The 445,772-nt window shown below is 35.7% G+C and overlaps 1 protein-coding gene across 2 annotated transcripts; it reads right to left on the bottom strand.

The window, feature by feature from the left end:
- Positions 1–37,487: 37,487 nt before the first annotated feature.
- LOC138709287 (ras-related and estrogen-regulated growth inhibitor) lies at positions 37,488–381,205 on the bottom strand. 2 transcript variants are annotated; one of them, XM_069839947.1, is made up of 8 exons: positions 381,040–381,205; positions 220,473–220,592; positions 138,927–139,147; positions 86,587–86,723; positions 52,125–52,286; positions 50,717–50,869; positions 49,454–49,661; positions 37,488–38,295 (listed from the first exon to the last, which is right to left on the bottom strand). In XM_069839947.1, exons 3-8 carry the CDS (start codon positions 139,033–139,035, stop codon positions 38,036–38,038), a joined length of 1,029 nt encoding a protein of 342 aa, XP_069696048.1. In that variant the 5' UTR covers positions 139,036–139,147; positions 220,473–220,592; positions 381,040–381,205; the 3' UTR covers positions 37,488–38,035. The 2 variants fall into 2 exon arrangements, with proteins under 2 accessions (XP_069696048.1, XP_069696049.1); XM_069839948.1 differs by lacking the exons at positions 220,473–220,592; positions 381,040–381,205 and adding an exon at positions 154,681–154,746.
- Between the last annotated feature and the right edge of the window lie 64,567 nt (positions 381,206–445,772).

The raw sequence follows: 445,772 nt of genomic DNA, 5'->3' as shown, positions 1-445,772 counted from the left end.
TTTAGCTCGGTGGCTGCACTAAAATTTTTAGTATACAGCATTATTATGTCTTATGTACCACAGCGAAAATTAATTGTATTAATAAATTTTACCTGTATTGAAGCTGAAGCCATAATCAATCACTGATCTGCTGTTGTTGTCGTTGATATTTGTTTATTTATAATTAAAGCTTTGAAACACTAAATTCTACAAAATTTAATTTAAAATACTCCATTGGTTTGCGTTATTAATTTTATTTTAGACAACATTTCACTGTTCGATATACAATTTTATTTTAACACGAAATCTAGCCTTCTTTCTTTGAGGATAGAAAATTTATTAACAACTTTAACACTGAAATTAATAATATTTTCAATCACCACTTCTTCAACGCTTAACATTGCCAAAGCAGCAAGACGGTCTTGCGTCATGGTACTTTTCTTTTTTTTTTTACCTGGTTATTTAACGACGCTGTATGAACTACGAGGTTATTTAGCGACAATAGGATTGGTGATAGCGAAATGAGGCCGAGGATTCGCTGTAGATTACTTGACATTTGCCTTATGGTCGGGGAAAAACTTCGGAAAAAACCCACCAGATAACCCAACCAGGAATCGAACCCGCGCCCAAAGTACTTCTTAGAGAAAATTCTTCATTCTTTTCAGTGTACAAAAGTAAGTTTCATGCTGAGCAGTAGTCATCTGAGTAGTAAGAATTGTTTTGAGGAGAATGAACACTTCCGTGCAGGAATCGCCGATTCCTGTATTCAACACAATTTCGCACATTTTCATAAGTCCATAAATATTACGGAATTCTTCCCTCTCGCACAAAACTGAAAGTTCAGTTTTCAGACGTTCTTTAGGCTACACAAGAAATGATAAGCTTCAATGGTTTCATCAAGTTCAGCTGAAGAAAACTGTAAGATGCAATTTATATTGTCTTTGAAAAGAGAGGAATGATTTATCAATTTTGCTGCCGACAAATGCTTATTGAAAGCAAATTTCTCTCTTACCTGATAACAAATGGCATCACATACCTCTTTCGCAGAGACAAGAATCTGTGACTTAATTTCCCTTTTCTTTCATGGGAGGAGTTTCTTGTTGATGAGTAACAGAACGAAGTTTGTTTCTTTCGTGATTGTCTCAATGAATGAATTTACTGCATTGTAGATACTGGTGGAATTCATATTACGATGCAGGAGCTGATTATACAATAATGTATTTACATGAGGCATGATATGATGAATAAATTCTAGCCAAAATTTGAAGTCCTGATCATTCAAGACACGAAGAATCCCTGTAGCTCCTTGTACAATGAAATGATTTCTATCACTTTGAAGTTTCTCAAAGCATCCTATTTGACTATCCTTATTTTCAAAAACATTATTAGTTAATCGGCTATGAAAATGCCATCGCGTGTTTTATTCTTCAGGTATTCGTCTAGAAACACCATCTAGCACAGTTAATCGTGCGGGCGACTTAGAAAAAAAATACAGGTTATAACGAAAAATTACGAGCTTGTGAATTCTGTGATGCCGCCTTTTCTATGATTAGATTCAGCTGATATGCATAGCAATGCAGAAAATATGCAAATGTATAGGATTGTTTAATAATTAATTATACACCTGTCTTCTCTCCATTTATTACGGCAGCTCCGTCGTAGGTCTGGGCGATAAGTTTGTCACGGTCGCCATTCATAACTGTATTCAACTGATCTAAAATGCATTCCGCTAATATTTCAGCATTTTGGGTTTTTGGGTTAAATAAACCCCACAATTTTTCATGCACAACGCTTATTCATAACGGAAAACGATAACCTGATACATCTGTTGTATCATCTGACATGACTGACAAATTTTAGATTGTTGTATTTCAGCAGATATTTCATCCAAAACACAGCCAAGTAGTTCATTCTGGGTTGTCTTGAAAGTTCCTGTAAACACTTTTGAGTTCAAAAAATTGTTTTTGAGAGATTCATCCTACTTTTCAGCAAATTCCAATAATCCTCGAAACACGCCAGGATTCAATGACTGTAAGGTTTCCTCATGACCACGTAACGGAAGTTAAAATTTCCCGCAAAATTTTATACAGTCTATAATTTTCGAGAGAATTTTTCGACTTTGTGTCACTTTGTCATTGTGTTTCTTTGTTTGCTATCTCTAAGCGTTACTTTGCTGATTTGCGATATTTACGTACTTTCCCTAACATAGGCAAATCAATGACAAACTTAATATTATATTTTGCAGAATCTTCGTGTTCTTTTTTTTTTCGGCTAAATATTTTAAATCATTTACCCCTGCTTTTGTCCAAGTCGCATCACCTCCGAACAATAAACACGGAAGGAAAAATAGCGCATTTTTTTTTCAGGACAGCCACACGACCATTTATGCCTACATTAAATAGAAGAATTAAATTACCTAGGTTATGACAGAATTCTGCTTGATGATGCCTGAGGAATAATTCAGGAGTATCACAACCTAAACTCTTCATTTCGGTCTTCTCTGCAAGCGACAGCGATGAAAAACTGATATTTTGCAAATATTTAACACTGTTCTTATTCACATTCGTCTTAAAGCTGAAATAGTTTAAGCCCGTACCACACTGCACAGTCTTAAAAACACGATAATATGACAGCACATTCACTGAAAAATAATGTTTTTGGCACAATACAACACACCATCTGAATCTGCTTCGCCGTGGTCTGCATCCACTGCAGTTCGAAGCTGTGGTATGCACAACACTAGTATATACCCCCACCCCTCCTCTCTCAAACAGCAGACAGTCGTTAACAGCTGCCAGTGTTCAAAATTTAAAATTTAGCGATGAATATAGACTAATGATACACAGTGAAAATTGTTTAGATCCCAAAAGTTGTAAATGTCCACCATTGAAAGAAGCCACGTATGTCAAATATCTGGGTATCATTATTGATCAGAATTTAAAACGGCCTCATCACATTACTTATCTTTGTAAGAGGCTTCGTAAAACAATTTATAAATTCGTTAATCTTCGATGCTACTTATCCATTAGAGTTCTACGAAATGTTTATTTGGCCATTATTCAGTCTATCATTCAATATGGTATAATTGTTTGGGGTGGAAGTACAAAAATTAATCTTAGTTCGTTAAATTTACTACAAAAACGAATAATTAAAATTTGTTTGAAGAAACGTTTCGATTATCCAACGAAATTAATTTATTCTGAATTTAATGTAATTAATATTGAACAAATTTATAAGTATACGCTGTTAAAATTGTATAATAAAAATCGTAATAAGTTTGTATTACAGACACATAATTATGACACAAGACGAAATATTAATTTAACATTAGTAGAACCTAAATGTCTCACATCTGCTGGTCTAAAGCATAGCATTAATTTTGGCCCTCGGTAGTACAATGCTTTAACTAAATTACACCCAGAACGTCTAACATGTAACCCACTAACATATAACAAGAAAATTAGAAACGTGTTAATATCTTCAATTTGATTAAATAAATTTATAGCCTATGTGTATGAATTAATCAACCTATATTATATTTATATTCTATAATTTTGAAATATATAATCCTACTTTTCACGTGCGATATTATTCTTCTCTAGTGTTAATATTATATTATACAATTCCATTGCTGCTGTAATTTAAATTTTAGTTCCTATTTTATTTTACTTATTCATTTTTATTTTTATTATTATTTTATTTTCTATATTTCTCTTATATTAATATTGTATTATATAATTTCTGTAACTGTAATTTTAATTCTATTTCCTATTTTATTTTATATTCTCTTATAGGTCTATTAATATTATATCTGGACTGTGACCGAACACGAGCGCTGCTCATTCGGTCTCAAATTTTGTTAATACTAGTTTATCTCCTGTTTTATATTGTTTGTATTATTTTATTTCTATTTCTCTTGTTTGTTTGTAATTATATTCTTTATTCTGTATATTTAAATTTAAATAAATAAAAATAAATAAAGTCTATCAGCGTGTGACGTGGGCACAGCCCGAGCCGCTACGTATAGCTTGACAAAAGTATCTATAGGCGTTTTGCTGAGACGAAGAAAACAGAAATAAGTAATATATTCAATACATAGGCATATCTTTCAGGAATTACAGTTCAGCAGCCCTTATGGGCGCATCGTCACTGGATGCAATACATTCACCATGTCTTAAAACTCTACCTGGGTTGTTACGAAATCAATGTCCAAATATAAAATATGCTGCAGGGCTTGCTTAAGTCCTGGGACATAATACATACATACATGAGATGAACAACGATCGAGAAAGCAAGACTATCAGAGCCCGCAAAGCCGAAAAACCCGCACGACAATGTTGGGTCACGTCGTTGACGTGAAGAATGCTTGTGAGTGTTTCGAGACGTCGAGATTGATCACTCCGGAAGTCCCGAACGTCAAGCAGCCTTGAATCGCCACAGTTGTTTATATCTGACTGAACTTTTATCTACTTTGGCAACTGTTATATATGCATAAACAATCAAGTAGCCTATTTGAAACATCATCTCTACTTTTCAGTGTATAATAATCCGTTCCCCAGTCTTTATTTAATTACTAGGTCCTTATTAAAAGACTAGGAGTTTTCTTTTCATATGTTTGAGATTAAGTGTGCAATCTCAAGTAAAAGTATATTAATGTTATGTTTTATGTTTCTTAGAAATGCAAATTTATTTGAGAATTTTTTTTTCTATTTATATAACCATAAGTAATATCATATAATAGAACCAGAACATTTTGATAACTAAGATACTGTTCTGTTTTGTCTCATTTATGTTATTTATTTCAATGATGTATGTTATTCAAAGTCACGAAATCTTTCCACGCCGACCAAATGCTATTTCGAGAATGATGAGCGAGACTCGAAGCGCACGAGAATGACGAGACGAGACACGAAAGACAAATGCAACGAACACAGCGAGCGAGAGCGGCAGTTAGTTTTGTTCATCTCTAATACATACATACATACATTACAATACATGCTATTATCGACTCCACGATTCGAAACATATGGGCCACCTCAACAGGTCGAAAATCACCATACGTGTACCAATATTGTCCCTTACAATGTAAAAAATACTATCTTTTAGAAATCAAAATAATTGGAACAGATGATTTATAGGTGCTAAATGCATTATTCTTTGTGCAGTTTTGTTGCCAATTTAGATAAAAACTTTATCACGACTACAGACCTAGTGACGGCAGTTCATAAGGACTCCGTGCCAATTTTAAAACATTAACAATAAAAAACACGTAATATTCCATCCTTTAGTTATATCAGGGGTCCTCAAAGTATAAGTCGCGACGTCTTGGGGCGTCGAGTCTATGAAGAGAAAATAAAATGCATAGCGCGTAGTAAAATGCAACATGCAAGTTTGTAGTATTTAAATATATTTATTGTGTTGCAATTTTACATTTTTAGATTTAAATAATATACGCTAGTAATGTGAATGACTACGTTCTCTCAAAATATGATACGAAGTCGAATTTGGCCTTTTTAAATTTTGAGTACAGGGGCGTCGGACGGAAAATGTGTCTTGTGAAGGGCGGCACGTTTTTTTTTAAAAAAAATGAGAATTCCTGAGTTATATTATAACATTTACAATTCTTTTTCATATTATCATGTTCTAAATTAAAATTATATTTATATAATAATACCTTTCGAATGTTTTGTCTTTTTGGCAGCCCTTATTTGTGGGAAGCTGGAAGAAATAAATAATTTTTTTGAATAATTGACGGAACTGTTTGGCGATAGTTTCGCATATCTATTTAACACAAAAATCAACAATGGCTAAGTAATTCACAGTCACACAAATTAAATAATGTAATGGAACCCGAAATCCTTTGTATTTGTAACTGAAAATACTATCACTTTAACAAATGAACTCTGTTGATTACAATTGAGTCAGGTGGAATCATTTTGAAGAAGGATGTTTTAATGGGAAGAATGGAATACGTGTCAGGTAAATAACAATTCAGTAATAATCACTCACATATTTAAACAAATAAAACATTAAATAAATGCATGGTTGATTATAACAAATCTTACAAACGTAGAATCCACAAACATAATATAGTCCGTATTTATTAAGAATATTTATATATACTGAATTCTGATGGCAGACTAAAACAGCTATGCAGATCAAAGTCACATTCCAGGTGTATTCTAGGCGATGTAGTGGAAACGCGCTGTAAGAATCATAGTCCTTTTGTTAGTTAATTTGGAAAATATGGAAACATTTTATGAAACAATACAAGTATTTCCGTCTTGTTATGTATTCTTCCTGGCTTAATTTATATTGAACTCAAGTGGCTGGTTAGAAAAGAAATCCTTACTATGTGCCAGCTAATAAGGGCAATCATTTTCTCTATCATGGAATATCGATGCTCTAGCCTTGAACTAGTAATTGAGGCGCTGGGTGCAATAACAGCTTAATTCTACTTAAGTCATTAAGGCGATGTCATTTTCACAAACTTCCATATCTTCTCTATCGACTGTAAAAGTTGTATTTCATTTCGTTGAATCTAAATGGCAAGAGAGTTCATTATCTGAAGGTCGAAAGGTTCAAAATTCACTATACGAGTACAAAAATATGTTAGACTCATGTTTTAAACATCAGGGACTTTGGCGGTGCTTACAATACCGTTTTTAATCCATTCAGTTTTTCAGGACATAATATACCAGCACAGGAAGAGATTAATCTAAAAAATCCCTCTCGTACTATCTTAATAGTATTAAAGAAAAATTATATTATTATTAATACTAATTATTTATTTATGTATTTATTTATTTATTTATATTGGCAGAATTAAGGCCATAGGACATGCTCTTACACTCTACCAGGTGAAAAAGTATACAGGCAGTGAAATTTAACAAAAAGTCAAAGAACAGAATATTGATATATTACAAAAAATAATAGCATAACAAATTCGACACTAAACAATATGAACATAATACCATAATAGAAAAAAATAAAATAAATTACAGATCTAAAGATTGGAATATAATAAAAGTAACTCAGAAATAATTAAGAGGGAAAACGTAAGGAAGAATACAACAAATGAAACATAATAAAATAATGAAAAAAAATGAAAATACGAAATTAAAATAATATCCACAATGAAAAGGGCATGATAATGAATTCGTCTAGTGTTCAAGACAACTAAAAAAAAAATAACAAAGAAGAAAAAGAAATGTGTGTGTGTGTGTGTATATATATATATATATATATATATATATATATATATATATATATATATGTATATATATATATATATACACATACACACACAAAACTATCTCAGAGAAAAGGACTTATAATTGAAAGGAATCTCAATTGAAAAAGTGCAATTTGAAACCAGATAATGTCCGACAGTCTCTGACATGTTGTGGTAGAGAGTTCCAGAGATGAGCTGCAGAGATGGTGCAAGATGAAGAGTAAGAGGATGTTCTGTGTTTAGGAATGGAGAGTGTGATGTGATGTTATGAGCGAGTATCTATTTCGTGATATGAGAACAAATGTTGAAAACGAGAAGCTAAGTGGCTAGGGTTAGAGTTCTGAAGACAATTATTAATGATGCGAGAATATGTGCTATTAAAATTTCTACATTCCTCTAAAACTTTGACATTGTTTTTTCTCAAAACATGGGTTTTCAACTTCAGCTGTTATTGCATCGAGCATCTCAATTTACTTATACAGACTCTTTCAAATTCAATGTAGCTTAACAGAGTGGTAAAGAAAAAAAAATTATGGTCAAACAGAACCTCGGACTAGTCAAAGTTATCTTTATGAGTTCTTGAAGAAGATGTACTTTATATGAGTGCCATCGGCTTAGCTCATCCGGAGCTGCGCTCGGGCGTGTAGTCAATTTCAGCTTGGGTTGATTACCTGGTTGGATTTAATCCCGAGATTTTGTTTATCAGTAACGCGAGTATCTGGTAACCCATGGAGAATCCTCGACCTCATCTTACCGAATGCAACCTGGCTACCACAAAATTATATCGGCGCTGATAACCTAGTGGTTGAGACAGCGTTGTTAAGTAGCCAACTAAAAGCCAGTTCTGCGAAAGCCTTTTTGATATGGTCAAACAGAACCTCCGACTAGTGAATAAGTATCATTCTCTGATGAATCTACTGTATTTTCTACTTCAGTAGTGCTGTAAATCGTCACAATTTTAAATTGAAACGCTGAGATTAAAAACGGGATTTGTTATCAATTTTAGGGTATCTGAATTAAGAGTGCTCCCATATTGTAAGAGTAATCCTTCATCTTTTGATGTAAAAATGGAAGCTGTCACTTGCATGGAAATCTGTAGAATTCTATCATTAAGTTGAAAAATAAGACTTGCCAAATGGCTAGTCCCCTTTTTCTAACAAAGTGTTTCACGCGCTCAGAGATTCAATGTTAAACAAAATGACCCAGAAATGATCCAATTGAATACTTTGTTACTGAGATGTCAACTTGCTTATAAATATAAATTTGTGCTTTAACGTTTTCATAAAAACAGTAATACACAGCGGCAGGTATTTATGGAGATTAATTTTATCAGTTGTGTTCTTTTAATATTGGTGTCGGCGGAGATTTTTGGAGATTGATTTGAACTCTTGGTGGAGATTAATGGAAATTTTGGAAAACTCAATGAAAGAAACTTGCAGCCCTCAAATTAACACTTTCAAATTATTAGTGAAATATTGAATTATCCGTCTTTTGAGTTCACTAATGTAATCAGATCATTTGGAATACCATGTAATGTAGCCTACTAGGATATATAACAAATTCAAGTGAAAAAAAATCCTAAAAGAGAAACTAGAGTATGAATTTCGCTATAAAACGACGCAATAACAATAATTCGCGAATGTGTTCATATCTCGTTATTAGAACTCTATTTCGCGATTGTTTTATCTGGATATTATTTATCAGAATCACTTAATTCGTAAAGATTAGTAAAAATCTATTGTATATTCTATTATGTCGTGATTTCCGCGATCTCCATAAATATCCAGCCCTGGTATAACCCGTCTCAAAAATCATTGCAGACGGCAGGTAGAGTAAGCTTGAACATAAACATGCGATCGATACTGCATTACGTCATCCTGTTCTGACGTACTATGCACAGTGCTGCAGTAAAGAAATGCCATAGTTCAGTTCGTTCAGTCTGCTAGTCGGTATCGGAAGTGTGTGTGTGTACACAAGAGCGAATGGAAACTCCGCCGAGACAGTCGTCACGCGAAGTCTTACACTCACAAAGCAGAAATATTATATACAATGTGCTAAAATTTTGTAAAGAAGAGAAAAATAAAGGTCTTATCATTCCATTAACGAACGCTGTGAAAAGAACAGCAACGGCGGTGGGGAAGAGTGAAAAAACAAAACATACTTTAGCTAAGGAAGTGAAGAAGCAAAGCGCATTGGAGGACAATTTACAACTCCTGGTGAAAGCCGCCCACATCTAAAGAAAATTGTACTTGATGATTTTGAAAAACTTTTTTGGAGTTTTATGAGAAGAGTAAAGAAATTCCGACCCTACGCAAGCTTCTGAATGCTGTTAAGAAAACGATACAGTTTAATGATGGAAAAGATACATTCTGGAGGCTGTCAGTTTTGAAACAAATGACCGCACAACCAATAAGCGAAATCAGCAAAGACGTCTGGACAAAATGCTGCCAACCTGTTAAACATATCGAAGACGAATATTGGCGTCGTGACGCGTTAATGGAAGAGGAAGTAGAAAGGGTAGCAATAAATATAGGCATTGTGATTAGTGATGAAGAGTGTAAAGAAGATGAGATGGATTATGATAGGCCAGGTAGGAGCACATACACAGCAGACGAAGGCAGTCCAACTGATAGTGCAGATGAAATTGAGACCTCTGCCACGGGCATACATGTACTTCTGGAATAAAGTATGTTTATATACCGTACATGACAGAAAAAGTAAATTCAACTATGGTATTGGTAATTGTATTTATGTTCATAACAGCTGTTGATGTTTTTATTGTCAGACTGTCCAAACATTTCTCCAGCTGACTCGCCACGCATCGAGACTGAGCGGATCGCATTCGCGACACACGAGCGCCCTCATCTGAAAACTGCAATGTTTCATCAGACGGGTTATAGTACAGTGTAATCCAAAAAAAATGATTACTATTTAAAATGTATTTACCACTTTTTTATGAAAATCTATTTATTTAGATCGAAAATGAGATATGTCAGTAGTTTTGAAATCTGTTTTTCTATATGTATCGTTTTCTAAAGAAATCTAAATCCTTATGGAACAAGTGCATGTGGCCAAATACAAAGTAATAATACCAAAAACAAAGGGTTAAAGCAAGTAGAATGCGCTTCGCGAAGTTTTTTGTGTCTTTCTCAAAATGACCTAGGCATGGCTAGTCCCGTTTTTGATCTCAGTACATCAATTACAGATCACTAGAGAATCTATAATTGGATTAAACGAAACCATAACCAGCATAGTAAAGGGTTATTTTAAAGATGTAAATTTAAAGTCATTGCTCAAATTAACTTTCTGCAAAATTAGATTGATCCAACTTGTGGAACTTTACTCCAGGGAGACACAAGAGAAATTAAAAACAACATACCTATATTATCTACTATAATTATTAATAAATGTTAAAAAACGAAAATATTTGTGGCACTTCCCATGTGAACTTTGAATTACACTGACCACATCTAAAGAGAATAGCAAATTTAACTATTTCAAAAGGACCGTTGACTGGAAACAAGCCGTTTATTTTTACACAATCATTTGCAGTTTTGTTTAAAATTTAAATGTTTTGTAGCCTAGAATAATTGCCTCACTGCTATAAGATAGAAAGGAATAAGTGATTATTGAACTGCATCACTGTTTCAGTATGCAACTTCATATTATACAGTTTCCAAGTGTGATAATTACTGTTCACTTGGTGTCTCTTAGGCCGATAAATCATGTCACTGTTCTGTAAATATTTTATCACTTTGGAACACTTTACACTCTCTTGAAGTTCTATTCACTCCCAGAGCATTATTACAAATAACACTTTGTATTATCTTCATACTCAAAAGTCTTGTTACAACAAAGTCTTCATTGAGCCATTTCAATTCCAAAAACATTTTGTTATGAATGTCTCACAAGAAGAAATATCTTACAGTAGAGTATTATCCTGTACACACGTTTCAGGGTCTCAAATATTTGGGGAGGAAATAGTTACAATACATTTTCTAGGTCTGATCTTGAATTATCGCCCTTAATTATGAATCTTTTTTCTTCCTCTGCTTCTTCTTCAGCGGGACATAAAATGGCATGAAGTACTATACTAATATGGAATATTTTTCGGTACGTCTAAATAGATTAAACAGATATTTCATAGAAATGGTGTGTGGATAAGCTTCAGGGCTTCTACCGCGTTGTCGTGGTGTTATTGGCTGACGTTTCGACCGCTGTGTTGTGGCCATCTTCAGAGCAGTTGTTGGATAAGGAAATAGTCTGCCAGCTCTTATATAAAGTAGTCTCGATGGGGGGAGTACTTGCTGTGATAGGTCGTAGGTTCTCCTTCTGGCATCTGATTGGTCCTACGTTGTCCAATCCGGTTGAGTCTGTATGAAGGGGAGTATTCATATTAAATACTGGCCCTCATAAGGTCCGAAAGAGTGACCTTGATACCGTGTCCGATGTCCGGACCAATCAGATGCCAGAAGGAGAACCTACGACCTATCACAGCAAGTACTCCCCCCAACGAGACTACTTTATATAAGAGCTGGCAGACTATTTCCTTATCCAACAACTGCTCTGAAGATGGCCACAACACAGCGGTCGAAACGTCAGCCAATAAAACCAAGACAACGCGGTAGAAGCCCTGAAGCTTACCCACACAGCATGTACACTAGCCGCGGAAGCCTACGCGAACGTTTCATAGAAATGTTTGTAGAAATTCTACTATTTTATTTTATTCAGGATATTGGAGCAGAACATGCAAGGAAGTAATTTTCCCTTGCATTTTTTTCCGCGTATATATTAACCAGTATTAATACGTAAAACTTGTGTATTACTCGTCAGAGAATGGTGACATATTTATATTCCTTGCATTTAGGAGGTTAAGTGGTTTCCTAAAGTCAAATCACGGCCACTAATGCAAGCATTGACTTATTTCAAGGTTTTATGAATTTCTACCTATTTTTTTAAATGCTGGGAGCCCAACAATTGGGGACGCAACGAAAGAAAGTTCTAGTAGAACAGAAGATGACAAAGATCTCATTCAGATAAAAGCATTAATATTTTCGTTATCTATGACAACAGTATGTCGAGGAAAAGTACTTAATTCAGAAGTCCAGTTAAACGTTGGGTAGGGCAATGTCAAAAATTATTTTGGGATATTTTGAAATTACTTCGAATATTTAAATAATTCCATGGTGTTTGGGTAAAGGGAGATAAGTAATAAAAATTGGTTTTAAGATAAATGAAAATTAAACTTCCGGCCTTTATTGCAAACAAATTTCTACACAAATAAAACACATCAAAGCCACCGGTGTGGCTCAGTCAGGCTGGCGGTCTGAAGTTGCGTTCGGGCGCGGGTTCTATCCCCGCTTGGGCTGATTATCTGGTTGGGTTTTTTCCGAGGTTTTCTCAACCGTAATGTGAATGCAAGGTAATCTATAGCGAATCCTCGGCCTCATCTTGCCAAATATCATCTCGCTATCACCAATTGCCGAACGGTTAATCAATTTAAATTAAGAATTACATACTTTTACATGAAATTGAATTGTGAGTGTTAGCCTATTTTTACAGGTTATTCCGTGTGTATATAAATTGTCATTTAGGTCTATCATAAAGTAGCATTAGGATATGAATTGTAAATAACTTAATTATGTATCAAGTTCAGTTAATATTTCATTATAACCCATGTAAGCTTGTTAATGTGCACGACAATTATTTTTATATTTAAGTATGATTTCCTATTTTTGTCATTGTTTCATTATGTATTTTACTTATGGTAGTGTGGAAGAGAAAGCTTCATGGCATTAACTCTACCAGTATAAATAAATAAATAAATAAATAAATTTAAATCTCATCGACGCTAAATAACCTAGTAGTTGATACAGCGTCGTTAAATAACCAACTAAAATTAAGAAAACACATCAAATGCTAGTATTCTTTTGTTTTTCGCACGCACACACACACACACACTACATGTAGAATTTATCTTGTGTACTGACCTGAGGAACAAAACTTCATCTGCATAAAAAATGACTTAACCCCCTTCATTCGAACACCATCGAGTTTAAAATTAATTTTAAAACAATATTGGTCCCCGAAGAAGAAGAGGCACGTAGTTGCAAAATCAGATACAGTACATCACTTTTTCTTTCCGAAAATGAGTTAATGTTGTATTTCATATCTTTATACGATTCTACAACTGCTATAGCACTATTATGCTCCAAAGCCAGATACATTACATGGATTTGTATGATGAAAAAATAGTATTGGTTGCAAATACTTGGTTCCTTGCAAACGTTTTTCCTTCATACTGAAAAATGATGTTTTAGTGATGTATCTGATTTTGCAACTTAACGCCTCATGTGTAGTATATTAAAATAGCCTCGATAGACGAGTTCTCACTCAGTAAAGCACTCGACATCGTGTACTCTTCATAATGTCTAATAACCTCGTTTCTTGATAAATAATCAAGTAATATGCTAATTAAAATAAAACTCTCTCGTGATACACTATGTGAATAAATTGCTATATTAATGGTGATATACTTTAAATTGTAATATAAATACACATTTTTTGGTCACCTCAATATTTTAGCTGTTTCTGTAAGTGTCGTGTGGTGTATATGTGCGTGTATCTCTAAAAATACTTTATTCTTGTTTTCACAATAACTGATAACAGTAGATAATTGAAATGTTTATAACTCACTGTAATGACCAGAAATCAATGTTCTTATTTTCATTTAATTTGAGCTTTGTCGCGAAAGAAATTCTAAATTCCATACATGCAAAATACTAGGGCATTCGATAAGGAATGGCAACAATGCTGTAAATCAGTACTCCTAGCGGTGACCATTGAAATCTTGAACTACGTAACAGATCAGCGATTGTTTTACAAATCTGCAATATTGAAAGTCTCGAAGTAGCCATATTTTGTAAATACAGTGGCTGTTTCTGATTTTTAGTAAATAATACATCCCTAAAGGTACGAACAAAGGTGTTTCATAAAAATCCAAGTTGCAAAAGAAAAACATGCAACTCAGTCCTTTAGGGATTACAAGAAGAGTGTCGGAGAGAATTCCTATCATACTGAACTATTGCAAGTTGGTGGAAGCGAGGTAATCGCTTTCAATCAAGACTTGACATCCGAGGACCTTTAAATTGTTCAGTGAGAGAGATATCCAGAAATGCTGCCTTAAATGGAGTCTGCCGTCTTCCAAGAATTTAGCAACGTATTGTTGACATGACAGGAGACTATATTTGAAGTATGTAATATCAAAAGTAACCTAAATAAATTTGGTATGAAACAGTAACTATGTTGCAAATATGGAATAAGCTCCCTGTGAAGCAGACTTGAATAATTTCAAGGGAAAAATTGTTCCGGGACAAGGTACCGATTCCGATCTCGAGACCCTTCGCTTAGTGCACGAATACTCTACCGACTGAGCTACCGAGGAACTACACCCGACACCGTCCCAATTTTTTCCCTTTATATCCACAAAACTCAAGTGGGCTGACAAGGCGCCAGAAACCCAACTTAGAGTCACACAAACTCTGTGACTTGAATTGTGGTTTTCTGTTAACGTACCTAGTGACGTATATATAATGCAAATCTGGCTTTCAGGTATAAGCTCCCCTGTGAAGCAGACTTGAATAATAGTAACTATGTTGTCATTACTTTTCGAATGACTTAGTAGTGACTTTCTTTCTGGGTACTCTCTATATTAAGACTGCAGTATTAATTATTTTTGAGTAAGTAAAAAGTGTATTTATAAGTAACATTGTACCACAGTCTAGTATATACAGTCATGAAGCTCAATACGTAATAAATGTGCATCCATAGATAGTTGCTAATACTAGGATCGCTACTATCGCCTCATTACAGACAATGCGAAATAGTACTATTGTTCCTAGCACCCTCAAAACTTAAGCTTCGTGACTGTATATACTAGACTATGATTGTACTGTATTCGCGTGACTAGATTTTGCTTTACAAAATAGCTTGTCAACAAAGCAACTAATATGGCTATTAAAGGCAATAAATGTTACGGAAGAAAAAGCAATGGAATAATGTTAAGTATTATGCATTCCTGTTGGTATTTGTTCGCAATAATTGCAACAGAGTCATTCCACGTCAGACCGGACACATTTTTGACCTCATAGTTTTAGAATTGTTTGAAAATTTTTTTATGCTTTCTAAGGGTAAAATTAAGAGACCCATATTTTTTTGTTGGCCCCAATTCTGATTATTTTGAGATATATTCAGCATCAAAATTATTGAAAAATTGCACAGATTGACATATATAAATATTCGTTTCTCCCATTACGTGTATCGTATGAAATCGAGGTTAGTCTCATTTGGAAGATTAAATATATGGCTTTTAGCCTGTGTATATTCACTTTCCATTTTTATGTATTCACAGTAGGCCTACTTTATGCCATCCTAATTATACAAATCTTGATATTCTTAATGTTCGGACAACTAGAATACCATTTTTAAGTTATCACCGTGTTCTCCATTTAATTATCCGTAAATAAGCCAAATTTCATAGTGGGAAAGCTATAAATGACTGAGTAAAAAAATACTAAACAAATACGCGCACAGAGCTCTGCTGCGGTAATCTTAATCCCTTGCAGCGCCGCCACACCATTAAACTGCCTATCCTGTGATAAACTGTCAATTGCTGCCTTTGTCTGTTATCACCACACTGGCGACTGCCCTCATCTTTGTTTACGTCTGCAGAAGCTTAGCTGGGATATATAATACTTAAACTAGGTCCAAGGCAGAATGAATTCTCTTCAGTTTGTTCCGAGATTTTCAAACGTTCCGGCTTTAATAACACAGTAGTATATTATTACTGTGAGTGTGTATGGCGTAGTTTCTGTTATTGTTTTTAGTTGGTGCAATTAGTGTGTAGGATAACCACAATGAGTAATGTAACACAACCTAGACATTATCAGTGTTTTAATCCTTTCAAAATAAGCAACCACAGTCGTAGGTTTAAGAAAGGGAAATTAAGGTGCGTGACTTTCAACATGCTTAAAAAATTGAACATGCAACACATTAAGGTGTCATACAATCTTAGGATTTGTGAAAATTTCGTTAATGACAGATGTTGGTGAATCAAGTGCCGTTCAAACCAGCAGTGTTGATATCTTAGCCGGTTCTAGTGTCCAGAACATTGAACAAGAAACAACAGGAAATTCGGAAACTGATAAATGTAGTGCGTCAAGTAATTCAGAGGTGTCAGTGTCGGACATTGATAAGAATGGAAGTTTGGTGTCAATGGGGGAAACGCCAATTAAGAAGAAGAAATTATCACAGAAGAGGTAGCCCCAACAGAAATATCAGAAATGGGAAGTAGAAACAACACCAGATGAGAAGAGTAGCAGTGACATAATGAATAAGCTAGCAGAGTGTTTCAGGAACACTATTCACAAAAAATTAAAATTCAGATTTTAACTATATTTGAGGACTGGTCATACAGTAAAATTAGGGAACACTTTGTCTATGTGTGCTCATCATGAGATTGAGAATGTAAAGTTGTTAATTGATGGTGGAAACCTTGCGAAATTGACAGCCACTCTAGAACTGCCACTGAGAAATTACAAAGAACTGATTTCACAGATTGTATGTAACCTTGCATCCCCTGATTGTTATTTCAGAAAGTGTAAAAACTGTCCATCAACAGCAGACTTTATTCAATATTTACAGGAAGCATTTGAAACAGAAATGATAGATGTAGTCAATTACAAACAATGGGTAACTATTGACCGAACTAATTAAGAAGTGTTGAATTCTTTAGTAGAAGAATTTTTAGATAAACTTTCGACCAAGTTAGAAGCGCTAGCTCTTCACGCAATTGTTTAGCAGCAAGCTGCGTTTCTGGTGGAAAAGAAAGAAGCTCTCCAGGACGGTGAACGCTTTGTAATTTGTGACTTTTCCGAAAATTATGCCTGCGTGATTCAAGACTCAGTACAGGGTGTTCATTGGAATAAAAATCAGGTCACACTCCATCCTTTTGTAATTTATTTTAAAGACAGAAGTGAATTAAAACATAAAAACTTTGTACCAATTTCAGAGTGTCTTAAACACGTAACAAATGCTGTCCAACTTTTCGAACGACAATTAGGCTAATACGGTTTCTGAAGAACGAAATAGGAAATATAAAAAGAGTTATTTATTTTTCTGATGAGACTAGTGCCCAATACAAAAACCGAAAAAAAAATTGTAAATCTGTGTTTTCACGAAGAAGATTTTGGCTGAATGGTATTTTTTTTTTTTTTTTTTTTTTTTTTTTGGAACTTCACATGGGAAGGGCCCTTGTGATGGGATTGGCGTCACCACTAGAAGACTAGCAACAACAGCAAGTTTTCAGCCACATCAGGACCCCATTACGACACCAAAAAATTGCTTGAGTGGACTGAAAAGAACATAAAAATGAATGTGACTTACTGCAGTCTCGATATGAGAGGGAAAAAGCAGTAAGTGACACAAGAGCACTACATGCATTCATAACGATCTCAAAATCTGAAGCACTAGTTAAAGATTATTCTTTGTCCCACGAAAGTAAACTTGTATTTATCTGAGTTGCTTAAAAGTATGTTTCAGTTATCCAATCCGGTTGACTTGTTTTTGTGTGTTTTAAGTTAGTTTTGTGGAATTTTACGTTAATAATTGTGCTCCAAAAGTGTTTACATATTTCGTAAGTCGACTTTGTGGTGTATAACATACTGACACTGAGTGTACACACGTATCCATACATAGCGACGCGGTCTTGCAGTGACGCTCCTGCTCAACAGCGTGCGCCCGGCTGGGTAAGTTAATTTATTACAAATTCATTTACGTATATCCCATTCTGAAATTTTGTACGCATATAGTTGAGAAACTAAGGAATGCAGTGATATTTTTTATATTTCGAAAAAAGTTTCCAAACTTTAAAAAAAGGCATTTTAAAAATATATTTTCGAGAAAAAAATACAACAAATTTTTATGTAATTTAAGGACAGATGTGCAAGAAGTATATGTTATGAGCTTTAATATGAGCCCAATTTGAATAAAATGCGTCATTAATTAGTAACGGAGTATTACCGTTTATATATGACAGTGCGCTATTACACAAATTTTGAATTTAAATACTTTCCGAAAGAATCAAGTTTTATGAAAATAAAACTATAGGTACGTATACTTTATTTTTGTTCTTTCAATCGAATAAAAAAGTTTGACAGAAATAAAAAACATCAATTTCCTTTAAATTTGTCCGGTTTGACGTGGAATGACTCAACAGTGATCATTGTTATAACATTATCTAATGTATTATTAGAAGAGTTTATGCTATTATTTCCAAAGTAGTTCTTGAAGTAACAGCAGTTCAATTCAAATGAATAGGTTCAGGAATTCTCGTCACCGGAACTGTCGTCATTGTACTATTTCGTCACCAATTAAATTTTCTTCACCGAGGTTTTGTCACCCATTACATTTTCGTAGACGCAGGCCATGCCGTATGGAACTGTTATGTAACGAATAGAGAAGAATCATTCTGGAACCATTAACACATGAGAGGGATGGGATAGGCGCCTGAACACACTCGTGAGAAAGCCTCATTCTTATATTCTGTCCTGGAGTTACTGCGGAGAGAAACAGAAAGGATACATCAAGATATTGAGTGACTAGAAGGAGAACATTCCCCTCCGCGTAAAAGAAGAAAGTAAGGCCTACCAGAATTTGGATAAAAAGATTGATCTTATTATTGAACGATATCCAGTTTTTAAAGAAGAAAGATACTTACTGGCTTACCTAGGAGACATGGGACATAATCTAGCTGGATATTTTGAAACATAAATTACAAAATACTGTATACACTGTACTGAATTAAATTTTTAATGTATGTACAATGATTAAACTTTCATTTCTACCAAACAATTGACCAATGGAGCGGTGACAAAAACGTCGAAATGACGAAGAACGCGGCTGATTAAAAATTCAAGGCGACCAGAAAACCTGATGAATAAAAAGCAGTGACGAGGTGGTATAATGGCTAGGATTCTGGTGACGAGAATTCCCGATCTCCATATGAAAATAATACTACTTACCAGTTAATATGGATTGATTTTAATAAAGACACAGGGTGACTGAAATAATTTTCACAAGTAAATACAAGAAAGAATATTAAGGAATATAGGCCATTTTCATATCAGGCGGATTTGGTCTCTCTTTTTCTGTTCGGTCATACAATATTTCGGCCAATAAGACGTTTCGGTCAATACATTGCGATACGGTACTAGGGTAATGCCACGTTTCGGTATCACGGACATAGTGGCCATCCGATTGTATTGTCTGCATCGTAGCAGTATTCATCATTCGATTGCATTGTCTGATTCCTAGCAATGTTCATCATTCGTTTTCCGTTTAGAATCACTTTAATTCTCATTCCATCACTACTACTACTACAGAATCCTGAGTTATAACTAGGGAAAAGAAGTTCATGCATTCGCAAATTTGTTCTCTAGCGTTGTGTCAATATGCTGAAAGATTATCTACTTGAATCACAAATTTCTGAATAGGGTAAACATTGGTAATTTCGTGGCAGTGGTTATTTCGTGATACTTTTTCTTTGCACTTTCGTGAACTAACCAATGGTGTTACGAGATCCAAATTTCCGCCAAGGGATTGCTTATGTTGTCCGGTTTCCAGAAACATACAGCTACGCTTTGTGTGACTATTGTAGCTGCTTCAGTGAGCTTTTGTGTTTAGAGAGACCAAATAGCATCGATTTCTCGGGCGTACAAATTTTGTGGATGTTTGTAATTACATTACAGGCTTATTACTAATGGTAAGCATATGAGATTTGATACAATGATTTATTACATCTTAATGAAATTTTAGGAAATGGTTTTGGAATTTTAGATACAGCTGTAGTCGCCATATAGGCTTAGCTTTGCTGATAGAAATCTCAGCTGTTTGAGGCGAAATTTTGTTGAGGACTAAGCGTTACATTTTATACTATTTTAAAAATTGCATTACAATACGAATTTTAGAAATCTGAAGATAAGATGTGATAACAAAAAAGAAAAGGGAGACGCAATGGGTTCAGTGTAGCTTCTGTTTGATTTGTTATCATGCTAAGTGCCAATGATAAATGCTAGATGACTTACTTGCAAGAATTGTGACAGAAGATGAAACATGGTCCCACCATTTTGGATCGGAGACAGAGGCAGACAATGGAGTGGCATCATGAAAATTCACCAAAGAAATAGAAATTCAAAAGTACACCTTCGGCAGGAAACGTTATGGCTACTGTATTTTTCGATTCAGAAGGACTCTTGCTTGTGGACATCATGCCACACGGAACCACCATTAATTCTGACGCGTATGTGGCAACTCTCAAGAAACTTCAAGCTCGAGGGAGTCGTGTTCGACGACATCGGGAGAAGCAGGATGTTCTGCTATTGCACAACAACGCACAGCCATATGTCAATCACAAGACCACAGACCAGATCAGAAAATTCGGATAGACAATACTGAAACATCCGCCTTGCAGTCCTGAACTGACACCGTGCGATTACCATCTCTTTGGTAAACTGAAGGATTCCTTCCCGGAACGAGGTTAGAAGATGACTCCCTTGTGCACGCTGCTAAAGAGTGGCTCAGACGTGTTGGTCCAGACTTTTACCGTGCTGGTTTACAGGCCCTCGTTCCTAGGTTGCGTAAGGCAGTTGAAAGGGACGGGGATTATGTGGAAAAGTGACATTTTGTTCCTGAAGGATGTATCTACATTCTGTGAAAATAGCAAAGCTCTAGGATAAAAATAAAAATTTTAAACAAATGTTATGCATTACTTTTGGAGTTACCCTAGTAATAAAGGTGTTCACCCTTTCAGGGCAAAGAAGATCCCTTTTCAATTTGAATTTTTACTTAGATTTCATTCTCATTATGTGTTGATATGTATTTCTATGTTTTCTTGCCATGAACATTATTCGGAATTACTATGTTTGAAGTCTCGTAACAATAAATGAGAATTTAATTTGACTTTAATGAATTTTTCCACAATTCTTCTACCTCTCACGAAATTATCAATGTAACATCACGAAATTACCAAGGTTATCACGAAATAACCAACCTTTTAGCTTAAGTTGTAAAAGTGGTTTTTGGCACTTGTTCAACAACGTGTCCAATCTTTTATGTCTCCAGATTTGTACAGCAAGTTATCGTCTTTTAGATGAAAAAATCGGAATAAGGATATATTTACACATTTGCATTTTAAATTAATTTTCATGAAATTATCACGAAATTACCTATGTTTACCCTACAATGATATTACTTTTATAGTGCATAAAAGTGCACATTTTGCCTTCTTTTATAAAAGCATCATATTTTAACATTTATGCAGGGAAACTGCATATTGTGACAGCGACGTAAGATTAGAACTCACAACCAGCAGAAGGAAGTGCAAGGTCGGCCGGCGCGGAGGTTGCGCGCGCATCTGCTTCCTGTGGCATGTGCTGTGGCTTAGGGAGTAGAGGGGAGAAAGGGGAAAGAGCGACCGCGGGAGAGTAGAGAGGGGAGCAGCAGCGTGACAGATTATTCTGGAAGCCGAATCTTCGAGTGACGGAAACGACCAGAGATCGAAGGTTCGCGAAGCGTTGCCTAGCAAATAAAAGGAAACCAGCCTTCGAGAGGAGTCAGTCAGTCAATAAGCCAGTCTTGTGTAGCAGTGAAGCCAGCTTCGAGACCAGAGCGCGACTTGAGTTGTGTCCGTAACTGTGGAGGCTGAAGCCCGGAGTTCGAGTGCAGTGGACCGCAGGTGGGGGACCTGAGTTCGAAGTTCAGCGGATCGTCTCTGAAGGTCTGGGGTTCGAGATTCTGTGAACGCGAGTGACTGAGCTAGAAGAACTAGCCAAGACAAACGACCTGTCAACTGAGAACTGACAGTTCTGTATTGTAAATAGTGCTTTGTGAATATTAGTTAAGATTAACAGTTCATTGTTGTTCGTAATAGTAAAAGTAAATTGTCACTGTCGTTTGTGGAGTGCAATAACGAACGCTGTGTTAAAGTCAGTGGAGAGCAAATCCCATTGTTGACGGGAGTGAAATTAAATTGTATAGAGTGATAATTATTGTTGAGATAATAAAATTACATTGTTGAGTTAGAATGAAAGTTTACAATAGTATGCTTTTTTATTTGTCTTTCCCTCATTTTATAAAGTGTGTAAACTTGTAAACACGACTAATTTATGTTTATGAATTTTTGACGTAACAATGAAGCCCTAATAGGGAGCCTCTCAAGTTAGCAATTGGTATTCCTTTACTGCAGTCTTTAGCAGATTCCGATAGAACAATATCCAGTTTAACATCAGTTCCAGGAAATGTAGGAGATAACAGCAAATATTCTTTCCAAAAACCCTGGCTATTATCAACTTAAAGAAATTCAAGATATTCTCGAAGGAAAAACGCCCCAAAAATTAACACAATTTTCTATAGAACAGCTCACAGCTTTTGCGTAAGCCCCTCTTACTTCTTGTAATGTAGAACGAATTTTTTCACGTTACAAAGCTATGCTGAGAGACAACAGGCGAAGAATGACAACAGAAAACATACGTAACTGCTTAGTTGTGAACTGTAACAGCAAAAATGGAGCATTCAGCAATGAGGCAAGCACTTCAAAATCCATAGACTGAACGTAAGTTACCTATAACTTATTATTCTGTTAGAATAATCTCAGACTGATAATGCATATTTTGTAGCATATTTATATATTTTTACGACATAAATGCATACATATTCTCCACGATTTTAGGCCATGAACTTCCTTTCCTAGGTTATAACAAAATTACTATAGCGAAAATGACACAAATAATTCTGTCCAAGAAGAACAAACGAATGCTTGTATTAAATGAAGTTTGTTACCAACTTCACACATGTAATAAACAGAAAAACCATCGTTAATGGCGTTGTGAGGGAAACATTTACAGCAAGATACAGTATATATTACTGGTATGAGTCTTCAAAGTACAGAAATATTAGTCACCCTTCACTATGGAAATTTATAGAGAAGCTCGAAACACACCAGCATGAAAATGAACAAGTTATTATTGTGTATAATTATTGTCTATTATTGTGTATAATTGTATTTTGTATCTAATTGTATTTATATTGTGTTGTGTATTGTTTATATTGTGTGTACTACTGCCACCGGGTGCTTGCTCACTTGCAGTGTATAGGCCAGTTACTTTATGGTGACAGCTCTGGCCTGGCGACGCAGTGGTTTGGGTGAGTTCACTGTTTGTTCGAAGGGGTGTTCCTTTTAGTCTTCCCCTGGCTGCGCTAGCGGTCACATCTCGGGAGCGTTAGTATGGGCGTACAGTAGCGATAAGGACGTACTATACCACCACTGTCTTGTATATTGCAATTTAGTGGTTTGTTACGTACATTCCATTTAGTTACTTAAACAGTTGTAGTGCTTCTGTTTTGTATTGTTTAGTATGTAGTATTTATTGTCTAGATTCACTGCTATTTTCTGTTTGTGAAAATGCTGCATGTTAGAAGCAAACTGAAAGGTCGGGTATTGCATTCGCAGTCGCGAGAAGTCGTGAGCAACGTGTAGCGCTTTATGAAGATAGCGTCGGAAGAAAAAACGTAACAAATGTTAGAAAACTTGTAGCAGAGTTTACCGCTGTGTCTGAGAGCTGTGTTAGCCAAATAATAAGGGAGACTAAAGACAATGATAATCAGCGCCAAAATCAGCTGTGGACAACTTTAATGAAGCTGTCATAAGACGAACCAAAGCACGAGTTCTATAGGCTATTTCACAGAAATAGCGGCCCACACTTAAAAAAAATATATATTATTGAAATTGAAAGACTGTCGACTTTCAGGGAGGTATCTCGACTTTGAGGATAGTTATTTTGAAATTAGGATTTCATTGAAAAAAAAAAAATAATAATAATCGCCAAATTCTGGTGGAGCATCACAGCATTAGGGCCAAAAGTTTGCAGTATTTGAGGAAAATAAAGAAGTACAGAGAGGAAGGCCGCTCCATCTTTTACATGGATGATGATGATGATGATGGTGGTGGTGGGAAAGGTAACAGTGAAGTACTGATGAACATTACCGATATTTCCGCATGAGCATATTTCATTGTTAATTAGTGATTAACTGTTAAATATAGTGATTCGATTGCTGCTCAGTGTATTTCCACATAAGTGTTTATTAGTGATTATTGTTCCGAACTCCTGCTAATTGTATTTCCATTAGTTTACTACTTTAGTGTTTATTAGTTATTATTGTTCCAAACTGCTGCTCATTGTATTTCCACATTAGTTTACTTCTTTAGTGTTTATTATTGTTCCGAACTCCTGCGCATTGTATTTCCATTAGTTTACTACTTTAGTGTTTATTAGTGACTATTGTTCCGGACTGCTGCTCATTGTATTTCCAATGGTTTACTACTTTAGTGTTTATTAGTGACTATTGTTCCGAACTGCTGCTCATTGTATTTCCACATTAGTTTACTTCTTTAGTGTTTATTATTGTTCCGAACTCCTGCTCATTGTATTTCCATTAGTTTACTACTTTAGTGTTTATTAGTGACTATTGTTCCGAACTGCTGCTCATTGTATTTCCACATTAGTTTACTTCTTTAGTGTTTATTATTGTTCCGAACTGCTGCTCATTGTATTTCCATTAGTTTACTACTTTAGTGTTTATTAGTGACTATTGTTCCGAACTGCTGCTCATTGTATTTCCACATTAGTTTACTTCTTTAGTGTTTATTATTGTTCCGAACTCCTGCTCATTGTATTTCCATTAGTTTACTACTTTAGTGTTTATTAGTGACTATTGTTCCGAACTGCTGCTCATTGTATTTCCAATGGTTTACTACTTTAGTGTTTATTAGTGACTATTGTTCCGAACTGCTGCTCATTGTATTTCCACATTAGTTTACTTCTTTAGTGTTTATTATTGTTCCGAACTCCTGCTCATTGTATTTCCATTAGTTTACTACTTTAGTGTTTATTAGTGACTATTGTTCCGAACTGCTGCTCATTGTATTTCCAATGGTTTACTACTTTAGTGTTTATTAGTGACTATTGTTCCGAACTGCTGCTCATTGTATTTCCACATTAGTTTACTTCTTTAGTGTTTATTATTGTTCCGACTCCTGCGCATTGTATTTCCATTAGTTTACTACTTTAGTGTTTATTAGTGACTATTGTTCCGGACTGCTGCTCATTGTATTTCCAATGGTTTACTACTTTAGTGTTTATTAGTGACTATTGTTCCGAACTGCTGCTCATTGTATTTCCACATTAGTTTACTTCTTTAGTGTTTATTATTGTTCCGAACTCCTGCTCATTGTATTTCCATTAGTTTACTACTTTAGTGTTTATTAGTGACTATTGTTCCGAACTGCTGCTCATTGTATTTCCACATTAGTTTACTTCTTTAGTGTTTATTATTGTTCCGGACTGCTGCTCATTGTATTTCCATTAGTTTACTACTTTAGTGTTTATTAGTGACTATTGTTCCGAACTGCTGCTCATTGTATTTCCAATGGTTTACTACTTTAGTGTTTATTAGTGACTATTGTTCCGAACTGCTGCTCATTGTATTTCCACATTAGTTTACTTCTTTAGTGTTTATTATTGTTCCGAACTCCTGCTCATTGTATTTCCATTAGTTTACTACTTTAGTGTTTATTAGTGACTATTGTTCCGAACTGCTGCTCATTGTATTTCCACATTAGTTTACTTCTTTAGTGTTTATTATGTTCCGAACTCCTGCTCAATGTATTTCCATGTTAGTTTACTTCTTTAGTGTTTATTAGTGACTATTGTTCCGAACTGCTGCTCATTGTATTTCCACATTAGTTTACTTCTTTAGTGTTTATTATTGTTCCGAACTCCTGCTCATTGTATTTCCATTAGTTTACTACTTTAGTGTTTATTAGTGACTATTGTTCCGAACTGCTGCTCATTGTATTTCCACATTAGTTTACTTCTTTAGTGTTTATTATTGTTCCCAACTCCTGCTCATTGTATTTCCATTAGTTTACTACTTTAGTGTTTATTAGTGACTATTGTTCCGAACTGTTGTTCATTGTATTTCCATGTTAGTTTACTTCTTTAGTGTTTATTATTGTTCCGAACTGCTGCTCAATGTATTTCCATGTTAGTTTACTTCTTTAGTGCTTATTAGCGACTATTGTTCCGGAGTATGAAGTGAACACAGTGATAGGAGCTCAAAATTATGCAGACGCTACAACGTGAGACTTCATTTCTAATATGACTGTATTTCCCTCCCTCCATTCGCTCCGTCTCGGGTCGGTCTCCCTCCCACAGTCGAACCTTCTCCTCTCTCGCGTCGTCGAGCTGTCACCATAAAGTAACTGGGCTGTAAATAAATACATACATTACAAGACTTCTTGAAGGAGGAGGAATGTGATACCAGTCCTGAACAAAAAGTATATTAACGAGGAGCGACTACTAGCTGTAGTGCAAATATATGAAGAGTATAAAGATGAATGACAGATGGATATTTACCTATGAACTGTAGCGTACACATTGAAATTCAACCCAAGTGACAACATTGAATAAACTGATAGTGAAGACGATCACAACAAATTAAGTTGTGCCAAAAAACTTCAATGTAATCATTCCACAAAAATAAAATGCAGCATTGTGACCGAAGAAATGAGTTACCGATATCAGTGACCGAAATGACTGACCGAAAAATCGTGAACAAAATGTGATGAGTGACCTAAAACGTCTGACCAATATCAAGCGACCGAAATACAACTTTGAGCTGAAAAACGTGATCCAAAAGTCCAAGACAAATGTATTTGTGACCCATACATACATTGACCAAAGTCGCTGCGAATCAGCCATTTTCAAGCGAAAATACATTACTGGAAACACTACGACTGAGGATGTCTCGATATTGTTACCTGAATCCTCTTCATAACAAAGAACATTTTTCAGATATGGATAATTTCACGTGATATTATGACCAATGTACAGACACAAGCGGATAGAATACAAAATTATTGGAGGGAGGCTTAGGAAAACCATTTTCTTACGTAAGTACTTCGAAAAAGAGTTACATTCACCCATAAACGTCTTACATTTTTAAAACAACACTCAGAAAGCGGTAATTTTTTCTCGCATTCCAGGTTCAATTATGTAAAGATAGAGTACAAACAATAATTTTAAAGATGCACTAGTGAGTTTTAAGATCTTGAAGTAAATAAAATTTTCAGCATCTCTGATACAGAAATGGTTTTGACACGTCGTCTCTCCAACAGTACACAGCCTTTCCTCCTGAAATAATGGACGGGTATTGTTTAACTCGATATCTATGAGTCATTTTATATTTAAATCATGCACTTGAAATATTTATGTATTTCTCAGACACTAAAATGTCTGATTACATAACTTTGTACCGCTTTACTCTGTCATACATAAGAAGAAACGAAAAAACTAAAAATATGTTACAAACTATTTTTTTTCGCAAAACACTAATCTAATTTATTTTTAAATATATTAAAATATCTTTCAGTAAAACTACTTTTTCTTTATCTATATCAATTTCAGGCACATTACTCATAGATATCGAATATAAACAGTATTCGTCAATAATTTCAGAAGTAATTATACAAAAAGGGACAGAAACACAACACAATGGAATGCAGTAAAACAAGCTCTTGGTACAAAAACTGCAATCTCTAATTATATATACATTTTTAGTATCACAACACTTAATCTTTATGTTTCGTGTAATAAGAAAATAAATATATTAACTTGAGGATCATTATCCCTTGTAAATCTGGATGTCTTCATATTCTGCAACAAAGATGAACAAAGATGACGTACATATTTTTTTTTTTGCTACTTCAAAACATCTTACTCATCTAAAACATATCATCGAATTCATTTTGTATCTTCGATATGTTCCACATTCTGCAACTGTAACTCTGAGTTACTTAGATTTTTGACACTTTGAATTCAGCCAGAGACAAGAAAATCGACTATTGCCACTTCCACATCGTTACTGATCAGCATCCACTCTTCTGGATTTCACATTGACACTGTAATCTGAAAACTATTTCCTCAAAATCACTCCTTCAGACTGCACAGGAAAATTCACAATATTTCTTCGCAGTTTTATGAAAGAATCCTAACAATACTACGAACAAAGCTGAGCGTAATCGATCATAAGGCCCGAGTCTCACTGAGTAGGAATGAAACTCTGTTTCCTGCATAAGGTCCACAGAAGTGACCTGACAGGCAATATAAAATGAGCAAAACGTCACTGTTCACGGACCTCGCTATCGAAAGGCCTGTCACTTCGTAGAGTGCCACTTTATACAAATAAGACAAGACTGAGGATACAGAAATTGGCAGACGAACTTCATGGATTCGATTTCTCAAGACTACGCGTATTATCGATCCAGTGGCAAAACTGTTAATAAGTTTACATTTGGCTCTTCTTACTCGCGCATTGATGTCTCCAGTTCTTTAAATCTTTTATGAAAAATACGAATCATGTGCTTTAGAGGTGGGGTGTGTCGGCGTTTTGCCATCACTGCTTCCAACTGTGACAGCTCCGAAAAAATCGTTGTTATAGATAATAGTGATTTTCTCATAGTGTGGTTTTTGTGTTCGGATGATTCTTGGCGATCATAGGCGGAGAGAGAACCGTTTCCTTGGGGGGGGGGTAAAGCTAAACCATAGAATCTCGATATAATGGGGTTATGGAGGACATTTACCTCCTCCCCCGTTATAGCTTGACCGTGGTACAGTATATCGGAATATGATCATTTAATAAATGTATTTTCAGGGCATGTTTTTCACAGTGTTACAGTACATCCATATCCGCGATGTTTCGGACAGAGTTGTTTAGGGCTTGAATTGTAGGTGTACTACAAATTATAATAGGGCATAACTTAAAACAATCTCCCTCTTTTTCTCTCTCGTAGGTACAGAAACACATGCATACTTCAATAAAACTGCGTAACCGTGCTAAACAGAAACTTTTTTGTATGAGCTTACCTTCCTGAAGATATATTATGAAATGTAAACTGCAATTATTTTATTTAGTCTCGTCTTTAAGTTTACACATTATACCGGGATCACTTTTCTTTTTTCTGCATTGTTGTGCAGTATGTTATTCATACATCTCCAAGTGACAGCCTGAACATCTGCAGACTTCTAACACATGAGTGCGGGCTGTTACAAAAGAAACATTACAGTGCTTCCATTCCTCAAATGAGATATAGAAATTCTTAAACATTCAGAAATTTATAATAAATATTATAGTCCAGACACATTATCTGAAGACATTAATTCGTCAATTTAGGCACAGAAACTTAATCATAAACAAAAGAAAAAAAGATCTTTTGAATTCAATATTTTCTAACGTTAATAGAAAAAAAAAGAGTTGAGACAAGTTTGGGAGGGCACTACCCCCCCCCCGCCCACCCGCCACAACTCCGCCTATGTTGGCGATTATGGGACTCTGTTTCCTGTCTGAAGATTTCCAATATCACTGCCATCTACTTATCTCAGAACAAACTACGAAGAATACCAATATTTCTCATTTCGAGCCGATAGATGTTTATGTTTATCGCTCTCCTGCGAATTGAATTGATATACCGGTCCCATGTCTTATATCAACAACAGTGATTAACGCGGCGTGTATACTGAAAACAAAACATTCACTGAGCTTTCATCGCGATGTATAGGCGCGAATATTCTTCCAAGAATGTTTACGAATGTTTCGAATGATTAAGTGAATCATTCGTGGAAGACTACAGCGAGCGGATAGCTTTAGTATCAAAAGGTTGCCGACGTAAACCTTTTGAGTGGGGCGAAATTTAATTAGATCCTAGTTATATTGTCCTTCAAGTTACTCTTTTAACTTGCAGTTTTTGGACTCTGGAGCTGTTACAATACATACTGTTGAAGACTCTAATCTTGGAATCAGACAGGAATGCGACGCGACCCTACAGTTCGCGATAGTGACCTCTATTAGTAATGCTAGCCTGCTACCAGCTGTCTAAAAACTGTGTTACCTACTAATAGCAGAAGCTGTTGAGCAAGTCCCATGTCAGCGTCACATTCAGGTGCAGTAGCACTGTTCTCACTACCCCTACTGCCATCACCGTCATCAGTATTACTAATATTATCACTATCACTACCACTGTTGTAAGCCCCCTTAAATTTATAATACTTAGGCTTGTAATGTTGGGGACCGATAGGATGCGTTACTGTGATTTTAAGTTGGCTATCCGTTCACCAGTCAGTACTCTAGTATGCATAAACAGTGTATCTGCTGAATAATAATGCCCAAGTTTGAAGGTTTCAGGCGCATAATTTTGCAGCGGAATTTTGTGTTATGAAGTAAATGATGGGAATATTATATGTAAATTATGTAATGCAAATATATGAGGTTACAAGCAATATTATACACAGAGATATTGTAGCACAAGAAAATCAAGGAGGAAACTTAAACCCACGAATAATTCTACAGTATGATAGTTCTTCTGCACATAACGAAAGGTGCGTAAAAATATAACTTTATAATGCTATGCAGGGTATATTTACTTTCAGACCTGTCCAGATTTGTTTATATGCACATTGTTATTCGTGTAATCTACCGCAGAACCAAGTCAATGTCCTCGTACTAGCTCAAATCCCTGGCCTATGTACCATGCTGCAGTCAATTTGTATAATCGGTCCCCAATTTTACAAGCCTAATAATAATTTCATTAATCACATATGATAGGTCATCTTTTCCCCAGTATTGTTGTTCTATATTTTAAATGTGTCTACAGAATCCTTCTCAGTCTTCATTTGTCACAAGAGAAAGTGAAGTTTTTGTCACTTGCATTAATTTCTTTAAATTTATATCGCCCATGACATTATTGTCCCTGACAATACGTTTCACTTTAATTCAAGCCAATTCAATTGGAATCAACTCCCACATGTAAGGTGGCAATGTAGGAACTTTGTGGTTATGTTGTTCCAAAATGTTGTCAATTCTGTAATTTTTTTGCTTTGACTTCAGAGATAGAATAAGGTTATAGAGGTCGTTCTTTCTCTTACTTTCATCACAGTTCACTTCTTTCTTGCGAAGCCAAGAGATCATGTCTGTCTTTACTGCATATGCAGATGGCTGTTTGTCGATCTGGAGACAGTGATACGGAGCGTTGTTGAGAACAATAACTGACTGAGAAGGAAGATTGGATATCAACTTTTGTATTACTCATCTTTCAAATTTTCGGCGTTCATCTGCCCGTGGTAGTCTCCCGTTGCACTTCCGGCTTTATACATAAGTTCTGCATTAGGAAGGAAGCCATTAATTCTTCCTACATGTACCACGATCAATCTTTGTTCAGAATTTACATTCGTTTGGACATTTACACTCTCATTTTGCCAACATTTTCGAAATGTCATATTGCTATTCACCCAGGTCTCGTCTATATAAAAACTGAATGTCTCTTGTTCCGGAATTAATTTATTTGCACCAGATGTATCGATCGCCAGTCTACGATGGGTTGAAATTATTTTCAGAACGTCTTGTACACGTGCAACGATTATACACAAGCTTCAGTACGTTATCTAATGTTTTTTATTCCCAGCTTACCCTCGCTTTTTCACACCGCAAGTTCCAAGATGAGTCACATATCGGGCAGAGATGGTGATTTCTCGGAACTGTGATTTTGGAACTGTAGTCAGAGTTGGAACCAGTGAAAAACCTGTCACACAGGTCTTCAAATCACACCCCATTGGTAATACCCATGTGATAAATACACTGAAAAATGAATTTAGCAATGTATCAATTCCCACAATAAACTGTATCATCCTTGACACTGAATCAATAATATACTCTGGGAATCCTTAAAAATATCGAAGGATATGGATTAAAGCCACAAATGAGCGAGGATATTTCAGTTAGCTAGTATACATTTACACATATTTATGGTAACGTAAAATGGAAAGTGTTAATGGAGTCTCGCTTACACATTTATGGTGGTCGTTTACACTGCAGCTACTTAACGTACAGGTGCCAATTTTACACCAAAGCTGGGTATCATTACACTTTCTCTTAATACACCGTAACTTAAACAGACGTTAAAAAAATATTCACAAGCGAAAAAGTTACATTTCATAAAGGTTAGAATGAACTATACAACACTATATTACTCCGTTACTCGTTAATATGACATATCCTCAGAACTATCGGCTGAAAGTTTTTTTATTAAAGAGATCGATGTTTTATTTGGTTCAATCCTGTGGTTCAATCCGAACCAAAAGATCAGATTATATCCGATTAAATCAGTTTTCGACATTAAATTCGCTCATTATACTATTTTCATTTCTTCCTTGCCCCATTACCACTTTTATGTACAATTTAGAACATAAAAAAGGAATTGACATTTTTTACTTTGCTCCTTATAAATTTACGAAAATAAAACGTAATTCATGATTTAGTATATAAATTCAACATTATTCCTTTCCTGGTTGCTAATATCTCTAATCATGTTCTATTAAGTTCACAGTGTTCTATAGCTTGCCCTGTGGATAACTTCATTTCTGAGGTAAGAGTACCAAGACAATTACTTTTAAGAATGGGTCTGTATATAGCAGGGATGAGACATGGACTTCCGCCGGGCACAAATTGGAAAATGTGAAACATTTCATATATTTAGGGGATACTTTATAAATGTACGGGAGATGGACTAAGCATATAGACATAACGAAATGCAAGTGCGGGTTAAAGTGTGCGGAAGTATTGAAATTGGTCATTAAAGTGCCAGATATTCCTGTAGCAACATTGGAGCTAGTATACGGAGCTGTGGTCAGATCATCTATGTTGTATGGGGCGGAAATTTGATGGTTGGGAAAATTAAATAAGGTACAAACTGACTTCCTGAAACGAATACTTGGAATTGGCAGAAGCACAGCTAATTGCGAGATGCTAAAGAAGTGTGGGCTTCAAAACGACGCAATTCATATGAAAGTTAGGGTGATAAAATACTGGTTAAAAATTATATTTGGAGATCAGTCGCTTTTATGGTCCATTTGTACTAAGTTCAACAAAGAGAGGGGTGGGAAAAAGGGTGGGTTTATAAACTGCAGACAGATATGCTTCATATAGGAATGGGATGAGTGTGGGGGAAAAAGGAGGTAATAATAGAAGAAATGTGTGGTATAATGTGAAGATGCGTTTAATTGATATCGAGATGAAAAAGATTGAGCTCCAATGTTCGGAAAAATTCTCACTGCATTTTAAATATGGAATTAATTAATCCAAATAGGCCAAATAGAACAATAAAAGAGAAAAAATTACCAACAGAAGCGGCCGCTAAACCTTTCTAGAAACCTTGTAATTCAGGACGCATTCTTTTATCGACCATAAATCTGTGGCACACTAAAAAATAATATATATTTTTTTATTTTACTAGGTTATTTTACGAAGCTTTATCAACAGCTTAGGTTATTTAGCGTCTGAATGAGATGAAGATGATAATGAATGACGGTGAAATGAGTCCGGGGTCCAGCACCGAAAGTTACCCAGCATTTGCTCATATTGGGTTGAGGGAAAACCCCGGAAAAAACTCAAACAGGTAACTTGCCCCGACCGGGAATCGAACCCGGGCCACCTGGTTTCGCGACCAGACGTGCTAGCCGTTACTCCACAGGTGTGGACAAACAATAATATGAACTGTAGATTTATAGATAAAGAAACCTAGATTTTAACAAAAAAAATCTTCAAAAGAAATTTCGCCTACGAAAATAAAATATAAAATAGACACTTTCGGACCCATTCAGACAATGATTTCTAGAGAATTCTAAAAATTGTGAATTGGGAACATCCATAGAAATCCACATACAGTGAAGTTAGTGAAAATTCGAAGACTGTCGTGGCCTGATCATGTTCTACGCCGATATGGGGCAATTTGGATTTTAAATTCAGATTTAGGGCACACTTATTAGTAATATTCACATATTTTTATTTCGAAGCAAGACAAAAAGTAAAAATTTGTTGTTCAATGTTATTCCTTAGTCTTCGTTACATACTTTGGCTGAAAATGTGGAAAATATCTTTTACACATTTCTTCTTAGTGTGTGACAACCCTTAACATTGCGCATGGGTGATAAAGAGATTTTCAATTGCACAGCTAGACAGCCACGTTTTCCACATGATAAAATATGAAACACTGCAATTCAATGTTTCATTGTCGAGAAAAAAATGTAATTTAGTGACCAAAGAACGTACAATCCAGGATATTAATGAAAAAAATCTTTTACACATTTCTTCTTATTGTGTTAGTGTGTGACAAACCTTAACATTACGAATGGGTGATAAACAGATTATCAATTGCACAGCTGGACAGCCACACTTTCCATGTCATGATAAAATATGAAATACTTATATTCAATGTTTCATTGTCGAGAAAAAAAAATGTAATTTAGTGAGCGAAAAACGTACAATCCAGTAATATTAATTAAAAAAGTGACGTTTAACCCAAAAGAAAGCACATTCGCAAAAGACGGGAATAACGATCAAAATTCACAGCAAATCGCGATCGTAAAACGTGTCTAAGGAACAAGCAAGTCTCGTTCATACATACAGAAATGTTAACTTCCTGACTCAATTAGCAAAAATTCGTTAAAATATCATTCGCGAAAATCGCGTTTCCTAATTATACCTAAATGACAGAACTTCTTTAGTATCACAGGAAAGTAGCGGAGAATGTCATTAGAAGATATTTTAAGTTTCTGAAATTAAGTACAATTTCAGACCTGTTTATGTAATTCAGTCTTTTTGACATAAAAGAATTGGACATAACAAATATATTGGGGCTAGCTCTAAATACAGAGTGGAAGGTAACCTTTTACAATCCTTCTAGGATATGATATCTCTAATTATGACAAACAAGAAAGTCTAATAATATTTTGTTTCCAGAAGGACGGTTTTCGAAAAAAATGGTCTTTTGTAACTTTAAATTATGATTACGTTTTTCATGGAACTGCTCAAAATTGGACTTTTATCTCATGTAGGATGATAGAGTTAGCTATGTATGGCCATGTTACAGTAGTATTTGCATGGAAAATAACACAGATTTGGAATAAATCGCTTTAATAGTCGTTTACACATTGCATGGAAACAGAGCTGTGAAACGTTGGCAACACTGTTTCTTACGTACGCAAACCATTTAGCCGAGCTAGGTGTACGGAGCGGACGATACGCTTACATTCACTTCGTCATTAGTTGCAGGCTACGTGCAGTTCGTAGCAGTTGAAACACAATGAGATGCCACAGTTTTCTAATCGTGAGTATCTGAACATGTTATTAATTTATGGCGAAATTGGTCACAATGCCGCTGCAGCTGCTCGCTTATACAGTGACAGATAACTAGATCAGGAGTGTGAAAGTTGTAAATACGCAACTGGTGGACACTTTGAACAATACCTTTAAAATACACTGTAGAGAAGGTGTACAAAATTTAACAGTGTACCCCACATTAATGTGTATCATTTTCATTTAGTTTCAAAGTTGTTCATTTCTTCCAAACATTGCATTGTAATTGAGTTTGAGTGACATCAAATGTGTTATCCTCAATGAAAATTATACTGTATTTGAAGGATTAATTTTTTTTCATGCATAATTTTTCGTTCTACTGCACTATTGATGAAATTGCCTTAAAATGTAACGGAAACTACGTGTTTGTTCGTACTAAATTTAGTGGCGAAACAATAAAATAACGAATAACATAGTTCGATAACGATACAATGAATAATGAATAACATAGTTCATGTAATTAACATGTTACGATTACATTAATTTTGATTTGACTGCATTCTCAACCGATGTTTTTGTTTACAAAACGGTATGTGTGTATATCCTCTCAAAATCCCTGCCAAGTAGATGATTGGAGCGGCATTCAGTATGCTGAGATGCAATGATCTCGCGAAGTAAACACTGTTACTCTCTACAACGTTGCAACATTCGTTTTCTCGAAATATTACAAAAATTATTGGTCGTATGAAAAAATATTATTTGACAAAACGTTCCCAAATGTTATGTGTGTGAAGGATTGTAAAAGGTTACCTTCCACTCTGTATATGCTATTTCTTTCAACCTCAAAACACACTATCATTTTATTACACAACACGGTAAATGAAGTACCTGAGGTGTTAATGTGACAGTACAGGGTATTTACACCAAACAACGTAACTTTTACATAATTGTGGGAAGTTCTACACAGTACGTTAAGTTAGTGTAAACGAACCCTCAAATTTGAGACAACGTAATACATGTATATTGACTTAAGGAGTTGTGCTGCTGAAGACAATACCTTCAGAGCCTTGGTGTGAGTGTAGCAGTCCTTCAGTCAAGGACATACTAGCCGGCATTGTTGCCAGTCTTTGTATGAGCGAAGCAATTTCTCGGAGCAAGCATTCGGTAACCGTTGTTATCATACTTGAAGTATGCTACAGCTATTTTAATCACGAAGAAGACAGCATTTTCTTGAGCATCAATGATTGTAGAATCTCTCTAGCGTATTTTGTCAGTACACTGACATTATTTGTGTTCTTATGTGAGTGTAACAGGCTAATAGTCCTTTACTTCAGAGACTAATATATTACGCTTTAACAATGACATGAGTGTAAAATTTCAAGACCTCAGAAAATGGATTTCTTCCGAGTCTTTGAATAATACGCGGTGTTCCATTCAAACCTCGCTGATTTCCATTAATTATTGCTAATAAGGTATGCGGTTTTATGAAATGGTACTGGTACTAAAAGGAAAACTCAAAGAATTTGTATTTCATTTGTTTGAAGTTGATTGTTTTGTCACTACGTTGCGGAACAATCGCAAAAGCAAAAATGGTAACTCCACAGCAAAGCGGGCAAATGGTGGTATGGTATGCGGAGACGAAACCCGTGATTTCAATACAACGAAATTACAGAGTTGTCGGAGGCTAATTGAATTGCCTTCATGCCTGGCGAATTTATTTACTCGGACTTCTCTGAAATCCCGCTCGAATTTCTTCCAAACTTTTCTTCTGTCACGGAACGCCGACCTCCACCAGATTGTTTTTAGGACACTGCCGGTCGTAAGCAACTTATTGGTCCAGAGCCTAATTGATTTTGCATCAGGTGCAACTCCTCCGTACACTCGTCTGTAATTTCGTTGCGTTGAAATCATCGAAATCATCACGGATTTCGTCTCAGCATTTCACACTACCGTTTGCTCGCGTTGCTGTGGAGTCGCCATTTTTTTGTTTTTACTATTTTTGCGCAACGTAGTGACAAAACAATCAACTTCAAACAAATGAAATACAAATTCTTTGAGTTTTCCTTTCTTTTAGTGCCAGTCTTATTTCATAATTCCGCATGCTTTGTTAGCAATGATTAATTAAAATTAGGGAGGTTTGAATGGAACGCCGTATACGTATAACATTAACTGAGTCGTGGAATCGGTAGCAGTTGGAGATGTTAATCAATACCTATAATGAGTACAGAAGAGACTCAAGTCAAAGACTCAGTTTCAGTCCATTGAGTTTAATATGTCAGTACGTCGAGCCAAAACTAAATGTCTTCTGGGTCTGAGTAAACCAGTCAAGACATAGTGTACAGTATACAGCTGTTGACCATCTTGGTATGAGTATAGCAAGCTCTGGAGTGAAGGCTGTAATAGGTGGCATTGGCGCTGTGTAACGGACCAAAAAAATTCTATTCAATGGGCGGCGTCGCCACCATCCCTTGATATAAGTGTGATAACCACTTGGGATAATCTGGGAGTTTTCCAGTAGTCCAGGCTTCAGTAGCTGGCATTGTTGCCGCGCATTGAGATACTCATGCGGCGGTCGGCTCTGCTGCTTCCTCCGTGTTGGTACTGCTGCTGGCTTGACGGAGCGGGCGGAGGATAGCGCCATCGGCGAGGTCGTGACAGCAGGTGTCCGTCCGTGGACGCCCGGCCCCTGAACGGAGGCAAGGACTCGCTGCTACCCGCATTACTCTCCTTCCCTTCCTCCGTTTCCTCTTCTTCCTCGTCCAGCTCCACCTCAGTCCACCTTCTTCCTACAAGGAAACAAGTTACTAAAATATAGACCAAAACTGATCAATTTTTCATTGGTCAAAGGAGGACACACTAATATGCGTACATGAAAGAAAATGTGTCGGCATAATTATGGCATTAAAAACATAGGAGGATAGAGACCCGTTTCCTTGCGGGGGGGGGGGCAAAGTAAAACCACAGAATCCCCATATAAAGAGATTATGGGGGACATCATTTACCTCCTCCCCCGTTATAGTATCGGAATATGATCATTTAATAAAGGTATTTTCGAGGGCATGTTTCTTACAGTGTTACATCCACATCCGCGATGTTTCGGACCAAGTTGTATAGGACTTGAACTGTAGGTCTACTACAAATTATAATAACTTTAAACAATCTCCCTTTTTTTCTTTCTCGTACAGAAACACATGGTTAGGTACATCAATAAAACTACGTAAAAGTGCTAACAGAAATTTTTTATATGAAGTTTACCTTCGTGAAGATATCGAATGAAATGTAAACTGTAATTATTTTATTTAACCTCGTCTTTAAGTTTACACATTATACCGGGATCACTTTTCTTTTTTCTGCATTGTTGTGCAGTATGTTATTCATATTTCTCCAAGTGGCGGCCTGAACACCTGCAGACTTCTAATACATGAGTGCAGGCTGTTACAAAAGAAACATTACACTGCTTCCATTCCTCAAATGAGGTACAGAAATTCTTATACATGCAGAAATTTAAAATAAATATTATATACCAGACACATGATCTGAAGACATTAATTCATTAATTTAAGTGCAGGAACTTAATCATAAACAAAAACAAAAAAGATCTTTTGAATTCAATATTTTCTAACATTTTTATTTTATTAGGTTATTTTACGACGCTGTATCAACATCTAGGTTATTTAGCGTCTGAATGATATGAAGGTGATAATGCCGGTTAAATGAGTCCGGGGTCCAGCACCTAAAGTTACCCAGCATTTGCTCGTATTGGGTTGAGGGAAAACCCCGGAAAAAACCTCAACCAGGTAACTTGCCCCGACCGGGAATCGAACCCGGGCCACCTGGTTTCGCAGCCAGACGCGCTGACCGTTACTCCATAGGTGTGGACCTAACATTAATAGAAATAGAAAAGAAAATAGTTCAGACAAGTTTGGGAGGGCAGTGCCACCCATGCCCCCATAACTCCGCCTGTGATTAAAAGTGTAATGATTATTCTACCAATGGAGATAACATTTTATTAATTATTGATTAGAGATACAGTTTGTTCGATCCCTCTCTCTTTCTCTCTCATAACATTTTTTGTAATATTATGCTTGCAGATGTTGTAATTACGTGATGGTACGTACCATTTTTTCGAACTCTATTTAATATTTGTAATATTTAATGTAATCTAACTTTTACTGCACTTAAAATTAATGTCTTCTTCTCTTTCTTCTTCCATTTGCGGCTCTGGTAACCAATGCCCTTTCTGCGACAACAAAAAGTGATCTGTTCATCGGCGAAATGGTCTTCCTATGTTTCGGGTTTCTTTTGTTTATAGTTTAATAATTTCCTAGGTAAGTAGTTAACTGGCGTTCTCTAAGCATGATGAATGATGACTCCATTTGGACTGTTCAGTACAGTAGAATTCCTCGTATCCAGCAACTGTGGGACAAAGCCAGTGCCGGATAAGTGATTTTACCTGATAATTGGAAAATACAAAGACACACTGTATTGGACCAACTTTTTTATGTGAAATTTAGCAATTTTCATATAGATATTTAAAAAAAAAATTGAAATACGTATAATGTTTATTTTAGTACTGAATATGGTAATGTACATTCATCAGTTCATAATTATAATTGTAATACAGTAATAGATAATAGCGTATAAAATACTAAACGTTTTCGTAATCTTACGACAATTTTAAATGGCGGTCATGTAAGTCATGTGACATGAAAAGCAGTGTAGCTAGCGTCGCAACTATGAAGACGAAGTATCGCTCATTGATTTGAGCGTAAGAAATTTCGCTTGCTTTTCCCGGAATTCATTGTGCAACAGCAGCGCTTAGCGTAATGGCCATGATACTATCCATCACTCCAAAGAAATTTTTACGCGCTATAGGAACAGAGAATTTCACACTTTCCTATTTAGACTCATCCAACATCCCTTCGAAACGGGCAAGTCATAATGGTAAGTTTAAAGATATCGTCTCTACGAATCATTTTGTTCTGTGCTGCGCATTATTTGCGGTCCAAGTGACAGCTTACGGATGCTACCCGGCCTACTCCAGGGACATAACGGGGTTTTCTGTCTATGTTTTCACGCGTGAACAATGTAAAGTGTAAACAATATGCGGCATGTGCGATCCACGAAAACCATTCACATCTTCGTCAGACTCTTCCCTTTCGCATGAATGACTATTTTTCTCGTCCTAGCCAAAAGTGCCGTTGTTTTGGTAATGCTGGTTATTTCGGTATCTGATACGAGGGATTTTACTGTATTTTTCTTTTGTTAGCATTTTTTAGACATTCCATTTCTCTCATTTCTCACTTCTAATTATATCTCGTAAAGTCACTGCACTGAACGAGCATAGATATCTCATTTGTGAATAATGAATTCTGTGTTTATCATGTTGCCGGAGAATCCAACACTCCATTTACAAGAGATGGTTTAGAAATAATGTTGTGATATTTAATTTCAATTTCTTTCCTCGTATAGTTTCCAAAAAAAATTCTACAACACGCCATCTTGCCCCAGCAACTAAAACTTACCCTAGTGCAAACCCTAGTAACGCCGCACTTCGATTATTGTGACGTTTTGTTAAGTGACCTAAGTTCTGAATTGTCAGTCAAGTTACAGCGAGCTCAGAATATGTGCGTCAGATACGTGTGCAACATCCGACGGTATGATCACATATCACCGTCCTTCGCAAGTCTCTCGTGGCTCCGACTTAAAGAACGTAGAACTTTACACTCTTTGTCTTTACTCTTTCGAATTCTGCACACTTCAACACCAAATTACCTTTCGTCTCGTTTCTCTTATCTATACTCTAACCACGATGTAAATACCAGATCACTTATCTGTGGCACGCTAAGTATACCTCTTCATAGAACATCTTGTTATTCATCATCTTTTACAATATCCACCTCGCGTCAATGGAATTCCTTGTCACAAAGTATTAGGGGCTGCAAGACAATAAACACCTTTAAGAACAGCTTAAAAGATAACCTTATTAGCATTTCACTCCAATCATACTGATTTAAACTATCACTGACTACATTGTTACTTTTTTCTTTAGACATCATCCTGATTGTGCTGTATTTTAATTGTCTCGTAATAATCTCTTTCTATTATCTAATATTATTTGAAATATATTAACATTCTATGTATTTTAGTTTAATTCTGCTACACAGTTTATTTCAGTGTTTAATTAATAGTTCATAGTATTTTGTTGTTTAATTTGTAAATAACTTTTGTATACATGTAACTCTCATCTCAATCAAATTGTTGGATTCTTTGTAAGTTCATGCATATGTATATACACTTTTTGCTGGTTGAGTGGAAGAGAAGGCCTTACGGCCTTAACTCTGCCAGCTAAAATAAATCATTATTATTATTATTATTATTATTATTATTATCTTAACTGTTACATTTTACTAAATTAAAATTCTATTCTACAATTTTCCGTTACAATTTTCAAACAATTGCATTTCATTCAATTGTGAAGTTATATAGGTCTGATTTTATTTTAGTTATAGTAGTCAATGATAGTGAAGTGGGATTCGAAACCATGATTTGGTCTGCACTGCGTAAAGCACACCATACTTTCATGTGTCAAGATGAAACTTCGTAAGAGAACGCAATATCTCCTGACCGACATCGGTTCCACACGTCATTAATTACGTGTGGACGGTAACCGCAAACCTAGAACAGAAATGAGATCTTTTGTGGCGGAAGTTGAGTTGATTTCGGATACAAAGAGGTGGCCGGCCAGTCCTGTCGCTCACATTCACAGCTAGCTCGCTGAAGCGAAATTAATTTTCGTCTCTGTGCTGATGAGATATGGTATATGAACTACACACGACATTCGCCATATAATGATTTCTCTTTCTGTAACTCTGTTTCTGTTTTATCACTGCTTTGGCTGTATACAACGTGAGGAAACTTGTAGACTTGAAAAGAAAATTTTATTTCTTGTTTAATTTGTTATTAAATTGTGTAGTTTACAAAAGAGTTACTTTCCGTAATTCAACAAATCCAGGATAATAACTCTAGTATTTACACGTGTAATTTTCCCCCTTCTTCTTTTCAAGATTTAGGAGTGAAAATAGGAGAGGGGAGAGAATTATGCGACGACTATAAAAATATCGGAGGTAAACCGGTCATAAATAACATCAAGGAAATAGTGTAGGTACTGTTGAAAATCTAATGTAATAAGCTGAAATAATTTTATTACTAAATAACTATATCAGTGACAATTTTGGTAATTAATTAAGAGAATTATAAAAGTTTAGCGATTTTGTTTCGCCTTGTATGCTGTTTCTTGGTTACATTGCCGAGATCTTGTAACTGACTTCGGACTCATCCCTAGCAACTTTCTCTCCTTGGTTGAGTTTAACGACACTGACGCTGTGACAGAATAACACTGTAGCCTACGCACAACGATACCTAAAGATACGGTCACACGTCGCTACTTTTGCAGCGCTACTTTTATACTGCAGCTGCAAAAGTTGCGTGTCGTGTTCACACGTAAGCCAAAAGTAGCGCGCTGCACGCTACTTTTCGTGCTGCGCAACCCGAGTGCTGCAAAAGTTGCAACTGGAGGTTGCGAGTCTGTTCACACACAAGGCCCTACTTTTGCAGCCGCAGTCATGCTGCAGGTTTCCATCTCCGTATTGACTTCTCAATATGCATTTTGTGGTTATGTTCGCATTATTAAGAAACTCATGCGAAAGCTTCCTTATCTATTATTTGCTTTTCTGTCGTATCTAGTATTCAGAAATTGACATTATTTTTACTATAAAGCTTTTAAAAACGCCTATATACTTAAATAATAACCAACAGTATATTCACGTAATCAATGTTGGCAACCCTCCTGTTTGGAACTACGCTACGGAAAATTTAAAAAATGAATTATATCGTCACCAATTATGCTCAGACTGTGTTGTGTATTTAATAACTGTTACAAATAATTTATTTTCATCACATTTAACATTAAAATATATCCAAGCAATAGAAGTATCATTGGCACATTCGGGTGGTAACACTGGTTGCAACCGCAGCAAAAGTTTCAACAAAACCGATACCAAAAATGCTGCGGCTGCAACCCTGAGAACCCTGTTCACACGTCGCTACTTTTAAGTTGCGCGCAGCATGGAAAAGTAGCGGGCAGCAGGTTCGGCAGCCGCTACTTTTCGGGTTGCACCGTTGTTCACACGTCGCAGTACAAGAGTTGCGCAGCTTTTTGTACTGCATCGCTGCAAAAGTAGCGACGTGTGATCATACCTTAACCGTGTTCGGACTGACTGACTGACTGACTGGCTGACCATAAATCAACAGATGCGAGGGTGACAGAGATTGCAGGTACCGTTAGGTCTTTATAGAAGGGAATGGATTTGACTTTGGGTTTTCCACGAATTCCGTTGTACTGTACTTGAAATCTTCATAAGGGTGTCCAAAGTTATAACAGAAAAATTGTAGGCCTAGGTAATCCACATTATATCAGAGAGGGAAATTGCGCGAGGGGAGAAGTTATATGAGTAAATACGGTATGTTATTTTTCACTACATTACAACTGTTAGGATCCAACAAGTATTTTAAAATGTATGTATGTAAATCTTATTAATTCGATCCAACTCTTAGCAAATAGAGCTTGAATTTCATGAAATTATGTGATCATGTTAAATTATACATTAGTACTATAAGAGAACACTTTCGTTCGTGTCATTACACCTAAACCAAATTTTATCAGTTTTGCTTACTCAATTCGAATAAATTAACGCTCCAACATTTTACATTAAAACTGTACAGATTTCGGCAATTTCAACCATTTTTCCTAGGCCCAGATTTTAGGTTTAAAAAATGTGATTGTTTGTTAGAAGTTTGTGAGGATTCTTGTTCTGTAAATATGAGACGTGTGCAGAAAGTAAGTTTCCCTGGGGCCTTTTAGAGAAAGAAAACGAACTGGAAAGATATATTGGAACAGATACAAAAATTGTTGAGCTACTTTTAAACATATTCCCCCACCATATTTGAAACATTTTGTTATACCGTACGATCAACTATTGTATTCCTGTGTCACAGAAGTTCCATAAAAGTAGCATTGAGGTGTACAGGCAAAAGGTGCACTTAATAATCCTTTCCTGCCAATATTTTGTTTGTAACGGACTTAATAATTTATGAAGGTTTCACTACTAAGGAATTATACGAGTAAGAGCTAAGACTTAGTATGTTTTCCCTGTAGACAGAGCAGAATTTGTTGTATTTTTACCGTTAATAACTAATTTTTCGCATTTTTGGACTTAATACCTTTTCCTTGTAAGCCCACAATATAATGTACAAAAAACATAATAATATATGTTCATTGACAAATATTCTTCTTCTTCTTCTTTGGCACTACGGCCCTTGTAGTCTAGCCTTGGCCTCCCTTAGGATCTTGGTCCATTCCTGTCCAACCAGAGCCTTCTGCCTCCATCTTCTCACGCCTAGAGTCCTTAAATCTTCCTCCACTCCATCCAACCATCTTAGTTTCTGTCTGCCAATATTGCGCCTGCCTTCTGGTTTTGTGTTTAGAATATTTTTTGGTATTCTCTGATCATTCATCCTGATTACATGTCCTAACCATTCCAACCTACGGGCTTTGATATTGACAAATATTAGGTGACAATATTTCAAGAAAAATAACATACACAAATAAATCAGAAGTCCTCTTCTGGCATGTCATCGACCGACATAGATGGCCTCTGTAATATTTCCTGGTAAAACTCATTGAATTCTGAAGGTATGTACTTTTCCACTTTTGCAATATCTGATATTTTTAATTGGTGGATCGGTACTTTGCCTTTATAAGAAGTATAGTCTGTACTGTTAGGAGTGCAAGAACCTTTTGCTTTTGACAGACTGAAAATTTCTGAAGTAATACCATTATTTATGTCATATTTTGCGATCACTTCACCTGTTTCTTTTTCTAGGATAAATACAAATTCATAGAACGAAGATAACTAAAATGTTATTTTCTGGTCCTTCGGTACAGCTCTCGCGAAAGATCTGAAAGCCTCGCGACCGTTGAATTTCAAAAGACAGGTACTGGTTCCTGGACAGACGTAATGTCACTTGAAAAACATTTCTCTCTGTCAGTAGTTCGCTCGCTCCCTAATAAGTGCTTGTAGTCAATCGTTTTGTGTTACATTACGGAAGTTTTAAAAATATTCAGCAGTAGCATTTATAAGTGTGAGCATGCGTGTATTTAAATTTTGTATACATATATGTATAGTTAAATTGTTTATAAATTGTGGTTCTTAAGAAAATGGCTAAAGTTATTTCAAGATTAAAAGAGAAGAAGCTTCATAGTAAAACGAAAGAAGTAATAAACATTGTATTGATGTTGATGTCTAAGGAAGCTTTTCAAAGAATTGAAATGCCTTTACATAAAGTTCAAGAGCAAGTGCCAATGGCGTGTCACGTAGTAGCGTCCAAACTATTGTGACAGAAACGAGGAAAAGAGAGTTTGTTAACGGCATGTCTTTCGAAACGCCAGATAAGAAGAAAACAATAATTAAAAAGAGTGTTTTGAAACTAGACTTATTTTATTAAAGTGTAGTGGCAAGGATAGTATCTGATTTTTACATCATCCAGAAATGTGTTCCAACAGTCACTGCATTAAGTATTATATGAGCGTTCAGAGCAGAAGTGGTGTAAGTAAAAAAGGATAATGAGGGTTGAAGTAAACATTCTGTAAAATACAGCGCAAAATAGCAATTAATATTCAATTTATTTAAACTATTAGTAGTCAGTGGATAGCATGAAAGACATATTAATTGCTACTTTGCGCTGTATTTTACAGAATTTTTACTTTAAACTTCATTACCCAATTTTGAATTACACCACTTCTGATCTGAACGGCTCATATTGAAAGACGCAATTGGGTTTAGTAGGGAAATACTAGTGTTAGAACTGTGATAAAAAAAACTCGAATAATCTCGGAAGAAAACAGAAACAAATAGGCCATTATTAGTTGAAAAATATGATATTAGGAAAAAATTATAAACTACCCGAGGCGAATTTCTATAATTATCGAGCTGAGAGAAGAAATATTGTGTATCTCGGCGAGTTATACATGTCAACTCATCTGTACAGCAAGTCTTGGAGCGATGACTCAGCACATGGACTTCCAGCGTCCGTATCAAACGGAGAGAGCCTGGTAATGATACACGCTGGAGGTGAGAAAAGCTTTGTCTCAAATGTCATACTAATTTCGAAAGCTCAGCAGTTATCTGCAGAGAAGAGCGCTCTCCATCCCCTAGCTAAAACATCAGTGAAAGGACAGTACAGTCCTAGTTAATGTTTGTAAACAAAGTGAACGGACCAAGGGCACCTATCCTGATACAGCTACTTTATCCTAACCGCACTAATAAGGTAAGATTTTTATTACAATAAATATTAATAATTTCTGTCCACCAATATTAATCACCTGGCTTGTGCAATTTTTGTCATAGTCATGCTAAGAAATCGTGTAAATTTAAATATATATTTTTCTCTCACGTTCAAAAAGGAGTTCTAATGAGCAATACAACAATGATCAGGCGAGTCTTCTCGTCCTCTAAGGCTACAGCTCTATTTTAAAGAGGAGTTTAAAAGTTGAGCTGCCCTCAGGCGTTGAAGTAGAAGGAATCGCTATTTGTCTCGAACTGCAGAAGAAATATTCAATGAAATGAAGAATTCAGTGTTTTCTGTTCACTTGGGAAACAGGGTTATTAGTCAGTCAACGTCTAATATTTATTAGGTTCAAATTTTCAAAATTAAACGAAAGCAACTTGAGATGTTAATGATGTACAAAGTATGTGTGACCTGGTCAATGTCATAATCTTCCACCTGTTGCTCACCTGTTTCAATTTTTTATTTCACTTTATTTCATTTTGCTAATACTTGTAAATACTTGTAACATAAACTATACTATACTTACTTAATGGCTTTCAAGGAACTCGGAGGTTCATTGCCGCCCTCACATAAGCCCGCCATCGGTCCCTATCCTGAGCAAGATTAATCCAGTCTCTATCATTATATCCCACCTCCCTCAAATCCACTTTAATATTTTCTTCTCATCTACGTCTCGGTCTTCCCAAAGGTCTTTTTCTCTCCGGTCTCCCAACTAACACTCTATATTCATTTCTGGATTCGCCCATTCGTGCTACATGCCCTGTCCATTCCAAACGTCTGAATTTAACGTTCCTAATATTGTCAGGTGAAGAATACAATGCGTGCAGTTGTGTTGTGTAACTTTCTCAATTCTCCTGTAGCTTCATCCCTTTTACCCCCAAATATTTTCCTAAGCACCTTATTCTCAAACACCCTTAACCTATGTTCCTCTCTCAAAGTGAGAGTCCAAGTTTCACAACCATAAAGAACAACCGGTAATATAACTGTTTTATAAATTCTAAATTTCAGATTTTTTGACAGCAGACTGGATGATAAGGGCTTCTCAACCGAATAATAACGGCATTTTCCATATTTATTCTGCGTTTAATTTCCTCCCGAGTATCATTTATATTTGTTACTGCTGCTCCCAGGTATTTGAATTTTTCCACCCCTCCAAAGGATAAATCTCCAAATTTTATATTTCCATTTCGTACAATATTCTCATCAGGAGACATAATCTTATACTTCGTCTTTTCGGGATTTACTTCCAAATATTTCTTTACTTTCTTCAAGTAAAATTCCCGTATTTTCCTTAATCGTTTGTGGATTTTCTCCTAACATATTCACGTCATCCGCATAGACAAGAAGCTGATGTAACCCGTTCAATTCCAAACCCTGTCTGTTATCCTGGACTTTTCTAATGGCATAATCTGGAGCAAAGTTAAAAAGTAAAGGTGATAGTGCATCTCCTTGCTTTAGCACAAAATATAGTATACACAGATAAAATTTTAGCTTATCCTTGAAAGAATAGAACCCGTGCCCAGGGTCGGAAATGCAACTATCTTTTCTTGCTTGCAAATGAAAACAGTTTTAAATTTATGAATTAGTCATAAATGGAAGCTTTGAATTAAAAATATAAATTACAAACGACGAAATTATAAATTTGTACAATTAAGAATCTATAAACTAAATATATTTATTTTGCTAATTATTGATATCCACAAAATTTGGTACGAGACAATGAGTTCTTTTCGCAGTAAATACGTTATTATGGAGTATTTTTTAATTATACAAAGAGAGGCAGCGAAAAGTTACCGCAATATGCAGGAGACGTCGGGGATGAGATTGCCCGCTATCCATTGCTTGACTCACCGGTAAGCTGTAACAGCTTGTACGGCGTTCAGTTTCATTACGGTTACGCCTAAATAATATTTAAGAGTTAGGCGTACCTAATGAATGAATGAATGAATGAATGAATGAACGAATGAACGAATGAATGAATGAATGAAGTTGAAAATTGATGCTGATCTTACCTTTATTCAAAGCAGCTATTGAAGAGAATGTCCAGCGTTCTCGATACAAACGTTGCATCGTGTTAAAAAATTCCAAAACACTCGTTGTATCTTCACCTTTGAAATTTCGGACATCACTTGTCTGATTTCATTCTCCAGGGCTTCAAGAGTATGTTGATTGTTGTTGTACACTTTCTGTCTTAAAGTTCCCCAAAAATAAAAATCTGAGGCACTTAAATCGGGGGAACTAAACACTTCATACGCTTTCCGCTGTCCGCGCACTCCATCCCCACCATTCGGGAATTTTAGGCCTATCGTAATGAAACTGAACGCCTGGCCCGCCCGCGCTGCTACAGCTTACCGGCGAGTCGAGCAATGGATAGCGGGCAATCTGTTCCCCGACGTCCCCTGCATAGTGCGATAACTTATCGCTGCATCTCTCTGTATAATCCGGCATTCTCTCTTTATAACTTGAGATACTGTATATGTACCAATTTACCCATAATACTCTATTTGTTTATTCCTAATGGTGGAATTTCCGTACCTAACATCATGATAGGAGACACAGTGGCGGGTCCACCGTTGGGAGTGGCAGTTCCGTTAGCCGTCGACATCTTGGACGTGCAGATGAACCTCGCCGAGTCCGGGCTGATGAGCTTCTCGGAGTGTAGGTCGCTGGAGGATCTCTTGAGCTTAGGACATTTGCTGTGTACCTTCCAAAACCGACACACGTCTCGGAACACGGACCAGACCTGTCGGAACGATAATTATGATGTTATCAATGAGGTTTAACTAAGGAAATCAGAAATTAAAATACAATTCCAATAAAATTGTAGATTTATCAGTTTAGGAGAACATAAACCTCAATCATATATAACTTTATGCTCGACCATGCCGAAATGTACTAATATACACCTGGTAGCAGTCCTTTAATGCATGTCATTAAAGTACACCTACTCATTAAAGGTCAGGTCTTTCAGCCGATGACGACTCAGGTTACAACTGTTCAGCCAATGATAGGTCAGCTTTGTACCGTTATAAAACCGCAAGTATCGATTATTCTCGGATATGCAATCGAAAGACAATTAGCGAAAAGTCACGGAGGCTGGAAATCCAATACTGTCGCAGAAGGTTATGTTCTGTTACTATAATAATTAGCGTTAATTGTAAATAATATTCAAATAAATTCAATTTGTCATCTCGTTTTTCAATGTCGAATTCAGTAATCAAGATTATAATATTATCAAGTTTAACGGGACTACGTCAAGGTCAATGACATTATTGTTCCTCGGAAAAAATCAACATTTTCGCGTCTGCGCACATCTCACAATTCACGACCTAGAACAAGGTCACTTCCGATCTTGTCAGATACAAATAAAATGTATACATCTGAATAGCGGTAATTTCAAGTTAGAAATATGGTCGAGCATAAAAAGTCGTATGAAACTCGCTTGCGCTCGTTTCATAAATATCCATACTCGACTTTAATTACTATCATTATAAGCTCGTTGCATAATGTACTATTGTTTTATATTTTCTTTTATTTTATTTTATTTGGCAACAGCATAAGGAAAGCTTAGGCGTATTCTGTAATTTTTTGTTTACAAATGTGCTGTAGGGTGAGTAAGATGAATTAAATCTCTCCAACTAATTCGTCGGATATGAATGTTATACATTATACAGTTCAACAACGTACCTACTACAAATATTTTAGTATTCGAGAATAACAAAATAGTTGTGTTTCATAAATATAAGCTGAACTAAAGGCAGGCCGTTTGTGTTTCGTAATAAAATGAAATAAACCGACCTGTTCGATACTTTCTCGAACCGAGATCTCGTGGAAACACACGCAGCCAATTTCCTTGCTTCTGCGTTGTCCATCCTCGAGAGACACCATGCGGTCCCCCCACTGATCAGTCTTGTTGCCCACCAGAACGACCGGCACATCCGTCACAGCCTCCTGGAACAGTTTCTCTGTAGCATTAGCAAGTTTGAATTACAAATCGAAATCGTTCAGAGATCTCAGTTCCTTGCCCCCCCTCAAAAAAACTGTACAATTTTGTAAATAAAAATTTCACATCCAACTTTTTAGGGAAGGAAGATTAATTTCCTCGTCTGTCACCAATAAACAAACCAGAGGCGAGTGTTATCTATTTATATTATGTAATACCTACTACTGTAAATGTTGTTAATAATATAGGACAAAATATAAAACTGTATTTAAATATCTTATATTAAATATAAAATTATAATCTTTGAAATCTTGGAAGTAGGCTAAAGTAGAAAATGTTAAATTGCAAATTGAAGAGTGACTTTTCAAGTGGTGCTAAGTCAAAAAAGCTACTTTTTCAGGAAACATGATTTTTTATGAATGGATATATCTTGAAGGTATTGAAAGGACACTTTGACAAAATACATTATGGAAAGAGAGTTTTATTGCTAGATGATAAAATATATTTATTAACATTTTTAATATATTTTATAATCTTATAACTGACTTATCGGAAAACCAAAAGTGAACTGTAAAATATTTATTGCTAACATTTAATTTTTGGAAAGTGATATTGTGCCAAGTAATAATGTTGTTAAAAGTTTTAATTTGTTTCGAAATATGCTAAGTCACTTGACTTAACACGCCTTGGAATAAAATATTTTGAGCCTGTTCAGTAATTATATGTTTATTTGAACATTTTGCATTACACGTAAAACTAAAAGTAGGCAATGTCTTAATAATAGTAATCATCATCATCATTTCTGCTTTCAAAATATCTGATGTCATAATTTTCCCTGCTGATTTCTGCGTTCGAAACATTTTTGGGGAAAATATGACGGACGAATCCACTATTTTGATTTTTTTTTCACGATCGAAGTACTGACTGCATGTTTCTTCCATAATAATAGGCCTGTGTTTCCCCAAAACAAAGTTTCATCTCTGAAAATACGAGTCAATATGAAGCAAACACATCACCTTTTCTCGCTTTTTATTAGCATTCAGTGCTTTAGAAACAAACATAGCATTGGATAATATATTTACATACTTGATAGTTTATGTCACTAATAAAAAGAAGATAACATAAAAGGTTGAAAATAGTATTGGTGATGAAAAGCATTGCCATGTGTGGCGGTTTACATATTATCAATCCAATATCACATAGCCTATTAATCCTTGAGTATTTTATGTCGAGTGGTAATATCATAAAGAAATGGCTCAGCACCTTGGAACTGTTGGAACCAAGTCTCCGTCTTCGTTTGTTGTAGTTTATAAGGAACTTAAGGCGGTTGCACTCGTCGAAGGAGCACTTGTCTGTCACAGAATACATCAGTATGAATGCCTCGGCCCACCGGATGTTGGCTTCTAGAGTCAGACACTCGCTCTCCTACAACACAATAAATTTAAACAAAGTTATTATTTCTCATATTGGTCACTTCTCCTTACCGAATTATCCATTTCGCCATGAGATAGCTGATTATATCGTAATAATGATATTCGAACCCGAGCAGATTCTTTGAAGAGAGTTGTCTTTGCGCAATTAGGTCTAATAGCTTCCAATTAAACGCACTTGAAACTAGTACACTTTATCCTAATATCACAGAATTTCGTATCATTATCAAATTTATGAGCATTTTAACATAGAAATTTAAGTTACAAAATACGAGACAATCGGCATCCTGTGAACAAATATCAAGTGGAACACAACATACCTCTGAAATACTGAAATTTTCCTTAACACATGAGTCATCAGGCTACCACCCCTGACCTCATTGCATTAATAACGTGAGATAGAATGTGCCCATATTTATTCACTTAGCCTAAATACTTTTCTCTTAACATATTTGAAAAACTGATGGATGCAAGGTGATACCATAAAAATAAAATTACATGCCGGTAACATGTTTTCGGCAGTTTTGAGCGGCCAACTGGGACACATACTCATATCAGAGGTACAGTATTCTTCCGTCTCTCCCTACGAAACGAACTCAGACCATCACAGTGCATTTTCATTCATAGTGAACAGTTTTTTCTAACTAGTTGCAAGTATGTAAATGGTTGTTCATTGTAACGCTAATGCCTTGAACGTCGCCGATAAACATGAAAACTTGTGAGGTATGTTTCCTACTGCATTTTCTACTATCACTAGATTGTACTATTAACAGTAGGATATAATGCAGCACATTGACATAGTTTTTACATTCACAGTATGTCTGTCTACTATGTTCATGGAACTCTATAGTCAAGTTGTGCATACATTGGTTGCTAAAGTGTCCCGGATCTTAAGTCTGTTTCTAATATATATCCGTACATAGCGCAATAATTACTCATGCGATGAAAATGCCATTGCATAACAGAACGAAACATCCAAATGTAAACGCAGTATAATAATAATAATAATAATAATAATAATAATAATAATAACAAAGATTACAATAGCGAGAACTTCAAACACAGCCCCTGACTTAAAATAAAATATTACTTTCATAAGTACTGCACATGCTGCTTTGTGAAGTCCGATTGTTGTTTGTAATCGTGGCGACGTCACGCGCCTCGGCTGCCGCCTCGATGCACCCGCACTTCTCCACTTTTATAATAATCCCATCTTGGTTCAAATATAGAGTAAACGTATCTAATAATACGATATACTTTGCGAACTCCTGGTGTGCAAGTTAATTAATTTAATTTAATACGGTTATATCACTTTTGTTTACTACTCGTTTATATCTCTGGTAGGCTATAAGTTTCATAACATCGAACAAAATTATTACAATAGAACTCATAAAGCTAATTTTCAATTTCAGTTAAGTAATGAAATGTAAAGAAAACATTTAGGGTGCTATCCATAGACATTTCGCTAGCCCGCGCTACGAGCGTGCTAAACTAGCCCCGGCTATCGACTGGTTACTTGTACGGGATTCATATCATATCATTATATTATTAATACGAAAAACGTTAGTTCGCTGATCATCCACCGAAAGCCCGCCTAAGAATGACTATGAATACTGTCGAAAGAAGTAGGTATCGATTATACCTAATTTAGTTCATTGCTTAGATTTTACACATTACAACTCTTTCGTTCTTATTAGAAAGAGGGAAGACAAAGGTTTAACACAATTACGATATCGACTTTTGTCCAGTTAAATCTGATAAGTGCGGCGAATTCAGCTCCTCGAACTCTATCTGTAGTTGTAAAGTACAATCCTTTGTCTCCAGGCATATGGAAGTTAGAGGCCGTCAAATTTTCAAAAAATGGTCATTTTGACTTTCCAAAATAGAATTTTCTCTACACAAGTAGAAAGAAGGGGCTAAGAAACCCCCCTTTTTCACTGTAGCATCCCAATATGCTTAGTAGTAATCACCAATAAAATCGAGCAAATCCGTTGCACTTTTTTTCTAGACTTTTCTTTGACCACTTAAAAGATTTCAGTCTCTAATCTACGGAAATAATGGCGATATCGAGGAACGGGATGCGGTGCTGTATTCCCTCTTGACTTACTTCGGTCACGATAGCATCAAATTGGGAATCCCGAACACAAACTGATTTTCGAGAAAAAAATACAAAGACTTTAAAACCCCATTTCGCCAACATTCTCACCGCCATAACTCCGCCATCTGTGTAGTGAGGACACAATTTCTTAAATCTGTCAGTGTACAATATTGCAAAGTTGTGAAGTCTTCTACGAGGTCATTACAACTTTCGCAAAATAAACAAAATGTCATAGGCACAAAGGTTCAGTGAAATGTAGTTTTAACACCTATTAAATCTAATAGGTCCTACATTAATTCACAAATTTCAGTTCTACTAGTACAGTAGAACTTGGTTATAGCGACCTCGTTTTGTGCGACACCTCGCCTATAACGTCAAATATTCTGTGGTCCCAACTAATTCCCCATAAGACCTACCTTGCTTAATACGACAAACATACATGCGTCTACCTCGCATATAACGTCATTTTCAATTTCAGTTTAGAATAAGATCACAGTCTACTATATACATAGCGAAGCTTGAGGTGTTTTTTTGCAAATCTCGTGATAAAGCGCTCCAAGCGGTTAGCAACTAGAAACAATAGACTGTCCATGGCCGACTTTGGACTGTGTCGTATTTCTATCGAGTGCTAGCTCGTTGCGTATTTCACATTGATGCTTGTGAAATGTTCGTTATTGGTTGTAATGAAAATGTTAATGGCTAAAATATAATAATTGGAATAATAATATGGGACAAGGAGGAGACTTTTGTAGTGCTATAAACTGTAGCAACAGTAAGAGAAAGAGGTCAGAGTTATCCTTTATCCGATTTCCGAAAGATTCAAAAAGGTTCCTGGGTTTCCACAAGAATGCTGTGCAGAAACAAAACTGTTAATTTGAAGTTCTTTGTGACTGCTAGAATACATTATATCCTTAAATTTCACAATGAAATGTTTTAGTCTAACCGAAAGGACATTAGATACCGGTTAAAGTTCTGTCACTTAGGCTGCTAAATTTCCAGAGAAATAAAGGTTAGGTCTACTTTTTTTTCAGAGGATATATTTTTAATTGTAGTTATTAATTTTGTTATTATTTTTATGTGTTATTTTACTAAATACGTAGAAAAATTAAGTTTGTTTTAATGAAATTTATTGATCACGTTTTATTTTCAATTCTGGTGGGATTATTAATGCTTAGGCCTACTTTTTTCTTCAAAGGGTATGTTTTTAATTATAGCTGTTAATTTTATTGTTATTTTTATTTGTTGCTTTACTAGAGACGTAGAAAAAGTCTGTTACAATAAAATTTATTGCTCACGTTTTATTTCCAATTCTGGTGTGATTATTATTGCTTAACCTCATCCCACTTTGTTAACTACGTAAGCCTACACTACAAGTACCGGTACACGTAAGTTACTCCATTAATTCATATTTCCATTATTATTGTTGTAAAGAGACATGCAAATTAATATTTATTGGTTTCATAGTTAATTATCGCTATAATCGTGCATGAGTGAATCTATTATAGTAAATTTCAGTTCGTTTTACACAAACAAAAATTATATTAACTTATTTCTTGCAGGTATCTTCGAGTTTATGGTGGAATTTAATATACTTCATTAAAATAATAAATTAACTTTATGCATTTAATATTTCAATAATGGAAGGAAGGTGTTAATTTTTCCAAAAGAACACGACAACGAAAGTGTAACATATTTTGTCGGCTGCTAGGAGAGAGATCTGAGATGATGAGGCGATAGTAGCGATCCTAGTGGTGGGGAACTGCCCATGTTAGCATTTTTACTACATATTGAGCTTCGCGACTGTATAGAGTAGACTGTGATACGATTTTCTAAGAACCAAAGTATTTTAAGAAATATTTCGTTGAAATCTGGTAACCTGGCATATTCTTTACGTTCTTCTTCTATCATAGATTTCTGGAAGACAGGCAGATTCCCCATCTCATTGTAACCTGTTCAAATTCATGCGGTATTAACGGTATCTGTGTGCGATCAGTTTCGACAGGAAGTTTTCACTAAGTGCACGCATTTTAACGCAGTATGGCAGTAAAAGAAACGTTTTAATGTTGGAAGAAAAAATTAAAGTAATCCATCAAATTTAGAATGGAATTAAAAAAACTTACGTCTATCGTGGGCTTGGCCTAATTAATTCCACAGTCCAAACGATTTGGAAGAACAAGGATAAAATTGTTGCTGCATTTGAACAGAATGGATCGAAGCTAGGGGAGGAAGCAGTGAAATTGTAACTGAAATACTGAACTTACTCGTAGAACGCAATTTAGAAAGTGTGTATTGGGCATGTAGGAGACAACAGAGTAAAATGACTGATTACTTCACTCCTAAGTAAAGAAGTTTGGTGAGTACTGAACAAACTATTTTAATACAGAATACTGTACTTATAATTGTACGTGTATTTTATTAAGTTCATGATAGACTTAAAAGTGAATACAAAAATCTAAAATAAGCCTAATTAAATTTGTAATTTTTCATTTTCCACCTCATTAGACTGTTAATATGAATCTCGGTTACTACGACACTCGTTTATAACAACATAATTTTTAAGTTCCCTTGGATGTCGTTATAACCAAGTTCTACTGTATTTATGTTATTTAAACCGAATAATTTCATCACTGAAAATGGACTAAACGTGTAGTAGTTAAGTTTGTTACAATAGGGAAATGCATGTATACTCGTAGAATAACATTAAAACTAACTCATTTCAAGCAGGAGTTAAACCGCTCTTTAGACATGGATAACTTACATTTTATGACGACTCCCAAATAACGCTATGAAATGATGAGATACAACATCCCGTTTAGGCAGCGTTATTGCGCCAGATTAATGTTCGTTGCACATGTCAAGCAGCATACGTCCCAAACCATAATTGATTTCGTGGATACTACGCTGCTAACCAGTTCACAGAATTGATGTATCTCTACCATAACAGAAACACGGACTTGCTGTTACTGGTTGTGACGTAATTACTCTCACTGTATACTGAATGTGAAGAGCAGGGGGGTTTTATTATCTCTAGTAAGCCAACTTTTGGAACTTTTACATCACGAGTTAGAAACGTGCAATTCTATTTATATTTGTTTAATTTTTTTAAGGCTGGTATAGTGATAGCCGGATGGTTTTCCTCACTGAAGAGCCGGGTGCAAATTCTGGCGAACCGAAGTAGAATAAAGTGAGTTTTGAGTGAATTTTTCGTAGTACTGTCAATATCCTTACCACTGCAGTGTGAGGACAACATCTAGCATATGCTACAAATGGGGTCTGATCTCTGACGAGCCATATGAGCTGAAAACAGTTTTAGAGAAAAAGAAACACAGTAAATTGAAGATCTCGGGTGTAAATAATAATAACCTTCACAGTTTATATTTTCAATATTTTTGATGCAAACAGTTATGTCCAACAAGATCTTTAATTTTCTTCAAGTAGTACATGAATCTACTTGGAAATGGCAGAAAAATGCAGACTATAGTTTGTAACAATCCACATGTCTCTTCAGTAAATAATCACAATCCTCATTTTCAAGATGGAGGACAGTGTAGTGAAACATAAGCGTTCAGCTAAAGATAATCGTTTTTATCAAGAGCAAAACAGTGAAAACGGCGATGATTTTGATAGTGATGACAGCTTAAAAGATCCTCATTACGTGAAAACTTCAATTGGTATAAATAATTCATCAGAAGAAAGTAGGTATATACAGATTAGTTACTCGGATAGTGTATAGCTATGTGTACCGCGTGGTTTCTGATGTTGGTTGTAAATTATTTACATGCCAATACGTTAAATGATTGTAAAAAAATACTATTTTGTTATATAGGCTATTGGCATGACTATTGTTCAAATTATTAATGTATCTCTTTACAATTTCCACACTACACCACATTCATTGCTCATTTTATAAATGTGATATGGAGCTTATCATTTTTTACAATAAGTTATGATATTTTGTATCAGTTATCTATTTTAATAAAAGATAATGAGGTAAATGGTCACTTAATTACGGTATATAAAACATGTGACTCATTTTTTAATTTGGCCTACATTTACAGAGAACATGGTCTACAACAAAGCCTTTGTGTTTGTTTTCAAGGATTTCACTTCCGCTAGTATTTCAACGAATTCTGAGCAAATATTTTTTTTAGGTTATTTCACGACGTTTTATCAACATCTCTGGTTATTTAGCGTCTGGATGAGATGAAGGTGATAATGCCGGTGAAATGAATCCGGGGTCCAACACCGAAAGTTACCCAGCATTTGCTTATATTGGGTTGAGGGAAAACCTCTGAAAAAACCTCAACCAGGTAACTTGCCCCGACCGGGAATCGAACCCGGGTCACCTGGTTTCCCGGCCAGACGCGCTAACCGTTACTCCACAGGTGCGGATTCTGAGCAAAGAAAAGGGCATAAAAGAAAGAGAGGAAAACGCCAGGCGATGACAAATAGCAAACAAAAGAATCCCGGAGAATATTGAAAACAGTATCGTGAGAAATGGGCCGAAATGAGGTCTAGGATTAAAAGCATTGACATTCATCAGCATCTTTAGTCATTTAATATTATATCCTAAACCGTTGTAAGATATTTTGTTTGTATTAATAGTTGTTCACCTAGTCGTTAAATAACCAAGTAAAAAACAGAAGTGTCACACAATTGAAAACACCGAATTTGAGAGTTTGAAGAATGGGATATCTTGCTGTACCGAGAGTTGTTAAAATTGCGAAATAGTCACCAAGCGTTGCGAAGTAATGCCTGACGACAATTCCTGTTATTGGAAAAGATGCAAGAATTATAACAAAGGAGACATGTTAATTCAAAGCGAATACTTCAATAATGGCACAAGGAAAAATAGATATTTAAGGCATAGCACTAAAAATACATTATCTTAATGAAATTATCATCTGCAGAGTGGAATTGATTGAAATGATGTGTGTATACACACAAATACAATTAAGAGGCCTATGTATATATCGTGTGTTTATTTCAAAACTTCCCACCTTGAATAATTTTAGATGTGCAAGGGACACTATTTTGAGGAAAGTACGTCGATTTAATTTTCGAGGGGGAAGATCAAAAACCACTGCTGACTGAATTTTCTGTTATACCCCTTCACCTCACTCCTACTTTTGAGTTTAAAATTGCACTTATAATACACAATAAAATAATAATTAAAAAGTACACTATAGTATGACGTTAAACTATGGTTTGGTTCGCTCACAAATGATGGGCCAAGTTGTTCTTTCAGTCCCAGTGATTGTTTACTGAATATGACCATTTGAATGTACTGGCATACTCAACAAACCAAGCAAATCTTTGAAACCCTCCTTTACTGCCCTTTGTATAAAGACTAAGCCATGTTTAACACAAATCTCAATGGTGTATTTAATAATCATAAAGCGGAGTGAACCATTCTAATAGGATTAATATTTGTGTCATAAACCTTTGTGGATTTTCGGCCCTACACAGCGAACTCATGTCCCTTGGCATACAGAGGGAGCGTAGCAATTAGTTGAATGACCTCTCCAAAACCTAAAGTTCAACATCAGAACCGAAAATCCACTGTCTGTCCATAACATTCCGATCGTGCATGCATACTCATACTTATATTTATTGAAATCTTCCGAAGTGTCTTTTCTACATTTATTAGAGTAATCCTTGAGGCACCGGGTATATACCCACTTGCAGTGTGAATACATACATACATACACATACATACATACATACACATACATACATACATACATACATACATACATACATACATACATACATACATACATACATACATACATACATACATACATACATACATACATACAAAATAATGCTGTCCAACAACTCTTGCAAATTAATTCCTATGTCCGACTCCATAAAGAAAGGACGAAAAATATTATTTCCAACATTTTAGTAGTATTGACATATGTAATAAAGGGGTGAACCAGGGGCATACGCAATGGAGGTTACCGGGTTTGAACCCCTTATTTGAACTTAAAAAAATGACATAGGCCTATTTAGATTTGAGTATTTTTTTTATCCATAATCGCTTTTCCTTCTCTAATTTTTCACTGTCAGAGTAACAAAATCTACATCGAAATAAGGCATAGTCCTCCTACCCCTCCTTCAATATAAACCCTGTGCTTTGTGCTGCGGCACTTTGGAATTAGAACAATGATATCTTTATTATAGAGAGGCCTACCGCCCACTACCGACCTTTTAACAGAAAAAGCTGATTCAATGTCAAATTTATTTTGTTATTTGTTAAAAATTGGATGGTTGTGGAAAAATTAACTTTTAAAAGATTTTATAAGGATATTCATGAACATGTTATGGTATAACATAGTATGATATTAATAAATATGTCATAACATAATAAATAACTATAATAATAATATTAAAAATAATAAAATAACACACAAAATTTAAAATACATATAATGTAAATCGTAAACAAGTTTAATAATGACCCCACTTGACAAAATTCTGCATACGCCACTGGGATGGGCCAAAATGGATCAAGACTTGTAAGTCCCATAATTACGAAAAGAAATTTTCAAAATAGTACCTGTGTAATTACCTTGCAATGCGAAAAACTACATAAAGGAGTTTGGCAAACATAATTTTACCCCAAAATTGAGATATTATTGCATTATAGTTTACGTTATATTCCAAAGACCACATTTTTCAAATTTTATTTATCTACTAGCCGTACCCGTGCGCTCCGCTGCACCCGTTAGAAATAAATATAAAGTAATTACATAATTAAAATAGGACATTTGATCCAGGGAACATTCGTGTTTGATAGAAGGATAAATCGTTTAATATGTTACTTAATTTAAATTGCATCCAAATAATTAAAATGCGATCATTTTGGTCCAGAGACACTCATTTGGTGCAATGACAATTCCTTTAACATGTTTCTTAATTTTTATTACATGCAACCATAGTTTAATGAAGATTGACATCATTTAGATTTAATGTGTATATTTTATTTTACTTGTTATAGGTTTCCATTGAATTATGGTAATAACTTAATTTTAACCCTTGTTTTCTACGTATTCAGTAAATGGCGCTTGGCCCACTATGGTTCTGAACCCTTCAAATAAATTATATTATATAATAATACATATTATATTATATTATATTATATTATATTATATTATATTATATTATATTATATTATATCATATCAGAAGTTACTGTAATAACATTATAGCATTATGTCCATCTAGAGAAACTACACTTTCCAATGGAATTAATCATACAAATCGGTTAATTTAGCTTCCGATATTACATCACACAAACACAGAAACATTCTCTGTAGGCTATCTTTCATAGCTTTCGATTGTTGCTGTCCAAGGCCCCTTATAGAGGAAGTCATTTGTTTTTTAATTCATTACACGGCCTTAGATGGCAGTTATTTTAATTTTAAAACTCATTTATCTCATTAAATATCAGTCCTATCGAAATTTTTCAGGGAATAAAACTTATCGCAAATTATTTTTAAAGAAACGTTTGTTATGTAATATTTTTTCACAAAAATCAATAATAAGCGAGATATTTTTTTTTTATTTAATTCAGGCCCCCTTATAACCCCCATTTTAAATAATGTATTTTGAATGCCATATAGCCTAAAATCTAAGTTACAACGAACTTAATTTATATTTCAATTTTCAATCGAAATCCGTTCAGCCATTATCGCGTGAAAAGGTAACAAACATAGAGACAGACATACATAGAAACAAAAATGTCAAAAAAGCGATTTTTGGTTTCAGGGTGGTTAATTATATATGTTAGGACCAATTATTTTTGGAAAATCGAAAATTACCAGAAAAATTTCGGCTACACATTTATTATTAGTGTAGATAGGCCTATTCCTAAAGTGTATTCTAGGCCACCGACGTATCTCAGTCGCCTGAGGCGTTTGCTGCAGATCAGGAGTTGTACTCGGGAGTGGGTTCCATTCCTACTTAGGCTGATCATCTGGTTGGGTTTTTTCCGAGGTTTTCCCAACCGAAAAGCGAATTTCAGGTAATCTATGGCGAAACCTAGGCCTTATCTCGACGCTAAATAATCGAGTAGTTGATACAGCGTCGTACTTTTAGTCAGAATTATATTTTTTCAATATTATTTAGATAAGTAGAACTAACAGTGCTTATCGTGCAGGACATGGACCAACCCTAAGCACGTCAGCTGATGTAAGCTTTATGTGCACCAGTAACGGAATGAGTTGCGTGCCGAATTTTCTGCCAGAGTAAGTCGACTCCAACATCCGCCATACCACACATTTCTCTCCAGCAGTCTAATCACACCTATAGTGGTGGTCTGCCGTACCTTACACATCTACATGAGTTACGTCTCCATCAGACAACGGAGAAGATTGTGGATCCGGTGCCTCTTATTCAGATTTATGACTCCTCTAGAATCCACTAGCAATGCCATCTACCAATCTTTGGACAAATCGCTAGGAACACCCGCCACGACGTCACTTAAACATAAGTGGTGTCCTATTTTTTCGAGGCAAAAATAATAATTAAGGGAGAGTTGTGGACGTTGTTGGTGGAATAATGAGGGAATGGAGGAAAAACCCCGAAAAAAACCTCACAAAATTGGCTTCGTTCACCACATATTCTACTCCGTTGTCGCCGTGGTAGTCTGGGGTCAGCGTTCGTCGTAATCCAGCGCTATGCCAATGGAAATACCAAGGGGGCTTGTTATTTAACTCAGAATACACTGTGTTCGACATCACACACTTTATCGGACTCCAGATAAGTTAAACGTTATGCAAATTGTCAAGGATGGGGATCGCGTGCAGCAGGTTGTGAACTACGAGTACTATTACCGAGATCTAAAAGAGGTGAGAGGTGCTCTGAGACAGTTATAAGAGCGGAGAAGAAATATAGAGTTGTTCATTGGACTTCCATTACCAGTTCTAATGCATTTAAAGTTTCTTTGAAGAATTGAGGACGTTACACAAGTGGGTTACAAACGAGAGGAAGAAAGAAGAAACGGGGTTGAATTTGATGATAAAGCGCTCGCAATTAACAAGGTTGATTAAAAGAGTCGACGCTTCATATCATTTCCAACTGAAGCAAAAATATCGGTCGTGCTTCTTATACGCTGTGTTTTATACAGGTCACGGAATTAGTTTGCATATTATATACAGTACATGCACCATACAGTTTACAGACTTCTTTTCAAATCACCTCAAAGCTGTCGCAAGCCAGTAGCATTTCGTCTCCGCAATTTGTTAGCATACTTTTATTAATGTTTCAGGTTCATCTATGAAATGTAATTTTCACTGGACACTTTCTCACTATTGTTATTATTATTAGGCCTATTATTATTACTATTATTATTAGCAGAGACCGGAAGTTTAGGCAATATGAATAATTAAAATAGGCAGGTAAAAAGGCATCATAAATAGCAATAAAAGGCAATTACAAAAACCTTGCACTAGCACTAGACCCACAACTTGCACTTTCCACAAATGGATTTCGGCAGCAAGTGAAGCTACATAAGTCGAATGCAAATTGAGATTTTCGACTCGATATTGCAATCACTGTTGGAAGCAAAGAAATCTTCTTTCCTGTAGCCTTAGAAAGTGCATTTTTGTGTTTGGTTGTACTGATATGTTGCGATATGAAATATTTAGCTAGCTACAACGTCGCAATGAAAACTGAAAGAAAAATAACCGTTAAAAATAACGTTAGACCAGTTGCGGTTCCTCGGGGGAGGGAAGGGAGGAACGTCCTCCTCACATTTTCTTCTTTTGAAAGTAAATACCAAATAAAATATATGCCTTGAAATTCGAGGAAGATTAGATAATTTTTAAGTTCACAGCTATAAGAAAAACTCGGTTGATCGAGTTTTAAACGACGCGCGCTCATGTGCTGTAGAAAACTGTGAGAAAGATGTGAGATTGTCTGTGTGGAGGAAAGGCACTCCATTCCTCCTCTACTGCAGTTAACACACATAGACAACAGCGCACTAGCGGCCAGAGAAAGAAGCAGAGTTTTAAAGGAAGTAAATGAACGGAGAGGGAGGAGATCCTCTCCTGAATCAGTCATGGGCGGGAAATAGAAACCGACTGGTCGAGCAGCAAGCTCGCTACCGCTGCCATCTAACGATGTTGCATTCAACCGGACTATAACACATCTAGGAGGAGACACAACAAAAACAGTTTTAACGCAACGCTGTGAAAGACACCATGTACACTTTTTTGAAAATTATAAATCAAAAATATTATTCTTTGCACTTTATTCATGGTTTGAAACTTTCGTGGATATTTGAAAGTTAAAGTCGGGTTTATGTAAAACAAAGAGGAAGTAGTTTTACGTAGTTGGCCCCTGAAATTCACTTCCATTCATTGTTTACTAGACAGGGCAACAGCCAAGTTGTCAGTTTTGTAGAAATATATTTGAAACTGAAAGTAGGTACTCCAAACTACATCATTTTTAACATAGAAATTAATCGGCCTTCGGCTTCTTTGAACAATAAAGATAGTATGACTTTACAAGAACTGACATTCTTCAAAATTATGTGATACTGAACTTGTAAAATGTCCATGTGGCAATACAGACCACGTGGGTGGGTGCAGTGTTCTCGCTTTCCTCAGATTATTTCCCATTTCCATTTTTCCGTAAAACGGTTGCGGTTACGAGTTAGTAGCTAGTCTCTTCCAACACGTGTGATGTAGTGTGCTCGAAAAATGCTACGAGGTTGTGAAATTCCTTGTAATTATTAATTTGTGCAATTATTCAACAATGAATGGAAGCGAAATCATAATATATTTTGGACAATTTAGGAAACTCAGTTTACAAGAACAGATTATTGCTATACCAAAGGGAAGGCCAACCCCAACACTACCTGGTTTACATGTATGCATGTAGGCTAATTTGTAGCATGTTTAATTCAAGAAGATGTCATTTATTGCTGGTAATTTCTTTCCTCCTCTTAAGAAACATGCAGGAGCCGCCACTGCGTTAGACCCGCACTCATTGTTGCCTTGTCAAATAAACACAAGCGATAATTAAAACGCTTACTGTTATACATTTTTGCACGGCAGCACTCATTGTTGCAAAGAGAATATGAACTGACTTAAAGACAATAATATACATTCGGTGAAGTCACTTTCATTCTAGCGGTTATAGAAATAAATTAAAATATACCTGTAGGCAATTTTTAATAAAAATTAATAAACAATAGGTAAATAAACAAATAAATGCAAACAAGGCATTTATTTTATAAATTAGGCATGTATATTAAAAAGGTAGAAAAGGGCAACATAAAACTGTGATTTTTCAAAGGTATAATTCGTACAGATTTACTTTCAAAATGAAGATATATTAAACACATTTAAAAAGACATTCTGCTAAAGTTCGGTCTCTGATTATTATTATTATTATTATTATTATTATTATTATTATTATTATTATTATTATTATTATTATTATTATTATTATTATCTTGGAGCAACAGTAACAAATATAAATGACACTCGGGAGGAAATTGAACGCAGAATAAATATGGGAAATGCGTGCTATTATTCGGTTGAGAAGCTTTTATCAGCTAGTCTGCTGTCAAAAAATCTGAACGTTAGAATTTATAAAACAGTTATATTACCGGTTGTTCTGTATGGTTGTGAAACTTGGACTCTCACTCAGAGAGGAACATAGGTTAAGGGTGTTTGAGAATAATGTTCTTAGGAACATATTTGGGGCTAAGAGGGATGAAGTTACAGGAGAATGGAGAAAGTTACACAAAGCAGAACTGCAAGCATTGTATTCTTCACCTGACATACAATTAGGAAAATTAAATCCAGACGTTTGCGATGGGCAGGGCATGTAGCACGTATGGGAGAATCCAGAAATGCATATAGAGTGTTAGTTGGAAGACCGGAGGGAAAAAGACCTTTGAGGAGGCCGAAACGTAGATGGGAGGATAATATTAAAATGGATTTGAGGGAGGTGGGATATGATGATAGAGACTGGATCTTGGACAGGATAGGGACCGATGACGGACTTATGTGAGGGCGGCAATGAACCTTCGGGTTCCTTAAAAGCCATTTGTAAGTAATTATTATTATTATTATTATTATTATTATTATTATTATTCAATATTTGCACTCAAGTGCTGATAATGATCAATAGAGGGCTATAAAATGTTGAGCGTGTTGCCAAATAGGACATTTTTTATTTATTTATTTATTTATTTAATCCGACAAGTTTAAGGCTATAAGGCCTTCTCTTTCATACTAACAGATAGCACACATAAATAAAAACTCTTATACAGACATTTATCTGCCTTATACACTGAATAGCTCGTTTGTAAGTTGTGTGTAAATTCTTTAGTAATAATCACTATATACGTCCTACATAATAGAACTGTTATACATAGAACTGCGGCATAGTTGAGTCATTATTTTGTTACGAAAGATAACAAAATAACTTAAATCCGATAGTGTGCGCCAGTGTGATGCGCTAAGTATAGATCGTACACTGGCGTTCAAAGATACCCGACCTCTGCTAATCGATATTGATCGATAATTTTGTGGAGTACACGTAGCTTCTTTAGTTATTACTTCAACGAAGAGGTAGCGGAGATACTAGTCAGTGTTGCCAATCATAGGCAACATAAATATATCCGCATTATACAATTCAATATTTCCTCCCCTTCTGCTGATTGTATTAAAACAACACTGGGTTCAGCGGGAAGCCGCTGATACCGTCAGTTATGGGAATAATTTATGTTTAATCTACATCTTCATTTTCTCAGACGGCTTGTAACCGCCCTAATAATGGTGTCACCTATTGACCACTAGCGGAAATATTTCGAAGTTTGTCAATTTCTTTATATCTTTGGTCCTGACTTATCCCGTGGTTAGACGATCATAAAATCGTAGGTCGGATATCTTTCAACGCCAGTGTACAAATGGGCTAATCGATTACCCCGATATCTTCTGATCAAAGAGTACAGCTGCAGCAGTATTATTCTAATTATAATTATAATTAGAATATATAATTATAATATATATTATATATATTATATAATTATAATATCGTAATGCAACTGGGTCAATAACACACACACAGCTCCAACATAGCGCCAAACTAAAAATGCAGTCATAAAGCATCTCACGAAAATAAACGTGAAACGTGTCTCTCAAATTCTCACAGTCCAGAGTTGGAACAATGTGATTCTTTCATTTTTTCACTCTTCCGATCAAATGGTGAAAGCTGCGAAGGCAATTCTGAAGGACTATGAAAATTTTTTCTGTCAAGTCTTTCAAGACTGGCAGAAACAATGCGACAAGTGTACTTCAACTATTTAAAAAATATAATAAATATTTGGAAGTTAAATAAAAGTATTATGTCACAAAAATTACCATGACCATTCATTACTGAACATTCCTCGCATGAATGCCTTATGAGTCATTGCATCTAACATTTCTTGAGCCGAATTTCTAAACACAAATTTCTTCAAAAATCTTAGGAATATCTTGCTCTATTTCACCTTCCCCTCTCTCTTTATCTGTTTCTGTTTACAGTAGGATAATTAGTAATTCTGTGAACTATGATTTATGTAACATTAATAAAATAGATATACACGGTATATCAAAAGGCCTCAGAAAAAAAAGTCCACTGGTAGTAGATCTGGGGACCGGGCTGGCCAGGCAACTATGCTATCAACTAGACGGTGCAGACTTCAAATACGACAATGGTTAGATCACCATTTTCCAGGTAGATGAATTGGAAGGGGTGGTCCGGTTGCCCGGCCAGACCTAACACCATTGGAATTCTTTCTCTGGGGCTGCATGAAGGAGAAAGTGTACCAAACGGAGATAGCAAGCAGGGAAGATTTCGTTGCAAACATTAACAGGCTACAAATGGAGATACACCAGCACGGATTGGATAATGTGCAGCGAGAGGTCAGGCGGCGTGCTGAAGCGTGCGAAAGTGGGACATTTTGAGTATCTGCTCTAGACAACTGACAATTAGCTTGCCTTCTCTCAAGCAGACAGGTCCATTAGGTGTGGAATCAAATGGGGATAGATACGGTACGTAATATTCGTGTAATTCAGAATCTGGGATGAATATTGAAAAAGCGTATTAGGATTTTTTGTTGCAAATAAGGTCCTGAATCACCTCCTTAAGCATTTACCTGACATTTTCATACATCCTGTATTTTGTGCAGTCATTTATTTAGAAACTTCACCTCTCTATGATGAACTCGTGTAATATCATTATTCATTAATAACTTTGAAATGTTTTCTATGCATCATGTATTGAATTTTGTTTACTTTGGTTTTCTGTGGCTGTTCTTAATCAATTAATATGCGCATCATTCGTCTGACCGTGTCCTTTGGCTTTTCTTTGCAGAATTTTTAATTGTAGGTTTGTGTTTGGCTTAAATTTGAACAAAGCTTGATACACATAAACGCTGTTCAAATGCTGACATGATGTACTTCGTTAGTACCGCCATTACAGACTCCACGTAAACTAACGCTGCTCGCTAATAACAGGCGTGGAGTAATTGCTTGTTGTTCAGGAACATTATAATTATAGACTATATTGCTTACACGTACAACGCACGGCAATGACATACCGGCGTCGCAATTATTGGCAACTAAGCGTACATACGTGGGATGTTACGAAAATAAGTGCAAATCTTTGCCTGCATAATAGAAGACCGTGAACTAAACAAAATATCCCTCATTAATTTTGGCATGTCTCGTAGTTTTTTCACGTATTGCAAACATCCAATGCTTTTGCAAAGAATTCTCTAAATCTGCACACTTGATGATATTGTACATAACACTACAAGTTTTCACGTGATTGATTGATTGATTGGTTGATCGATCGATCGATTAAAGGTCTATAGAATGAAAATGACAATGCTTTTTGTGGGCAGCATAATGTTCCAAGATATGAAATACAGTGGGTTGTTTCCGATCTCTGATAACGAATTTGAATGACGCCATGTGCGTCAGGAATCACACCGACAGCTGAATTGCGGCGAGAGGTTACATACCAGTAGTGAGTGATTTCATAATCAGAGTGCACTGTGTATCAAGAAAATCCAGCCTTTTTGGGAAGGGTACATAACAACCCTTTCCGATTCCAAGTTACGTGAAAATCAAAGGAGCCGTCGACCTGGTTGGCGAGTTGGTATAGCGCTGGCCTTCTATGCCCAAGGTTGCGGGTTCGATCCCGGGTCAGGTCGATGGCATTTAAGTGTGCTTAAATGTGACAGGCTCATGTCAGTAGATTTACTTGCATGTAAAAGAACTCCTGCGGGACAAAATTCCGGCACATCCGGCGACGCTGATATAACCTCTGCAGTTGCGAGCGTCGTTAAATAAAACATAACATTTAACAACATCAAAGGAGCCTGCAAAAAACGTGGTTTCGTTTTTTTTTTTTTTCAAGAAAGGCATCTTGTGTGTACCTAATAAGACTGGCAAAGCTCGGATGGGATTAATTTCAGATTGGAAAAAGCAAAAAAATCCACCCCCCATCAGAAGTCGTCACACCCCACGAGATACAAATTAATTCTTTTCGAGCTTAACCAATCTTATTAAGTACACAGAAGATGCCTTTATTGGAAATAACGAAATCTCGTTTATTGCAGGCTTCTTTCATTTTCAATTAACTGTACTTGGTATTGGAAAGAGTCGTAATGTACCCCTCCCAAAAAGGCTCGATCTTCTTGAAAATGTCTGCTGTGAGTCGCCGTGCATTCAGACTGAAATCATGCACTACTGGTCTGTCACCTCGAGCCACAGTTCAGCTGTCGGTATGACTCCTGACGCACACGATGTCATTCAAATTCGTTATTAGAGATCGGAAACAACTCTGTACAAGATTATTTTTAATAACATGATAACTCCTTATAATGCTGCTCGCAAGATGAATCATAAAGGTACTCGCCTCTAATGCAACTTTAATTAAAAGAATATTTTTGGTTGCTCAATGAAAGTTGTGTAGATATCTCGTTTACACACAAGCCAAAAATTGCACGGAATTCGCATTTTTCTTAATCGCGTAACTTACAAATGATACGACTAGAAAAAAGTTGCAATTAATATTTACACACCACATGACATTTACACGGTACAACTTCGTTATTACTACACATCCAACAACCATCTTTTATAGTTCTTGCTCAGTTGTTCAGTGTCTGTTATGAAGACGAATAAAAATAGGTTACATGAAGGAAGGGTACCAAAATTTTGATTGAGAGAATGTATTTCAAATGTTTATTTTTTTAGTTGGTTATTTTACGACGCTTTATCAACAGCTTAGGTTATTTAGCGTCTGAATGAGATGAAGGTGATAATGCCGGTGAAATGAGTCCGGGGTCCAACACCGAAAGTTACCCAACATTTGCTCATATTGGGTTGAGGGAAAACCCCAGAAAAAACCTCAACCAAGTAACTTGCCCCGACCGGGAATCGAACCCGGGCCACCTGGTTTCGCGGCTAGACAGGTGTGGACTTTCAAATGTTGATCACAGATAAGTTAAGTACGAGTTGCATGTAAAAGACCAAGAATTTTATAAAAAAAATTATACAAATGACAGGAAAAATTTCGACTATCTGTTGTGACAATTGTCATACCCATTACAAAGACACATGAATGAGAAAGTTCAATTCGCAAAAACAACATATTGTGTGGCTTCAACTTGTGTTTTACGTTCACAGAAGGCAGTAAAGACAATAAATACGTGAGTTATACTTTACTTTTCGGTTATAAAATATAGTTTATTGCACTTTGACTGGATGTCAGTGATACTACACATCCACAAATTATTGTGTGTGTGTGTGTGTGTGTGTGTGTGTATTTCACGGTCCACACCTGTGGAGTAACGGTTAGCGCGTCTGGCCGCGAGCCAGGTGGCCCGGGTTCGATTCCCGGTCGGGGCAAGTTACCTGGTTGAGGTTTTTCCGGGGTTTCACTCAACACAATATGAGCAAATGCTGGGTAACTTTCGGTGTTGGACCCCGGACTCATTTTACCGGCATTATCACCTTCACCTCATTCAGACGCTAAATAACCTAAGCTGTTGATAAAGCGTCGTAAAATAACCGAATGAAATAAATATATTTCACAGATTAGTAAAGGCGCCAAAGTGATTACCCTCAAACAATTATTATTATCTGTCTCTTGAGTGTGCTATTATCTTTTGAATGAAAGTATATCTCTGGGAGATTTTGACACTGTGTGTTAGGGAGATATCGACATGTGTTAAATTCTCCATGATTTCGTTTGTGGTCCTTCTAGGGGGGGCCGTATCTCTCAACCATTTTTTTTTTGGTCTTAGTAGAGTTCGCAATCCTTCATAGAGCTTTTTAGTGCCACTTTGTTCGTCTATCTGATTTCTCTCTCTGTGTCTGTCTGCATGTATTAAAGTACTCATCTCCCATTCAACCAATTTTAATTAAACTTTATATTTTAATTTTAATTGATATCGGACAAAATATAGGAATAGCTACAACTCTCGATACAAACATGGAAGATCAATTAGTTTGGCATATCCTTAGCCTCGACTCTAAAGGATATCTGAATTAACAATTAATGACGTAAGAGAAATGACATCCTGACATATTGAAGGATAACATGTTGGAGTACGATCTCTTTCTAGCTGAAAATTGAAGTGAAATTCGTGTTGAAGAAGACATTAGGGGAAGGTCTCCCAGTACCGGACACTTAAACCTTTCCAACAATTGTGGAAAGTTTAAGTAACTGGTTACAATAATAGTACAGCAAATATGATCAACTGACTGTTACTCTGACAATCACCATGAATTTAATGACCTACATTTAAGACAAATTACATAAACAATTAAAGTTAAACAACCTTGATATTACAGTACAGCAAAAAATGGATCCCAGTATCGGACATACAGTGAACACCATTTTTCATACAATTTAAAACAAATACAGGCAGTTGAAAAGAAGAAATCATTAGCATGAAAGTATTTTCAATCGAAAGTGGACATTTTTGATAACACAAAAATTCTTTGCCACACTAGGCTGAAGACACTGATTATGCGGGAGAATTATTGGTTTTACGGATAATGATCACATACAAAACAATCAATGTTATCTGAATCGGCACAGTCCAAATGCACCGAATCTGCACATAAAGTTCACCGTACACAGGATTCACCACTTGCTTCCGAACAGATGATGCATTTTGTTTTATCTTATATTAAAGTCGATAGTTCTCTTTTATGGTTCCATTTTCTTTGCCAGATTTGCACTGTACTAATTGAATTCCCTGGTTTTAGTTCCTTAACTATGTCTCCTAAGGTACTTTCAAGAACAGAGCCATGAACAGCTACCTTTCTGTTAGTGATCCCTTCTTCCATAACTTTCTGCAATGAACATTTCATATTATCTTCCCATTTCCCTCTCTTATTATTTTTCACGTTAGAACAAAGGTCTTGAAATAAGAAATAAAAACTCCATTGAGTACAAGTTTACACTTGTAATCGATTGAAATGCAGGACAAATATCAGTTAGATTACGTCGTCGTCTTCGATCAAAGATTCTTAATTAAAATAGAACATTTACGTGGATGTGCTCCGACGAAAATTGATTCATTTTATTGAATAATTTGAGAGCAAAGGAACTACATCAATTACCCAAATAAAAGTGAATTCAACTTTATTTGGAACAAAACACAAAATGGAGGATTATAATAATATAACAACATAATATTTTATGGCATTGATTTATTAGCTTGAACAAGAAGAAAAAGTAAATCTGAACAAGAGAATTTCGAGAAATTTTTCAGCATACCGGTACACATTTTTATGCAATGTGCGAAGTTATGCGTAAACATTTTTTCCCTGTGTTTTGCGATTTATTTAGCATGCATGGAATTGCAGATATCAAGATCAGAGTATTCGGAAAGGAATTGCCTGACGTTCGTCTTACAGTTAGAAAAAATAACGGAAAAACCTAATCAATGAATCAGCCAAAGAGAATTCGAACGCAACTCTGGCTGCACGGGAAAACGAGCTATCCCCTTAGCTACGCTGATGTCTAATAAGGAATTAAGTAACCAATGTAAAATTAACAGATGAGATAATAATACAAATTTAAAAAACGACGGATGATCGCATTCGAGAATTAAATATTCACTTTTAGGCATTTCGGAAAGGGACATAACGAAGAACCAAGAAAAAATTCCTTGAAATTAATTTAGCCGTCAAAACTTTTAACGAAAATTCCAACATATCTAAAAGATTTAATCACTGTAGATAATAATTTAATGGCAGCACCAAGAATAATAATTACTTCTTTATATCACCATTATTGAAATTTACCCTACGTAACATTTTAGGCTTTTTTAGGCCACTCCTGAATTTCATTTATTAATCAAATATTTTTTAATAAGAAATGAAATAGCTAGAGTAATTTTTTATATTTACTACCCTATTAGGTGGTTTACCCCCGTTTGTAGGATTTTCATCAAAATTAATCTTTGTTTAATAGGCCTACATAATTGTTCAAAGAGTTTCCTCATAAAAAAGTCAGCAGTACGCCAGACCGCTACCTGAGACAACAAAGAAGAACACATTGACAAATAATAATAATTTAATAAAGTCTTCAGTGCATTTACTCTAGACGAAGTTGATACAAGGACTAACATACCCAAAATATTTTGTGTTCAAATTATTTTTTTAGCGTCTTTGTCTGAGAAAAAGGATATCATTTCTGGAATTCATTGTAAAAATATTAAGGAAGCGTGTAATGCATACCATTAAAGTTGGTGAACTACCGTTATAAGTTTTGTTATGAGTTTAGGCAAAGAGGGAACAGTGTATTTACGTGTAACGATGAAGAAATTGCAGAGACTTGTTTTCATCGAGTTTTCTCAAAGTTCATAAAGTTCTCCGAAACATCTTAATATTGCCAAAAGTTTAACAAGTATGAACTTTAATGTGAAAACTGAGTTTACCATATACGCTGCCTTATATTTGAATTGCAGATGGAAAATCGAATAATGTATGATATGTATGAAAAGTTTGCAAAACTACTCGCATTTTTTAAATTATGTGTTCTCCGCTAGGAACCAAGTAGTAGAGTTTCCGGAAAGAAATCCAGTGAAGTTCGATGCCCCACAGTGGAGTAGAACTTATCTAGTTTCCATGTGGTCTGATGTGTGAGTATATTTGGTCTTCTGTGTGTCCTAAGACATGGCTTTATGCCATGCCGACTGCATGTGTGAAGAGTGTCTTATTTCGGTTCATATTCTTATGAGTTTGAGGCATATTTCTTGTGGGTTTAGATTAATGGTAAATTTTATTTTTCTTATGATGAAGGAGGAGTGGAACAGAGAAAAATTCTCTCCGGCACCGGAATTTGATCACTTTGGGCCATATTCATAGACATTCCGGTAGATGATCAGGGAACTAACGTTTTTCATATTCATAAACCAGTGTCTGCGATATGATATGATATGATATGATATGATATGATATGATATGATATGATATGATATGATATGATATGATATGATATGATATGATATGATATGATATGATATGATATGATATGATATGATATGATATGATATGATATGATATGATATGATATGATATGAATCCTGTACAAGTAATCAGTCGATAACCGGGGCTAGTTTAGCACGCTCGTAGCGCGGGCTAGCGAAATATCTATGCATAGCACCCTTAGTGATTTAAGACGGCGCTTACTTCGTCAGATCCCGGCCACTTAGTCACTCATAACGAATGCACCTCTGCACATGAATGGTTATTGTGCCATTGTCATACATCTATGACGCACTGCATGATGGTAGGCCACTAGAGGGAACCCAAGAGGTGGAACTTAAACTGAGAGGATTCGACCAGACATCGGGATGGGAATCCGGTGTGGCTTAGTGAATAGAGCGTCAGCACGTATAGCTGAAAACCCGGGTTCAAATCCCGGTGCCGGAGAGAATTTTTATATGTTCCACTCATCCTTCATCATATGATGACGCAGAATTTCTGCACGGAAATAGGCCTATCATATGTACTTTGGCACATCGTAATAATATATTAATTTTGCTTGTTGTTTTCCACGATGATAATGCTGTTAAATATTTTCTTAAATACAGCCGCCAAGGTTGTCTAGTGGCTAGAGAGCTAGACTTCCGATCCTGTGCACGCGGAATCGATCCCCGCTCTCCCCCGCCTTTGGTCCAGGTAACATAGGGGTTTTCTCCGGGAGCTCCGGTTCCCCTGTGGCATCCCAGCAAATCTCCATCATCAAATCGATCTGAGTAACGTAGCCGGTACAGCGCTGGCCTTCTGTGCTCGAGGTTGGGGGTTCGATCCCGGCCCAGGTCGATGGTCAGAACCTCATTAACATGTTAGTAACGTTAATTAATATACTTCAAGTACATCTATTATATGAGCCGTTCAGAGCAAAAGCGGTGTAAGTCAAAATTGTGTAATGAGGTTTAAAGTAAAAATTCTGTAAAATACAGCGCAAAGTAGCAATTAATATGTCCTTCTTGCTATCCACTGACTACTAATAGTTTAAATAAATTGAATATTAATTGCTACTTTGAGCTGTATTTTACAGAAAGTTTACTTTAATCCTCACTACCCATTTTTGACTTACACCACTTCTGCTCTGAACGGCTCATGTATTATCAGACAGTGCATCTTACTTGACGATATGTGTCATAGGAAAAACAATATTGTTTGTGTGCATCGGTCCCTATCCTGTGCAAGATTAATCCAGTCTCTATCATCATATCCTGCACTAAGGTTTACAAGTGTCATTTGTAAGGTCTGAATAGAAAGATAAAATATAATTTTCCTTATGTTTTAATAATTTTCGTGGAAAAATCATAAATACCTACGGCTTGTTGATATCTCGATATGGGGAAAGAAAAGAAGTCTGCTGCAGATGTTGAATAAACTCTCCCACGTATTTTTCAACACACGTAGGCAATTAATTTTCGTCACGTGGATTGAAACGTGGTAATAAAGATCATCTTGAGTGATGTATACTTGAGCAAACGAATCGCGTAAATGTTTACGCATCTGAATTTTTTGAATAGGCCCTTAATACGAGCAACTTGTGACAACTTTCAACTCGTTATCTTCCATTTTAAACAGTTCCTCTTCTTTCACGAATACATTTGTACGAAACTGTTTTATATAGGGTCGTTTAGGGACATCTCGATACGCTAAGGAAAAAAATTAATTTTGGGACCAATTTATGAACATCTTATTCCAATTTTTTTCATAATATCTATAGACATGTTTCCCGTACATTTCACATATCTTATACCAATGTCATAATTTTATCTCACTGTAGGCCTATTAAAAAAAACACAAATTGGTGCCGAAGTGTCGACTTTTTCCCATAATGGGGGAGTATGACAAACATTGGAAGCACTTTAAAAACGCAACATTTGCAACACAAGTTTTACTCCTGATATAATGTAGTAAATATTTTATAATACTCTTACTCTCGTTGGTCACATGTTAATTTTTTTATCGATGCCATTTTCCACACATGCCTTGTGAAATCATTTTTGGCATTCTCCATCACATTAAACACAAAGTTCTCTAGCACTGCCATGATAGTAATAACCACTAAACTTGGCATAAGGTTTTTTTTGGATTGTCTAGATTGTTTGATGAACTAGCTCCCTCTCTAAACACGCCGAGAATTAGATAGATTCCTTCTGTGTGAAAGCCTAACTTATTTCTGTTGTTTAGTCTACTTCAGCTGCTTCCTGTAGTTTTCAGATGTTATTATGTTAAGAGTCTTGCTCTCTCGCACGAGAGGAAAACAAATCGGCGGTGAATAATGGTGATTTAGGCCTACAGCTCCGAACAAATTATATTATTAATGTTGAAAATTATATCCTCCTTCCTGGAAGCAAAAACCTGATCGCTGTAGAAATCCTGAAACATCATCTGCAACTTATTTGTGATTTCACTCCAGCACTTGCCTGATTTAATTCTTCAGATCTTCAAAAGTGTGTAGATTGTTCACCTACACTTTCTGTTTTAAGTTCTCTCACTGATATAAATTAAAAGTATATAAATACAGGGAACGAGCTGGCCAACGTCCGCGACATTCAAACACGTTTCTCTAGTGCTTCTAATGACAGTGTTTGTATATGCATTGGTGTTATCCTCCTGGAAGTAAGCATACCGGTTTTCATCTTGAATCGATATTACAAAATAATAATAATAATAATAATAATAATAATAATAATAATAATAATAATAGGCTAATAATAATAATAATAATAATAATAATAATAATAATAATAATAATAATACAGATTTGAAAAGCTCGTGTTTACTTTTATTATGTCACTGACAATATGTTTAGATCCAACTTTGTACTTTGGGCGTGGTAAGCGAGTACAACTGGAAAGTGAATGAAAATTGTTTCACATCCTTAGTAGTTATGTAACAACGTGTAAAATAATGATTATGGAATAAAATTAATTACACCACTAGAGAGCTTTTCATTTACCCTTAAATTTACGTACAGGGTTGTGTTGTCTACCGAGTTTTTGGCATTTAACGATGTTATGCGCCAGTGTCACATTTTTCTCTAGCGCAGGATCGTAAATAAACGCTACTCAACGTTACAATAAAATCGATAAGGCGATTTCGAACTAACTCTACTGCTGACTAAAAATTGTACACTTGACGTGAATAAGGAACTAAGTGTGGTATCTCCAAAAATTGTATTTTCACTGCAATAAAAATATGTAACTACTCCTACAACATAAATAAAAGTTAAAGTCCACGCTCTTTCCTTTATCGTTTTATTATGTGTTAATATATGGCAAAACGTGTATGAAACAATAGCGTTAACGTAAATTATGACTATTCTTCGATCCATAATGTCTGACAGGAGATGTAAACAATGCCGGCAGAGGAGGAGAAAAGTATAATTGAGGACCGTTTTTGCAAAACTTACTAACTGAAAAAACTAAATTTTACAGGAGAGACAAAACACTGTAGTAAGCAAATTTTGCTGTAACTCTTACTTATAGCAGAAAGCAAGTTTTGAAAAAACGATCACACTGTGGCACACTATAATGAAGAGAAATAATCTAATTTTACTAAGATACCTTTTACTTCATGTAGAGACCTGCCTTATCTTAACGAATCCATCAAAATCTCAAATTTGCAAATTTTGCAGTTAGCCAGTTTTGCAAAAACTGGTCCTCAATTGCTATTCGACCAAAGGCAGAGGTCTCTTTCTATCTTGACTTGAAATTGGGCGGTCTGAAGCGTTCAACCCCTGCCCAACGTCACGTTAAGCATGGAATGATAATTCTGCCATGGTTGAATAACAATTATACTTCTCTCCTCCTCTGCTAGCAATGTTTACTTCTCCTGCCAAACATTATGGAACGAAGTATAGTGTTTGCAACCTAACTATTAGAGATAGAACAAAACTAACTGCCGCTCTCCCTCGCTGTGTTTGTTGCATTTGTCTTTCGAGTCTCATCTCGTCATTCTCCTGCTCGTCGAGTCTCGCACATCATTCTCGAAATAACATTTGGTCGGAGTGGAAAGACTTTGTAACTTTGAATAACATACATCATTGAAATAAATAACATTATAAATGTTTGAATGTGGCAAAAATACAAAACAGAACAGTATCTTAGTTATCAAAATGTTCTGGTTCTATTATATGATACAGTGAAACCTGTTCAAATCGGAACCTGAATAATCCGGAATCCTGTCTATTTCGGAACAATTTATTGGTCCCGGCGAAATTTGTATGTATTATGTGTAATTTTTCCTGAATAAAAAGGAAACTGTCCAACGCGGAAACGGAAACTGTCTGCTACTGTTCAGAACGGAAACAATATTTTGGACACACACTATATTTTGTAACTATATTTTGAAATAGCGTATAATTTTAAGGAATATACGAAATATGTAGGTCACTAAGATAAAAACAAGTTTTCTTTGCAAAATTGTAGAGGGTACGAGGGTGTGTTGGCCTGTCGGTCATAAATTTTATTACCCTGTTGATTAGGCAGACGAGTCCCTTCAATGCTTCCCACCAGTATACTGTCGTAACTAAACAGAGCATAAGTGTAGTGATTTCCTGGTAAAAAAAAAGTTGCGTAAAATGTGGCATTAACATTAAGTGGTGAAGTAAAAGTTATCGAGATAAAGGAAAATTAGAAACAAAGTCTATGTGAAATAATATTGAAGTATAGTTGTGGAAAACTCAGGTGTGACACTTTAAAAAATAAAGATCATAATGAGTGAGTGGCGTGCGGCCAATATTGGTGACACAAAAGGAGCCAGAAAGCAACTGTTTATGTGCAAATAAATGAACTGTTGTGGGAGTGGGTTCTTCATGACCTTTCAAAGAACAAGCCAATTTCTGGATCTGTTCTGCAAAGCAAGCTATTGAACTGGGAAAGAAATTAAATAAACCAGAATTCAAGGCTTCTAATAGATGGCTCCTAGTCAAATTAATTAATAATGTGCAGTGATGTGCAGTACAGTATTAGAGTATAGTGTTAGATATTAAATAGAATGAGATTAGTAAACTTTAGTAATGTTTAATGACTAATGAGTGAGTTACGATAATATTTATACACAAAATGAGATTTTAATCAAGATGATTCACCAACGTAATAAGCGACAGAAAGCTGATTTAATGTGATGAGTAGAGCAGTGTAAAGGGAGCAGTTGTTCGACACACCGGCAACAGGGCAAGGGTTGTAAATTCACCTTGTGTACCCGCAGAGGTCTGACTCTGCGGTACACAGGATAGCTGCAAGCAGTAGGTACAGCGTAGTAAAGCAAACGTCAGTACTGAAGGAACATAAGAACAGTTCGGTTCTAGTGCTACGATGTCTAAGGCGGAGCAAATTCGTTCGGCAAAGTTTAAGAGACTTAATTCCGAATATGGTGATATTTTTGTTAATTGATTCAAGCATAAAACAAATTGGAATACATTGAATCGAATTATGGGTTTATACCTGATTGTATAACAGCTTTGGAAAAGTCTGTTACAAAACTGGTTGATCAGATTTCCCTACTGCGAAATATCTGGAAGAAAGTGACTCAAGTAGACGATAAAATTGGTAAAATAATATCTGCGAAAATAACAAATAAGTTGAAAAAATGGTGGATATTATAAACTCTGAAAGATTAGTGACAGTATTTCTGGAGATAAGGATTCCTTTGAAGAACTAACAGAAGTTGAAAAAAAAAATGTTTTACAGGATTTTACGTATGCCCCAGTTGTCTCAACAGACGTAGAAAGAAGCCTCTCCACATATAAGGCCATGCTATCAGATAGACGAAAATCGTTTTCTGCTAATAACTTACAAATGTCATTTGTTGTGCATTGTAACAATATTTGGAAGAAATCTGATAACGTATAACATGTGCATTAATAAATCACACTCATTGTAAAGAAAAGGAAAAACAAAAAACTATTTTTCAAGTGCTTTTGCGAATAGAATAACATGAACCCGTTACAAATAAACAGTGATTTTGTTTGCGTTCGGTATGAAATCATACATGTATACAGTATATTATTTGTTTAGGATGAAATGGTTAATTAGTTTTGTAATTTTGAAATCTTACTAAAGTATCTGTAGGAAATTAATTGTAGAAACGTTAGAGAACTGTGTCATTTCTATTGTGTCGTCTGTACGTCAACACATCGTGTACATGACCGTCGCTTGTACACAGGGAACACGCCGAGTAACGTCGGAAACCTTGCTATGATGCCATTCTGTCTGTCATGTGCTCCGTCTGCACCGCTCTAGTGATGAGTGTTAAATGGAATATTTTGTACTTCTTGCAGTTTGCGGCATGCTATTTTGTTTTTCATGTATATGAATGACAAAATATTCCATTTTAATGTCACACCTGAATAATACGGAAACCTGTCCACAACGGAAAAAAAATTAGGGCCAATCACTTCCGTCTTGAACAGGTTTTACTATATTACCTATGGTTATATAAAAAGAAAAAAATCAATTCTCAAATAAATTTGCATTTCTAAGAAATATAAAACATAACGTTAATATCTTTTTACTTGAGCTTGCACACTTGATCTTAAACATATGAAAAGAAAATTCCTAGCCTTGTAATAAGGGCCTAGTAATTAAATAAACACTGGGGAACGGACTATTATACATTGAAAGGTAGAGATGTTTCAAATAAGCTACTTGATTGTTTATACATACATAACAGTTGCCAAAGTAGATAACAGTTCAGTCAGATATAAACAACTGTGGCGATTCAAGGCTACTTGACGTTCGGGTCTTCGGGAGTAATCAATCTCGACGTCTCGAACACTCACAAGCAGTATTTATGTTAATGTCGTTCAGGTTTTCGGCTTTGCGGGCGCTGTTTTGGTTTCTCGATCGCTGTTCATCTCTACTAACTACCCAGTACTGCTAGAATGGTATGAAGTAAACTGACCTTTTCCTTGCAATGGTGTAACGCACTATAGAAGGAAGAATGGACGCAAACGACATGGGCGAGTAGCATAAGCCTTTAAAACTATGATTATGCCAAGTATTACAATAAAGTTATCGAAATTATTAACAAATTGGATTCTGCTTCAATCAAGATCGTACAATCCCTTAGTTTCAGACAACTTATTAGCAAATCTGACGTTCATTCAAATGAGCTTTGAAGACCTGCCAAAAACAATCACCCTATTGGAAACAGTAGGTCTGGAGATATCTGAAGCTCTACAGTTGCTAGATACAGTAACGCAATTAATCAAACACCAGATACCTCTGTCACTAAACGTGTGAAGCAAAATGGAATTCAGTTTTAAGGATTCATAGAGGTACAAATATGGAAATAGTGCTATCTACGACCTGAGACGTGTTACATTCTAGCGGAAGCCTTCCAAAGTACTATGTACTGATATTCTCTTTCACGGGAATATGTCAGTTTGCAGTCAGAAGCTGAACTGTTGAAATGTTTATTCTTTTGCGTTTTAGAGAAAACTGAAAACTTTGGCGGTAAGTTCTTTTCTTGCATATAGGCCTACATTGTTATTCCTCAATGTTAGAAATATTATTGCTATATAACCTTAAATACAAATAATCTACGTTTATAGCAATGTATGTTTAATTGATTTCGTTTTTAAATGATGTTTTTTGAGATTATGACTTACAACATCAGTGTGCCACAATTTATTAATATGAAATACTACTATTATTAGTATTCAATCTTTATATCTCTGTTTTCTGTTTCTTTGGCATCTGTAGGAGGAGGAAAACCCTCACCTTCCAACAAACTTAGAAATCAGTGGAATGAAAAGGCAATGCAAGAAGCCATAAAACAAATTCGAGAAAAGACGTGAGACACGATTCACCTGAATTCAGTTGGGAAAACACCTTCTAATGAAGATGCTAAATGCTTGTTCTGTGTTTTCTTAGTAGAGGCCATTTTGACTTTGCAATTTTGTTAATCTTGTAACTTGTTAATAGTATTTCATTTTTGTACCTCCATTTTTATGAAGGAATTATGTTAGATTTTGAGATTTTTTTTTTAAATTTTGTAACACCTTACGAACTTCTAAGCCCATTCACAGTGACATGCAACAATAAACAGGACGATGCTTAGTTTCAGTATTCAAAACATTATGTAGGTTCCAAAATGAAAAAAAAAAATGGTATATCATATTTGTAACACTTCCTTTAGATTTTCATTTGTGTTATATATAATTTGCATTGCAACACTACTACCACGATATAATAATTCAGAAAGAAAAAAAACAGTAATATATTATCTGTGGATAAGCTTCGGGGCTTACTACCGAGTTGTCTTGGTGTTGGTGACTGACGTTTCGACCGCTGTGTTATGGTACTCCCCCTCGATACTACTATATATATATATATATATATATATATATATATATATATATATATATATATACGAGCTCACAGACTATTTCCTTATCCAAATGCTCTGAAGATGACCACAACACAGTGGTCGAAAAACGTCAGCCACCAACACCAAGACAACGCGGTAGAAGCCCCGAAGCTTATCCACATACCATGTAAACCAGCCGCGGAAGCCTACGCGAACAAGTAATATATTGTCTTTGATTGTAATTTTCTTTTTATTTGTTCTTTCTTGTAAATCTTATTTTCAGAGTTCTCATCCACAGAAACAAGTTTAGATTAATCCAATAGTAATAAATATTACATGTTGTGCATTGGAAGCTGAATTTTTCCATTGTGTATATATATGTATACACAGAGTGGAAGTGAAATAACCCTGCAGATTGAAAGGGGCGATAGGGTACACTTAAATGTATAGAAAACCTATATTACGTTTTGTGATTAAATTCACGGATCATTAGAAAATTAAGTTGGAAGTTTTAGCAGTCCGGCAATATTGCCGCTAACACAGTAATCTTTCTTCTAATAATAAAGATTTAAGAGGTCAACGAAGTCAGGTCTGTCTCTGTACGCGAGCTTTGTTCTCGCGAAGACATTGCAATCTGTTCGCAACATTCAGTGCCTTGAAATTAGTGGTTTTTAAATTAAATTTACACGAAAATCATACACGCTATTGAAATATGCCAGAGGGATAAATGATTCTTTATTAGATTTTCTATCGATATGGACAAAAATCACAATCCTACTCCCAATAGTTACCTAATATGAGGGTGTTAAACATTTGGGGAAAAAAACTTTTTTTCTGAGAAAACTATGAACTTTCCACCAATATGGTATGACACTACTATTACTTGCAACATGAGCTATTCGTTCTGAAAATCTGCAGAATTTTTTCACTTCCATCCTGTATTTTAAGTGAATTATATTATAGGGGGTGTAGTTCATTTCAGGAAAATATATTCTCTCCTCCCCCCCCCGTCTCTATCTGCCCAACGAATTCTTCTCCGTCCCCTCCGAATTCGACGCAGCGATGCATTCTGTTCCTCCCCTCTAAAGGAAACACAGACCGTTACATCCTAGAATTCTAGAGAGAGCTAATATATCCCACAGGTACGCCTACTTCTTCCGCCAGCTTGCAAAATGTCAGCCAATGAGGGATCGGAAAGTCTGGAAATGACACTTAGATCCTTATTTACTTCAAGTCTTCAATTATCCACCAGATGCATACTTTCGAGATTAATTAACCGTGCGTACGGAATTCAATTCTGTGAGCAATAACTGTTCAGTGTCTCCCAGAATGCGAAGTAGCCTATAATGAGAAAACGAAAAACACAATGATCGCAAAAATAGGGGATATTTTGTCAATAAAGCAAAAATACAAAATTTAAAGCTATCACAACATTACATTGAGTAATTCATAATAATTCATAATGGTATTTTTCTTTCTATATTATAAGTAAAGCTGAGACATGTAGGACTGCAGGACAATATCAAGTTAACTGTATTGCGATGTTTGTCGAAGGTAAATAGGTAAATAGTTTGAAGAGGAGGGGGAGTGGTTGCGTACAGGCATGCGACTCAGGCAACAGAACACATTTACGCTGTATTTTTTTATTTTAGTAGGTTATTTTACGACGCTTTATCAACATCTAAGGTTATTTAGCGTCTGAATGAGATGAAAGTGATAATGCCGGTGAAATGAGTCCGGGGTCCAACACCGAAAGTTACCCAGCATTTGCTCATATTGGGTTGAGGGAAAACCCCTGAAAAAGCCTCAACCAGGTAACTTGCCCCGACCGGGAATCGAACCCGGGCCACCTGGTTTCGCAGCCAGACGCGCTGACCGTTACTCCACAGGTGTGGACTTTACGCTGTATAGTGAACAGATCTCCAGGGTTGTATTATCTACCTTATGTAACGTATAATATTTATAATGGCAGAATCATCAAGTATATGAATAGTAAACAGGTTGATGGAGGAATTAGACACATAACATTTCGCAGTAAGTGGGGTAAATATTCTATGAAATTTATGTAGCACAGAAATTAAAGGTAAAAGGAGTAAATTCGTAACACGACATTTTAACACGAAAAACATAAAGCACTGATGACAGTTTCAACTGAGGAAGAAGGACATGAATCGCATTTAAGTTTGAATTAAATGTGTACCACACAGAAAGAATTTTTTCACGATTTATGTAAAACGATGGTATGTGTCAACATACTAATAAATAACGTTGAAAATACACACTTTAGAAGCTTCATGCGGAAATACGTGAAAAGGAAACTCCCTATTCAATCAACTTTACAGAAATACTATACACCGAAATGCTATTATAATGTTATAGCCTATCTCGCATACGACTAAGTATAGGAGATAGTAAAATATGTATTTCATTAATGAAAGCACAGACGCCGCTGGACAATTTGTTCCAAAAGTCGTTACGGACATTCTTCCACCACACAAACCCAATAAAACTTTTTATTAACCTCTGAAATTCTTGAGAAAGTGGATCATTTAAATATAATCAAAGTTTTGAAACTAAATAAAAAATGATAATGTATAGTTATTTTAATCACGGATGCTAGCTTATATGTTAAAAGTTGGTAAGGAACTTAAATTACTTTAGCCGAAAGTTACCCTAGCCCATGGACTACATCAAATAGTCGAAGAAGTTCGCTCCTGCTACAGTGATGTGAACAGTTTCATATCAAATGTCAAAGAAATATGTTTAAGTCACCAGGATAGGTTAATAAATTCAGTGAAATACCTCCTGGAGCCCCTCTACCGCCGCAACCCGTTGTAATGAGATGGTGGACATGGCTGGATGCTGCAGTCTATTTTGCTACACATTATAAAAGAGTTGAAGACGTAATCAAAACGTAGGTAGTGTTTACTGAAACAGACTCGAAAATGCAGTAATGATGACATGACCTGAGCTCCAGTTTATTTGTCATGTGAGTATACACCTTATTCTCTGTTGATTACTCTGTAGGACAGCGTACAGAGTCTGTACACTGACCTTCCCCGCTCTCTCTACTTGTTATGCTATAGTTTGGGTGCACGTAACTTAACGACAAACGTCCTAGATGTCTCAGCTTTAATTATAAGTAAACAAATTCGGGATCTCTTCAGAAGCGCAACTAATATCTAAAACCCTTATTCAGCTATCTGCACTTGGATACACCATAATCAAATCAACTGAGACCGTTAAATATTATAAAAATAAACGTTCAAGCACTAAACATATCTAAGAGTTAAGACACACATATATAATAACTCACGTGGGGTTGTCCCGCAGTATCGAGGATCTCGAAGAACACCATCTCATTGTCTATGACTGTGTGGAATGTGTATACTTTCTCCAGGTTTGGGTCGTACTCTCCAATATAGCGACGTGTGATGAACCGCACCACCAGAGCTGGAAATGAAACAAAAACTGTATCATGAGTCATGACTGATTCATTCATTAACTTTAAGAGGACCGGATCTGGGATGGATTCTTGCACTAAGTTCTTTAGGCCCCTTATATGCCTTATATGCAATGATTATATACGTCGGACGGCCCGGGTGCATTTGTGAACCCGAAGCTGACAGGTGGAACATCATTCCTGGACCATACATATAAGGATTTTTTAACTGCAGAGGTTATATTAGCGTCGCCGGATGTGCCGGAATTTTGTCCCTCAAGAGTTCTTTTACATGCTAGTAAATCTATTGACATGAGCCTGTCGCATTTAAGCACACTTAAATGCCATCGATATGGCCCGGGATCGAACCCGCAACCTTGGGCATAGAAGGCCAGCGCTATACCAACTCGCCAACCAGGTCGACCTACATATAAGGTCCTATCACCTACTGACGATCTTGAACCTAGAGTCTAACACAATTGTTTAACTCCCAAAGTTGGATTACGTATTCTACGTGATAACGCGCAGAAATATTTTCTTTTCAAGTTTAAACATTTCTCATATCACGAATCCAATCACATACGCTAAATTTTACAATCCCTATCTTTTGTAAATAATGAGGAGTACAGATGTTTAAAACATTTTACATCGTGATTTAATATTTAAATGTTTCTTCTCTCGAATTGTGTACACATTTCATTCAAGTCAGTTCGACCTTCTTGTGTTGTCGATAGCGGCGGATGATCCAGTAAGCTCGGCCTTCCTGTGTTGTCGATAGCAGCGGATGATCCAGTCAGCTCGGCATTCTTGTGTTGTCGATAGCGGCGGATGATCCAGTCAGCTCGGCCTTCTTGTGTTGTCGATAGCAGCGGATGATCCAGTCAGCTCGGGCCTTCTTGTGTTGTCGATAGCGGCAGATGACCCAGTCAGCTCGAAACTTCTGAACAGGGAATCATTACTACGATCCCTGACATGCTGCGAGTATGAAGTAGACAAAGTAACATTACATATTTCTCCAAGCGATTTAGTTTCACTCGTCATTCTCATTCGATTTGTCGTTTATTAACATTAACATTATATGATAGGTCTATATTCTGGTTCGCAATATAAATTTAGAGTGGCCTCCTATAGATTTACTTGCTAGATACTTCATTAAGTTTAGAATTTGAATAGGTTCTATTTTAATGACATGGTTGTACTGTGCAGTGTTAGTCAATGTAACAACTAATTCACAGACCCCGTGCGAGAAAGGACTCTGGTTCCAATCACGAAATATGGGGTATATATTTCAGTAATAAAACGTTTCTACCTGTATCTCACTTCTAAGGAAAATTGTCATGTTTATAATGTACTTCTAATTTCAGTTTACATAAACAATATTTTGTATTTATTTCGTAAAGAACATAGGTTGGTCAGTTACCGAGAATCGTTGTTGAGTGTGATTTTTGCAACAAGACAATAAAAAGAAAATTATGATGCAGTCTACGATGTGTAGGCCTACTTAGAAATAGAGACTTTGGGGACAAGAAGAGGCTTGCTTCATAAACATTTTCTGATATCGCTAATGTTGATAGAATCATGATACGCAGAACTGTACGAGTAGTCTAAACAAACACAATGCTCCTACTTCACTTCTGACAAAAAATAAACGGCGACACTGGATACTAACAGGAAAGAAGTTACATTACACTGAAGGTAATCTGCAGTATTCGCCCAAAAAGGAGGACAATTTTTTTACTTGGTTATTTAACGACACTGTATCTGGTTGAGTAGAAGAGAAGGTCTTAAGGCCTTAACTCTGCCAGGTAAAATGAAATAAATGATTATTATCATTATTATTATTGTTATTATTATTATTATTATTATTATCATCATCATCATCATCAATTATTAGGTTATTTAGCTTCAATGAAATTAGTGACAGGGAGATGGTATTTGGCGAGATGAGTTCGAGGATTCGCCATAGATTATCTGACATTCGCCTTACGGTTTGGGAAAACATCGGGATAAACCCAGATAGGTAATCAGCCCAAGCGGCAATCAAACCTACACCTGAGCGCAACCCCGGATCAGCAGACAAACGCGCTACCGTCTGACCTGCGTCGATGGTTAAGACAAAATTATTATATAAATTTCTCTCATAAGCTCCCTCAAGAACTCAGTGTAAATTAGAATTATGTAAGGTGATGTCACTAATATCCTGACGCGAAGACGAACATTTCGAGTAATTATCATGAAATGGTTGAATAATATTGCTAACGTATTAATGCTAACCCAATGTGACTGGCCTTTACTCCCAGAGTTGCGTCACACGTTACGCAGATGGTATTTTACCCCCAAGGGTATATGCACTGTCCGTTACGTTTCACGAGCGATGTGAGGGTCGTAATGGAACGTCGCATTATTGGCTCATTGCGTCGCTTGAATTGCATCTGTGTTTACTGAAGTGTCTTTAATTTGTGCTTAATACATTATCTAAATCTGGTATTATACTAGAATCAGCTTATTCTAATTGCCTCTTTAGTCTCTGTTTATAACGTTCGTAATTGTTTTAATACCTCGGGAATTTACTTATCCCTTTAAGGTCTCTGATTTCTCGTAAACTACAAGTTTAGAGACTAATTTTCTGTCAGAATTAATTAACAAGTCAGTCAGAAGGTAAGACAACAGTTTGATCAATACGTCTACTTAAAGTTAATTCATTATCAGTAGGAGGAATCGCTTCATTTTAATTTATTGTTTTCAAGAATAATTCTTATATAATAGTTTTCAATACAAATTATATTCCATGCTAACTTTTAAATCCTTCTCGTAATTTATTGTGCTTATATTTTATCATATTATTATATATTTTGTGGCGTACTAGTCCATAATTGTTCTATTTCTCCACAGATACGATATATGTAATACAACCCATTATACCTTTGCGGGCCCAAAGAACTTTTATAGGCCCTAGGGCCAAAAAATATGTCCTTTGTTTACTTATACTTATACACCGTGTCCCGCTTAGAGGGATCGAGAAATAAGTGCTAATTTAAAGCATAAATAATGCATCTTGATTACACAACTTTTAACAGTGTATCACTTCGGAATATGTGTGATAAGACTTTCTTGTGTTAAATTCTAACGCACCTTGTTCACATGTTTCGACCTTTTATGGTTCGTCCTCAGAACTGGTCGTTGTTGGTCTTGGCGCCTCTTGTTTTGTTTTCTGTGAGGGTGTGTTCGTGTGGTGTAATGTAGAGTCAAAGAGTGTGTGTGTGTGTGTGTTCTAAAATTGAGTTGTGTGTTGAGAATTTCGTTGGGGTGTGTTTTCGTGTGTCTGTATATTTCATATTGTTCTAGTGTGTTTAGTTTCTGGCTTTTTGGTTGGATGTGCAGTATTTCCATGGCTGTGTTGATGTCTCTGTGGGTGTGGTTAGGATTTGTGATGTGTTCTGCATAACAAAATTACAAAACACCTCCACATATGCACACACACTCTTTGACTCTACATTACACCACACGAACACACCCTCACAGGAAACAAAACAAGAGGTGCCAAAACCAACAACGACCAGTTCTGAGGATGACCCATAAAAGATCGAAATATGTAAACAAGGTACGTTAGAATTCAACACAAGAAAGTCTTATCATACATATTCCGAAATATAAATAATGGTTTTATAACATAACTTTTTGTATAACTTGATGTAAAAACTCTCCGAGTTTCGGCGAATGGTCAGTGCAACTCGATGTGTGCGCCTCGAACTACCCTGAAGACATCCAAAAGGTACTCAACCTTCTGCCAAGTGTTCCATAACATTTGTGGAGTGATTAGCGCAGCTGCATTTATAATGCGTTGTCTCAGTTTTCTCGAAGTGTCAACTGTATCACGTTGGTACACAACACGTCACAAAGCCCCAGAGGAAGGTCAATGGGCGTCAAGTTGCTTGATCTACGTAGGTGGCCAGGCAAGGGTTCTCCTCTTCGGATCAACGTATTGGGAAAGTTTGCATTCAAGAAGCCACGCACTGCTCCACAGTAATGGGGTGGAGCCCCATGTTGCTGAAAACCCGATTCTGGGACGACTGTCGCCTCCCTGTAACTGTTGCCTCGATGAAGAAAAATGGTCCAATGACGGAATATTCTACTGAATGCCGCCAGGCTTGTTTCCACGATAAATGTTAGTGCGCATGCGCATGAACATTCAACTGTTTTTAAACCATTGGTGCATAAATTTGGACAGTTTCTGCATCTTGTCAGATGTAAATCAAAACTATATTTTCATCTGATTTAAATAGTTAGCATTTATTTCTCGATCCGTATAAGCGGGACAGCGTGTATTTATTTAATTGGCAACAATTTATCTTCAGTTTGTTTGGCTTTAACAACAACTCCAGAAGGAATTTCCGTTTCAACTACAGATCCCGACATCATTTCCAACACAACAGAACATTGTTTATTAAATTCAAAGACTGGCAACTGAACAACTAAGAAATAATAGCATCATACATGACCTCACTCAAGAATAATTTTTATTCTACGTATTATTTTTTTTCTAGTATACACAGTCCATAAATACCAATACAAAACACGCTAAACAAGACATAGAAACACAAAGCGAATTTCTAACTTAAGACTCTAATCAAAATGTTTTAATTTGTTAATTACGGACTAGTCCGCCACAAAAAAATGTATATGAACCTTTGGCGAAATTTAAAGTTTAAACCTCGGGTCACTTGCACCCTCGGGCTAGAGGCCCTCGGCAGCAACCCCGTAGTCCTAGCTATAAAAATCTTCATTTCGCCTTTTATAGGCTACATAATATTACGTTGTATGGTTTATATTTTGTTTTGCTGTACTATATTACAGGTTAAGTAAAGAAAGTAAACTTGCGAATTCTAAATGAGGCAGTAGAGCAAGTGAATAGTTTCAAATATTTGGGGTGTACTATAAACAGTAACATGAGCTGCTGCCAAGAAGTCAAAAGGAGAATAGCAATGGCAAAAGAAGCTTTTAATAGAAAAAGGAGCATCTTCTGTGAACTTCTGGAGAAAGAACTAAGAAAGAGACTAGTTAAATGCTTTGTGTGGAGTGTAGCATTGTATGGGGCAGAAACATGGACATTACAACGAAGTGAAGAGAAACGACTAGAAGCATTTGAAATGTGGATATGGGAATGAGGAGCGTGTGAAATGGACAGACAGAATAAGAAACGAAGCTGTGTTGGAAAGAGTGGATGAAGAAAGAAAGATGCTGAAACTGATCAGAAAGAGGAAAAGGAATTTGTCGGGTCACTGGCTGAGAAGAAACTGCCTTTTCAAGGATGCACTGGAAGAAATGGTGAACGGGAGAAGACTTCGGGGTAGAAGAAGATATCAGATAAGAGACGACCTTATGGTCCTCATATGGGTCATATGAAGAGACAAAGAAGAAGGCAGAAAATAGGAAAGACTGGAGAATACTGGGTTTTGCAGTGAAAGACCTGCCCTTGGGCAGAACACTATGAGTGAATGTTGCACATTATTTTATTGCTCTGTTATGCGATATATCATATATTATTCTGTTTGTATTTTGTGTAATGTTACATAATATAATATAAATTACTTTATATACTATAGTGGTATTTAGTATAATTTATTATATTTAAGTTCTGTCAGAAAGGAATTATAATATAGTAGTTTGGTGATGTAAGGCCTACTGTTGGTAAATCATGTTCGTGTGATGAAAGTGTGTTTAGAAGATCTAGGATATGGAGGCCAGTTACGAAGTTGTGGAATTGAAATTGATGTTGGGAAATTTAAAACACTGTCTAGTTAATTAATATAGATATAGGTAGACGTTTATAGTAAAGACGTAAATCTTAGAAAATGATGTATGGAAGTTCTGAATGATATTAGTGAGAGTAGTTACAATTTTTAGATAGTTTATTATGGAGTGTTGTTTGAGGTGAAGAAACGGTTGATAAAACTAAGTGAACTTGAAACTCATGTCAAGATTTAGCAAGATTATTATAATAATGTGTATTAGGAAGAAGTGGATCTCAATAAATAAAACCGTGTGTAGTGTTAAATAGGAAATGTTAGTATAGTGATTTTAACTTGCATAGGCAGGTAAAATTTATTTATGATATTTTGAAAGAGTAATAATTATCAATAGAATATACCGAGTAAGATGGGACATATATGTAATGTTAGTAAGAATAGAATGCTGGTAGGAACGTAAGTAAAGTGTGGAACTAATAGATGATAGATATTTATGACCAATAAGGAGAAATTGAATGTTTTGGGAGTTAAGTTAATAGCGGGAGTAAAAGAGTTATTAGTTAAACAGACTGTCGAGACTGCATACTAATTGTAGGTAAATGTAATAGAAGTTATGGTGAAACTCGTATACAGAAATGTGTACACCATAACTGGTATAAATATTGATGACAGTACATATGAATGAATGAATGAATGAATGAATGAATGAATGAATGAATGAATGAATCAATCAATCAATCAATCAATCAATCAATCAATCAAAAAACAAATATATAAATCAATAAATAAATAAATAAGGTAAATAAATAAGAAATTAGACTAAATAAATAAGTAAATAAATTAGTAAGTAAGTAAATAAATAACTAAGTAAGTAAATAACATATATATATATGAATAAGTATTTAAGTTCTATGTCATTTTTGTGTTGTAAAATTATACGTTATGTGGTTTGATTTTCTACTGAAGATCGATTTCCATTGCGAATGACGTCTAGCATACATTGGAAAGAAATTTGTTTCACTGTATTCCGAAAACAAACAGTGAGAAAAGTACTGGCGATGTTGATTTTACTTCAAGTGTGCTGAGAAAATCAGAAACTGGGAAACTCTAAACAGTCGACTTGTCGAGTCGTTCTTGTGGGTCTGTGAGTGTGCAAAACAAGGAAAAACGTCACGGATTAAGAATGCTTGGAATGTTGTAAATTGAAATTCCACCACTATAAGACATCCCGAGGCAATTTTCACTTCCATTTGATTGTTCCTGTCCTCTAGACGACGGAGGAATCAAGACAATTGCATTTTTTCAATATCTTCTAACATAAAGCTGAAAATAAGAGTAGTTTAATACTACTAGGACAAAGAACAAAATCCAACTTATGAACGTAGTACATTGCAAGTGTAATTCCTAGTAAGTGAGCTCAATTTTGAGCGAGTTCCCTCAGAGAACGTCCGTTTCTCTAACCCTGTTGTAACAATAAAGAAAGTGTTACAAATGTGAAATATCGTTTTGTTTTTTCGTTTTGGAACCTACATGTTTTGAATACTGAATGTAAAGTAACGTCCTGTTCATTGCTGAATGTCCCCGCGAAGATTACACCGCACTAAGAAGTTCGTAAGATGTTTTAAAATGTTTGACAAAATAATTTCCTCAAAATATAACATTTTCTTCATAAAAATGGAAGTACAAATATGGAATACTACTAAAAAGTTACAAAGTCAAAATAGCCTCTACTAAGAAAAGAACATAACAAGCATTCAGCATCTTTATTAGAAGGCGTTTTCCAAACTATAATACTGAATTCGAATAAATCGTCTATCACGTCTTTTCTATAACTTTTTTATGGCTTCTTGTATTGCTTTTCATTGTACTGTTTTGTAAGTTTGTTGGAAGGTGAGATTTTTCCTTCCTACTACACGTGCCAACACTAGTAACGAAACAAAAAACCTTTGTATAAAGATGAAATACTAACTAGTATTTACGTTTTTTTTTTTTTCATTTGTTAATTCCAACTTTTACTCGTAATTAGATCTAAAGTATCTAAATGCGTTTTACTTATTGTAAAAATGAAAAATAGGTAAATTCTGGGCGCCAGGTAGCCATGGCGAGTAAGCATTTTTATGCTCGACCATGCCGAAATGTACTAATTATACACCTGGTAGCAGTCCTTTGATGCATGTCATTAAAGTACACCTACTCATTAAAGTACAGGTCTTCAGCCAATGATAACTCAGCTTACATGTGTTCAGCCAATGACAAGTCAGCTTTGTACCGTTATAATACCGCAAGTATCGATTATTCTCGGATATGCAATCGAAAGAGAATTAGCGAAAAGTCACGGAGGCTGGAAATCCAATACTGTCGCAGAATGTTATGTTGTAAATAATATTCAAATAAATTCAATTTGTCATCTCGTTTTTCAATGTCGAATTTAATAATCAAGGTTATAATATTATAATATTATCAAGTTTAACGGGACTACGTCAAGGTCAATGACATTATTGTTCCTCGGAAAAAATCAATACTTTCGCGTCTGCGCACATCTCACAATTCAAGACCTAGGACAAGGTCACTTCCGATCTTGTCAGATACAAATAAAATGTATACATCTGAATACTGGTAATTTCAAGTTAGAAATATGGTCGAGCATAAAAAGTCGCATGAAACTCGCCTATAATGGTAATTAAGAAGCTCGTATGAAAATTATGAAACGAGCGCAAGCGAGTTTCATAAATATCCATACTCGATTCTTAATTACTATCATTATAGGCTCGTTGCATAATGTACTATCATGTGGCGTCCGAATTGTTGAGTTCAAAATTTTTTAAGTTTTCGATTTCTTTTATGGTACTAAGACTAATACATAATGTTAAAAAAAGCGGTTATAGGAAGAAATTAGAATATGTTTTTAGATTAATTTTCTTATGTTCTGTTGTGGATCACAAGATATTGTCACTACATAGCTTCACTGAAAAGTACGACCGTCTCTGGGAGCATAAAAAGTCTGCAATTGGTGTAAGAGATGCAGGTCGACTAAAGAAGAGTTGAAAGGACAGCCTTCAGTTGGAAAATACAGGCTTATAGCCTAATTAAAGCAAGAAAACATTAGGAATTAAATTGTGAGCATTATCAGATGTCATCGAAAAGTTAGACGACATAATTGACTCGTCCGTTAAGGAAGTAGCAGGCCTCACAGGCACCATTTAAGTCATATCAATGATGTAAAGTCAAAAAGTAAGATTTATTTGACAAAAGAAAATGTTCAGCATAACTCACGACTTTCATTACTGTAACTCAAAGGGTAGTGAACTAGTATTTTGACAGACTGTACGAATGGTGTCAGTCTGCAAGCGACAAGCTTTCCAGAAGCGAAAGAAGAAGTCTTGCTATCGACGTTACAAATTTAATAATTGAACTTGTTTAGTTTTAACCGCCTCTCCCTTTTTTTGTACAACTGTCGCTTATTCAATAAGAGCGCTCTCTCTCTCTCTGTTCCGTTTTCCTTCTAAGTTAATCATTCCCGGAGTTTACAGGTCGTTTCACATCTCAGACCAATAACTACATTACTGTTGGTCCATGAGTGAGTGAGCAGTAGAGAAGAAAATCATCGAATTCATTCAGGGCCAGTTATTTCAATTGAGTGATTGAAGAAAGCGATATATAGAAAGAAAATGAGGAAGAAAAAGGAAAGGAAGAACCATGCAAGGAATAAAGAGAGACGCAGAGAAAGAAAATGAATGGTGAATTTGCAAAACGACTTAACTCCACATTTTGGGGGTTCTGAGTTGAGAGCATGATTATGTTACTGTGTGCAAGAGGCATTGTTTAGTACCGTAGCAGAATGACTTTAATCCACGACTTTTGTATAGTTTTTCTTAGCAGCAGAATATTTGGTGAAGGGGTAAAACGACTTTGGTTCTGTACTTACATTCTTTTCCCTGTCGAGCATTGAAGAAACTTACATAATATGTAATTTTAATCATACAATCAGCTGATAAAATATTTTTTGTTTGTTGTCATTGGTAATTCTTTAATAGAGAAAATTTATTACGTTTGAAGAACAGAACATGAAAACGAAACGCAATATGCTCAGTAACCGTGCTAAACTTGTAGCTGAAGTAAAAAGTATTGCAAAATGCATCCAAGTTAAGCATCGAGAGAGAGGATTTTCTTGCTGTCACATTTGACTACATGAAAAATGTATGCTTGCTTAAACACCAGTTCAGGATATGTACTACTATCGCCGTTTACCGTCCTAGCTCTTTCTGTGCACAACATTAAAACTAGTGAAATGTCCTTTTCTTCTACCATGAGGGATAGGCCAAGAAAAATCTTAATAAGATATGTAATTTTCTCCTGCACACCACTTCAATAACTGTGTCCCATCCAGTATACTAAGAACTGTGGTTGTTTTGCGACAGTTGTCTGGGACAAAATAAGAACAACACACTAATAAAATTCTTAATGGCAATAAGTCCCCAGAAACATTTCTTCAAAATCATACTTTTCTCCATCAGAGGTCTGTGCTCTTGTGATTAACAAATTTTTCAAAATAATGTTGTTCAACAATTGCAGTAAGGTTATTTTATGATTATGCTATAAATACATTTAGTTAAACATGTTTATGTGTCGGTAACATAATAATTATGATGCAGGATTGAAGTTAATTTGGAGAACAACTTAAGTCCTGAAGAAATTAAATTTTTTACGACCTGAAGAAGAGTACAAAAGTATAAATTTTTATACTAAAACTATTTCTCTTATATAAAAAATTATATTGTAACAATGTATGGTTCAGCGAGGTCAAAAACAGTTTTCTTTAATTTTCTCAAAACTACTTCTAGGGACTTAAGTCCTTTTGCAAATTCACCATTCAATTGTATAAGAGTAACTGACAAATAAGAGATGCAGTAGTAAAATAGAAATAAGAAATTAATAGAGAAAAAGGGGAAGGTGGTGAAAACAAGAGTTCAGAACAAGAAGAAATAAAGAAAATAGGAAGACAAGTTTGAAGAATTCAGGCAAAAAGAGAAATAGAAACATTAACCTTCCACTACTCGCGTGGCATACATTTGTAATCAACCGCTGTTTACTACGTCATCACATCTCCGCTTTCAATACTGACAGCGTGAAATTTTCAGTACCTTCCTCTTACACTTTAGCCCTGAATATATCTTTCGAGTGGATTACAAAAATAATAAGCGCGAGTGCTAAAGCTAGTGTTTTTAAGAGGAGAGAATATAAGAACATATTTTCGATTTCCTTATTAGTAATTTCATTTATTCTGTAAGCCGTTATTAAGAAATTTTTACATGTATTTTCTATTGATACAGTGGTTATTTTATCCTGCAATATAAATGATTACATGGACATATTTGATAATACAGAACAATGACTTCTTCTCACATGAAACAGATATGTACTTGAATCCAACAGTGACTTAAATTTTAGGAGTAGGAGATAAACTCTACAGTGTAGTTTATAATAATGAACAATAAAGTTTATATAATAATAACGATAAAGTTTTTAATTGCATTCTTTGCGTCCTAAACCACTCATCTTACTATACTGGCATCACCGATTTAAATATTAAGTTTCAAATATAGTTACAATGTTATATCACAAATAGTTTAGTAGAATCAGTAAGAGATGTTACTATTACATACATACAGGATGGACAAAATAAAACTGGACCGGAAAATCTGTAATATTTGCATTTATGATTCGAGCAATGTTTTCTGGTGTTCGAACTGTTTTCGGATAGTTACAGTTTTTACTCGCTACAGAGCCCGTTTCACGCCATTTGGCCACTAAATTTTGCATTGCAGCCTTTGCTGGAGGTTTTACCAAAACACGTCCGGTCTGAAACTCTTGCGCAAACAGTTCCGCACACCTTTTCTATGAATTGTGCTTCGCATACACTCAACAATGAACACGCGTTGTTTCATCGTGAGCACCATTTTGTGTTGCATTCAGCTGGCCACTAGATACGTCTGCTTCCTTCACTCACTCAAACGTAATGACACAGCGAAACTTGGGACAGAACATGCGGGGGATGCACATGCCCAGAAATGTGACAGCAACCCATTGTTGCATCGAAATCACGATTTCCTGCATTGTCAAGGTCATTTCCGCGTCAGTCTAATACATATAAATTCATATAGTTCATATATATTTTCCGCGGACTAGTTTTATTTTGCTCACCCCGTATTATGTGGTAAAATTACGTATTCATAAGTGCAAAAGAATTGATTATTAAAAAAAAATATGGATTACAATATAATCCGCGCGAGTACTGGCGTCACAAATTAGGGCGCGAGCAGTGAAAGGTTAAGGATCACTCTAGTACCATAATGGACAAAATGTTTATTTTTTTTTTTTTATTTTTTTTTTCTTAAGAAACAGTATCCTTGATATGTCTAAAGCAGCCGTGGCGAAAATGCGATTCACGAGCACATTGTGGCTCGCAGTGCATTTCCCTTGCTTCCTACCTACAACCCCCACCCTCTCTCTCACTCAGTGGAGTCTATGACCTGAGAGTGGCGTATCGTCGCAATGTCTCTCTCGAAACCATGTACCTCTATAAAAACGAAAGTTTCAAGTAGGATGGGAGGATGTATTTTTTTCCTGACAACATGATGAGAATATTAAATGTATGATTTGTTCACAAGTATTACTAGGAAAACGGTTGTATATCATAAAACGGCATTATAAGTTACTACATGTTACTGATGAAACATTAAAAGGTTGTGTTATTATTATTATTATTATTATTATTATTATTATTATTATTATTATTATTATTATCTCTGTACGTCGATCCTTTTTCAGCAGATGTACGAATAATGCGGTTAGATCTTCAATTTAAACTCACAGATTTACAATGTGACGTTAAATGAAAGCTAGATGTAAGGACTTGACAAATGATGAACTTTTCAAATCTTTGGCAAAAAATAAATATTTGAAGCTTCGTTCTTTCGTTTGCTCTGTTGAAGCCATGTTCGCTACTACTTACGTTTGTGAAAAATTATTTTCAACAATGAAAATAGTAAAAATAAAATTTAGATTACGACTGACAGACAAATACCTTCGTGATCAACTACGATTGATAGTAAGTGACATAACTCCTGATTTTGAAACTCTGTCGCAGAGACATTCTGAGGACAATTAATTTTAGCTTGTGATAATGTGTCCTATGTTTTCTTGTTCATTTCTTTCTTCGTTACACGTACTAAACAGTAGTTTGTAGCCTTGTACTGTATATAATTTTATTCAAGTGGTTGATGTAAGGAAAATGAAAATCCGTTAATAAGTCAGACAGTTGCTTCCTTCCCCTTCGGGTGTCCGCCTCCCTCCATAGGTGCTATGCACGTTGCAGCTTACACAGTGGCTCGGCGCACGATGGGATTTTCGCCACGGTTGGTCTAAAGTATAGTGTAAAAATATTTTTTTCCTAAATCCTTCTGGAAAGTAGTAAAAGTTATGTTTATTTGGAACCTTGCAGTGATTCACAATGGGTAAAGTGGGAAGTGGAAAAATGAAGAAAAAAAAGAGCTAAACTTTTAGCTGAACGAAGATAGAATACTGTAGCAGTAAATAATAATCAACAACAAGATATTAGTAGTTGTCCTGTAGGTGAGAGTCCCACATGTGATCTCCAGCCTGCTAGTGAAACTGCTCAAAACTACATTATTATTGATACCGATGTTTTGAAAAGCTTGTTTTCAGAACTAGTATGTAGTGAATGTAATGAAAAGTCAGTAATTGTGAATTTGAGAGAATGTCATGGTCTTTCCACAAAGATTGTTGTCAAATGTGGGGCATGTGATTGTGTTTTGTGTCAAACTTTCTCAAGTGAAAGAGTGAACATTGCATCTGAAAAGAAAACAAAAACTGCGTTTGATATCAATAAATGAATGGTTTCAACATTTTTTAAATTTGGAAGAGGACATGCAGCTATGGAAATATTTTCGGTGGGGTTGGGTATGAATACAATGAGCACTGCAACATACTTCAGTCTGCAGCAAGGTATTCAGAAGGAGAACAAGATTTTTGTGGATAAAATAATGACAGAGGCAAGACAAAAGGTGAGAGAAGCTCATAATAGTTAAAATCCTAATATAAATTCTGATATACTGAATATTGCAGTGAGCTATGATGGAACATGGGCAAAACGTGGATTCACAAGCAGTTTTGGAGTGGGATGTGTCATTGACTTACTAACTGGTTTGGTCGTTGACTATGAGGTTTTGTCAAAGTACTGCCATGCTTGTGCCATTAGTGAGAATCAAATAGGGAAAGAAAGCCCAGAAATTTATTTCTGGCATGAAGGTCACAAAATAAACTGTGCGAAAAATTCTGATGGATCCTCTCCAGGAATGGAAGTCGAAGCTGCAAGCAGGTTATGGAAGCGTTCAGAATCTAATGGCTTCAGATACACTACAGTCCTTTCCGATGGTGATTCCAAAACATACGTCCGTCTCCAAAATATTGAAGTTTATGGCAATGAATTTCCGATTACTAAGGAAAATTGCGTAAACCACATTGCTAAAAGATTAGGGACAGGGCTTCGAAATTTAGTGAAAGAGTGGAAAGGAAAAAAAAATTACTCTTGGGGTTAAAGCATATGGAAGTTTGAAGGAAACCACTATAGTAAATCTAACACATTACTATAGAGCAGCTATAGTAGAAAATGCTCCAGATGTGGACAAGGTGAAAAATGCCATTCTTGCAAACTGGATCATTGTTGTAGCAAAGATGATAAACCTTTGCACTCAAGATGTCCAGTAGGTGAGGACTCGTGGTGCTTTTATAATAGAGCCTTAGCTAAATCTGAAAAGCCCAAGAGCCACAAAACTGAAATACACACACCAATAAATGTCACTGTATAAGAGAAACTGATACCTCTGTATAAGAGACTGTCTTCTAGCGAAATTTTAGAAAGATGTACCAGAGCTAAGACTCAAAATGCAAACGAAAGCCTTCACAGTGTAATTTGGAATATTTGCCCGAAGAAAGTGTTCGTCTCATCAAAAAAAGTAGAAATGGCTGTAACAAAAGCAATCTCTCTTGTCAACCAAAGTCAATATCTAACAGAATTGGCAAAGAAATCCAAAATATCACCGGTGACCTGCAGAATTAGCAAACGCAGAGATCAACATCGTATCAAGCAGAGAGTTCGACGCAGCTTAGAGGTCGAAATTAAAAGAAGACATACAACAAGAGTGGGCAAGATCATTACACAAGATGCCAAAAAGAAGGAGGAAGGTGTATTGTATGGTGCAGGACAATTCTAACAGGCGAGTGAAAAGTAAATTGTCTACTAAAACTTTACTTGGCTTTTTCTCCATATTGCAAATTTTTCACTTCTGGGTATACTTTTTTGCATTAAATGTTGATGGATCGGATTGAAATTTTTACCATATGTACAACTTTACTTGATAAACAAAAATTTGTATGGATTATTTCATCACTATTACACAAAGGATTTTATGATTTTTTTTTTCCTTTGAAATTATAAGCAAAATTTTACTAGAATTCCTTTTTAGATAAAGAAAATTCATAACTCAAGAAAATATTATTATTTTACGAAACAAATGCACAGTTTTATTGAATAGTAGAATAATTATTACCATACAAAATTTTAGCCCTCAATCTCAATTATTACTATGAAAAAGTGTATCCATTATTGATATCAAATATTAGACAAAAAAAGTAATTATTTTTTAAATTTAAAACTACTTTACCTAGGACTTTCAAACTTATACCATCATTATGTAATAATTAATGGGATTTACCTTCAAATTTTAATAAAATTAATAATAGGTAAAAAGTTTCATTCAGTACCTGAGTGTCCCCTTAAGGAGAGAAATAAAAGAAGAGAACAGAAATAGCGGAAAAAAAAAATTAGAAAGTGGAAGAGGAAAGTCACAGAGAGGAGAAAGGAAGATAAGGAGGAACAACAAAGAAATTTACAGATGATAAAGAAGAGAAAAAAGGACCCGAGGAAAAGAATAGGCTATTAGAGAAACAGGACAGCTGGAATAAAGGAAGTAATAGAGGATGAAGGAAGAGAGGAAAGAATGATATAAAAAGAAATTAAGAAAGAAAAGGGATGGAAATAAATGTAGACAGGAGAAAAGATGCATGCAAATGAAAGTAGGAAGTAGGAAAAGAAATTGAACATGAAGAAGAATAGATCACAGGAAGAGAGAGAAAATGAGGAAAAGTGAAGAGAAGAAATAAAGATGAATTAGAAACAGCAGATACAAGGAGAAGAGAGCTGTAAGGATAATTTATGGAGCTCCTCTAAGATCTCATTGTAAACCACTTTTGATCAAGTTGGGTATACTTTCTTTGCCATCGTTATATGTTTTGAGCTGCCTCCTTTATATGAAGAAAAGAGTTTTAAATTCAACCGCAAAATTGTTACCTTTATGATTATTCCACTCGTAATAGAAATAATATTTATCCTAATAAGAATAAATGTAGTATTACTGAAAATAGTTTCCATACAGTTGCAATAAGACTTTATAACAGATTACCTTCTTATATAAAGGAATCTTCTTTTCATATATTTAAAAGGACGCTCAAAACTAAATTGAAGACAAATCCTCTTTATGGTCTTGAAGAATATTTTAATATTAATTGGTAGTATATTTTGTTTTTGACGTTGCTATACATTTTTTTAAATATTTCCAGCATGAAATATTTATCTATCTATCTATCAAAGAAGGAGAAAGAAGGAGAAATGAGACCGTGAATAAGAAGAAAAAAATGGAACAGGCAAACAAAAGGATGGAAATGTAAAGAGAACAAAACGGAAGAAGAGAAGGAAGAGGAAACTGTTGCAAATTATCAGGAGTAAAGAGAGATAAACATGAAAATCAAAGAAAAAGAAAAAAAGAGAAAGAAGAAAGACAAAAAGAATGAGCGATAAATGGGAGAAAGAAAAGTAGAAGAGAGAATATAGTAGACAAAGAAAGAAGTGCAGAAGATGAAGAATAAATAGATGGAGAAATAAAATAAGCATAGATGAATGGAAACAATGGAAGAAAGGAGGAAAGTGAAAAAGGGAGGGGTTGAGAAATATAAGAGGAAGACAGGAGTAAGTAGAAGAAATTAGAAGGGAAGGATGAATATTATAAGATTAAAATGAAGGACTAAGAAGAGAAGGATGGAGAAGGGAAAACAAAGTAACTGCAGAAAACTAAGTAAAAGTAAAGAAGGAATATTTCGGGGAAAAGGAAAAGAATTGTAAGAGGTATGTATTAGCCTAGATCATATATATAACAGATAGCTCATACCTATGTTAAAATCGGTAGCACTTTGAAGAGAACAACCGCCAGGATCGCCACCAGTCCGCCATAAACGAACATGAGATAGCAGTACAGTCGGTAATGCTATTCAAATGGGAGTTATGACGTGACTCCTTATGTAACAACTAGATGGCAGCATAGTAAACGTGACAAAAGTTGTTACTGTTAAAGCCTATAAGGCTGAGCAATCTGGATATATATGATCTGGGGTATTAGTAAAGAAAAATTAGTCTAAGCCAGTGGTCGCCAGCATTCGCTGAAATGGGTAACGGGTAAGCAGTATATCTGATATGCACTGTCTGCAGAATGGATAGGGAGAAAGCATACCCGCTAGCAGCCACGGTTGCATGATAGTGTAGTCTCTTATCCGCGGGTAACATACGCTAGCCTGAGGATCGCTGGTCTAAGCTGAAAACAGCGGAATTACAAGGAGACGATGAAGATGATGAATAGGAGAAATTTAATGGCGAAAAATAAGATAATTGTTTGCAATAAGATCAAAATTACATTTGAAGGGAGAAAAAAACATGCAATTAAAATAGAAGAACACAAAAACAATTTGAAGGTAACGAAGGAAGGAAGTTTAGAAGATAAAAAGAAAAGACAAACTGAATAGGAAAGAAGCATAAGATTTGGAAGTGGTAGAAGAAAGTGAATTGAAGAGAGTGAAGAAGAAAACAATAAATATGGAAGATGGATAGTCATTTAAAACAAACAAACAAATTTTAAGAAAACCTATTAAAGAGAAATCGTAAGAGAAGTAAAAGCGACATTACAGGAAGATATAGAATAAACAGGAGTACTCTTACACATTGTATGAAAATAAAGTAATTTTCCTCTTTCCCACACAAGCGTTTTCTGTGATCACACGGCTGTTAATATCTTGTGTCTGCGTGTTTACCAAAATGGGAAATTTTGCCCGACATTGTCGTGGATATGATTTCGAACTGAATGGGCTCGGAGGCTAGCGTAATTAAACAATACCCGCGGACAACAAAGAACGCAATTAACGGTCACCGTAGGTCAGGGGTCAAAAGTCAAAAGTCGATCTCCGGCGACATGGCAAGGGCGTCCACATACACCCACTGAAATGTCCCGGTCTAGTACATCCGATAAGACAGATTTAAGGTCCAAAAACCCACAATCTAAGTGCCGTTTTCGGGCTCCTCAACTACTTGCGATACGATTAATCGAAATTTTCAGCTTGATGCTTTACTTTTCGCTGATGATCTAGTTCTCATAGCATCAACTGAAGATGATTTACAATATTCAGTACACGATTTAAATATGGTCAGTGAAAAATATTACATGGAAATTAATATTGAAATAACGAAAATCATGTCATTTTGTGGGAAATTCCCTGTACCAAGTAAAATCTTTTTGAATAATAAAATAATAGAAAGAGTAAATACTTTCACTTACCTTGGCTATACACTATCACCTTATGATGAAGTATATATTGCTGAAAAAATATGTAAATATAATAAAACAATGGGAATCATTAATAAAATCATGAAACCTTCACTAGTACAAAGACACACAAGAATAGGCTTGTATAAAACCTTAGCACAGCCAGTATTAAGCTGTGGTAGTGAAGCGTGGACTGTGAAGAATAAAGATGTCAGTAGAATAACAGCAAGTGAGATGAGGTTCATGAGAGCAACAGTTGGATATACTCGCTGGGATCATAAAAAAATGAGGACGTAATGCAAGAACTTCAAATAGAACCCATTATGCAGTTCATCAGCAAATGTCAACTTCAATGGAAGGGTCATCTCGAACAAATGGATCAACGCAGAATTCCAAAAGCACTGTTTCATTACCATCCGCATGACAAAAGATCTCTAGGTCGTCCGAAGAAGAGATGGACTGAAAATTCTAGTTTGAGACCGTAACAGGCCACTCGGCCTAATACTTGTTAGGAACACGACGAAATGGTGCTATTTTAATTGAAAAAACACTTCAGCACATTCATGGATACACATAGCACACACAAGCTTATATTTATCGCTTCACAACATAAGGAAAGTGTTGTATTTGATCACATTCAACATTTCAATGTGTTTCAATATGATTGTGCTTCTTTGAATGCAGAATGTCTTTATAAACAGAAAATGACCGCTCAACATCAACTGAAACCAGAGGTGAAAATTTTATTTTTATCCTGAACTCTAAATCAGCACACTTTATTAGTTTCTCAATGTCTGGAATCAGAAGAAGAACGATATTTATTTTCGCTTGCTCAGAAAGTTATAGGCCTATTGGAAAAAAAAAATAGGAAAATTATCTAAATGTTTGCGATATTCTGTCAAAAAAGGACCAAAATAAGAGTTTTTTTTAATAAGGGGAAAAAAAGGGAATATGGACTGCAAAAGGGAGGGGGAGAAAGGGAAGTCAGAACCACATAATTTGGTCGGTGGAAGATAGTTTTGAACATTGTAATTAATTATTTCATGTTTCGTGTTCAAATAAAAAAGTGATTCCCTTTAAAATCCGGTCTCTAGTTATAAATATTTCCATCCTCCATAAGCGGACTCTCCTTGTGTATAGAAGTGGACTCGTTCACATTATCCAGCTTATTGGATATTACGTAGGTATTTCCATAACAACAGCAATAGAATATATCGTGATTTCAGTTCAAAAAAATCATTTCATTTTCTTTATTACTGTAGGTAGAATATGGACATACATAAAAATAAGAGTTGTTTAAAATACAAAATAGTAACTTAGTACGTAACATTACAGCAATGAACTTTTACATATCTTACGAAATAACTGTGTTTATACCACAGTGAATTCAACAACCGCAACAGTTGTCGATTACCCATACATAATTAAAGCTGGAGCTCTAAAATGAAAACGACAAAAGACATTATTAAGATTAGTGATGGAGAAAATAAACTAAATACCAATATATTGATATTGCGTTATATATTTCAAACCTAATTCCGATAAACGATATATATCGCAGAAAATTTATCGACATATCTAACGATTATATCGCTATTTCGTAAGCAAATTGCATTTTTAGGCGTACATTTACTGTATTACAACACAATTACTTAAATTTTGATATTCCTTTTTACCATTGAAATTAACATCATAACAGTGAAAAGCATAAATGTAAAATTTTAACAATAAGCAATACATTTTCAATGCCATACGATGTAGGTCTAACCTAAATAAAAAATATGGTGGAGGCAAGGAAACTGTGATCCAACCACGAGGAAGTCTCTGCGGAATGAAACGAAGAGGGGTAATGCTGTGAATGAATGTTGATGTGATAAGGTGTCATAAGGTCACACACGTGGGTACTCGTATCTCTATTGGCTCGCTCTCACAGCACAAACAATAACAATGTTACACACATATTTATACTACCCTACAAAATTGGATCACTGTTAATCTCCTGGTCTTTTAATCCCTCCATATAGGAAATAACATATGCAGGATAGCTCATGGTTTTTAAACTGACGTTATAACGATCATATTATCTATCTACTTCGCTCCAATAGATGACGCAATAGTAAGCACATTCCTTTCATGGTTGATCTCCTGGTTGGAGAACATGATATAGTGGGAAAGAGTTAAGTGAACTCTACATGGTTGAGTATTTGATATTGGAACACGATTCAATTATTCTAATGTTGTATAGGATTCAATCCAGGACACAGATATAATGCTCTTTTCTACCTAACAACTTAATCATCTTTGAATGTAAGTAAACAGACTTGTAATTATTCTTAAATGTAAGTAAACCGTACTTAGAATGTTACAAGTCTCAACAAACTTTACAGTTGATTTGATACAATTCTTTTATAGTAAGTTCCCATTGCAAGTTATTGTTACACTCCAACATTCCAAACAACAATGGTGATGATTATTGGGATAGAATTTCTATGCACTAAAAGATATAATAAGAAAACAATGCCAGCACTAGGTTATGCTTAGAAATCATAGACGTAAACAAAATGTCACATTGGTATTAAATCCTTGTTCCTCTTTCCATTTCAGAATATGGAAATAAAAGTTTTAATACCCGTTTTGAGGTCAGACGGTTCCCTGTCAGGGTGTGAATTTCTCTCGTGCTTGGAGAACATTAATAACAATATTAAAATAGTAGTAGATGTACCTTCCGTCTGTCTCACGTTCGCACACTGTATTTTGAATTTGGTGCTGCATATTGAATAGTTTGAACAATTTGAACAGTTTGAATTCCAGTCCAGCCAATTACAACAAGGTATTCAGTGAGGTTGCTCAATTATGTAACTGTCCACCTTCAGTAGCGCCATCTCTTTGGAATTATCGGAGTTGTCTAGTGTGGATTTTGTTGTTTTTGATAATGATAATAATTCCCCAAAAAAGTCGATAAATGTATGAGAAAACCGATATATTATACGATATATTGAATCAAAATTTCGATATCGATATATCGCTATATCGAAAGGAAAATATCGGTATTTCGTAAAAACCGATATATCATTCCCATCTCTAATTAAGCTATGTTTCGATGGCAGTCAAAGGCAATAACTTCCCATTATAAAATGAAAATATATTTCAATATGTGAAGAGGGTTTTTACAAGCCCCCACTCAACGCCGTTATTATTAGCAAACACAGTGCGAACTAAAAACAGGGTCACAGCCTTCACAACTTGTCCGTTAAAGTGCTTCAGCTGCAGGAAGTTGACTCCGGGGTCCCCAAACACATGTTATGATGTCGACTAAAAATTGCTTCCCACAACATGCCGCCATTCTACTCAAGCCTGGATGCAATATTTCACACTTCACTAGGGAATTCTCATAGGGCAAGAATTCCCATCTTCTCAAGCGCAATATAAACAGTGCAACATCACTCAGCTTGTCAAGCTAACCGACAAATTTTCCCTTGAGAATATTAACTTAAAGTCCTATTTACCTGTATTTTCTGGTGTAGTAGCCTACAAACACACTTGTGTTTACGCTGTTATGTTTTTCCTACTGTTTTTACAAACTTCTGAATTTAGGGTAAAGGTTGGTATTTCTGTGACACGAGTAATATTGCGATAATTCTTTTTGAGAATTTATTATTATAATTTTACTGCGGGAGAGGAAGATCGGTTTTTTGCGTCAACGTATTAAGGGGTTAGGTACAGCTTACAGCAATAAAATTTTGGAAATATTCAACATTTTTTTCCTCCTAGTGGAGGAATGTATCTTGTACAATAATGAAAACTAGTATGTGTAAAACACATTTACATTTTTTTTAATTCAGTTCACTATGTAGTGACGAAGCGTTTCCCACATAAGAGTCATTCCACGTCAAATCGCACAAAATTATACAAATTTTGACCTTCATATTTCTGATTGCGTTTATATTTTTTTACCAACTCTATAGTCTAATAAACCAACAAGTGTATTTTTATTTCCTCCTAAGTCCACATGTTTTTAAAATATTGCATGTTAAAATTCGTTAAAAATGTCGCACAATGCAACATTTAAAGCGTTATATTTCTGAGGATATTGATGTTAATTTTTTTTTAATGCATTTAAAAGCTTAAAGTACAGTCTTTTGTTAAATATTTACTAACTAATTTTAATATAATTATTACAATATTTTTTTATAATTCAATTTTTAAAAGTTCGATATCAATGTGAAATAGCCCCATTAAAAATCTGAAAAAAAAAAAAATGCCTACTAGGTGCACTGAAGTATTCTTAATAATCCAGAAAAAATCACAATGGGATCTCCAACAGTTTAATGGAAATTTAATTACTTACGAAACAATGTGTAGCGGTCTGTGCGGCAACTTTGAAGCGCGCTGGGAGATATATCGGCGCTGGATGATCGGGTGAACGTTGCAACATTACACACAGTGCGGATCAAGTCACTCGAGGAAACACTGCTAATTTACTTATTATGATATCTTCAAATATTTGTACATTATGCTTTTTAAATGTTTGTTTTCATTCACACTTTAAATTTTCATTCGCCTACCTTCTTTCTCGAAAGAAAATTGTTTTACTAAATATTCAGTTTTTGACAACGGAATGAAAGACTAATTTTAATGCACCAGTTATTGGTTTTAGATTGTGGTATCTGGCCTGCAAATTTTCAGTGTGGTGTTTGTGCTTATTCAATGGACAAAATATAAATGACACTTTAGAAATGTTTTTTTGTGTTGGTGTTGTTATAGGATCTTGTATAGGCTGGCTCTCGTGGCAAGTCTTTTAACAGTTTCTCCAATGCCATCACATGGACCTTTACCATGCGACGTTGCAAAGAAGTGTCATTCAGCACTAATTCCATAATCGTCTTCATGTAAGCAATTATTTTTCAAATTCTTTTTATTTTTGTATTATGAACTTGATCCATCGGAAAAGTAGATGATTTTTTTTTTCATATCGTTGAATTCTTGCTTTAAGAAATTGATTGCTTCGGATTGCAAAAAGTGAAAGGGATCGGTGTCATGTTTCATGGTTTCTGAGATGACAATACTTTTGTGACGAATTTCTGTATCTCCTTCGAAATATACTACGAAAGGAAGTATTGTGGCTTGGCATATGTTCCAATGCACACCTTGTATTGAATCTTGTATTACAAATGAATAATTTTCAGAAAAGTCTCCAATAACTATGTAATTTTCAGATTGTACATTTCTTTGCATTCCGTCAAAAATAAAATATGGCTGACGTTTGAAGAGATGACGATGCATCTTCTACATGAAAAACTTTACATGCGAGGGAGCCTTTTACTTTTTGAAGCTTTTCACGGGGGTATCGTTTTTGTTGTAGCTTTCTTTTCTTGATAGGGGATTCTATTGACATCAAACTCTTGTTTAATTCCTCAATATTGGTGATTTCTAGCGCTGTATCCATAGAAGTGCTAGAAGAAGAACTGGAATAATGACTTTCTCTGTCCGCACTTTCATTTGATTCATATTTATTAATATCACAAGAACTACCGGCTTCACATATAATTTCACCTGACCTATCCAGAAATTGATTGATTTTCACGGAACGAAACACATATTTGCACATTCAAAGATTCCTTTAAATTGAGCTTTATCAATAAGTCGTTACTTACGCGTCTTAGTGTACTTTTCTTTTTAAAAGCGTGATTAGGAACGTAAATGGATTTAAACACTTGTTATATATTACGCGATCTTTACCTTCACTCATGTTGTATAGAAGTCACGTCACTCCGTGAAATTCAAACCCTGACTGATTATTTTTCTCTTCTATATTTTGTCTCCTGCCATCTGTTTACTGCTATAAAGTTTACTGCCTTACCCAGCCTTGCTATCATCAAACACTTGGCTATATTACAGTATAAATATACAGAACTATGAAGGGCTTCCCCTCTTAGCTGAGCTGACAATAATAAAATAATTTTAGATAAGATATTTACTGTTCCTTAAGGTATTAATCATTTGATGATTAGTGTGGTGACATCAGTTATTATATGCAATGGCGGATTTCGTAAAACTTTCCGCGGGAGCCTTCTAGCCTATGGCTGCAAGCAGTTCATTAGCTGGGCATCGAGAGCGCGTGCATGCCTCCGGAAAATAAATTGTTACAAATGTCAAATGTATGGGTGCAGATCCCACATTTATAAATGCAGTAGTTTACAGATAATATATCAGCGAACAAGTCTATATTTTTTCAGATTTTTAACTTTGCTATTTAATATAGTAATTTTGCTTTGAAAAAGAAATGATTAAAAAATTGGCCAAATTTTAAATTTCTTTGTGATAGGCCTAAAGTAATAAAAAGTGTTGTATTTAGTCTTTCAAATGCGCCAAACCGCAAATCTCAATTATATGTATACACAGAGTTCCAAGTGAGTTTATGTAACAGTGCGCGCATAATTTGCGTAATTTCAAATAGTCATAACTACACAAATAATTAATAATTGTGGAAATAAAACAATACGGGTCACCTTATTTGATGTCTGGAATTCATGAAAAAAAAATTCGACCATTTCCGAGAAAGTCGTGTTTTATTGCTGTGCGATTTGACGTGGAATGACTCATAACTGAGAAACTATCCAACATTCTGTGATGAAATTTTTTGTGTATATTTATGCATGTCATATCTACAATGTGATGCAAGATCACTTCTCTACCTTTGATAGAGTGTCTGGTAAAAATAAATTCCTTTTAAAAATGGTCGAATATCAGTATTTTCTTATAAGAGAAAATAAAAATAATACTGTATTATTTATTAAGGAATGTAGCTGAGAGAATTTGATATTGTAAACATGAGTTTCAGTAATAAAATAAAAGAAAGGGGACTTGAAAAAGATAACAAGTTTATGAGTTATGAAGGAAACGCTTCATCACTGCAGAGTAAACTGCCACCATTTTGAATTTTGAAAAAAAAAATTAAATCGTAAAAATATTTTTTTCTTATAGCAGAAGGACAGTGTTTTACACATACCAATTTTCATTATTGTGCAAGATACAGTAATGGAAGAAAAAAACGTTGGATATTTCCAAAAATGTTACTGTTGTAAGCTGTACCTAAACCCTCAAGGGAATGTTCGTGGACAAGTTTCTGCACAAAAGCGGTCCTTCTCTCGCTCAGTAAAATTGCAATAAATTCTCAGAAAGAACTATCACAATATTACTCGTATCACAGTATTACCAACCTTCCATAAATTCCAGACACGACGTACATATAATAAAATTAAATTATAAATAGTGTTTATTAAACGAAGTGTGAACACTTTCAGCTACTTTTATTTTTTCTGAATGCCTGGCTCGGATCTTCGCAGATTGAGGGTTATTGTGGAATATTGGTAGAATTATGTTGAAAATGGTGAGAGGAAACGGGAGAGCACAGAGAAAACCGCTTTACGCCCTCTTTTTCGATCAGAAATTTCATCGTGGTTCAGGCGGGGATGGAGCCTGAGTCGCCATGGTGGAAGGCAGATAGGCTAATCAATCAGCCACGAGCGAGGTTAAATTGTGTCAATTCTCATCAATCATAAGTCACCATAAATAAGCAGCATCACTAATCATAATGATTCATCCTCAATCGTCAATTGGGAAGCTGAGATCAAAAACGGGACTTGCCATCAATTTTGGGGTAACCGAGTTAAGAATAGTTTCATATTATATAAGCGATCCTTCATCGTTTAATATAAATATTAAAGTTGTCACTTGCGTGGAACACTGTAGAATTCTAGCGTTAAGTTGAAAAACGGGACTGGTCAAGTGACTAAGACCCCTTCTTCTAACAAAGTATTTCACGCATTTCCAGATACAGTGTTAAACAAAATGATCCAGCATTCCAAGATTCTGGGCGTGAGTTGTGAGATATATTGAAGATGACCCATTTGGATAGTGTTTTACCGAGGTGTCAACTTGTTTATAAATATAACTTTGTTTTTTATTGTATATACAGATGATTCACGAGAAATTACCGCCACTTACGGAGGTTATTTCTGAAGACATTTTGAGCAAAAAATGTCATATAAACATGGGTCCTATTCTCAATATTTACAAAGTTACGTTTAGTTATTGGAACGCATTGCTGTGAACAATGCGTGATCTTGGTTAGCGTGCAGTAAGCAGCCAGCGCGAGCGCTACGGAATTCAAAGATAGCCGTATGCAGTTACGTAGAGCGACGAGTGTCGTTCACAAGCGTGCGGCCAAGTGTACTCAAGCGGACGGCGACAATTTTTAAAATGTGTTGTAAACTCTCCAAGACTGTAACTTAGGATGAAAAATTGAACTGCAAATAATCAAGTCGGTGGAAGTGGTGTGATTTGTAATAATTGTTGTGATAAGTGCGTAAGAATAATATAATTTTATAGTTAAAAATAGAAAAAGATGTCTGTACGAAGCAACTAAGGAGTTCACAGCATATTTTTAGTTTCACAATACTTGGCAATTGAGAAATTATACTTCTGAATGGTTCATACTCTTTTACATTCAAACTAAAGAAAAGGGTATTTTACAAACAACTTTAAATTAGTGTAACTCTGAAAATATTGAGGAGAGGAACTATGTTTATATGACATTTTTTGCTCAAAATGTCCTCAGAAATAAGCTCCGTAAGTGGTGGTAAATCCTCGTGAATCACCCTGTATAATAATAGTAAGATAATACCAGAAAAAGATTACCATATTTAATTAATTAATTTTTTTATGAAATTTCATTTCTTTAGATCAAAAAGAGGACATATGAAGAATTTTCAAAACTATTTTCTATATAATATATATTCATATATGAGCCATTCAGAGCAGAAGTGGTGTAAGTCAATTTTGACTTACACCACTTTTGCTCTGAACGGTTCATATAAACTAGGCTAATGATTCGGTCGTTATTATACAAATTTAAATGGCATGCATATATATTTTGCCAGTAAATGTATATACGGACAGAGAGATTGAGAGAGAGAAAAAAAAAAACTAAGAGTAAGTAGGAATTGTATTTTGTATATTATTTATTTGAGCCGTTCAGAGCAAAAGTGGTGTAAGTCAAAATTGACTTACACCATTTCTGCTCTCAACGGCTCATATGATACCCCTCGTCCTCATTGAATTATTAAGACCATATATAGTCAACATGTAGAGATCTATTATTGGAGAAAAAATCTATATGTTACGTTTTCTAAAAAATTTGACTCCTTGAGAGAGAAGTAGATCTGGCCAAGTGCAAAGTAACTATACCAAAAACAAGTGGCTAAAACAAGTACAATGCAGTCTGTGAAGTTTTTTTTGTGTTCTCCTCAAAATGGCCTCTGTATAACCAGTCCCGTTTTCCATCTCACTGCCTCAATTATCGATAAAATTTCATGACTGTCATTAATATTACCAACCTTAGTCACGCCAATCAACATATTCAATCACCACCATTGTAAATCATTAAGGCCATAATAAATCACGATCATCCTGAATTCATAACGACATAAGTCAATACAATTTATCACTAGCACCAATCAACATCAAACATTACCAGAAATATTCCGTTATTATTGTTAATAGTCGTCAATCATTATTATCAATTATCTCAACTGTCATTCTTAATAAGAACCACCATCAATTAAGATCACCAAAAATCCAATCAATAATTTTCACTTATAATCCATCATCTTTAATCGTCATAAAATAGCGAGACCATTGATCGTCAATCATGAAAAATTATGCACCATCTATTATAATAGATGGTGCATAATTATTATTAGTCAACAATAATAATTCTTATCATCATGAGTCATAAACTTTCCGCACTACCATTCCTCAGTCATCATAAAATCAACACCATAGATCATGGATCGTCATAAAAAACCGCTATAACACTAATCACCGCCATTGATAATAGTAATTTATCATTAGTAGTAGTAGCAGTAGTAGCTTTATTTCTACTGCCAGAGTTAAGATCATAAAGCCTTCCCTTCCACTCAACCAGTATTAGAACAATAGCAATACAATAGCAGATACAGGAATAATAAACAATTAATAATAAAGATAATAATAATAATAATAATAATAATAAGAAGAAGAAGAAGAAAATAACAAGTTTAGTTACATCTAATTCTAAGACTCAAACAAATTATAGTAAAGTGAATCGAAGTAACTGTTAAAATAACAAACAAAAGTTATATGTTAAAAATAAAACACATAATAGAAAAAAAATATATTTTAGGAAAGTTCACAGTCTAAGCAGTCTATTGCACAACCGTATTTTGAAATTAGTAAATGTCTGGTAGCCCCTTAAGGTATGAGGTAGGAAGTTCGAATGACGAGAAATTGACACGGTGAATGATAAGTATCGAGAAGTGTTATGAAGACGTATACTCAATGTGCCGGTGATCTGAGATCGAGTATTTAGATTATGGTTGGAGCATAAATACACAAGGCGAGACGACAGATAATTTGGGGTTAGGTTGCGCAAAATTTGAAATAGAAGAGAAATACCGTGTAAAGTTCTGCGATCGTTGAGCCGGAACCAAGATAAGGATTCGAAAAATGGTGAAATATGGTCTATCATCAAACATTGCACACATATCTTATATATACACATATTATGAACACGTTGTAATCTGTTTGAGAGTTCGGTGTTTAAGTCAGTGAACAACACGTCACAATAGTCAAAGTGCGGCATTACGAGTGTTTGAACTAATGTTTGTTTCAGTGGCGCGGGAAAGGAAAATGCTTGAACCGGCTTAACGAGTAAACAGACGAGCAGATTAAAAAAAAAATGTTTTACTTGGTAATTGCAACTTAATTCGTTATCAAGTAATATTTCCTCTGTCCCAAAATAATTGCCGCATTTCTGCAATGAGGGTTCGATCCTCGCCTAGATACTTCGGCAACTTCTTCACTTTCAATGCTATGCAAGTTGCTTGTATTACAAATCAGGTGCGTAAACAACGTTAGCATAATTTCTACACCGATTTCTACAGTCGTGGAATCTAAAAACTATTCCAACGTTGGCAGAAAATAATATAGGCTGAAATCTCGAGCTAGTACGGGCTTTTAGCCGATACAACGGCTTTAAATATCCGAAAAGAGAAGTACAAAGTTGTATTTTTTCTCCTTCTTGTAATTCGCCTTCTGAAAATATATAACTTGTAATCAAAAGGAAAATAAGAAAAGCAATAAGTAGAATCATACTCAGTTCGTTATTTCGGATAGTAATGGATCCCCTCGTAACATTATTCTACTGTATTATCGCCATATCATTCTAAATTTCCAGTTAAAGTAAGAGTATTCCCTTATACCCCATGCAAAAGCATGGAGGTAGGGCTTGATGCTTTCATGACTTCGACACTATACTTCGTTCCACAATGTCTAACAGGAGAAGTAAACATTGCCTGCATAGGTGGTCTCAAGCGTTTTACCCCCGGCCAATTCGAACACAAGCGTGGAATGAAACTTCTGCCATTGGTTGAATAGCAAATATACATCTCTTCTCCTCTGTCGGCAATCTTTACTTCTCCTGTCAGACATTTTGGAACGAAGTATAGATGAGATGATGTGGTCGGCACCTCGCTCCGACCTACGTTTACTCCTTTGGAAGGTATGGTACTCAATTTTACTTCAGGCTGAGAGATTCTCGGAGCCGTTGTGCAAGTTTTGGCACCATCACCACCAGGAATCAAACCTGGAAACTTCCTGTCCCTAGCCAGTGTAAAGTATTTCGGTGAACTGTTCCTTCACCAAGCGTACATACAAGTACACTGGAATGTGCTATCCGCGCTCGTTGGCATCCCGATCACGCGCCACTTCAGTTTCAACAGTCCAATCGACCCGACTTGTCTCCAAGTGATTAATTGAACGACGTCTCCGATGACAGCTGAAAATTGAATTCCACTTCTCGCGAAATTCCATTGATCCCTCGTTCTTTTGAGGGAGGAAATCTCCAAACTTTATGCTTAGAAGTATTTTACTTCACCCATTATTCCGATTCGGAATTTTTTATGGTTTTCATAAGTATTGTGTATGTTTTCCTTTGATGAGTACAGATTGTCACTTTTGTTATTAGATCCTAGAAGCGAGAGCTCAAACTTAACAGAAAATGGGTATTTATTATTAAGGACAACGAAATTAATTGACATTAGGCCTATACAGTGAGTGAGTGCGTATGTATGTATGTATGTATGTGCAGCATGTTCCATAACAAATGAGAATTAATACTACATGACTAAGTTTACCTTCAAGTACATTATCTATTTACATTATATATTATTATGTTGCTATTCTAGGTTAAGTATGGATTATTGTAGCTCATCTACGATGTGTAACTGTCAAGATAATATTGTTACTTCTTAGTTTAACTTATTTTCCTATTCCTAACCTATGAAATACTACATATTCTAGCATTTAAATATTTACAGTATTTTCACATTTACTATCTTTTTGATGAGCCTATTTTCAAATAAATTATATCCCCATACGAAAACAGGAGCAGGATTGCACCTTTATATATGGCCCTTAATGCTTTATGTTTAAGACCCCTTTGTGTATGTATGTATGTATGTATGTATGTATGTATGTATGTATGTATAGCTGTCAAAAGAAAAAGTGGCCGCTCTCCTGAAACAAAGTTCCCTTCGGGTATCTTCGCTACAATTCGGAGACAGGCGATGTTACATGTTGTTGGACCACGTTGCCTGATATCTACAGGTATAATTGAAGTATTCTGTGTGTTATTCGATAGCTTAATGGTAGCGTTCAGGCCTCTTATTCATGAGGTTCTGCGTTCGACTACAACCTCGTGCTTTTTATGTTCTTTTTTGTTCTGTTTTTGAGAGAGACAAACTATACATATTGGCTCCTTTCTCTTTCACGATTACTTTAGTAATTAACATCAGGTTCATTAATATATTATGCCATGACTTTATCATTATGATATTGTGGCTGCAAATGGAAAGAAAAAGATTTTATTCTCAATAAAAATATCTTTCGTGGCATAAACAAAACAAATTTACTGGCGTCGGCCTTAAAACATTCAAACAATTAAGCGTTCAAAAAACAAAACAAAAAGCCACAATTCAATATTTAGTCTATCTTCCTCTCATCTCGATCATCTTGCAGTCGAGTGGGCATGGAATCGACTAGTCTTTGCAAATAGCGACAGTTCTTAGACACGATATTCCAGGCATTCTGAACATACCCACATACATAAGTGTTCTGTCCATGGGCAGGTCTTTCATTGCAAACCCAGCAATCTCCAATCTTTCCTATTTTCTGCCTTCCTCTTAGTCTCAGCATATGATCCACAAATCCTAATGTCGTCTATTATTCTTTTCAACCAGAGACCCAATCAATTCCTTTTTGTCTTTCTAATCAGTTTCAGCATCATTCTTTCTTCACTCACTTTTTCAAACACAATATTATTTCTTATTCTGTCTGTCCACTTCACACGCACCGTTCTTCTCCCATCCACATTTCAAATGCTTCAATTCGTTTCTCTTCATTTCGTCGTAATGTCCACGTTCCTTCCCCATACAATGCCACACTCCACACAAAGCACTTCACTAGTCTCTTCCTTAGTTCTTTTTCCAGAGGTCCGCAGAAGATCCTTCTTCTTCTATTAAAAGCTTCCTTTGTTCATGTTTGCAGTTTTTCTTGGGAAGGATAGGCCTAAACGCGGTAACATCCCATTGCTTTCCGCACACCACTATCTCTTTTGCATCTTATTAGATTCCAGGGGGCCCAAGCGTGGAGATGAGGAGTGTGGATTTGACTAATTGGGCCCTCCGGACTTCACCGAAAGCCACGGCAAGGGTTAAATATTAATTCTATCAGGATGTTTGTCCCGATCAGAGACCGGGAAATCTCTATTAGCCTTTGCCCCCCGCATCCTGGACTAGCTTCTACGAATAATCAGAAAATCTTAGAGTGTGATTGGGCCAATTTTTCCGAAAATGTTTCCACACTTTTGCCCTCGTAACTCAGCGGACGAACGTCGGAATTTAGATGTCAACGTCTCAGGTTCAATTCCTCGTTACTCCTTTTCATTTTATTGTGGTTCAAGATAGTATAATGTAATAATACAAAAAGAAAAACCAATACCAGTATTATGCAACCGGATTTTTCCAAACCTAATATTAAATTTATGTTATTTATATCGCTAAAGAACGATTACAATATAAATAATTTGAATATTATTTATACAATATCACTAAAGAAAGATAACAGAATATAAATAATAAATATCGGTTTGTTCATTTAATATAAGATATTATATAATACGTATTTAATTATCTAAAAAAATAATCTATTTTACAAAGAAAGATGGTTATTTGTGTTATAATAAATACTTAGGGGAGAGTCGGGTAGTATCGGACATCGGGTAACATCGGACAGTGAGTTTCTTTCATCTACCACACGATGATAATACCTGATTGACATGGTTACGTTTCTGTGATGTCGCATAGAGAAACGTAACCATGCCATTCAGGTACTACCATATGGTGGTAGATGAAAGAAACGCACTGTCCGATACTACCCGATGTCCGATACTACCCGACTCTCCCCTACATAAAATACAGATTATTTATATTGCGAAAGAACAATAACAATGTAAATAACTTGAATATTATTTTATAATGCTAATGAAGGAAAACAGAATATAAATGATAACTTGAATATTATTAATATCGGAATTTCACAGATTTATTACAGATGTATTTAAGAAATTGTAGAAGAATAGTAATTAGTAACAGTGTCCTATTTATTCTTCTTGGAGCCAAATTTGTAACTTTTAGAAGTGTGGTTACTATGTTGAAGTGTATGTGCTGCAACGGATGCTTGATTTGTTATGTATGTGAGTCAGTTATGGGATGCTTGATGTCGCCCCAATGTCGTAATTATAGTTTGATTGTGTTTGTGTGACTATTGTGTATTAATTTATGATGTATGGTACGGAAAGCTGCATATTTGTGTTATAGAAGTGTTACGTATCTGTGTTGTTAATGTTTTTGTATGTTTCAAATTGATAATTGATATTTGTCTTGCAATCGCAATGGCTAATTCACGGATTGTTTATGTTTTTGTTTACATCGCGTAAGCTAATTTAATTTTCTTTTCCATTTCTCTTTATGCTTATCTTTTTTGTGTATAAAACTATAGCCCTAACATACATATGTAAAATAGGACTAACCCCCATTGGAGATACAATAATAAATATTATTATTCATATCGTTATAATACGGTAACAGAATACAAATGATGCCGTGAATTTTATTCATATTTCTAAAGAACGATAACAAAATATAAATAAAGTGATATCCATAAAGAACGATAACTGGATATAAATTATAATTTGAATATCATTTACATCGCTAAAGAACGATTATAAAATAAAATGAAAACTTGAAGAAGGCCGAACCCACAACCTATGAATCATTAAACAAGCACTCTACCGCTGGTCTACGAGGCGCAGATCTGGAACGCTTTCAAAGTTCCGGAAATGCTTGTACAAGCACATGCATCGTGTAACATCGCCGCGACCCGAAGTGGACTTTGAAAATATTCGCTGTTCACGAGTGCGGCCACTTTTTTTTTGACAACTGTACGTATGTAAGGGAGCACTCAGACCATGACTGCGACGACCTACATCTTTTGCTCTTACTCTCCAGCTACGCGCACTCCAAACTCACACCACCTGACTACACCAAGGTTCATTGTATATCCAGATTTCGTGCAGGTATATCCACTTGTCGCTTGAACAGCCACATATATGCGTCGTCATCCGGAAATCAGGGAAAGCTGTGGAATGACAATGGAATAGAGATCGGATGGAATAATATTAATGCCTATCGTGAGATATAGGAAGATCCCTAAGAAAACACCTCTACGAAATATGATATAATGAAAATCTCAGCCCTGAACGGGACTCGAACCTGGCCTGTCTGGATGATATGCTCGATGTCTCACCACTCAGCCATTCAGGGTGTATGGGGTGATATTTTGGTCAATTTCGAACAAAAATCACGTTTCCCCTCTTTTTGTTTGTGCAAAATGAATCGTCATTTATGATCCATGTACACCTAACTTGTCGGCAAAGTAATCAAACCCAATTAATTGTGTCTGTATCTTTTAGGTTTACAAAAAGCGTTTGACACCGTAAAACATCCTCTACTTACTGTTCTCCAACCAGGAGATCAACCGTGAAAGGAATGTGCTTACTATTGCGTCATCTATTGGAGCGAAGTAGTTAGATAATATTATCGTTATAACGTCAGTTTAAAAATCATGCGCTCTCCTGCATTTGTTATTTCCTGTATGGAGAGATTAAAAGATCAGGAGATTAACAGTGATCTAATTTTGTAACTATGGTAGTATAAACATGTGTGTGTCAATGTTATTGTTTGTGCTGTTAGAGCGAGCCAATAGATATACGAGCACCCACGTGTGTGACCTTATGACATATTATCACATCAACATTCATTCACAGCATCACCCCTCTGCCTTTCATCCCGGAGAGACTTTCTCGTGGTTGGAGCACAGTATATCTAATTGCATGGGAGTTAAAGCAGTTGCTTTGAATTTATTTTGGTATTATTTGAGCGACAGGTATCAAATGACAGAAACTGATAGTTGATCTAACATAGACCCGTAGTGACATAAGAAAATGTTAAAGGTTATAGGTCCTCTGAACTCACTTGAAATCCATACTGCTGCTTTCTTTGCAGATGCCGCGACTCAGCTAATGATGCCATCTGTCGATGTAGCCATGTAGGCTTAAGGTTCTGATGCAGTACCACTATAGTGTCACTTAATCTCCCCAAAAGCGTGCTATGTCTCATCAGACTGATGGCTCAAATCACATTACTATAATAAAGTCGAATCGTGATAATGCCGTAGACAAAAGAAGTAATCTAACAAGAAGAGGATATTTTACTTTACTTTACTTTCGAAGGAAGGAATGTTAGGGATTTTTATCGTCCCTTAAAACCCATTACTCACTTCCGAGTTTGAATTCGCGAAATTTCGAGCCAATAGTAAAAATAAAACCACCGATGACTACCACTAATAAATTTACTTTTTTTTTTCTACCTGAAAAAGGTTACAGTGTCAGATTAACATCATGATGGACTTCAGAAACATCCTGTATAAAACAGTGTCAGAAGCATTTGTGAGTCTGTAGGACTATCTCCTTCTCCATTTCGAGGAGCCAATAACCGTGAGCATTAACCACAACAATGGCACACAAGTGCCTGGGGCGGCTCCCCGCACACAACTACCAATTCAGCTTTGTTGTGGCCGCGCCTCTCACCCCTAACTCTCCCACACATTTCTCCCCCTTTTAACTCCTCATATACGAGGGCAGGAAGAAAATGGTATGACGCAGAAAAAGCAAACATCCCAATACGCTGGAAAATGAACACTCTGAATTCGATTTCATCCAATTCGGGAACTATAGTCCTTCATTTAACAATACTTCTAAAGTGCAGGACACTTGCTTCAGCCTTCCATTTCAAATAGGATATATTCCTATACACGACTCTTTCTCACTTGCTCTTCATTTTACTTATATTTCAGCCGCCTCGAACTTTAAGGCGATGTGATGCTCTACTAATGTTTCTAAAATCCACAATTTTTGAGCTAGACAGTTGAAATGTTTAGTCTAACTGAATATGCATATCAATATCGTAATACTACATGCCTAAGTTTACCTTCAAGTACATTATCTATTTACATTATATATTATTATGTTGCTATTCTAGGTTAAGTATGGATTATTGTAGTTCATCTACGATGTGTAACTGTCAAGATAATATTGTTACCTCTTAGTTTAACTTATTTTCCTATTCCTAACCTATGAAATACTAGAATCTATTTACATATTCTAGCATTTAAATATTTACAGTATTTACATATTTACATATAAATTTCAATCTTTTCTCATAAACACTTTCTAAAAAAGTGTAGGCTAACTTATTATGTTTAACTTTTAATTTCTAGTGAAAATCCTATTTTTAAAAGGATTGTTATTTTTATTTAATTTTTTCTTAAAGGTAACTCTGCATAATAGTGTGCAATGCAGCATTAGTAATGTCCCACTATAATTTGTTCATTTGTAATATTTATTCAATGTTCAAACTAGAGATGAACAAAACTAACTGCCGCTCTCGCTCGCTGTGTACGTTGCATTTATCTTTCGAGTTTCGTTTCGTAACTCTCGTGCGCTTCGAGTCTCGCTCATCATTCTCGAAATAGCATTTGGTCGGCGTGGAAAGATTTCGTAACTTTGAAGAACATACATCACTGAAATAAATAACATTATAAATGTTTAATTGAGACAAAAGGACAATACAGAATAGTATCTTAGATATGAAAATGTTGTGGTTCTATTAACTTATATGATATTACCTGTGGTTAACTTATATAAATAGAAAATAACAATTCTCAAATAAATTTGCATTTTTAAGAAACAAAACATAACGTTAAATAAAGTGTTAATATTTTTTTACTTGAGATTGTACACTTGACCACGAGACACGATCGTTGTTCAACTCTAGTTTAAATATTAACAAAAATAATATGACTTTACTTATAATTCTACAACAATAAAAATTATGTTCAATACAGTCAATCAACTTGGCACTTGCACTTGCTTTAACTACTGAGAAATAAAATGAATACTTATCGAAAACGTAGAAAATTTTATTTTTTGAGATAACTATATTTAAAGTTTTAGTTACACATAACTCGTACATTAATACAACTTTTATCAATTTTAAAGTTATATATTGAGATAAAATTTTCATGAAGAGCGCAAATAAAAAAAATATGTACAATTTGTCAAAATTCGATTATTTTCAGTAGCGCATCGCCTTACGATTTGCCAGGACCTAATTGTTTTATTTATTTCCTTGTTCTACCTTTTCCTTGTCTCATTATCTCAACATTCTCCTATACTCTCTTTTGTTTATTTTAATCTTCCTCTTCTAGCTCACGTTCTTCCTCATCTTCTTCTCCTCCTCCTATATCAATTTCGCTTTATTTATTATGATCAAACATATTTCTTAGATATTTTAATATTGTCCTTTATAAATGTCCTTCATCATTTCCATACTTCATTCTCTTTCCATTCTACATTATTTTCATCATATTCATTTCATTTCGTCTTTATCACTTAGTCATCAATATTATCTCATAATCTTTGGCATCTTCATCACTATTTTAAACTCTGTGTCTTCCTCTAAATTTTTATTACTTTTTCAATATTTCATGCCGCCTTGGTAGCTCAGTTGGCAAAATACTTGTCTATCATAGGTGGTTTCAAGTTTATGCCCTTTGAGACTCATTAAACAAAAAAGTTAATCAACTTAAACGAGAATAGACTTCACACAAGAAAGTATATTCTACCCCTCAATACATATAGACTATTTTTTTTTCAGTTGTAAGATTCTTTGCTGTACGATTTCACATATGTAGTTCTTGTGCATCCAGCCTATTGTCTCCCTGTGTAGTAATGCTGAGAAGTGGGTTTTCCAAAATAAGTGTAGTTTATGAGACCACAATGGATCTGTAAGCTTATCGCTTACAATATAATACTTGCTGATGTAAATAACTCAAAACTGAACCCACGATATTAATATGAAGGATGGGTGGAACGGAGAAAAATTCTCTCCGGCACCTGGACTCGCATGATAATGCAGAATTCCTGCACGGAAATATCATATGTACTTCGGTACATCGCAATAATATGACATGCGTATATAACCACTTAGTGATTTAAGACGGCGCTCATTCCTTCGGATCCCGGCTACTTAGTCACTCGTAATGAGTGCACCTCTGCACATAGTGTGTTAGACATTGTGCCACTGTCACACATCTGCGACACAGTGCATGAGGGTTGGCCACTAAAGGGAAACTAAGAGGTGAAACTTAAACTGAGAGGATTCAATCCGGCATCGGAACTGGAATCTGATGTGGCTTAGTGGATAAAGCGTCAGCACGTAGACCTCAAAACCCGGGTTCGAGTCCCAGTGCCAAAGAGAACTTTTCTCCGCTCCCCCATCCTTTTTCATATGGTAATGCAGAATTCCTGCACCGAAATGTCATACGTACTTCGGTACATCACAATAACCACGATGAGGTGAGCTAGTTAGCTTATCGCCAGCAATAGAAGGCCATGTTGAAAGCTAGAATCTCGAATAGCATGACAGCTATTGATGTGTTCCCAGAAGTGTTCATTATGAAAGTGAAAACTCTTTCCCTCGTCAATGATGTTTCATCTGTAAATAGCAGAGACGTGTTGGAAGCTTGGTCCACTGCCAACGCTATCTCAGGATCGAAACACGACTGACACATCACAACGTCCGCTACTTAGCTTTACTTTCACAGGCTTTCCACTTTTCAGTATTTGTCAGTTATTCCGTTCTTTTTTCGTTCGTCTTTTTCTCTCCGAGATCTTCATCAAGTAAATAAATACATACATACATACATAAAAGTTGTCTTTCAGGACTGCCTAGCTCAGTCGTCCTCGTCATATTATATTGGGGCTCTCACGTTTCCTTCTTCCATTTGAGGACCAATAAAAATTTTAACATCAGAACTGAGCAAGAAATAAAATTATCTGTTGAAAATTACTTCTATGCAGATAAGTACATACATACTTTCAACCACATATTTAGAGGGACATTTTGTTTTATATTTTTCCACACAAAGTTTTTGAATATTTAAAAAAAATGGTTTTTTGTTTTTTTTTTTCTTGTATTAAAACATTACGCAGAATTTTCTGAATCTAGTGATAGTTTATTTATTTATGCTATTAAAATGGACATGTTTTAACACAATACAGGTCAGCTAAGTCATTCACTTTTTACTTTCTAAATTTCACAAAAGTTACAATTTTTCCACATGTATTATTTCATAACTTCACAACCATTAGAGAAAACAAAAAATTTTAAAAATTTATTATTTTTTCAACGACGCTCGCAACTGCCGAGGTTGTATCAGCGTCGCAGGAGTTCTTTTACATGCCACTAAATCTACTAATATGAGCCTGTCGCATTTAAGCACACATAAATGCCATTGACCTGGTCCGGGATCGAACCCGCAACCTCGAGCATACAAGAATCTACGTAAAAATTATTATTTTTATGTTTCTACAGAATAAATCTGTTACGTCAACAATTAATAGGCTATTAGAGGAGAAAAATTCGAACCGGGTCCTTGGTTCTACGTACCAAGCGCTCTCACCATTGAGCTACGCCGAAGTCTAATCCACAGCACCGGTTCGAACCCCTCTCCTCCAGTGTTTTTTCCCTTTGTGGCTTGATTCCTAGTTGGGCATGCATTTTGACATTTTTATATTAAGCCAACTGCCAATATACAAGAAGCGCACTCAGTTGAGTGACTTGGTGGCCAGGATTCCACAGCATATTGCAATGGAGATTTATATGAATAAATTTCTTGCAGTTTCTTTACTTGGTAGAATATTTTCTACTATTTACTATAATAAAATTTTTTCTCTTTATACCTGTTATTAATTTCGGAATATGTATGGAAAGACTTTCCTGTGTTAAATTTCAACGTACCTCGTTTACATGTTTCGACCTATTTATGGGTCATCTTCAGAATTGGTCGTTGTTGGTCTTGGCGCCACTTGTTCTGTTTCCTGTGAGGGTGTGTGCCTGTAGTATGGTGTAGAGTCAAAGAGTGTGTGTGTTTTGAAGTTGAGTTGTGTGTTGAGAATTTCGTTGGGGTGTGTTTTTGTGTGTCTGTATATTTCATATTGTTCTAGTGTGTTTAGTTTCTGGCTTTTTGATTGGATGTGTAGTATTTCCATGTCTGTGTTGATGTCTCTGTGGGTGTGGTTAGCATTTGTGATGTGTTCTGCATATGTGGAGGTATTTTGTAATTTTGTTATGGCTGTGATGTGTTCTTTGTAACGTGTCTGAAACGATCTGCCCGTCTGCCCTATGTAGAAGTTGTTGCAGGTGTTACATTTGAGTTTGTATACGCCTGTGTGGTTGTATTTGTTTGTTTGTGTTGTTTGTGTGTTGAGATGTTTTTGTAGAGTGTTATTTGTTCTGTATGCGATGTTGTAATTTAATTTCTTGAATGAGGTTGCAATTTTGTGTATGTTTTTGTTTTCGTATGTTAGTGTGATGTATTTTTTGTGTTATTCTTATGTTTTGTCTTACGTATTATGTTGTCTATTATGATAGGGTTGTATCCGTTTTCTTGTGCTATGTATTTGATTGTGTTTAGCTCTTCGTTGTAATCTTGTTGGATCATTGGTATGTTGAGTAGTCTGTGTACCATTGTTCGGAATGCAGCTTGTTTGTGTTGTGTGGGGTGGTTGGATGTGTTGTGTATGTGTGTGTGTGTGCGTTGTGGGTTTTCTGTATACTTTGAATGTGTGTTTGTTGTCTACGTTTGTTATTGTGATGTCTAGAATGTTTATGGATTTGTTGTTTTCAATTTATAATGTGTAGTGTAGCTTTGGATGTATTTTGTTTATCTGCTGATGTAGGTTTTGAATCTGTCTTTTGTTTCCTTTGTATAGTATTAGTGTTATTAATTATTGAGATTCTGTTAAGTAAGATGTTTTATTGTTTAGTTATTATTTCTAGTCACTAAAATCATGCCTATGGATTCATAGTTGTCTTCGAGTTCTATTAATCATATAAAAAGCTCTTAAGAAATATTTTGATTCCATTTATAAAAAAATAAGTAACTCGTATCATGGGTGAGATTGTTGTTTTTGTTATATTAATACTCGTGTTGTATTGACTTTTTTGTATCGTAAGAGAGAACATGTCAACATTTTCGGAGACGACTACTTCCCATCTTAGAAATTGTTCTGATACTATCGTCTTAAGGGTCAGTTACTCATATAAATTATACGTTTTTTTTTTACTTCTTTCTTAGTATCGTACAGAACAACTGTATGTATATGTCCAATTTTTCGCAGTATAAATACTTGTCTCAGTTAAAATCTCCAATTTCTTTAGTGCGTAAAACAACTGAGGCAGAGGCGTTCGCAATGGATGGTTTGACCAGGTTTGAATTCCTCTTTGATCTTTCTTTTTGAAAAAAATGACATTTAGATTTGAGTATTTTTTATCCCTAACGTTTTCCCTTCTCTAATAGTTCACTGTCAGAGTAACAAACTCTACTCCTCCTTCAGTATAATTCCCATGCTTGTTGCTGCGGCACGTTCGAATTATATCAATGCTAACTTTATTATAGAGAGGCCTACAGCCTTAGTACCGACCTTGTTAATAAAATGGATCCGACACAGTATGAAATTTAACTTGTTGTGAAACATATTGAAAAGGCTGTTTTGACAGTTATGCAGTGCAGATTTTGTTAAATATTGTGCATTGTCGATTTTAAACTCATTTTAAGAGCGCTATTCACCCGTTAGTTAGTTTGCGTTCCGACTATTGTGAAACGTTCGTTTAAAGTTTTGTGCATTTGACATTTCATATTATTACTATGAACTTCACATTATCGTTCCAGGTTCTTTGATATGCCTAAGCAACAGCAAAGCTGATACAATTTTCTTTGCAAAACGTTGCGTAGTGATTCTCAAGAGGCTAGTGAAAATTTCACATTGTTTCTTCACAGCCGCAACGTAATGATGTTGCCGCAAACATTATTCTCGGAACTATTTCACATCCCCGTGAAAACTCAGTTAATAATAATAATAATAATAATAATAATAATAATAATAATAATACAGGCTAGACTGCTCGAATGTACCTAATTTCAATTGTATGTGACTGATAAACGGTTGAAGTTAAAAACCTACAGCAACGTTTATATGAAAGGAAAACTCAACAAATTTCGATATGCACATCACCATATCACTACGTGAGCTCCAGCTGTCACTGTGACGATATCGAGGCGATGAACGATTTCTTGCCAAGCATGTTGGAGCATGTCTTCTGGAATGCTCTCAATAGCCTCTATGATGCGCTCCCGAAGATTACGAAGGTCACTGACTAGGGTGGCGTACACTTTATCTTTGACGTAGCCCCAGAGGAAGAAATCGAGCGGTGTTAATTCAGGATCAGCGCCGAGACGGTCTAGCATCGTATTGGCGAATTCCACTCGTTTGTGTTTGTCATCCGGCTCCAGACGTTGCATTAACTGCACTTTGTATGCTTACAGTTTGAGACGTTTGTGGGCAATTCGTTGCAATGTTGATTTTGGTACTTGAAGTTCCTGCGAAGCTCTTTTTAATGACTTCCGCGGGATTCGTACATACGCGGATTGAACATTTCCAACCATTTCGTCGGATGTTCTGCGAACACCACCATGCTTCTTCAACACCGATCCTGTAGCTAAAAATGTATCGTGCCACTTCCTAATGATTTTAGCAGTTGGAGCATCATGGTTAAACACTCGCCGATACTCCCTTTGAACTCTAACAATTGATTTAAACTCCGCATAACACAACACAGTTTGCGCTTACATCTGCCGTGTCGCCATTTTGACAATCGATACAATCTACGAAAAGAAATCGTGTCTGAGCACCATCTACCGACAGGATTCGAAACTTGTTGAGTTTTCCTTTCACATAAATGTTACCGTAAGGTTCTATCTTCAACCGTACATCAGTCACAAACAATTGAAATTAGGTACATTCGAGCGCTCCACCCATAATTTTAAATATCGGTAATGTAAATTGTGAACAATTTTAATGATGACAAAATTCTGCGTACGCCACTGAACTGAGATATTGTGGAATCGGGACATTTTGTTCCTTTCGCTGTTTTAACCACTTATTTCCCTAACACTGTATGTACGCTGCGCGGAAATTCGAACATCAGGTGTGCCAAATAACAACTCGTAACTGTGCACGAGGTTGAAGTTTGTAGGGTAACTGGGAGTCGTTTATGTTAGCTTCCATGGTGGGTTGTGTTTTAATTAGGTCGTTCGTAATTCATGCTCGAGGGACGAAAGGGCTGAAAATGGAGAGTTGATATTGAGTGGAGCGAGCTTAAGGCTCCTTACGCCACTCTACCCCAGCAGCCTACATTCTTTCTGCTCTTTATTTCGCGTTCGAGCTACAGAGACTTCGCGAGATTACAAGAGATAAATTCTTGTTTCGTGCGCGGTTGGCTGCGAAGTTGTGTATAATTAGTACAAACAAAGCGAGTCATGGAATGCATGTGGTAGTAGCTTAGGACTCCCGACTTCGACTAGAATCCTGAGAGGCATGCGAAAACAAATGCTGAAATACACGCGCTCATCTACCAAAAAAAAAATAAATAAATAAATTTTGTACATAGGCCCATTATTAAATTATACTGTGTCTCATAACCTTATTAGTCATTTCATATAAAATATAAAGTAATACGTATTTAGATATTGTAACTTTTGCCTGAAGACGCCAAAATGGCGAAATCATTACCAACAATAAATTAATACATTACATAATAGGTGAAACAAATTATTACACAGAGTGATTCAAAAGTCCAGCGACAGACAAACTCCGTTATTAGTGCAAATATGAAATATGAAGAAAGGTGAAAGTTGTTGAAAATGTGTTGTTTTGAATCCAATAATGTGCTTAAATTTTCAATGTAAAATACACCTTAGGGGCTGTACGTTAGTGTGACACACCTGCCAGGCTCAATGTTGCCAAATTAGTTGATTTTCTGTTAGTTCTAGCGAATTTTATATACTGATTATCTGACGAAGAAAACTGGTCGACATGTAGAGTTCAGCGATTATTTAAATTCTCAATGTAAAAGAAATATTTCTTTATATTCATAGCATAAGAATTAAGAGGAATTTCATTCTAGGCTGGCAGATTTCCCTGAACTTGTATGGAAACACTGTTAACAATATTATCGTCATCATTTTGTAATTTACCCAGTACACTATGATGATTCTCGGAACTTTTGTCACAGGTAAAAAGTAACACAGACTTCTTGTCACAAATTTTTTTTCACAGGGATCTTATGTCACATTGGAATTGATGTCATAAGGAGAAGAATTTCGCATGGCTGCTTTGTCATGAGAATTTGACATCACAACAGAATATATTTATTTATTTATTTATTTATCACTTATTTACTTTTCATTCATTTATTTTTTACTGATTTATTTATTTATTTATTTATTTACTCTGGTAGAGTTAAGGCCATCAGGCCTTCTCTTCCACACCACGAGAAATACAACTACAAGAAAAATTAAAATTAACGAGTGACGAATTTATGTCCTGTGTGCAGCATTTTTATATGGCGTACATAACTTTATTGAAATTTCTAAGAAACAGGTAAATCTATAGCGAGTAATAGATATTTTACAAAATATTACAAAATATACAACTTTATTGAAATTTGTAAAGAAACAGGTAAATCTATTGCGAGTATTAGATATTTTATAAAATATTTCAGAAGTAGTTCAAAGTGTACCTGCAAAATTGGGCCCAAGTGTTCGCAGGTATTGTAAGGTCCTATTTTCATCGCGATATTCCTCATACCTTGCAACAGCCCTTTCGACCCGCTTGTCGAGATCAGAGTACTTTTTCTTTTTCTTTTGTGGTGATTTTCCGCTTTCCAGTCTTTCAGTATCGTACACATTTTTCACAGGCCTATGTCAGAGGTACATGTACCCCTTATAAATTAATTTCTTACCCCATTTCGCTGTAGGTATGAATTTTATTTCTTGTACCATTTCGAAATTTAACTGCATTAATTCTTAATTTTATTAAGTTGAATTTTTTTTATGTTACTAAAGGAGGCCATTGGAGCCGCGGGCGTTATGTAAACTATTGCGATGACGTATTACGAACGCAATAACAATACAAGTGGGTCTCCGGTCTGCTGGACTCCACTGGCCTCGGTCGAGTAATACTTTGTTGCGTACTATGATGACATTATAAAATATACACTGGCAATCTAAATATAGTGACATAATGCCCATGTGACATAAGGTTTAGTATGACGATTGTACCTTGACAATACAATATCCGCGGTCGACATTTTAATACACTGTGACGAAAAGTCCGCGATACGTTCTGGTTGTGACGAAAAGTCCGGACACGGATTGCGGTATCGAAATTCCCACTTTAAGGACGAAACATGTGACACAAGACATTTTCCGTTATCATTGAGGCTCGTACCAGTGTAGCCAGGTAAATTCTCAATACGTTGAAAATTCAAGCACATTAGATTGAAAACTATCTATTTCCAACAACTTTCCCCCTTTTCCACTTTTCGCTATCTGCACTATTAACGGAGTTTGTGTCGGCGGACTTTTGAATCACTCTGTATACTGGAAATACAATAATTTTTGTATGTGTATGTATGTATGTATTTATTCACACTACAGTGGGTATATACCCGGTGGCAGTGGTAACTAATTACACTCAATAATGGCAATAATAAACTTATTAATTAAAAATACAATTAATAATAATACTAATAATTAATACTAACAATAATAAATAATAATAATAATAATAACAACAACAACAACAACAGGGAATATACTAAATTAAATGAAACGATCACTTAAAATAACATTGGAAATAAATCTAATTTGTATCTTAAAACTAAGATCGAACTAAAGCCCACGAGTATGATACGTTCATATCTGCACAAGTACCTTTCAAATTACACTCATTTCGCTGTCAACTCACTCACTGCAATGGAACTACGACACATTTCACTGATTCTATCCTGATTTCACTAACACTTCAAAAACATTTCACTGTTCAAATACTATGCACTGCCACTATAAACTATAAAGCTTCACTGACAGGAACACGTTTCACTTACACAGCACACTTCACTGACACGACATACTTCTTCACTGATACAACATACTTCACTGACACAACATAATTCTTCACTGATACAACATTTCAATAACAACATATCATTTACACCTTTAAATACTGTGTATAATTAGCGTCTATTAGTAAGGTCCTTAAGCCTATTTTTAAATACATTTTTGGTTGTTGGTAAAGCCTTTAGTAAGTCTGCAGGTAAAGCATTCCAGTCCCTGATAGTACGATTGAGAAAAGAAAACTTTCCAGTGTCCGTCCTCTGCCTTCTTTCCCTCAATTTATATGAGTGGTCGTTCCTTGAAGAGTAATTTGGCGGCTGCAACCTATTTTTTATTTCTCTCCAGGCAGGCTCACCTCTGTATGTTTTGAACAGTGCGCATAATCGAATTCGCGTTCTCCTGTCCATGAGTGTGTCCCATTTTAATGGTGAATTTTTTCGACAACACTTAAGAGCCCGTTTTTTAATCTTTTCCAGTGTCTTAATATGTTCTAATCTGTAAGGATCCCAACATGCAGCACCATATTCCATTACTGGACGTACTAATGATTTATATGCAATTTCTTTGGATTTATCAGAACCTTTTCTTAGTACCCTCATCACAAAGTGTACCGCTCTCCATGCTTTTCCCGCTGTGTCTGTAACGTGTTCTCCCCAGCCGAGGTCGCTGCTAAATGTTATTCCGAGGTATTTACATTTGTTAACTTCCGAAATGGTTTCACCCCCTAACGTATACGATGTGACTATTTTATTTCTTTTCCTTGTAAAGCTGATGGCTTTGCTCTTTAGAGAATTTATTTCCATTTTGTTGGCTATTGCCCAATCGTTTATTCTATTGAGGTCATTCTGGAGAAGAGTAGTATCTTCATGGCTTTTTATTTCTCTGTATACTATACAATCATCCGCGAATAAGCGAACCCTAGACAAGATATTAACTGGCAGATCATTTACAAAAGCTACCTTTATCTTATGATTGGTAATGTGCACTGAATAATACAAATTATGTTAGTCAACTGTCCGAATACAGATCTGAACCTCATAAAAGTGATATAAAGCACCACTCATGAGGAAACTAGGCCAGGAGATAATGGGATAGGGTGGCCAGTTCCTTTTTCCCTCTATTCCATATATCACCGACTAGCTACATATTAATCAGACTTCAGATGTATACAAACAACTGTTCTTCCTCTGACACATATCGTCATTTGACATGTACCATACTGCCTGATAATATAACATCTAGTCTTAAAATAAAACCAATTTAAGGATCATATATACACTAGTGAAAATAAAAAATGATAGGCATAATATTCGAACAGCTGTCAGGCAGTGCATTTGCGAAATAAATTGCACACACTTCTGTGTGCACTTACTTTCATTTCTGAGATGTGACACATATGTTGCAAAGTAAGCAATAGAACCGAAAATTGTCGCTTAAAATAATACTTGAGGCAAGCATTACGACAGTGCCGCAGTTAAGTGGAACCAGGTGTCTTTAAAACACAGAAAACCACAATTTCAAGTCACACGGGGTTTGTATGCACTCGATGTGGGTTTCTGGTTCTCGTCAGTCCATTCTAGTTGAGTGGATAAAAAGGGAAACATTTGGGCGGTTTCGGGTGAAGTTCCTGGGTAGCTCAGTTGGTAGAGCGTTGATCACTAAGTCAAAGGTCCCGTGATCGAATCCCAGGCCCGCAACAATTTTTCCCTTGAATTTATTCAGATCTGCTTTACACGGAGTATTACAGTGAATTATTAACTAAATTAATGTAGGAACGACGTAATTAATAATTAGTTAATAACAGCTAACCTGTACATCAGTGCAACATAAGAAGCATTGTACATTGGCTTTCTGAAGACGGTAACGTGCATTAGCCTATATTCATTTTGAAACAAATATTGATTGTGTTATATGTCAAGAAACAATTTTGTGTAAATATTAGTGCAGTTGCATCAGATATTCATAGATTTCAAAAAGGCGTACGACTCGGTTAAGAGAGAAGTTTTATATAATATTGTTATTGAATTTGGTATTCCCAAGATACTAGTTCCATTAATTAAAATGTGTCTTAGTGAAACTTACAGCAGAGTTCGTATAGGCCAGTTTCTATCTGATGCTTTTCCAATTCACTGCGGGCTAAAGCAGAGAGATGCATTGTCACCTCTACTTTTTAACTTTGCTCTAGAATATGCCATTAGGAAAATTCAGGATAACAGAGAGGGTTTGGAATTGAACGGGTTACATCAGCTTCTTGTCTATGCGAATGACGTGAATATGTTAGCAGAAAATCCACAAACGATTAGGGAAAACACGGAAATTCTACTTGAAGCAAGTAAAGCGATAGGGTTGGAAGTAAATCCCGAAAAAGACTAAGTATATGATTATGTCTCGTGACCAGAATATTGAACGAAATATACTTACTTACTTATTGGCTGTTAAGGAACCCGGAGGTTCATTGCCGCCCTCACATAAGCCCGCCATTGATCCCTATCCTGAGCAAGATTAATAAAGTCTCTACCATCATATCCCACCTCCCTCAAATCCATTTTAATATTATCTCCCCATCTACGTCTCGGCCTCCCTAAAGGTCTTTTTCCCTCCGGCCTCCCAACTAACACTCTATATGCATTTCTGGATTCGCCCATACGTGCTACATGCCCTGCCCATCTCAAGCGTCTGGATTTAATGTTCCTAATTATATCAGGTGAAGAATACAATGCGTGCAGCTCCGCGTTGTGTAACTTTCTCCATTCTCTTGTAACTTCATCCCTCTTAGCCCCAAATATTTTCCTAAGAACCTTATTCTCAAACACCCTTAATCTCTGTTCCTCTCTTAAAGTGAGAGTCCAAGCTTCACAACCATATAGAACAACCGGTAACATAACTGTTTTATAAATTCTAACTTTCAGACTTTTTGACGGCAGACTAGATGATAAAAGCTTCTCAACCGAATAATAACACACATTTCCCATATTTATTCTGCGTTTAATTTCCTCCCGAGTGCCGTTTATATTTGTTACTGTTGCTCCAAGATATTTGAATTTTTCCACCTCTTCGAAGGATAAATCTACAATTTTTATATTTCCATTTCGTACAATATTCTGGTCACGAGACATAATCATATACTTTGTCTTTTCGGGATTTACTTCCAACCCTATCGCTTTACTTGCTTCAAGTAGAATTTCCGTGTTTTCCCTAATCGTTTGTGGATTTTCTCCTAGCATATTCACGACATCCGCATAGACAAGAAGCTGATGTAACCCGTTCAATTCCAAACCCTCTCTGTTATCCTGAACTTTCCTAATGACATATTCTAGAGCAAAGTTAAAAAGTAGAGGTGACAATCCATCTCCCTGCTTCAGCCCGCAGTGAATCGGAAAAGCATCAGATAGAAACTGACCTATACGGACTCTGCTGTAAGTTTCACTAAGACACATTTTAATTAATCGAACTAGTTTCTTGGGAATACCAAATTCAATAAGAATATCATATAAAACTTCTCTCTTAACCGAGTCACACGCCTTTTTGAAATCTATGAATAACTGATGTACTGTACCCTTATACTCCCATTCATTAAACGGAATATAACTATAAAAATTGGAAATTTATCCATCGAAGAGGTGGAAAAATTAAAATATCTTGGAGCAACAGTCATCATCATCATCCTTCACGAATTAGGCCTCTGTAGACCTGTTTCGGCCCCATCTAGCAGTCTTCTTAACGGTCTTCCTGGTCGACGATGTCCTCTAGGTTTATATTGCATCATAATTTTTGGGATTCTTGAATTTGGAGCAACAGTAACAAATATAAATGACACTCGGGAGGAAATTAAATGCAGAATAAATGTGGGAAATGCCTGTTATTATTCGGTTGAGAAGCTTTTGTCATCTAGTCTGCTGTCAAATAATCTGAAAGTTAGAATTTATAAAAGAGTTATATTACCGGTTTTTCTGTATGGTTGTGAAACTTGGAGTCCCATTTTGAGAGAGGAAGAGAAATTAAGGTGTTTGAGAATAAGGTTGTTAGGAAAATATTTGGGGCTAAGAGGGATGAAGTTACAGGAGAATGGAGAAAGTTACACAACGCAGAGCTGCATGCATTGTATTCTTCACCTGACATAATTAGGAACATTAAATGCAGGCGTTTGAGATGGGCAGGGCATGTGGCACGTATGGCCGAATCCAGAAATGCATGTAGAGTGTTACTTGGGAGGCCGGAGGGAAAAAGACCTTTGGGGAGGCCGAGACGTAGATGGGAGGATTATATTAAAATGGATTTGAGGGAGGTGGGATATGATGGTAGAGACTGGATTAATATTGCTCAGGATGGGGACCAATGGTGGGCTTATGTGAGGGCGGCAATGAACCTCCGGGTTCCTTAAAAGCCAGTAAGTAAGTATTAGTGCAGTTGATCGATCAAAATATTTAATCGATTCACTACTTGAATTTAATCGATTAATCGAGTTCTGATCGATTTAAAAAAATCTCTTAATACACTGCAATACACAATTATTGTTAAATTTAACTTATGTTCGGTGATATGCATAGGTATTATAATATGTTGTATATCTGTATATACTTTATCGTTATATTACAAAACAACTATTTTAATTACTTACTAAAATCTTTATTATGAAGCTTATAATTTATTGTGTCAATTTCTCCGGGAATATTTTAGACAAACATAAATAACAAAAATATGAAGACTGACCTATTTAATATTGCTTCATTCATGATTTTAAACATGTGAGTGTATTCACATCCTCCGAATTAAGTGCCGCTCTACGTTTAGTAACAATGTTTCCTGCATCACTAAACACGAAAAAAAAAAAACTTTTTTCTGTCAAGCACTTCTCCACGATCGTTCAATTTAAATCCAAACGTTTTTTCGAATTTACCTCTCAAATTCTCATATGACAGAATGGAGTTTACACTTTTCACAGACCACAGAAAACTGAATTTTTTTCTTTATTAAACTAAACACACAACCTTCATATATAAACCCAGTACAGAAACTGCAACTGCAAAAGTACAGTGATAGAAACAGAAGACTGGCCCCTATTGTAATCGAATTACCATATTTTAGAAAGAGAAGAATGTAGTTACGCTCTCACTTGCACACAGTGTAGACATGGCTATTTTATAAGGGATGAGGGGGTCGAATCCCAGAAAATTATGTATTTCATATGCTAGGAAGATGAGCTGACAACAAGGTGGAAGTTTTCTTGGAAAACCATAAAACTTAATAAGGGTCTCGCATTGCGTTTCAACTTTCAATAGAGTTAGACTAGGTCACTGTCCTCACATCTCATCTCGTTGAAGTGTTTGTGCTAAGATTTTCCCTACGCTACCTGCTTTTCAGCTAGAAAATAACAGTACTCTTGTGCTTTTAAGTAAGATAGGAATATTCTCGGAATTTTTAGCATGAGTTTGTATTAACAAAATTATAATTAATATCAACTACAAACGATTAATTTTAATCGACTCGATTATTCGATTAAATATTTTTGATCGATTAATCTTACAACAGAAACTGTCGATTAAATCCCACAACACTAGTAAATATATATTATTAATGTTGATGATTCGATAAATAAAGAGCCATTGGTCACAGCCAAATGACGTAATCCACCACTGGCACACTTCATGATTTGATCAGTATCGGCTACCCCATACCCACTCCTCCAACTTAGACTCAAGTATTGCAGGCTGCATTTAACAGTAATTCGGCTCTACCTATTGCTTTGGACACGCCTGAAATAGACCATGATGAGCGATTATGAGAAATAATGATAGAGAAACAGATGTGATTGCAGATTATGTCTTTTAGTTGCTTTGTGCACCACAAATTTAATAGGGTCTGCAACGAACTTCGGTTCCCTAACTGAGAAGAACAAGATTCTGTCATTTTCTGAAGGGGTAGCTCTATCGTTTCTACTTACCCGATTTTCCGACACCACCCTGGCCGAGAACCATGACCTTGAGGGGCTTCTGCCGTGAGCAAAGTCCTATTTTACAGAACGAGGACTTCGGCGAAGAGGACGTTGTCATATTTTTGTTCTCGGATATGTGATGACTGCACAAAAGTCTCTGGAGCAGAGAGATCCCTGTCGAGGTAGCCGTTCTGGCAACTCCATCACCTCACGTCTCCCATCGCCTCAACCTGCGCAGGGAAGGATAAAAACGATATTAGTCCTTGTTCACAAAGTCCACACAATACGAGCACCATAGTTATGTATTAACATACTTCAGCTTTTATACAGCCTAACTTAATCGGAGCCTTAAGAAAATTTGTCAGTGCAAGTAGTGAACTCCATTTTTAAAACACCTGATGAATGTTTAATTAATAATCTTGGTTTTTCACATTAAAAAAATCAGCGATAGAATGTAGGTATTCTGTATTTCGCTTTTCGTTCCTTCTCGCCTTTCATTCAAAATCTACTGTGCAAAATTGTTATCTAAATATACTGTAGTATCATGACAAGATGTTTCGAAGGTTATACTTACATGTTGTCTTTAAAGAAAAAGTGCGAAATAAATAGTGGCTAATATTTTATACATTGTTATCATCATCATCATCATCATCATCATCATCATCATCATGTGTTCGAGGACTGGAAGAAACGCTATCACAAGTGCAGTCAAGTAGAAAGGACTACTTAGAAAAATATCATGTAAACACTGAAGTAGAGTAATAAACATCTATGAAACAAAAATAAATCTCAGTCTTTCTTGATCAGCAATTGTACAGAGACATCGTTTTATTTTTACTAACATTTGCAATATTAACCTGGCTATATCTTTGGATTAACGGTTGAGACCCGGAAACACCATTTGATACCCCCTTCCACGACTGGAGTTCGATGATACTGGCGTGAAATACAAACAAATCACTTTACTATGTATAGGAGGGAAGAAAAGTAGTTCATCCATTTACGTAAACTAGGATATATCGCGATTTTGAGTTTGATAATTTTCATTAGGGTTTTTTTTAATCAAAATACAGAACTGTTTTAAGAATAAGTCTTTTTACTCACGAACTGAGTTATACATTCGGACGTATTCAATATGCAGTGTATATTATACTGTCTACAGCACATTAGCGTACAATATAGAGAAGGAAATTAAATTGAAAAATAATCATAATATGGATATTTAAACACTTTTTTGCAAATGGTGGCCGTTCAATTTGATACATTCAGTTCTTTTGTGCATATTATCGCACTATAGACTGTTGTCCCTAATTCCAATTACCAAATTCGTCCTTCGTACTACTAACTCATGTTGAAATAATTCTGTACCTACTCTATAAAAGAGTACCTTACGTATTGTAAATTCAATCTTCACTTCTGTTCGATCCGAAAAGATAAAATTACTCAGACACGTTATCTACTCTCCGTCCAAGGGGTTTTGTCGCAGGGTCGTAAAAAGGGAGGGAAATCACGTGACAGGTATTAACTTAACGAGGCCCTTTTATTTAAGTTATTTTAAACAGTTGTATAATATTACGTAAACGTCCAATTCCTAACATAAATTAATGTTTTCAGAAAAGAGCTAAGACAGCCACTAGCATTTACAGGGAAGCGAGCAGAAGCGGGTGGGGGGAACCGGGATGCGACGTAGGCAAACGGACGGACGACAGTACCTGTGCGAAAATATGATTCAATATTGAAAGCTCTTTCGTCACTGGAAAACGCGAACATAGTTCTGTAACGTACTATACTCACTAACTCAGTACTGTTTACTATGACCGTAAGGCGACTTTGACTGCATATGCGGCCTTAGTTGTGTGTGGAGGACGGTTGGAAGTTTACTGGTAGAGGGGGGTGGGAGTGAAGTACAGTTACCCTTAAAAAGAATGAAACGATTCTTGGTTGTCGGAAGTTAAAGTTCTACAGCGCGGTTCACTCGATATCGACGTATAACGATAAGTACCATGACAAATAGAACAAGAATTGTTACAAGGACCACAACAAGGACAAGGATCAGAATAAGGATCACGAAGAAGACAGCTATTTAAGGCCACGATTTCACAACATAGCTCGGGTAACAAAATAATTGCTTCTCTGTACGGAATGACAAATGCCTGCTATCGGATCTACATTCTGGACTGCTACTGTTACTGTCTTGTCTCGGTAGCTTATATAGTAGCGTGCAGGTTCCACCGTATAACCGAAATGTTTCGTGTTCGATCCCAGGTAAAACTCTTTTTTTTTTATTGAGGTGTAATTAATTTGTTCAGAGTTCCTCGACTGTATAATTTGTCAAAAATATGGAGAAATGAGGGATGGCGATAATACTTTAATGTAGACAATGACTATTTAGCGTGATATAGAATTATTGAAATAAGGGTCATCTTGTACAATAAGAGTTAATAAATCAACCCTAAATTAAATATTTAAATAACAGGATATAACAGGAAGTCCAATTATTATTGCGAAACTAATCAAATTAAATCTAATTACGTTCAGTAAACAAATTCCAATTTATGACACCACATTGCTACAGCTAAATTCTATGTTATTAACATAAGCATTGAATAGGTCCGTGCTTATGCGTTGGACGACAAAACCAAACATCGAAAGTTCGAATGTTGCCGCGGAATGTAACTTCTTGCTTTTTATAATGTAAATCAGACTTCTAACTACAATCATTCATACTTCTTACATTATTTATTAATATTTATAGCCAACATTGAATTTGTAAAGAAAAGACTTTAGAAATCTCATATGGAATTTGTGATCTGTAGTGACATAAATTAAACATAGATTATCTCTCGGAACTTTTCCGTAAAAGTAAATTAAATTCACTCCTTGAAACTGGAAACCTAGTCGTAGAGCCATTTTCCCACCAGCATACAAGCTGAAGTAGCACAGCCATTGATAAAAGTTTTGTACACAGAATTAGACTGAATTCCTATTCGACAGAACCTATAATCAATGGCTTGTCTGAACATCAGAAATAAATCCTAAGTGTTTCCAATAATCACTGAACAATTTCAAAACATTAATTTAAAAACTAAAAAAGGGTCGTAAATGCTGTATCTAGTGACTATTCACATTTATGTCTACAAAATGAATCTTGGAAAAACGTATATGATACTGGTACTACTGATATTAAGAGTAAATGTATTTAATTTTTCACTTTAATTTCAGAATCACTTTAGTGGATGTTCTCCACTCAATGTTGTGAAAAAATTCAAAAGTAAAAACATGTAGATAACGCAGGTACTTAAAAATCTCATGTATTAAAAAGAAGAATCTATATGTAATGAGTTGCAATGTAATGATCCTCATGTTCTTAAATACTACAAGAAGTACGGTGTAATTTATCAAAAATTATGAAAGAGGGAAATAGAATACATTCGAATAGAAAAGTACAACATTCAGATAATGCAATTAAAGCTATTCGGAATATTATTGAAGTTAAACTTGTAGATATTCTAAGAAAGAAAATATTTTTTCATTAAACCAGTGATTATGAACTAGAGGACCCCAAATCTATTGCAAATTATTTTAATGTCTTATAGTATATAGAACAGAAATATTATTGACAACTTAAACATTCAAGATTTTGCAAAAGATACTGCAATTGGTTATTTAAGAGATGCATTTAATAATTAGTATTAATATATGTAATTAGTCAATAACTGCAACAGTGCTTTTTCATTCAATTATAACATGAATAAAATTTAATGAACATTAAATTAAACACTATTGAAAACAAGTAGATAAAATAGTTAAAATCAACTGAAGTGGTGAGAATGAAATAATCCAAAGCCACAGTTTTAACAAAAATTGTTTTGTGCGAGTGCATTTCTTACACATATGGGAAAGCTACTAATAAAATATTGTAATAACTACTCAACAAATGACATAGCCTAAGGATTCTAAACCTTTGTAAAAGTTTGTCTGTGTGGCTTAGGAATATTTTTTAATTTCATTTTAATTGTTAGTTTTTAATATATATGCATTTACATTGTATGTGTGTATGTATAAATGCATTCATTAGATTAACGTTTACAATATTATAACTTGTAATTTTGTATTGTCTGTGATCATTAACACTTAAAACTTGTAAAACAATATTTCAAAGTCATTTAAACAAAAAAAAAAAAATCGTTGTGTAGACTAGGAATCAAACTCGCACTCTTCTACACGAGACGCAGAAGTCTTAGAGTCTGAGCTATGGAAAAGACACGAAAGCTTTCCTTTCTGTGCGGAGTGTCGATCTAGTCATGAAGGTCCATTGTCGATTTAACTACACGATTTATGTATATATTTATCTTTTATTTACGTAATATTATCATATTTTTGCAGTTTTTGAAGTGAATTTCGGAACGATGCTAGTAAGAAACCAAATAATCTGAATTTAAGTAACTCAATATTCGTTATCTTGTGTATCAGTGCTCTGGTCTCTGATCATGCGCAGTGTCTTACATCTGAGACTTAGGAATATTCAATCGTCTCATCCTTTTCTAGGGAAACTGTACATTAAAAAACTCAGATATAATAAATATTGAAGTAAAAAAAAAATGATGTCCCTGTATAAACATGTCAAGAACTCATTTGGATTTCCTTGTATTTCTTATTCTTTTTCTTTCTCGAACTCTTGTCGCTATCCAACTGCTTGTGTATTAAGAGAAAAGGAAAGTAAGTTATGAAAACTGGGATTGATCTAATTCTTCCAACGCAATATAAAACTAAGCACGTACAAAAATAAAAGAATTTGCAGCAATATGATCCTTCACAATTTATTTGCAACGTCTTGATGCAAATCAGTAGTTATTTTAGTCACCGCATGAAGTGTATAATGACACATTACACCGTCTATTGCGATAAGAAGCAGCTTGTTTTGTATATAATTATACGAGAGCTCCTTGATTCTGGATCAGCGGAATTATGATCAATGCCGAGACAACAAGCAGTAAAAACATTCTGCGGTCTGTGGCCGCAGTTTCTTCTTACTAATTTGTGACCAGAGACTGCGGAGGAGAACAAGCAATACAAGGGGGGGGGGGGAGAAGTTGTAGTGACGCCAAAACGGATCTCGTTCTCGACTTACAATCCACACTAATTTACTTGATTGACCAATGATGAGAAGGGCGGCAGCCGTGCTTGCCGGACCGGACAGGCCCCACTACAGTACTTCTACTGCTGCCTTCGATTTGGGAGTAATCGGATGTCTTCCACTTGCAACATCGATCAGACAATAACAAACGACAGGCTAATATTGACAGCTACAAATTTTAAACTTTCCTTCTGCATGACTTGTCTTGTGCTGTGGATGTCACTAAACTTCGGTTCGATTATGTACAGTAGTCGCAAAAAAAAAAAAAAAAAAAAACCGTACCGACTCTTGTAGAGGAAGCGCAAAGAAAGCTTGCCCATTTGACTGATGCGCAGAGAACGATATTCCGTCCTCGTGCCGTCATGCTCGTTACAGGGCTGCTATGAATCACGTAATGCTGATTACAGGGCGCATTTGAAAGCGCGGTCTTGAGCTGTTCGTATCGTGTAATGTATTGTGCAGAGCGGGTAGAAGCCAGCGTATGCGTTACATATTCTGCGTTTTATCCCTCATATCAGGATTTTTATAGAGTTCAAAGTGTGTTTGTAAAATAACTGAGTACTGTATAACATTCTATGTACTTAACAATGCCCCCCACTGGCTCTAAATTAGGAAGTGCTAATAAAACGTTACACAGTCAAACTAGGGAATTATTTTTTATTTATTTTATTGGGTTATTTTACGACGCTTTATCAACATCTAGGTTATTTAGCGTCTGAATGAAATGAAGGTGATAATGCCGGTGAAATGAGTCCGGGGTCCAGCACCGAAAGTTACCCAGCATTTGCTCGTATTGGGTTGAGGGAAAACCCCGGAAAAAACCTCAACCAGTTAACTTGCCCCGACCGGGATTCGAACCCGGGCCACCTGGTTTCGCGGCCAGACGCGCTGACCGTTATTCCACAGGTGTGGACAGGGAATTATTTATAACGTTCATAAATGTTTGAAAAACAAAACAGGATCCGCTCGTAACGTAAGGAGTATATACAGATTAAAAGAAATCGACCATAGTGCAACGCTAGTTATCGGAACATTTTAATAAAATCACATAGTATTAGTTATTAGTATTTTATTACAATGTCAAATATCTATTATTACACGATCACGTATTTCTTACAACATCTTTGTAATTTCATTCAGTGATTTTATATGTAAAAGAATTCGTGCTTCTGTATTTTCAACAATGTTATGTTATTAGTTACTCTGCAAGAAGGTTTAGGTTCCGTTACATGCGCTGTGATAAATCTCACTCGAAACATCAAGCCAGCAGACGACTGAGAACTGACGACAGTTTGCCAATCGAATCGAAGCGAGGTCGAGTGCACCCGAACGTTTCCGAAAGTTCGCGCAGCTTCCGAGGCAAGCTCTTCTTGCGTTTACTCTAGCTGATTTCAGAGCCTTGTTCACTCCAGAGCACGATAGACTGGTAACTAAGACTATCGTGATTCGAATCCTGCCTGGAAAGGAAACTCTTTTTTGTTTCTTATTCAAATTTATTCCCAATACTTTTCGATTGCTGGTAAAATTCATGTCCTGGGAATAATAAGTTAATTAAGTAGTAAAATATCGCTGTACTGCATGCCTTTACCGACCGCTCGCCCTTATCTCTACTCCGGAACTCTCCCCACTCCTCCGATTACTTCCCCTCTTTGGCGTCACTGAGCTGTCAGGACTAAATAATCGGCCTGTAACTGTTTCTGCCGGGATATGTGGAGTGGGAAGTTAAGGGGTGGCCTGCAGTACCTCAATTGAGGTATTAACGCTCAGGCGTGGTCCAATAAATGTTCCCACTGACGATAAAATATGGCAACTGCCACATTCCGGCTAAGGAACACCACTTAGAATGTTGGTGGAACGACGAGGAAAAACAGGAGAACTCACAAGCAAACATTCTAGTGGGGATATAAAGTTTTTCTTTCTTCCATGTTAATAATGTCAAAAGAAGTGCTTATATATACATTTTGAGCGCTCAACCTCGATTACGAGGGCCTTAAAAAATAAGTTCGCCATTGGCCGTTAACAGAAAGAAAACACAATTTCATTGGAGAAATTTATTGGAACAGACACAGCAATTGTTAAGCTACTTTTCAACATATTCCCCACCGGAAATGAGGCATTTGTCATATATGGGATCGACAGAGAGGTGCAGACGGCTGTCAAATGCTGGTTCCGATCCCAGGTGGCTGACTTCTACGACACAAGGATACTAAAATTGACCCCATGATATGACAAATTACTAAATTCCAGTGAGATATATGTTGACAAATAGCGCAACAATTGTTGTATCTGGTTCAATAAATCTTTCTATGCAATTATGCTTTTTTTCTGTAAACGTCCCCAGGGAATATCGCTTTCTGGAAGGCCTTGTAATTGCTGACGAATGGCCAAAATCTGTATAAGTACTTCTTTCGATATTATTAACCGAGATTTGAACTTGGGTCTGCGATCTTCATAATCCAGCACTCTCCTGACTCAGCTAGTTTTCCGTCAAGCTTAAGCCTGAAAAATTAGAATCGCGTCACAAATATAGTGGCGATACCTTTTGCTTACTTGTAAATCTAGAAACAGATATTTTTGCATCAAAATATTCTCTATAAATGTTATGTAATCCTCTTCGCAGCTTTTCACACTCCTACCGGCGCGACGTTTTATCTGTTCCCATATTTTAACATTTATCGATGGGATTCGCGTGACATAAATAAACGCGATGCTGAATATACACGAAAGACAAACTGTAGTTGGAATGCGGACCAATGACTACAATGCTGTGCACTTCGACTACCCACTATCTCAAATAATGGGGGTTTCAAATTGAAGAGGTATTTCCAGCACTATATCGTGCTTCTCTTTCGCTAATACAGAAGTGAGAATGTACGAAATAGCCCTACTACTCTGTTATGTAATAATTTGGTTGTACGAAAATATCCGTTCCTTCATAGGCAAACTAATTTTAACCCCTTTGGCGAAGCGCTTGCGTCGATTCGCTGTAAATGAGGCGTACATGGATCCGATACGAATCCCCACTTTAAACTTGAATATGTTTCATGGAACAAACATAAACACAGATAAAGCTTTGTGGGAGTATTAAATATAAACACGTCATCACAGCCCTAGGGCACAGAAGCAAATATATACTTGTTATACCACTAGTTGCCTCTCTTTCCTCACCAATTCTATCTACCGGTATTTAGACTGAGCTTCAGGTTCACCTCTACTAAAATTACTTCTATAATTGCAGTAAGCTTTAAATCATAAACTTCATTATTATTATTATTATTATTATTATTATTACTATTATTATTGTTATTATTATCATTATCATTATCATTATCATTATCATTATCATTATTATTATTATTATTATTATTATTATTATTATTATATCAAGACTAACTGTAGTCTTTTGGAGTAATACCATTTTTGTTGACGTCGTACAAAATGTTGTCCAATATTCTTTTGAGAAGATTAACTCTATACGTAGATGAAATTATTGGGGATCATCAGTGTGGTTTTAGGCGTAATAGATGAAATATTGATCAGATATTTTGTATTCGAGAGATAATGGGAGTATAAGGTTAGAGTGCATCAGTTATTCATAGATTTCAAAAAGGCATAAGACTCGGTTAAGAGAAAAGTTTTGTATGATATTCTTATTGAATTTCGTATTCCAAAGAAACTAGTTCGATTAATTAAAATGTGTCTCAGTGAAACGTACAGCACAGTCCGTATAGGTCAGTTTCTGTCAGATGCGTTTCCAATTCACTGTGGGCTAAAGCAAGGAGATGTACTATCACCTTTACTTTTTAACTTTGCTCTAGAGCAGGCCTGCACAAACAGCGCTCAACGAGAGCGTGCGCTCCTTCAGAGCGGGAGAGCGGTGTTTACCGCTCGCCGAAACGGAGAGGAAGATACGTCAGAATGACATACACTTGCTATAGGTAGAGGAGAGGGAAACGACCATTCAGTTATCTAGTGGAGTGCAGTGTGTAGGCCTATTCTCAGTAACTGTTTCACGTTGCTTACCTACTGCAACAGTACAGTATGGAGACGGAACATAACATTAAACATTTAACATTTAACGATTTGCAGCTCGAACTTATTGATCTTCAATATGACCTAAGGGCTAAAGATAGTTTATAATAATACTACTAGCCTGGTTTAGTTTTACAAGACTAAACATTAGCAATAATATCCACGGCTACACAGGCTGGCTGTGAAAATGATTGCTATGTTTGGCTCAACATTTATATTTGTGAGCGACAGTTTTCTATAATCAACTTTAATAAAGGCAGACATCGAACAACTGTAACTGATGTTTCATTATGATCAGTAGGCTACTGTTCCTTTCAGCTGCCAACAGCATAAAACCTCGTTTTGATGTACTGATAAATAAAAATATAACAAAATGATATTGTACATTTAAGTAACTATAAAATTTCTATTACTTCTGTGAAATAAATATTTCTTTATTAATTAATAATAGTCCAAGATAGTTTTGCAAACACTGAACGGGAATTCATTCCATAAGCACTCGTAATAGTACTTCCTTTTGTGTTTATTTTGTATGAGATCACCCCTTCTTCCAGTCCACCCTTATACAGAGCGCAGCTAATATCCGCATTCCACTCATGAGCTGTGAGCCGGCTCGGAGAGCGCAAACCTTGTGCAGGCCTGCTCTAGAGTATGCCATTAGGGAAGTCCAGGATAACAGAGAGGGTTTGGAATCGAACGGGTTACATCAGCTGCTTGTCTATGCGGATGACGTGAATATGTTAGGAGAAAATCCATAAACGATTAGGGAAAATACGGGAATTTTACTTGAAGCAAGTAAAAAGGTAGGTTTGGAAGTAAATCCCGAAAAGACAAGTGATATGATTATATCCCGTGACGAGAATATTGTACGAAATGGAAATATACAAATTGGAAATTTATTCTTTCAAGAGGTGGAAAAATTCAAATATCTGGGAACAACAGTAACAAATATAAATTATATTCGGGAGGAAATTAAACGCAGAATAAATATGGGAAATGCCTGTTATTATGCGGTTGAGAAGCTTTTGTCATCCAGTCTTCTGCCAAAAAAACTGAAAGTTAGAATTTATAAAACAGTTATGCTACCGGTTGTTCTTTATGGTTGTGAAACTTGGACTCTCACTTTGAGAGAGGAAGATAGGTTAAAGGTGTTTGAGAATAAGGGGCTAAGAGGGATGAAGTTACAAGAGAATGGAGAAAGTTACACAACACAGAACTGCACGAATTTTATTCTTCACCTGACATAGGAACATTAAATCCAGACCTTTTAGATGGGTATGGCATGTAGCACGTATGGGCTAATCCAGAAATGCATACAGAGTGTTAGGTGTGAGGCCAGAGGGAAAAAGACCTTTAGGGAGGCCGAGACGTAGATGGGAGGATAATATTATAATGGATTTGAGAGAGGTGGGGTGTGATGATAGAGACTGGATTACTCTTGCACAGGATAGGGACCGATGGCGGGCTTATGTGAGGGCGGCAATGAACCTGCAGGTTCCTTTAAAGTCATTTGTAAGTAAGTTGCTCATATTTAATATCTACTGTGGGTTTGAATAAGAATGATTCTTCACTAACAAATCTCATGTCACGTCAGAGGAGTTTCGCAGTACAGCCATGAAATATCAAATAGAAAAAAACTTCATAATGGCTAGGAATAACCCCGATAAGGATGCGGGATCAATCGATATATAGGAATTCTGTTTGCTTTGTAAAAAAACCTGCGTGGATACAACGATTTACTTATTTGTTTATTTATTCATTTACCTATTTGTTTATTTATTTGTCTAACCTTCTATTTATTTGTTTCTTTGTTTATTATTTATTCGTTTATTTATTTGTCTACTTGTTTATTTGTATAATTATTTGTTCATTTGTCTATTTGCTTGTTTATGGTCTATTTATTTTCATATTTGTATATTTATTTTTCTACTTATTTATTCAGCCGTTCATTCATTTATTCATTCATTAAGTATAAATTAATTTTCCTCTTGTACATTTCTATAGAATGGTACATTGCATAAAAATGAAAATCACAATTAAATACTAAGCACGGAGTTCATTGTGCTTTAAAACACAATATGCGGATGTCAAGAATGACGAACTACTGCATTGCTAATGCCAGCTTAAAAATAATAATAATAATAGCTGTTTTTTGTCGTATTTCTATTTTTCATTTCAATTTTTTTCTAGTTCCCCAGTTGTTATTGTGCCATATTACTTCCTTATTGCCCGAAGGCACTCTCTCTCTCTCATGTAGAAAGAGATGGTATTGCAGTTCTGCAAAAGTGAACTTTGAGTAACTGAGCAGCTCCGTTAAAAAAAAAAGACTTCGTTGAGAGAGCGGCAAAACGTCAATAATAGAACATATTTCTACGACTTCTTCCTCTTCCGGCTCGTAAAAACAAACGCAGAATTAGTAATTCCACAATATCGACAGTTATTAAGTAATACTTATAATGTCACCACCAAGTAAGAATACAGATACATTAAATATTCGTGTAAGATTCATAAATCCGATTTTATAATTAGCAAAATATCAAAACAAATTAAAATATGGGTTACACTATTTTATGTAAATTTACAAAAATTAGTGTTTGTGAACCTCTAAATCCTACAATTAAAAAAATATACCGAGTAACACACTTCTTAACACTATAAAAATATTTTCCGCTACACAGAAAATGAAACGTTTCTTCTAATTTGCATGCTCATTAAATTTTGCATGTAAATATATCAGTTTTTAAGATGGGACAGAATTAGATTTTGGGTCAAAAGCTTAAACTTTTTTTCCAATATAGGCCTATTATTCGACATTCCTGGTTTAAAATTATATATCACATAAGATTATATTCAAATTGCGTCCATTTTATATTTTCCGAGAAGTGGTCTATACGTTTTAATTTTTACTCTAATCCTTCATAAATTTACCGAGTTTAGGAAGAAAGCTGTAGACTATATTGGCTGGGTCACTGAGAAGAAACTGCATTCTAAAGGATGCACTGGAAGGAATGTGAACGAGAGAAGAGTTCGGGGCAGAAGAAGATATCAGATGATAGACGACATTAAGATATGTGGGTCATATGAGGAGACAAAGAGAAAGGCAGAAAATAGGAAAGACTGGAGAATGCTGCGTTTGCAGTGAAAGACCTGGCCTTGAGCAGAACACATGTATAAATGAATGTCTTATTTTTTCAGTATTTATCTTTAATTTTTTGTCTATAAATGTCACATCACATATCATTATTCTAAAATTATATTCATGTTAACTTTTCGTTTTTCTGAGTATTATTTCATAGTACTCGTATGTATAGCCTATGTCTTATTTAACGCTTTTTTCCAGCAAGTTTAGACATTCTGTACAAAACGAATCTCTTTTCAGGTTCTCTTTAATCTAGAAGTTTGAAATTTTCAGGAATTGTTTATTCTGATTTTCTACATCTACTGAAGCAATGTTTTTGTAAATTGACAATTTTTGAAGAAATCAAAGGAGGTAATGTACAAAAAATCTTCGAAGAAAAATATACGAATGCACTAAATATTATTTCTTACGAGGAAAATAAATTAAAGAAAAACTACTGTTTCAGCATAAAGTAAAGTTTTGTATTCACGTGCTGTAAAACAATGAACTGTGTAGCTTCATTTGTTTCTGAAAAAAAGGTCCAAATGCAAGACATAATTTAACATTGCCAAGATATGCAATTCCATAGCCCCTTCATAAGAGGCAAAACAAAATTTAAATGCAAATATGATTCGTAACACCATAAATAATTAAAGTGTTACTAAGCGCATCAGACGTATGATGACATCGCTTATTTATTCAGGGTGTTTCATAATTACTATTACACATTTCTAGGTGTTGCAGACAAGCAATAAACTTAGTTTTTAACTTGGTTATTTAACGACGCTGTATCAACTAAGAGGTTATATAGCGTCGATAGAATTGATAATAGCGAGATGATATTTGACGAGATGAGGCCGAGGATTAGTCATAGATTACCTGACATTTGCCTTACGGTTAGGGAAAACCTCGGAAAAAACCAACCAGGTAATCAGCCTAAGCGGGAATCGAACCCATGCCCGAGGGGAACTCCGGATCGGCAGGCAAACGCCTTAGCCGACTCAGCTACGCCGATGGCTGCAGTAAACTTATCTTAAATAAAGATTCATATATAAAAGTGAAACCGCCTTTAATAATATTATGTTTAGAATAAAAATATCACGGTAGCAGACTTACTAATCATAACAGGCCTATATAAAAATTAGAAAATTATTTCATAAAATTTCAATATCATGATAATCAACTTACAAGCAAACATTCTGATGGAGGCAGGTAAAAAAATTAACGTTTTTTTTCTTCTACCATGTCAATAATGTCAAAGGAAGTGCTTATTATACATTTTGGCGACTCGATCGCAATTATGAGACCGTCTAAAACCAAGATTTTCTCTGGAGCCGTTTACAGAAAAAAATCACAATTGCATGGAAATATTTAAGGAAACAGATACAGCAATTGTTGCGCTATTTGTGAACATATACCCACTGGAATTGAGACATTTGAGATACCATGGGATCAATTTTTGTATCTTGTGTTGTAGAAATCAGCCGCCTGGTATCATAACCAGTGTTTGACAGCCGTCTGCACCTCTCTGTCGATTCCATGATATGACAAATGTCTCAATTCCGGTGGAGAATATGTTGGAAAAAGCTCAACAGTTGCTGTGTCTGTTCCAATAAATTGCTCCTAATAAATTGTGTTTTCTTTCTGTTAACAGCCCCTTGCGAACTTATTTTTTTGCGGTCTCGCAATTGCGATCGATTGGCCAAAATTTGTATGAGCACTTCTTTTGACATTACTAACATGGTGAAAGAAAAAGAAAATAACTTTTTTATCTGCCCCTATCTTGTTAGTTTTGAAATTATAAAGTACCTACCTATTATAATGGAGATATGTCATTTCAAGATTTCAACTGCTAAAACAAGAGCAATGATATTTAAGGGGAGGATCACAAGCGATGTAAAATAGTTATAAACAATGAAAAAAATTTAACAAGTAGGCCTATCTAGTTTTAATTATCTAGGTTTTAATTGGTCGTACTGTAATGAAGTATATATATATATATATATATATATATATATATATATATATATATATATATATATTATATATATATATAATTGAAATTTAGACAAATTAATGTGGTAATAAGAACATTTAAAAACAAGATACCAAAAACAACGGAAATTAAATTTTACAAAGTAATGGCAGTGCCAATGGCAATCTATGGATAGGAGAATTGGGTTTCGAATAAAGCTGATGAAAGAAAAACAGAATCCGCTGAAATGAGGTTCTTGAGATCTGTACCTGGATTTATCCTCTTACAAGCAAACGTTAATTTTTTTTCCCTTCCACCGTGTTATAAATGTCAAAAGAAGTGCGTATACAAATTTTGGCCACTCGACCGCAATTACGAGAGCCGTAAAAAAATAAGTTCGCCAGGGGCCGTTAACAGAAAAAAACACAATTTCATTAAACAAATTTATTGGAACAGACACAGAAATTGTTGAGCTATTTTTCAACATATTTTTCCATCGGAATTGAGACCTTTCCCATATCATGGGATCGACAGAGAGAGGTGAAAACGCAGTCAAACGCTGGTTCCGATCTCAGGTGGCTGACTTCTACGACACAAAAACTGATCTCATGGTATGACAAATGTCTCAATTCTAGGGGGGGATTTGTTGACAAATAGCGCAACAATTGCTGTATCTGTTTCAACAAATATTTCCATGCAATTGTGCTTTTTTCTATAAATGGCCCCAGGGAAAATCACTTTCTGGACGGCCTTGTAATTGCGGTCGAGTGGTCAAAATTTGTATAAGCACTTCTTTTGACATTTTTAACATGGTGGAAGAAAAAAATTTAACTTTTTTTATCTGCGGCCATTAGAACGTTTGCTTGTTAGATCAAAAGAAAAACATAGACAGAGCAAAGAACTATATATATATTAGTTTAAACACAAAAAATCAATTGGTATGACCGCATAATAAGAATGAACGAAGAACGCCTACCTAAAATATTATTCAAATAGGATATAGAAGTGTAGGAAGGCCGTAAACAAGAATGCAAGAAACTTTCACATGAGGATGGAACAGGCCAGCCCATTGGGCCTAATACCTGAGAAAGAAGAAAACGAAGAAATTAAAGTAGGCCTACCTATTACACAACTTATTTCAGATGCAGAAAATTTTTCCGCATTTATAAATATTTTGAACCTGAAAAAAAATCAATATTAATTTACTGATAATATAGAAGCTGGAATTTCTTCACAGAGGAGAGAGCAATTACGAGTATTATTAATTACTGTTTTAGATTTTTTCAACTGTGCAAAATTAACCCAGGAAATTTTTTAAGAATGGTGGCCGATAATATTGTTGAATTTCCTTCGCAGATTTATAATTACCTGAAAGGGGAAAGAAATCAAATTATCTATTCCTTTTCGGTATTATATTATTATTATTTATAATGATTATTAATATTATTTTTATAATAATTATTATTTACATTTAGAGGTCCAAGTCCGAAATGTCCGTTACCTCGTCGTAGTTTCTGTCGCGGACGAAAGCAGTCCCCGGAACTCCTTCCCGCCGTCCGTCACTCTCATCGCAGACTGCGCCTCGCCGATCGAAATACACCGCACTCCGCCTCGACTGTGACTCATACGACAAGGTCACGCCGCAGCCACTCTGCGGGGCGCCGTGCCCGGGTCTCTCCTCAGTCGTCCCACCTTCTTGAGAGAGGCAGGTTAAGATTTTGTCTGTCTTTTTTATTCCCTTACCATTCGTGGTCATTACACTTCCTCCTATCAACATGATATGCCTTGAAAGATACAATTTCCGAGGTTGAAAATTTTAGTAGACAAATGTACAGAGTGTTACAAAATTCTACCAACAAACTTACAAGCCGCTTTCCTCTGAATGAGATCTACAGATTAATTTGAAGTAATCGATGGTCTCACAAGCAAACATTCTGACTGGGGCAGATAAAAAAAGTTAAATTTTTTTTCTACCACCATGTTGATAATGTCAAAAGAAGTGCTTATACAAATTTTGGGCACTTGACTGCAATTACGAGGCCGTCCAGAAAGTGATTTTCCCTTTGGCCGTTTACAGAAAAAAACGCAATTGCATGGAAAAATTTATTGGAACAGATACAGCATTGCTGTGCTATTTGTCAACATATCCCCCACTGGAATTGAGACATTCGTCATACCAAGGGATCAATTTTTGTATCCTAGTGTCGTAGAAGTAAGCATCCTGGGATCGGAACCAGCGTTTGATAGCTTTCTGCATCTCTCTGTCGATCCCATGATATGACAAATGTCTCAATTCCAGCGGGGAATATGTTGAAAAATAGCTCAACAATTGCTGCCTATGTTCCAATAAATGTTTCCAATGAAATTAATTTTCTTTCTGTTAACGGCCTCTGGCGAACTTATTTTTTTACGGCCTCGTAATTGAGGTCGAGTGGTCAAAATTTGTATAAGCATTACTTTTGATATTATTAACATGGTGGAAGAAAAACATTTAACTTCTTTATCTGCCCCTATCAGAATGTTTGCTTGTCAGTTTCTCCGTTTTTTAAATTCCATGCTGCAAGTTTTGGCATGGAGTCCCTTGTAACCAAGCGTCTCTCCTAACCATTAAGAGACCCCTGACAGCCTATAAACTTTGTTGTTTTTATTCGGTTACTTCACAACGTTCTATCAACTAATGAGTTACTTAACCCGTAAGTGGTGAGTTATTTTTCTAGTCACGTAACTGGTGAGGTGGGGATTGCACTTACCCCAAATTAGAAACTTGTATCGTAGCACTCAGATAATCAAACTGAATTTTTAATTTATATAATCAAGTACTTTTATTTGTTTTAACTAGGTTTTCTTCAAAATTATGGAAGCAGGCAGCTTAATAAGCAATGAAAAAGAAAAAAATATCTCCGCACATCCACCTGGAGCAGGCTTTTTTCCTACAATGGCTAGGGTACTCACAGTCACCACCTCACCAATTACGGGTTAATGTCGATGGAATTGATGATTGGCAAGATGAGGCCGAAGATTCGCCGTAGATTGTCTGACATTTACCTTAATGATGTGAAAAACTTCAGAAAAAGAACAATGAGGTAATGTGCCCAAGTGAGGATCGAACCAACGTCCGACAGCAGCTTCGGAATAGCAGGCGCTGCTTTCTGAATCCGCCTCCTGTTCTAAGCGGTGCTTCACCTTTGTTTAAAGTCGGTTCTCAAAAATCATTTTGTTCTGTTCCAACCTGTTATTTAAAGGCATTATACCAATTCTGAATTTATCTGGTATCGGCGGCCTTGATGATAGTGATGTGGTATATTTATGAGACGACACGTAGCATTCGCCCTGAAATATTCATCAGTTTCAATATCATTCTTTCTTTACCCACTCTTTCCAAAATAGTTTCATTTCCTATTCTGTCTGTCCATTTGACATGCTCCATATCTTTCCCATATCCACATTTCAAAGGCTTCTAGTCGTTTCTTTTCATTTCGTCCTAATGTCCATGTTTCTGTCCCATAATATGCTACACTCCATATAAAGCATTCACTAGTCTCTTCCTTAGTTCTTTTTTCCAGAGGTCTGCAGAAGATGCTCCTTTTTCTATTAAAAGCTTCCTTTGCCATTGGTAATCTCCTTTTCAATTCTTGGCACTAGCTCATGTTACTGTTTATAATACACTCCAAAAATTTGAAGCTGTCCACTTCTTCTGCTGCCTCGTTTCGAATTCGCACGTTTGCCTTCTTTATTTTTTCTTCCGATAACCATGGTCTTCGTCTTGTTTGCATTTATCTTCATCTCATACTGCTCACAGCTGTCATTAGCTGCAGTAGCATATCTCTCAGTATCGTCGACCTGGTTGGCGAGTTGGTATAGCGCTGGCCTTCTATGCCCAAGGTTGCGGGTTCGATCCCGGGCCAGGTCGATGGCATTTAAGTGTGCTTAAATGCGACAGGCTCATGTCAGTAGATATACTGGCATGTAAAAGAATTCCTGCGGGACAAAATTCCGGCACATCCGGCGACGCTGATATAACCTTTGCAGTTGCGAGCGTCGTTAAATAAAACATAACATTTAACCCTCAGTATCATCTCCTCTTCTGCTAACGCCATATAATCAGGAAATCCTATACACTTTATTCATCCTCCTACCATCACCCCTCCCATGTTCTGAAAATAGTTATTCACTAAACCCTCCAAGTAGATCAGGCATGTCAATTGATGCCTATAGGAGCAAGCGCGCGCTTTAGAGTTCAGGAGAGCCTGAGCGCTTTACAGCGGAAAGGAAATAGACAGACGATAGCGATATTATATGCCGCTTGGTCGAGCTACATTCAGGGATGGCCAGCACTGATTCAATAGATAAAAGGAAGAGAACTTATTAAAACTGTATCCATGTTAATTTTTAGATTTGCCTGAGAAGTATAAGTGCATTATAAGAATGTAAGTTTTAATTTTAATGCTCATTTTTCACAAGTTTGATTTTTTTTATTGAAAAGAAATATTTTCTCAACTTTTCTTACAGAAAAGTGAAATTTTCAGATATAGGCCTATTTATTTAGTAGCCTTACAGAATGTTTTCGTAAATCTAATATACCGTATACACGTATTACTGAAGATAATGTATTGAAAATTTTGAAAATATTCGCATGGAAATTGTTTGTAAGGAAATGAATTAACAAAGCAACTACTGTTAGGATCATAAGCAAAAGATACGTGACCATGTGTTGTAAAAATGTCAGCTCTATAGCTTCAGCAGATTTCGAGAAAATAATTTAATATTCTGATGATTGGAAGTTGCTCACAAATATCACCTTAAAATCATAATGCGATAAGAGTTTTGTTATGCAATATTAGTTACACTTAAAACAGATACAGTACCTAGGTAACTTTGCTTTGCACTATAATATTGTTTTGATTAGTTTCTTGATTAGTTTTGTAAGGCTAAAGATACCATCAACATAAATTCCAACTTATCGTGTCATACTCAATCTCTTTCTTTGGAATATCACTTTCTTTATGAATGATGTGTTTCATCCACTTAATACAGTATAATATTATACTACTATGGAATTTAAGTGAATATGCCTTCTTAATTCTCTATTATGTTATTAAGATTTAAAACACAAGTGCAATATTAAGAAATCAGTGTCAGTACTTTTGTTTTACAGACAATATAGATAATATCAGACAGAAAGCAGCCATATAAAAATAACGACATAAAATTTCACGTTGAAGTTTGTGCATCACTCTTTTCTTAATGCCACAGGCTGCTTATTCATATACACAAACCTTCCTCTTTCCATACTTTGCGCTTGCTACCCGCGCACGACATCAAGGTCAGAAAAATGCGCTTGCTTTGACATCACTGAAGTAGGTGTTCAACAGTGTAGATGGTGAAAGGCATTCTTGTCGTATTTCTATTCCTATCTCACTTCCTTCTGATATTTTTTTCTCATATCCTGACTTTGACTCGTTTCATATAAAGGTTACAGAACAGTCTTCTTCATTTCTAATCTACACCAATTTTCTTCAGGATTCCCATCAGTTTACTCCAGTCCACTCTATCAAATGCCTTTTCTAGGTCCGCAAATACGATATATACTTCTTTATTCTTCTCTAGGTATCTTTCGCCGATTGTTCGTAGCAGTCCAATTACATCTCTCGTTCCTTTTCTCTTCGTGAAGCCAAACTGCCCTTCTTTCAAATCTCCTTCCATCTTAGAATAAAAACGCTGATTCATTATTGGCAAGAGAACCTTCGCTGAGCGCAATATCAGGCTGATAGTCCTGAACTCGTTACATTTCTTGGCTTCATTTTTTTTTTTTTTCGATATTGGCAGCAACACTGTCTCCGTAAAGTTTTCAGGCTATTAACATATATTTCGTTGCATAATGATAGAATTTTCTGCTTGTTTTCACTAAACCATTTCACTAATTTAATGGGGATTATTCACGTCAAAACCCAAATCAGTAATTAGTCTGAGAGGGATTACAACTCATGCCCGAAAACAGCTTCAAGTCACTAGTACAACTAGTCAGACCTGAACTAAACCCGTGGCTTTTAAGTTCTTTTGTTCTGTTGGAGAACATTTCGTCCAGACTTCATTTGTCCATGTCACATTGTCCTGAGAATTTCGTTGAAAGAATTCTGCCCGTTTGTGGATTTCGTCACCTTGAGCAGATCATACATCGAAGGAATTCTGTTCGGCTGGAGACTACACTGTTTGTACACCAAACTTTACCCAGACCATTCCGTTCAATTTATACAGAGTGTCAAAGAAATGTATTCCATATTTTGAGTGGAGATAGTATGCACCAAAACAAGAAAAATGTATAACAAACATGAGTCCTAAAACTCATACTTTAAGAGCAATGAGCACTTGTTCACAATCGCTATAGAAAGTGCTCAATGTCACATCCATTCATAGTAATGCATCCTTCTGCTCTACCTCTTAGGGCAGCCGTGACGAAAATGCGATCGTGCGCCGAGCCACTGTGTAACCTGCAACGTGCATAGCACCTACGAAGGGAGACGGACACCCGAAGAGGAAGTGAAGCAATTGTCTGACTTATTAATGGATTTTCATTTTCCTTACGTCAAGCACTTAAATATAATTTTATACAGTATAAGGTTACAAACTAATGTTTAATACGTGTAAAGAAGAAAGAAATGAATAATAAAACATAGGACAAATTATCACAACCTAAAATTAACTGTCTTCAGAATGTCTCTGCGACAGAGTTTCAAAATCAGGAATTATGTCACTTACTGCCAGCCATAGTTGATCATGAAGGTATTTGTCTGTCAGTCGTGATCTAAATTTGGTTTTTACTATTTTCATTCGAAAATAATTTTTCACAAACATATGTTGTAGCGAACATGGCTTCAACAGAGCAAGCGAAAGAACGAAACTTCGGATATTTATTTTTTGGCAAAGATTTGAAAAGTTCAACATTTGTCAAGTTCTCACATCTAGCTTTCATTTAATATCATATTGTAAATCTGCGACTTTAAATTGAAGATCTAACCGCATTATTCATACATCCGCTGAAAAAGGATCGACGTACAGAAATGATGATGATGATGATGATGATGATGATGATAACACTTAACCTTTTAATGTTTCACGAGTAACATGTAGTATAATGCTGTTTTATGTTATACAACCGTTTTCCTCGTAATACTTGTGAACAAATCACACATTTAATATTCTCCTCATATTGGCAGCAAAAAATGCGTCCTCCTATCCTACCTGAAACTTTCGTTTTTGTAGAGGTACATGGTTTCGAGAGACACATTTCGACGATACGCCACTCGCAGGTCAGAGACAAATACAAATGGAACGGAGTTTGACTTCAGTGAGTGAGAGGGTAGGGGTTGTGGGAGGTAGGAAGCGCATAGCTATCATTGCGAGCAACAATGTGCTCGTGAGTCACATTTTCGCCATTGCTGTCTTAGGGAATCACGCACTCTTTGAAACACTCTTGGTTGTCTCGAATATGCTGGCAGGCATTGATGACTCGCTCCTGTAGTGATTGTCTTGTACTTTGTTAATAGGCTTTGCCTTTAACTTATGTTTATTAAAGATGAGTTGACGCTAATATTCAGACACCTTAACTTAGTTTTGCATTTGGATGAACGTTTTCGCCTTTTCAGATATCATCACGTCCATTAATTGAGGTTTCATAGTGAACACTTTAGTTACAAAATGTATATAGTTAAATTTAAGTGATTTCCAAAGTATATACTTGAAGAACAAAACATTTTAAATACAACAAACTCAATATTCATTCTTAAAATTCAGCATTTGTTTTAATATTACACTATGCAAGTTATTTAAAATACTCGTTGTTACAATGTTAAAATTCTAATAAGTACGTAACCATAAAGAAATGTATAAAATTTGACTATTGCAGGTAACGTGTGGGGGAGGACGAGCCGTACGATAAACACGAGGGATGCACAAGGTTTTAGTTACAACACTTATGGCGGAGCATTAATGGAAATTTTGTTTTCCGAAAACACATAAAACAAAAGAACACAAATTGCATAACGTTATCATATAGTACACATTTTAACAAAGAAGCAATTGTAAAGTTGAAATAATTCAATATAACAAATCAAATTTTGCTACTTATATGATGTTGCTTTCAAGCAGCATTTTTTTACGGTCATGATTTTCATTCTCTGTATGACTAACATGATATCACCGTCTTTTGTGGCCGAATTAAGAAAATTACACAGTAGACTATATTGGTCTGAAGTGACAACACTATTTCCTAAACATAATTATTTCTTCTCAAAGTTCAATTTATTCAGGTACCGTACGGTGATATTATGTTAATCATATAGAGAATGGAATTCACGACTGTAAAAAATACTGCTTGAAAGCAATATCATATAAGTAGCAAAATTTGGTATGATATATTAAGTTATTTCAACGTTACAATTTTATTGCTTGTTTGTTAAAATATGTATGTGATAACGTTGTGCAATTTGTGTCCTTTTGTTTTATGTGTTTTTGGAAAACTATAATTTCAATTAATGCTTTGCCATAAATGTTGTAACTAAAACCTTTTTATTTATTTTTATTTTATTGGGTTATTTTACGACGCTGTATCAACATCTAGGTTATTTAGCTTCTGAATGAAATGAAGGTGATAACGCCGGTGAAATGAGTCCGAGGTCCAGCACCGAAAGTTACCCAGCATTTGCTCGTATTGGGTTGAGGAAAAACCCCGGAAAAAATCTCAACCAGGTAACTTGCCCCGACCGGGATTCGAACCCGGGACACCTGGTTTCGCGGCCAGACGCGCTGACCGTTACTCCGCAGGTGTGGACAACTAAAACCTTTTGCATCCCTTGTGTTTATCGTACGACTCGTCCTCCCCCACACGTTACCTGCACTTTGTTTACATTTTCACTGTGCCTAAACGAGACGCTCTACTGTACTTTCATTTAATGTGTTCTTTATAACAAAATTTGTTACATATTTTCACATGTACTAATAAGACCGATAGATTCTGTATCTTAATTCCATAATTCACAATCTGGAGAAAGTACAGTTTGATTCTAGGCGACTCAATTGCATTCTCCGACCAAACAAAATCACGTAAATCTTACAAAATATTAAACTTAAAAAACAGACGACGACCTAATAATAGTCTATACTGGGCCTAAATGTTACAAGGTGTCTAAGCTTGCATATCGCATACGTGGGTGCCTTTAGGGGAAGGAGGAGTTTTGCCACGTTGGCCTGGGTGACTCAGAGCCTCATGTAATCTGCACGAGACATCGCGGCGATATCTAATTCAGGTCAGTTCACTTTTCCGTAAAATCTGCAACAAGACGACGAAACGTAACCCAACCCAGGGCGCAAGTACGAGAGGAGGGAGCCGTGCTTTGTGCCCGCAAACACCGGTCGCAGCGAGACGTCAACTCCGCTTACATCCAGTCCATTGCATTCGATCGCTCCAGCAGTTCGTTGCATAAACTAGGGCCCGCAGAACAACGTATTCCGTCCGCTAATAAATTCCCTAGATGCGAAGTTCCTTAGCATTAATTAGCTCCATATACTTAAATCTTCACTCTTTCAGTAATATGTCAACTAAAGCACAGAAGGGATAAAAAAAACTGCAACTTCACAGGGCTAATGGCTTTAGCTGGCTCGAACTAATCAGTGCAGTTTCTAAAATTAACATAGGGGCAAGAGATATTATTCCGCTTGTCATTACAATTTATTCTGGCTACAAGACGAAGGATATGAAGAACATGACGGACGATACGAAGAACAAGATGAAGGATACGAAGAACATGACGGACGATACGAAGAACAAGATGAAGGATACGAAGAACAAGATGAAATATACGAAGAACAAGATGAAGTATACGAAGAACAAGACGGTGGATACGAAGAGTAAGAATAATGATGGGAACAACAAGGCAAAGGATACGAAGAACAAGACGAAGGATACGAAGAACAAGAAGAAAGAAACGAAGAGTAAGAATAATTATGGGAAGAACAAGACGAAGGACACGAAGAACAAGACGAAGGATACGAAGAGTAAGAATAACGATGGGAAGAACATGACAAAGGATACGAAGAACAAGACGAAGGATACGAAGAACAAGACGAAGGATAAGAAGAGTAAGAATAATGATGGGAAGAACAAGGCAAAGGATATGAAGAACAAGACGAAGGATACGAAGAGTAAGAATAACGATGGGAAGAACATGACAAAGGATACGAAGAACAAGACGAAGGATACGAAGAGTAAGAATAACGATGGGAAGAACAAGGCAAAGGATATGAAGAACAAGACGAAGGATACGAAGAGTAAGAATAACGATGGGAAGAACATGACAAAGGATACGAAGAACAAGACGAAGGATACGAAGAACAAGACGAAGGATAAGAAGAGTAAGAATAATGATGGGAAGAACAAGGCAAAGGATATGAAGAACAAGACGAAGGATACGAAGAGTAAGAATAACGATGGGAAGAACATGACAAAGGATACGAAGAACAAGACGAAGGATACGAAGAGTAAGAATAATGATGGGAAGAACAAGGCAAAGGATATGAAGAACAAGACGAAGGATACGAAGAACAAGACGAAGGATACGAAGAACAAGACGAAGGATAAGAAGAGTAAGAATAATGATGGGAAGAACAAGACGAAGGACACGAAGAACAAGACGAAGGATAGGGTGAAGAAGACGAAGGATACGAAGAAGAAGATGAAGATACGAATAACATGACGGAGGATAAGAAAGTTAACCCTGCAGTATTCGCGCGGCATCCATTTGTAATCCACTGCTATTTATTACGTCATCATGTCACCTCTGCTTTGAATGTTGGTAGCGTGTAATTTTCAGTACCTTTCTGTTACAGTTTAGTTCAGATGTCTGGAATATTTGGATGTAATTGTGACCCTTTTCCGTCTAATAATACATATGATTTTAGAGGATATGAAGAACAATACGAAAGATAGGATGAACAAGACGAAGGATACAAGGAACAAGACAAAGAATACGAAGAACAAGACGAAGGATACGAAGAAGAAGACAGGGGATACGAAGAACAAGACAAAGGATACAAAGATCAGGGTAAAGGATACGAAGAACAAAGAAAAGGACACGAAGAGGAGGACGAAGGATGAGGAGGAGAAGAAGAAGACAGAAACAAAGATGAAAAAACACGAGAAGGAAATGAGACGAAAGTAAGAAGAATGTGGAAGACAGCTAAGAAGAAGAAGAAAAAAGTATGGCGACATGAAGATAGAAGTAAAGAAACTTGTGAAGAAAGAAAGAAAAGTGAGAGGGGAAATTAAGTATGACTTAACTAAATCAAGAAATCCTGGTTTGAAATCTAGGATCTCCATTAAAACAGCCCTGAGTATGGATTCCGAGAACTGCGAAGAGATAACTTAAAGAACGCCTTTAGTAGGAGAATTGCCTGCTATGAATATTCAGCAGTTCCATGTAACAGTGCCACAAATTTAATTTGCGCAGTGCTTTCAACGTCCTCTTAAACTTCATACGACCAACAAGTCGACATCAAGAGCTTGAACCCCTCACGGTGAAGTAGTTTCATAACCTGCACGACATTCCCTGTTAGTAATACTTTATAAACTTTACGTATGGGATAACAAGTTATGTTGTTGCACTTTTAATATCGACACGAAAGATGATGAAATTTGCTTTGAAGTTATCTGTGTATAAACGTGTACGCAAGTTTGATATTGTTTCTTCTGGTTATGGGACACATTTCACATTTTCAGATCAATTATAAAATAGAATACTACATTATTTTTACGTGTTAATGCCTGTACATTCCGCAGCATGGATTACACATATACATTACGTTTGCAAAACCCTCAAGTAAAAGAACCGTAAGCGTTAGATCTGGAGGACTGGGTATTCATGCAATGTGTTGACTGCTTCAAATCAATCACAGTTATTTATATTTAATTCAGGAATTTCTTGACTTATTTTTAATAGTAGAGTCGAGCTATATCTTGCAGTAAAATTACATTATCGGCACTTAACAATTTCCTTCTTTCTTAGTTAACATGTGGAAGAGGGAAATGACAGGGATATTTCAGAAAGAAAATGATCTCTTAAAACAGTTCATGGGTTCTTTTATTATTAGAACAGTGCCACAAAAATTATGGTATGGATTATAGATATAGAATAAGACAAGATATTTCACATTTAGAATACTCATATGATCCTATTGAAAGAATCGAAAATTTGACGGTACATTTTATGTAGAGTCCTTTGTCAAGAATAGGCTTGTTTTATATACCGTAAATCTGCAGAACTGTACGCATTGTATTCTTCACCTGACATAATTAGAAACATTAAATCCAGACGATGGAGATGGGCAAAGCATGTAGCGCGTATGGGAGAATTCAGAAATCCATGTAGAGTGTTAGTTGGAAGGTCGGAGGAAAGAAAACTTTGGGGAGGTCGAGACGTAGATAATAATCCTTGGCGCTACAGTCCGTGAAGAGCCTAGACCGACCAGCCGGCTGCTGGCCTCACGACCACATGCCGAAGCAGAGGTGGACGATCATCCAACCAGAATTGAGGTATCGTGTGGTTAGCACGATGATCCTTCCAGCCGTTATAGCTGCCATTTCCAACCGGATTTCGCTACCTATCGTAGCTCCCCAAGTGCATCACGATGCTGGGTGGTCACCGGTCCCATACACTGGCTGAAATTTCACGAGAAAATTTTTTCCCCGATGAGGATTCGAACCAGCGCGCATTCCGTAACGCGAGTCCTAGGCAGATGCCTTAAACTACGACGCCACGGGGCGAGACCCGAGACGTAGATGGGAAAATAATATTAAAATGGATTTGAGGGAGGTGGGATATGATGATAGGGACCGATGGCGGGGTTATGTGAGGGCGGCAATGAACCTCCGGGTTCCTTAAAAGCCATTTGTAAGTAAGTAAGTAAGTAAGTAATAATAATAATAATAATAATAATAATAATAATAATAATAATACGTACAATATTTTGTTGCATTGTGTTCGCTCTCATAATTCAGGAACGTCCTGTAGTTGAATTCTATAACATGTATACAATAACAACAGATGCTTAAGTAGCTTGTATATTGATGTGCTGCCCGTAATGAAAATGACATAAATTTTGTGCTTGGAGCACATCTCTTCATGGAAACAGATGTCGACATTTGACCCAAGCATTCGAGAGCTGTGCGGAACGCAAGCCGAGGCAATTAGGACGTCAACAACTCATGGGAGACGTGACAGCGAAACCTCAGCCATCTGTAGTGGGACTAATGGGCTTGCGCAACTTGTCGAAACACTTGAGAATGTCTGCAGCTTACCCTGGCGTGAGTTATTGCTAGACAGGGGTCATCGAAAAGATGTTCAGAATGTTGTTATCCAATTAAGTTTTACTTTTTTCACAAGCCTACGTCAAGAATGCATACTAATAATAATAATAACTTTCTGCGACAAACTCCCGAGTTAAAATACAGTTAACTCTGGATATAGTGAACTCGGTTATAGTGAACATACGGCTATAGTGAACCTAAATCGTTGGCTCCGACTCGCATACATTAAAAAGTACATTAATATTTCCGTTTATAGTGAATTCTCGCTTTGGTTATAGTGAACCTTAAAAATTGAAGTTACAACAATTTTATCATGAGAAACGTGACGACCCTGTCTCACTCCACCTTCGAAGGGTTGTGATTTTGTTCTCAGGCACACTACTCTACTTTTATTTCTAATCCTCCACCGATAAAGGGTTGCCTTTTGTTCTCAGAAACATTTCCATTATGACGGATAGCATCGAAACAACGGAAAATGAAATTGCCTCCTTTTATTATAAGGGGACAGACATTCTGTCCAGAGCATAAATGAAGGTAAGATTCCGATTGCTTTCAAACTCCATCAACCCCGTCCCAGTATCCATTAAGTGACCTGGGAAATTCCAAGGCTGAGTACGCAGTCACGTCATAACAGCGTTTGTCATTTTTTCCTGATCAGTTGTTTCTAGTGTTCGAACAGTGAATGTACTGTATAAAAATGTCGAAACGTAAAGTGTTTTCTTTGGAAGATAAGTCGAATATTATAAGTGAAATTGAACGTGGTCTTTCACAAGCGGACGTGGGTCGATAGCATAGTTTAAGTAAATCAACTGTGAGTAACAGTATATAGTATATTCCATTCCACAAAAATGAAATATTTTAATTACTGTATAGTATTTTATTTTCTTGTTCACAATTTCAGTCATTCTTGTCATTTAAGGTTAGGGGAGAGACACTCCGGATTTAGTGAACTTCGGATATATTGAACGAAATATGTAAGTCCGCAGAGGTTCACCATATCCGGAGTTTACTACTTTTTTCAGTTGGTTATTTAACGACGCTGTATTAACTTCCAGGTTATTTTGCGTCGATGGGATTGATGATAGCAAGGTGGTATTTGGCGAGATGAAGCCAGGGATTCACCATAGATTACCTGGCATTCACCATATGGTTGGGGAAAATCTCGGTAAAAGCCCAACCAGTTAGTCAGCCCAAGCAGGGATTGAACCCGCGTCCGAGCGCAACTTCAGACCGGCAGGCAAGCGCCTTTACCAACTGAGCCACGCCGCTGTCTGAGTTAAAATACTGGCGACTAAAAAGATGTATTGATTAGATGTTGTTGGGTTACTCCCGTCTTTTGATACAGTTCCAACATTTTTGTCATAATGCATAGCAGTCATCCATGATATCGGTGCAGTAGCAACAAAAATACTGTATATGGATTATTATTGCATTTAAACATTCATCAATCTTGGCCGGCTTTGAACGCTCTACGACTGCTATTAAGAGAAGCCAAAAAACACTATGGGTGCTATGCATAGACATTCCGCTAACCCACGCTACGAGAGGGCTAAACTAGCCCCGGCTATCGACTGATTACTTGTACAGGATTCATATCATATCATATCATATCATATATCATATATCATATCATATCATATATCATAACATATTCATATCATATATCATATCATATCATATCATATCATATCATATCCCTAACACTGGTTTATGAATACGGAAAACGTTGGTTCGCTGATCATCCACCGGAAGCCCGCGCTAAGAATGTCTATGAATATGGTCCTATATTACTTCTCTACAAGAATTTAGCAGCAAATGATGCCACTTAAACAGTGTTACTCAAAGTAATCTTCTAATTATGCTATTCAAAAATTATTAGAGACCACTTTGAAAATCATGAAGATGAAAGATATCAGGAAATACATACAATTAGAAAGAAATGAAAAAGACACTGAAGATAGTAGAAAATAGGAAGAAAAAAAGAAAAGGAAGAAAAAGAATAAATAGAATATGTGCCAAAAATATGGAAGATATAGGCCTAGTCGATCTCTTATTGATTTAGCAGTGTATTAAATTACACCAAATACGCAATTGCTTTGTTATCGTTCTAATTTGTTTGCAAGAAATTAACCAACTTCCAGTACAGAATTTCATGACCCAATTAATGAACGTTTGATTCTATCAACGTTCAACGATGCCTCTATGTACGATGCCTCTCAGAGAAGTTGAAAAACAGAGAATGGTGATGATAATGAACTGTGTTGATTGCAGCAGTAGATTGGTTTCTAACTGTGTAATTACAGTTAACTGATTTAATTGTGCAAGAAACGGGGCCAAATACTTTTCCACTTGAGTAGGTCGATGACGTAATGCGCAAGCGCAATTCTTCCTGTTAATAAAGCCATTCGATATTCCGTCCTATTTCAGAGCTTGCTTTACCGAATCAGACCAGATAATAAAACCTCAGTTATGTTTGGTTGTAGCAGGAAAATTATAGGGAAAATTGAAACATGACTATCAAGAGGAAAATTAAAGAGTCTGTATTAGATCAATAATGTCTACTTTAGTGATGTCAAATTCACATTCCCCCACAAAATACTGTATGTGGTTCTTGTAAAAGCAATAGGGACAAACATCGTAATACAGACGGTAGTTTCATACTAATTCGAGTGGGTAGAGATAATAGTAGTGCAGTAGAGATGAACAACGAACGAGAATGCAAGTCTAAAAGCGCCCGAAAAGTCGAAAACCCGCACGACAATATTGCCTGTCGTTGACTGCTTGTAAGCAAACGTTCATAACATCGGGACTTCGGGAGTGATGAACTCTCGAACATCAAGCAGCCTTGAATCGTCACTGTTGTTCATACCAGACTGAATTTTATCTGTTTTGGCAACTGTTATATATGTATAAACAATTAAGTAGCCTCTTTGAAACATCATCTCTAACTTTCAGTGTAGTAATCTTTCCCTAATATTTATTTAATTACTAGGTCCTTATCAAAAGACTAGAAAATTTTGTTTTGTATGTTTGAGATCAAGTATATTTATTATTTATTTATTTAATCTTACAGGATTAAGGACATAAGGCCTTCTCTTCCATCCTACCAGATAGCACATATAAATACAAAAAATAAATACAAACACAGATGAAAATAATAGGCCTACATATTAAAGTAAAGCCCTATAGAGGGTCAAGGGAGAGTCAAAAGAACACTATAGAGCTCTCATCGAGTTAATACAAGAAAAAAGAAAGAAAAACAGAGATAGCAATGATGATAATGATAACTGATAACTGCTGATAATAATAATAATAATAATAATAATAATAATAATAATAATAAATATATTACATATTAATTGTTCATTTTACAACAGCACAGTTACAATATTTACTATATGTCATGGGTTAAGGCGAAGTTGCGCAACCTGACAGGTGTTCAACAAGCAATTCCATGAACTAGAATGTGATTTTTTAATTTAAATTTGAATTTTGATATTGTCCGACAGTCTCTGACATGGTCAGGGAGAGAATTCCAGAGGCGTGGAATTGGTATGCTGAAAGATGATGAGTAGAAGCATGTTCTGTGTAGAGGAATAGAGAGAAGGTACATGCTCCGGGTTCGAGGTAGTGAAAGGTAAACAAAACGAGATACTAGGTAAGAGGGTGTGGATGATTTTAAATAGTAATAAGAGGGAGTTGAAGAATCTTCTTTCTTTAAGTGGATTCCAAGACAACAATTCTAGTGACGGTGTTACGTGATCGAATTTTCTAATATTACAAACGAAACGAACGCAGATATTGTGAACACGCTGTAGTCTGTGGGCAACATAAGTATTTAGATTCGTGAATAGAAAATCGCAATAATCGAAGTGGGGCATCACTAAAGTTTGGATCAGGTTCTTTTTAAGGCTGAGAGGTAAAACGTTAGTTAAGTATCTGAGAGAATGAATTAGGGAAAAAGTTTTCTTACATATGTAGGTCACTTGACTTTGAAAATTTAAATTTATACAGTCATATACGATATCGGTGCAGTATATAATGTCAAGTAAAAAAATACCGCTTTATTTAACGCTATGTTTGATGTTTCTTAGAAATTCAAATTTATTTGAGAATTTTTTTTATTTATATAACCATAGGTAATATCTGATAGTAGAATCAGAATATTTTGATAACTGTGATACTGTTCTTTTGTCTTTTTGTATCAATTAAACATCTCTAATGTTATTTATGTCAATCATGTATGTTATTCAAAGTTACGAAATATTTCCACGTCAAACAAATGCTATTTCCTTGAATGATGAGCGAGACGCGAAGCGCACGAGAGGTACGAGGTACGAGACGAGACTCGAAAGACAAGTACAATGAACACAGCGAGCGAGAGCGGCAGTTAGTTTTGTGTTCCATCTCTGTACATCGTTGGAAAGAGGTCACCAATGACTTTGATGTATAGGACTATTTACATACATGCTTAACAATACATCTTCAATTAACTGTATAATTTCATTGTATTGTTGTTGATTGTCAAGCGATGTGAACCCACTTAACACGAATTAAATTGAGTATTTTCGTCCGGGCGATCGTCGTAGCTGAAGACATTTATTTTTCATCTATTACTGACTCCAGAAAACAATCGTTGCTCATTACGCCATTAATAGACATCAGATTTTTAGGCATTTAAAAACTATCTTTTAGGCACCTAAAATGAGGTATGAATTCATCAAAATAGGTACTAAAAACATAGATTTAGGCACCTAAAATACAATTTCAAGCAGCTAAAACTACTTCCTTATGCAGCTAAAATATAATTTCTATCCACACAAATTACAATGTTTATAAAAATGCAATTAATTCCGGAGTATTAAGGGTTATGGTATACAGTGACAATTACAGCACAAAAAAATATTGCGGTTAGAAAATTTACTTTTGTTAAGTCTTAAATTGTGAATATCGGTACGTAATTTTTTTTTATGAATTAATCGGCCTCATTGCTCTAAGGCAGCCGTGGCGAAAATGTGATCGTGCGCCGAGCAACTGTGTAACCTGCAACGTGCATAGCGCCTATGGAGGGAGGCGGACACCAGAAGGGAAAGTGAAGCAACTGTCTGATTTATTAACGGATTTTCATTTTCCTTACGTCAAGATTTAAATATAATTTTATACAGTACAAGGATACAAACTAATATTTAGTACGTGTAACGAAGAAAGAAATGAACAAGAAAACATGGGACACATTATCACAACCTAAAATTAACTGTCTTCAGAATGTCTCTGCGACAGAGTTTAAAAACCAGGAATTATGTCACTTACTGCCAGTCGTAGTTGATCACGAAGGTATTTGTCTGTCAGTCGTGATCTAAATTTGGTTTTTACTATTTTCATTGTTGTTTATTTTTTGGCAAAGATTTGAAAAGTTCAACATTTGTCAAGTCCTTACATCTAGCTTTCATTTAACATCACATTGTAAATCTGTGAGTTTAAATTGAAAATCTAACCGCATTATTCGTATATCTGCTGAAAAAGGATCGACGTACAGAGATAATAATAATAATAATAATAATAATAATAATAATAATAATAATAATAATAATAATAATAATAATAATAATAAAAAATAACAACAACAATAATAATAACACTTAACCTTTTAATGTTTCATGAGTAACATGTAGTATAATGCCGTTTTATGTTATACAACCGTTTTCCTCGTAATACTTGTGAACAAATCATGCATTTAATATTTTCATCATATTGGCAGCAAAAAAATGCGTCCTCCCATCCTACGTGAAACTTTCGTTTTGTAGATGTATATGGTTTCGAGAGAGACATTGCACGATACGCCACACGCAGGTCAGAGCCAAATACAAAAGGAACGGAGTTTGACTCCAGTGAGTGGGAGTGGAGGTTGGGGGAGGTAGGAAGCAAAAGAAATGCATAGATATCATTGCGAGCCACAATGTTCTCGCGAGTCATATTTTCGCCACGGCTGCTCTAAGGCTACTAATACATAAGTGTTCATATTACAATGAAATTAATTAATTTACCAAAGAATTTACAATTAAGACGTTATTCATAATATATAACAACGTTCTTCTCTAATTTTATATTGTGAAACTTGCTTTTGCTTAGACAAAATCATTTTATAAGGAAAAAAATTATTTCCAATGATACCGAAGCAATGGATGCATATTTAAATCTAGCAATATTTTCCATACTGATTTTTAAGAGAGAACTACAGACTCCTGATTCATCACATCTGTCTGCTCAAGTGCTCAACAAAACCAAACATTTTCCTACAACCAAACTATTACAGGATATTTGAACCAAACCCACGCCATGACATTGAAAACTTTCTCTTTCACTGCTACATGAAAATTTAAAAATATATACGTAACAAATAGAAATAGGCAATTTTAGGCTCTAAAACCTAAGAAATAGGTCTCAATGGGCAAAATAGACATTTTAGGGACCATAAAACCGCTTTCAACTTTCATATTTTATATAAAATGTGAAGATTTTTAACGAGTTATAGTTTATCCCTACAGAAAAGAAAAAGGTATTTAACCTAAATTCCGAGGTCTAGTCATTAGTTCGTTTCTGTATCCCAATTACAACATGGCTTTCGAAAGCAAGATTAAGGCACTTTTCATTTTACATTCCATTTATTATTATTATTATTATTATTATTATTATTATTATTATTATTTACCTTTAAGGTTTTGGCTATGTATTTTCTATTATTATTAGGCAGTACATCTCACTTGACGGTATGTGTCAGAGGAAGAACAATACTGTCCAATGCTTTTTAATGTTCTGATGCCCACGAGTAAGATTAAGCTGTTTGAAATTTACCGGTCACTCACACGCAGAGATATAATAGAAGAACTGTGTGGTCCTACATCTGAAGTCTGGGTGATGTATGCAAAGGAGAAAAAAGGAACTGGCCACCCTAACCCATTATCTCCTGGCCTAGTTGCCTCACAAGTAATGCCTTATTCGTGCCACTCATGAAGTTCAAACCTGTCATGGGACAATTGGCAAAGCAAGAACAACAACAATAATAATAATAATAATAATAATAATAATAATAATAATAATAATAATAATAATGAAAATGTTGCCAACTCAGAAGAATGAAAATCCGGTAACATCCCCTCGAAAAACCGCAGGACTTGAATAAAAACCTCCAGATTTTTTAATTTACCGTAAATAACTAACTGAATATTAATGTTACTACATGTAAACATACTTCCTAATAAATTACTGGAGAATATCCAAACTCGCACATAAACATACTTAACATAACATGACGTAATACAACATGACATAATGCAACACGACATAACACAACATGACATGATATAACATATAACATTTATATATATATATACATACATACATACACACATACATACATACATACATACATACATACATACATACATACATACATACATACATACATACATACATACATACATACATACATACATACATACATACATACATACATACATACATACATACATCTTGTTAACTCTTGTGTCATAAATTATGTAACCAATTGTAATATCTTATGTAAATGTAGTATTATTTCAATGTAATGGAGCACGCTGATATATATATATATGTATATATATATATATATAAATATATATACAGTACATACATACATCTTGTTAACTCTTTTGTCATAAATTATGTAACCAATTATAATATCTTATGTAAATGTAGTATTATTTCAATGTAATGGAGCACGCTGATATATATATATATATATACAGTACATACATACACACATACATACATCTTGTTAACTCTTTTGTCATAAATTATGTAACCAATTGTAATATCTTATGTAAATGTAGTATTATTTCAATGTAATGGAGCACGCTGATATATATAAATAAAAATATATATACAGTACATACATACACATACATACATACATACATACATACATACATACATACATACATACATACATACATACATAGAGTCTATAATTTATTTAAATGCACGTCGTTCTAAAATTACTCATATTATATAAAATGAAAGCAATACCTTCACCTTAGAGCTATTTTCATTTAAAAGTTATTTTTTCCTTTAAATACATGTATTCATATATGAGGTCTCCCTTTATAGTTAATAATATTACATAGTTAATATAAATGTACTTGTACTCGTATTTACTCTGAAGTGTCCATTTTCAAGTGTTGCGTGTGCAAACTGTGAAATTATTGTGGTTGCCACTGAGTGATACAGCAGTACACTTTGTATCTGTCAGTCTTATATTCTATTACACAAAGAGGATTGCATTCAGCCCACGTTCTCGCATTTCAAATTCATGTCAGAGAGAAGCGCTCGCTCTAGTTTTCGTGGTACTGTCACCGTTAAGGCTGTAATGTTACTCCAAAGAACGCAGAATAATGACCGTCAAGCCTCGAGTGAGTTCTGTATGGAATCAGTTTGCTTACAGCTCCGTCATAAGTCCTCACTCTGAATCATGAATTGAACTTCATAAATGCAAAATTTGAAGTCCTGTATTGCGCTTTGACCCATTGTGCTCCATATACAGATTGAACCATAAGTCATGTTATTACTTTCAAGGGGTTACTCTTCAAGACATTTCGAACAAAAAAGTTTAACACAATTTTGTTCGTTTTTACATCCTTTGAGATAAAAATTGTTTTACATCAAATATTTCATAACGTGCTTTGACAAAGCCGTTAATTTAATTTCTAATATGTTCAGTGAATTTAAGAGAGCAGTGTATTATGATAATAATAATTTTAGTTTTGTGCTTTCAATACGCAGAAATTTGATGCGAACAAATGTACCATTTTAAAATTTCCTTTCATAACGAAAGTTACATTTGTTCCGATCAAATTTCTGCATATTTGAAGGCGAAACCACAATTTTTTCTACCATTTATTGTCATAATAAACTGTCCTCTTACAGTGACTAGCCTTTCCCAAAACACGCTATGAAAATAATGTTTAATATTAAACCAATTTTATCTAAAAAAGAAAACAAAAACGATAAAAATTGTATGAAACTTTTTAAAAAATATCTCAAAGAATAACCCCCGAAAGTAATGACATTACTTACGATTCACCTGTATTAAACAATGACTGTTCTAGCTTGCCAAGAAAATTAGCATGGCGAATAACCCAGGTCTATGTAGTATATTTGGGTGAAATAATCTATATTAATGAGTTACAGTTGAACAAAATGCATATTTAAATTGTTTAAATGTATTAAGTTATTTTTCCAATTCACTGCGGGCTAAAGCAAGGAGGTGCACTATCACCTTTACTTTTTAACTTCGCTCTAGAATATGCCATTAGGAAAGGTCAGGGGTTTGGTATTGAACTAGTTACATCAGCGTCTTGTCTATGCGGATGACGTGAATATGTTAGGAGAAAGTCTACGAACGATTAGGGAAAACACGGAAATTTTACTTGAAGCAAGCAAAGCGATAGGTTTGGATGTAAATCCCGAAAAGACAAAGTATATGCTTATGTCTCGTGACCAGAATATTCTACGAAATGCAAATATAAAAATTGGAGATTTATCCTCCGAAGAGGTGGGAAAATTGAAATATCTTGGAGCAACAGTAACAAATATAAATGACACTCCGGAGGAAATTAAACACAGAATAAATATAGGAAATGCCTGTTATTATTCGGTTGAGAAGCTTTTATCATCTAGTCTGCTGTCAAAAAATCTGGAAGTCAGAATTTATAAAACAGTTATATTACCGGTTGTTCTGTATGGTTGTGAAACTTGGACTCTCACTTTGACCGAGGAACAGAGATTAAGGGTCTTTGAGAATAAGGTTCTTAGGAAAATGTTTGGGGCTAGGAGGGATGAAGTTGCAGGAGAATGGAGGAAGTTACACAACACAGAACTGCACGCATTGTATTCTTCACCTGACTTAAGTAGGAACATGAAATCCAGACATTTGAGATGGGCAGGGCATGTAGCACGTATGGGAGAATCCAGAAATGCATATAGAGTGTTAGTTGGGAGACCGGAAGGAAATAGACCTTTGGGGAGGCCGAGACATAGATGGGAGGATAATATTGAAATGGATTTGAGGAAGGTGGGATATGATAGTAGGGAATGGGTTAATCTTGCACAGGATAGGGATCGATGGCGGACTTATTTGAGGGCGGCAATGAACCTTCGGTTTCCTTAAAAGCCATTTGTAAGTAAGTAAGTATTAAGTTATTACACGTGTGGGTTAGAATTCATATCAAGCTTTTCTGTCTGTACTCTAGGAAGATTTCTTTCAATGTATTGCCCATATGAACCTACCGTCCCTGTTTAATGTTGTGAGAATAAAATAATAATAATAATAATAATAATAATAATAATAATAATAATAATAATAATAATAATTATTATTATTATTATTATTATTATTATTATTATAACAGCCTTGACATCCCATATAGAGCATAGGCCTCTCCAATGTAGTATGACTCTTAGTATTCCCTCATCTGAGCTAGAGGTCTTGGATTTTCCTATCTATGTCTCTTTTAGTCACTTTAGTTCTGCATTTTGCTCGTGTTTACACCAGATCTTTTAGAATTCTACTTTAGCATGCGTTTAGATTTTGCCTCTTTCCTTACATTTCTTTCGCTGTTTCTTATGCTAACAATTACATATCAACTTAAGCCTAAGCTTGCTTTAATTTCCTCGCTTTCTCTTTACAATTTGGTTCCACTTAGTCCTTGTTCTTCGTACACTTTTATATACAAGTCTTAGCACTACGGAACACTTTGATTTCTATAGAGAAGTTCGTAGCCATTCCAGTCTTCTCGGTTCCTCGTAGTACTAGTCCACAAGCTGCCAGCGTTTTTCCTCATCTTGTTCTCGGTCTTCCTGGCCCTCTTTCCCCAATTCTGGGATCCCAAACTGTTGCTGCGCGTGTCCATAGGTTGATGTTGAGTCATATTTTGTGTCCTCCCCATTTTCATTTCGCTATTTGTGCTGCCTATACGGAAACTTTCACTTGTGTTCTTTTTCTTATGTTTATGTTTCTGATATGGTCCTTAGGGTCATTTGTAAAATTTTCCTTTCCATTTTTCTTTGAGTTACTTGTAGGGACATCTTCTGTTGCTAAGTTAGTGTCCACGTTGTGTGATATAAGCCTATTAATTTTTCAATGATATCTGTAATTATGAGTTCCGAATAGCCTGATTTTTTAAACTGGAATACTGCTACGATTAAATAAAAACCTGTGTTCGTAGATTGTGCTACATCACACCTCTCCCACTGATATTAGCCTAATGTATCGAAAATGTTTCTTGTCACTTGTTTTAAACGATGTTTGGTCATATTATACTTTTACAGGCTTCGACACTATGACATTTCATTTCATTGTTATCTGAAAATTGTTCTTTATATATTTAATATGGGACGTATATATACAGAGTGTTTGACGAGGGATTTACCGTCCCTTACGGTGCTTATTTCCGAAGAAATTTTGAGCAAAAATGTCATATAAACATTTGTCCTAATCTCAATATTTTCAAAATTACATTAATTTGAAGTGGTTTGTAAAATACCATTATTCTTGAGTTTTAAGGGTAAAAGAATATTACAAATGGAGAATGAACTAGTCAGGAGTATCATTTTTTTAATTAGCTAGTATTCTGAAGCTAAAAATGTGCTGTGTATTCCATAGTTGCTTCGTACAGATTTTTTTTTCGATTTTCAATTACAAAATTGCATTTTCTTACGCACTTATCACAAGAATTGTTACAAATCACGCCGCTCTTGTAAATTCCTTAAGACTGTACATTAGGATGCATAATTAAACTGTAAACAATCAAGTTCCTAAAATCGTATGATTTGTAACAATTTTTGTGATAAGTGCATAAGAATGATGTCATTTTTAGTTAAGAATTGAAGAATAAAATCTGTACAAAGAAATTAACAACACATTTTTAGCTTCAGAACACTAGCCAATTACAGAAATGACACTTCTGAATAGTTCATTCTCTACTTGTAATATTTTTTTACTCCTAAAACTAAACAAAAAAGGTATTTTACCAACAATTTCAAATTAATGTAACTTTGAAAATATTGCGATTAGGACAAATGTTTATATGATATTTCTTCTGCTCGGAATGTCTTCGAAAGTAAGCTCCTTAAGTGACGGTAAATCCTCATGAATCACCATATACACATAATCTACTGTGCATCAAAATAGGATGATAAATTCTCGTCATCTGAATATTGCATACAAAAGGCATATTTATATTCATTGTGTCTAATGAATGACTAACACAATCAGCTTATAAACTTCGTAACGCAGGAGAAGATTTTACTACAGAAATTTCAACAACAAAAGTAAATGTTATACAACAAACCAACACAAACAACACACAAGAATATATACATAACATTAACATATCACAAAACCAACACACACAAAATTGCAGCTCAACTCAAAAAACTAAAATACAAGACAGCATATGAAACAAATAATGCAATACAGAAATATCTGAATAACCACATCAAACAAACAAATAAATAAATACAATTCAACTGGGGTTTACAAATTAAAATGCAATAGCTGCCCAGATTTCTACATCGGTCAGACTGGAATATCATTCCAAATAAAGTACAATGAGCACATTAAAGCAATGACTAAACTATACACTACTCGTACATCAAATTACTCAGGACACATTACTAAGAATAACCACAATTACAGTAACATAGAAACAGACACGGAGGTACTAGAAATCACACTAAAAAATCCACAATAATATCAAATCCACACTCACACCAAGAAGTCCACAATCACACCAAAAAGTCCAAAATCACACCAAAAATTCCACAATTCCACTAAAAAGTCCACAATCATACCAAAAAGTCCACAATCACACCAAAAAGTCCCCAATTACACCAAAAAGTCCACAATCACACCAAGAAGTCCACAATCACACCAAAAAGTCCACAATCACACCAAAAAGTCCACAAACACACCAAAAAGTCCACAATCACAACAAAAGGTCCACAATTTAGCATATTGAAACAACATGAAATCTACAAGCACATACTGGCATACGCACAACAGATACTTAATACGCAATTACAATTCAGTACACACATATTACTTGATATAACAGTACGCAACATGTAAAGAACATCCCACCACTACAAGAACAGCATATCCCTAGTATAGACGACAGCAAACACCGAGAAACAAGTTCATGAGACACTGACGAAAAGACGACACTAGTGTCGAAACGGTACCGTCGGTCACATAAGGTAATTACCTTTTTTAATAGTTTTTACACTTTTAAATTTTTCGGTTTTTAAGAAATATTTATATTTATAAAGTAAAAACATTCATACACAGCAGAGATTAGAACAAATTCAATAATTGAGGACTTAAAATTCTTAATGTGTTAAGTGCTAAAAACAACTTTCCGCGATATTGATGAAAAACACACTGCGAAATGCATGTTGAGATACCTACAACACCGTTTTTGGCGCAGGAATGAGTCACAATTCTCATATGGATGTTCCTCCTTTAGATGTATTAAAATGAAATTTGAAAAACTGGCACTTAGTACATTTAGAATGTCAGGTTTTCAATTATTATTAACAATTCAATAAATTTCATTATGTAGAGTGTGAAGTCACCGAGGGGGCTAGCGGCGTGGTAGAGGACTAGCCTTGCATTCGGGAGGTCCGGGGTTCGATCCCAGGAGGCAGCAATCCTAACTGAGGTTTTTTTATGGTTTCCTCAGTTATTTCCAGGCAAATGCCGGGATTGTACCTCTTGAAAGTCCGGCCATGGACGGCGATCCTTCCCTTAATCCTTTCATATGTGAGTGAATGCTGTGTAATGTCTTAAATGTTTTTGTTGTATCGGAGGTGGCCCTGGCATTGAGTTGATTCCTCATCCGGGAAGGCCCTCCATGTCCTTGTGTGGTAAAATGTATGTACGTGTTCCAATAGATTAATTCCTCTCCCGACAGGTCGCGATCCTATAAGGACCGTGTGGCGTGGGTCGTATAAATGAACCTAAAAGGGAGAGGTTAAACTAAGGAAAAGAAAGAAAGAAAGAAAGAAAGAAAGAAAGAAAGAAAGGAAGAAAGAAGAATGGGAAATCATCTAATACAAAATTAATAGCCTGAAGAAGAGAATTGATATATTTTAGATACTTTTCCTGTACATTAAGGCGGTTTTTGTTCGAAATACTGTTGGAAATTATTACAACGACATCCGTTTGTGAGATATCTTATCAAAAATACTCTATGGTACTAATTAATTCCTCATAAAGCACGTGATATTTTAATTGGTTAATACGATCCACTTAAATTCATCAACCTCGTATATAACGTCTTTCCATTTTCGATGTAAATTTACACGAATCATTCTATTTTAAGATTTCAATACACATCTGTGGGAAGACTTTACTGGATGTCAGGGACATACCTCACTCAAGATAGAATTAAGTTTAGAAAGTGGCTGAAGAACCTCGACGCCTGACGCCAAAAGGAGACGACAAAGAAGAACATTACCTACATATTTGTCTCTTAGAAGTATCATCTGCTCATTCATGTATCATCCTCCGTAACACTCTCATAGTCCGCACTGATATGCAGGGCTATCCGTGCCCCATCTCACTTAAATTCCATTCCATTCCATCCCAAGCTGTTACATAAGCCTGAACGATGTGATGTCAAAAGTGTACTATTCTCCACATCTCTTGAATGACATCGAAACTTAATATCTCTATACTACATGTATATTTTAGTTACAACGACACTTGCTATGAAGTATTTTTTTTATATTTCTTTGCGTAACGCTATTTCCAAATTCTGCTTTATGTAACCTCCTTGATACTATTTAATATTGTAATTTTATGAGGTACTTACTTTCTGTGGAAGAAGGCAGAAAATATGAAAAATTGGGGAACGTTGGATTTGATATTCATTCAAAAAGCAGGTGATTATAATCTAGAAAACGAAGAACCATTATATATCCGAGGAAAATGAATGAATGAATGAATGAATGAATGAATTAATGAATGAATGAATTAATGAATGAATGAATGAATGAATGAATGAATTCGTACATGCCATTTAGGTCATTACTTATTTTTAATTTATTATTACAATTCTTCCACTAGTCTTTTCTTGTCATCATCAGTTCTACTACTTTACTCCTCACCCATTATTATAACAAAATTACTATAGTTCTAATTCTTGACACCCCACCTGTATGGTACATTTCCCTTCACTTCACATCTCTAATTATTCGCTCTTTTCACTGCTAACTTTTCCACATTGCTACTTTATTTTAGGTCTTAGTTTTCTTTTCTCACGATTAATTTCCCCTCCATACCATTTCCTTAAGTCATACTGTTTTTCGCCTCGTTTTCCCCTCTTCCTTCATCACTGCTTCCTGGACTAACTCCTACTTGCATTACTCTACTTCTCGTCAGCCTCGATTTAGATCTTAGTTCCTTCACCCGCTTCGGAGTTCCTCCCATCTGATGTCCACTATTTCCGTTCGATTGCACTGAGGTTATGTTCTGCTGTGCTTGCTGAATACTAATTCGCGTCAATAACCAAGGAAAATATGAAATGCCAGACTACAAACCCGAAGTACGAAGAACTATTAGACGTTCAGGGAAAGAATGCAAGATCAATAAATTATATTTGGTATCCTCAACATAATTCGCAAACATTATTATTATTATTATTATTATTATTATTATTATCATTATTATTATTATTGTGATGAGTCATTGGCATATTTTCTTCGAAAATGAGTCAGTTTAAAGCGTCCATTTTATATTAACGAAGTAAAAATTCCTAAGGCCTGAGTTGCACTCACCTCTCTCACGTGGGTGTTTCAGCCTGCAGCTGTGGGGTCCTGGGTCACTAATTCAGGCCTGAGGCCGAAAGGTGCAGAGCTGGTACAACTTTATTCACGATCGGTTGTACGTACATATTAGTATAAATATTTATCCTGGGGTGGTGATATCAGCGTCAGCAGCAGTGCTTCCCACAACTCATTGGAAGCCTAAGCTTAAAAATAAAATCTCTGAAAACTCAGCCTGACATATTATTTTAGCAATCGGTATAACAGTATTTAATATTAGTAATCTATAATTTCCGGAATGTCGATTTTTATTATACATATAATGTTATCCTAGTAGCTAGTCTGTATATTTTTGGAGTACGGTATTTTGGATGTTATTCACAAAGCACGGAATACAATTGGCATGACTGGCGCTTTCACATTCCGCATTCTGTACTTTGATATTTTTAGCCTCTTTCACAGTCATATCCTCATCGGTAAATTCAAATGTTTTATTTTTCTTATCTTTAGTAATCTTATTTGGTTTCAATACTATATCCTTCTTCAGTTAATGATTAACTTATGATTTCATTTATTATCTCTTTAGTTTTGTTCCCGATCACGTCTGTGTTTGAAATCATAGCGCAATGGCCTTCCATTCATGCGGTACGGGTTCGATCTCCATTCAGAACGTTTTGGAATTTGTGATGGACGAAGCAAATGTTGTAAAGGGGTTGTTCGTGGGGTATTCTCGTTTCACTGTATCAATGGATCAATACTCTCACCTTTCCCTCATTTTATCTATTATCTGAAAGAGTTACAAATGAGCTGGAATTAGGCTTGCCAACTTTCGTAATTAAAAATTAGGAAAACAAGCGTTAGTGACAATTTTATTGCACTAATTATTTCCATCTATCAATCCACATATCTAAAGTAATACGTTTATAAAAGTGTATATAGTGTTGTGTGTACATACATACATACATACATACATACATACATACATACATACATACATACATACATATGAGGGGTTCACAACCAGGGTGGACCAAATCCTTCTGGAATAATTTAGAGAAATTGAGTCTTAAAGTTTCTTGCTCATGCTTAGCAACCTTCACCTTCCATAGGAAATGCTGCTCTCTGTGGAGTAACAAATGAGTTATGCACTTGGTTTGTTATGGCAATGAATAAAACTAAGTTTTCTTCATCCGAAATTGTATTAATCCACAAACTGACCACTGGTGGACTTCATCCACTCTGGTTGAGAGCCCCTCATATATATATATATATATATATTAACAGAATTACCTCATTTCATATGTAAAAAAATTACAAAAGCTCACCAAAATGACCACAAAACAAGTTGAAAAACAGTACAAATTCCTTATAAAAGAAATTATAACTCGTTGGAAACTAGGAACCCATCATACTGATGTAATTACTAATCTAGTATAAACTAAGGCAACCAACACCTGTGGAGTAACGGTTAGCGCGTCTGGCCGCGAAACCAGGTGGCCCGGGTTCGATTCCCGGCCGGGACAAACTACCTGCTTGAGGTTTTTTTTTCGGGGTTTTCCCTCAACCGAATATGAGCAAATGCTGGGTAACTTTTGGTGCTGGACTCCGGACTCATTTTACCGGCATTATCACCTTCATCTCATTCAGACGCTAAATAACCTAAGATATTGATAAAGCGTCGTAAAATTACCCACTAAAAATAAACTAGGGTAACCTAAACTAATATGAACTAACCTCCTACCTGCACAAAAGATTTCAGCCACTCTTCTCGGAAAAAACATACGTTTACGTGATTTATCATCAGAGCTATCAGATCTTATCACACTTGAGAGGTGTTGGTATATTACAAGTCATTATTGTTATCTTCGTTGTTTTATAGACCTATATCTTTCGTAGGAGTGGTCGTAAATTTTTTTTTTTTTTTTCCGTCGAAACCAACGAACAACTTATCAAGTGGAACAAAGTGGACATAATACTGAATGGCGTCAAACTAAAGTCAAAGTGTATATGATGAGCACAGAGAATAGATGATTCAGCAGTACCTTGTAGGCAGTGCTGTCATGGTAATTCTTTTCTTGGCCATACGCCCCAGCCCTTGTTTTCTCCCTTCAAATATATTTTACTCTCCTCTCTCTCTATTCTTTGATTGTCATTTAATGAATTTTTTAATATTAAAGAAGAAGTAAAGAAATTGTTTTGTTTTACATTTTAATTGTACAAGCTTGATTTAAAGAACACACCATATAGTACCGCCCTAGATGCACACTTGTCTCGAATCTTGGAGTGTGTATTTGCAGCACTTCTTGTTTTTCAACCATTATTTTATATAACTCTGGATTCCAATGCTGCAGAGGTGGACAATTTTTGTTTATGAACATCAAACAAAATACATTAGGAACAGCAAGAGATGTTGTAAGATATGTAAGATCTCCGCGTACAAAACGTAGGCACCCATATACCGTATGGCTCCACGGAGACAAAATTTTCTTTTCTCCATACGATTAATTAAAAAAATTGTAGGTTTCCATACGATGCATGACACCGTATGGCCTCCATGACAGCATTGCCTGTAGGCTGTGATCACACCTGCCCTAACTCTGTTCACACATCAATGAAAATTAAATTTCTTCCTGAACATGCGTACTAAAGTATTTTTTCCATTTCGTCACATATTGGAAGTATCTCTATATGAGACTGCGGAAATATGTTCCATTCCAGACTAAATCAAACAATCTGATAGGAACGAAAATCAGTTGTAAATGTCTAATATGCCATGAAATCGGTACATTTTGATCCGTGCGCAAATTATTTAGGGAGGCAGGATTACCCACCTATCAGCATTACGTTCACGAATTCTACCTGCGGTACCTGTCGGACTTAGACAAACTTTGCATAAACAGGGCGCATAATGGGCAAAAACAAACCCAAATGCAAGGATCCATTCCAGGTCCAGTCCTCGAAAAACAAAGCCAACTAACTCTTCTCGGCATATACGAGTATACATACATTGAAAAAATACTCGAGACTTTTCTTATAATTTCGTATGTCAGCGGTATTGTTGCTTTTGTGTTTCATTTAGGATATTGGAGAGTAATTTTTAGTTGTGTTTTAAGTGGCTTTGGTACTATTCCAGCGAGTTCAGAATATGTGCGTCAGATACGTGTGCAACATCCGACGATATGATTACATATCACCGTCCTTCGCAAGTCTTTCGTGGCTCCGACTTAAAGAACGTAGAACTTTACACTCTTTGTCTTTGATCTTTCGAATTCTGCATACTTCAACACTAAATTACTTTTCGTCTTGTTTCTCTTACCTATACTCTAACCACGACGTAAATACCAGATCACTTATCTGTGGCAGTCTAAGTATACCTCTTTATAGAACATCTTGTTATTAATCATCTTTTAGAGTATCCACCTCGCGACAATGGAATTCCTTGTCACGAAATATTAGGGGATGCAAGACAATAAACATTTTTAAAAACAGCTTAAAGGATAACCTTCTTAGTAGTAGTTCACTCCAATCATACTGACTTAAACTACCACTGACTACATTGTTACTTATTCCTTTAGACATCATCCTGATAGCGCTGTATTTTCACAATTCTCTCATAATAATCTCTTTCTAGTATCTAACATTATTTAAAATATATTAACATTCTATGTATTTTACCTCATTATTATTATTATTACTGATACTAATAATAGGCCTACTATTGAATCCATTCTAACTTATTTCTGTTCCAAATTCTTCCAAGTTTCATTTTTAAATACCAGATATTTCAAAGTTCCTTGTTTCTTCTTTCAGCTACAAGTTGAAAAAGGTCACATTATAAAATTTTTACCTTCATGTCAAATGGCTGGGTTCTTACAATTTTCTGTCCTGTCTGCAATATATACCTGGGTATCGCAATACAGTGCAAACGTCATGTTTCCAATAATGCGGTGCTTATATTTACAGTTTACAGGAGTGTGCTGGTCAGGTTAAATATTTTGTTAAGTGACCATAGATGTGGTTTTCACTTTGGTTATGTCTGTTTATTTAATAATAGAAGCAAAGTTCTGGAATGTTATGAATAGTTTTATCAAGCGAGGTATGCTCAACACAAGAAGCCAGCAGCATTCTATTGTAATACCTTTTCCAATATAATCTGCTCTTGGCTGATAGGCATACATAGGAATCCCTTTGTCTCCTCCTGTTGTCGGTCATTAATTACCCAGACCTATAATATAGGCCTACTTTCCGCATGGTTTGGAGGCCATGCTCCATAATTGTTATCGATTTGCGTTAAGTCAGGTTGAGGTATATTTCATTTATCCGTTGTCAATATGTCTTAGCTGGAGGTGTGACATCTTGCTAACCTCACGTCACAGGAATCTCACTATGTGTCTGCCTGGTCAGGTAGCAAATGGGCTCACAATAAATCTTTACAGTGGAATTAAACCTTCTTGATACATACAAACATCATATGGTTAAAGTGCACAAAATTGGACAAAATGAGATAATTTCACAGATATTTTAAATTATGTATTTATTTAGGTCATTTTTCATGTACATTATTATTAATATGAAGATCAGTGTTACGTAACTGCCACGATTATTTAAAATATTATTTTATTTTATTCTGCAACTCATATAATAATGCCCATAAAAATGTGACGTCTCAGAACTGACAAAACCAATTTTCAATTTGTTACCCATTAAATCTCTTACTGATTACTGGATTTAAGATTATACTGAATATGCATATCCGACTGTTAACTTAAATCTACATTACACATTTTACAGAATTTAAGTATCTGAGATCTGACTGGTAATAGAGGTACTCCCCGGAAAACAGTTGCATATATTTCACTTTCTCTCATATAAAAATTACAAATCACACTTTCACTGCATATTCCGACACTGTAACCCATAGCAAACAACTGAAGAGCTGTTCTGGACTCTTGCTGTCATCCAGTGGATATTTACATGGCTTGTACGATGGAAAGTCAAAAAGTAACCTTAATAATTGTTTTATTAATTGAATAGGGCCTATGTATAATAAAACTACAAACACTTCATCACTTTTCAACATAGTCCCAACAACGTTCAATGCAAGTGTTTCTGTTATACTATGTTAAAAGTGATTAAGTGTTTGTAGTCTTATTGTACAGTAGTGGCAAAAAAAAAAAAAACCGGACGGATCCTTGTAGCTGATTTCAGAGCCTTGTTCACTCCAGAGCTCGATAGACTGGTAACTAAGACTTTCGTGGTTCGAATCCTGCCTGGGAAGGAAACTTTTTTTTTGTTCCTGATTCAAATTTATTCCCAATACTTTTCGATTGCTGGTAAAATTCATGTTTTGGGAATAATAAGTTAATTAACTAGTAAAATATCGTTGCAATTACAATTGGCCAAATATTGATTAAATTATAACATAATGGATGTCATTGTTTTAGTAGGTAAAATTGTATAATTTCCAGTCAGTTGCACAATAAATTTGAAGGATATATTTTCGCAACTTCGTGATTTCTAACCATATGCGTATTAGGCTATATATTTCTGTAATCATTCTATGAGAGTAATCTAAATCAATCTGTGAGGTAATATAACCCTAGAAACAATGTAATAAATTTTCTATAGTTGTTTTTTCGTCTTTAACTAATACTGTCATACGTTTCTTATAAGTTCTACTAATTACATAACTAACAATATCAGCCAATCATTTCTCCAAAATGTTCCTCTTCCTTCAGTAAGTGTGTCTGTGCTTCTTTATCAATGTACATTTGATTTTGACCATAAAGAAGGTTTTTTTTAGTTTATATATACACGCTTTAACATATCGCGTGTTTAGGATCTTTGGGTACACCAGTGTAGGCTCTTTTTACTACTGTTGCGTTCCTGTTTCTATTGTGTTACAGATGGCTTGTGTTCGTGTAACTGATTTTAGATTTTGATTAATGTATATGATATTCATGATTGAGGCGGTGATGAATCATGGCATGCAAATTTCCAATCCGGTATTTGCCTTTGTGACTGAGGGAAATCACGAAGAACCCCAGACAAATTGGTCGGTCACGGGATTTGAAAAAGAAGTTTTCTATTGAGATATTTTGTGAATCATATTTGTTACTTTTTCATTACAATACATACAGAATTAAAGATTTAATTTCTTCGTGCAGATTCAATTGTATGGATTCTATATCCGCTTATCATATATTATTATTATTATTATTATTATTATTATTATTATTATTATTAATATTATTATTATTCATAACATTAAAGCAAAACAAATGCTCAAATTTAGCAATGAAACATGGGTAAAAAAAACAAAGGGATAAATATAGAATACAGGCAGATCAAATGTAATTTCTGAGATCAATTTTAGGATTTACAAGATTAGACCACCAGAGGAATGAAGATATTAGAGCAATATTGAAAGTTAAAAACATAACAAAATAGTAAAATACAGACAGAAATGGAAACAACATGTTTAAAGAATGCAAAATTCCTGCTATCCAAAGACAGCTCTATTGTACAGCGTAACAGGACGAAGAGATTAGGGAAGACCACAATTAAGATGGTTAGAATTAGAGATGAACAACGATCGAGAAAGCAAGTCTAACAGCGCCTCTAAGTCGAAAACTCACACGAAAATGTTGTATATGTCGCGTCGTTGACGTAAAGACTGCTTGTGAGTGTTTCGAGACATCGAGATTGATTACTCCCGAAGTCCCGAACGTCAAGCAGCCTTGAATCGCCACTGTTGTTTATACCTGACTGAACTTTTATCTGCTTTGGCAACTGTTATATATGTATAAACAATCAAGTAGCCTATTTGAGGGCTCAGAGCCAAAGGCGACCAACCCACAATTTTGTATTGTTCATTATTAAGCCTTTTTTCAAAACTATACATTGGTGTTATAGATTCATGATATTTTTCTTGTGTTTATTCAGTGTGGGCCATTTAAAATAAATTGTGAAACCAATTATTTTTGTAAGGATCCTCTTAATATCAATTCTTATTTACTTATTTTGTAATTGTGGGTTAGTCGCCTTTGACTCTGAGCCATTCATTTGAAACATCATCTCTACCTTTCACTTTCAGTGTATAAAAATCCGTTCCCCATTCTCTATTTAATAACTAGGCCCTTATTAAAAGGCTAGGAATTTTCTTTTCATATGTTTGAGATGAAGTGTGCAATCTCAAGTAAAAAGATATTAATGTTATGTTTTATGTTTCTTAGAAATGCAAATTTATTTGAGAATTGTTTTTTTATATTTATATAACCATAGGTTAATAAATAGATCTAACAGAACCAGAACATTTTGATAACTAAGATACTGTTCTGTTTTGTCTTTTTGTCTCATTTAAACATTTATAATGTTCTTTATTTCAATGATTTATGTCATTCAAAGTTACGAAATCTTTCCACGCCGACTAAATGCCATTTCGGGAATGATGAATGAGAATCAAAGCGCACGAGAATGACGAGACGAGACTCGAAAGACAAATGCAACGCAAACAGCGAGCGAGAGCGGCAGTTAGTTTTGTTCATCTCTAGATAGAACAGGGAACAACAATTTCAAAAGTGTCTAAACCGGAAAGTCAGAAGAAGAAGAAGAAGAAGAAGAAGAAGAAGAAGAAATTATTATTATTATAATTAGTAGTAGTAGTAGTAGTAGTAGTAGTAGTAGTAACACGTGCTGACAAATGATAATTACGTATCCGTCTTCCTGTCTTTATCTCCCTCTTCCTCTTTCCAAGCGAGAGGCATAACTTTGTCAAAGAACACGACAAATGTAACATGATTATTACAGTTGGCGTAACAGGTTACTGTAATTTTTCACGTTACGAAACAAAAGTTTCGTAACATAGCTCAATTTGGATGTAGCCTTAGAGTCAGTAATATACTGTAACTCATAAAACTAATAATATCAATGATGGTATTAGCAGTGGAAACAACAATAATAGCACTATTAACAATAACAATGGTATTATTTTACACATTAAGCAATAATTACAAACATCAAATAGGAGTTGGAGCATTATTTTTGTTTCTTTTCGCCTTAACAAATGGTCGGAACAGAAGTATTTACTACAAAGTATGTAGGCCTATTACACAGCTGTCGTTCCTACTACCCATCTCCTGTCCCTCGGTCTCTTCGCCAAGGCTCGATTCTGTTTGCCTTGTATTGTTCAATGAACTGTTGTAGGGGAAAATTGTTCAATGAACTGTTGCAGAGGAAAATTAAACTGTTTGAAGTTTTCCGAGATATAGGTTGAGCTAGTTTAAAAGCTCGCAAAATAAAGGCCTTAGAAGACTGACAAGGATAACATACAGGTTTCATCAATATCTTAAAGAAAGCACAATTCTGATCAGTAAGTCGCAAACTACTGCAATATTAAAAAAGAAAAGGAAGGGTTGTTTAGGCAGTATTCATCATCAAGCAAGTTTTAAATAGGCTGTAATTAAATCTATAACAGTCAGAAAACTGTGTCGATGCTGCTAAGTCTGTAACAGTCAAACAATTGTGTCGATTCTGCTAAGTCTAAACAGTCAGACAATTGCGTCCATACTGCTAAGTCTATAACAGTCAGAAAATTGTGTCGATGCTGCTAAGTTTATAACAGTCAAACAATTGTGTCGATTCTGCTAAGTCTATAACAGTCAGACAATTGTGTCCATACTGCTAAGTCTATAACAGTCAGAAAACTGTGTCGATGCTGCTAAGTCTGTAACAGTCAAACAATTGTGTCGATTCTGCTCAGTCTATAACAGTCAGACAATTGTGTCCATACTGCTAAGTCTATAACAGTCAGACAATTGTGTTGATGCTGCTAAGTCTGTAACAGTCAGAAAATTGTGTCGATGCTGCCACGTTTATAACAGTCAGACAATTGTGTCGATGCTGCTAAGTCTATGACAGTCATATAATATTTGTGTCTATACTGCTAAGTCTATAACAGTCAGACAATTGTGTTGATGCTGCTAAGTCTGTAACAGTCAGAAAATTGTGTCGATGCTGCCACGTTTATAACAGTCAGACAATTGTGTCGATGCTGCTAAGTCTATGACAGTCATATAATATTTGTGTCTATACTGCTAAGTCTATAACAGTCGGACAATTGTGTCGATGCTGCTACGTCTATAACAGGCAATTGTGTCCATGCTGCTACATTTATAACAGTCAGACAATTGTGTCGATACTGCTAAGTCTATAACAGTCATATAATATTTGTGTCTATACTGCTAAGTCTATAACAGTCGGACAATTGTGTCGATGCTGCTACGTCTATAACAGACAATTGTGTCCATGCTGCTACATTTATAACAGTCAGAGAATTGTGTCGATACTGCTAAGTCTATAACAGTCGGACAATTGTGTCAATGCTGCTACGTCTATAACAGACAATTGTGTCCATGCTGCTACATTTATAACAGTCAGACAATTGTGTCGATGCTAAGTCTATAACAGTCAGACAATTGTGTCGATGCTGGTAAGTTTATAACAGTCAGACAATTGCGTCCATGCTGCTAAGTCTGTACCAGTCACACAATATTTGTGTAGATACTGCTAAGTCTGTAACAGTCAGACAATTGTGTCGATGTTGCTAAGTCTATAACAGTCAGACAATTGTGTCGATGTTGCTAAGTCTATAACAGTCAGACAATTGTTTCCATGCTGCTAAGTCTATAACAGTCAGACAATTGTGTCGGTACTGCTAAGTCTAGAACAGTCAAACAATTGTATCGAAGCTGATAAGTCATTTTATCTCATCCCATATAATAGCTAATAAAAGGTCATTTTATTCAAATACAAGTATTTTTCCGTGATCTTCTCAGTCAAAAAAATTTAATTATCCTTGAAACTCCCATCTGAAAATCAGGATCAATATTTTCATACTGTAAGATCAACAGATAGGTTCAGACAGCTATCCCAAACTATTTCCGTTCCCGTGGTAGACTTCTACGACACAGGAATACAAAAGTTGATCCAATGGAATGACAAATGTCTCATTTTCGGTGGGGAATATTTTGAAAAACAATTCAACAGTTGCTTTATCTGTTCCAATAAATCTTTGTACGAATCTGTGTTTTCTTTATGCAAACGGTTCCAGGGAACCTTACTTTATGGACGGCCCTCGTAATTGTGCTCGAGTGGCCAAAATTTGTATAAGCTCTTCTTTTGACATCATGAACTTGGTGGAGAAAAAAAATAACTTTTTTATCTGAACCCATGAGAATGTTTGCTCGTTAGACAGAAAACTAGGAATTAATGACTACTATAATAATGCGTAGGCTATACAGTAGGTACTGTAATACGAAACTGTTCAAAACTGGGAAGTTCATTCCAAGGGTCGTGCAAACTATTGTCAGATAATCAAGATCAACGCACGAGAGAGCTGATACGAATAGAGGTCGTATAGCGTGTACGGTACTCTATATCTTCACACAAGATTCATCCGAGATTACGTCTCCAGAGACACTTGAAGACGAGAAAATAATGGAGACAATCTGCGTTCAACGGGTTACCAGGACAGTGACAACAGCCTTGACCTACTTCCTGGCTAACGGAAGCGTCGAGAAGACATAGCTACATGCCGAACAGAATTCCATCACTTCCTACTCAAATGAGTTCTTCGAAGTGGTGGAATAGATATTTTCGTCATGAGATACTAAGTCGACGGTTCATAACCAATCTATCATTTTGGAGTTGTTCTTTTCTCCATTTAGAAATTTTCCGTATTCTAGAAGTCTTGTCCTACAAAGCAGATGATATTTCAATAGAATAATTTATACATTACAAAGGGCCTATTTTACATAAAAGACTGAAACATCACTTTGAGAAAATACTGCGAAACTACCAATTTGGGTTTAGGGCAGGAAAATCTACATTAAGATTCACACACGAGACAAATAGGTACTGGAAAGAAACTAAAGAATAGGCCTAGAGACTAAATTTGGCTGGATCACTGGATAAGAAGATACTGCCTAGTGAAGGATGCACTGGAAGGAATGGTGAATAGAAAGAACGTTTGGGGCAGAAGAAAATATCAAATAGAAAATATACTAGTTACTAGATCTCTACTCGAGGCGGACCTACTCGGGGGAGGAGTTTCGCCTCGGACCGACAGTGGGGCCTTGGGGGAATTTGCCGAAGCAGGAATGGTATATGGATTCTGTCGGTTGTAGGGACCTGTCGTTAAAGGAGTCACGTGGTTAAGGCGGTGCGCGTAGGGGATCTGTGGCATGCAACTCATTCCATATCGAGAGTTAGCGCAATAGATCTAAATAGGTCGCAGTGCTGGGCCATCCGTGCCCCTCTCAGTTAAATTCCATTCCATACTAGATCTCTATATAGTTTACTGATTACAATTTCACGAATCTGTATTTCCTATACAGGATGGAAGTGAAATAACCTTTCAGATTGAAAGAGACAATAGGGTATACTGAAATGAATAGAATCCTGTGTTACATTTTGTGATCAAATGCAGGTTAATTATTAAGTTTGAAGTTCAAGCAGTCCGACAACATTGCCATTAACACACTACTCGTGATTGAAATGTAAGAGGTCAACGAACTCGATGTGTCTCGATAGTTGATCTGCTCTCTGCCTCGACATTGCAACCTGCTCGTATGTGCAGTGACTTGAAATTATAGGTTTTAAAATTAAATTTACACGAAAACCGTTCACGCTATTCAAATACGCCAGACGGATAAATTATTCTTTATTATATTCCCTATCGATACGTACAAAAATTACGACCCTACTGGCAATGTTTAGATAATAAGAGGTTGTTAAACATTTGGGAAAATACATGTTTTTCTTAAAATACTCTTAATTTTCCGCCAATATGATATTATAGTTTCTTATTACATACAACATGAGCTATTCGCTCTGAAAATCAACAAGGCTATTTCAGTTTCATACTGTCTATGTAAGATATAAAATATTATATTTCTAATTCATAATAATCCTCAAGTGTTACATATATATCAACATCCAATATTACTTTGCATTATTAATTTGTACACTACAGAATTTCATTTACTAATTTCATGCTGAGTCCTATGTTCTTCCAGAAATAATTCATCAACATTTGGTTATAATTTCTATTTTGTAATATTTAATTTGCATTCAATTGGCTTGTTTTCAGAGGTCTTAACTATTTTTAATTATTTTAAATTTGTTTAATCAGTTTTACCGATTGTAACACTGAGCTTTCGATTAGTTTTTTTTTTTTTAATTTAGTTTTGTATTTTATAATTATTAAGTATCTGTACATTAATGTGCATTACTGTTTCTGGCTGAGTGGAAGACAACACCTGATAGCATTATCTAAACAAATAAATAAATAAAGACATGCGTGGATATCTTAGCTCCATCGCGCTTGCCGTCAACTTCTAAAATAATTGCAACCTCTGAGAAGAATCTGCCGTACGCAGTAAACGTCTTAAATATGTACATCTAGTTGACAATTACATCTTCATCGTCTTTACTGTTGAAACAATAAGCTCCTGGTGTAAAAAAGCAAAAGCCCTGGTTTCCGAAATTGGCAGAAGTTTGGTGACTGTTACTGGAGACCCTCACTGCACCAATTACCTACGGCAACGAATAGGAATAGCCTGGAAACGCAGCAGCATTTTGGGAACCTTTCCAGACGCCACTTCTCTTAATGATTTTTTTTTATTTGAATATCTTCTAATGTGATTGCAGTTTTCTTTTCCTAATGTTTATGTTCTTTAAATAATGATATAGTTTTGTAGACAATGTCACTAATATAATGAAATTATTTGAACATGCGTATGATAATAGGTAGTTCAAAGTGTGACAATCATGTATAAGTCAAAGGAAATATCTTCACAAGCTGTATTTTATCTACAAATAAATAAATAAATAAATAAATAAATAAGTAAATAAATAAAGAAATAAATAAAATAAACAATTAGTTTAGACGACATTCTTTCCATATAAAGTTTAAAGTCCGAAATACTAAACATTTATTTCAGTAAAGAATTAGGTCTACACAATCCGTCTTCGATATTATACCAACACAGATGTGCTCCACACATTTTCCATGCTAGCAGATAGAAGTGTTGAGCAGTGGTATATTATCCTGTACGTAGTACAGCTACGGGTATAATGTAGTCTACATACATAGATTGACTATCGATATTCCATTTGTTCTCCTTTCATTTACTCTCTATCCCATCACAACTTTTATTATTCTATAGCGTTCATTCTTCCCTTACTTCCACATCATTCCACTCTTTTCTTTTCCCCTGCATCTACTATAGTAGCCTTAACTTTCAATATTCGCCTTACTTCAGCATTATCTTATCTTTTTCCTTTTTCATTTCCTTGCAAATCATCTCCTATACTCCATTTCCGTTGAAAGTAATTTCCTATAATATGTGCTATTTGCTGTCCATGTTCCTTCTGCGTTCTGTATTATACTCTGAAGGATAGTTTCCTAAATGAGTCCAGTTTCTAAGAGTGATGAAATTCTCAGCAGTGTTTCCTACAAGAAGGAACTAAAAGTTATGAAAAAATTCTGTTCTGAATTAGAGGGTTTCTATTGCTGTATATCCGCTCTTTGTTGTACCAATTTGTGGATAAAATGGCTTTACAAACAACCTCGTGAGTAAGAGGGTCGATTACGAAAGAAGCAAGAGACAAAACAGAAACACGACATGCGACACAATAAATAAACTAATTGTAGTACTAGTGTGACAAAACTTTCAGCCGTATCAGCGAAATGCTAAACTGAAGGTCTTGCGAAGTAGAGCGCATGTATCAGAACCTGCCAACCTAACAGAGATAAAATATAGGAAGTGAGGAAGCGCAAAGAAAGCTTGCCCATTTGACTGTGCGCAGAGAATGATATTCGGTCCTCGTGCCGCCATGCTCGTTACAGGGCTGCTATGAATCACGTAATGCTGATTACAGGGCGCATTCGAAAGCGCGGTCTTGAGCTGTTCGTGTCGTGAAGTGTATTGTGCAGAGCGGGTAGAAGCCAGCGTATGTGTTACATATTCTGCGTTTTATCCCACATATCAGGATTTTTATAGAGTTCAAAGTGTGTTTGTAAAATAACAGAGTTCTGTATAACATTCTATGTACTTAACAATGCCCCCGTTGGCCCTAAATTAGGAAGTGCTAATGTGTAATGTGCCTAGTTTTACACAAACTAGGAAATTATTTATAACGTTTATAAATGTATAAAACGAACAGGCTTCGTTCATAACATAAGGAGTATATATAGATTAAAATAAATCGACCATAGTACCACGCTAGTTATCGGAACATTTTAATAAAATCACATAGTATTAGTTATTAGTATGTTATTACAATGTCAAATATCAATTATTACACGATCACATTTCTTATAACAACTTTGTAATTTCATTCAGTGATTTTATATGTAAAAAAATTCGTGCTTCTGTATTTTCAACAATGTTATGTTATTAGTTACTCAGCAACAAGTTTTAGGTTCCATTACATGCGCTGTGATAAATCTCACTCGAAACATCAAGCCAGCAGACGACTGAGAACTGACGACAGTTTGCCAATCGAATCGAAGCGAGGTCGAGTGCACCCGAACGTTTCCGAAAGTTCGCGCAGCTTTCCGTGGCAAGCTCTTCTTGCGTTTACTTTTTCTAATAAGGAATATATTTTTAAAGACAATAAAATAATAAGAAGAAAAAATGAGTAGAAGAATGAGAAAAAATAACGAGAAGAAACATGCAAATAAACAAAAAATTCACACGATCAGCTCTAAATCTCGGAGATTATCGTGAGCATGCGTGACCAAATTGCTGGTGACTTGAGCATTATACATGGAAGTTGGTAGACCAGAAAGTTAACTATACATTGAAGACAATAAACCTACAACAGCGACCTGTTTCCAATACGGCTCATATCTTTACCGCAATATATATTTGAAGCCGTATTGTAACCGTGACCTTGAAATCTATAGGCTACTAATAATCAGACTGGGCCTAGGGTCACCGATTCACGAGATTGAAGTTTGGAACGCACAGAGTATACATGACGTCATGACCCACAGGGTGGGATGGCACTGTGAGAGTTCATTTTGTTTCGTAACAAATTACATTACCGCACTTACCACTCTGCTTGGCGTGTGTCCTTGAAATCACCACAAGTACTTGAGATCCTGTGAGTAAACAAGTATATTTTATTTCTTTTAATTTATTTGTTTGATTATGTATACAAATATATATATATATATATATATATATATATATATATATTTGTGTTATTGTTAATTTCGCTGTTTTATACGTAATTCACAGTACTGAGGAACATGTCGAAAATTAAGACACGAAGCGTTCCCTTCAGAACGAACTTGCAGAGAAGTACCGAAATAGATATTTTCTTATGAAGTGAAAAAGAAAAATACTGAATTCTGCAAATTGTTAAAAAAAAGTATAAGAACAGACAGAACTCGATTCTTTGAAAAGCAGTGCAATAGCAAAAAGGACATGGACAATATTTCATTATACAGTCAAAACTTGCCTTCAACATCAAAATCAGGCATAAACATGAAAAAGAACTTAATCGAGATTTGCGTAGGCCTATAATGTTGGTACATGACAACATCCCTTTCAACAATATTTCAAACTGTTTCTTGAAAAAAGTTTTCTTTTGATACGTTGCGAATGTACCTTGTATGTCGGTGCATTTTATTGTAAAAAAAAATATATTTTATGTAAGTACTGAAGGCTATATTTTTTCTTTTAGGCTCACGCAAAAATAACTATTTTATATTGTTAAAACTTCTATAGTATAATCTAAATTGAAACATGTAATGTTAGGCAATCATTTGTTGTACTAGAAATACACTGTATATATTATACGTGAACATTTATTTTGTCTTACTGTGACTGAATATTTACATGTTGAGACAAGGGGTAATTGCACTTTCAATCTTCCTTTCCCCTCGATCTATACAACACAGTGATCCGTGCGTTCGTAACTTACTGCGTTTCGATACCCTGTGACGCAGTCTGCTAATAACAAATCTGTAATCAAACGTTTTTCTGGTAATTTTAGCTTTCCCAAAAATAATTGGTGTCAGCATGTATAATTAACTATCCTAAGTACAAAAATCGCTTCTTCTTCTTTTTTTTTTTTTACATTTTTGTTTTTACGTCTGTCTCGATGTTAGTTAACTTTTCACGCAATAATGGCTGAACCGAGTTATATGAAAATTGGAATATAAATTAAGTTCGTTCTAACTTAGATTTTAGGGTATATGGCATTCAAAATACTTTATTTAAAAGGGGGTTATAAGGGTGCCTGAATTAAATAAACCGAAATATCTCGCTTATTATTATTTTTTATGAAAAATGTTACATAACAAACGTTTCTTTAATTTTATTCCATGCAAAATTTTTATGGGACTGATATTTATTGAGATACACGAGTTTTAAAATAATACATTTTGTAAGCGCCGCCTCAGAATAATAGGCTATAATGAAATGAAAACAAATGACTTATCTATAAGGAGCCTCCACTCTTTCTAGCACAGCTTGTTTCTTATTCTGTCTGCTCATTTCATACGCTCAATTTTTTTTCATATCTACATTTCAATGCACCTAGTCGCTTCTCTTCACTTCGTCGTAATGTCCATGTTTCTTCCCCGTACAATATCATATTCCATACAAAGTACTTCACTAGTCTTCTTCTTAGTTCTTTTTCTTGAGGTTCGCGGAAAATACTCCTTTTTCTGTTAAAGGTTCCTTTGCCATTGCTATCCTCCTTTTGACTTCCTGGCCATAGCTGATGTTACCGGTACTACTTATAGTACACCCCAAGCATCTGAAGCAGTCACTTGTTCCACTGCCTCATTTCGAACTGGCACGTACTGGCCGCGCAAGTTTATCTAGGCAGCTGGGTTCCCTAGTGCTCTCTCACTACCCCGTAGCTCTCTGCTAGCTACCTGACCATCGCTGCAGCAGTTGTACGTACAGTTACAAGAACATCATTCGATATTTATTTTCAGTACATTCCACTGGATATGGTAGGTGAAAGTGTATGGATTCACAAAATAATGAATATAAATAAATTCCATTCTTCTTCGTCTGCGTACAATACAGTAGGCATTAATCACAACTCCCAATTATTACAATTCTTATCTGACCGTGAAGTACTGATACCGGGTTTAACCCCCCCCCCTTGAACTTTAAAATAAAATTAGATATATTTCATTACATTAGATTGTTTCCATGGATTTTCCTGTTATGCTAAGTGTTTTAGCTATCATATAAATGACTTTTGACTATATAATTATTGTGTAACTGTAATAATGACAGAAGCATTTTTTATTATACAAAATAAACACACTTTCAAATTTGTTAAAAATTGGATGGCTGTGAAAAAATTACATTTCAAAGATTTTATAAGGATAATTATGAATATGTTCTATTAGAACATCGTATAATATTAATAAATATACCGTGACATAATAATAATAATAATAATAATAATAATAATAATAATAATACACAACTGTAAGTACATCGAACTCTTCGATCACACTGAGCAAGCAAATGTATTTTACCCGTCTCATAGACTGTCCTCCCCTCTCCTTCCTCCATTCCGCTAGAAGCCACCTCTCTACACACCGCGCGTTTCTTTTCAACTGCCCAGATAAGTTTCGCGGACAATACATCTTCTTCAGTTTTTCTCGGATGACCATAGTCGTCTTGTTAGCATTTTACTTTCGTCCCATACTACCCACAGCTGTCATATTATCTCCAGTATCATATCACTTAGTATCGTCTCCTCTTCTGCTAACAACGCATATCTTCAGAAAATATTATGCAATGTATTCTTTTTCTCACTATCAACCCTCCCATGTTCCGAAAATAGTTATTCACTAAATCCTTCAAGTAGACTTCCTTCTGATATTTCTTTTTATCTGTATGATTATAATATGATCAACACTATTCCGAACACCACGCAAGTGAAGTGGGTAGGCATTAGGTACACACACACTGTTGCAAAAACGTTTCAATTTCACTAAGTAGAGTAAAATTCATCTTTCCTTTGTACTGAAAGCGCGTCATATTAGTTCACAGACAGACACTCTAGCAACTATGATATTCTGTGTCTTTTATTAGGGAAACAAATGCAGAATTAATAAACTTGTATGTTATCTGCATTGAAACATGTTTGCCCTCTTCGTCATTTCTAATTATCCCACAGGAGGTGACTGACAGCGTCGGCCCGGCTTACATTTGTCATCCGGCGACACAATGCTGACACATACAAGTCCGTCCTGTCAAAGTAATGACGTAATTAACAACCGCATTAGCAGGACCATCATTCTTTCCTGCCTCTGTCAGTCATCAACACTCACCTAAACTAAATTAATTATCTTTTATTTGTGTCGATATATCGATCTGCAGTACTCACATCTTTAATAGAACGACAAGATGAACTTCCATATTAGGAATGTACGCTAAAATCCTACGAATTGTTGTTTAGTCCGAAGACAGATCTGATTGCATACATCGCCGACTAGCTACATATTACACTAATCAGACTTCCAGATGCATACAAACAATTTTCTTCCTCTGACACACATCGTCAAGTGAGATGTACTACCTGATAATAGATTGGCCTATACATATCAGCCAGAACCTCAATCAGAGGCACTTAACGAATTATGGTAAACAGAATATTTCAACAGTTTTTGTCGAGGTACTCCCAATTCCATCTAATATCACACGCCTTTTTTTCATAAATTAAGTAATTGAAGACCTAACGTACTGTTTATTAAAATCCGTTCGGCCGTTTTCCCGTAATTTCCATTATTGAGGTGTAGGGACACAATTAAATCGATGAAAGTTGTAACAATAACAAATTAACAGAATAAAATTAAATATTACAGTTGAGAAATTGTTAGGGGATGGAATTTGAACCCCTGTCCCGAATATGAAATATCCATCCCAACAGATGGCTTAGCTGTTAACTATATATTTTTTTTTAAATAATGACGACAATAACAATCAATGCTGACTGTAAGAGACTAATAAATTTTATACACCACCACTAAGCGGGCCGTCACTTGCCTATGTCACTTTTCGAACAGCACTCTGTTTCCAGGCGTACACGCACTATAGAGGGTGATTCACGAGGATTTACCGTCACTTACGGAGCTTATTTCCGAAGACATTCTGAGCAAAAAATGCCATATAAACATGTGTCCAAATCTGAATATTTTCAAAGTTACACTAATTTGAAGTTGTTAGTAAAATACCTTTTTTCTTTAGTTTTAAGGGTAAAAAATATTACAAATAGAGAATTAACTATTCAGAAGTATCATTTCTTTAATTGGCTAGTGTTCTGAAGCTAAAAATATGTTGTTAATTGCTTTGTACAGATTTTATTTTTCAATTTGTAACTACGCTCTATACCAGATGTGTTTGGAGCAGAACATAACAAGGGTCTCGATGCATCTCATGTTATCACTGCGCTCCCATTGGTTGGCGAGTCATTACTAAGCTGAGAGCGTTGTAGACACTAGCGCGTGCATATTCTGGTTACGACCGTAGTGGGAATATAATGGTGTAGCAGACGGTTGACTCAAACTCGTTTTCTACTGCGCATGTCGTCACTTGGGAAGCAGCAGCGGCGCGCTAATTCGCACCGCAGTGCTTGAGGAACAAAACAAACAGCTGTTGTATGTACGTGCACGGTGTTAATTCTTTGTTTATATATATTATATTGAATGTTATTCGTGTATCAGTAATGCTATTAATGTGACACATGCTATTAGCATGCCTGGATGTGCAGTATCTGGTTGTTTCAGTTACAATCGAAAAACAAAAGGAACTGACGTAAAATATTATAGGTTTCCGAAGAATGAAGACTTGGCAAGACAATGGTTGCATGCTTGTAGAAGGGAGGATGAAGTCAATTTACAGCATGATGAATTTTCTCGCATGTTACTAAATTTTATTTGCTTCGCAACTCATTTGCAAAATATATTTTCATGTTAAACTTATTGTTTGACTTATTCCATAGACTGCTTTGAGGGAAAAGAAAGGGGGTAAAAATCTTTAGACTTAATGTTGTTTCAGCTCGAATATGTTGACTTCATTTTGAGGAGTCAAGTTACGAAGTACCTTTAAAGCAGAAACTCCTAAATTATGAACCAAAAAGCAGTCGTAATCTGAAAGTAGACGCTGTACCCACAAAAGCTCTGGCGCAGTCTTGCTTGAAACGAAAATCAACAGATAATCAGAGATTGAACAGATGTGAAAAACGGAGAAGGAGAAAAGAAATTCATGACATCATTGCCAAATAGTTCATGTACTCTTCAGGCCACTTCCAAAACAAATTCAGACGAACATGTATCAGAGGATAGTGCATTAGACCTAAATAACGAAACGTGAGTAATTACAACAATTATATAATTATAATAACTATTAACTAGTATGTTCCTGTGTATCATATTGTTAAAATGTTTCACATATGAGTCGCTCCGCAGAAGGGAATAATTTTCTCATAGTTCTTCAAAACTTTCTAAGCATAAAGGACTTTTTACATGTCTCATAAAATGTTAAAGCTGTGGTATCTTTTAACAACTTCCAGATAGAAAAGGCTTCAGTAAATGGAAGGATTCAATTGTCTCGAATGTCAATAGAGGAGCAAAAAAGGCGTCAATCAATGGGCATAAAATAATTATTTTCTCGCTTAACCATAGCATTATCACGGTTGGGAAAAAATTGCCCACCCTTTTTATTTTCTAAATTTTTATAAATTAATGAAATCTTACAGCTTTCACCTTTACTCTATTTGTCTCTAACATGATAAAGTATGCACACATGTGTACTGTTTTAGATTTAAAATATAGCAGACTAATAATTTGAAGTGTTTGTTAGTGGACAGATTTTACCAACCCTTGGCATTTCATATGACCCACACTTTTAAACATTTTCTAGTTTGAATTCCGTGATTTTTGTCCATTGTTGTAACTGTTTGTAATGCCGTTAAAGTCGTTTACTGTTTCAATTCTCCACTTTACTATTTACTTGCAGTGTTGAAACTTGAATTGGTAAATTTGTTCTTTATTTATTGGTGTTTATTCAAATCTAGTTGTATTCAGGGATACAGAACATAGACATGAGTTGTTTTGTGGATAATAGCAGCCTTAATGTTTTGGGTGGAAGTGATATTATAGTGCTATTGGAAACTGATTTACCGGCGGAGTTGAAGAAAGAAAATGGTAGTGAGGAAGATAATACAAAAGTGGTTGTGAGGGTGAAACAAGGTCTATTTCAAGTACTAGCTGCTAACAAGAAAGCCGTTCACATTACGAAAATTAATGTCAGATGTGGAAATTGTGGACTTAATTTGTGTAAAAAATATTCAGATATTAAAATTGTGTGCAGGAGCATTTTACTAAAAGAAATATGCAGAATCACTGCAATGAAAAACTGATGTGTGTGTTTTTTTTTTAAGTAATGTAAAAATGTTGACGATAAAACTTTATTGAATGTATTTGAGGAGCTCGGAATGAAAACGCGTTAAGTCCACATTTGATCGAAAATGCGTTTTTTTTTCGAATTTTCCTTCTTTTAGGGACACTTCATCATGCTACACTTGACATTTGTTGCAAATCACATTTTCAGCCTCTTTAAAGCCAGCCTGATATCGAAGGTCTGATTCAGAACGTATTCTGTCCATCACTCTAAATGGATCAAACCGAGTTGAGTCCATGAACTTTTTTTTTAGTAGGTTATTTTACGACGCTTTATCAACATCTTTGGTTATTTAACGTCTGAATGAGATTAAGGTGATAATGCCGGTGAAATGAGTCCGGGGTCCAGCACAGATAGTTACCCAGCATTTGCTCATATTGGGTTGAGGGAAAACCCCGGAAAAAACCTCAACCAGGTAACTTGCCCCGACCGGGAATCGAACCCGGGCCACCTGGTTTCGCGGCCAGACGCGCTGACCGTCCATGAACTTAAGATATCTTCTAACGAAAGCAGTACACTAGAATGAACGTAATTAATTCGACACTTGCCTTTAACATATGTTCATTATTGACTCTTTTCTAAAGTTTGCTTGTTGCTACCTTTAAGTTCATGCAGTAAGATTTAAAAGGACGGGTTTATTGCCTGGAATCTCTATTTAAATCTCCACGCGCAGACAGTGAATTATTGGTGGTGTGCAGTAAGTGGCATTTAAAGGCAGGTGGAGGTCGTTTGCAATAAACATGGGTCTTTTATTACAAATTGTGATATTATACTCATAATTTAGTAACAGTTTGAACAGTATGTTAAGTTTCGAAAGACTCCAGTACAAAACATTATTTGCACTCCCATGTTGTTTCGCTTCTTTCTTGTGAGATTTACAAACTTTGCTTCTTTTTCTGTGGGTGGTAGGTATATGACGGGAGGGGGGGGAAATAAGCCCAACAGTTTGCTTGTAATATTGTCGTCGTAACTCCAGCATCCCCTCCCCTTTCACTAACACTTCAGTCAGACAAGGTTAACCCTCTATAAAATGCCTGCTTCCAGGTCAAGTCGAAGATTTGTATAGATACTTTCCTTCCTGGGTTTGCTTCCCTTCACGGTCTTACATGCAATTACGTAGACATTGAAAAGCTGAAAAGTACCATAAACATTATATTGAAGAAACATTTCTGTAGTTTTTTTTACGTATTTTCCCATAATGGAGAAGGGATATAAGACTTCATTCTGACGCTGACCTGACAGTCAACCCACAACATAACGTTATTGTACTCTATTACGCCCTTCAGTTTCACCACTGTTTATTCCCCTTCATTGTTACCCTTTTTTCCTTTATGTTGACCATGTGAATGTTGTGCTTCGTAGACAGACCTTTTCTGTCATGTCACTTTACTGCCAATAACTCTTACAAGACCTCGATTCTGATTCCCTTTCTTAAACTTTGTTCATTCCACTTGGAATGCAGGACAGAACTTCAATGCACTTTTATTCAAACAGTTAGAATTCTGGAAAACCTTTCGCGTATATTTAGAGGAAAATAACTCCTCTTCTTCACGAAAGATCGTTTTACAACATACAACAACCCTCTAAACAGACAGCTTGAAAAAACTGCATTTGACAGCTTGAATGAAAACTGTCAATACAAGTCGCAGGGTCACAAAGACGTCATGTCTAGACGGCTATGCTTTGGGAGAGCATCACGTTCCTGACAAGACGTTAGTAGGGAAGGAATTAGTTAATACAGCTTCTTGGTATTTATAATCAATTAACCTACACCACTTCCAAAACCTTATGGAGCTGAGCTGAGCTAAGCTAGCAAGCTCCGAGAGAGTCTGCAATGCTTCCCGCGTGACGTCATCACGTAGTAGGAGAACGGGCGAGGCTGCGCACTGCTTCACCATTATATTCCCACCACGGTTACGACACGGTATTCAGAGACGCGTCCACTGCTACAGCTCTATTGCGTCTAGCATCTGTGCGGTGTATGAGCAGACGACAGCAGTACAACTAGTGACTGATGCAAGAAGGTATGTTCAAAGACACATTACTTTAATTTTTACTTTTCGTTATATGAACATAGTCGGTCATTTAATTCATACACAGACATTTAGTATCGTGGGAACCGCGCTCTCTTGCATTTCGTCCCGTTGTTTATATCTGCTCCAAAGACATCTGGTATAGAGTCATAAAAAGTACATCATTCTTACGCATTACAAAAATTTTTACAAGTCACACGACTTTAGAAACTTCATTCTTTACAGTTTAATTATGGATCCTAATGTATAGTCTTAAAGAATTTACAAGAATGGCGTGACTTGTAACAATTGTTGTAATCAATGCGTAATAGAATGTAATTTTGTAGTTAAAAATCGGAAAAAAAAATCTGTACGAAGCAACTATGAAATTCACAACATATTTTTAGCTTCAGAATGCTAGCTAATTAAAGAAATAATATTCCTGAATAGTTCATTCTTTATTTATAATATTCTTTTACCATTAAAACTCAAGAATTATGGTATTTTAAAAACAACTTCAAATGAATGTAATTCTGGAAATATTGAGATTAGGACAAATGTTTATATGACTTTTTTGCTCAGAATATCATCGGAAATAAGCTCCGTAAGGGACGGTAAATCCTCGTGAATCACCCTATATATGGATAGGTTGGAATGTTAGTAGATAGTGTGGCTGGGTGGGTGAGTGGAAATGCAAGTACATATGTGCATATTTGTATCGAATGTTAGATTTACTGCAGATTGATGGATAAATGATGTCTTGGATTAGTAAGCATGTTACATAAAGGCAGATAGATACGAGGTAAAGTAGGCTGATTTCATGTGATTATGTAAATTAATTGATCAGTTGGTTCGTTGTTTAATTTTCATTGGATGATTGGTTGTTCTGTTGTTTAATCAGCTGCCAAATTTGTCGATTGCGTGTATTATTGTTTTGTAGTTGGTCGATTGATTTATTAAAATGTTCGATGACTTGTTGGATTGTTTAATCTCTTCTTGCTTGGTTAATTATTTAATTGGTTATTCGATTTTAGGTTTAGTTTCTTCGTTGGTGGTTGTGCGGTTTTTTTATTGTTTGGATCGTTATTTTCTTGTTTGGTTGGCTGATTGAAGAATCAACAAGGTAGGCCTATTAAATGAGCCGTTCAGTGCAGAAGTGGTGTAAGTCAAAAATGGGCAATGAGGGTTAAGTAAACATTCTGTAAAATACAGCGCAAAGTAGCAATTAATATTCAGTTTATTGAAACTAATAGTAGTCAGTGGATAGCAAGGAGGACATATTAATTGGTACTTTGCGCTGTATGTTACAGAGTTTTTACTTTAAACTTCATTACCCAATTTTGACTTACACCACTTCTACTCTGAACGGCTCAAATCAAAGATGATGAAATTTATTTACATGTTTATTGACCCATTTATTTAGTTATTTATTGATTGATGGACCAAGAAGAATTATTGCATTCTGTAGGTGTCCATCTCTTCAACGGCAGATTCAATCTTTGAAAGGTCATGATCTACGAAAACAACTGTAATATGTAAATATTGCACAGCGTACTCGTTCCGAAGAGCATCTATACCTACATATTGATCTGTATATTTACTGAATCTGGCGCAGTTCCCCGAATGTAGGTCGTGTTTGCTAGTCCCAATTGATTCATACTTAATTGTGTGTGTTGCCCCTGTGCTCGGTTGTTTACTCGCATTGTCGTAATGTCTTTGTTGTTTTCTAGAGATTCTTTTATGTCATAGGTGAGCAGGCAAGGTTGAGAACAAGATGTAGGTAAACAGTTTGAGTACAATGTCGTAAGACGAGGTTCCGACCGACCGTTTCTTAATTATTTTCTTATCGAATTCATACTGACTGTGTAGTTCTAACCATGTCAAACTTAAGGAAAAGTAAATGTGTTCTTAATTGGTTATTTAACGACGCCGTATAAAATTTCCAGCTATATATCACTCATCAAATCGGTGATAGCTAGATGGTTGAGTCCGCCTGGCTCTTCCAGGGTCGGATACGGTACGAATTCTTGCATTTGGACTAAATTTTGCCCACTGTGGCCTGTGTTAGATATTTGAACCCGACTGTGACATATGGGCCATTCTGCCTTAGCTGTGTCAGAGTCAGGTCCGATCCTCGAACAAGTACCTGATAAGTAGACCTCGGATTTTATGTAATTACATATTCTGTTCCTATAAATGTAGCTATAGGGAAAGCTAAAATGTCGGCGAATCACACCAATGGGATCATTCTTTCGAAGTTTTAAGTTACTTATTTTTATATATTTTGGTGCATAATAAATATTTTGGCATATATTATATATTTGAAGTATATTGCATATTTTCAAAGAATACATTTTTTTTTCACCAATTTTCCCTCTACTTAATTCTTAAATTATACGTTTTAAAATTGTTTATAAATGTTATGCCTTCGTCTCTAGTGTATATAATTTAATAATTGAAATTAATAAAGTATTCTGTCAAAAAATGGACATCTCTTTGCAATGCTAATAGATTGTATATCCCTTAAGAAGTAACTGTAAAGTAGGAACCAATATCAATGCGAAGGGAGGGTCATTGTACTTTCAACGCGGTGAAGAAATACTGAAAGTTACGCTGTGGATATGACCGTTTCGCATAAACATCCCCAATCAGTTTCTCTAAAGGAAAGCAATAGTTTTTCAGTTTTCTTGAGAAGTTTATTTTGACATCAGGTGATACAAGTAGCTAGTCTACTGCCATTCGCATCCAAGTTAAAAGACTAGATTTCAGTTGACGATTCCTTTACTACGATGGTAAAATCTTGCTGTGCAAAGTCTGTGACAAACGCACTGGGTGCTCTATAAAGTCACAATTAGAACAGCATTTAAAAACTGAACTTCATGTGAGAAACAAAAGACATACTTCGTCGAAAAGAAACAAGTTGTTCTTACACAAGTGGTGCTGAAACATTATTCGTCTTCTACCAGTGAATTTAATAAAAATTTGTGCATGGCAATGGTTGCTGCAAACATAACGTGGTATAAACTTGGAGTTACAAAGTTTCAAGCATTCCTACGCAAATACTGCAACTTCAATATTTCGCACGAATGTACACCCCGGAAAAATTATTTGAACTCCTGCTACACTAACAAAATGTAGTAGTATGTACTGAACTTGATGATTCCTACGTATGGGTTGCCGTTGACGAGACGATCAATGACAGCAGAAAATATGGAAAAATATTTATTTATTAATTACGCCTCCAAACAATAATTAAATGAGGTTGAATCACACGTGCACCTGTAACTTCTTTAGTGTGCAAAAATGCATCTAACACAGCTTAGATTTTACATTACATATTTTTTTATTTATTACATATTTTGCCATTTTTAGCCACATCATTATGTACATATTTCTAATTTTCATATTACATAAAATCCGGACTCTACTGAAAAGCCTCACTCTTGCGAGCTCCAAGCACTTCCTATATCAACATCGGAAACTCGTACTGCCACAAGACTTCATACCAGCCTACTTTTAACTATTGTAGTTGATGAGGGGAGATAGAGTATTACATTCTATTAGTCCCCTTTGAGGGGAGAGAAGGGGAGGGACACGGGCCGGGGACTGTCCTCGCACGTGAGTGGGTTCACTGTACTACCCGGAATGGAATGATGTGCATGTCCTAAAGCTCCCCGCGCTATAGATTCCTCTGCGGGTCGTCCCAAAACTCCCCTAAAGCCTGAAAAATCCCTTCACCTTTCCGTATAGACATCACCGAGGTCCCACGAGCACAAAGAGCCCCAGTAGAGAGTCCACTACCACCAGGAACTAATGACCACATACCACAAACATAGGAGAAAGCCCGAAGAATGGAATAGAAACGGAGGAAGATGATGAAAGAGAAGTGTAATTATGAGTCATTCCGAAAATTACCCAGCAATTCTGCTTCAATTGATTGAGAAAAAACCGGGTTCGCTCGTTTCAGAGTTAGACATGCTAACCGTTAGTCCACGGCGGTGGAAATGGACAGATAGAATGATAGAGAGAAACGGGAGTAAAACGAGAAAAATCACTGACACGTCCGCTCTGTCCAACACGAATTGGATACTTTAAAGTAGAAAGGTGCAAAGTGCTAGAATCATAGAAAACGAAATTATTATGCAGAAAAGTGCAATGTGCCTAGGAGGAAGATGTATGAAAGAGGTTACATCCACTTGTGTTTCTTAAGCGAGATATTTAGAAGTTACGTTGCCAGCACCATGCAGTTTCAGACGGTAAGCGCCCTATTGATCTGCATCATAGAATGCAATGGATCTTCAACAGGTCATGTTTGTGCCCAAACTTTCACACAGCGAAATGTTTTACAGATGTCAGCTTTCACGTTATAACTTTGGAGTTTGTGTATGTGATACAATGCAGTCTTATATATGTATGTGTGATGAAAGCATCGCGAGTAGAGGTGCCAATGAGATTGCCTCGTGTGTATTAAACTGATGAATATGGACATAACAAACAAGAAGAATCTGATAACTGTGCAGCTGAAAACAAAAATCGTGTAATGGTTTTCATGTGTCTCTTTTTAGTTGCCATTGGTTTATTTGAGCACATAGAACAACGTTTCCTTCTCAGCGGCCACAGTTTCTTGCAATGCGATTCTGATTTCGCTTTGACTGAAAAACGACAGAAAGTGACAAAAGCCTTCATTCCTAGTGACCTGCTTAAAATCGTACAAGACTCTAAAGTTGTAAAACCATTTCAAACCGTTTCAATGCTAGAGTCATATTTCCTTAATATGCAAGACGTTGCTGATTAACTAATTTCCATCAAGAACTTGAATATTTCTAAGGCATGTTGCATTCAGTATGATGTTAGTAAAGCAGGTAGTATTTCTGTAAAATAGTCCCATGATAATGAAGCAGTGCATGCCATAAAGTGCTTAAAAGGGGAAAAAAACATGAAAGATGTGCAGTCAGCATTGTTTCAAGTTAAAGCATAAAATAGGGAAATTACTGTAGAAAAGAAGGGGGATCTACTAGAAATGACTCCCTATCTTCCAAATGAGGAGCATAGGCAGTTCTACAGGCAGATCTGTGAGTAACAATTGCTCCAGAATAGGAAAAAATAGGTATTGGACTTTGCACCATTCCACTGTAACTGTACCCATTACTTAACACTTTTCACAATCTGTGTTATATAATTAAATATGGAGAAATAATGTCTTTACATACCACTATTATTAATGAGTAAACACTGTACTATTGCTGTTTTCTATCAGTAAAGAAAACATGACACAAATATGTGTACAATTATTCTTATAGCTACATTTTTTTATCTTATCTCCAATGTTTCATTTTGGCACTTTGCACCCTTCTACTTTAAAGTATCCAATTCTATCAAAACCTGATTAGGGATCGAACTCGGATAGTCTGGATGGACATTTATCTTTCTCTACGTTCATACAAATATATACGAACTACAAAAAATTATTGATACTAAGAGTAACATAGATCTTACAATTAACCTCTTAAAAACATGACTACTCTATGTAGTGAGATATTACGTTAAATGGTCTTTGTACTGAGTTAAACAGTTGCCTTGCGTGATGGTACCAGCCGCGCTAACCAAACCCATTTGCGTAATTTGTGTGCTGACACTTGTGTGTGGAGGAAAAATCCTGAAATCACAATAGGGTGTGACTTAATTGCAAATATAGGTTACTCATAGTAGCAATAATTTTTTGTAGTTTGTATATATTATGTCAGTGTTTTCAATGTGCAGTACCTGCATGTACATGTGTATTTCCAAGACAACCAGATATGCTAAGGTGTTCATTTAGTGTTTACCAACTAACAAAGGACCTGAAGATGTCATTTATGGCGAAAACGTTTGTCCTCACCCCACCAGGATCCTATTTTGAGTTTCTATAATTAGGTCATGTTTTGACTTATTTATATATTAAATATAAGCAATTGACGGAACTATATATAAATTATTTTATTTTATTGTACCCGCTTATCGGACCATTATGCCAATGAAACTAGAAAATAAGGGTTCAGATAGATTTTCGAATAATAATAATAATAATAATAATAATAATAATAATAATAATAATAAGAATAGATTTATTTAATCTGGCAGATTTAAGGCCGTAGGGGCTTCTCTTACACTCAAATAGGATTAAAACTTGCTTACATAGTTGAACATATAACTGGATCGGATTTAAATAATTACATACTGATACGATTTAGGTACATAATGAGATCAAAAGGGGTAGTTACATAAAAATTTACCTCCTAAAATAAAAATAAACATAGTGGAATACATATTAATGTTGTTAGAATCAAATAGGAATGACACAAAAACAGAAGGCGATAATTCAATAAAAAAATTTACACAGTAAAAATAAAAAAATAAACACATTGGAATACATATTAGTATTAGATTACAAGTGAGCAAGATTCACATAAATAAACCAGAAACCGACAACTGAATAAAATGTACACAATAAAAAATAAGATTAATAATAAAAATTAATAAAAAAACAATACAGTGGTATACATATTGCTGTTAAGTGATAAATAAACAAGATTTACATAATTACACAATAAAAATAAGAAACAAACAAAAATAAATACAGTGGAATTACATTAAATATTTGCAACGCGTTAGGTCTGGCAACTCATCATAAGAGTTCGGCAGCCCGTGACTTCAAGCGGCAGAAAATTTTTAGTGACGAGAAGTAGCAACAGTGAAAGATTAAGAATAAAGAGATGATGTGTGGAGTGGTATTTCTAGCGTGTTATCATATTGTGACCGAGTATTTAAGTTATGATAGCGAGAAAGATTGTGGAATCGGACAAATAAGTAAGAGGGAGTAGAAGTGTGCAAAATTCGGTATAAGAGAGAAAGGGAATGTAACTTTCTCCTCTCATTTAATCTGAGCCACAAAAATGTATCGAAAGAAGGCGAAATGTGATCGTAGTAGTGGACGTTACAAATGAAAAGAACACAGGCATTATGAACAGGTTGCTATATTCGGTTACTGGATATTCAGATAATCGACTCTTCACTGTATAGTCCTTCCATATATTGTCATCTTCCATGCGTTCTACGTGTACTTTCCATCGTATTAACCATCAATAATGCTGGTTTTTCATAGAGTGCATAGAATTCTGTATTTTTCTAATCTTCATTATTCTGACAGCTCCAGTGATCTTGTGTCGTATCTCCCTTTCCCATACTCCTGATACTGTTTTGGTTAAGGTCACGTTTATGAACCATACATAGCTACTACTCTAATTATTGTGCAGTATACACTCAATTTAATTTTCATTGATGGCATTGATGCTCATAGCACAGACAGGACTGCATGATAACTTCTATTGGCATCCAGTGTTCTCCCTTTAATCTCTGTTTCTACATCGTTACTTCTATGCAAAATTACCGTCCCCAATTTGCAGGAGGTAGCACAAATTGCTCATTTGAATGGCCTCACTGAGCGTGAACTTGCCCCACCCTCTATCTGCATTATATACCATCTATATGTAAAGTCATGGACACAAAAAATGACCGATCCCCTTTAACGTAAATTTGTCTAAGTCCACTATCGGCAGAGCCTGGTGGAAAATCTGAAGGTATTCAGAGTATGCTTCGAGTTATAGCACTACACCTATGTCTCTTCATTCTCCGGCAGATTTACTGATTGGATAAAATTAAGAAGTTTCGTACCTGACAAGGACGGGTTCTCAAGTGTTCTCGCACGATTCCGATTTCTGTGATGTGTGTTGGATGGACTGTATCAAAATATACATACTACGAGTGGGAGTCAAATGAAAACCTTAAAAATGTAATAAAATTCGAAATTTCGCGCCATTGTTCTGCAAGTTGGCAGTATTGTCACCACTACTATTAACAATCACCGTATTCCGAATCCCACAGGACCGGTGGACATCAATGACATCACGTTGCAGCGAAATAGGAACAAAACTGCTGGAAGGCTCAATGGCTAACATGGTGGATATACAATTTGTTGTCTGTGCTATGCTAGCATGATTTTGCAAAATTTCCGTACTATCATCTCGTTCAAAGAAGGGAGAGCATAAACAATTTATAGCTATCTTGAACCAGTAGTAATAACTGGTCCGTTGACATGTTCGCTCATAAGCCATTAACATATTTTTTTACGTTGTGCTCATTACAAACGAGGCTATCAAATGCAAAACTCGCCTTATCCAGTAAAGTGATTTGTCAGAAAACAGGAAAAACCGTTATGGATATGGACAGTTTCGCATATGATAGTAGCTTTCTGAGCTCTATGGAAGAGGAATTAGACCAGATTTGCACAGACTGACTATATCAGTAGATATAGAGTTGCAAGAAGTACAACATCCCATATGTTACTCATTTTGTATTAATTTTGGATAAGGCGATTTTTGCACTTGATAGCCTCATTACCAGGGAAAGGATTTATATGTAAATACATATTTACTTATAAAGCTAATATAATTTATATTTTGCATTATCTTTATGTTTCACAATGTGTAGGGTTGAAAAATCCTACTTTTATTTTCCATATTTTTCCATATTTTAGAGTTTAGTACATATTTTCGTTAATTTCCATATATTTTCCATATTTCATATAAAACAGTCCATATTATATTAGGTTTAACAATAAAACAAAACAAAATTCCATTAACTTTTAAAAATACATTTCAACAATAGAGATTTAAACACATGTTCAGTAATCCCTTTAACATCAGAGTTATTTGAAAATTAGCAGTCCTATCAACAATGGGAAAGTAAGTTACAAAACTGTATTAATTTAATTTAAAATTTTTAACAGACTTCAGTTGTGCAGCTCAACAGTTAAATGCCAGTCAGAGTACACATAGGTTCAGTTTTGTAAATCATACTATAAAGACGGTAAATATGCCAAAAGTACGTCATTCAGTCAATTTAAAATCAAAACTAACAAGTTACATTTCAGAATTTAAAGAAGATGGTTTATCAACTGACAATAAAATATTATTTTGTAATTTGTGTCAGTGTGCAGTATCATCTACACAAAAGTTCCTGGTGCAACAACACATTACAACTAGTAAACATCAGGCCAACAAACAACTAAATTCCAAGCAGAGACAATTGTTTTTAACACAACCAACAACATCGAATGTAAGATCTGAGTTTAACATCGACCTGTGCCGTTCTCTCATCTCTGCTGATATTCCTCTCTACAAACTAAAGAATAAGGTCTTCAGGGAATTCCTTGAAAAATATACTCAACATACAATCCCGGATGAGTCAACACTTAGGAAGACGTATGCTCCATCCATCTACGATGAGACAATACAGAAGATAAGAGATGAAATTAAAGATAGTTCAATTTGGGTTTCCATTGATGAGACTCCCGACAAAGAAGGTAGACTTGTTGGTAATGTAGTTATCAGTTTGTTAAGTGAACAATATTCTGAACGAATTCTTTTACATTGTGATGTTCTAGAAAAGTGCAATAACAAAACTATAGTTAAACTGTTCAACGAAGCTATGGGTATCCTGTGGCCAAAGGGTATTATGTACGATAATGTGTTATTCTTTATTAGCGATGCTGCCCCTTATATGGTCAAAGCTGGACAAGCATTATCTGTTGTATATCCTAAATTGACTCATTTTACTTGTGTGGCGCATGCATTTCATCGTGTGGCAGAAGTGGTCAGAGACAATTTCCCTAAAGTAGATTTGTTGATTTCATCAGTGAAAAAAGTATTTCTCAAAGCTCCCAGTAGAGTTAACGTGTTGAAAGAAATGTACCCTGAAATTCCATTGCCACCAAAGCCAATTTTAACTAGATGGGGTACATGGCTAGAAGCAGTTGAATATTATGCCGAACATATAGACTCTATTAACAATGTTCTCCTTGCATTGGACTCTGAAGATGCAGTCTCAATTGATACTGCGAAAACAGTTACCTGTGACATAAGTGTGAAGAATGACTTAGCTCACATTCAGCATACATTTTCATGCATCATAAAAACGCTCAAAAGTCTCCAAAATAGGCACCTTTCACTATCTGAAAGTTTTGAAATTATAAATAGTACTGTGGAACAACTGAATCGTGGTAGAGGTAAAGCTGCAGATGCAGTAAGAGCTAAGGTGGACACTGTACTTTCAAAAAACCCTGGATATGAAGAACTACAAAAGGTTGTTGCTGTGATGAGTGGTGAATCAACAGTGAAGATTAACTTGGACTTATCCCCAGCAGACATTGTGAAATTGAATTATGTACCAGTTACTTCTTGTGACGTCGAACGCTCTTTTAGTCAGTATAAATCTATCCTCAGAGACAATAGAAGAAGATTCACTTTTCAGCACTTGAAAGAAATGTTTGTAACCTATTGTTATGGTAACAGACAATAAAAATTGTGTTTTGTTGAAACTACATTGGAAGATAAGGTACGTCCATTATATTTTTTGTTTAGTTTGATTAAAATGTACCAATATTTAACGTACATAGTCATTTTTTTATAATTTTAAGTCCATATTTAATTCCATATTTTGGTAAAAATCCATATTTAATTCCATATTTTGGTAAAAATAACTACATATATATTTACATATTTCATATATTTTTAGTCCATATAAATCCGTTCCCTGCTCATTACAATACAGCAAAATCAAAGCAGAACACACCGCCATGACACAACAGTGCACGATGTCATTCGTCTGCTAATTGTCGCCCTATACAAGAACCAATCAGATCCACTGATGGCGGCTGATGGAGACTGCCACCATCTCTGCAAGCTGATGGAACCAGTGCGACACCGGTGGAACATCAGTGATGTCATCGTTGAAATTCGGAACATCGTGATGCCATCAGATTGCTCAGTGCTGAGATTCGGAATATGCTCAATGCTCTACAGATGGCAGTATAGGGCAGACAAGCGAAACGCTGTCACAGTTATTAGTTTAAAGATGGCTGTCCCACTTGCAACATGCACCAACGGAGAACAACGTTCTGTCATACGTTTTCTGAGCAGTGAAGGTGTGAAACCTATTGAAATCCATCGGCGAATGAAGGTTCATTATGGTGATGCATGTTTATCACAGCAGCAAATGTATGAGTGGAGTTGAAAGTTCAATAACGGCGTGACTTCTGTGACAGAAGGTCCCTGCCCGGGTCTGGCACACCGCGTTGTGGCACCAGAGTCTATTACATCCATAGTGATGGAAAATCGCGGTGTAACAGCGGATGCAATAGCCACAAATCTGAACATTTATCATGGTTCAGCACAAGACATTATTCATGACGTGCTTAAGTTTCACAAAGTGTCTGCAAGGTGGGAGTGGCAGCTCACTCTAGAACTCAAACAACGTGTTGACGCCTGTGAAGAACTTTTGCGGCGCTTTGAAGCAGAAGGTGATGGCTTCCTTGCGAGAATCGTTACTGGAGACGAAACTTGGGTACACTACCACAAAACCGAAACAAAGAGATCAAGCAAGGAATGGCGTCATTTCTCATCATGAAAACCCAAGAAGTTCCGGACGCAGCCATCTGCAGGGAAGGTTATGCGGACTTTCTTTTGGAATGAACGAGGCGTTATCTTAGAGCACTACATGTCTAGGAGAAACATGAGCAAAACAAAAATGTAACTATTACAAGTAACATGTCCACCATTGTGGGTGAGGGGTTAGCGAGTCTAACTCCAAACTCAGCGGGCCCGGGTTCGATTCCCGGTCGGGACGAGTTGCCTGAGAGGTTTTTTCGGGGGTTTCCCCCCCCTAACTCCTGTGGAAGAATATCAGATAACTTTACCAGGCGATTGGAACCCCACTCATCTTCGCCACTTCCTTTCGTCCCCTATCATCCTTTCATTCATCATCCCGTTCTGGTTTTCAGATCGCTCTACAGGCGGCCCTCCGAAGCTGCTGGCTCCCTCGACAGGCCTCCGTGGATTGTATTCATGCGATGATGGATAGCTTCTGCAACGGAACCCGGGGCAGACATTCCGCCTCGGACCGTTAAGGGAGTCTTGGGGGGAGGTTGCCGAAGCAGGAGTGGTACATGGACTCTGTTGGCTGTAGGGACCGGTCTAGTGGTTAGGTCGGTGCGCGTAGAGGATCGGTGGGCACGCAACTCATGCCATATAGGAGGGTGTACAATAGACTTCAGATCGTAGAGCGTGGGATGTTTCCTTCGTCTCTCCTAACAAGTAAAAATACAGTATTACAGGCAACATGGAGAGTACGAAAGTTATCTGAGCTTCAACCACGAAACACAGTCTGTATCACTAATCTTAATAAATACGGCAAGATAAAGATATTTACGATTCATAAGGATCTTATTATAAATTGTAGATGTCGGAAAGCGCTTAATAATGCGTAGCCGTTATCATTTAATTGTTTGTACTCACTGTTAGTAATCATGTAATCATTTGTTGTGTTAGTGAGTGATCATGTAATAATTCGAACATTCTATGTAAGGAGGGAGATGTACCAGTAATCATGCAATTGTTAAGACGTTGTCATGAGAACAGTTGTGCTTTTTTTTATCAATAAACAAAATAAATGTCATTCCTTGATAATGCGCGTTCAAAGTAAACGCCATGCATATACTGTGGGTCTATATTATGGTCTTTATATAAATATACAGGGTGATTCACAATGATTTACCGCCATTTACGGAGCTTATTTCTGAAGATATTTTGAGAAAAAATTTCACATAAACAAATGTCCTATTCTCAATAGTTACAGATTTACGTTTTGTTATTGGAAGGGATTGCTGTGAGCAACGCGTGATCTTGGCCAGGGAGCAGCCAGAAGCCAGCGCGACCTCGTGGCAATGTCATGTCAGCAGCTGTTTCACTGACGGGGTTCGTGCTCAATGAGACAATGAGCCAGACTGTTGCCTTCGGTTGCGAATATTGTGATCCAACAAGCGGTTCATGTATCAATTCATGTACGAACCATGGATTATCTAATACGCATCTGCTACGGGATTGAAACAGAACTGGATGGTGTTGGAACACATTTTCGGATCATCATGTACTAAATACAGAGATGCTATAACTGTGATCATCTTTGCCTGAGAACGGGCTGCTTAATTATTATTATCGTTTCGCAGCTAATTCAATTTGCAGAAATTAAAATTTCGATAATGTTCTACAAAAAGATAAGAGATATGGAAGGTAAGAATTCCGCTAATTCGGTGTCGTGTACTGGGGGTTCTTTCATCTAAAAGGATAAAATAGTTTTTTAAAATTATTATTAATTTATGTTCTTTATTTATTATACTTTTAATCAAAGTTGCATGTTCAAAATGTAATTAACTATTTTAATACCCAAATATTTTTCATTCTCTTTCTTTTGGTGAAAATTTAAATTAAATCTCTAGTTTTGTTATTCGTGTGCACCATCACTTTCCATCTTAACCTCAATGATGTGGACAGAAGATCGTGTCTGTCTTTCTTTACTCGGTGAGCGTATGCGTAAGATAGATGAAGGATCTTTTCTACCAAACGAAGTCACAAACACATGAGGAGATACTTGCGCGCATCATAATGCCGCTACGAAAATCAAAGATAGCCGTATGCAGTTACGTAGAGTGACGAGTGCGGTTCACAAGCGTGCGGCCAAGTGTACTCAAGCGGACGGCGACATTTTTTAAAATGTGTTGTAAACTCTCCAAGACTGTAAATTAGGAAGTAAAGTTGAACTGAAAATAATTAAGTCGGTGGAAGTGGTGTGATTTGTAATAATTTTTGTGATAATTGTGTAAGAATTATGTAATTTTATAGTTAAAAATAAAAAACGATGTCTGTACGAAAGAACTAAGGAGTTCACAATACATTTTTAGCTTCAAAATACAGATTAATGTGCATTTAACTGCGGAATTCCGGCCAAACAAGTCACTCAACTGGGTGCGTTCCTAATATAATGGCAGTTGACATTGGACATTTACGTCAACAAATATGCCTAACTTGGAGTCAGGCCACAAAGGGAAACATTGAAGGAGGAGGATTCGGTCCGGTGCTGTGGATCTAATTCGGCGTAGCTCAGTGGTCAGAGCGCTTGGTACGTAGAACCAAGGACCCGGAGCGAATTTATCTCCTAAAATATTAATTGTCAATATTACAGATATTATTCTGTAGGACAAATTAATAAATATATAATATTCAAAATATTTACCAATTAAAGAAACGATAGGCTACTTCTGAATGGTCCATTCTCTATTTGTAATATTCTTTCACCTTAAAATCAAAGAAAGAAGGTATTTTACAAACAACTTCAAATTAGTGTAACTCTGTAAATATTGAGAAGAGTACATTTGTTTATATGACTTTTTTGCTCAAACTGTCTTCAGAAATAAGATCCGTAAGTGGCGGTAAATCCACGTGAATCACACTGTACATATAATATCTTTGATGATGTATCTGTCTCTTTCTGTATAAACTGTGATGTATTGGCACGCATTACGAACAGGCACGGGTTACCGGATCATCGGTTTCAGCATCAATATTCTTCAAATTAATTCGTTTTCTCCTCCAATAACCGCTTGTAACACTAAACTCACCTCATTTCTTCGTGGCAGGCTGAAAAATGTGTGTCACTCCCTGTCCCACCCCGCGGTCTGGTTTATCAGCACTCTCCTACAAATGCGCTGATGCTTCCATTGTTACATCCCTACGAAAATCTGAAACAAGAGAAGTTCTTATATTATTTAATTGACTTAAGTTCAATTAACTCCACTTTCATTCCCACCGTTCTTATGAATGGCGTGGGAAATATGAATCCCAGTGGTACACAAAATTTATAAAGTTCAGATGTTTCAAAACTTGGAACGTAGTGAAGGAAATAAGCCGACTTAAATACTTTTTGTTTAATTTTGCATCATTCAATTTTAATTTTTATTAAGACTAAAACTGTATTAATGATACATCGCTTTTGCAATTGGTGGAGTGAATACATTTTTTTTACTTGGTCAATTAACTACGCTGTATCAACTACTAGGCTATTTAGCGTCGATGGGATTGGTGATAGCGAAATGGTATTTGGAGACATGAGGCCGAGATTCATCATAGATTACCTGACATTCGCGTTATGGTTGGGAAAACCTCGAACGAAACTCAACCAGTTATTCAGACCAAGCAGGAATCAAACCGACGCCCGAACTCAACTCCGGGTCGGCAGGTAAACGCCTCAGCCGACTGACAAGCAAACATTCTGTTGGGGGCAGATAAAAAAGTTAATTATTTTTCTTTCACCGTGTTAATAATGTCAAAAGAAATGCTTGTACCAATTTTGCCCACTAAAGCGCAATTATGAAGGCCGTAAAACATAAGTTTGCCAGGGACCGTTAACAGAAAGAAAACACAATTTCATTGGAAAAAATTATTTAAACAGACACAGCAATTGTTGAGATATTTTCAACATATTCCTCACAGAAATTGAGACATTTATCATAACATGGGATCTACAGAGAGGTGCAGACGGCTGTCAAACGTTGATTCGTTCCGATCCCAGTCGATTGACTACTACGACACAAGGATACAAAAATTATCCCCATGGTATGACAAACGTCTCGGTACCAGGAGGAGGATATGTTGACAAATATCGCAACAATTGTTGTATCTGTTTCAATAAATCTTTCCATGCATTCGTGTTTTTGTTTTCTGTAAATGGCGCCAGGGAAAATAATTTTCTGGACGGTCTCGTAATTGCGGTCGAGTGACCAAAATTTTTATAAGCACTTCTTTTGATATTAATAACATAATGGAAGAAAAAAAATAACTTTTTTATCTGCCCCCATCAGAATTTTGCTTGTGAGCCACGCCGATGGCTACGAATAAAATCAACTAGATATATGTAGACTAGTAATTGCTGCTAGTTTATACTTTCAAATACTAGTTTTTTCTTAATTTTGTGTGAATAATCTTTTACTAATACTTACAAGTAAACATTGGATAAAGTTCAGTGACTACTTAGTTTTCAAATGTGCAAACTATACATAAGCCAACTGGACCATGATTTTTTTCTTACATCATCTTAAGCAAACATGAAACATGTAATTACTAAGTTTCATTAAAATATGCAGTTCCGGTACAAATATGAATTTGCATGTATTTCTCATCACTACTTACCAGTCCACACCTGTGGAGTAACGGTTAGTGCGTCTGACCGCGAAACCAAGTGGCCCGGATTCGAATCCCGGTCGGGACAAGTTAACTGGTTGAGGTTTTTCCGGGGGTTTCCCTCTACTCAATGTGAGCAAATGCTGGGTAACTTTCGATGCTGGACCTCGGACTCATTTCACCGGCACTGTCACCCTCATTTCATTCAGACGCTAAATGACGAGATGTTGATACAGCGTTGTAAAAGAAACCACTAGAAAAACTACTCACCACCTTTGTACCCTACATTCCTACATTACAATATGATGCTTAACTTCTGAATATACTGTATGGTAGATACATTTCTTTCACAAAATTCAGAAGTTGCAACTAACTGTTAGCATCTAATGCTCTGCACCTAACCAAGGACATGCCTATAGGCCTATATTCCTCCCTCGTGAACTTTCGGAGGCAGCGGCTTCTCTATGAAACTATGTCGCGCAATATGGCATTTACAGCAACTGGGTCACGTTCTAATGACGCGCCCGATAAAGTTTCTTGTGGCAAACGACTTTCTTCATTGGGGTGAGTAAGCCAGACCCCATCCCTTGCTCCACTCTAGGAGTTTGCAAGTGTACCTATATGATTGCGAGGCTGTTTCTCTGACTGGATGATTGACTACCTGATTTACAGGCTTCACACACTGACATTACTACCTGACTGACTCACTGACTACCTCGTATAATGATTAATTGAATGACTGACCAGTTGATTGATATATTGGGTGACTAGGTAATTGGCTGACGAGCTGGCTGACTGATGACTAAATGACTGACTCAGTTCCTTGCTGACTGACTGCCTTGCTGAGTGAGTAAATGAGTGACTAGTTGACTGGCTGATTAGCTACTGACTAATTGACTGAGTGAATGAAAGCAGCTTGACTGACTGCCTTGTTGAGTGAGCGACTCAGTGAGTGAGTGAGTGAGTGAGCTACTCAGTAAGTGACTGAGCGACTCAGTGAGTGAGTGACCGAGCGACTCAGTGAGTGAGTGAGTGACTGACTTAGTGCGTGAGTGACTGATTAGTTGACTAGCTGATTTTTATTTATTTTAGTATGTTATTTTACGACGCTTTACCAACATATTATTTATACCTTAGGTTATTTAGAGTCTGAATGAGATGAAGGCGATAATGCCGGTGAAATGAGTCCTGGGTCCAGCTCCGAAAGTTACCCAGCATTTGCTCATATTGGGTTGAGGGGAAACCTCGGAATAAACCTCAATCATGTAAACTAAATTGCCACCTGGTTTAGTGGCCAGACGCGCTAACCGTTAATCCACAGGTGTGGACACTAGTTGATTACCTGATTGACTAATTAGATGACTAATTCATTAGCTAGCTGGCTAATTGAATGAGTGAATGACTAGATGTCTGTCTGACTAAATGTCTTGCTGGATGGCTAACTGCCTTACTGAGTGAGTGAGTGAGTGAGTGAGTGAGTGATTGATTGATTGATTCTGGAGGCACTGACACATAGAATTGAGTAACTGCACTGACTGACATAATCTGACATTGTTTCTGTGAGCGAGTGGTTTCACCAGATCTAATATGGTTGTGTATCATGAATGAATAACATGACACATTTAGTCAAGGATTCAATTAACAAATGCAATAATTGAAGTGTCGGCTGGAACAACGTTGTAAGTTACAAAATTTTCATTCGGCGTGTTTCCGTGTAATAATGTTGTATGTCATGTTACCTTGCTATACTCTTTGGCTTGCAACTGTCCATCAATGCAGTACGTGAAATTTGTCCACTCAAAAGTTTGCTACCCTATAAGAACAACGTTGTACGTGTACACATTTTTGCAGCTCCTGTAAATTTTACCAAATGTAACTTATAACGTTGTTCCAGCCGACGCTTCAATTAATTATTGTACAAGATGATATACAGATCGGAAGGTCAAATAATTCCTACGGCTCTTTCAGCCAACAGGCCTTGGAAATTGTTAATTTATTTTATGAGTGATATATAGAAGTATAATTAACTGACGTTGGCGAGAAGTTACATAATGTAACAACTGAATTGTGGCGCCTAAAATGGCAGATTTACCTTATAAACCTAATGTTAGACTAACTTGAAGAGGAAAAATCTCACTTAAAAAATACCGGAAAAGAAATTGTTGTACAATTGATAATCGGTGCCGAATAACTTAATTTCTGATATTCCATTAAAATCATCATTGCGTAGCAATAAAAATATATTAACTTCAAAAATTTCTGCAATTACTGATTCAAGTCTTCCATTCTCAACTACTCATGTTATACAATCGTAATATCGAGGTCTTTTTCTTTGTTTTTGCTTTGCTTTCTTCATCTCGAGCTTGATCTCGACTTTTTTTTTAATTTCCTTAATTTTTATTGCCTTTAATTTATTTCTCTTCATTCCTTGAATCTTTTATTTAAACCATTCATCCTCCTTCACTTTTTTCTTCCTTCTTCATTCTTGTACTTTTTCTTCCATAAATTTATTTCACATTACTGATTAATTATTTTTTATTTGTTTTATTCACTTCATTAAATCATTCTTCGATTATTCTTATATTTAAGCCATTCTTCTTTTTCATTACTACTACAATTCTCTTTTATTTCTGTGGTTCATTCCTTCACTGATTCCTGCAGCTTACCTTTCTTCCGTTCCTTTTTCTTCTTACTGTCTTTCTTTTTCTTTTTCCCTTTCTGCCTTCTTTTTCTCCCTTCATTTCTACTTTTCACTTTCTTCCTTCTCCCTTTCCTTTTCTTTCTAGTCTCTCCTTTTTCTTCCTTCTGTTCTTTACTTTCTTTTTTCTTTTCTTTCTTCCTTTCTTTACTTCTCTTTCTTCCTTTATTTTTATTTCTTCCTTTCTTTACTTTTATTTGTTCCTTTTCTTTACTTTTTTCTTCCTGTCTTTACTTTCATTTCTTCCTTTCCTTACTTCTCTTTCCTCCTTTCTTTACTTCTCTTTCTTCCTTTCTTTACTTCTCTTTCTTCCTTTTTTACTTTTATTTCTCCCTTTCTTTACTTTCATTTCTCCCTTTCTTTACTTTCATTTCTAACTTTCTTTACTTTCTCTTTTTCCTTTCCTTACTTCTCTTTTTTCATTTCTTTATTTTTATTTCTTCCTTTCTTTACTTTATTCCTTCCTTTCTTTACTTTATTCCTTTTTTTTTAGTTTCTTTTCCAACTTTCTTTATTTTCTTGCTTTCTTTCCTTATTCTTTTCCTTTCTTTCTTTCCTTTATTTTTTCTTTCTTACTCTTTTCCTTCCTCTTTATATTTAATTCCTTCCTATCTTTAATTTTCCGTCCTTAGTTCTGTTCTATCTTATTTAGTCTTTTCGTTTTCTTTTCTTTTCTTCTCATTCCTTTCTTATCCATTAATTAATTTTTCTTTATCTACGTTAACCTTTCTGGCCTCAACCCTTTTCTCAGTCCTTTTCTATTCTTTTACTTTTATAAATTTCTTAATTTTATTTCCCTTCTCCTTTCTATCTATCGGGGAACCCGATAATGTCCATAGCTCATGTCACTATAACATACATTTTGTTTTTCTGGCACTCACGGAAGCAATACTAACATAATAAAAGCACACATTGTTACCACTTCACAGTGAGTTGTTTACAGTGGAGCACGTTGTGAACACTGACCTGGATACCGGGCACGCAAAATAAATAATGCAATTCAATTCCCTATACATCCGCTCCAACGGCGGATCAGACATTTTTGTTTGTTCGGATATAAGAAATATCGCGCGAGTGGATTGCTCTCGGATGAGATTCAAATCTCTGTGCGAACTCTTATGCCTCTCTACTCTATTCAGTTTCCTATTCCACCCGGAACGGCGCTGGAGCTCCTTGACACTGCGTTGAATAATTTGAAAATTTTCTAAAATTTACATTAGAGAGGAAACTAAATCTAAACAGATTTTATCGAACATATTTATAGTATTGATGAATCAGGAATTACATAAAACTTAATTAACAGTAAATATAAAAATTATTCATTGAGTGAATATTTTGTTAATCGGTGAAAACAGAGCTTATAGATTTAGTTAATCAATGGATAGTGAATAACTGAGTAAAAACATTTTGGGATGAGTGAAAGTACAGAATTAGTGTGCGTGTAAATATATAGTTAATGAACTAGTAAATACATAAAACTAGTGGATGAGCGAATGTATGGAAGTAGTTTTATGAATTCGACGATTTCATTGTGTGCTTTTATGCAGTAGAAATAATTTGCTTTCATTTATAATTCAATACAAGAAAAGTTAAGCCCAATACAGCTAGTTTCCAGAGTACCATTAATTTCATTTGGGTATAAAACGTGACTTTGAGAGAGTAATTTTCATCCGGTTTGCAAGGAACATATAACCCCCGGGATAAGTGGCAACATCTCTGACACTGATGTTAAGCAAATAGTCTGCACAAAATTATGCAGGCGTTGAAAACGAAAATTATTGTTTTCAACAATAAAATTACTCTATTAGGCTATTATGTGCATTGTAGTAATAAAGATAACTACAAGACATCAGACTCTGTAACATGTAGTTATGACTAGTCATAAAGTTTATAGTCATTGTGGCAAGTAATGTCTGTATACGTTTTTCTATAAATAATATTTCTCTTCTTTTTCAAATCATATTGTAAAAGACATTACATACATTGTTAAGTTCTCAAGGAAATGCACTATAAGATCCTTTTAAAATTATAATATTGGCAATAATAAATAATCGCCCTCTGATTGAGCTTCAGTTAAATGAATGCAAGTAATAATAATTATAACATATGACAACAGAAACAGAATCACAGCAATAATAATTCACAGGCAACTGACACACCTAAATAGCCTATACGTCACGCGATATGTCCGACGAACTGAAGCGTATATAAATAAACTTAACAAAAATATCTACTTTAATATTTTTTTTTTCTAATTTCCTCCCGTATTAGTGTGTAGACAATTTTTTTCCAACTTTAATGAGAGAGTACAAGATGAGTATTATTATTATTATTATTATTATTATTATTTCGTCATCGTCGTCATCACTGATCTGTCGCTACTTGGATAGCGTGTCCGCTTCCCAAACAAGTAGTCCGCGGTTTGGTTCCCGGTGTGGATAATGGAAGAGATTTATTTTCCGTCCACGGGACTGGGTATTTGTCTCTTGTCGTGTGCTGTCCTGTGTTGTCTCAGCGGTGGCCCTCCGCTCTGCTGACCACACGAACAAGGAGTCCTCGAATGTGTCCCTGTCAAATGTTGGTTCAAAGCATTCAATTCGAATTCGCTAGGAAAGGAGATTTAATAGAAGAAGGAAAGAAAGAAAAATTAAAGAAGAACGAGAAAGAGAAAGAATTCAGGAAAATGAAACGAAGTAAAGGTAGAGAGAGAGAGAGGAGAGAGATGGAAGGAAGGAAGAAAGAAAGACAGAAGGAAAGAAAGTAAGAAAGAAGGAAAAAAAGAATAAGTAAAGAGAGAAAGAAATAAATAAAGAAGAGAAGCAAGAAAGTACGAAAGAAAGAATAATTAGAGACGGAAAGAAAGAAAGAAAGAAAGAAAGAATAAGTAAAGAGAGAAGTAATGAAAGAAAGAAAAGAAGGAAAGAAGAAAAGAAAGAGTGAATGAAACAAGGAAAACAAGAAAGAAGGAAGAAAGAGGGAAGAAGGAAAGAAAGAAAGAAAGAAAGAAAAGAAAGAAAAGAAAGAAAGAACGAACGAAGGAAGGAAAGAAAGAAGGAAGGAAGAAAAGAAGGAAAGAAAGAAAGAAAGAAAGAAAGAAAGAAAGAAAGAAAGAAAGTCAGGAGCTATGCTATTAAAATATAAGTATCATTAAGATTTCAAGGATAGAGGTCATTAGTGACATGTTCCCGTCTTAGAAGTCATCCGTTGTGTCTTCATTGATCGGAACTACACTCTTACACGTCCAATTCGCGTATATTTCATTGTTATTTTTGTTAATCTTGATTTGGCGGTTTACATGTATCGAGTTTTATTATTCCTGTATGCCTGTATGTTGCTACTTTTTTCCAAAGTAAGGGTTACTTTATTTCTTAAAAACTGTCGTCATTTGGCTTCAAGTCTGACCAAATCCATCTTGCTGTCCTTTGCATAAATTTCATGTCAGTGGATTTCAGCCCCATTTTATTTTTCGCTCTAATAATCCAGCTTTAACTGTCATATATCATAAGGACTAGAGTTCTGTATAATTTTATTCTTGTAAACTTTCGTACTTTGTTATGTTTAGAATATATTGATAATTTAAGATATGTCTAAAGAACTTAGAAATTTTACTAACTGTGTACATTTCATTATCATATGAAACTAAATTCCGTGGTTAGTTGAATTTATTTGCTTTCTTGATAACTTTATATTAATTAATGTTTTTCTTCTGTTTTGGTTTTCGCCTTAAAATAATATTACGGAAACTTCATATTTTACTATTGAAATTATTAAATCACACCCATTTATAATTTTGTTCACTATTATTATTATTATTATTATTATTATTATATGATTGTAAGAAATTTAGAAGACATTTAGTCTAAATCTAAATCAGGCTTTCCAGGTCACAAGCTTTAAATTTGGAACAGTGCTACTTATCGGAACTCTTCTTTATAATAATGACGTGACGTCAAAATTATGCAATGAACCAAAAACTGAAACTGGACTACTGGCTAGAGGACAGCACCACCACAAGCCAGTAGTGTCGCTCGTTTGAAATTGTATGTGTGCGCTTAATGGAATTGTCTTGTTATGAAGGGAACTTAGCATCTGTTTTTGTCTCGTAGTTGAGATTCCTCTACAATGCAGTCCTCTGGTACAATCTCGATCCAATTAACAGTTACGTGCACGAATACAATGGATAGCACAGAGTAATGTACGGACAATTATGCCGCATTCCTGCGCCCGCACTGGACTCTGCTTGGAAGTTTCAGAATACAGAAATCAGAGGTTTCATAGGGATGTCTCTTGTTTCAAGAAAAAGGAAACATCATAACTTGGTCTGTGAATACTGAGGTGGTTGAGACAGTTCACTAGCAATGTACAAGAGGAATGGCAAGGGAGGTGTAGGCCGTTTTAGATAATGATGGATAGAATAAAGCGGAAAGATATTATTCCCCGTTTTTATTCATGTCTTTTGACAAGACGACTTACAAAGGGCGTTCAATTGGCACATCGTGCGCCACACTTAAAGGAATCTCACAAGAAGTCCAAAAGCAACTATTAATTTACATGAATTGAATGGTTAACTGTTTTAAAACCGTCATGACTCAAAGAGGAGTTCAAAGTACTTGATCCTGGATGAGAGTTCAAAACACTGCGAGTTCGGAATAATAAAGTTTTATTGACAAAAACGATGTGAGGGCAGATTTTATCGAGCCACTTCCGTTAATAGCTTTACATCTCTCTAGTTATTCTCGTACATCACAAATTTTATCATTGGTGGCAACTAACATCGTGTAATGTTCAAACATAGAAACGAAACCAAGATACTAAAAACTTTGCCTTATTCCGTAGTCAACCAATAATAAGTAAATGTGAAACATGTAAAGTTGTAAACTAAAATGTCAGAGTTTTTTAAAATTAATTTCAAAGGTAATATCCGTAGCGAAGTTTGTTCACTGAAGTGAATGATTTTCCTCCTTTGCTATAATTACTTATAATAAAAATAGAGAGATAATTTTTAGTCCGAAATCACGAAGTTAAATGAACATATAGAAGGCATCATGCCAGAAGACCGTATCAATAAAACTAAGTTTATAACTGATGATACAAAAGGAGGAAAGTTCGGTGGGCGCCGTGAATCGAGTCTCGGTATAGCTCAGATGGTAAGAGCGCGCAGAGCTGAGAAGTCCTGGGTTCGATTCCCGATACCGGAACGAATTTTTCTCCAATAATAGGTATCTACAGTACAACTATTTATAATCATTGATTATTCAATGAGGACGACAAGGCCTCGTATATGAATATAAGTATTTATATCAGAACCATATAAACATGGAATGATTTCTCCTATCCTTGTCTATATAACAGAGTATATTCTTTGATTCTTTTTCATGTTATTTGTAAATTCTCAAACGATTGTTTTCAAAAATAATAAATATGTTGCATTAAAATATTTCAATAACCCAAAATTTGTTTATAAGTTCTGGTATGAAGTCCTCTTTACGCTATAATAATATTGAAGTTGCAGCAACCGGTATGCAAAGATGCTTGCAGGTACAGTCTGCTTAAGAAACGGCTAAACCTGGTTGAAAAGCTACTTAGAAAGAATTTTTTGCTGAAAATGTATGTAAACCCTGTATATGTAGCCTATAATTCTTTACAGTACGGATACATCATAATTTACAATGTAATATACCACTAATTAAATAATTACTATAATGTTAGAATATGAATTAAAACGTACAAGACGCATTCAATAAGTTTTCAGACTCCCTGAATATAGACAACACACATAACACAGAAAACGAAGAAGATATCTAGAACCAGGGAAACGCCTGTTGTTTATACTATATGTGTAACTTGAAAAGCAGAGAAGAAGACTAGATTAAGGCGTATATGGAGAGTTTTCAGGAAAAATTACATTAGGTCCTTGATAGGGTAAACTAGGTAGTTATTGACCAGTATACGGTGATTGACCGCTTCCTTTTTTCAAGTATATTGTGAATAAACCGCGATCGTGATTTCACTTTTTGCTGCATATACCTCTAGTAACAACCCTTATTTGTGGTTAGTTGTCGCTGTTCATCCCACTGAGTTAGTGTCTGTCGTCTGAGAGGACTGAAATCGATTGGAAATGCAACTGAACGTAAAGAAGTGTAAGTAACTAGAGAAATTGCTAAGAATAATGCACGCAATAATTTATTTATTCTGCAAGGGATACATAAATTCTGGTGCTCGTTTTTACACTCACAGTGTGAGAAAAGGTATAAGGTTTCGGTCCACAGAATATTATTTTGTTAAAGTTTTTATATGACACAAAAATTCCCCGTGGTCAATCACTATAAAGTGTATGTCCGCAAACTACAGTGATTGGTCGTTCATAAATTATTTGTTAGAATAATGACCAATTTGTACCAATTCTATATATGTTATCGGTTAAATGATGGGGATTTTTACAGGACTGATACTATATTATAATGCCTAAGCCAGGTAAAGTACATTATACAGGGGAAGCTTTACGAAACGCTACAGAACCTGTCCGCAGTGGATTTGATTTAAATGAAGCTGCCAAGAAGTTTGGTGTCCTAAAAGCAACCTTAGCGTCCAGAAACAAATATCCCGTTGAAGGAAAAGTGTTCTTTGGTCCTCGTCCAGTGCTGGGTGAAGCCATTTGTAATAACATCAGAGAAATGACACACACTTGCTTCTGATAAGGCACAAAAGAGAAAAATGGAAGAAGAGGCAAGAGAAGAAAGGAAGCGAATAAGAAATGAAAGAAAAGGCAGCGAGAAGAGTTCTTTTCTTATTTTTTTAACTTGGTTATTTAACGACACTGTATCAACTACGAGGTTATTTAGCGTCGATGGGATTGATGATAGCGAGATGGTATTTGGCGAGATGAGGCCGAGGATTCGTCATAGATTACCTGAAATTTGCCTTGCGGTTGGGCAAAACCTCGGAAAAACCCAACCAGGTAATCAGCCCAAGCGGGAATTGAACCCGCGCCCGAACGAAACTTCGGATCGGCAGGCAAACACCTTTGCCGACAGAGCTACGCCGGTGGCGAATAGTTCTTAATGAGAAAGATCAGAAGAAGAGAAACGAAACAGACAAAAAAAAGTGAAAATTGTGAAAATGTGTTGTTCAATCACTAATAAATGAGTATTCAATAACTGTGCAGTAGACGGTCAATCACTAATAAGCGTGTGGCCAATAACTGTGCATAGACGGTCAATCACTAATAAGCGTATGGTCAATAACTGTGCAGTAGACGGTCAATAACTGTAAAAGTGGACTTGTTGTGTTTATTTAATTTATCTTTGCATTAAAATTTTCTTTTTTCTTTTGTTTATTGATTTTGATTTGTTTCTGAATCTTCACTTGACCCAATGCCTTTAAAATTCTCTCAATAAGTTACCACCGTTTTCCGCTATTTCATTGTTTTATTATTCATTAGCTTAAGTGGTCAATCACTATACAGTTTACCCTATATTGGCACAGAATCACGTTTAACAAAAATATGACGCTGTTTGATAGACTGAGTCAACAGACATGGAAGCAGTGATCTTAAGTTACGCTCGCATGTATGTTTAACGGTACAATAAATACAAGTGCTGTTCGGAAATATATTGATTGTGCAGATTTTATTTATATTGAAAGTTTCAAAATGTTTGCGTGCAGAATGAGGTACGATTATCCCATTTTGCGATGAATTTATTAACGGAATCTTTACTTTACTCCATTGATATCCAGTATTTTCTTTAGTACTATTAGTTAACCTACAGTATATTATTCAGCACCTTTTCATAGCAACTTAATACATATTATTTCCGCAAAGTTGCTTTTCGAATACTTTCCGTGAAAGCTGCTATATAAGAATATCAGCACGCACTAACAATTAACCTATAACTTTAAAATTACACCATTCATTCATACTGTTGTGCCCAAGGGCAGATCTTTCACTGCAAGTTTAGCTTTTCAAATCTTTCCATTTTCTCCCTTCCTCTTAGTCTTCGCATAAGATCAATACTTATATCTTAATGTCGTCTAACATCTGATATCTTCCTCTGCCCCGAACTCTTTTCCCCTTCATCATTCCTTCCAGTAAGCAGTTTCTTCTCAGTCAGTGATCCAGCCAATTCCTTTTCCTCTTCCTGATCAGTTTCAGCATCATTCTTCCATCACCCACGTTTTCCAACAAAGCTTCGTTTCTTATTCTGTCAGCCCATTTCACAACCTCCATTCTTCTCCATAACGACATTTCGAATGCTTCTAGTAGTTTTTCACTTCGTCGAATTGTCCATGTTTCTGCATCATACAATGCCACTCCACACAAAGCACTTCACTAGTCTCGTACTTAGTTCTTTTTCCAGAGGCCCGCAGAAGGTGCTCCTTTCTCTATTGAAAGCTTCCCTTGCCATTAGTATCCTCCTTTTGACTTCCTGGTATAGTACACCCCAAGTGTTTGAGGCTGTTCACTTGCTCTACTCCTTCATTTAGAATTCGCAAGTTTACTTTCTTTATTTTTCTTCCTCTGACCATGATCTTCGTCTTGTTTGCATTTATTTTCATCTCACATTGCTCATAGCTGTCAGTTCCAGTAGCATATCAGTATCATCTCCTCTTCTGCTAACAATGTCATATCATCAGTAAATCTTATGCACTTTATTCTTTTTCCTCATACTATCACTCCTCCAATGTTCTGAAAACAGTTCTTCACTGAATCATCCAAGTACATGTTGAATAAGGTAGGTGGTAAAGGACATCCTTGACGTATTCTTCTCCCTATTTCACTTCCTTCTAACATTTCTTCTCCTATTCTGACTTTGACTCGTTGTTTCATATGAAGATTACTGAACAACCTCCTCTCTCTCCAATCCTCATCAATTTTCTTTAGTATCCCCATCAGTTTATTCCAATCCACTCTGTCAAACGCCTTTTCTAAGGCCACAAATACTATATACACTTCTTTATTCTTCTCTATATTTGCCAAAATATACCCATGTTTTCATGGCTTCATAAAATTTTCAAATATCGACTCAGAAGAATTTCAGTTAATTACTGTTCGAGGTATTAAAAAGCTTAAGAATCCCTGACAGACTCAACCAGATACTATGATGACATGGAAAGATGTGTTCACTAAATCGACGTATAATTTCCGTCTAAATTAATAAATTGAGATTATGTGATCCATGTGCTTTTAATAGACAAAATATGAATAAGTTGTTGTGAAAGTCTACTGCTCACCTAATCTGGGATTCCTTCATGGTATACATGTATGCACGCAAATATCTCAGAGCAAGTGAACACAGAATCTCGTCACTACGAGTTTTTCTGTTTTTCTTACACATAAGGCTGCCGCACAGACGATGCCGTGGATACGATTTAAAGGATGAATATGTTGCAGCGAAGAGTGCGGCAGTCTCCAGAGAATAAATCACAGCGATAAGATAGAAGACCTGCTCCACGGACTTCTGTAAGGATACGGACACGCTCTCTCGAATTACACTGGAACTTCTGTACGGAGCAAAGCTTTTAAAGAGATGCACACTCCACTGTGAATTTGCAACGTTTTAAAACCCACTCTGTAAATTTCTGTACATTTTTACATAGGACAAACTTGAAGATCATTCCAAATTTAACAAGATACAACGAGCACATTAAAGCAATAACTAACCATATATTACATCACGTTACGCAGAAAGCATAGTTAATAACAAACATAATTACAACAATAGAAAAACAGATATAGAGATATTAAACATAACTCCAAAAACGCCTTAATTTAGCATTTTAGAACAATATGAAATGTGCGAGCACACGATAGCATCTCCACAACATATACTTTTTTTATTTATATCAGCCAGAGGCCGTTTTCCTAAGTTTTCGTTTTTTTTTTCCGTTTTCTTTTCCTTGAACTAATTACAAATACGACACCCATGCCTAGCCACCGACGTAGCTCGGTCGGCTAAGGCGCTTGCCTGCCGATCCGAAGTTGCGTTCGGGTGCGGGTTCGATTCCCGCTTGAATTGATTACCTGGTTGGGTTTTTTCCGAGGTTTTCCCCAACCATAAGGCAAATTTCAGGTAATCTATGGTGAATCCTCGGTCTCATCTCGCCAAATATCATATCGCTATCAACAATCCCATCGACGCTAAATATCCTCGTAGTCAATACAGCGTCGTTAAAAAACCAAGTAAAAAAACGACACCTATGCCTGAGACGGGACTCGAACCCACAACCCTTCGGACCAAGCGATAGAGATATTCCGTGTCTGTACCGCTTGCGCCATCCAGTTCGATTGTACTTAATACGCCACTGCATAAACTCTCACACATTATGGTACACAACATACGAACAACCTCCCACCACCACAAGAACAGAACACCTCTACCACAAACGACAGCTAATATAAAGAAGCAAGACGACTTCGAAGCTGGGTACCTGGTTCTAATGAAGTGCACTGGTAGCAAACATAATGTGGGGGCATGAACTAGTTACGCCGCCTGCCATTATATATTCACTTCAATTAAAGTTCGCAATTTAAAATAATAAAAAATAAGAAATAAAATAAAAAATAATTTTAAAAAATGAAGCTGCAGTATTTCAACAGACGCTGAAGAAGAAACTATACTAGTGTCGAAATGGTGTCTTCCGTCATACAAGGTATATTACCTTTTAACTATTTTAAGACTGAAAGTTTTAAGACTTTAAGAAAGTTATATATTTTATAACAAGTGTTATAAGGACAAAAGTAAATTCCTTTTCTTTCAAAACAAGTTAACAACTGGTGTTACGTTTACACAGTGTGAAATATACAGAACATTCGACTCTTTGGACCTAAGTAATGATTGCTTCATAAGAATTTAACACCAACCATCCTCTAGAAACAAATAGGAATTGATTTGTGCATTGTGTACGTATACACACATAAAGTAGGCGTATATACAGCAGGGTTTAATGAAGAAAGGTCATATGTTTACGTTATGATTTTTAAGCCGAGTTTAGTATTAAAGAAACCTCAAATGGACATGTGTTCCATTTCTAACGGTTACAGGGCTATAGCTGTGTAATTCTTGAAGATGATGCTACGTTATATAGACAAATTTTAAATTGTATTTGCCTATTAAATTGGTCATAAATAGATTTCCCATAGAGAATACTCCAGAAACATCTCTCTCTCTCCTTCAGACATACCCGAAACAATAAGGTTTTCGTTCTTGGTATATGATTGTCATTTAACCCTTAAATTTGCAAAACTTCATTTCTCACACTAGTTTATTAAACCGTGTCGGACTGTAAGGAAAACAACTAACGCAATATCCATATTTAATATGTTGTACAATATTATAGCATTGTGAAATTTTAATTTTCGTACAATTTTTTTTCTATTGTTCTATTAAAATTATAGCATATAGCCTATTAACGTGTTTTATCGTAGAGGATACTTTGCGAATGTAAGGGTTAAATTTGAAATTTTGTAAATATATAATGTGATTCATCTTTATAGGACAAATGTTTTAAGTTTAATCAAAGTTTAACACTTAATAGTAATAATAATAATAATAATAATAATAATAATAATAATAATAATAATCATCATCATCATCATCATGAGGCACGACTACACATGAAGGGCCCAGACCGATCAGACGGCTGCTGGCCTCACGTTCACATGCCGAAGAAGAGATGGACGATCATGCAACCAGAATGGAGGTACCGTGTGTTTAGCACGATGATCGCCCCAGCCGTTATAGCTGGCTTAAAGTTTAACACTCACTTACGTATAATTAAAACACCAACTCATTTAAGCACAGCTACAGTATAGCTATTATTACGGCATTACCTATATGAGGTGCGAAGTTTTTGTTGGTGATTGTATTTAGTAACAAACTTTTCCGTCTTCCACTTGTTATTTCGACAATTTTTTTTTATTTAGTTCAACTCAATATAAACACAGTCGCTGGTTTCTATATATAAACGACACATTTAAAGTGTGACTGCATGATAAAGAGCAGGCCTGCACAAGGTTTGCGCTCTCCGAGCCGGATCACATGTCATGAGCGGAATGCAGATATTGGCTGCGCTCTCTATAAGGGTGGACTGGAAGAAGGAGTGTTCTTGTACAAAATGTACACAAAAGGTGTTCAGGAAATGAATTCCCGTTCAGTGTTTACAAAACTATCTTGGACTATTATTAATTAAATATTCGTTTTACAGAAATAATAGAAATTCTATAGCTACTTAAATGTACAATATCATTTTGTTATATTTTTATTTATCACTACATGAAAACGGGCTTTTATGCTGTTGGCAGCTAAAAGGAACAGTATGCCTACTGATCGTAATGAAACATAAGTTACAGATGTTCGATGCCCCGTTATTAAAGTTGATTATAGAAAAGAGTTGCTCACAAATATAAGTGTTGAGCCAAACATAGCAATCATTTTCACAGCCAGCCTGTGTGGTCGTGGATATTATTGCTAAGGTTTAGTCTTGTAAAACTCAACCAGACTAGTAGCATTATTCAAACGGTCTTTAGTCCTTAGGTCACATTGAAGATCAATAATTTCAAGCTGTAAATCGTTGAATGTCAAATGTTATGTTTTATTTAACGACGCTCGCAACTGCCGAAGTTATATCAGCGTCGGCCGTTTGCCGGAATTTTGAGCCTGTCGCATTTAAGCACACGTAAATGTTATGCATGGCACTGTTTCAACTGTGTTGAAGGAATTTATTATGATAACTTTAAACTTCTTTTCAATTAAAACAAAGACCTTGGAACCTAGAATTAAATTCATTTTGAAATTCAATTAATATTTGCACATATTCGTTTAACATGGCTTCATCAGAGCAGTTTCTATCGTTCGAAAGTGAGCCACATTACCTTCCCGAAACTGACTTACGAAAAGTGTAAGTTTATGACTGAAATCCCGTAATTTATTCAACACATCAACAATGAGCTGGCCTTTTCCCTGAAGAGAGATATTTAAATTGTTGAAGATTAGGCCTAATACAGTACATTCTAACGTACCCTACCTCATGTAATAATGCAACTTTCAATTCGTGAACCTTTTTACTGCGATCTTCACCAACAAAACCATCGTATCTCTATATGTGGACTAGTAATGGCACATTATATTATGTTTTCCTCTTTCTTTCCAACTTTTGTGGCAGATAAGTATTGACTGCAGCTGCTGTGAAAAAATAAGCATTTACCCATGCAATATTGAAAGAATTTGACCGATGATCACTTTTCTATCTTTTAGATTCCTCCATTATGAATGAAGATCTTGATTCCATCTCTTCCTGGTCTCAACAATTTGGGTTTAACCTAAAAGCATGTAAATCACAGGCTATTCTGTTCGCGAACCGTAGATTAATTCCTGAAGTCAACGACCTGAATATTCCACCTGTGAAACTGAATAAAACAATCATCCCGTTTAGCTCTACCGTAAAAAATCTCGGAGTACATTTAGAATCTAATCTCAATTGGGATACGCATATTAAATATACATGTAAGAAGGCATTCTCTATTCTCCATTCACTAAAAAGATTGTATCATTATCCATCTAAATTAAAACAGACGCTGGTACAGACACTCATTCTACCTCACTTCGATTATTGCGACGTTTTGTTCAGTGATCTCAGGATTGATTCCGCTCAGAAACTACAGCGTGTTCATAACGCGTGCGTCCGCTTCATTTGTAATGTTCGATACTATGATCATATCTCACCTTCTTTCAAGAAGTTATCATGGCTTAGGTTACATGAGAGGAGAAATCTGCACTCACTTTCTCTCTTATATCGAATTATGCACTCTTCATCCCCCTATTATTTATTCGCTCGATTTCATACTCTCTCTCGCTATCATAATATTAATACTCGATCACAACGCGATAACACGCTAGAAATTCCACTTCACGCATCGTCTCTGTATTCCTCATCCTTCACTGTTGCTACCTCTCGTCACTGGAATTCTCTGCCGCCTGAAGTCAAGGGCTGCCGAACATTGAATTCTTTCAAATCCAAGTTAGAAAATTATCTTATGACGAGTTGCCAAACTAACTTACTATTATGACAAGTGTTGTATTGCATGTTTCCACGTATTCACATTTTTTTATGTTCTAATGATACTCAACTTATTTTATATTTTTGTTTTCATATTTTCCGATAATGTTATATCTCTAATGTGATAAGTTGAGCTATATATAATCTTAATTTTTCTTATTGTGTGTACTTAGAAATATTGTATTCACTGTATACTTTGAACTGCACTATTTTATTACTAGGTACTATTAGTATTATTATTATTATTATTATCATCATCATTATTACTATTCTTATTTATTATTATTATTATTATTATTATTATTATTATTATTATTATTATTATTATTATTATGAATAATTGTCTTTTTTTTGTATGCCTCATTTATTTTGACCTGCTGTTCACATATTATTATGCTTTTTTCTTTCTTTCTGTATGTTATATATTATGTCTGATTTCTTCATATTTGTTGTTTATATTTTTATTATTATTATTATTATTATCTTATTCAGTTTTGTGTGTAAAATTGTAGTGTAATTTGTAAATTTGTAGTGTTTTTGTAACGCAGTCTTTACTCCTGGTTGAGTGTTAGAGAAGGCCGTATGGCCTTAACTCTGTCAGGTTAAATAAATCATTATTATTATTATTATTATTATTATTATTATTATTATTATTATTATTATTATTATGTAGCCGCAGATAGGCAAAGTGAAATAGCTACTGATAATACACACTACACCAGATAGATGCGTGGACTATCCTCTACCGATAGCAGGCGTACGTCATTCCGACGTACCTTTCCGGCGAGCTGTTTGGACGGCAGCGCTCGCAGGCCTGCTTTAGAGGAATAACGTACATTTGTTAAGTACAGTCTTAGTCAACAAAAAAGTAGCATACGGTGTAATATCCAAAGTCTGTTTATGGGCTTGTATTTTCTATGTTCTGCATATTACGAATGGGCTAATACTTCTATTTCCTCATATTAGAAGTCACAACAGCTAATAAGTTATGCTATCAAGTACAGAGCATTCGGTTACATAATGCAGGTCGAATGGGCGGCGCGCAACCGGAACGAAGGCCATGTAACACGCGCCAATCCATCTCCTGCACGCTCAGCAGTACAGTTCAGTCACTCTATAAGAGTGGTTGTGTTGGCGTTAGATTGCGTGTTATCCTTCTGATTGTGTTAATGAAGTGCTTAGATTTATATTTAGGAGTGGTCCTTTGCTGCTGTTACTATGTGGAAGACAACATTTGGTATTTTTCTTGAAGATCGTCTTTTTACCTTTCCGAAATCATTCTTTTTTCAGATGTCTCTACAATGAAAATCCTTCGCACTAATTTAAACTTATTTGGTACCATGTGAGCAAGCTAATATAAACACTTCACTAACACAATCAGAAGAATAACACGCAATCTAACGTAAACACAACCACTCCTAAATCTAAACACTTCACTAACAGAATCACAAGAATAACACGCCATCTAATATCAACACAACCACTCCTAAAAGTAAACACTTAACTAACACAATCAGAAAAATAACATGCAATCCAACGTCAACATAACAACTTTTAAATCTAAACACTTCACTAACAATCAGAAGAATAACATGCAATCTAACGTCAACACAATCACTCCTACATCTGAACATTTCACTAACACAATCAGAAAAATAACATGCAATCTAACGTCAACATAAGAACTCCTAAATCTAAACACTTCACTAACAATCAGAAGAATAACATGCAATCTAACGTCAACATAATCACTCCTACATCTAAACATTTCACTAACACAATCACTCCTACATCTAAACATTTCACTAACACAATCAGAAAAATGACATGCAATCTAACGTCAACATAACAACTTTTAAATCTAAACACTTCAATAACAATCAGAAGAATAACATGGAATCTAACGTCAACACAATCACTCCTACATCTAAACATTTCACTAACATAATCAGAAAAGTGACATGCAATCTAACGTCAACATAAAAACTCCTAAATCTAAACACTTCACTAACAATGAGAAGAATAACATGCAATCTAACGTCTAAACATTTCACTAACACAATCAGAAAAATAACATGCAATCTAACGTCAATATAACAACTCCTAAATCTAAACACTTCACTAACAATCAGAAGAATAACATGCAATCTAACGTCAACACAATCACTCCTACATCTAAACATTTCACCAACACAATCAGAAAAATAACATCCAATCTAACGTCAACATAACAACTCCTAAATCTAAACACTTCACTAACAATCAGAAGAATAACTTGCAATCTAACGTCAACATAACCACTTCTAAAATGTAAACAGTTCACTAACACAATCAGAAGAATAACATGCTATCTAACGTCAACATAACCATTCCTAAATGCAAATACTTGAGTAACACAATCAGAAGAATAATAGGCAACCTACTGTCAACATAACCACTCTTACAGAGAAACTGAACTGGACTGTCACACATACGAGAGACAATTTGCTGCGTGTTGCATGGTCTTCGTGGCACCTGATCGACCCACATTATATAAGCGAACGATCTGTAATAACATTGAACTTATCACTAATAACAGTCATTTGTCACAGATATACATTTGGATATTTACCTGTAAACTCTTTTCGAAAACTAATGGTGTTAATTTTGTAGTCTTCATAGATAACATTATTCGTGTTCAAAATTCTTGTTTAGAAAGGAAGATATCAAAGGATTTTATCATACCTTAAAAATCAACTGTCCTCTGGTGAGTATGAATCCATGACACTTGGAAAAAAGACGAGCATGGTTAACAAACTATAAAAATTACTAATTGATTTGAGTTATGGCTCAGAGTGAAAAAAATACAACTTTACGCCGCTTATTATATTAAAAAACGTTACCAGTTAATTTTGCATCGTATAGTCGTGCAGTTTTAACATGAAAAAAGAACAGATTTGCACCAATTTCCGTATCACTAATTTCTTTATATCAATGCAAATTAAAATCGGGTTGTACTGTGGGAATGAAATTCGGACTCAGCTTAATCAAAGTGACATTTAATGACCCAATTATCGTTGGCAGTTAGCACACAGAGGAGGCTCTGCAAATGTTTGCAGGTACAAAAATGAATCGGTCCTGCTACATTTTAATAAACTTGCTATTTACAAGTTACTCTATATATAGGCCACGCTGAATTAACAACTCAATTAAATGTTGACATCATACCGGATGTAATAAGCGACGAAAAAAGAGCTCCATTATTCATACATCAGGATCAAAATGCTACGGCTGTATAACAAAATAACTGACTCTAGATTTTTTAATTGTAAAATTAATTTGTGTTTAATGTTTGTTGATCATATACTTCAAGTACTTAGAGAAAATAAAATGTACGTAATAATAACAGTTGTTTGGTTAAACATTTTCAAGTATAGTCGACGAAAGTCTGTATGAACTCTGGTGGTCTTGTAATATAAAGGTTTACGAATTATTATTATCATCACCATCAGCAGCAACAGGAACAGCAGTATTAATAGAATCGTGAATTGGACTAAATTGGTTTGTTCCGACTTCTGACGAAGTTGGTTATTCGAACGTCTGAGTGGTTCCCAGTCTTCTCTGTTATTTTGGCCTGAAATGTTTAACTATTCTATATCGACGGCCCAGTCCAATAAGGAAAAATCTCAAAATTTTAAAGTTTCATGTTGTTGTGAAAAAAATCCAATTAACATCACTCCAATTCGAAACTTATACGAGTATATAAAACATAATTAACAGAATTTCGAGTAATTGCAATGAACTCGAAATTTTACTTGGAAGTTTGTTTTTCCAGACATAATTTGAGTTATTGTCTTTTTATTTGGCGCTTACAAGCAAACATACTCACGCGGGCAGATAAGAAAATTGTTTTTTTTTTCTTCCAGCATGTTAATAATGTCAAAACAAGTGCTTGTACAAATCTTGGTCACTCGACCGCAATTACGAGGGACGTAAAATGTAAGTTTCCCTGGTGTCGTTCGCAAAGAAAATACAATTTCATCGGAAAAAATTATTGGAACATATACACCAACTGTTGAGCTATTTTTCAACATATTCCCCACTGGAATTGAGACATTCGTCATACCACGGGATCTACAGAGAGGTGCAGTCGGATGTCCACTGGTTCCGATCCCAGGCGGCAGACTTCTACGACACACGCATACATAGTTGATTCCACGGTATGATAAGTGTTCTCAATTCTGGTGGGGATATGTTTAAAGATAGGTTAACAATTGTTGTATCTGTTCCAATAAATCATTCCATGAAATTGTTTTCTTTGTATAAATGGCTCCCGGGGAACTAATTTTTACGGCCCTCGTAATTGCGCTCGAGTGATCAAAATTTGTATAAGTACATGTTTTGACATATTAAGATGGTGGAAGAAAAAATATAACTTTTTCAATTTGCCCCTACGAGAATGTTTGCTTGTTAGAGTAAATTTACAGCAATTATTATGAGACAGAGTAATCTTACATAATGGGAAAGAGTTCCACTTTTCGCGAAACATCCTGCGACAAACTGGTGGATCACTCATCATGAAGGACTGAGCTGCAGTGAATGGAGAAATGCTATAAAAATGGTGTAATGTTGCGGCTGTACGCGCTTTTCCGGGCGGATCCTTGGACAGTAAACGTTGTCGCCACTGCTTCAACGAGATAGAAACTCTCGCCCACGTTCTTGAATCTTGCCCGCATGGTGAGACATTACGCAATGCCAGGCATCACAAAATCAGGTCCGCAATTTTTTTAGTAGGTTATTTTACGACGCTTTATCAACAGCTTAGGTTATTTAGCGTCTGACTGAGATGAAGGTGATAATGCCGGTGAAATGAGTCCGGGGTCCAGCACCGAAAGTTACCCAGCATTTGCTCATCTTGGGTTGAGGGAAAACCCCGGAAAAAACCTCAACCAGGTAACTTGCCCCGACCGGGAATCGAACCCGGGCCACCTGGTTTCGCGGCCAGACGCGCTGACCGTTACTCCACAGGTGTGGACGGTCCGCAATCTCTCAAGCTCTTCACGACAAGGGATATACCACCTATGAAGAAATCCATGGTCTATCTGAAACAGGAAGCTGTCGGCGGGTATATATATTAGTCTTTAACAACACAACTTTCTGTATAATAGATCCTACTATCCTCTTTGAATTGAATACAACTCAACCGGAAAATGTCAAAAATGAGAAGAATCAAATTCATGGTCCAACTGTTCCTTATTATTCAAATATGTATTAGTTACAAAGTATTTAAATTATTGGATTATTAGTGAGCGCTAAAGACACGATTACAAAAAAAAAAAAAATTATTAATTTCTGCTGAGAGTTCAATTTTGAATACTCTTATCCTCTTTGACCAACGACTGTTTCTTTGATAGCTCTAAAATATTCAATCGATATTCTGAGAAATCATACAGTATATAATGTAAATTAATAGTACAATAATATTTGTATTTCTCACGGAAATATTTACATAAAATTGTTCATGCCTGTTCATTTTTCATGCTATATTCTTCTTCATTTCCTCATTTCAAATGCTTCTAAGCGTTTCTCTTTAATTAGTCGTAATTTCCATTTTTCTTCCCCATACGATGCCACACGTCACACAAAGTATTTCACTACCCTCTTCCTTAGTTTTTTCTCCAGATGTCCGAGGTGATGCTCCTTTTTCCTATTAAAAGCTTTTTAGTCATTGCTATCCTTCTTTTGACCTCCTGGCACAGTTCACATCACTACTAAACTTGTAGTACACTCCAATCTGCGCACTTGTTCTCAGGCCTTGTTTCGAATTCACACGTTTACCCCTTCATTTTTCTTCCGATAACCATGATCTTGGTTTTATTTGCATTTATTCTCGTCCAATACTGTTCACAATATTTTCATCTAGCTCCAGTAGCGTATCCCTTATATCATCTCGTTTTCTGCTAACAAAGCATATCTTACGCTATATTATTATTGGCCAACAATTCATGCAGGACGTTTACGCATTCATTGTAATAATTTTATTACCTTTTACTGCAGTGATACCGTTCGTACTTTTCAAGTACATTATATTATTTCATGCTCGACCATGCCGAAATGTAGTAATTATACACCTGGTAGCAGCCCTCTAATGCACCTCATTAAAGTACACCTATTCATTAAAGTTCAAGTGTTCCACAAATCAGAAAATACCATTATAGCAATATGAAAGCGCAAGTATCGATTATTCTCGGATATGCAATCGAAAGACAACTAGTTCTGTTACTATAATAATTAGCGTTAATTGTAAATAATATTCAAATAAATTAAATTTGTCATCTCGTTTTTCGATGTCTAATTCAATTTCAAGGTTATATCAAGATTAATGTTTATTTTACTCTCTAGATTATATCAAGGTCAAAGTCGACCGGAAAAAAGCAATACTTTCGCGTCTGCGCACATCTCACAATTTACGAGGTATTGCACGAGGTCAGTTCCGCTCCTCAGTCAGATAAGAATAACATGAATACTTATGAATAATTTCAAGTTAGAAATATGGTCGAGCATAAAAAGTCGTATGAAAGTTGACTATAATGGTAATTAAGACGCTCGTATGAAAATTATGAAACTCGCTTGCGCTGGTTTCATAAACATACTCGAGTTTTAATTACTACCATTATAGGCTCGTTGCATAATGTACTATTACAGTCAAACTGTCTCGGGAATCGAACGTATAAATATTGCTGTATAGGCGTATATGCTCTTGCGTACATAGTATAAGCTTATATGTATGTAAACAGGACGTTGATCTCAATACAGATGAAAAATGAAACAAATTGCTCCAGTCATTAATCAAAACTACGAGTTCAAACTTAATCTGTTTGCTATTGACTCTGAAGTTTAGGTTTGAAATGTACTACTTTGAAGCAATTTCTTCAATTCCAAACATGATATTCATTCATCAGTATATGCGTCAATGAATGACTAGTTAAAGTGTAAACTCACTCGAGCCTGTGTGGGCAGCGAGACAGCCCTCATCTTTTGTTGTTCTCTTGTGCAAAGGGAGCGGAGTGTTCTAATTTTGAACTACCCACAAACAGCTACTGCTTCTTTTCATGAGTGGAGCGGCCGGCACAAAGTCAAAGTTGTTCTGCCTCCCATCTCACCTCGCTTCCTCTCGCTTCTGACCGCACAATGGATAGTCCAAAGCCTGGGCGCATGTGCGTATTAGTTCCTCACTCGCTTCTGATTTGTTTCATGTCGTAGTAGGCGATCATAACTCGACAAGATAAGAAAATGTATTGTAATTTAATTATTTTAGATTGTAATGCTATTCAAAGGCTATGAAGATGACAGGTTAGAACTAATGATAGAATGAGTATGGCTTGGCTAATAAATCCCTGCAACACATTTCAGAGCCCTTTTGCTTACCAGAAATCTTAAAATACGATTCATTCATTTCATTCATAATTTTATGCCCAAGGGCAGGTCTTTTATTGCTAACCCAGCATTCTCCAATCTACCCCATTCTTTGCTTCCTCTTTGTATCCGCATATGATCCATATAATATCTTAATGTCGTCTCTCACCTGCTATCTTCTTCTGCCCCTAACTCTTCTCCCATTCATCATTCCTTTTAGTGCATCCTTCAGTAGGCAATTATTATTAGAGGAGAAAAATTCGCTCCGGCGCCGGGGATCGAACCCGGGTCCTTGGTTCTACGTACCAACTGCTCTAACCACTGAGCTACGCCGAAGTCCAACCCACAGTACTGAATCGAATCCCCCTCCTCTAGTGCATTTCTCTTTGTGGCCTGACTCCAAGTTCGACATATATTTTGACATATACATTAAGTCAACTGTCGTTATACAAGGAGCGCACTCAATTGAGTGACTTGGTGGCCGGGATTCCACAGTAATATGCACTTTTGGGCGAAGAATCTACGTAAAGATTAATTTTTGGTCCTACAGAATATATCTGTTAAGGTAACAATTATTATTGGAGGAGAAAAATTCGCTCCGGCGCCGGAGATCGAACCCGGGTCCTTTGTTGGCTTAATATATATGTCAACATATATATCGAACTTGGAGTCAGCCACAAAGGAAAAAACACTAGAGAAGGGGGATTCGACCCGGTGCTGTGGATTGGACTTCGGCGTAGCTCAGTGGTTAGAGCACTTGTTACGTAGAACCAAGGACCCGGGTTCGATCCCCGGCGCCACAGCGAATTTTTCTCCTCTAATAATAATTGTTACCATAACAGATGTATTCTGTAGGCCCAAAAATTAATCTTTACGTAACTTCAGAAGGAAGTTTCTTCTCAGCCAGTGACCCAACGAATTCCTTTTTCTCTTCCTGATCAGTTTCAGCTTCATTTTTTTCAACACAGCTTCATTTCTTATTCAGTCTGTCCATTTTACACGCTCCAATACATCCATACATTTCAAATGCTTCTAGTCGTTTCTCTCTACTTCGTCGTAATGTCCATGTTTCTGTGCCATGCAAGGCCACACGACACACAAAGCACTTCACTAGTCTCTTTCTTAGTTCTTTTTCCTGAGGTCTGCAGAAGATGCTCCCTGTTCTGTTAAAACCTCCCGTCGCCATTGCTATTCTCCTTTTTCTTCCTGACAGTAGCTCAAATTACTACTTACAGTACACTGCAAGTATTTGAAGCTGTCAAAATATATAATTATTTAAAAAAAAACTATAATCGGTTGCTTTGGTGTTTGTTTATAATTGTAGGACCCCTTTAGGAAATTTTAATTTGATGAGTAAATAATTTATGTATTCTTAAAATAATTACATTATTAATATGAAACGATGTGAAATTATAATAAAAAATTCGTCAAAATACTCTTTTTTTTTTGTGCCATCTTAAAAATAATATAGACGTTGAAAAAAATAAAACCTTGCAAGATCGTCCTTGCTATTCATCCCGTGATTAACCAGCCACTTAACCTACTGCAAAGGGTGAGAACTCCATTATAGCGAAGTCCAAATCGTTCAGCAGAAAGACACGCACTCACTTCAAACTTATCGAATCGCAGCCTACGCCGCATACTGCATCTTGATCTTTCGTTTCATCCCTGCAAAATGCAAGTTCTTCAACAATTAAATACTAACGATAAATTGAATCGCTTACATTTTTGTAGACTAATGCAGGAATTAACACAACAAGATCGGTTGCTACTGGACGTGCTACTGATGTCTGATGAGACTAATTTCATGTTTCTGAGTTTGTAATGACTATTTCGTTTATATAACGTCATTCCGTTTTCCACCAATGAAGTGTAATGAAATTTTGAATTCCAACCAATCACAGTCACACTTTGCGATAATTTTGCAGCTAGATTTATTGCTATCAATTTATCGCATGGTCGTTATTTTGTTTAGTCGTTGTCGCCAAATTTTTGCCCGTAAATTGAGGATCACTAGTAAATTAAGATGCAACTACACGCTTAAAGTGTTCTATCAGCTTTAAAGCAATGAATGCAAGATTGATATTTAATATTAATTAATATATTTACGCAGTGAAAACGACGTTCAAAACGGCGCACCATGTAGACACAAAATCTTCGTGCATCTTAATTGAACGTAGGCCTACCTTTTAAACTTGATTCTTTCAATATTCTTCCCAGATTGCACGCATACGCGATTGGAATATTGAACTGTGTAGATACAGATTTAGTTCCGTTACACACTAGAGCGAGAATACGTTTGTCGAGCTATAAAAAATGCTTTCCTGTAGCACGAGTAACGGTCGAAATAAGGCACAGCTGACATTGGTCCTACTCCCACAGGTAACTTAACCTATAATTATAGTCTATAAAATTGGTATATTGTGAAAGAAATTAAACAATTATAGAAAGTCAGATGTTCAAATTTATGTAACATCATCGCATATCATAGTAATATATACAAGGTCTTTGATCAAATTGCCTTCCGTATGGCGTAGTACAATTAGTGTTTTAATTATTTATCTGTACAGATGGCTTCACTGTGTAGCAACATGTCTCGCTGTGAATACACAAGCACTACTATATAGTTGTCCCCACACATATTACACAGTTCTTAGTTCTCGGTGTAGTGTGTATGTAACGATGAAGTACTAAATAAAGTGCGAAATTCTACTTCCACATCTATATCTTCATCTTCTAATTTCATGTCCTTTGTAGGCTATCTGAAAAAAATTACATTCCTTCATTCAGATTTGATAACTGCGTTTTCAACAATTCTTTATTTAATTAATGTATTAATCAGGTTACTGCAATTATATTATACAATTTTTAATTTAGCTATGATTTCAGCAGACAATGAAAATGTATTTAGGTTATAATAATAAGAGAAAATTGCAGTACATGTAATTAACATTGTTAAACCTGCATTTCGCTCTCCGCAATTGGCATTACTGAATAATAACATCGAATTTCTTTATTGCAGTAATCGATATTCATCTATTTGAACTCCACAATGTCTGATTAGGTTACGTATTCGTAAATATACAATTATTAACATTTTTTATGGAATTTTAGGAATATATTATTTACATTTTGATTTTATTCAGAAATAGTCCTAATAAATGTCAATCGAGGTCTGAGATTTCCTAGATAAATCTCAGACCTCTTGTGACATTACTACAGATAATCCAAGAGTAAGAGCTATCTTGTAATATTCATAAATAAATGTTCTGTTCCTTTGCAAGAAAATTATTTCACTTTTAAAGCAGGCAGTCTTCCATGCTCCATTCTGTATAAGACATGTCTGTCGGATAATAGAAAGTCTTTTAAGTGTAGAAACTTAAGAACGATGTACAGGGACTTTTATTTTTACTAACATTTTTAATATTAACTTGCCTATACCTCTGGATCAACGCCATTTGCTACCCCATTCCACGACTGGAGTTCGATGATACTGGCGTAATATACAAACAAATCACTTTACTAGGTATAGGAGGGAAGAAAAGTAGTTCATCCATTTACGTAAACTAGGAAATATTGCGCTTTTGAGTTTGATCATTTTCATTAGGTTTTTGTTTAATCAAAACACAGTACAGTATTAACAATGAGTGTTTTTACTCACGAACTGAGCTGTCCATGTTGACGTATTCATTATGCAGTGTATGTTATACTGTCTACAGCAGATTAGCGGACAATATAGAGAATGAAGTTAAATTGAAAAATAATCATAATATGGATATTTAAACACATTTTTTAAAATGGTGGCCGTTCATTTCGATACAGGCTTCAGTTCTAATGTGCATATTATCGTACTATAGACTATTGTACCTTATCCCAATTACCAGTTTCGTTCTTCGTACTAGTAACTCATGTTGAAATTATTCTGTATCTACTCTATAAAAGAGTACCTTACGTACCGTAAATTCAATCTTCATTTCTGCCCGATCCGAAAAGATAAAATTACTCAGACATGCTATCTACTGTCCGTCCAAGTGGTTATGTCGTAGGATCGTAGAAAGGGAGGAAATCACATGACAGTTAATGACTTAACGAGGCTGTTTTATGTAAGTTATTTTAAACAGTTGTACAATATTACGCAGACGTCCAATTCCTAACAGAAATTAATGTTCTCAGAAAAGAGCTAAGACAGCCCAGCCACTAGCTGGCGAATAAAATCTGGTGGGGGGAAACCGGGATACGACGTAGACAAATGGACGACAGTACCTCTGCGAAAATGATTCAATATTGAAAGCTCTTTCGTCACTGGAGAACGCGAACATATTTTTGGAACGTACTGTTTACTATGACCGTAAGACTACTATGACTGTATATGCGGTCTTGGATCTGTGTGGAGGACGGTTGATCTTTATTAGTAGAAGGGGTGGGAGTGAAGTACATTGAAAAACTCAGGTACAATAAAAATTGAAGTAAAAATAAAATGTTATCCCTGTATTTTGTTTATTGTAACACTTCGCTGAAGTGAAAAAAGTAAATAAATATTAAGTTAACACTTTTATAGGAATGTAGGTAATATTTGTACCGAGTTCATTAATTTGAAATCAATAATCCTGTAAATGTAAATAATTATTTTATGAGTTCATTCATACGGAGCGAACTGTACAAGCATTCGCTACCGTAACCTGTCACGCGTGCAAACAACCATTTTGTAAACACAGAGCTCTATGTATATACGAAGCAGCGTAGCCTCTAACTCATATTTTTTCTCAGCCCTAGCGACCATATAGGGAAAACGTCAATTTTTAACTTCTCATCAAATTTATTCACAAAGGACCTATTCATTTTAAAATTACTTACAAGAAGTACAGACTTGTTTCTCAATAAGATTGTTTGGAGTAATTAAATTTCTATCTAACTTTTCTTTATTAAAGGCGAAGTGTCCAACACAGTGAAGCACTTTCTTTATGCCAGAGGCAATTAATTGTGTAAGTGGCATGGAAGATATTGTCTTGGGTTGGAATTCTACCTACAACATGGATGTTTGTTCTTTGTTAAAGTGTTGTGTATATTTATTTGGAGATTTGACGCCATGCTAACCACACGACATGAGATTCTTAAAATCCGTAAATGGATTAGAAATGAAACCATAACTACAGTACGAAAAATTATTAAAATACATATGTATGAAGACGTACTGAGTCAATGATATGGATTGGAGTAGCGAAATATTCTTGAATAAGCAAGAAATGTCAAGCGAATCAATAAGAGTCAAGTTTGGTTGAATAAAATTAATACATATAGTTCATACACATTTGGAGACCTCAGAGACTAAACTATAATTCTGTCTAGTGACAATTAAAGTAACATATCATAGGGACTATATTATAAGTGCAAGTAACTTAACAAAAAGAGGCAGAGATATAATATTATTTGCTAACGATGTCCAATATTCTTTTGAAAAGATTAACTCCGTACGTAGATGAAATTATTGGGGATCATCAGTGCGGTTTTAGGCGTAATAGATCGACTATTGATCAGATTTTTTGTATTCGACAGATATTGGAGAAAAAATGGGAGTACAAGAGTACAGTACACAAGTTATTCATAGATTTCTAAAAAGGCATATGACTCGGTTAAGAGAAAAGTTTTGTATAATATTCTTATTTCATTTGGTGTTCCCAAGAAACTAGTTCGATTAACTAAAATGTGTCTCAGTGAAACTTACAGCAGAGTTCGTATAGGTCAGTTTCTGTCAGATGCGTTTCCAATTCACTGTGGGCTAAAGCAAGGAGATGCACTATCACCTTTACTTTTTAACTTTCCTCTAGAGTATGCCATTAGGAACGTTCAGGATGACAGGGTTTGGAATTGAACGGGTTATATCAGCTTCTTGTCCATGCGGATGACGTAAATATGTTAGGAGAAAATCTACAAACGATTAGGGAAAACACGGAAATTTTACTTGAAACAAGTAAAGCGATAGGTTTGGAAGTAAATCCCGAAAAGATAAAGTATATGATTATGTCTAGTGACCGGAATATTGTACAAAATGGAAATATAAAAATTGGAGATTTATCCTTCGAAGAGATGGAGAAATTCAAATATCTTGGAGCAACAGTAACAAATATAAATGACACTCGGGAGGAAATTAAACAGAATAAATATGGGAAATGCCTGTTATTATTCGGTTGGGAAGCTTTTGTCATTTAGTCTGCTGTCAAAAAGTCTGAAAGTTAGAATTTATAAAACAATTATATTACCGGTTGTTCTGTATGGTTGTGAAACTTAGACTCTCACTTTGAGAGAGGAACAGAGATTAAGGGTATTTCAGAACACGTTTCTTAGGAAAATATATGGGGCTAATAGGGATAATGTTACAGGAGAATGGAGAAACTTACATAACGCAGAACTGCACGCATTATACTCTTCATCTGACATAATTAGGAACATTAAATCCAGACGTTTGAGATGGGCAAGGCATGTAGCACGTATGGGCGAATCAAGAAATTCGTATAGGGTATTAGTTGGGAGACCGGAGGGAAAAAGACGTTTGGGGAGGCCGAAACATAGATGGCAGGATCATATTAAAATGGATTTGAGGGAGGTGGGATATGATTATAGAGATTGAATTAATCTTGCACAGGATAGGGACCGATGGAGGGCATATGTGAGGGCGGCAGTGAACCTGCACTTACATCCCTTTGCTTCTGACCGCTTCAATTAATATGATTTACAAGCCACTAATACATGTTATTTAGGTTTTGCATCATGACTGACAATATGTAAATATTTTAAATGAAGAATTATAACTTAAGTGGAATTCTAAGTAAATAATATAAGTGAAACTGTTCTATGACACAAAAGGATTTGGTTAGAGCTCATTTATCATGTGGACAATATCGATCCCGGGACCTTTGGCTTAGCCCACCAACGTTCTACCTACTGAGCTACCCAGGAACTATACCATACACTTTCTGTTTATATCCACACACCTCAACTGGGCTGACAAGACACCAGAAACCCAACTTTGAGTGCACAAATACTCTGTAAGACTCGAATTGTGGTTTTCTGTTGACGTACCTACAGTAACGCATATAGTACGTATATGTCGCGTATAGTTCGTGGGTAGCTGAGTCGGTAGAGCGTTGGGACGCTAAGCCAAAGGTCTCGGAATAGATACCCGGCCTCGGAATATTTTTCTTTCCTTGAAATTATTCAATTTTACTTCACAGACAGCTATACCTGAAAGCCAGATTTGCATTTCTTCCTATTGGTTTACAATTTTATAATCTTCCTCTAATAGTATACAGGGCGTTTCAAAAATACGGGGCATAATTTCAGGTATGTATTTCCCACATGTAGACAATCAAAATAGTTCATTACAACATGTGTCCGGAAATGCTTTATTTCCGAGTTATGGCCTTCACAACATTGAAATTCACCGGAACCATACCTCATGTTTTAGAAAACACTCCACTGATTAATCGTCAACACATTCACTTCTTGCATGATGGCGCTCCTGCACACTTCAGTCGTACGGCTCGCCGGTACTTGGATCGAAGGTTTCCTGATCGATGGATACGTAGAGGTGGCCCAATTGCTTGGCCTCCACGCTCACCTGATCTGAACCCTCTCGATTTCTACTTGTGGGGCCATTTAAAATCATTGTTTTATTCGTCTCCGGTGTCTGATTTGGAATCCCTTCGGAATCGAATTGTGGCATGTTCTGAGGACATACGCAATACTCCTTGAGTTTGGGATCGTGTTCGCAGGTCAATGAGACATCGATATGAGGTCTGTATTCAAGCAGAAGGTGGACATTTTGAACATCTTCTGTAATGACAACGACCTGCGGAAAGAAAAACGTTCCGGTGAATTTCAATGTTGTGAAGGCCATAACTCGGAAATGAAGCATTTCCGGACACATGTTGTAATGAACTATTTTGATTGTCTACATGTAGGAAATATATACCTGAAATTATGCCCCGTATTTTTGAAACAACCTGTATAGGCCTAATATAATATCATGACAATTATTTATTGCTCGAGACTAAGAATCTGTCATTTCAGTTTCAGCTGACCAGGGTAACAAACGGCGGAAAGACGTTACAATGAAACACTACGGAAGTGATGTTGCCGACTGGATCTGCAGTATCATCGGCCCGAAAATTTGGCCATTGTTTGAGACACACGAATTTTTAATGATGTAAACAATGTGACAAATTCCTGTTCTGAGATGTTACAGAAAGAAGGCGTGGTAGTGATTAATGTTGGAATTATGAAAACCTCTTTTAGAGTACGGTATATAAAACACACAATACAAACTTGTATCTTTTTATTTTGTCCCATAGTATATAACTCCATTTATGTATATCATTCGAATGACAGTTCATGGAAATATAAAGTATTATAAATGGAAATATCACTGGCGAATGAAAAGAACTGAGTTGCTGGGTAACGTGAGAAGCATGTAATAAAAAAATATATGTTACATCAGTGATATCGAATTCTATGTTTAACAATGCACCTGCACATTTCCCGAGATACTAGATTTATTCTGAGGTAATTCTGTTTTCTTTTTCTGTTTGTATACAATTCATATTTCGCTTTCTTAATATGTCTGTAGGTTATTATTGAGTTATATACTCTCACTCTTTTTCCTTTATTTCTTTATCTTGTACCTTTGTGTCTGGAAGTTTGATTTGAGAGTCGCCAACTTATTACGCCAGAGATCGTTCCTTCTCTCGGAACGTTGTTGTATCAGTGAAGCGAGGTGAGTCAGTGAAGTTATGGTTTTACAGTGCAGTGAACAGTTCCGATCAGTGATAATTTATAGCGTCAATGAAATGTGTTCTATAGTGTCAGTGAAATGTGTTACAGAGTGTCAGTGAAATGTGTGCTAAAGTGTCAGTGAAATGCGTCATAGTGCCACTACAGGGAATGAGATGAGAGTAAAGTGAAAGCCTATTGAAACTTCTGTAAGACCTATACATAATTATGTAGGTTGTGTTGTAAAATTAGATGTTTTATTTTATGTTTCATTATTATTGTGTTAAATTGTATTGTGTATTCTTATTGTATTGTGCATAAAATTGTATATGTATTGTAAATTTTATTGTGTATTGCTTATCATTTTATTGTGTATTGTTAATATTGTATGTACCACAGCCACCGGGTGCTTGCCCACTTGCAGTGTAAATAAATACATACATACAACAGTGGTGCAGGGTAATGATCAAAGAGCTAAGGGAGGTCAGTGTTGTATTCGAAGTAGATACAATTTTATTAACCTCCAATTGTGAAATTAATGTAGGCCTAGGTATATCATGCTACTGTACGTAGATTCTTGTAAATGTTTTAATCAAATTTGTTCTTTTTAAGGAAATTGGCAACATTTTGCTTTATAGGCAAGTACTATTACTGTAATTTCTTACGAAATTTTCAATGATTTTAGTTGCAATATCAATACCTCTGACTTAAATATTTACGTAATTAGCTCTAAACATAATCATATAAATTATTGAGCTATAGCGTTGAGCTTAAAATATGAATTAAATTTCCTGACAACGAAATTAATATGGATCACTAAATTGTCAGCGTAAAATTAAATAAACTGGATAAATAAAATAAATATCATTCGTGTCAATAATCTGAAACAACAACAACAAAACAACATAAAAAATGAGCGCACATTATTATGATCTGCTGTTGTATACACAAGGCGGAATGACAACTCATACTGCGTGTTCAGTTCAAAGTGTGTCATGGCTCGCTATAAGCCGTCATGTGGCTAGCCGATGAGCCTAGAGAACTGAATCTTCCTACACTTCCGCAAAGGTGTATTACCTATGTGCCAGAGAAGTTGCCTGGCAAGTACGGCGTTCATTTAGAAGAGTACTTACCGATACGTACAGTATTGCCGGTAGTGGCAGGAATGTGAACTGTTTGGAAACACGTACTGTGGTGAGTTTTTTCTTTATGGGGAGAGGGTTAAGACGATTACTTACGTAGTTGTTGACATTAACTTCGACGGTTAACATAGTCACGGAGCATCTGATATGTGTTGTGGAATGTTGCCGCTACCGATGATAACAAATACCCTGCGTACGAGTTGCCCGCGCAAAACACAGTTCGAAAGAGGTTATGGTAGCACACAGACCGTACGGACCGCCATCTGTTGCTACGACGTTCAAGTTATACCATACACGTTCTCAAGTACAGATAGAACGTCTTAAATAATAGGCAACTTCTCTGACATAAAAGTTGAAACTCGCTTCAAATAGCTGAATCACAACAGTGACGTCATGACACACTTTGAAATGAACACCCAATACATTTACATACCGGCCTAACAGCATGTAATTAAACCTACAAAGAACATATTAAATTTCTTCTCAAGGGCTGTCATATCTTGTACGCACTTATTTCATCGCAAAACATGAATAAAATTAGTTGCAATACCGTAGAGCAATAAATATACAATCTTCGCTTCATCCCGGTTGCCTCATCAGAGAGTCTGCCATACACCGAACTTCTCCAATGCCTTTGAGAGTATTCCGTATCTCAGCGCTGAGCAATCCGATGGCATCACGGTGTTCCGAATTTCAACGATGACGTCACTGATGCTCCACCGGTGTCGCACCGGTGCCATCAGCTTGCAGAGGTGGTGGCAGTCTCCATCAGCCGCCATCAGTGAATCTCACTGGTTCTTATATAGGACGAAAATTAGCAGACGAATGACATCGTGCACTGTTGTGTCATGGCGGTGTGTTCTGCTTTTATTCTGGTGTATTGTTTGTAATGAGCACATGTAAAAACAATATGTTAATGGCTTATGAGCGAACATGTCAACGGACCAGTTATTACTACTATTCAAGAAATAAAATGTTTATGCTCTCTTTTCTTTGAATGAGATGACAGTATGGAAATTTCACAAAATCTTGCTAGCGTAGCACAGACAACAACATGTACAGCCGCCATGATAGCCATCGAACCTTCCAGCAGTTTTGCTCCTATTTCGCTGCAGCGTGACGTCATTGTTGTCCACCGGTCCGGTGAGATTCGGAATACGATGTTTATAACAATATTTTAAAAGCAATATCTGTATCTTTCAAATTGTGGAATATATAACGTTCTTTCTGTTATGACAAATTATTGAAAAATTACATCTTTTTAAGAAAAAAATTAATTCAGAATGAGTGTAATTAAATCAATGAATTTTGGGATAGAGTTGGAGATATCTGAAATGTTTCTTGTCCAATTATTAATTTTTATTTTAAGAATTAGTGACAGCTCGTTCACGTATTGTAATCCAGATTTATTCTTTATTTCATTTAGGAAAAATTGCCACTTTCTAAAATTCTCTTCAGTTTGAAATTCGCGGAAAATTGGTCAGGGACCGCCACTGCTATTTACATCATGAAAAACTTGTCAGTCAGCTTATTCCCTCCACTTTTAGTAAACAGTTGTGGAGTTTGTTACAAGTGTGATTCCTTGAAAAAAAAAAAAAAAAAAAAAAAAAAAGGTAAAAACGGATCGTAATTCAGTGGGTATGAACATGAAGTAACAGATTATTGTAATGTGGAAGAATGATTTGAGATAATAACCAACTCCATTCTAAAATTGATTAGGATTACAGTTTGATCCGTTTGGGTATGGAAAATATTAATTTATTATTATAAAGCTATTATGATAGTAGGAAAAATTTTTGCTGCTTATATTATGATTAAAAGGTGGGAGTTTCCATATATAACAAGTAACAATGCATAATCTGAAAGGACAAATGAAAATAGTGGAATATTAAAATGCTACTACAATTCAACAGCGGGCACAATGTGTTCTTTGTTTATGCTAAATTTGAGAGTGTTAAAAGAGTTCAAAGGCAATTTTGACGTATGATGAGCGTAATGTACCTAAATGCGATTCCATAATGTTGTGGTATCGAACATTTGTAGAAATAAGTTCTACGTTAAAAAAAATGCAGGAGGTTGCATGCGAAACCCAGTACGAGAAGCAGTTATCTTTAGGCTTAGTCTCCAAACTCCCCAGATCTAACCCCTCCTGACTTCTTCGTGTCTATTCACAGAAACCCAGGAACATTGATGATCTGAGAGTAAAAATTACTCAAGCTTTTCAACAAATCACCCCTCTTATGTTACAACGGACATGAGCTGAATTGAATCACCGTTATGAAACGTGCAGGGTGCGCAATAGGGGTAATGTTGAGCTCTGAGGAATCTCCCATCTTTCAGTGTTGTATGCACAAAGTTTCAACAAATGAAGTTCTGTAGTAAATGTTTTACTGTGTTCTTATTTTATCCACACCCAAACGGATCACCCTGTATAAGTACATCCATTCTGCGGTAATTAATTTTCTTTCTTATAAAATGTTATTTTTCAATAATTTTTCATAACAGAAAAATTGTTATATAATTAACAGTTTTAAAGATAGAGATATTGGATTTTGCAGTAAAAACTTCATTTTATACAGGTATCTGGCTTCTGTATAAACATCAGGGGTTTTGACGTAAGTATAGGGACAAAAGCGAACATCTCTTTTGAAGGGATGTCCTTAAACTTTTGGTAAAAGCTGTATAGGCTACAATTATACACAACGTGAGCTATTACATGACATATAAAGGAGTCAGAGTACTGTTATTAGTATATCTTTGTTGTTACATATTGCTTTAAAAAGAATGTGTTTAATTTGTAATTTTAAGTCCTTTTTCTACTATTCCTTTACTGGTTACATTTGTTTTTAAATTCTTTGTATTGCCCCACTATTATATATTGCCCTTCAACAATTTCGTTATTCGTTAGTTGTAAGCCATTACTTGTGTTACTATTTTAATTATTGTAATTGTTCCTGAATCATGTATGTAACTTGTAAGCGTAAATCATTACTTGTAATATCTCTATTACTCTTAACTGTTCCATTGTTCATGAATTAGGTGTTAATTTGAAAATGAAAGTCAAACGTTGTATTATCAATCTACTATTAATTATCTTTTTAAAGTCATGTATTTACTCTGAAACGGTTAGACATTCTTGTATATCTTTTGCGTTGATTATTCCTCAAACATCTCATTAATCGTTAACAGGAGCCAATCTTACGTGCATACTTCTACATAACTCACGTGAATTGTAACTGTGACCACTATTTTATATTATCACTTGATTTTGTTTATTGGTTATAAAATATGTATTCTGATGTCAACTATAACCCTAATATACCTCAGGGTGAAATAGGGTTTATAAAATTGGATAATAAAAAAAGCAGAAAATCGATAATTTTGGATTTACCAAGTTTTTCCCCTGTGCTCTTCACATGCGTGAATCTTTCGCATGGCTGGCGTGCAAACAGATACGAACATATCTATCTTCTCGGCATAAGACTGCAGGTAGTAGAAGCTTCCGGTTCGAAATGGTTTCTATTCAGGAAGTAATCTTGAAATTCGCGCAGTCGCGCACACCAGTTGTTACATCCGTGATTCAGCTGTCACAAGATAACATGCGGGAATGCTGCTGACGGCAATACCGGAATTATAACGAGATGAACACGTGCTTCTCTCGCTGCCAGACAGCTTGTAGCCATCTCGAGTTCCGTCTGTCAGAGTCCGCGTAGAGTAGCTTATTCCAGACCATTCACGCTGCTCTCTAGAGATTACTTCACAATCACATATTTATTTTACTTTAGTAGGTTATTTTACGACGCTTTATCAACAACTTAGGTTATTTAGCGTCTGAATGAGATGAAAGTGATAATGCCGGTGAAATGAGTCCGGGGTCCAGCACCGATAGTTACCCAGCATTTGCTCACAATGGGTTGGGGGAAAATCCCGGAAAAAACTTCAGCCAGGTAACTTGCCCCAACCGGGAATGGAACCCGGGCCACCTGGTTTCGCGTCCAGACGCGCTAGCCGTTACTCCACAGGTGTGGTTCACATTCACATATCTTAGCCCTGTATTAACTCAGCTGGTCAGCTATTTTTCACCACAGTCACGATTTATTCATAATCTATTATCATCTCATTCGTTTTCATTTCGAACATTTAATTTTATAATTTGGGCTACAGGTAGGTCTAATGACACACAATATAAAGTGAGGCTGTTGACTGCACTAACAGATTTGGTAAATCTTTATGTCCCAGCCACTAACAAATAAATATAAAACACCTTGAAAATTCCTTGGATTTATAATATTGATTAATAGAAATTGATGTGATCACTGGGAGAGCTTCAATCGCACCCAACCCGCCCTAAATACGTACCTTACTTATATACAAAAATCGTCGTGAGTGAACGAAGAATACCGCCATATTTCTTTAATATAACAATGGGTTTCAGTGTTGACAACATAGTAATAATATACTCTTCTAATCAAACCTAACCTAACCTAACACATACACCTAATCAAACCTAATCTATCTTTTCTCATAATACTACACACCTAAACAAACCTAACCTAACCTGTCACATACACCTAATAAAACCTAACCTAACCTTTCTCATAATACTACAAACCTAATCAAGCCTAACCTGTCACATAATACACACCTAACCAAACCTAACCTAACCTGTCACATACACCTAAACAAACCTAACCTAACCTTTCTCATAATACTACACATCTAATCAAATCTAACCTAACCTATCACATAATACACACCTAATCAAACCTAACCTAACCTGTCTCATAATACTTCAAAACTGCAGTAACATTCCTCACATTTAGCATCATTTCGTTTTCATGTATTGCCGGCTCTGCCATTCGTGTCAGTTTCCATCTAGTGGAAGTGGATCGTACTACTAATTCGAAGGAGAAGCAATGGCGACTTTCATAATGGTCTAATTACATTTTACATGTTTCGTGATATACGAAATGCGTTAATGTAGTAATAATTCTCTATATATAGTACAATAAGATTTGAAATGTGTTGTGGTTGTGATAAAAGTATTGAAAATTGATTTATAGCACCACATTGGCAGTGATAAAAGTGTGCAATATTCGTTCAGTGGCTGTTGGATGCTCTAGATTGACAGCAGATTTTTATAGTTTAACACACTGGTTCCTAGCCTTTTTTGACTGACAACACACTTTACTGAACGCCCACTATATCGCGACACACTTATTTGTTTTTATTAATAATAATATAATAACAACCAGTGCTTTTCTTCTATAGAAAAAGGTGGTGGAGTTCTGTGTAGAATATTTTATAGCGGACGGGGAGATTACTGTCGTTTTTAACCCCCATTTCGTCCAACTAAGACTTTCAAAGCCTAAGCGGAATTCAAAGAAAAAATATATTAAAAACATAGTCATTCCCACATGATTCGGTTTCATGATGAAAAATACCGTACAAGAAGAAGGTGTCGGAACGCCGTTCAAGCACGTTCCGCTAAAAAAGAAGCAATGATAACATTTTTGTAGTGTCCAACATCCAGTGTTGTAGATAGGTCGATGTTAACACGCAATCGAAAATTCTTATAAAAAAAGCAGCAACTTGAGTGGCATTAGAAAAAAACAAAGGTGTGTGTCAAAAATCCCAACCTATCTATGCTGGATCTCCGATAGAAGTTTTTATTGTAGTTTTTGGAAACTCGCCTATTTAAATTAATGTGAAGTCTGTGCTTTGTAGGGCTGCACAAAGTTTCTTCAAGATTCAGCAATCTTGTTCCTTTGTTTAGATTTCACTATTTCCATGGTAGAAAATGCAGATTCACACAAATTATGACGTTGAAAACGGCAGTTATAAATATTTTTTAGTTTATTGGGCACCGTCGACTGATTTGGCAAAACATTTCCGCATATAAGACACTCGGGTACTGTTTAATTATATACATCTCCACGCCATGTAAAACGAAATTGCAAGAATTCATCACCATATATGAAACGTCAGTACGTTTTTGTGCACCCTGAAGGAAATTTTCGCTCACATTATTTAAATTAGCACTGCTGTCATTTGACGCAGAACTTTATTCAGATTGTCTTATATGAATTAAAAATTTGTCCATGATAAAATCTAGATAGATGGATGGATTTATTGAGTAATATTATACATACATATGTTATATTATCGTAATTTTCTCTAAAATCCAGTGCACGGGTCTTCTTTTTACCTAAAACAAGTCCTACATTGTAGGTTTCACTCCCCTCACTTATGATTATATCCAACCACTCTCTAAAAGAACATACATATTAAAATGAAAATGGCACAGCAAAACACATTATATAATATATCCTAACCTAAAACAGACATAAAAGTGTATAATTGGGTAGATACCATTATCCCTTCGTCAGTTCGTATCATAAACTTACACAGCTGCAATTCTAATCTGTCTCGCCTTCAAGAGGAACAATCCAGTCTTTTGTTCGTATTCTCTATTCCCCATGAGGTCAAGACATGCAAGCGAACTCCTATTCTGACTTAGCATCGAGGCTGGTAGATATTTTCTCCGTACATGTTCCAATTCGACACACTGTAATAAAATATGTCTGTAGGAGTCCTTTTCTCTGCAAAGGGGACAAAGACGCTCTCCTTCTTCGCTGACAATTTTATTACCCTTCTATGCTCCCAATCTTAGCCACGCTAAATCTGCTCTACTGTCTTTGTTAGAAGAATTTATGTAATTATATCTCCCCCAGTTGAGCATGAGATCTGATTGTAAATGTATTGAGGACTTTACCGAACATTGGAGCTCAATCTCTTGCCTCTCGATATCAATTAATCGCATCTTCACATTACGCCATATATTCCTCCTGTTATCTATCCCACACCCATCCCATTCCTATATAATGCAGCCCTCTCTGCAGTGATAAAATCTAAATAAAGTACCTTTGATCAAATAGTCGCACTATCACCTTCTCACACATATATACTGAAACTGACCAATGTGCTCTGACGATTCTAAACTCTGTTTATTACTAAGTGGGAAGAGTAAACGAATTACTAAGCATTGTTGTAGTGTTCACTTTCATTCGAATTATCGCCATGCAGAAAAATTAACTAAGCATTATTGCAGGTGTTCACGTTTCATTGGTAAAGTCTGTCTCAAAAAAATGTACCATATCAAAAACTTCGTTGTAAATAAAAAAAATGCGTTGTAAAGAGATTTTCTGTATGGCATGAAATTTATTTTTCAATTTCAAAATTTCGGACCACATTCCATGGGCCTGAGCGACACACTGGTTGGGAACCTCTGGTTTAAAGGGACTATAAGAGGAATGATCTAATTCCAAAAGAGTTTCATATTTTTAATTTAAACGAGAAGTATCAAACTCGCGACCCGTGACCGCATGCAGTCCCTAACTCATATCTGTGCGGCCCAAGCGTATTATGGGGGGGGGAAGTGCAATGCGCCCCGCGTTCAGAGTGTTCGTAAATTAAATGTGAAAATATCGCGCATCGTGAGTTTTCTTTTAAGCGAAACGTGAAACGCTGCAGCAAGACAGTTCTTTTATTGCATTTGCTCAAATACTATTTGCTTTACCTTCGTTGCAGCGCTCGTGCAGCAAATCCAAACACCACTTTACGAGTTTGCTGCACGATCATCATGGCGGAATGCGTGTTTTGATCGTCTTTTGAAACGTTTATTATTGTTAAAATCGTCTAGTAATAATTTCATGTCATTATCGTGTGAGTCGAAAGTATTTAACGTGTTCAGTTCTGGTAAGGTTAAATTTATCATCATCATCATCATCATCATCATCATCATCATCATCATCATCATCAATAACTTCAAGGTTTAGGCCGATGGCCTGTTCCGCCTCCAGAATTTTATCCATCAAACTGGTCTCTCCAACGTCTCTTTGGTCTTCCCACTCGTCTTCTTCGTGTAGGTCTGTAACACCATGTTCTAAAAGATATCCTGTCGTTGGGCATTCTTGTTATATGGTCATACCAATTATTTCTATATTTTTCAATTTTAGTTGTTATACATTCGATATTCAGTTCTTGACGTATATCTTCATTTCTCTTATGGTCCTGTAATCTAAATCCTGCTAGTGGCCTTAAGAGTCTCATCTCAGCGGCCTCAATTCTTCTCTGTTGGGCTCTAGTATTAAATATTAACTGTCCACCATTTTGCAGTCACCTGGCCGAATTGCGTTTTTTTCTCGACCCTCTTTTTGGTGCAGCAAGGCATGAAGCGCTTTAAAAAAACGCACGGGTAGCGTAGCGATTTTAAGGTTATACATTGGTTGGTGACAGAAAAGAGATGTTAGGCCTAGACATCGAGGAAAAAAACTCTGATATTGCTGTTTTTTCTCACTAGCAAACAATGTATATTGCTATAAATAAATATTGATAATAAAGGTAAAGGTATCCCCGTAACATGCCACGAAGGCACTTGGGGGGCATGGAGGTAGAGCCCCATGCTTTCCATGACCTCGGCACTAGAATGAGGTGATGTGGTTGGCACCACGCTCTGACCGCCTTTTACCCCCGGGAAAGACCCGGTACTCAATTTTATAGAAGGCTGAGTGAACCTTGGGACCGTTTTGAAAGTTTGGCAACGAGAAAAAATCCTGTCACCACCTGGGATCGAACCCCGGACCTACCAGTCCGTAGCCAGCTGCTCTACCAACTGAGCTACCCGGCCGCCAAAATATTGATAATACATTACAGATTACATGATATGAGTACATAAATAATCATTTCTTTTTCTTGCGGACCACAAGATCTTACATCTAGATTATTTTGATCCAATTGAGATATTAAGTTTGACATACCTAATTTAAACGAAGAAATAAAAGAAAAAGATGGAGACTGCGCTTACTTGTTAGTACGAATGCCAAATATTCTCATATCAAAAGTAATTTACAACTATAGACCTAAAGAAAGAAGAAGCGTGGAACGGCAGGAAAAACATTGCAAAGAACAAAACTTTGGAAGGTGGAACAAGCGGGAATGATTCAAACCGTGATGATGATGATGATGATGATGATGATGATGATGATGATGATGATAATATTATAAAACAACCACCTTGATTTATATAATTGTATTGTTTATTGTAATTTTATTGTGTATTGTTTATATATTGTGTATACCGCTGCCACCGGGTGCTTGCCCACTTGCAGTGTAAATAAATAAATAAATAAATACATACATACATACATACATACATACATACATACATATATACATATATTAAAACAATTCAAAATAAAACTATATACACAAATAAAATAAAAAATATACCAAAACAAATTTTAAATTCTAGATAAAATAAAACAAGACAAAATAAGAAATGAAGCTATGTTAGAAAGACTGGGTGAATAAAGAGAGAGAGACAATCGAAATGATAGCCGTCCAAAGCTTGGATTTAAAATATCGACATCCTAATCAATTCAAATGAACAAAAAAGAAAATGTAAATTAATGTTAAAAAATACATAATGAAATTAAAAATATATATATATTCTGCGACAAGATGTGGTAGCTATCAAAACGATAAAGATTTATTGAAAATAAATAATATACATTTAATATCATAAAATGAACAGAGATGGTGATTGATGATGTTCAATGAAGATTTTAAAATGGCTGATGCAATTGTCTGAAGAGTCTTTTCAGGAACCTTTAATTTTCTGAGGGTCGCCAATATAAATTTGGGAATTGTTCCTCGCGCACCAAACATAAGTCCAATGACATTCCAATCTTGAATATTATATTTATGACTGAGATCATAACAGCATGGAAGGTAAATAGCGCAGCTTCTCTTCATGTACCTGATTTGGTTGATCTTCATTCATTTAGAATCTTACTGTGGGGTCAATAATGAGACCAGTTTTTTTTTATCTCGGCCAATAATTATGATGTCAGCACGCCGTGTAGATCCTTCCGTAGAACGACATCGAACTTCCTCATATACTTCGTATTTACCATGTTCCCTTAATCTGCTAGCAATTATTGAACGGAGTGTGTTATGTCTGTCAATTCGCAGTAATTCGCCCTGAGGGCAGATTCCTAGCACGTGGGGTAAAGTTTCATGCTAATTGCATCTCCTGCTTAAATTGATCAGGAAGATAAAAAGGAATTAGTTGGGTCATTAGCTGAGAACAAACTGCCTACTTAAGTATGCAATGGAAGAAATGGTGAACGGAATAAAAATCCAGGGCAGAAGAAGATATGTGATAATAGAAAATAATAAGATATATGAACCGCATGCGGGGACTAAGAGGAAGGCAGAAGATTGGAGAATACTGAGTTTGCAGTCAATGACCTGCCCTTGGGCATGGAAATATGAAAATAAAAATATTACTTTATATCCAATATTGTATCACATGATATTTCATCCCATCATATTACACTTAACTAAACTAAAGTTAGATCAGATCAGATCATGATCCAGACGCTCTGTCCACGGATATTTCGTCCACTGTTTCGTACATCCCTTTGATATTCTGTCCACTATATTTTTTCGTCCTCTGGTGTTTATGTCCACTATTATTTCGTCCACAGTTTAAATGTCCATATTTTTTCCTCTGAAAGTTTGGTCCACATTTTTTTATGTCCTACATTTATCTTTGTTCTTTTTATTAAGTTGTCCTCTTTATTGTCTTGTCCAGTACAGTCCTGATTGTCCATTTGCATAAATGTTTTAAAACTAATACACTATTACTACTATACCACTACCACTACTATAATAATAATAATAATAATAATAATAATAATAATGTGAATGACAGTGATAAGTATAATTGTTGTGGATTAGCATGTTCCCCCCCCTCTTACGGTTGTCATCATATAAGCCATTTTAAATGTTTTCACTTCAAAATTTAATACTGAATCAATGAACTACATATTTCTATATAAATTAACATTATTATGCTACAAAATAATTAAATACATTTGCATAGCAACCCTTCTTTTTTAAATTGCATATTGGAACTACCTGTTACCCAAAAATGAACAAAATATTGGAGGACAAAATATTTAGTTGGCACAGAAACTAGTTGACAAAAAAAATGGGAAAAAAATTATGGACACAATAATTCTTGACCGAAATATTAATGGACAAATTCTTTGGTGGACGAAATGTTTACTGGACTAATTTCCTTGGGCATAATAGCTGTGGACGTGAGATAGTGGACAATCTCATATCATATAATATCATATCACATTATACAGGGACATCACTTTATTTTTAATCGCATTTTTATTGTACCTGCGTTTCTGAATGTACTTGACTACCACCCCTTTCACTAATGTCCTTGCTCCCGTCAGCCACACAAACTTACGGCCGCTGTTGCAATCGAAGTCTGCTAACAATGAAGTAAACAGTACAGAGTATAGTGTGTTTCAGAAATATGGTTGCGTTTTCTATAGAAGGAAGAGCCTGTATTATTGAAGCTTAATTCCAAGGGCAGGTATTTATGGAGATTAATTTTATCATTTGTGTTTTTTAATATTGGTGTCGGCAGAAATTGTTGGAGATTGATTTCTACTCTTGTTGGATATTAATGGAAATTTTGGAACATACAATTATTTTGGAATTGGAGTATTAACTCAGTAGGAATATTACTTTCCAAATAATTAACATTAAAGGTTCGTTGGATTCTGGTAAAGGTTCGGTATGGCCAATAGATAATATCTGTTGGATTGAGACTGTATTTAACACACATTCAACAACCAAAAAAAAAAAAAAAATTGCAGCCCTCAAATTGACACTTTCAAATTATTAGTGAAATGTTGAATTCTCCGTTTTTTGAGTTCAGTAATGTAATCAGAACACCTGGAATACCATATAATGTAGCCTACTTGGTTATATAATAAATTCAAATTAAAAAAATGTCCGAAAAGGAACTCGGAATATAAAATTCGCTATAAAACGTCGCAATAATAATAATTCACAAATGTATTCATATTTCGCTATTAGAACTCTTATTTCGCGATTGGTCGCGATTGTTTTATCCGCATATTATTAATCAGAATCACTTAATTCGTAAAGATTATTAAAAATCTACTGTATATCTATTATGTCGTGATTTTCGCGATATCCGTAAATACCCACCCCTGCTTATTTCACACACGTACGGTGTATAGCATGACAGAATAACTTTATCTGTGTGAACTGAACAGAGGTGAAGATTAGAGTTACCGAAAGTCCGGTAATATGCTGAATAAAGTAGCCATTATATAATGAATAAAATCGCCTGAAAAGTTGATTTTGTGAAAAAAAAAAAAATGTTACTACTCTACTGTATTTTGATAGACTACCGTAAAAGTAATAATGAAACTGAAGATCCTAATATCGTATTTCCCTGTAATATAAATGGATACACTACTTTTCCCTCCTCCTATAACTAGTAAAATGATTTGTTTACATATTGCACTAGTAACACCAAACTCCTGTATTGGAAGGGGGTAACAGTGTTTCCGAGTATAGCCAGGTTAATGTTAAAAATGTTAGTAAAAATAAAGTGATGTCCCTGTATTACATTACATTATATATTTTTATTATATTACAGCACATAATAAAATTATGTTTATGTTTTTATCATATCGTATTATTTGGAAGCTATGAAGTAGGCTAAATGTTGAATATCATTTTCGGAAGAAATCAAAATATTCCGAGAAAGTTACATGAAAAACTATTTATTCGCCATAAGCCTCCCAGAACACACTTCGAACGTAGTTCCCTTCTATAGCGGGGGAAGTTGTCATGTGATTAAGCAAACAGATGAGAATGTAGGTCTAATAAATTATACCAGAATAGAGAGGCAGTGTGTAAAAGCTATTGTTACACAAATTAGTTCTCTATTGTAATGGGAAGCAACTTGGTGTAGGGAGCGCAGGTGAAGAAGTAGCAGAGCATCTGGCTAGCTGGAAGCGGTCCATCTTTATGACTAACCCACAGTATATTGGGTAAGGCGATTTGCCCTTCGGCGTGCGTCGGCCGTCTTAAAGATAGACTTCGCTGCAAGCGTGCTCATACCAATAATCCTGTGATGCTAGTCACCTATTTAAAGGCGCAGTATGTAGTGCATAACCAGGTGGCCACGATGAGAACTAGTGAAATTTGCTCAAACTTCATTCATTCATTCATTCATTCATGACAATCTTCCATCAAGGACTCATAAATTCAATCTCAGATCGCTTCTGCAATGTTTGCAAAGGACAAAAGGACAATTAGAATGTTCTCTTCGAATGTGTTCGGTTTTTCTAATGATCTTGCCAAATCGCTTTTCCAATTCCATAACTATTATTACGATTATCTTCACTCAAGAACTTTGTTTTCCAGAAATATTTCACCCCTCAATGTCTTCAATGTACTGCAAACATCTTTATTCCTCTTTGTGTCATTACTGGCGAGTGTATCTTTTAATAATCGTTTCATTACCAATTAAACCAACCTCCCTGTAATATCCCTTTATCCACTCCATGGAATGTGGACTTCATGTAAAAATGTTGTAAACACATTCATTAAGTAACTAGTTAGGTAATGATACTTCTATTACGAAACTAGTTAGGTAATGATACTCACTAAAATATGCCAGCATTACCTTCTCTGACACACTTTCTATATTTTCCTTCGAACACCTATCTTCAAATTTTTTTATTGCACTTTATACCTTACGCCGGATTTCGATGGTACTAAACATTCAAATGCAGAATTTTCAATATATGAATCCTAGTTTGAACTCATTTTCACAACGTTTGTTTATTTATCTCTATACTTCTGTTCTTCTTTAATAAACAAAAATCTGTCGTGTTCAAAACTAGTAAAACATACATAAACGAATCGCCTCTCGCAGGAAGAAACAAATAATACGTACAAGGGCCTCCTCACAAAAGACATATTCGAAACTAATAAAAATGATACAATTACTTTTATTACAAAATTAAAAACGTTGTACGATATACTTATCGTAACTTCATATTACAATACTCGCCTACGGCCTCGTTTGACAACTTTCCAATCTCATATTGTAACATGAAACATAACGATACTCATATCGCAAATAACTATTACAACATTTATTCCTTCTTTCTTCCCATTTCCTTTCCTTTTTTTTAGTTCTTAACTGTTATTTCAACGTCTTCTCCGCCATTTCTATTTCTTTCTTTTTATTCTTTCTTTATCTTTATTTTCCTTCCTATTCAATTTCTATTTTTTTCATTATTTTTCTTTGTCTTCTTTTCCTCTCCTTATTTTACCCCATTTATTTACCATCCCTTTAATTCTATAATTCACCCACCCTCACTCTCTGCCTTAAGATAGACTTGTTTCGGAGAAGGGATCGCAGCTCTGAGAATGTCTTTATTCAGTCTCGAGGGAAATGGCCAGCACATCAGGAGCGTAGAAGCTACCGATCGTTCTCTGCGTAATCTCATCAGGATCCTTTGATGTACGGCTCCATTTCTCAAATACTAAGCAGCATCCATCACACGAAATAAGATTTCTTGTTCAAGGGGACTTCCTAAATGATAAGTGAGGACTGCATTGACGTCCACTTGGATTCACAACACGTATTTCCACTTTTCTTGTCAATTTATGTCATCAACATCCTGAATGTGTCTTTTGTTTTCATTTTTTCTAAGCTTTCAACTTACACGATTACCACAACGGCCTTAAAGTTGCGTAGAAAAGTGATTCCTATCTCTTTGAAATACAGTCGAACACAAAAAGCTGAAGTTCGTGTACATAAATGTCGACAAAGGTTATTCATATAGCCTATCTTCCTTTACGCAGAAAGAGTAGATGAAGGCTGGAGAAAAGAAACTTAGAGTTTAATCTTTCCATAAACTTTCTTCATCAGTCACAAAACGTCGAGACATAAATCGGAACACACCAACAATGATCATAATCAGAGACCGGAAGTTTAGGCATTAAGAATCATTAAAATAGGCAGGCAAAAAGGCATTATAAATAGCTAAAATACGCAATAAAAGGCAATTACAAAAACCTTGCACTAGACCCACAACCTTCCACAAAGGGATTTCGGCAGCAAGAAAAGCTTTACATAAGTCGAATGCAAATTGAGATTTTATATTCGATGTTTCAATTACTGTTGGAAGCAAAGAAATCTTCTTCCCAGTAGCCTTGGAAAGTGCATTTTTGTGTTTGGTTGTTTGTACTGATATGTTGCGATATGAAATATTAAGCTAGCTACAAGAACGTCGCAATGAAAGCTGAATAAAAAATAACGTTAGACCCGCACTCAGTGTTGCCTTGTTAGACACAAGCGATAATTAAAACGCTTACTGTTATACATTTTTGCACGGCAGCACTCATTGTTGCAGAGAGAATATGAACTGACTGAAAGACCAATAATATACATTCGGTGAAGCGGTTATAGAAATAAATTTAAATATACCTGTAGGCAATTTTTAATAATATATAAATAATCAAATAAAGGCAAAAAAGCATTTATTTTATAAATTAGGCATTAATATTAAAAAATACAGAAAAGGGCAACATAAAACTGTGACGTTTCAATCACAAAGATATAATTCTTTCAAAATGAAGATAGATTTGGCACATTTAAAAAGGCATTCTGCCAAAGTTCCGGTCTCTGATAATAATAATAATAATAATAATAATAATAATAATAATAATAATAATAATAATAATAATAATAATAATAATAATATAATACTGTAATAATAAGAATAATGACAATGATGATGATGATAATAATAATTATTTATTTATTTATTTACCGTATTTATTTATTTATTTATTTATTTATTTAGAATATTAACGTACAAAACAACAGCACAAGGCCAATTACAGTTTAGCACGATACAAAACAGAACAAAACAACAAATGATGATGAGAATGAATGATAGAAAATGGCAATGAGATGAAATACAAACAATATAATAGTCCACATCAATCATTGACAAAATGCAACAAAGCAAAATAGCACAAATAATTATTATAAATGAAGACTGGAATAGCATAAGACACAGTGCATAGCAACAAAATGAATAGATAACAGAAACAGTGCATACAAATAATTATTAAAATTACAGACAAATACAAATAAACAATAATGACAAATTAAGTATAATTACAAAAAATACATGACACAGAAAAGCTAAAAACAACACAAATGAAGTTAAAAATTAATGTGCTTAATATAAGAATAGCCAAACAACAAACTATACATTATTGATCTGAATTAATATAATGTAAATTGGCAGCTTTCATGCATCTGACAACTGGAGAGAGAGATTTAGGCTTATAGGTATAAAAAATGTTTTGAAATCTTAAACCATTCGTAGAGGCCCGAAGGAAGATATTGCTTATGAAGGATTCACAACCAATATCACCCTTTAAAGCCTTACAAAAGAATAAGTAGTCAAGTTCAAGACGTCTAGCATAAAGGCTAGAAAAGTTAAAATATTTACAAGTACGCTCATAATTGAAAATAGATGAATTTGGCAAAAACCTAAAGGCACATAGGGACATAAATTTTCTTTGGATGATTTCCAATTTAGCCGAATCCTTAGAAGTAATAGAATTCCAGGCGACAGATGCATATTCTAGTTTAGATCTGATTAATGTATAGTATAGAATTACAAGAATAGCTGGCGTAGAAAAAGAATAAGTTATAGACCTTATAAGTCCGAGCATTCTAATGGAATGATTATAAATATGTTGGACATGATTATGAAAATGTAATTTGGTATCGAGTAGAACTCCCAGGTCTCTAATTACAGTCTTTCCTTATTATGTTGATATTATTAAGAGTGTAATTAAATTTAAGAGAAGTAGTTTTTCTAGAGAAGGAAATGACAAAAGTTCTAGATTAATAATAATAATAATAATAATAATAATCATAATCATAATCATATATTCGTCTGAAGAAGGTAAGAGGAAGACAAGTGACGAAAGAAATTGAACATGGAAAAAGTGAAAAATTTGAAGCAAATTTTCAAGAGAAAGCCGCTATATTACTATTCTCAGGTGTGGATTCTAATGAGTACTGAACTCATCTAAAAAGCCGTATACAGATAAACAGTAGAACAAGCAATAGAATACTCAGAAGGTGTGGGAATTAAGAAACCTTGGGTCACAGAGAAAATGTTGGAGAAGATGGAGAAAAGGATAAAATGGAAAAATATGAACATAGAAGAAGGTAGAAGAAACTGCAGGAAACTTAACAACGAACTAACAAAATAAACTGATAAGTCGAAGGAAGACTGGATGAAAGAGAAATGTAAAGAAATAAAGGATCTAGAGAGAAAAGGAAGATATGATTTAATGTACCACGAAGTAAAATGTTTGGACTTAAAAAATAAGAAAAGCAAATCCATGTGGTTAATAGAGGACGAAATCGGAAATGAAATAACAAACAAACAAAGAATACTAAACAGATGGACGAAATAAGCAGAAGAGTTACACGAGACAGGGAATCGTCCAGATAACTTGGGTATAGAAGACGAAGTAGCAGTATAGACGAAGAAGGATTTTAAAGGAAGAAGTTAGGGAAAAGAAGAATGGGAAAGCAACAAGAGTTGATGGAATCCCATTGCATTAGTGAAATGATTGGGTGAAGAAAAGAAGAAAATTTCATAATTATGCAACGCAATATATGAGACAAGCAACTGGCCTGAAGACTTTACGGAGACAGTGTTGATTGCAATACCGAAGAAAAATAATGCCAAGAAATGTTAGGAGTTCAGGACTATTAGTCTAATATCGCACTCGGCGAAGATTATTCTGTGAATACTGAATCGACGTTTATATTCTAAAATGGAAGAAGAGTTGGAAGAAGAGCAATTTGGGTTCAGAAAGGGAAAAGGTACGAGAGATGCAATTGGACTACTACGAACAATCGGCGAAAGACACCTCGAGAAGAATAAAGAAGTGTATATAGCATTTGTGGACCTAGAAAAGGCTTTTGACAGAGTGGATTGGATAAACTGATGGAGATTCTGAAGAAAATAGGCGTGGATTGGAAAGAGAGGAGGTTCTTTAGTAACTTTTATATGAAACAACGAGACAAAGTGTGGACAGTAGAAGAAATGTCAGAAGGAAGTGAAATGGGAAGAGGAGTACGACAAGGATGCCCTTTATCACCTACCCTGTTCAATATCTACTTGGAGCACTTACTGTAGAACTGTTTTCAGAACATGGGAGGAGTGATAGTAGAAGGAAGAAGAATAAAGTGTATAAGATTTGCTGATGATATGTCCTTGTTAGCAGAAGAGAAGATGATACTAAGGGATATGCTACTGGAGGTAAACGACAGCTGTGAGCAGTATGGAATGAAGATAAATGCCAACAAGACGAAGACCATGGTCATAGGAAGAAAAGTAAAGAAGGCAAACTTGCGAATTCTAAATGAGGCAGTAGAGCAAATGGGCAGCTTCAAATACTTGGGGTGTACTATAAACAGTAACATTCTGCCAAGAAGTCAAGAGGAGAATAGCAATGGCAAAGGAAGCTTTTAATAGAAAAAAGAGTATCTTCTGAGGATCTCTGTAGGAGGAACTAAGGAAAAGACTAGTGAAGTGTTTTGTGTGGAGCGTAACATTGTATGAGGCACAAACATGAACATTACGATGAAGTGAAGAGAAGCGAATAGAAGCATTTGAAATGTGGGTATGGAGAAGGATGGAGCGTGTGAAGTGGACAGACAGAATAAGAAACGTAGCTGTGTTGGAAAGAATGGATGAAGAAAGAATGTTGCTGAAATTCATGAGAAAGAAGAAAAGGAATTGGCTGGGTCACTGGTTGAGAAAAAACTGCCTTCTGAAGGATGCACTGGAAGGAATGATGAACGGAAAAAGAGTGGAGGCAGAAGAAGATATCAGATTATAGACGACATAAAGATATATGGGTCATATGAAGGGGCAAAGAGAAAGGAAGATAATAGAAAAAAACTGGAGAATACTGGGTTTGCAGTGAAACACCTGCACTTGGGCTGAATACTGTGAATGGATGAATAATAACAATTACAACAGTAAAAATAATAATAATAATAATAATAATAATAATAATAATAATAATAATAATAATAATATTAATGTAACACTTTCGTCATTATCAAAGCTCACTAAATAAAATAATATTTCTCAGAACTTTCGAAGGTGTCCTGTTTTCAATGTAACAAATTATTTAATGCGAACAAAATGATTTAACACGTGTTCAGACACCAGAATTGGATAAATCGTCCTGCGAGATGTTGATGATAAAATGTTTGTCAATTGGTATGAAATTCGTAAGTGCAATGGTAATGAACTTTGAAAGTACTGTAGATAGATAATACTTCCATTCCACGAGCTCCTAACTAAAATCGTGTTCTTATGGAAATAAATAAAATAATCTTTACCTTCTTCACTAAATTTGCTACTTTTCGAACATATACGAGTAAATATCATTTGATACTGTGTGTACATCGTCGTTGTTCCTGAAATAAATCCTATATGCAAAATATCCAATTTTTCAGTAGCAGGGAAAAACACATTTATTCATTCTGTGGCAGTCGTACATACTGTAGGGGACTGTGAATTCTTAAATTTTCGAAAGGAAGAAATATAATTGCATATAGGAGATTTTATAATTTGATGTATCACTATTTAACCACTTCCCTGATTAACCCGAGTTAACTCGGGTTACTAACATGTGTCAAAATGTATTAACCCGAGTTAACTCGTTTGAGTCCCATTGTCTATTTCATAGTGATTTTTTAAGTATGTAAGAAAATTAGTGATGTACAGTGATTCTGCAATATTAAATTACCTCTTTACGAAAATAAAAAATATGACACTTTTTTCACATAACTGGTAAAATATATAGTAAGGGAAGAGGTTAAGCTATTTAATAGAGCAAAAATCTGAAAATCGATAAATGTCACTTAGGAGTTATTGCAGGAACAACGACGACATATTGTATGCTTGCAAGACAGAGCCTCATGAGACCACAAAGACTCCTGTCCGACAATACAAAAAACAAAATAGGAAATACACGCGCGTGAACACAGTAAGAGCATATATCTGGTTATATGGTCTCCAGAAAGAGTTATGGGCCAACTGTTCTTCGTCATATTGAGTTATGTGTCTCTGTGGGTCGATATCTCGACTGATACTGCAAAGACATCTCGTGAGACTACAGTTACCCTTGACAAAGTAGGAAACAAAATAAAGAACAGGTCTATAAGGATGGAAAACTTGAATTAATAACGTGTATGCAATAGAAATTAATAGCGAATTGGTCTTCGAAACAAAAACAAATCAACGAATTCAGTGGATCGTATTTAGACCTTTAAATAGTGAGGTTAATATCCAATTATTGGAGACGGAGAGGTTTGTGATGGCGTAAGCTTCCTCATTTCCTCTGTGCATTGAAGGAAATCAATTTACAAGCGAAAATACTCCAACGCACTCTGACGGAATACGCACGTAAACAAATTCTCATTTGCCATATTCCTTGGACGGGTTGGTGCAAGGTTGAAATTAATTTTTTTGCTGTACATATTGTACGTGCCAAATACGTAATAACGCGATTAGAAAACTTCCCCTCACTATTAAAAGCATTTGAGGCAAAAATATTATACATTGTAATGAGTTTTGCATCCAATAACAAACAACAAATACGTCATATCTTTCTACGAACCATTTATTTACATTTCAAATGTCAAAGTTTGCATAAGTTTGGAAAGAAAAATATAAATGAAATAAGAAAACACTGATAACAGAAAATAACGAAAAATACTAAACTATCAACAAAATTGTATCCGAAAAATCACAGCAATGACCGAGGGTGGATATCCTAAAGCCGTTATAGGACATTTGGTCCATTACGTTTCGTCCACTGACATTTGTCCATTTCATGATTCGTCCATTAAGTTTTGTCCACTAACCATTTAGTCCATTTTCATGCTTCGTCCATTATGTTTTCGTCCCCTGACTATTTCGACCACTATGGCAAAAAATAGATTACATGAAACATATTTCATTTGGTGAAAATGCAATTTATTTAAATTTAGATGTGTTGTTGAATGTACATACTATTTGTATTATGAATATGATTATTCATCATTTTCTTCCTCAAGAACTTCAGCAGGGTTAATTTTTCATCTAATATGAAATTCCTCTCAGATATGTTTCGAGCCGGCCGTCGTTCTTGTAGTCTTCATACCGTGTAACCATTTCCATTTTCATGATTATTGACATATGTCTGACTTAACGGTGCACAGACTCGCGTGTGTCCTCCCAACATTGAGTAATCACCTGCTCATTTGATTCCTGTTCATCCAGCAAAGCTTCCGAAAACTTTCATTTGCTAGGATGATGAACAAATATGAGTTTTTTAAATTTACTGTACCTATCTTCGACGGCATTGTTAGTCTATTGTTTCCCACTCAAGATTGCTTCGTACATATTCCATGTTTCCGATGGAAATCTTGCATTTGCGCTCCATTCTCCTTCCTCTTCGACGAATCCCTCTCACAGAAATTCTTTCTATGAATTCTGCAACTTCTTCAATCTCTTCTGTTGCTCTTTCTGCCACAAAATCAGACATTTTGAAAACATCTTGTAAAGGTACAAATGGTAGTCTAAACAACATTGCGGCATCTCAGCGACAATCACTGCCTGCAGATGGACGAAAGATTATGGACATGAAAAATGTGGACAAAATGTATGGATGGATGTAAATTGTATGGACCAATTGGTTATGGACAAGAGAACGTGGACTGAAGTGAGTGGACGGAAGGTAACGGACGAAACAAATTGTGAACAAAAGGTAGTGGACGAAAGGCCCGCAAACCCCTAAAGCAGATCTAACTAACTGACCGAAGAGAAACATATCTTTACCCTTAAAACTAAAGCAAAGGTATTTTTAACAACTTCAAAATAGTGTAACTGTGAACATATTAAGAAAAGGACCCATGTTTGTACGACAGTTTTTGCTCATAATATCTTCGGGAATATGCTCCGTAAACGACGACAACGTCTTGTGAATCACCCTGTATAATTTCTGAACATCAGTAGTTTCATAAATTTCTAACCTAAGACTATTAAATCTATCTTAATATAATTATGGGTACATTTTCTCTAGTGAGCTTTAAATAATACGTGACGAGTTTCACAAAGTTACAAAAATATTTGACCTAAATACAACAACCATCTGAAACAAACATTCATAGCAAATTAGTTCCCATAAGGCCGGAAGCTTGAATGCATACATGACGTTGATATCGATTATGATATATTTTTCAATGTCCGCTGCAAGATTATCAATATTTCCACTGAAAGGGAATAAGTTACTGGTTGACCGCGTTTCTTTCTAAGCAAACCGTTTGCTTGATGTCATGTTTACTGAGTTTGGCCATTAAACAATAATAATGACTCATTTTTAGAGATAAATTATAGTTCCTATCCGGGAAGGCTTTATAGTATTGGAAAACACTCGACGATGTAGAGAGGCCGGCATCAATAATGCATAACTCGAGTAATTTACGGCACTGAACCGGAATATTCATCGCCATACACGGCGTTCGACCTGATAAAATAAACTACAGTTAATTATCCTGTTTTCACAGTACTGCAGCACAGTTTCTATTCATAAACATGTCCGACTTGCTCGAAATCAAATTCCTGTGACATTATGAGCAGCAAAACGTCATGAAAATTCTTGCAATGAGAAACACACCGACATTAATCTTCTCCAGATGATATGAACAGTTCACACTTTTTATATTTTTTTAATCATCTATTGTGTGAGAGATTATCGGTTTGTTTCCGAATCATGACGATTTAGGATAACTGCATCAATATCCTTCTTTACCTGTCTTCGACTAAAGTGTTCGTTCAGTCGCATGTGATGTGTACAGCAGAAGTGAGTAATGATATGAATAAAATTTTGATTTTCCATCTCAAAAATTGTTTTTAGACTTAAATGTTCTTAAAATAAGACAAATGTATTATATCGTATTAATAAAATTCATACATAAAAATCGAAATAATTTTTAATTGTATTCTTATAGTTATGAAATAAAAGGCATAAATTCTTTAAGATTGTATGAACCAAAATGCAAGACTTGTACAGTATTTAAGCATAGTAGTAATTTAGGCCCAAGAATATATAACAAATTTATATTTAAATATCCTAATCTTGAGTAGCGCCACGGCTCCAGGCTGCAGGACTCCAATGGCCTCGGTCGAGTAATTACATCCCCCCACGAGCAGCGGAGGCATGTTCCGAAAGGCGCTCCATTCAAACGAGGCAGCAAAATGACAGGACACCTTGTAATCTGTCCTCAAGGTACTTGAAGAAATAAATGAAGAATTCATTTCATAATTAACTGTAAATGTAACTGAAACCTGTATTTTTTTCGATGTCGTGTAGTTCCTACACGAGGCATCGGAGAACATGGGTTGTTTCACGAAAATTGATCCTCATTTCGAGGTCTATCGATCCTCAGAGTTTGATGAAGAGGTCCTTAATCACCCTGTATAAATAAATAGAGAATATCTCAAAGTCTCCATCCATAACATGTGCCATAGGAGGTTTTACCGCTAGAAGGCAATCTTGACGAAACATGGCGTGAACAGAGTTAAAGAAAGCTTTTGCGCCTTGAAATTTGAAAAATGTGAGTAAATTACAAACGATACAATTGAGATTTCGTAGTATGTACATAAGGAGCCATGTAAGGACAACAAATTAGTGAATTGTACAATAAATTTCGGGAGAGTGGTTACGATGTGCTGCGAAATGAACAGGCCGACCAGGATCCTTAACCTAGACCAGATTTCCAGAACTGTGGCTCCTCAGAGCGACTGGTTACTACCCCTTATTACCCCACCCACCTTTTTTACCAGTGCGGTCATGATGTTTCAGTTACGCTCGGCTGCATCAAAATTCATTCTCGCGGCGGCAGGTACACAAACGCTATCAAGAATTACAAATGAACAGATAATAAATCCTCAGAAACATACCTTTTAGAAAATAATTTTAAAATGTATGTGTGCATGTAATGTAAGAAGGTCTACCTATGTATATATCCTCCTATTACTAGCAAAGTCGATTAAGTTCACTTTTTGTGTAAAATAAATTAAGTAGAATCCCCGATTTGCCTTTCGGTGCTCTGTATTCCACTAAAATGAAATAAGTCCGAAATGTTGCATCCAGCAACAAACCAATTTGGCCTACTTAATTTGAAGAATTTATTATGATTTTTCGTGCATTAATAAAGTTTCAATTCCTGTTTTTACAAACTTGCATTACTGGTCTTAAATGGTTTTATTAGTAATAGGACGATAAATAAATTGTACGCTGATAAGTGAGTGATAGCTGTATGACCGGATGTCGATGCTGTCATTCAACATTGTAACGCACTGCAGCCAAATAAAAAAATAAGTAAAAAATAAATAAAGAAGTAAATAAACAATACGCGTATTGCAGTTTAAACAGAACTGGAACATGGCAAAATCTAAACCCGTGAAGAAATACCACTTCCAAAAGAAATGGGAATATGATTATTTTGTTGTTGAAGACGAAAGAATTGCTTGTTTACTGTGTCCCATCCAATTTATTTCTACTCGTCATTTCAATATTAAACCACATTTCAACAAAGCCCATAGTAAGAATTATGGAATGCAGAAACTTTCGGGTAAGTTCATTATTACGAACTGTACATTGATTACTTATTTATATACTGTTAAATAAAGGACGTCACTCGTTATGTTCATTTTGAATTGAAATTAATAATGACTTTCAAGGTTCATTACTTAAATGCTATAAATTTATGTTTCCGTAGCTGATGATAGGAGGAAAGTTTTCGAAAATCTAAAGCACGTTGGGTCAAAGAAATCTCAAAGAAACTACAGACACGAAATCTAGCATAATTATAAACCTTGAAACGAGATAATGCATTATAAATACAATAAATTTATTATAATCCTTTTTGAAAATTACATGCCACCACTGATGGACCTTTGCACGGGCAGAGAATATAAACAACTCTACGCGGAAGTCGATCATTTCCAATAGAAGTAGAGTGAGGCTACTTACGGGTTCTGCAGGCCTGACCTAGACCGTCGAGCTTGTGCGAGAAACATATGCCACGAGCCCTCGGAAGAAAACAAAACGTGCCAGTCGGAAATTGCAGATGCCGCAGTCAACTATCTGGCTCATTGTACGCAAAAGTCTTCGCGTGAAACCAGAAAGAGTGAAGTTGTTTCAGGCGCAGAGTCTCCGGGATTGTTGTATAGTTCTACGTGGATTTTCAGCAGTGAATAGAAGAAGACGGATTTGCTAAAAATGTAGTTCTCAATGACAAGGTGACGTTTCATCTGTGTGTTAAGATGAACGTCCGTGATTTACCTAAGGTGAAAAGGTGAACGTATTTTGTGCTCTTTCTTCTTATAGACCATTTTTATTTACGGAGTCAACTGACAATGCTATAGGTAAATTATCTGGACTTGCTGTAACTATGACGAATGCCATAATTGCAGGATTTAATTTTCCAATAAGACGAGGCCAGGCCATACTTTCATGTAAAGGTCATGATCGCCTGAATGCTATTCTTCCATGTCGTTGGAATGGGAGCTCTTCTGCCGATGACTCTTCTCTTCTTTTCTGCCCTTTACCACTACCCGCCCTAACCCCCTGTGACATTTTCTTATGGCTTTGCGCCAAGAATCGAGTTTACGTGCTCCCTGTGCCAGATAATTTACCAGAGCTGCGACAAAGCATCGTGCAGGCAATCGCTGCTATCAGTCGTGAGATGTTGGAACATGTGTGGCAGGAACTTGATTACGGAACTGACATCTGTCGTGTAAACAGGGGTGACATATTGAGCACTTACAAGGTACACACAAACTTAGAGAGTTTCTCTATCTGTTAATATACTCCATTATGCCGTGGCCATCATTCTAATTACTGCACTGCAATGTGTGAAAATCATGACGCGACTTAGAAATTGAGGCCTTGAAATAACAGCGGTGTTAAGTACCAAAGATAAGAAATAGATTTATATGAGAATAACTGGTGAGCTATTCCATCTCAAATCAACAGAAATATAGAGACAATTGATCTTACAATTTCTAAATACAATGAAACTTTTTTTGTACGTAGAGAACTGTGATACAATGCTTTGTGCAAAGTTTGAGGCATCAGAACGTCATAGTGTTTAAATTAAAAATATTTAAATTTATCGTATTTTCATAAAATTAGCAACTTTAAACTGTTGTAGCTTCGAAACACTTTCACCCAATGATCAAAATCATGGTTTATTTTGATGCTGAGAAATTAAAGTTTATATTGACATATAAACAGATTTTCTTACTTTTTATGGAAATGGAGAAATTAAAATTTTTCCTCATTAAGACGCCTTTGCCCACGAAAAAATATTTTAAAAATATATAGTTAGATTCCGCATTGAAAGTACAAATAAACACATTTTTTACTGATGGTATGTTCATAAAGTATTGAAAATATCAAATAAAGAAAATAAAAAGTAAGCGTGTGAACTAACCAGCTGACTGTGAGACGGGAGCTAGCCGAGACAAGCAAGGCCAGGAGACAAACACGTGATGTTTCGTCTAGTAGCGCATAGCTGGACTAGCTTATCACAAGTTTTCATAAACACAGGAGTAAAATGACGCCCAACGCTCGCTTACATCTCTCGGCCAGTGCGTGCGGTACGGCGCCGTTCAAGTTTAGGCGTATGAAAATAATTTATTTAATACCCTCGAAACTTGTTGCCGTACCACTAAGCAAAACAATGCCGAATTCCTCTTAATAATGCAAGGTTTTTTCTCAATATTTTTTTACATTTTTACAAATGATCAAAAAGCCTAAAATTAAGTAAAATCAGATTATCTGTTCCTCTGTACACAATAAAAATAAGGATTACTTCTTATCGTAACCTACCAAATGTCAGCTTCAAAATGAGCTCTCGTTGAATGTTCTACAGTAAATGGTTCCAGAGTTCTGAGCGCTGAAAGAGGCTTGTTTTTCTAAAATACGCTAAATTTGTCGCTCAACAATACGAAAACCATTTGACTTTCGATAGTATATTTTTGCAAATGCACTCTCCTCAGCACCTTATATAAATAGGGAAAAAATTAGACTATAAAAAATGCGAGGTTTTTTACTGATCGATTTCGTATGGAATAGCCCTGGTACAGTGAAACCTGTTCAAACCGGAAGTGACATGGTCCTATTTTTTTTTTCCATTGTGTACAGGTTTCCGTATTACTTAGGTGTGAAATTAAACTGGAATATTTTATCATTCGTATACAGGAAAAACAAAATGGCACACTGTAAATTGCAAGTACAAAATATCCCGTTTAACACTAGTTACATTAAATCAGCTTTCTGTCACTTATTCCGTTGGTGAATCATCTTCATTAAAATCTCATTTTCTGTATAAATGTTATCCTAACTCACTTGTTAGACGTTAAACACCACTAAAGTTTACTAATCTCATTAAATTTAATATTTAACACTATATTATAATACTGTACTGTATATCACTGCACATTATTAATTAATTTGACTAGAAGCCATCCTTTAGAAGCCTTGAATTGTGGTTTATCTAATTTATTTGTCAGTTCAATGCCTTGCTTTGCACAATAGATCTAGAAATTGACATGTTCTTTGAAAGGTCATGAACAAACTCCCACAACAGTTAATTTATTTCCACATAAACAATTGTTTTCTGGTTCCTTTTATGTCACCGATATTGGCCGCAAGCCACTCACTCATTATGATCGTTCTTTTTTTAGTGTCACACCTGAGTTTTCCACAACTGAACTTCAATTTTATTTCACATACACTTCGTTTCTAATGTTCATATAACTTGATAACTTTTACGTCATCACTTAATGTTAATGCCCCATTTTACGCATTTTTTTTTTACCACGAAATCACTACACTTGCGGTCTGCCTACTCAACAGGGTAATAAATTTTATGACCGACAGGCCAATACACCCTCGTACCCTCTAAAATTTTACAAAGAAAACTTGTTTTTATCTAAGTGAGCTATATATTTCGTATATTTCTTGAAATTACAAGCTGTTTCAAAATATAGTTTACATTAAAGCCGTGTGCCAAAAATATTATTTCCGTTTTGAACAATAGCAGGCAGTTTCCATTTCCGTGTTGGACAGTTTCCGTTTTATTCAGGAAAAATGACACATAATACATACGAATTTCTATCAATTATAAAGATGAAGGATATTTATTTCACCACATCAGATGAAAGGCTCATTGGATTATTTTACGACGCTGTATCAACATCTAGGTTATTTAGCGTCTGAATGAAATGAAGGTGATAATGCCGGTGAAATGAGTCCGGAGTCCAGCACCGAAAGTTACCCAGCATTTGCTCGTATTGGGTTGAGGGAAAACCCCGGTAAAAACCTCAACCAGGTAACTTGACCCGACCGGGATTCGAACCCGGGCCACGTGGTTTCGCGGCCAGACGCGCTGACCGTTACTCCACAGGTGTGGACTGAAAGGCTCAGCAGCAATAAAATACTACGGATATAGCTTTAGAAACAATATTTTAACCATGCCTGTAAGAAATGTTACACAGCCAATATTACAGTATCCCACTATATTATTGCCAACTATACCGTTATTTAGTAATACATTGTTACAAGTAGTCCTAAATCTGCAAAATGGGAAGAAAAATATTGTTTGTATACATACTATAACTCAGATTTTCCGTCCACACCTGTGGTGTAACGGCTAGTGCGTCTGGCCGCGAAACCAGGTGGCCCGGGTTCGATTCCCGATCGGGGCAAGTTACCTGGTTGAGGTTTTTCCGAGGTTTTCCCTCAACCCAATATGAGCAAATGCTGGGTAACTTTTGGTGCTGGACCCCGGACTCATTTCACCGGTATCATCACTTTCATCTCATTCAGACGCTAAATAACCTAAGATGTTGACAAAGCGTCGTAAAATAATCTACTAAATTAAATTAATCAGATTTTCCCGGGCCGAAACTCGACGATTACCTAAAGCTTTCCGGGCCGCACATGGGCATCCCGGGAAAAGATAGGCCTATATAACACATACCAATCTCAATTAGAAAAAAGTGACAGTTTGATATTTCAAGGCTTTAATTACGCTGTAATTTGAAATAAAACTAACGAACTAAATCTCTTTCAAGTTGTAGTGTTTAATTAAAAATTTCTAGCCTCGTGGTGTTAATTTACCGAGATAAGAAGTTACCTGACATTCGCTTTATTATTGGGAAAACTTCGCAAAAACCCAATCATGCAATCAATCCAAATTAAATTCCAACCCAATCTCGACAGTAGTCTCGGATCACGAGCCCATATTGTTATTCCCAAGCTGCGTCTGGAGATTTTAAATGTTCTATGCTCTTTAATTCGTTCATTACATTCTGTAGTGTGCATCAGTTATCTGGTATAACGACTCTAAACCTACAGTAAGCATGACAAGGGATACTGGCGATGCAGTGAAAATGCTTCGCTTTCTTCTCAGACCGGAAGCCTCGATCGGCAGGCAGCAATGTTGTGAGTGCGTGACATTCCGCACGTGGAGGTGCCCACGCGCCCACTCTCGCCGCGTCTGTGTTATTTCCGTGCTGGAGCAGTAACCGCTCCACGTCACCTGTCCGTTCGAGTCCCGGCCTTTGATTTTTTTCCAGATAGGCCACCTCTTTACTCCCGAGATCCTCAAATTTCTCACAATTTTTTTATATTATTGGTTTATTTTGCAACATTTTATCAACGGCGATGGTTATCTAACGTCTGAGAATGCCAGCGAAATGAGTCCAGAGTCCAGTACCGCAAGTTACCCAGAATTTTTCTCTTAATGAATAGAGGGAAAACCTCGGAAAAACCTCAAACTTCAACCAGGTAACTTGACCCAACCAGGATTTGAACCCAGGTCCGCTCGTCTCACCGTCAGGCATGCTAATCGTTAATCCACAGCGATGGACTCACAGATTTTCATAATGTTCTGTTAACTCTTTAAAAAAATATGAAGATGGATTTGTTTCTCCACATTTATTGCAGGTGCTCTGTTTTTCAGTAGGATATCCAACTTTTTAATTAGCTGTAACTCTCCGTCCATGGGTTAATTTAAATTGTAAATAAGTTGAAACGATGCACGAAATAAGGAGTTTCAGTGGATACCGGCAGATTTCCTTCATTACGATTGTTCATTATTGTTACATAACCACTATTGCTCGTGAATATTGTACGAAATGTAACTATAAAAATTGGAGACATCCTTCGAAGAGGTGGAAAAATTCAAATATCTTGGAGCAACAGTAACAAATATAAATGATACTCGAGAGGAAATTAAACGCAAAATAAATATAGGAAATGCCTGCTATTATTCGGTTGAGAAGCTTTTGTCATCTAATCTGCTGTCAAAAAATCTGAAAGTTATAATTTTTATAAAACAATTCTGTAGTGCTCGGGAAAAGTGACACAAGTCAGTTTCCACAAACCTTTTTTGATAATTTATTGACAACTTACGGAACATCTGTTCGCTTGGAAAAAAAATACACAGATATTCCTCTCATTACAATAGTTCATACAGAAAAAAATCAAATCGACATAAACCAGTGTAAGTTGTCAATAAATTATCAAAAAAAAAAAAGGTAAAAGGTATCCCCGTAACATGCCATGAAGACACTTGGGGGGCATGGAGGTAGAGCCCCATGCTTTCCATGACCTCGGCACTAGAATGAGGTGGTGTGGTCGGCACCACGCTCTGACCGCCTTTTACCCCCGGGAAAGACCCGGTACTCAATTTTATAGAAGGCTGAGTGAACCTCAGGGCCGTTCTGAAAGTTTGGCAAAGGTTTGTGAAAACTGACTTATGCCATTTTTCCCAAGCACTGCAGAATTATACTACCGGTTGTTCTGTATGGTTGTGAAACTTGGACTCTCACTTTGAGAGAGGAACAGAGTTTAAGGGTGTTTGAGAATAAGATTCTTAAGAAAATATTTGGGGCTAAAAGGGATGAAATTACAGGAGAATGGAGAAAGTTACACAACGCAGAACTGCACACATTGTATTCTTCACCTGACATAATTAGGAACATTAAGTCCAGACGTTTGAGATGGGCAGGACATGTAGCAGGTATGGGCAAATCCAGAAATGCATATAGAGTGTTAATTGGGACGCCGGAGGGAATAAGAGCTTTGGGGAGGCCGAGACGTAGATGGGAGGATAATATTAAAATTGATTTGAGGGAGGTGGGATATGATAATAGAGACTGGATTAATCTTGCTCAGGATAGGGACCGATGGCGGGCTTATGTGAGGGCGACAATGGACCTTCGGGTTCCTTAAAAGCCATAAGTAAATAAGTAACCACTCTTGCTATGCAAATTCTTAAAACTCAATATGGTCGTCATAAAATCATCATGTTTACTATGAGACATCACTTTATCTAGAAAAATTTGGAGTGTGGTACGATATTATTGGACCAATGTTCTTTGAAAAATCTGCAAATATTGAGGTGTATAAGAACAGCTAGACGTCATCGAACTTACGCTGGAATATTTTCAATAGGATGGTGCCACATGCCACACCTCTAATATTCATGACACACATCAGCAGTTTCTTCGAGAACCGTGTTATATTTAAAGTTTTGTGGGGAGTGTAATAAATGAGGGAAATCTTTTCGAAAATGGTATCGTTTATTTGATTGAGGCAGAAGTAACTTTCAGGATAAAGAATGCGCTATTCGGCTTCGTTCATCGTTGAGTCATCACTCAGCAGTCCAAGCCTTGAACCAACAGATTACGATCTCTTCTCACATCTAAAGACGTTTATTGTCGGCAGAAGCGTGAAAAAATTGGAAATGAAATTAAAAAGAAACAATCAGGACTGGCTACATGCACAAACGGAGAACTTCTATGAAAAGGACACTAAAGAATCTTGTGTGCAGCTTTAATAAATGTATCATCTTCATGGAAGTTATCTCGAATAAAATTATTCAAGTTTTTGCTTACATTTTATATATTTCGGTACCGATAGAACACATAATTAAGTTATCAGACAATTATTGGGTGTAAACAGCATATTGGAAGGTAATGACAATGACATTACCATCACATTTATTCAACGCAATAACATCATTAGGCCTATATCCAAATAATATTATACGAATAAGAACGACTAAAGCAAAAAAACTCTCGACTAACATAAATCAAGAAGTAAGACAAGGCTGTCCTCTACTCACAACATTTAACATACATATTGACGAAGTCATTATACCAGAATTCCAATGAACTTCAACATCACTTTACAATCAATAAGAACCTCATACCTTCTAATGACCAGATTATAATTGGGAAGACTGAAGACGAATTGCAGTTAGCAGTGTAGTAATAAATTATGCAACTTTGCCAAAGAATTCAATATTAAAATATGTGTATGTGTATGTATGTATTTATTAACACTACAATTGGGTATACACCCGGTGGCAGTGATATATAATATACAATAATACTATTACAATAATACAATAATTACAGCAATAAAAAAAAAATAAACTTATTTACTTTTAACTATAAATAAATAGTTGCAATAAACCTAGAACTATAAATAAAAACTATGCTATAATAAAGCCTACAATAAGCAAAAGTAAACCTAACTTATAAGTACTTCTATTTCACTCAACTATTACCAATTTAAGTAATTACATATCACCTTAATTAATTACATATGTAATTAATTAAGATGATATATAATTAAGTTGATATCACCTTAATTTATTTACATATCAACTAAATTACATATCTTAATTAATTACATATAAACTTAATTAATTACATGACAACTTAGATAATTACACTGCACCTACAATTACATTTTCAGTCTAATCTTCTCAACCTTTCCTTAAATGTATTGATTTTGAGAGGATCACCCTGAAAAATTGCCGCAGGTAAGCTGTTCCAATAAATCGATTTTTACATTATACATGTTAAACAATCTAAAATAATGCAAATCGAGATTTCAGGTATAACTACCTGTAAAGTTGATTTGAATAATTTCGAGGGAAAAATTGTTCCGGAGCCGGGTATCGAACCCGGGACCTTTGGTTTAACGTACCAACGCTCTACCACTGAGCTACTCGGGAACTCTAACCGACACCGTTGGTACGTTAAACCAAAGGTCCCGGGTTCGATACCCGGCTCCGGAACAATTTTTCCCTCGAAATTATTCAATCTAAAATAATCATTGCTCGATCGATCGATAATATTAAAAGAATGACGTTTATAAGAATAACTATAATTATGCATACGTCAAAAATAATAGAATATTAAATACATGGTGAAAATCTTTTAAAATTCTAAATGAATGGCAAAAAGCATTTTTGTAATCCCAATCTTGAAGAAGTGAGACAGGAATAAATGTGATAATTATGAGGGAATTAGTCTTTCAACGTTGGACTATAAAATCTATGCACAGGTTATTTGTAGACGACTCAATAATATCATCAGTAAAGTTGAATTTTAAGAGAAGCAACACGGCTTCAGAAAGGTCCGGTCATGTATGGACTGTGTATTCATAATGAAGCAAGTCATATAAAAGAAACAATAATATATAGGGTCACCTAGTCACCAGATTGAAGTTTGGAACGCACGAAATATAAACGACGTCATGACCCGTGGAGTTAGGTGGCACTGCGAGAGTACAGTTGATTACTTAACAAAGTGCATCTATTGTCTTCCTTATTGTTGCTTGCTCTCAATTTTTGACATATTCCTCAGTACTGTGTATTACAAAACAATGAATTCGGCCTATTAACACTAACACAAATATGGATACGTAAATAATTAAATAAAAAAATGAAATACGATCCCTACTTCTTTACTCGCAGAATCTCAAGTAGGTATGGTGCTTTCCTTTTGATACGGTGCATTGCGAATGTGTCTTGTAATTCGGTCCAATGAATTGTGGAGAAATGTATTTTATGTAACTACAATACTGTATATTTTTCCTTTTCTTCTCACACATGGACAATGATTATTTTAGACTGTTTAATGTGTACAGTATAATGTAAATTGAAACATGTAATGTAAAGCTTTTATTTTCTATTCTAGAAATGCACTGTATATAATCTGCAAACGTGAACAATTATTTTGTGCCTACTGTGACAGAATGTTTACATTTTGAAGCAACTAATAACTGCACGCTCCATCTCCCATTCCCCTCATCCACATTACTCAGTTGTCCGTGTGTTCGTAATTTCAAGCGTTTCGGTACCCAGAACCGCGGTCTGGTCATGACTTAAGGCTGGTTCACATTAAACCGGGAACGAGAACCAGAATGAAAATGAGAAGCATAGGACGTGAATATGAAAATTTTTGATTCACAATAAACCGAGAACGTAGACGACTGTGCACATCGATATGTATGTCAATAACGATATGTAAAGTCGATATTACGCATTCTGTTGTTATATGTGTATAATTGACCAATGGCCTTCTCTAACGAGTACAAAGCAGCCAACATAAACACAGGTTAACCAACTTCGAAATTTCAACTGAAACATTTCATTAGGTACTGTACTATAAATATGCCCATGCATCTTTATTATCACAACCTATTTTAAGTCTACCATAACGTAAAATAATTAGAGAAGAAACATTTGTAATAGAACAAAAATGAACACAACAGTAGTTATTCAATTGAAGCATGAATATGTAGTGTGTAATACAACCAATACAATGATAAAATATGATTCACTTATTATCGGTGTTAAAAGATGCAGCTATTGAAAGCAACGTATTCTCCTTCATTTTCTCATCTTTATACGAGGCGCGCCGCTTATCGTAAACGTGAGGATTTTCCTCAACACTCAATATTAGAATCTCATCAAATAAAACTTGCTCCATGATGCACAGCACAGAACAAAATAATGCATAGGTTATGTCACGGTCTTCTTGCTACAAAATATACGACGACAAAATAGCTGTGGGCTGTGATCGGAAACGTGAACGCCAAAGTTAGAACTTGGCCAACTCTCCGTTCCCGATCTCGGGCTCTGGCAAGCTTTTCGTTAATTGTGAATGCTCACATTTAAATGAATACATTTTAATAATTTTACCTTTTTCGTTTTCGTTCCGATTCTCGTTTCCGGTTTATTGTGAACCAGCCTTTACTCAAATTTATCAACAGTATTATAAACATAGGCCTATTCCTTTAAAAACCATGTTTTTTATGTTTTATGTTATGAGGAATATTTTCTGGATTTTACAGTATAAATTACAAAGTTACTCAAATTTCATACATTTTTTAAAGTATTTGTTTTATTTTGTAGTAATCTTGGGTGGTCTGGTAGGACCTGAGGCTCGAGACTTCAGTTTCAACAGTGGGCAAAGAATTTTAAAGGATGATATAATATTCTTAAAACAGGATACAAAGCTGTGTCTGATGGCGCAAATTTACGGCACGTAAAAGAACCAGTCCTTAAAAAAAAAGCACCAGGAAAAATTTCACCACTATTCTTCGTTCATGTTAAATTTCGACGTTGAATTAGCTTCGTAGTTGACAGCATCGTTAAATAAATATTAATATTACTAATTTTATTCCGTAAATGAGTCATTCCACGTCAAATCGCACAAAATTATACAAATTTTGACCAACATTTTACTGATTGCGTTTATATTTTTTTTTTACCAACTCTATGGGTCTAATAAACCAACAAGTGTACTTTTATTTCCTCCTAAGTCCACATGTTTTTAAAATATTACATGTTAAAATTCGTTTAAAATGTCGCACATGCAACATTTAAAGCGTCATATTTCTGACGATATTGATATTAAAATTTTTTTGAAAAATGCATTTATAAGCTTAAAGTACTGCCTTTTATTAAATATTTACTAACTAATTTTAATATAATTATTACAAATATTTTTTATAATTCAATTTTTAAAAGTTATATATCAATGTGAAATAGCCGTATTAAAAATCTAAAAAAAATTCATACTAGGTGCACGAAAGTATTCTTAATAATTCCAGAAAAAATCAGAATGGGATCTCCAATACTTTAATGGATATTTAATTACTTACGACGCAATGTGTAGCGGTCGGCGCAGCAGCAGTGGACGGGAAGCGTTAAAGCGCGCTGGGAGGTTTATCGGCGCTGGATGATTGACTGAACATTGCAACATTACATCCAGTACGGATCAAGTCACTCGAGGAAACGCTGCTAATTTACTTATTATGATATCTTCAAATATTTGTACATTATGCTTTTTAAACGTTTCTTTCCATTCACACTTTAAATTTTCATTCGCCTACCTTCTTTCTTGAAAGAAAATTGTTTTACTAAATTTTCAGTTTTTGACAACGGAAAGAAAGAGTGTAATTTTAATCTACCAGTTATTGGTTTTATATTGTATCTGGCCTGCAAATTTTTCAGTGTGGTTTTGTGCTTATTTAATGGACAAAATATAAATGGTACGTTAGAAATATTTTTGTGACCAATTAAACAGTTTTTTTTGGTGTTGTTATAGGATCTTGTATAGGCTGGCTCTCGTGGCAAGTCTTTTAACCGTTTCTCCAATGCCATCACATAGACCTTTACCATGCGACGTTGCAAAGAAGTGTCATTCAGCACTAATTCCATAATCGTCTTCATGTTAGCAATTATTTTTAAAATTCTTTTTTTTTTTTTTTTTGTATTATGAACTTGATCCATTGGAAAAGTTGATTATTCTTTTCATATAGTTAAATTCTTGCTTTAAGAAATTGATTGCTTCGGATTGCAAAAAGTGAAAGGGATCGGTGTCATGTTTCATGGTTTCTGAGATGACAACAATACTTTTGTGACGAATTTCTGTATCTCCTTTGAAATATACTACGAAAGGATGTATTGTGGCTTGGCATATGTTCCAATGCACACCTTGTATTGAATCTTGTATTACAAATGAATAATTTTCAGAAAAGTCTGCAATAACTATGTAATTTTCAGGTTGTACATTTCTTTGCATTCCGTCAAAAATAAAATATGGCTGACTTTTGAAGGGATGACGATGCATCTTCTACATGAAAAACTTTACTTGCTAGGAACCTTTTACTTTTTGAAACTTTTCACGGGGGTATCGTTTTTGTTGTAGCTTTTTTGATAGGGGATTCTATTGACATCAAACTCTTGTTTAATTCCTCAATATTAGTGATTTCTAGCACTGTATCCATAGAACTGCTAGAAGAAGAACTGGGATAATCACTTCCTCTGTCCGCACTTTCAATTGATTCATGTTTATTAATATCACAAGAACTACCGGCTTCACATATAATTTCACCTCACCTACCCGGAAATTGATTGATTTTTTTACGGAACGAATCACATATTTGCACATTCAAAGACTCCTTTAAATTGAGCTTTATCAATAAGTCGCGACTTACGCGTCTTAGTGCACTTTTCTTTTTAAAACCGTGATTAGGAAGGTAAATGGATATAAACACCTGTTATATATTACGCGATCTTTACCATCATTCATGTTGTATAGAAGTCACGTCACTCCGTGAAATTCAAACCTTGACTGATTATTTTTCTCTTCTATATGTTTTCTCTTGCCATCTGTTTACTGCCATAAAGTTTACTGCCTTACCCAGTCTTGCTATCATCTAACACTTGGCAATATTGCAGTATAAACATACAGCACTGTGAAGGGCTTTCCCTCTTAGCTGAGCTGACAATAATAAAAATATAACTTTAGATAATATATTTACTGTTCCTTAAGGTATTAATTGATGATTAGTATGATGACATCAGATGCAATGGGGGATTTCGTAAAACTTTCCACGGGCAGCCTTCTAGCCTATGGCTGCAAGCAGTTCATTAGCTGGGCATCGAGAGCGCGTGCATGCCTCCGGAAAATAAATTGTTACTAATGTATGGGTGCCGATCCCACATTTATAAATGCAGTAGTTTTCAGACAATACATCAGCGAACAAGTCTATATTTTTTTCAGATTTTTAACTTGGCTATTTAATATAGTAATTTTGCTTTGATAAAGAAATTATTAAAGAAATAGGCCAAATTTTAAATTTATTTGTGATAGGCCTAAAATAATAAAAAGTGTTGTATTTTGTCTTTCAAATGCGCCAAACCGCAAATCTCAATTATATGTAGACACAGAGTTCCAAGTGAGTTTATGTAGCAGTGCGCGCATAATTTGCGTAATTTCAAATAGTCATAACTACACAAATAATTAATAATTGTGAAAATAAAACAATACGGGTCACCTTATTTGATGTCTGGAATTCATGAAAAAAATCGACCATTTCCGAGAAAGTCGTGTTTTATTGCTGTGCGATTTGACGTGGAATGCCTCACATTATATCATACTGTTAATCCGTTATTCATACACATAAATTAACATTAATTTATTTTCGGTGGCTTATTGAGGCAAAATGGCTTTCATCCTCAAATCGGCGTATGTCCAATGTAGTTGAAGTGAAGCCAAGTGTAGTGGGCGAGTAACTTATAATGGCTACGTATTAACTTTTTCATCTCAAACTACGGCTTGTGAAATCGATTTCAAATGTTTGAAATTCTAACGTGAAGCCAAGTGAAGACTTATGGGAAAGGAGAAAAGTAGAGAGCAGAGTCAATAGTACGCGATGATATGACTTCATTCTCTTCCCTAGATTGTATTACTACTTTCAGATATATGGTATGCAAAAATTGAATTTGTTACTAATAATAATCATGTCACCAATAAACATCGCTGGAATAATCATATAAATCTTCAACTAGAAAAGGAAATTATTGCATTTTATAAGAATTTTAAATTCCAGAAACAGCTATAATTAAAGCGGCTAATATTTCATACTTTACAATACCGTTAAAAATTTGAATGAAAACAGTTACTTTTCTGACTATACCATACCTGCACAAACAGCGCTCAACGAGCGCGCGCTCTCCTTCGGAGCGGGAGAGCTGTGTTTACCGCTCGCCGAAACGGAGAGAAAGATACATCAGAATGACATAGACTTGCTGTAGGTAGAGGAGAGGGAAACCACCACTCAGTTATCTAGTGGAGTTCAGTGTGTAGGCCTATTCTCAGTAACTGTTTCACGTTGCTTACCTACTGCTACAGTACAGTTTGGAGGAATCTAAAAGGCGGAACATATCATTTAACATTTAACGATTTACAGCTCGAACTTATTGATCTTCAATGTGACCTAAGGGCTAAAGATCGTTTGATTAATACTACTAGCCTGATTGAGTTTTACAAGACTAAACATTAGCAACAATATACACGACTACACAGGCTGACTGTGAAAATGATTGCTATGTTTCGCTCAACATTTATATTTGTGTGAGCAACTGTTTTCTATAATGAACTTTAACAAAGGCAGACATCGAACATCTGTAACTGATGTTTCATTACGATCAGTAGGCTACTGTTTCTTTCAGCTGCCAACAGCATAAAACCTCGTTTTGATGTACTGATAAATAAAAATGTAACAAAATGATATTGTACATTTAAGTATCTATAGAATTTTTATTATTTCTGTAAAATAAATATGTCTTTATTAATTAATAATAGTCCAAGATTGTTTTGCAAACACTGAACGGAATTCATTTCATAAACACTCGTAATAGTACTTCCTTTTGTGCATATTTTGTACGTGATCACCTCTTCTTCCAGTCTACCCTTACACAGAGCGCAGCTAATATCTGCATTCCGCTCATGAGCTGTGAGCCGGCTCGGAGAGCGCAAACCTTGTGCAGGCCTGGACTATACTGTACTCTGCTGTTATATCGACATGGAATCCGTGTTTACTCACCGTTTCAATGCAGCATCTCTCTCTTCATTGCAACCTTACTAAAGAACATGTGTAGCAGAGAATATTCATCAACATTTCGAACGTGTTTTATTATAATAATTAAGATTTTCTTCATTTTAGAATGAAGATCTCTACTATACATTACATTTTATAGGTATAATTTTTTTCTCTACTTTCAGCATTATTATTATTATTACTATTATTATTATTATTATTATTATTATTATTATTATTATTATTATTATGTATCCAACGCTTACCCACTTCACTTGCATCATTCGATTTTCGCATATTGCGGATAGATGGCAGGATTGTGACCCATTTTTCAAGTTGCACACCACTTGGGCGGGCCACCTAACAAATAAAACTCTATGAAAACATCTCAACACACAAAAAATACAAACAAATACAACCACACAGGCGTATATAAACTCAAATGTAACACCTGCAACAAATTCTACATAGGACAGACAGGCAGATATTTTCAAACACGTTACATAGATCACATCACAGCCATAACAAAATCACAAAACTCTTCCACATATGCAGAACACATCACAAACGCTAACCACACCTACTGAGACATCAACTCTGACAATGAAATTCTACACATTCAACCAAAAAGCCAGAAACTAAACACACTAGAATAGAACGAAATATACAGATACAAAAAAAAAAACACACATCCAAATGAAATTCTCAACACACAACTCAATTTCAGAGCCCACACACTCTTTGACTCCACATCACACTACACAAACACACCTCCATAGAAAACAAAACAAAAGGCGCCAAGACCAGCAACAAACATTTCTGAAGAATTTCAATAGCAGGCCGAAACATGTTAACCAGGTACAGTAAAATTTAACATGAGAAAGGCATATAATACATATTCCGAAAAGAATAAATTGTTATATAATCCACAGTTTGGAAGATAGAGAGATTCGATTTGCAGTAAAAAAAAAAAAAAACTTCGTTTCTAGCAGGCATTTGGTTTCTGTATAAAGATTAGGGAGTTTCACGTAAGCACAAGGAGAGGAGTAAAACATGACTTTTGAAGGGGTGTCCTTAAACTTTTGGTAGAACATGTACTACAACGTCACTAGCATCCGGCTCAGACTTTACAGGTCAACACAAAAAATAGGAGGCATTAATTTCTGAACGACCCTCGTACTATCTGGTATCTAACCTAATCCTTAAAAATTCCTTAGCTTTTAAAACGCCACTGCTATCTTATACGTTTGCAGTTTCAGTTGCCTTGAACCCGTGACAGCTCTGGAAGGGGTGATTCTCTCAGCCGTACTGGAGCGGGGCCCTGACTGGAGTAGACCTACTAACGTATGACTCGCTCCGCTGCGTTGGGGTAACTCCGATTTATTTCGTTCCTCGCTTCGCTGGAAAAGCAGTAAAACTCCAGCGCATAAAGTTGCTTAAAAACTCCTGCAAGCGTAGACAATCGCGAGCCATGTTGAAGCCTTACAATACGATTTAAAATCAAGTACGCAACTCCTTTTTGTCAGGCGTGTTAAATTTTAATCTTGATTTCTGTTAAGAAACTATTATGATTAAACAATATTGTTATGGACAACCATTTAGTGGATTGTATCCGTGCCTTCTTTTTTCTTTCCTTCCTTCTTTCAATTCAGTTATTTATGACTTTCGTTCATCTATTCATTTTACTTATTTATTATTTGCTAATAATTGTAACATAAAATATAAATAAACAGAAACACTTAGCTCGCTCTTGAAAGAGTTGAACTCGTGCTGGATTCCTGAATTGAAATTAAGAAGTATATAATACAATTTATCTTATGTCTACTACGCAATAACAATATATAAATTTAAATTTACAATTTTTCAATTTTTATAAAATCCATACTTAACTTTTTTAATTTAATACTAGAACTACTACAATTGACAAGATTAGGATATTTAAATATAAATTTGTTATAATATATTCTTGGGCCTAAATTACTGCTATGATTAAATACTCTAGCAGTGTTGCATTTTGGTTGAAACAGTCTTAAAGAATTCATACCTTTTGCTTCATAGCTTTGCGAATACAATTCAAAATTATTTCGATTTTTATGCATGAATTTTATTAATACAACATAATACATTTGTCTTATTTTAAGATTATTAAAGTCTAAAAACAATTTTTGAGATGGAAAATCAATAAGTTTATGAAGACATATTTTAATTATTTTATTCTGTAATAAATAAAGTGGATTAAAATTGGCTTTAAATAAGCTACACCAATCCTATAATTCCATACATAATTACCGATTGAAATAAAGTTAAGTATACTGTACGTAATAAGCTTATTGACAAGTAATTCCTCAATAAAACAAAATAATATATTTTGTATGAAATGCTGTTATCCATTATTTTTTCTGTGCCTTCATATACAAATTCATTTCAACCACTGTTATTAAAAAAAAATACTTTGTAAGCCACAAATCGTTTTCTTCTACTATCACTTTACATCACTAGTTAATTATTATTTAGAAATGAATGGGAAAAGTTGATATTCAAAATAGATGCTAATCCTTTCCTGTTTTATTATCCACAGCGTCTATGTAAATAATGATTTGCGCTCGGGCACGGGTTCCATCCCAGCTTGGGCTGATTACCTGGTTGGGTTTTTTCGAAGTTTACCCCAAACTTAAGGCGAATGTCAGGTAAATCTATGGCGAATTCTCGGTCTCATTTCGCCAAATTCCATCTCACTATCACCAATCCCACTGACGTTAAACAAAAGAGTTGATACAGCATCGTTAAATAACCAAGAAATAATAACAATACTTATTTACTTACTTACAAATGGCTTTTAAGGAACCCGCTCTCACATAAGCCAGCCATTGGTCCCTAAACAGTGCAAGATTAATTCAGTTTCTATCATCATATCCCACCTCCCTCAAATCAATTTTAATATTATCCTTCCATCTACGTCTCAGCCTTCCCGAAGGTCTCCTTCCCACCAGCCTCAATAATAAAATTCTTCTTCTTCTTCTTCCCTTCAAGTATTAGGCCAAATGGCCTGTTACGATCTCACAGTTGAATTTTCAATCCAGCGATTCTTTGGACGACCGAGAGATCTCTTCCCGTTTGGACGATAGTGGAGCATGACTTTTGGGATTCTATCTCTATGCATGCGATGCAGATGATTTATCCAGTTATTCTGATAATGTTTTACGTAGTTAATTACAGATTCTAGTTGTAATAGAACTGATCATTTTCTTCATCCTCTCCTTCTACAGGAGCATATACTCCAATCACTGTCATATAACCTGGAGATAATTTCAATCTAATTTGGATTATTCTTTCATTCCAAAAGTAGTAGTTATTTATTGTTGACTTCAATTGTTTCTTTATCATTAACATAACTCCAGATTTTGCTCTTGATTTACTGTCAACTCCACTGTAAAATTGTATGTAATTATTGTTTCTTTTCATCCTTTTAATTTCTTTTTTGTCTCAGATGTAACTGCTATTGTAATTCCTTTCTTTGCCAATATGTCATCTAGTTGATCATCCTTGTGAAATATACTCTGTGCATTCCATGTTTCCAGCCTCAATAATAATAATAATAATAATAATAATAATAATAATAATAATAATAATAATAATAATAATAATAATAAAATAATAATAATAATAATAATAATAATAATAATAAAATAATAATAATAATTGTCAACAACTTCTTTCGTAGATAATGAGCGAATGATAGTATTAAACCGGGTCATTTAGGAAGACGTCCCGAGAGAGGAAACGTGCGAGTGAGAGCACTGAGATTGAGATAGAGAAGTACAGTAAGAGCACTGATTTCTTCTCGAGAAGGGTTTTGAAAACGTAGTTTACCTCAAATATTAATCAAAAATCACTTGGCAAAAATGGGGAAACATTGTAATTTTTAATTGGAAAATACATAATCATGCCAGAGACAATAAAAGAACCACGACAAAGACAACAACGAGCATAATAAGGACTATGACAAGGACACGACAAGGGCCATGACATGGGTCACGATAAGGATCACTACAAGGATCATGCCCAAGACAATAACCACGATAAGAAACAAGAATAGACAACAAGGACCACGATGATCATTAAGAATTATATTGAGATGTCTATTGTGCTGAAGTTTCAATCAGGTTAATTATAGGTGAATTCAAACGATTTCCTTTCAGAAGATCAAAATTTCACTAGCCAATTAATCTAACCATTTCTGTTGTGTTCATATAATATTTTTATTATAATGATTTTGCATTACTAGAGGCTGGCCTCCTCAGGTTTGATCTAGAAATCTGAAATGGAAAACACCTCGTTTGCTGTGATACTTGAAAAAAAAAAATGCATAACTTAGGTTATGCGTTACGTCATGTGATTGGTTGATTTGGGTCGACCTGGTTGGCGAGTTGGTATAGCGCTGGCCTTCTATGCCCAAGGTTGCGGGTTCGATCCCGGGCCAGGTCGATGGCATTTAAGTGTGCTTAAATGCGACAGGCTCATGTCAGTAGATTTACTGGCATGTAAAAGCACTCCTGTGGGACAAAATTCCGGCACATCCGGCGACGCTGATATAACCTCTGCAGTTGCGATCGTCGTTAAATAAAACATAACATTTAACATTGGTTGATTAGGTTGGTTGGACCACGATAAGGATCATAACAAAGACAACATGCATCACGATAATAACGTAACAAAGACAACAAGAGCTGCGCTAAGCACTAGGACAAAGTCAACTAGGACCATGACAAGCATCACAACAAGGATCGCATAAGGATCACGACAAGACCACATAAAGACCATTATTAAAAAGACAAGAATCACGATAAGGACCACGACAAAGATAATTTCATGATATTTTATTTATTCTGTGACGAGACTTGTTCCATATCCACGACTGGGTAAATCCACAAAATTACCGGTCCTGGTCCACTAAGAAACGAGACATAATCCACGAGACTCCCTTACATGAAGAGAGAGTTGGTAACGTGTTGTGCCATGAATGGGAAAATAATTTGTCGGACCAAGTTTTTAAGAAACAGTTAATACCGAGAAATGTGTGAATTTAATTTTGAAATCCTCCTTTTTCAGGAGTTAGCCGAGACGAAAGGGCATTACTAATCTCCAACCACGAGATTAACCGTGAAAGAAATGTGCTTACTATTGCGACATCTATTGGAGCGAAGTAGATAGTATTACCGTTATAACGTCAGTTTAAAAAACATGCGCTCTCTTGCATATGTTATTTCCTGTATGAAGGGATTAAAAGACCAGGAAATTAAGCGTGATCTAAAGTCGCGACGCTGTTATTCCCGGCGTGACACCTCCTCTTTGCTTATACCTTGGGAAGTGAAGGCTCTATAAAGTCTAGGTAGGTAGTATCGTTCGCCATTTTTGTTCTTTCGTTGCCGATCTACCATACGAGGAATCTATTTGCCACACCGTTAAACATTATCATGTCATAGCTCCTATGATAATAAATCAAACGCACCGTAATTGAGTAAATATCGTCCTCACGTGCTTTCTGCGAATGCCAACAAAAGAGCCAAAATGACGGGCGATTATATTAAGTATTTATCAAGCCTTAAGAAATTTATAACGTCATTAGGAGCGAATCACAAGACGCACACGTTTAAATGTAGCCGAACTGCAACGTGATTGGCTGCCGGAAATAAGAGCGACGGGACTATAGCAAATAAATTTCCGAGATATCTTGTTAATCTAGAAAGGAAGTCTTTTAACAAACTTGTCTCTGGTTGGTTAATCAACAAACCATTTTATGAGATTAATGAGTTTTTTAATGTCAACGTTGTTGAGAGTTTTTGAATTAATTTTATTGTTTTGTTGTTTACTTTTTATTACTGACTTTGTCAATTGCACAATGTTGTGTGCTCTGACTGTATAACACTGAATATACTGAATATAATTTTGTAACTAGGGTAGTATAAGTATGTGTGTATCAGTGTTATCGTTTGTGCTTTGAGAGTCAGCCAATGGAGATGGGTGTACCTACGTGTGTGACCTTATGACATCTTATGACAACATTCATTCACAGCATTACCCTGCTGCATCTCATTCCTTGAGACTTTCTCTTGATTGAAGTACAGTAGTGTTGATCTGTGGCCCTCTCGATCTCGAGACCTTATCCCCTGCAATTTTTATCTTTTAAGTTTACTGAAAGCTAAATTGTAAAGGCAAACCCACACACAAACGATTACAAGAATAATATCAATCAGGATATTGCCTCTATTTCTCGACGGGAACTTGAGTGACGTAGAACATGCTAAATATGTGTCAAAATATGTAGGAAAAGATGCTGGGCAGTTTAAGTATGTTCTTGGATAAATTTGGAATGTGTTAACATAGCCTATTATCAGAATCAATATTGTGTGGCGTTGTGGCCACGTTAGACTGAGTCGCCCGCAAATTATTACAAATTGTCATACTGCCATTCCAGCAGCTCAACATTTTCACTCTACCCATGGCAAATATACTCGATTAGTTGAGAAAGACGCCACTTCCTAGAAGAAAGTTGATCCCACAGCGCATCCATGTATTATGAAGTTGGAAGGATCGAACTGTGTCCGACAGTAAAACCTCGACATGGTTTGGAAATTCCTCTCCGCATACGTTGTAAACATGAAATAGTCCATTGATCCAACTGCCGTCTCAGCAACCTCATTCATGCCGGCTGCGAACTGCTGCAAATATTTACATCTCCGCTCAACTTCCTGGGCTCTGGCTATATGTTTGTGAGACTTTCTAAAAACTCAGATGTTTAATGAACATTTTCCACCGCTTCAACACGTGCTATGGTAATGACCTTCCTCCATAACATGCCTCGGGTTATGCAGGCTTTTTATAGTTCATTAACAAGAGTCCGGAAGGAAACAAAACATAGAAATCCTCACTGATCCAATGGTTTCTACGCTTACATACATTTCCAATATTAGCGGGTTCGCTCAGGCAGAGGACGAAGAATTTTTTAGGGCGGTAAATTCTTGGAATGAAATCTCTTGGAATGGGAATAAAATTGGAACACTGGCGGCGTGATTTAACCCTTCAGCGCCATAATTTGTGACACCAGTACTCGCGTGTATTACATTTGTAATCAATTTTTTAATGAACAGTTTTTTACATATCGCTGGTTCAGAATGACAAAGTTCTATCTGACATTTTTAGCAAAATTGAGATTTTTGTTGCATTGAATTCTGCTACTTCACAGCTATCTACTATATAAATTATATGTTAATATCTCAATCATTGTTCGTGATAAAATTAGTTTGGAAAGATTCTTATCTGCATTGATTTTATTAACAACTTTTAAATCGCTCTCCTGTAAAATTTACTAAACTCTAGATAGAACCTTGTCATTCTGAACCCTCGATACATTTATATGCAATTTTCAACACATATATAATAGTAACATTGCTTTACTTATTCTATTACACTTTGTGATATAACACTAACTATTTGAAATTTAATATTTAAATCAGTGATGTCAATAAAATATAATGAGTGATACTATGATCCAAACAATATAATTAGAAACTCTATTATTATTATTATTATTATTAATGGTAAAACCACTCCTTCCATGGACACGAGGTTGTCTACGCTTCAAAAATACAGTGTGGGTATTCTTGAACTCTTCACAGCGGTCAGATGTAAACAAGAGCAGTTTTCAGACATACAGAAAAAGTATACTTCAGTGGAACATAAACATTGCGCACTACCTGTTTGGAACATTACGAGTGAAATATAACCAATGTAAAGTTGTTCTCTTGGTAGTCCTCTATGGAGTGTACAATTCAACTAAAGCCTACATTAGAAAGACTTCATATATTGTGGTATTTAATTCACAACAATAATGGCTTTCTATTTCTGAATTTAAACAGTCCCGTCAACAATGGGTATTCTACTCCACACAGCAACACAATATTCGTTATGGCACTCCACAGATTCACGTGGATTATTGAGAACAACAATGTACTCCTAATCTCAACTAACGTTCACAAAGCACTATTTACAAAACAAAACTGTCAGTTCTCAGTTCTTTTGCCTTGGCTACTTCTTCTAGCTCATTCACTCAAGCTCACAGTATATCGAACCAAGGTTTCCAGAGACAGTCCACTGAACTTCGAACTTAAGACTTCCAGATAAAGTTCACTGCACGCCGAACCAAAGACTCCCGGAGGCGTTGCTTCCGCCAGAACGCTGCTACAGTTACTCAGCTCACAGCTCGACGAACCCAAGACTCCTGGACGCGTTGCTACCGCCTGGGCGCTGCTGATTCACAAACTGAACTCGCTGTCCAAACTAAACTGGCTTCATGTCGAAGCACGGTCTCGAAGGCTGGCTTCCTTGCTCGCTCATGGCTGCTTCACAAAATAAATGACTGACTGGTGTTCTGAACTGCTCGCCCTTTTATTACTACATTACACGTTATCGTTTCTTCGAACCTCGAAGTTTCTGTTTCTACAACAATCGTTTTCGGGAATAATCTGTCTCTCGCTGCTTCGTCCCCACGTCTCGCCGCAGTTGGTTTTCTCCTTCCCTCCGCATCCCGCACAGCGGCCAGCGTTTTGCAGCTTTCCTCTCTCCCCGCGCGCGTCCTTTCTCCTGCCGGACGCGCACGAAGCTCCCCGACGCGGCCAGGCACGAAGAGAAGGTTCGGCCTGCCACCACAATATAAAGTAATGACAATGACACTGCATTACAGGTTAGAAATCGACTCACTCACTTACTAACACACTGGACACGTAGCACCACAGTTCAGCACTGTTCCTGTGACCAAACAGTACAGAAAACAATTCTACCTCCTTCTCTCTGACATCATACACAATACTCGAATCACATATACGCTGGTATTGTATTTACGAAGGAATTATTTCATCTCTAGTTATTATATAGGCTTAATTGTTAGTTAAATTACACTCTAGAGCAGCTCTGGACATGAAGGGAAAGTAAAAAGGAAAGGAGATATACCGTCCATGTCTTTTCCGCTTCACCGCTTTAGAAATGAACACATAGTAAAGCACTGTGCGTCAGTGATAGATTTTAGGAGATCAGCGAGAGCCGAAAGCTAAGCTGCATGCCTTATAAAATCCGTCACTCAGCAATGCTTGCCATCAGGTCTACTCGTATCAGTTCGATATATAACTGCCGGGGAATGAAGAGGGGGAGTTAAGAGGTAGTCTGCAGTACCACAGTCTAGTATATACAGTCGCGAAGCTCAATACGTAGTAAATATGCAAACATTAGATTGTTGCTCACCACTAGGATCACTAATATCCCCTCATTACAGGCAATACAAAATAGAACCGTCACAGTCTATTGTTTCTAGCACCCTCAAAACTCAAGCTTCACAGTTATAATTTCCTACTTCTAAAATTTAATCAACTCTCAAGCGAAAGAACATTACTTGTAATTTTAACGATGCTGCGTCGTACATGATGGATACAGGTATAATATTCAATTGCTGTATTCAAAAATGATAATTATAACCTTTTGGTAGGCTTAGGATGTATTTCAAAATTCAGAGCAAAAAATTGTAGGTAAGTGTGAAAGTGAAATATTTAAATTTGTAATTTTCGTATTTTAGGTTTCCTTTTACACGTATATAAAACATGTTACATAACGTCACAACTTGAGAGTGTAGTGTAAATATGTGAAAGTAACTTCTTGTGCAAAATTGTATTTTATGTAGGACGAATATACGTGAAATAACCCTTCAGATTGAACGGGACAGTAGGGTATATTTAAATGAATGCAAAACCTATATTCACGTTTTGTGATTAAATGCACGGTTAATTAGAAAATTGAGTTGGAAGTTTCAGCAGTCTGGCAACATCGCCGCCTCTTTATTCTACAATACAGATGTAAGAGGTCAACGAACTCCGATCTGTCTGTGCCTTAGTGAACCTAATCTCAGCTCCCTTTCTGGATACGATGTTGCAAAATGGTCGTATCGATGAGTGGCTTAAAATTAGTGATTTGAAATTAAATTTACTCGAAAACCGTCCACGCTATTGAAATACGTCAGAGAGATAAATTATTATTTATTAGATTTTCTATCAATATGGACAAAAATCACGATCCTTCCCGCGAGGAAACTTTGGGCTCTACATCAATATGGTATCACACATTTTCGTTACATAAAATATGAGCTATACGTTCTGAAAATCTGCAGGGTTATTTCACTTCCATCCTGTATATTATAGGTTATCTAAATGTAAACATTGCATTTTCTATTCGACAGCACTTACAACCAACATGTCTGTAGGCAGAGTATAGAGACCAGAGGTCTGCATCGGACGTTTTCGCTAGAGCGCCAAGTAGTTCATAGCATAATCCAATAGGTAGCGCACATGCATGATGGGTAAAATTGTCACGAGCGATAAATCCTCGAACGGTATAAGCCCAGCGTTAGACATTCCTTCTTGTTACAGTGATGAACTGTGTAGTAACATCATAGATGTTTATCATTTCAAAACTTTGCAGTGTTTAACTAATCTCTCCATAGTACAACTCCAAAACTTGCTTTAAAATGTAATATAAATGTTGTAGGTAAATGTTCCCCCCCCCCCACAGGAAGTGATTTTGTTTTTGCCACATCTGATAGATGTTATTGGATGTAAATGTAATTATTATAAACGGAGAACAATCACGATAATGCAAGAACTGTATTAAGTTTTCTAGTAATAATAATAATAATAATAATAATAATAATAATAATAATAATAATAATAATAATAATAATAATAATAACAGTGTATCAATCTTTGCGTCTGTAACAGTTGTGCAGCGTGATTATTCGTTTTATTATATTTTCTGTGACGTTATCTCTGTACTAATATTGTTATTAATCTACTGCTATATCAATAATATTTTGTAAAACGTTTCTAAATTGTCGCAGTATATAGGCGGAACACTATGTATGGACCTATCATATTATATATGTGGTAAATCAAATATTGAATAATTATTAATTAGCAATAATAACTGTATATCGAAGTTTTTCATACTATTTTATTTATAACTTCATGTTCCTGTTTTGGTACGTTCCATTGACTGTTCCATTAAACGTTTGTCATAAACGCAGAAAATAAAGCCTTAATTTTACCGTGTGAGCAAAACATGTGTATCTTATCTGTCGCCTTCCATACAAGATAAGACATGTCTGTGAGATGACCTTGTACTGTGCTTCTATTTATTACGAGTGTATCACGACCGATCGTATCTCACTCGAGGGTGCGACACTCGACCGAGTGCAAGCGAGCGATTTAACTCCAATGCAGCACTCTGACAGAGACTACTACAAGGTGGACCAGTCAAACAGAAAGATTTCAAGGCGCAGAAAAAGAAAGAAAAGTTACTATTATATCAATTTAATGAGTAGAAATTACAAGCACATGAATAACCATTAAGTATGCAACAAGATAAAAAGTATTTCTTAAAAATTACGTCAGCCAAGTGACCTCCATTGAAACGCAAACTTTCTTTGAGTCTGGCAACGAACTGTTGCATAACCCCTCTCAGCATATTGACAGTTATCGCAGCGACCGCTTCTCGTACACGTTGTTTTAGGGCTGGAATTGTTCTGGATGAATTACCTCCAAAAATCTTCGTTTTGAGGTGTCCCCATAGGAAGAAATCATATACCGTTAAATCAGGTGACCTAGGCGGCCAAGCGATATCCCCATTGCGAAAAATGACGCGGCCCGGGAACAAAGCATTCACAGCATCCATAAAAAATCTTGCGGTGTGACTTGTTACTGTTGAAACAGTGTGTTTTCATTCACTGAAAAATGGGCGAGTTGTAATGGTTCTGTATCATTTCAACATATCGCACTGAATTAACAGTCCCTGCATTTCCCGCCTCATTCTCAAAAAAGAATGGGCCGATTATGCCAGTTAATGAAACCGCGCACCATACCGTTACCTTCTGGGCATGGAGAGGTTCCTCATGACCAATGAAATTAATTAATTGCAGTTTGCAGTAACGATAAGCACCATTTAATAAAACATGGTAGAATAGGTTATTTTCGATGCTTTATCAACATCTTAGGTTATTTAGCGTATGAATGGGATGACGGTGATAATGCCGGTGAAATGAGTCCGAGGTCCAACACCAGCATTTTCTCATGTTGGGTTGAGGAAAAACCCCGGAAAAAACCTCAACCAAGTAACTTGCCCCAACCGGGAATCGAACCCGGGCCACCTAGTTTCGCGACCAGACGCGCTAACCGTTACTACAGAGGTGTGGACAACATTGTAGAGACAAACAACTTGTTTACTAGGGAACGCGGAGATAATACGCCATCGCCTAAGGCAGTGATCAACTCGCGTATGAACGGGCACAGGCAGTGCTTGGCTCATGCGTGCTTACTTTACCGGGGAAAGGACCGGTTTGTAACGTTGCGTTGTAGTGAACAGAGGCGGTTCTTGCCACCATTCAAACAAGAGATGTGAGGAGCAGAAAACACTTCAAAATGTTGGCCACACTGAAGAAATACAACTTACAGATACATTATACACGTACAACTCACAGTAACGAATATGGCAGATACGAAGAGAAGAGCGTGTAGTATTAATTCAACAACTGAAGGAAAATGGGCTAGAAGTTGTTTACGATCACAATGTTAGTAAATCGGCTGTGCGGCTCAGTTATAAAATTTCACTTGTAATAGTACGATATTATAAACCTTTTAATAATAATCCGTGGCGCTACAGCCCGTGAAGGGCATAGACAGACCACCAGCTGCTGGCCTCACGCCCACATGTCGAAGCAGAGGTGGACGATCATCTAGATCATCTAACCAGAATGGAGATATCGTGTGGTTAGCACGATGATCCCTTCAGCCGTTATAGCTGGCATTCGCAACCGGATTTCGCTACCTATCGTAGCTCCCCAAGTGCATCACGATACTGGGTGGGCACCGGTCCCATACACTGGCCGAAAATTCAGGAGAAAATTTATAAACCTTTTAGAGATTGAAAATTTGAAGAATGTTTAATTATAACTGAAGAACTTTTCTCAAGTGTAGGAGTTTGATTCTTTCAGTTTGTCTCCTTCCACCGTGATGCATCCCATCCGAGGTCTAGCCGAGGATCTTCAGGGAAAAGAGAATTAAACAAATCCCGAAAAATCAGTGCTAATGCCAGTGTTGAGTGGACTGAATGGAGTTAAATATCTGCATTACTATTCCTAGGGTTTTTATGTGTTTTGTTCAACATTTTCCTTAACAGAAGCAGTTTACACATTTACAGTAATTGTCATGCATTACCCGAATAATTATTATGAAATGTGTATTACATTTCTGAAAGTAATTATGAACTTATTAACTTCTAACTTTGTTGAAAGTAGGCTACAATGTTTTTTTTTTTTTTTCAAATTGCTTAAGATAGTTTATTTAGTTATTTCTATTCAGCCCGTGTCTTTTTTCATCAGAAAACAATCATAAACCTATGCAGTAAATAAATTCATATTGTGGCCCCGACGCTGAACGTCTTAAGGCTGGTTCACAATAAACCGGAAACGAGAATCGGAACGAAAACGAAAACGGTAAAATTGTTAAAATGTATACATTTAAATGTAAGCATTCACAATTAACGAAAAGCTTGCCGGAGCCCGGGATCGGGAACGGAGAGTTTGCCAAGTTTCAACTTTGGCGTTCACGTTTCCGATCACAGCCCATTAGATTCATTCTATTGCCATCTAAAAGCTATTTTGTCGTCGTATATTTTGTAGCAAGAAGACCGTGACATAACCTATGCATTATTTTGTTCCGTGCTGTGCATCATGGAGCAAGTTTTATTTGATGAGATTCTAATATTGAATGTTGAGGAAAATCCTCACGTTTACGATAAGAGGCGCGCCTCGTATAAAGATGAGTAAATGAAGGAGAATACGTGGCTTTCAATAGCTGTATCTTTGAACAACGATCGTAAGTGAATCATATTTTATTACTGTATTGGTTGTATTACACATTACATATCCATGCTTCAATTCAATAACTACTGTTGTGTTCATTTTTGTTCTATTACAAATGTTTCTTCTCTAATTATTTTACGTTATGGTAGACTTAAAATACGTTGTGATAATAAAGATGCATGGGTATATTTATAGTACCGTACTTAATGAAATGATTCAGTTGAAATTTTGAAGTTGGTTAATCTGTGTTTATGTTGGCTGCCTTGTACTCATGAGAGAACGCCATTGGTCAATTATACACAAATAACAGCAAAATGCGTAATATCGACTTTACATATCGTTATTGACATGCATATCGATATGCATAGTCGTCTACGTTCTCGGTTTATTGTGAATCAAAAAGTTTCATATTCACGTCCTCTGCTTCTCGTTTTCATTCTGGTTCTCGTTCCCGATTCATTGTGAACCAGCCTTTACCTGCCCTGTTACGACTTTCCGCGGGCGAGCGGGCACGGCTTGATGACGACACAGTGCTCTGAGTTGGGGACCACTGGCCAAAGGAGTCATAAATTGTAAAGTAGGTAGAGAAGAGACGGTTATATTCATTCTCACCGTCTCCATATGAACATTACACTCCCATCAAATCTTTCCGTTTGTACTATTTTACCCCTCTTACGACATACCAAAATGATCCATGTTTACGTAACGTACTGAAGCAGGGTACCCGTGACTGAGCTGTAGTTTTAGGCCACAGCGCCCGGAGCCCCAAGCTCTTCCTATACCATCGAAAAACCCATAGCATCCCCAAGATGTCACCCCAGCTTATTTTCAACTACCGGTATTGCAGATGATAGATGAAATGAAGGGAAGATGTAGATTGTTAGTGAAATGCTAGAGGGAAATGGACGTACCCCGAGAAAATCCTCTGCAATGTCTGTCTGTATCCATCCATCACGATTTGGCCGGCTGTCGAATCCGGGCCTCCTCGATTGAAGAGCAGCGCATTACCATTTGAGTCACAGACGCCGGCTGTATTTACTCGCATGTTACATATTTTTATGGACAAGAAATGTATTGCTTCAATCAGAAACCCCCCTCCTTAGTGCATGTTGTTACGAACATTGTCTGTAATAAGTTGACAGCGCATTTTCGTTCCCAAACAAGTTAGGAAAGTTATCGGTTAGTATATCCTGAGTTTTTGGGCCGTATTCATAGACATTTTTAGCACGGGCTTTCGGTGGATGATCAGCGAACTAACGTTTTTCGTATTCATAAACCAGTGTCAGCGATATGATATGATGTGAATCCTGTTTAGCAAGCTCGTAGCGCGGGCTAGCGAAATGTCTATGCAAGCACCCTTAGAGTTCAATCTGTGACTACAAATGCTTACGTTAGGACACTAAGAAAGGTATAACTTAGCTTCGGTGCATAATAATAATGGAGCATGATAACTGTAAGTGGGATTGCTACTAAATTGAAATGGTGTGTCCAGCTACTTTTTGACCATATAAACGCACTAACACTGCGAAACTAGCGCTCTACAAAATATTAGTGCTACATATGATAGGAAATATAATTAGGTCGATGACAATACTGAACTAGTAGGCTACAGTATATATATATATATATATATATATATATATATATATAATAGAACATAATAGTAAACATGATACACATTAACTGTAAATACTCTATACAATTACTTAATTCATTTAACGAAATCAACTCCAATACAGTGAACAAAAACATATATTCTGAGATCGTGAAATTTATATCTTTTACTATAACTGCCAGTAAAAATGTGTTTAAACTAAGAAAATGTTCTTCCTACGTCACATGACGTTACAGGGACAAAATAATAATAACAAAAATCAATATACAAATTATCAATATTTATATTTTACACAGTATATACAAATAATTCATTTATCGAAACCTATCCCGTTGCAGTGAACGAGAACATATTATTCTGAGGTTATGAAATGCAAATCTTTTACGAACATCACATAAAATTTGTTTAAACTAAGAGAATGTTCTTTCTACGTCATATGACGTTACAGGCGCATATTTATAATACATTACGTCATTATTATTTAATGGCCCCATGCGTACTTGCTTGCAATTCTATCCTGCTTATGAATCCACGTGACGTAATAGATGTAGCTGCCAGAAGAAGCTACTCGATCCGCTGTACGTTTGGGAACGAAAATGCGCTGTCTGGTAATAAGAAAAATAACAAGAATAATCCTTTGACCCTTATCTTCGCTCCAGTAATGCGGGATTGAAATACGGGTTCTACAAAAAACATATTAAAGTCGTATAAATTACATATATTTGTGTTTTACGATCTCATACACTCGTAATAGACGTCATTACGTATTACAGATGAAACCATCGCCAAATTAAATCTTACAAATAACCTACCTTCCTCTTTTCGCTTCAAAGGCTGTATAAGTATCCAATAATCAATAACGTCGTGAACCCCTCTGAACGGCAAATACAGAGATTAGAACCTGTAATCCTCTTCACAAGGCCGGGAGAGCATATCACGGTCGTCTGATTTATGAGACGCTCCGTCCAGGAACACGCAGAATATTCTCAACATGTGTTTGAGTTAGATTCGCTGCAGCCACAACATTAGCATCACAATTACCAAGTGGAGTGCCTTCATCCCGATTTAGCTCAGAAAACAGACATCTATGGGTAGTATTATGGAAATTTCAAAATCTGGTCTTCGTTCGTCACTTCCACAGACTCACAACGATGTGGAAATTAGATGTCTAAATTCACACTTATTCATCGTTGTTATTACGAGGATCATTTCATAAATAATGCACAGGTTGTAGAGCTGCGAAGTGGATGACGCAACACCAACGAAAATTACGTCAGTTGCAGTTGAATGTGGCTAATGCAGTTGATGGCTTAACAAAGAGGCACGTAAGTTCATTTCGTCCATAGCATACTCTGCGTTTAGGCAACGAGAGCTAGAAATGGAGTCTACACATGTCTCGAGTACTGTGACGATTGAAGACTGTTGTATGATAGTTTGTAAACTCCTGTTAAGTTGTATTTATTTGTGTGTCTTGTCTGTATGTTAAGATGTTTCTTGTTGTGTGTTCTGTGTGCAATGTTGTACGTGTTCTTGTTTTCGTATGTTAGTTTGATGTATTTGTTTTGCTCTTGTGTTTGTGTTGCGTTTTCTTGCTTGCATTTAGTTTTTCATATGATGTTGTCTATTATGTTGAGATTGTATCCATTTTCCTGTGCAATGTATTTGATAATTTAATAATTTTACTTCTAACTATAGATCCATAAATGAAGGAGTACGACAAGGCTGCCCATTGTCACCAAGTCTCTTCAATATATACATGAATGAAATAATACGCCTTTGTTGTGAGGAGTACAAATTAGGAATTCAAATTTCAAGTACCATAAGACTAAACACAGTTCTTTTCGCGGACGACCAAGTATTAGTTGCAAACTCCGAAGACAATTTGTAGATGGGTATATTTAAACTAAATAAAATCATAGAAGAACATGGCATGAAGATTTCACCAGAAAAAAAAAAATAATGGTATTTTAAGGTACAAACCCAATCCGAAGCAAAACTGTTGTTCAAAGTGTGATTTTAGAACAGATAAAAATTCCTTTTCATACTTACAATGTAATATATCATACGAAGGAGAGAATGATGTAAGCAGAAAAATTAACAAATTTTTACAAATATTAGGACTGCTAAACCATACCCTAAAATCAAGTTTAGTACAGAAACATTCCAGAATAAAGCTATATAAAACCCTTGCACTACCAACTCTCCTCTATGGAAGAAAAATTTGGGTTCTGAAACAAAGGGATATCAGCAGATTCAGAGCAGCTGAAATGAAATATCTGCGACGAACTACAGGATACATACTTCTGGACCACAAGAGGAACGAGGATATACTGCAGGAACTTAACATGCAACCATTAGAAGAAAACATTACAGAATACAGAAATAGATGGCTAGAACACATTTCTCGTATGGAAGCTGGCCGGACACCCCAAGAAATGCTACAATACCACCCTCAAGGACGACGACGACCTAGACGTCCACTGAAACGTCTATTGGATCCTGTATAGCTGGAACCGAAATAGGCCAACAATGGCCTAATTTCGTGCCTGGAATATGATGTATTTGATAGTGAGTATTTCTAACTTATAGCTAGTCTTGTTGGCTCATAGTAATGTTGATAGGTCTGTATATCTTGGATCGAAATACTGCGTGTTTGTGTTGTGGAGATGTTGTGTATGTGTCACTGCGGTAATGAGTTTCATGTATATTCTGAACATATTTTTATAGTCTATTCTTGTTACTGTCATGTCTAACAAATTTATGGATTGTTGTTTCCTGTCTCTAGTGTATAGTGTAGTTTTGGATGTGTTATGGGTTTGTGTAGGTTTTCAACTTGTCTTTTGTTTCCTTTGTATAGTATTAGTATGTCGTCTACGTAATCACAAAGAATAGTGAAGAAATTGGTTCTACAATGGAATATGTAAAACAAGTAATGGATAAAACAAAAATGGAAAATAACCAGAATAAATAAACTCATAGCTTTGCAGATGCGCTGAAGAGGAATTTTATAGCAGACATCTACAAATGTTTAATAACAAGTTACATTCCTCTCAAGAGAAATTGTCAGGAGTGGAGAAGTAGTGTTATTATTTCCATTTAAAAGGAACAGGGCGAAACAAACCCGGAAAAATACATGAATTTATTAAACGCTTGCTGCTGTATCTACAGTAAGTTATTAAAAACTAAGCTGAAGGTATTCACAGAACTGTTTATTTTGGAATGCTAAAATGAATTTAGAAAGGAAAAAACTTGTTCTGAAGGTATGTTTATATTGAAGACCTTGATAGAGAATAGATGAGAATTCAATTCAGACATACAGCTGTCTCTATACCTGGTGAAGCTTTTTGTGTCTTTCTTTTCAATGTATTTCAATAAATACATCTTCGAAACTCGATAAAATAAAGCATAATATGAACTGTTAAACATAGCATGTAAGAATAAAACTTAACAAAAAAAGGTAGGAAGAAATGAAATACTCAGTCCAGATGTTCTCTTTATCCTACTATTTATATGAATTACATGTGCAATTAAATGATGCACATCATAAAGCAATTATAATTAACAAAGATACAAATTCGTACATATTAATATGAGGCTTATGCCGATCGCCAGATAATTATTGCGAGCTCAGGAGACAAATATCAATATTTATTATTCCCATTTAACAACATTTTAACATATTTTAATCTACCTACTACACTTTTATTACGCCATACTACTTTTGACCAATAAAACGGTACGAAAGCACGTCTTTCAAACAATCATGGCACCTTATCGCACAATTTTATCGGTTCCCTAGCATTTGTTTGTTTTTATCACTACCCTACATTTGTTTCTTTGTTTGCCAACTGCAAATTCTTTACGGTGTTATAAAACATGCTTTGCGATCGTAATTTGTTTCCGCAAAGTCGATTGAAAATGGCGGCTCAGTTCAAACATTTTGGTGAAGGTAACATTAGTAAATATAATTTTAGTAAATTAATTCTATTTTATTGTATTAGAATACGTTATTTCTTCTAATCTTTATATACTTTCTTCTGTTTTTATCACCTCACTACCATTTGTTTCTTTGTTTGCCAACATTTCAAACTGAAAATTCTTTACGATACTATCAAACATGCTTTGCGATCGTAATTTGTTTACAGCATAGAGAGTCGACTGAAAGTGGCGGCTCCATCCAAACGTTTTGATGAAGCTAACATTAGTGAAATATAATTTCAGTAAATCAGTTAATATTTTATTGTATTAGAGTACTTTATTTCTTCTAATCTTTATATACTTTTTTTCTAATCGTGTAACAGTCAATTAAATCCCACTCGAGAATTTTTATTTTCTCTAGATAAATCAAAACCTGTAGTAAGATTACTGTTAAAAATATCTTGCAATAAACCAACATTTATATTCCTATGAAAGAAAATGTATGGGCTAAATTACGGAGACAAATTAGAAAAAAAATTAACTAATACTGTGCTGTCACACATCGTATGAAGACGAGAACTACTCATATCAAAGCTACGAGTTATAAAAGATACTAGCAGACTGGCTTAGCTTTTATGAGGGTTGGACCATGACGAAAAATATATGAAACCCAACTTTACTGACCTCAGTATATATGAAATTACTGAGAATAACAGCGAATTACACTTTGTTGGGTCATAAAAAATGATTAAATCATATAGGACTTTCAGCTTACTACAGTACAAAAATATTTGTAGATATAAAGCAAGCTAATTAAATTTATCGTAATAATTAATGACGACAGAATTCTCGTCACGTTAAATTGCCAATTTAAGGGTGAAAGAAGAATTGGTGTACTTCTGAACATATTAAGGGAACTCAGTATTGGTTTAGGAAGAAAACCTATTTTTTTTTATTTTCAACGTAAAAAAGGCATAAACTTGCTCTTTAAAACACTATACACCGTAAATAATGTCAGTATTGTCAGTGGATTACTTTTTGTGGTACTGAAAACAAAAAATTTTTATTCAATTTTGCTCCTTTCAGGTTCCTTTTCGATGTAGGTAAATTCTCATTTTTAAATAGAACTATAAATGATTGGAATGACATACCTGCAGCGGTCTTTGAGGGCTGTCCTTCCTTAAAGAAATTCAAGAATAACTTAAAACGTTGTGTAAAAAATGGAGATTAAAATTAATGTGACATTTATTTTTTAAAGTAACATGTATTTATTTAGTTTGACGAGTTACTCCCTTGGTTTGAATTGTAAGTTCAGTTTAAATGTAGTTCTGTTTATAAGTATGAATAAGGGTGTAACTGTATGTAGTAGTATTAGGGTTTAAGAAGGGCGCGTCAGCTACTATGGCTATTTGCGCCCTTATCTAAAATTCTTAATGTAACAAATACATAAATAATATAATAATCAGAGTGCTAAAAGAACTAAAAAGCGTTGTCACCATAAAACGAGGCACACAAATGCAGTATACATAAGGGAACGAACAGGTGAAAAATGTGGAAAAATGGAAAAAAATACAAATTTTTGTTTTTATGTTCATAATTTTATTTAAACCTTCTACTTTCATAATATGGCCTCATTTTTTATTTGGGAGCCCTTTAAACCGTGTCACATGACGTTTAAATGTCTGCTTGCACGTGCTTCGTTGCCCTTTAAACGAGCTGTCAGCTCTAAAGTTTATGTTGAGCTTTGTAATTTGAATAAAGCGGGCTAGTTTTTTTTCTGGTGTGTATCTAGTGAAATTAAGTTTGTTGTCACTCCTGAATATACTATCAGCTTGCCTGTCAGCCCTGCAAATACTTCGTTTTGAAACTGAACGGCAAAATATTGTTTGTGGACCGTTTCTTCTCGAGTTTGTGCGTTTGTACGTGAATATTCATACTTGTTTTGCTGATTTCGTGTTATTTAGGATGTTATTAAAGTTTTACACTAATTTTGTATTCAATTAGTTGTATATATTAGTGTGAATAAGTTAGTATAAGTGCATTAGGTTAGGAATCGCCACAATAACATTCAAGACCACGTGTATAACTCAACATTTAGCATTTTAGGCATAGTTTTAGTTTTCTAAACATGAATAGACTAAGTGACATTCATAATAAGGGCAAGAAACGATCAAAATATGCTAATAGGGCTAAAAATTTAGCAAATATAAGGTGGAAGAATGCCAAAACTATTGTGGAATGTGTGCAACAAGAAAATGTGTTAGGCCTAGTTGGTGATAATGAAGATCAAGTGTCAAAAGAAACAAATAATAAACAAAGTGCTAGTGAGATAAAGTTGATAAAATATGGCAACTTGCAGGAGAATTCAAATATAAGTGCCCCCCAGTGTAGTGAAGAATACACATTAGTCCATGTAAGTTTGTGGAGTGAACTGTATAAAAGAGTAAAATGTGGTGAATGTGGAATGGATAGTGCAAAAGCTGAGCTTACTGAACCTCAGGCTTTGCATTTAAAGTGATAGTGAAGTGTTATAATTGCAACACAGTGTTGAATGAAATGTATACAAGCCCTAAGGTAGGTAACACTGAGTCAACTCGACCTCCCTTCGATGTAAATAGGAGAATGGTCAACGCCTTTGTTACCATGGGAAAAGGACACTCTGCTATGGAACAACATTGTATGGCTATGGGTATGGCAGGTTTGAGCTCACCATCCTTCAACTCTCACCTGATAAAACTGACGGAAGAAAACAAACTTGTTAGACAACATGTGTTGAGAAATGCTCACTCTGCAGTTAGACGAGCTCACATGGAAGTGGACAGTTCTATTAGTGATAGTGATGTTATAAATATTGGTGTGTCATACGATGGCACATGGATGAAGCGTGGACATACATCAAAGTATGGTTTAGGTTTAGTCATAGATATTTTAACAGGGCTAGTGTTAGATTTTGAAATAATGTCAAAATATTGCAGTACTTGTGAAAAGACAGAAAAAAAATGGATGTTGCAAGTGACGAATATAAACAGTGGTATCAAAGTCACAAAGATGCTGGTGTTTGTGAGAAAAATTTTGATGGATCTTCAAATGCCATGGAGATGAAAGCTGCAGAAATTCTCTGGACCCGGTCCATTAGGTTGTGTAATATGAGGTACACAACCTTATTGTCTGACGGGGATGCAAAAACACACCATCACCTTCAGCAGCTTCAAGTTTATGGTGAAGGCATTGACATTAGAAAAGAAGAATGTGTGAACCACGTTGCTAAGAGAGTAGGTAAAGGTCTACAGAATATTGTTAGGGAATGGAGAGGGACAGATTCCTCAATCGGAGGCAAAAAAAAGGGAAGTCTGACTGCAGAAATGATACCTCGACTGCAAAATTACTACAGAAAGGCCATTATTGATAATATCCCCGATGTAAACAAGATGAAGAAAGCCATCTATGCAACACTTGACCATGCAATGTCCACGGATGACAAGCCCCTGCATTCAAGATGCCCTAGTGGTGAAAAGTCATGGTGCTTCTTCAACCGGGCCATTGCGAAGCAAGAAGCTGTTCCGAAGCATGACTTGAAAACCATGAAGACAGTGTTGCGACCTGATGTTGTGGCTAAAATCATGCCAGTGTACTGTAGACTAGCTAGTGATGAACTTCTTAGCAAGTGCACTGCAGGAAAAACTCAAAATGTGAATGAAAGTGTTCATAGTGTGATATGGCGGAAGTGCCCAAAAGAAATTTTTGTATCAAAAAAAAAACTTGAAGTGGCTGTTACTTCTGCTGTGACTGAATTTAACATGGGTTGTACAGCAAACATTTCCATGAGAGATTTAGTGTCAACAGTGAAATTATCTCCTGCAGCATACAAAATTGGCAATAGGAGAGACAAGCGTCGACTGCAGCAAGCGGCTACTTCAACCAGTGAGAACTTCAAAACAAGCAGGAAGAAGCTACGTTTGTCAAAAAGTGTCACTGAAAGTAGGAAAAAGCAGCAGGAGGGGTCAACATATCAGGCAGGAGGGTTTTAAGCAATTTCCATAATGTGTAAGTACTCAAACATAGTGTTGTACTTTAAAACTTGATTTTCTCCCTTTTAAATTTTATTACATTTTAACATGTTCAAATTGCTCCATATGATGCATTTCTTAACCAATAGTGATGAAATTTTTACCACAAGCCCACATTACCTAAAGGAAAAAGACTGTCACATGGATTTTTAAAATATTTATTATTTGCCAAGATATAAATTGATTAAGATGCATGAAATTAATTTTTTTCTTTAAATTGGCACTCACCCAGTTTTGAATTTTTTTCTCAGTAACTAAGAAGTGCTAACTAAAAATCATGTGATAGATGTTTTATTATTGTTAGAGGAACTGTTCTATATTTTTTTTAAATTCATAATGTTAAGCGTTCATCATGCAGCATTTTTTAAATATTAATTAGTATTAATTGGTAAATAATTAATTTCTTCAAAACTAATTAAGATACATTGATGAAATTTATAGGGATATTTTAAATACATATCAGCACTCTGTGGTAAAAATTTCAGTCCATTAGCATCACAAATGCATAATTTGAATATTTCACCTGTTCATTCCCATAAGGTGATTTCTACAGAATCATAAAAGTGAGCAATTCTACCACACTAGGTGGTATTCAAGACGAACAAATAAAACAATAAAACTAAGGCCACCAGAGATAACTTGTCAATCATATTTTAAAACCATAAAATTTTATAAAATATTCGGATGTATAAATTCCGAAATGTCAACAATGTAAAATCAAATATAAAACAACAAATGTAACCTCCGGATGTAAAGGGTCTGGAGGATGAGTAAAACGGATCAATAAAAAACTAAATCACCTTATCCAAACCTGTATTTGATAAAAATCTCAGAACTGCATTTGCACAATTAAAATCATTTCCAATGTAACTGTATGTCTTATTTGAACTGTTATATCATTGAAGCGTGGTGAGTCAGTGAAATTATAGTTTTACAGTGTAGTGAATAGTTTAGATCAGTGATAATTTATAGTGCCAGTGAAATGGGTTCTATAGTGTCCGTGAAATGTGTCATAGTGCCAGTGCAGTGAGTGAGATGAGATTAAAGTGAAAGATTATTATCCGTACCAATGTAAAACTTACGTAGGACCTATACATATGTAGGTTGTAATGTAAAATTAGTTTCACTTATTAATTAGGTTATTTTATGTATTATTAATTGTAATTATTGTGTATCTAATTGTATTGTGTATTGTTTATATTGTTTGTACCATGCCACCAGGTGCTTGTCCACTTGCAGTGTAAATAAATACATACATAAAAATTGTTTTATACGAAATATTTCATAGCGTGTTTCGGGAAAGCCATTGATTGAATTCCCAATATGCTCAGTCAATTTAAAAGAGCATAAATAATATTATGATAACAAATGATTGAAGAAAATTAGTTTCATCCTTTAAATCTAAAGAAATTTGATCGGAACAAATGTAACTTTTCGTTCTGTAAAGGAATGTTTCAATGTTGCATATGTTCGGATCAAATTTCTGCACATTTGAAGGATAAAACTAAAATTCTTTCAATCATGCACAGCTCTCTTAGATTGGCTGAGCATATTGGGAATTTAATTAATGGCTATCCTAAAACATGCTATGAAATATTTCATTAAACAATTTTTATCTCGAAAAGAAAGCAGAAACGAGCAAAACTGTATTAAACTTTTTGGTTTGAAATATCTCAAAGAATAACCCTTGAAAATAATGATATTGCTTACGGTTCATTCTGTATATCTTGTGGGGATCTCTGCAGATAATCCCTTTATAATGATCTCTTTAAATATGGTAGCGTATGATATTTGTACATCCTTTTCCTTTTAAAATACAGTCTTCCAGAAGTTATGGTTTTTAAAATATAAATACATTTCTCTCTAACATTACCGTATCTACTTACATGAAAAATTACACTGTTTTCTGCAGTTTGTGTTCTACAAAGCAGACCTCCAGATTTATGAATATCACACACATAACACAGGAAAAAGTGTATTCATTCATAGCGTTCTGCACAAGGGCAGGTTTTTTATTGCAAACCCAGCATTCTCCAGTCCTTCCTATTTTCTACTTTCCTCTTTGTCTCCTCATATGATCCGTATATCTTAATGTCGTCTAAACTCTTCTCCCGTTCACCATTCCTTCCAGTGCATCCTTCAGTAGGCAGTTTCTTCTCAACCAGTGATCCAGCCAATTGCTTTTCCTCTTTCTGATCATTTTCAGCATCATTCTTCCTTCACCCACTCTTTCCAACACAGCTACATTTCTTATTCTGTATGTCCACTTCACACGCTCCATCCTTCTCCATATCCACATTTGAAATGTTTCTAGTCGCTTCTCTTCACTACCGGTACGTCATAATGTCGATGTTTCTGCTCCATACAATGCCACACTCCACACAAAGCACTTAACTAGTCTCTTCCTTAGTTCTTTCTGCAGAGGTCCGCAGAAGATGCTCCTTTTTCTATTAAAAGCTTCCTTTGCCACGAAAAAAAGTGTATATGCATTGAAAAAAATGGTAAAATTTGGTAATCAAAGTATAATTTTTCTCAGTTTTATTAACGCTGAAATATTTAACTAAATATTGCTTTACAGTTTACAATATGTCTTAACGGCTCTCACAATAATTTTATTCTCGTGTTTTAGTAGTTCATGAACTTCCTTTCTTCATTCTTTAGGGTGGAGTCGTTTTCAAGATTTCCTTTAGTATTTTCTCTTTCGATATCCCCCCTCTAGGCCTATATGTCTCTAACACGAGTTGTTTTGATTCTTTGCTTTTACTTTAACCAACCCAATCTCTGGTAATTTCAATTATAATTTTGTCTAGTTAATACAGGGTGGAAGTGAAATAATCCTGCAGATTGAAAGAGACGATAGTGTGCACTTAAATGAATTGAAAACCTGTATTACGTTTTGTGATTAAATGCAGGATTAATTAGAAAATTAAGTTGGAAGTTTCAGCAGTCTGGCAACATCGCCGCTAAGACAGTCGTCTTTCTTTTTGTATTACAGGTGTAAGAGGTCAACGAACTCAGATCTGTCTCTGCACGCGAACCTTCCTCTTTCGCTACGACGTTACAATCTGCTCGCGTCGTTCAGTGGCTTGAAATTAGTGGTTTTAAAATTAAATTTTCACGAAAACCGCCCACGCTATTAAGATACGCCAGTGGCATAAATTATTATTTTTTAGATTTCCTATCGAAATGGCCAAAAACCTGCAATAGTTACCGAATACAAGGGAGTTAAACATTTGTAAGAAAAAAAATATATATTTTTTTTTTTTCCTGAGAAACCTATGTACTTTTCACCATTATGGTATTATTTTGTTACATGCAACATGAGCAGGGCCGGGTATTTATGGAGATCGCGAAAATCACGACATAATAGATATACAATAAATTTTTATTAATCTTTACGGATTAAGTGATTCTCATTAATAGTATGCGGATAAAATAATCGCGACAAATCGCGAAATAGATTTCTAATAGCGAAATATGAGCACATTCGCGAATTATTACTATTGCGTTCTTTTATAGCGAATTTCATATTCAGAGTTTTTTTTTTTTTTCGGATTTTTGTTTTCACTTGAGTTTGTTATATACAGGGTGTCTCTAAATTACACCGACAAAATTAGGAAGCAGATAGATAACCTTCATGGAAGCATATTTTGATAAGAAATCCATGGGATGCGACGCTTCGTTTCATTACAAGAAGGCGGGAACGGATAACCACCCTTTCAGTCCAAGAGAGGCGTGTCATTACTACTATCACTCGGTTTGTTTATGTCCGGAGCTCAGTATCATTTGGTATCGATTACAGCGCGTTTGTTTACTTCCATTGGTACGACCTCTTGTTATCCGTGTTATTCGTCTGCGTAGTTTAGTACTTGTACTGCACTCATTCTGTTGTAATGTTCAGTACAGTTTAATGCATTGTTGGTTTCGTTTTTCTGTACGCATTTTTTCTTTCTTTGTTTGGATTAACACACAGAATCATGTGACACAGAATCGCTTGTTATTTGCACACATCTACTTACTTTATCCCGAGCTGTAATTCCTTCTTGCACTGAAACGAAGCGTCGAAGCCCCTGGGTTTCTTAAGAAAATATGCTTCCACGAAGGTTATCTATCTGCTCCCTAATTTTGTCGGTCTAATTTAGAGGCTATAGAAGTAGGCTACATTACATGGTATTCCAGGTGTTCTGATTACATTAGTGAACTCAAAAGACGGAGAATTCAACATTTCACTATAATTTGAAAGTGTTAATTTAGGGCTGTATTTTTTTTTTTTTTTTCGTTTTTAATGTATGTGTGTTAAATACAGTTTCTATCCAACAAAATTATCTGTTGGCCATACCTCACCTTTACCGGAATTCAGCGAACCTTTAATGTTAGTTATTTGGAAAGTAATATTCATACTGAGTCAATACTCCAATTCCAAAATAGTTGTATTTTCCAAAATTTCCATTAATCTTCGCGAAGGGTACAAATCAATCTCCAACAATCTCCGCCGACACCAATATTAAAAACCACAAAAAACGATAAAATTAATCTCCTTAAATACCTGTCTCTGAACGTGAGTTATTCGTTCTGAAAATCTGCAGAGTTATTTCACTTCCAGCCTGTATAATTACCATTGCCAATTTCCAAAAATCCACTTTCATCATCAGTATTTAATTACTGTTTTGTTCCGACTGCTAATTAAGCCTATGTATGTTGTTCTGCTAATTCGTTTTATATTCCGTCTGCATTATATAAAAGTGTTTAAAGTACTGTATGTATAAATTATTTACTTCAGTTCAGTCTCCAGATGACAATGACAGTGATGAACTTGAAGACAGGCTCATCGGGAAGGAGGTAAGCGGAGAACATGAAGAATTGAGTAACTTACGTATAAAGTTGAAAAACTGTGAGATGTTTTCCTGTATTACTTTCTGTTGCCTAAAAATACTTTCCGGTCCTGATTCAAATTTTTCTAGCGTAATATATACATCAACACTTTACACGCTTGTCTTCGAACTATATGTATCAAATGTATTGAGAGATATGTGGTTCTTACGTTGAAGTTCCTAAGTTTCTACCCAAATGTGAATTTATTATTTGACCCACTTGCGTGGTGTCAGGATTTGGAGCAAGATGTGGTTTATGATTTGTGTACAAGAAAATATTATTTCGGTTCCTGCATTTGAAAACCTAACTTGTAAATAAACTTTATTTATTCGGGGACGCGTGGCAGGCGGGAGGTTAGCTGCTTCCAAAACAAATTGACGCAAGAAAGTGAATCACACAACTGGAGCTACTGCGGGATTCAGAGATGAAAATATTGGATTTCTTAAAAGGCATTACACACTAGAATGACTCAGTAGTGGACCACAAAGAAAGGTTGCTACATATTCATGCCAAGCTTTAATAAAGTCCACACAACGTTACAAAGCTTCAAGAATAGGTTCAAGAACGAAATATCTCCCTCGTCTTCGTAGTGTGTTATCACAAAGGCGCCATGTCTTTCATATGAAATGAACGCTAGTTTGAATCCTCATATGTAAGATGTTTTCTCAACAAATCTAGGACTGTGCCACCAGTATCGTGATGAATTTGGGAAGCCACAACGAGTAGCAAAACCCGGTTTCGTAGGCCAGTTACAACGACCTAGGGAGATCAACGTGCTGACCACATCTTATTAACTATAGTGCCGTAAAAATATTATCATGCCAACTAAAACGTTATGACATCTATTAAGAAGGCATAACTTGTAACAAAGTTAACATTGTGAAACGATTTGTCAGTGCTATAATATTTAATACAGGCATGTCAATTGATGCTCACAGGAGCAAGCGCGCGCTTTAGAGCCCAGGAGAGCCTGAGTGCTTTACAGCGGAAAGGAAAGAGACAGACGAAAGAGGTGGTATATGCCGCTTGGTCGAGCTATATTCAGGGATGGCCAGCACTGATTCAATAGATAAAGGGAAGAGAACTTATTAAAACTGTATCCATGTTAATTTTTAGATTTTCCTGATAAGTATAAGTGCATTATAAGAATGTAAGTTTTAATTTTAATGCTCATTTTTCACAAGTTTGATTATTTTATTCAAAAGAAATATTTTCTCAACTTTTCAGGTAGGCCTATTTATTTAGTAGCCTTACAGAATGTTTTTGTAAATCTAATATACCGTATATACGTATTAATGAAGATAGTGTATTGAAAATTTTGAAAATATTCGCATGGAAATTGTTTGTAAGGAAATGAATTAACAAAGCAACTACTGTTACACCATAAGCAAAAGATACGTGCCCATGTGTTGTAAAAATGTCAGCTCTATAGCTTCAGCAGATTTCGAGAAAATAATTTAATATTCTGATGATAGGAAGTTGCTCACAAATATCACCTTAAAACCATAATGCGATAAGTTTTGTTATGTAATATCAGCTACACTTAAAACAGATACATTACCTAGGTAACTTTGCTTTGTACTGTAATATTGTTTTGATTAGTTTATTGATTACTTTTGTAAGGCTAAAGATACCATCAATATAAATTCCAACTCATCATGTCATACTCAATCTCTTTCTTTTGAATATCACTTTCCTTATGAATGATGTGTTTCATCCACTTAATACAGTATAATATTATACTACTATGAAATTTAAGTGAATATTCCTTCTTAACGCTCTATTATGTTATTAAGATTTAAAACACAAGTGCAATATTAAGAAATCAGTGTTAGTACTTTTGTTTTACAGACAATATAGATAATATTAAACAGAAAGAAGCCATATAAAACTAACGACATAAAATTTCACGTTCCGTTTGAAGTTTGTGCACCACTGTTTTCTTAATCCAACTGGTTGCTTATTCATATACACAACCCTTCCTCTTTCCATACTTAGCGCTTGCTGCCCGTGCACGACGTCAAGGTCAGAAAAATGCGCTTGCTTTGACATCACTGATTTAATATATCGATGGCCCCAGAACCAGACTGTTCGAAGTCCATTTTACTATTTTTTTTTCAGGAGAGCTATTTTAAGCTCCTGACATTCAAAGCTTCATGAAACAATTTGGAATAGCTTCATAGCAACCTTATGGAGAGGAATATTCATAATTTTGTTCGATTCATATATGCAGACAAGAACTGGAACACAGTGAAACACAGATTTCTTTCTTATAAAAAGTTGGACTTAGAACAGTCTGGTTCTCAGCCATCGATATACAGTATCATTGTTGTCATAGCAACCTCTTTTTTGAATAATTTCAAGGGAAAAATTGTTCCGGAGCCGGGTATCGATCCCGGGACCTCTGGTTGAACGTACCAGCGCTCTTACCAACTGAGCTACCAGGGAACTCCACCCGACACCGTCTCAACTTTTCCCTTTATATCCACACAACTCGCGTGGGCTGACGAAACGCCAGAGACCCACATCGAGTGCACACAATCTCTGTGTGACTTGGAATTGTGGTTTTCTGTTAACGTTCACAGTGACGTATATATTAACTCGATGTGGGTCTCTGGCGTTTCGTCAGCCCACGCGAGTTGTGTGGATATAAAGGGAAAAGTTGAGACGGTGTCGGGTGGAGTTCCCGGGTAGCTCAGTTGGTAAGAGCGCTGGTACGTTCAACCAGAGGTCCCGGGATCGATACCCGGCCCCGGAACAATTTTTCCCTTGGAATTATTCAAATCTGCTTTACAGGGAGCTTTACCTGAAAGATTAGATTTGCAACCTCTTTCTTAATGGACCATAATATCAAAGCTACCCACCTTTACAAATCTGATGTTATTTCTTTATTAATATTGACTTATAATGCTGTCGTATCCTCTGATTGAGGTTCTAGCTGATATGTAGGCCTACATCTATAGTCAAGCAGTACATCTCACTTGACGATATACAGTATGTCAGAGGAAGAACAATATTCGTATGCATTTTAAGTCTGGTTAGTGTACTATGTAGCTAATCGGCGATGTATGCAATGGAGGGGAAAGGAGCTGGTCACCCTACCCCATTATCTTCTGGCCTAGTTGTCTCATAAATGGTGCCTTCTTGGTATCACTTGTGAGGTTCAGATCTGTCTTCGGACAGTTGACTAAACAACAATGCTGTCGTACAAAAAGTAGTGTATGAAACTTATTTATAATATTATAAAATTATTACATTCGTAAATGGTATTAAATTCACTGCGTTTCATAACATTTACTCATGTAATAAACTATAACATTAAAATCTTATTTCATAATATTACTATTTTAATTTTGTTTGTTACTTTAACGTAAAATATTCATATCGTACTTTTATTTTTTCCTTTAGAAATTAGAAGTTTTAAAATTTTGTTTTTATAACGTGAAATATGCATCATTACTGTATACTATCTCTGGAATATTAAATTCAAATGGAAGTGTAGAAATATTTATTAATCTTTTGACTTTAGTTTGAAATAAGCGTGTGTTATTGCCTACGTTCTCTGAACATTTAATTAAATTTAGGTTGCAGAGTTTATTTGAAATTTTTCCTAGATTTTTTAACGTGAAATGAGCATTGTTCATTCTCCGTTCTCTAACACAATTTAAACACAAAAATTAAACGATATATGTCGTCTGTATTTTTTCTTACGAGTTTAATAACAATGTACATGGCAATGACCTTCAACAAGCCAGGTGAAGTGGTTGTTCAGAGCAACACAACTTAATTAGTACTGTCTGCTAGTTGCAGCGTTGCAAGATTACTTAATGCATGTATTTTAAAATGCACATTTTTCTGTAAAACTATTCAAAGCATAGCAAAATAGTATTTGATCTCTTTGTTGCTCTTTACTGAAGGAATCACCTACCAAAATTAATGACATTACTTATGGTTCACCCTATATATTCCATGCCAGCCAGGCCCCATCCTCAGAGGAGTACCTGATAAATCCCAGAGCCTGGAGTCCGAAGCTCCAAAGACCTTACAACTTGTATCAGCATTGGAAACCAGTAGGCCTGTACTATTCCCAAGACTTCACTCCAGCGTACTTCATTAATTTGAGATTATAGATTAACGGAAAGGGAGGTAAAAAGTGTTGGTAAAATAAATTCTGTAAACGGGGATATCGAGAGAAAAAAAATCGGGGTAGTCTATTTCGGAGAGAGCCAAATTTTGTTCGTCAATACGTCTCTCGAGTATTCGTTGCTTATACGCCCGCTACCATTTGCGCTGCATATGTCATGACATTGTGAATGTTCCCCTCTTCCCTGAAATTCATTCGCATTTTTTTTTTCAATTTAATATGTCAACTGCTTGTTGTTGCTCAATTGAGATTGTAGCATAATTCGTTACAAATAGTTTGACATCACTGCGAACGTTTTCTCTCTTCGCATGTTCGAGTTACACTACCTCGACTGCGGCGCGACTCGCAGACACGTGGCTCAAATTCCCCCCTTCACCCGTATCGCTAGGTGATGTCATCCGCTCAAACTCAAGGTCAGGTTAGATACATTCATCCTTTGTGTGTTGATCGCCGTTTACTTTATTGGAATATGTCATGTAATTTAAAAATTATAAGAATAACAAAACTCGCCTGAAAATGTGTCGACTTTCTGGGATTGCAACCTTGTACTGGAAAGAAATTACACACGTATTCGTGTCAAAGTCATTTAAAATGCCTCCTTTGTCCATTACAAATTCCCTCACGACAAAGCTTGGGATTGTATGGATGAAAGACCAACGTGCTAGAGCTGAGCCACAGATGCGATGAAGAAGAAAAGAATAAGAAGTAGGAGGATAGAAGGGAAGAGAAACCGGAGTAAAGAAATAGTAAAAGAAAGAAGTGTGAGAGCAAAAGGGGGAACCGTAAATTAAAAGAAAGGAGAAGAAAAGATTGAATGAAGAGAAATTTAAGGTAAAGAAAGAAAAGAAGAAAAAAGATTATGAGAAAAAAGAAAAGAACGTTGGGAAATTAGTGAAAAAACAAATGAAAATTATTATAAACAGAATAAAGTAAAATCACAGAAAAGAGAAGATATAAGAAAGGAAAAGGAAATGTAGAGAATACAGATGAACAAAAACTAAGTGGTGCTCTCGCTCGCTATGTTCGTTTCATTTGTCTTTCGAGTCTCGTCTCGTCATTCTCGTGCGCTTCGAGTCTTGCTCATCATTCTCGAAACAGCATTTGGTCAGCGTGGAAAGATTTCGTAACTTCGAATAACATAAATTATTGAAATAAATAACATTATAAGTGTTTAAATGAGACAAAAAGACAAAACAGAACAGTATCTTAGTTATCAAAATGTTCTGGTTGTATTACATGATATTACCTATGGTTATATAAATAGAAAAAAAAAAAAAAAAAAAAGAACAAATCTCAAATAAATTTGCATTTTTAAGAAACATAGAACATAACGTTATTGTCTTTTTACTTGAGATTGCACACTTAATCTCAAACATATGAAAAGAAAAATTTTTAGCCTTCTAATAAGGGCCTAGCAATTAAATAAAGACTGGGGAACTGTTTATTATACACTGAAAGGTAGAGATGATGTTTCAAATAGGCTACTTGATTGTTTATACATATAGAACAGTTGCCAAAGTAGATAAAAGTTCAGTCAGGTATAAACAACTGTGGTGATTCAAGGTTGCTTGACGTTCGGGACTTCGGGAGTGATCAATCTCGACGTCTGGAAACACTCACAAGCAGTCTTTACGTCAACGACGCGACGTATACAACACTGTCGTGCGGGTTTTGGGCTTTGCGGGTGCTGTCAGTCTTGATTTCTCGATTGTTATTCATCTCTAGTAGAGAAGAATATTAAAACAAATTAATGTAAAAGAAAAGATAAAAGAAGAGGGACAGAGAGAGTAAGTGATATAGAAAAGAAAGACAAGAAGGAGTAAGACAGGAAATATAAGATTAAGCAATACTTACACTACTTTTCGTCTGCACAGATATACTTTCTGGTGCACACACTGGAAGAGAATTACATTTCTTGCGATACATTCTGATGGAAATGTCAACCAAGTTTTACAGTCTTATTCCTAAAAATATCCGTAAAGATTTTTAAGAGTCATTTTCGTTCATGTTTAAAACATTGCACAGGTTAGCATCGCTCCCTGCGGTTTTATACCCTATTTGAAGTCTTTACAGCTATTTGTGAAATTTTGTCTGCATTTCTCTTTATAGGGGGTATAAATTTCATAACTAGATTGTTTGCTGCCTTCCGAGAATTCCTGCATGTATATATGAATTTTTCTGAACTAACCATTCTTAGATGCATGAATATTTCTTCACGAAACTTCGCAGACTTACATATGCATCTGCTAGTCAACAGTATATTAAATTATAAATTCTATTATTTCCATGAAAATGGAACATGAGGGAACCAATCAAACTTTTACCGTAAAACGTACTAAACATAAGACAGATTTTTAGCATCCTGATACCGATAAAACAGTTTTATGGTATGTCGTCTGTCTATGATATCTCCCAAATGATTACTCGAATTTGATCATACATGTTATCTACTAATGCAGACATGGGCATAAGGGAGAGAAGGTAAAATGATCGACTTCACTCCTTCCACAATATTTCGGACGTAGGTGCTCTGATTATATCAGTTGGTGACTTTCTTCCGCTCAAGATTGTACAAAACTAATGCGGCATGACATTACATTAAACATTTAAAATCAAGTCAAATACGTAGACCTAATACAGGCATTCATAAGATCATTATGACTTAACACTCATTATAGATTATCTCTTGTGAACACTAGATAGCCTGTACTCTTTGGTCAGAACGAGTCTTTATATTAGGATGAATAGTATTACTGCACGAACATAAAGCAGTTACGAGATGATAGGCTGTGAGACATGTAAAAACAAAATTTTCCATTAGGTTCGCTTTAGAAAAAAAAATTCTTCGCAGACATACGTAGATTCAAAATTTGCCAGCTAATACGAAATTATGTAAGTTAGGAAACTGGTGATAGGTAATAATACACAGAATTTCTTTCCGGTTTTACGTGACATTTGAAAGAGGGTATTGTTCTCTATGACTCGCCTATGTGTTCGAAATGCGGTAAATTGATAGGACTGCATTTTAAACTGTAGTAGTGATTGTGGGTTGGCTTTTCCACAAATTATTCTTTTAGATTATTGAAAACTTTCTCACTATTTCAACTCGCACAACAAATTAAATTGAAATAACGCACTGCTCTATTCCATGTAACAACTATTACATTAATATAAACAATTTTTAACTATCCAATTTTAAACTCTTACCTATAAGTTTATGTTCGCCAGAATCGTTCTTATCTTCAAGATCGAAGGTCGTCTGATATTAAAATGTTTTATATAAATGTTTATATAAATGAACAGTTGAGACATTGACGTTTAAGCTTACCTTTATTCATAATAACAAAATGGTCTTGTTCTCATATTCCTAGGAAATTAAAGCGTACATACAATTTATTCGCTATATTTCATCATTTTACACATACCTGATTAGAACGCTAAGGTACCTACCGAGTTAACCTTGCTTGCTGTACGTACACACAGAGACAGACAGAATATTTGTGGAGGGAGAAATGAATGGATGGTGTATACAGTGCCAGCGCGGGAACATAGTGAACATAGTGCCCATGCCTGTACTAGTGAATATAACAGACTTATGATATAATAAATAAAAGTCATTATTACAGTTCTATGTTCACATTTCTCAATAGTGTAATAGCTATCTTACTTTTTACTAAATTCAATGTGTTATTTGAAATAAGAAATTGAAAATATATAATAATAATTTGGTATAAATCGAATACAATAAATGTTTCCGATTATTTATTATACACCGACTTTCGTAAGCCCGTGAAACATTTTAGAAATCCACCACAAACTACGCAACCGATAATGGTAATTATTATACTGACAAGGGAGAAACACTCCAATTTCTTTTAAGGAAAAGCCCGCTCTCATAGTTGCAGTAATTTGCCGCTGGGAGGCAGTAGTAGCAAAATGGAGTTCAGTAAACATGACCAATAATTTTGTGTTGCAATTTTTACTCAAGAGCCTCGTCCATTATGATTGTACAGCAATGATTTCGAGCAGAATTCCAGAAGGCGGCATCTGTTTTTAACGGTATCAACAAATGGTATCATAAATTCCAGATTTACATGAACATGTTGGAAAACTGGCTGATGCCATTAGCTGAATGAAGACAGGGATAATGATTACATCTTTCAACAAGGCGGCTGTCAAGCTCACTACCACAAACATGTGCGATGGCATCTCATTCAAAATTTGCAATAAAGACTAGGATGCACAGAATAAGATGACGTGTTTATTCAGTGGCCACCCCAGTCCCCGGATTTAACCCCGTGACTTTTTCTTGTTGGGGTTTGTGAAGGATACTGTCTTTGTGGCTCTGTTCCTCACTAATTTTCAACTGTATCACTACTGCTGTGATTCTGGTACACTGTGATATGCTGACACGCACGTAGGATTATTATGGATTATCAGTTATCACATAGAAGTCTGCTGAATCAGCAGAGGTGGAAAGATTGAACATCTGTGAAACATGTAAAAGAAAAAAAAAGATGAGTTTGCCTCTACTTCAGTTTAATACAATTTGATATCCGTTGCATAGTTTATTTGTGGTGAATTTCTATAATGTTTCACGGCCTTATGAAAGACGCTATTTTTATTACATAGAATAAACCACACAGTTCTCGTCAGGAAACAGATTTTGGTCAGGAAATGCCTCCGGTCTTTTCTGTTATATGTAGATCTGAGGCGATTGTCGATTAAGTAATGTGAACATTTCCTTTAGACCGAACGTGTAGGCCAGTGGTCGTCAGCACTCGCTGAAATGTGCGGAGGGTACGCGGTGCTATCCCTGTCGTGCAACAGGGAGAGATAGAGATCATACCCACTGGCAGCTACGGAGTGCACCCTAGTGCCTACGAAACCTGTTGTATTATATTTCCACGGAAATAGATATCCTGGCGTTCTACAAGCAATTTGTAATCTAATTCAGTAAAGGAGTTAGAGAAACAGGCTAATTTTTAATAAAATAAGAAGATATAAATCGCGTTCTAACTGAATAAAAACTATATGACATAGGCTATAGACTAAGCTAAATGTCTCCTATGAATCTGTGAAGAAGGTTATCTCAACAGACAGACGTATTCAAGACATCAGCTCGGGAAATCACTATAGTGTTAAACTAAAGTCTTAATAAAACAACAGTCGTTCATAAATTAAACGAAACGGATCATGTGTCTAGGGTTCAGTTCTAGAAACAGAGACGAGATCCAGCGTGCGTCGATAAATCTTCTCAAAATATGTGAAATTTACATTCGAGAGGACCGTCCACAGTTCCAGATCTATTATAAGGTAAGGCAGTAAATTACATCTGGAACGTGTTGTGCAAGCCGCAAGATTTTACTGTCGTAAGCTGAAGCTCTGAATAACGACTAAATGTGCTGTTACTTCCCCATGTTGGCCATATCACGTTTCGAACTGCGCTGCCCTAAGCGAAACCTGTTTCCAGACGTACACCCGCTACAAATAAAACTACATACAGTTCATGTCGAATGAAAAATGTTTTCTTAACAGAAAGGAACGTATACGAGTAATGTACAAAATTATTTCTACATTTCGATTTTACTCTTATCTAACTTCCTATGCAGGCGGGGGACAAACATTCCCATTGTATCAACGGCACGTAACTGAATTAAACCCGAGTACGAGCTATTGCTTCTTCGGATGTAATTATGTACGTGGTTTTGTATTTAAGGGGAGTGACTGGTGAAATTTATATTTTCTACATTTTTCAAGCCACATCCTTGATTTTTGTACACATAATCACGGTGTAAGAGATAATTATGTGGTGAAGTTCCATTTCTGTGAAATTACTTTCCGAGTTATTGACAAAAATATTATTAAAAAACTGCCTATTTCAAAATGAAATGTGTCGCTTAATTCTTTAGTAAAATGTTTGAATTTTTTTACTAGACCACTGGCATATTTAGAAAAACAGTTTTCTTATGAATAAAGGGCAGGTCTTCCAATAAGAGTGTCCTACTTTTAACATATAACAGCTGCCGTGTTTATGAAGTTATAGCAATCATATTTTTCTCATGGTTACGTTGTTGTTGACAAATAATCATGGAACGTTACATTATTCCAAAATGAGTAGAAATCATTAAAATGTATTATAAAAGTAGTCATCCGTTCACCAAGTATTTCGTGCATTACGTGAAATGTATGGTGTGTGTAAAATATTGTTTTATTTAACAACGCTCGCAACTGCCGAGGTTATATCAGCGTCACAGGTGTGTCCCGCAGGAGTTCTTTTACATGCCAGTAAATCTACTGAGATGAGCCTGGCCCGGGATCGAACCCGAAACCTCCGATATAGAAGATCAGCGCTATACCAACTGTGCCAACCAGGCCGACACGGTGTGTGTAAGATACTGAACTATGATAAGGGATTATGATGGGATAAGGATATCAGAAACGTCTTTCAGCAAGATGGCGCCACGTGTCATACTTCTCACGAAACAGTCGATCTTTAGGCTAAAGGGAGAAGTTCAGAGGCTTCATCATTTCGCGTGATGGTGATAAGTGGCACCCCAGGATCATGTGATTTAACGCCGCTGAATAACTTCTTATGGGGTTATTTTAATCCATTGCATACATCACCGACTAGCTACATATTTCACTAGTCAGACTTCAAGTGCATACAAACAAATTGTTCTTCTTCTGATACATATCGTCACGTGAGATTTACTGTCTGATAACACTAGTTTGCATGATATCAGATGACTGAAAACTAATATGTGGTATTAGCTTACTTTTTATGCTGATTCCAGAACTGTTCTTGCTTTTATTTTTCACACATAGTTTTTTTTTTTCACAATGGAACTAATTTGATTTCAAAAATTTCTTGCCGAAAGCATTATCAGTAGGTAATGAGTAGGCCTATTGTTGAAGGGAAATTTCTCAATCAAGACCTGTAATACTCTAGTCGGTACAACTGCTACTGCTATATGTTATTTTGTGACCTTGGAGATGATATTCCTCTCAGATGCTTTCATTACCAGTGCTGTTCTCATTCTATTTTTCCATTCTGATTGCAAGTATAGGTGTAGTCTTATAATGTCTACACGCAAGTGTGTGAACAATCCTAATATTTTTATTACTTTTATGGAAATTACACAGTGCTTAAGCAAAGAATGGAAAGAACAGAATTTGTGAAGGAAGCTTACTATGCTTATTTTAAATTTAAAGTGAAACTTTGTGAACAAGATAAGTCCTCGGCGTCTAAGAAAGTTTGCCGTTATTGTGTTGAGAGGCTAAGATTGTGAAGAAAAGGGAAGAAATCGTGCATGCCGTTTGCAATTCCTACGGTGATTATGAGAAAGTTTGAAATTTAATTGAACACTATTTGCTATTTATTTTGTTACAGGAGAGTCACGAAATTATAAGGGCAGTTCTTTACATTATTTTAAAAATGTGTGTTGTAATAAAAATTGTCCTTGTGTGAAATGATATAATAAATTAAATTTGCTCTTAAATGTAATATTCGTAAGAAATAATTAGTAATTTGAGTTTTTTAGACTAGTTTCTTTCAGTGGGTTATTTTACGACGCTGCATCAACATCTCAGGTTATTTAGCGTCTAAATGAAGTGAAGGTGATAATGCCGGTGAAATGAGTCCAGGGTCCAGCACCGAAAGTTACCCAGCATTTGCTCATAATGGGTTGAGGGAAAACCCTCGAAAAGACCTCAACCAGTTAATTGTCCCGACCGGGATTCGAACCCGGGCCACCTGGTTTCGCGGCCAGACGCGCTAGCCGTTACTCACAGGTGTGGACTTCAGACTAGTATAATGAATTGATTTTTTCTTCATATGTTGAACAGTGATTATATTGAAATATCTAAATAATTGTATTTTTACTTCATAAATGGTAGTCCTAAGTAATTATCTTTACATTATTACTGTATTAAGATTAACTGGTAACTTAGATAAATTTCAGTAACAGTATTTCACATTATTATTATTATTATTATTATTATTATTTTCGCTTTAGAATATGCCATTAGGAAAGTTCAGGATAACAGACAGGGTTTGGAATTGAACGAGTTACATCAGCTTCTTGTCTATACGGATGACGTCAATATGTTAGGAGAGAATCCACAAACGATTAGGGAAAACACGGAAATTCTACTTGAAGCAAGTAAAGCGATCAGTTTGGAAGTAAATCCCGAAAAGACAAAGTATATGATTATGTCTCGTAACCAGAATATTGTACGAAATGGAAATATAAAAATTGGAGATTTATCCTTCGAAGGGGTGGAAAAATTCAAATATCTTGGAGCAACAGTAACAAATATAAATGACACTCGGGAGGAAATTAAACGCAGAATAAATATGGGAAATGCGTGTTATTATTCGGTTGAGAAGCTTTCATCATCTAGTCTGCTGTCAAAAAATCTGAAAGTTAGAATTTATAAAACAGTTATATTACCGGTTGTTCTGTATGGCTGTGAAACTTGGACTCTCACTCTGAGAGAGGAACATAGGTTAAGGGTGTTTGAGAATAAGGTTCTTAGGAAAATATTTGGGGCTAAGCGGGATGAAGTTACAGGAGAATGGAGAAAGTTACACAACACAGAACTGCACGCATTGTATTCTTCACCTGACATAATTAGGAACATAAAATCCAGATGTTTGAGATGGGCAGGGCATGTAGCACGTATGGGCGAATCAAGAAATGCATATAGAGTGTTAGTTGGGAGACCGGAGGGAAAAAGACCTTTGGGGAGGCCGAGATGTAGATGGGAGGATAATATTAAAATGGATTTGAGGGAGGTGGGATATGATGATAGAGACTGGATTAATCTTGCACAGGATAGGGACCGATGGCGGGCTTATGTGAGGGCGGCAATGAACCTTCGGGTTCCTTAAAAGCCATTTGTAAGTAAGTATTATTATTATTATTATTATTATTATTATTATTATTATTATTATTCCGGTTATTATTTATGCACTTGTATTAATTGTAGAGCTGGTGAATTTAAGAGAAGGCCTTAAGGCCGTAACTCTGTCAAAAATAAAATAAAATAAAATAATAATAATAATAATAATAATAATTTATTATTAGTAGTACTAGTAGTAGTAGTAGTAGTAGTAGTAGTAGTAGTAGTAGTATAGGCCTACCTAAGTTTACAGTAGTTAAAATCTTTAAAACATGATTTATTTTGTATAAAAAACTTGACGTGATAAGACAAAAATTGAAGTCATTTCTATAATCGGAATAAAAAAAGTGATTTAAGAACACATATTTTTAAGAAATCATCTGAGAAAAAATTTTAAAATGCAAAGTGGTGTAATAGGTGTACCTATCAGCCAGAACCTCAATCAGAGAATCTTTCATATTTAAGTACGAAAATATAGAGGTGCCATTTGAAATTTCAAAGTGGGGGTGACTCGGGTGGGGGGTTAAATCAAAAATGCAATTAAGCCTGGTTTCAGACTTCTCCCTCAATACCTAAATTGTGGTGTTTTTTTTAATTTAATTCAATTTAAATAATTATTTATTTAGACTGAGAAATTTTGAAATGAAAGCCCTGTATATTATATGCGTATGTGCATAGGTACATGTGTATAATTAGGCTAATGTGTGTGTTTAAGTGAATGTGTATGTAACTTATTGTACTTAGTTTTTATTCTTTGTTACAGATTTGGTGGCAGTTGTGAGTAGCTAAAGTATAATTGGCCTGAGCAGTCACATTCCAGGTCCTGGAAATTTATTTTGAGATCCATGCAATCCGCGGACCATGTAGTAAATACCAATAAGATGACGTTTCAGTCAGCACAGGAAGATTGCAATCTCTATTCTTATGCGATGTGATTCTCTCTTCTCGGAATTTATCAGAGAGCGGCGCTTTCTAAATGTGATAGCCTGTTTCCTCCTCCGTACTGGCGTACTTTGGATGGGGCGGACTAGGAATCCGTGACTGCGCTGGGAACGTTCCTGGAACAATGTGTCAACCCACGAGAATACCGTCCTCCGCTTTAATCTGCGCTACGAGATTGAATGAGACAATTTTTGAAGTCCCTTTTCACTGCTTGCAATGTGTAAACAGTAATATTACTTATGTAAATAATAATAATAATAATAATAATAATAATAATAATAATAATGTATGTATGTATTTATTTACACTGCAAGTGGGCAAGCACCCGGTGGCAGTGGTATATACAATATAAGCAATACACAATAAAATTATAAGCAATACACAATAAAATTTACAATACACAATACAATTTTATACACAATACAATAAGAATACACAATATAATTTAACACAATAATAATAAAACATAAATAAAATACCTAATTTTACAATACAACCCACATAATTATGTATAGGTCCTACATAAGTTTCAATAGTCTTTCACTTTACTCTTATCTCATTCCCTGTTGTGGCACTGACGCATTTCACTGACACTTTAGCACACATTTCACTGACACTATAGAACACATTTCATTGACGCTATAAATTATCACTGATCGGAACTGTTCACTGCACTGTAAAACCATAACTTCACTGACTCACCTCGCTTCACTGATACAACAGTTCAAATAAGTCAAATAATTACATCCTTATGCATACTTGTAAACAGAATTAGATGTAAACTAAACATTTCTAGTCTAAGGCCCTCTTTCACGCTATTTTTAAGTAATTTACAATTCAAACCAAGGAAGTAAACTCGTCAGGCTAGATAAATACATGTCACCTTAAAAAATTAAATGTTGAATGTCACCTTAATTTTAATTTGCACTCTATACACAACTTTTTAAGTTATTCTTGAATCTCCTTAAGGAAGGACAGCTCTCAAAAACCGCTGCAGGTAGGTCATTCCAATCATTTATAGTTCTATTTAAAAATGAGAATTTACCTACATTCTATATTCTATAGGGATCCAAACATGTAGTTCCGTATTCCATTAACGGTCGCACTAACGTTAGATATTCTATTTCCCTCGATTTGGGGCTAGCCTTTCTCAAGATTCTCATAATAAAGTGAAGTGCCCTCCATGCTTTACCCGTAACATTATCAACATGCACTTCCCAAGAAAGTTTGGAGTTTAAATACACTCCTAGGCATTTACAACATTGTTCTTGCGGAATTATAACACCACTGAATTCGTAATTAAGACTAGTTTCCTCTCGGGTTTTACAAAATGTTATAGATTTACTTTTAGAACCATTTATTTTCATCCTATGCTTTAACGCCCAGTCATAAATTTTATTCAAGTCTGTTTGAATAGCATCTACATCTGAATTATTTCTAATCTTTCTATAGATAATGCAGTCGTCTGCAAATAGCCTCACATTTGATGTAATATTCTGACATAGGTCATTTACGTATATTATAAAGAGTAATGGACCCAGAACGCTGCCATGTGGTACCCCTGAACTTATATTTCCAATTTCCGATATTTCATGACCTGCTCTAACTCTCTGGGTTCTACCTTTTAAGAATTCTTGGATCCATAGCACCACTCTTTATCTATTCCTAGCCTACTTAACTTATCTATTAATATGTCATGTGGCACCAAATAAAATGCTTTCGAAAAATCAATCACAACTGCATCGATTCTTCCGCCTCTATCTACCTCTTCAGCTAGATCCTGAACCAGCGACGTAATTTGACTATCACATGAGAAGCCTTCCCTAAAACCATGCTGGCGGTTGTAAAACCAGTCTTTCGCATTTAGAACATGACGAATATAATCCGATATCAAATGTTCCATGACTTTACATACGACAGATGTAAGGCTAATCGGTCTGTAGTTTCCGACATCTAATTTATTTCCACCTTTATATATGGGTACCACTATAGCTGATAATAATAATAATAATAATAATAATAATAATAATAATAATAATATGGCACATGCTTGAAAATTCTCTCACTGTATAAATCTGGCCCTTGAACTTCAAACAAATCTTAGACATGATCCTGTACAGTTATATCATTCCGAAATCATCTTCCCATATGATGTTTCTTCAGTGGCCCAAACAAATGAAAATAAGATGGAGCTAAATTCGAGCTGTAAGGAGAAGCTTCATATTGTTCCACTGAAAGAACTGAAAAAGTTCCTGTGTTCCCTGCCAATGTGAGGTTCGTCATTATGGTGAAGAAGTGAACAGTTAATACTTACTTACTGGCTTTTAAGGAACCCGGAGGTTCATTGCCCCCCTCACATAAGCCCGCCATTGGTCCCTATCCTGAGCAAGATTAATCCATTCTCTATCATCATATCCCACCCCCTCAAATCCATTTTAATATTATCTTCCCACCTACGTCTCGGCCTCCCTAAAGGTCTTTTTCCCTCCGGCCTCTCAACTAACACTCTATATGTATTTCTGGATTCGCCCATACGTGCTACATGCCCTGCCCATCTCAAACGTCTAGATTAAATGTTCCTAATTATGTCAGGTGAAGAATAAAATGCGTGCAGTTCTGTGTTGTGTAACTTTCTCCATTCTCCTGTAACTTCATCCCTCTTAGCCCCAAATATTTTTCTAAGCACCTTATTCTCAAACACCCTTAATATCTGTTCCTATCTCAAAGTGAGAGTCCAAGTTTCACAACCACACAGAACAACCGGTAATATAACTGTTTTATAAATTCTAACTTTCAGATTCTTTTTTCAGCAGACTGGATGATAAAAGCTTCTCAACCGAATAATATCAGGCATTTCCCATATTTATTCTGTGTTTAATTTCCTCCCGAGTATCATTTATATTTGTTACTGTTGCTCCAAGATATTTGAACTTCTCCACCTCTTCAAAAGATAAATTTCCAATTTTTATATTTCCATTTCGTACAATATTCTCGTCACGACACATAATCGAGCAGTTAATACACCCAGGAAAAAATTAACTTCTCTTAGGATTCAAGAAACTACACACAACGAAAACCTTATTTACTGACCAACACTCACAGCAGCAGCAGCAGTAGCAGTAGTATGGTGTGACCAAAACTACTTCCGACTTGATATCTTACAGAGAAGGCAGACCAATGTTGTCACGTCCATCTTACATGTAAGCGAGCGCGCTGCCGATAGAGTGCAGTAACGAACAGCTGTCATGAACGTATACATTGCTAACCAATTTGTTGAATAATATGCATTAAAATTAGTGTAAATTATTATTTTATTAGTATATTATTAGTATATTATTATTATTATTATTAGTAGTAGTAGTAGTAGTAGTAGTAGCAGCAGCAGAAGTAGTAGTAGTAGTAGTAGTAGCAGCAGTAATAATAATAGTAGTAGTAGTAGTAGTAGCAGTAGTACCGGTATTCTTCAATGTAATGTAATATCGCTAGAGAAGCGTTGAAATTACTGTAAACTGTAAAATGCTTAAATTTAATACGATACCTTTACTTTTATGAGTGCCAGTATTCCAAACCTTTCTCCTTACTTGCTTCAATAAAATTTCCGTGTTTTTCCTAATCGTTTGTAGATTTGCTCCTAACATATTCACGTCATCCGCATAATCAAGCAGCTGATGTGACCTGTTCAATTCCAAATCCTTTCTGCTTTCCTGGATTTTCCTAATGACATATTCTAGAGAAGGGATGTAAAACAGTGTTACAATTGTGGCAGACGTCACAAGCCGGAACACGTAACTCATCCCTTGCCTTTAACTGTCGTATCATTAAAAATGATAGGGGGAGAAGAGATATGAAGAGTCCACTGCAAGAATGATGGATGTCACTTTCTTGTCGAAAATGAACCATGACTGTCAATATGCTTAGGACATATAGAATGTACATAGAGAGTTATATGGCATTAACACTGATAGTCATTGTCCAGTAATGATTGGAAAATCACAGTTAAGCTTTGAGCGCTAAGCATTTCAAACTTTCAATTGCTTCTCCCGAAAAATTTATTCCAAATGACATCCATCATTCTTGCAGTGGAGTCTTCATATGTATTCAGTGTGCTTGCCTAACATCACATATGTCATTGAAGGCCGGATTATAGTGGACGGTGGAACAAACTCTTTCCCTATACTTCCACCCCTCTCTTCCCCAGTTCTGCATCCCTATTCTAGGGAAAAGTTAGAAAGTGAAGGTGATAGTGCAGCTCCTTGCTTTAGAATGCAGTGAATTTGAAAAGCATGAATACTAGTAGAAGTGGTAAGTATTGTATAAGGGAATACCAGTATGTTACTTTCAATTTATGTCAGAATTGAAAGTTAACTCAACAAGAGACCCTACAGCATCTTCATCACTGAAGGATCCTTCAACAAACACTTGCCGCAGTCTATCTTTATATACGCCACGCGCTGCAGTACTTCTTCTTTTTCATTCTCTCTCTGTCTCTCTCTTTCACTCTCTCCAGCCCGGCCCATCAATAATTTAATCATCACCTCACAGGCGATGTAACGGTTGACTGCCGGGACAGTCACAGTGCTGCAGAATTGTTTAATAAAGAATGAAAACAAACAAATGACAGTCTCGGTGTAAGTTATGACACACTGTTAGAATCATTTGGCACAAATAGAGGAACAGTTAAATCCATAAAATATGAGATGGAAGTTGTCTTCAGCATCTCTTTTTTTCTTTTTGTGGGGAGGAGCGGGAAAGGATTGGGACGAGATCTAACAATCATTGACCTAGAAAACAATTTGTCTTGGAAGCATAGCCAGCAGAAATAAAACGATGTACTTCTGAGAGACATCTGAATATACATATTTAAGGTTACGTAGATAGCTCAACTATTTTCGGTTTCAACATAAATAACGCATGGCACAGGAACATGCATATCAAAATGAACAATTGGGGCGGTGGCCGGAAAAAGGGCCCATAAGCAAAAGTCATGTTTCGAGAAAACAATGATTGAAAAATTTATATGTATGTCATTGCGATTTAGATGCACTTTTATCAAGATATCAATTTTCATACTGTTACAATAATATCTGTCTACAAGTTTTTGTTAAATAATATATTCAGACTTTAATAGTGTTAATAAAAGAATATGTATTTATTGAAGCATTTTATAGGCCCTTTTTCCAGAGAACAAGGTTATTTTATCAAAATACTTTCAATATGATTATATTTTAGCAAAATTTGATATCAACATTGAACGGTGCACATTACAGAGGTTTACGATTTCAGAATAATTTTAGTAAAATTATATTTCTTACATACATCTCATAGTTACGTCATAAATTGTACCGAATACGTAAGTCTCAAGAATATCTATTGGGTACAGAATACAGATTACAAGTTATTTAATATTAATCTAGAATGGATTCACACTCAGTGCAGTTTACACTTCAGTGCACATCCTTGATATACTCACACTCACTTTGGGAATCATTTAAGTACATTGATGTTTTCTCCCAATCTAACTTTTGCACTTCACATTCAGTTTTTCGCCTGTCTTTTCTTTGTAATAATCACAGAATAACCCAAAGAGAATCTTGATATTTAAGTTTTGGTTAGTGGATAATAATGGATCTTGCTATGTGGATTCGATTGTAGGTGTGACTGCGGCAAATCCCATTATATTGTTGTTCATTTTATATGGTATGTTTTCATGGGAACTCCTTTTTCCCTCAAATCTTTCATCTTTTAATATGTTCCCTTGTATTACTCTCAGTCTTTTGGCAAACATTTTGAAGATTCCCAAAATCATTTCACGACACACCTCTAGCTGAACACCACTTCGACGCAGAGAATATGTCCATGCATTTTCACGACTTACTTTTGGATTTTAAGTTACATTTATGACTAGTAGATTTTTTTATAATAAGCCTGCCACTGTAGCATCCTGCAGTAACTTTGTTTGCCCACTGTAAAATATTTCGAAGAGATCTTTCCGTTCATCAGCAGTGAACTTGGAGCTTCAACAATAGCACCTTTCGAAATTAAATACGTGATATCATGGTTTTTATTCATTTTTCTGTCTTCCCGTTTTAAGATCATTTTCATGTCCTGCCTCCTCTTTTTTCGTTTATGTTCATTTCATTCCATTTTGAAACAATTCAGATCGCACACAGATCACAACTGCTACACACAACACAATTATACTGCTTGCAGTGCCTGCCTCAAACTGATTGTGTTTATGTTTGCTGCATTCCACAACTACGCAAGAGTGCATGGGTTCATTCAATTAGCTACCATGCCCTCTGTGTACAAGATATTGAAACGAAAGTATGTAAGCAAGTAGAGTTTAACACGGAGAATCGAATTAAACATTCTCCCGAAAAAGGGACTATAGACCCATGGGCCCCTTTCCCGGCTACCGCCTCAATTGTAATATATTTGTAAATTTAATAACCTGATAGTGGAATAAGTTGTTAGGAAATTTACCAGTTTTATTTATTTATCAAAGCTTCCTCAAATTAGAGGCTGCCATTAGACAAAGCATACAAAACAATACAAGAACAAATAGAAGATGAGAGCTAAAAGAGTAAGAAAAAAGGCAAACAAATACACAAACAAACAATGGCGATACTATTTTGTAAATTACGTTAGCTTATTGGTTATTCAATATTGCGCGTAGGAAGCCATCAATGAAGTATACAGAGTGAACAGTAAGTAATGTCATTAATTCCAATGAGTTATTCTTTAAGATATTTCAAACAAAAAACGTTTAAGGGTATATTACGTGAACGACCACAAATATTATCAGAAAATGCAGGCTCTAAATTTCTAAAATTGTATAAGAAAATTAACTCACGATTGGACAAAAATTACAAGGTACCACAACAAGACTTATTACAACTTAAATATCTGACAAAAATATAAAAAAGGTTACTAATAATATTTTTCAAACCAGTTTTATCTAAGTATGGAAAAAAAATTCTGCAGTTACATCATTTTGTAACCATAACATTGTTACGGTCTCTCTGATATCTTTAATATTTTTCCTGCATGTAATAAACACTTATTTCTGAAGTGTAGACTATTCTCAGACATGTAGAGTTGTTTATTTTAATACAATTAATGTTTTATTTGTCCTATATAAAATATAAGGAAATTTACATAATGTTTTATGACCTAATTTTTCTATTTTCAAAGAAATGAGCATTATTGTCTATTGTCTATTAGTCTACCTTTTGCATAAATGCATGTTAAATCAGTGTACAAAATTTCAGAATTCTATCTCTAATGGTTGTGGAGTTATGAAATAATATGTGTAAAATTTTTCAAATTTTGGAAAATTTAATTTGAAGTAAAAAGTGAATTCTAAAAAGTATTATTAGTAATCTTTTTTATACTTTTATCAGATATTTAAGTTCTAATAAGTCTTGTTGTGGTACCTTATAATTTTTGTCCAATTGTGAGTTCATTTCCTTATAAATTTTTAGAAATTTAGAGCCTGGATTTTCTGATAATATTTGTGGTCGTTCACGTACATATTATACTCTTAATATAAATTTGGTCGTTTCTACTTCCTTTTCGAGAAAAAAAAATGTTTTATATGAGACGTTTCATAGCGTATTTTGACACAACTATTGAATTATTAATTCCTGATATGTTAAATCAATTGAAGATAGCAGTGTATTATGATGATAAATAAATTATTGAAAGAATTTTAATTTTGTCCAGTCAATGTGCAGAATTTTGATACTAACAAATGTAATGTTTCGTTCTGCAAAGGGATTTCAAAATCTGATGCACTCTGACAACTCTGTAAAGGTTATTGCCTGCTCGCGTAATGCGAGAGATGGATGAGATAACGAGAAACGTAAACATCACACACATAATTGCTTTAAGGGAAATTTGATCTCTTGTATGCAACTATACCGTTTACTACTTTAAAAATTAAAATGGAAGGTAGCTCTCTCTAATTGGCTGAAAATGATTATTGTACGACAAATGGAGATTTTTAAAAAAATTAATTAGATCTGTATAACGAAAAATAATGACAGCTCTGAGCAGTAGGGGATGAAGATAATTGCAAATAAGACAAAGATCTTGGTCATAGGAAGAAAAATAAAGAAGGTAAACTTGCGAATTCTAAATGAGGCAGTAGAGCAAAAGGACAGCTTCTGTGGAATGCCGGTCATCAAGTCACTCAATTGAGTGCGCTCCTTGTATGTCAGTTGACTTAATTATGTCAACATATATGTCGAACTTTGAGTCAGGTCACAAAGGGAAAAACGCTAGAGGAGAGGGATTCGATCCGGTACTGTGGACTGAACTTCGGTGTAGCTCAGTGATTAGAGCACTTGGTACGTTGAACCAAGGGCCCGGGTTTGATCCCCGGCGCTGGAGAGAATTTTTTTCCTCTAATAATCATTGTTTTACCATAATAGATATATTCTGTAGGACCACAAATTAACCTTTACGTAATCTGTGTTCCCACGCTGTCAATGTGAGGTTCGACATTATGATGAAGAAGTGAGCAGTGAATACACACAGGAAAAAATTAACATCCCTTAGGATTCAAGAAACTACATGCCACGAAAACTTTATTTACTGACCAACAGTAGTAGTAGTAGTAGTAGTAGTAGTAGTAGTAGTAGTAGTAGTAGTAGTAGTAGTAGTAGTAGTAGTAGTAGTAGTAGCAGTATCAGTATCAGTAGTAGTAGTGGTAGTATGGTGGTGGTGGTAGTAGTAGTAGTAGTAGTAGTAGTAGTAGTAGTAGTAGTAGTAGTAGTAGTAGTAGTAGTAGTAGTAGTAGTAGCAGCAGCATTTTAATTTATTTAAGGACGCCTTAAAAAATCTAAAATGCAGATGTTATTCAGCATCGAAAGTCAAAGTGGCAGACAAATACCAACAAATTCTTTCAGTCCACTTCACACGTTCCATCCTTTTCTATATCCACATTTCAAATGCTTCTGTTCGCTTTTCTTTACTTCGTCATAATGTCCATGTTTCTGTCCCGTACAATGTCGCATTCCATACAGAACACTTCACTAGTCCCTTCCTTAGTTATTTCCCAGAAGTCCGCAGAAGATTCCACTGTCGTATACAGTTAAAATCATTTGAATCTGCATCCTCAGAAGATTCTGTAAACTCTTGGAGAGTAAGTTTTCTCAGTGTAGTTTGTTTCAATTTACTAGCTCTGAATTTTTCAAACAGCGATTCAGCTGTTACTTCTTACCAAAAGAGCGAAAACTTCGTTTTCGTCAAATTTTGAGATATTTATAATGGACTGAAAGGATGTGGTGCTGGTTTTCTCATAGTATTTCGATTTCCCTCATTTCCAGACTATCGTAGCACCTACGTAAGTAATTTAACTTACAGATTCCAATTAAATGGAATGGAATTAGATTCTAGTCAAAGTGTGTTGAGATTTCTGGCGAAGAGAGTGACAGTCAATCAAACTTCCTCCGAGAAATTTCCCTTCCCTTCACTTTCCATTTTAGAGTTGCTGCATTATCGAAATCTCTCATCTTTTCGTTTCAGATTGGATGCTTATTTTTAAAACGAGCGTTTTTTATTTCGAGGACGTTTCCAACAACCAACGGCGAATATACTGCAGGATATTGATTTTTTCCCGCCCTTATGCTTTTTATCTTGACAGAGACCTCTGCGGTCTCACAAGACGTGTAGACTTCCAAGAAAAGTCTAGAATACAAAAAAAGAAATATATACACTCAACTCTGATTGTGCAGCAAGGTTTTGCGTAGTACTAAGTCATGTGTTGGGGACAGTGTAGCTCAGCTGGTGAAGCAACTGGCTACGAACTGAAAGATCCGGGATTCGATGCCGGCTGTTTACATGATTTTCTGGTTGCCAAACTTTCAGAACAGTTCCGAGGTTCTCTCAGTCTCCTATCAAATTCACTACATGATCTTTATTAACAAAATTTGTTTTGAACAAAAGTCTATTGCGATTCCGCATGGCTTAGGTACAAATTCGATACTCGAGTCTGAAGACTGTTCGGCATCACGACCCGCGTCTCTTTCCTTGCGCTGTTGAAACCATTTAACTCGTTCGGTGCTGGCGATTATGAGCTTGATCGATTTCCTTTGACCTACTCTTGTCTCCTGTTGAGATTTTCGCCGTTTCTTTTAAGTTCATAACCGGTTTCTTCAAAACGTACATTTATTTCTGAAAAGAAAATACAGTATATGCAATTAATTTCGAGTGAAATAAAGTAAATTCGCATTTTATCAGGCAGATCTCTTCGAGCACTTTACAACGGCACCAAACACGAATGTGTTACGTCAACACGATGCCGAGATAAATCAAGTGTAATATTGCCGCGAGGCCGAAAAATTACGTCGGGTACTGTCCGGGAATGAGGGAAATTTAGGCGCGATTTTGTTGAGCATTACCGCTACAGGACTCTTTGCTCTGTAATAATATTGTAGTATCATCGTTTAAGTCTGTTACTTTAAAAAGCATAGCGGTTTTCGCTATACCACTATTTGCGTCCTATGTAAAATTTGTTTCTTACTGTTACTGTCTTAGTCCTAATTGTTAATTTAATTGTTTTTAAGTAGGTTATTTTAGGACGCTGTATCAACATCTCAGGTCATTAAACATCTGAATGAAATGAAAGTGATAATGCCTGTGAAATGAGTCCGGGGTCCAGCACCGAAAGTTACCCAGCATTTGTTCATATTGGGTTGAGGGAAAACCCCGGAAAAACCTCAACCGGATAACTTTCCCCGATCGGGATTCGAACCCGGACCACCTGGTTTCGCGGCGAGACACGCCAACCGTTACTCCACAGGTGTGGACACGATTTAATTGTTAATCCGGGCTTGTGATAAATAAAAGCATTATGATTATGCGTTTCTGTATCAGCATCGTTACCTAATTGCTTACTCCAAAAAGGTCAATTCAAGTTTCAGTTACAATAAAAAGCACAGGACCTAGTTATAACTGAACTTCGGCTGTTGAAGCCGCGTAATTCATTAAAATACCGACGTTTTGGAAGGGAAATACTACTTTACGGTTGGTACGGTGTAAAGTAAGGTTGCGATTGAATTGTGTGGACGGACTCGCATGTTGTATGGACGCTTTGAATTATTTTCCCCCATGGCGGAAACATAGTAAAGGTGTGGGATTGCGCATGCTGTTGCGATAGCGGCTGAGGGGTGTGACGTCATCTTCACTGCAGACAGCGATCGCAGCTCATTGCGTTGAGTACATTTTCTTTAATATACTTAACTAGACATTAATATTATAACACATAATGAGTCATTGTGCAGTGTACGGTTGCAGCAATCATTATAGAAAAAGCAGAGGCAGCAATATTAAATATTTTTCATTCCCGAAAGATAATGGGAGAATTGTTGCAAACGCCAAGACACTCTATCAAAATCACATAAGTTCATATTCTTTATATCTTTATATTGATAGAATAGTATGTTTCGATATATTTGTGAGTTGGTTTATCTAACAGTTACTAAGTTATAGACTGAAACCAATCATAAATATATTGAAACTTCTTAACTTATCGGATTCATAACAATGTCAATATAGGATATTAAGTTTTCAATATAGCCTACAAGAAGAACTGACGCTAATTGTAACACTCAATTTTCATAATAATATCTAGCTATGTCTTTTCAGCATGTATATGCTCACAGCATTTTTAAAGATGATGACTGATAAAATAATGCAGCAGAGATTGCTAGGCTATTTACCAGTTCGTGCACGGAAACTTAAACCTATTGCTATACCTACAATAAATATACCTGGAGGCAAACATTCAGCAAATGCGTCCACTAGAATGGAGCGACAAAATAAGAGAGTAGGGCGGAATATTGTGAGAGAGATTCTACAATCCTCGATAAATGAGACACCAGAACCCGATGAGTAGGTATTTAACATTGGACTTGCAAATTGAGTTACTGAGGCAGAATAAAAGCGTGTGTATTTCTAGGGCTTATTTCAATGAAAATATTTTTGCAAGATCTATTATTTATAAGAATGCGCAGATTAATGCAAATATGCGAAAATGTTAATATTGCATGCAGAGGCGAATCTAGCTACTTGGTGCCTCTAGGCAGAGAAAAATATTTCCACCCCTTATTTCGCCATATATACATTATTTGGATCAATTGAAATAGTCCTAATTGATTCCGCGGCATTATTGTTGTTTCTAATATCGGAAACGCCTGACTCAGATAAACCACACGCTCCACTATTTTCGGTACTGTTCGCCACATTATTACACCTGATGTGTCTGAACTCGAACTGGAACAAGCTGGCTATGTTCGTTTTTTAAATAGCATATCTACTTTTTCACTTTTTCTCACAATTTTCTCTTTTTTATTGCCTAGTTTTCCGCGAGTTTCCAGTATTGTTGTTTAGTCAACTGTCCGAAAACAGGTCTGGACACCACAAGTGACACCATCAAGGCATCACTCATACGGCAACTAGGCCAGGACATAATGGGGTAGGGTGACCAGTTCCTTTCCCCCTCCATTGCATAGATCGCTAGCTGCATATTACACTAATCAGATTTCAGATACAGTTCATCCTCTGACACATCGTTAAGTGAGATGTACTGTCTGATAATAGATGTACATATCAGCCAGAACCTCAATCGGAGGTGTTTCCAGTATTGAGAACCACTTAGCTTTTTCAGACTGTCACTCATTATAATGAATATTAAAAAATAAATCACCTAGGTACAAAAGAACTGCACTCTTTACCGTTTCAAAATAAACTGAACTGCCAAGCGTCCTGCTAATACAATGGCTGGCGGTATTTTCTTTGAATTTAAGTCATTATTGAGGCATTAAGGCATTATTGAGTGTTGATGCTGGCTACTCTTACTACATACAGTCGAGCCGTTCTTATTTCCGGCGTGGCCATGCCTTCTCGACTTTTGGCGCGAAGAAGGTAGGCAATAGCGGTGTTGCTAAATCTCTGTCAAGCCAATAGTGAACGGACGCAGTTCTAATAGCTGGTTGTCGAACAATCAATCGGTATTGTTGTTAGTGCTGTGTTATCGTTGAGTTTTCAGCATCACAATGCCGCGGAGGAGTCGGAAGACCATCAATTCGCGAAGCAGAGAAATGATTCTTAGCGTTAGAGATTATTTCGAAAATGAACGTAAAATAAGAGTAGTTTATTGCCTTTAATGCAAGTGGTGCAATGAACAGCTGATGCGTGTGATGTGAACAAGTTCACGGTTTCTCAAATAACGACAGAGAAGTACGGACAATCCGGCAAAGAAGAAAATAAACTGAGAACTATGGCGGCGGCAGGTACTAACAATGATTGTAGCGATCTAGGCGTAGCACCTCTAAATTGAACAATATCGTTAGGCAAGATTATTCGTGTAATTTTTTAATGTAGCAATGACTTATCATGACAAAATTTTTAATACTAACATATTTTACTTAATTTACAGGTTGTGTGGTTTTAGTTATTCATTCACATAAAAAATGTTTATTTATTATATTTTACAGCTTTCTCCCATTTTAGTAATTTCTAATATTGTTTCTGTATTTACGAAAATCGTTACTTCAAATGGTCGGAAAAACCAATTATAGCACAACATGGTAAGTCTTCTGTGTCCTGGGATGCTAGGATCAACAATAACAATAATATATAATATTATGTATTCATATATTACTAATTATTTATCGTAGGAAATAATTTTTCGTTCGATGTTTAAGACTAGACATGTGCTAAAACTTCGTTAAGAGTACAAGGGTAGACTTGACAACGCAGTAACATCCACCGTGAGCGGGAAGCGGTATGTCGTCTGCATAATCTTGACGACAACCACTGCCAGTGAAGCAGCGTGTCAGCTGACCAGAAGCTGTCGTGTGATTTGCTAGCGGCGTCTCTCAGCAAAAATCAGTTCTCCTCTTCCGCCAGAAGTAATTACGATATTAGTTAGAACAAAAACATTTATTAGAATTAAAGAAATTAATAAAACAATAAAAATGTCTGGAATTTCAAATGGAAATATTATCAAGAAAATGAAAAAAGATTGCATAAGAATAAGTATTTACTTAAAAGAGTGTGATTTAGAATGGTGAAATTATATTATGTCGTGAGTGGAATAGTAAGGTAAATGATGTAGTAGACTATATTATGCCTCCAATATCCTAAATATATAAAAATATTTGTTTACTATATAATGACAAATTATTCCAAGAAATGCATATACATATATGTTAATGAAGGTTCAAAAGTACATATTTGAATTCATGTATAAAATAATGTATGTTGTAAATAACTGTATAGATCTAAGTATGTATATATTTATTGCACATTGTATTGTAATTATTATAAAAGCACGTGTATATTGCTGAAGCCAATTATTAATGGCACACTGCCATATCACATTGTTTTTTGAAACTTGTCTCAATATACAATAGATCACAATTTTATTACGTTATCATTTCAGGGTAGTCCCTATTGTAGGCTACTTGAATTCATGTATAGCTAATATAATGTCTGTGTTATATGGGCCTAAGTTTATGCATATTTATAGCATAATGTATTATAATTATTATAAAAGTACGTGTATATTACAGAAGGCAATTATTAACGTTGCATTACCATATCACATTATTTCTTGACTCTTGAATTTAATTTATTGTTCTCTATTTTATAATGTAATCACTTCAAGATAGACCCTATTGTAGCCTATACTGTAAATAGTTACTGAATACACAAACAATGATTTTTATTTATTCATTTAAATCTATGGACGCAGATATAAGCATCAACAATCTGGTATGTTGACTGTGTCATTCGAGTGCGGCCTGCAGTGAAGGTGACGTCATGCGCAGACTGAACGAAAACACGCACAGCTTGTCCCACACCTCTACTATGTTCCCACCATGTCTTCCCCAATTCACGATCCCTTTACGTCACCTCGGGGCATTGAATTGCGATTGGGCAAAATAACACATGTGAGTTCGTCCACGCAGTGTCAATCACAACCTTATTTATTTTATATCTCCTAGTACAGAAGTTGTTTTCTCTTAACCTCACATAACATGACGTGTAGCCTACAAGTTCAACTAGGTATTGATGCATTTTTTATGTCAGTATTACCACTCGTTCGCAATAACATGAAGAGTTCACCAGAAAATTATCGGCACGTGACAATCAAGTATCGAATTAATGGAGACCTCTCGGAATGTGAACAACTAAAGGTAGTGCGGGGACAAAAAATTATCGTTAACGGGATGTAGTCGACATGGTTGAGAGGAATACATTTGGCGGGTAATCAGTTTCCCCAAGATTACTTATAAATACTCGTATACCAGTAGAATGATTGTCGAGTTATAATACAGTATTACAACGACTTTGTTAGAAAATAAAAACACAAATGTATCTATGATAGACATGTTAAATTGTAGTCATATTGTAACACAATTTTTCTCTGGGAAAACCTTGACAGTTACAGGAAAAACATTATTTGATTTTTTCCTTCAGTTATTCACGCTCTACCATCAGTATTTTTCGGCAGTTTGTATCGTTTACACTCTGCAGGTCACCAATTGGCGACAATTATCTCACTATCATTAAGGTGCACGATTAGCCTCTTTTATTAAGAAGTCTTTAAATGACATCTCCCTGTCCAGCCTATGAAAGCAGATAGATTCTCTGTATACAAGCTCCGTTCCGCAATACGTCCTGAGCCATGTTTTGCTTGTGCATTTAACATTTCGAAGCGACAGCTTCTTGCTCTACATTTCTACAAGTAAACACATGCAACTTTACGACGCGCTGTCTGTCAAAGTACTGCCTGGAGCGCCGCATTCATTTTCTGAGCTGTTTCCAACCGTGACTAGGATTGACTGCTCAAGATCCGCACACATTCATGCTTAATCAACAGTGGAATGCTAATCGCACAAACTTCCTCATTATACAAGCACACAATAACTACTTAATAATATTATAAAAACATCAATCATCATATCTCAGCTGAAACTTGTAATACAGAAGTATAAAATGTAAAAACAAAACCTTAAAATACTTGTACGTTTATAGATAATATTTAGTTATTTAGGACCAGTAACAGTCATTTGAGGTAACGTTATACAGGTCAGTGTAACTTTGTACCAGTTCCCAGTTTTATTAGAAGATTTAATTTCACATTTCCTAGGTGGGATATCTTTGGACTGAGGCCATCCCCATAACTTACGATCTCTATGCTTTGCTTTCTATCTATTATGTCCGGTCCTTAATGAATATTTAAGGCTCCACGTGATTAAATATTACATTCTGTTTATAGTAGCTGGTTTATGAACGATTTTCAACTTTATATATTACAAAATTAATCCGACAGTGCTGTTTTGGTTCGATTTCAGGGTTGCTTTAGTTTCTAAGAGAAAAAGGTCATCAAAAGATGTCCCCACTAACATAATGTCCAACCAAGAAGGACCCGAACCAAATAGTCCCACATATAGTAGGGTCAACATAATGAAAGGACCACAACAAAAAATGTCCCACATAGCTGAAAGGTCCACAGGTCAATAATAGTCCCATATAAAATTGGTCAAACTATTAAAACGTCTTTCAACTAAATGTCCTACACACTTAATTACATCGCATGGTCCACACCTGTGGAGTAACGGTCAGCGCGTCTGGCCGCGGAACCAGGTGGCCCGGGTTCGATTCCCGCTCGGGGCAGGTTACCTGGTTGAGGTTTTTTCCGGGGTTTTCCCCTCAACCCAATATGAGCAAATGCTGGGTAACTTTCGGTGCTGGACCCCGGACTCATTTCACCGGCATTATCACCTTCATTTCATTCAGACGTCAAATAACCTAGAGCGTCGTAAAATAACCCAATAAAATCAAAAAAATACATCGCATGTAATAATGTTTTCAATAATAATCGTTTATCTTTGCCTTAACATTGAAATATGGAATGTCAAATTCAAATGTAGAATGTCAGAATGGCTCAAATTATCTCTAGTCAAAGAAAAAACAAATCAATGTTATTACACCATGATAATCTGTACCATTACCATCAAGACAACCGAAAAGGTGACAGAAAATATTGGAAATGTTTTGATCAGAAGAACTTTAATGCGAGCTGTACGACTAATTCAGATTTGGGAAAACGTAGAGTGATAAAAGATGGTACAGAAAACCATTTGCGTCCTCCAAAAGTCAGAGCGGTTATGATTGTGGAAGGTTATGAATAATATATGAAAGACAGCAAGAAGTAACACGTAGGACATTTAAAAACTTGACGTATTTGAATACTGACTTCTCCGAAAAAGGACATTTTATGAAAGTGGTCCTTATGAAAAGCAGGTCATTTTAGTATGTTGGACCTTGCAGGCCTGGAACATATGACTATAGGACCTTATGAACAATGGACAATTTTTAACGTGGACATTACCAAACGTGGGACCTTTCAGCACATTGACTCTTATAGGAAGGGACCATATCCCTGATAATCTTATTTTATACCACTACAAAGTGTGAATGATAACACTGATTGTATTAAAAGCATTTAAATTTGAATAATTAATAAACATAGTTTATATTGAAAAATCAATTTTTGTTACTAAGTCCCGCATAGTTGACTTATTAATGAAATTTCTTTGACCTTGTTTAATCAATGACTGTTCTAATTTTTATATTCATTATGAATTTCCATAAGGCCTTCAAATTTTTAGATGAATAGATGTAAAAAGAATTCTCCAGAGAGAAGACAGTATGCAACAAAGGCAATGTGTTCGAGTGAAAAGCTACAGCAGTCACTAGACGATATAAACACTGGAAAACTTTGTCGACGAAAAGCTGCACGTTTGTATTCCATCTTAAGACAAACACTAGTGAATAACTTGAAAAATAAACACAGAAATAATTTTGGGAAGCCAAATATGTTTTCACCGAGAATGTTCATGCTCTCTGTTATGTTGACTTTGTAATAGTTTCATAAAGATTCACTGTTCTCTGGTAGGCCTATAGACAATGGCATTGAACTGCATGGTCCCATCTCCAGCTACAAAGTCATAGTGTTTATATTTTCTTTTGTGGTACTAGTATATTTTATTGTTGTAGTAAATGTTCTACGATTTCAATAAACTTTTTTTTTGTGATTTCATATTAAATAAAATGTCATGTATTTTCTTAATGTAAGGTCAAAAGTAGAATTTGAAGGGGAATATGGAGAATTTAATTTAATAGAACAACACACATGTGGTGAAAAGTTTCCCCAATTATGGTCGCGTCACTGCTATTTCCGGCATGACTCCTCGTCTTTGGTTACACCTTAGGAAGTCAAGGCTCTATAAAGTCTAGGTAGGTAGTATCGTTAGCCATTTTTATTCTTTCGTTGCTAAGCCACCAGACAAGGAATCTATTTGCCGCACCGTTAAACATTATCATGTCGTAGCTCCTATAATAATAAATAAATCGCACTGCATTTGAAAAAATTATTGAGCGCCAAATAATGTTCTCGTGTGCTTTCTGCAAACTCCAACGAAAATCCAAAATTAAGTATTTATCGAGCCTTAGAAAGTGCATAACGTCATCAGCAGCGAATCACAACTTACACACACACACACACACACACACACACACACACACACACACACACACACACACACACGTTTAAATGTAGCCGACCTGCAACGTGATTGGCTGCCGGAAATATGAGCGACGGGACTATAGATGTGTAACTTCGTAGGTACCACCATTCAATGTCAAATTTCACCTTTTTTAAAAAAATGATATTTTTTATGTTTATTATGTATCAACCCATAAAATAAGTAGTTTTCGTAAATAATTTTCTTTTAAACATCAATTTCAATACACACTATTTTTCGGGTAAGTATAAGAATATAATAGAAGTGGTACAAAGTTACCCCAAATGATTGTAATGACTGAATTGATTCAGACTTGCAACACTGATACAATTATTTTGACCTGCGGTAAATTTTTCTAAACAGATTTAACGTGTGGTTTTATCACCACCGACCGGAATTAAACACGAGGACTTCGGATTTAATTGCAAACATGACAATTGATTGACAACGACAATGATAATAGCTATACATTCATCTACTTATATGCTCGCCTTCAACTTAAGAACAAATCACTATGCGAGGAGAAGGAGATGGAATATGTTACTCATCCTCTGGTTGTTTTTAAGGCCCGCTTCATTTATTTACAAAGATTGATCGCAGATTGTATACTTTTATAGTCCTTCCTGGAATATAAACTGATTTACTAGGTCAAGAGCGTTCCTTTCCGTTCTCTTTCCCACTCGTTGCTCGTTAATAAGATGTGCGCTGCCACAGTACCATCTGTGACATTGGCGGGCTATTAAAATATTATAACGACTGCAGAGAAATCACATCCAATTAGAAGCTGGAAATACAACGCAACAAGCTGCGAACATCATGACGAATCTGCACTTCTGACATGTTTATTCATATTCTAGGGTAGGGATGTCCAACTCAGCTCTGAAGTTTTGAGTGAAACTCGGCTAACATTCAAGAAACGGGTCGGAATTCGAGGCTAAGCAAATCAAATAGCATTTGTAACAAAGATAATGATTATGGTAAGGTTTCCTTCCCCTGTTATTCTCGCTATATCATGTGTACATTATCAAGTTCCGCGTAAAGGGCTTAGGTCAATAAATAGAAAAATTAAGAAGATGCTTCAAATGTAGTTTTAGATTAGTAGTAGTAGTAGTAGTAGTAGTAGTAGTAGTAGTAGTAGTAGTAGTAGTAGTAGTAGCAGCAGTAGTAATAGTAGCAGTAGTATATAGTAGTGGTGGTGATGGTGGTGGTAGTAGTAGTAGTATAGTAGTATAGTAGTCGTAGTAGTAGTAATAATAGTATAGTAGTGGTAGTAGTATAGTAGTAGTAGTGGTAGTAGTAGTATAGTAGTGGTAGTGTTAGCGGTAGTAGTAGTAGCGGTAGTAGTATATGTAGTGGTGGTGGTAGTAGTATAGTAGTAGTAATAGTGGTAGTAATAGTGGTAGTAATAGTAGTAGTAGTGGTAGTAGTAGTATAGTAATGGTAGTAGTAAGTTATAATAATGGTAGTGGTATAGTTGTGTAGTAGTAGTAGTAGTAGTAGTAGTAGTAGTAGTAGTATAGTAGTGATAGTAGTAACTTATAAAAATGGTAGTGGTATAGTAGTATAGTAGTAACTTATAATAATGGTAGTGGTATAGTAGAAAAGTAGTCGTAGTCGTATAGTAGTAGTATAATAGTGGTAGTAGTAGTATTATACTAATGGTAGTGGTAGTAATAGTAGTATTGTGGTAGTAATAGTAGTGGTAGTAGTACTAGTAGTAGTTTTAGTGTTGTGGTAGTAATAGTAGTAGTATAGTAGTGGTTGTAATAGTAGTAGTAGTGGTAGTAGTATAGTAGTGGTACTAGTAGTAGTATTGTGGTAGTAATAGTAGTAGTATAGTAGTGATAGTAGTAGTGGTAGTAGTACAGTAGTGGTACTACTACTAGTAGTAGTATTGTGGTAGTAATAGTAGTAGTAGTATTAGTATTGTGCTAGTAATAGTGGTGATAGTAGTAGTAGTAGTATTAGTATTGTGGTAGTAATAGTAGTAGTAGTAGTGTTGTGGTAGTAATAGTAGTGGTACTGTAGTGGTAGTAGTAATAGTACTAGTAGTAGTAGTAGTGTGGTAGTAATAGTACTAGTAGTAGTAGTAGTAGTGTGGTAGTAATAGTAGTAGTAGTAGTATTGTGTGGCTAGGGAGAGTTATAGACGAACATTCAGCCCATCGGCTCGTCAGTGGTCTATTGTGCACCCCGAATTATGGGATGAATGAGAATGAGGTGTACCAGCCCACCGGCCACAGGAGACCCCTCATCCGCTAACCTACACACCCCGCCAAGATGACTAAGCAGCACAGGATCCATTCCGACAATCCTTGAAGCGTCCTCATAAGTGCTCTTGAGAAATGAATCCTAGTAGAGATATTGCGAAAGGATTTGAACCCAGAGACGGTTTCGGAGAGGACGCCCCTCATACAAGCGGACGAAATGTGTGACCTGAATAGGCCTATGGAATGAGATGGTGAAGGTGAATGATATGATATGAACTCTAAATTCTTTTTCTACAGTGAAGAGGAAGGGAACTGTACCATGGCAATGAAAGTTCCAACCCAGCATTTGTCTTTGTAACTGTACAAAAGCAGGGAAAACCCCCAGTCAGATTGGTCGGTCTGGGGATTTGAAATGCGAGTTCCATGCACAACGCATGAGCCACCTCGCTCGGTTTCAATTGTAGTAAGTTGGATGTCCAATTTTGCAATTTTGATTCGATTCATTTTTTTTCTGATTCATAACTTCTTCTTTTTAACTTAATTTATTACATTTACCCATAACTGGTTTCTAAACTTGTCTTTCTTTTTTTTTTTTAATTCACAGCAGCAAGTTATTTTTTAATCACTGTCTCCATGACAACCAACGCATTAGCAATAATAAAATCCATGTAAGTATTCATTCATTTATAACTTCTTCATAAACAACACAATAAAAAGACGTATAATTTAAACAGAATTTATTATTATATTATTCTATGCGAAAAGCATGGTCATAGGAAGAAAAATGCAGAAGATAAACTTACGAATTCTAAATGAGGCAGTAGAGCAAGTGGACAGCTTCAGATACTTGGAGTGTACTACAAGCGGTAACATGAGCTGCTGCCAGGAAGTCACAATGTCTTCTTTTCGTTCCAACGCGATACACTGATCTCGTTATTGCTATCACTCGGTTATCAATGCACAAACTTCTCTTGGGATCATTATTCCTCAAAGTTCTAAACAAAACTGTCGAGTTCTTCACCATTATCTGATTGTAAGATCGATGGTGACTCAATAAATGTATAAATATCGATTAGATTCGACACTACTTTCTTTAAGTTATACCTTAACATCATATTTTTTATCTAATGGTAGGCACTTGACTTGCGTCATTCACCCAAGCGTCCCCATTTGTGGGCGACAAGTCGAAACTAGTTCTTTTAGCCTCCTTAAGCGTTGCCCTTGGTGCACCATGGGAAGGGAACTACATAGCACCGCATGATGATTAAAGGAGTAATTGTGTTATTACGATAGGAGAAACGAAAATATCCCGCGAAAACCTAACACCAAGCACCGTCTTTGTCCACTACATATTTCACTTGAATCCGCTGAGATTCGAACTCGGGTCACCGGCGTGCAAAGCAGACGCTGTAGCGTTTCGGGTGACTGTGCGCAGTTATAACATCTGTAAGTATTACAGATTTTGTTACAGAAATTGTAAAAAATTAATGTTTATAACTCTAATAAATTAAATTATTTTGTTCATAATTAACTTGAGATATATATATACACACACATATATAGTGTCACTTTACAATGCCTTTTGACATTTTTTGACAGCCAAATATTAATTTACAGTCACTGATAAATATATCGCACTGAAAGCTACCACTCCCCTGTGTCTCTCCATAGGTCTTCTAATTGTCTTCTTTCCATAGCTTCCAGAATGCCCTTTTTCCATGTTGTTATAGGTCTTCCTCTTTCTTCTTCTTCTTGATGGGGTCCAATCATATGTCAACCATGGTAATCTTTCCGTATCCATTCGCATCATATACCCATACCATACAATATTAGTTGTTTTGTGAAAATATCCTCTACAATATCATTCTTAACTTTCATTTTCTCTCTGATTATATCGTTTCTAATTTCATCTCTTCTTGGAATGCCTGCTGATTGTCTCTAATAATCCATTCCTAAGACCAAAAATTTATTTTTGAATGCGTTTTGCAATTTTCAAGTTTCTGCCCGACATAAAGTTGTAATTCTCACAATTGATTTATAAATTTTATATTTAGTTTCAATTCTGATTTTATTATCCCATAATACTTGATTAAGAGTGGATATTGCATATTTTCCTTTCTTCAAACGTTCTTTCATTTCTACATGGTCCCTTCCATCATCTGTGATTGTAACATTTAAATATTTGTATTTATTACTATATTTAATAACACCTTTACTTTCAATTATCAGGTTTTGTTTCTTTCTCCCAATATATAATTTATTTCCAAGAAATAGTCTGCCCAGGCATCCTGGGTTGCCAAAAACACAGAATAACACACATATAAGAATAATAACGATTACAGTAAAATAGATGAGTCAAATTGAAATGTGAACTAGGAGTTAAGAAATAATAAATTTGTACATATATTGTAACAATCACACACTAACGGATAGAAAGAGGGGAGGATTATGATATTCCGTATAAATGATTTTTCAGAATTGCCACAGACCCTTTAATGCTAGAAGTAATTATTTTTGGAATGGTGTCATGGATTCCAAATGTTTTGATAGTGTTTACAATTGTTCGTGGGATGGTGCCCCTCGCTCCGATCATTAAACCATGTACTTCCCAGGTGCCTTCCATCTGATATTTTTTCGAAAATACGGAATAGTAGGCTCATAAATTTGTTGTTTCTCTTTGTTTACCTCAGATGGTTCGGTCTGGCTCATCTCAAATCTAACAGTTGGGTTCAGTATAAAGCCTTTACTATTAGTCTTGTCTAGAGCCACGATGTCCGCTCTTCTAATTCCGCCGCCTTCAAATGCAACGCAGTGCACCTCTTCATGGACCTCGAAGGATCTTTTTCTAAGGGCTTGTGCTATTAGTTTTCGGATGTTATGATGGCGTGAATTTGTCAGGAGTTCTCCATGCTGACAGGATCCTAGGACGTGTGCTATATTTTATTTTATTTTATTGGGTTATTTTACGACGCTATATCAACATCTGAGGTTATTTAGCGTCTGAATGATATCAAGGCAGTGAAATGAGTCCGGGGTCCAACACCAAAAGTTACCCAGCATTTGCTCGTATTTGGGTTGAGGGAAAACCCCGGAAAAAACCTCAACCAGGTAACTTGCTCCTACCAGGATTCGAACCCGGGCCACCTGGTTTCGCGGCCAGACGCGCTGACCATTACTCCACAGGTGTGGACGTGTGTGCTATATAATGAGAGTTTTCAAAATTAAATTTTAATCCAGATTTTTCATACTCTTCAATGAGCTTTCTGCTCATGTATTCAATATCATCATAGTCTTCTGCTAGTATAATTTGATCATCAGTAAATTGTAGAATATATATATATATATATATATATTTTTTTTTTTTTTGTAGCAACCAAAACACCCATATGCCTATATTTCTTCTTCCATCCTTTCAGAGTTTCTTCCAGGTAAATTAATTACAACTTATTTTACAACCACATCCTTTATTGAAAAAATTCCAATAGTTTTATTTACAGTTTAATATATAACGCGTAATGTAACATTCTTTCATTTGTAGGACAAGTTTCAATCGCACAATCACGCTATGTATGCTTCATGAAGAAACTTAAACAACTTTCTGTCACGTACATAAAACGCAACAGCACTATTTATCTCTTTGCTGGCTGTATGAGTCCACGCTTCAGTTCAACACGTGGCATCGTATTCCTTTAATAACTAATAATGTCGAGCTCCTCTTTGATGCATTCAGCTTTAGACTGCTCAGTCACTAACCCGTGAGATGTTCATCCAAGAGATATAACACTGCTCTTCGAAATGTCATGACGCTAGCCAAAATTAATAACGAAATAAACTTCAAATGGAAGAAGAGAGCAGGACCGACCAATGAAGAAGCTTATGAATGAATTCTAAGGGTAGAAGAGGTAAACAGTGGCCTATATTCTCAATGTAAAATTATTATTCTTTTGAATAATTTCAAGGAAAAATTATTCCGGGGCGGGGTAACGGTCCCGGGACCCTTCGCTTTGCGCACGAATGCTCTACCGACCGAGCTGACTACACCGTCATTTTTTTCCTATACAGGGTGTTTCCGAGATGGTGTTACAAACTTTCAGGGATGATGGCGAAGGGCATATGTATCAATCTGAGATCAGGAACCATGGTCCGGAAATGACCGAGTCGAAAGTTATAAGAAAAATACTTGTGTGGAAATGGAATTGTAATTTGGCACCACGTGCCCTCCTTCGCTTAACCTTTAGAACAGTCATGGAAAGATGGTATGGGCCGGATGTCTCCTACGGGGGTACTTGTACCGATACAATCTGTGAGCTTGTCTACTGTTCCCATTGGCTCATCCGTATTCGAAAATCAGGTCTGCATATTCCGCTCTCGTGTACTCCTCCATTTCACTAGCACTGATCGACTGGACACTGCAACTTGTACACATACACTGATGTCTACAGACGTGCATATCAGGACAGACCATGTGCGCTATACATTACGCTATCTGCATTGCTTTAGTGTAGTTTCCTGTCCCCATCCCTCAGACAGCGCACTGAATGGAATACTGTAAGTAGACAACGTAAACAACGTCAGTATGTGTAAGATGTACAGATAAATACACATAAATAAGATGTACAGAGGAATAAAATTATTTCATTTCCACAAAACGATTTTTGCTTAAAACTTTCCACTCGGTCATTTCCGGACCAGGGTTCCTAATCTCAAATTGATACATGTGCCCTTCGCCAGCATCCCTGGAAGTTTGTAACACCACCTCGGAAACACCCTGTATATCCAAATTTTTGTACACTCAAAGATGGGTTCTGGCGTCTTGTCAGCTCATTTCAGTTGTGACGGTGTCGTGTATAGTTCCTGGAGTAGCTCAGTCGGTAGAGCATTCGTGCGCTAAGCGAAGGGTTCCGAAATCGATACCCGGCCCCGGAATAATTTTTCCTTGAAGTTATTCAAAACCTGCTTTGCAGGGAGCTACTACCTGAAAGACAGATTTGCATATTATTTTTTTGTTACACTAGCGCGAAAAATGTCTTCGTTACCATTTTAAACAATATGGTTAAATGCAGTTATGAAAAAACAGGAGAGGACCACAAACATCCAAGTATGTATTGCATGATTAAATAACAATTATCGCTTAATTATATAAATTATCTAAATCGAACACAGTCTTATAACAAATCTAGGAATTATGTTATACTTTAGGTCACTTCGCATTTCTATTCAGTAGGTAATAACTTCTTTCACACATTACGACATACACAGCCTATATTCAAAGTATAAGCTCTGTTTGTGTAGCTATGTGTATGTGTATGTTTGTGTTTTTTATTCTTTTATTGTGATATGTATGCTCCTTCAGTGTATGATGGCTTGGCTTTTCAAGGACCGGTCCCAGACTTACATTATCCATTGTGCGTCATAGTCCTTTGCCCCACTATACACATACACAGAGTGAACCGTAAGTACAGATAACTCAAGCTAGGAAGCTGCCTGGAGAGGGGAGGTAATGTAGCTAAAGAAGGAGGCCCACCTACGCTTCGATACCCATGTATAGTCATATTATCTGAAAATTTAATAAGGTGAATAGATTAGGTCTAAGATAGTTATGGGAGAAAATTGGAGTAATGAATTTAAATGTAATTTGTAAAATCGTTAAAGAGAGGTGTAATGAGCTAAGAGACAGGAATTATATCAAAATCTCAACGAACTAAGAACATTAAGTAACTATGAGGGCATTAAAACGTCATGGGAACAAGAAGAATATGTCAGAATAAATAATAGGGAAGTGAGGATGTTCTTAGCGTGGTGGAGACTAGGAATACGGAAATTGAAAAACAGGAAGGGTACCATAGAGAAGTATATCTGCCCCCTTTGCGGCGTGAAAGAAGACGCGTTCCATATATTATTAGAATGTCAAGAAACAGACAATACAAGGAAAATGTGGATAAGCAATAAATTTTTGAATATGAATAAGATATGTAGCATATAAGAAAATATGTACTACTAAGATTTATTTAAAATCATCCGTCCTCAAGTGAGGTTGACCACTGGGATCCGGAATTAACACACATAAAAAGATAAAGGGAAATGAAACGAGTAAAATAATTATTCGATTTGTACATTAAAACAAAAATTAATGTGTTCACATATAAACGAGAGAGTAGAATTCGAAGATAGGGCCTTCAGATTTTCCATCACAATCTTCTGCAGCTCATAAAAGTGAATTTTAATGGATTTAAGGATATTACATACAAATTTTGGTAAACAACCCCTCGCTATAAGTAATATAAGAGTAATTGATTAACTAGCGGACTTACTCGTGTTAATTCTGTAAGTCCGTTAGTTAATCAATTACTTATATTCAAGTGTTAAAAGTAGTGTACGCAAGATTCAAAATGTAATATAAGACAGTTAAATAAATTGGAAACATTTTTAATGATAGTTATTCATAGATTTCAAAAAGGCATATGACTCTGTTAAGAGAGAAATATTATATGATATTCTTATTGAATTTGGCATTCCCAAGACACTAGTTCGATTAATTAAAATGTGTCTCAGTGAAACGTACAACAGAGTCCGTATACATCAGTTTCTGTCAGATGCGTTTCCAATTCACTGTGGGCTAAATCAAGGAGATAAACTATCACCTTTACTTTTTAACTTTGCTCTGGAGTATGCCATTAGGAAAGTCCAGGTTAACAGAGAGGGTTTGGAATTGAAGGATTACATCAGCTGCTTGTTATGCGGATGACGTGAATATGTTAGGAGAAAATCCACAAACGATTAGGGAAAACATGGGAATTTTACTGGAAGCAAGTAAAGAGATAGGTTTGGAAGTAAATCCCGAAAAGACAAAATATATGATTATGTCTCGTGACGAGAATATTGTACGAAATGGAAATATAAAAATTGGAAATTTATCTTTTGAAGAGGTGGAGAAGTTCAAATATCTTGGAGCAACAGTAACAAATATAAATGATACTCGGGAGGAAATTAAACACAGAATAAATATAGGAAATGCCTGTTATTATTCGGTTGAGAAGATTTTTATCATCCAGTCTGCTGTCAAAAGGCTGAAAGTTAGAATTTACAAAACAGTTATATTACCGGTTGTTCTGTGTGGTTGTGAAACTTGGACTCTCACTTTGAGAGAGGAACATAGGTTAAGGGTGTTTGAGAATAAGGTGCTTAGGAAAATATTTGGCTCTAAGAGGGATGAAGTTACAGGAGAATGGAGAAAGTTACACAATACACATCACAGAACTGCACGCATTATATCCTTCACCTGACATAATTAGGAACATTAAATCCAGACGTTTGAGATTGGCAGGGCATGCAGCACTTATGGGCGAATCCAGAAATGCATATAGAGTGTTAGTTGAGAGGCCGGAGGGAAAAAGGACCTTTAGGGAGGCCGAGACGTAGATGGGAAGATAATATTAAAATGGATTTGAGGGAGGTGGGATATGATGGTAGAGAATGGATTAATCTTGCTCAGAATAGGGACCAATGGCGGGCTTATGTGAGGGCGGCAATGAACCTCCGGGTTCCTTAAAGGCCAGTAAGTAAGTAAGTAGTAAGTGAAGATGAAATGGGAAGAGAAAGTTAAAAGTAATGGTGTATTAAATTGATCTTGTAGTGTGTATGTGTGTGTTTTTTTAAGTTGTGAGATTTGGCATAGATGATTAAAATTGTAAAAGAAGATAGGTCTGTCTTACAGATATATGATGGATAAATAAATATATCATATCTGAAAATTTGACTTCCTGGCAATGTATTCAATTTACATCCTCCCTATAATATATTGAGTAGCGTTGTAATACATAACACTTCGTTTAATTCTATAGGTGTTAATGATTTATTTTGTAATTGCAAAGATATATTCATTAGTATAATATATGACTGATACTCATTTACGCCCATTGCGATTGGTTGCTTTAATTTTTGAGCGAATTATGCAGAGATGTCGGTGCAGACAGTTGCTGCTGCTGTTGCCTACCTACTTTTGAACAGGAGGAGGAAACTTATTCAGAGAAAGATGTAGTGCAGGCAGTTCTTCATAAATAGTGATATACATCGCAATTACTTTTTAAATAAACTGCTTGCTGATGACGCTTACCTGTTCAGAAATTTTACCTGAATTAGTAAAGAGGACTTCGATTACCTTCTCACTTCAAAATCCGATACAAATTATTTATCGAGGTAGTATACCAGCTGAAAAACTACATTGCACATTTTTAATGTGTTCGGTATTTTGTGTATTCCGAAAACATTACTTTTGAATGTAGGGAACACAAAACGGGTCAGGACGTTTCGAGTGTGAAAGACAGGATGAAACAATTATCCCGGGGCGTGGCGAAATATAACTCGAGGAGACACAGGCATTCTAGACCTTCAGAGACTTCCTAGAAGACCGAAAGAAGCAGTAAAGGCTATCAGGGATGAGTTTAAAGCCTACTTCGTGTCGAGTGAAGGAAGTGTCTCATAGCAAGGCACTTATATTTAGACGTGTCTACCCTGTTAAATTTTGGCATAAAACTGAAAATTTGTGCTAAAAGTGAAAGTATTTATGAAAAATGTTTATTGCTTTATTGTGTACAATAAAGACATTTAAATAATTAAACCGTCTCTTTATTATTTTCCTGACAATGCATTTATTTCATAACAGGTATCCTATTATTTTAACTTTACGTAAAAATGCGTTTGATCACTAATATAATGACTTTATGTACACTAAATACAAACACAATATTCTCATCAGTTGAAAGTCACTTTCTTGGCGCGTCAACATGAAGAAGAAAACACAGTGAAGCGAAATGCACCCACTGATCACCCTGAGCTGACCAGCTTTTTTCTTCCTGTAGCTGTGGAATGTTGTTCAAGTTTTTTACTTTGTCTTTAGCTTCCTTTACTGCCACAATCGAACTTTAAAGCTATTTTTTTCCTCCATAACTTCAACTTATTTCTATTATCTTTGTAATTGGGATCTCGCAAATCCCACAAAATGTGATTTTCATGGTATTCTCCAATTAGAAGCTATGTTTTATTTTTGTCTCTATCGCTTGGTCCGAAAGGTTGTGGGTTCGAGTCCCGCCTCGGGAATGGGTGTTGTGTACATACTAGTTTAAGAAAAGCGGGAAAACAGAAAACAGAAAAAAGATAAACGAAAAAAAAAAATTGTATCCCAACTTATTGGTGCCGCATGCGACTGGACTGCTGAACCCGCAAGCCGTATGCGACTGTGCTGCCACCCTAGACAAGTGAGCAACCTGCACCATGCGATCGTGCCGCATGCTGCGTGATTGCCTATGGTTGCTTCAGTGTAAAGACATTTTAAGCTTGCGAACTGGAGCAACCGGAGGATTAGAGCAGCAAGCCGTACTCAAAAAGTGAGCAACTTGCAGCATGCGATCATGTCGTATGCTGCGTGATTGCCTACGGTTGCTTCAGTGTAAAGCCGCCTTTACACAGAATATAGCCTTCTCAACTGTTATTAGAACTGAGCTGTACCGTTCTAGTCCACACTGCATAGCAGTAGGCGGATAGTGGTAGGGGAGGTGTGCTCTATGCGCCTGCGCGAACGAGACAACTTGCTAGTTCGAGGCATCTATAATGTCATTACTTTTAGGGTTATTCTTTGAGATATTTCAAACGGAAAAGTTTAAAAAAATTTACTCGTTTTTGTTTCTTTTTGAGATAAAATTGTTATATATTAAACATTTCATAGCGTGTTTTGGGAAAGCTATTGATTTCATTTCTCATATGCTCTTGTCAAGTAAGAGAGCAATGTATAATGGTAATAAATGATTGAAATAAATTTAGTTTTGTTCTTTAAATCTGCAGAAATTTGATCCGAACAAATATGAAACATTGTAAAATTTCTTTGCAGAACGAGAAATTACATTTGCTCGGATCACATTAATGTCTCCACATTTAAAGAACAAAATTAATATTCATCAGTCATTTATTATCATAATGTACTGATCTCTTAAACTCACTAACATATTGGAAATTATATCAGCGCCTTTTCCAAAACAAGCTATGAAATATTTCATATAAAACAATTTTCATCTCAAAAGAAAACAAAAAACGAGAAAAATTGTCTTAAACTTTTTTGTTATTAATATTTCAAAGAATAATCCCCTGAAATGAATGTCATTACTTATGGTTCTATCTCTGATTGAGATTCTGACCGATACGTAGGCCTCGTCTATTATCAGACAGTACACCTCACTTGACGATATATGTCAGAGGACGAACAATTGTTTGTATGCATCTGAAGTCCGATTAGTGTAACATGTAGCTAATCGGCGATTTATTCAATGGAGGGAGAAAGGAATTGGCCACCCTACCCCATTATCTCCTGGCCTAGTTGCCTCATAAGTGGTAGCTTGCTATTATCACTTGTGAGGTTCAGACCTATCTTCGTACAGTTGATTAAAGAAACAAAAACAAAAATTATGTACGGCTCAACCTGTATATGTATACAGAGTGTCAAGAAAAAAGTATCCAATATTTTAGGAGGTGCTACTACGCATCAAAACAAGAAAAAAAAATGTAATAAACATGGGTCCTACAACATATAGTCTACTATCTGAGATCTGAACACTTCTTCATAGGAGGTGCTCAATGTGACGTCCATTCATGACAATTCATTCCTCTGCCCTTCGGCGTAAGGAATCACGCACTCTTTGAAATTGACCTGGTTGTTCTTGATGATCAAAAGTCTAGGGGGACTTAGAGCAGCCCAAGGTGTGGGCCCTCCCCAATCAAGCCAGCGGTCCTGAAATGTCAGCGTCAGGTATTCACACTCATTGTAGAAAAAAAATTGTGTGCCATCATGCATGAACCACATCTGTAGTCTTAGTTAACATGGCACATACTCCAGCAAGGCAGGCAATACATTAATTAGAAAGTTCTGATAACGAGCCCAAGTTAATCTCTTTGGTAGCACGTATGGCCCTTAATCTATCGCCAAGAACGCCTGCCCATACGTTGATTGAGAATCGGTGCTGATGACTTGTTTCTTCAAGTGCATGGGAATTTTCATCAGCCCACATATGCTGATTACGAAAATTCACAACACCATCTCTGCTGAACCCCGCTCATATCCGCAACTAAACTTTTCTTTTCAGTATTCCTTGCGATGTATCATTGTTCCATGCCACGGGTTTCGACTACTGTATGATTATCTCGTTGCCTGCTGTATTGCAGGGCAGAAAATGCATTGCCATAAATGGACGTCACATTGAGCACCTCCTATGAACAAGTGTACAGATCTCAGAAAGTATGTGTTGTAAGACCCATGTTTATTAGACTTTTTTTCTTGTTTTGATGCACACTATCACTTATTAAAATATTGGATACTTTTTTTTAACACCATGTATATGTAATGGTTCTTGAAGCCCAACAGGTAGCCTGGGTGGCATTTGTGAATCCGATGCTTGCATGTGGGACATCCTACAGAACCAGGACACATCCTCAGACGAGTACCCAAGTACCGGAACTCCAAGCCCTCTAGCGCCTGAGCGACAGGCGGCTGGCTTCAGTGCATATCACTTTGTGTTCTGAATGAACGTGCGTTTGAGCGCTTGTAGCTCTTTGTGTTTGCTTATTTCCGTGCTCGTTTATTTTTTATCCACAAAGAATAGGTTCCTTTGCCTCTTTCTGTGCGTGGGTGTTTATGTATAACATCAGTATGTGTGAATTTCTGTGTGTGTTGGTTATGTTTATGGGTTTTCCCGTGATTTGACAATTAATTATGCATGCTTGAGCGTGTGTAATGGTACTTCATCTTATTCGTCCTATTATTCATTAGATCATTACTGAACATTTTTCGCCAGAATTTCTAATTATAAATTAGTATGGTGTATGAAACATCATTGAAGATAATATAGAACAATAAATTCTAATAATAAAACTTCGAGTCATAGTACAATTATTTGAAAAACAAACTATATACTATGCCGCCGAGAAATTAAAATTACTTCAAGATATGGGCAATTATAGATATGAAATTTCGACTACTATACAATGTGTTTGAACGTGTGTCTTACGTATTTTTTTGAATGTATGTTTCTGCTTGTGTTTTTTTTTCTGTGCTTGTGTGTATATGCTGGATTAGTCAGTCAAACAATCATTCAGATAGAGTTAATTCAATTCAATTCAATTCAATCCAATTTATTTTGACCATTGGACATACAGTTTTAGGCTTCGTCAGAATAGATTGAAAAACATATTATACATTTGAAAAAAAAAAACACTAATAAAAGAAGCAGTAAAATTTAAATAATACAATGAAAACTTCAAATAATTTGAAACTTTTAAATTAAAGAAAACAGTTCACCCTTAATGTATGAATTGTAACTAATTGCAATTAAATGTATTCATTAAAAACAATTTTATACAGGGACATAATTTTATTTTTACTTCAATTTTTATTGTTCCTGAGCTTTTGAATGTACTTCACTCCCACCCCTTCTACTAATGGAGTTCCAACTGTCCTCCACACAGAACCAAGGCCGCATATAGTAAACAGTACTGAGTTAGTGAGTATAATACGTTCCAGAAATATATTCGCTTTTTCCAGTGACGAAAGATCTATCAATATTGAATCATATATTCACACAGGTACTACGTCGCATCCCGATTTCCCCAACCTGCTTCTGCTCGCCCCTCTGTAAAGGTTAGTGGCTGGGCTGTCTTAGCTCTTTTCTGAAAACATTAATTTCTGTTAGGAATTGGACATCTACGTAATATTATACAACTGTTTAAAATAACTTAAATAAAAGGGCCTCGTTAAATACTTAACTGTAACGTGATTTCCTCCCTTTCTACGATCTTGGACGGACAGTAAATGGCATGTCTGAGTAATTTTATCTGTGCGGGTCGGGCAGAAATGGAGATTGAATTTGCAGTACGCAACGTACACTTTTATAGAGTAAGTATAAAATTATTTCAACGTGAGTTACTAGTACGAAAGACGAAACTGGTAATTGGAATTAGATGCAATAGTCTATTGTGCGATAATATGCACAAAAGAACTGAAGCCTGTATCGAAATGAACGACCACCATTTTTTAAAATCTGTTTAAATATCAATTTTATGATTATTTTTCAATTTAACTTTATTCTCTATATTGTACGCTAATGTGCTGTAGACAGTATAATATACACTCCATAATGAATACGTTCGCATGGATAACTCAGTTCATGAGTAAAAACACTTATTGTTACTACTGTACTGTATTTTGATTAAACAAAAACCTAATGAAAATTATCAAACTCAAAATTGCGATATTTCCTAGTTTACGTAAACGGATGAAATACTTTTTACGCTAGTATCATCAAACTCCAGTTATGGAAGGGGTTAGGAACGGTGTTTTCGGTTCTCAACCGTTAAACCAAAGGTATAGTCAGGTTAATATTAAAAATGTTAGTGGAAATAAAATGATGTCCCTGTACAAGTTCATATTCAAAACTCACGAACAGAATAAAAAGGATTATTTAATAACCAATTGTAAATTCTAGTTTTCAAGCTATTCATTGGTAAATTTATAGTACTGACTGGGGAACTTATTATATAATTTCACCCTCATAACTGAAAAGTTTTTGTTGCTCCTTTGTAATCTACAATATGGAATATTAATTTTTTTTTACTATTTCTAATTTCATGATCATGTATATTGGCCACTAATGAGTAATTGTCGATATTTTGTCGAGTGTAAAATACTAGATCGTATGTATACAAATTTATGATTGTTAAAATCTGTGATTGTCTGAAAAGTAGCCAAAAATATTCCAGATAGTTTGATTTACATAAAATTCTAATGGCTTTCTTTTGCAAAATCAAGATACTTTCAATTAATTTTGGTTCCATTTCCCCAGAAAATTAGGGCATATCGGATTATCGTCTGAAAAAAAAGAAAAGTAGGGACATCTTAAATAATTTTGAGAAACACAAGTCGTTAATTTTTTTAACAAATATAAAACTCCTGACAGTTTTCCGCATATGCATTCGATTGTGGTTATTCCATGTTAAACTGGAGTAATTTTCATGGTCGGCACAGTACTGTAATTACCTCCTGTCTCCACGTTAATTTTAGAAACCGTGCACTCGTTAGAACGAGGTACCCAGCTGCTGAAGCCGTTACCTCTGTGAACTTGCAGTTTATTTATTTCTCCTGTGCCTAAATTGATGTGTTTTTAGAAGAGAAATTTTTAAGGGGGCGTGGCTAAACTAAATTAAACATGTGCGGAGCAGCCCGCATGTATAACAGTAGTAGGCCTAATTATTAAGTAAATCGTTATAGTATTTATAATTCTGAATACAGTTCCATATTATTAGGGCTAGGATTTTGATGAAATTGCATCTTTTTTCTAGTAAGCCAGAAACATAGCTGCTTTAGTATTTATATGTTATGTGGTAAACTGAACGTTTTAAGACATATTTGTTAGGGCATTTTTTTTTCATTTTTTGCCTGTTTCAACTCATAAGAACATATTTTGTTTTATTCGGTGATATTTAGGCATTTTCATTTAATTTTGACCATAAATCCCCATTATTAACGTAAAATAATATTTATTTCCTTTGATATTTTCTTTACGTTGTCCATTAATATGCATTATTTTGTACAATATTTTAATAGTTTTTCTAAACAAATATTGCCATTTTAACTTAGTACACCCTATGTCATGGATCAGTCCAACCACCCTTTCAATATAGACTCTTCTATACCTGCTAATTTCGGATAAGAGTGGCCTTGTGGTGGACTGAATGGAAACTAAAAGTAAAGTAAATGCATGGTGCTACAGCGCACGAAGGGCCAAGACCGATCAACCGACTGCTGACCTCACGTCCATATGCCGACGCAGAGGTGAACGATCATACATGGAAACTACATCAGGTAAAATAATTAATGTGTACTACTTAGAAAAAATTATGTAAAATTTAATTTGATTACTAGTCTAAGTACTGCACGCATTGTATTCTTCACCTGACATAATTAGGAACATTGAATCCAGACATTTGAGATGGGCAGGGCATGTAGCACGTATGGGTGAATCCAGAAATGCATATAAAGTGTTAGTTGGGAGGCCGGAGGGAAAAAGACCTTTAGGGAGGCCGAGACGTAGAGGGGAAGATAATATTAAAATAGATTTGAGGGAGGTGGGATATGATAATAGAGAATGGATTAATCTTGCTCAGGATAGGGACCAATGGCGGGCTTATGTGAGGGCGGCAATGAACCTCCGGGTTCCTTAAAGGCCAGTAAATAAGTAAGTACTAGTCTAAATATTAAGTAGTACAAAACCTCTTTTTCTACTAAGCCAATTCTGTAAGATCAATTATTAGAGCATTTTAAGGGCATTTTTTTTTAAGATTTTTAGGTCATATATGCATTGTTTTTAGGACATTTTTTCATTATTTATAGATCATCAAAATCCTAGCCCTACATATTACAATGCGAGCACACGCAAGAGACTGAAGACAGTAGGAATGACGGTCGGAAGACGTAAACAACAAATTCTCTTTATTCCCCGAGCACAAGATGATTCGCAGCGACATTTGTGTTCAATGAGGGAAAGAGGAATGTCAGTGGTGAAATTCTACCCTGGCTAAATGTTTCCGGATCATGAATAATGGGTAACTTATTTTATACGCAGTAACATAAAACCAGTCATATTTCAGCGTCCATTGCAAAGTAAAAAAGTAACCTATATTTTAATTTAACTGAGTGACTCTTAAAGTAGAAACATATTATATAAAACCTCCATTTGAACCTCCTCTAGTTACAAGCATAGGTAGGAAGTTCGTATCAAAACAGTAGATTTAAGTTTAATACACCGAGGAGTATACATGCCATCCGCCCCTCGCCCTGCTCCCATTCGCTACAGACGATACGCAGTTCACATAAACAACGCATAGTGGCATTCTTTGGAGCTGTGTACAGTCGTGAATAGTTTGAAGAATATTGTTAATTTATATCAATATTTTAGGTTCTGAACAAATTGATCTATTCTGTTATTATTGTATTATTTACGTAATGTTACTATTATGCATGATTCCAAAAAAGGAAACTCATCTGTTATTAAATAATTATGCAAATAGAATTGTGTTTATTTTGTCCTGGATTATTCTTCGTTAAATGTTGACGTCTCGTGCTGCTATGCATTCGGTTGTGTTACAGACCAAGTTCAACATCGGAATTACGATACGAACTTCCTATCAGAAATTAAAAATTTTCTTGAAAACAATTATAGGTTTAATATTATGTGCTACATACGAGATACACTAGCCTATTATATTCACAGAGTAGTTGTCCAGCCGATATTTCAGATTTGCTCCAGTAACGTCTTGTGACGTGAAGGTAGAACGAGGAGGAGGAGGAGAAGTAGGTTATTTTACGACGCTGTATCAACATCTTGGGTTATTTAACGTCTGAATGAGATGAAGGTGATAATGCCGATGAAATGAGTCAAATGAGTCCGGGGTCCAGCACCGAAAGTTATCCAGCATTTGCTCAAATTGGGTTGAGAAAAAAACTCCGGGAAAACCTCAATCAGGTAACTTGCCCCGACCGGGATTGGAACCCGGGCCACCTGGTTTCGAGGCCAGTGCGCTAACCGTTACTCCACAGGTGTGGACAGGTAGAATGAATATTTTTAAAGTACAAATATTGTTTTTTTATATAAAAGGAGTAGCGTCATTTCCCATAACTATGGTCTTGGAACACAAGTATGGTCCACGATACAATCATTCAAAGAACATCGTAGAAGTAACATAGACCGTTCGTAGATAGCTGCAGTGACTTGACTTCAAACTACAGTACAGCAAAAATAAAGATAAATAAGGTATTACGTTATGGAGTACAAAATTTGAATTTTTATATCGTGGACCACACTTGTGTTCCAGGACTATAGTTATGGGAAATGACGGTATTTCTTTTGATAAAATGAAAATGTTCTGTTATTTGTTATAATGAGGCTAATAATAATTGTATACATTGTATGTTATTTTTATAAGTGTGGATAAATTATTTTAGTTTGGGAGTTACAAAGTTTGTAATTACAAATTATTGTTTTTTTATATTATTCGTTTATTATTTTCTTATTCTGAGGCTATAAACGATTGGATCACATGTTTGGGTACCATCCGGCTGTACATGCTTGTCGTTCTGGTTCACTGAGATTGAGAGATGCGCTATTACTTTTCATTCGGTAGAGGTATAGTCTAATTTTACACAACTTAACAGTTTTGGTACCAACTTCCTAGCTCTGGTTATAAGCAGGCTTCGAGACTTTGGACCCGATACAATAAGTTTACTGTGCTTGTACTATAGGTTGTTGACTCGCTGCAGATAGTGAAAGGTAGAGATATGTTGAGGTAACAACGTTGCTATTTTGAATAGAGTACGGTAGTATGGGGAAACGCACACATATGGGCATTCTGAAAGTAAATATACATTACACTGTGACAATGTCAAAATAATGTGAAAAGCATTTATTCTCCTGTCTTTGATAAGCATTTCTGTTTAATTATACACAATGTTAATGGTGGAAATAAGCATGTAGCAATTTTAATTTCTTCATTTATGATATTGGTCGTCTTTTAGAAGTGCAGTTACAGTACAGAATTGCAATGCACTACAAGATACATTTTCAGTGTCTCAAACGTAAATCTTTTTCACTTGTCTACCAAACACAGTTTGTACTGTGAAAAGATGCGCTCTACGTCGCATGACTTTATAGGAGCAAAACGAAAAAACCTAACATCATTGCAATCTCTAAGAGACGGTCCTTTATTCTCGGGTGACTTTATGTCCACTAATTTGCTGTTTATGTTACACGATGTTCCATATCCGTTATTTTTACATAAAATTGATTTCCACTTCTGGTTTACACATTCAGTAACCGGTGTACTTGGTGTCTCATTAATTCTCTGCGTCATTTCCTCAACTAATTTGAGGGCTTCCGGCATCCCTTGCTCTCACTTTTCTAACCGTGTAATAGTTTCAGACACAGTTTGAAAATAGGTTTGTATGAGAACCAAATTATTCATCAGAATCTTCAAATCCAAAGCGTCTTCCTTTGCGTATTTGTTGTCATTCATTCTACAGTACCCGAACCCACTGCACGCTTTACCACTATACTCAGTACGTCGATATGCGGATTTCCCACTGAACTGATCTATCGGGTCCGAAGTTTCGAAGCCTGGTTATAAGTGAAACGTGTGGGGTGATGCTTCAATGTCCGTCACTGAACACGTTGCTGCATCCATGAAACCTACAGATTGCGACTGCAACTGGTACATAATCTGCGAGGGGGTGTGGTTGGTAGCATTTTTTGTACCGTCCGCCTATGATTGTACTCGAGTGTACATATTACATTACATTATACTTGTTCGAGGAAAGATACATCTTGGAATACATTGTGGAAATATACAACCATTTAGAGTTATTGTGCGTATGAGATATATGCTTGCCTCCACATAAGAGTTTCCCAGCGTTGTGTTACGAACACAAACCGGAAATTTGTTACTTTATTTCCCACTTTAGTTTTTTCTGCAGCGTCATTCAACTGCTTTATGGAACGACTAATTTACAGTAATTGTTACGATCAATATACTGTGGCTTTTGGGCAATTTTCTGCTGTTACTCAGATCGTCATAATAAGTAATATCGCTGACCTTGTACACAAATTCGAATCGAGTTGGGTTTATTTTATGGTTGGGGGTGGGAGTTTCTGAGGTTTCTCCACCTCTAAAGCGAATATCAGTTAATCTCATGGCGACTCCTCCGACTTAACTCGCCAAAATAATACCGTATTATAGACAACACTATCATATTCATATAACATCACTGTCTAAGAACTCACATTTCCCACGAACATATAAGATTATATTTAAATTTATAACTGCAACTTGTATTATTACTACTAGCAACACAATACGGATTTCCAAATATCTATTATGTACCTCAATATGCTACACACCTTCAACTGCTTTAGTCTGTGACAAGTATTCTGAAACACCATGTGCTGTATTAATAGGGTTCTCTGACATATTGGAAAAAAAATATGGGATACTTATCAGTTTTCACAGAGTACCAAACAAAATGCCAATCTTTCAAAATGTGTGTGTGTGTGCTAACTAGCTAAGGTAAGTAAACAAATAGTAAACAAAATTATTAGGGAGCATATTTGCATTAAGTTTAAGCTTCTTTAAGTCAGTTGCCTTCAAATTGCTTTTACTTAGTTATTACAGAAATAGCTACAAAATACACTGTTCACGTGACAATATTCTTATAAGTCAATCCATCTTCGCCTTGCAATATTTCTCTAAAGAATTAATTTCACTTAACAATGGTTTATTTTGAAGAATCATATATGAAAAGCAACACAATCCTCACTGAAGAATGATTTTACAACAAGCATTGATTTTACTGTTTTTACAGACAATTTATTTTTCTCATCAGTCCATAGAGCGTTCATGCGAGAAAATAATCTTTCGACACACACACAATCGTTCCAGGGATACACATTATGAACTCCACTACCCTCTTCAAATTTGAGAGTTCTCCTTCAGTACTTTTAAAAAGATCCATCCAGACTTCATCTAAACGTTTGGTGTTGCCGTCACTCGTCTTGAGAAATTAATAACTCACAATAATTGTTTCATAGTAACTTATCTACAATGCAATGATCAAGTGCCAAGTTCGCAATTTGTAATGTAGAACAGACATTGTAACTTTTCCATTTTTTCTCAGTTTAGAACTCTAAAATACGGGACGGAAAGCTGTCCTGAAGACTTTTCTCGGGACAACGGGACGCATTAGCGAAAAACGGAACGATCCCATATTTTTCGAGACGTTTGGAAACCCTATGTATTGATATTATCTTCAATATGTTCCCTTAAAGCGATACTGTGTTAAAGTAAAATGTTGTTGCAGAGAACAGTGATAAAAATATCTAGTATTCTTTGCTGTTCTTTAAATTAATAATGAAGTGTCGTATTCATGTAACAATTTAACTGAATATACAATGTTCGTTACATAAGAATTTCGTATTAACATACATGGGGGGGGGGGGAAAGGCAATTTTCTTCTTTCACTAACTATCAATTAAATTTCGACAAGATATAATTTCTATATAATGACATTGAATAATAAGAAACACTAGAAAGGGAACATCAAAGGTAAAACTTCGATTGTAACAAATAAGACAAAATATTTCATAATATTCAAAGAATCGAAACACTCAATTAGAAAGATGAAATCAATCCAGTGGACAATAACAGACTGGCAAAGCAAGATGTTGCACTGCAAGTGGCTATCAGAGTGCAGTGCGGTGGGGAGTGCGATGACATAATGTAACAGCTGAGTTTAATTGACTCGTCCTATCTCGAAACTTCAAGCGATGAAGAAGAAAAAAGATAGAAAAAGAAACGAAGAAAATATGAAGATAAGAAATGAGAAAAAGAGATTGAAAGAAAGGAAATATAAAGCACAAAAATTAATTCAGACAATGAAGAAATAAAAGATTTCCAAGTGATGAAGACAAGAAGAGAAAATGGGGAGATATAAAATAGGTACAATAAAAAACCTAGAAAAAGCTAAAAGCTGTAACAAGGAGGAAAGAAGTACTTAACGTTACAAAATGAACGAATGAGTAAAAATTAAAAAAGAGAGATATGAAAGAAGAAGATATGAAGAGAAAATACAACATGTAAAACTCTAATGGGAAAATAATTAATGATTATAGAGAAATGAAGGGAAAGGAAGGAATGAAAAATTAAAGACGTAGACCAAGGATAACAAATAAAGTTAAAAAAAAACAGTAAACGTAAGGCAAAACAATGTATAAAATTATAAATAAAATGCAAAATACAAGAAACGAATAGCGACAAGTAAGAAAGAAACACAGGGAATTGAATGAAAAATGAAGAAAAGAAAGTGAAGAAAATTGTAAATATATTTTACCGTTGCATCAATTTGCTATATCCAGGGCAGAGTATTTATGGAGATCGCGAAAATCTCGACATAATAGATATACAATAGATTTTTGCTAATCCTTACGAATTAAGTGATTCTGATTAATAATACGTGGATAAAACAATCGCGACAAATCGCTAAATAGAGTTCTAATAACGAAATATGAACACATTCGCGAATTATTAATATTGCGTTGTTTTATAGCGAATTTCATAGCCTGAGTTTTTTTTCACTTTAATTTGTATATATCCAAGTAGGCTAATTACATGGTATTCCAGGTGTTCTGATTACATTAGTGAACTCAAAAGACGGAGAATTAAACTTTTCACTAATAATTTGAAAGTATTAACTTGAGGGCTGCAAGTTTTTTTCGTTTTTAATGAATGTGTGTTAAATAGTCCCAATCGAACAAATATTTCTATTGGCCATTCCGCACCTTTACCAGACTCCAACGAACCTTTAATTTTAATTTTTTGGAAAGTAATATTCATACTGAGTTAATACTCTCATTTCAAAATAATTGAATTTTCCAAAATCAATCTCCAACAATCTCCGACGACACCAATATTAAAAAACACAAATGACAAAATTAATCTCCATAAACATCTGCCCCTGGCTATATCAATTCAATTTCTATGTAAATAGTGTAAATCCTATCAATGTCGTTTCAACTGCCGCTGAACGATAGAAAAATTTGAACATAAAAATTCTAGGATATAATGTATATTACGTATTTTGACATTCACTACAATAGTAGTACACGTTTATGCACACGAATATTTCAGTGAACGTATATTCTTCACATAGAAGGAAAGTTGCTGAAAATCGTAATTCAAAGATATAAAAATCTGACCAGCAGATGCCGGTCCCTCAGCAACAATTTTAACTGCACACCAGCAGCACCTGTTCGTGTCGGAGTAATGAATGGCTACTCACCTCTCGAGGATCGGATGTTTCACTTGGCGTCGAAGTCTGTCTCGGCCCAGCGACGCGCCGACAGGTGCGAGTGCAGGCGTCGTACTGAGAGCACGACGGCGTCGCTGTCATAACACTACGACGCGAAGCGCCGCCACGCATGCGCTCTTCTCAAACCAACACAAGATACAGCACGATTGTTGTGTCGTCTCGTTCAGCTAAGGAGAAATGCACGGATACATTTTATAAACAATTATTATAAGGTTGACGATATCGTGACCGTAGACGGCGACGGTATTGAATGAATTGTAGTCGTGATTATTTACGTCTAAATGTTAACAAATATGCTTGTACAATTGATTGTACATGAATGTGATGAAATGTTTTAATGATAGCGTTAGGTGACATTAAGATGGATTTTTATTTATTTTATTGGGTTATTTTACGACGCTGTATCAACATCTAGGTTATTTAGCGTCTGAATGATATGAAGGTGATAATGCCGGTGAAATGAGTCCGGTATCCAACACCGAAAGTTACCCAACATTTGCGCGTATTGGGTTGAGGGAAACCCCAGGAAAAAACCTCAACCAGATACCTTTCCCCGACCGGGATTCGAACCCGGGCCACCTGGTTTCGCGGCCAGACGCGCTGACCGTTACTCCACAGGTGTGGACATTAAGATGGATCATATGCGGAGACAAAGGTGAAGGCAGAAAATAGAAAATATTAGGGAATGCTGGGTTTGCAGTGAAAGTTCTGTCCGTGTGCAGAAAACTTTGAATTAATTAATTGATTATCATAATAGATGATTGAAATAATTTTAGTTTTGTTCCTTAAATGTGCAGAAATTTGATCCGACAAAATGTAACAATGTAAATTTTCATTCTGCAATGGAATTTTACATTTGTTCGGATGACATTTATGGACATTTAAAGAACAAAACTAAAATTCTTTCAATCACTTATTATCAACAGTAATCTCACTAGAGGTTTTGATTTATCTAGAGAAAATTAAAACTCGAGTGGGATTTAAGACTATTACATGATTAGAAGAAATAAAGTACTCTATTAATACAATAAAACAGTGTTTCCCAAACTTTTTAAATGTGCGACCCACTTTTGGGTGAGAAATTTGTTTGCAACCCCTCCCCCCATTACTATACCAGTAATAAAATTAATAATTAATTTTCTATACAGGGTACACAAAACTGATTAAATTTACATTCGTTATTTGCAGGCCTACTGCTACAGCCAAGCATAGGCTAGCCTATTCGACAGTGAAATAAAATGTAAACTATAATTTGTTTTAAAGTGCTTGTTAGTGAATACAGGTACTTGACATCATATTGACTTGACAGAGCTTCAATTTGTTGCTGAATCATTGTCAACACTTTTAAATAGGTATTACGTATAATCAATACTTCACCTGACATAATTAGGAACATAAAATCCATACGTTTGAAATGGGCGGGGCATGTAGAACGTATGGGCGAATCCGAAATGCATATAGAGTGTTAGTTGGGAGGCCGGAGGGAAAAAGACCTTAGGGGAGGCCGAGACGTAGATGGGAAGATAATATTAAAATGGATTTGAGGGAGATGGGATATGATGGTAGAGACGGGATTAATCTTGCTTAGGATAGGGAGAAATGGCGGACTTATGTGAGGGCGGCAATGAACCTTCGGGTTCCTTAAAAGCCAGTAAGTAAGTAAGTACTATGTATAATCATTACAGCAGTTCCTCATCCAGTTTTGAAATGTATGAGTTTCTCAATTCCTTTAGCTTTATTTTGCATGTCTTTTCACATTATCATAATATAATTTTAACTGCTTTACAGTTCACTTTGTTATGTTTATTTGACTATTAAAAGCATCTATGCTTTCTTCTTTTCCTTCACACAAATGGTGTCCGTTCTCTTATTTTCAATATGTCATTTTATTTGCGAACTAAGACAATTGCTATTTTTCCAACTCAGTGTAATTGCTACAACAAACATTATGTTTTCCATATATTTCTATTACATCTTTCGTTACACAGCTAATAATCTGTACAAAGCTCACCAAAGATTTTTCCGGCATATATTTTGGAACAAAATAGTAACACTAATCGAAGCAGAAGGCAACGTTCTGAAAGCAGAAATGAGCCGTTCAGAGCAGAAGTGGTGTAAATAAAAAATGGGTAATGAGGGTTAAAGTAAACATTCTGTAAAATATAGCGCAAAGTAGCAATTAATATGCAATTTCTTTAAACTATTAGTAATCGGTGGATAGCAAGAAGGACATATTGATACTTTGCGCAGTATTTTACATAATTTTTACTTTAAACCTCATTGCCCAATTTTTAATTACACCACTTTTGCTCTGAACGGCTTAAATAATGTCAACGCATTCAGGTTTTCATAACTCAGTAGGGCTATGTTTAACAATCTGTTACTTAACAAACCGTTACCAAATACGGATGAAACACGTTCTTTTTAACAATTTGTTGAATTACTGACAACTCGTTACTTAACAATCCGTTAAACTATTAAACCTTTCTTAATGAAACTGGCAAAGTTAAACATATTGATAAGTACAAATTATTTTTATCTGTATTAATATGACTGAACATTCACCAAAATATCGACTACATATATAAATTACAGTTATATTTTCACATGTATTGAAATAAATCACACTTTTCCTGCACCATAAGTGAGTTACTAAACTGATTACAAAAATATTATTAGATGTACCCATAAAATATGTAATATCGGCTTACTTATAAATCTCGTAACTGCATTTGAAGAAACTGTACAAGAGAACCCAGCTAAGAACTATTATGCATTTTTTAGTTATAAAATATAGAAACATTTGCAGACTTATGATGTGTTATTAACGGACGTATTTTGAAAATATAGGCTACACAGATTTCGACATTCGAGAAAAATTGGACTTTAGGGGTTTTAGGAGTAAGCTAACGATATATTAAATACATTAATTAATAAAATTAAACACCTGGCGAGATAAATATCGTTATTCAGTTGAAAACCATGGTGCTTCAAATGAATTGTACCTGACTTGAAAGTTATTCACAAGATACAAATAACCAGGCTGTTGATTGTCTCCAGTGACCACGAGTAGGAACTGTATCCAGACGTAACCATTCTCCTCTGATTAGCTTTACTTCTGTTCAGTTTTAACCTTCATGCTATCCGTCGATTCACATGGCATGGTTAAAAATTGCTGAACGTTACCGAGTAACTAAATCCCACGACAGTCCTTTTATAGCAGCAAACTCCCGCCGCTTGCTGTTCGTAATGTAAACAATCTCAGTTTACTCTGGAAGACAATTCAAATGGGGTGGATGGAATAGGTAGCTTATATAGTACGACTCCAATTCTGTGTATGGTTGTAAGTGTACAGTGTCTCAGTAAACAATGATGATGCCAGTTCAGTTCAGGCACTGGCATCCAGCACATCACGAACAGTAAGAGATGTCTGTCAAGCGGACGTCTTTAAACGTGCAATAAAAACCGCAAGTTATTCGTCGAATTGAAATGGCGAAAACTTCAAACGTATCGCAAGTAATTAGTATAAAATTAGTGCTTCCATGCGATTTATAATGTCGATGCCTGCTGGGCTAAAATTTCCAATGAAACTCTAAAGACAAGCTGGAATAAATTACTTATATATGAAGCCGAGAAGGCAACTTCTGAATAAAGAAACTTTATATACAATCCACCAGTCATTATGCTGCAGACACGGCTCTTATCAGAGCCGTTTGTAAAATACTATTAATTTTTCTTTCAGAACAGTGTAAAATTATACGAGTAAGTTTTCAGTCCCAAAAATATTACAGGTCATAAAAGAAATAGAAAAGCTGTATATTTGACATATGAAGGTGTAATTTCTGTTTAGTATTGAAGCAAATCGATGACGTTCAACAGCAACCTCGTATATTCGTATATTAAAAAAAAACAATTTTACAGGAGAGCGAAGAATCATTTTAATATCTTGATAACGAACAAATGTCTGACGTAAGAGGGTATTTAAATCTCTTCTTGTAAAGTTTGTATCCATGCCTTGACTTAAGATTTGTTTGCAGAAATTTCGGGAAAATTTATTTCTTGGGAATCAAATGAGATCTTATTGTGTTAATTTTTTGTTTGACATACGAGGTAGCTGTTCAACACCATCAAAATGTTACATTATACAGAGTGTAACACTGCGTTCTTATGTATGGTATTATCGTGATTATGGGACTTTTCCTAGTGCGCCTGCATCGCTGCAACCTTGGTGGACCAAAAGAGTTGGACTCCTTCTGTCAAGGGTTTTATGCAGAATTGGAGTTGTACTGTAATCAGAACTAGGAACTTCTTACCGATCGCTATAGCCCTATGCAGGGTACGACCAGCGAGGTCCGATATCATCAACGCATCAAAGCACGCTATTCATAGGAATAGGAAGGTACAGTGGAAAGGAAAACAAACTCATCGTTAAGGAATATTCCCGCTTTCGGAAAAGAAAGACAAATGTTGTTACTCAAACGTCTTCCATACTGCCGATGTGACCCTGTTGCATGCAGTAAAGGTTGTTAACATGAACATGATGCACTCCAAGGGGGGCGCTGTTCGAAAAGTGACATGGGCAAATAACAGCCCAGTTAGCGGTGATTCAGCGTGTCAGATTTCGGCAATGAAGTCTCGAGACTTAAAACATCACATTAAGAATTTAATTTATTGCCGGAAGTGTCGACTGCTGGAAATATAACACCACACTTTCTGTAGAATTTCTTCGTAATATACGTACCATAAATAAAGAATTTGTTGTTATATTATGTACTGCAATGTCATGAATGAACTAAACTGAACTGCAATTAATGGAAGTCAGGTCTATAGTATCGCTCTAACATTGGCGTTCCTTCAGCTTGTGGTATATATTCATATTACGCAACACAGTCCATGCTCTAGTCAGGAGAAATGTACACAATATTTCCTCGGCAGTCGCGTTACATCTAAAGTAGAAGGCCAAGACACTTAATTGAGCGAAACCTATTTCCTGGTAAACTCTGTGTAGTAAAAAGGAAGATAATACTAAAAATGAGTAATGTACAGGGTGCGTCAGAAAGAACGGATGGATTTTACATGGCAAGAAAATTGTAAAGATTCATCAAATCAAAAATTTATTGTTATCAACATATTCACCAATACATGCAGTTTATTTATGGAAAACAACATTATCCATATGATGTCCTTGGCTTTCAATACAGGCATCGAGGCGTTTTCTGATGTTCGCCATCACTTTCACAGTCATAGCTGGTGCAATTGCCACGATTTATTCACGAATCGCCGTCTTCAGTTCGTCCAGTGTATGTGATCGATGTTTACAAACTTACCCCTTCAAATGGTCCCAAAGAAAGAAGTCGCAGGGCGCGAGATCTTTCCGTAGCCTCGGACAATCTCAGTGCAATAGAATTTCGTCCAGGTGATTTCTTCTTTAATGTTGAACCTGTGATACGAAATGAAGCCACCCACCGCAAAATGTATTCCGAGTTGGAATCCTAGCGTGACATCCGATGCCGAAATGAGTCCTGAGTGGCGATCACAGACTCTTCATTTTTCAAAAATGTCTCTACGATGAAAGCACGTTGTACACCAGACCAACACCATATTCTCAACTGAAACTGCATTCTATGGCTGAACCAACAGTCGTGGTCCCCCTCACTATATCTCTCTCCTCGTTGCGTATCGATAGTTTGAAATCCATCCGTTCTTTCTGACGCATCCTTTATAAAGCAAGTGTTCACATCTCAGAAAGTATGTGTTGTAGGACACATGTTTATTAGACTTTTTTTCTTGTTTTGATACATACTTGCACCTCCTAAAATATTGGATGCTTTTTTAAACACCCTGTATGTATGTATGTAGGTATGTGTATATATATAGTGGTTCATCACTGTGAAGCAACAGTTAGCATGTCTGACCGTGAAACGAGCGGGTTCAAATTCTGATTGGGACAAGTTACCTGGGTGACATTTCTTCCGCGGTTTTCTCTCAATGGTTAGCTTTCGTCGTTTGGCTCTGAGCTCATTTTGCTGGAATTATCACCTTCATTTCCATAGCAATTAATAAACCGTCGTAAAATAAACCAAATGAAAAATTAATGAGCCGGGTAAGAGAAGTAAGAACAGAGAGAGGAAGGAGTATGGAAGGCAAAGTGAGACAGAAAACGATGGTCGCGATTGTGTCTCTTAGCGCCAAAGTATGTCTGTCGCAGTTGCAGCATTGAGTATCCGCAACATTTATAATGCAAGATATGGCAACAGTATATTACTGCTACTGCAGGAATTTCCTCATTTTTATGTAGAACGTGCTGCCTACAGTAGGACCTAGGAGACCTGCTCCATGCATACTCCAACACAGTCGGACTCCCTGCAGACTATAGCAAGGGTAGAAGTCCGTTAGTCTCCGTGAAATACTGCTCCCTCGCCCTTCTATATTTCGAGCGTGTTAATAGCATTGCAGTTCCTCTAGTGAGGCACATTATACAATTCCCTTTCTTGTTCATTTCTCCATCCCCATAAAACTTCTAAAACTGAACTTTATATTCAACTCACGTGACATTAATACGAAACAAGAATATTGTGCTGGGCTTCAATTGGAAAGGCAGGCACACGTCATGGCACATATAGTGAGGCAGCGGCTGATAATCGGAGCAAAGTGGAATTGGGAAACCTCGTCAGTTGGGTCTTCGTTCTTGCAAAATTTAATTTGAGCTCGGAGAAATCCGATTTTTTGGAGTAAAATGTAGTATTATTCCTCCTATTTCAAGAAAGGTATTTTGATATTCTGAAGGTAATCTTACTTTTTAAATACACTACACAAAATTAGACATATAATATCCGGTACCGGGTGTTTCAAAATGAATATCGGAGTTTTAAGGCTTTGTAGTATTTATTACATTTAACTTACAATTATAAATAATACATGAAATGAAAGAGCAACTCAAACAGTTTTGTACGCACGCATGCACATGCACTGTTTCCTCTATCTGCCGTTAGAAAGCGCGTTGAACGAGTGAGAATCTTTTACGCGTAGCCCCAAGAAATCTGTTCGGAAGGCTAGTCGTGAATTAGCAATTCCAGCGACGTCTGTGTGGGGAATTCGATGGAGACGCTTACAACTACGTCCTTATCGTTTGCAGTTGCTACAAGCTCTACAGCCCACAGACTACGGTTTACGTGCCAACTTTGCAACTGCAAAGTTACAGCATGACGATGAAGATTTTCTGGATCTTGTCGTCTTCAGTGACGAATCAAAATTTCACTTAAAGGGCTGTGTGAACACTCTTAATGTTCGCATCTGAGGGTCAGCAAATCTCCGGGAGATGATACAGTTGCAACGAGACTCCCCTAAAGTGAATGGCAGAGCTTGTTTCGCATAGCCTCCACGTTCACCAGATTTTACGCCATGCGATTTTTACCTCTGGGGATTCTTAAAGGATCGTGTGTATGTACCTCTGCTACCAGCTGACCTACCAGACTTAAGACAGAGGATTGAAGCAGTTTTTGCAACAATTACTCCAGACACACTGATCAAGGTTAGAGAAGAACTCGCTTATCGACTCGATGTGTGCTGTGTGACGAATGGTGCTCACATTGAGCACTTGTAGCAAAACTGTTTGAGTTGCTCTTTCATTAGGTGTATTATTTATAATTGTACGTTATATGTAATAAATACTACAAAGCCTTCAAACCCCGATATTCATTTTGAAACACCCGGTGTAATGGTTGTGAAACTTGCTTCTTCAGTGCAAGAATATCTAATTTGAAATATTGGAAAGTAGGAGAACATAACGTAATCAAGCAAAATAAAATGAAAACAAGGAGCATAAAATTAAAAAGAGGGGAATAGTAGGACAGCAAGGTGAATACAAGGAAAACAAGGGAACTACAAGGGCAATAAAGGGAATACAAGGATAAGGGGAATATGAGGACAAGAAGAGAATACAAGGATAACAAGGAGAATACAAGGAATAGACAATGAGGGGAATGCAAAGAGAACAAGGGCGAGATGAAGGTTGCATTTTTATGTAGCGCTAAATTCACAAGTGAAGATGAAAGACGTAGTTCAAAGTAAAAAAGGCGACGAAAATCTTCAGCATGATTTAATTTGAAAGCTGAGTGAAAATGAGGGTACAGTGCTGAATTTTACATGTAAAAGAACTATTATGTCGCTAATAAAGGGTTCCATGCAACTTTTGTCATACCTCACCAACGTCAAAATTTGGATGTAATATAATGTAATGGACCTACACGTCAGTGATATATGAGCTCGTTTTTCTGCCTGCTCTGAATAGGCAATTATAATTCTATTATTATAAAATAAAACATTTATATAAATCTTCTTCCTTTTCTACATATTAGGACAATATAATTAACTCCAAAAATAAACATGATATTCATTTTCAGTGGTAAGTTATTACAAGTTAGTACAGGGATGCAGTTTTATGGCATAGACCTACTATACTCACGAACTCTGAGGTAGCTGAATGGTCAGACCTTCAGGCTGTCACGCAGGCGGCCCGGGTTCGATTCCCGGTCAAGTCTGGGATTCCATAGTGATACTTGTGCCGTGCATAGGTCGCAGTTGGGGTTCTCCCTTTTTCCTCCAAATTAGGCATTTATACTATTTCGTCACCATTTCTGCATTTCGTTATCATTCCGTAGCATTCCCCGAACGCCGGCTGGCGACGCATGGAGGGTGCTGGCCTAGGGACGAGTGGGGTTGCCTGCTCGAAACCTGGGCACACAGAGAACCTTCGTGTAGTCAGGCGGTGTGGGTTTGGAAATGCGTCACCAGAGTGTTAGCGCAATAGACCTTAACAAGTGGAGTGCTGGGCCGTAGTGCCCCTCTCCGTTAAATTCAATTCAATTCATACTCACGGAAGAATGGACTAAAATTGCTCAAACTAGTGATCTTCACTTCAGGTGAGGCATTGTAAAGTTAAAATGTGAACTGTCGTAACGTCTCTAGCATTCTTTGCGCCTTTCGAATGATATCACAGGCAAATAATTTCTTCCATAAATGTATCTGCAATGAACTCGTACTGTAGGCCTACAGAAGCCTTGTACACGTTACTTTTCACACAATCCTAGAAAAATAAATCAATTGGTGTTGAACCTGGCCATGAAACAACAAGCTCGTGTATATCCAGGTTTCTTTATGAATGGACCAGATTTCATCCGTAATCCATACAAGTAAAGTAGCAGCTTTTCACAGTGGATACTCGGATCCATATCTTTGCGAGAACAAATGTAATTTGCGTGGCTAATGAGAAAGACAGGCTACGGCGTGACGTCACATTCTTAGTCATAACATGGCCGACATTGAACAAGTTTATATATAAATGCACGTTTAACATGAGCAATTCCTTTGTTTTTTAGAACTTTGAACATGTATTTATATTAGGTGATTGTCAAGAGGACCATGACTGGACCATGATAACCACGTGACTGCGATTCGTGCCGAAGCCTCTTTCTCGATAGCCATGGTAATTTGTTATCGACGAAAGCGTTGTTTGGGGTAGATTTCCGCAGGGTTGTCTCATTTTCCGTTTCCAAATTAAAACAATTAATTATTAATAATAATTATCACTATTGTTATAACATGGTGTTTACATAGATCCAACTCCCATGTGCATCATGAGCAAAGACGAAGATTGCCAAGTGAACTATACATGAATGGTGAATTTGCAAAACGGCTTAAGTCCACATTTTGCGGGGGTTTTGAGTTGAGAGCATGATTATGTTACTGTGTGCAAGGGGCATCGTTTAGTAGCAGAATGACTTTAATCCACGACTTTTGTATAGTTTTTCTTAGCAGTAGAATGTTTGGTTAAGGGGTAACACGACTTTAGTCCTGGACTTAAGTTGTTTTGCCTGTCAAGTACTGAAGAAGCTTGCATAATATGTAATGTTAATCATACAATCACCTGAAAAATGTTTTTTGTCTGTTGTCATTGGTAATTTTTTAGTTGAGAAAATGTAATACGTTTGAAGAACAGAGCATGGAAATAAAAAGCAATATGCTCAGTAATAGTGCTAAACTTATATCTGAAGTAAAAATTATTGCAAAATGGAGCCAAGGTAAGCAGTTCTCGCAAAGAGAGAGAGAGGATTTTCTCGCTGTCACATTTGACTACACGAAAAATGTATGCTTGCCTAAACACCAGTTCAGGATATGTACTACCATAGTCTACTTTATACAGTCACGAAGCTTGAGTTTTGAGGGTGCTAGAAACAATAGACTGTGACGGTACTAGTTTGCATTGCCTGTAATGAGGCGATATTAGCGATCCTAGTGGTGAGCAACTATCTAATGTTTGCATATTTACTACGTATTGAGCTTCGCGACTGTATATACTAGACTGTGGTACTACTATCGCCAGCTTACCGTCCAGCTTTCTCTGTGGACAACATGAAAACTAGTGAAATGTCCTTTTGTGTCTACCATGAGGGACAGGCCAAGAAAAGTCTTAATGAGGTATGTAATTTTCTCCTGCACACTACTTCAATAATTGTGTCCTATCCAGCATATTAAAGAACTGTGGTTGTTTAGCGACATTTGTCTGGGACAAAATAAGAAAACACAATAATCAAATTCTTAATGGCAATAAGTGCTCAGAAATATTTCTTCAACATCATACTTTTCTCCATCAGAGGTCTGTGCTCTTGTGATTAAAAAATTGTTCAAAATAATGTTGTTCAACAATTAAATTGCATTAAGGTTAGTTTATGATTTTGGTATAAATACATTTAGTTAAACATGTTTATGTGTCAGTAACCTAATAATTATGATGCAGGATTGAAGTTAATTTGCAGAACAACTCAAGTCTTGAAGATTATCAACATTTTTAAGACCTGAAGAAGACTACGAAAGTATGAATTTTTATACTAAAACTATTTCTCTTAAATATAAAAAAAATTATATGTAACAATGTATGGTTCAGCGAGGCCAAAAACAATTTTCCTCAATTTTCTCAAAACTACTTCTAGGGATTTAAGTCGTTTTGAAAATTCACCATTCACATGTTAAACGCGCTATTCCTGAGTTAGACGCTTGGAGAGAATCAAAGTGGTTGCAGTATGACACAAAAAGGACTTCGATTCCCGACAGATTCTATGACTTATTGAATACGTGTATGACAAAATTTATTTTAGGGTTTCGACTTTATTCGCCATTCTTGTTTCAACACTAAATTAAAATATCATCGTCTCTGAATAGCATCAGTAGCTGAAATAGGTCGCTAAGTAAGAACTCGCTACCTACCGCACTTGAAACCTGTGACAGCAGTGCTATTCCTCAGCGAAGAGGAAGTGACGATCATAAAGCATTTACAAATAAACAAACAAACTCGCAGCGTGGCAGTGGAGTGCGCACCCAATTAGCACGTTGCAAGGCCACACGGCTCAAGAGATCGAGGCGATTTATGGCTCTGACGTAGTACTGCATCTTCCTGCAAGTTTTAGGACTACTGCTTTCTGTACAACGCTTCAGTCATAATTCAGTTAGCTGACAGTTTCTCAACTTATAAGAGTTGAGTTTGATCCTAGGCTCATACCGTCACAGTGTTCTAAATCTAGTTTCTCGGTTAGCCGGCATATTTATTTTCAACACATGTAAAAATGCATGAGCGCAAAAAAAAAAAAAAAAAAAAACACCTGAATTCCGAGTGTACGAAATATTGGAATAGAACTCCGATTGTGCTTTCTGTTGATTTTCGGAATGCCGGAGGCAATGATCAATACGTACCAACGTGGACATTCGTATTGCGACATTTTTTTTTCAAGAACAATTTATTTATTTACTTTAAAAAGATACATTAAGAAACTATTACATACATAAAACAGAAATACAAGTTAAGGAATTTATCCCTTATGAGCAAACGCTAGTGGTCGGTAATAAACTGACCTGTAGATAAGCAGAAAGCAGAAGACGAAATAAACAATAGTATATTATGCAACGAGCCTATAATGGTAGTAATTAAGACGCGAGCATGTTTATGAAACGAGCGCAAGCGAGTTTCATAATTTTCATACGAGCGTCTTAATTACCATTATAGGCAAGTTTCATACGACTTTTTATGCTCGACCATATTTCTAACTTGAAATTATTCATAAGTATTCATATTATTCTTATCTGACTGGGGAGCGGAAGTGACCTTGTGCAATCTCGTAAATTGTGAGATGTGCGCAGACGCGAAAGTATTGATTTTTTCCGAGGAACAAATGTCATTGACCTTGATATAATCTAGAGAGTAAAATGAACATTAATCTTGATATAACCTGGAAATTAATTTAGACATTGAAAAACGAGATGACAAATTGAATTTATTTGAATATTATTTACAATTAACGCTAATTATTATAGTAACAGAGCATAACCTTCTGCGACAGTATTGGATTTCCAGCCTCCGTGACGTTTCGCTAGTTGTCTTTCGATTGCATATCCGAGAATAATCCATACTTGCGCTTTCATATTTCTACAATGGTGCTTTCTAATTGGTTGAAAACCTGAACTTTAATGAATAGGCGTACTTTAATGAGGTCCATTAAAGGGCTACTACCAGGTGTATAATTACATTTCGGCATGGTCGAGCATAAATTAATGTAAGCAATAAAAGAGCACAGATTACAAAAACAAGAGCCTATGTGATAAATAACAATCACAATTGAAAATGTTTATGACCAATATTCACAAGTGCAATAATATAACACTAATATTTAGCAATTAATTATCTAACCCTATGTTAAGTTCTCTTAATAATTTCTTTAATTTTCAGTTTAAATTTAATCATACTTATGTTCGTTAAAACAGGATACTGAGAAATTAATTTGTTGCAAAGTTTTAAGCCATACTTGAAGCCATGTTTCATACTAGCAGCCGTTGATCTTTTGGATTCTGTAAAATGAAATAATATGTTTCTTATCGTATTATAATTATGCCAATATGTGTTGAAATGTTTTTTGTTCTTACGAAAGATGGTTAATAATGTATGTATATATACATATATATATATATATATATATATATATATATATATATATATATCTGCTCCAATTTGAAAACATTAAAATCCAGTAGACTTTTTCAAACAAATTTTGAACATTCTCTTTTGTAATAAATTCAGCGGCTTTCTTATGGATTTAGAAACACTGCCCCAACCAACAATGCCATAACGTAATACAGATTGCACCAGGGATAAATAAATAAATCTTAAAATATTAGTAGAGAGGTAGGAACGAAGTATAACAAATCTATATATTGTGGCACCAGGCTGGAATGTTCTGGTCGCGTCAGGGAGTTGCGCGCGCATCTAGCGAGAAGGAAGGCGCGGGGAAACGGAATCTCGAGCTTCGGTAGGAGCTGTAGCGCGGCACGGAGCAAGGGGAGGAGAACTACGGTGACGGCGCGGAGCGGAGAAAATAAGAAAGCATCTCGAAGCAGATTTCTCTCGGAGATTCTATGAAGACTCCAGAACATGTGATTTAATAACACCGTGAGTGCCGACAGAAGAGTCAGTCGCGAATCAGTCTTGAGTCTTGAAGTCTACAAGTAAGTCTTCAAGGAAGCCAGCCTTCGAAAGCAACTGGAAGACTTGAGTTCGACGTGCAGAGAACCATAGCCGGAAGACCTGAATTCGACGTGTAGTGGACCGCAACTGGAGAGACTAGAGTTCGACGTGTCGTGGACCGTAGTCGGAAGACCGGGGCTCGATGTGCAGTGAACTTGAGTGAATCGGTAACTGTGACAGTGTCCACCAGGCGAGTGCGACGTTGTTCGGATGACCTGAGTTTGATGTGAACTTGAACAGTGAGCTAGAAGAACTAGTAGCCAAAGTGAGCGAACTGTGAATTGACAGTTTTGTTCTGCACATAGTGCATTGTGAACATTAATTGAAAGTAGGAGTACATTGTTGTTCTTCTCAATAATACACGTCGTGTATTGTCATTGTCGTCGTGTGGAGTGCAATAACGACTACTGTGTTGCTGTGCTGAGTGGAATACCCATTGTTGTAGGGTGAATTATTAAGAATAATTGTCACATTGTTGTCGGGTGTGTGGTGGTTAAAGCAGAAATAAAAGTTATAATATAATTTTGCGTAATTTATTACATAAAAATGCAATAGGCTGTAACTTCCGTGCAGTCGCATGCAGATCGGCACTGGTAGCGTGACCCCAGCCGACAGCAGTGACGACGTATATTCAGTTCCTATCAGCTGAACTGTCCATTCACTGAACTTTTAGCTAGAGGGTGGGGAGCGGTCTTTCCAGCAGGTAGAAGGGGTAGTGTTTACTTAGTCTGCAGCAAGTCAAGGCCCTATCCTGTACAGCTATACAGCCTATCCCGATACAGCTACTTTATCCGAACCTTACTAATGACCAGGCTTAGGATCCGGGACACTTTAGCAATCAATATACGCACAACTTGACTATAGAGTTCCTTGAACATAGTAGACAGATATACTGTGAATGTAAACAACGACGTCAATGTGCTGCGTTATAGGCTATTCTGCTGTTAATAGTACAATCTAGTGACGATGGAAAATGAAGTAGGATACATACCTCACAAGTTTTCATGTCCCTCGGCGACGCTGAAGGCGTTAACGTTACAATGGACAACCATGTACAGTACACTGAATGGTTTATTTCTAAAACCCCACAAGTGACAAAAACAAAACTTTTGGGAAACCAATAAAAACTGTTTAGTTTCATTATTTTTTTATTTTTATTGTCAAAATGTATTTAACAAGTGATATTAGTTGCTAAATATGAGGTTTATTCACCATTATTTGTGTTTTATAACATATATGAAGTCCCAAAAAAAATTAAATTAATTAGGATGTTATGGGGTTTTTCCAACAAACAAACTGAAACTAAGCAAAGCATTGCCTTTTTCCACGTATCAGAATGAATGAAAGTAAGTATGAACAAACTTTATAATCTACGTAAAAACTACAGTATAAAATCACAAAAAATTAAAGTTTTTTTTCTCTTGCAACAGACATTTTTCTTATCAGGACTTATTATTTTTCTAATCTTCGCTTCCACTGTCAATACTATCTTTGTTGGTGGTAGGCCATGTGTAGGGCCTACAGTTCTGTGTAGCATCTTTCACTTCATCCGGTATGTATTGCAAAATCTTCTTAAAGTTCTCCATTTTTTAAGATTGATTGGTAGCCTCGAGGTGTTACAATCTAGGTCTGTTGACAGTTCAAACGGTAAATTTTCAGCACAAATACTTTCTCAAGAATTCGAATGGTAAATACTTCTGCCGGTACAATGCTGTCCATGAACTCTTTACAAAGAAATTTACCTTTTTGTTCATTGCAGTGAAAAAATTCATTCACCTTCGAAATTTTAAAATCTAGGTACCTTTCTATCCTTTGATACATCACGGCCATAAGATGAATCAGACATGCTAGATAGCTTATAAAATTTTCGCCACCAATGTTTGAAGTTAACCACATCATTAGCTGTGACTCGTTTTACCTTGAACTTAGACGAGTTCTCAACAATCCTCATTAGCAACATTTTCATACTTGAAGTAACTATCTTGTAACAAAATACCCAAAACAGATAATAATAGTAAGGGCAACACTTAATCAGCAATAGACAGAACAAAACACTTATCCGGCTGTGACTGAAATCAGCTGTTGGGTGCGGCAGTGCTGCTGCCAGCTAGTGTGGCATTCTAGTTTATTTGAAAAACACCATATGTGATGTTATAGTCGCGACGCTGTTATTCCCGGCGTGACTCCTCCTCTTTGCTTACGTCTTAGGAAGTGAAGGCTCTATAAAGCCTAGGTAGGTAGTATCGTTCGCTATTTTTGTTCTTTCGTTGCCGAGATACCATACGACGAATCTATTTGCCACATCATTAAACATTATCATGTCGTAGCTCCTATGATAATAAATCAAACGTACTGTAATTCAGTAAATAATTGAGCGGCAAATAACGTCTTCGTGTGCTTTCTGCGAACGCCAACGAAAGAGCCAAAATGGCGGGCGATTATATTAAGTATTTATCGAGCCTTAAGAAATGAATAACGTCTTCCTCAGCGAATCACAAGACGCACACGTTTAAATGCAGCCGACCTGCAACGCGATTGGCTGCCGGAAATTAGAGCGACAGGACTATAGTTGTGGGGTTTTTACAATAAACGCATATTTCTTGTCCAATTTTTTACATGTTGCAGTCATGTTACATACAAGGTTTTTATATGAAAAGATGCGCATTCATGCTGGCAATCAAAATTCACAAAAAAAAAAAAACGCATTTTGTAAAAAGTGTCGGTAGTGCTGTTTTTACAATAATCAGTTCACTTAACGGCAAAAAGAATGGGCTGACTCTTGGTCACTAGAAAGGCCCGCGCCATTACAGTATTATATGAGGGATTGATTCAGTTTTCACTGGCAGCGTGCAATTTTTCTTAAGGATTTGTGGACTTGCTGTACTGTGATTAACAGATCGAAATTTATAACTTCCGAGCAGTAGCATGTAGATCGAGACTGGTCACCGTGTGTTTCATCGGAACATTCCAGTATTGTTTCACCTTGTTATATATCTCCGGACTAGGGCCTTTAGTGAGCGTCTGACTTCTCTTGTATTTTTGGAACTGGATTCTATTTATTCATGTCTACTGGGCTAATTAACAAAATTTATGGAAGTTAACTGAGGTCACCCTACCAGGTGGTACTTTGTTACTTTCTTTTTCTTGGGCGTTATTCGAACAGATTAGTTTTAGTAGTTTACATACAGAGCTATTCTAAAATATGGACCCAGTTTCATTAATTTGTATTTAATGAAGTATAAATTGGACATGAACAATCTACATACTAATAAGAAGAGGAAGTTTCGAAGTTTTTTTAACACAGGTTATAAGTGCTCAATGTGTCCCACCTCTGCTGCACGGCAAACATCTAAGCAGTAGCCAAATTCGTCCCACACGCGAAGAAGCATGTCTTGTGTTACTGAGTTCACCGCAGCAGTGACACGGTTCCCGCAGTTCGGCTAGAGTTGTTGGTAGAGGTGTGACGTAAACAGCCTCCTTAACATAGCCCCACAAGAAAAAGTCACATGACGTGAGATCAGGACATATCGGTGGCTAGAAGTGTAGAGCCAGGTCTTGATTTCCCATGCGACCTATCCATCGTTGAGGAAGGGATAGATTTTAAAATCCTCGGTCATCTCGGTGCCAATGGGGCGGAGCTCCATCCTGTTGGAAAATGAAGTCTTGTGAACCTTCGGTAAGTTGAGGAAAAAGCCATTGTTCCAACATGACCAAGTACGTTATTCCACATACAGTGCTTTCCGCAAAACAGAATGGTCCATAAACTTTTGTCCGTGATAAGGCACAGAACACGTTTAGGTTCACTTCGTGCAAACTCAAGAACGCAGAAAACCTTATGTTGCATAGTAGCCATCTTACTCACAACTGACACGAAATGTCTGCCTATTGGCTCGAGTACCCTAGCGGCCGTTTACGCAACCGTCACTGCACAAACGGTTGAAAAAAAAAACTTTGGAACTTCCTCTTTCGTTCCGTATGTACACTATTCATGTCCAAGTTGTATGCCGTGAAATAGAAATTAATGAAATTGGGTCCATCTTTTAGAAAAACCGTGTATATGTTTTACATATCTTAATACACATTCTTAAGTTTAAAAATAAAGTGAAAATGTTTGTATGATATTTGATAAATTGTATTATTTTTTTAAGTGATACTAGCATTATATGTTACTAATTTTTATTGTATTTATCTGATGCATGTAACCTATAAGATAAAACATTGTAATAAATATAAATAGATCATTTTCTTAATTAATAACAGAGTATATCTCCAATAAATGATTTCTTAGCATCGCCACAGATACACTTGATTGTACTGTCACTATCTCTTGCCACTAGAGAGTTCTTGAAATTTATATTTTCCCCGCCATTCATAACATATTTTGATATGATACCTCTTGCACAAAAGGGGAGATCTATAACTGAAACTAGATTAATATATTTCAGTATTATTTGTATAATTTCAAGGGAAAAATTGTTCCGGGGCCGGGTATCGATCCCGGGACCTCTGGTTGAACGCACCAGCGTTCTCCCAACTGAGCTACCCGGGAACTCCACCCGACACCGTCTCAACTTTTCCCTTTATATCCACACAACTCTCGTGGGCTGACGAAACGCCAGAGACCCACATCGAGTGCACACAAACTCTGTGTGACTTGGAATTGTGGTTTTTCTGTTAACGTACACAGTGACGTATATATTATGCAAATCTAGTCTTTCAGGTGAAGCTCCCTGTAAAGCAGATTTGAATAATTTCAAGGGAAAAATTGTTCCGGGGCCAGAGTTTGTGTGCACTCGATGTGGGTCTCTGGCGTTTCGTCAGCCCACGCGAGTTGTGTGGATATAAAGGGAAAAGTTGAGACGGTGTCGGGTGGAGTTCCCGGGTAGCTCAGTTGGGAAAACGCTGGTACGTTCAACCAGAGGTCCCGGGATCGATACCCGGCCCCGGAACAATTTTTCCCTTGAAATTATTCAAATCTGCTTTACAGGGAGCTTCACCTGAAAGATTAGATTTGCATAATATATACGTCACTGTGTACGTTAACAGAAAAACCACAATTCCAAGTCACACAGAGTTTGTGTGCACTCGATGTGGGTCTCTGGCGTTTCGTCAGCCTACGCGAGTTGTGTGGATATAAAGGGAAAAGTTGAGACGGTGTCGGGTGGAGTTCCCGAGTAGCTCAGTTGGGACAACGCTGGTATGTTCAACCAGAGGTCCCGGGATCGATACCCGGCCCCGGAACAATTTTTCCCTTGAAATTATTCAAATCTGCTTTACAGGGAGTTTCACCTGAAAGACTAGATTTGCATAGTATTATTTATATTTATCCTGGTAATAATGAACAGTTTGACTCGTAGACATTTTGTTTTTGCAGCATTAACTTCCCATGATTGTACGAGAAGATTCGAAGAGAACGGCAGTTACGTAGACTTTCGGCTCCCCCCTACTACCACTAATGCACAACACAATGTCAATACGGCGGTTGCTGTCGTCTGCGATACAACGAACTTTTCTGTTGATTTTCGAGTTCGTCATTTTTTTCCGGTTATTATATGCTTATTTAAATTGTGTTAACTCTCGCTAGTGGTTTTATATTTTATTTTATCCGTCTTAGTATTTATTTTATTATTGTAAATATTTTTGTTTTATCACTATTATTATTATTATTATTATTATTATTATTATTATTATTAATTTTAATTAATTATTTTGTATTACAATCTTTGTATCATTTCTGTCACGATTATTCTATTATTATTATTATTATTATTATTATTATTATTGTTGTTGTTGTTACTATTATTTCTATCATCAGCATCATTATTTGACCCCTGTAAAATTTATGTAGACTACTGGACCGTACCCGAGCACGAGCATAAGCTCATTTCGGGTATCCATTCATATGTATTCATTTCAAATTTAAATTGTAAATAAATTTGAATTTGAATTTGAAATGTTTTGAGGCAACAATAAATTTTACTACTATCAGATCCTATTCTTTCCCCCATTCTGGGAGTTTTTCTTTGTCGCGGATCTAACAAATTAATCCTTCTGTGCGTTTTGTCATTATGAAGTCGTATTTCGCATGTATTTGTATGAGATCTCAAATGTTATCATTATTTAAAAAACCACTTTGTTGTCAGTTATAAAAAAACTGAGTTCAGCTATTACAAGTTTTCGAAAGAAATTATAATATAGTTTTGGACAGACATACGCTATTTGAATAATTTACATAATTTGTTTCTTTTTTATATATTTTTCATTTGATGCTCCTTAAATCGGTCTCCAGTGGTCGTGGAGTTCCCCTTCGGCCGGTCCTGTGTATGTGCATTAAATTTATCCTTGTCGTTGTGTTGTGCTTAAGTGGAGGCATGGAATCTTGCTATCCCGTATCCGGTAGTCCAGACATCTGCCTAATGTCATACATAAGACTCCCAAGAAGTTGACTCAGGGTAAACACGATATGCGTATGAAGATATTACTTACAGCCGCACATAATATTACATACACATACTCCATGCACGCTAATACATTACAAACACACATGCAGAGTGGAAAGTAACGATTGCACAAAATGAAACCGGTAATAGATTATGAGGAAAGATTTGAAAAATTTAAATAAGTTTTTTTCTAACATTCGCCGTTTTGGAGGAAATCGTTATGTTTCTATGAAATATTTGGCAACATCTCAGCTATTGCAATAACTTTAGAAAGCGCGGCCTGCCCTGTGGCAGGGCAGAGTGAGTACAATAGTTGAAAACGATGTACACTCGTAGCAGACGGTAAACAATAGTAACTTCTAGCATTCGTCTCCCTCTCTCTTTAAGATAGGAAGGGAATGAGGTAATACATTTATGGCTTAGTGAACGCAATTTTAAACGAAATACGCATCTTGTGATATCAGAAATAAATTGTAATAATTTCTACTGACATAATTTGTCTTACATTAAATTAACACTCCTGAAAATTAATCATTACAGCACATGGTATTATTAACATAATTTTAGACTGAAAAAGGTTAAATTAAATTAAGCAAGTAAATTTAAAAACATAATGGACCGACAATTCAATATATACAAATAAATGATGATAAAAGAACCTTCATTTGACTGTCTATTTATTATGAATCATTCAATTAGAGTATAGCGTGTAAAAACAAGTAATGGTTACAAGTACTTTCGCCTTATCCGGCATCATCAGAAATTGATATGCATGAACGTAAAAATAGAAAATGCACCAAATAATCTTATTAAAGTATCATAAAAACAAATTAAAAGAGCATAAACAACACTGAGTTAATAAATGTGTACAAAAATGATGAAACATATCAAATTGTGAACTTACAACGCCTGACGTATCAGGTGAGACAAGTTAAAATTAATTAGGAATTAAAAAAACATTAAATATTACAATATGCGTTACTGTTCATGTGAAACATAAAGATGTAATAAATTAAATTTCAGTTCTTGAGGTAGGATGTCGCCGAAAAAAAGCTTAATGGCAAATATGTTACATCTTATGTTACAATGTAATCTTATGTAACATATTTGTCATTAAGTAGGACCTATTCTATATAAATATTTCGTAACACCCGACTTTGAAATATTATTCCTTTTTTACATTATGTATACATATTACATAATTTCCACGTAATATGTATCTCCATTCGCTCATACGCTCGTATGATTACAAGTAAATCTTGAAGTTTTGCATTCAAATTTGAATTCTGCCATGTTAAAACCCGTTTTAAACGTTAGCACGTAGTGAAACTGCTTCTCTACCGTGCATATTGCTTTAATGTAGTTACGAAAATCAACCATCCACAGTTGCGGATATATTGTGAGTTGTTTATATGAAAATAGCGGACAACTAGTGAGGTTGTCTAAATGCGTGGCTGCACACAACTTTAAATCTATGTTTTGGTACGAACTTCCTACCTCTACTTATGATACCTCCTTGTGGATTTACTTCTCTTCTCAAAAAAATTATACTAAGAACTTTTATCGCTCTTAAAATTAAAACGCCAGCTGTCGATAATGAACCTGAAAATCTCTGGTATCAAGATAAAATATATGATAATTACTAATTCACTTAGAAAAGATTAATGAAAATATTACTGATTAATATCATATCACTTCACTTGTTCATTCTTTGTTATAATTTTATTAATCTCGTTAGAGTTTGTTTTTCTGTCGAGTGTTAAGTTTCAAAATATAAATTTTCTTACAAAGTTAATTTTTCATATTCAGAACCGAGGTAGCAATTGTTCTAAAAAGCCCAGCTGTATTTTTCTTCTTGATTCTGTCTGCTCATTAAGTCATAACTGGATATATTGGCGGAGAAAGTTGATGTCTCGAGTATCAGCATTTCCCGTACCGCCCCATTAATTCTCTTGTTTGGTCTCATTTTATGAAAGAATGAATAAATTATCCATATAATTATTTCCTCTGGAACTTATTAAACGCTAAATATACGACGCTTGAAACATTGTATCGTTGCTTCTTAACGATCTTATTCCTGATAGGATCACTAAGACTTCTCAAACTGTGTTGAATTCAGTTTTCTAAAGAGGAGACACCTGTAGAGCGAATGCAATTTCCTTCCATCGATTAAAATAGTGACTACGAGCGTTAAAGGTTATTTAAAATCGCTCAGAAATTTTTACATCGTTCCTATTTATATATCAAAACAGCCATTCCAGGCAAACTAGGAATTCCAATGAAAAAGTCTTTTCAAGATATATTTGTTTTCTTCTAGTAGGTTATTTTACGACGCTTTATCAACAGCTTAGTTTATTTATCGTCTGAATGAGATGAAGGTGATAATGCTGGTGAAATGAGTCCGGGGTCCAATACCGAAAGTTACCCAGAATTTGCTCATATTGGGTTGTTATTAGTATAAGACATAGATAAGACTCTAAATTTAAATATTCTAATGTAGAATGTCCCTTTATATTCAATCAGTCACATCTGAATAAGCCTTATTTCATTTTTTCCTAAAATCAATAGCGAAAGTTATCGTATCCTTCCCACTTTAATACACCTCTCTTAAGAAATGACATTCCATGCATTTATTAAGAAGTAGGGTAAGGTTGCCTAATTCCGTGACATATTTAACAAAGTCTATATTTATGCCAAAATTGTAATACAAATTTTCAAATAGCACCTAAATGACATTATTTGGACTTTTCGCTACAGCTTTTACAACATTCAGTGTCAACAGTTTGATATATAATACATGATTCTTCATTGTTATACAGTGGCTCCTAAATCCATAACAGGGATCCAAATTCCGTGATAGTGGTTTACTAATTCCGTTATACTAAAATAATCCTCATTAACTGCTCAGAAAACGAACGTGTATTTGGAAAAACATCTTAAAGTCATTGTATATTGAATTAATATTGATTAAGTAAGAAATTACAACATAGAAAAAGGTCTTAAGTGACAAATTTCATAGAAAATATATATATAACTACAGGAATACATATTACATATTAATATATTATAAACAAAATAAACTGAAAGTTAAATTCAATACATAATTACATTTGAATAAATTGAATTATAACACAATTATTTCTCATTATTTACATTCCTAACAACAGCAGTAATTAAATTAAATATATGCCCTATTATTTTAATATAATTATAATTGATGTTTTCTGTAACTTATTTCTATTATTATTTCCGCGAAATATTTTCTTTCATAGACATTAATTTTCACAATTTAGCGTTGGCATCACTGGTCGTGTGAGCCAGGAAGGAGAAATATGAAAATAAATCCGAAAATGGGAAAGCTCCTGTAGCATTTTTATTGTCTCACAATGTTTAAATAATCATACACATTGATTCAGCTGACTATAAACTACTGTAATATATCATTTTTATAATGCTATATGAATTCTTGCCTCAAATATAAAATGTTTCTTCAGGAGCGGTCATAAGAGAAAGAAGAAGTTACTGGTCAACCACCTTTCACTGAATAAAAGTTTCTGCAGTCGACTGCTTCTTTTCAAAAGGCAGGTAGTCAATAGAATTGAAAAGAAGACATCTCCTGGCATCTGTCAGGTATTTCAAAAACTTAAAAGTCAGAGACCACAACTCCATGGCAGTCAATTGAAATTTTATCACGGGATTAGGCATCTTTACCTTACAAAGATTCACAAGATTCGCAATAATTTTAAAAGGCCCTATTCCTGGAACAAAACCACTTTATGGAGACCAATTTGCTACTGTAATTTCGGAATAAAGCTCTTTTAGAAATGACTGATTAAATTACAAAATTAAATGAAAATATGAGGACATATAAATTTAAAATAATATCTTTGACAGTCTCCATTATCGAGGAGTATGTTCTTTTCAAAATGTTTTCTTCCTTTCTGGAACGGCTTTCAAAGCGTTGCCCTCTGTGTATTCGAAACTGCGTAGTATTGTTGTGCTTTGATAATAAGAAGTCTGGTCACGCCTGATCGAATGGGAGGTATACCGTGCCGCAGAACACGCTCTCTTGGGAACAGAACTCTAGAGAAGAAAGATAATCGAAAGAAATTGGAAGATGGGAGAGTGACAAAAAATTCTGAAAGCGAACTCTCAAACATTAATAGCAGCGACGAACTGCAGCAGCATTCAGTAGTAATGTAATAACTTATTTAATGAGAACGTCAGTCGCCATGTAGCGTAGGAAATAAAGGTACTGTACCATTTTCCTCATACTAAATGGGTTCGTTGGTTTCTAGTAACTACATAGTATATAGTTAACCGATAGGCCTATCTCTCTGTATATATGTGGGAATGAAAATTAACTAGAACAGAAACTACCAGTAAGGCGGAACTTTTTTCCAACGATCACAGAGATAAAGAAGAATAGACGGTATGAAGGTGTTTGGAGGGACGGAAGTAAAGCTTCAAGCTTTTATAGCTTCAGAAATAATATGGGGCGGTGTGATCAGCATATGCTCGGACGACCTTTCAGACTCGGGGGGGGGGGGCATTATGGAATTCTGCTGCCATCACCTGGGATCGAACCCGGGACCTTCCAGTCATAGGCGGAGAGACAACCGTATCTTTGGGGTGGCAAATCAAAAGCATAGAATCCCCATATAACGGGGTTACCTCCTCCCCTGTTATAGCTTGACCGTGGTACAGTGTATCGGAATAGGACCATTTAATAAAGGTATTTTCGGGGGGGGGAGTATTTTTCTTACAATGTTACATCCATACCCGCGATATTTCTGACCGAATTGTATAGGAGTTGGACTGTAGGTCTGCTACAAATTGTAATAGTGCATACATTTTAAAAAAATCTCCCTCTTTTTCTCTCTCGTACAGTAGTTGCAAAAAAAACCGGACCGACGGAATAATCGAAGTCCCCGAAATGAGCCACTGCGCATGCCACGCCAGCATTCACAAGATAGCGAGTAATCTATTGAAATTGTTGTAGTTTGACTGCTGACGTAGCCCATTTCGAAAGCCATTAGAAAATAAGCTGGTAAAATTCAAGTTCTGGGAATAATAAGTTAATTAAGTAGTAAAATATCGCTGCAATCGAAAAGTATTGGAAATAAATTTGAATAAGGAACAAAAAAAAAGTTTCCTTCCCAGGCTGGATTCGAACCACGAAAGTCTTAGTTAGCAGTCTATCGTGCTCTGGAGTGAACAAGGCTCTGAAATCAGCTACAAGGGTCGGTCCGGTTTTTTTTTTTTTTGCCATTACTGTACATCAATAAAAATTATGCAACAGTGCTAACAGATACTTCTTTTATATAAAGCGTCCATTGATATAAAGAATTTTATTTCTATGCGTGTAACTACGTATGTTTTCTTCCTGAAATGAAAAGAAGTACATTATTTTTTTTTTTTATTTATTACGAGACATTCATGTTCGCTAGAAGAAATTTCAGATGAAGTGAAATAAGGAGAGGAGTAAAACAAGGATCACCTACCCTGTCAACATTTACTTGAAGAATTTAGTGATGAAATTTTTCAGAACATGGGAGAGGTGATAGTAAAAGGAAGAATAAAGTGCATCAGATTTGCTGATGATATGACAGAATAGGAGATGATACTAAGGGAAATGCTGCTCGAGCTAAATGACAGCTGTGAGCACTATGGGATGAAGATAAATGCAAAGAAGCGACTATCATGATTATTGGAAGAAAAATAAAGAAGTAAACTTGCGAATACTAAATAAGGCAGTCGAGCAAGTGTACAGCTTCAAATACTTGCGGTGTACTATAAGCAGTAACATGAGCTGCCACCAGGAAGTCAAAAGGATGAGAGCAATGGCGAAGGGATCTTTAATAAAAGAGAAGCATCTTCTGCGGACCTCTGGAAAAAGAACTAAAGAAGAGACTAGTGAAGTGCTTTGTGTGGCATGGACATTACGACAAAGTGAAAAGAAACGACTAGAAGCATTTGAAATGTGAGTATAGAGAAGAATGGAGCGTGTGAAGTGGACAGACAGAATAAGAAATGAAACTGTGCTAGAAAGAGTGGGTGAAGAAAGAATAATGCTGAAATTTATAAAGAAGAGAAAAAGGAATTGACTAGGTCACAGGCGGAGATTAAGAGGTAGTTAGAAAATAGGAAAATTGGAGAATGCTGGGTTGTCCCTTGGGCAGAAGACTTTTAATGAATGATTAACATAATGAGGTGTTTACATTATTTTAGTATACATAATCCTGACGATTGTTTCCACGTGACTTGATACATGTAACCAGAACGACTGTTGTATTGCGGGATTTTCGACAGGTGTAGCAATGTACGAGCAGAATTCAAATTGAGTATTTATAAGAAATTAACTTTTTTTTTCTTAAAAGTGTGCGCTTTCGAAATATTTTAAAATGACAAATACGTGCTTATGATATATACATCCGAAATTATTACTATACGTGTTAGATGTTATATTCCTAAGACATCAATTCCATGAGAATTATACTGTGAAACTTCTCATGATACACACAGGTACACTGTTCCTACATTTTGTGTGTATAAAGTATGAGTCTTAGGTATTATACATTTATAAGTAGTATACGAAAAACCTGAAAGTTAGAATTTATAAAACAGTTGTATTACCGGTTGATCTGTATGGTTGTGAAACTTGGACTCTCACTTCGAGAGAGGAACAGAGGCTAAGGGTGTATGAGGATAAGGGGCTTAGGAAAATATTTGGGTCTAAGAGGAATGAAGTTACAGGAGAATGGAGAAAGTTACACAACGCAGAACTGCACGCATTGTATTCTTCACCTGACATAATTAGGAACATTAAATCCTGACGTTTGGGATGGGCTGGGCATGTAGCGCGTATGGGCGAATCCAGAAATGCATGTAGAATGTTAATTGGGAAGCCGAAGGGAAAAAGACGTTACGGGAGGCCGTGACGTAGATGGGATGATAATATTAAAACGAATTTGAGGGAAGTGGGATATGATGGTAGGGACTGGATTAATCTTGTTCAGGATAGGGACCGATGGCAAGCTTATGTGAGGGCGCCAATGAACCTTCGGATTCTCTAAAATCCATTTGTAAGTAAGTAGGTCTAAGTATAAAATAATAATGTACATTACTCATATTTTCCGAAAAGAAAATCTTTGTGTAGAATCAAAAACTTAAGGGCTACGCTTATTTCTTAAGTCTCACGCTTCCTTGTTTAATGGCTCCTTCCTTCTATAATTTCTTCCATTCAATTGTCATCTTTCTTCTTGAGTCTCTATCCCTTTCCTATAGTAATATACATTTTTTTCATTCATCATTTTTACTTCTTTTGCTTTCTTTCTTTCTTTATTAATTTCATTACATATACCTACGAGTATAATCAAGTCTATATTTGGCTTTACTCTTCTGCATTTGTCTTTTACTTCTTTGAAAATTAAATTCACTTTTCCTTTTTGCTACACTTTTACTTTTTCTTGCCTTTATATAGATCTTTCTTTCTTCAACCTCTTCTATTATTTTTCATTTTTCGGCGTTGTCTTTAATTGTAACGTCTTTTCTTTCTATTTCTTTCGTTTCAGTTTACTTTCTGCGTTTATGTATTTAATTATTCTCATTTCCTATACACTTAATTATATATTTATTAATTTTTATACATTTTACGTTTTATTCTCTATTCTTTCTCCTCTTCTAAATTCCCTTAATTTGTTTGCTATTTTTATAAATCAGTAACTTTTAATTCGTAGTTATCTATTTACTTCTTTATTCACTAACGTATTTATTTATTATCCTATTTATTTACTATCTTATTTATTTGCTTGTTTATCTGTTTATTTATTTATTTATTTGCGTATAATTATATCTTACTCTCAATCTTACTTTCTTTCATTATTTTATTCTCTGTACATATATTTAATTCTTATTTGTATCTCTTACCTTTTTGTCCATCTCTTTATTGTTTTACATTTTTATAAGTTGTATAAAATTTATGCTTCCCTCCATTTGCCTTTATTCATTTAATGTACAGTACTTTTAGTGATATTTTATTTCAATTTTCTTCTTTACCTTATCCCAATTTTACTTTCCACCCTCCCTTATTTTTTCGCGATCCTGTTGATATCACTGATTCTCATACCTAATGTAACTACAGATTCTTTCTATCTCTTTTCAACTTCTAAAGGAAGTCATACTCTAATCACTTCATCGGGAAGGAATGGTTATTACTATAATTATAGCATTGTTATGCAAAATAAAGCACTCTATACCGTTCTTACGTTTTTGAACGCTTCTCCTTAACTATTCGACCCATTTAGAGATCACATTCGGAGCTATACAATTCTCTGAAAGTGGAGTTCTTTTCACAAGCAAACAAGCTTGTTCAAATACAGGATATAGGTCTGTGGGTCTGTGCTCCAGGGACTTCCAGTTTAATTCTGTTTCTTCCTCAGTCCTCCTGTCAACAAATGAGGCCACTGGGCCGTTCGAATAAAAGACAGTCTCAAACGTATCAAGAATAGGATTCCTTGAGTGTTAGGAAATAAACAGATACAAGACTAGAATTACATAGTGAAATCTTACGAGTACCAAAAGTGAGACAATGAAGGCGCTAGTAAGTGGACCAATACCCGTCGAATGGTCAGTTTCTCCAAGAAATGTTTAATTTGGCTTAACTAGTGTTATATTAACAGCCTATTTATTTTTAACGTTTTGATAATGTATTTTCCATTTCTTCAACATAATTTTGTTTAAAACAACCAACACTTAACTATAACAGTCGTTAACACTATTTTAACCACTCAATAGCAGTTGGTAATGATTTTGCAGATGTAAGGGAATTTTTTATCGGCTGATCTTATTCTTTAAATTCTGTATTGTAGAGTAAGTCATGAAACATGTATAAAATCATAACCTGGTACAGTAGGCCATGATCGATAAAGAAGAAGACAAATGGAAGTTGTAGGTGACTACTATTGAATATTATTACAACATAAGTTTATAGTATTAATGCTAATAATTAATTACATGACTTCTCAAAGAAGCAATTTTTGCTGAAACATTTTTAATATAAAACTCATTGTGTATTTTTAAATACTATTAACACTGACTATAATTAGTTGGAAAGAGCCAGTATCATAGAATCAAGAGTAAATAGTAGATGCTGAATTGTAATAAGTGATCTATTTCTGTCTGTAGGATATTCAAGTCTGGTTTCAATTCCATGTAAAATTTTGCGGCCTACTTGTCTTGAAAATCTATATTGTCACAAATTGAGTATCATGCATAGTATATATAAACCATCATTCCTAGTTACTTTGCCACGTTGAGATCCCACATTTTCTAAACATATTCAATATATAATAGCTCAGTATCAAAATAAGCAGCCAGTATGATTATCAGTTCACTTTTGAAGATTCTTCCCTATATTAGCTTTCCTTTATATCTTATGGTATCAGTCATTCACGAAACATTCCTTACAGAGAGACATAAAATATTATTTTCACAACTTCTGTTTGAACAGCTGTGGTGTCATTTGCCATATTTAACTATCTGTTAAATGAGTTAGCTGCCTAAAATCCTACATTTAAAGTTAACAAACACTTAACAATCTGTTAACCAAAACTAGTGTTGAAGACATGAAAAAACTGTATTTAACAAACTGTTTAGAGTTTAACATTCGTTGGGGAAACAGGCCATAAATCTTTCTTTATTTAAACATTTCTCTAATTTGCCATGAGAAACCTATAAATCCAATGTAGAGATAATAAATCTGTCATATCTCTATAGCCTACTAATGGTTCCAATACCGTACATGATTTTACATAATGTTCTCATCAGATAACAAAGAACCAGGAAGACTCCGGTATCACAGATATGTGAGCCATTTAGAATCCAACACTACTGTCATCTACCCACCATTAGAGAAACCACGAGAAACATCTACCTTGGTGGACGATCGATTTAGCGACAAGCAAACACAAGTGGAGTCTTACTTTTCAGGATGGAGACAATGAAAGGGGAATTGTTGAATGTGTTTCTGAAGTGTCGAGGGGTCAAAACCAGAGAAACCACAGCCTAGGTTTTGTTCCGTCATCGACGAGATTTGAACTCGGATCCGCCGTCGTCATAAGCCAGCGCTCTGCCTACTGAGCTACCAAGGAGGCGTTAAGACCTGAAACATAACTTCTCTGTAGCGATAGTTTAAATTGCAGTAATTAAAATTTGAATATACGAAGGCTATCCGGAAATAGGCCTAATTATGTCCCTTACGATATAATAAGAAAATTCACAAAATTGCACAATGCATTTTGAAACTACAACACTCCAGTATTTTCCAACATACAGTCTCTAGTCAAATGGAGAAAGTTTTCGTACTTTTTCGAGTTTTAGAATACCCTCATCATAGAATTCTGCCACCTGTATTTGAACCATGTCCAAAATCTGAATAACTTTCCTTAACTTCTTTATTGCCTCGTTCCATGAAATCCATCAGAAATACTCAATTTCTGTCCAAAAAGTCAGTGATCATGAGTTCGTTGCGAGAGGAAGTTCTGTGGCACTTACTTGGCTTGTTTTCGTGAGTAAGTATTACACTGACTGATTTTTTTTATCTGCGCAGTCTCCATAAGATGACAATGTACTTCAACTACTATAAAGTTCTTTACTAGAGAAATCTTAATACTGACCGTTCCTCACAACTGGCGAGATTTTAAATCGCAGCGCACATTTTTTAGTTAAATTACAAAAGGGAACACGACCTTAAGGGAAGACTCCACTGAAAATCATGAACATTTTTCCAAATTTTTTTAGCTATTTCACTTATTCAGAATGTATATTTTCATACCCCAAATGGATTCAGCTCAATTCTGATTACAAATACTCGTATGTTTACACTTTTTAAATTAAGGCTGGAAGGGGGCGTGGAATTTAAAAAGCTGTCAAAATTGTTTTTCCATCGAAGAATTCCTTTTTTTTTTTTTTTTTTTTTTTTCTGATTACAAATCTAGTAACTTTTTGTTGGCTCCCTGAAGTTACTAGATGAATGTAGCGGAGGAGAATATTAATTTACATAAATATTCACTTTATTTTCAAATCTATTTTTCTGTGTTCATTTTTGTTGATTCAACACCAACTTTCTCATGCCAAATATGAATCAATCTGGATGAAATTTTTACTGCAAGTATTTATGAGGTAGCTGCATGTTTCTATGCATTTATTTTGTGAGAAATGCTGCTAGTTTATTTTATTAATATTTTTCTTATTGCTGCTAGTTTATTTTATTAATATTTTTCTTAAGAATAATAAAATAAACTAGCAGCATTTCTCACAAAATAAATGCATAGAAACATCTGGGGTATGAAAATATACATTCTGAATAGCTAAAAAAATTTGGAAAAATTTTCATGATTTTCAGTGGAGTCTTCCCTTAACTATACTTCGTTCCAGAATGTCTGAGAGGAGAAGTAAAAAAGCCGGCAGGGGAGGAGAAACGTATAATTGCTATTCAACCAATGACAGAGATCTCATTCCACGCTTGTCTTGAAGTAGGGCGGGGTAGAACGTTACAGACCGCCCACCTTCAAGTCAAGACTGGAATGAGACCTCTGGCATTGGTTGAATAGCAATTATGCTTCTCTCCTCCTCTGCCGACAATGTTTACATCTCCTGTCAGACATTATGGAACGAAATATAGATCGTAACTGTCTGCGTACTAAGTCACATTACATTCCTGTGGGGGGAAAAAATGACGTTACAGGCACATGAGAAACGTTTCTGGTTAGCTCTCGTATATTCATTATCCAACTAAGAACGAAATAGTCGGCCTGCGTGGCTAGTCGGTATAACGTTGGCCTTCTGTGCTCGAGGTTGCGGGTTCGATCTCGGTCCAGGTCGATGGCATTTGAGTGTGCTTAAATGCGACAGGCTCATGTCAGTAGATTTACTGGCATGTGAAAGAACTCCAGCGGGACAAAATTTCGGCACACCGGTGACGCTGATATAACCTCGGCAGTTGCGAGCGTCGTTAAATAAAACATTGGCACCTAGTCCCAGCAGAGGAACGTCCTAGGAAACTGTTTGAGGAGAGCAGGATGTCAATATCCTCACGAAGGTCTAAATTTTTATTTTACTGCACGATTTATATACATCTATTATTTACAGCCAATTAATTTTCTCCGCCACTTTTGAAGTGAATTTCAGGACGGATCGAAATAGAACGAATTTCAATAACTCCGTTAGCAATCGCTTGTGTATCTGTGCTCTAGGTCTCAGAGCATGCGCAATGTCTTGTAGGCCTATCTGGAACTTGCAATATTCAAGCGGCCCATTACTTTCTTCTGGTACTAGGTGCTTTAATTTCTTTTTTGTTGCACATAAATACATATTCAGGTTTTTTCAACCCTTTCCGCTCGAATGAGGGCATTTGGAATCACTATAATTCCTGTAATCTCTGACTCATTTGATTTGCCTGATGATTCCATTTGGTATCCTCAAAAGTAGTTTCGTTCTTTACCATGGAATGCAGCACCCACCAGTTCCTTGGCCAGCTGTTCTTAGGAAGAGGATTGCTTTGTTTTTTTTTTTCATGTGTTTCTATGATCTTGTACAACCATAAATTCAGGTCAGAAAGGGTTAATCAGATGAAACTAGAAATATGAATACTATGGAAGCAAGAATTTATAAGTAAAAACTTAATCATCATTCCAGTGTACTCTACTTGTTTAGGTGTAAGTTAAGCATTTTGTTCTAAATTTTAGTTAGCACTACGACTACGGCATTTAATGACATTTTTATTTAAAGGAACCATATTATCCAACTAATATCTTCAGTAGATCAGTAGTCCGCAGCATTTGGCATCACTATCATTCCTGTAATCTCTGACTCATATGATTTGCCTGATGATTCCATTTGGTATCCTCAAAAGTAGTTTCGTTCTTTACCGATAGAATGCAGCACCCGCCAGTTCCTACTAGTATATTTAGTAGACCAGTAGTTCGCAGTGGCCAGTATTAATTTTTTTCTCTTTCCCACTGTCATCAAAAGAATAGCCGATGCTATCCATCATGTGATATCGATGATATACATTTATGACTTTACTCTGTATTGCAGATCGAGTATAAAATTCTCCCCTCCATCGCGCGACAATTGCATTGGCCTTTAATGTATACACCGAATAGACACTTTGCAATGAATTTAAGTTCCCTGCCTCTAAAACGCAGTGTATCCACTTTTATTGCCTACTTATACTCTTTCACATCCAGGACTGAGACGAAAGCAGTGAAATTAAAACTTACTGACACTTCAAAATTTATGGGCTTGAAATTTTATTATGGATTAACTGGGAAGGACAATAAAATTCCAGACTTGGAAAGGTACTGTGAGAAATATTTAAGCACTTTTACGACTATTATCAGGGAATGTTTGAGAGCAGAAAATACTATTATTTTGCGTCTTTATATAACAATTTCTCCGGTCAAGATTTGATCGTTGTAATTGTATTAACCGCTCAGAAAGTAAGTAAAAAGTTATGATATTAGACCTAACCTATTACCGAGACTCGCGACAGAGACTTTCGGAACAAGTTGGATACAGAACCAACTTCGGTCAGGAGGAAAAAAAAATATGGTTTATTTAACAACGCTCGCAACTGCAGAGTTTATACTCGTATCAGCGTCACCGGTGTCCCGGAATTTTGTCCCACAGGAGTTATTTTACTTGTCAATAAATCTACTGACCTATGGCGGGATCGAACCCGCAACTTCGAGCACAGAAGGCCAACGCTATACCGACTACGCCACCGAGGCCGACTCAGTCAGGGGAATCATCTCTGTATCGCAAATGTAGTATGCTGTTGTTTTCAAACTGTGTGAAGCTTCCCACATAGCAGAGCACGATTCTTGTGACTATTTTCATTTATTACTTATGTTTTGACTAGCCGCGTCTGTGACGCGCTAGGGTGCTTGACTTTCATCTAGGTGCCCAGGGTTCCATTTTTGTTCAAGTTGTGTTGGAATTAATGGTGGACAAAGCATATGCTGTAGAGGTGTAGAGGTTTTCTCGTGATACTCCCACTTTCCTCTATCAATCTACCAAAACTCTCCACCTTCTAATGTCATCTATCATTTATTGTGTAAATGCCGAACTTTGTAGCGTTTTTTCGCTGTGACAAAAGTTTTTTTTTTTTTTTTTAGATAAATAGAAGACAGAAACCTGATATGTGTCGGAGGAAGAACAATTGTTTGTATGCATCTGAAGTCTGACTAGTGTAATATGTAGCTAGTCGGCGAAGTATGCAATGGAGGGGGAAAGAAACTGGCCACCCTACCCCATTATCTCCTGCCCTAGTTGCCTCATAAGTGGTGTCTTCTTGGTATCACTTCTGAGGTTCAGACCTGTCTTCGAACAGTTGACTAAACGACATCATCTATGACTGTCTGCCAACGCTGGGGTAGTTTTTCGATTCCACGTCTGAAGAAACCTGTTGGGTTGAAGTTAAAGAAGTCGTTAAGCAAAGTTTGTCAAGCATCTTTGTTACCAAAGGAGTTTCCTTGAAGGTTGTTTGTTAGAGAACGGAAAAGGTGGAAATCTGAGGGCGCAAGAGAGGAGGAATATGTGAGATGTGTAATCATCCCCAACCAAGCTCCTGGATAACTGCTTTCGTCATGTTAGCGAAGTCGTTAACGTGCATTATCGTGTTGCCGCAGCATTTCATACAGTTTTCCCGGTCGTTTTTCTTCAATTGCGACCGGAAGGCGTCTGAATTGTTGGAAATAAATGTCAGCATTATGGTTACATTTCTGGGAAGCATTCGTAATACACGACGCCTTCTTTATCCTACCAGGCCCATAACATCATCATCTGTGAATGGACACTAACTTTTGTATGGGGTGTTGCTTCTTTGTTAGGGCTCAGCTATTCTTTTCCTTTTTTATGTTGACATAAAGGCACCATTTTTCGTCACCAGTAACAATCTTACGTAAGAATGAACGATGTTGTTCACGAGTTAACCGATGATAATATGCCTATATGTACATATCTTTTATTTATTTATTTATTTATTTATAAGTAGGTTATTTTATGACACTGTATCAACATCTCAGGTTATTTAGCGTCTGAATGAGGTGAAGGTGATAATGCCGGTGAAATGAGTCCAGGGTCCAACACCGAAAGTTACCCAGCATTTGCTCAAATTGGATTGAGGGGAAAACCCCTGAAAAAATCTCAACCAGGTAACTTGTCCCGACCGGGATTCGAACCCGGGCCACCTGGTTTCGCGGCCAGACGCGCTAACTGTTACTCCACAGGTGTGGAGTATATGTACATATCAGCCAGAACTTCAATCAGAGGATGTTTCATGGAAATGTTATTGTATATTTGCATATTTTAACATATACTTGGCACATTTACATGTATATTTTGCAATTCGATAGCTTCCAGGCCCTATTAATCAGTGATTAAAGATCATTATGTTCCCATCTAACACATGTCCGCATATCAGCGAGTCTTGACTGGCACCGAAAACATTCCCGTGGGCTAGTGTTTATCGCCAACTGTGCGTCTCCAACTGCCACCGGTGCAGGATCATGAATGTTTCACAGATATGCAGTAATCGATGTGGCCAGCCTCAGTCAACATCTCCTAAGCTCTTACGCCGCTTTCTCCCTTACTGTTGACGAGATGAAATATAATGAAAAAAGGGGAAAGCAACTGTGAATTGAAGGGTTCAGAGCTATAGTGGGCCAAGCACCATTTATTAAAAACGGAGGAAGCAAGTTTCAAAGTTAACTAAATAGCATAGTTTAATGAAAATAGACATATCAATTAGTTTTAATGTTCATACTTTATATTACTTGCTATATGTTTCATTGAATTATGGTAATCACTTAATTTTAACCCTTGTTTTCTTCGTTTTTAGTATATGGCGCTTGGCCCACTATGGCTCTGAACCTTTCAATTGGACTTTGTTAGTGGAATATAATTCCTTACGTTGAAGGAAATGAGAAAACCTCAGTATGAACCTCATTCTAATGAACATCGTAGATCTACTAGACATCCTCAAGTTACCATAAGAGAGGATTTTATATTATTGCTTAGAATTTATGAGAAAAGTGTCATTTACTTACTTGATCACAAAAAAATAGAATCGAACTTGAACCGAACCCAAATCCCATTTGTCAGAAGCTGTCAGCTGACTGATCTACGACCAGGCTATGTCCTCGTTACTGTACAATGCATCTGGACTGATGTGAGTTGAGAGCCATTGATTCAGGTTCTCCTGCACACCGCAATTACGACGTGATTGCGCTGTCTCCGAACAGAAGGCTGTGCGGTTTGGATCGGGTTAGCCGGTCACATCTGTGACGAGCTATGAGCCCAGAGCTTTCACACCTCATAGACACCGTTGTTCATTTCTAGGAGGATCCTCTAATTCCCTATTAACTCACACTGTTAACTGAACAGCTGAAACGCCAGGTCTCCACGCTGGAGAATACAGCTAAAACCTCCAGTCCATGAGGAATATCGTGATAAACATAAGCCTACATTTCAGCAGGATTTCTTCGAGAGTTTTCGTTTTTCCTACTAATATTTTACCCATTCTTCTTTATCTACACTTCATAGTACCTCATGTTACTTCACAGGACTTATCGTCGTCCCTTGGCCCTTTCGTAATCTCAATAATCTTTTGCATTGTGACATTTTATGAATTCTAGTAAATGTCTATTCATTTATGTTTTCATATCTTAGTTGTCCAGTTTTGCGTCATCTCTCAGTTAAGAAATTAATCCAGATAACTACATTTTATTATAAACTTATACACTATCTAGATTTTTAAAACTAGCTATTAAACATAATTTACGATAATTATGTCACAGGTATAAGAGAAACAGAATACTACTGTGTCAGTCCAAGCCCATTATTATTTATAACATTCATGGATCAAATCATAAAACAATGCAGAAGACGAACAAGAAGATATAAATTCGGAAATTGGAAACTTAGACCTATATACCTGCAATCACTGATATATGCAGACGATATTGTTTTGATTAATAATCATGTTGAAGATCTTCAAAATGCAGTTATACAGGGTGTTTCAAAAATGGAGGGCATAATTTCAGATATGTATTCCCCATATGTAGACAATACAAAAAGTTCATTACAACATGTGTCCGGAAATGCTTGGTTTCCGAGTTATGGCCTTCAAAACAATGATATTCACCGGAACGTTTTTCTTCCCGCAGGTAGGTGCCGTGACAGGAGATATTAACAGAGGACACTCTGACAGTTAGTTCCGAGGCGAAGGGTACATTGAGTGCTGTGTTTGGCGTTGTACTGTGAGACATGTACTCAAATCAGGAGCTGGCAGAAGTGTACTTCATGTACGGCAATGCTGCACGGTCGTTTGTACCAGGAGAGGTACCCTGATCGATGGATAAGTAGAGGTAGCCCAAATGCTCCACGCTCACCTGATTTCAACTCTATCGATTTCTACTTGTGGGGCCATTTACAAAATCATTAGTGTATTCATCTCCGGTCCCTGACACAGAATCCCTTCGGAATCGAATTCTGGCAGGTTGTGAGGAAATACGCAATACTCCTGGAATTTGGGATCGTGTTCTCAGGGTCATGAAACATCGATGTGAGGTCTGTATTCAAGCAGGAGGTGGACATTTTGAACATCTGCTGTAAAGGCAACTACCTGCGGTAAGAAAAACGTTCCGATGAATATCACTGTTTTGAAGGCCATAACTCGGAAACCAAGCATTTCCGGACACATGTTGTAATGAACTTTTTGTATTGTCTACATATGGGGAATACATATCTGAAATTATGCCCTCTATTTTTGAAACACCCTGTAGAATGGGCAAGTACCTTAGAAGAACGAGGTATAGCTGTGAATATTAGTAAAAGCAAAATAATGAAGATTGGAGGGGAAAAGGTAAATTTCGAAATAAAATGGAAAGATCAAACATTAGAACAAGTAAATAGTTACAAGTATTTAGGAACAATAATAAATGACGATGGCAAACTAGACGAAGAAATAAACAATCGAATTAGAAAAGCAAATCAAGTTTATTATAATCTAAATAATACAATTATTGGAAAGAGAGAAGTAAACAAGAAAACGAAAATGCAGATTTGTAAAACAGTATATTTACCTGCACTCCCATATGGTGCTGAGACTTGGGCAATGATGAATAAGCATAAAAGTAGAGTGATGGCATCAGAAATGGAATATCTGAGAAAAGTAGTTGGGAAAACTGAGAGGGATAGAGTTAGAAATATAAATATTAGAAATGAACTGCAGCAGGCACCAATGGTAGAACAAATTGAAAGGAAACAACTGAATTGGTTTGGACATCTGGTTAGAATGGGAGATGAGAGGAAAGTGAAAGAAGTATTCGAATCAAGAGTAGAAGGTAAAAGGAGGAGGGGTAGACCAAGAATAGAATGGGAACAATACGTTAATGATGTGGTGAGGAGAAGAGGGAAGGAAATCCAGGAAATAAGAAGATTAGCGTTGGACCGGGAGAGATATAAGAAATGGGTGGAGGACCCGACGCTGCAAGGCACAAGGAATAGAAGAAGAAGAAGAAGAAGAAGAAGAAGAAGAAGAAGAAGAAGAATACTGTGTCACATATTTTATCAATTTTTTTTACGGAGAACTATGTTTTCTTCCTCGCTAGGTATGGGAGAATAACCAAGGAATTGATCGTCATATAAATGCAAACTCTTCCCATTTTCTCCCTATCTTCCCTTATTTCTCTGTATATTGCTCGTTCTCGTTGTGTTCCTCTTGTTCTAGTTATATTTCATGTAACCTCTGTGTTCCCCTTCTTCTCTTTGCATTCCTGTCATGAATTTTATTGTTCTCGTGTATTCTCCTTTTTCTCTTCCCCCTCCCCTTGCTCTACTTAAAGTGACCGAAGACATTCGTGAAGCAATCGACTCTAATAAAGTAACAATACTAACACTTCTTGACCTTAGCAAAGCTTTCAACTCTGTAAATTTCGACCTGCTCACCCATAAATTGAGAAATCTGCATTTGTCAGAGACTGCTGTGAGTTGGTTCGAATCCTACTTACGGGAAAGACAACAATGTGTTGTATCCGGGAATCGAAGCTCTTCCTGGCTTAACATAACATCAGGTATACCACAGGGTTCGGTACTCGGACCATTGTTGTTCACAATATATGTCAGTGATATTACATCTCATGTAAGGCATTGTAACTATCACTTGTATGCTGACGACCTTCAATGCTACATCTCTTCCCGCTTAGATCGAATAAATGACGCTATAGATAAATTGAACGAAGACATTGACTCGATTGTGACATGGACAAAGAAATTCCATCTTAATATCAATCCTGGAAAGACACAAGCAATCATATTAGGACACAAACGGCAAACCGACGCTGTAAAGCACCTCGACATTTCCCCCGTTAAAGTAAGTACAGTGCATATCCCTTTCAGTTCTTCGGTAAAAAATCTTGGCATTCACATGGATAATAATCTCAACTGGGACATGCAAATCACAGAAACCTGCAGAAAAGTATATTCTATTATTCATGTGCTAAAAAGGATAAATGTTCATCTTCCTTCTTGCTTAAAAAAGTCCCTTGTGCAGACCCTTGTATTTCCCTATTTTGACTATGCTGACATTTTACTGACTGACCTTTCCAGCGACAACAAAATGAAACTTCAACGTGCTCATAATTTGTGTGTACGTTTTGTAAGCAATGTTCGTAAATATGATCATATTACCCCATCCCTGGAAGCAATAGGTTGGCTTAAACTAGATAAGAAAAGAAATTTACATTCACTTCTCTTTCTCTTCGAAATCTTGAACTCTTCTATTCCTTCGTACCTGTCGTCTCGCTTCACTTACCTTTCTTCCCACCACAATCTGAACACACGCTCTCGCCATGAAACAATACTAACAATACCATCCCATCGCACCTCTTCATACTCATCCTCTTTCACAATAGCCCTGCCAAGACTCTGGAACTCGCTACCTGCTAGCATCAGGGACTGTCGAAATAAAATTCAATTCAAACGCAAACTTACTAGGCACTTGGTCAGTAATTGAGACTCGTTCAGACATGGTTTCTTGTAAATAGTTCTTTTAATCTACCACAAAATATCTCAATATCCGGTAATTTCATCACTATAGAATTTTGTTATTGTAGGTTTAATTTGTAATTTAGTAAATACAAAAATATTCTTTGTTCTTAACTTCTATGATAAAATGTCTAGCTTTCATTAATCAGGTATTCTTGTCGTACTTTAATTTTTATTGTAATTGTAATTGTAAATTTAATATTAATTGTAATCTTATTGTTCATGTTATAGTTGTAATCCCCTGGTAGAGGGGCAGAGAAGGCCTGACGGCCTTATCTCTACCAGGTTAAATAAATAAATCTAATCTAATCTAATCTAATCTAATCTAATCTTGTTCTCTTTGTATTTCTATTGTCCCCCATATATCGCTTTGTTCATTAACAATTCCCCTTGGTCTCATTGTAATCCTCATGTTTACATTGTTTTCACCTAATTCTCCTTATAATCGTCTTATTCCCCTCCTTGGCTTCTTCTTTTTACATTTCCCTTCTTTCCATTATATTCTCCTTGTTCTCCTTATGTCTCCGTGTTTTCCTTTTATTCCTCTTGTTCTCCTTATATCCCATTCCCTTCTTCTTATATCCCCTTCTTTTCCTTATATTCCCTTATTCTTCTTATATTCCCAATGATCTAATTGTATTGTCTTCGTTCTCCTTATATTCCCCGTGTTCTCCATACACTCCCTTTGTTCTCCTTATATTATATCCCTGGTTCTCCTTATTCCTCATGGACATGCTTATTTTATGTGTCTAAATATACATTAATGTGCCCTAAAATTCCAGATCTAGTCATGAGAGAATGGTACTTGACCTTCACGCGTCCCATGCGTCTACATTGTGTTTAAAGACCTATGTCATGTGAGTTTCTATTCATACCGCCAACTTAAAGAAAAAATGTCATTCAAATTGCATTTGAATTCACTTCCAACGAATGTAGTCCGGAAATTGTTCATATACTCGGTCACAACACGACACTCTATTGTCACTCTCTCTCCACAGAACTTCCGCGTATTCTTCGTCTTTTATAATAGACACTATCCGTTCTTGGAATTCATTACCTACAGATGTGAGGGACTGCCCAACCTTAAACGCTTTCTAGTCCAAAGTGAAACATCTTATTTTAGAACGCACAGTGTCCCAGGATATATATTAAAATTCACAATTGTAACTGGTTTATAAAGTAATCGTGTAATTTAATTTGTCATCTAGTTTATGTAAGTATTTAAGTTCGATAATCCTCTGGCTTATGCTATTTTTCTGCTTTCATCTTGTCTTAGGTATACTGTACCTATAACTTCCTGTTGTACTAACATTATATTATCATGTATTTCATTTTTATTCTCTGGTTGAGTGGGAGAGAAGGCCTCACGAGCTTAACTTTGCCAGAAAAAATATAGCATTATTATTATTATTATTATTATTATTATTATTATTATTATTACATTTTAGTTTTGCGCTTTCTTACTACTGTTTCATTCTTTTGAGTTTCATTCTCTTTATAAAAAACCCACACCATATTTTAGAAGAATGTAAAGCCTCTTATCTTACAAAACCAGTCGTAAACAATTGAATGCCTTTATTGTCTTTCTCTATAGTAAGAGTCACATAAGAACAGTTCCTAAACAGCAAATATTGCCGTCTTGTCAGTGTTGCCAACTGTTACCAGATATCACACGATCCTACATACTAAATGACTTATTTACTTACCGTACTTTATGATGGAAGGTTATTCTAAATAAATCAATAATTTGTAACATATTTTCGTAGGCAAACTATACGAGAAAGGGATCAACATGATTTTTTGTTTTCTATGTTGGCAGTTCAAGTGCGTCGGTGTCAATTCCAAAATCGGCGGAAGTCGCTCAACGCTCGTTTCACCCTGATATTAGTTAATTATTAGTGTGTTAAAATTTCTCTAGCTTCTAGTAACCGGCTCAGAAATATAGTACAATTTTAATTTCATGGAACTCCAGTACCGACAAATATTATCGATATTTGTCTCAGCTGCCAACATACCAGTTACAAAATCACTACCATTTGTAGTATTTGTCAGTATCGAAATTCGAAATGAAGTTGGCAAAAGAAAATTCAACCTGCAAACTAGAAATCACCACAATCCACTAGCATATGTAGTAATGAGGGAAAAATGGTTAGGTTTCACCCTTAGTGTAAGAAAGTAAGCTGACCCGGACTATACATTAGGACACGCGCCTATATACTGTACACATTTTAACAAACAGTTCCTGTTCCGGACGAGCTAGAGTCAAGCAGTAACGGAGAAAGCCTTCACATAGTTCTGATCATATGTATCGCCATGGAAACAAGCCAAAGACTCGAAGCACTTCAGCCGCATTGTGGTTGTTGCGGGTCAGCCTATATTCCAGGGCAGTCAGTTCGCTCGGTAAATAAGATGAACGGCACAGCGCGCTGCCCGCTGCGACTTCATCCCCTCTCGGGAAGCAGTAAATACCCTTTATGCGCCGCGGGGAGAGCCGCGATTCTTTCTCTTTATTTCGAGAGCTCGAGCAGAGCTCCGTGTCCAGCTACATACAAACTCGTTCTGTTTATTGAGTTCTCATCTAACCGTTCACCTCTTCAGAGTTCAAAAAGTTCAGCTTCGAAAAACCTGATAATCGACTGCACAGTATGATACAGAATAAAAGATGTAAGTTTGTACAATATTTATTTTTCTCCCTCTCTATCCCCATCCTTACACTTGCCCGCCAGCTATTTGTAGCTTTCTCCTCTTCGTAACCCATTAGGGACCAGAGAAAAACTTTTTATTTGTATTGCTATTTTTATGAACTTGCTACCCGTAACCGTGCGCTCCGCTGCACCCGTTAGAAATAAATATAAAGTAATTACATAATTAAAATAGGACGTTTGATCCAGGGAACATTCGTGTTTGATAGAAGGATAAATCTTTTAATATGTTACTTAATTTAAATTGCATCCAAATAATTAAAATGCGATCATTTTGGTCCAGAGACATTCATTTGGTGCAATGACAATTCCTTTAACCTGTTTCTTAATTTTTATTACATGCAACCATAGTTCAATGAACATTGACATCATTTAGATTTAATGTGTATACTTTATTTTACTTGTTATAGGTTTCCATTGAATTATGGTAATAACTTAATTTTAACCCTTGTTTTCTACGTATTCAGTAAATGGCGCTTGGCCCACTATGGTTGTGAACCCTTCAAATAACTTAAATTATATTATAACTTAAATTATATATAATATTACATATTATATTATATTATATTATATTATATTATATTATATTATATTATATTATATTATATTATCTCAGAAGTTACTGTAATATCATTATAGCATTATGTCCATCTAGAGAAACTACACTTTCCAATGGTGAAATAATAATTAATTATACAAATCGGTTAATTTAGCTTCCGATATTACTTCATACACATACAAACATTCTCTGTACGCTATCTTTCATAGCTTTCGATTGTTGCTGTTCAAGGCCCCTTATAGACGAAGTCATTTGTTTTTTAATTCATTACACGGCCTTAGATGGCAGTTATTTTAATTTTAAAAATCATTTATCTCATTAAATATCAGTCCTATCAAAATTTTTCAAGGAATAAAACTTATCGCAAATTATTTTTAAAGAAACGTTTGTTATGTAACATTTTTCACAAAAATCAATAATAAGCGAGATATTTCGATTTATTTAATTCAGGTCCCCTTATAACCCCCCCTTTTAAATAATGTATTTTGAATGCCATATAGCCTAAAATCTAAGTTACAACGAACTTGATTTATATTCCAATTTTCATCGAAATCCGTTCAGCCATTATCGCGTGAAAAGGTAACAAACATACAGACAGACAGACATACAAACAAAAATTTCAAACAAGAGATTTTCGGTTTCAGGGTGGTTAATTATATATGTTAGGACCAATTATTTTTGGAAAATCGAAAATTACCAGAAAAATTTCGGCTACAGATTTATTATTAGTATAGATATCGTGGTAAGAATAAACATGAGTATATAGTATATATTGGACATTTTTTAGTATACACTCTTGTTAGTAAGAATAAAAACATTTCAGTACCTACTCATTTTTGATTACATACTCATAACATGGAAGCATAGTAGAATATACTCGAGTGTCCATCTTGTACACAATATATACTCATGCTTGATAAGAATAAAAGCTAGTATATTCTCATATTTATAAGTTCGTTTTCATGTTATTCTGAGTATGGTTTGTAGCAGGCTTAATTCTGAATATTTGTTGATTTGTGTTCAGTTTAAAGTTACATTAAAAAATGGCAGAATTTATGAACGATATAGTACCTCATGGAAAAATATAGAAAGACGTGAACTTCAGAAGCCTTTAACGCTTCACAAAACTGAATGTGAAAAAGGTTAAACACGTATTTGTTATTCATAAAAAACATAACCTATGAAATATCAATGGCTATCAAATTATAAGGTTAGCTTGTATTGTTAAATATAATTAACAATTACAGTTTATTTTGTAAAATTTAAATCGCAAAATGCAATTACTTGTAACTTTAAATTATGTATGTATATATATATATATATATATATATATACATATATATATAACTCTCTATAATAAAAAATAGAATTAGCATAACTGGAATTCTAGAAGTGGATTGTAATCTCTATCCAACATCCCGTAATGACGATTTCCCAATACAATTTTCTTGTTTCCTGTTTATTAACGTCACTTATCTGATTCACACTCTTTCATGTTTATTTATTTATTCATTTATTTATTTGTTTATTTAATTAATTTATTTTATTAATTAATTTATTTGTTTATATATTTATTTACTTATTTATTTATAAAAAAGCAAAACACAAACCACTACAGCATGCGGATAGCATGTGAAAGTCTATAAAAAAAACTGAGCATCATGGTGCAATGTTTTCAAAGAGGATAGGTAACACGAGTACATACTAACTTTTAAACGATCAAGAAGGCTATAGAGATGAGTATATATTCGCGTTAGGTAGAATGTCTTTATTCTTACGAATATGAGTATGTTCTACTGGTTACGAGTATATAATCACAGGAAGTGCTCATACTCAAAAGTATAAACCTTGAGAAAGTACTTAAGCTTTATTCTTACTACCCATAATGTCCAGAATATAGGAATTGAGAATTTATCACATCTCTTAAAGATAGTTTATTCTATTATCAACCGAAGCCATATATCACTGGGCGCGTTTTCACATTCCTGAAAAATTAATTACTCTATTATACAGAGTGAACCATAAGTAATATTATTAATTTCAGGGGGTTATTCTTTCAGATATTAAAAAAAAAGTTTAATACAATTTTGTTAGTTCTTTTCTTCTTTTTAGAGATGAAAATTATTTTATATGAAACATTTCATATCGTGTTTTGGGAAAGTCATTTATTTAATTCCCAATATGCTCAGTCAATTTAAGAGAGCAGGTATAATAATTTTATTTATGCCACCCTAACTTTATAAACAAGTTGTTATTATCGTTCATAATCGGCTTATTAGGGCACGCGTGGCAATAATAGCAATTATGTATTCTCTATGACGTAATACCGGAACGCTTGGGTCGGGATGCATGCAACTCGTCTGACTATCTTGCTTACCGCTTCAATGCGCCGTGTAACAAGAAATGAAATGCAGGAGACGAGGTAACGTATCATTTATTTCCAATCTTTAGTAATTTTGTATCACTTTTGTAATATCACATAAAACAGTTCTGTGATTCAGAGAAACTATATGAGCCGTTCAGAGCAGAAGTGGTGTAAGTCAAAACTGGGGTAATGAGGGTTGAAGTAAACATTCTGTAAAATACAGCGCAAAGTAGTAATTAATATTAATTTTATTTTAACTATTAGTAGTCAGTGGATAGCAAGAACGACATACTAATTGCTACTTTGCGCTGTATTTTACAGAATTTTTATTTTAAACCTCATAATCCAATTTTGACTTATGTCACTTTTGCTCTGAACGGCTCATATTAACAAAATAAAGGAACATTTGTAACATAAAATTTGATACCTAACCTATAACTAGAATTTGTAATACTGCAAGGTCATCCATTTCTCTTTATTCAATGCCAATGCCAGGCGCAACTAATCGATACGAACATTTGAAGACTTTGTCAGCTATGGATGTTTTATAATTTATTTCATACAATTTATAATGATAAGATGCCATAAAGTGTTGTATCCAACCGTGACACTCGTTGCGACAAACATTCACTCATGCCATAATCATCAAGATTAACCACTTGTTGTATAAATAACTATTACATACAGATTTACAGTATAATGTTCACACATCTCTCTGTGCCTTAAGTCTTAAATTCTTATTCTCGTTCTCCATTCTTCTCTATCCATCTAATCCATGTCGTTCAGTCTGTAGTCTCTTATCCCTGTTGTTCTGATTTCTTGTAACCATGAATTTGGAAGTCTTCTACTCTCAGGCGGACACAATTCCAACACCATTTTAGGTAACATTCTTTCTGACATTCTTCTCACATGCCCATACCAGGTCAATTGATTATATCTCACATAATCCAAAACATGTTTTTTTTTCATTGTTGGTAACTCTATTGCATCTACTGGTGCTTTATGGTTGTTGAGTTACTTGTCAATAATGTGACGCTGAAACGTGTGTTCAGCTTACTGCCCAGCGACAGTCCTGTTGTATTTTATATATTTTTATGATTGGCTAATTAATATTAACCCGGAACGCTCACAATCACACTCACATTCATACAAATTTCCAGACTAGACACTCAGGTAATTTTTCTTCTTCAAGAAAAATTCACTGAGAGCCGAAAGCGGGAATCGAACCCGGGACCTCCAGATCTGGAAGCCAGCATGCTGACCAACAGACCACGGAGGCAGTCTAGAAACAAAATGTTGAATGTTTATTTTATCTCGTATAACTGTATTTCTCATTGTTTCTAATTTCGAATGCCTCGCTGATATTCTTTAAAAATTCATTTCCATTGTCATGAGTTTTGATGCTATCTTTTATACTAATCACAATAATAATAATAATAATAATAATAATAATAATAATAATACTCTAATAATAATAATAAAAATAATAATAATAAATGATTGAAATAATTCTAATTTTGTCATTTAATTGTGCAGAAATTTGACATTTATTTGTAACACAATAACCAACTCGAACTGTATCTGCATAGATAGATATATGGATTTATTGAGTAATATTATACATACAGATTTTTATATTATCATAGTTTTCTCTAAAATCCAATGCACGGGTCTTCTGACCTTACGTGCTTTGTACCTAAAACAAGTCTACTTTGTAGGTTTTACCCCCCCCCTCCCTCCCACCTATGATTATATCCAACTACTCTCTAAAAGAACACAAATATTAAAATGAAAATGGCACACAAAACATATTATATAATATATCATAACCTAAAACAGACATAAAAGTGTATAGTTGGGTAGATACTATTATCCCTTTCTCAGTTTGTGTCACAAACTTCAGCAGCTAAAGTTCTAATCTTTCTTGCCTTCAAGAGGAACAAGCCAATCTTTTGTTCGTAATCTCTATTCCCCATGACGTCAAGGCATGCAAGCGAACTCCTATTCTGACTTAGCATCGAGGGTGGTAGATATTTTCCCCGTGCATGTTCCAATTATTCGACACACTGTAATAAAATATGTTTATAGGAATCTTTTTCTCTGCAAATCGGACAAAGGCGTTCTCCTTCTTCGTTGACAATTTTATTACTCTTCCATGCCCCCAATCTTAGCCACGCTAAACCTGCTCTGCTGTCTTTGTTACAAGAATTTATGTAGTCACACCTCCCATATTTGCATAAAGGAATAGTATGTGTCGTTCTTCTGAGATCGTCTGAGGGGCAGCACTATTCATAATGTATGTAGAGAAACAGCGGTTTCTAGTTCCCTTAACTACAAAGATGGGCTTGTTCTTCCAGCATGACGGAGCCGTAGGGTGACACCTTCAAACCTCACATTCCCAGAATGATGGATCGGCTGCGGTGGTCACGTGCATTGGCAACCAAGGTCCCCAAACCTAGTCGAGTTTTGTCTGTGGAGGCTGATGAATGATGAAGTGTAAAAAAACAAATTAAATACAAGGGACGAATTGGTTTCTCGCGTTGTGATCAGTGCAGCCTTCATAAAAAAACAAGAAAACCTCAGAGGGCAACAACACTTAACTTAAGGCGTATTCACAATGAAAATTAAACATAACCGTAACATAAACACAGAAGTTTGCGCCCAGGCTACCAAATGGGATCATTCACAATGATTCACATAAACACTGACATAAACATTACCGTATGACGTTAACATGAAAGTTTGCAAACTCCAAATTTTCATGCTTATGCTTACGTGATTTGCAAAGAGAACTCAATCGTGGAACGCTGAAGTATACGACAGAATATGAGGAAATGGCGTCGATGTTATGTTTCTATGGTTACCAAGTATGTTTGCTGTTATGTTTATGTTTCCATCGTGAATGATGGTATGACTTCTTGATTTTACCGTAACGTTTATACTCTTAAGATAACGCTTACGTTATGTTTAATTTTCATTGTGCATGAGCCTTTACTGTTATCAACAGAGCGGAAACTGAACTGTACTACTTAAATGTGTTGATAGTATGTCATTAAGTAATTAAATATAATAATTAAGTTATTTGTCTTTCAGTGACACTTGTAACTATTGTTGTCTCACAGTGATACTGACATCAAATAGTGGTTTTCTCGCCTGAAAGGGGCGTTATTACAATAAATATATAGTAAGTGGGACACTAAATTGCCTGTAACTTGGAAACAAAAATATCACATCTACGTCTACGAGGATACTGTTTATTCTTCTTAGGTTCTGAATCTTTCCGTGAAATAGTGCATACAAATCACGATATAACCTGCAAGGTATAAGAACCTCTAACACCACAACGACCCCCTAGGTCTTGCTGCTGTCATATTTCAGAGCACATATTACGTACAGATGAAAGGCGAAGGAGGCTGGGTAGTTCTCAGAAATCTTTAGACGAGAAGAGAGTCTAAATCAGAATTACGACTTTGAAGACGACACGTTTGATATCGCGGAGATGAAACAAACAGGAGGAAGGGAGGCTGCTTTGTTGTGAGCGCCCCTAGCCGCCAGATAAAGAGGCTGTTAACGACGACAGCTCGAGGAAGTGCTCCTACTGTTCGCTCTGTCTTACAAGAGCTCGAATTTCATCTAGCCTACACACGAACGGTCAAGAATGAGATGTATCATGGAGGTATAATAACACTTACTTTCAAGACAGGTTTTAACGAAAAAAGTTATTCTGGTTCTTACATAATAATATGATATACTTAGGCCTAACTGAAATACGCCACTTCTTATGCGGTAGGGAAAGATAGATTTTAAGGCATGTAAAAGCAGGGGTCCCATGTTGTAGATTAACTAGATGTAAAAAGTTTTGATAGAGACAAAATTACCGGTTAGAGTTAGATGCTCCTTGTCGCTACAAATTGGTAAATTGCTTCCTATGTGGAACGCTCTCTCTACTGACTAACGTCTCGGTTGAGACTATTGACGTCTTAGCTGTGTAATGTTAGGCCTATAGCAGGGATGTATGAGAAATAGCCCGTGAACGAGCTTAAAGTTCTTCCGCGTGCCCTGGCAACAGTTGCATAGTAGGGTGGAGTGAAAATATGAAGTTTAGGGAATCAAAATGTAATACCAGGGAAACGTTTTGGGGTGATATCATAAAGAACAATGCAAAATATATTTTCTCTAGATTAATATTTAGAGGTGCCCCACAAATTTTCACAAAATTTTGAAGTTCAGATTTTTTAGCGAGAGAACATACTCCAGTGATTGATTCTGAACAGGATACCAGAAACGTTTTAAAAAATACATGTTAAAATACTCTGCATATTTTTGGTCCCCTATTATTTCATCTTTAAGTGTCACAGAAACCTCAATTTGTAAGAAAATTGGGAATAATCATAAAATTCTTAGGTATGATATAATTAATATAATAAAACATTGAAAATGCATTCTTCTTACGTTGCAGTGTATTTAAATCAGAATATCTATAAAATTAATACAAGAAATCTGACCCTCTACCCTGTATTCGCAATGTCAGGGGAGCTGAATCCATTACAATTCCTATCGATAATGACGTAATGAAATATTATCTATGGGTCAAAAATGAATTAAAATCTGACTTCAAAGCAAAATAATCTACTGTTGGAGAGGTTTAAGAAAGAGTTGCTATCAAAACTAAGGAAATCCGGGTAAAGGCATAAATCCCGAAAGTTGGTCATACAAGAACATTACAACTGATTCGTGCTTACCATGATCAATACACAAACTTAATGAAGCCTTGCAAGAAACGACATAGTGACGACAACTAAAATGACAACATTGCAAAATTCAAAGAAGAAGCAAACTAAGTATTTGATACATGCAGTTGCAAATGCAAAAACAAAAAATAATAATACTGTAGGCCTAATTATGATAAAGACCGCCGTGTTCCAAAACAAGAAAGAACGTTTTACTAGAGCAAAGAACAGAAAGAAGGATGATAATTGGACGTGTTGATTTAGTTACCACTCACAAAGAAATGAAAAAGAAAATAAGAATAAATTCTAACTAAAAAAATAAATGGACTTAAATGGAATTTTTGTCATATTTTATGTAAAATACTATATATATTTTGTCCCTTTGGATTCCCTCAAAAGTACTGTATACTGCAACCCAAGTTTAGATTTTTCCAAATAAAGTTTAAATATGTGATTTTACAGCAATTCATTAGTTATGTATTAAAAATAGAAACTCCATATTTTTCACATTCATAAGTTAAGTGAAAATACAGATTTTTGCAATCATGACACTTAGAAAACAGATAAAAAAAAACAATTTCATATATAGGCCTAGATTCACTCCACCCTATTGTATAGGCTGTACAAATAGGAGCGACCTAACGACAACGGTTAACAAAATTAACATTATGAAGTCGAGATGCAATAACTCTTTATACCTTTGTGTACATATTTTTAATAAATGCAATACAATTGCTTCATAGCAGACGATGTTTTGTATGTACGATTTTGAATAACTAACAAAATTTACTTGTACACTACAATATGAAATAAATAAATATGCAACTTTCGAAACTGCTACTATTACATCATTTTCGTCATAATAGCAATACTGTTATGAGAAAATAAACCATTTAAGATAAAATTTCGCCAGATTCTCTTCTTCGATTTCCGCCTCACACCAGCCTTATTACGTCCCGCACAATTTACTTAAAAAAGCAAATCTAAACTTAGGGCGCTTATCATGATCGAATATCTTGGCCATTAATCTTAGATTTGTTAGATTGATTAAGACCTATCTGTGCGTATGTGCTGGTGAAAATCGTTCAGAATCTGTACATCATCTTAATGTAATAGCACAACATTTTAACATGAAAATTTCTACAGTAAAAACAAAAGTAATGGTTTTTTCAAAATAAAATGCAGCTCAGAAGTAAAATTTGTATTGGAAACTCGATTTTGGAACAAATAAGTCCTTTCAAATATTTAGGTTACCATTTAACGTAACAATCTGAACAAGATATATCACAGAAAATTCAAAGTTTTAACAATGCCTTTAGAGCAGGGATGCAAAACTGTGCTACAACTGAAGCACACACGTTATAAACCGGAACACATAACTCATCCTTTCCCTTGAATTCTCGCGTCATTGTACGGTAGGGGGAGAAAACAGGAGAGAACAGTGTACTTACCAAACGTCACACAATCTTCATTGAAGGCTCCGGCCTTGTAGATGGGGGAACGAACTCTTTCTCCAGGCTTCCACGCTTCTCTTCCCCAGTTCTGCAATTCTGCCTTAGAGACATTAATCAAGTTTCAACAACAAATAAAGTACAGAAACATACAAGACTGAAAGCATATAAAGTGTTGGCAAGACCCACACTTATGTACGATAGTGAGGCTTGGACGATCCGAAATGAAGACATATGTGTGTGTGTGTGTGTGTGTGTGTGTGTTTGTGTGTGTATGTGTGTGTGTCTGTGTAGGCTATAACGCCTAACAGCTGAAATGAAATTTTTAAGAAGAACTGCCAGTTACAGTCTTCCAGATCATAAAACAAATCCTGGTAACAAAGGAATTCAACATAACCCCCATTCACGAACTTACTTACTTACTTACAAATGGTTTTTAAGGAACCCGAAGGTTCATTGCCGTCTCACATAAGCCCGCCATCTGTCCCTATCCTGTGCAAGATCAATCCAGTCTCTATCATCATATCCCACCTTCCTCAAATCCATTTTAATATTATCTTCCCAAAGGTATTTTTCACTCCAGTTTCCCAACTAACATTTTATATACATTTCTGGATTCGCCCATACGTGTTACATGCCCTGCCCATCTAAAACGTCTGGATTTAATGTTCCTAATTATGTCAGGTGAAGAATACAATGCGTGCAGTTCTGTGTTGTGTAACTTTCTCCATTCTCCTGTAACTTCATCCCTCTCAGCCCCAAATATTTTCGTAAGTACCTTATTCTCAAACACCCTTAATCTCTGTTCCTTTCTCATAGTGAGAGTCCAAGATTCACAACCATACAGAACAACCGGTAATATAACTGTTTTATAAATTTTAACTTTCAGATTTTTTGACAGCGGACTAGAAGACAAAAGCTTCTCAACCGAGTAATAACAGACATTTCCCATATTTATTCTGTGTTTAATTTCCTCCGGAGTGTAATTTATATTTGTTACTGTTGCTCCAAAATATTTTAATTTTTCCATCTCTTCGAAGGATAAATCTCATAAACACCTCAACAATTACAGACAATTGGCTTCAGCATGTGAACAGGATGGATCATTCCAGATTGCCTATACAGTTCCTCAGATACATACATCGATGGAAAAGATCTTTCGGTCGGTCCTTAAAAAGATGGAAGGAGACCGTAACAGGCCACTAAGCTTACTACTTGAATGGCAGATGATGATGATTATCGGAATATACAACATTTTTAATTAAAAGAAATGCCATAAATAAAGTAATTGTGAAGTGTAAATCACAGAAATAAACTTGTTTTAAAATAATAACACTATTATAAAAGACACAGATACTCCTTGCTAGTGCTCAGTGGAGGCTCGTATAAAAAAAGTGCAAAGTCATTGCTATCCTTAATGAAAACAGAACTGCTTTATTTATTACAAACAATCGGGATTTAGAAACCCAACGTTATGTAATTTCGAAGTCTAATTATCACATTCTACGTTCGAGTCTGCCTATTTTCATTTGCATAATGTCTATCAATTTAATTTTCATTTACAATGATAAATGTTTATTACATTTACACACATGGTTTGAACATATTTCTCGCATGCAGGCCTCATAGTTTGATGTGCAGGGAGTTTCAGCTTTAAGTTTTATGAATTCATATGCGTGGTCCGTGGATCTTTCAGCATTCACAGAATTTAACGTGCTTATATTCAAAGTTTGGGAGCTACAAAGAAAACTGCGCAAGCCCAGGTAAGTCAGCATCAGAGATCCATATTATCTCCAGTCTATTTTTAAATATTGCAGATGGTAGATGAAATAAGGGAGAAGTGGAAAGTGGGATACTCCGAGTCAGTGCTGTTCATCGGAGTGACTACTACCGCGGAGGAATCGGAGATTTGCGAATAAAGCTCTCAACCGGTGATCTCTGGTACTACCGTAGGTTGAACAAGGGATATACGGAGGGATACGGTGGTTCGGAGCGAAGCGACAGTTAGCGTACGAACAGCTGTAGTTGTGATTGAAATAAAAGGCACCAAAACGGATATCTGTCGCATGGAATTTCTTTAATTAGGTGAAGATAATAATAAAGTCGTACGCTGTAAACTTTGTGGGCGAATTTACTCTAAGGGTGGGGGAACTTCGAATTTGTTAGACCATTTGAAGCGATCGCACAATCGCGAACTTGATGAAAGCGCCGACAAAAATAATTACGCAAAACATTTGATACGATTTCTTTTAAATTGTTTTAGTGCTATTGTTCCCAAAGGCCCACAGTATAGAAAAAGGTCTTGAAATTTCTGTAAAACGTAACTTTCGAGGCAATAAAAACATATGAAATATTTAAAAGACAACTTGAGTTATATTTTACTGTTTAGACCAGCCATGGCGAAAATGAGACTCGGGAGCACATTATGACTCACAATGATAGCTGTGCTTTTCTCTTGCTTCCTACCACCCCTAACCCCACCCTCTCATTCATTGGACTCAAACTTCGTTCCATTTGTATTTGTCTGTGACCTGTGAGTGGCGTATCGTCGCAATGTCTCTCTCGAAACAATGTACCTCTATAAAAACGAAAGTTTCAAGTAGGATGGGAGCACGCATTTTTTTTTTTTTTTGCTGCCAATATGATGAGAATATTAAATGTATGATTTGTTCACAAGCATTACGAGGAAACGGTTGTATAACATAAAACTGGATTATACTACTGTACATGTCACTCATGAAAGATTAAAAGGTTAAGTGTTATTATTATTATTATTATTATTATTATTATTATTATTATTATGATCACCATCATCATCATCTCTGTACGTCGATCCTTTTTCAGCAGATATACGAATAATGCGGTTAGATCTTCAATTTAAACTCACAGATTTACAATGTGATGTTAAATGAAAGCTAGATGTAAGGACTTGACAAATGTTGAACTTTTCAAATCTTTGTCAAAAAAATAAATATCCGAAGATTCGTTTTTTCGCTTGCTCCGTTGAAGCCATGTTCGCTGCAACTTACGTTTGTGAAAAATTATTTTCAACAATGAAAACAGTAAAAACCAAATTTAGATCATGACTGACAGACAAAAACCTTCGTAATCAACCACGACTGGCAGTAAGTGACATAATTCCTGATTTTGAAACTCTGTCGCAGAGACATTCTGAAGACAGTTAATTTTAGGTTGTGATAATGTGTCCTATGTTTTCTTGTTCATTTCTTTCTTCGTTACACGTACTAAACATTAGTTTGTAACTTTATACTGTATAAAAATATATTTAAGTGCTTGACGTAAGGAAAATGAAAATCCGTTAATAAGTCAGACAGTTGCTTCACTTCCTCTTCCGGTGTCCGCCTCCCTCCATAGGTGCTATGCACGTTGCAGGTTACACAGTGGCTCGGCGCACGATTACATTTTCGCCACGGCTGGTTTAGACTATGAGTTATATATTACTGTTTAGATTAAAATATTGAGTTTCTGAATGAAACTAAAGAAACGTGTGGTAATAATATAATTACAATTATCCTTAAGTTGATATTCGCTTATCTTTTTTATTACAGGGAAAGAGTGGTGCGTTTTATAAGAGGCAGTTCAAATACTGACACCCTTTAACACAATGATCAAAAGCCTGTCCGGTGAAGAATCTGAATACATTATTTTGGACAGTAAACTTTAAACCATTGATAGCACTCGTTTCTTTTGTTCAATTCTGAAACTCCCTTCATATAGGCTATTTTACGTTAAACTAAAGTGATTAGAATAATTGAAAAAAAACTGTTTCCGAATAAACGAGTGTTTCCAGGAGAACTACAGTATAAATATTTATATTAGCTACTGAAAAGCTTTACTTCTGCGTTAGTTTTGCAGTTACATTTAATGTTATTAATTTGATCAATGATATAAAACTAATACGCCTTTTCACATATACGATGAACTTCGAAACTAGAAAAAAAAATTGTCAGGTAACGCAGCACTTCAAGCAAAACAAGAGAAGAAAAGCAAGAAATGTTTTAAATGTAGGCCTATACAAAGTTGATTGAAAAAGCATTCATATAATGAAAGTTAAAAAAACTTAAAAACAATGTTATTAAAAAGAGAAGAGAGAATTAAGCTGGGAGATTTAAACCCAATATTCCACTTTGGTATTAATCATTTAACTCCAGTCGCTGTTGGCATAGAACATACAATTGGTGTGCAGCCAAATGGTCTAAATAGCTGTTTGCTGGCTGAGTGGGTTTTCGAGGGTCGAAACAGATATCGATCCATACACTTAGGCTTAGGCCTACATTGAACCATTGTACGACCTACATTTTATGTCCTAGTCTTAGGGGTCGCCTGGGTAACATTTGTTTGTTTGTTTCTTTCTTTCTTTCTTTCTTGTTTCTTTGTTTCTTCCTTTGTTTACTTGTTTATTTATTCATTTTTTTTAATCTGGAAGAGTTAAGGCCATCAGGCCTTTTCTACTGCACCACCAGAAATGCAAATAGGCATAGGCCTATACAAAAAACAAATGGAGAGAGAAGGAGTAGATAAGAAATAGGAATAAAATTACAAATACAAAAAGTATAAATGTAAATAGAATGAGAGATATTATATACCATATATGTATATATATACAGGATGATTCACGAGTAGAGTCCTGCAAAACTGGTTGAAAGCCGAACCAACTTGCATAGCGCTACTGAACGCCTGGCTTTATAGGCAGTATGCGAAGTACATCTGCTTGCGTACTGCCTGAGTATTCGGTTTAACGTGTATTCGAGTTGATCCGATCTCTCTGTGGGTAGAAGGCTCTGGCGTATAAAATGAAGATCACAGTGAACTATCTAGATATTATAGCTGCGGATCATCAAGAGGAACAAACAGCATGCAGCGTGAAACTACAGACGTTGTAAATCGTAAATTGCAGACAAAAAACTTTCGGTATCCACAAATTACCAAGGTTGTAATTTTTGCTTACACTAGAAAACTGAATTATAATATTAAAATAATGACACACTTAAAAAACAGTAAACTCGATCAATAGTAAAACTAAAACAAAAATAACTTTATATCTTCTGAAACCTACTAAAACCAATGCTTTTAGTATGTTTGCTATGACTAGAGAATTAAACGTAATATAGGTTTTCCATTCATTTAAGTGAACCTTATCGTCCCGTACAATCTGCAGGGTTATTTCACTTCTACCCTTTATATGAATAGCTACTGTTTTGGAGGAATGCATTTAGAGTTAATAATTATTTAATTTTATGTTTTGTGATTAATTATAATTCTATTTTGGATTTATTTACTTATTATATCTCACATTACACATTATGCTCATTTCATTTTCTACATACTAAATTGATGGAAAGATCACCAAACAACTCTAGCCTCTCTAGCAACACTTGTGAAACGAATATTTGGCCATTCCATGAATAAGTGTTTCCACCGAGCGTAACTTTAGACTAGTAAAACAGATTTATTAATACATAAACACAAGAAGTCGACTCTGATCATGTAGTCTCTGATAATAGGCTCTAATAATAATTGTGAACATCAAATAGTTGATATTAGCACGTGTGTAATAAAATAGTTCTTTGACTGACACTTGTTTTCTCTGAAGTAGGTCTTTTCTATACAGAATGATTTGTTTCTAAATCTTGCTATTCTTTTGTTATTCGTAGTTTAGAAATGTGTAAATTATACTTATTTTGTACAGAACAACCACCATTGGGAGCCAAAGTAATCGTATTGTTGAAAATAACATTACTGTTTATCTTTTTTTTTTTTGGTTTCTTAATAAATAATATTGGAACTGATTAGAATAATTAAAAAGCATACAACTATTGTTTTAGAGGTAGGCCTATACATTTTTTTTTAGTTTAAAGTACAAACGTCATAATGGACTGTATGTACTTATTTCCTATTTTGTTTTATAATGAATTGTATTTATATTTTTGAATATGTTTACATTATATCACTTTATACATTAAGTCTATTTCCTTCGATGTCACTGTGTCCATTGTTCATTTATTTGTTACTAGTCAAATTACTGCAAGTTCGAAATACAAAAATACATGTATTAAAGTGTCAAATTATTTGTATTCCTATTTGAAACAAACATATTTTTGTAATTAAACAAAATAAATATCCTTCAATATTATTACTCTGTTTGTATAGCCTACTGAGAAAATGTTAAAACGTTATTGTATGATGAAATGTACCTGGTGTTATTTGGAGATCGTATTTTCTTCCTCCTTACCATTTCTTTCTGTGTGAGATTTGTGTTCTAAATAATTCGCGATCTTACATGAACTTATGTAATATCGATCATTGGGTTATACAAATCGAACAAGATTCAGTCAATATGTGACGAGAAAAAGTTACGACGTAATCAAATGATGAAGTGATGACGTATACTGTTTAACACTGGTATGGAAAAACGCCAGCTATATAGCGTTTATTGGTAAGAAAAATATACATGGCTTGTGCACGTCTTGTTCTGTGAAAAACTATAACATTGTTTAAGATATCTATAAGCAACTTTCATTAGTAAAACTCTAAAAGTTTAAAATATACTTATAAAGTTACTGCAAGTTCAAAATAATAAAGAAAATATATGTGTTATAGTGTCGAATGAACTGTAAGAATACTTGCAAACATTTTTTTTTTTTTCAATAAGACAACGTAAATTTCCTTGTTACTCCGGTTGTGTACTCGAAAAACGTTATTTTCATGTAAATGCGCCTGATGTTCTGTTTATTCTGCAATACATCAGGCGTAATCGCTCGACAACCGAGTTATTCGGCCCGATGTTCATCGTAGCCGGTTGAGCTCCCGACCGGACGAATCTAAACCGGTTGTGAGCACAGTTTTGCAGGTCTCTATTCACGAGGATTTACCGTCCCTTACGGAGCTTATTTCCGAAGACATTCCGAGCAAAAAATGTCATATAAACATTTGCCCTGATCTCAATATTTTCAGAATTACACTAATTTTAAGTTGTTTGTAAAGTACAAGTGTTCTTGAGTTTTAAGGGTAAACAATATTGCTGATAAAGAATTAAGTATTCAAAAGTATCATTTCTTTAATGAGCTAGTATTCTGAAGCTGAAAATGTGTTGTAAATTCCATAGGCCTAGTTGCTTCGTACAGAATTTTTTTTAACTAGACCTATAAAATTAGATTTTCTTACATATTTATCACAACAATTTGTTACAAATCACGCCACTCTTGTAAATTCTTTAAGACTTTACATTAGGATGCATAATTAAACTGTAAAGAATTAAGTTCCTAAAGTCCTATGATTTGTAACAATTTTTGTGATAAGTGCCTAAGAATGATCTTATTTTTAGATAAAAACTGAAAAATAAAATCTGTGCAAAGCAATTAACAACACATTTTTAGCTTCGGAACACTAGCCAATTAAAGAAATGACACTTCTGAAAAGTTGATTCACTATTTGTAATATTATTTTACCCGTAAAACTAAAGAAAAAGGGTATTTTACTAACAACTTCAAATTAATGTAACTTTGAAAAATTGCGATTAGGGCAAATGTTTGTATGACATTTTGTGCTCAGAAGTCTTCGGAAATAAGCTCCGTAAGTGACAGTAAATCCTCGTGAATCACCCTGTGTATGTATATATATATATATATATATATATATATATATATATATATATATATAATATATTAGGTAAACAATACACTGCATATATATACATGGCCTACACTAGTAGGAAGATAAGATCACAATGGGTACAAAAGGTACTAATGCAGTGTATTGTTTACCTAATATATTAGTGATTAAGAAAAATGATTAAATATCTAGAAGTAAGTAGCTGTCTGTGCAAATATAAAGCGGAACAAAACAGTAACAATTTCGAAACATTTGCAATGAGTTAGAATATTGAGTTTACTGCATTGAACTCTACGCATTAAGAAAATGCTTGATGAGTTTGTTTTTGAACACTGTTAAATTCCGATAGTCTGTGATATCACTGGGTAGGATATTCCACAAACACGACAGCGAGATTGTGTATGATGATGAATACGAGACGTCTTGTGTGTTGGTATGGCTAGTATGCGGTTATTTTTCCTCAGCCCTTATAGAGCCAGAAACCCATGTTCAGACCATAAACCCAAGAACTCTGAACCCCTAGCCTTAAGATTTTATTTATTTATTTATTTACTTATTTACTTATTTATTTATTTATTTATTTATTTATTTAATCTGACAGGATTAAGGCCATAAGGCCTTCTCTTCCATCTTTCCAGATAGCACATATAAATACAAAAAAGAAATACAGACTCTGATGAAAATAGTACAAATTAAATTAAAGCCCTATGAAGGGTCAACAGGGTCAAAAGAACACTATAGAGCTCTCATCGAGCTAATACAAGAAAAAAAAGAAAGAAAGAAAAACAGAGATAGCAATGATGATACTGATAACTGGTAGTAGTAGTAGTAGTAGTAGTAGTAGTAGTAGTAGTAGTAGTATTAGTAGTAGTAGTAATAATAATAATAATAATAATCATAATCATAATCATAATAAATGCATTACATATTAATTGTCAATTTTACAACAGCATAGTTACAATATTTACTGTATGTCATGGATTAAGCTTATAACAGAAAATGAAATATCTCGGAAGAATCTGATGGTAATATTGCCCAAGTCACATTGAGATTTTCCCTTGCCCTCCATGTACGGACTCTACGTGGTATACTGTACATTACGGCACTAATTGGAAGAACAATACTTATTTTTATGAGGAAGAGGAGAACATTAGATGTGAGAAGTTTTGTTCTATACATATAAAATTGTATTATTTCTTTCCTCACATAAAATTGCACCGCACGCCCATAGATGTACACTCATATTCATTTCAATGTTATGGGACTATGCTGTTCCAAAAAGTGTTAATGGCATGCTAGATACAGAGTGTCCCAAATTGATGTATACACATTTTGAAACACTATTTCTCAGCAACGAGATGATTTTTGCTGTTTTGTATCCCTTAAGCCCGCACATGTTGAAAATGGTCCCCTTCCGCCACAGTATACTCCCAACAACGACGTACAACAGAGCGACAAACCAACTGGATTGTTGTTAATGGAATATCATTACAGGCATGTTCAAGCTGAACTCTCAGTTCCTCTAGTGTTTATGGTTTTGTGGCGTACACTGTGTCCTTTAGACTCACCATAGGTAGAAGTCTGGAGGGGTTAAATCCGGAGATCAAGGTGGGAACTCCGCAGCACTTCCTCTTCGTCCTATCCATCTTTGGGTCGTCCTCATTTAATGCGTGGACAATTCTCGGAATGTAAGGCTTCCATTTCTGAGCTCGCAAAATTCGATGAACACTGGATTTGCTGATACCAAACTCACGAGAACATTGCCTCATTGACTTCTTTGGGGATTGTGCAAAAGCCTGCATGACTGCAGCAACACTCTCGTTATCGGTGGAACTTCTCTTTCTTCCGCACCGCCCTTCAACACATCTTGCACTTTTCCGTCGACTTCAAACTTGTCTCGGATTCTTGTGATATTTATTACATCGCCATGTTTGTTTATAAACAGATGAATATGTTTCCATGCTTTTCAATGCCTTCTGAATCATAAACCTCAAAAAATCGTATTTTTATCTCATTTATTTGCTGTGAAATAGTATTTCAAAGAGTGTACACATAAATTTGGGACACTCTATATAAGAAATGTGTAACGGCATCGTATGCATAGCTATATTAAATGTAATAGTTTTAACTCTTTAAGGTTCAATTAATTGATATTCAATTCTCTAAATTTTCTTAAACATACATCTCTTTTATTTTTAATTACAAATAAATAATAAATAAGGAAGCCGAAATTCAAGAGGAAAAATAATCTTGAAGCGAGTTATGAGGTTGCGTGGGAAATTTCAAAAGCAAAAAAGCTTAAATGTAAGATAATTTATTAAAAAGTGCCTCATTAAAGTAGCACAGCACAACTTGTATGACCTCGAGAAAATACTAATTTTGGAAAATATTATTATTATGACAAATGACAATCGTGTTAAAAACTTGAGGTGAGTTCTTTATTAAAAAAAAGAATACATTTGTGCATAAAGTTCAGTTTTTAATACCGATTGTTTGTAATAAATAAACTAATTCAGTTTTCATTAAGGATAGCAATGACTTTGTACTGTTTTGTATATGAGCCGCCACTGAGCAGTAGCAAGGAGGGTTTGAGACAATCTAGCGCACGAGGTGAATGAGGTAGAGGAGAAGGTGGAAATATGGGCTAAGATGGTAATATGGGCTACCTCGTTTTTTACTATATATGGTGTTGTTACCTAGCGAAAAAGCTCTGAAAGTACATCTCGTGTCCATCAGTTTGCGTACACAGAGAGACAAACCAGTTGCCTTTGTGGTGTGGATGTCGTGTGTCCTTTATGTTTTTCATCAATTTCAAAGTTTTTACAGGTACAAGGTTAAATTTTATTGAAAGAAATATATTTCATGTTTATAAATCACGCTTGATGTGTTACACTGACGAAGAATAGCTCTATCACATGGCATAAGAGTAATATTTATTTAGGACAACAATTGCCATACATAATCTTAGAAACCTTCATGAGTCGATGCTTCTAATATGGGCTACCGCTATGTGTCAAATATTGGATAGGTAGCCCATATTAGCAACACATTAACACGTCCCGTATTTTCACAATCGTTATTTGTTATAGAATATTGCCATTGATGTGACACATGTTTCCTACATATGTTTCTTTGTTTTTTTCCAATTTTATTTTCAAAATTTTGTGGTAGCCCATATTTAGACCCTACTACCTGTAGAGGACCAGTTCGTCTTACTTTCAAAAAGTAATTGTATGCAAATATCTATTGCAACTATTGACCTTTAAGACTGGAAAAATTGTATATGAATAATTACTCTGTATGTCAATAACGATTTCCAAGCAATATGCCCCACCATTGTCCATTATTACGAGGAAAATAAAATGGTAGCCCATATTTCCACCTTCTCCTCTACTGTAGGTGAGTTTGCTACGATCACTGTAGAACGATCAAATATATAAGAATGCCTCCCATTGGCCTAAGGAGAAGTTTTGTGAGGACTGTGGACTCCGAGCCCTGGGGTCTTCTTTAGGAATATTTCCTTATCCCGTACGGTTCAATCAAGATGACTGGCCTGTCAGTGTCCGATTAAAGAATTCCACTCATCGTACTTGTAAAATTATCGTATATAATGAGCAAATTAGGACGTTATAAGTCTATGTCCATGAAACCGTTACGGGCCCGTCTCATTAGTAGAGGTAGGAAGTTCGTACCAAAACATAGATCTCAGGTTGTGTAGAGCCACGCATATAGATCATCTCACTAGTTGTCTACTACATAATATACTATACTCTGTTCACATAAACAACTCGCAGTATAGCCGTAACTGTGGATGGATGACTTTCGTTTAACTACATTACAGCAATATGCACAGTAGAGAAGCAGTTTCATTATGTGCTAACGCTTGCAATGGAGTTTTGCAGTTTAGTGAGCGGTTTTTAACATGGTATAATTTAAATCTTCCAATCACACGAAGTTGAATGCAAAACTTCAAGATTTACTGGCAATCATACATACCTATCAGCAGATGGAGATACATATTAGGCCTATGTGGAAATTATGTAATGTGTATACTTAGTGTAAAGAAGGAATATTATTTCAGGGACGCTGTGCTACGAAATATTTATATGGAATACTTTTCTCTGCATGGAGGATTCAACAATCATGAGAAACATTCTAATGCAATATCTTACTCAAAATAGACAGAATATTTTTATTTTCTCGACCTACGCATGATGTTGATAGAGCAGTCAATCTGCTACAGTCCAGAAATATATTAATGACTAAAGCCTCGAGATGTGGAATAATAATTATTGTTCACATATATATACCAATCCGCAGAAGTCCGAGTAGTTATTAAAGCAATGAAAAGTGTTCTTGAAACGAATTGTGGATTTAATGTGATGTGTCATATACTAAATGCACTATTATTTTCAAAAAGCTGTTGTTCACTTGGTGATATCGTAAAGAATACTATATCATTTTTCAAATTTCCTCCAGTTAAGTCTTGTGACATAGAACGAACATTTTCAGGGTACAGATATTTTTCTGAACACAGAAAAGTATATCTTTGATAAACTGAAAATGTAAATTATTATTAATTGTAACAAGACTAGATACATATTATTACGTATTTAGTTTGCTATTCTTATATATATATATATATTTATTTATTTTATTGGGTTATTTTACGACGCTGTATCAACATCTAGGTTATTTAGCGTCTGAATGAAATGAAGGTGATAATGCCGGTGACATGAGTCCGGGATCCAGCACCGAAAGTTACCCAGCATTTGCTCATATTGGGTTGAGGGAAAACCCCGGAAAAAAACCTCAACCAGGTAACTTGCCCCGAACCCGGGCCACCTGGTTTCGCGGTCAGACGCGGTGACCGTTACTCCACAGGTGTGGAATATATATATATATATATATATATATATATACACAGGGTGTTTCAAAAATACGGGGCATAATTTCAGGTTTGTATTTCCCACATGTAGACAATGAAAATAGTTCATTACAACGTGTGTCCGGAAATGCTTTATTTCCGAGTTATGGCCTTCACAACACTGAAATTCACCGGAACGTTTTTCTTTCCGCAGGTCGTTGCCGTCAAAGGAGACATTAAGAGGGCACGCTGACAGTTCATTCCGAGGCGAAGGTTAC

The sequence above is a fragment of the Periplaneta americana genome, chromosome 11 (genome assembly GCF_040183065.1).
Source record: "Periplaneta americana isolate PAMFEO1 chromosome 11, P.americana_PAMFEO1_priV1, whole genome shotgun sequence".
Taxonomy (NCBI): domain Eukaryota; kingdom Metazoa; phylum Arthropoda; class Insecta; order Blattodea; family Blattidae; genus Periplaneta; species Periplaneta americana.
The sequence above is the reverse complement of the archived record's forward strand: the minus strand, read 5'-3'. Positions and strand labels throughout refer to the sequence as shown.

Bases quoted from the DNA above. Each gene is read 5' to 3' on its own strand.
- LOC138709287 (XM_069839947.1), bottom strand. From the start codon at position 139,035: ATGACAACGTCCTCTTCGCCGAAGTCCTCGTTCTGTAAAATAGGACTT. The intron at 86,724-138,926 runs GTAAGTAGAAAC...TTTCATTTCCAG, and splicing joins GGGTGGTGTCGGAAAATCGG to CTCTGGTGGTGCGGTTCATC. The intron at 49,662-50,716 runs GTCGGTTTATTT...TCGTTCCGACAG, and splicing joins TTCGAGAAAGTATCGAACAG to GTCTGGTCCGTGTTCCGAGA.